Source organism: Panthera onca, chromosome C2 (genome assembly GCF_046562875.1).
Source record: "Panthera onca isolate mPanOnc1 chromosome C2, mPanOnc1 haplotype 2, whole genome shotgun sequence".
NCBI lineage: Eukaryota > Metazoa > Chordata > Mammalia > Carnivora > Felidae > Panthera > Panthera onca.
In genome coordinates, this window is record NC_138347.1 from 11,306,553 (window position 1) to 11,863,534 (window position 556,982).

A 556,982-nucleotide genomic window follows, 5' to 3' on the forward strand; every position below is an offset into this window, starting at 1 on the left:
ATGCAGCCTCACGTGCCAAGTGGTATCGCTCATGCACCTGCATATTTTGGGCCTTCCCTCGGCCCATGGGGACTGTTTGCATGGAATGACCCGGTGCCGCTGGGCCAGGGACAACTTTGTTTTTGAAAACATCATTTCCTGAAATAGCTCATGAAGAACGAAAGACCCAAAGCAGAATGCATCCGGGCACCAGAAACACGCTCCCGCCACATTCCCCAGTCCCAGATGATGCTTGTCATGCGTCACTGTCTCCTCAGCCTCCCCCCGAGGCAGGCCCCCAGCCCCAAAGGTGCTGTGGGCCAGGCCTCCACTTCCAGAATGGATGGTGTTCTCAAAGGACATCCCACCAGGAAGGGCAGGGGGCTGTTTTGTCTCCAAGGCAACTGTGATGGGGGGGGGGGGGGCTCCACTCTTCCCCGGGGAGAAAAACGCTGTCATGTTAAGGAGGCATCCAGGTACAAATGCTCACCAACTTCCTCATAACTACATCTAGAAGTACAGTTCAACTGGGCAAGAGGAGAGGAAATGCCGCTGAGGGCCCAAGGTCAACCACCAGACTGGGACATTCTCCCCAGAACTCCAGAACACGGAGAATAAATGATATATTTACTTAGATAATTCGATCCAGTTGTTTGCATATAAATGAGTTACTGCGGGTAACGTGTAAGTTATGAACTCACGGCCGATTGTCTGACTATAAACTGGGATGCCTCTTCTTCTTTTCTAAGGTACGGTGGAATGTTCCTTAAAAACCAAAGAGCTATGGGGCACCTGGGTTGCTCACTTGGTTAAGCATCCGACTCTCGATTTTGGCTCAGGTCATGATCTCGCAGTTCATGAGTTCAAGCCCCGCCTCCGGCTCCGCACTGACCGTGTGCAGCCTGCTTGGGATTCTCTGTCTGCCTCTCTCTCTGTCCCTCCCCTGCTCGTGCTCTCTCTCTCTCTCTCTCAAAATAAATGAATAAGCTTAAAAAATTTTTATTTTAAAAACAAAACAAAAGCCAAAGAGCTGTAAGAGCGCACGGTGCACAGCTAGAGCAGGGTGGTGGGGGCTTGGGGTGGGGGACAGGGAGGACGGTGTCCAGGACAAGAGAAAATCCAACCCAGAGGGACCAGCAGGCCCATCACAGCAGAGTACAGAATCGCCAGAAGATGTGGGTGGGAGCAAACAGAGCCCCAACTGACTCCTCAACGTGACTTCTCAGCCAGCAGAGCCAGGCAGGAGGCAGTGGAAAAGGACACTTGATTCAGGTCAAAGTCCAGGAAACATGGGGACTGTCACCACTGTCATCCTCTGCTCCCGTGACTGCCCCAGAGGGTCTGGACAGCTGCACCCAGTGTCCTCACTGCCAGGGTCAGCCCTATGGTTCTGGAAGACCTTCCTGAATAAGTGGCCGTGAGTGACCCACCGGAGCGATGCACTCTGAGGGAATCAGAGTGGGTGGGCTGCTGCCTGCTCCCAGGGTCTCTGGCCACAGCAAAAACGACAGAGAGCAAGCAGCCGGCTGGCCCAGGCCACCCCAGACCTGACCCAGGAGGGGTTATTGCATCTAATAAGCCAAGTGCAACAACATTGTTCGGGAGAAAGCGAAAGCCTCATACACTGCTGCCGTGGCCTGAAAACAGGTGCAGCGGCTGTGGAAGATGGTTTGGCAGTTCATCAAGTTCAACCCAGAATTGAACCCGGCAATTCCACCACGGGGTTTATACCCAAAAGAAACGAAAGCAGGTGTTTGAACAAAAATTCATATGGGATTGTTCATGGAAGCACCGTTCACAACAGCCAAAAGGTGGAAAGAACCCACAGGTCTATCAACAAGTGAATAGATAAATACAATGTGGCGTATCCACACAATGGAATATTGTTTGGCCATAAAGAGGAGGGAAGTACTGATAGGCGATATGATATGAACGAACCTTGAAATCATTATGCAAAGTGGAAGAAGCCACATGGGGTAGGATTCCATTTATGTGTAATGTTCAGAACCCACAAATCCATAGAGACAGAAAGATCTGTGGTGGCCCGAGGCTGTGGGTGGTAGCAGTGGTGAGTGACTGCTGCTTGATGGGTGTCGCACTTTTGTTAGGGGTGATAACAAATTCTGAAAAATTAAGTACACGTTCAGCGTGTACTTCATGCCCCTGAATTATCCACTTTGAAATGCTTACAACAGTGAAGTTCATATTGTGTGTATTTCACCACAACCGGGAACGGAAAAAAAAAAAAAAAAAGAGAGAGACACGAAGAAAAGTTATCCAGCCACTTTCCAAATTCACAAAATTTGATCTGCAACAGATTAAATGGCACGTTTCGAGCGGTGAGTCATGATGTGATGTCAGACTTGCCTCACCGGGAAACAGCATCACGTTTTCAGGCTCCACTCTGGAGAGACCGGTGCCAAAGCAGGACAGCGCCCAGGAGCTCCCACCGAATCACAATCCAGTAAAATCCCTTAGCTTGCCAGGTACAAGTCCCCGGGGGTTCTCTGCATCTGCGCGCGTGCACCCTGTAAGAGATGGGACCATGACCCTTCCCTCCTATGGGAGAAGAAACTGACTCAGAGGGACAAGGGGCGCTGACTTGTCAAAGGTCACACAGCCTCTTGACGTGGCATCTCGGTCCCCGTGCCTCCAAATCCCGGGCAGAGAACCTCTGCCCAAGCTCACAGCCCAGTTGCCTGAGCTCAGTGGTGACGTCAGAGGAACTGGTGTTTCTCTATCTCCAAATCTGCCCATGGGGCGGGAGCCGGCACGCCCACAGGCAGTGGGGGAGTGTTAGGAAAGAAAGTACAGCTCAGGGTCTTAAAACCAATACTGGGGATTTTTTTCTTTTTTCTTTCCCTAAGCATAGTCACTTGGATGTGTCCTCTCAAAAAAAACCTCGGGGCACCTGGGTGGCTCAGTTGCTTAAGTGTCCAATGCAGAGCCCGCTTCAGATCATATGTCTCGTTCGCTCTCTGCCCCTCCCCCACTCGCTCTCACTGTCTCTCTCAAAAATACATATTTTTAAAAAATTATAAAAACAAAACCAAAAACAACTCAAGGGCCTAAGTGCTCTTAGATTGAACCAGGTGATATCTGTGTGTGCCAGTGTGTGGACAGAATTTTGTCTCCCCTAAAAACACATTCGAGTCCTAACCCCTGAAGCTGTGAATGTGACAGGTGATTTGGAAACAGGGTCTTTGCAAATGCCATCAAGTTAAAATGGGGTCATACTGGATTAGGGTGGGCCCTCGTCCAATGACTGGTGTCCTTAGAAGAAGAGGGAAATTTAGACACAGGAAGAAGCCATGGGCAGACAGAGGCCGAGGCTAGAGTGATGCAGGTAATAAGCAGTAGGACGCCAAAGACTGCAGCCAGCCATCGGAAACTGGGAAGAAGCAGAAAAGGATCCTTCCCTAGAGCCTTTGTCTGGACCATGGCCCTGCTGACTTTAGACTTACATCCTCCAGAACAATGAGAGAATAAATAGCCATTGTTTGACCCCCCCCCCCCCCCCCCCGTCGGTAGTCATTTGTTATAGCAGCCCCAGGAAATTAACACAGTAAGGAAAATATGATTGAACATCTGCTGGTTTACATGGCTCCATCTAATGGATGTGCCTGCTATGGGTCCCCCTGACTTCACCATCCACAAGGTGCTAAGCTGGCCTGGGGACGGGAGGCAAGCCGGTCTGCTGGGTCCCTGCACCTGGTTGCTCACGGAGCGGGCACCATCTTCGACAGGCCCTGCCCAGGCCTCAATCCTGGCACCTCTACTCTCTCTTCGCTCCCTTCCTCACTGCTTAGGACAGGAAAGCAGTCATAGACAATATGTAAAAGAATGAGCATAGCTGGGTTCTTATAAAACCTTATTTGTGGACACTGAAATTTGAATTTTCATATCATTTGCGTGCATTTTCATGCATTTGCATATCACAAAACATTATTTTTTAAGTGTTTATTTATCTATTTTGGGGGGGGGGCAGGGACAGAGAAAGAGAGAGGGAGAGAGAGAATCCCAAGCACGCTCCACACTGTCAGTGCAGAGCCCGACAGGGGGCTTGAACTCACGAACCGTGAGATCATGACCTGAGCCGAAATCAAGAGTTGGATGTTTAACCGACTGAGCCACTCAGGAGCCCCCAAAACATTCTTTAAAAAAAATTTTCCAGGGGCGTCTGGGTGGCTCAGTCCGTTAAGTGTCTGACTTCGGCTCGGTCAGGTCTTGATCTCACCATTTGTGGGTTCGAGCCCCACATGGGGCTCTGCGCTGACAGCTGGGAGCCTGGAGCCTGCTTCGGATTCTGTGTCTCCCTCTCTTTCTGCCCCTCCCCCGCTCATGCTCTGTCTCTATCTTTCTCTCAAAAATAAATAAACATAAAAGAAATTCCAACATTCAAAAATATGAAAAACTATTCTTTTTCTGCCCCAAAATGAAAACTAGGTACAAAACCAAGCAGAAGGCTAGATTTGGCCCAGGGGCCATAGTTTGCTACCCTGTCCCTCGGCAACCTCATTGGGTCCCCACAGCTGAACGCACCGAGTACACAAAAGGACCCCTGAATCCCCATCTCCAGCCTAGCCTTCTCTCCCTCTGAACTTCAGATACCTCAACCTACGTCCACTTGAATCTCTAACGTGTAGCTTTACAAATGTGACATACTTTGAATACAAGTTTTGATTTCCCTTCCCTAAGTGAAACCAATCCCCTTCCACTGGTCCCCATCTCAGTTAATGGAGTCACCGTTATCAGGCCAAAAATCTGTAGTCATCCTAGACTCCTCTCTTTCTCTCAAACTTCACCTCCAAGCCATTTTCAAAACCTGTCAACTCTACCTTCAAAATACAGCCAGACCTGACAACTCCCTACCTCCTCTGCTCTCATCCTCATCCAAGTGACCAGCCCCTCCCAATGCATCTCGGGATCACTCACCATCTATTCTCCACAAGGGCAACCAATGGGATCTTTCCGAGACCCCACCCCCACCCCAATCCTCTGAATGCTCCCTCCCGTTCTTAGGATAAAATCCAACACCTGCAAATCAAAGCCACATGAGAAACCACCTCACACCCAAAACTCAGGATGGCTACTACCACACAAATCAGGAAATGACAAGGGCTGGAAAGCATGTGAGGTCATTGGAACCCTGGTGCGTGGCTGGCGGGGAATGCAAACTGTCGCAGCAACGATGGAAAGCAGTACAGTGGTGTCTCAAAAACATTTTTTTAAAGAATTAATGTATGATCCAGCAATTCTACTTCTGAGTACATACCCAAAAGACTTAAAGCAGAATCTCAAAGAGATATTTGCACGCCACGTTCATAGGAGTGTTTTTCATTCTAGCCGAGAGATGGAAGTAACGATCTAAGTGTCCCTCAACAGATAAAGGGATAAGCGAAGTGTGGCGAACACATACGGTGAAATGTTACTCAGCCTTAAGAAGGAAGGAAATTTGGAATGCTACAACATAGATGGATCTTGAGGATTTTATGCTAAGGGGGGGGGGGGGGCGGGGAAAGCCAGACACCGAAGGAAAATACAGAATGATTTCACATATCTGAGGTACGTGACTCTAGAAGGGTCAAATCCGTGGAGACAGAAAGTAGAATGCTGGTCCCCAGGGGCTGGGGTTGGGGGAGGTGGGTAGGGAGGTGCTGTTTCATGGGGACAGAGTTCTACTTTTGTAAGAGAAAAAGAGTTATGGAGATTGGTTGCACAACAATGTGAATGTCCTACTGAACTGGGGCCCGTGGGTGGCTCAATCGGTTAAGCATTTGACTTCGGCTCAGGTCATGATATTGTGCTTCATGGGTTCAAGCCCCACATGGGGCTCTGTGCTGACAGCTCAGAGCCTGGAGCCTGCTTCCGATTCTGTGTCTCCTTCACTCTCTGCCCCTCCCCTTCTCATGCTCTGTTTCTTTCTGTCTCTCAAAAATAAATACACATTAAAAAAAATTTTTTTTAACGGTTAAGATGGTAAGTTTTATGTTATTCGTGTTTCAAATCAAACCTCTCCCGCGTTCTCTGCTCACCAGCTTGATCTGGCCCAACCCCACCTCTGACCTCATTCCCTACCGCCCTGCCCCCCTCCTCCCTCCGCTCTAATGCTTCCGGCCTTCCAGCTGACGCCGGTCCTTCTACCTGGAATGTTCTTCCTCCAGATGTGCTCAGGGCTTACCCACCAACTGCCACAGACCTCTGCGGAGGGAGACCTCCCCTAACTACCCTTTCTAAAATAGCAACCCTCTTGCATTTTATTTTTCTTTGTGGCTCTTCCCACACGTGGCGTTCTATTACAAGTGCTATTGTTTGCTTGTCTATTGTTTCTCTCCCCTTTGTGAAGGCAGGGGCTTTTCCAGCTTCGCTCACCACTCTGTCTCCAACTCTTGGCACATAGTAGGTGCCCAGTAAATACAGTGTCTGTGGAATGACTTGAAAGAACGAATGTGAGCCTTGCAATGCACCAGAAGATGAGGGCAGGGTCCCCAGGAGCCTTGAGTCACCTACTTACTGCCCAATACATCCCATTTCCTCCCTGGATGATGGGATCCCTTCAGATGCCTCAAAGACTGAGATGGCAAATAATGGAATCCTATGTGCAAGATCCTGTGAGTTCTTAGCGGAAATAATTACGAAATACGAAACAACCGGCATGCAGCAATGCCAGCCAGATGTTCGCAGAGTAAAGATCTTTGTCCTGGTAGATACAAAAATGGAAACACAGGGGCGCCTGGGTGGCTCAGTCCGTTGTGTCCGACTTCGGCTCAGGTCATGATCTGGCAGCTTGTGAGTTTCAGTCCCGCAGCGGGGGAGCCTGCTTCAGATTCTGTGTTTCCCTCTCTCTGCCCCACCCCTGCTCATGTTCTGTCTCTCTCTGCCTCTCAAAAATAAATAAATGGTAAAAAAAAAAAAAAAAAAAAAAAGAAGAGAAAAGAAAAGAAAAGAAAAGAAAAAAGAAAAAAGAAACACAAGCTGTTCTTCCATTTTCTCCAACCATGAGTGAGGCCCCTGGTCTGGGGTCAGGACACTGGACTCTAGCACCAGTCCACCAATTGCCTGCTGTGTGACCTCAGGCAAACCACTTTCCCTCTCTGGGCCTCAGATATTTTTTTCTGGTCCTATAAAAGGACCAGGCTCGTGTCCCACAGGTCCCTTCCTACTTGAGCATTCTAGCAAATTTGAATAGTTGTAGTTCATCCTGTCTTCAAGATTTTTGAGATTTTAAGTCCACATCAAGCTGTTAATTAAGCAGATTCCTTTTTAATTCTTTCATCTGTTGGTAATGAAATAACGGCGAAAAAAAAAAAAAATAGCCCATTCTACCCAGGAGTAAAACCACAATGATTCATGACTTGCTAAACCCAAATTTAACAGGGGAGGGGAGGGAATACAGAAGACTAAGGAAATTTACTAATTCTTGGAATACGGAACTTCAACTCAAAACTGCATTATTCACAGCAACATCATGACAAGAGGCTGTGTTTCTCACAAGGGCGTAAGATGTAATCCCTCAGGCATTCAGATGATATTACAATGATGGAGTCCCATCCTGTCGATAAAATGGATAATCTCCATCTTCAGGAAGGCCGAGCCTGGGTCTCAAGGGAAGGGCACAGAGAATGAAACTTTTCTGGGAGCAGTTCCCCCGGGTTGGGACATAAAGTGCCCAGGGTTGGGAAGGGTGCTGTGGGTGACTCGGAGCCCTTCCCCACAAGCTGACTCAGGAGCCACTGAAGTGAAGCAGGAAGCAGAGAAGGCAGGCCTGGGCACCCCATGCTCGGGGGCTGGCACGAGGGCACCAGGGACTTTCAGAGGGTGCTGTAGGAAAGTTACCAAGTGAAACCTGGGGACTTGAGAGAATTCATGTGCTTTCCTGAAAAAGAGCCTAAAGGCACGTAGGCCAAAAATAGGTGAGTGAGTGTGTGTGTGTGTGTGTGTGTGTGTGTGTAGCAGGTTCCTGGTGATTTAGAAAGACAAGCTGTGGCTCTCCCCCGTCCTTGTATGTCTGAGTACATCTGGCAGAGAACAACGTAAGCCCCCAAAAGCTAATTTGCGTGGACCAAGCAGCTCAGGTGAGTGCCTGAAACAAAGAGAGTTAGGCCAACAAGCTTGGCCACCCCCTCAAAAAAATAAATCACTCCTATCATCAAAGGTGTTTTATATTATAAAATATAAACATATTTACATGTATATAAAATAGAAAACTTTATATTTACAGTCTACTCTGCTCCTTGTGACCAGAATTTATCCCAATGGGATAAAGCCACAGGAACTACAAGTGAAAATAAAAGGAATTGTTTTCATCCCAAATATAAAACGCTGGTCGAAGCAGGCTTCGGGGCCCATCGCCACCACCACCACTGAGATGACCTCAGTTTTCTGAGAGCCTCAGAGGATCCAGAATCATTCTGGCCTTCTGAGGACTCCTTAGTGTTTTGGCACAACAAACACACAAATGAGATGATTTCACACAGTTCTGTAGATAACAGAGGCCATTCCTTGAGTGTGACTAAAGGCTATCAGGACAGGAGAAGAAGACCCGAGTGGATCACTGTGGAAAGGCCATGTTCATGAACCCATGTGGTGTGCTCTCTGGGCATGCCCAGAGATAACTAGAGCTGTCACTATTTAGATACAACCAGACATACAAGAAAACATGATATCATGAGTGTGAGCCAAGAAACAAAAGAAATACCCACAAAGATTTTAGATATTTGAATTACTAGATATAGACCAAAACAATTCTGGCTACGATATTCAAAGAAATAATCAAAAAGCTTGAAAATTTCTGCAAGGAATTTTATTGAAAGGGTCACAATTGATACAAAAAAGAGCTCAGAAGCACGTCTAGATGTGAAAAATGCATTAGTTAAAATTAAAGACCCAGTAGACATAGCTGAGGAGAGTTTGTATGCTGAAACTAAAGCAGAAGAAGTTATCAAGGTTTTAGTATGGGGAGACAAAAAGATTAAAAAGACAGAAGAGAGGGTCATAGAATATACAGTGAATAAACCTAACATACATTTAATTGAAGTATCAGAAGGCATAAAAAAACAGAAAGTCACAGAAAAAATATTGAATATATAACGATGTATAATTTTCCAGAACTGATGAGAGACACTCAAGAATCCATAGAATCAAGAAGACCAATTAATCCCCACCAAGCAAGACAATGAAAAAGAAATCCTTATTTTCATAAAAGAGGAAGGAAGGAAGGAAGGAAGGAAGGAAGGAAGGAAAGCAGAGAGGGAGGGAGGGAAGGAAGGAAAAGAAAGAAAGAAAGAAAGAAAGAAAGAAAGAAAGAAAGAAAACAAAAGAGGGAGGAAGGGAGCTAGGAAAGGAGGGAGGGAAGCAGGGAGGGAGGGAAGGAGGGAAAGAAAGTCTGAGAAATAAAGAAAGTGCTTTTAAAGAAGCTGTAGATTCAGTCAACTGACTTCTCCAAAGCCACAATGGAAGCCAGACATTTGTGTAATGCTCAGTCTGCCAAAAGAAAACCATAGATCCTCTATCCATGGACAATGTCCTTCAAAAATGACAGTGAGGTATGGATATTTGGGGACATGAAAACAAACAAAAAGCAAGAGCATTCACCACCGGCAGATCGGTATCAACGAGCAAAAGTAGAATAACCCCAGAAGGAAGAGGTGCAAGAAGGAATGAGAATTGAAGAAAGATGAATATCTTCACGTGAAAAAGTGGCTGGATTTTCATCACGTCAGAAGCGAGTTTGGAGCCACCTAAGCCCAGGCTCCTTCACACACGAACAATCGACTTGGAGGAGCCTTGGGCAGATCTCAAGGAGATCCTGCAAGAAGCCATCCTCCAGGGCAGCCGGAGCTGAACCAGCGAGGTCCACGCGGTGACGGACCAGGAGAGGAGGAATATATTCTGGTAAAGTGCAGTGAAGGCAAACTGGGTTTCCAGATCTGAGCCAAAAACCAAAAGTCACGGGGACATCTGCAACTGCAGGTGCTGGTTTGCAACAAGGGTGATGCTCTCGTGACACCGTCCACTGTGCCCCAGGGTGGGAAACCTCGGGGATCTGTTTATTCAACATTGTTCATAATCACCTAATCTCCCAGTAATCAGTGAAGAAAACTCCACCCAAAGGGGGGAAAAAAAAGTGTGTGCATTCATGAAAGTGGGAGATGACGCTGGCAGGGCACAGAGTGGCAGCTGCAGGGGGAGGGGAGCAGCTGCGTGTGTTTTGGAGAGAAACACAGATCGGTTACAAATGGATAGCACCCAGCGGGAACGCAGACCCCAGAGGAGGAAAAACTGCTGGGTGAAGGTGCCTTTGGCCCCCACCATGGAGCAGAAGCAGTAGCGGGACCCTGTGCACCTGAATGTGAACAGGAAACACACAGTGATGGACTGCACAGAGCCCCCAGCAGGAGAGAGATGCTTAGCAACCCACGTGGACCATCAACCACAGAATCTCCATGGATATCAGCAAGAATCGGATGCCCCCCCCCCACATATCTTGGCACATCAAAGCCCCTGGAGCATGTATAACCCCAGGGGAAACATGGGAACCCTAAAATAACATGGAAAGGTGGGGATTCAAAATAGGAGTTAAGGGATGCCTGAGGGGCTCAATCGGTTGAGGGTCCAACTCTTGATCTCTGCTCAGGTCATGATCTCACGGTTTGTGGGATTGAGCCCAGCATCTGGTTCTGCACTGACAGCAAGGAGCCTGCGTGGGAGTGTCTCTCTCCCTCTCTCTCTGCCCCTCACCTGCTCGCGTGGTCTTTCTCTCCAAATAAATCAGCATTAAAAAATGGGAATTAAATTCAGCTGAGGAATAAAATAAGTTCCACTTGTTGCAGTGAATAAATAAACAACTGGAGGTGAGCTTTGCAAAGGGGTTGGAGATTATGCAAGAGCATGGACAGGCAAAAGCGGAAGAGGTCACCATCATCACTGTTCGCAGCATAGCTCGCCCCTCTCAGACTGGTGGGGCTTGGGAATCAAAGAAGGGGGGTGGGGAGAGGACAAAGGCAGAGGGAGATACCCGACTCCAGTTCCTGGGACACAGATGGCAAGCTTGGAGAGAAAGCCAGCCGTGCCTGCCTCGCTCAATATTAAGCATCAAATAAACATTTACGGAATGACTGAATGGTAGGAACACAGCAAATATTTGTCGAATAAACCCACATATCATGTGTATTATATCTATACACAGTTTGTTAAAGCAACGTAATATTATTGGACAGCAAAATAGACAAATAGTGTTTAAATTTGTATTTAAACTCTCAATCCCACCGTCCCGTGAAATCAAAGCACTGAATTTTTCGGTGTTCCATCCTGTCGTCATTCTGGATAAAGGCGGAATCAGAACATCCAGCCATATTTGTTTTCCTGAAAAAGCTTTCTTTCTCTTGCAACAAGCACTTGCAGGGACAGCCATGAATCTCCTTTGGCAGGCCTCTCACGCTGATGTCCACTGATGTCCCCATGGTCGCCAGTGGAAGGTCGCCACGGTCTGGCTCACTCCATCAGCCCACGGCCTCCTGGCCCTGCAGGCCTGGGGGCACAGGCCGCCTATGGTGGAAGCTGCCTTGGCCTGAGCAGAAGAAGGACCCACCCTTTTTTTTTTTTTTAAGCTTATTTATTTTGAGAGGGTGGGGAGAGGCGGAGAGACAGGAAAAAAGAGAGAATCCCAAGCAGGCGCCAGATTCGGCACTGAGCCCGACGAGGGGCTCAATCTCACCACCGTGAGATCATGACCTGAACCCAAATCAAGAGTCAGATGCTTAACCAACTGCACCACCCAGGCGCCCCCAGAAGGACCCATTCTGGTCCTGACACTGGCAGCACCATCCATCCGTCGGCAGTCCGGGCTTCTGGTCCCCTTCCGAGTGGATGATCTTGGAGATGCCTTTCAGCTTAAGTGTCTGATGATTCTGAGCTTCTTTGATCGAAGTGCTGATTGTCACGGGGGATTGATTCCGAACTCGTGTGTCAGCAGTGAAACCGACATGTGAAGAAGTCCTCTCTCTTCCCAGGTCAGGAAACCCGGACACTAGAAAGCTCTCCAGCCCAGCTGGTGAGCCAGGCGTTAGCTTCCAGTCCCCACCGCCGGGCCTTCCAAAGAAGAGGAGAAACTCCTGGGAGGAGATCAGAGGGCGAGAGATAGGCACAAGCCTATGCATTTCCTTCCCTCTGTTCAGCAACACTGCCTCCACCAGTGGCCAGGTCTTTCATGGCTCCAGTTTTTTGCCGATGACCTCTGTCTCTGGGTCCTTTGTCCTGGCAGCCAGGAGGTGCTCACAGGGCCCGTCGTTACTAATCTCTGAGTTGTTTAATGGCCTCTATTTGGCTTCTCAGTTTCCCCCTCCCAACCCCCTGCCTTTTATTCCCTCTGTTTTCAAAACTTACAGGGACTCGGGTGCCTGGGTGGTTCAGTCAGTTGAGCGTCTGACTCCAGCTCAGGCCACGATCACACAGTTTGTGGGTTCGAACCCCCTGTCGGGCTCTGTTCTGATAGCTCAGAGCCCAGATCCTGCTTCCGATTCTGTGTCTCTTTCTACCCCTCCCCCACTCATGCTCTGTCTCTGTCTCTCTCTGTCTCAATAATAAATAAACATTAAGAAAAATTTTTTTAACTTACAGGGGCTCTATTTGTCCAAATGGGCATTGATGGGACACTGGAGAAGCCCAGAAACAACCATGCCTCCCCCTCACGCCCCAACCCCTAACGAAGTCCCCTCTGGACAGGTGACTGTGTGTCAATGGAAGGCCTTACATAGGGTGACCAACTCATCGTAATTTGCCAGTTTCAGAACTGGAAATCCCCAGCCCAGGAAACCACTCAGTCCTGAGCAAACTGGGGTGGCTGGTCACCAAATTACCTCAACCGGATGGTTCTGAGGAACAGAAAAAAAACTGTCTTCAGAATAAATAAACTCATAAGAGAGGGTCAGAAGCTGGCAAGTTCCTGGCTCCTGGTGTCATGAACAGAGAGCCCTGGATGCAGGCTGGCCACCTGTGCTGTGCAACTGAGAAGTCACTCAAGCTCTCTGGGCCCCGTTCCTGCAGAGTAGAGAGTAAGTCCTCTTATGTTACATCTCAGTCACACACGTTCCCCCCGCCCCCCCGAATTACTAGGCAACTCAGATGGAAGTCTCAGAAAGCACCTGGAAAGGCAAGGAGAGGTAGACTGTGACGGTTCCTTCATAGTACTCTTTAACAGTGACTGCAAGGGGATCAGTCGTGCTCCTGCGGTGTGAATGCACCGGTACATTCCTCATCTCACAGCTGGACCTTGAGGGCCCGCAGCATTTCTCGGGAGAGCCCTTCTCTGGCCTTGCCCTTCTCCTGGCTTCTTCTGCCAGGAGCCCACCTTCACCCCCGAGCACCGGTAGCTCTCTCCCAGAGGCCAGAGTGATGGGTGATGATGGTTCCAGGGAAGTGACTGCACACACTGGCCCCCACCCCCTGCCCCAGGGATGCTGGGGGATAATCTCATTTTCCAGAATGATAAAACCTTGTGGGGAAAAGGGATTAAGTAAAGATTAACAGCCCACTGGGCACATAACCATACCGCCTTCTAGAAAACAAAAGATGTCTGTGTGTCTTCTCTTCCTGTGTAACATCACAATTGCCTGATGATCATCCAGCTCGAGCAAAAGGAAGATGATATTCGCAGCTCTGGCTGCAGCTTGGGCCCCAGATGCATTAAGACTCTTGATCAGGGGGAGGGGCGGGGGGCACCTGGGTGGCTCAGTTGGTTAAGCATCTGGCTCAGGTCATGATCTTCGGTCTGTGGGTTTGAGCCCCGCGTCGGGCTCTGTGCTGACAGCTCAGAGCCTGGAGCCTGCTTCAGATCTGTGTCTCCTCTCTCTGCCCCTCCCCTGTTCGTGCTCTGCTTCTCTCTCTCTCTGTCTCTCTCTCAAACATAAATAAACGTTAAAAAAAAAAAAAAGACTCTTGATGGGGGAGTTTGGCCTGCCACGTCCTAGCATTATGAGTGGGGTAACCAGACACTATCAGATCTTGAACAGTAAAATAATAAACTTCCCACTTGGGAGACACAAATCCATATCATGCTCCAAGGGAGGTCACAAAGCCTGGCCTTCCCTGGTTATGAGCCTCCGAGCCCCTTATTAAAGCACTTTCCGCTTTCCTCTGAGTCTGTCCTGAAGTGATCCTATGTCCAGGGCCACTGGCACCTACAGCCACGCCCCTGAGCATGCCCCAGACCATGTCAGTTCTGGCTCTGTCCTTCTTCATTGGGTCCATCGGGGGTAGAAACCTACCAATGGGAGGTCAACTCCTCCCTTTTCCAGACTCAGTGACATTTATTGACTTCTACTCTGTGCACAATCGCAAATATTACTTTTTCCAATTATTGTGTCCTTTAGCATAGGGATTACTATCTTTACTAAATAGATGAATACGGTAGGCAGAATAATGGCCCCCAAAGATGCCCATGCCCTAATCCCTGGAGCACGGCAAAGAGACTTTGCAGATGTGATTAAAAATCTTGAAATGAATCCTTGCTCTGAAATATGTGGATGGGCTCTAAATTCAATCACAAATGTTCTTACAAGAGGGAGGCAGAGGGAAGGAAGGCAATATGACCACTGAAGCAAGACGCTATGCCGCTGGCTTTGAAGACAGAGTAAGGGGCCAAGAACCAAGAAATAGAAAGAATGCAGCCGTGCAAGCTGGAAAAGCCAAGGAAACAGACTCACCCTACAGTCCCCAGAGGAATCACCGCCTTGCCATGATTTGGGCCCAGTGAAGTTGATTTCAGACCTCTAGAATTATAAGAGAATAAATGTGTATTGTGTATTGTTTCAAGCCGAGTCTGTGGTAATATATTCCGGCGGCAACAGGAAGCTGATAAATTGAGCACAGAGGTTTTCTCTGACTGGCTGCATGCCACTCGGCAGGTGAGTGGAGCTGGCGTGCACACTCTGGCCTTTTCTAAACCTCACATGGTTTCTGTTACACCACATGGCTTCCGAGACTGCCACCGTTCGGGATGTGATCATTCCCCATTTGAAATTCATCGAAGGAGAGGGAAGTGCGAGAAAGAGACGGACCATTGAATTGGATCCCTTCCTCAAACTCTCCATTGGAAAACTGAGAAGCACCAAATAAAACTTGGGCTAAGACAGGTCATTTTGAAAGATGTCGTTAAAGGCAATTTTGTGCTTTGTTTTCGCTGGTCACGTTGTGGTCTTTGCACCGCAGGACAGAATGCTGATCTGGTTGTGCCCACCTGCTCACCTAGAGCGCCGGACTTACGGAAAAGTGCGAAAGAAGACAAGGGGAGTGTCCCTCGGGAGCCCTGCTAATTAACAGAATGTGAATGGAGTAGATGTAATCCAGGGCTTTACAATCCAGGGCTCTGGTCTGGAAGTTCAGGGGATGCCTTTCCTAAAAGGAGACCTGAAGGCCGGCACGTCATTAAGAGACGTTGCTCACCTGTCTAGAGCTCATTCTTGAGACCTGTTCGCCAGGCATGTGTTGAATTTTCCCTTTCATCTTTAGCTCCTCCGAAAACCCTAGAAAGGTAGACTAGGAAGGGATCTTGTTTCATTTAACAAAGAATCTGAGGCTCAGAGAGGTTAAGGGATGACTCAAGTGCTCCTGGTTACAAAATCTGATGGGTCGTTATGGCTTGAAGGGGTGACGGAAGCTTTTCTTACTTTCTTTTTTAAAAGTTTGTTTATTTTTGAGAGAGAGAGAGAGAGGGAGAGAAACAGAGTGAGGTGGGGGAGGGGGGGAGAGCAGAGAGAGAAGGAGACACAGAATCCAAAGCAGGCTCCGAGCTCTGAGCTGTCAGCACAGAGCCCGACGTAGGGCTCAAACCAATGAACCATGAGATCATGGCCTGAGCCAAAGTTGGACGCTCAACCCACTGAGCCACCCAGGCACCCCGGCTTTTCTTACTTTCTTAAAGCTCTTGATGGAAGAGTTATGAGCATCTGTCCCTTTATCATCTCCTGAGAAAACAATTTATCGTGAAAGTCTGTAACTATGCAGTGTTGTTTTTATATATGAAAACTCCACTAGACCCTATTCCCTTTAATACAGAAATGTTGACCTTGCCTTGCTTTAATAATCTACATGTTGACATATAAATGAGTGTCTGGTTAGATGCATCCTGCTTGGACGCGATGCCTTTGTATTATTTGAGGGGTCGCAACACATTTGGTATCCTGGGTTGAAAAGAGAAAAATAAAAGCAAAGACCCCCAGTCAGAAGATGAGGGCATGTCAAAGCTTCATGTTGGGGAGCTTTTCTTTTTGTTTTGGGCACCTTTACCTTAAGCAAAGTTCTCATGCCACAAGCACTGGGAAATGTAAGTTGGGAAGGTCCCTCTAATTGATTAAACTCTCTCATTCTTTTCCACGGCTCCCCCACCCCAAAACCCTGAAATCCCCTTATCAGCTCTTATAACTACAACAGAAGGAAACAAGCATTTTCTAAGCCCTTAATTCTATTCCTACCTAACCTCCCTCACTGTGTCAGGCTTCCTGTCTCTTTAACTCAATCTTTACCCCTGGTTTGAAAGCCACCAAAGATGCCAGGGGTTCTCTGTAGCTGGGACTCACCTGGCTTATGTTAATGAGGGGGTTGAGGAGGGCTGTCTGAAGCCCACCTTGGGGTGCCAGTGAGAAATCAAAGTAAAAGATTATTGATGGCACAGGTGGCCATCCTCCACCAAGACAGGGTCCTGTCGATGCAGCCACAACGCTCAGCTCGTTGAGCCTCAGTGACAAGACATTCTTGTGAGATCTCTGCTCAGGGCTCGCACCTTTCACTTGGCAAGTCCTCCCAGATACCGGCCGTATGCCCCACAGACAAGAAGGTAGGAGTTTAAATAACATGGCAGAGGAAATCCGGAGCCATCCATAAAGTCTAATTCCCCAAACCAGGGGACTTTGCCGAGGGAAACATGCTTATTTCATCACTGACATCCCCTGGCAGAGAACTCTCAGTCCAGGGAAGCAGTGGGAGTCCCTACAAGCAGGAGAAGTCACCTGTTACTTTAGCACACCCCTGGTTTCTTCTCACAGGTGACAGTTTGATGGCATTAGACATCATCTTCTCCATCCTTGCCTTTCTGTCTCAAGTTGTTCTCTTGGGAAACGCTGATCAAATTTTGATGAGCTAAAAGTACACACTCCCTTAAACCCAGCTAAATGCAGAGATCCCCAGGTTTGCTTTGAGGAATCCACTGGACTGATGGTAACCTACTTAAGATTCAGCAGCTATTCCATTGGGTTGAATTCAACAAACGGTTACTGAGCGGCACTGTGGCCAGGCTCTGCAAAGCCCAGAGCCTACTGGTTGTCTCTGACCTCGTGGAGCTCCCAGTCTAGCGGGGAAGACAAATTTAAATAGGGAATCACATGTGCGATGACGTTTGCTGAGGGCACTATAAAGAGCAAGGGGGATTAAAGCTAATCTAAACGGCCAGCTGCTGGCGTGACCGCTGCCCACTGCAGCAAATTGAAGCCAGAAAGAGAACCAAAGAAAATGCAGGAAATGTGCCTGAAAGAAAATAATAATAGCATAGTGGCCACACACAATGGTGGCCAGGTTTTTTGTTTTTTTTTTCCAAGTCCCAGAGAAGCATCCATTCATTTGTATTTTGTGAGATTGAAGCCGTAATAGCTGGGTGTACAAAGAATTTCCTGTAGATTAATATGAAGCTGGAAGGAGTTGATAGACTTCAGGCAGCGATTTGGGCTATTAATCCAGCCAGTCATTCATTAACCCTCAGGAAGTTTTCTATGCCAAAGTCATTATTATTATTATAAACTAAACCCGAAGCCCCAAATGGGTGTATGGCTACTTTTCTCTCCAGGATGCTCAGTGTCTGAGTCAGCCAGGGAGCCTGAATCATTTCCTACACTCCCCTCTGGTTCGTGGGGAATTGGCTTCGTACAATGCATGGCTGTTACGGGAATCCAGCAAAGAGCCCTTTTGAGAGGTAACTGCCACTGTTGTATTTTTTAGGAGGTCCTGAGTGGCCAGGGCAGGCTGCCCGTTGTTCCCCCAATTTCTGTTCTTCTACCCTGCTGTCCTGTAACATTTTAGCTGCCAACATGGCTGCCTGGCTCAAGACTACATTTCCCAGCCTCCTTTGAGGCAGATATGGTCACAGGACTGAGTAGTGTTAATGGAAGTGAAAGGCTGAAAGGAGAGGACAAGAACTGAAGCATGCCCCAGACACAGAGATGGAAAGCCCTTACTGAGGCTGCAGAACTGACCTGGCAGCCCTGAACTGGTGACCTCTGCCCTGTTGCATGGGAACGAGATCAACTTCCACCTTCTGCCTTGGTGCTTGGGAACATCTTTGTTACAGCAGCTAAGCCTGTACTCCTACAAACACAATGACTCCTGAGCAAGCCCTCTGGCCTCAGATCAGACCCCTTCCCATAGCCTACATCATGTTCTGATACTTACAGGCAATGACTTTTACTCTAGCATAAGTAATGTGGGGCACACGGTATATAATGGCTGTGTTTGGGGGGGGGTTCCCCCATTATCTCATATAATTCTCTTAACAGCCCTATGTGCTTGGTATCACTGGGGTCCCATTTCAAACATGAGGTAACCAAGGCACAAATATTTCAAGAAACTTGCCCCACGTTTTCACAAGCAAGTAGGTACTAGAGTAAGGATTCAAGCCCGGGCAGTGTAGCCACCTCTTCTTCCCTATGTTGCCTCCAGCTAGGAAGATGCTATGTTCACATAAACATTAGGGGCGCCTGGGTGGCTCAGTCGGTTGAGCGTCCGACTTCGGCTCAGGTCATGATCTCGCGGTTTGTGAGATCAAGCCCCACGTCGGGCTCTGTGCTGACAGCTCGGAGCCCGGGAGCCTGCTTCGGGTTCTGTGTCTGCCTCTCTCTGCCCCTTCCCTGCTCATGCTCTGTCTCTCTCTGTCTCTCAAAAGTGAATAAACGTTAAAAATAAATAAATAAATAAATAAACGAGTCCAGAAAATCCTGGAACATTTCCTCCGTGTGCAGGTAACCCACACATCTCTTGGCTTTTCTAAAGGCACAATTGATCAGCCACGCTCAAAAGCTCTTCCTGGTGGCTCAGCCGCTCCACATTGATCGAATTCCTACTGTGTGGCAGGCACTGAGTTTGACACTGGGGACATAAAAAATGGATAATACGATCCAGGTTTCAAGGAACCTACTCTTCGGTGGTAAAAAAAAAAAAAAAAAAAAGACTTGAATGGATTATTTCAGTAGAATGAACGTGGCAAATTTTAGTGTGCCTAGACTGTCCCTGAAGACTATCACATTTTGCTTTTCCAAGGCTTCTCAAAGGGTCAGGAATCACACAGTTGGTACCTGAAGGGGAAGGTAAATAAAAGAACATCTGCCGAGACCCCGTGTTACTTCATAATACATGTTACCTACTCTAATTCTTAACCCAAAACCAAGGGGTACAATTTTATCCCTATTTTACAGATGAGAATAGTGAGGCCAACAGAACCTAAGTAATGTTCCCAAATTCCTACACCCTTGCAGGAAAGGCAGGATTTAAATCCAGGTTTCTCTGGAGAGCCCACAGGTCTTTTTTTTTTGGTTGGTTGGTTTTCGTTTAGTTTGGGTTGGTCTTTAATTGAGGTATAATTGACATATAATATTATATTAGTTTCAGGCATACAACATAATGATACGATGTTTATATATATCGTTGTGAAATGATCACCGTAGTGAGTCTAGTTAACATCGATCACCCATGCATAGTCATAAATTCTTTTTCTTGTGATGAGAATTTTTAAGACCCACTCTCTTAGCAACTTTCAAATATGCAATATAGTATTATTAACTGCAGTCCCCATGCTGTACATTACATCCCTGTGACTTACTTATTTTATGATTGGAAGTGTGTACCTTTTGACCCCCTTTACCCAATTCACCGTCCCTCCACCCTTCGCTTCTGACGTCACCAGTCTGTTCTCTGTATCTACGAACTTGAGTTTTTGTGTGTTTTGCTTTTTAGATTTCACACATAAGTGAAATCATACAATATTTGTTTTTCTCTGTCTGACTTATTTCACTTAAGGTAATATCCTCAAGGTCCCATCCATATTGTCACAAATGGCAAGACCTCCTTCTCTTTTATGGCTGAATCACATTCCATTGTATATAAACATGCGCCACGTTTCATTACTCATTCATCTGTCAGTAGACACTCAGGTTGCTTCCACATGTTGGCTATTGTAAATAACACTGCAATGAACATGGGAATACACGTATCTTTTTGGATTAGGGTTTTCATTTTCTTTGGATAAAAACCCGGAACTAGAATTGCTGCATCACGCGGTAGTTCGATTTTTAATTTTATGAGGAACCTCCATACTAGTTTCCATAGTGGCTGTACCAATTAACATTCCCACCAACAGTGCACGAGGGTTCCCTTTTCTCCACAGCCTCGCCAGGTCTTGTTATTTCTTGTCTTTTTGATAAACAGCCATTCTGACAGGTGCGAGGTGATACCTCACCGTGGTTTTGATGTGCATTTCCCTGACGATGAGTGATGTTTAGCGCCTTTCGTGTACCTGTTAGCCGACTGGATGGTTTCTACGGAAAAATGTGTCTTGAGATCCTCTGGCCATTTTTTTTTCCTCCCTTTTTTGCCGCCCCCAGCTTTACTCAGATGCAATTGACATCTAACGCTGTGCAATTTAAAGTGTACTATGGGTTATCTGATAAAATTATATATTGCAAAATGATTACCACCATAGTTTCATCTGACAGCTGCCTCACAGCACATAACCTCTGGCCATTTTTTAATCAGATTGCTTTTTGCAATTGAGTTGTATGAGTCCTTTCTGTATTTTGGATGTTAGCACCTTATCAGATACATAATTTGCAAATATACTCTCCCATTCAGTCGGCTGTCTTCTCATTTTGTTGATGGCTTCCTTTCCTGTGCAGAAGCTTTGTAGTTTGATGTTAGAGCCCATGTTTTATCAAATGCTCCCAGAATGAGAAATAGGTTGATCCTCAGACTGGGGAATTTTTCTTCTCTCAAGTCTTCCGACTGGAACACAAAACACCCAGAACATGGAAACAGCTCGGAGAAAGGGCTTTATAAAACATTCTTTATAAACTGGTGCTTTGTATCAGTCTCAGGGAGAAAATGTCTCTTGTTGGCAGGAGGGAAAAAGCCAAGATTATGGGTGAGTGTTGTCTGTGCTCCCTGCTCCTTTGAGGAGCTGCTTCTCCCCCAGCCGATGAGGTTCTGGGGGGCTGAGTCATGGCACCTGGCCCTCTAAGGAGGAGGTGACAGTGGCACAGGCCTGGCCAGTCACAGTACCCATCACTCCTGCCAACCTGGAGGGCTGAGGGGCATGTGACCAGGCAGGGCCACCGAGCTCACCCATGACTTTGACACGATGCTGTTAGGAGAAAGAGAAGCTCCCTCTGCCCGTCTGGGCATCAAGCCTGGGAGTGAGGCAGCTCCCTCCTCATAAGTGAGCCGACCTGCGGGGCGAGCCGACCTGCGGGGACAGAGGAGAGGCAGAGCCGTTCCCCGCCCGTTCATTCCTGAGCCCACTCCCTGACTTTTCTTTCTTTTTATTTTCTTTTTGTTTTTTAAGTTTATTTAGTTTGAGAGGGACAGAGCACGTGCAAGAGGGGCAGGGGCCGAGAGAGAGGGAGAGAGAATCCCAAGCAGGCTCTGCGCTGTCAGCGCTGAGCCCAATGCAGGGCTTGAATTCACCAACTGTGAGATCATGACCCGAGCCGAGATCAAGAGTGGGACACTTAACCCACAGAGCCACCGAGCCACCCCCCCCCTGACTTTTCTAATGACAGAAGCAAACAGTAAAAAAAATCAGATCCATCCGTGTCCTAAGTTGGGCTGGGCTCAGTTTCTTTTACTTGTCAACTGAAGTGTCCTGATACAATAGAGAATGTGGGGTGGGTGCTAAAAGCAAGCTCATGATAGAATTTGAATACTCAATTATTTTTATTTCTTTCTTATTTTATATGTTATGTTCTTACATATATATTTATTATTACTTTTATTTATTTTTATCCTATATATAAAATATATGGTGGATACATATGTACTATTATTCTTATCATATTGTTATATTTTTATGTATATATATTTCTTAAATTTATAATTTTAATATATAGAGTTTTACAAATTCTAAAAATTTCAGGCACACACACACACACACACTGTACCATTTTTCAGTGAAACCACGAAGACAAATGCCAAGGTCAAATATTTGGAATGGCCATCTTTTTTATCTGGCTCCTATAGCATCGTTCTTTCATATATTTCTTTTTTTTTTTTTTGAATTTTTTAATGTTTATTTATTTTGGGGGGTTGGGGGGAGGGGCAGAGGGAGAGGGAGACACAGAATCTGAAGCAGGGTCCAGGCTCTGAACCATCAGCACAGGGCCGGATGCAGGGCTAGAACCCACGATCCCTGAGATCATGACTTGAGCCGAAGTCGGACGTTTAACCAACTGAGCCACCAAAGTGCCCCCGACTATTTCCTAACCAGGGTCTGGCCCCTGTTTTTAGCTTGTAAGCTCCAGAGGGTGCAAACAGTAACTTCTGACATAATCCACCAGCCCCAACCCCCTGAGATGTCAGCTGTGTACTCTTAAGTTTTAAATTTGTGTTTCCACCTGAATGGCCATCTTTGTCTAACAAAACTCATCCTGGGATTAACCACTTCTATTTTTTAAATGAAGTATACTTGACATGTAATATTATATTAATTTCAGGTGTACAACATAGTGATTCAACAATTATATACACCATGCAATGTTCACCATGATAAATGTAATCCGTCACGTACAAATTATTATAGTATTATTGACTCTATTACCTATGTTGTGTGATGAACTGCTTTCATTTTCCTCTTCTTTTATATAAAAGGTATTACTCAAAATGGATTTCCTCAGGACTTCACAGCTCTCTAGAATCTGTGACCAAACACGGGACTATTTTGCACTTCTATACTCTGGGCCTGGCCTGCTGTGTGTACAGATTTGGGGGCACCTTCCTGGGATGACCTCGGGGCTTTGGGGTCTCTGCCTTATCCCAGAGCTTCAACGCTTACATCCTGGGGTCTGAATAATGAGATTAAAGTTGCCATCAACTGAGAGGCGAGACGGTGGGAAGGGAGAATTGGGGGCTTGTCCAGTCTTGGGCAAGTTACATCTGAGATGCCTGTTAATTTTTCCAACAGAAGTACTAAGTGGACAATTGGAAATACGAATCTTGGGGTCCGGGGGTGGGTCCAAGTGGGAGATACCAGCTTGGGTGTCTTCAGAGGTGAGGTAGAACGTAAGAGGCAAGGACCCTCCAAGTGCTTCAGTCCACCAGGACAGGTAAGACACACACAGAAGCTTCTACCAGTACTGGAGGGCATGTGACAAGAGCAGGAAAAGAGACAAGCCAGTAATCCAAAAGGAATTCAAAGTCAGCCATCAGAAAGTGGGCTCAGAATGTAGGGAGCTGCAAGGGCCAGGCCTGGAAGAACAAGGATGAGGAAATGAGATGGCTTGGCCCAGGACAAGTGACAGGAATTGCTGAGCCCAAGGGGCAGAGCTTGTAGGACCCCAGGTCCTCTCCCCAAAGGCTTACCTGCCACCTCTCAGCCATCAGCAGGTCCTGTGATTCCGCCTCCCAGACCAACCCATGTCTTTTCGTCTCCATCACCACCACCCCAGGCTCAGGGTTACAGAACTCACTTCTTCCCTTACTCCTTCCTGATGCTTCCTCTCTTCAGGAGTACCTGGTATTAGAATATAAATCACATCTCATCACTCCCTGGTTTAAAACCCACATATACGTGGCTTCCCATAGCATTTCCACCGCAGCCAAGCTCTTTTCCAGAACCTACAGAGTCCCGCATGATCGGGCGCCTGCCAGCATCTCAGGCTACCATCCCCTTGTGTTCTGTGCTGTGGCCACACTGGTTTCCTTTGGTTCCTTGAGGGAGGGTGGTATAGGGAGGTGGGGACAAGGGATCGATTCTGGGTATATTAGTAAGGTAGAACCAAAAGGACACGCTGACAGACTGAATACTTGAAACCTGAGACTCCCAAGTTTTTTCCCATCTCAGGGCCTTTCCAGGTACAGTTCCCACAGCCTGGAACATTCTCCATACTGTTCTAATCACATGGTGGGCTCCTTCTTACATTTCTGGTTTCAGAGAGGTCTCTCCCCACCACACACGTTTCTCTCTTTCTTATCCGTGAACCCCAATATCTCCCTTACGGCCCTTTCCACAGCTTGAAGTGATAGATGTACTCGCCTGTTGTTGACTTGTGATTTGTCTCCCACACTGATCGCTGGGTTCCACAAGGGCAAAGGCCATGTCTGCCTTTGCTTACCAACACTAGTCCTTGGCCAACTGACACGTGATATCCAGTTGACTGTCATTTTCCACAGATTTCATATTTGCAAATTCTCTTACTTGATAAAATTCATTTGCAACCCCCAAGTGCTTTTCTACGCATTCAGGGACGTGCGCAAAGCAGGGATGAATTTAAATCTCCTAGGCACACGTTCCCACGTGAGGCTGAACGAGACGACATTTTCTGGTTTCAGCTTGGACACTTCTCCTGGTCTATTCCGTCCACATTTTTCACATTTTGAGGTTTCTGTTGTTGATTTCGCTGTTTAAAATGGCCCCAAGCACTGTGCAGAAGTGCTGTCTTGTGTCCCTAAGTGCAAGAAGACTGGGATGTGCCTTATGGAGAAAATGCACGCGTTAGTGCAGCTTCCTTCAGGCAGGTGTTATTCTGTTGGCTGCGAGGTCAATGTTAATAAATCAACAACATATATTCAATATAATCTCTTTAAACAGAAATATACCTAAAACAAAGCTACATATTGGGTTGACAAAAATGCTGTGACCAGAGCCTCCCAGGAACCTAACCCTATTTTTCTCTTGGGGCCATAATTCAGTATTCACTAATTCCACGCTAGCAAACAATGAGAATGACCGGTATGTGTATTGAATGGTTAAAAAAAAACGGAATGGATGGATGTCCTGGGGCTTGTTCTAGGGAAGCAAGGCAAGGGCCACCCTTAATATGGGCACCGTGGGAGCCAGCGGGAGGAGCCGACTGAGCATTAACTCTGTGGTAACTATGCTAGTGTCCTGAGAGACTCCTACACCCATGTTGGACCCTAGGGGTCTATAATTCCTGTTACTGGAGTCAAAGCAAGATAGAAACCTAGCTGTGAAATCTGGAACACAAGGCCAGAGGTTTACTCTGTGTCTTTAGAACTGTTTTGCGACATTTCTGAAACTATTGCTCAGTGAAGACAGGTTTGATCCTAGTTGGAACTGGCAGCCAATAACAATGAGGATCACATGAAAACTTCTCAAAAAAATGTGGGTGTTAAGTAGGGCATTGAAAATCCACTGGAGAGGAGCAAGGAGCTCACTATCCCAGGCCAAAGGAATCATGGGAACGAGTGTTTCCCAGGTCTCTTCACTCCAAAACCCACAGTAAGAACTACATTTTATACCCATACACTGAAACAATTCTTTCCCCAACTACACACAATTCACTTTTTAAAATTCTATTCTATTATGTTCCATTTGGTTCCATAACATTCCATCTCATTCTACTATTTTTTTTCTTTAAGTTTTTAATGTTTATTTTTGAGAGAGAGAGACAGCTCATGAACAGGGGAGGGGCAGAGAGAGAGGGAGACACAGAATCTGAAACAGGCTCCAGGCTCTGAGCTGCCAGCACAGAGCCCCACACGGGGCTCAAGCTCACGAACCGTGAGATCACGACCTGAGCCAAAGTCAGACGCATAACCAACTGAGCCATCCAGGCCCCCCCATCTCATTCTATTCTGTATCATTTTCTTCCAGTTTTTAAAAAATGCTTGTCATAATCAACTCAATTGATTTTATCACTCATTAATAGGCAGCAAGCTGCACTTTGGTAGTAAGAAAAGGCAAGGAGGTAAAATGAACACCAGGTAAATCATTATGGCTAATAATGACTAATATTTACTGAGTAATTCCTATGTACCAAGCATTATGCCAAGTACTTTGGTACAATATTATCTTTATTCCTCAAAATAAATTCTTACAGTTAGGTAATGTTTTATCTATCTTACAACTGAAGCCTTCTGAGACTTAAAGGAGTTAGGTTCTTTGTCCATGCTCAGCAGGTAGGAAGTGGAATTTGAGGTCTGGCTGCCTGATTCCAGATCCTAGGCTCGTGGCTCCTACACTGGTCTACCTATACAGGTAACTAGAAGGAACAAGCTGGGACACTCAGATGGGGGCCAGACATCTTCAGATCCTTCATAAATTTATCTGAGGTAAAAGAGAGAAAGCGTGTTGTTCCAACTTCCTTTTATTATTATTATAAATACATCAGACACATAGAGTATAATAGCAAGTAATATAATTAACTCACAAGTACCTACCATCCGATTCTATCATGTTATCATATTTGTTTTATATCTTTTTCTTATTTTGAACCTATGTCATTGTATTTAAACTGGGTGTTTTTGTAGGCAGCTTCTATCTGGGTATTTTTATACAATCTGACAATCTCTGTTGTTTTAATTGGTATGTTTAGATCGTTTACATCAACTGTAGTTATCAGTATTGTTGGGTTTAGGGCCATCATTATAGTATTTGTTTTTCATTTGTCCCCTCTGTTTTTGGTTCTCTTCCCTCTTTCCTGTCTTCTTTTAGATTATTTGAATTTTTTAGTATGCCACTTTAATTTATCTGTTGGCTTTTTAAGCTATATCTCTTTATATTAAATTTTTTAGCGGCTGTTGTAGAGACTAGAATATACATTCCTAACTTTTCACAATCTACTTCAAGTTACTATTTTACCACTTCATAGGAAAATGTAGACACCATACAAACATATACATATTATTTCTCTCCCCCTTTCTATTATAATTATTATATGTATTATTCCTAAATAAATTAAGGACCCCACTAATGCTATAATTTTTGCTCTACAGCATATTTAAAGAACTTAGGAGGAGAAAAACAGCTTATTACACTTACCCAGATATTCACCATTTCTGTTGCTCTTCCTTGGTTCCTGAAGTTCCAAGCTTCCCTCTGGCATCACTTATGTTAAGTCTATAGGACTCCCTTTAGTATTTATTTTAGTGAAGGTCTGATGGCAAAGAATTCTCTTACTTTTTCTTAATCTGAGAATGTCTTTCTTCTACCATAATTCCTAAAGAATATTTTCCCTAGATATAGAAATTCTGGTTTAACAGTTTTTTTCTTTAAGCACTTTGAAGATGTTATTCTACTGTCTTCTGGCCTCCATGGTTTCTGGTGAGAAATCCTCAGTCATGTGAGTCATTGTTCCCTTATGTCTAATGTGTTACTTATCTCTGGCTGCTTTTAAGATTTTTCCACTCTATTTGTTTTTCAACGGTTTGATTAGATGTGTTTAGGTGTGATTCCCCTCTAGTTTATCCTGTTTGAGGTTTGCAGAGCTTCTTGACCTACAAATATGTGTTTTTCACCAAATCTGAGATGTTTCAGTGGTTAATTAAATACTTCAAATACTTTGTTTCTATCTCTTTCCTCTCTCCATCTGGTGCTCTAACAACAGGATGTTAGACCTTTTGATCTTGTCCCACAGTCCCCTGAGACTATGTTATTTTTTTTTCCCAAATTACTTTTCTCTCCCTCAGTTTAGATCATTTTATTGATCTGTCTTCAAGTTCACTGACTCCATTCTCCCATTAAACTCATTCAATGAGCTTTTTCATTTCAGATATTATCATTTTCCTTTCTAAAATTTCCATTGTGTTCTTGTTTTGATAGTTTCTATTTCTCTGCTGACCAATTCTAGCTTTCCATTTGGGGGTGTTTACCTTTATTTTATGGGCATGATTCTATCAGCTGCCTTAAAGTATTTGATAATTCCAACATCTGGGCCATCTCAAGATTCACATCATCGATTGTCTTTTCCCTTGAAAAATGGTCACATTTTCCTGGTTCTTTTCATGTCAAGTAGGTTTGCTTTGTATCCTGTACATTTAGAACATTATGCTGTAAGATTCTAAATACTATTTTAAAAAAAAAACTCTACAGAATGTTGACTTTGTTTTGTTGTATTTTGTTTTGTTTTGTTTTAGCAGACAATCGACTCAATTGGGTTCAGATCACAAGTGCTGTCTTGTCTTCTGTTTGTGGGGATGCAAGGTCAAGTCAGTTGTCATAGCCTTTGTAGTACTGCATTTAGGTATGTCCTTGGTATATGTGACTCTCGGCCAAGTCCAGGATTGGTGTTGGTTCACACACAGAATTGGAAGGTCCCCTTCTCCAGCTCTCTCTTCTCCAGAATTTCTGCTACTTGCTCATTCTTGGGAACCCTTTCCTCAGTCTTCTAGCCAGAAGATATGATTTCTGTCAGAGTTTTAGGTCGACAATGAGGTTTCCCTCAGATAAAAGTTGGCACATAAAAGGAGGGGAGGGATGAGAAACTCACCCCTGAATGGATCATTCTTCAAGTTTTGACTCCCCTCCTCCATCTGCCTGCCATTATATTTCAGAGTCCTCAGGTAGTCGCTCCTTGGCCGAAGTTTCAGATGTAATTATGCAGGAGAGGTAGGCTTAGATGGTAAACTCTATCTGGACCAGGACCAGGAGCTGATCTTTTCTTTTGTTTATTTTTTAAAAACACTTCAGATACTGTTAAGGTCTCTAATAAGTCCTTCTCTCATCCCCTTTCCTTCCTTCCATGTCCAGAAAAGCTCACAGCCTGAATTTGCGAGTTATTGCTTCCATGCGTTTTATGACTTTAATATGTAAAACATCCACAAACATTATACAGTAGAGTTTTATAGTTTTTAAACTTTACATAAAATGGCCTCACACCATAAATATCTGGTATATAGTCAACTTCTATAAATTTTCCATATTTGCTTAAAAAATGTATATGTTCTATTGTTGAGTGAGGAATTACATGTATGCTTATTGTTCAAGACTATGCATTGTGTTCAAATCTACGCCCTTACTAATTTTCTGTCTTCTTGTTTTATCAATTACTATGGAAGTTACATTCAATCTCTCACTATAAATGTGGAAAAATATTTGCCAATATTTCCCGTTATTATGCAAGTGTTTGATATAGATTTTTTTAAGGCAATCTTGTTAGGTGCAATCCAGGTGAACGTATCTTGATGAATTGTTCCTTTTATCATATGTAGTGACTACATACTTTTTTCTCCCTAACACTGCATTGTTTTGTTGTTGTTGTTGTCGTGTTGCACCCACTTCCCGGCTTTTAATTTTTTTAAGTAGTCTTCATGCCCAACGTGGGGTTTGAACTCACAACCCTCAGATGGCGAGTCACATGCTCTACTGACTGAGCCAGCCAGGCACCCTCCTAATATGCTCTAATAGTGCTTTAATAATTAAAGACTATTTTGCCTGATACTGTTATGGCCACACTAACTTTCTTTTAATTAGCATTCTCTTATTATGTATTTCCTTATTATTTTATTTGTCAAGAGGTTGAGTCTGGGAAAGTCACACCCGCCTTTGGCTCAGTCCCAGGATCTCATGTGAGCTCCCCCTCAAAGTCACACCTCTCTGATGGAACAACCAGTGTAATCATGGGGTGCAGCTTATACTTTTTGAGTCCTAATTTTCAAATAGCCCCTGAGGACCCAGCCCTGTGCTCAGGGCCACCCAAAAGAAGGAAATTGTTGTTGGCAGGCTGGGAAAATAACAGTTTTTTCCAGGGAGCTGGACTGGGCCCCAAGGCCATGCTTGTAAGTTTTCTGCAGACCACTTCACTATGCTTGAGTGAAAAGGCTTTCACGTTTTGGGGTAGAATTGGGGCTTTTCTAACCTGTGACTGAAGAACAAGTGTGAGTGCTTCTCTTCCTGGGAGACCCTCAGGCCATAACAACAAAAAGAGTTACTCATTCTGCGCTATTCTGCATGTCAGGGATTGTACATAGTGCTTTATGTAGATTATCTCATTTATTCTCAAATCAACCTTAACGCATATATTCTTATCCCCATTTTTCTGATAAGGAAACTGAGGTTCCCAGGTTATATGACTTGCTTGAAGTGACATAGCTGAGTGATAAAGCAAAGATAAGTCTGGCCCATGTCCTTGACCCAGTTTTCTAGATATGAGTATTTTGTCACTGACCCTGGACATCGAATCACCTCTAGTTAGTGTATACCACATCCTGACTTTGGAGGAATGTTTCCCACCTCTTCCTGGTTTGGTGCCCCAGGACCCTTCAGTGGGGCTAAGAGAGAGATTCACAGAGAGCCTCCCTGGTAGGATTTCACAAGAGCCCCTTCCTTACTCATATCCTTTTCTTGGCCACCGATGTATCCCTTCCACTCCTTGTAGCTTGGGTCTCCCAAGTGCACTGGTCTATCTCCTTCAAAATTTACTTTGCTCATTGTCTTTTCCCCCCAGCTTTGACCTGGAGCAAACCTAGACCAATCCCTTGTTCCTCTTTCTAGGCTCCTAAAAAGGAGTTGCACACCCAACTAGACCAACATAGCTTCCTTGGGCTCGAGCTGAGGGCTGCCTGCTTGGCTCTTCCTTCACGGGGAACACCAGACCAGGAAGGCCCCCGCTTTCCTTCAGGGAACGTGGTTTCTCTAAGAAAGAATGGTATGGATTTTTGAGGAGACGAGGGATACTTTAAATGTATAAAATTGCATGTTTGGTAATAACTGAGGAGATATAAAGGTCTTGTTTCATGGCTTTAGAGCAGAGGTAACATAAAGCATGGTAGAGTTGTCAGAGGAAAACCCAGTAAAGTCATCCTCATGGGCTCCTCGGACACTTTTTTCATCTTCTCCAGGCCTCCGGTCAAATTCTATGTTTTGATCACCACCAAAACCCTACAGTTAGTCAAAAGTTCCTGCCAGTCAGACTTGAACAACTTATAAGGAGAACCATCAGTCCACCGTAAGGCCTCAAGATAACTTTAAGGAAGGCAGCAGGTATCATAATGGGCCCAGAAGAAAGACCACTGGACCAGGAGTCTGAGATCTTATAACCCAACCCTATCACCAAGGGTCAACTTGGCGTAGCCTTTGGCAATCCACCAGCAGCTTGCCCTGCTTATCCACCGGAAGATGCGGGGGAATTAGAATTTCTTATGGGGCTGAACCAGATGACACCTTAAACGCCCTTCCAACTGGGAATCATGTGTGATTCACTCAATCCTTGTAATATCTGCCATTTAATAAACACTGTGGGCCAGGCGTATTGATGCATTTTCACACTAGGCCCTCCCCCAACAACCCGGTGAGGTGGTTTTCATTAACTTCCTTTTCAGAAATAGGGAGAGTCACTTGCCAAGATGCCAGAGTTGGTTGGGGAGGAGAAAGGATTTGGATCTAGGTCTATCCGAGAGGATCCAAAGCGGATACTCTTTCTTGTCTACGACTCTGCCCTTTACCAGTTTACTCGGCCTGGTGCCCCTCAAAAGGAAGTAAAAGGCACAGATAGATGGTGCCCACATGGGGACCCTGCCCAGAAAAATGGGCAGTTCCAGAGCAAAACTGTCATAGTGACAGGCCTTGCAAACAGCGGCCTCCAACCGTTAAGCACAGGGCCATCTCCCATCTAGAAATAGGCTCTCTTTTGTCCACAGAGCCCTACACACAAACAATAACTCCATCACCCAGGAGACCACGGAACAAAGGGAGGGAGATAGATATGGACTGAACAGGGTATAAATAAGATGCTGTATGGGCAGAGAGGGAAAATGATTTAAAGGCAGAACCCACCAAGGTATTTGACGTGCAGGCTTTTAAATTATGCCTACACTCCTTCTATGAGGTGGGTACACAAATGAGCCTGTATTTTCAACGACGTCACATGCCCCGTTCTGCCACCAAAAACAATATTTGTACTTCATGTGCTGCCCCGTGGTGTTTTAGACCCAGAATCACCTGGCACTGCCCCCAAGATGCAAATTAACGTTTTCATGGGGGGGGGGGGGGAGGGAGGAGTGCAAGGGGAGGCTGGGGGAGGGGTGCAAGCGTGCTCTGCAGGGCCACACTCGGGTGCTGACATTGCTGGGCATGATGGATGCTGCCAGCGCTGTTGCTTAGCAACCCAATACCCTTCAAGAGAATCCAGCAGTCTGGCTGGCTCGCAGAAGCAAGCAGGGCTCATTCAGCATGGCATCGGGCATGGAAAGATAATAACGATTTTGTTCCAGTTATTAATAATCATGCCTCCCGACTTCCTGTAGAGATCGACATACCTGAGGGTACCCAGAGCCTCCCATCAGGTCGGGGCCGGAAAAAGCCCAGTGTTTTGAAATCACCTCCAAATGGGCTTCAGAGCGTAGTGGAATTTTACTGGCTGGTCCCATGATGCTCCTTCCATCCCGGGCCCTTTCCACAACATAAAGGCAGATCTCCACAGCGTGACTCACTAGCATACCTCCGGATAGTTGTTTGTCAGCCCTGTCATGAGTCATGCTTTCTTCAGCTTTCTTTTTTTCTCAAAACCGAAACGCTTGACATTTTAGAATGGGGTTGGGGGGGAGGTTTTTTTAAAAAAAAAAAAAATTGTTTTGTCACTCTGTGGCTTTGTGTGCCAGGGTGGGGGTGTGTGGGAAGAGGTGAGTAATGGCTGCCCGAACAGGTAAACACGAGTGAGGCTGTCCACACCGACCGTCGGTCGCCTGGAGCCTGAAGATGCAGGCATATGTGTCACAGAAGAATGGGAACGCCCCTGGGCTATATCCTAGAAGGGATGATGTCCAGGCCGTCATTCTGCCTTCCGCCCATTCCTTTCCAGCACCCCGCGGCTCCCTGCGTCCCCAGGAAAGAGGTCTGCTTCATTTTGTGCGGTGTAGATAACGGTGCCATGGGAAGGCTTTAAGAAAAATCCTGCAGGAGTTACAAACGGCAAGGCAAATGGAGATTTCAGATGAAAAAAAAAAAAGAGAGAGAGCGAGAAGTCCAACACCAACAACACAGAACGCGTGTCGGGCCAGGCAGATGGCAAGGTTCCTGGGTTTGGGTTAACCAGTTAATTCCCCGATGCCGATGTTAATTGGGTGGGTGATGAACTCGGGCTTATTTTGCGTGGCCCAGCAGAAGTCTCACCCTCTCCATGAAGTCCTCAACCGCTTAGCTTTATTCACTTAGCACTGTTTTCTCTCCTAAAATCGGTGAGCGCCTCAAAGCCAGGCACCCTTGAATGCATCTCTGTACGTTGTCAACCCAGCACCACACTGAATGTATGGTAAGTGTTCCAGGCACGCCGCCTGTTCGTAGGAGAGACGGATACAACAGTGAATTAGCCAGTCCACTAACTACATCCAATTAAGCTCCTGGAACCCCTATTTGTTCACAAGCTTAACAATACTCGCTGTCCGCTCACAGAAAAGTAACAAGGCTCTAGGAGTGACAACCGAAGACATTTTGAATGTTAGGCAGTGTAAAGTCATCAGAAAGCGTTGTTAAAAAAGAAAAGGGAGAGGTTACGAAGAGTGTCCTCGAAGTCAGGGATCAGGACCGATTCCACACACAGGTAAACTGGGGAAGGAGAAAGTTTGAGCTGACACTAAACACATCCCCTATTAGGCGAGGATAATGCTTGAAATTTCCAAAACATTTGCTTCTTTGGATTAAGACATCGCAGATGCTTGTTAAAAAGGTAAATGTTCTCTTGCAGCAACCACATATTAATCCATTATTAACCTCGAGTGCTTTAGCGAAACTTATTAAATCCACTTGCAGAGTGAAAGGGACGTGAGACAGGTAATTACTTTTTACTCTTTATTAGGAAAGTGTTTAAACATACAAAACCAGAGGCAATCATGTAATAAACACTTATGTGTTCACAGCCAGCGTCAACAATTATCATCCTAAAACCAATCTTGTTTTACCTACCACTTTCCCAAACTGGATTATTCTGAAGCAAATCCACAACTTCTTGATAGCTCACGCATGCCGATTTCAGCATAGAGCTCTAAAATCTAAGCAGTCAACATTACCACAGTATCAGCATCATACCTAAAACAACAACAACAACAACAACAATTCCCCACTATCATCAAATGTCTGGTCAGTAGTTAACGTTCAAATATCCCCAAAAGAGCAGTTCGGTTTTGAGGTAAAAGCAACATTATTTCCAGAATATGGAAGGGACCGGTTCTAGGGCTGGGCCTACCCAAGGGAAGAAGGGACCGTGACGTGAATATCACTTGTTTCACTGTTTCGTTTTGTTCTGTTTTCCAGTTCCACAATTGCCAAGAGCAATCCACGTCAGGGAAAGGACATGAATGTGTAAGCCAAAATATGAATTACTCTCCCTATCAGCCAATGACACTCACCAGTTTCCCCTGGCTGTTATACAAATAATTAAGAATTAGGTTTCCTGATCCCGGCAGTAGTAGGAATTGAGTAGTTAATCCCATTATCAACTTCACCTGATTGTAGATAAGCCAAATGTCCTTGTCTGAGCCTCAGTTTCCTTCAACAATGGAGGCAATAATAGGACATACCCCACAGGGCTCTTAAGAGAATTAAAGAAGAGAATATATGTAAAGCGTTTAGAAAATCTCCTGGCACAGTAGGTCCATAAGGAACACGAACTATTGTATTGTTCTTCCCCAGTCTCCTTGGAAACCAAAGCTTGGGCAAGCTGATGCTTGATGAAGATCCTAATGACCTTATCATGGCCACCGCCTCTGCTTAACAAAATACTGAATCTGAAATTTTTTTTTTTCAACATTTATTCATTTTTCAGAGACACAGAGAGACAGAGCGTGAATGGAGGACGGGCAGAGAGAGAGGGAGACACAGAATCCGAAGCAAGATCTAGGCTCTGAGCTGTCAGCACAGAGCCCGACACAGGGCTCGAACTCACGAACCGTGGGATCGTGACCTGAGCCGAAGTCAGAAGCTCAACTGACTGAGCCACCCAGGAGCCCTGAATCTGAAATATTTTAAGCTAGTGTTCCTCAAAGTGTGTTCTTTCAGACCACCTGCCTCAAAATCACCCCAAATGATTATTTCAATGTGGATCGCTAGGCCCCGGGCAATTCTTCAGAACGCTAAAGTTTGAGAACTTCTGCTTTAAGTTTGCCCAAATGCTTGTACAGTTAACTCTCCCAACCGGAGAGAAAATGGGGTGCCTGAAAGACAGTGTGCTGGAGCAGAAAGGACCTGAGACCTGGAATTAGAAGGCCAGCAGAACGTGGCCATCCATTTACCTGCGGAATGGAACTGGTAATATCTTCGTAACGGGGCCCCAGAGAGAGCCAAATGAGAGCAATCGATATGCGGTATCACTTACTTATATTATTATCCCAGTTCGGAGAACTTAAATAGAGAACTCCGATTTGGTGCTTCCAAAAGCAGGCCACGTGGTCTAATGATGCTCGTGACAAAAGACATCATTCAGGACAGTCTCATTCGTTCATCCATTAATAAATATTTATTGAGCGACAGTTCTTTGCCAGGCACTGTGCTGGCATAAATCGGGGAAAAACACAGTCACATTCCCTGCCTTCTAAGCACACACAGGGCTCTGAAATACCCAAGCACAAAGAAGGGACGGGGAGAAACTTAAAGCTCACAAAAGCCAAGAGCTAGAAGAGGATCTTCATGAACACAGTTCCCTCACAGAACTGGTGGGAAGACACGGGCCCAAAGAAGCAAAGCGGCTCCCCGCCCCCCACCCCCTCCAGTAAGACGGTAGCTAGAAAGGCCCGGACTTCTGAGTTCTCAGAACTGTCCCTTCTCTGCCTGCTTCACCCTTTCCTGCACCAAGAGAAGCAAAGAAGCAAAACAAATATTGAGTCGCTTTTTCTCTGTGTCATCAGCATGAATCATTTGAGTTGACAGCAACAAAATTCTTCCCACTTAATGCAATACTATTAAAGTTTCATTTCTCATTTAATTTAAAAGCAGGTTACAAAACAGCATGCAGAATGGGATCTCATTTTCAGAAACAATATCTGTGGCGTGCATAGAAAAATAGCTATGCAAATCAAAGATTATCAATAGATATTCCCTAGTGGCTAGGATCATGTGCGCTTTTTATTTTCTTCTTTATGTTCCTGGAACTTTCTCAGAATTTTCCAAATCCTCTACAAGGAGCACAAATTACTTCTGTAACAAATAAAAAGGTTATTTCAAAAATAACGTTTGGTTCTTTTTTTTTTTTTTTTTTTTTAAGTCCGTGCGTTTTGCCGTTTTGAAACTAAGTCTAATCTCATGAGAAGGTTCTAGAATCTTTTTGTTCGGATTACATCCAAAAAAAAATAAACGCAGTCTTTGTCCTCCAACAAAAGAAATGTGGCACAAAAAAGCCACCTGTCACTAGACCTCCTCTAGGATATTCCTTGGATTTACCCAGGCAAAGACGAATAGTCTTGAATGGAACCAACCGATTTACAAGTTCAAGGAATGGCATTATGCCCCATTCTCAGAGGTCAAAGATACACAAAACCTGATCCCGGTCTTGAAGAAATTTGGGGTCTGGCTGAGGATGAAGACATAAAAATATACAAAGCTTAGCAACAAAATGTGAAATTGAACAAACGTGTGATATTGAAAAGCACAGTGTGTGTTGGGCCAGCAAGGATAGTCCACTTAGGGAACCATGGGAGCCAAGTGGCAGATAGAAGATGAAGGGCAATGGGGAGCCACTGAAGGTTTTTTGTTGTTGTTTTGTTTTTTAGGAAGGAGGTGACCTAAGATCTGTGTTTCAAAAAGATTAAGGTCTGTAGAATGCATAATTGTATGTGAGTCAGGAGAGGCTGAGGAGAGGGAGGAAAACAACTACAATATATATCAAATGGAAAGACTGCTAGGTTTTAGGTCCAGCTCAGCCACTAATGAGGCAACTTTGAACCTGCCATTTCTACTGCCTATGACTAGTATCCTCACTGGACAACTGGGAGAATGGGCTAGAATCTCTAAAGTCCTTCCCAGCTGTCAAAATTCTTCAGTTTCATGATCCAGGTGAGAATGATCCATGTTCCAGTGTCAAGGACAGGAATGGTTTTATTCTAGCAGGTGCCCCTCGGAGTGTGATGCTAAGTCATCCTAGGCACCAACAAAATAAGGTCAGATTCTCCCCCCCCACCTCGCCCTTACTCTTATTTTTAACCCCTAGGGAGGCTTTGCAGCAAATATTTTCTTTTCACCTTTTTTTTTTTTTTTAAATTTTTTTTTTTTTCAACGTTTATTTATTTTTGGGACAGAGAGAGACAGAGCATGAACGGGGGAGGGACAGAGAGAGAGGGAGACACAGAATCGGAAACAGGCTCCAGGCTCTGAGCCATCAGCCCAGAGCCTGACGCGGGGCTCGAACTCACGGACCGTGAGATCGTGACCTGGCTGAAGTCGGACGCTTAACCGACTGCGCCACCCAGGCGCCCCTCTTTTCACCTTTTTTAAATGAGGTATAACGTAACATACTGTGAAATTCACCCTTTTAAAGTATACAATTCAGGGACGCGTGCCTGGCTCAGGTGGTAGAGCATGTGACGCTTGATCTCAGTGTTGTGAGTTTAAGCCCTACATTGGGCATGGAGACTACTTTTAAAAACTTGTAAATATACATATATATATATGTATATTGTATATATGTATATATACGTATATATACATATATACAATATACATATATATATATACACACACACACACACACACACAATTCAGCAGTTTTTAGCATATTCACAAAGTTGTACAAACATCACCACTGTCTAATTCCAGAACATTTTCATTACCCCAAAAAAGATATCCCGTACCCATTAGCAGTCACTCCCCGCCCCACCCCCCCAGCCCTTGGCAACCGCCACCCTACTTTCTGTCTCTATGGATTTGCCTTTTGGCAGATATTCCATGTAAATGGAGTCATATAACCTGTGGCCTTTTGTATCTGGCTTCTTTCACTCAGACGATGTCAACGTCTATCCATGTGGTTGCATGTATCAGCACTTCCTTTTTATGGCTGAATAATATTCCGTTGTATGGATATACCACATTTGGTCGGTTCACCCAGTGATGGACATCCGGGTTTTCTCCACTTTTCCCCAGTACATTAAAGGTCATGCCCTTGTTTTTCAAAGGAAAAGCTCTCACAAGAACTTCCAGTATCTGAACTGAAAGACAAATTTGAGACGGACAGTGGCAAAACCATTTTCATCCACGTTAACTATTGTAGACATTCATTCCGACAACTTTTTCCACTGATACTACCAGGGGTAAACAAAATGATTGTATCTCCAAAGAGTGTGTGACTTTAAGTGAAAATTTTTGAGCAGCAAAGCCCATTCCATGGATTAAAAAATGCCACAGGATTAGGGGATAATCTTTAGCTTTCATGTTCTGCCAATGAGAGAGAAATGAGTTTGTAGATTCCCAGGCATGACGGAAGTCGCGTCTCAGCCTATGTGTGACCTGCTTTTCACTCTGTAAACAACCAGTTCAGACCCAGGCATATCAGCATTTTGGCATTTCTTCTTTTCCCACAGTCCAGGCTGTTAATTTCCTCACTGTATTTTTATGAGCAGGAAAAACATGAAATATCACTGACCTGTCAATATTCGTGTTACAGTGTAAGACCCAAGATGTCCTTGTCCTTTCCTAAATCAAACAGAATTAAAAATAAGGCCAATAAAACATTTATCCCGTTGACATGAGACCTCTGAGTTCAGGCCTTCCTATAAGGGGGCGGGGGCAGAGAGACAGGAAAAAAATAGAATTCAGCTGTATGTTTTCTTCTTGTGGTCCATTAACATAATTTCAAAATTATCATACTGATCAGAAAAGGAATAGACAGGAGAGAATTTGAGGGCTTTATCACCAAGGAAAAACATTTACTACGCGTTTATTTTGTGCCAAGAAGAGGGGTTCCAAGGTCTCTTAGAATCTAATCGAAAAGAGAAAAGATCTAACCATTAAAAATCATCACAAGTTTCCAGCTGCTGGGGGGAGGAGAGCATGGGGAGTAACTGCCAATGGGCATTTCTTGTGGGCCTGATGAAATGTTCTTGAATTAGACAGTGGTAAGAGTTGCATAACCTCGTGAATGTAATAACCACTGAAATGAACGTTTCAAAAGGGTATGGGAAGGGCACGTGGGTGGCTTAGTCAATTGAGCTTCGGACTCTTGATTTCAGCTCAGATCATGATCCCAGCACTTTGTGCTCCATGCTGAGCATGGACCCTGCTTGAGATTCTCACACCCTCTCTCTCTCTCTCAAATTAAAAAAAAAAAAAAAAAAAATTCAAGTGTATGGTATGTGAATTATATCTCAATAAAATAAAACATTGAAATCATAATAATGGCACATCATACTACTACCAAAAAGAATGAAAAATCATGTCTGGGGATAGGGTACACGATAGGTTTTGTTTTGATCTAAAGTTTACTGAGATTGAAAAGGTAGGAAATTTCCCTGCATCTGCTGAAGCCCTCCCCACCCTGTCCCCGTAAGGCCCAGCTGCAGGGCCCAGGCCTCCCCGAATCCCCAGCTTTCCCTGCCTCAACGGACACCCCCATCCGCAGACTCTACGGGAGTTCTCTTAACTACTTTGCCCCCAAGGATGTGTTTTGGGCGAATGGTGCCTGGCTTACAACGTGATTTGGAAATACGCTGCTGGCTGTGTTTTATGCATTTTATCAAGTGTTTTTAACTTTGTACCAGCTGGAAGCATGAAGGGCACCGTTTTAGAAGGTTGAAGTTAAATAATAATTTCACACCAGGAAACATTCAGCTGGGGCCACCTAGCACAAGCTGCCTGGGTGGTCGATATTCTTGAGCTCTGGAGGCAGCTTCACATCAGGAGGTAGTGGAGTGGCCACTGGTAGAGTTTGGGGCTGGGTAATATAGTAGTTGAGCCCACGGCCTCTTGGGGACAAGCCGACTGACCGGCCATGTGATCTTGTACACGTTAATTAACCTGTCTAAACCTCAGTCTCCTCTTCTGTAGAACGGGGATGATTTTATCTGTAGGTAACCTATGGGTTTTGGATTAAATGGGCTTAGATGAGCCTTCTGCCACGCACTAGCCACTTATAACATGGTTCTGCTATTAGGATTACTAACACTTTTTGTGCTGTTGCTCTCTGACTGTCCTTAAGGAAGGAAGGTGTTTTCCACATCGACTCTCCTCCCAGGAGGCTGGCAGCCTGATCAGGTATATTTTGATTGTCATCCCAGTTAAACTGTTGCATTCTAAAATAAGACAGTGTGGCTAAGGAGCGTGGGTCCAGGGGCATCCTGGGGGAAATGAAGTTGAATTCCCCGACGGAACCAACAAACCAGGTTTTCGCATTCTGACATTTTTTTCTCTCTCTCTGTCTTTTTTTTTTTTTTAATGTTTATTTAGTTTTGAGAGAGAGCGCGGGTGAGCAGGGGAGGGGCAGAGAGAGAGGGGGACAGAGGATCTGAAGCAGGCTCTTCGCTGATAGTGACGAGACGAATGTGGGGCTTGAACTCGCTAACTGAGATCATGACCTGAGCTGAGGTCAGAGGCTCGACCTACTGAGCCTCTAGGCACCCCGCATTCTAACATTTTTCATCAGCTTTAGACTTGAAGCTATTTAAGCCCAAGTGCCCATTTCTCATAGGTTCGTAAAGCCTGGTCCTGGACCGCCCGAGTAGGAAATACACAGACAAGTTGTTTAAAATAGGAAATTCCCAGGCCCCACCCAGAACTACTTTCCCAGAAGGCTCTAGGGAGGGACCCTGCGTTTGAACGAGCTCCTCACAGCCTTTTGGGCCTGCTGGAGGGTAAGCACCACAGCACTGGCCTTGCCTCTACAGTCCAAGTGCTTAACCCTATCGGTGCTTAACACGTTTGCCTTCAGAAATAGAAAAAAAGATGAAATAAAAGTAAGGAAAACAACGAATGAAAAAAACTTAAAGACGAAATAAAAATCATGAAAAAATAAATGGATGGGGGTGACCGGGTGGCTCAGTCGGTTAAGCGTCTAACTTCAGCTCAGGTCATGATTTCACCGTATGCCTGTCGGAGCCCTGCACCCGGCTCTGTGCTGACAGCTCAGAGCCTGCTTGGGATTCTCTCTCTCCCTCTCCCTCTCCCCCTCCTCTGCTCTCTCTCTCTCTCTCTTTCAAAAATTAAATAAACAAAAAAAAAATGGATGGATGGATGGATGGATGGAGCAGTCCCATGCATCTAGTTTCTTTGCCCTTCTTCATCATGTTTCTGAAGGGGAAACCATTAACATTTATTGAGAGAATTTTTCCTCAGTGTAAAAGCAATAAATGCCTCATGCGTGGCACTTAGAAAACACAGAAAAGCAAAGGAAAAGACAAGCAAAACTCACCACCGAGAGGTCACCACCCCCAACATGTTTGTGTCGCTCCTTCTGGTCTTCTATATGATGCATGGAAACACAGGATTGTTTAATATCATCCTATTGTGCACCCAAAAACACTCTTTTGAGCCTGATTTTTTTTTAAGTCAACAATGCATTATTAATATTTTCTCAACTCAGGAAATTTTTCCTCACCATAATTTTAGATGGTAGCAAAGTATTCCATCACAGATATACTATGATTTATTTCCTCCCTGTCCAGTCACTGAACATTCAAGCTCAGGAACTGATTAACAATAAAATGTACAAGGGTGCCTGGGTGGCTCAGTTGGTTGAGTGTCTGACTTTGGCTCAGGCCATGATCTCACAGTTCACGGGTTCAAGCCCCCCCATCGGGCTCTGTACTGACAACCCAGAGCCTGGAGCCTGCTTCAGATTCTGTGTCTCCCTCTCTCTCTGCCCCTTCCCCGCTTGTGTTCTGTCTCTCTCTGTCTCTCAAAAATAAATAAGCATTAAAAAATTTTTTTAAGAAATAAAACGTACAATAAAAGAGGGAGCACCTAGGTGGCTCAGTGGGGTAAGTGTCTGACTCTTGATTTCGGCTCAGATCATGAACTCACAGTTCATGAGATCGAGCCTCAATTCGGGCTCTGGGCTCACAGCAGGGAACCTGCTTGGCATTCCCTCTCTGTCCCTCCCCTGCTCTCTCTCCCTCTCTCAAAATAAACAAATAAGCATTTAAAAGATAAAATTAAAATAAAATAAAATGTACTTGTAGATTTTAATTCATGTCTTCAGTGGACATCTGTATTTTTTTAAGTTCCACAATTGATTTCAATCAGTAGCCAGGATTGATGGCTACTACTCACAAAAGTCTACTTCTAGAACGTTCTCAGGAAACTTTTAGAGTTAAAACAAATAAGGAAAATTTCCATGCCTCAAGAATGTCAGCAGACCTGGATTACATAAACTCTATTGATTCCATGGTGCATAGCACTGTCATAGATCACAAGAGGAGAGAACAGTTACTACTGTCATTGTCACAAGGGGACCAATGTGACCCAGTGCCACCAAGATGGTACCAACTCCATTTCTGATGAACAGTCCCTTGGAACCACACAGCGATGCTCTGCCAACTGGAATGATTTATTTTTATCATTTCTTTCCCTTTCATTGCTTCAATTAGTTGCCAAGTTATGACAGGAGGAGCTTGCGGCCTCTTTGGGGCTCGGGTGTAGAAGGAACTCCTATACATTTCAAGCCTCAAAGATTAAAGAAAGCCCAGAGTTTATAAAATGATGTGCAATTTAGTTCTTTTGATTTTGTATTTATTTTTTTAACGTTTACTTATTTTTGAGAGAGAAAGAGAGGCAGACCACGAGTGGGGGAGGGGGAGAGAGAGAGAGGGAAACACGGAATCCGAAGCAGGCTCCAGGCTCTGAGCTGTCAGCATGGAGACTGATGTGGCCTCGAACCCATGGACCATCAGATCATGACCTGAGTCGACATCGGACACTTAACTGACTGAGCCACCCAGCGCCCCAAGTTCTTCTGATTTTTAGACAAACACCCATGCCAGTTTCTTCAGGAATATAACTAAGGAAAGGTGATTTTTAAGAGTTAAAAACTGATTCAGAGGGAATTGGCAACAGTCCCTGGAGAGCAGGATCAGTCTTGGTTGCCCTCGTTCCCTACAGCATCTGTCACGATCTCTAGCACACAGGGAATGTTTGTGAAACGAAACAATGCTTGAGTGAATGAATGAATTAGGGGATGGTCCTCTCTCCGGTGTTAAGCCATACAGTATAGATGGTCTGAACTACTCTGTTTTCCTGGAGTCTTGTTGTTAGTCTCCAAAGACCAGCCCACTAGTAACTCCCGTACTGCCTAAAAACTCAAAAGAGATGGTCCCTTTATCCATTCTCGCGATCCTCTGCCCAGGATGAAAATCCCCAGAAATATGTCACCAGCCCCCTCTCCACTCCCCACCGCGGGGAAGTCCTCGGTTAGCCAAATGAAAATCTTCCGTATCCCTCACCACTTCTGGGTCACGGGGACATCTGCAAGGTCACACTAATTCATTCGCTACAGAAACTGCGGCCGGGCTAGGGAAAGCTTCCTTCATTCTCAAATCACCTGGACGATGCAGTTCCCAGCCTGTCTCCTCCGCGGGATCGGCTGTGGCCACTGGGCTCACTAGTGTCATCCATCTTCCTTGTACCCAACACAGAGCCCCAGCCTGACTTACCAGGAACCTCAAAGCCTCTCTGTGGGCCTCCTCACTGATAAAAACAACAAATGACTACTCTGTCCCCAAGTGTTATCAACACTTTCTTGGGCAGTACACCCCACTGTGGGATCCAGGAAGATCACATCTGTCCCCTGGGCATTTCAGAATCCCACTGTGCCACACACTATCCCACGGTCTAGGAGCATGTCCCCTCCCGTCTGTGTGCCTTCCTTGCCCTGACTTTTACTTTCGCTTTTACTACAACTAAATAATTGTGCAAAGAAAAAAAAGGTATAATTTCCCTTTTTTTTTTTTTTTTTTGCCATATATAATTTCCTGTTTCACACCAAAATCCTACAAAGCCTCTCCTGTTCTCACATTTTTATTTGCACCACATGTACATACTCTTTTTTTTTTTTTTAAGTAAACAGTGTTCAATGCTTTCTTGTTTACCAATGTATCCCGAGAGCAGATTGTTGCTGCAGGAAGTGTGAGGGCTGAGGGGGCCCAGTGAGGAGTTGAAGGAACATTCGAAGGGTGAGTTTCCGTGGGTTCTAAGACCCTTTCACGCTGAGGCTGTGTGATGGGAGCAAGAAACTACCTGTCTGAGCCCCGACACACGTGCAGCCTGCGTGAGAGCATGTCTCGGGGATGGCTTTGTTTGTCGCAATACTTCTGAGAGTCCTGCTTGCCGCTAAGCACGGACCCTGAGGTTTGAACAGGGAAAGCTCTAGAAAGAAATGGATTCCGAGGCCAGAGGCTGCACTGCAACGTGAGGAGATGTCTCCCCCTAGTGTTGGGATGGTTCTTCGGCAACCTGGAAGAGGCTAAGCCAGAGCAGTGACCTTGAATGCTGAGTTGGTGACCGTTTCAAGGTGGCATGACCCACAGACCAGGAGGAGAAGGAAGGGAAAGGGAGAGGCCCGGGCCCAGGATGGGAGACCGGCTTCTCCAGAGCCTGACCTCCCTCTGTCGCCTTCAGATCCTGATGATCAGTGCTGCAGACCCTCCTTACACAGCTTTCTCCAAAGACTCAAAAAAGCCGCCAAGCTGTCTGTGTGTGTGTCTGTGTGTGTGTGTGTGTGTGTGTGTGTGTGTGTTTTATTTGCTCTTTTCCTCTGTAGCAGATGCACCAAATCCTCAAGATAAACAGTTTAAAGCCATATGGTCACAGTAGCTGGAATCCCATTGTCCATTTTCCTCAACACCTTTTCTTGCTCAAAGCCTGATGTGTTCCAGTCCTGGGGGCTCCCTGCTGATTGCTAGGACCTCTCTAAAGCCCCCTATAATGGGGAAATGCCATAGACCTGTGTAGAAAGCTGCCATGGTCATTTTCCTGGTCTTACGTTTAAATGGACAGGTAAACTACATACGAAGTTATAAAGCCGGCTGCCAGCCTGTGGGCCTATGGAAGTGAGTGGCTCTGGTCGGCTGTAAGGGATCCATGCACCCTTCTCAAAATAAACTCCCCAGAGGAAAAGAACAGAAAGAAAGAGAAAATTGATGGAGAATTACTCCGAGATAAATAAATATGGGAATAATGCAAATACTTCCCAAGTCCTTTCAATGTAACAAAATGTGTAGGGAAAACCTTACCCTTCAGGGCATCCTTCGCCCCGAAGATACTGATGAGGGAGCGTGGGGCAAAGTAGAGGTTAACAGCTCCACCGTCCCCCACCAGGAGGGATCTGTGTGAGGGTCCTCGGACACTCCTGGCTCCCCAAGAACAAAGGAAAGGGGTTTAAGTGCTTGCCACGTGATGGGGGGAAACTAAGGCAGATGAAAAATTAAATTCCCTTACTGCCTATACAGCCCAGTGACAAGTCCTTGAAACAGGCAGAGTGACCTCCCTCTAGGAGCTCAGCTGCCTCGAGGATGACACTTTGCTGGGGGCAAAAGAGAATTTTGGCTTCACATTATCCAGACCCCCCAGGATCCTGTAAGTCTACTTCAACATATAAAACTTCCTTTGGAAACTTCATCTCAACTCCCCCAAGATATATGCTGGCAATCATACTCCAAGCTTACGGCCCCCTGATATACATCTGAAGGGTCTCATGACTGAGGTTTTACTAAATGGTAATAAATGGGGTTTTCCCAACAGCGGCTAGCCCCTCAAAGTCCTGGAAACCTTGCTTCCAAAATTCCTTAGAGACTTACTCTACCCCTGACCCCCTCCCCACCTGAGGGTAGATAATCAGTTCCCCATCACGATCTCGGGGCAGCTCTTCCTGCCCACGAGTCCGGTCCCCGTGCTTTAATAAAATCACGTCTTTGCACCAAAGACGTCTTCAAGGATTCTTTCTTGCCCGCCAGCTCCGAACCCCCCACCATCACCCCAAAACCCCACCAATACCATCCTCCCTATGTCTTCTGCGAAGCCAAAGAACATGTCCTGAGACTGATGGAGTCGATGCAGAAGCTGATCTTGGAAAGAAACCTTGGACGTGCTCTGGGCCAACTTTGGAGCCTGGTCCTTCATGCAACGTGCCAGCTTCAAGCCATCGCCCTTCGTGTCAGAAGCTAAGTATTATCACAAACTAGAATAGGTGCCTCTCTCCTTTATGGGGCACAGAGGTAAGTGACAAGATCTTGGCATCTCTTTTCTTTTTTTCTGAGTATGGCAGCGACACGTGCTCATTACAGAAAATACAAAATGTATTTTGTACTTTTTTCCTCAGCCTCACTAAGTCGTTTTCTAGGTTGTTAAATACTTTTTGAAAATCTCATTGTGATGGCTGCACAATGCTCCACTCTTTTTTAATTTAAAAAAAAATTTAATGTTTATTTATTTTTGAGAGATGGAGAGAGACAGAGCATGAGCGAGGGAGGGAAAGAGAGAGAGGGAGACACTGAATCCAAAGCAGGCTCCAGGCCCAGAGCTGTCAGCACAGAGCCGGACGTGGGGCTTGAACCCACGGACCTGAGCTGAAGCTGGATGCTCAGTGAATTAAGCCACCAAGGTGCCCCCAATAATGCTCCACTCTTAAAGCCGTTTTCCTATGCTAAGACATTTGTTTCCTTCTTTTGTTTTGTTTTGTTTTGTTTTGTTTTAAAGTAAAACAAAACAGATGAACATAGGGGAAAGGAAAAAAAAGAGAGAGGAAGGCAAACCATAAGAGACTCCTAACCATAGAGAAAAAACTGAGGGATGCTGGAGGGGAAGGGAGGGAGGGGAGTGGGGGAATGGGCTAAAGGGATGATGGGTATTAAAGAGGGCACTTGTTGGGGTCAGTACTGGGTGCTGTATGTAAGTGATGAATCGCTAAATTCTACTCCTGAAAGTAATATTACATGACATGTTAACTAATTAAAATTTAAACAAAAATTTGAAATATTTGTTTAAGTGTAAAGTGGACTTTTTGCACATGACCCCTCATCCAAATTTCTGAATTTCTGGGTCAAGGGGAAAGTCACTTCATTTTTTAAAACACGCAGTTGAGGGTCTCATGACACAATGCTGCTGTGTTCCATGCCACCATCTGGTGCCTTTGTAGAGAAAACAGCACAGTGAAAATGATTTATTTTGAAGTGAAAGTCAGCATAAAATTAAAAAGTGGCGATTTGATGTTTGGGTTTTGCCACCGCTTTAGCCCGGGCCTATACCCTTGGGCAAGTCTCTTTGACTCTGTTGGCTTTGCCTAAAATAACCCATGTTTAAACAATTTAAGGTTGCACAATAGGAAGGTACTATAAAAGCATCGCGCTAAGTCTTCTCCCTTCCATGGAACAAAAAAAAAAAAAAAAATTTTTTTTTCTTTCCAAATTTTCTATTCTAGAATTTTCTATTCTAGCACAAAGCATGGCAGCCACACAGCTGGGAAACGGTTGCCAGCTGATTGCTCATGAGGGTTTGCATCTGGGGCCTTGGCCTGTCACTGCAGTGTTTTGCCTGTGGCGAGACTCCAGCAGACGCCTACCAATCCAAGAGCAAATAGAAGGGAGGTTTGACTGCACAGGTGCAGAGGCATCAGGCTTCAGGGCTTCTTCTGTGGTTCTCCGATAGTCCACGTGACCAAGATGCAAACAGGATACACCGTCATCAAAACCCCATGCTCAGAAATACATCCTGAGACCCAGAACTGTCATTCCCTAAGCAGGGTCTGAGAAAGTTTCTGCACCTATAAAGTGGGAGAGTACCAGACTACCTACATCTTAGAGTTGTCCTGAGACCCAACCTAAAAATGAAACCATGTATGCGTAACCATTAAATAAATCCTAAGACTCAAATAATCCCAAACTACCATCATAGCCACGTCCGAGGGGCTGGAGTGCGTTGGAGGCAAATACAAAGAAAATAAAGAGCATCTCCCTGCTGTTATGCAATCATACAGTTTAGTTATAATTATCAACACAATAGAGTCTAGAATTTCCCTAGTGCATTTGGCTCCGGAACTTATGATTTGTATTACATCTAATAACACCCACACATTAGGAAACATGGGTTTGTGGTTTGAAATCGCATAGAATATAAGGTCTACAAAAGCAAGCACTTTGTCATGTAACATACTGTATCTTCAGGGCATAAAAGAGCTGCCTGCACATAATAGGTACTCAATAAAATTTATGTTTGTTGCATAATGAATACACTTTCCATTAAGCTAATTTGAAAACAGCCTCTGAAAATAGTTTGCATAGTGAAGTGAAACATGGGTTTTTATGCTCTGCTAGTGAAAGTGTAAATAGGATAAAACTTTTGAAAAGCAGCCTGGCCTCAAGCACCAAGAACTTTTAAAGGGCACATACCCTCTCACCAAGTTGTGCCAGTTCTGGAAATCTCTTTGGATGTTATTCTAAGTATGAAAAGAAAAAAAAAAAAAAAAGGTTTGCATTTAAGATGCTCAGGAGATGCAGTATTGTTTAAAATGAAAAAAAAAAACCACCTGGAAACCATCTGAATTATGTTCAAAAATCATTGAATAAGATACAGAATCCACTTGATGGGTTATTCTGCAGCCATTAATATGCTCATGAAAATTATATAACTTTGAAATATTCTTATACCTTAAGCATGTAACCACAGACCACATCTAATTTAGTATCCTTTTTTCTCTTGTATTAAGGAAAAAGGCAATAAACTAAATAATATATGAGGTGTCAATCCGTATATATAATAAAACAATACAAAATAAAGAACTAACATTATTGAGTGCCACTCTGTCAGGCAGTTGTTTTAAATACTTTACATACGTATAATTTCTTTCTTTTTCCTAATAATCTATAAGGCAGGCACTATTATAATATCCATTATAATACTGAAAAAATGCTGGGAGATAACACACCCAAATATTGACAACAGCTGACTCTGAGTGGTTGAAAAGACGGCAATTACATTTCCTTGCACTTCATTGCATTTTTACAAGTTTTTGTAATGATGAGAAAACCGCCCTCTAAAAGGATATATTAACAAATTAATCTGCGTTCCTATAATAAATCTGAACAGGAAAAAAAAATTTTTTTCAGTTGACCACAGGACCCCTTTGTTGCAACCAGGGAACTCTGATCCGTGCTCTGTCGGGCCAATTCTCTTCTGTGCAGAAGAGAAAAACAAAGTAAGCTCCATTTAGGCTGAAATGGGTTGGAATTCGGGTTTGTTTATGAATGCAGAGAACCTGGCCAACGCTAGTGTTGGGTTTTCGGTTTCGATGTCACACTTGCTCAAACCCCAGATAATCTCAGATAATCACTCCGCTCTACCCAGGAATCAAGAATTTAGGCACTAGTGGGGCGCCTGGGTGGCTCAGTCGGTTGGGCATCCGACTTCGGCTCAGGTCATGATCTCGCGGTCAGTGAGTTCGAGCCCCGCGTCGGGCTCTGTGCTGACAGCTCAGAGCCTGGAGCCTGTTTCAGATTCTGTGTGTGTCTCTCTCTCTGCCCCTCCCCCGTTCATGCTCTGTCTCTCCCTGTCTCAAAAATAAATAAACGTTAAAAAAAATTAAAAAAAAAAAAAAGAATTTAGGCACTAGAATCTCACATGCTCTCACAAACCCAAGGCAGTGCTGCACTCAGGTGAGATGAGGGGAAGGGGGTGTGGAGGTAGAGAGGCAGTCATGGCCCAGGCACTGGGCAGGTTGAATCCTCAGCGGGAGCTGTAAGGCTCCTTTGTTTTTATACAGAGCAAGGAACTGCACTTGATACACCCTTTGTTGCAGTAGAAAGAAGGGGTAAACGATGCTAATGATGCTAGTAATGAATGTGAAATAGAACATATGCCACCTATTTATCTAAAAGGAAATTTAAAATCTAGGGAAAAGAAATCCACCCAACTGTAAGGACCATTCAGTAATTCAAGCGTTTTATTTTAAGGTGCTGTCCGAGGCCACTAGCTCTAGAAGTCCAGCCCTTAACAACCACTTCTAAAGACCACAATTCCCAGACTGACCGCGACCTCGGCGCATGCGGCCTGGTGACCTACGCCTACATTTCCCAGCGGCCCGAGCGGCTACGCTGACGCACGCGTGCGCCCTTGCGTCTCTCTCGCTTCTCTCGCTGCCTCGGCTTTGACCTACAGCCACCCGGAGAAGATGGCTTCCTGTGCAGTGTCCGGGCTCTCCCGGCAGGTGAGAGAAGGGAGGTCCTGAAAACTAGCGAGAGGATCCCTTCTAAAGTGACACGTAGCAGAGCCCTAAGAGCCACAGAGCGAGACCACAGCTGGGGAAGCGTGGCCGCCATTCAGCGTTGTAGGGCCCTGCGAGTGGGAGCGACGCAAAGCGCTCGGGCGGCCCTACCTCCCTGGACGTCCGCGGGGCTGGCGGTGCAGGGGGACGCTTGCCTGACCTTGGCGTCCCCGAGCACAGCCTCGGGAGCAGCTAGTTTGAGGTGCACGGGAAAGGGGCGGGGGAAGGCTCCCCTGGACTCCGAGGAAAGGATACAGCCCACCCCCAAGTCATTTAACCTTGTCGTTGTGGTCAAACCTGTCAGGGGTCTCTAGTAATGCTAAGGAGTATTTATAAAACACATTTCACATTTTTATAAAGGAAATGAGACCGAAAAGTTTAAATGACTCGTCCTTGGCTGCTCAGCCAGGAAGGGGTAGGTAGAGCTGAGATTCGAACCCACACGGTCATACAGAAGATGGGAGTTGGAAAGAAAATTTGTGGTCTTTATACCACATAGCAACACTATGCTTTACACATCATGACACCTTACAGCTTAGGTAAGTTTTTCATAAGTGAAAAGGTCTTTTAATCCCTACAACCACTTGTGTTATAGAACAGTTCAGAACTGAAATTATTTGAAGGTGAGCTGTGCCCTTGCAGATGCTTTTTAAGCAACGAGTTCCAACTCTGTTCCTTGATAGACTAGATATACCATTTCTCAGAACTAGGGTCAGTTCTCACATCAGACTGCTACAGTACTAAGGGGATTAATCTTTCTTTTCCGATAGCATTTGGATTCTAAGAAGGTACATCTCTTGCAGGTCATGACTGGAATCCTCTCACTTTTTATTAAAATCCTTCCTCACGGGTGGTAACAAATGCCAGAAATGTGGGGTTTCTTGGAACATGTATTTCATCAGAACTTGTGTTTTCTCTCTCATACTGGTGTGCTAGCCTCAGCCTGTTCCTAGCAAACTAGGAAGTTGGTGGGAAAGCAGTTTCCCAGGCGGCTATGGATGATGCTCAGTGGTGAAATTTACTCCTTGGGAATAAAGAGCAGCTCATGTAATCTCCGTGATGATACTAAGAAACTAGTCACTTAAAATGTCTTATTATTGTTTTAAAGGTGCGATGCTTTAGTACATCTGTGGTCAGGCCATTTGCCAAGCTCGTGAGGGTATGTCAACTTTTGTTACTAATCGTAAAGTAAATGAAAGTGCGCGGTTAGGGCATGGACTTCTGTATAAGTACTACCTAAACCTTTCTGCATGATTTGTAGGTCCCAAAATGTGATGTGTGCGTGGGGATAGGGAATGGAATAAGTTGAATGCCTGATGTGCAACAGGCCCGTGCTTAACCTTTGTGGGAATTTCTTAAAATCCCGTAACAATGATGGGAAATAGCTGGTCTTTTGTTTGCGAAAGAGGAAACAGACTGGGAAAACTCGAGTTTGGTTTCAGAGCTGGACTGGAACTAAATCTTTCTTCAAACCTGAGCTCTTGCACTGCAACCATACAGAACTGCTAAGCATATGTAGTCATATATTGATGGCAGCGCGTAGGAAAAAGCCTACAGTTTTTTGTGAAAAATAATTCAAGCATCAGGCATTCAGTAAGCTGCTAAAGAGCTCCATTAAACTGAACATTGATGGGGAGACACTATAGGGGAAATTTATAGTGTCACCATTAAATGTTTTCTTGGCTCTAACATATGCAAAACTGTCTTCTATCGGTGTTTAAAATCTCCACTATGTGGAACTGATTAGTTACTGAGTTCAAAGAAAGCATAAGCTCATTTCAGAATCCATGTAATAATTGATTTATAGTTACCGCTGGAAGGGACTCTAGGTACCATATTTCCTAAGCACCACATTTTAAGATGAAAAATTGGAAGCTCAAAAATTGGAAGATTAAGTGACCTAGCCGAGGAAACATCCCTGATTTGTTTGAGAATTGCCATTCAGGATAGCTTTCTGATTCCATATTTGGTATTTAAACTTGTTGTGTGCTCTAAACAGTGTATTTTAATATACGTATTTAATCCTGCTATTGGCAGAATAATATCTGAAGTTATTTTCCTTTTCTCTTCCTCCCCCACCCCATCCTTTTTTTAAAGCCACCTGTTCAGATATATGGTATCGAAGGTCGCTATGCCACTGCTCTTTATTCTGCTGCATCTAAACAGAATAAGCTGGAACAAGTAGAAAAGGAATTGTTGAGAGTAGCAGTAAGTAGCTTTTCTGTTTATTACTTACTAAGTTTCCATCATAGGTTTTTTCCTTATTTGGCCATGTTTCTCTAATGAGGTATATCCTAAGTGAAAATGAACTACAAAAAGAAAAAAGAAACAAAGCCTGTTTTCTGTAATCATGTTGATAGGAATAGTACTGGGTATTGTTATTCTGAACCTATTGTATAATAGGTACAGGCAGATACGAACAAGGATATTATTAATATTAGGAACCAAGAGTTGAGGCTAAGAAGAAATAGAGGTCACCTTTGAAAATCTATGCTTGTATTTCAGGCAGTTCTAAAATAGTCTTTAGAATGTATTATAACTTGCTTTGCTGGGAATTCTCTTTATGGAACCTTTCCTCATTTTCAATTTTTTATTTTATCCCCAAGATGTGAGAGGGAAATAACCAAGCAGAGCACTCTGGGCAACAAAATCAGCAAAGGTGTATTGAGCTCCAGTACAGAACTGACAGATGGGGAAGCTACAAGGGACAGTTTATTTTTACACTTTGTTTTTTGAACCTGGAAAGAAGAGTGAATTAATTGCATTAACAGAAGTGTACCAGTGTAACTTGGGAAAATCTGTTGTAATTTTCACCGAATTTTCTAGTTAACATGTTTCTGCCCACTTTGTTGCTTCCCCTTCTCTTGCTTTATAGCTGTCACCTCCGACAATAAGCTCTGCATTAAAGGAGGAGAGGGAGGGGCGCCTGGGTGGCTCAGTCAGTTAAGCCTCCGACTTCAGCTCAGGTCATAATCTCACGTTTCTGAGCTCGAAGGCACAGAGCCCGCTTCACATCCTCTCCCCCTCTCTCTGCCCCTCCTCCACTTGTTCTCTCCCTCTCTCTCAAATCAAATAAATAAACTCAAAAAAAGGGGGGGGAGGGAGAGGGAGACACAGTCTAGCGTATACTCTCTAGAGAAAGTTTCGCACTTTTTTAGTTTTATGTTTTAAGAATTTCTTATATTTTTAATCTTATTTCTGAAGATTTTTTTTATCATACTGTTCAGAAGAAAAAACCCTGATGAGGCTAGTCATATAGGATAATATTTATTCTGTTCATTTTTCATCTCAAGCTTTTTTTTTTTTTTTTTTGGAATTTTTGTCCTAGCAGACAGTAATGTTCATTCTATATTCCTTTCTCTGTCCAGTTAGCTCTACAGATGATGCTTACTGTCTGAGTTGGTGTGACCAACCCACAGAGTCAACAGCCTTACTGTTGGAGACACTTGGGAGAGGGGTACCAAGAGCAGACAGGATCACACACAGGCATTTTTGGAGGTGATAATTATTGCCCGCTACTTGTCATTTATGCCCATTTTTTTTTTTTTAATTTTTTTTAATGTTTATTTTTGAGGGGGAGAAAGGGACAGAACACAAGTGGGGGAAGGGCAGAGAGAGAGAGAGAATCTGAAGCAGATTCCAGGCTCCGAGCTGTCAGCACAGAGCCCGACACAGGGCTTGAACCCACAAACCGTGAGATCATGACCTGAGCCAAAGTCAGACGCTTAACCAACTGAGCCACCCAGGCACCCCATATATGCCCATTTTAAACCGAACAGTGGTGTTCACAATGGAGTGACCTAGATTGTGGGTGTTAGAATGGGGTTTGACTATAACCTGGAAATCAGTTAAGATGTGGAGACGTAGAAAGGAGGCACTTACCTTAAGACTCTTTATAAATGAAAATTAGCGATTTTTTGGCACTGAGAGGAAAGTGATGCTGCACAGGTGCCACTAACTGCCCGTTGGATGATACAACAGAGAAAGATGGGAAACACGAAAAACCGGATTACCCAAATGCCAGCTTTTAATTTGCGTAAGTCCGCAATTTTTATGGAAAATTGTTTCTATGGAGCCAGTCGAGTCGAAGTTTTAGCATTAGGTGGTGTATGACAGGTAGCCTGGATCAGAGCAGATTCTGGCCGAGAGCCTGGGAGAAGGTGCTAGCAGTGAGTGAAAGGCTGACAGGTATTTAACTGAAAGATGCCCAAATGGAAACAGCCATTGTTTTGTTAGAACCCTGGCTTGATACTAAGGGGAGCAAGGTGCCGGAAGCTACCCTGGGTCGCTGAGGACAGACGTTTATGAATTAACAAAATGGAGACGCGTGGTCCCTCTCCTGGTAGCTGCACTCACACTGTTCGTCCACTCTGCCTCCCAGGCTGATTCAGGCTGCTCTGGAAACACCAGAGTTCTCTCATGGGGCTCTGTAACAGGCAGGACAGAATCAGGATCACTCTGACACAGAGAGGCCCCCCTCCAGGGGAATAACAGGGAGACTTCCTTTACTGTTAGAGCACCTTTTCAGCTGAGTATTACCCATAGTAAATACATTAACATATGCAGTTCGTTGAATCTCGGCTGCTTAGTTTTTCTGTAATCTCTCTTGAAAAGCAAAAATAAATTTAAGAAACTTTATAAAGTATCTTTAAATTTTTCCAAGAAGTACCATTGTATCTTGTGTAAAACCAAGGTATGGTGTATTCTCAAAGGCAGAGAAAATTATTTGATTGTAAACTTTTCTTCATACATGCTTTGAGAGTGCTAATTTAATGAAATACATGATTCGTAACAAAGTATGTTGTGGCGGCGAGGATCGTTCATGCACTAAAGAGTTGAAGAAATTATTTTTTTGGTACTTTCAGCAAATCTTGAAGGAACCCAAAATGGCTGCTTCCATTATGAATCCCTATGTGAAGCGTTCCGTGAAAGTGAAAAGCCTAAACGACATGACAGCAAAAGAGAGGTTCTCTCCCCTCACATGCAACCTGATCAGTAAGTATTAGATCTTTTCTACTGAAAATCTTGCCACTGGAAGTGTGGTCCGTGGACCAGGAACGTCAGCATCACCTACCTGCCTTTTGGCCGCGATCTAAGGACTTAGCCAACCTAATAAATCAACCTACTGCATTTAACTAGCTCCCCAAGTGAATTGTTTGTGAGTTAAAGTTTGAAGAGCACTGTCTAAAGGATATGACCGTGTAACGAAGTAATTGCAGTCACTACTTTTCAACCCGTGGAGAAGACAGATAGGATTCATAGCAAGGAAACGGTGTGTAACCAGTGGCTGTATCTCTGTCCTCAAAGACATTTGCATTGTTTGGTACATTAGGCTTGCTTTTCAAGTCCCATGGCCAACCCAGAATACATGTTCCAAAGAACATGTATTCGTGGCATCATCTTTGAATATAGATAATATGTTAATTTGGGGATTTGTAGCCAAACATTGGAATCTAACCTGAAATATGAAAATCAGGTTGCAGGCCATGGTCAGGAAATCGCTTGGAGATCTGTAAGGCCTCCCCACACACCCGGCTATTTTAAATGCTTGTCAGTGCTGGGTTTTTTTAAACACTGAATATACTTTTTAAATACCAAGGACCATCTTCTTCATTCACATTCTTAAAGGACATTGAATATAGCATTCTAAGGCCACAAATCTAAGTTTGCTTTTGAGGTGAATATAATACCTCGTGAATAACCTAGGGGTTTTGGTTTTGTTTTGTTTTGTTTTGTTTTGTTTTGTTTTGTTTTGTTTTGTTTTGTTAGAATAGTATACTAACATACAAATATAATTTGTTGTCAGTTTGGCTTACATACAACACCCAGTGCTCATCCCAACAAGTGCCCTCCTTAATGCCCATCACCCACTTTCCCCTCTCCCCTACCCCCAATCAACCTTCAGTTTGTTCTCTGTATTTAAGAGTCTCTTATGGTTTGCCTCCCTCCCTATTTGTAACTTTTTTTCCCCTTCTCTTCCCCCATGGTCTTCTGTTAAGTTTCTCAAGATCCACATATGAGTGAAAACATACCTTTCTCTGACTGACTTATCTCACTCAGCAATAATACCCTCCAGTTCCATCCATGTTGCTGCAAATGGCAGGATTTTATTCCTTCTTGTTGCCAAGTAGTATTTCATTGTATATATATACCATATCTTCTTTATCCACTCATCAGTTGATGGACATATAGGCTCTTTCCCTAATTTGGCTATTGTTGAAAGTGCTGCTGTCAACATTGGGGTACGAGCGCCCCTAGGCATCAGCACTCCTGTATCCCTTGGGTACATTCCTAGCAGTGCTATTGCTGGGTCATAGGGTAGATCTATTTTTAATCTTTTGAGGAACCTCCACACCGTTTTCCAGAGCGGCTGCACCAGTTTGCATTCCCACCAACAGTGCAAGAGGGTTCCCTTTTCTCCACATCCTCTCCAGCATCTATAGTCTCCTGATTTGTTCATTTTAGCCACTCTGACTGGCGTGAGGTGGTATCTCAGTGTGGCTTCGACTTGTATTTCCCTGATGATGAGTGATGTTGAGCATCGTTTCATGTGTCTGTTGTCCATCTGGATGTCTTCTTTGGAAAAGTGTCTAATGAATAACCTGTTTTGAGTGATTTTGATGTTACTGAGACACCTTCACTTTCCCAGATTTGCTTGCTGAAAATGGTCGCTTGAACAACACCCCTGGAGTCGTTTCTGCCTTTTCGACCATGATGAGTGTCCACCGTGGAGAAGTTCCTTGCACAGTGACCACTGCATCCGTAAGTGACAGCTTGTTGCTGCTGTATTTGCTTTGACATCCGTGCATCGCGTTTAGCATAACGAAAAGAAAAAAAAAAACAGGCTAAAATCCAGAAATCGGGAAAGGTGATTGGTCACTTAGGAGGTTTGCTTCACTTCTTACACGGGCTGCCATGAACCTGCGCTGTGGAGGGGCCAGTGTGTGTCCCATTAGTGCCTCCCTACCCGCTGACTGTTCGGAAGGACGAGACTGGACTCAAATGTGTTAGGAAGTAGTGGTTTATGTTCCCTCACAGGTTGGAGTTAGTTCACAAATCCCTTGGTAAGTAGTCTCCTGAAACTGGACTGTCTAACCTTTGGTGGCAGCGAATGGGAAGGGTGGGAAGGGCAGGCCCTTGTGCAGTTGCTGACGTGGCTGTAATAATAGACCTATATGCCGAGTACTTCGTAATGTATTATTTAATGGCAGCGTTGTATGTGAGGTAGAATTATCCTTATTTTACAGATGAGTGAACCCAGGGAAGTTAAGTCATTTGCCCAAAGTGACAAAATAGGGAATCAGGGTTTGAACATGGCCCTCTCTCTCACAAGTACATGTACCTTAAGCTGTGCCACCTCCCCAGAATTCCTTTTGTTGATGTCCTAAGTACGTATTTTCTCCCTACTGTAGTTCAGGCCGCATAGGAAATCAGCCTTAAGGGGCTTACTTATCAGTAGAGGACGGCGGATTTGCTTGGAATACGCAGCACCTGACCTCATTTAGGTTAATATTTCTGGTATTTCAAAGATCCTCTCACTGTCCAAAAGAGCACGGCTTCAGAGAGACATTTTACCCCAGATCATGTATTTGCACGTTTGTAGTTCATGGTCGGTGCCACGAAAGTGCACAACTGACTGCGAATCCTTACAGCTCAGGCATCTGCCCGGGCCCACTGGGCCTGCCCCAGTTCTCGGCGACAGCAGGGCCCAGATGAGGCTTCACCAGGCAGGTCATACCATCCCCGTGGCTGAGCACTGGTATAAATTACGTCATTCAGTGAGTGCAAGGACATGATTTTTTAATTTATTTTTTACTTTTAATTAAAAACAATTTTTTTGGGGGGCGCCTGGGTGGCTCAGTCGGTTAAGCGTCCGACTTCGGCTCAGGTCATGATCTCGCGGTATGTGAGTTCGAGCCCCGTGTCGGGCTCTGTGCTGACTGCTCAGAGCCTGGAGCCTGTTTCAGATTCTGTGTCTCCCTCTCTCTCTGACCCTCCCCTGTTCATGCTCTGTCTCTCTCTGTCTCAAAAATAAATAAAAGTTAAAAAAAAAATTTTTCAAAAAAAAACAAAAAAACAATTTTTTTTAAAATGTTTATTTTTGAGAGAGAGACCGAGCGTGAGCAGGGGAGGGGCAGAGAGAGAGGAAGACACAGAATCCGAAGCAGGCTCCAGGCTCTGAGTTGTGAGCACAGAGCCCGATGCGGGACTCGAACCCACAAACCACGAGATCATGACCTGAGCCGAGGTCAAACGTTTAACTGACTGAGCCACCCAGGCGCCCCAAGGACATTATTTTTTTAAGGGGTGCATATTTTTGTAAAAGTTTTTTAGAACCAACTGTTGCTAGTGCAGCAGTGTTTGATGTTGAAACTCCCGGGTAAATAAGTTTCCACTGTTCAAAAACAAAAATTATTCCTTGATTAGTGACTAAGGGCACAGTCTGTAGAAATAGATTGATTTCAAATATTGCAGCAACTGGGACCTTAACCACTCTGAACCTGTTCTCTCCTACGGGAAATGGGAATAAGAGCCGCTGGCCGCCCAGAGTTGTCCCGATTAAAGGGGGTGGTGGGTGTGACATGCCAGCACAGACCGGTGCCTGGCACCCGCTAAGCCTCTGAGTGGGAGGTGTGCACATACTTCGGAGCTCTGTAACGTTGGAGGCCTGGCGAATGATGTCTTGATTAAACACCAGTAGACTTTCACACCAGCTCCCCCAAGAGGCGTTAGATCTTTGCGAAGATGGAAAGCCTTATCTGCTAGCTTGTGGACCCTTAGGTGTGGGGGTGGAGAGAGAGGATTTGTGACAAGAGGCCGCTCCTTCAGCCTTTCTCACTCTCCCCTCACCAGGAGTAGGAGTTGAGGCAGAGAGAACACAGGCTGACCTCTGAGTGCTGGCTCTGTCAGAGTCAAGTGCAGAGCCATGCGCCCCCAGGCGTTCCCCGTGAGGCTCGGAGTGCAGCATGCTTCTAGAAGCTCCTGGGAACCAGAGGTCTTAGAGATGCTAGAACCGGGTCAGATTGCAGCTTTCCATCCAAGGACATAGTGGCCTCCTGCCATGCCCACAGGGCTGCACGGGAGAGGCCTGTGTCATCAGGCATCATTAACTTCAGTATTGGGCGGGGTTCTTCCTCAGTCCTGTCTAAGTCGTACCACTGATACCAGGGAGCAGAGACGGGGAGGGAGTGGCATTTATGGGCATCAGTGACCCGCCCAGTGAGCTCGCCGAGGTGTTCTTGTGGGACGGGACATTGGCATGTTCCCGGCACACCAGGAGTAACTTGTGAGTAACTTGCGCTGCAGCTCCTGGAAGGGCCCAGAGACCACACAGGAATTCACGAGGCCTGTCGTGCTGATGTGTGCCGGGGGTATTTTCTTCCTGAGCTTTTACGTGGAAAGTTCTGTTCTGCTTTATCTACTTAATTAAAGGATGGTTTTGTCCTTTTTTTAGCCTTTAGATGAACCCACTCTTGCTGAATTAAAAACAGTCCTGAAGAGCTTCCTAAGTAAAGGCCAAGTATTGAAATTGGAGGTTAAGGTAGGTTTTTAATTATGTATGGTGTGTTTCCTCAGGTTCTTTGACACTGTTGAGTGGCTGTAGAAACTGAAAAATCTCACCAAATACTAAATTGTTTCTAATAGAAATGTTATGTTCTCAATTTAAATGATTATGGATTCCATTCACAATCTGACTTCTTTTTTCTAGACATAATGATAACATCTTACATTTGTACAGCATGTAGACTTTTCAAAGTACTTTTTCATCTTTCTGTTCGATCAATGAAATGTCAATGCTTTTCCACATTTCCAACCTATTTTCTTTCCTAGATTGATCCGTCCATCATGGGTGGAATGATTGTCCGTATTGGAGAGAAATATGCTGATATGTCTGCGAAAACCAAGATTCAGAAGCTGAGCAGGGCCATGCGGGAGATTTTCTGAAAGTGTTGATTTTCTGTCCGTGAAAATCCCTAAACTTGTAGCAACAATAAAATGCTTCCTGAACGGAACATATACTGTTTACTATCTTTTTTGAAGTGGAAATACAGAGAACCTTATTTTCTATCTTTCTTTCAGAATCCGCCCAGCTAAAAGGTTAGAAGCCCCGTTGGTTGGAAGATTTTAGTTTGTGTAGATTACTCTTAGGAATTTATGGAAGCTTGTGTCATTAGGAAGAACTGTTAACATTTATTGAGGCCTTTATTGCAGGCACCATTAAGTCCTTAATGTGTCTTACTTCACGACCTTGGCCTCTGGGCACAGAGCCCAGGGAGGGGCTGACCCTGTGGGCGGAGTTGATGCCAACAACCAGGCCAGTTACCGCCCTGGAGTTTTAGTTGTCAGTGCCCATGTCCAGTCACAGATCCTGAAAGCGGGCCTCCCAGCCCCCAGGACCTGTGCTGGTCAAGACATTGGCAGCTGCCCCTCGCCGTCCTGCTTCGTGCTTCTTAACAGCTTCCGCGGCACGTGGACCCACGCCTGTTGCTGTGCCCCGAGGTCCAGCGTCAGCCAGGTGAGTGCGTGTGTTTAAGGTACTGCAGACAGGGCCAGCTTGTCCCATCTGACCATTCTAACAAGTTCTTAAGTCCTGTGCATCTTGTTTTAAACCCAAAGTGATCCGTCTTAACAGTCCTGCCCTTCATCTTCTAGTAAATATGAAGGCAGTGACGCTCCGTATAAAGGCTCTCAGATAGATTCTGGCTAAAAAGCGGTCTTCATTCTGGAATCTACTAGAAGAACGTCATTGATCTAACAAGGATTCGTTCCCTCCCTCCCACTGGGGGCAGAGGTCTGGATCAGAGCTGCGCACTCAGCAGAGGGCAGCAGGATAGCTGTCCCGACCCCTGTGAATGTCCTCACAACCGAGGACTGGCCAGGAGCTTCGGCAGGGATAGGAAGTTGGGACGTTCCCCCTGCCGCAGACAGCTGTGCCGGCAGTGGCCGCACCGCTCTGGCTGAACTGCCCGTTGGTCCTGCTGATTCTCCCAAGACCTTTCCGGCCAACCGGCAGACGGGCAGCGGAGTCCCGTTCCCACAGGCTGGGCCCAGACAAAAGGCAGTAACCCTTCCGCTTCTCTGATAATCAGCTGATCTGAGAGGGTGGCCTGAAGGCATTTCTCCGAGACTCCCGCTCTGCGTGTGGCCACTGCACTTCGGGTTGTGAAGTACATCCCGACGGACTGGAACCTTGGGAGTACCCGGTACTGGCCAGGCACGGCGATACTCACTACGCCCACACCACCGGAAAGTTCCGTAAGTAAGGGGACATGACGCCATCTACAGGGAAGTTTGTGATGTCGACTCCGGCTGCTCTGCACCCTGGGACGGTAGACTAGCGGCTAGGAATGTGCCCTGGAGCCCCCCAGAGGGTGTGGGTGCAAGCCCGCTCTGCTGCTTCCCACGGGTGGGGCGCCCCGTCTCCTCCACGCCTGGCTTTCGTCCCCTGTAGACGGAAGCGATCATGCTCACTTCCAGAGGGGCTGCAACAGGGAAGCAAGAGCACGAGCCAGTGCGGGGAGGCAGAGGCGGAAGGGTGGCAGTAAACATTGATTACTGGCTCCGTGGCCGGCCACTTCCCTGGGTCGTGTGACCCCAAGGATTGCTGAAACGCAGCACCCACCTGACACGTTATGGTCACGTGGCAAAGTCCCTCCGGTACTGCCTGCAGAAATCTGTCCTCAGAGTTTGTCCAGCACTCCCGGTCCCTAATAGGCCATTAGGATGACTCCTGCTCCATTGGTCCTCCAGGAAGGCCTCCCCTAGTAAAATACGCTGATCCTGACAGACCCCCCTCCCAAATAGGATGCTGCTTTTGAGGCCACTTCGTGTATCTTGACGCTTTATAACAACTCTGTGATACAGGTGGAGCAGAGATACCGCCTGAGGAGAGAGATTGAGGGGCCCTAGCGTTTGCTCAGTGTCACATGCTCGACCGGCTGTTGGATCACGTCCCTGAGCCCCGTCTGCCTTCATCCTAGCTTGCCTCCTGCCTACAGCCAGCCCGACACCGCACCAGACGGCATCCCACACACGTGAATCACCGTAAAACCACAAGCTTCTAAGACACCGGACGACTGATGGACAAAATATCTTTGGGAGAGGGGTACCCCGGGGGGTTCGCTCAGTTAAGCGTCCAACTCTTGATTTTGGCTCAGGTCGTGATCTCATGGTTCATGTGATCAAGCTCCATGTCAGGCTGTCTGCTGACAACATGGAGCCTGCTTGGGACTCTGTCCCTCTCCCACTCACGCTCTTTCTCTCTCTCTCTCAAACTAAGTAAACACACTTAAAAAAAAGTCAAGTTGTGGATAAATATATAGCTGATTTAAAAGAAAGCAATCAAAAGTGAAAAGTTTTCTAAAATTATGTAATTGAACATTGCCTTGTACAAGGGAAGTGCTTGGTGTGTTTTAGCTATTAATGTAAGAACATCTAACACACATACACACACACACACACACACAATCACACAGAGCAAGAAAATACAGGAATAATGAGCATCAAAATGTTAACATTTATTTTTGTGTGGAAGAGTATCTCCACTAATTGATTTTATTTCCTTTGTATTTTTCTGAGCTTGCTGAATTTTCTGCATTAACAAATATTACTTCTATAATTAGGAAAAAACAATAAATATTCTAGAATAAAATATTTCCTACTAAATTTGGTTCAAGAGGTACCTACTCAACATGCTTTATATCAGCAATTCCTTCCACTCTCTGAGCTGTGCAACGGGACCGTGTCGATCACAGAGACAATGAGTTGTAGTTTGGAAAAGCACTATTTTCTTGGTTTATAATGATTTTAATTTTTGAAACTTCAAATAATAACCAAGAAAAGCACAGGGTTTTTATGTTTACCAAAAATGGGACCTACTGATTTAAAAATAGGGCAAAGACATGCTATTTTATTGTGAAGATGTTTTTTAAGGTCCTATAACAATTCAACTGGAGTTCAAGCCAACCCAAGAACTTTAATGTCTATTTAGTTTGGGGTGGGGGGGGGGGGGCAGAGAGAGGAAGACACAGAATCCAAAGCAGGCTCCGGGCTCTGAGCTGTGTGCACGGAGTCTGATACAGGACTTGAACTCACAAACCACAAAATCATGACCTGAGCTGAAGTGAGATGCTTAACCGGGTCACCCAGGCCCCACGACCTCGGAACTTTAACACTGGTTCACATTCAGAGAAATCAGTGATGAAATAGGAATTTTGCCTTAAAACCAGATCAGAAGAAAATGCCATAAATCATCCCCTAAAATTCAGGTAACAGTAAAATTCGGTGTTGGGTCTGCCAATGGCGCCCAGGGTTACGACTCAGGGTTGTGAACACGCAGCGTTGTCTGCGTCGGAAACTTCGCGGAAAGCCAGAGCAATCCTCGGAGTGTCCTGGTAAGACAAGCTGAGCTGTGTGCTCACCCCTCAGCACCCCTGGCATTTCTGCTGCCACCGCTCAAAACTGCTCAAGTTCTCGGAAGGAGTCGGTACCGGGAGATGCATTTCTACCTGGAACCAACATTTGTGTGCAGAAAGCGTGGGAAGGGTGGTGGGTTTGGTCCGCTTAGTTGTCCTTCCACAACTCCAGCCTTCCCCGTGGGAGAAGGAAGCACACAGGAAGGGGAGCCATTGGCCGGGCTCTCTGTTTCCTGCCTGCTCAGAAGGGAGGTGGGGCAGAAAGAACCCGAAACAATCCACCGGAACAGGGTTGGCTTTCTCGTTTTATTCATGAACCATGTGAATTGAAACCATACAGGTCAAAATGAACAAAGAGCTGTTTTGAAGAGATTGTTCTTTTTAGGGTCAAGAAACACAGGAATAGCCATCTGCACTGGTGTTGCTACTGGGTTAAGAAAAACAAAATCAGTTACCATAATCTGAATCAGTAAAATGTAACGTTTCATACATAATAAGGTGCCAAAAGGAACACTCGACCAGGAGAACTAACCTCAGCTTCTTTTAAACAAACAAAAAAAGCAACCTAATGTCTTGGCCCTGCTTCATCAAACCTTAGACGAATACATAATTCTACAATTTATAATAGACTCTAATAATTTTTAGAGCTCCATTGACGTTACATATCAGACAATATAGTCTCCCTTTTATGGAAAATTAACGAGTACCATTATTTGGCAACAGAAGTATATTACAGTCAACAGGACATCCATGGCGGGGGTGAGGGGTGGCTGAGTCCCACCCCCGGGGAAGGGTTGTGAGGGAAGCAATATGCCACCAGCAGTGGGACCCATTTGTCACGAGGGACTCGTGTCAGACTGATACATTCTTTTCCAAACAGGTAAAGGCTAGCTGGAGTGGCCTGCAGGCACTGCTGGGTAGGACCCCCAGGCTCTGGCTTTCCCTGTCCCCAAAGTTTTCTGAACTACGGCCCGAGGAGCAGTTGACTGGCTAACTCATTCCCACTCAGCCCTGTTGCTACCCCAGCCAAGAGGGCACGGCGCTAAGAAAGGTCAACACCTATGCTGGGCGGATGGACCAGAGCTGGTCCAGTTCTGACGAGCTGGCCTGAGATGCCCAGCCCCCTGCTCCCAGGCTGAGCTTGAACAAGGAGATCTCCGAACGGCTCCATCTTTGGGAAGAAAGTTACATCCACCAGGACAGCTCCTCAAGGTGATTTGCAGATTCCTCATATGCCTCAACAGATTCCAGGAAGCTCCCAGAAATCATAGCTTCCCACCCTGGAAGTCCAGGAATCACTTGGACTCCAATGTTCACCGATCTCAGGCTTATCAAAAAGGAACTTCCACTGCTGGTTATCAGCAAGAGGCACATAGCTAACCGTTGAAAGAAATGTTGAAAACCCGGCGCTCACACTCCCCACGAGTCCCTGCAAGCCATCGGCCCTACACTCTCCACGGCAGTGACCCCCATGCAGTGCCCTGTCTTACCAGGAACTATTTGCTTTGTGGCATCACTTCCAGTCTGTTGGGGGAAGCTGGCCCCCCAGCTTTTCACCTCCTGAGATGACTTCCAACTGTATCTCTCAGGGGTTTAGACATCGAGTTTCACGGGCTTTTGTGTTGTATCTTCTCCTCGGTGGCCTGCAGGGACGTTTCTGGTGGCAAGTCTGTGCCCTAGAAGCATCTTGGGCTTCTGCCTCTTTTCTGGGAAGGGGAAGATGAGGAAGACATCTTGCCCCTGGGATCTCCATTAGGGACACCGGCATCTCAGGAGACTGCTCTGCCCTGCCTGTTTTGTGTGCCCAGAAACTCCAAATTTCACTCTTCAACCCACCCAGCTATGCAACAGGCAAAAGTGGCGAAGACGCCCCGGGGAAATTTCATTGAAAAGGCAAACATCAAAGGGATGTGCCCAATCTATCCAGGAAGAGAACCGCAAAGGGTGACCTGGAAGTCAGGGTGGGGGTAGAGGGAGGGAGGGGGGTAGGGAGTCCTTCCCATATGTTCTGAACTCTCTAGAAGGATGTTTGGTTCAGGCTTGAATTCCTGATCAATCTGCCAGAACTCATGGAAGCCTCTGTGGCACATGGATCTGATGGGAAACAGGCTCTCAGTACTCTCCTCCTTCCTGACACAACCAGCTTCCAGAATGTTACCTGTTCAAGTCAGTTTTTAATGAAACACCAAGGTCCCACCCGAGGTCATGGCTACAGGATATGTTTCATTTCTTCATACCACCCATTTCATTTAAACTAATCATATTCTCTGCCCCCAAAATGACTTCTTTGAATTTCTAACATATGCAACTCAGATTTTCTTTTTAATATAAGAAATTTAGTTGGGCTGAACCCAAGTAATCTGATTAAGTATTTTCTACTCCTGGAATAGGTTTTTAATTTTTTTTTTCTATATTTTTATGCACTTAAATTAGATTCCTAAAATACTCTCATTATACATACAGAAAAATAATCTCTCAATGACGAATCACATTTTACAATAACAAGTTAAATATTTTGACTACAGAATCTATGTTAGTTTATGCAACATTTACCAGCATAGCCTCTTACATACCATATATACAGTTAGTCATGGACATTCCCATAAACACACAGCAGAGATTTCATGACAAACCTTTTAAAGAGCATAACTTTTTCACTTTATGGATTGGAATCCTGCCTTTTTCTTAGCTGGAAACTGTATCAAACGCAGAAAACCAGATGCCAAGAGCTGATTATCATACACAGGACATTTTTTGTTGTAGATTTCTCATCTATATACATGTATTTACACATATGTTGACCACCTACAGACGTGAGGGTACAAAGCTAATGCAGCTAAGGCAATACAACATGAATTATATGATTGCCAACTTCTCAATCTACGCAGGGCTACGGAAGGTAGAGGGAAGGGGGCCAGGAGGGTATAGACTTCAGCTAGCTGGGTTTCAGCAGACAACATCTAAAGCTGGCTTCACAGTTCAAAGACACTTGGGCTATTGGCAATGCATGTTTTCGATGCATGTGTAAAAATAAATATCATTACCAAAGATCTTGCCAGAATATCTACTTTCTGACACAGTGACTATTTAGCAGATGACATCTTAAGGATGTTGATTGGTAAAATGCGCATCAAAACGTTCATTTATGAAAATTAACGCGAACACAATGTTAATTACTCTGGAAAACACTACCTGAACTTTCAGTAGTTTGGAAGGGTGCATTACGTGTAGCAACAAAGCTATAATTTGCTACTTCATTCAAAGCGACGCAGTCATACCCACACAAGATGAATGTGCAACGTCTGTGCAACTTTCCGTCAATATTTTTACTTAGCAAGCTTTGGGATTCCGGGCAGAATCGGGAAACAGAAAGGATTATTGCTCTGTGTGTGTAGGAATGAGACTGATTTGCCAAGAGGAAGCAGAACTGCAAATGTTGTGGAGCGTCCAGCCCAGTGCAAGAAAAAGGAACAAGAAGTTGCTTTGTGAGAGAAAGCAACAGCGAGCAAGCTCACCTGCCTGGCAGAGCCGTGGACTTCTAAAACTTGAGGCTACTCACACACGGGGCTCTTTCCTCTCTCCTGAGCTCACCCTACTCCAAAGCCATCCGTGGGATCCTACAGGGAGACCTGAGCTGGGTAGGCCCCACGTCCCAGAGGCAGGTGCCCCCAGACGCCTGGAGACTCCTCAGCTCTCTCTCCGGGGAGTGGCCGTGGACCAAGCCGCGTGCAGACCCCGGGGAAGGGGCACGCACACCTCCCCCAGCCTCCTTGCTTCTCCTGTTCCTCTGGATGGTCCTCTGAAGGCAGAGGCTCAAAAGGCCTCCCTGTCCTACCTGGAAAAGGCAGAATAGCCCCCCGAGGCTGACTAAAGACCAAAGGGAACGGTCTTATTTCAAATTAGTGGGTTAAAGGCTCGAAGGCCTGGGCGCCTGGGGCACGCCCTGGGCGGGGAGCTAAGAGAAGGGCAGATGACTCCCTCTCTGGCCGTGGGGCACATCTGTCACAGAGCGGTTTGGGTCTTGTACCCTCTGATTAGTCTGGACCGTTTGTGCTGCTATGAAATAAGAGCAGACGCTTTGAAAAGTATTTTCAGCTCAGCTCTCCCCGCCTCCACCTGCCAGGGAGCCTTTACAAAGTGAGAAGACAGAAGATGAAGCCCCACCTGCCTCAAGAACCAAGCAAAAGCACAGCGTGTCCAGGGCCAGCTTCGCGAGCGCGTGACCCGCACAGTCACACGGGACCACGTGCTTGGTTCAATCCTCTGCCGCCACCACCTCAAACCTCTTAGTAATTTTCAACAAGGGGCCCCGATCTTCATTTTGTAGCGGCTCCTGAGCGCGACCACGGTGGGGTCAGGCCAGCCTGCTCCTCTGTTCAATCCACTTGGCTTCGTTTCTCTGGGTGCACACGCAAACACACACACACCACCCATGCATCACGTGCACACCGCACGCAGGCACAGCGCACGTATCACACACGCCACACACACTGTCAGGCTCACACGCATCCTCTCACACATATACACCACACGCGTTCACACACTATATACACTCATACTCTCACATACACACGCTACACATTTACACACCCCAGACCACACACACAGCCCCCCGCCCTCACAACACCATACACGCAACCGCGGGGGCCGCAGGAGGTGGAACCAGCGCCCCCGGAGCCGCCCGCGGACCGCAGGTTTCCAACGGGAGATCGCCCCCTGGCGGCCACGGCGGGTAGGAAGGCAGCCGCTGATTCCTCAACCACACCGCAACCCCCTCTCTCTGGTTCCTGAATCCCCCTCTGCCCTAGGCCCCCGCTCTTTTCAGACGGAGACGCGGGAGGAAATAAGAGATTTGAGTATAAGAGGAGAAATGCAGAGGAACAGAGTTTTAGAAACGCAGCCGCGCAGGAATGTTATTCTTTTAAATGATAAAAGCACAAAACCGGTGTTGTAGAAGAAAGGTCCCTATTCCTACCACTGCACAAAAAGAAACCCTGGTGACTGCTTAATTCTCAGGAAATATCAGAGAAACGCTCAGTGGTTTTCAAGACTGACCAAATGAGCCCACTTCTGAACGCAGTTTTACCTGGTGGGCTTTGAATACTAAAATAGTCGCGCTATTCAGATGATATTAACAATACAGGCTGCTATAGAACTTAGAACAGAATCCACTTAAAAACAATCCACACAGGGGCGCTTGGGTGGCTCAGTTGGTTTAAGCATCCGACTCTTGATTTCAGCTCAGGTCATGATCTCACGGTTGGTGGGTTCAAGCCCCCCTCCTCCCCCCCACCGTCTGGCTCTGTGCTGACAGCACAGGGCCTGCTTGGGATTCTCTGTCTCCCTCTCTCTCTGCTCCTCTCCCACGCCCTGTCTCTGTCTCTCTCTGTCTCTCTCTCAAAAATAAACATTAAAAAAAAAAAATTCACACAAACCCTGACATACAGTAGGGGCAAATTTACCCTGAAATACCACAACCACATACAGTGTCCAAAAACTTACTCTATTACGTATGTGTTATCTGGTTCTCCAAGGCCAGAGCAATGAGGGTTTCTCTTAATGGAGGAACTGATCTGCCTGTCACTGATATAATTATTTAGAGGTGGAGATGAGCTTTTACAAGCATTGGGTGGTATTTAAATAACTCCAAGTCAGATCTACAATTAGGGCATGAAAGCCACAGAGGCAGGCCTTTCCTTTGTATCTCCCAGTCCCTAAGACAGTGGCCTAGTGCAGGGTGGGGACTCCCAGAATGAACAACACACTATTAGCCTTACTGACTGAGTTACTAAGAGATCACAGCCCAGAGATAAGACTCCAACATGTTGGCATCTGGGTTTTCATGCTCCCAAGATAGAGAAAGCTGTTAGATGTTTCTATCCTTCACGTGGAGTAAGATTTCCATGCTTATCAGGAATAGATTCTGGCTCCTACGGATATCAGGTGATGTACCTCAGTTGAGCGTGATGACCTACAAACACATCCTGGATCCGATACAGCGTGAGGTGAGGAAATGGGAGTTCTAGAACTTTCCTTCCCTTTAGCTCAAATAAACGGCTGTTTTCCAAGCACGATAGACATGCCAACGTGATTTACACCATACTAAGCGGCCCCCACAGAACACAGCTCAGGGCACTGCCAGGAGAGTCTTGGCTGCTGACCTGGGCTATTCCCAGCAGAAAGGGGAAGGCCCGCAGGCATTTCGACACCTCAGGGCACAAACACAGGGAGGTGTTACTTTCGCCGAATGCCTCATAGGGCAGCTCAGACCACAGCATCGGAGGCTTCACCTTGTCACCGGTTTCTGGTGCTACCCATTATGCTTTTTACCTGGTAGGAACTCGGCCTCCTATACCAGAAAGCAAAGGAGAAACAGCCAGGACCGACAGTTTCCCTCAACCTCACCTTCTGGCACCAGAGGCTCTATATGCGTAGAGCAAGTCCATCTGGAGTAAGCAGACCCTTTGCTAACCTCACGTTCACCTCGAGTCTGAAAAGACCCTACCACCTCTGAAGTCTGCCAGTGTCCGTTTCAAAGTGCTTGTGTCTGCTGTAAAGCTCATCTCCAACCTCAAAGGAGAAGGCAGTCAGAATAAAAGGAAAGGGAAGAGGAGGAAAGGAAAGGAGAGGAAAGGAAAGGAGATGAGAGGAGAGGAGAGGAGAGGAGAGGGAAGGAAAGGAAAGGAAAGGGAAGGAAAAAGGGAAGGGAAGGGAAGGGAAGGAAAAAGGGAAGGAAAAAGGGAAGGGAAGGGAAGGAAAGGGAAGGAAAAAGGGAAGGAAAAAGGGAAAGGAAAGAAAGGGAAGGGAAGGGAAGGGAAGGAAAGGAAAGGGAAGGAAAAAGGGAAGGAAAAAAGGAAGGGAAAGAAAGGGAAGGGAAGGGAAAGAAAGAAAAGGAAAGGAAAGGAAAGGAAAGGAAAGGAAAGGAAAAGATAGGAAAGGGAAAGGAAGGGAAGGGAAGGGAAGGGAGCACATGAAATACAATTAAAACCCACTAGCTGTTTCCAACGGAAAGTTTTAACATTGTTACACACAAATACAAATTTTCTTCTGACGAATCAAAAAGTCCAACCAACCAGAAAAGGCTATTTGGAGTAGAGATGGAGAAGTCTTTTTCTCCTCATACAAAGTATTGGCAAACTCTAAATTATACTCCTAAATCTCCACCTTTCTAATAAAACCAGAAGCACTCATCCATTTCCCCTCGTTCTCCAACCCCACCGGATTCGAGAATGCTCCCACTCTGCATGGTCAGTGGCTTATGATTGCACCGGCCAGCTCCTGAAGGGACAGCTCACCTGCCTGGTCTTGGACAGCAGACCTCCAATCATCCTTCCCTGGTGGCTCTAGCATCTAACCCCCGACTTCATTCCCACCCCGGAAGTCACAGGGGTGGGGGGGGGGTGGTACCAGGTCACCAAGATGCAAGTGATCAATTTACCCACTTTCTGATGGGATTTTCTTTTTTCAGTTAAATTCAGTACTATTCAACCACATGAAATCAGTTACCTTCACATACGTAGGTCATGCTCAAGCTCTTCAAAAAAGCAAAGAAGAAAAAAAGTCCCCTTTAACACTAATGTTCTTTGGAGCACCGTTCTCTTTCCTGCCGTCAGAGGACAGGGACATGTTATCCAAGCAGTCAAACAAGGAAATCTGGTTCCAGTTTCTCAAGCATCCCTGGTGACCCTAGCCTAGGAGAGTCCCCCATTCGGGGTCAGGCAAGCTCAGGATGTGAATGAACACCCTCCAGGCTCTCCTGGTTACGGCCGACCTGTTTCCAGGAGATGATCCTGCCAGCCTGCCTGCCTGCCTGCCTGCCTGCCAGGGAAGACAGTACCAGCCAGAGAAACCCTGCCCAGAGGGATTAGGATACGGATTGTCCATTCAGGAGAGCTAGTCTACATAAAACCCCAGTCCAAGGGCTCCCGTTCTCAGCACACAGCCTGAGAGCAGAAAAGCCCCTTGCTGGGCTAGAGGAAGTCAGTGTGGCTCAGAGTAGATGGGAAACTTACAAGGGCATGTGGAGGGCTGGGATCAGAATGCCAGGCTATAGTGGCCTACAGAAACCCTGCATTTAGAAGCAAAGCGCCAGGAAACGGGTTGCTTATTGGAAAAAGACATTTCTTCTCTATGAAATTTAGCCCAGGCAGCCAAAAAGCCAGAAAACGGCAGCAGAAACAGGCTCAGAGCTGGTCACCAGTGATTACTCTTGTCATGAAACATCATAGGGCCTCCAAGCCAAAGAGAATTTTCCAACTGGACTGGCAGCCAGGGCCCAGTGACATTGTGAAGTCATTGTAAAGAGAGGTCAAAGAGACACCATGCACCATCCACGTTTCTCTATCTCCTCCCCCACCCCAGCATGACTCCTGAGTCATAGCTGGATCTCAGGGCCAAACTACATCATCCACAAGTAAGATCGGTCACCGTACCAATTACACCACTGAGTGCAAGGATGCCAATCCAGAATTGCTGTCCTGGAGGAGGCAGCTCAGGGATGCTCAACATAGTCACTTGGGAGAAAGACTCACATACCGCTCTTTCGTGCCACATTAACTCCGATGATGGGACGCAGCGAGTGGGTGATGCCGTGAGTGGGTGACCGGCAGGCCTAAAAGGGCTACTAAGATTCTTGTCATTGTTCACACTACATCCTACCTGGATAAACAGTGATGACCAGCCCTGACGCACAAAGAAAGCCAATGAAGAAAAGGGAGAACAGAAGGAAAGGGATTGGAATGGTGACCCAATACTACCCCACTGACACACTGCATACGTTTTTTTTTCTACCATAGAACACGTCCTTCACGAATACACTGAACAAACTGTATTGGGTATAGAAATAGGAAAGCATAAGTTGTATGTCTATTTATAGATTTAATTCCACACAGTTTCTTAACAACGTCAAAAAAATATAAACCTAAGGTATTTTCACTATATCTTCTTCTGGGAAGTGGTAAACAAATGCATGCCTGAAGTTCACCTTGGTCTGTAACAGTGTTCAGTTGAAAGTTTCTAACTAAAGGGTGTGTCTGTTTTAAAAAATACTCATGTCTGTTTGTTCGCGATACAAAATTCTACACTATCTTCAATAAATAAATAATAAAGTGTTTCTTAAAAGTATGAAATGTAAACTTTGTTGCCCTTTCTAACACACACATTTTAAAAATTGCTTGAAATATGACAGAGCTCTTATGGGAAATTATGACACTATGCATTCAGTTCCCAGCAAAGTGGAGACTCGGCCACTATGTTAATGCTACCACTTACAAAGCATTTCTACAACCCTAGTTAAATTAGGACCTACAATCAAAGAGAACACTGTCTAACACAGGAAAGCTGGACTCCAGTACCAAGAGAACATGCAAAGAACATGTCATGGCCACAACAAACTGGGATTAGGAGAACATTAACATGCGAACAAAATACGGCCCACACTTTTCATTAGCAAATCAAGTTATTATCTAGTTAACCAGCCTATCTCCTGGCTATTGGGGGGGGTGGGGAATCAAAGAACTCAAACCAAACAGCTTGGCACATGGTCATACGTTCCTGACTCTGGCAACAAGCACATGGGTTTCCATTACTGAGAGGTTGGTTGTGTATGGAAGAATATGGGAACGAGTCTTGGGTCTTCCTCCCCAGATTTGTGAGGCGTGTATGCTCCTAGGGCCTTCCCCCCAGCATGTAATGGAGTTCCTTTACATCTTTCCATCCCACTTCCGGATCGCGACTTTTCTTTTTCACGTCTTGGGGATGTTTCTTTCTTGGGAACACGCCAAAGACAGCTGCTAGAATTCCCCATGACAATCAGGATCCGGCACATTCAAGCAAAAGCAGGCTCAGAGCTGGTCACCAGAGATTACTCTTGTCACGAAACATCGTAGGACCTCCAAACCAAAGAGAATTTTCCAACTGGGCTGGCAACCAGGGCCCAATGACATTGTAAAGTAGCCTTTCAGGTGACCTGTGGTGATCTAATCCAACAAAGTATAACTTTGTAGATAACAAGCTTCCTTAACCATCTTCCAAGCATGCTGGAAATCAAAACTGGATCACCCGAAGGTAGCTAGTGATAGTTTTCATTGACATCTATCAATAAAAGACCTGGAGGGCACTGGAAGGGCTCTAACAATGCACCTGCTAGAATCTTCCATGGACCAGCTCTTCAAAGAGCTAGCCCACTGTCTGATTTGGAGACCACCTCCCCGACTGATCATATCCAGGGCAGCATTTCAAATAAGGTCCCGGTGGGGGAATAAGATTCTGAAGCAATGGCAAGACCTTCATAGTTACTTCTAAAACACACGAAGGACTAGGCATCATGGGCCCAGGGGCCTATCTGGGGACTGGTGGAGGGTTACATGAGTTCTCCAAAAATACAGACATTGCATTTATAAATCTATTTTACAGTGACCAGACCCAAGCCTCGGGCCCAGGGATGGGCCAGACTCCCAACCAAATCTAGCTGGGGGCTATGGGATTTCAAAGACCCTAGAAGCCATGATGAGGCCTGCAGTGAGGACGAAGGAAGACAGTTCTGCTTCATAAAATGGGAACTTGTTTGGGGGCGGGGGAAGGATTGTCAAGAATTATTCCTAAAAGTTTTGAGGGGCCTGTCTTCACTGTCCCGTTGCCCTGTGGCTGAACATCCAACGGTGGTCTTAGAAAAGCAACCCCATGTCCAGATCGCACCTGCTGCCTCGGGCTGGAGGAAGTCTACCAGCACACCAGGGCCTGCTCCCTATGGCTCATCAAACAGCTGCAGGTCTAAGCGGACCACAATCTCCCCTGTGGGGACTTCATGTAGCAGGAGACACTTTGTAACTGGGCCCTTGGAACCCTGGTCCTTCTTGATGTCGGCCACACGGATCTCTGTCCGACCCAAAAAATCTGAAAGGAGAAAGAACACCCTGCTCAGAGAGAGAATTCCTTAACTTCAAGGCATGTATTTGGCACACTGGGAATTTTTCAGCGACTTGTTATACCCTCCCTTCTTCCAAAAGGGAATTAGGTCAGTTTATAGGAATCCATGAACCACAATGACAGAGCATAAGTTTTGAATGGAGGGAAAGAAAAAAAAAAAAAAAAAAAAAAGGACACCAGGGTGGGGACGAAGGTGAGTCTAGAAGGAAGTAAAAACAGAGACGATGACAGTCCCCACACCTGGGGAGCTCCAAAGGCCTAGAAGCGTCCCGGGAGGCAATGCAACATTGGATGCCATATCAGTTGCACAAAGATTGAAAAGTAATATCTCCCAGGGTTCATCACAAAAGGGCACTTCGTGATGTCACATCCTTTTCAGAAAAAGCAAAGATGGTGAGCTAGGGCTGGTCCTTAAAATGCCCCTTGCGTGTGCCAGAGAGCAAATGCAAGGTGTGGGAGAGGAGGCCACACACAGCCTGGGGCTGCATGCTTTCAACAGCGCTCCCAAAACTATCTCAACCCCACTTTTTATCAAATATTGAGCACCAGTAGAAGCACAGATGTGAATATATTTGTGGTTTTTAATTTTTTTTTTTTAAGTAGGCATTACGCCTGGTGCAGAGCTAGTGCAGGGCTTGAACTCACGACCCTGAGATCAAGACCTGAGCTGAGATCAAGGGTCGGATGCTTAGCTGACTGAGCCAGCCAGGCACCCCTGCCCCCTTTTTAAACTTTTTATTTATTTTTTTAAGTAGGCTCCACATCCAATGTGGGGCTTGAACTCATAACCCTGAGATCAAGATCTGAGCTGACCCCCTCCTTTTTTTAACTTTTTATTTATTTTTTTTTAAGTAGACTCCACATCCAATGTGGGGCTCGAACTCATAACCCTGAGATCAAGAGTTGCACACTCTGCAGACTGAGCCAGCCGGGTGCCCCTATACTTGAAAATTTTTTTCAAATTAGGCAATTACGCAATGGTGTTAAATGGGCCTCCAGACCATAATTCCTTCATTTATTCATTCAAGAATTATTTGGTGGAATATACTGCTATCCAGGCACTCCTGTACAGGAAACAGCCTTTCAAGATTCCACTTGGCTCAGTGAGAAGAGCCTGTGACACTTGATCTTGAGTCATGAGTTGAGCCCCATGTTGGATGTAGAGATTACTGGAAAGAAAAAACAAACAAACAAAAAAAAAGCTTTAAAAAATAATTAAAAAAAAAAAGATGTGAGAGTTTTTTTCTGGTGGACAGATACAAATTTATTTTGCCCTATGCTCATTTCGTGGGAATAATCTCTTATATAAGAACAACACTAGGATTTTTAATTTATACCCTAGTGGAGTTGTCACTGTGTCCTGTTATTTCCCTAATTAAAATGACCAGTCTTAAACTTTCACTTGTCAGAATGAAAACTGGCAATGAAACACAGTAGTCGAGAGCCTAGCCTTGAGAGTTGTTCTGGGCATTCTCTAACATTTAGCCAGCTATGTGCCTGTCTTTAGACCGTAACCAAAGGTACCTAACTCACAATGAGATAATTCATATAAAAGTATTAAAAGGCAAAAGCCAAGCTAGCAGAAGCCCCTCACTCCTAGCACTTCCCTATACTCTTTGGATATAATTGAGCCTGCCATCTTCAGACTTACTCTCTGGTTTTTATCAGTTGAGGAAAAGAGAGAGAATTTCTTGGAGTCATTGGCCAGGTGCCTTCTTTTCCAGGCTCAAAGCAGAAGCAGGAAGCGGGTTGAAGGAATGATTCATCCAACCCAGTTCCACAGTTCCATCCTTTTGATTAACCAGACATGTCACCCAAAGTGCACTGATTGCTTCTTGCCACGCCTGTCGTGGGCTGACACTTTTCTTGCTCAACGGGCTACTTTTATCCATTATCACCGTGGCTTTGGGCCAGGAACTAAAGGACTGGGCTGAGACTCTGGGGTACAGTCTTTTTTGCAGTCGCGTGCTGTAGGGAGGCATGGGACTGTGTTCTCTATCTAGGGCAGCTGGACCACTCTAGACCAAACGTGCTTTTTGTTCACCTTTTCTGAGATGTCCCAGCATCGGTGAAGGCCACTTTCTAGGGGGGCTGAGTCTTGCCTTGCGCCAACCTCATCTTTCTGGGGGAGGGGTGGGTCAAAAAAAATCCTGGGCACCAAGGTCCCAGGTAGAAAACATTTACCCCTGAAAGCTGGATGACAGAGGAGGAAGGGCACCTCGCGAGGCCGCTCTCTACTCACCGTCTGGAGAGAACTGGTCCCTCTCAAACACGGTGATGCAGAGGACCTCCTGCTCCAGGTCTTTGATGAAGAACTGGCAGTTGGAATTCCATTTGGGATTCAGAGTGTCCTGGATCGTCTTGGTGATGTGACACTGGGAGCCCATGGTCACCTCACAGTACGGGTTACTCTTTCCTAGAGTGGACACAGTCTGCTAGACTCCTACCTGGCTGCAGGGCTCTGGGCACGGCATGGCAGGGTCACAGCCACGACGGGCAGCAATTTCCCTCCATGTCCCTCATTTTTACCACCCCCCTCCCATTGCCACACTCGATAAGTGCCATAAAATGGAGAATCTGGGCAAAAACTCCCACAATCCAGCATCACAGTTAAGTTATAATACGTAAATATTGATAACACTTAAATAATTAGATTAATGGACTTTAAAATTAAGCCTTTCCTGTCTCTTTGTTATAGCCTTAGACTGTATCACATCCACTATGAAATGGCAACCACCCGGATCTCTCTGAAAAGCAAAATGGTGGGAAGGATTAAATTAAAAAAACAAAACAAAACAAAACAAAAAAAACCTCTAGATTTTAACAAGTGTTAGAAAAGCCAATTCTGGAAGGAAAATTTAGGATTATGGAAATAGCACATTTGACTTAAGTCTGGCTGGGGGGAAGGGAGAAAAGGCTTCTACCAACAACCCATGCTAGAGGGAATTTGAGGTCCTTACCATGTGACCGACAGGGTTTCAGCTCAATGCCTTCAACAACGTTCACCATCAACCTTCCAATACCTGTTGCCCTTTGGGAACGGACTACGACAGCGGGAAGAACAACACAAGATGCTTCACTGAAACATTTGGTGCCTTCCCCATCCCTGTTTGCCTCAGACCAGTTTTATGTAGCTGCCCCCCCTTCTCCCCTCAGACTCTGGCTGGCTCCACCCTTCATCCTGCGCCCCACTCTCCCCTCCCCCACTCCCGTCCCTTCTCAGCCTCCCTCCGCCTCCAGGCTCATCTTCCAGCTTTAAGGATTCTGAGCCCAAACTTCTCTGCCCCAGCTCGGCTGGAAACAGTCCATGCCACTGAGCAATGCATACCCAGGTACGCCTTCTCCCGCTTCTTTTTCTCAGTCTCTATATAGAGTTCTGAAGCAGCTTTGATTTTCTGCACCCAGGCAGTCCTTGGAAATAAAAAGACAGAAAGGTGCCAAACAGAACTCAGGAAAAAGGTTTCAGGTCCATTCGCATTCAGTCTCCAGGACCCTACCTGCTTTGTTCATTTGATCTGAACAACAAAGGCTTGGGAAAGAAAGTCTGCTGTTCTGTCAAATGATGCTAATAATTATTCCTACCATTAATAAAGAGGGAGGAGTGGCATTTTTACTGATATGCTTAAGACCTGCCTTGGCCTTGGTGCCCCTGTGGAAGAGAAATGCTGACCCGGAGATGTTGGCATGCAACTCTCTCCTCCCTCGTTGAAAAGCATCCCATTACAAAACAGATGCACATAGGGGAAGGGGGGGCAAAAATAATATAAAAACAGGGAGCGGGACAAGACATATGACACTCTTAAACACAGAGAACAAGCTGAGGGAAGCTGGAGGGGTTGTAGGTGGAGGGATGGGCTACATGGGCAAGGGGCATTAAGGACGGCACTTGGGACGAACACTGGGTGTTTTATATAGGGACTGAATCACTAGATTCTACTCCTGAAATCATTATTGCACTATATGCTAACTAACTTGGATGTAAATTAAAAAAAAATTGAATAAAATTAATGAATTAATTCTTTTAAAAAGCACCCCATGTTTGCCTAACCAAAGAAGGCCAGAAGGATCTCTCTTATTAAACCATCCAAGGGAAGAACAAAACCATTTCCCAGACAGGGAACCACTTTCTAGGGAAAAGCAAACACACTCCCGAGCAAAGTAGTTGGCATGACGCTTTCTCCTTCATTTCTCGGAGACCCATATGTATGATAGCTTTGGCCAGTTTTCTTGTTTGGCACAAATGCCCTTTGGAATGTCGGTTGGCCTTGGGTCAAGTTCGCCCTTCAGAAATGATCTATTTCATTTGGCTGTAGGGCAGAGCCTTGAATACACGATTGAAGCAAAATAACAAAACAACCCACTGCTCTCAGATCCAGGATGTCTGCGTAAGCGAGCCCAGCTGAGGATAGGGTGGGGCTTGGGTGGTCCTATTAATCCCCAGATCGCCTTTCTATTGGTTTCTGCCACCTGGAAAACCTTGGGAAACTGAGATGCTCCACGGATCTCAAAGAAAGATGGAAATTTCCTTTAAAAAAATTCTCAAGCAAAATCAGTTTCAATTCATTTTATTTTGAAAAATTCACGCCACGTGTTAAACTTTTGAGCGGCTCTAGAGAAAAGCATGAAGACCCCTCCAGCCAGAGGTTGTGGTATTGCAACTGAACAAATGTTGGGACCTGCTGATTAATTAAATGTTCTACATATGTCCAGCCTGGTGGAACCCAGGTCCCCAGTGCCAGGCAGGTGGCAGGTCTTACCTTTCATTTATGCTTTCGGCTCGGAGGGTGTAGACTCGGTCAATGTGGGAAATGTGGAAGATGGGCTCATCTCCAGAAGGGTCAGTGGGTAATTTTACTAGAACCTCATTCAGGAAAATAGGCTGAAAGAGAATGCACAGGCATTAAACAACCAGACGGGACTCTGTGTGTTTCAATGAACTATGAGTGTGCGTGAGCTTATGTGCACATGTTCTAGTAAACTAAACTGAGTGTGTGTGTGTGTGTGTGTGTGTGTGTGTTTTCCAGTAAACTCTACTGGAATCATAATTTTGCATTAATATCAACTTTCATGTATTGCAAACTATAAATAGAATTTTTGCCTCCTCCATTTTGCTGGTATTTTTTAAGCCCTTCGCAATACGAGCTGACCGGTCTGTTTTGGCCGTTACATATCCCAACCAGCAAACAGTCTTCAACAACTTAACCTCCAGCCAATCCCCTCCAAAGATTTTCATACAAAGTTGCTAGTGACAATCTACATAAGTACATTGTTCTTTGCCCCACAATCACCATCACCCCACAATCCCCTAACTGCTGCCTCAGAGAAAATTTTTCCGCACAAACGCCCCCACACAGACAAATTTAGGAAAACGGTATCCCGTGACACAAAGACACACAAACACAGCTATGTACATAGGAGCAGACCAAATAAACAGCAGAGGGAAATTCTCCACACATGGACTGTTTAGATTGGCTTTTGCTGGAAAAGGTGAGGGGCACAGATGTTTCAAGCGATCCTGAGAAGTTTGGGGAAGGGTCTGGGAATGCTTGGAAGGTGGGCACCAGTGCTCAACTTCTGAGCTGTCCCATGCCTGCCTCCTGCGTCACACTAGACCGCGAGCCCCACCAGCATAGGGGGCACTCCTCACGTCTGAGGAACCACAGTGGCCATTTGGAAGCTCATAGATAGATGTCTTGTCAATCGAGTCGAATGCTGTTCCTCTTCTGATAATGTTGAACTGCACTCCTTTAGCTACCCTAAACCCTGGCTCATCCCTCCGTCTTCTCCTCTACACCACAACCCCCCCCCCAAACCCTGCTCATACTCTGCCTCCTTCTGGAAACCAACACCAACCCTGATATTGCAATCTAGAATCGTAATCTAGAACCACGATCTAGAACCACACTTACTGTTTTGTACATTTTGTACTGCAGGTTCGATTTGGGACTGAAGACTTTGTCCGTGCCAGATGAGCCCAAGGGCTTTATGATTTGGGTCAGCAGGAGGAAGTCGTTGAAGAGGAAGCCATACAGCTCCTTGTTGCTCTTGGCCTTGTAGAGTTTCCCGCTGTGCAGAAACTTGCGTGGCCCCAAGCAATTGGTCACTGAATTGAACACAAGTTGCTGAGAAAGGAAAACAAAGCCCAAAGAGGACACGGTGAAGGGAGGTCATTTTTTGATTTTTGTGTTTCTGCGTCTGAAAGCGCGGGCTCCGTCAGAATCGGAGGCTGGGCCCCCACGGGCCTGTATCTTAGGCTTCAATCAAAGACTGCTTTGCAGACTTCAGGCAGTACCTTTCAGGGCCAAGGAGTCAAAGGCAGTCAAAGACACAGTTCTGGGGACTCCAAGTGTCCAGATGAGTCTTGAATATACTTCTGACTGCTTTCTCCCGAGGGGGTCTACTAACGTCTGAGGGTGTCGGTGCCCCCCTTTTATTTACTGGGAAATGGCAAACAGGAAGAAAATTCTCGGCCCTCTCCCACCTCAATGAGTACGGGCTGTGTCTCCAAAGGGGGCATCAGCCAGCTCCAGTGACGACCCCACACGGGTTCAAAAGGTCCCTTGCGCTTGGGGAAAGCAGCAACCGCTCCCTGCACAATTCTACAGACCACATGCTACTTTCCAAGGTCAGCTAGAGTCCAGGCCCCTCGCACGTGAGTGAGTGCAAAACTCAAGGGCGCTGAGTGATGCCTCAAAGCCAAGCAGAGCAGACACGGTGTTGGCTCACATTAAATCTCCACCAACTCACTAGTCCGGAAAGTGTGAAGGGGACACTCTCATTGCCACTTCGCCAAACCTTGGAGATGGCTCCGAGTGCTGCTAAAACATGGCTCTATCATCCCTCTGGGCTCTCTCATCTCACTGAGCAGTTTCTAAAGGGGCAGAGGGAGACCGAGGCAGAAAAATGACCTCACTAGGATCCCCTTTTTTTTTTTGGCACAGGGTGAGAGACTGAAAGAGGGAAAGGCACAGCTGTGCCCAGGCAGCAGTATGATCCAGGCAAGGGTTAGACTCTCACGGCCCCCACCTGTCCACACTTGGGCCCCAGGGGATGCTCTACTAGCAGCCTTCAAGGCCAATGCTCTACAGAACTATGAGCCCTATAGGTCTCCCTGAGGACAGTATTTGTGAAGAGGTGACAGGGTTCACACCATGTGTCCCTCGAGAGATGTTGGTGGCCACTCATCTCCCTCCATCATGAGAGAGAGAATCAGCAGTGCCTCTGTGACTGGAGATCTATAGGCATCAAGGAAGAGTGAGCACTCCACTCACTCTTGGGTACAAAGAGGGAGAAGTGTCTCTCATCTACCACCGGGGCTCTGAGGGAGCCCAAAAGACTGAAGATGACACCCAAATGGGAGCCTTTAGTGCCTAGTTTTTACCCCTTTGCACTATGAACAGGAGGCTGGAGATCAACCCAGCCCTTTTGGCTTGCCAAGAGAGTCCAAGGCACTTGGGGACAGACAATGAATCCAGAGAAGGCAGCCTGGATCACACGAAGGTGATGTCATTTATTCATACTCCAAGTTTGGGCCTCCAATTGGCCAGGCTAACACTGAATATAAATGAATTGGGAATGATATTTACATTTCTCTATCTTTTAAAAGAAGTTTTTTAAATGTTTATTTACTTTTGAAAGAGAGAGAGAGAGAGTGCAAGCAGGCAGAGGCAGAGAGAGAGGAAGACGCAGAATCTGAAACAGGCTCCAGGCTCTGAGCTGTCAGCACAGAGCCTGACGCGGGGCTCGAACTCACAGACTGCGAGATCATGACCTGAGCCAAAGTCGGATGCTTCACTGACTAAGCCACCCAGGCACCCCTACATTTCTCTGTCTTAAGACAAGAGTGGCAAAGACAGCATTTATGTGAAAGTTAATCATAGGTCTGAGCCCAGATCTGGGCCAGGAAACGGAAGCCAACGTGCCCCCTTTCCATGATTGTACAGACAGACGGAAGCTGCTGTACAATAGCTAGGTACAACCGGCCGATAAGGAAGGACAACAGTCTGTTTCAAAGAGGACACGAAACTCAAATGACAAGAGCTTATTTTATGCTGCATGATTTAAGATGAAGACCCAGGCAGGCTTCACTGAGTCCACCCGATGGCAGCCATGAGATGCAAGGAAGGGCCCCTTTCCGAAGTGCATGTCGCCATGTTGGCACTTCTGCCTGGCAGATTCGGGTGCTGTTCAGATCCACCGTCTGCAGGATCAAGTTAAAGCTCCTCTGAATGGTACACAGGCCATTCTCGCCCTGCCTTCAACTTGCCATAAAGCCGTATCGCCTATCGCCCTACAGATGCCCGGCTCAGGACGTCCCTCCACTAAGATGCCCTCCCCCTGGTTTCCTACCTGGATAGACGTCTTCATCCTTCAACACCCAGCCCAGTGTCTCCTTCTCCAATGCTTCCCTGAATCCCCCTATGACTGTCCCTTCCTCTTCATCATGTGTTCCCACAGCACCTGCAGCTGGCTCTGCCTTGCCACCCATACTTTATCGTAAACATTGGTTTCGTCCCTCCACTTCATCCAGAACCGTAGAACCCTAGAGAGGGGAGAGGTGACATCTTTGTGATTTTCATGTCCTTAGTGTTTAGTACACTAAGGCAATGGCACATGGGCAGGTGCTCAAGAAATGTTTATTGAATGAATGAATGGATGAAAGCGTAAGTGAGCCAACCAGCCGGATGAATGCCCCTGGATTGATTATCGACACAAAATTCCAAAATGGGAGTCTACACCTGTCACCTGGATTTCCACAGGGCTGCTCCCATGGGCTGGCTTCTCCCACACCTATGCTGAAGGCCAACAAGGAAGTGAGGCAGGGAAGGAACCAGCGGTGATGACTTCCTCGGGTAGTGCCTGCCTTTGAAACATTGTAAGAAGGAGGAAGCCACAGGAAGAGGGGGATGTGGGGGACACATTCTGCCTGGGCATTTTGGGAAACCCTAGTGAATGGCGCGTGTGCAGGCATGTGTGTGTGTGTGTGCGTGCACGCACATGCATGCAGAGGCAAAGAAAGAGAGGCGGGGGTGGGGGGAAAGGGCAGCAAGAATAAATGAAACTAAGGGAAAGGTAGGGCACAAGAAATAATTAAATACTAGAAGCGAGACTTCTGTGGCTCCAGTATTGATGGGCTACACTGACCTATCCAGTGAAAATTTTAAAAAACTGAGTAGAATATAAAAATTCACTTTTGAAATGCAAGCAAAACGATAAAAATGTAAAACAAAAACAAGTTTAAAACAATGTGCAGAGGCCGAAAACAATGAAAATGTGAACCCCAGAAGATAAACCCCAAAGCCAGCTTCAGCCTGACAGCCTCCCTTGAATCTGGTGACCTTCAGCGTCCACTTCAAAAGCCATATGGGCCGCAGGAAACAAGCGGTGTTTCCAGGGCTCACTGCGCTGAGGGAGCTAACAGGAGAGCTCCACCAAAGGAAGCCCACAGAGGAAAGGCCACGAGTGAACTCAAGCGCAGCAGAGATGAACAAGAAGACTTGCTTGTTTTTGACCTTGGTGTAAGTGGAATGAAAAAAAAATGCCCCTGAGAATTTGCAGCCACAGGGCAACTCCCGACCCATTCACAACTACAATTCACACGCTAGTGTGATCCAAAAACCCCTCTACGTGAAACTTAGGGTGATCCTGGTAGCGATTCTCTCAGGAGGAATGCAACTTCAGAGCTCCAAGGTCCCACAGATAAAGCTCCAAAGGACACTGAACTCACAATCGAAAATCACAGTACATACAGAGAAGCAGGCATGCGCGGTGACAGCTAGCAGAAACAGCAGAAGGGAACGAGATCCGTAACTGTAGATATTACACTTCTCTGCTGTGAGATATGCAGGAATATGTTTAAAATGTGTTGCGGGGGGGGGAGGGGGTGGGAAATGCAGAGCATGGCCACCCGTGCAAGGACAAGACACAAGAGAGGAACCAGCAGATCCGACAACACAAACAGAACTGCCGAAAATGGAGGAGAAAGCAGTACAGAAATTAAAAAGTCAGCGGGACAGGTTCAGGAGCAGGGGAGAGGCAGCTGGAGACAGAACAGGCTGTAGCCTGGAGAGGACGCTTCACGATCTTTCTCGCCGCTGAGGCTCAGCGGGAGGGAGGCCCGGGTCCCAGCCCGAAGGCAGCTACCTCGGACAGGCCTTCACACTGCACGTGGCCTTGGATCCACTCCAGCCGGTCGGAGTTCTCCTTCTCCCGCACCCCTTCGTTCACCTGGGAGCACAGCTCCTCCGCTTTCTCCAGGGCGTGCTTCAAGTGGCTGTGGTCAGGGTGGTTTTCGGGAGTGTTTTCCAGGATCTACACGGGAGGACAGAAGACAGCAGCCTCAGGCGGTGCAGGTGGACCTGGGGTCCCCTGTGCTGGGGGGGCCCAGCACAGGAGGGCCTGGACCTTTCCTGATGGGTGCTCACAGGAGAAACCGCAGCTCTGAGCACCCAACTGCAGCAATGACGTGAGCGTGACGGCCACTCCTTGTTGGCCAGGGCCCCTCGGGAGGCAGGGGGCGCCCACATTATTTATACTTTGGTATGAGGAGGGCAGTGGCTGCAGCGAGCGCATTACACACCCCACGTGGATTTCTCCCTGGAAAATGGCTCTTTTCCTGGGTCCGTGCACAGCTGCAGCAACCTGCGCACCTCTGGACCAGCGTGCAAAGGGGTACATCTGAGCAAATGTGCCTTTTTCTGGGTAGAACCCTCGAGGCCAGCGGTTAAGAGTGCCAGTCCTAGGGCTCCACCTCCTGCATTAAAATCTCTGCTCTGCAACTGACCAGGCATGCTATGGGTCAGTCCCGTAAATGTTCTGAACCACGATTTCCTCATATGAAACGTAGGGATGCTAACAGCACCTCCTCTAGGGGCGCCTGGGTGGCTCAGTTGGTTAAGCGACCGACTTCGGCTCAGGTCATGATCTCGCAGTCCGTGAGTTCGAGCCCCGCGTTGGGCTCTGTGCTGACAGCTCGGAGCCTGGAGCCTGCTTCCGATTCTGTGTCCCCCTCTCTCTCTGCCCCTCCCAGACTCATGCTCTGTCTCTCTCTGTCTCAGAAATAAATAAACATTAAAAAAAAACTTTAACATCACCTCCCTTATAAGATTGGAGGACTCAGTGATTTGATACAGTAAAGTACTTTGCAAAGTGCCTGGCCCTTGGAAGGTGCTCAGTAAAAGGCAACGATTATCATCGGGTGTACCTACCGAGGCTTTGTCCAAACACAAATAATTCAAATGGACCTAACCTCGAATGATATCTCATCTCAAAGGTACACTTCGGCTTAAAGTCCTAGGTAAGCCCCTAACTTGAGAAAAATGCACATTCTGGGTCCCGTGTGGACACCGATCATCTCCAACAAGGGCCCCACCCTCCAGGCCAAATCCCGGCTGAGGTCAGGATCCCTTTGGAAACTCCTGTTGTCATCCCTGACCATATCCCTGGGGGGGGGGGGGGGGGGGGGGACTCCGGCGTAGGAATTTTCTAGAGCTCTCCAGGTGATTCTAACGTGCAGCCCAGTCTGAGGATTACAGTGCTAGACTGGGAGCCCACACAGCTGGCTTGTGTGAATTCATTTGTCTTTGTTTTTGTTTTGTTTTGCTTTCCTTTTTTTTCTTCGTCAATTTATTTGAACTAAAAACAAAACAAAACAAAAAAACAAAAACAGTTTACCCATTTATGCCACCGCCTACCCCTGCCTCCGGCCACCACCAATCTGTTGTCTGTATCTGTGAGCTTGGGAGGCTTTTTTAATTAATTTTTTTCAGATTCCAAATATAAGAAAGATCATATGGTATTTGTCTTTCTGTGTCTGAGTTATTTCACTTAGCATAATGCCCTTGAGGTCCGCGTTGCTGCAAATGGCAAGATGTCACTCTTTTTAATGGCTAAATAATATTCCATTATATAAATTATATTATACATATTATACATAATATATTTACATCATAATTTATATATCTATTCATCCATCAATGGACAAGTTGGTTGTTTCCATGTCTGTTATAAATAATGCTGCAATGAACATAGGGGTGCATGTTTACAAATTACTGTTCTTGTTTTCTTCAGGTAAATACTGAGAAGTAGAATACCTGGATTGTGTGGTAGTTCTATTTTTAATTTTCCAAGGGACCTCCTTACTATTTTCCATAGTGGCTGCACCAATTTACATTCCTACCAACAGTGGGTAAGAGTTCCTTTGTCTCCACATCCTTATCAACACTTGCTATTTCTTTGTAATCGTCATTCCAACACGTGTGAGATGATTTTTATTTGCATTTCCTTGATGATTCATTATGTTCAGCATCTGTTCAGGTACCTGTTGACCATCTATATGTTGTCTTTGGAAAAATGCCTATTCAGATCCTCTGCCCATTTTTAAATCGGATTGTTCATGGGCGTTTTTTTTTTTTTTTTCTTTTTTGCTATTGTATGAGTCGTATGAGTTCTTTATATACTTTGGATGCTAGCCCCTATCAGATTTTTGATGTGCAAATATTTTCTCCCATTCAGTAGGTTGCCTTTTCATTTCGTTGACAGTTTCCTTTGCTGTGCAGAAGCGTTTCCACTTCCTGTTGTCCCATTTGTTTATTTTTGCTTTTGTCGTCAGATTTTTAAAAATCATTGCCAAGACCTATTCGCATTGTCAAGGAGATTGCCACCTGTTTTTTTCCAGGAGTTTTATGGTTTGGGCTCTTACATCCGAGTCTTTAATCCATTTTGAGTTAATTTTTGTGTACGGTGTAAGACACTGGTCCAGTTTCATTCTTTTGCATGTGCCTGTCCAGTTCTCCCAACATGATTTATTTATTTATTTATTTATTTATTTATTTAATTTTTTAATAATGTTTATTTTTCGGAAGGGTGTGCACAGGGGAGGGGCAGAGAAAGTGGGGTGGACAGAGGATCTGAAACGGGCTTTGTACTGACAGCAGAGAGCCTGATGTGGGGCTCAAACTCGTGAACTGTTGAGATCATGACCTGAGCCAAAATCAGACACTTAACTGACCTAGCCACCCAGGCGCATGCCCCCCCCCTCCACACACACCATTTATTAAGGAGACTGTCCTTTCTCTATTATATATTCTTGGCTCCTTTATTGTAAACTAATTGACCATATATGCATGGGCTTATTTCTGGGTTCTCTATTCTGTTCCACTGATCTATGTATCTGTTTTTAATGCCAGTACCATACTGTTTTTTTTAATTATTATAGCTTTGTAATATAGTTTGCAATCAGGGAGTGTGATGACTCCAGCTTTGTTTTTCTTCCTCCAGATTATTTTGGCTATTTGGGTCTTTTATGGCTCCAAGTTTTAGAATTATTCTATTTCTGTGAAAAATGTTGGAATTTTGAATGGGCTTTCATTGAATCTGTATGCTGTTTGAGGCAGAACGGATATTTTTTTTTTAATTTTTTTTTAATGTTTATTTATTTTTGAGACAGAGAGAGACAGAGCATGAACGGGGGAGGGGCAGAGAGAGAGGGAGACACAGAATCAGAAGCAGGCTCCAGGCTCTGAGCCATCAGCCCAGAGCCCGACGCGGGGCTCGAACTCACGGACCGCGAGATCGTGACCTGAGCTGAAGTCAGACGCTTAACCGAATGAGCCACCCAGGCGCCCCCAGAACGGATATTTTAACTACATTAATTCTTCTAATCCATGAGCATGGAATATCTTTCCATTTATTTGTGTCTTCTATAATTTCTTTCACTAATGTCTTACGGCTTTCAATACACAGATCTTTCAACTCCTTGGTTCAATTTATTCATAGGTGTTTTATTCTTGTCGATGAAATTGTAAATGGGACTGTTTCTTTAATTTCTCTTTCCAATAGTTCATTATTAGTGTATAGAAATGCAACAGATTTTTGTGTATTGATTTTGTATCCTGCAACTTCACTGAACTTACTTATTAGTTCTAACAGTTTGCTTTGTTTTGTTTCAAAATGGAAATGGCCTTATTGATTTTTCTGTAATATTGTACAATATTCAGAATTCAGAAAATTCAGCAAGTTATAAAGAACTTGGGGTGCCCGGTTGGCTCCGTTGGTTAAGCGTCTGACTTCGGTTCAGGTCATGATCTCACAGTTTATGAGTTCAAGCCCCAAGTCGGGCTCTGTGCTGAGAGCTCTGAGCCTGCAGTGTGCTTTGAAGTCTGTGTCTCCTTCTCTCTCTCTGTCCCCCCCCCACTTGTGCTCTGTCTCTCTCTCTCAAAAATAAATAAATGTAAAAAAATATTTTTTAAGGGGCGCCTGGATGGCTCAGTCGGTTAAGTGTCCAACTTCGGCTCAGGTCATGATCTCAGTCCGTGAGTTCGAGCCCCGCGTCAGGCTCTGTGCTGACAGCTCGGGGCTGGAGCCTGCTTCGGATTCTGTGTCCCCCTCTCTCTATGCCCCTCCCCCGTTAGTGCTCTGTCTCTCAAAAGTAAATAAACATTAAAAAAAATTTTTTTTCATTTTTTTGAAATAAAAAAAAAAGAACCTAAAAAATCACCCATAATCTCCCCAACTGGACAGAACTTCTGTCTGTATATTAGTTAAATGCTCTGCCTACACATACACACACCACACACACACACACACACACACGCACACAACTTTTTAGAAAATAAAAATTAAATCATGCTACCATACCACACTGTGCCATTTTGCACACTGTTTTTCCCCCCACTTAATAGCAGTTACACAATATCATTTGATGTCCATATCCTGTGGACCTATGCTATCATTTTTTTTAATTTTTTTTTTTAATGTTTATTTATTTTTGAGACAGAGAGAGACACAGCATGAACGGGGGAGGGGCAGAGAGAGAGGGAGACACAGAATCGGAAGCAGGCTCCAGGCTCTGAGCCATCAGCCCAGAGCCCAACGCGGGGCTCAAACTCACGGACCGTGAGATCGTGACCTGAGCTGAAGTCGGATGCTTAACCGACTGAGCCACCCAGGCGCCCCTCATTTTTAAGGATTCTATGATGCATCGTTGTAAGGATGAACTACAAGTCATTTAAATAGTTCCCTTCCCATAAAAATTCATGTTGTTCCTAATTTTTAAATATTTCTCTGATTATTTTTTTTAGGACAAATTCCTAGAGGTGGAAGTGTTGAGCCAAAGAGAATGTGCAGTTTGATATGTCCAACACCTTCCAAGAGCCTGAACGACTTTACCTTCAAGCAGCATTTTTGTCAACACTGTTGACCTACAATCTTCAATATATCCCTATCTGGCAAGCCCAAAGCAAGGCATTTTCTTGTGTGGCCATGCATCTCTTTTATTACTAGTTAATTTAAATTTGGTACATTTACATATACTAACTTGGTTAATTCTCACAACTCTTTGCAGTAGGTAGTATTAGTGTCCCTAATTTACAGATAAGGCATCCAATGCCCAAAGAGGTTAAGTAACTTAACCCAAGGGTATACAGCAGTGGGGACTGAGATTCAAACCCAAGCAGCCTGTCTCCTGACTGTGTTCCTTACTGCTATTCTGCACTGCCTCCCAGAAATATCTAGCTGTATATTTTACCTATTTTCCCGCTGGAGTATTTATCGTTTTCCTTTTGAGCTGTAAGTTGCCTTACTTAGAGGATAGGTAGATACATAGATAAATACAGAGATACAGGTAGGTAATCTACGTATATTTCAGCACCTACTTACATACAGTCTGAAATACATTTACCCAGGTTCCATCTGTCATTTGTCTTTTGATGTTGTTCATTATATTTTGTCACACAGAAAATTTTTAAGAAAAATACTGTTACAAATAATATATTGACACATTCTTGATATGCAAGATTCAAACAATACAGAAGTACACAGAGCAAACGTGAAAGTTGCCTTTCACTATCCTGCCCAAGAGATAACAGACTGAAGGGCATCCCTTTAACTACTTTTGGATGCTCTGCACATATTTAATAACCACACATAGAGCTTGTCCTCTATTTTGCAAAATGAACCACACTGTAGGATTACTCAGGAAAGGTGTTGTTTTGTTTTGCTTTGTTTTGTTTTAAGTAGGCTTAATGCCCAGTGTGGAGCCCAATGCGGAGCTTGAACTCACAACCCTGAGACCAAGGTCTGAGTTGAAATCAAGAGTCGGTCATCCAGGTGCCCCTCTCCCCCCCCTTTTTTTTAACTTAATAGCATTTTCTGGATGTCATTCCATGCTAATTCATAGAAGTCTCTATTTTTAAAAATATTTTCATGGGGCGCCTGGGTGGCTCAGTCGGTTGAGCGTCCGACTTCGGCTCAGGTCATGATCTCACGGTCCGTGAGTTCGAGCCCCAAGTTGGGCTCTGTGCTGATGGCTCAGAGCCTGGAGCCTGTTTCGGATTCTGTGTCTCCCTCTCTCTCTGCCCCTCCCCTGTTCATGCTCTGTCTCTCTCTGTCTCAAAAAAAAATAAATAAATTTTAAAAAAAAATTTAAAAATATTTTCATAGTACAGATCTATCACAATTTATTTGCTCTACTTAATGAACATCCAGACTAAAATATTTTTTTAAGTTGCTACAACTCTAAATCCTTTACATTTCTTTTCTTAGTGCCATGCTAAGAATTTCTCCAACTCAGTCTCATAAAAAATATTTCATCTTAGTACTTTGATGGTTTTTCATATGTATTATAACTGGCTACCTTTTAAAAATCTCTTCTTAGCTCCACTATTTTTCAGTCCATTCTCAGGTCCTTGAAAGGGCAGCAAGCACATTTCTGCAAATAACTATAATTTGTTTTTTCCTCTTTGTATGACTCTCAGTTCTTTTCTTGTTTTTGTCCCCCTTTCCTCACTGGCTAGATCTAAAACACCTACTTGAAAAGCCTGTCTCCAACTCCAGTGTGCAATTAAATATTGGGGGAAATAAACAGAAGTACTGAGCTAGTTAAATAGTAACAGTCAAGTTGGAAGAGAGGAGAGAGTAGGTCGAAGGCCTGCTTCCGATCTAATCATTTAATTCAGCCAAGGTGGCCAGAGTGTATTTTGTGGCCTCAAGCTGGGGTTGAACTGAGGAGACCGGAGGGAGATGTGTTACTCTAAGGAGTTTGAGAAAATTACGAAACATACTGAGGATAATGAGAGGCAGGTTTCTCATAGAAAAGTTACAAGTATAGAATGGGGGAAGGTTAGAATAAATTCTGTGGCTAAAGATTAGAACAGGAGGGATCAGTGTCAACTCATAGATTTTAATATGCATTTTTATATACATGGATTGATCTAGACATAAATATAAATGTATGCGTGTACACTTACATATATGTGAGTATATGTGTATGAATATAATACATACATATATTTCCTGACTCTACCACTGAGAGACTCAAATGGCAGTAACACCCCAATCGCAATGAGCACACCAGTGCCCAGATCTGGGCGTCTAAAGTCTCCACTAAACGGAACCAAATCTAAAGCCCGTCTCCAGGAGCTAGCCCCCCTGTGGTTATATAATCACAGGCTCAGAGGATGTCGGAGTCTGCTCCCTCATATTGCAGATGGAGACATTGTGAGATGGCTTCACAATGGCTTTCTGAGGATGGGTGGGCGGCGTTACGTTTCTTTCTTTTTCTTGGTAGGAAAATCGAGGCACAAAGGCATTACACCTCTATTAGGAAAAGAACCAAGAACTGAGCTCCCTTTTTCCAACTTATAGGGTAAAAGCCACTTGGTATCACAGCTGAAGGCTGTATATCATTAGCTCTTTTCACAATAAACAGCTTTTCTTTCTGAGTTACCAAGCAGATGCTTCCACCATCCCATTGGTGTATGATTCGATAACAACAGATACCAGGTGCATTGGCTGGGGAACTTGCCCGTGACCCCGGATCCCTGAAATGCTGAGCAAGCGTTCTTCTGCTTGAAAAGGTGAGATGGCTACTTACATTTTTAATGATCAGTGGGTATCTTGTTACCCGTTGCATAGGCTTCAGTATAAAACTAGAGAGTGGCATCCCTTTACATCGAGGGTCCATTGCCAGTCTCTGAAATGAGAGATGTTTTAAGTGCACTTAAGAAATCTGCAAAACCTAGTCAGTGACATCAACACTGATGTTATTTAGGACTCCCCACCCATCACGTTGTCTCATTTATCTGGACCAGAACTGAGGAGCCTGGAGTTGGAAGGGCCTCGTTATCCTGGTCCAGGATGAGGCACGTTCCAGATGGACACTGGACACCGGTAGATGTGACTCAGCCACCAGGGTCAACTCCTGGTCTCCAGAGTCAGTACAGCCTCCCTGGGACATACAATTCCTCCCTTACAGAGATGAGATTCTGACTTTACAGCGACTATTTCTTCTGGATATCTGCCAGAGCTTTGTAACAGCCCCAGGAATAAGAAGAGACACAAGACTGTAGAATTAGAATAAAAATTCCCCTTAAGTCCCAGAGATGGCACAAGGGCTGGATCGCATTGTCTGGTTCAGATGCAGCCTGCACATCCCTGTGGGAGCCCCAGGCAGGCAAGGACAGTGGAGCTGAGACATGAGGGGTGAGGACAGCAATCTCAAGGCCTGAAAGTTGTCCCCACCCTAGACCACCTGTCCCTTTTTTCAACTCAACTGGGGGAAAGAGTCCTTTTACCCCCAAAAGATGATCCCATCCATAAGTCACAGGGATAACATGGTGACTCAGCTTTCAAAGGCATCGGTCAGGTTTAACAAAGCCTTAGAAACAGGCGGCTGCCGTGACCTGGGCCCCAACTGTTAGTGTCTGAATCCGCTCCAGACGTGGACATCATCACTGCAGGAACACCTCACACCTGGCAAGGGCACGTCAAACCCCCTCAGGGATGGCGTGAGGGGAGGTGATCAGGGAATGGAAATAAGCCCCCTGCCCTGGGTGGTGTCAGCATTTCCCTCAAGTTCAAGTGCATCCAGTGATGAATTCATCCTGCCTTGTGCCCAGGGAGGACTGGCCCTTGGCTGAAACCCCAGGTGGCCGAGCATCTGCTCTCCAGTCTCTAGACCACCCTGGGCCTACTTCTTACTGAAATTTCTCCCCTTTGAATGACTTTAGAATGTGCCGATTCACCGGATAGCAAATCAAAGCATTTCATGTTGAGAAACACCAGGGGAACAAGAAAGAACAAGCATCATATGATGCAATGGTCAAGGAGGGAACACCCTTGTACCTCACAGTGATGATTCCACAAACACGATTATTGGGCCAGAGGGAATGGTCTGCCCCCAAATGTACAAGGTACAAAGATAAGCCTGCCATTAGTGTTACTGGTCTATTCCCTAAAATGTAACTGTTTAGCAGAAATTATTTGATTCTCTTCCTATGTTTTTTTCTCTGGGAGACGTGGGGGCTGTTTGAGCGGGCCAGTGGGGCCAGCAGGGACCTACCCCAGTCAATGCCAAGTCCCAGGGCCTGGAGCCTCCAGCAGCACGGGGCCCACCTCCCCAGACGTCCCTTGGTGGACACATGGCTCTCGAGATCCCCTTATCCCCAAGGTAGACATCCTGCATCCCACAGTCACCCCCACAGGCTTCTTAGGGTTTGAGGCCATCAACAAGAACAAACTGGAAAAGGAACAAAGGGTCCACTGGGATTCCTGGCCATTCCCTCTGCAGCAAAGAACTGGGGTGCTCAGGCCAAACAGAATAGGAAACCTGAGGGGCGCCAGCCGTGCTGGGCCAGACAAATGGGACAGAAGATTAAAACCTGCATCCAAACAACACCACTAACACTCCTGGACCGCAGATCAGAGCTGCCGGGCGCAGGGCTGGCCCCTCCTCTCCACGTCCACCCCCTGGGTCACAGCCACACCTGCCAGCTCACATCACCCCTGTTGCTCAGCCAAGACCTGAGTCCTGTTGGCTTTTTAGCAGGAATGATCCTGCAGGCTTGACTTCGCTCCTCGCACCCCCGGTTGTCCTGCGACAACCACTCAGGGGCCGGGGCTCGGCTCAGCCTGGGCTCCTTACTTTGACAAACTCCTTGAAGTCCGGGGCCTCGTCCGTCTTCTGCTGGATCAGGGCAGCCCCATTGAGCTGACAGCTGCAGAAGCGGATGTAGGGCTGCATGTGCGGCAGCTGGGCGGTCAGGATGTCGCCGACCATCTTCACAGGCATCTTCTCCCCAGACATCTTCTTGCGGACTCTCAGCGCTCTGCACGGGAACGTGAGAAGTGAGCCCCCTGCCTTTACCCTCAGCCAGCGGTGACATGGTGCACTTCTAGGTGGTACAGAAACAGAATGTGCGTGAGGGGCACAGACCCGGGGCCACTAAAGGATCTACTGGGGAGACAAGGAACAGAAAAGAAATGAGTCTAGTGCTACAGAGAGGTATCCCCGGGCCATATTTCTCTGGCATGATGGCTGTTGGCTCGTTCTTAGGAATAAAAACTTCTCAAAGAAATCTTTGCTGAACGAGTCAGCACGAAAAATAGTATTTTTCTCATGGAGAAATACGGAATCAGTTATTTAGTAACTCAGACAGGATCTCTGTGTTGATGTCTCACTTCATAGACGATCTGTGGTCAAAGTCCCAGGCCACTGTGGCCCCGGCACTGAGTCTGATTCCGGACCAGTGCCACCCAAGGGAGGCTACTGTTGCCAAGGGACATGAAGGCTCATTTTCAGACTGAACATAACATAATTAAGATGGTAAAAATCAACTGCCACAGAAAAATAATCCCATTATGTCACCAAAGCCAAGTACAAATGATTGTCGACTATCTGTGTCATTCACTGCTTCATTGCTATGGCTAATTTGAAATTGACTGGATTACGGGGTTCTGAAAAGAGAAGCCTGTTTATATGATAATGGACCAGTGAACCCAAACAATTCATATCCTGGAGGCTGAGGAGAGACTGATGGGACTGGGAAAGGTTTGTTCTGGGGTCCAGCGGCAGCCTGAGTGTTCAGGGCCATGAGAGCCAAGACTGTGCATCCCAACCTTCCAACTCCAATATGAGAACTCCTAACACCAGCCTCTAGAGGACATATCACTGGGCTTCTAGCCAGCAAGGATAGCAATGTACCCTGACGGCAGGACCACAACACGAGGCATGAATGTGTTCTGCCTACCCCAATGATGATGGATAGATGGATGGATGGATGGATGGGTGAATGGGTGGATGGATGGATGGATGGATGGATGAAACAGAATGGTACAATATATGATTTTCACATAACCTTTGGCTTCTTTCACAGTCATGTTAGAGAAGCCCTGAGGTAAGGATAAAGCTACAGAATTCCAAGGAAGCTTTGCAATATTAGCATTAGGCTTTAAAAACTTCACATCACATTATTTTCTTTCTCCTACATTTTTGGCTAAAGGAATAATCCTTGGACTGGGCAAACAAGTCAGGGAGAGAAATTTTAGGGAAAATAAATTATGTGGTCTGAACAATTAGTAATTCTCTCTCTGCAGATGCCCTTGTAGGGAGAGATGCCCGTCAACACTGGCAGCTTGGGGGGAGAGGGGTGGCAGCCTGATACCCTCAGAATAGCCAAATGGCCATTGCTCATTGAGGGGGTTGGTATTAAATGTCTCCCAACATGTAGAAATTTCCTCAACTTGCTCAATTGGGGATGATGTCACCCCCAGTTCTGGGGGACCAGAGCCCTGAATAACCATGTTACAAACTGGTTATGGATGGACAGTGGAAGAAATTCCATCATTCCATCATTTTCCTATGAGGAGGAGCAAAAGAATCTTTCTCTAAGAGAATAAAAGTACCACCCCCTCCCCCACCCCCTTAAAAAAAATAATAATGGAGGAGACAAGGAAAGGAGAAAAGAAGAAAGATGGGCATTGTCGTGAAGAGGTTAAACCAACACCTGGGTTCTGGAACCCCACACTTGCAGACTCGAGTTGTCCACCTAGGGGCCAGGCCTAAAACTAGGCTCCTACTATGGACCAGGCACCTGTTAGGTTCACTCGTGGGTCTCCTTCTGGGATGTTCTATTGCACAGGCAGGACTGGGCCTGAATGGGTTTGAACGGAGGGTGTCACCAGGCTCCCGGGTCACGTGACTCAGCTGCCACAGCTCTGCCCTTTGGTGAGCTGGTTTGTAATCTCATCTAAAGGTTTACTGGGTGGAGGCCGAACGGCTGGTAAGCAATCAGCGAATGGACATTTCAAAGAGCGCTCGGTGTTTGCTGAATGAATTAGCGCTCCCGACCCTCTGAGGTCCGCAGAGCAAGCACATGGTCAACAGAGCTTGCATTTATTAATACGTGCTTTACATATCAAACAAACACTCTCATGTGTACTGCTAACTCTCCCTATTGGCCGTGGCACACCTGAGGCCTAGGGAAACCGAGAGACCTGACCAAACTCACACAGCTAATACTGACCCGAGCAGCCCTTGAACCCAGGAGGTGTGACCTGTGACCCCGGAGCTCCAGGTCCCTGAGCACTGAGCGTGAGACAATAGACACAGCGTCCAGACCCGCCTCCACACCCGAGCTGCTCTGCGCAGGCCCCGTCCTTCCTCCGGAAGCAGCTCCTGCCCTCCGGCCAGGTTTGTCTCCACTTCTCTCCTTCCACAGCCCTCTGCTTCTCTCCCTGTCTCCGCTTCCGGCCTCTCCTCCGTGCCCCGCCCCCAGCCCCAAGTTCCCTCCCTCCAGGCGGAGCCTGCTTGGGATTCTCTCTCCCTCTCTCTGTCTCTACCTGTCCCCCACTCGCACTCTCTCTGTCTCTCTCAAAAGAAATAAACTGTACAAAATTTTAAAAAACACACAAAAAACAGTCCCTAACACCTGGTTTGCACAGCCCTATGTCACTTCTGAGTCCCTTCTGTCACTTCTGACAGCTATACTCAGGGGCCTGTGCCCACTCTTAACATAAAAACGTTCTAGATCTTTCTGTCCTACTCTGTTTCTTAAAAGCAAATTTCACAGCTCTCCACTCACCAGCAAGAGAACAAACCATCTGCTCTGACCCCCAACCAGAGGCATCATTAGTAGGAAGTCCTATGTCCCAGTTAGCACCCCTTTATTTTCATTGTATCTGTTTCTTATCTATCTGTCTCCTAAATCCCATGTCCTTCCCCCTCCCACCCCAAGTTCAAGGAGTCGCTGGCCCTTGGATCGGGAGTGGCAGATATGTGGCCTTGCAGGGATTGCTGCCTTACAGTCTCTTTATCCAAAAAAGCTTTCCTCTTCTAGCCTGCAGGGGCCCCCAAATCCCCCCATCATTGGGGTTAATCCTTTGCAGGAGAAGTCAAGTATATGCAGCAAAGGAATGTAGCAAGATGTTCACTATACAATCCACAATATGGGCGTTCACCTTATACTTCTTTTCATTTTTCTGTTTAGAATTTTTCATAGTGACATAGAAAAGGGGAAAAAAAAAAAGAAAGAAATCAGATCCCCAGAAGGCTCCTATTAAATATTTTATCTAGGATATAAAAACATTAGTTCACCCAAGCTAACTGATCAGGTCATCGGAGGAAGGGGACAGAGCACAGGGACACCGTGATGGCAGGAAGACGGTGTTGTGCAGGCATGTTTGACATGATTGACAGTGTGCCAGTGGTACGGCTCACCTCCTCGCTCCTCAGGATAACCCTGCATGCCCGACCAGGCAGGCACCACACCTGCAAGTTGACAGGTCCCAAGACAAGGGGTCGAGAGGGGTCTGCCCAAGGAAACTGCCCAGAACAAGTTAGAAGGTGCTGGGGGCCAGACACAAACTTAGGACATTCGCCTCCTGGCTCCACGTTCTTTCCATCGGTTGCAGGATGGGGTGGAACCTCCAGTAGGTCATCCACAGAGCAGCCTGGGACACAGGCTTGCCTTCTGTGTGACTTCAAGTCACTGGACCTCTCTGAGCCTGGCTTTCCCAGCTGTAAGCACTCTCGATTCCCACCTCCGGGGCTGGGGAGCACGTCAGCGCTAACGGGAGGAAGGGGCTGGCCGTGACAGAGCTCAAGGAAGGGGCTGCTGTTTCCCTGACAGGACAGGAGGGAGGGTGACATGGGGGGCAAGGGCCCTTGGGGACGTGAGATGCATCTCCCACCTCCCCACCGCCCACTGATTGCTGCCCAAGGAAAGAGGTTTTAACTTGTAGGTATATTTTCAAAGGCGCCTGGGTGGCTCAGTCGGGTGAGCATCCAACTCTTGAATTTGGTTCAGGTCAGGATCTCATAGTTCATGAGTTCGAGCCCCACATCAGGCTCTGCGTGGACCCTGCTTGGGATTCTCTCACCCTTTCTCTCTGCCCCTCCCCTGCTTGTTCTCTGTCTCTCTGTCTCTCTCTGTCTAAAATAAATAAGTAAACTTAAATAAAAATTACTTGTAGGTATATTTTCAACAGAAAACTTGTGGCTATTTTGAAACAACTTGTCTCCAACCCTTCAGGTTCAGCTCCTGTAGGTTCAGGGGTTAACTAGCCCCATTGGCTCCAAGGCAAGGGGGCTGAGCCCAACACTGAAGACAGGCAGGCACTTTCATCTAAAGACCCCCTAATAGCCGCCCTACGTGGTAGGTACCATTATTATCTCCATTTTACAGATGAGGACACCGAGGCCAAGAGAATGTAAGTGACTTGCCCAAAGACACAGCCAGGAGAGCAAGAACAAGATGTTGGCCTAAGCATCCGACCCGTATCTACATTCAGAAACTTCTACAGCACCCTCCTCAAGGAGGATAATGGAAACACTTTCTCAAAGCACCCCTGGGGGTCATCTCTGATTATTTGTTTTCCAGAGCACAGAGAGAGCAGATGTCATGTTTTTATTTCTACCCACTTCTCTCCCCATCCCCCCACCACTCCCAAACACACACTCAAGAAAGTGGGGGGGGGGCGTGGAATTACTTTACAAGAATGAGGGATCACATTTAGGAAATAGCCGCTTCCCAGTTACGGGAACGTGAAGATTGGGAATGGATTCCAGGTTCCTGGGGCTGCGCTTCAACCTGGGGCCCCCGTGGGGGGCGGCCCTTCCCCCCCAGCCCGCTGGATCGCCACAGGCCTATTCTGTGTTCTTAGCAAGTGTTGTTCCAAAGTATGGCCTGCTGGGCACAGATTTGGGGTATTCTTTTATTATTATTATTATTATCTTAAATATTTATTTATTTTTGAGAAAGAGAGAGAGAGCAGAGACAGGAGGAGGGGCAGAGAGACGGGGACAGAGCATCCAAAGGGGGATTCCTGTGGACAGCAGGGAGCCTGATGTGGCACTCAAACTCACAAACTACGAAACTGTGACCTGAGCCGACGTCACTCAACTGACTGAGCCACCCAGGCCCCTCGGGGTGGGGTGGGGTGGGGTCTTTCTAGAAGGGACCTTTGTGATGACATAATCCAACCCCCTCAGTTTACAGATGGGGAACCCGAGGCTCAAAGAGGATGGGCAGTGAGTTGGGCTCCAAACCCAGGTCTCTTGACTTGGTCAAGACCTTGACAGGTCTCTTGACCCAGCGCTTCCTCCCTGGCCCTGAAGCTGCCTCTGAAAAACCAAAATGGGAATAAAATTTAAGGGGTTCCAGGCTAGCTTCTCAGAGCGTTAACCTGAGGAAATGCTGACCACGGGCAGCAAATGGTACCCACCGTTCTCCGCCCCCAGGAGCCAAGAATGTCCCAAGAGAACAGTATTCGCCCACGGGACCCGGACCTGCGGGCGGGCATGTGGGGAGCCACCCCACGCCCCGGGAGGGAGCCGGTCAGCGATCGGCAGCCAGGACTGGCCTCGCTCCGGAAACTCTAGACCCACAGTGAAAGCAGGAACTGGGCAATTTACTCTGTGCGATGACAAACTGGGGGTGTGTGTGCGGGAAGCATGGGGTGGGGGGCGAAAAGGAATCGTGGTGCTTATGGGTGGAAATGAGCAAAAGAGGCAGAAAGAAACACGGGGCGGCATGCACGGGGGACACACGGACAAAGCCACGCGGAGGTGCTAGTGTGTGAGAGCCGAGGGGACGAAGCAAGGCCGGGGTTAGGGGAGAGAGGCTTACTTCAGTAGTTTGATATTACACATAATCAGCTCCTTCCAGTTAACAAAAATCATAGCACCCTCTTTCTCTGTCAGCAGCTCAGACTCCATCAGGGGTTTCTGAAAGATCTACAGGTGCAGAAAACGAAGCAGTTCAGAAAGCAAACGGTTAGCTTACACCTGAAACACACGCACACAGGTCTCTGCAGAGCATGGAGAGGACCGGGCCGTCTGCAGCTTTGTGGGGAGGCCCAGAAGCTTCCCGCAGCTTCTGCAGCAGACGCCCCTCCCCCACTCTACCCAAGCGGTTGGTGGGGGGGGGGGGGGCAGTTCCCCATCAGGTCTCTGCACTGTTTTACAGGGAAGGGTGGCTGAACTCTAGAGGACGGGCCTTAACTCCACCAGGATAAAGCCCGGAGGCCTGTCGAAAGTCACGCACACTCTTACCTGCCCACGGTGGAGGGTGGGCATGGCGGGAAAAGTGGGGGGCTTCAGGATGCACGTGGGTGTGGGCGGCTCCTTCAGGCTCCCCTGCAGCGTCTGCTGCATAGACAAGCCTCGGGCACCCGGAGGGGAGCCGCCCAAGGAAGCAGGGAGCAAACCAGCAGCCGGGGTGATGTCTTCTGCCGCTGGGCCCTTGGCCTGGGCCGGGCTGGTACAGGGGCCGGCTGCGGCTCCGGGAAAGAAATGAGCCTGCCCAGGATCCAAGCTCTGCGTGGTTGGGTGACTCAGGGTAAATCACAGCTCTCCGCCCAGCCCCACGTGGCGAGCCCCTGCCTGCAAAGAGGTCATCGTCTCCTACTGGAGGCAGGGCGTTCTTCTGAAGGGTCTTTAAAGATGGGACAGCCTGTCCCATCTTTGAAATAAATGTGGCTGGGCTCAGGCTGTTCCCTGGGAGCCCTATTCTTCATGAGTCCTTGAGCTGACATCGAACCCAGCATGTACCAGACCACTGCACAAAAGTGCCACATCTAAGGGGGTGACATTCACATCTTAGACATCCTAGATTGCATATTTAGTGACAGTCAAGTGTCTTGAGGAAGGGGCACTTTTCCCAAGTATGCACCATGACTTCCTATGCATGAATGTGCCTCCTGGACCAGTAACCCATCCCGCCTCCTGTACCCATTCAACACTGGGCAGCGGGTGGTGACGTTCCTGGTTAAGGCTGTCCAAGGAGATAGTTGCACAACTGTTAGGTGAGGGGCAGCGGGGGAGCAGGAGTTTCAAAACTATTACAATGTTTTTCAAACTGTAGAGTGATCCTGCCATTCAGCTCTGCAAACCCCTGTTGCTAACATGGCAACTTCCCGTGAGCATAAACAAAAGTCTTCTTCAAAACCAGGGGTTCCCAACTCTGCCTCTCCTCATCCTTCTGGACCAAGTGGCCCAGGCCTTTCAACAGCCACCCAGGAGGAGAGACAAAACAAGGCATCCTCTGGGACAGGGCAGTGCACGGGGACCTGGGAGGAAACATCTTCACTCTCAGCAACAGATTTTCCTCAGAGGTAATATGTACCACCAGGAAGGACTCGAGATAATTGGCTGGATGGCTGCCATTTTCAGATGCCAACCCTGAGGCCCGGGAGACCACGTGGCCTGCTCTATGGCATTAACTAGTTGGTGGCTAAGCACCCACTTCTCCGAGGAGAGTCTAGACTCCCAGTCCCCAGCCCACGTGTCTCCTTCCACGCACCTCCTCACGGACTCATTCATCCCCTGACATGAGTGATCCCTCTACGGGGATGACTCAGAGGGCCACGGATAAGAGTTCGACCATCTTCTCTTGGGTAGAAATCTCCTGTGTGATTTGCCATCCAGATGCTCCCCACACATCAGAAAACCTCTCAGGCTGAGAATCAGGGTGCAGCCCTCCTTAACTGAGGTCCCCCTTCTCCCCAACCTCTGCCAGTATCCCCGGCCCCCACCGGCACCCATGGCCGCCATTACCTCGGTGACCAGCTGGAGGTCATTCACATAGTTCTCCTCTGTCACGATGAGCTCATGGATGTATCCTTGCCGCTTTCTTTCAGTGGGGGTCAGCATATCCAAGAGGTGTAAGTCTGAACACCCTGGAAAACACAACCATTGGGACATTTTAGTGCAAGTCTAGGGAGGCTCAGACAGCCTCACAGCGAAGAACCTGGGGCCTCGTGCCTGCTGGTCCCTGTGGCCTCACTGGAGTTGGGCAGTGTTACAGGTTCGATCACGTTCCCTAATAATACACCATCGAGTTCTTCTTTTATAGATATAATTTTTTTAATGTTTATTTTTGAGAGAGAGAGAGAGAGAGAGAGAGAGACAGAGCACGGGCAGGAGAGGGGCAGAGAGAGAAGGAGACACAGAATCCGAAGCAGGCTCCAGGCTCTGAGCCATTAGCACAGAGCCCGATGCGGGGCTCGAACCGCGAGATCATGACCTGAGCCGAAATCGGACGCTCAACCGACTGAGCCACCCAGACGCCCTCACATTCCAGTTCTAACTCTTGGTTCCTGTGGCTGTGACCTTAGGTTGCTGTGACTTGGTTCCTGTTCCTCGGAACCCTTGGTTCCTGTGACCTATACCTATGACCTTGGTTCCTGTGACTGTGACTGTGACCAGAAATCGGGCTTCTGGAGATAGAGTCAAATTGAGATGAAGTCATACTCAGTTAGGGTGGGCTCTAATCCCATGTGACTGGTGTCCTTATAGGAAGACATACAGAGACGGTCAGAAAGAAGGTCATGTGACGACAGAGGCAAGGACAGAGGCAGGTGCAAGCCAAGGAACGCCAAGGATTGCCAGCCGCCATCGGAAGCGAAGAGGAAGGAACGGAAAGAATCTCCCCCAAGGCCTCCAGAGGGACATGTCTCTGCCAGCACTTTGCTTTTGGACTTTTCTCCAAAACTGTGGGAGAATAAATTTCTGTTGTTTTGAGCCACCCCGTGTGTGGCCTTTGTTGCGGCAGCCTAGCGAAATGACCCAGGCAGCGCACTCCTTCGTCCAAACCGCTGACACGATAATGTCCAGAGAAGACTAAGGAGTAATTGGCCGGTATTTCCTGAGGGCTCACCCCACGCCAGGTGCTCCACAAGGAGCTCTACACTGGCAGGTCTGCTCAAAGCCCACAGAGGCTCCGGAAGCATCACCATTTCACAGACAAGGAAACGGAGCTTCTGACGGGTTGCCTCACCCCAAGTCTCTTAGCTTTGCAGTGGCCGAGACTCGAGCCTGACGCTTTGACGCCAGAACCTGGGCTCTACCCCAGACGGCTACTGTTGTTGGGTTCCAGCTACAGGAGGGCATCAGCTTGTCCTGAGGTTGGCTCTCCGAGGCTCAGGTGGCTGTGCTGAGGCTCCTCCTGGGCCTGGGCACAGGGTAGAGAGATGTGGAGAGCGTTCAGACAGTGCCAGGTAAAGTCCATGAGCCAGGCTGCTGCCGTGTGCCTGTAGAGGCATTAAGCCCCAAGATAGACAGGGAAACTGCCCCAGCTGCAGACAGCTGGGCACATCCGGGGCCCCAGGTGCCCGAGGGAACGGGCTCGGTTGACCTGAGATGGGACACGCACGGAAGCTGGTGCCTGCCCTTGCCTCTGCTCACCTGGTTGGCTATTTAGGGTTTTGTTGGCTTTGAACGTTCTCTGCTTATCAGCGAAGGCTGCCTCATGACACGGCACGCTGGAACGGGGGGGTGGGAAGCCCCCTTTCTTGGGGGTGCCCTTCATACAGGCCTGGGCCCACCTGTTCCAGGCCCGTGGTCTCTCCTCTCCTTTTTATGAGGGGTTCTTCATTTATCACACACACACACACACACACACACACACACACACACAAAACCAGATTTGTAAAATAGACTGAAAGGTGTCCTGGATGTAGGCGGGAATGCGGGCAGGGGGTCCTATTCCGTTGCTTTTCTCATACCATTTCCCCCCCACAAGGGGGCGCGATGGAGCACAATATGAAACATCCTGCCAGCCACCAGTGGTTCTCAAAGTGTGGTCCCCGGACCAGCAGCATGAGCCACACCAGGGAACTTGTTAGAAATGCAAATTACCAGGCCTCTGCAGAATAGACTACCTAGATTTGGGGCCCAGGAACCTGATTTAACAAGCTCTCCAGGTGATTTTTTTAAGGCAAACTAAAGTTTGAGAAGCTTGCTCTGGACTATCAGGAATTCCTCAGAGTTTCCATCTTCCCTCCCCCAGAAAGTCTCCCCCCTAGACTTGGGCTCATGACCTAGTCTATATGCTGGAAGATTCCGCAAATAGGATGATCCCTCTGAGGTGAATGATATCACTGACTTCTTAGCAAACATTTTCCTGTGCCAGAGCTGAGCTCCACATCTGGGTCCTTCTAGTCCTCAGTCTTGTACCCTCCCCTGGCCAAATGCTCTTTCTAGACTGCTTTAGATTCTCTTCCTGGGACAGGACAATTTGAGGATGGGCAGGCAGATGGGAGCTGGGAAAGCAGCAGGGACGAGCCATCCTTATGTTAATATTCTCCACGCCCATCCCCACGACCTCATTCAAAGCCACTGCAATGTGGCCAAACTATAACTCCACAGATCCGTGAGCTGGGCACGAACCACCATGCAGGTCTGCAGATGAATCTGGAACTTGGGCCCTCCACTCAGCCACCAGCTTGGTCCAGCTGTTCTTTGCGGGTTGGGGCGTTGGCTGTGCTTCATTAGAACAACTGCTCCGTCAGCGAGCTCTCAGGAAGGAAGTCCTGATGGCTCTCTCTGTTCAGTTCTGCCCGCCTCTGCCGAGCCCCTGTGGGAGCTTCGGCTTTTGAGTGGTGGAGTGACAGCCACCAAGTCCTTGGGCTTTCATTAAGAAAGCCACCTGGGAAACACTCTTCAGTTTGGGAGGAAACATCTCACTCGTCACCTATTCTCACCAAACTGTCCTGTCAATGAGTCAAAGAGCCCAGGAGAGAGGAAGGCTTGTTCTTATTACAGAGCAGAATGCAGACCTTACATTACAGGGACTTGTAGGAACTCTCACGGAGCAGGGTCTCCCCTAGAATTTTCAGGACATTCCTTTCTTTTTAAAAAAATTTTTTTTAATGTGTGTTTACTTTTGAGCGAGAGATACAGAACGTGAGCGGGGGGCGAGCAGAGAGAGAGGGAGACACGGCATCTGAAGCAGGCTCCGGGCTCCGAGCCGTCAGCCCAGAGCCTGACGCGGGGCTCGAACCCACAAACCGTGAGATCGTGACCTGAGCCGAATTCAGATGCTTAACCCGAGCCACCCAGGTGCCCAGGACCTTCCTTGCTGTGGGGATATTAGGATATTGTTTAGAGCTGCAGTTGTTAGACGCATCCCACACCGTGCAGTGGTGTTTGCAGGGATACAAACATCGGGCTAGGACATCAGGGGGACGCTGGTTGCCCCCATCCTCTGAACATCCCTTTCAGTCACAATTTCCCTTGGAGAACATGATGGATGCTATGAACTCTGGCCCCAGAAACAAGGACCCGGGAGGAAACATTAACAGGAAATGGCTTGCTTTGGATTTCAGAAGTTCTGAGTCTTCAAGTTTTACATGGTATGGTTGTCGTTGTTGCTGTTTTAAGTTTATTTATTTATTTTGAGAGAGAGAGAGAGCGAGCGCGCAAGTCGGGGAGGGGCAGAGAGAGGAGGGGAGAGAGAGAATCCCAAGCAGGCTCCGCGTTGTCAGTACAAAGCCTCACGCGGGGCTCGAACTCACGAACTGTGAGATCGTGACCTGAGCTGAAGTCAAGGTCCCGACTCTTAACCGACTGAGCCCCCTGGCTCCCCTACGTGGTACGGCTTTGAAGAAGCCCGGAGCCCGAACAACAGCAAAAGGTCTAGAGTGGACTTAGGCTATTAGTCCAAGAATCCCTGGTTCCCGGGGCCAGTTTGGGGTGAATTGGGGGGTCTGTTGCACATGGAAGGGGGGGCACGAGGAGGTTGCACGGCCTCCTGCTCCGGGCAGCTCCAGCGTTCCCGTCCATCCACCCAGAGGACCCATGTCAGAGCTGACCCAGCTGACAGGTGCCATGTGACTCTGGGTTGCTTGCCGCCACAAATTCCACCCCACGCCGTCCACCCACCAGCCTGCCTGGAGGCAGGGGACTGGCTCAGATGGCCTCTCCAGGCCCCAGCGTACAACAAAAAGCAAAGATTTTGTGGGGAGATTCGTCTCAGCATTGTATGCCAACAGGGCTGGCTTTGAATGGTCTTTTTAGCTACTGAACCGACCCACACGATGCTGTTTTAAAAGTTCTTGCTGCTGGATGCCAGACCAAGAAGACCATTACAGGCTGGAAATAGGTACTTTGAGCTAAAAAATATCCTTCCTTTGAAAATTTAATATTTAGAAAAACAAACGAGTTTAAAAACTCCATTATTCAGAGCGGGGTAAATGGAAAAGACATTGCAAATAAGAGAGTTTTCTTTAAGGGTGGAGGGACGTGGTTCTTCTCTCCTTTGGGAACCAGGATAAACATGATTTTCTGGCTCCCTTTCCCGGGGAAAAATGAGAGAATAAAGCAGAGCAAATAACTTTTCATGGACATCTCGGTGTGATGAAGGGATTCTTAAAACGAACTATAATCCACTCACAGCTGAAATAATATTGCAAGCGACTCTGGGCACTTAAAACCGATCCCTAATTACAGCCCACATAAAATTCCCAATCTCTGTGCTGTCCCTTGTAATTTTGCGTAGTTAGACACATTCACAAAGTGGAGAGTAGCCGTGAGACCCCTTTGAGAGTAGTTGAGTCTGGGGCACTGGAGAGAATGTGGGAAAATCTTACCCAAAAAGGTCATCTTGTCACCTCAACGGGACAACGTTCATAGGAACAGCATAATCTAAATAAATTGCTTTATTACAAAACTAGTACATAAACACATGCTCGGTGTAAACAGTTCAAAGGATACAGAAGTACTTAGGGTACAACCGGGGCGTCGCCCCTCTCATTCCCAACCCTTTTCCTTCCGTTCTCAACAAGGCCCATGATTTTAAAAACCAAACCAGCCCCCACAGCAAGCCGGCCACTGGATAAACCAAATAAACAGGCCTCGTTCCTGTTATGAAAGGGCCAAAATATACTCTAAGATGGTCAATAAATATTTATTAAGTTCCTACGAAGCCCAAGAGACACAGGAATGAGCAAGATAATGCCCTTGTCCTCAAGGAAACTCACAGCTGGGAGGGAGACGCGAACATGGAAATTAAATTTGAAATAGCAAGCAGCGGAGAACGTTCCTGCAGGTCTGCGAGGATAGTAGAGTCTGCAGGGCTCAGAAGTACATGCTCCTTGTCCTGAGGGAGGAAGGCTCTGCGAGGAGGTCCTACTTGTGTGTGTGTGTGTGTGTGGGGGGGGGGGGGTTCTGCATCAGGGAGGATGGGGCCATTATGTTGGGGGTGTGGGGCCAGTATGCCAAGTAGGTGCAGGGACACTATGGGAGATAAGGCGGGAAGCGGGAAGGCAATAAGGTGGGTAGTACATGACATCACAGAAGGCATAATGCCAGAGGGGCCAGGTGAGAAATCCCACAATATGGAAACTCAGGCAATGGTTTTTCACCTTTAAGAGAAAGGATATACCAGTGTCTGTGGGGACATTCTGCCCAAATTCTCCGGCTAAATGGCCTCGCTCACCGGGATGCCTGTTGGAGCTGGAGCTCCTGTCTACACCGAAGCCTTCTCCAGGGCGGGCCTCAATGGAGGGAACAGGGGCCTCGTGGCTCTCGTGGCTCCTGCCAGGCTACACTGGATTTTTCTGGGAAAATGAGTCTGATTGTGTTGCCTTCGACCTCCTGGACAGAATGGCACATGTGGGATGGCTTGTCATGTAGGAAAGGCTGCAATGGATACGACATAAAGAAGGTTCTCCGGCCAGAGCACTCCCTCCTCCCCCCCTCCCCCCCCACAATCCCATTCTCTAAGCTGTGAACTTGTGCGCTCCCCCTGTGCAGCTGTGCTTGGAGCTGGGACTTGGTGGTGAATGAGGCGGGCTGGGTCCTTGTCCTTGGGGAGCCCTGGTCTACCAGAGGCTCGGGCATCCCACCTAGACTCTGGTTCTGGCCAAAGCACAGGAAACTCACAAAGGGCATCACTGCAAGCTGCCCGTCCCTGAGACCTCAGCGTTGAAGTCCTTAAGACTGGATTCTTATGGGGGTTTAGAGGAGCTGGATGGGCATGGGGACCTGTAGTGGGGGGAGGGGGAATGTCACCTGATGGCCCCAAAGACCCCCCGATGCCTTATGTCCAGCTGAACCCAGGCAGTCCTCTCCGGCCTGTCTGGGGGAACTCACTAGACCCATTAGGCTGGGTCCCTCTGGGGGAACTCGCTAGACCCATTAGGCTGGGTCCCTCTGGGGGAACTCGCTAGACCCATTAGGCTGGGTCCTTCTGGGGGAACTCGCTAGACCCATTCGGCTGGGTCCCTCTGGGGGAACTCGCTAGAGCCATTAGGCTGGGTCCCTCTGGGGGCTTCCATTCAGCCACACTCAGCATTAACCCCGTAGCTTCAAAGGGTCAAGGTGGCTTCCAGAAGAATAACAATTCTTCTAAGAAGGGGAATGCAGTCTACATGGGGTGCCAGGCAGTTTAATGACTATTGAGAATTTGCAAAAATCAAATTACTCTCAGGGATAGGTTCTCTCTTAATTTGCCATAGGTCACTTTTAACTAAAGGCATGGCGTTCATGGCTTTATAACGGATGCTGGGATCCCTGGTGCGGCGTCGAGCATCCCCCGGTGTGCACTCGTTCGCTCATTCCTGGCCCCACTGATGTTACCACCCTTGCTTTCCTTTCTTGCTGAGCCTCTGCTTTCAATACCCACCACCCTGCGGTATCTCAGGGACCCTCAGCAGCGGCCGCAAGTAAATCCTTCGGGTACACAAAGCAGGCTGGGGTGTTAGAAGTACAGACACATGTTTATTGGAATGAGAGGCAGTAGGTTTGACTAGAGGGACCTGGGAATATCTTCCAGAGAAGCAGGGATTTGGCTTGGACTCCATCAGGCACATGGCAGTTTCGGGTGGGGACGTAGCGAGGGATCCAAGTAGAGGAAGCGGTTGGAGAAAAGGGGAATAGAGAGAAAGCAGTGAGGAGGGAAAGCAGATGCTGGGGTAACAGGGAGTAAAGAAAGTCAACACTGCATGCTCGCATGAGCCACACGGTTCCAGGCGCTGTATGTAGGTGAACTCACAGAGTCCTCACCGACAATCCTGTGTGGCAGCTACTACGCCTATTCTCCCATTGAACAGACAGGGAAACTGAGGCACAGAGAAGTTAAGTGACTTGCCAAAGCCTCCGTTAATCAATGGCAGAGGGGGTCCTACCCCGGAGTTACTGTTCTGAACCACCATGCCTCCTGCCTTGCTGGGAAGGTGACGTATTAGTCAGCTAACGCTGCTATAACCACGTCCCACAGACCACGCGGCTCACACGTGAGAAATGGAGTCTCACAGCGCCGGAGGCAGCAAGTCCAAGATCAAGGTACCAGCAGGTCTGATTTCTTCTAAGGTCTTTCTCCTTAGCGGGCAGGTGGCCATCTTGTCCCTGCATCCTCACATGGCCTTTCTTCTGTTATAAAATCATTGCTGGTGACTCTTTGCGTCCAAATGTCCTCTTCACATTGGAGGTAGGGCCCACCCTGATGGCCTCATCTTAACTTAATGACCTCTTTAAGGCCCCAGCTCCAGAAACAGTCATATTCTGAGGTACTGGGGGGAAGGGCTTCAACGTTTCAATCTGGTGGGGGAGGGGGACACAGTTCGGCCGGGGAGGGGGGGGAGGTACAGTCAAGGAGTTTGAACAGCAGAGTGAGACGTCTACATTTTTGTCTTGGTTGCAGAGCTGGGAAAGGTCCGGGCCGTGTTTCGGAAGGATCGCGGTGGCAGCTTCACGGAGGCTGGGTGAGGGCTGTGGCCCCTGAGAATGGCCGCATGTTTGGAATCACCTAAGGAGATTTAGAAGGCCCGGTGTCCCTGCGGTAGCCCGGACCAATCAAATCCACCTGGCCGGGGTTCCGCCCGGGCCTCTGTAACATGTGGAAGCTTCCAGGAGGCTCCTACGTGCAGCCCAGAGTGAGGACCACTCCATCAGAGGGAGCCCCGAAATCAAGACACCTGGTGCGAAAAGGGAGCAAAATTCAGAAACTAGATCTGTCCAGGCTCATGTAGCACAAGAGCGTCACAATTGTTGAACCGATTCCAGACCCAGGTGGGTCCCCCAAGCGACTTGTCCAAAGGGAACTATGGTTGTAACCCAGAATGCCGTCCCTCCGTCCATGACCTGGAGCTCAGACAGGCCTCTGACGCTGTGTCCCTGGAGGTCACACTGCCACCACCTGACCCCCAATGCTAGGCCTAGAGCTCAAAAAGGTCACTCTGCTCATCGGCCTCCTTGTATTGATGGGACAGCAGAGTCCACAGGTGCACGGTGACTTCTGCTATCAGGAATAAGCCCTCCGCTCTTGCTGTCTTGGGAGATGGAGACCCACAAGAAAACCAAAGAGTAGGCCCGAGGGTGGCCGGTCCCCGTTCCTCTCCCAACGCGTTCCCAAAAGACCTGGCTGTGAAGATGGTCTGGTCCGTGGCGCCCGAGGCTGTTGGGCCGGCGGTAGCCAGGCTGGGTCAAGGCGGCTGTGTCTCCTCTGACAGTGACCCTTGGCTGGCCAGTCCCGGGACCCAGCTCTGGCAGTCCAGAGGGGCAGGCATCCTCCTCGTCCCAGTGGAACTTTCTTCTCGAGGGTCTAAGCATAGCCCGGTCCCCTGCGGTCTCTCCTAACTTGGCAAACTGACCCCGGTGGGACACAAGAGACAACCTGAGCCCGGGACATTTCCTGCTCATTTCCAGCAACTGCATAGCTGCGCTCAGGTCCCTGCTTTCATGGAGCTTCCATTCTAGTGGGGGAGACAGAAAACCAAATACACGCATAAATATATGGTAGTTAGGGCGGTTATAAGAATGATGAATGACAATTCTTTTGACTACTAAGCTCATTTCCAGTCCCAGGGTCTTCTCACGTGAATTTATCTTTTAAGCCATGGTGGCTTCCCAAACACAGCTTTGTGCAGGGTTCGAGGTCACATGCAGCACAGAGACTGAGCACTGATGTGTCCTTTCCTTGCAGCCTAGATGGGGAGGAAGGAGCGAGACTGTCCACACAGGGCTCCTGAACGACCGCCATGGGCGGTCACGACATGCAAGGGTGCAAGGTAGGCGCTGTCCTCTGGTTCATGAGCTACCGGAGAGATGGGGCGTCGCACAATAATCAATCGTACGAGGGGGGGTACCATTGCTACTTGTAAGTGCTGTTCCTGTGTGGGTCTTTGTGGGATCCGGCCTTGCCCCCCAGGGAGCTCACAGTCTTGGGCGGGAGATGAGTATCTGTGTGTCTGTGCGTGTGTCTGAGTCTTAAAATCCACTCATCTTCACGTATGATGAGTTACTAGCAGCTCAGCAAAGAGCTGAGTCACGGCGAGTCGGTGGAGCTGGGCTGGGCAGCAAGGAGAGGAGGAGGGGGAAGATGGGAGGACCAAGGTGGAGAAGACAGGGAGGCGGGGGGGGGGGGGGACGGGCTGTAAGGCGGGGAGGAGACTGTGGTGATAGCAGGGAGGTGCAGGTCGGGTAGGACGAGACAAGCAAGAGTGGGGCCGGACAACGGGTGTCCACGGATCCCAGACCGATGACACTCTGGCAGGTTGAGGGATGGGATCTCTAGGTGGGGAAAGGGCCCGTGTCCATGCTGTCCACACTGCTCATTTCCTCCCCAGTTCACACCCAGCATGTGCGGACCAGTGATGCAGGTGGGCACTTCCATCAAGTGGTTTGGAGGTCAGAGGAGAGGGTTTTCAAGAGGGCGTCTTGGAAACCCACCGCAGCAACAGAAGCCTGGACCGCTGTGGAGGGTCCTCACGGTTACTCAAAAGGGGGCAGAGAGAATGTGAGATCGGGATGGTAACGACTAGCTCTGGAAGGGGCTCAGCCCAGGGCTTCCCCTCTTCAAGCATCAGGGTCCCCTCCTGCAAGCTGGAGGCCCATGTGCCCTGCACCTGCCACACCTTTTGGTGTTAGAAACCTGGAAGGTGTTTGGATGACGGCAGCCGTCTATGGGTTCCACCAGCAGCTCAGAAAGGAAGGCGCCGATCAGGGAAGGCTTCCCTGAGCAAGCGATGACTGAGCTGTGCTAAAGACGAAGCACAAGGAGCTCTCCATGAGGAGAAGGGAGGAGAGGGGTCCGGCCGGATGGGCTGGAGAAGGGAGCACATCAGGCAGGGCCTTGAGGCCCAGCTGCGAGATTTGGGCCATTATCACTGGGAAGCCCTGGATGATTGTTAGCAGATTGCAACTTCCATTTTTAAAATAGCTCTCTGCCCACGGGGTGGGGAAGAGGCTGGAAAACAGTGAGACCGGAGCAGGGACGGGTTAGAAGGCTGACGGTCCTGGGGGGCCTGGATGGCTCAGTCGGTTAAGCGACTGACTCTTGGTTTGATCTCACGGTTTGTGGGTTCAAGCCTTGCATCGGGCTCCGTGCTAATGGTGTGGGATTCTCTCTCTCTGCCCCAACGTTCCCCCCTCCCCCCCTCAAAATAAATAAATAAACTTAAAAAAAAAAAAAAAAAGAAGGCTACGGTCTTCATGCAACGACTGGAGAAACTTGGTCACCCTCAGGGCCTTTGCGCTTGCTATCCCTCAGGCTTGAAACACGTTTCTCCCTGACCTTTGCCTGCCAACTCCTCTGCAGTCAGACCTCCACCTCTCCACAGAGGCCTTCCTGGGCCATCCCATCTGCGATAGCCCTGGCCCTCAGTCACATCCTGGCCCATTTCATCCAGCAGCAGCTGAAATGACTTATTTGTGAGCTGGTGTTCTCCTCTGGCTCCTACAAGCTCCATGAGAGCAGGCGCCCGGTCTGTGTCTCACTGAGCACAGCCCTGTCACCTGGCCCCGTGTTCCTTGGCCACGACTCTCCTCTCCGGGAGTGCAGGAGAGGAGGTGCTTGCCAGGAAATGCAGGCAGGCTGGACCCCTCCTGGTCTCCCAGGAGCTGTTGACACAGCAGGGTGGAGGGGAGGGGCAGGGGAGGGAGGGGAGAGGACTGGCAGATTACTTCTGCCCCTTGAGGATGGGGTGAGGGCTCCTACCATGAGGGAGCCCGTGACACTGGAGGGTCGTACTGAGGACTCAGATGTGGGGGTCTTCCCACAGCGGCCTGAGAAGGACAAGGTAATGCCCCACAGAGGAGAGGGTCATCCTGGCTTCCACTTCTCTGCTGGGACAGATCATAGGGTTCAAACCCTGCCGGAGGCTTGGCAAACAGACCAGACGCATCCAAGACCCAAAGCCGTGGATGCTGAGAGGCGTGTCTGGGTGTCCGCGACGGGGCAGGAGAGAACTCATCTCCCAGTCTTTAAGTGTGCTGGAGACGGCGCTTTGGGGTGCCCCCCACCCTTGTGACACATGTCCCTTATCCAAGCTGTACGGTTGCTTAAAAACAAAACACAAAGAACAAAAAGAACGAGCTCCTGGCACGTCTGGGGGCCAAACATTCCAGTCTTTCTTTGCTGGCGAGAGAACACAAAGCCACAGAATGCAGAGATGAGAAATAAGGGATCCAGTGACTCAATGCATGTGTGACAGGTTTATTGTGGGGCGCTGCACGGGCCTGCCAACCGGGTCCACGGACGTGACATTTAGAAGCCTCGCACATTCCATTTGCTCTGTCGGCCTCCCTGACGCCAGCCGCGTTGAAACACAGGGCAACTTCTCCCATTTGCCAAGCGTCCGCTGACGGGGCTGGGTGTCACCGCACATTGAGGGAGCATGAGGAAGGTGCTTACTCCAACACAGGTGGGCCTCCCACTACTGGGGAACAGGGGACCCCGAATTGTGCACAAATGAATGAGATGGCTGAAGGTTTTAAGGAAGCTGTCCAATCTTTTCTCTGCAAAATCCCTTATCTACAAAAGCACTGCTTTCTGTAAAGTCTTAAAATGCACACAACCTTCTGTCTCGGTTTATTGCAAGAAAGGAGGAAGCCAGTTAAATGGATTCCTTCACGCCCAGGACCAGGTGCAAATGCCTTTTCTCTCCTGTAAGAACGACAAGAAGGCTATTGTCTGTGGGGGGGCTTACTACCTGCTGGGTACAATTATTATCCCTCCATATGTAAATGAGGAAACTATAGCACAAAGGGGTTAAGTCACTTGGCCACAGTCACACAATTAGGAAGTGGGAGAGCTGGGATTTGAACCCATGTCCCGAACCACCACCCTGTATCCCTTCCTGGCCTCTATAAAAGCCCAGGGTACCATTACGTCGGACTCCTCCATCGCCACTATCTGCCTACAGGAAAATAAAACACTCCAAAACTTTAAGAGAAATGGAATGAAATATTACCCTGAACTTGTAGACAGGCCGTGTTAGTGTCTTTGGCGCCATGTTTTTCTGGCAGAGGCCAGCCATGGAAACGGAGACGCTACGGCAACCGTTCTCGGGGTGGCACTGGGCACGGGCGTCTCTGGCAAGCCTGTGTCTTTGGAAGATCCTGCAGTGGGGGTGAGCAGGACTAGAAGGGTTGAGGAGGCGGCTGCGTCCTGAGCCTGAGCACTGAGAAGGTGCCACAAGGTGCCGGCATCGGGCAACAGCTCCTCCGCCCCCCCAGCTATGAGTGAACCACACACGGAAGAGGAACCTGGTCTCCACCTTTCCACACAGTCGTGGTTATGGGAGGCGGCTGGTGCTGAGGTGCTGCTGTTCTCACGTGGCACAAGGTCAAAGGACTAGCCAGGGAGAGGGGGAGGGGCCTCTGAGAACGTCACGCTCTCAGCTCACAGCCAGGGCTAGTGCGCACGGCTCTCCCTGATCTGGATTTCGTGGACCGATTGGGGAGCGGGGGCGGGGGGGGGGGGGGGAAGGGGGGGTGGGGGTGGGTAGGTGGGTGGCATCTCTCTGCATGCACATGCGCGCGTGCGCCCACCCCTCCCGCCCCTAGACCTCCCCCCACTTTCCTGGTGGGGCCTGGAGTGTGGCGGGTGGACCCGTTGAGCTCGAGTGTGTGTGACAGGGGACCAAGAAGGGAGGGGGCAGCACAGGACGGAGAAGGGGAAGAAACCAGGGGAATCAAGTCGTTCAATGGAGTGAAAACTGGCTCCTTGATGAAAAACGTTAGATAAAGTGCTTTTGCCCCTTGTAGGTCACTCGGGAGCAACTACACGAAGAGGAGGATCTGCCCAACTTTAAAAAACGACGGGCAGAGTCAAGGGGACACTTCCTCTTTCGAGGCTTGCAACATCACCCTGACCTCAGGTGCAGGGCAGATGTGGGAACCGCAGCGGTCCGCCTCAGCCAGAATCTTCTATAGCGTGATGGGTCTGTTTTCACCACCCCACCCAATATTACCAAGCTAAAGACGGAGGCGCGCGCACACACACGCACACACACACACACACACACAGCCTGTTGACAACGTAAAACAATAACCTGGTAGTTTCTGAGAGGTAGTGTGTGTTTAACAGCAAGTTGCCCTGGTATAATTTTGTAGCTGATTTTCACTTTTGACAAACAAAACCTTTTAATTTTTTTGTGAATCAAATCCTATCATTTAAAAATGACCGGGGAGGGGCGTCTGGGTGGCTCAGTTAAACATGGGGCTCTTGATTTCCAGCCAGGTCACGGTCTCCCGGCTCTTGAGATGGAGCCCCAAGCCCTGACAGTGTAGATCCTTCTTGGGATTTTCTCTCTCCCTCTCTCTCTCTCCCTGCTCCTCCCCTGTTTGTGATCTCTCTTTCTCTCTCAAAATAAACATTTAAAAAATAATAAAAATTAAAATGTCCAGGGAGTTTTTAAAGAATTTCCTTGGGGCGCCTGGCTGGCACAGTCAGTTAAGCATCTGACTCTTGATTTTGGCTCAGGTCATGACCTCACAGTTAGCTCGAGCCCCATACTGGGCTCCACACTGACAGTGCAGAGCCTGCTTGGGATTCTCTATCCTTCTCTCTGTCCTTCCCGTGTACTCTCTTTCTCTCAAAATAAACTTTAAAAGATAGTAAAAAAAAAAAAAAAAAAAAAAAAAAAAAAGAACTTTCCCCTGAGCGGCAATGGAACCCTTTGAGATGGAATAACTACACACCAGGAAACATTCTGGAAACCTGGCTTTTTGTGTGTGGAATTTTCTTAAAGAAAAGCCCAAGAGAATTCTGGCCGAAGTGAAATAGTGAAATATTCACATACAGCTATCGTGATCTTTGACCTTATTATGTTCCCCTATCCCACCAGATCCAAAATATCAGACATTTTGAAGACTTGGGTTGTTTTTTGTTTTTTTTTTTTTCCTGTGCATTTTGGGACCACTGGCAGTCAATGTAGTTTTTCATAAAAATTCTCTTGGGTGTTTTGGAACTAAAAGAAATGAATAGGATTAACGTATACTTTTGCTAGAAGAAAAAAATGAATATTCACTCTCAGGAATTAATTTTCAATTTGCCAGGCAGCAGGGCTGTGATTTGTTGGGCCCGTTCCCCAACTGTGATCTGGGTGGCTGCCTCCCCGACCCCGTGCCAGGGGTAGACCTGGCCCAGAGGAAGGTTGCCACACCCTGGCATCTCTGGTCCTTGGCCTCCTTCACGGACCAGATGAGCAACAGACCCCAGGAGCAGCCCCTCCCAAGAACACAGTTGCTGTTGGGAAACTCACAGCTCAAGGAAAGGGGCCTGCAAATGTACCTCGGTATCCTCTTGGGGGGTGATGTGATGTGCCTGGAATGGAACCCCCAGTGCCTCTTCCTCGTGTATTAATGGCTCAACCCACTCGTTCAAACAGGCATTTCTGAGTACTTAACCTACTATGTGCCAAGGTGGGCATATAGCATATTGAGCAACAGAAATTGCGGTTTTATAGGTGAGAGGTGGGAATATTGGTGATTCCATGTTTTAACCTACTACTGAGAGGGTTTTCTTAAGCTGGTATTACCAGGGTTTTCTTCGGATGGGATCAAAGAAGGCATAGAGAGAGAGCCAGTTGCCATCTGCTTATGGGAGTCTGGATCTGCCCAGTTCCCTTCCAGAAACAGGGCAAACACCAGTTTCTGCCATATGTGTAACGGTGTAATATTTTTTACTTTACAAAGGGAAGAATCCTTCCTTTACATCAGCTTCTCCAGGACACCCTTTTTACGCAGAGGCAGTCCAGGCTCTGGCCCGCTGGCCGCCACTCTGTTCCCTCTCTGCAGCTCTCTGGGCCCTGTTCTGCAGTGCAGAGAGGCAGCTGGCCTTAGGAAGGCAGCTCAAAACTGCAAAAGGAGGGTGATCTCATTTGTACACGTCTTGTCCATATGGCGCTGTACCCACAGATCAGTTGCAGATACATTCACATGACAAATTGGCACCAATTATGAAATTAAATGATTTAATGACCAGCTGTTTTTGTTAAACGACTAAAAAAAAAAAAAAATCTGACATCTTTAAACTCTGGGGCCAAAGGAGATACCTAGCATCACTTTGCTAACTTAATTAAAAGATGCTTTTTCTCTCCTATTCAACTTCCTGTTAAGCAGATTTTCTGAGAACAGGACTAAAAGTACTTTAGTACCAAACTGCATACAATGGGGAATAGCCAAGAAGAGTACGATCGAGTCTAAAATATAGAACCAAGATTCTGGGACACTTTTTACGCCACAGATACAGAGCATGAACTTATTACGTGATTAAGTTTACTCAACAGTAGTTACGGAACAAAAGCAGCGACTGCCAGCAAGGCACCTATGTTAGCCGTGAACAACCAGGTGAACATTAACCACGGTGGCCAGTGGGTGGGACTGGGGTTTCTCAACCTTGGTACTGGTGACATCTGAGTCCGGATAATTCTCCGTGGTGGGGGTGGTCCTGTGCCCTGCAGTGCAGTTCACAGCATCCCTGGTCTGCACCCACTAGATGCCGGTAGCATTCCCCCTGGTTGAGAAGTGGATCAGATGGACACTCTATAATCAAATGCAAACCAAATGGTTTGAGGGGGAAAGAGCATGTCCTGGGGAACAACCTGTGTCCGTTCACAGACCAGAAGGGAGCCTGGAGGAATGATCTATAGAGAGGGGATTGTAGAGAGAGTTACAGAGTGCACAGCAGTACCCACCTTGACAATGTGTCGCTTCAACCAAACTCAAGGCTGGAGAAGAAACATTGGCTTATATGGGGGAAGGGGTCCTGGGCAAGAGATGGGGCTTGCTGTCTTGATCCTTGCTCCACAAGTGGGGGGCAGGGACAGAGATCTCTGCACCCACCTCCTGGCCTTTGCACGTCCTGACATCTGTGCCTAGAACAGCCACTTCTCTTTCCGGCTTCATCTGGCCCCTAGTTCTTTCAGGTCTCAGGTTAAATATCACTTCCTGCTGGGAGGGTTCTCTGACCCTCTCCCTGCTGCCGCCCTGCCCGCCCCAACTGGATGTCCTGCTCAGTGGTGCCTTGCAACCATACTTCCAGCACAGGACTTATCACCTTATCACACACAGCCCACATATATTTACATGTACTGCAGTAGTTTGGTTTTCTGCTGGTTCTTCCCATTAGAACACAGACTCCAGGAGGACAGGGACCCTGTCTCCAGTAGTGACTGAGCAGCACACTCTCCCCAGAGTCCCGTAGGATGCCGGACACGTGATGGATCCCTCCCCCGCAAAATAGAAACCATTGTTCAAATGAAGGGCCGAGGAGGGTCGCTAAGTGAAGTTCATGATCGGAAGCAAGTGCATGGTCATCAGAGCAAAGTTTCTTCAACACATACACTGGTTTATTTCTGCAAGGGCGACAAGACTGGCGTGTGCGAGGCAGAAACGGATGGCGGGGAGCAGTATGGAAGCCGTGAAAGTTTCCATCTCCACCCACACGTTCTCTGGATGTTCATCAGACACTTATTACGATACATCTTTCAGAGAAATGTTTTGTACCCTGAGTCCAGTCACACACCTGTCAATGTATCAAGGACGTGCACCAAAAGCCCGAAGAGACAGTTAACCGCTCAGCTGCGCGGTAGTTCTAGTCTTCAAAACCCGTCTTGTAAGGGGCCATCCTCTACTCCTTGATCAGGGAGGAGCGGATAGCAAGGTGGGGGCGGGGGGTCAAAGAAGACTCCGTGAGGAGCGGATGGCGTCTGCATCTCAAAGCCCAAGCGTCCCCATGGACACGTGGGCAGCTGGCCCCGGCTGCCATCTAGTCTGTCTGGTTCCCCGTCACCACTGCCAGGTTCCAACATCAAAACACAGAGACATTTCCGTCTAACTTTTGTATGAAGAATTTAATTATCTATACACGTAACTAATCCAAAAGGTGGTATTACAGTTGTTAAAGCCGCAGGTTTATGTATTTATATATCTTACATTCATATCCATGAAAATACTGGAGCGCAAGGGAACGAGGGGAAGCAGCCCCCATTCTCCGCGCCGTGTTTGAGTGCGGGAGGGGCTCTGCACAGACGCCCCCGAGGGAGGCGTGAAAACAGAAGGTGACTTCAGGTTACAAAGGCATTAGTGGAACCGCGAGACTGTGCTGAGGCTCCCCCCACCCGGTGTCCTGTGCTGTCAGCAGCGGGCATTTTTATTGAGAGCTTCCAACTAGTGTTTAAAAGACACACATGGCTTCAGCTACAACACATCTAACACATACACGGACCATGAGCTCCATTTCGTATTAATCTGCAGAAATCCCACAGTCTAGTTAAAAAAAATGTAAACATTGGAAATTAATTGCAGGGAGACTTCTATACATTCTTTCTTGTCAAGAAAATTACGTGTTCAAAATCGGTCATTCCGTGAAAAGTAACTGGAATAAAAACTTCATGTAACAGAGACTAAGGAGAGATTGTAGATACTGTTGATCGTGACAACCTCAGCGGCGTCGTCTACTGATTTTACGGTATGAAAACACGCAAGATTAAAAACCCCAAACAGAAAACACCAACTCAACCAGATAAATCTGAGACCGAACAAAAAAACACAGGTGCTTTCTCCTGTGGCTACAAGGTCACTGTGCAAAATCAGATTAATGCAATATGATTAGAGCATCGTACAAGGTGGTAGCTTTCGTCATGGGAAGAACTAAGTTCTTATGTACAGGATGTATTATTACATGCTCGGCAGGGTACATCTGATACACACGAACAAGCGCCAAACACCTTCCGTTTAATTGGGGTCGTTCTACACGGCTTTAAAACAGATACACTGAATTCCTCTGCTTCCACAGCAGGGGGCGGGGGAAACCCAAACTACACAATGTCGTTGGTAACACTGGACAAAATGAACAAAGAAAATACATCAAGTCTCAGATTTATGGACATTTGGAACATTTTTTTTTCCATAGCACACGCAGAATTCCTTGATAGTGGGTCTTTTTGCAAAACCAAAATGGCAAAGGAGTAATTTATTGATTTTTATTAAAAGGCTAAAATATATCTTTAAAAACACTTTAAAAACTATCGAAAGCACCTGTGCAAAGGTGGGGGGGAAGTCAATTCGAGTCACTAGGAAAGCCACAAAAGGACCCACTACCCTGTGTAATTTTGTAAGGTTTGCTTCTATCTCTGCAAGTCATAACTCGACATTGTCATCACGTGCAACTAAGGTAAAATGAGGTAAACTGCTCTGCAGTGAGTTCTTCTACTCAGAAGGCAGTAGGTGATCATGATGGAAGTCACATGATCAAGGCTGCATCTCCCATCATCCCTCTGGGCAGTGATATGGGATAGTGGGTCTCTTTGAGGACTTTCAAGCCTGAGGGGGGGATGGACAACATATGATTCCTAGAAAAAGGAGGAAAACAACACATAAGCAAAACAAAACAATGAGCAAAATTCAAGCTAGGAAAATGAGTCAGGCATGTCAACAGCATGGTGCCAAAATGATCAAAAAAAAAAAAAAAAAAAAAAGGAAAAAGTGGGGAGGGGAGGGAGGGGACATGCTACAGAAGGAATGAAAAAAAAAAAAAACAAAAGAAAAGAAAACAACCCCACAAGATAAAAGTCTTGCATTACAGAAGGTCTTCAAAGAGACTGTTGCGAATGCAGCAATGGTCTAGCTTTACGTTCTGCAAACAAAGCTCGGCAGAATCAGAGCAATGCTGCATGTTTTACCATAAGGAACCAGACAGGAGAGACAACGGAGCCGCTCAGGCACTTACATTGCTGGCTTGGGTCCATGTCTGTGGTCAGCTTCACATAGTTGGAGGGGAAGAGCCCCACTTGTCCATTGACTTCTCCTTTCCACCAGTCGGGGTCCTCCTTGTTGAGGACGTTGATGATCTGGCCCTTGTTGAAGGCCAGTTCATCGTCGTTCTGGGCGATGTAGTCGTACATGCCGATCACCTGGCACACTGCGGAAGACACAGGGTCAGGTGAGAGCTGCCCGGCCGAGAGGCACGCGGAAGGGGCCACTTGGGGTCATCAGATATGCCCACGTGTTAGTGCTGTTCTTTCGGGACAGGGCAGAGCGAGGGCAGCAGAGGAAGATGGGTTAAAAACCAAGACGACAGCAAAATTTCACATGGAGTCTTTAGTTCGTATAAACCCTTCCTCTTTCTCATGTGGACTTGTCAGCAGAAAATTTACACTGATGACTGAACGCTCATGGAATCATTTCTATTTGAGCGGAGGGGAACTCCTTAAAAATGCTGACTCTGGAAGCCGGGTCAGCCGTGCATCCCGTGCATCCCGGGGACTTTGCTACAGTTCTCTGCTTCCTTTCTTGCTTCTTCTTTTGTCTTTTTAAGGTGGAAGGTAATTATCATCTGATCTCCCCGCAAACCCAAATCTTCCTGAACAGTAAAAATCCGTGTTTTATTCTGCTCTATCTTTGTGTCTCAAACTTTTGTCTCAGAGGAGAAATTTCCACATTCAAGAATAATTTTTCTTGTCTCTTTTTCCCTCCAACCTATGGGAGGTTAAACTGCCTTCGTTTCCTGGCATTATCACACTTTAGATAAGACCATACGGTGAGGTCGTGCCCCTAATTAATCTTTCTTAACCAACCTGTATATGGGTGTAGGTTTTTCAAATTCTCCAGCTAACTGAATCGCTTCAGCAAATCCTTTCTGTGGGTTTCAACCAACCTGATGAGAGGGAACTGCCAGGCATCCCCCCAAGGCGGGGAGGGTGGGGGGGGATCCAGCTGGCACCACACCCCTCCGCCCACACGAGGCCACAGCTCAGGCAGAGAGGCCCAGCTGGGGCTGGGCACAGTCCCGGTTTGCCAATCCTTTCGTTTCTTGCAAAGGCTGCCAAGTGTGAATCTGATTTCACCGGGATGTATGGCAAGGACACGAATGAAAATTCTGCATTTTCCACAAATGCCACCCAAGAACTGGTAGCTTTAAAGACCTAAGGCAGAATCCTGCTCCCCTGACCTCACCCGCCTCAAATATTACCAAAGCATCTAATTTGGTCTCTTCAGGCAGAAAATAGCCAACCGGCTCAGCCGCAGTGCCCTCTGTTCTTTTGAGTCCTTTAGGAGAGTGTGTGCAACATCCTGCCCAGTAAGCGAAGCCCCTCTGTTCACAGGAAATGTCACAGGGGAGTTATTTTAGTCTTCAGTGAACAGCATATTGCAACCAACAGAACCCCGTGGCCTCCAGCTCTATCTCCTGACCTATTTAGACCCCAGCCATTTATGTTTAGGAGCTCCCTTTTGTCCCCTCACCCCCTCGCCCAAATCCCAAATTAAATAGTTGGAAGGAAATCAAGAGAAAAATCTGGCTTTAATGCTGCAGCATTCATGGCTGCTTTAGGAAGAGGGTTCCAACAAGGGCCCTGTTGTACCCAGGACAGCAAAGCTGCTTAGATACTTGGTCCTTTTGAAAAACATATTCCAGATCACATTAGTTGGGTATCAGTCCCGGCAAGCACAGGAAGTGCTTACAGCAGATGTGAGAAACAATCTAAGATACTTCAGGAGAAAACCGACTGGAAAGACCAACGTGACCTGCAGGCCATCTTCCAAATAGAGATCGTAAACCACCTACCTGCCGGTAACGCCGTCGGCTTCGGTGGCTCCGTTGGAGTGATTTTGCTCGTCCCAGGGCTTAAAAGTTTTACATAATTAGCGGGGAACCAGCCTATCTGGCGCTTTTTCCCACGTGCCTAGTAAGAAAATAATTACATCAAAATGTTTAAGAGGTTCATGATCCTTCGTGATGAAGTTTTTGCTATGCAACAGAGCACTTGTACAGTTTATAGAAAACTGCAAACCAAGTGGCATTAACACAGTAGAATCTCTCACTTACTTACTAGATTATGCAACGAAAACCCCGTAGCTCAAATTCAAATTGTGGCAGTCATTGGTCAGCAAAGCCTGGAGTGTTTCTGCACGGGCTGGGCTGTGCGGATCACAATTCCGTGTGATGTGGTATGTCCTAGCTAGAACCCTTGCTCGGGCAGCACCGGCTCTGATGTGTTAATTTCAGGTGATGTAGAGATTATGGCAAATGCCAACATGACATACGGATTTCACAGGAATGAAAGTAGTAACAATCATAAAATACTACTAACCACAGCAGGCCACGCTTACTGGTGCTTTTGCTGAGTCACGTCCTGCACTGAGCAGGTTACGTGTATGTATCTGCACAATGCCGGAAGGGAGAATCCTAATACTTCTCCCATTTCCCAGATAAAGAAAGTGAGGCCCAGAAAAGTTAAGTGAGTTTTGGCGTCATAAGCTAGTTAGTGGTCAGTCCCTATTTACCCTCAAGCCTCATTCTTCTGGACGATACAAGATAACATACTGTAATATTTACAGGACATACAAGAGTCTCAACTTGACATTGTTTTCAAAGACCGTCAGGCCTCCGTGACGGCTACAGCCATTCCCAGTGCCATTCTTTTCTCCTTCGCTTCCATCTGATTCAACACAAGACCCGTTTACTGAGTGTTTACATGCTGGGTGCTGTCGGAAAGGGATAGCCTATGACATGGAGGAACGGATAATAAAGGTGGTGAGCTGAGACCTGCAATTTCTGACTCACTCTGTGAGATGGAAGAGTCTAGTTGAGAATCTTGAGCAGTGCTATGACCACGCAACTACACCAATGGCAACAGAGAACTCAAACTGGTTTACCCGTGTGCACACATGCATGCACACACGCGCTGTATCTCTAGAAAGCAAGACTCTGGTAAAAGCAGTTGCTTTTGGAGCACGTGGGCGGCTCAGTCAGTTAAGTGCCCGACTTCAACTCAGATCATGATCTCATAGTCCGTGGGTTCGAGCCCCACATCGGACTCTGTGCTGACAGCTCAGAACCTGGGGCCTGCTTCGGGTTCTGTGTCTCCCTCTCTCTGCCTCTCCCCTGCTCACGCTCTCTCTCAAAAATAAATAAGCATTAAAAAAAAGAAAAAAAGCGGTTGCTTTTGAGGATGGGGTGGGCGGGAGACATTTTGCATCCCCTTTTGCTCACTGCTGCATTTTACTTATTTTTTATTACTTTTTCAACATTTTATTTTTAAGTTATCTCTACGCCTACCTTGGGGCTCAAACCCACAACCCCGAGATTGAGAGTCACATGCTCCACTGACTGAGCCGGCCGGGTGACCCTCACTTTTGAATTTTCAGCCATGTGAATATATTACCTATTCCCAAAATAAGAAAATGAAGCTAAGAGATAAGAAAGCTTCCTCCACCTTAACTCTGCCCTCCCACCTGCCAATTTATTAAGAGGGATACATCTGGGTTACTTGTAGAACGCAGATCAAATTTCCCTTTCCTTGTGCTCTGATAGACTTCATGCCCTTGGCTGAAGGGCTAAAGCTTTTATTTTTACAGGGAATCCGCCCACGACGGCAGCCTCTCATTTGCAAGCCCCCACGTGTTCATCTGTCCAGTACCCGCCACATGGCTTGCAACGACTCTGCCATGCCCCTGCAGCTTCACAAGGACGGAACACAGAGCTCACTGGCAATTTCTTCATGTGTGTATCCAGTGAAAGTGCCAGAAGCCCTCCGTGCACGGCAATTCACCCACTTTACTGTGGATTGCCAGAACGGTTCAAAACTCTCTTCTGAGCAAGGTGCTAGGAATGTAAGGATGAAAAACTATGGTTACCGCTTTCAGAAAGCTGATAACCTACATGCAGACGTGAGAAATGTGTGTGAAAAGCTAAGTAATGACATCAACATCAGTATTAAATACCAAGAGTGGTGCGGGCATCGGGACCCCACCATCATTCAGGGGAAGAAGAGGTTGCTGCTGGTGGGATGGCCACAAAGCTTCTGGGGGAGGTGGGATATGGCAAGCTCTGGCGGGTTGGGGGAGGGCTGGGAGACAACCACGGGTGGGGCACGTTACTCTCAGTGAGGCTAAGAGAGTCTAGGGGAGTCACCTGTTTTCAAGAGAGCAAACCACCAAATGAAATGGGGCTGGAACGGAGATGTCGCCGATGGTTGGGAAGATGAATAGGGGAGCGGCTGGGGGCAGCCTGAGGCGACACCAGCACAACAGTACAAAGAGGAGTGGGTCCCGAGACCCCAGAGGTCAAGGTCAGATTCCTGAGCCTGTAAGGTCAGTGTGGTCAGCCCTGCTGGACGGGTTTTATGGCTGCCCACCAGCCAGCTGCCCGAGACGAGTTTAACCTCTGGCTCTACTCCAGGCAAGCTTTTCATTCCACCCAAGACACGTTTCTCTAGTCCTCTGGCTCACCCCGCACTCTGCTGGCACTTGATTTCTTAACTTGCTGCCCCATATGCACAGCTCACCACAATATACAGACCTTGCCCTCCCTGGCCTTGACAAAACGGTGAATTGAAGACACAGGCACATGCACACACACACGGGTCTAAATACGTTGTGTTGTACAGATGTGGCTTTCGTATCACACCTTATACTGCTACCGATGATGAGCTCTGCTTCTATAATGCCATGACACTTGAGATGTCACTGCAGGCGTCCCTCATCATGATTTCTCATGCTACCAACCCTCACTATCTGAACTCAGGGGTCAAAACAAATTTGGATAAGTCTTTCAATGAATCCTTAGCTCTCACAACTCTGCCACTGGCTGTCCGAAGCTCAGAAAACAAACACATAGGTTCCGATGGTGTGCACTCTCCCGATATCCACACGCAGGACGAGGCGGTGCGGGGTTAGCTGTCCTTTGTGATGAGATTGTATCCCTTTGAGATTTTGCACATTCAACTTTGGACAGAGGATTTTAAACACAAGGAAAAGACACTAACTTGCAGCTCTCCTTCCCACCATCCACCTGGGTTCTTTTTTCGGATCAAAATCAGCTGACCAGGGGCCAGGGTGAGCTGCTCCGGACCCGTGGCAGTGTAGCAGGCAATCACCTGTGCGATTTCTGGAAAACAAGACCAAACAGCGCAGTGCAGCGTTATGGTCAGAAGAAGAGCTCCTAGGAAGACACAGCCACCTCCCAGGTTCACAGATTAACATCATCAAAGCCACTGCACTGGGCTGGCTTTCTACTAAATGAAGATGGCCCACTCAGTCACCCCCCCATTCCATGACCTCCAATCCAAAGGCAGCAATCCAGGACTCGGGTGGCCTTTTGGTGCTGCTGTAGGACTTCCTCATCATCTCTCAGAACTCACTGACCAACTTCCCTCCGCGAACCCCACTCCTGTGCCCAATTCCGGCACCTTCTGTCCCAGCCCCGCCCGCAATTACTGCAAATGCCCTGTCGCCAGCAGCTGGGCCTCCTTCCTCCCCAGCCCGCCTTCCACCCTGTAGCACACAGTTCACTCGAGGGTTGTTAAGTGAATGAAGGAACTCACGTGGAGCTTTCCCACCGGCCAAGTAAGTAAACAGAGAAATCCTATTTTCTCCAGAAACTTTTGGGAGCGTGGCACTAGCTGATTTACATGTTGTGGCTTTAGACGCTCAGCCCCACCCACGTGACCATTTTCTTTGTGGCTCACATTTTGAGGGTGATCCCTGAATATCAGGTAGGAATCATGTCAATGTGCGTTTATTTCTTTTTATTTCGAGTTAGAAAAAAAAAAAGGATCTGGCGTTAAGAGGGGAATTTTATGAATAAACAGTTCAGCACGGAAAAAAAAACAAAAAACAAAAAACGTAAACAGTTCTGTACTTTCCCTGAATGTTAAAAATCTCATGGGGAAAATTCCAGCAGCACCACAGACCAGGCTCTGAAGAGTACATTTCTACTGGCACAGGAGGTCGAGTACGAAAAGACAAAATCCTTCTCTGACTAAATTCTGGCGTATCCACAGTGACTGCTTTCGGCACTTCTCGAAGCAGTGAGGAACAAACTGTTCTATTCCTCTGTGCTCTCTCCCCGTCATAACAGATCTTGACAGAAAGAAGGAATGAGGTAAAGAAAGACAGACAGAAAGAAAGGCAAGAGGTAAAAAGGCTCCCCCTCTGACAGGTATTTCCCCCTTCTCTAAAAGGCACAGTAGCAACAAGCCCTCCATGACCCTGTTCTGCCACCAGCCTCCGGCCACCATGCTAGGAGCGCCAGGCTGTCAGGGGGCAGGTCTGGCCCTGCCAGATGCTTCAGGGAGATCAGGGGAAGCAAGACGGAGGCCAGCTTACACACCTTGGCCCCAGCCCTCGCTGGGAAATCTGTGTTGGGGTAAGAATTCTCCCATAACTCACCAAGGACTAGCTGTAGATTCCAAGAGTTTTTGGTTTGGAGAGAGTCCCAATTAGTGTCCTATTTGGCCTCAGATTTTCCCGCTCCTCAAAGGACCTGGCATATGCACAGCCAGCAATCTGCCCCAGCATTCTTTTCTGTCTTTTGTGTCCCTGAGCAGCTCGTTGGTTTTAGGATAACGTTAAGCCCATCTAGACCCTTTGGAACGGCAATCCAAAAGGTAAAACGCTCACAGTTAAAACACAGATTTGACTCAGGTGTTCCAGTATCTGGAGTCTGACTAAAATCCTACGGCAACTTGAGAGCCCACTTTTCCGGGTAAACCTGTCTGGGGTGGACCACGACACGCAGAAGCACCAGATCCCCTCAGCCTGGCAGGAACTCTTCAACCCACCATTTCCTACAGAACCTCACGGCAAAAACGCCCAGATGACCTAAGTGAGGAAGGCGTGCCATACAAACCGTATTATTTCACATCTGTTTCTTTCTCCTCTCTTTCACGGTGCTCTTTGTAGCACATGTGAGTTTGTTTACATAAACTAAAGTCCTGAGTTCGGAGGGATGGCTATAATTTTGTGCCTTCAATGTGTACCTGAGGCAAAGCAACCCATGGGCTTCCAAATTAAAGGGACCTGTGCTTTGCTGCTCTTTGACTCTTCTCCACTACTTATGTCGTGGGACGGATTGTGCTGTCAGGAGAGGAAAAGAGTGTCCTGGACGTACCAAGAGGGTGATGAAGCAGCGGCTGAGCCCAAATCGTACAGCTCCATGAATTACAACTTCCCGCCACACTGCCTGACTTACTTCTTCACAACCCAAGAACGTTCTGTCTAGCAATGTCCCTGCTCCCCATGTGTGAAGCAATAGCCATACTGCATAACCGTGTATACGTTATTAGCGGATTTCAAGAAAAGGATCTACCCCAACCACTCCTTGGAAAGGTCCTTCTGTCTTTCTTTTTAGGCTTCTGGCCTCTAATGAACAAAGATGCAGGAGAAACTGTCAATTACATTCAAAACATTGAAAAAGAAGCATCAGGGTTTGTAACTTACCAGGTTTTTTTCCTAAACTCCCTGTTTTCCCAGCAGTTCCAGAGCCCTTAAAACAGAGCAAAAGGTCTCATTTGCATACTGCAGAGTTTTGGTCATGCAACTTAAAAAACGATCAACGATGACACAAGCCCGCTCGAGCCCCTAAAGCCCCCTGTTCATTCTGGGGAAACACAGCAGCACTGTATCTCCTGACATCAGATGGGTACCAGGAAACCATGGGACAAAATAAGTACTTTAAAACACACAGCTTTTACCCTCTTCTTTAGGGAAAAGGGAGCAAAGTATGTGGCACTGTAGGATCCCAGTGGGCTCAAGTTCTGTCTGTACATAGCATACTGTCCCTGGGTCAAACCAAACAGGGGGTGCCAGGCGAGGAAGACTGTTAGTCTGTGTCCTAAACACTGAGCTCCTGCTTGTATTCAAATGGTTATTCAATATTTCACACACAAAAACTATACGGGCTGTGAACATCTAGGAGCCCGAAATCCAGATTTGCTACATAAAATATTAATATTTTGCCACATTTTTTAGAGGTTTCTTTTTTTAACAACGGAAACAGTACAGTGGCAATTCAAACACACCTTCCCCCATCCCACTGACATCTTTATCCAAAGAGGCAGCCCCTTTCCTGTGTATCCCTTCCGCTCAAATCTTACACTGCTTAACACTGAAATTCCTCTATCAATGCTGGATGTACAATCCATAGAAACAGACCATACTTTTTTTTTTTTTTTTTTTTTGCAACTACTAATTGTTCCAAAAGTGCTCTGGGGTTGAATTCCTTTATGGATACTCATGGAATTTTAAACCAGCTGAACAAGCCAACAGAGACCTCGAGTCAGGACAGGGGCCAGACTGTAATCTGTCATTACAAAGTGCTTTATTCTGAATTGATTTTCGTCCTCGAGTCCCTATCTGCCAGTAAATTAAGTTTTCCAATCAAAACAAAACAAAACAAAACAAAACAAAACAAAACAAAAGGCTTAATAAAGTAAATGACAGTTACTGTAAGAATAAAAACATGTCATTTATCTAACGTATCATAGTCTCTTTATTTGGGTCACTGAAATTTAATAACCATTTACCAGGGAAAGTTTGAGTTACAAGTTTCACACTGATTATGATTTCTGTATTATCAAGATGTATAATACCAATCTCCTTTCCTATTTTTATACGCTGCGTATCAAAATAAAGGAATATTAATGAAATAAGATTCCAAATGACCAGTTACTTTCCCAGTACAGGCTTGTAACACGCTCTCTATAGTCCATAAAAGGAACAATGCAATTGGCAGCACCCAATGATAGAGTCCAAGTAGCTTGAGTGTGCTCCCCCACTTTTTTTTAAAGTAGGCTCTCCACCCAACATGGGGCTTGAACTCACGACCCCAAGATCAAGAGCCACTGAGCCAGCCAGGGGCGCCCCAGTGCGCTCCTTGTTTAACATGACAGCCGCACAGAAGCTGAGACAACTCAGGAGATCAGGTTCTGTCCTGGCACCCCTCAAGAATGCAGGAGAAAAGCCGCCCCAGGCCATGTGCCCCAGCCCTTCCCTTACAGAGAAGGGAAAAGCCAGGATAGGACAGACACTCCCATGCCCAGAGGGCAATTCTGGTATCTGAGGCTGGGTCTGGTTTTAGCAGGAAATTTTCCTTATACACTGAACTCCGTGTCCAAGGAAAATGAAAGAGCTGACTTTTTCGATGTTTTCATCATTATGAAATAATGTAGCTCACTCAATGTTTGTCCAAAATCTTTAGCGCTGTTAGTTCTTCTGTGGCTCATAATTTAAGACTGTGGTTAAAAAGCACCTTACAACTCAGCTTACCTTTAAAAATGTCAGTTTTTTTTTCTTTCACTTATTGATTTCAGATGTTTTTTTTTTAATAGAAGATTATAATTTATCAAAGTAAAATATAAGTAATGGCTTTTGTCTTTTAATTGAACCAACAGGTAGTCACTTGAAATGTCTTCATGCCTAGTAACAGAAATTGAGTTCAGTTGTACTTTTTCCCCTGTGCCCCTGAAATACCGTCTGTAGGATTCTTACTGGATCCAACTGGAAGCCTGGAGAAAAGCCTAACTCTCCCCTCTCCAGGTCTGAGGAGGACAATTCGCTGGCTGTCCTCTTGAACAGAAGTACTGTCTACCTGGTAGAATGTCTGCCATATTCTCCAGGGGTAGGCAAATGCCTGCAAACCCCTCCTGGGTGTTTCAATAAGCTGCTTTCAAGACCACAGCAAGAAAAAACAAAACAAAAACAAAAAACCCCAAACAGCAAAAATGACACTCCCTGAAAAAACAAAACTCGAGCAAAATACAAAGTGCTCCTGGGAACTGCAGGGAAGAAGGCCCATGAACAGGCTGCAGTGTGGGGCCAGGCTCCCGGCTTCCAAAGCAGTTGCACACACGGGGCCTGTGGACCAAGCCCGATTTTACACCCTGAGACTGGCATTCAAATGAGAGAGGAACTCTGTCCACTGGCTTACACCTGAGAAAGGAGGTGTGGGGGTGGGGGCAGGGGGTGGGGTGGGGGAAAGCCAGTTCTTGTTGGTTTATTTATGTGCAATGGCTCTCTGTTAAATGAGTACACTGGTTTACCCTGAAATTCTCCACTAACTTGACATTGGCCCCTACAAAGCTAGGCTTCCAGTACTCTGGAGGCCCACCCCATTCCGTTAAACTCGCACCACTTCAAGACCACTTGTTATGCAACTGAATTTTTAGGGCCCCATGTAACAACAATGGGAGCCATTTCTGATTTATAAGGACAACAGCATTTAGAACATATTCAGGCCCTGATCAATGGGTCTGAGACCTTAAGGCTTAGCCAAAAGTGTATCGATCTCTTAGATCTTGTGTCTCCCTAATGTGCAGGCAAAATATAAATTTTGGAAACTCTCTACTGCCCAATGTTCTAGGGCCAGTATCACCCCCATTCTTTTGTTGACATGGGCAAAATACTGCTGTGTGTTTTCCTTCGGGTACCCCAGATCAGTGCTCGTGAAGACCTGATCAAGAATGTTTACTCCAAATCCTAAGTCAGTCACATGTAGGAACAGAGGTGAATACTGAACATTAACCCAGGTGACGCAGACCAGCCTCCTTATATGCAATCTCCACTTAGTCCCAGGGGGTTCTTCTGCTTGTGGGAACCCCGCGGCACCAAATGACAAGTTGAAACAATTACAGGTCACTGTATTTGCTGTCAACGTCCCAGAACTTTAGCAAAACCCATCAACGTGTTCCACCGTCCAATATCGTGACTCCCTGCAAAGAGAATCACCGCACCGAAAGGGGGAGGAAACAGTGAATGTGGGTTTACCTCTGAATCTTTAAGCCTCACATAGTTAGAAGGGAAGACTCCAGACTTGTCGCCCACTGTTCCTGTCCACCAGTCACCATCTTTCTTGGTAACCAAAATCACATCCCCTTGCTGAAAGGTTAAATCGCCTTGCTCAGAACTCTCGTAAGTGTACATGGCAATAAATTCTGGTGGGGAGAAATATTGAGATACGGAGAGAGCTTGATTGTTTACAGAAATCCCAGACAGCTTTGCAAATGCAAGTTTATGAATAAGGAAGTTAGGGTAAGATCCATTCAAGAGAAAGGCTAGTCACAGATAAAACAGAGTTGCAGAACACCCTGGGCTCTAAATTCCCAAGTTGCACATAAAAATTCAGTTAACTGTAGACAGGGAGACAATTCCTGGGAAGACCCAGCCACGGGAACCAAAGAGCCGACCGCATGTTTACCGACACTGAGTACCAAGAGTGAGCTACCATTTGATGTCATGATTTTGAGTGAAAATGGTTTTTACGTTTACTTTTAACATTTACTGAGTACCCGTGTCGTGCTGAGTGCTGGTTTAGATGCACCAGCACACCGGATCTTGTACACACATCAAATGTCTGTACTTCCATTTTGAGGGTATCAAGTCACAATTTTGGAAAATTTTTAGATACAGTATATCCTGCATGTAAATTAGACACAGTTCTTTTCATTATTCAAGTGCCCAAGTGAAAACTTATGCCCTTTTGTGCCATACACACAGATGGGAGGAAGCTGTTAAAACACAAAAGAAAAGATGTATACTATTTCGTTAAAAATGGGCACCTACTTGTCATTCAAGTGCATAAACAGGTAGCGGACTGACAGTGAAAGTAATGTCTACTCAATCCCAGAAAACAGGCAAGCCTTTCTGAACGAGCTGAAAATAAATCTCAGTTTCTTACATTTTATGATTCAAGTCTTAAAAAAATAAGAGGCAATGTTCTTTACCCCCTTGAATGTGAAGGGTGTGCATTCCAGAGGAAATTTTTCTTTTTGGAGGACAAACAGTTGATTTTACTAAGGCTTGGAAACCAAATCACACTCTCCGAAAGATCACCAGGCGCAAAATTCTAGACCCTACACTAGGTACAGAGTAAGATTTATAGAAAGACGGACCTAAGTTTCTCGCTTCTACTTTTTTCTTCATCGTATCCTAGGCCTTTTGTGTATGTTTTTAAAGGCTTTTTTTTTTTTTTTTAAATCACCTTTTACCCAGAAAGTTCATTTTTATGATGGATGATGCAGGTTTCTCACTAAACCTTCACGTGGAGCCCTTAAATTCACAGCCTACTGTTAATTACTAGGCAGAAATTTAGTATGGAGGAATCCTTTTGGCTAATTATAAGGGCCTCTGCAGGAGGTACTAATGAAAGCTGTAACAAACACAAAAAAACACAAACACCCTAATGCGTGTGCTAACATGGGCAGCTCTACAACGTGGGAGAGCCCTCCAAGGGCGGCCTCAAATTCAGCCGTGCTGACCTGCGACTGCTGGCGAGCACGGACCCCACGGCAGACACAAGGTCATCCAAATGTGCGAGGGAGAACAGAAGACTCTCTGTCTTTAGTCCTCCAGTGCTGCTAACACCCACCTCCACAGTGAAAACGTGGAAAAATGATTTCCCACACACGGAAATCAAAGTCTGGCAGTTTTGCTAAGGACATTCTTTTTTTCACTAATATATTCCTTTTTCTGGTTTCTCAATATTCTGGCCTTTCCCTTTTCATTTTGCTCTGTTCCCTGCTCCCTTGCTCGTGTTTGGCCATGTAAGATAGGATCCCTGGCAAATCCAGACTTTCCCCAGTGATTCTTGCACTGAAAAGTCACTTGCTCAAAAACAGATCCGCATTTTGAAGTCACTTGCAAAATGTTTAAGAAACTTCAGAAGCATGAACTCTGGCTGAACTTGCTGCTGCACTACGGGATACCAAGGAGACTGCAAAGACTGTGGCATTGCTTGCCCTGCTATGTACCCAGGAATCTGAGGCTCCCACAGGGCTCCGTGAGAGCTGGGAGCCAGGACGGTGGCCACACAGTGGCCCTCAGACCCTCCTCTAGAGACGTTTTAACACAGGGCACTGGCCGTTCCCATGCCGGTATATTCTAAGAGCTGTGCCAATGGACAATCTAACCTGGTTTATGGTTTACTTGAAATGGGATTACCTTTAGTTCAGTATTAATAAGGGGCCCGTTATTATATGTAAATAGCTTTTCTCAGAACTTCAAATGCCAAGTGCTCCCGCATGGCTCCTGAATGCCCTCAGTCTCTCCTAGAATTTCCTAACGCACCTAAGTCACCTCACAAGGGATGTAGTCATTGTCACCTAAGATTAGAATTTCTCTTCTGTTACTCAACTTTAAACAATGTGTTGGCTCACCTGTGACCTATATAGTGGGGCCTCAAGGGATGAGGCCTCTGCACAGGTTTCAAAACAAATCAGCATTCATCAACACTGCTCGTGCATGAGCATGCTTGCTGCATTAAGGGACTCTGTGTTGACCATCCAGAGACTGAAGCAAACAGGAAGTAACAGTAGCAGATACCTACTGACCTTTCTCCTAAATCCTTTACACAAATCGTCTCCTTATCCTGTAATGGTTTCCTACCTGAAGGGGCGGTCCTTACGCCCACTTTACAGATGAGGAAGTGGAGGCAGGACCAAAGTTACATGGCTACTAGGTGAAGAGCCAGGGTATCAACTTTGGCCTTCTGATGAGACTTAACTAGATATAACACACTGAGTTTGGGTGGAATCATGATTTGCTTTATACAATACTGACTGTACATGCTATGTTTAAAAAAGAGCTTTTTTTGCCTTGTTCTGCTCACAGTGGATAAAAAACTCATTAAGATGATTGATAAGAATGTATATGGATAGAACTATGCCAATGATTGTTTTGGTGGAGATGGTGACAAATGGACGCAACAAAATGTTGGATTTATTCAGTAGTAATGAGGTTTTACCGCTATACCTAGAAACTTATAAACATTTTTGCTTCGAAAATTCCCCTTGAAAAAGTAATCATGTTACCGTGAGTCTGAAATACCACTAAACCTTATTCCTTGCTGCCTCCACTGAAAAAATTGTTTTAATAACTCTTTTTCACAAGGCAAGCTTTCTGAGGAATGCAACAATCTCATGATGGCAAACAAACTAGAGAGAACGCTCTATCTTCATATAACTTATTCGAGGAACCCATGAAAAATTAGTACGCAACTGGGCAGACATCTGCTAGCTACCAACACTGCTCAGACTTGTGGTGGAAAGCGTGTGAAGCGTGGGCAGCATTCTTCAATGAAGACTACGATAATGGCTACACTGAACGTAGAAAAGACATAAGATTTTTACCACGAGAGCCTGGATCATGTGGGTTTTGTTCCTTTTAAAATCCATCCCATATATCGGCATATCCAATCCTTAGAATTATTTCATGGGGTAAAGACCAGGAAATAAAGCAACTAATTAATAGTGTAATAAGCACTCAAGATGAATTTTTTAGGCCTAAATCATCTGGTGTGGATATTTACCAGGAACAGAAAAATTGAACTTCTCGCTTTCATTTGAGGTAGTAGAAGATGGCTTTGAGGTTGCTGTGACAGACAGCTTTCCTTGACTGTGCAGTTACAGTTTTAAAACAAAACATTTATCTACGAGTCAGGGAGGAATAGACTATATCAAGGGCAGCAATGACCACAATTCAGCGACAGAGATGCTCACAAAACTTGATCCCTAGTCGTGCTGATGGGCCTCTTTCAAAAGTCAAAGGGCTCAGAATCAAATAGAATTAGAAGATTCAGTTTTTATGATTAATATATCTGATACTATTTTGAAAGTCCTTTGCTTTTGTAAAGATCTTCACCTTTCATTTTACCTCGGAGTTGAATACACTGAACATAAATTAATGCGATCTATTTTAAAGTGAAATCCAGTCTCTTTCAAACATTTACAGTTTATAGTATGTGATCCCCTCGACCCTTCTAAAGAACATAATTGGACTCAGGTTCTCACCTTCTCCCGAAACGGCTGGCTTGGCTGCTGGAGACGCTACTCTCTTTAGACTAGCGGGACTTTCTGAAGAACCGGAATCGATGCTGAAAGAGGTTGGGGGAGAAAGGAGTTTAATGTTTACCTTCAAAGAAAATCATACAAATGACATTGATTTTCCTTTTTATTTCTCTTTTTAAGCTGTTTAACGTTTAAACTTTGAGCAATCTACAGCTGAGACCGTTGTTCTTGGGCTAAGTTAAAATACACAAGGTGCACAAGGCATGATTCTAGGCTCACATTCTTGTGTTTCAGCACTTGCAAGGCTGGGTGCACAGTCAGGGTATAATGGTCTATTTCAAAGCTTGAATGATAGATGCTTGTCCAATATTTTTACTATTTTTTAAAATCTTCTTAAACCTCATTATTTGCTTTGAACACCTACATGAACACAATAATTAAACATTCTTTATGTTAAAGGGTCCATGCCATAAGGTTCCTAACAAAAAAAGATAGTTCATTCTTTCCACTGTTTCCCCAAATGCTTTGGGCCTGTGGGTACTCATGTGCACCTGGCCCAGGACTGGGTACTAAGCATGAGGAGAGGCATTATCTGCCAACAAATCCGCAAGAATGTTCAAGGTCTTGGCGTAGAAGTCCCTCTTACAGAAGTCAATGAAAAACGAGACATACAGGCTTCCACAAGGGAAGAAAAAACTGACATTTATCTGTCAAGAGGCTGCCTTCTGTGGCTGCGTACTCTTAACTTTTGCAGTTAAAAGACCCAGAAGACAAAATAATCCCGCAGCCCTATCTGTGAATCTTAACTAATGCAAGCAGTAACTTCATGCCTAACATTGTTTTCATCTAATAGAAGCAGATAAACACACAAATACCTTGTAGATTTCCTTATGGGCCCTGAAATGAGTTTCACGTAAGACTTGGGGAACCAACCCTTCTGACCTTGAACTTCTCCAAACCACCACATGTCTTGCTGTTCCAGGACGGTGATGACATCGTTTTTGTTAAAATTTAAGTGGTTGTCTTTTTTGGCTCTCCAAGGATACAGGGCTTGCGCTTGTAGCCCCTCCACCTTCTCACCCTTGTGTGGAAATACATAAAGGACCTCTCATTACTCTGCGATCTGTTAGCAATTCAGGGCACACGAACACTGGCACGGACGCTCCTTTCCAGGAGGTGTACATGGGCACAGCACACACACAGCCACAAAGGACCCTGCTTCAGTGCCGCACGGGGGCTGGATGCTTCACCGTCTCTTAGTGATCACTTAGTTTCAAAAGGAGAGGCAAAAACCTGCCAACCTACCCCCAAGCCATTGTGTGGCCATCCAGAGCCCCCTAGCTGAACAAGCCAGGAGGTCGTATTTGTTTTGTGGCACCTGGCTGTGTGCCTTTCACATTTGGTTCTATTTTAACCCCCCAAGTTGCCCAGGGCCCCCCTCCCCCATTTCCAGTGTTTGGTGAAAGATTAATCAATACCGGAGCAGAAATCTTACAGAGCCCCAAAGGATAATTAACTGATATCTTCGTCTGGGTGGGCACAGGAAAAGATGCCCTGCGTTGGACTGTGCTTGTTTTAGCTCCTTTTTAGAGACGCAGCGGCTTGGCTGGCATAGCTCGACGGTACTCCATCACAAACATCTACACGCAAAGGCCACGTGGGGTTACAAAGATGAATAAAGTGCCACCTCTGCCTCCTCAAAATAATTTAGGGTAAAAGACTTTATTAACCGTAAAGCACTACACTAAAAGGTCAGTATGATATTATTAGCAAAGACGTCACAATTAACGGGAAAGAGAGAGAGATACACACAGGGACGTGTACCACCTGTCAGAATGAAATCGACTACAAAGAGGCTCCAGCTATTCGTTGTGGGAACAGAGAGAAAAGAGGAATGGCTTGTGCCTGAGGGCAACAGGGAACATTTCACAGAGGAGGCAGCACTGGAGTCGGGCCCTGCAGGACGACAAGGATTTTGCGGGCTAGGGCTTCGGAGGAAGAGCGCTCTGGGCCGAGGGCACAGCACGGGCAGAGGCCTCGAGGTGGTACACGGCCAAGGGTCCAGGAAGTGGAGCACCATTCCGGGGTGCGTGCGGCCTAGTTTCATGGAGGGGTGGAGGAGGAGGTGAGGCTGGAAAGGCAGGGTGAGGCATTTATTATCTTTTTAAAAACTGTAACATAAAACCATCACGATATCGTAAGATAACACACACACACACACACACACACACAAAAAGACGTCAACATTCAATCATCGATGAAAATGGACAGAAATAAGGACAACGCCCAAAGACAGTTCATTCAGAACCAACCTGTACTTGCCTCTAGAGGACACTTTCCTCTCAACACTGCATTGGGATTACGTACAGAGTATTTATGCCAGGTCGAACAGCCCGGGTGTCCATGTTTACGACTTCTATATCCTCGTCTTCCTGGGTCCTCATGATCTTAAACTGATGACATCCCTACCCCTTTCCATCTCCACTGTGCACTCGTTCAAAGCCCATATGTTCTCCACCTCCCATTCTCCTCTCTGGGGCTCGCAGGAACCCCCCCGCCCCCAACCCTAACGGCCTGGCAGCCCGCGGCTCTCTTTGCTGCTGAATCCCTCCAGCCTCCACTCATTTCTGGGCCAAGAAGAGACCCCAGGGTCAGCCATTTTGGCCGGATGGGCCCTCCCTGGAATTTCATAGACTCTCCTCCTGAAACGCCTTCCCTGTCCCTGCCTTGTCAACTTTCCCACGTGGAAATTTCCTAATAACCAGCCTGGGGCCGAACACAGCATGGACTCGGTCCGGCTGGAACCCCAAGCATGTCACTTACCAATTTTGTGACTTGGGACAACTGTTTAATCTCCCTAGGCCTCAGTTTCCACATTATAAAACAGAGACACTTTGGCTTAAGAGAGTTTAATAAATGCATCCCTCGTGTTGCTGTGACAGTAATAACTCCAATAGTAGCAGCTTCTATAACTATCGCTATTTCTGGTCCCAAACTGTGACGTAAGCATCGTTGCGGAAAGTGGAGACAAAGTGCAGAGACGACCAGTTACAGATTCAGGTTCCATCCAGCCAAGCAAACCTTTGCTCTTCGCTCACTTCCAACTGTGTGCACTCTGCCAGCCCTCAGGGTCCCCTCCCAAGGATGCTGCCACCTGACCTCCTTTCTCTCCTTTCTCTCTCTCTGGCCTCTTCTCCCCCTTCCTCTCCCAGAAGAAGGATCCCGTCTTCTTTCTGCAGCTTGAATGTCATTTCCATCCCACACCATTTCGTTCCTGGCGCTCGTCTCTAGTGCTTCCCTCTCTCCTCGGTGCCCTCCCCCCCTGCCACAGAGCTCCTACTTGCTCCCCCTCCACTCCCCCAGCCCTGTGCCACTGGTTTACCCTCCTCCTTCCCAGGCCACAAGTACACTCCTCTCGAGGAACGCTCTCTGCCCTGATCCTCACCACCCCCCTTTCTGCAAATAGCAGAGCCGGGACAGAAGCACAGGGAAGGAGTGTGTCCAGCCGCGGGCTCCTGCTCCTCTCCCAGATCAGAGAACACACACGCTCCGCGTATTTTCCATTTACTTGCTCTGTTCTCTCCTTTTTGAAGATCTCGCGCATTTCCTCGGAGCCGACCTATTTCCAACTGCCTGTCAGACGGGACCACCTGGTGCCCCACTTTCATCTTCAACTTAACACGCCTAAAACCCAACTCCTCCCGCCAACTAAAAACCTCTCTCTGTGCCCTCCTTGCTTGTCTTTGAGGCCAAATCCTTTTCTCGATCTGGACCGCGTTCCTTTCCTTTGGCTCCAACGGGGGCGTGTCTCCGTCCTTGGCTGCTGACAGCTCGACGCCCTCGGCTCGAACCTCCCCACAAACCTGCTGTTCTCACATCAGATACTGTGCCTGACCCCTGACTGCCTGCCAGATGGGCATTTGCTCTGTTTGGTTTGATTATTTATAGACATTTCATTGCTTTAGCTTTATCGTAGTAAGTAAAATACTGCTTTATTGTATTGGGTAGCAATATTCAGAACTACTTTATCCTTTCAGAAACACTTTCTTAGCCGAGCATTTAAGAGCTTCCCATTGACTTATAATCAGTCAATGTGTTTTCTGATACTCAGTGGTCTCCCCAAATTGACTGGCCCGTGCTTTTCCCCAAACACTCTCCTCTCCTACTTTAAAGCGTCTCCTCACAGAATCTGCTGGCTGCTAGGCCGGCCTGCTCCACTTCCTACTAAAATCGACCCATTGTAAGATGCCACTCAAATGCCACTTCCCCAGCGAAGCTTCCCTGGTCAACCTGTGCGGGAGATCACCCTCCTCTGAACTCTTTTCAGGCCCCTCGATGCTGTCGGGAAAACGTGAACCGAACCCCGCACTGCCAACTGCCCCACGTGCGTACAAACAACCCGGCCAATAAGCACTTGCCAAACGTGCTGCCGCTGTACACAGCATGTATACACACGCACACCCACTGACTGCTCTCACCTGGCCTAAGACAGGGGATGGAGACGAGCCCGTGGCCGTGGCTGGAGTGAAGGCTGACCTCTGCCGTAGCTGGCCTGCACTTGGGACGGTGAGTGAGGGCTGGGCTGCCCACGCATCCCAGTTGTCGGTTTCTGGCTTCTCATTCGTGCTGGTGGGCCACCTGGAAGGAAAAGTAGGCCTCCGTGAGAAGTACTTCCTGAGGTGCCAGCTTTTCACCTGCAGCAGATGCAGACGCAGACCCAGTACATTTATGGGGCTTTCTAAAGTTCAGAAACATCTGGGGCACCTGGGTGGCCGAGTCGGCTAAGTGTCAGACTTTGGCTCAGGTGACGATCTCAGAGTGTGTGAGTTCGAGCCTGGCATCGGGCTGTCTCGGCCGTCGGCACACAGGCTGCTTCAGATCCTCTGCCCCCCTCTCTCTCTGCCCCTCACCTGCTCCCCTACATTCTCGCCCTCTCTCAAAAATAAGCAAACACATAAAAAATAAATAGGGGTGCCTGGGTGGCTTAGTCAGTTAAGCATCTGACTTCCACTCGGGTTATGATCTCACAGTTCGTGAGTTTGAGTCCTGCTTTGGGTGAGCTCGAGCCCCAATCTGGGCTCTGCACTCTCACTCTCTCTCTCTCTCTCTCTGCACCTTGTGGGATTCTTTCAGTCTCACTCTCTGTACCTCGCTCACTCACGCACTCTCTTTAAAATAAACAAACAATTGAATAAATAAATATTCTTAAAAAAAAAAAAGGTTCAAGAACATGATGGGGAGGAAAGAGCCTTAGACTTGGGTTTGAATCTGAGCTTCACTAGCGATGAACCTCAGGCAAATTATGATAGTTTCTCTGAATCTTCACTTCTCATTGATAAAATGGGAACAACATTCTGCCACTTTGGTTAGTGGTGAGGGTCACACGAAATACGGGATAGCGTCTCTTTGCAACTCTAAAGCACCAGAGAAGCATCCTCACACAACGATCACGGTCATTTGTAGCAACAACAGTGCAATCAGCAAAAAAGAAGTTACACACCACATGCGAACACATGCCAGTCTGGCAGCTGGTGCTTAACTCCGTTTGTCTGTCCTGTCCATCCCGCTGCAAGCACCAGGCCTATGTCGAGCCACCAGGGTAACTGCAGGTGGAATCCTGACAGTGACCAGTTGTGCTGGGTCTCAGGGGCAGTTTTGATTTTGTGAATTTTTTAATGTTAACTATGTGCATCTGTGTGACTGCAGATCCACATGTAATTTACTTTTTACATCTTTGTAAGACATAAACACGTTTGAAAATCAAAATAATTCCTTTGTTGGACTGCACATCCTGATTCTGGGTTTAGAAAATAAGATGCCCCCTCATGACAGCCGGAGAACCGCACAGCACACGTTTATCGAGGAAGACTGTCACAATGACCGATCACAGCAGAACAAAATCCTGGAAAACACGGTATTTATCTTCTACATTAGCCTAAGCTTCAGTTTTAAAAAGTCCGAACTTTTTTTTTTTTTAATTTTTTTTAACGTTTTATTTATTTTTGAGACAGAGAGAGACAGAGCATGAACGGGGGAGGGGCAGAGAGAGAGGGAGACACAGAATCGGAAGCAGGCTCCAGGCTCTGAGCCATCAGCCCAGAGCCCGACGCGGGGCTCGAACTCACGGACCGCGAGATCGTGACCTGAGCTGAAGTCGGCCACTTAACCGACTGAGCCACCCAGGCGCCCCAAAAAGTCCGAACTTTTTAACGAGATCAAGAGAGGAATGGAGAGTTTCAACTTGGAACCATGCTAAAGGAAGGCTACTTCTAAGCAGAAACTAGACAGGGAGGACCTTAGCACCTTCAACCTTTTACATGAAAATCGGAGCAGGAAAAACTTGCTTTGTCTTACATCCTTCCTTCCACTTCCTCTGCTGTTGGTCACCATGTTCCTTTCTCTGCTCTGTGTGAGCCATCTGATCTGTCTCTAGCAGGACTTGACTCCTTACCTTCCATTTGTTTTTTCTGAAAGATGATTAGGCTTGAAAAAGAAATTACAAGAGTGAAATTACTTATCACTCTTACTTGGATGCTTGCATAAAATATTTTTAGACAACTGTATGTGTAGATCATGGTCCTGTAGCTAGAAGTGTGGACAGCAGCTTCCTTTATCATTTCAAACCTCTGCTTACAGTTTTTAATGCTATTTCCTGATGCCCAAGGGCGTGGCACTCACAATGGCCAAGAGCACACATATCTTTGCTCACAGGTACGTGTGCACAAGACTGATGACAGAGGAAAGCTTTAAAGGAAACAGCTTTCTATCTTATTCAGAACCACATGACTGAATTCAATTTCTGTTTCTGACCAGCAAAAAAGTGCTGTTTACATGCAGGAAATGACTCTATTTGCTGACTGCCCTGGATGTCAAACAGATTATTAGGAAATGGTATTTCTCCATTTCTTCTACAAGAATGAAAGATACAAATTACTGAACGCAATGAGATAACAGGCTTTATTTTGTCCCAGGGCATACCACTGCTGAGCAATGAAATAATTAAATTGAGTTCAGACAGCATAATCCACAATTTGCCAGTAGAGTGGTCAGGGAGAGAGGTAACGAAAATCAGCCTGCTCCTTTACACAGAGGTACAGCCCAAAGCTCTAAGAATACTTTAAAAAGATTACTAAGTGAGGAGTTCAAAACTCCTCAGGAACAGTGTGTCTATACATACGTGGAACTGAAATCAGCCCAGTTGTTGGGGGTCGTGGAGGGCTCTGGAGCGGTCACAGCCACAGGAGCGGGGGTCTCACGCACGGCCAGTTTGGGTGCTGGGGTAGAGGTCGTGTCGGGCCCAGGTTTGACTGGAGCAGGAACCTCGTTTTCTGGGATTTTCTCTGCATAGTTTGCAGGGAACCATCCTGTCTTTCCTTTTAATTCTCCTCCAAGCCAGCCCGGTTCTCCAGTTTGGCTTTCATCCACCTGCAGGAAAGTCACAAAGTTTAACACAAGTGGAGCTAAATCAACCCCCGGAAAGACACCACGCTCTCCACCAGGACAAAGCCCCAAGCCTCTGACCCTGTCGCACGCTGCACAGACATTTCTTCACCCTATGCTAGTCTCAGTGTCTGGAAAAATGGTCTCTAAACATTAACTCTAAAAAAACAGTACGTGTTGTAATTGAAGTTCTCATTCTTTGTGCTTTTTTAAACCTTTTTTGTTTCTTTTTCTAGCAATGGTAGTTAAGATAAAGTGACTAAAGTCCTCAGGCTCATAGTTTAAATTTTTAAAGTTCCCTGGAATTGGAAAGTGATCTGATAGCATTCATCACTCAGGAAGTCATGCAGTTATTAAAAACTAATTTAACTAGGGTTTATTATTTAAAATGGAAAGCAAAGGATGTAATCAACAGTAATCAGTATTCTAAAAATCTCGAATGGGGCGCCTGGGTGGCTCAGTCGGTTGAGTGTCTGACTCTTGATTTTGGCTCAGGTCATGACCCCAGGGTCATGGGTTCGGGTCCCAAGTCAGGCTCTGTGCTGAGTATGGAGCCTGCTTGGGATTCATTCTCTCTCTCTCTCTCTCTCTCTCTCTCTCTCTCTCTCCATCCCCCTCCTCCCACTCTCTCAAATTAAAAAAATAATAAATTTAAAAAAAACCTTTAAATATCTCTAATAACTAAGCAGTGTTTATTCAGCACACAGATAAGAACGATACAAACACAGTCTTAGTTTCCTTGGGAACCAAAGCTGACCTTAAGCCATTTAAAAGCTCCGTAGACACATGATGAGAAAATCCGGAAAGTGGTTATTCACAGCAACAGTGAATTTTATTAATAAGGTCCCATAGTTTTCTTTATATAAATTTAACTTTAATGTCCTAAAAGTGCACATGAGAATACAGAAAGCTGCTGTTTAAAACTCTCACAGAGGCTATTTATTCCATCAAGTGCTTTTAATGTTTGCATTTTAATTCAGATTTAAAAAGATCATTCAAAACCACCAGAATGGTTCTACCAATCTTTATGAGTTACCCCCACAATTTTATGAGCCACATGAGAATGACTTTGGAGGAAAATTACATTCACTATTAGAAAACTAATTTCATTACTATATCAAATAAAGGCCTATCAGAGACCTCCTCTTATTTTTATTTCTTAATATTACTGCCTGAGGAGGTAAAACACTGAACGCTGCATCAGACATTAATGTTGTTCTTTAGAGATCACAGAAATGAGTTAACGATGACTTTGCAAATATGGGCAAAAATACCAGTTTTCTGGTTCATTCAAATATACAGTAAAAAAAAAAAAAAAAGATAAAAAATAAAAATAAATCAAGTCCCAAATTATGGAACCAAACATCTACTATCTGTATTCAGTGCAGAGTAAGCGTAATGTTCGTTAGCATACTTGAATTTTAAAACTGCTTGGGGTGGGGTGGAAAAAGTAGATCGGGCTTACTACTTAACTATACATCTGATTTACAAAATATTCAGTAGGTGGATGATCCTTGTACTCTGCTCCACCTCAGGGAACCCTTAATGTCAGGGGCAAAAGCAATTTTTAAAACTGCGAATTCTCCAAAAAGGAGTTCCCCGAGATAAACAGCCACACTGCTTCAGAGGTTTTATTTTTTGCTTTATAGTTCTGATATTCTTGCTAACACTTACATCAGATGTGAACACATTAGTCACTTTTCATTCAACTCCCCCACACTGTTTTGTCCTTACGTTCCTTTTTCTGGGCAGCCCCACTCTTTCCCTAGATGAGGATTTAAGATGACATTTTCTTCCACTTGGATTTTATGCTAAACTCAAATGACTAGAAATGCCTTTCTTTCTTCATTTATATTTATTAGTGATTATGACACATTTCAATATTGCCACAGCTTTGCACTGGAAACAGCCGTTTCTAGGCCAGATGGTGCCAGGGGCTCCCCAACTCCTCAGCAAGTTCAACAGTCAAGCTCCCATCCCCCTCCACTCATTCTAGGACCAAAGGTGAGCCTAACACACTAACCTGAGCCTGACACAGTCACTTAGCCTCAAAACAGCAAGGTGTCATCATGATCAGGAGTAGGGCACTGCAATTAGACTGCCCCCATTTAAATACTAGTTCTACGATTTATTAACTGGGACTGGGCAACCTTCATCTCCTAGTGCCTCAGCTTGTTTGTCTGAAAGGGGGATAATAATAGTACCCGTCTTACTAGGGTGACTATGAGGATTGTTAAATAGTTAAAACCCTGCCTGGCATATGAGAAGTGTTTAATGATAGACTTTTAAAAGCCATCTTTCCTGTTGTCCACCTCTGACTCTGTACTGGAGTTCTCTCATTTGGGCTTTTGTCCTGGTCCTTACCCTCACTTTAGGTAACACTCTCCAGTTCTCGGTATGGGGCGTTCTCTGCTCTAGGAACCTGCCTGGGACCTGTAGGGTTTGCTTTCTTGCCAGCAGTAATCCTCTAGGGGCTGGAGTTCAATCCTTGACCATGGCCTGTCGGAAACTTCGACTGGTCTGTCCAGGTAGGACCTCCTCAAACGTCAGCTGCTTTGCTCGATTATGTCCTATAATTTACTGTCATTCCTTCGAGACACAGGGTCTTACCTGGTTAACAAGACTTTTGGTGTTGACATCTAGAACTGGATCCGAAGCCCCAACGAAATGTCCTGCCCTGTGGGCAGGTCTAGCTTGTACCCTAGTTAGCTGATCGCACCCAGCCCCCTTCTCCTGATAAGAACAGAAAGCACACTACAGAAAGTACGCTTCACTGCTGAAAGGAGTTTCATATACTTAAGAAGGGAGGAAGATGCCACATCAGCCTCTTATCTGGTCAAACAAGAGTTTCTCCATCATTCAGGGTAATAGTGAAATCAGCTGTTCCCTTTTAACCAAGGAAATTCACTGGTCAACTTTGACCAAACGATAGTCTCAATTAGCCTGATTTGTTCTAATACGAATCCATTAATTTTAATGAATGACTTAATTTTCAGATTCAGAGGATATAATAAAAATTCACTCTTAACATTACATTAACCATTTAGAAAAAGCACAAGGTTTCATAGGAAAGGGAGAAATAGTTCCTCCTGGATTTGGGAAACTTTAGCCCAAATGCCAATCCAGTTGTGGAAAGACAGTACATAAGACTAGAATAGAACGAGAACAGTTAGGCACACAAACTTTGTGACATGGCTGGCTATAATGTGGACTTTAACATATATAAAGTAAATTCATTTATTGGTGCCTAAAAGTCAGGGGGTTCTGAAATCTTAACAGGGTCAGTCTTTTTAATTTTTTTTTTTTTTTTTTTTTAACGTTTATTTTTGAGACAGAAAGAGACAGAGCATGAACGGGGGAGGGGCAGAGAGAGAGGGAGACACAGAATCGGAAGCAGGCTCCAGGCTCTGAGCCGTCAGCCCAGAGCCTGACGCGGGGCTCGAACTCACGGACCGCGAGATCGTGACCTGAGCCGAAGTCGGACGCTTAACCGACTGAGCCACCCAGGCGCCCCCAAACAGGGTCAGTCTTAATACAATTTCACTTAACCAGCCCCACTGCAACACCTCAAAGCATTTGGAGTCAATCTAGTAGAAACTTATCAAAGTGGGAAACACAAATCCCAGATAGTTCACAACCATCTGGAATGTCACAGATCTAGCATACAAAATGTTAACATACACTGTATGCTGTAGGGCTTGGATGCAACAGTCAAATGCTCATAGCAGCTGTCAGGGTCAAGGACACATGGCTGAAGCCCGATACCATTACATCTCTTCTCTCAAGGCTTCTATGCTTCATGTCTGCTAAATTCATTTGGTAGCCCAAATATTTCTAAAACCTCTTACCTTGTCACAAAGAAGGGAAATAGAAATTCCCTCTCCCCTCACAATGACACAGAACAAGCACGGCAAAGAGATTTAAACTGTGTACAGACTCAGACCAGCCAGTGTGGCTGTCTGGGATGTGGTAAGGAGTATGGGGGGTAGCACGTGTTTCATGCATTTGCCAGCCTGGAAACAGAACGTTTCCCCCCAAACTTTTGGGTTAGAATATTAAAATAGCTTTCTAAAGCTCTAATCCAGGAAATTCTTCCTCTGTAGTAACTATTCAACCCTGCCCTTGCAGCACAAAAGCGGCTGTAGGCAATACACAAATGAATAAGTCTGTGTTCCAATAAAACTTTATTACAAAACAGGAAGTGGGCCACATGTGGACCACTGCTGGAATCGTAATGTACTGGTTCCTCAAAAAAGTAAGGATACTATGACCAATTGTTACTAAACAAGCCACCCTCAGAAATCGAAGGAAGGCAGGAAAGGAAAGGTATTGACTATATTTAAAAAAAAAAAAAAAAAAAAAAAAAATCTCCATCAAGAGAAAAAAAAAAAAGAAAAACAATGAGTGTAAGAAGATAAACAATCTTCAGAATGAACTGAACTGGTTGAGGGCTGACAACCACTGAAGAGTGTCTTTTTTTTTTTTTTTTAAAGCTATTTCTAAGATGGTATTTTCCAGAAATGATTTAGGATTAGTCTTGACAGGAAAAAGGCATTAGGTTAGATCAGTGGTTCCTGTTAGTGACTGCCTAACAGAACGAACCACTTGGAGAAGATTTTGAATCCTGTATTTGGAATAAAGTTTCCAGAGTCTCTGGGGGTGAGCCCTGGAATGGGTTATTTTTTTAAAACTCCTGAGCCGTTCTGATGTACTCAGTCCTACACTCCTGGACCTGCTGAGTTAGATGATCAGCCTGTGCTCTTAAGACAAACTTCAACAAAATGGCAGCGAGCAAAGAAAGGTCTTCTAATTTCGTATGCTATTCCAATGCATTATGGATGTCAAATGTGATTTAGTCATCCTCCAAATACTGGGACTTTCAGATCAGAGATAGGCCATATCAATGTTCACAGTATCTAAGCCCTAGCTATCAAGGTCAAACTCATTTAAGAAGCTTCCATTAAGAAGTTCTTCCCTGAGCATATCGGTTTATTCTGATTCCTTTCCTCTTAAGTTCCTAGCAGAGTTAGTAAGAATTCCCTGAGAACTTCATCAGGCATTGGCTTTTTCATGTGTTTCTTCCTACCTTTCTAAAAAGATTTGAAACATCAATGGCAGACATCCTCTTGTATTTCTTTATATTATGAACAATATTTATTATAGGATGATATATAAGACAGCACTTTAATTTTTGTTAACCATGAAAAATTTTTTTTGGGGGAAAACTGGACACCAAGTTTTTTCAAGAACAAAACACTTTTTAGAGCTCCCTCCAAGACTGCCTATGCTAAAAAAAGGATATGTTAGGTTTTTATAATCTAACCAGTATAGTCAGCTATTTTTTAAGGAAGTTTGAGAAATCTGAGAATCTTATGATTACTGCACCCACAAAAATAAGTGAACTCCTGATTATTCAACTAAGAGATTGATAGTAATGTTCTACTACATATTTTCATGACCATGTTTCTTGACCTCAAACTGTAGGGAATAAAAAATCTATTTCTATCCCATGTCAATTTCTGTAGTTTTTGCACTGACTTGTTAATAACCTCAGGAAGATAATCTAGTTGAATGTCATTTGGGGTGTCATGTTACATTGTGTGCTATAAAATGAAGACACTGCTGCTGTCCCTTCAGCAAGCCAGTAAATTATGCCTAGCAGTACACATTCCACATTTCATTGTATATTTGGGATGTCTGACATAGATAAAGCAAATACCATTCCAGGACTGGGTGGACATTCTCTGTTATACTTGTCAAAGTTGGATTAATTTCAGTGTTTCATTTAAAAATTACAAATGTTGATACATTTGTAAATATGAAAATAATACAAAAGTACAAAAAATTAAACATGAAAACCCCTCTTTACTGCCCAGCAGTAACCAATGTTAATGGTTTCATTTCTGTATTTCAGGACTTGAACTACATACACAAAAACATTCACATGTACACACACACACACACACACAATATTTTATTTAACCAAAATGCAATTACACTGTGCATATTGTTTCTGCTTTTTTTTTTTTTTTTTTTTTTTACTGGTGAGCTTATCTGTATATGTAGATCTATACGATTTTTTAAAAACATCTTGATCATACTGTTTAGCTATATCATAATTTATTCAAACTACTCCCTTGCTATACTGGGATGTTCCTTTTTTGCTTTTACCAACAATGCTGCAGTGAAGATCCACATGCACATATATTTGTGCAAATGCCAAAAACCAGTCTAACAGAGGGAGAATAACAGAATTTCTGGGTCAAGGGGAATAAGAATTTGAAATTTGAATAGGCATTGTCGAATTGCTTCTCAAATAGCTTAGCCAATTCATACAATCGTGCTGACAGTGTATATTACAACGACTTTCCTACACTTTTGACAAAGCGGGATATTACCAAACTTTTAAATTTGCTCAGTTGAGAAATGAAAAATGCTGTTTTTTTTTTTTAACCTGCATTTCCTGATTGTCAATGAGATAAAGCCTCTTTTTATATATTTTTAGAATCATTTGCTTTTCTTCTTTTTACTATCTCCTCATATCCTTGGACAACTTTTATAATTTGTGGGTTTCTTTCATATTAACTTTTTGGAGTCTTTATTATGGATGTATTTTGCAATATACAAGTATAAATTATTTTACATTGTCAAATCTGTCCATTTTTATCATTTATGGCTTCTGGTTTTAGCTCAAAAAGGTACTTCTTTGCCGGGAAATTATTCCAATATTCCCCTTTAAAAAAATTAAGAATTTTATCTTCTAAGCTTAAACTACCTGGAACTTAATTTTTGTCTGTACTCTGAGACAGAGACTTGACCTTATAATTGCCAAACACACAGCCTTCAAGTTAGTCCTTAAATGGAATCTAGCACAGAGAAATCTGGTACACATACTTTTATACCTCTTTTTTCTCTGTTTTCTTTTTTAAGCACAACCTACTGTACAAACTCAAAACATGTTTCTACTTCCACGATAACACCCAAAGGTATGTGTACTTACACAGAATCAAAGCGACTTAAAAGAAGAAAACACTTAATGAGATGTAGACTTCCTGACAGTTACATAGACTTACCCATTCCCCTTTAACCTCCACCAGGAAAGCAAAGGTTTGAAAGCAAGGCAAAATATGTTTAATGAAATGTTTTATTTTTACAGTATATCTAAACTCTATTCATCTAGTCAAGAGGGTGGTTAACTAGCCAATTTGAGGAAAAGTATCATTGTAACAAGACTATGTTTCCAAAGAATACCAATATTTTCTCAGTATAGATCATCTGTAACACTTCTTCATTGTAACATTTTGTAACGCTTCCTTATCTCGACAAGAGAACACTACTTTTCTGTATCTGGTGTTGCAACAAAATCCAGTTTCAAAACATCAGGCTCTTTTTTTTTTTTTTTCCAGTGTAAAAAAACAAAAAAACACACTTTGTTATGAGGCCCTATCTGATGTCACCTTGTACTCTCACAAGTTTTAGATTCCTGGTGTCATATTTTATATATTTTAACAATTCAAATGCTTTAAAAGCCACAATAGTTCAAAGACGAGGCTGCACAAATAAAGCTGCTTCAGGCCTAGCAAACACAGCACGGGAAAGAGTCAGTGGTGACAGGGCGGCCTTGAATCACCGTTCATGTGCATGAGTGCGGTGCCTCCGCCAAAGAGAAAGAGAGGCTCTTTCTGCAAAGAGTGAGTAAGGCTGGCACCCAGGCATTCAAATAGTTTGCTGAATGGAGGCTGGACTATATTTGAAGAGGGTTTGTGATTGTTACGGAGATTCTGACTTCTGAAGAATCTGGATATTTGGTCTTGATTCTCTTATTTCTAGCCCATGACAGGTAAGGAAAAAAACTATCAGAAAAAAAGGGAGAAATGATTGATATCTCTGAATACCAAACACACTGTTCTTTGTACATATTTTGGTTCACTAAAGATCGTATTTTCTCCACCCAGAGATCTGATGTATACGTGCAAGAGGAACACGTAAGTAAGGGTGCAATGACCTCTACAACATTTTTAGTCCAAAGACATGTAATACCAGTATGAGAAGCATGCTTATCTCAATCTTTGACTTTCATAGTTCTTTTAAAATTCGGAACCATTCCCATCTTTAAACAAACAAAAAATGCCCAACAGTAAGTGATGTAAAGTATGACCATTTCTAAGACTCTTATTCTTAAGTTATTAACTAGGTGCAGGAACTACTGTTCTCTTTAGAAAGTGATTTCGGTCAACCACATTGCTTCATTCCTTCTTAAACTGGTTACTATAGTTTGAGTTACACTCATAAGATTATATTTAACTATTACTGTAATTAAAGAAAATAAACTTTGACAAAGCAAAATTCCAAACTCTTTTATCTGCTCATTTGCAGAATAAGAAGGCAGATTCACTGTATGTAATTCATGGCTCTTCACACAATTCAACGATCACACAAAGGGGAAAAAAGATGCACTGATCCGAAAATATAGAAGTTATCATTGGCAATTACGAAAATGATGATAAAGCATTTTGCACTGAAAACTATGTCTTAAGGACTATTCATAATATGTAAGTGGTAATCTAAACTCTGAAATTACCAGATCTTTATAGATTTAAAAACATGCCAAGGCTGTGATAACAACCCATTTTCTCTAACACCTCTATTTTAAAGTGATGTTAGGATACATTTCTAAATACCATCTTTCATTCTGATAGGAAAGGACGACTGAGCCCATACTTCAAAAGTCCAGATGCTGGATTACTGGATTTCATACTCGGTGACAATTTCACGCTGTCAAATAAAGTGCAGGAGGAGGACAGGTGCTAATCATTGACAGAAATCACACTTGGACGGGAGTCTTTCTTACCATTACTATATCTCCGGGCTGGATCGTGATCTCATCATGACTTCTGGATTCAAAGGGATAGAGCGCTCGGTAATACACCACCTTTACATTCTCCTGTGCGGAAATTGTAAGTGGGCCTTTTTCTATTTCCAAAACAGCGGGGAGAAGGGAACAAAAATAAAACATTACACGGAACACATATGCATGACAACAAGCCAAATGAATGACCTCTGCTCAACTGCGGCCCTTACCATCTGAACAAGTTCCATCTATTCAAGAAATTTCTGAAGCACATACTTAGTGCCTAAGGAGAGCCAAATCTGATGTCAGCAACTCAAACCCATCAGAGTCCACTGGCCGATGCTCCCTGAACAAAGGCCATCCCAACGCCAAGTGCAGTGAGGCTGTGTTAGGTCCCTGTAGAACAGCCTCCCAGCTCAGGCTCCAGCAGTGCACATCTGTAAAGCATCAATCCCCCTCTTCTCCACCCAGGGTGCCGAGTACAATGCAGCAGCTAGAATGTGACCCCCGAACTGAATCAGCCAAGAAGAAAACTCCTTTGGCAGAAAGTAAAGCAGCACAACTCTCCAGACTAAGAGACACGGAAATGTCGATGTTTTAGGTCTCTAAAGCAATCATATAAAATGTAAGTGCCGATTTCACCAAGAACAATTATTATTGATAATCCCTGGTGAAGTAAGTCTTCCTCTACATTTCCCAGGGGAGGGGAAGTGAGCCAAAAGACAGAACTTGTATGAAAATAATTTAGATTTCAAGTAAAAGTTTTCAAAAATGCATGCAAGCAGAAGACATTTTGGCTTCTGGCTAAAACTTAACAATATCTAACCACAGCCCTCAGAACTTTATACCCTAGAGCTGCAAGTATTTAGACACACATCTATTTTCTCTGAAAAGCAGTGAAGGGAAGGTATTATCTTCATGCAGTCTTCAGCTGGATGATGTGCAGTGTATCTCACTGACCAAAGGAAATAGAAATCCTAATTTTAGGGGCGCCTGGGTGGCTCAGTTGGTTAAGCGTCCAACTCTTGATTTTGGCTCAGGTCATGATCTCATAGTGCGTGGGTTCGAGCCCCACATCGGGTTCTGTTCTGGCAGTGTGGAGCCTGCTTGGGATCCTCTCTCTCTCCCTCACTCTCTGCCCCTCCCCGCTTATAAGCTCTGTTTCTCAAAATAAATAAACTTTTAAAAAAGTTATATAAAAAAAGAAATCCTCATTAAAAAAAATTTTTTTTTTAATACTTATTTTTAGGAGAGAGAGAGAGAGAGAGAGACAGACCGTGAGTGGAGGAGGGGCAGAGAGAGAGGGAGACACAGAATCCAAAGCAGGCTCCAGGCTCCGAGCCCAACATGGGGCTGGAACTCATGAACTGCCAGATCATGACCTGAGCTGAAGTTGGACGCTTAACTGATTGAGCCACCCAGGGGCCTCAATCCTCATTTTATACTAGGAGGCAAGATAAGGAACTTAAAACTAATTGCCTAAGATTGAGTACTGGTGAAATTATTTTCATATCAAAGAAAGCATTAAAACATAAATAAGCTTGCCATCATTTCTCCTAAACTGCAGGCAGGGAGGGTGTGAGACCCAGTTCTGAACCCCACTCCCATTTCTGCCCACTGTAAACAGGAAGCAAACCCTATGGAACAGTGTGCTGCTTTCTTTTCTTTCTGTATATCAATAAAAAGCACACTGATAATCAAACAAAATCAATATAATTTACCATGCAAAGGAAAAAGCAATCACTTTCTTCAGCTGAGTATTATTCTGCAAAGCTGTACAATATTATACAGCCACACAAGAATCTCGAAAATACATTCTAGGTTGCATCTCATGTAAGTTCATGTTTTCTAGCAATTTCAAAGTCTTTCATTTACCGGAATTTAAAGAGGCAACTTATGATCAAAGGGCAAAACAAAAGTCACAGTTTTCAAAAGGTAAAAGACACGGCTTTATGCAGTGCAGACTGAAGACAGATCCCTGTAGGCAAGGGGGAAAAGGTGTCATTTCCTGGGGCTGAGACAGCTCAGAAATTCCTAGAGAAAATAGCCAAGTGGAGAAGCAACAGGTTCTTTCCAAATTTGGAACACAGGTTTATGCATGGGGCTTGGAAAGGAAAACTCATGCCACTTTTGTCTACAAAAGACTCTGGACACCAGTGTAATAGGGACCAAAGGTTGGCATGGTGGTGGAAGATTAAACAGGCATCTCGTGATCCCAGAGAATGAACACCTGCACGGTCCGAGAAAAGGACACTGGCATTCTCACCTCTATGGAAGGAGCCAGGACGGGGCCTGTTAGACATGGAAATTTCTCAGGAAGATCTGGGAGAGAAAACTCATTTGCCAGAATGACTTTTGGCCCCTAATACCTGTGGTGGACCAGGGTGCCTGGACAGCTGGCTTGGCGGGTTCTTGATGCTGATGGAAAAGCCGACTCATCTTGTCCTGTGTGTCCGGTTTGCCCTTCTCCTCACCGTCCTTCTTCTTGACACTCTCCTCCCTTCGGAGTTTCTCTTCATCGTGAATCTTCCTTGGCCGCTGCTGCTCATTGTCCGGCTGCGTGTGCTCAGGCCACAGCTTGTCCCTCTCCTGAGCTCGTCTGTCAACAAAAAGCTTGATTACTGCGAGGAAGCAATTCCAGTTTACCACTGCTGTGGTCTCTTCACAAAAAAGCTCCGTCTAGTCAATGGAATGCTAAACACGGAGGGGATACTGTTCCTCAGATGGGGCAGTCTGAGTCCATGAAACAAAGGCTCTCAGGGCTCTGATTCTGAGCGCAATGAAATCACACGACTCAGAAAAACACAGAAGATTTCCGATGTAGTTTGTGAAGTAGTTAGAAGAATAACAAAGATACTTCTCGATGAGAAGACTGGTATTTCACCACCAAAACCCCTAACACACACAGGAACAAACATCCGTGATGAGGGAGCACACCCAGATGAACGCGCATGTAGGTCCCCCAAAAACTGAAGCTGAAAGCAACAGATTAGTTGGAACCCTCGAGGCAGCGGCCACCCATTACTGAATAGTCTCTATGCATCTTCCTGAATTTGACAACTAACCTTCTGTTTGTCAAAACAGCTGATGCGAAAAGTGTAATTAAATCTAGGCCCTGACATATAAGAAGACCTCATCCTGCAGAAAACACTTTAAATGAAACTCATGTGCCAAACTAAACAATATGATGATAGTAATAACTAGTCCTCCTCCTACATTAACTCCATTAGTCTTCACACCAGGTGGGGAGGTCCTATTATTGTCCCCATTTTACACATAAGTGGCTTGTCTGAAGCCACACGGCCACACCTGCCTGGGGCTCAATCCCAGGCAGCCTGGTTCTAGGCTCCACAGACTGAACCACTGTCCTGTGACATGGCCAAAGCACAAAGGTCATCTCCCGGAATTAGGACACTGCCAAAAGAACATAATATAAGCAAATAAAACTTGTATTCTCCATTTAAAAAATATTATATTTATTTCTACGCTGTTTGAATGTGAAAATTTGGTGCAGTAAAATTCTTAGCTTAAATCTCTAACATTTTACTTAAATTTTTCAAAACATCTTTTAAGAAAGCACAAAAAAATTGTTGTCATTCATAACAACAACAAAACCACAATAAAAATGTACTTAATATTTTCTACTAATATAAGACATCATGTAACTTCTGAACTTAATTTTTGGTTTTATTTATATGATTGTAAGCAGAAAATCTACCCTTTTTGTATTATATTTTGCATTGATTTCTCCTCTGCAGAAATATGAAAGTTTAGTGCAGTTTAATGTGAATAATCAAAGCGTCTTATCAACTCTGAAGATAAGAAAAGGATGGAGTTAGAGTTAATCAGCACATCCAAGAAATGAATCCTTGAATCAAGCCCCAAGAAAACCATAAAACAATCCTCTAAACTGGTTAGAGACCCTACCCACCTATCCACTGGTAAACTATGTGGGTCCACTTAAATGAGGATATTTCACACTACAGTGCTGTAAATGTATTTTCTCTTTCTTATGATTTTAACATTTTATTTGTCTGGCTTACCTTATTGTAAGAACATAGTATATAATATATACAACACAACAAAATATGTGTTAGTTATAGGCTTCCTTCCAATCAACAGTAGGCTATTAGTAGCTAAGTTTTGGGCGGAGTCAAAAGTTATACTCAGATTTCCAACTGAGCAGGGGTCTGCGCCCCTAACCTCCTTGTTGTTCAAGGGTTAACTGAACTATAGACACCCACAACAAAGTGTGCACCCTCTGGGTAGTTAAACTGAGCTCAGCTCACTAAGGTCAATGACTTGCCTAACGTATGTTTCTTCATCTTTTTATTCTAATTTCAATAACCAATTTTTACAACGTATACTGTGTCATTGAAATACTTGGTCATTTTTGTTTCTTAGAGTCAAAAATTAACTGAAATATAAGATGCAAATATCCAGTAACAAAATCGGACACCCCGCAAGTGAACAAATATGTTTCTACAACTTACTATAGAAAGTTACAAGTAATAATAACAAACCACAAACACAAATATTCAAACAAAAACAAACAAAAAAATGTGTCTGTATCTTCAGCAGCAGCAAATTTTCTCCTTTTGTACTCAAGTTTAATTTCCAGTTGAAGAAAAGAAGAAAGAAGAGTAGCACGCGGTCAGTCCTGCTGGAGAAAGCCTGCGTGGCGACCACTCAGGGGCTTTGATTTCAAACCCAGAGCTCAGGACAGCCACTGTTATAAAAAGGCTGTGAACTGGAAACGTATTTTGGTCATTGGCATGCAAATGAGCATACCAAGTGTCCTCATTTCCTTGTATAATTCCATTTATCTACATAGTAGTAGCTTGGGAGAGCTCTGGAAACTCACCAAAAACTTCAGGGGGTACTTATATATGCAAAGATTTATATATACACGTATTTGTGCTTGTGAGTGTGCGCGTGCGCACACACACACACACACACACACACACACTGAAGACTGAAGGCTCTTTCAAAGTCAGTAAATACTTGCAAAAGCCCCGCAAAGAATAATAAATACTCAACGTTTCTTCCCGACGGCCACACAATCCACGAGAAGACTTACCTTTGTGCTTCTTCTTTTTGTTTTTCTAATTCTATGATCTTTCGCTCTTGTTCTTTCTGTTTCAGACGTTCGGCCTCTATGGACTTTTGTTTCTGGAGTTGTTGCTTATTATGTATTTCTCTCAGTTCCTGCAAACAACCAGGAAACAGTTCATGTAATGACATGAGGTGACCGGCATTTCCACCATTTATTAGCATGCAACATTTCATAGTGGGGAAGTCTAGACATTCAGGAGACTAACATCTCAGATTTAAAAAAAAAAAAAGCGCTAATTTGGAAAACTGAAATCACTCTACATTTTGACATGAGTATCTCCAAAAGCTGTTCTAGTTTATATTCTAGTGAGTCATAAGACATTACACCATTTTCCATTACATGCTTTAGAAGGAACTTGCTAGTGAAGGGTATTAGAGAAGCTACACTGTTCAAGACTCGGCAGTAGAGGGGCGACTGGGTAGCTCAGTCGGTGAAGCATCTGACTCTTGATTTCGGGTCATGATCTTACGGTTTGTGGGATCGAGCCCCACATCGGGCTTTGTGCTGACGCTGCAGAGCCTGCTTGGGATTCTCTCTCAGCCCCTCCCCTGCTTGGGCATGTGTGAGCTCTCTCTCAAAATAAATAAACATTAAACAAACAAACAAACAAAAACCCTTGGCAATAGAAATGGACCCAACCTGTTTTAAGGTATGGTGATCATCGTTAGTAAAACTTTGAGGTACTTTCTGATAATAAATCAACACCAACCTCTACTGGCTTGAAAAATACACACACCTCTTTACATGCCACTTCTATTAAAACCTCACCTTCTATGCTATGCTGTCTTAGAACAAATGGACGTCCCTCTGCTCCACAACCTTGACTGTCCCCACCAGGGTCTGTTTTCCTTCAAATCACACCCTTCCAAAGCATCTTCTCTTGCTAAGTCCAAGTGTGAAGTTATCAACTGCCCCAGGCTAACCCATCAGTCAGGTGGCAAATAAATGCAGTAATATGACTATCACCACCTTGGACCTGACCTCCTCATTTGACATCAGCCCCCAGGAACAACAGGGATTTCCTTAGCAGACTACTGAAAATACAATGCATTTTATGACACTTAACGTACTCAAGTCAGAAGGTAAAACATCCAAAAGTGTGAAGAATAAAGAAATGCCTGTTGAGGGGGAACCCTCAATTCCATAGGAACCCAGTGGTCACTAACAGATTCTGTTACTGAGACTCTTCTTGCTTGTGTCAACAATAAATCAGGTAAGTCAGTGCCCTGTAGGGCCAAGGGTGCATTTCCAGTTGACTTCTTGGTCTGGGTAACTAGGGCTAGTCCCCCAAGGGGGGAGCCCCAGGGACTTTTTGGTGAGATACAAGAACTAACTAAGGTCTGCCTGGTCTTCTTCATCTTGGTCACTGGTTAAGTCCAAATGGGTAGGTTTCTTCCTGCCTTAAATTCCTACCTTTAGATTCATTCAGAGACTGACTGAAGGCAGAGCACTGTAGGTCAGTGTTTAAATGGACTTATTCCTAGAGAAAAGTCCTAAGGGTTACACTAAACTTTTCCTGCTAGCTAGACTGTCCTCAGAATAACGTTAGAACGCATGGACAAGTGTTTTACAAATCAAAAGTGACTTTGAGAGGTCCTAAAAGAGATCAGTGAGATACAAGAAAAAGTTTTTGCAGATCAGGAGGTTAGGGGGAGGCGGTTCTGAGGGGGTACAGTGCTGGGGGCACTGGAAAAATGGGGATGAAGGAAGGGACTTCAGTGTGGAGTCTAGCAGATGCGACTGGGAATATCTAGGCAGGAGGTGACAGAAAGAAGCAACTTGGTGAGGCACAAACTCGTGAACCATATCCTCTATGGCAGCGGCCTTGGGCACGTGACTTGGGTTTGATATTTTAGAGACAAATGGAAAAAACAGTCCACTTCCTGCTGTTAGAGTAATCTGTATCCTTGGCTCAAGTTAGTATCTCTATGTGAAAAGGAAAACTGCAATGGCGTGATATTAAATCAATGTCTCAATGTCCTAAGAGAGGGACCCAAAAGTTAGGCCCTGTGCAGATAGCAACGGCCTACTACTCTATTATTAGCCCAATGGCTGAGACCCTTTAGAAGGAAGGGTAAAAAGTGACTGAAAAAGAATTGTGTTTATTTTAAAATGTCAAATTCAATTGCGTAACGTTCTTAAATAGGTTCAGAAAGAATAATTGATGGCAATAGACAATAATCAGAAAGTACTGAACTGGAGAAACAGAAACTTGGATTCTAATCCCAGGTCCCTGACATGGGCCCACAGCTGAATCAGAGTGGATGACCCTTAGGTATTCTTTTTGCTTTAAAATCTGTCAAATTCTTAGACACTGTTGATCACATATAAAATTAGTCCTTATCTATTTCAGTGTCCCTTATTTGGGGCTTTATTTTTACTACAGGAATAAACCAAAAAGGTGTAATTAGTAAGCAAAACAACTGAACTGAAATTAAATACAAAGGGATAGGGATGCCTGGGAGGCTCAGTTGGTTGAGCATCCAATTCTCGGTCATTACCGAGATGGGCTCAGGTCATTACCAGATACAAAGTAAAGATAGATGGAAGTAAAGTGGGCACAATAAAATAAAAACCAAGAGGAAATGAATTTAAAGAATCTACACGAAACAATTTTTGGATGTTTCAAATATACATGAAGGAAGGTATTTTAGAATTTTCAAAGCAAAGTTGTTTTTGAGTATAGCAGCATCGCAGGATGGGCTGAACCTATCTCTGAGCCGTATAAGTGAGTTGCAGGTTTCAAGGACCTCCAAGGAAAAAGAACTTGCAGGAGCCGTACAATAGCAGATGTCAAATAAGATAACAAGGCTGTGGCATCTCGGGGTCCAGATTTGAGGACTGCCAACAGTTTTCTATTGTCTCCTTCATCTTCTTCAAACACTGCTGTGTACACAACAGTAAGAAAATCAAGATGCTTCCAACAGGAAGGTATTCCGGGTCTTTCCCTCCTTCCTTGGACTTGGGAGATTAAGATGCCATGAACCAAGACGAAGCAGAAAATTCATGATTCCTAAGCATGGTAACTTTTTTTAATTTTAATTTTTTTAATGTTTATTTTTGAGAGAGAGAGAAAGACAGAGTACTAGCAGGGGAGGGGCAGAAAGAGAGGGAGACACAGAATCTGAAGCAGGCTCTAGGCTCTGAGCTGTCAGCACAGAGCCCGACAGCAGGGCTCGAACTCACAAACCGCCGAACTCACAAACTGCGAGATAATGCCCTGAGCTGAAGTCGGATGCTTAACTGACTGAACCACCCAGGAACCCCAGCAACTTTTTTAAGTTGAACTTCTAGGAAGGCAGTCTATAGGATGAAGGAATATGTATGGAAGAGGAGTTAATGATTTGCCTTTGTGCATGACAAGGGCCTTGTGGAGCAGAGTCCCTTCACCTGGGAGACAGAGGGTTGCACTGTTCTGTTATTCCCTCTCAATAGTTCTATTTAAGAAACTCAAGTGTAATCACAGTTATTGACTGTGTTATTGACCACTTTTCCTGGTGGTCAACCTCATCAAAGTGACCCTGAAAATCCTATTAACTGTCACAGTTACTTCTGTATATTATAACTAAGATTTAAAAAGAACAAATGAGGGATTACTGAAAATCAAAATTCCTTCTCTCACTTGTGGCTCTTACTAAAATTATTTTTTCCTAAAATCAATAACCCTACAGTCACATTTTATTAGCTGGGTATTCATCTAGCAATATGGTATTGAGTATACAACTTTATTGATTTTTCTTCTGTAAGTCTATTCAAGGGTATGAGATGTTTTACATAGGTATAGGGCATAGTAACTTGATATTATCTGCTAATATAGTATAATGGCTTTCTTAATAAAGAAGAAATAATTAAACATGCACTGAAGAAGTTGTAGCTATGTGTTACAAATATATAAGAAAAATAAAACTATGGGGGGTTCCTGGGTGGCTCAGTCGGTTGAACAACCCGACTCTTGATTTCAGCTCAGGTCATGATCTCATGGTTCGTGGGATCAAGCCCTGTGTCAGACTCTGTGCTGACAGTGCAGAGCCTGCTTGGGACTCTCTCTACCTCTCCCCCACTCGTGCATGTACTCTCTCTCTCAGAAATAAACATTTAAAAAAAAGAAAAAGAAAACTATAAGATACGTAGTGTATATAAATTAAAATGGTAAGATTTTTATCACCAGTAATATCCATAGAATTCTCAGACGTAACAAAGTTTCTTCACCAGGGTTTATGAACAAGCTTTGGCTCTGGGAACACTATAAAATAGCACGCAAACTGGGCTATGGGCATTTTTCTTATAGAGAAAGCTCATAGCTTTCATTGATTCTGAAAGGGGTCTTTGATCAAACACAGATTATGAACCACAACAAGAAGATTATTGGCAAATAAAGATTCTGTTATGTATCAGCAAGGATAGATAGAAAATAAGCTTGCTTTTAACTTTCTTCAACTCGGGGGAAAAAATCACTTATTTCCCCTCAAGAATTAAGATATTTGTACCATAAAACATCTTTGGACATCCTATGGCATAAAGCCAAAGTATTTCAAAAGCAATATGCTTGACAAATTGAATACTCAAGAAGATCCTGAGAAACACGGCTCCCTTTCAAGTCTACTAACGACAGTTGTTCTGTTATGAAAGGGGCACAGAATCACTTGCTTTAAAAACTGTGGCTGTTTCTCCTTCATTTGTACTTACAGACACTCAAAAACAGGTGCATTACATGAAGTGGTATTAATTGAAATAGAGGCAAGTATCCACCTGAACAACTTGTATGGGATTCCTTTTCATAAACATTACTTTACTTAAATGCTTGTGAAGAGACAGAAGAATTAAGTAGCAGTGGAGGCCTGAAAAGGCTAGTAGTTAATGGAAATTTACTGCTAATTTGGTCATTTAACTTTTCTGAAGGATTACTCTGCTTCTGGCTTTTTCCTCAGGCTGTCTCATGGCAAAGTGAGACAAAACAAACACACCTTAACTACTTGAAATTCATGAACTCAACATTTTAAACCCAAACAGAACTGTTTACGACGCGTCTCTTATGTTTAGAAAAATCTTCATTCTATTAATACGAAATTGACCTCACAGGAAATTGATCTAGATGCCAGCATCAAACATTTTCAGGTGTTTGTTTTGTCTCAGCCTAAAACATACAGAGTGTCAACAGTAGAAGTGCTTTCATATAAACAAATGTCACTTTATTGTAGCACACAATATCAGATTTTTTAAAAAGCCTTCTGAGTCTTAAAATACAGTAACTTATGTTAATTACGTGGTTGTGAAACTGAAGGGCATTAAAGAAAGCAGATCAACAAGAAGAAAAGAAAAAAGGAAAGAAAAGAAAAGAAAAAGAAAAAAAGAAAAAGAGAAAGAAGAAGAAAAAGAAAAAGAAAAAAGAAAAAGAGGAAGAAAAAGAAAAAAAAGAAAAAAAAGAAAGCCAATCAACAAACCCAGTTAGGACAGGGGAAATTGTACCTGTGTGGAGAAACCAGAAAAGAAAGTATTTCAAAACACAGACGCTGTACCCAAATCAAAGTACACTATTACTCCAGTCATCACTAAATTATAAAATGTATTCACTCTTGATGCATTAAAATGGGAGGAATATTAAAAAACACATCAGTCGGTTATTTAAATTCTCAGAAGGGCTATATTAATGTTTAAAGACACATTTAAGTATTATTCTGAATCTGAGGTCACTGTTCAACCAAATAGGAATTTTGGTTCCTTGTGGCACAACTGGTAGTCAGCCTATCATAAGTGCTACAGGAGAGCCAAAGAGGAATGCACAGGGGCCGTGTGTGCGTGTGTGCGCGTGTGTGAAGGGGTGAGGAGACAGGTGGACAGAAGAGGGGAGAAGAGCTAGAAAATCCTGCCCTCTCTGTAGTTACAGCTAATTAAGGATCTTCACCCACGTCTTCCATTTTGTCCTGAAAATCTAAGTTTTCCCAAAATGTCTCAGCTTAATTTAATAAAGCAATATCCCATTGTTTTAAATGCATGTTATTCTAGGGGCGCCTGGGTAGCTCAGTCGGTTGAGCGTCCAACTTCTATTTCGGCTCAGGTGGTGATCTTGAGCCCCTCACTGGGTTCCCTGCTGTCAGCTCCCTGCTTCAGAACCTCTGTCCCCACTCTCTCTCTGCCCCTCCCCTGCTTGCGCCTCTCTCTCTCTTTCTCAAAAACAAACAAACAAACAAATAAATAAATAAATGTTATTCTAAAGGATAAAACGGTCAAAGACTGGCTAAACGAGAATTTTTTTAAAAAGATATGTTTTTCCTGAAGATTGAATTCTGCTTTTTTTCTCTTTCCCAAATCACCTTTTGTTAAATGTTTTTAAAACCGCAGAAGAAAAACCCACACTATAAAAAAGCCTCAACCAACCAACCAAACCTATGGGTACGGCATAGGATCTGGTATATACAATACCTGTTCATTATTTTGAGTCTTTGGAATGTTCTAATCATTTTTCCATATTCAAGGACTCTACATAAAGTTGCCAGAAACACAAGTACATTAGATGAGAGAGAGTTTTATTACTTCTGTGCAGAACAGGTCTTTTCAAAAGGATCATACAGGTAAAAATAATATTTAATCTTGAATAAGGTAAGGTAGTAAACTATGAAACAGCCAAACATTGTTCTACTAATATGAGAAGGCAATGTTGTTATTTTATTTGAATTTATATTCATTTCTCTTGCTGTCTCTGTATTTCCTCTTTCTGGATCTTTTTCTTTCCTTCATTGTTTCCCTTCATGTGCATTTTTTTCCTGACTTTTCATTCTGTTCTGCAGTTCGTTCTCCAGCTCTTGTCTTTTTTCCCCTGGCTGCTAAACATTTTGCCTTTCACCGCCTTCATAATGAATGAGCCTGCCATGAAAGCAAGTGTCTGAAACCAAGAGCATAAAAGCCTCAGTTAAGCCAAAAACCTTATTTACTATAAGTGGCATTCTCATTTCCACATCAATTCAGTTCTTAGGAGCAACTTCTAGGACAGGTGTCGTATGGGCAGAATTTATACCTTTAATGGCCTCTTGAGTAGTTTAAGAAGCCTGATTTCCCAAGTATATTAAAAAATATAATTCTGAATTCTGAATTAGTCCTAAATAATCAATTTTGCTAAGAAATCAAATGTCCACTTTTAGAATAGTATTACTGACTATAATACTGTCTCCCATATGATGGAAACAGGCACATAGACCCAAATCATGATTGAGTGTTGTCTTTCAACGTTGTGCAGCCAAGCGGCAAATTCAATGATCTAAAATACTTGTCATTAAGACAAGACTACAGTACACGCTACTTTATCCAGCTTATAGTTCAGAGTTTCCACCGTCACACACACAGTCTGTCAAGAGGAAAGATTCACCCATCCTCCACGATTTATAACAACTAATCACTAATTTTACAAAGAACGTTTAGCACTTCATGGTAAGCCGTGTCTTAGACACCGAGCACTCATCTACGTGGGGGAGACGGAAGCACAGAGATAGAGGTGGTTCCTCACGATCAGTCTAAGGAGGAGGAGCATTGCCTGAGTAGGGCACAGAGACCTTTAGAAAAGAGTCTAAGTGGATGACGCAGCTCAGGAAAACTTCCAGGCACTGCAACACTGCCTCCTCCATTGCCACTGACGGGAAAAAGGAAATGCTCCAGTGTAAATGCCACTCACGTTAGGACTTGTCCAGCATACAGTGTCTAGACGGGAACTAACAAGGACTCGAACTTCTCAGCGTGAAACACAACGTCTAGCCTCTCTGAGTGTTGGATTCTCTTATTTGCCATACACTTGAAGCCTTGAAAGCTAAAGGCTATATACATTATGTTACTGCCCTGTCTCATAGTTATGACATGAAAATATGGAATACCGGGCTGTCGGCACCAAGGAAAACTGTTACAGTAACTATTAACAATGCCAAGGGCAAGGGGAAGTCAAGTGCTTCTATCTGAAAAGTCCCTATCCGTAATGTTACTTGACCCTTGCTAGAACCATAATTTTATACCTACGGGCAAGGCGTTGTATATAAGAAAAACAATGATCAGAATGTCTCTATGTGCCCTTGAGGCACCTGGATTCTTCCAAATACGTTGAGACCTTTGACTTTCCAGTAAAATGAAGTAAAAAGAGAGAGTCATAGATAATAATTTTAAACTGATGTTTCAAGAACACAAATATGAGAGGCCTACTGATTTCTTAGCGTGAGAAAATAGTTGCTGCATACGGAGTACATTTTAAAAGCAGAAAAGTATGGTAAAACAAATTTGATCCACTGAATTAAAATTACTTGAAGAAGTATTAATTCCCGCTAGCAACATCAACTATTCATGATTGAATCACTGGTCAAGTATTTCATTTGATCATCAAAAAGCTAAAATTTACTCTCCATATAAAAGGCAGCATAAATATAAAGGCTGCCAATCGGGATTTCTAGCACAAAGAGTCATTATCTCAGTGTGCCATCATTTCTACCCACCCCCCACCCAGGTCTTTCCTTTGGCCTTAAAAAAGCAAAGTATATTTGCTATATTAAGATTCGTATGCTTCTTTTTTCAAGTAATTCTTGGTTTGGGGTGATAAATTAGAAAAAGAAAGACAGTTATGCCCTGGGATTATTTTTGGAACACATAAATATCACCTCTATTAGGTAAATGTCTATTAAAATATATGGAAAAATAACACTTCCTGAAAGGAAAGAATGAGCCCTCAATTTCTATGAGACCAGGTAAGAAGACTCTGGAGACTTCCAGAGGGAAATGCTTCATATCCCTGAATCTGGAGCTGTTTAAAACACGACTGTAATTGTAAATATGCTTTATATTCTCAATACGTTGCTACCTATATGAAACATACACCTGTTAACCTGACTGCAAAAGTAATTCTTTTCCTCTTTAATGAATGACTTGAGAATTTCCATCACTAGTTAACAGGTCTTGGATGAGGAAGCAGGAGTGTAATTCTTCCTGAGGTAAAGAGAAAGGAGAGACTCTTAAAAGAAGAATGCATCTGAACTAGCCACCTGGTAGAAAGGACAAAGTCAGACTGTATGTTTAAAAACAAAAAACAAAAAAAGGAGAAAATGATAAAACATACTTACTCTCTAAACTCTTCTACATTCAAGAACCTAAATACATTTAAGACGTCCCGATCACTGTCTTTAACCCAGAATCTGGGCTAAAGCAGGGTGCTATGATTCCCTACTTGACCTTGTAACTATGGGACTAGACAGAACTTTGAGTGTGCACCAAAAGGAGCAGATGACTTATTACAAGTAGTTGTTTACCAAAGAAATATGGAAATTGGTTTTTGTTAAATAGAATCCTCATTCATGGAGCCAGCCATTGAATACAGGTTTAATGTTCTGTCTCCTAATTTTAAAATGCTGCATGCTGTGAGGGACCTCTCCAGTGTCACTATACTAGCTGATAATGAGTGAATTACACTCTTCTCCTAGGGGAACAATCTACATGAATATGAAATAAAACTGCTAAGTCCTCATTTCTCTTCTACACTTTCCAGCTGGTTTCCTTTTGGGGGGAGGAGGTTTCGGATATAGCGAGTTCACACCAACTAGATAAGGTGTGTGAAATGACTGGACAATCGCCAAGGTTTCACTCCCAGCAAGACCAAAGTAATTTTTGCATCATTAGTGTGAATGCTGTAAAGGCACCACTGTATTAAGAGAGGCACTGAGGAAACCCCAGGGGTCCGAATGCTGGCTCTCCTGGTCCATCTCATCATACAAGAGTTATAGTTACTAAAGAATACATGCTCTAAAGTCAGGGAAAAAATGCTTCATATTTTCCAATGTGACTACAACAAAGAAAAGTAGGCAGGAGATACTCAAGAGATGAAGTCTTAAATCTGCCTCTGGAGTTGTCTCAATCAAATTATAAATCTTTTGATTGTTTGATTTAACTGTTTCTGTTGTGGTTTCACCAGGCATGAGAGGAATACTAGAAATAATAACCGTAAGGCAATAAAACATATTTGTCGAGTTCTCCAAATCAGTTGTTAAATAAAACAGTAAAGCTATACTGGCCTGTAATTTTTTTACTCTCTACACTAAAGTTAATAATGGAAAACCAAAATAAAAATGAAGACAGAAAGAAATGTTCTTATTTTAAAAATGAGTATATTTGGGAAAAGGAATAAAATGGGATAAAGGGCTAAAGTTAGACTTTGTATCAGCAACTCTAACAGTAAAGGCAGCATCAATCAAACACAGTAACAGGGACTCAGTGATGGCAACAGCAATTCAACGGCCAAAATGATCCATAAATAGACTCGGCATTTGGGAAAAAATCATCCACTGCAGGGTCATCCTCTAATACATGAACTTTGTTTTGGGAGTCCAATTTCTAGAGAAAGGAATCCTAAGATCAAGGCAGAAATCTGGACTACTGCCTGGGGTTCAGAAGATACCTGAATATTTAACAGTTTATATTCTAAGAGACTATTAAAAAGCACTGTAATCATATTCTTTTTGCTTGAAATAGTGACAAGTTACAGTGAGAGTTAATGTGAGCATTTTTATTGGGCTTATTCTAGAGAGGGAGAACTTACAGCTCTACTCCCAGTACTTATATACGTACAAGTACGGAACATACATATAGACCCCCACACACAAGTACATATTCTGTGTAAGAATCAAAGCAAAGAAAAACACTCAGTTGGTTGAGAAAAGTTCATTACCTATTACTCTGGGGAGGCAGGGGTGAGGGGGAGACGCAAATACCTCAGACTCAGATGTCTGAACAATATGGCTTAGAATCTCATTCCAAAGGCCAACTAAAATCTTAAATAGTCTTCCTGGTTTTTTTCCCTCTTTTTAATAATAAAGGAGTTTTACTTTTTCCTAGTGCCAAAAGCAAAATCAGAATTAAGTATAAAGGATTTTGAGATGGGAAATGAAAATGGAAAGTATGGTCCATTTATTATGAGAACATAATTGACTAAAAATTCCAGTATTTACTTAAATCTACAGTATATGCTCATTGTTGGTAGGAAATTAACTGCTTTGCACTCTGGTTTTCTTGTAAAAGTTAACAGTCTTAAGATGATAAAACTGAAGTTAAATCAAAGGCACCAATCACAAGTAGGCTGTCATAACCACTTTTACATTCCTTAAGCGCTTTGGCATTTTCCTAAATTCTATGATGTAAACGTGACAGAACCACTACCACTTCTGCCACAGGGGCAAAAGCCATTACTCCATCAAATAATAACACTTTAAAATGTGAGGTAACAAAATAAAGACTCCCATTTAAGGACAATCTTGAAGGTAAGAAGTGGCAGAACAATTCGTAGTTTTCAAAGGGAAAACAATCCCTTTCTAGTCGTCTTCAAAGAACAAAAGACAGACTCTTTTGGAGCCTAGCTTCTGGACTCCGACTTGATGTAGTGAGCAACAGACAAAAGGACGGAGATGTATAAAAATGTAATTCAGGTTGAAGACAGGTGTCATGTGGGGGCCCCTCCCTCAGCTTTCATTTACAAACACCAAATTCATCTTTATATGTTAAAGAGACAAGTCCAATTCAGATTGCAGGGTAAGTATGAAGGCTTTCAGGAAGGCGGACAAACCAGCATAATAAATTTTTCTACCTGGGATTAAATATCAACTAATCATCTGGCCAGTTAGGAAAATTAAAGGGTAGGACGTAGATGTAGGAACACAATGGATAGTTACCTTCAGCTGATTATTGAAAATATCAATCTCCTGTAGTTTTGACCTGGTTTCTTTCTCAACTTCATCCAGTTGGTCTCGGAGCTGCTGACGAGCCACTTCTTTTGCTTCTAACGCTCTTTTGAGTGTCAGAAGTGAATCTCCTATTTTAGAAAAACATGGCAAGGTAAGAAAAGCAAACTGGCAGTGAGGAAAACGCGTTTTAAATGGTCTCATTACACTGGAGGAAATTCTTACCATTAGGAAAGGATAAAGGCCAATTTGAAAAAGAAAACACCTACTGTGTAAACTGTTTTGTTGAACTTGTTTTAATTGGTCATTGAGTATCTGTTTCTCTGGAATAAGTCTTCCAAGCATTTGCTGAGCCTCCTAGGAGAGAAGGAGGAAAACAACAATGAAATGACAAGGAAACCTACGAAACCTATGTTCTGGCCAAGCAGACAGAACTCTGTTTTCTCATCTCTCAAAGATTCATCTAATCTCATCCCCAAATCCTTTATGTTGAAACTGCATCTAATCAGTCAGGGCAGCGCCTGCTTTCTTGCCAAGCAATTAACTATTTGCCAAATGCTTTTCACTAAAATAAAGCTAAGACAGTTATGGCTCTCTTGACATTTCTTAAATTTTTGTTGACTTACTGTCTATTTATAAGCTTGAAAAAAAGTACTCTAAGTACAACTCAGCAGAGAAAACTGAAAGGAATGATCTCTCCCTTGCACTGGGATCAAATGTAAATACAGGGACCTTGTTTGTAAACTGACTCAGTGGTTTGAACAGGAACGACTCTATTCTGAACTTGTATATTTCACAGGGCTGAAGTGAGGTTTACCATACACCTGAAGATGGAAACACACATCAAAATGACATTCCTAACAACAGAATCTTGGCTGCCATATATGTTTTCCAACCACTGAGGATGGACCTACAATTTTAAACAGGTACACGAAAGTCCTGAACCAACTATTTTTTAACTGATATAAGAAAAAAGCTAACCCCACTCAAAGGCCATTTGAGTTTTTGTGGATGACCCATTAAGCACTGGAGTTGCTTTTCAACTGAAATTATCCTATGTCGTTTCTACACATTTCAGTAAATGACAGCCTTTCCAGCACAGAATAACAAATAGTTGATGTTCATTTTTACCTTGAGCACTGGGTGTTGTAAGTGATGAATGACTAAATTCTACATCTGAAACTAACATTACACTATATGTTAACTAACTGGAATTTAAATGAAAACTTGAAAATAAAATCTCTTTGCATTGAATTTTGGTATCAAAAAATAAAAATGCCTTAATTGAAAATCTTCATCACAGGCTAAGGAGCAGTCTTTTTGGAACAACCATCCTTAGATACAGACTGGCTTATATACAATAAATTTCTGTGTGCTCCAAGTCTGAATAGTAGAGAGATTTAGCTCAACAGAGAGGATCTGGAAGCATCTTCTCATATGAATAATCCATATCCCTTTCCCCAAATCTGGACAAAAAAGAATATACAATTCAGACTGTTTCCCCAGAAAGGGCCAGCCAACTGAGTTTCTCCTATTCTCCTCCCTCAACTGAGGAAAGGCCCTTTACTTTACCCAATCCCAAAGTTTCTTTCCTGAACCAAGATAAACAATGATGCATCAAGATAAAGCCTAGCTCGGATCAGAGACTATTTTACTTATATCAACATCACTTTTAAATGCCAACCTAAGTTTCTGAAATAAGTCAAACTAATATGAAGGGCCACCTGACTCAGCTACATAGCAAATATTTGCTAATTTCCAGTAAGGAAAGGGAACCAACATCTCATAACCTGTGATATACAAGGCCTACTTCAAACCATGTGTTATTTTCCACTTCACTACTTTTTCAGGAACCCTGATTTGTATTTTATTATCAATAAGTGAACATACTAAGTGTCAAACTTCAATAATAAAAATGTGTTTGGTCACAGAGCATTCGGTGAGATAATAAACACATGGCCTTCCCTCCTAAATTTTCCAAAAGAATATTTTATGAAACTTCTCACAGTTAATGAAAGACATATATAAAAAAAAAGTTACCATATAGAAGTATATACTTTTAAAAGGTACATGCATTTTTTAATATGTTCAAACAACTTCTAGCAGTGGACATCTGATACTATTTACATTGTATGTCATATCCTAATATCTCCAATCGATTAGGACTTCATAGTACATGAAAAAATAACTGACAGAACTGGGAAGAAAATGGAAAAATTTACAATGCTAGAGCTTTCAACACCCTTCTTGCAACAGCTGGAAGACGTCACAAAATCAGTAAGGACAGAGAAAACACAAAAAACACCATGAATCAATTTGCTCTGATTGACGTTTATGGGACACTCCACCCAACTACAACAGAGTGCACATTCTTTACAACTGCACATAAAATAATCACCAACATAGATCATATGCTGAGTCATAAAATAAGTCACAGTAAACTCAAAAAGATTAAAAAGAATTGAAATTATACATACTATGCTCACAGTTTATAATATAAATAAATCAGAAATCAGTACAATATATGGGAAACAATCCAAATATCTGGAAACTAAACAGCATAATCCTAAATAAAGAAGAAATTACCAAGGAAATAAAAAGGATTTTGAATTGAATGAATATGAAAACACATTAAAAATTTGTGAAATATGGCTATGATAATGCTTAGAAGGAAATTTATACCTTAAAATGTTTATATCAAAAATGAAAAAAGGTTCAAGTTCAGTAATCTAAGCTTCCTTTTTATGAAGCTAGAAAAAAAGGAAATTATAGCCAAAATAAGTAGGTGGAAGGAAATAATAAAGAGTATAAGTAAATGAAACAGAAAACAGATAAACCATAAAGAAAAATCAACACAACCAAAAGCTTATTTCAAAAAAAATCAATGAAACCAATAAACTTCTAGTTAGATTGATGGAGAAGAGGAGGATGAGAAAGGAAAGAAAGGGAAAAAGGAAAAATCGGAAGGGGTAGAGAAGATACAAATTCCCATGATCAGGAACGACAGAAGTGACATCACTATAGATACTACAGACTTGCAAAGAATAAGAAAATATTATAAAACAACTTTATACAAATGAATTTGACAACTTGGATGAAACGAAAAAAATCACTGATACAAATCATTAGACTCAAGATGAAACAGAAAATGTAAATACCCCTATATTTATTAAATACATTTTGCAATTAAAAGTCCTACCACAAGGGGCGCCTGGGTGGCTCAGTCAGTTGAGTGTTCAACTCATGATTTTGGCTCAGGTCATGATCCCAGGGTCCTGGGATAGAGTCCCAAGTTGGGCTCTTTGCTGAGTGTGGAGCCTGCCTGAGATTCTCTCTCTCCCTCTGCCCCCTCCCCAGCTCTCTCTTTCTAAAATAAAAGTCAAAAAAAAAAAAAAAAAAAAAAAAGAAAGAAAGAAAGAAAGAAAAAGACTCCAGGCCCAGATGATTTATTTCACTGATGAATGAAAAACTTAAAGAAAAGACACCATTTCAACACAAACTTTTTTAGAAAATAGAGGAAAGAATACTCCCCAACTATTTTCTCATTTATTACCCTGATAACAAAACTAGGTAAGGATATTACAAGAAAACTATAAACCAATATCTTTCATGAACTTAAGTGAAAGATAGTAATAGCAAATTGAATCAAGTTAAATATTTTTTTAAATGACAATACACCATGACCAAATATGGTTTTATCTCAGGAATAGAAGCTTGGTTTAACATTCAAATTTTAATCAACATAAATCACCATATGAACAAAATAAAGGAGAAAAAACATGTGAACATCTCAGTAGATGCAGAAAAAAAAAGTTATGAGCGAATTCAACACCCATTCATGACTAAAACTCTCAGCAAAAAAGGAACAGGAAGGAAGTCCCTCAACTTGATAAAGGGAATCTAACAAAAACACCTATAGTTAACATCATACTTAATAGTCAGAAACTGAATGCTTTCCCCTTAAGATGGAGACTCTCACCACTTCTATTTAACATAGTACTAGAGGCTGTGATCAGTGCATTTAAGATGAAGAAATAAAAAGTACATAGGTTAGAAAGGAAGCAATAAAGCTGTCTCTATTCACAGACCATATATTTTATACATAGGAACTCTAAGGAAGCCGAAAATGAGTTAAGCAATATTGTAGATATAAGGTTGACACATAAAAATTCTGTCTCTATATACTGGCATCAATTGGAAACTGAAGTAAAAATATGCAATATACAATAGAGTCAAAAAACCACAAAACAGGGATAAACTTTGTGAAATATACACAAAACGTATACATTGAAAACTATAATATAACCTGAATAAAATCGAGAAATCTAGCATAAGACTCAATATTGTTAAGATGTCAATTCTTCCCAAATTGATCTATAAATTCAATGAAACACCAATCAAACTCTAAGTATCTTTTGTAAAAACTGACAATCAAATTCTAACACTTACGTGGAAATGTAAAGGATGCAAAATAGCCAAAATAATTTGAAAAAAGAATACTACTGAAGATTTCACATTAATTGATTTTCAACAACCAAGGTAATTCAATAAGGGAAAAGGACAGTGTCTTCTATAAATGTTGCTACAACAACTGGGTATTGGTACGGAAAAAAAAAAGATGAACCTCACCCCTTACTTTACACTTTCATAAAAATCAATGTGAAATGGATTACAGATTTAAACATAAAAGAGAAAACTGTAAAAATCCTGGAAGAAAACGTTAAGAGAAAATGTCTGCAACCTTGGGATGGCCAAAGATTTCTTAGAACACAAAAAAACGTAAACCATAAAAGAAAAAATTAATAAACTGAACTTCCCGACAACTTAAAACTTCTCAAAAAACACCATTACAAAAATGGAAGCTACAGGGAAGGTAAAGATATCTGACAAAGGACTTGATACAAAAATATATAAAGAACTCTTTACAGTTCCACAGTAAGGTAAATAACCCAACAAAAAATGGGCAAAAGATCTGTTCACAAAAGACACACACAAGAAGATACATACCAATACACGTATGAAGTGAGGCCCAACACCACTAGCTTTCAGGGATATGCAAATTAAAGCCACATGAGATACTGTGACACATCCATCAGAAATATTCATTACAAATAATGACAAAGCGAGTGTTGGCCAGGATGAGACACTACTGAAGCACTCACACATGTAAAGTGTAAAATGTAGAAAGTAAAATGGTACAACCACCCTGGAAACACTCTGATGGTCTCCCGTAGGGTTAGCCTATATTTATATGACATGGTAATTCCATTCCTAAAAGCTGATACACAAATAAGAGAAATAAAACATATGTCCACATCAAGACTTGCAAATAAATACCCATTGCAGTTTTATGCATAAAAGTTCCAAACTGGAAAGAACCCAAATGTCAATCAACAGGAAATGCTACTTAGGGATGAAAACGAACAACCTACTAGTCTGCTCACAAGTATGGATAAATCTCAAATCATCAGGCTGAGGAAAGTCACAAACCTCAAAAATGATCATCTTTCATGATCACAAGCAGAACAGCATCTACATGAATTTGACATCCCCTGCCCCCAGTTCAACAAGTGAAACCAAACCAGGTGATATTATGCAACTTGGTGGTCAACTCTGGATACCTAATAAACGGAAGCAGAACTGTTGATAGCATTCCATTATGTCCCCAACTATTCAGTATAATTCTCTCTCATACTCCCGTTAAAATACTGAGCCGCACTCCCTTATTGTGATGATCACGGTAAAGTCAAAGTCTCATGAGTGAACTACATGTCCCAGGTGATCCAGTCCCTGCCTGCTCCAACCACAGCGGCCTCCTTGCTGTAAGCACATCCCAAACACGGGCTATAGCCTCACAGCTCTCACACTGCTGTCTCCGTACCTACAGCTCGTTCTGCCAGAAAGCCACACAGCTTAACCGCTTCTCTCTTTCAAGTCTTTGCTCAAATGGACCCTTACAGGGAAGCCTGTCCTGACCACCTCATTTAAAAAACTGCCCTTGCAGGTGCCTGGCTGGCTCAGTCGGTGGAATGTACGACTCTTGATCCTGGGGTTTTGAGTTCAAGCCCCACCTCGGGTGTAGCGATTACTTGAAATAAAATAAAATAAAATAAAATAAAATAAAATAATTTTTGTTGTATTGTATTATTGTATTTTTATTGAGAGAGTGTGAGTGGGGGAGAGGGGTGGAGGGGGGAAGGAGAGAGGGAGAGAGAGAAAGAGAATCTTAAGCAGGTTCCATGCTTAGTAAAGAGCCTGATGAGGGCTTGATCCCACAACCTTGGGATCATGACCTGAGCCAAAATCAAGAGTCAGACACTCAAACCAACTAAGCCAATCCAGGTACCCCAAAAATAAAATCTTACAAAAAAAATAATAAATAACTGCCCTCCTTCTCTCCAGGACTCTGTTTCCTACTCACTCTCATACTCTAAGAGTACACACTTGACTTCTTTTGTCAGTGTCCTGCCCTGCAGATAGAAGGTAAGCTCCGTGAAGGGGGGCTCTCATGTCCGCTCACTGCTGGACCCTCAGCGCCTCTGAGAGCGTCTGGCCTGGCACGCAGCAATGCTCAGCAAGCATGTTGAGTTTGTTTCCTTGACAGCCTCCTTTTCAGACTAGGGCTTTGTCAACTTCGTATTTGCTTCCCAGAGCCCAGTACCTCATGGAGGCTGGGTGCTTGTAGGAATAAATGAGTGAAATGAATCAGAGGAAAAGCAGGGAAAGCCAAAAAGCTGTTAAGGGATGTGTTTTCTCACCTGTAACTGTTGCTGTAGATGGGTGATTTCTGCAATCCTCAACTCTCTGGATTTGTTCGTACTCTCAATTTCTTGCCTTTGGGTGGTCAATCGACATCTGATATCTTGAAGTTTTCCTTCTAGTTGATGCTTTTTATCATTCTTTAACACATGAAAAATTATTATTATTACCATTTTTAATGGTTCAGTGTTACTGTACAGCTGACCCTTGAACAACACGAGGGTGAACTCCAGGGGTCCACATACACACGGATTTTTTTCGATAAATAACAGTACAGTACTGGGGTGCCTGGGTGGCTCAGTCGGTTAAGCGTCCTACTCTTGGTTTGGGCTCAGGTCATGATCTCATGGTTTCATGAGTTTGAGGCCCACATCGGGCTCCGAGTTGACAGTGCAGAGCCTGCATGGGATTCTCTATCTCCCGCTCTCTCTGTCCTTCCCTCACTGCGCTGTCTCTCTCAAAATAAATGAAGTTAAAAAAATGTTTTTAAATAACAGTACAGTACTGTAAATGCATTTTCTCCTCTTTATGATTTTCTCAACATTTTCTTTTCTCTAGCTTACTTTATTAAAAGAATGCAGTATATGATAAATATAACATATGAAATATGTGTTAATCAACTATTTGTGTGATCAGTAAGACTTCCAGTCAACAGTAGGCTACTAGTAGTTATGTGTTAGGGGAGTCAGGAGTTACAGAGTTCTGACTGCGCAGGGTCAACTGTATTCCCAAAGCATAATCAAACTTCACTCACTAGAGCTTCTAATTCAAATTCCAGAGTCTTTTTCTTTGCTTTCAGTACAACTATGTCTTCTTGTTCTTTGTTTCTTTGATTGAGTAGTTCTTGTCTTCGATTCCGTTCCCATTCAAGTTGTCGTTGCCTTTCAAGTTCTCGTTTTGCAGCCTGTGACATTTACAAACAGACAGCTTATTAACTTTTTAGTTCTTACATTATACAATGTCTCTTAATAAACATAACATCTAGGAAGTCTTTTCTTTCAGGGATAAAATGTTATACACTGCAAGAAATTCTATTACAAAATGGCAAAACAAAATTTATACAAATGTAGTATTCCTTCTATGGAAAAAAAAAAAGAATATTTAGAAAGGCTATTAGATAAGATGAGGACAGGATTCATGTCATCATTGCCATTTGATTGTGCCTTCAAGAGTGCTTGAAGTGATAAAAAAAAAAATAACCTTTCTTCCTTATTTACTGACTCATGGAGGATAAGGAAAAATCTAGTAAAATCAAAATCCAAACCCCTAGAACAAAAAGAAAAAACAAGAAATATCCCCCCAAAACAAAACTTTCTTCTACCCAAAAAGAAATTATTTACCTCAAGTCTTAAAATTTGTTGCCCTCCAGCCCTCTAATCATTCATCTTCTTTTACCACAGAAGCTTCTGTAATTTCTGTGGCAACGTCAGCCCTCCTCAGAGCTGACTCTGATGGCTGCTGGGTAAAGAGCACCTGGCACTCTTTACTGTAATTGCTACTTACTCCAACTACCCTTTTACAGGCCAGAGGACAGGTGGAATACTAGCCGTCAGTATATCTCTAGGGACTATCAATGCCTGGTACCTGGTAAATGCCTATTAAATAGTTCTTAATAAATACTCTAAGGTGTCTTGGGAAAAAAAAAAACAAAACACGGAGGAAAGGAAGGCATTGAGTCCTTTGGCTGTCCATTCTGGAAATTAAAACCCTGTTGGTATCTGTGTGTCTCTGCCTGAACAGAGGCTTACTGCCCTAAATTTTCTGAAGCAATAAAAGGAGATGAAATCAAAGTATTGTGTTTTGTGTTTTTATAAAGGAAAATCTCCCATCTATAAAATAGATTTCATTCACACAAAAGAACCATGGCATTGCCTCAGTAGCAATGTGCTTAACTGGAAATTCGGACAAAAGACTGGCTTAGCCCTTATCCAGTATGGCACCAAATTGATGAGGCCTTCCATCCAATATATTGAAGATTTCCCACACACGTTTTTTTAAAGTGGAAAAAAAAGGGCACAGACAATATAATTAGTATGAGATCATTACAGGGCTTTAAAAAAAATTGCACTAAATCCCCAACCTCTCCAACCATATAACCTTTTATATTGCTACATACATTTTTAAATGCAGAGAAGAAAGTCTGAAAAATTCTCAACAAATATCAGTGGTTTTTGTTAAGAGACTGAATAATCAAAAGCTTGAGTGTAAATATTTATAACTATATGTGTATATATATATATATATATATATATATATATATATAGTTATAAATATAAGTATATATTTTAGTTTTTATTTATTTTGAGAGCGTGCAAATGTAAATGGGGTAGGGGGAGGGAGGGAGGGAGAGAGAGAGAGAGAGGGAACCCCAAGCAGGCTCCGTACTGTCAGCACAGCACCCGAAGGGGGGGCCCAATCTCATGAACCACGAGATGGTGACTGGAACTGAAACCGACTGAGCCACCCAGGCGCCCCTTGAGTGTGAATGTTCTTAGCAGCATTATTCATAATAGTCAAAAAAGTTGAAAACAACTCAAATGTCCATCAACTGATGAATGGATAAATATAATGTGGCACATCCGTGTACTGGAGTATTATCCGGTCATAAAAAGGAATAAAGTATTGATTCACGCTGCAACTTGGGACTTGAAAACAAGCTAAGTGGAAGCCAGACACAGAAGGGCACATGGTATATGATCCCACTTGTGAAATGTCCACAACAGGCCAACCTGTGGACACAGAAAACAAATGAATGAGTGGCTGTTAAGGGCAGGGAGAGGCGGATGGGGAGTAACTGCTTAATGGGGAAGAGAGTTCTTCTTGGGGTGAGGAACGTGCTCTGGAATCAGACAGAGGTCAGGGTCACACAGCTTGGTGAACATACTAAAAGTACGCAACTGTGAAAGGAAGGAGACTGTGTTAACCTGCCACCTGACCAATTAAGAGAGAAGGGGAGCAAGCCACAGGCGCTAACTGTGGGGGTGGCTCCGTGGCTCCTTACCTCCCGTCTCTCGATTTCCTTCCTCCTCTCCTCCTCTCTCTGCCGTTCTAGTTCCCGCTGCTTTTCCAGTTGCTTCTCCAGCTCCAGTTGTCTCTTGCGCTCCTGCTCCTGGCGCTCCCGCTCTTTCCTCTCCTGCTCCGCGCGCTCGAGCTGGGCCAGGCGCTCCTGCTCTTTGCGCTGCTGTTCCAGGAGAGCCTGCCTCCGCTTTTCCAGTTCCAGGTTGCCACGCTCAAAATTCTCACGCTTCTTATCCTCAAATGTTACTTTAAAACGAGAAGCAGAGAAACTATGAAAAGTCATGATTTTCAACACTACTTTCGAAGGAAACATTCGGTGGCACATTTGAAATCTGTAGTATAAATGCGAACCAGAACTCCCCAAGTTTCCTTCCTGCCTGTGCCCGCATTAATAACCACGAGGACACTAAATACCTTTTGGACCCAAGAACTTGATTCAGTAAAGTAAACTGCAGGATACAAAAGCAATATACAGAAATTAGTTGCATTTCTATACAGTACCAATAATTAGCCAATAGAAGGAGAAATTAAGAAAACAATCCCATTCATGATGGCATCAAAAAGAATACCGAGGAATAGATTAAAAAAATTTTTTTAATTTAATGTTTATTTATTTTGAGATAGAGAGAGAGAGAGAGAGAGAGAGAGAGAGAGAGCACAAGAAGGGGAGGGGCAGAGAGAGAGGGAGACACAGAATCCGAAGCAGGTTCCAGGCTCTGAGCTGTCAGCACAGAGCCGTACGTGGGGCTAGAATTCACAAGTGTGAGATCATGACCTGAGCTGAAGTCATAACAGACGCTCAACCAACTGAGCCACCCAGGCGCCCCTTTTTAAAAAAAAATTTTTGGCGGGGGGGCGCCTGGGTGGCTCAGTCAGTTAAGTGTCCGACTTCGGCTCAGGTCACAATCTCATAGTACGTGGGTTTGAGCCCCGCATCGGGCTCTGTGCTGACAGCTCAGAGCCTGGAGCTTCAGATTCTGTGTCTCCCTCTCTCTCTGCCCCTCCCCCACTCACTCTCTGTCTCTGTCTCTCCCCCCCCCTCAAAAATTGAATAAAACATTAACAAAAAGTTTAAAAAAATTTTTTTTAATTTAATGTTTCTTTATTTTGACAGAGAGAGAGAGAGACTCAGTCCTAGGAATAAATTTAACCAAGAAGGTGAAAGACTCGTACACTGAAAACTATAAGACACTGATGCAAGAAACAAAAGACATAATTCAGTGGAAAAGTATTCCATGATCAGAATTGGATTGGAAAAATTAATATTGTTAAAATGTCCATATTACACAAAGCAACCTTCAAATTCAATGCAGTTCCTGTCAAAATTCCAACAGCATTTTTCACAGAACTAGAATAATTCTAAAATTTATATGGAACCACAAAAGACCCTGAATAGCCAAAGCAGACTTGAGGGAAAGAAGAACAAAGTTGGAGGTATCGTGCTCCCTGATTTCAAACTATACTACAAGGCTATAGTAATCAAAGCAGTATTATTGGCATAAAAACAGGCACAGATGAACGGAACAGAATAGAGCCCAGGAACAAACCCACACTTATATGGTCAACTAATTTACAACAAATAAAACAAAAATACATAATGGAGAAAGAAAAGTCTCCTCAATAAATGGTGCTAGAAAACTGCCACATGCAAAAGAATGAAACTGGACCACTCTTGCAGGGAACAAGCTTAGGAATTCCCTGAGCCTGCACTGATGGGTTAACAAGGCATAAAGAATTAGAAAGCCATAGGATGAACACACCCAAGTTTGGGTAAACAAGAGTAGGTAAATAAGATTAGGTAAAGGGGGCAAAGGTCCCCAGTAAAGGGCAAAGGTATAGGACAATAGCAGAAAGCTGCTTTCACAAGAAGGAAGGACCAATTAGGTAAACAGGTAAATAGAGCCATAGACCACAGCAGGGCCAGTTGCCCAGAGTGGAGCTAATTAGCAAAAGAAAGATGTCTCGTTGACCCTGAAGTAGCATGCTCTGTCTTTCTTGTCACCTTGGCTAGTTTAGGTAAACAGAGGTGCGGCCTCATGTTTGCTGTAAACAACCTTCCACCCTGCACCAGAATCTTGTCTTGTATTGACCCAAACCCCTAACACCGCATATCTCCCAAACCCCCTCTTCCCCATGCCCATGAGCCCATGAGTTAAAGTTCACGGTTTCGCTGACAGTCTGTCCATGCCCATCACACTAGTAAGCATTCTGATCCTAATAAAAAAGGGAGGAAGGACCCTTACTCAGGGCTTTTGTCTCCTCCTGGGTATTAGCCTCTCCCACATTTTCAATCCTGAGTCCCACTCTCTTGCTGGACAAGAGAGAACTCCAGACCTAGAGTCTACAACACACTCTCTTCTTACACCATATGTAAAAATTAGCTCAAAACAGATTAAAGACTTGAATGCAGGCCTAAAACCATGAAACTCCTATCAGAAACATCACTGACTAGGCTCACTGACATGACTCATGGAACACTGCTTTCTGGAACTGATTCCAAAGGCAAGAATAATGAAAGAAAAAACAAATGGGATTATATCAAACTACAAAGCTTCTGCACAGTGAAGGAGACTATCAACAAAATAAAAACACAACCTTTGGAATGAGAGAAGATATTTGCAAATCACGTATCTATAATGGGCTAGTATCTAAAATATATAAAAAAACTCATACAACGCAACATAAAACAATCTGATTAAAAAATAGAGCAGAAGATCTGAGTGGACATTTTTGCAAAGAAGCTGTACAGATGGTCAACAGGCACATGAGGAGATGCTCATCATCATTAATCATCACAGAAATGCGAATCAAAACCACATGAGATGTCATCTCACACCTGTCAAAATGACTATTATCAAAAAGACAAGGAATAACAAGTGTTGGAGAGGTTGTGGAGAATAGGGAACCCTCACACACTGTTGGGAGGAATGTAAATTGGTGTAGCCACTACAGAAGAACAGCACAGAGGTCCCTCAAAAACAAAACAAAACAAAATAAAACAAAACTGCCAGATGACCCACCAATTCCACTTCTGGACATTTACCCAAGAAAACAAAATTATCTATTCAAAAAGATATCTGTATCCCCATGTCATTACAGCATTGTTTGCAATAGCCAAGACATGCAAACAACCTAAGTGTCTCTCGGTGGATGACTGGATAAAGAAAATGCATTATAATTCAGCCATAAAAAAGAAGGAAATCATTTGCAACAACACGGATGGACCTTGAGGGTATTATGCTAAGTAAAACAAGTCAAACAGACATATATCATCTGATTGCACTTATGTATGGAATAAAAACAAAACAAAACTCACAGATATAGAAAGAGAATGGGGGGTTACCAAAGAGAAAGGGAGTTTGGGGGTGGGAGAAAAGAGTGAAGGGGGTCAACTGTATGGTGATGGATGGTAACTGGACTTACCGTAGTGATCACGTTGTAGTGTATGCAAACACTGAATTATGCCGTACACCTGAAACTAATACAGTACTATATACCAACTTTATCTCAATTAAAAAAAAATCCTAAGTTCTTTGCTAACATACTCTCCCCTCCATGACAAATACCACGTCATGGCATTCAAAACACTGAACACCACCTGTAGAACAATCTCTCTAAAGCTGCAATTCTGTATCACCACCAACCTCCTCTCCTTCCCTGTTTATGCTTTTCCTTCTCCATCACCTTGATTGAGCAACTGACCCCCTGACTTTTCTGCACCATGAATCTTTCCCTCCCTACCTCTCTCTCCTCAGCTTATAACTGTGCTTGTGTGTGTCTTCTATTCTAACAAGACGATTTCTGAAGGCAGAGGTAGGTAGGTGAGTATTCTACATTTCATAATGAAGAACAAGATGTACCCTAATCACTATGCAGGTCACATTCAGCAAATAATTTTTTCTAATCCATCATTCAGTCTCCTTCTTTGAGAACACCAATTAGGAATTTTAGCCTTATTTCCCAGGCCAATCATTTTTTTCTCTAGTCCTTGCTATCATTCTGTTTATAACCATTTCCTTTTCCTTTAAAAATAAATTCCCAATGTCCCTTCATGTTTTCATGTCCCTTCCTATGTCTTCAGCAGTGTCCATTCAATTTTGTGTTTGCCTCACATGCTCCTCCTTGGAACCGACCCCAGACAGGAGAAGCTCTCAAGGCCTGCCTGTGTAGCACGCCATTCCCATTGTGACCTATTTTCAGAACTGTCACTTGATACTTGGTCTTGAGATCTGTAACCGTGGGCACCCTTCCTTGGCTTCTTCCCGCATTCCTGTTTGGCCTTTGCTGCTTTAGACAGACATTCCTCAGACATTACAGTTGTGGATTAGAGACCAAACACGGTTAAGTATGTTTTGGTTTTCTAGTCCTTCTTGCTCCTTTACTGACTGCAGAGGAGGTATATCCGTTTTACTTTGCTACCTTAAAATTGAAAGTCCGCTCAATCACAGAAAGGAAGTAATAATGATACATGCTACAACATGCATGAATCAAAACTATCATGATACGTGAAAGGCCACTCCCTGTACCAGACCATTTATATGAAATGTCCCAGACAGGTAAATCCCAAGAGGCAGAAAGCAGACTGCTGGCTGCCAGGGCTGGGGGAGGGGGGGAAATCAAGAACCACTGCGTATGGAGTTTTCTTTTGGGGTGATGAAAACATCTCAGCACTAGACAGAGCTGATGGCTGCACAACACTGTGAATATACTGAGCAACACTGTCATGGACTGAATAACCTGCAGACTTCCTATGCTGAAGTCTAAGCCCTAATGTGATGTTATTTAATCAGGGTTAAGATAAGGTCCTGAGGGTGGGATTAATGGCTTTAACAGAGGAAGAGAGGAAGAGAGAAAAAGAGATTTCTCTCTTCCCATGTGCACACACCAAGGAAAAGTGATATGAGGGCACAAAAAGAAGATCGCCATCTGCACGCCAGAAAGACAGCCTGACCAGGAAGTGAATTGGATGGCATCCTAACGTTGGACTTCCTGGCCTCCAGAACTGTGAGAAATTAATTCACTTCTGCTATTTAAGCCACCTAGACTACCATACTTTATTATGGCAGCCTACCCTGAGACAGTCACTGAACTGTATATTTTTTAATGATCAAATTTCTGTTATGTGAATTTTACCCCAATTTAAAAAAAAACCCTAAAGGTCCCTACACATCTTAGTTCCAATACCTGGCCCTGTTTCTGCTACAGAGGAGGCACATAATAAATGGCTACTCAAAGAATGAATGCATGAACAAAAAACCAATGATGTCACTTCCTGTTCAGAACTCTAAATGAATGTCTACCGACAGGAAAAGAAAATTCCATATTCGAAGGATTCCTGTCCTTATTTGCCTTTGAGACTTCATTCCCATTATTACCAACCTGAAATGTTCTTCCTTCCCACTTGTAATGACCCTATTCATCTCCAGTCTCAACGTGACTGAGACCTCCTGCACAGAGATTTCTACCTCATGCCTTTCCCAGTCTATGCCAACCCACGTAAGTAAGCTGTGCTGTGCATCTATGCTACTGTCTTCAGGACTTTGCCACACTTAGGTACTGCTTTGGTGATTATTTATATGGATGCCCTAAATCCTCAATTCTATTATAACCTTCTTGATGGTACAGACCACACTGTTAACGTTTAAATTCTTCACCGTACTCGACACATAGCTTCACACAAAGAACATTATCAATAAGAAGTTTATCAGTAAACAGAAAAAAAATTTAATTTAAAGAGGAAATCGGGAGAGCTAGTGTCCTGAGCAAGCTAGTTAACCACTAAGCACTTTAAATGCAGCTAAATGACACTGACAAATATAAGAAAATATGAAAATTAATATAGAGAGACTCCATAATAAACTTCATTTGCCTCTTAGTATCAATTATCATCTCATTATCAATAATTCATAGCTGCTCTAGAATATTTTAATAGTATGATGAGCTTATTATTATAGATGAGGATTTTTAAATTTTATTTATTTGCATATTTTTTTTTAAATTTGAGAGAGAGTGCAAGCAGGAGAAAGAGGCAGGGGGTGGGGGGTGAGGAGAATCTTAAGCAAGCTCCACACTCAGCACAGAGCCTGACGCGGGGCTCAATCCCAGGACCCTGGGATCGTGACCTGAGCCACAATCAAGAGTTGGAGACTCAACTGAGCCACCCAGGCGCTCCAATGAAGGTGTTTTAAAATAGGTTCTTACTGGGGCGCCTGGGTGGCTCGGTCGGTTAAGCGTCTGACTTCAGCTCAGGTCATGATCTCACAGACCGTGGATGCCCCGCGTCAGGCTCTGGGCTGATGGCTCAGAGCCTGGAGCCTGCTTCCGATTCTGTGTCTCCCTCTCTGTCTGCCCCTCCCCTGCTCATGCTCTGTCTCTCTCTGTCTCAAAAATAAATGTAAAAAAAAAAAAATAGGTTCTTACTAAATTTAAAATAGCTTCCTGTTATTAAGGAGTTTCCAATTTTCTTATAACAGTGTGAGAAAATAACAAGAGGCAGTTTTACATCCTATTTCGGCACTGGTGGTACTAAGCAAGCACTGTAAAGGTTTACCAACTTCAAGTGTTCTATAAATAACAGCTATAAAATTTTTGTTTGCTGGTAAATAATCAGATTTCAGTTTAAAAGTAGCCAAGTACGTAATGTTCTTATTTCTCTACCTATAGTCAAATCCAAGACATGTTAAAAGTGTCTCCTTTCTAAGGTCAGTTAAGGGAATACAGCAAGAATGTCAGAAGCTACATTTCTTTTTACCCCCGTCTTTGCCTTAGAGGCGGAAAACCTCTAATATGATGTAACTGAAATGGAAAGACTGCCTTACCGGGCAATTTCTTCTCTAGCTGTTGTTGCTCATCTTCTAAAACTGGCTCCTCTGGTAACCTCTGATCTACTGCCGTTGAGCTGATGACAGATATACCACTGCCAGATCGAACTCGTCTGCAATTGGGGAAACAAAGCAAAAAAAAAAAAAAAATGGATTCACACAAAGCCGTCTAGGTAGCACCGAGCCAACGGTGGAAAAGAGTTTTTAAAGATGATGCCACATCATGGAGAAAATCTCATGTATCGTGAGGAAAAGATAAAGATCTGGTCCTGTTTACAAAGAGCTTTTTAAAAATGAGTACGTGAATGCTACCAGAGGCTGAGTGCCAAGCTTATCTGGATATTTAGAATTATCACCTAAATCAGGGCAATTGCGAAGGGCTGAATTAGTGAATAATCATCGAGTGTCTAATCTTTAATTATTGTGATTATTATTAATTCAGTGTAGGCATCGAGTGTCTAGAACAGTGCCTGGGTCCACAATCAAGAGTTCACTGTTGTTACCATTACCCTTTTACGGAACATTAAATCCTTCAAGGAAGATTAGCAGCTCAGCTGAATGGAAGCCTCTCTCTTCCCCTTACAAAATCTTTTTTTCCATTTTATCTCATAATAAACACATGAAATCTCTACACTTCACAGTCCCTAAAACAAATCACTTAGTTGCCTGATTAGTTTCACCTTAAACCATTAACCTTGCTCTTTGAAACCAATCTACCTTTTTGTTTTAATGCGCTTTTTTTTTTTTTTTATCAGCTTCCAGCCTTGTGTCTCTTGTGGTGATTTTTGCAACTGTCAGACCTTACAAACCGCCCAACTACCATTTCTTCCTACAGTCAATTTTCTCAGCTCACTCCATGTATGCGCTCACAGCAACGGCACTGTTTCTTTTCCTTTTGTGGGAATTCCTTCCCCTCGGCTTTCCCAGAAAGTCTTATTTGTGTGTGTGTGTTTTCTGTTCTTTGTGCTTGTAAGATTTCATGTTTGTCTTCTAAATTAAAGCCTAAAGACATCATTGTCTGGGGGCGCCTGGGTGGCTCAGTCAGTTAAGTGGCTGACTTTGGCTCAGGTTATGATCTCGCGGTCTGTGAGTTCGAGCCCCGCGTCGGGCTCTGTGCTGACAGCTCAGAGCCTGGAACCTGTTTCAGATTCTGTGTCTCCCTCTCTCTGACCTCCCCCCCCCCTCCCCCCCGTTCATGCTCTGTCTCTCCCTGTCTCAAAAATAAATAAAACGTTAAAAAAAAGAAAATTAAAAAAAAAAAAAAAAAAGACATCGCTGTCCGGGAGGAGAGGTGTGTGTGGCATGTGTAGGTAGAGGATACCAGTCACTGCAGATCTCTCCAAACTGGACCTTGGTCTACTCTTGATATCTCTACTGAAACTGTGTTTCAGACTAGGATAATTTTCTTTAATTAGCTTCCTGACTATAATTTCTACATTGCCAGTATTTTGTTGCCTATCCAATGTATAGAATTCACAGGCAGAATTTCCCTGCCTTCTTTTCTCTTATTTTTTTTTTTTGGGGGGGGGGAGGAAGGGGCAGAGAGAGAGGAAGAGAGAGAGAAGCCCAAGCCAGCTCCATGCTCAGCAGGGAGCCTCATGTGGGACTCAATCCCACAACCATGAGATCATGACCTGCGCCAAAATCAAGAGCTGGATGCTTAGCCGACTGAGCCACCCAGGCATCCCTCCCTGCCTTGTTGTCCACATACAAGTTATTTTAGTTTTACTTTAACTGCTAACATTTTTGCTGAACTCTGACTATATAGATTGGTACAAAAATCATCCCTCTTTTGGTATTTTACTAATATACTATGAATACTTTAAAAAAAACAGGTCCAAGATCAACACAGGACCTAGATAAGATTTTCTTCACTTCATGGATATTTCATTTACTTACCAGGAATAAAAATGAGCAAAAGATACGTAGCCAACAAAGCCGTTTGAAATTCACATACCAAACACACAGTTTCTTATAAGAGCCAAATGTTCTTTACCTAAAGGAAGGCGGAATGTACTCTGGAGGCAGGACAGGTGGCAGTGGTTGGCCAGACATGGCTACATCGATCAGGTGCATAGCCAGGATAAATTCTTCTGCTGTGAGTTTTCCATCTTGATCAATGTCGGAAAGATTCCTATTCAAAAAAGTTAATTATTTTCTAACTTCACGAAAATGCATGCTTGTTACTATTCATGAGTGATTGAAATGTTCTGTTTTCTTATTCTGACTCTAGGCCAATTGAGTCTCTCTATGCCTCGTCGGTTTATAAAAATAGTGCCTATTTCATAATACTGTTGGAAAGATAAAAATGAGACAATCCATACAGTTGGGATGGCATTCAGCAAATGTTAACTATGATTATAATTATGCTCTTCTCAATCCCTGCCAGCCCATTTAAAATGCATCATACCCACATTTTATGTGTCTTTAAACACTATGCTCGGCAAACTATCAGGTCAGATAGTAAACATTTAAGCTTTCCAAGACACGGTCTCTATCACACTGAATTCTGCCCTTGCAGCAGGAAAGCAGCCGTGGACGATCCATAAACAAATGAGCGGAAAACCTTCTAGAAACAGATGCAGGCCAGGTTCCACCCATTTAGGTTAGTTGGCCTGTGGCTGATCTAGACCCACAGGGGTGGATCCTTATGGCCTTCTGCCTCAGAGTCAAGGGGTTTGCTGCTCCTTAATCTCAAGATCAACGGCCACCTCTCCCCAGAATCGACATGCCCTAAGAGTTAATGACAGTGAACAGATTTTTCCAGCAAGTCCAAGAATGCGATTTTACTTAACAACACCAAAAGAGGATGCCAGACAACAGAGCTGTTCACCAGAATGCGAACAGGACAGATACTGCGTTGGGAAACCGGCTCTGCTGAGGCCATAAATCAAGAAACTCCTCTTAAGTCTAAAACTTCCCTAGGTGGCATACACCGTTTTGGTTTTCAGTTTTAAGGTATAAATGTCCATGCAGTGACATTTGCCCTTTCTAGAGCACAGTTCTGCAAGTTTTGACAGATTCAGTTGTGTAACTGAATTCAGTCAGTTGTGTATCACACCACACGCAATAGTTCCATCACCACCCAAAATTCCCCCAAGTCTCTCAGTCACCCCCTTGCCTTGCCCACAGCCCCTGGCAGCCACTGATCTCTTTTCTGTCCCTCTAGCTTTGTAATTTCCAGATGCCAGGCTCCTGCCAGCTCTTTCTTATCCTCTCCTCCTTCCCATGCCCCATCACCAGCCACTCCTGGGTAAATTCCATTAGAAGGCAGTGGAGTTCTTTTTCCCCCCCGCTACTTGCCTAAATAATCGCTGTAAACATTTAATTAAAATACCTTTTTGTTGTATAGAAAGGGAATATAATAACACTCTAGCAGGATAAGTCTCAAGTATTTTTTTTAAGAGAGAGCAGGTTATAAGTGAGAAACTTAAGCATTTCAATATATTCCAGTGTCACAAACATACCTAATAAACTGCCAGTCAACCTCCACAAATGTTAGATCTCAAGTTTATATTTCAGAGGGCCCTAGGATACTGGCACATACCCAGACTTAAAGAGATCTAGATGTGTCGTATTAACTGGTCTATTATTATTCGATTGCAAAAGGAAGATCCTTTAACACAAAGCAGAAGGAACCAGGATGGGTGAAGGGACTAGCACTAGAGCGTGACCACTTATGAAGCAACCATATCAATGGGCCCTACGGCAAAATCATGAACCTCACATGTAAGCAATTAAAGCAATTCAAGCTATTAAAAATCATTACAGGGGCGCCTGGGTGGCGCAGTCGGTTAAGCCTCCGACTTCAGCCAGGTCACGATCTCGCGGTCCGTGAGTTCGAGCCCCGCGTCAGGCTCTGGGCCGATGGCTCGGAGCCTGGAGCCTGTTTCCAATTCTGTGTCTCCCTCTCTCTCTGCCCCTCCCCCGTTCATGCTCTGTCTCTCTCTGTCCCAAAAATAAATAAAAAACGTTGAAAAAAAAAAAAAAATTAAAAAAAAAATATATAAAAAAAATAAAAAATAAAAAATAAAAATCATTACAAAATAGCCAGAGACATTTATGTGCCCTCCCTCCTCCGCCCAGTGGAAGTACACAGTAATATCTCTCATGTAGTCTTGCAAAAAAAAAAAAAAAATCAAACTTGAATTTGATGAGTGGTTCTCATGAGTGGGATGATTTTGTATCCCAGGGACATTTGTCAGTATATGGAGACATCTTTGTCACACCTGGGGATGGGGGTCATGTTACTGGCATCTAGTAGGTAGAGACCAGAGAGGCTACTGAACAACCTATAATACACAGAAGAGCCCCCGACAACAAAAAAGTATGGGGCCCAAATGGCCAACAGTGTTAAGTGGAGAAACCTTGCTCTAGATCCAATGACCAATCTACTCACAGGAGTAAATTAACACAAGGATGCAACCATCAAAAGTTAGACTGGAGAAACTATAGGACAAAATATCCGGGTTTTTCTTTTGGGGGGTGAGGGTGGAGAACAAGGGGAAGTTTTTGGAACACTTAAACATGTCAATGAGTTGATGCAAAATATAGATTTATTTACATCTGGTTTGAACCAATCAACTACAAAAAAATCACAAGTCAGCCTAAGGAATTTGAACACTACCTGATTAACTTAATAAGAATTACTACTGAAAATTTTTTATTCGACTACTGATAATTATAGTCCTCTTAAAAAAAATCCCTTTTGGAGATACAAGCTGAAATATCTGCAGATGAAAATGATATAATCACTGAGATCTGACTTAAAATAACCAGGAAGGAGGAGGGGAGAACCAGGGCAGACACAAGTTGAGACTTACTTAAACTGTGTTAGGAGTTCTTGAGCATTCATTAATCTCTCTGCTTTTGTATTTTTCAAAATCATAAAGGGGGAAAAGAGAGGTAATCATCACAGCTGATTGGAAAATTAAGCACAATCCCTATGTCCCCATCTATAAATAATCGTATCAATCTGAAGACCCATTAAGCCATACCAACGTAAGCCACGTTATACAAACCAAGGAACTTTTCATTCCTTACCAAATTGAAGCCAGCTGAGCCTGTGGTAAACTTGATTGCATAAGAATAGTTCTTGCTTGGGGACCTAAACAGAATCCGGGGGGGAAAAAAAAATACAAAGATGAATCAGCAAATCTTCACTGTCCAGGAAGACCAGTGTTGTGCACTTAAGCACTCTGCAATCTCTTGCAATCACAGTGCTTTGAACAATATTTGCTAATACCCAAGGGGCTTTTTCAAAAGGAAATTAAGCGCCAATGAAAAGGGGAAAACACACAAAGCACAGCACAGCATCTGGAACATACTCAATAAATTCTTGTTAAATCAATGCTTAATGAGAAAAGAGTATGTAAAAGATTAGTTTCAAAATATAACCTGCCCTTTTGTCCAGACTGCCATCTCTATTTGAATCAGGCTTTTATTTACAAAACTGAAGGCCTCTAAATTCAGTATCTTCTGCCACCGCCTGCTGTCTCCACCGTGACTACTATCAGACACATTTAGAGAAGATTCAGAGAATCTTAGAGAAGGAAGGGACCTTAGAGAGAACAACTCTTGTAACCATTTTATTACACAGTCTTAAAAAAAAAAAAAAAAGTGACTTGCTCAAGTCTAATATCACAACCATTTCTGATGTTAGCAATAAAAGAATTCCCGGAATTCCAACTCTGCTCTCAAAATCAGGTCTCATTTCTTAAAATACTTGTAAATATCTGCACCTCTGGCATGAAACTGGCCTTAGATATCAGATGAAGTCTACAGTGGGAAATTCTGAGTGTTAAAATAAACCAGTGTTAGGGAGAGAGAGACAAATATGTCTTCTATCACTGACTCACAAGGTGTGGTCCCAGGACAACCAACGACGGACCAAGGAATTCTAAACCGTTATATTGGCAAGATTGCTGTGTATACATTTTTGCTTTTAGCTATTTCATTTTTCAAATTGGCACCTCATCAAACCCACAAAAATGGATGTGTTTTTACACAGCAAGCAATAGTGGTTAGGGACCTCTGAGAATCACCCCAGTGTGTCAGCACACAAAGTGCCCGAGAACTTGCCATGTGACTTGGGGCCGGCAGGCAGTTTCCTTACTAATTGGACCGAGTTTGCTTTCTTTCTTTCTTTTTTTTAATGTTTATTTATTTATTTTTGAGAATGGGGGAGGGGCAGAGAGAGAGGGAGACAGAGGATCACTGTGCTGACAGGAGAGAGCCCAGTGAGCTCGAGCTCACAAACTGTGAGGTCATGATCTGAACCCAAGTCAGATGCATAACCAACTGAGCCACCCAGGCGCCCCATGGACCAAATTTTCTCATTTCAGAGGTCCTTTTCAGATTTACAAGACTGTGCTTCATCAAATAAGAAACTATAACACAGAACTTAGCATAATGCTAACACGTAGAAAGCGCTTACTTAATGATAGTTAATATTACAGACAATATTCTTTTATTTACATGTAAAATATAGGCAGAAAAGCACACATGAACATATACATATGTATTTTTACATGTGCACAGGTTTACAGCTTAATTTTCCAAATTCAAAACAGCCAGGTAAACCATACCCAATTATGAAACAGCACCCCAGAAGCCCTCTCCAGCTGCCTTCTAATCATCCCTTCTACCAAGTGAGGCCTAACTTCTAACAGTACAGTGTGACCTTGTTAAATCTGGCTTATTTTACTCAACGTTGCAGAACATTAACCCTAACTGCTGTGCGGTGTATCATTTTGTGAATATGTAATAATCTATGTATCATTCTGTTGATGGGCATTCAGGTAGTTTTCAGTTTGGGGCTTTTTTTCACTTGTTTTTTAGAATAGTGAGCATTCTAAGTTTTGGCAAAACAGATGTACACATTCCTGCTGGATGAGTGTGTGTGTGTGTGTGTGTGTGCGCGCGCACACGCTTGTGTGTGTGTGCACATGTACTGAGAGTATCTAAGAATACAATCTAAGAAGCAATCTTTACTGAATTAATGTGAAAGCTCTAAAAAGTTCTGTGGGATATGAGGAAAGTACACTGATCATTTTGTTTAGTCTTTAATATTGTACTTAGCATGCTGGAACACGAAATTAGCAAAACTTTAGTGAATGCTTTAATTTATGCTTGTAACAATCCTCTCCACTTCAGAACTATATAAAAGTTAGTATTTCACCTACTCCCAATACTGAGGGTTGATGGAGGTGGGGCGGGAAGAGAGGAAAATGGGTGATGGGCATTGAGGAGGGCACTTGGGATGAGCATGGGTGTTATATGTAAGCGATGAATCATAGGAATCTACTCCCAAAACCAAGAGCACACTGTATACACTGTCTGCTAGCCAACTTGACAATAAATTATATTTTAAAAATGGAATAATTAACAAAAAAAAAGAACTGGTCCTGGACCTGGATGGATATCAGGAGATTTGGATGCCAGTCCTGACTCTTCCTACTCCCTAATGACATATGACATTAACAAAAGTACTTTCACTCTCTAAGAGGAAGTTCCTTCCTCTCTGAAGTGAGGGAAATGATCTAGAACAGGGATTGGTAAACCACAGCCCACAGGCCAAATCTGGTCCACCATCTGTTTTTGTAAATAAAATTTTATTGAAACACTGCCATGCCCATTCACTTAAGCATGACAATATGGCTACTTTTGTACTACAATGGCAAAGTTGAGTAGTTGTGACAGACTAAAATGCAAGCCTAACATGTTTATGATTTTGCTCTTTACAGAAAAAGTTTGTTAAATACCATACTAGAAGGCCACAATTGTCTTTTGTGATTCTCATACTTGACTCTATATGTCCTAAGACAAGGTCATGAAGCATCAAAATAGACCACCAACACCTAAGATGGCCTCTTATCATAACAGAACAGCATAAAATTGAACTCTGAGTACAGAGAACTATCCTGTGGAAGCCTACATCCATAAAAAGATGCCAGTTTTGTAGTACTGGCTTATACGGAAACATTATGGGGATAAACAGAAATCCCAAGTTCCTAAACCCTACATGGGCATCCATGTTTGCATAGGGAAGCATGCATGGAAAGGACAGAGAAATGAAACGAAGTTTAAATGACTGAGCCACCCAGGTGCCCCAGATAATTAAATGAAGTTAATTTATCACAAACAATGACTAAGACTTTAGCTTTTGTGATTAATATATGAATAACCAAGTAGCACGTTCATTGGTTCAGAATGCAAGATACGAAAATTCCTCTTTGAGGAGAAGGCTAGCATTGATGAAGTTGTCAGAATTCTACAGCTACATATAGAAACTTAATTATAGAATGGGCCCTCTCTATTTTATAAGATTGTCTCTTTTAAGAGCGTGTAATAGCATACACATCCAGTTGTGAAGGAACAAGGGGGTGTCCACCTAAGCAGGTGTATCAGCTAAATCAGCCCAGGGGGGTAAATTGTGCCACTGCTAGATTAGCTTCACTTCCCATGGTGGACAAGCTCCTATCATGAGCTCAGACAGCCTCACTTTCTTCTGCTTAGGACCAATCAATGGCATTCTTATGCCCACAACATACTCTTACAGATGTAGCCAGAAATTGGTAGCATCCATGGGGCACCTGGGTGGCTCAGTTGGTTGAGCGTCCGACTTCAGCTCAGGTCATGATCTCGCGGTTTGTGAGTTTGAGCCCTGCATCAGTCTCTGCGCTGACAGCTCAGAGCCTGGAGCCTGCTTCAGATTCTGTCTCTCTCTCTCTGCCCTTCCCCTGCTCACACTCTGTCAATCTCTCTCTCAAAAATAAATAAACATTTAAAAAAAAAAAAAAAAAGAACAGAAATTGGTAGCATCCAAAAGAAGTATGTGAAAATAAAACACAGCAGCAATCAGCAATCCCTCTAACCACCAACAACAGTATATTAACAATGGGAATTAACAACAGTATATTAACATAGGCTACAGCACAGATCTGCTAAGCTGCAGGTTACACACAATTCCTGGGAGTGCTAACTATAATTCCACTCCACTCCAAAACACAAGTGAATGCAAGCGGGTGGAAGTCACAGTCTAAGGATGACCTATATCCTACTCTAATTAATATTAAAACATACATTTTCCACAAATCCTATACTTTAACTGGTGTTCATAACACCAGGATGTCACAACTGCAAGGCTGAGAGCTACTGCATTAGATTTAAAAATTCTAATTACATGTAAGTTGTAAAATTGCTTTTTGACTCCTTCAAAACAAGAATCCACACACACAAAACAAAACTACAAGAGAAGAAAAACATGAGATTAAGAATATTAAATTATATATTTCATTTGGGCCTCTATGATCTGGGACCTCTTCTCAAGTTTCTTGATAGTCTTCTTATCCTTAAACTGAACGAGTAACTGCTTTGGGGTTCAGGACTCAAATCATTATTTTCATAGCTGTGATCATGACCATTATCTTTGTATTTCATCCATCACAACAAACCGGGTCTGCTTCCATCCAGTTTTATTTAGTCTAAAACACAGCCTATATTGATTCCTCATAAAGGGAAAACAAATTTCTTTCACTTATTATTTTTAAGTTTACTGTAATAAATCTATTTTACACGACTATACAAAGATCTAGCTTGAAGATAAAATTCCCATTTTAAATTCTTTCCAGGACAGGGGCACCTGGGTGGCTCAGTCGGTTAAACGTCCGACTTCAGCTCAGATCATGATCTCGGGGTCCGTGGGTTCGGGCCCCGCATCAGGCTCTGTGCTGACAGCTGGAGCCTGGAGCCTGTTTCGGATTCTGTGTCTCCCTCTCTCTGACCCTCCCCCATTCATGCTCTGTCTCTCTCTGTCTCAAAAATAAATAAACATTAAAATAAATAAATAAATAAATAAATAAAAATGAATTCTTTCCAGGACAAGACAATAGTAAGTATGGAGATGAACATTAACACAAATCTGCTCTTTCTCGTATATTTCAAATTTTACTGTTTGTCTCAGATATTAAAAGTTCTAAATATTCGAGTGACTGGGTCGTCATCTTTGGAATGAAGACACCGCACTTCAGTCATAAAATACACATCCTCCCAAGAAAGAATTTCCACATCAATGTCACATCTGAATACTACCTAACTCATTCACAGCATACACCAACAATGCCCTGAAAAATTGTTTTCAGATTTACGGACAATGCAGTTCTGGGTCTGTTTGGAGCACTGGTGTGAAATAAACCACGTTGCATTATACTTAAAACTATCACTATTGAATATTCCTTCAGTGCTTGGATGGGCTGGACTGGTTTCTCATGCCATGTATAAAAATGACAGGTACTGTTTTAGCAGAGAGTGAGCGTGGCATTTAGAATATTTGTGTATAACTACACTTTGCACCCCCCCCAGATATAAATATATCCTTATTTGAGAAAACTGTGAGACACTTTATGAGGGATAAGGCTCAAGATTAGATCAGACCCTTCCAAATCTCACTGAACCCTGAAATTTTTTAACAGATGAATTTTTCTTTTCGAAGTAAAAATTGCAATTGTAATATAGTAAGATAGAATCAGAACTTTAAATTTTGTGTTATATACCAGTGCGTCTCTACTTCAGGCAAATTAACTCTCTCGCCTTCCTTCTGTATTTGTTAGAGGACAGTCACATTTTTTTCTTTCTCAAAGTTTGTATCAGATGTCTCTATTTTCCTTTATTAAAATTACAATTTTCTTTATAATTCTCTAATCAATTTTAAGTGTTTAACTCTCATTAGAAACGTTTCTGGAGGGACCCCTGGGTGGCTCAGCTGATTAAGCTTCTGACTTCGACTCAGGTCCTGATCTCATGGTCTATGGGTTCGAGCCCTGTGTCAGGTTCTGTGCCGACAGCTTGGCACCTGGAGGCTGTAGAAAGGTTTCTGGAGAGTATCCTAAAATCCTTTCTATCCTTCTGATGTAAATAACAGAATCTTTTTTTTATTTTTAAACCCTCGGAGTTCATATAACTTAACTCTGGCCCCTTGTACAAGGAATGAGATCTAAATAGGAAAAGTGACCTCCAGCTAGTTAGTGGCAGAGCCAGGTGCCAAACTCACCAGCCACTTACTTCCACCCTGCATACTGCCTTGAATGCTGACTCTTTGAGTAGACAGTTTCAAGTTCATCTACTAAGTTGAACTTCAGAACCTGAACCAGTTTTGGTTTACAGCAGTGTTTCTGTGCGAGAGTGCTTTGATTTGCGTACTGGTGGGATCCACTGTGCAGAAAGATCCTTGGTCTATGTTCCATTTACCAAGAAGCAACGGGGTCAAAGCCTTAGGCACTGTGGCATTATCAGTAGATGAGAACTTAACATAAGAAGGACAATAAAAACCTTGTTTAGAAAAAAGCAAATAGAGAAAGGCATTTGGAAAATATCTTTGGCCCAACATCTGGAAGCAATTTGGATTTGGAATAAAAATCATATTTCACAAAATTAATTCTCATTTGCAAATACCTGTTAAGTGTCCACTCATAGTTTTGTCATGACTATTGAATAACTGTCTGTATTTCAGTCTGGATGACTGAGGGACAGCCCATTCTGCCGCGGGAGGGGCACTGTGGGGAAGAGGAAGGAGGGGTAAAAGGATGAACAGTGAAGAACATATTTACATTCTTTTAACACCAGTAAACTACGAACTTCCCGAGAAAACCAGCTTTAACATTTTATTAGCTTTCTAATCATTACTTCTGAATTTTCTGTAATGGTATTTCCATATTTTAAGGTTATGAACATTTCTCTCAAAACAGACATGCTCATTATTTTTCCAGAATCAAGGGTAAACACAATAGAATAAGTGGCTGTTCCAAGTTATACACACAATTTAATAACTGGAAGCCTCTACAAAATATGGAAAGACCTCTTTGGATCTAAAATGATACAAAAATGTCCAGGCTTTTCCTAACTTCTAGAACAGTTCTCTTTCAGCTCAAAAAGCAATGCTGATAGCAAACAGGTAGCTGCCTTTAAAGGTATTAATTCTTTAACATGGGTAACTTTCTATTCAGCGAAAGACAGGATATAGTTCTTAATGAAGGGAAATCATTTCATTCTGGGAAGTTTAAATTCCCACAAATGGAGAGTTGCCCAGAGAGAACAGAACATTTCCAGGGTCACGGCAAATCAGTGGGGCGGTAATGGAAGGGGCTTTGCTTTCTTTAAGCGCAATCAAGTGCTGACCTTTTCTTGCCAATGTGCAGCAAGCCTGACCCAAGAAAACCCCTGCCAGGAGTCAACTGGGTCTACACCTCCTTAGTGACGAGGTCCTCAGAGTTGTTCCCGAGTTAAGTATCACATTGGTACCTATGGCTAGTTAGAGTCTGGTGTCTAAATAGGGCAATTTAAACACAATGGCTAAGCTCTCGATGGCATTTCACTTCCAGAACAGATTGTAACTAATACCCCATTTGCAATTTCCTTTCATTTCAACAAAGATATCTATTCCTCATATGTAAAAGCAAAGTTTTAATCATAAATTGAACCTCTCAGTCATCATTTACATGTGTTACCTATGCACTTATACTTAACAACATATACTTCATAATGCATTGTAAACGGTTCCCAAGCACTTTAAGAGTACCTAATTACATTCACGTTTTCAACTATTATAAATTTCTTAATAAAAAACACTTACCAAGGTCGATTCTGCTGTGAGTACTTCTGCAACAGCCCTCTCATTTTAAACTAACTAATTTATGCTGATTCCAACTCTTGCCTATTTGTCAAAAGCTAATTATCTTTCTCCTGCACCCCAGGAATATAGGGTGTTGCACACAGAAGCTGCCCCAGATTACACTTATCAAGTCATAGTTTTCTGCCGAGACTTCCCTGAAAACTTAAAGGGACTAAAAACTCATTAGCAGGTAACCAAAAATTAGATGCCACATTCTACAAATTTGCTGGAAATTGAAATTACTAAAAAGATGACTACCAATCTGACCCCCCCACAACCAGTTGCCTTAATAACATTACGGTTCGCTAATACTGATTACTTATTCATTCTTATGGCACAAATCAATTTTTTAATGTTTTCTTTTTAAGTTTGTTTATTTATATTGAGAGAGAGAGAGGGAGGGGCAGAGAGAGAGAAAAGCCCAAGTAGGCTCCGCACTATCAGGGCAGAGCCTGGGTGGGGGGTGGAGGGCCTTGAACCCACAAGTCGTGAGATCACGCCCTGAGGCGAAATCAAGAGTCATGGGATGCTTAACCAACTGAACCAACCACCCAGGTGCCCCAGTCACATATCAATTTTAAGGCAGATTTCAAAATCCCTTGTGGAGAGTCACAGAAAACTCAAAACTTCAGCATGTATAGGAGAAAGACTAAGAAATAGGGAACTCAGTGTTGGATCATCTGAGTTTAAATCTCAGTTCTACCTTGTGGTAAAATGTAAACTGTAAGTGAGGATGATCGCTTCTTTGGGTTTATTTCCTAATTCACAATTCTGAGCCGGTATCTACTGCAGGTGGTTGGGGGCACGGAATGGGATTAACAAGGTGTTTGGCAAGTAGATGTTGAGCAATGTTCCTGAGTCTTAGGAATAAAACCTTAACGAGTGGAAGACAAGTATCTGTGTACCACCATCAACTGAAGTTTTCAGAACAAACTTTCAGGTAAGAACTCATGCCTTAAAATCAGAAAGAACTCAGTTAAACTCCTGGCTCTATCATTTAGGAGCTATGTTATCTTGGGCAAATTCCATGAGATTATCTGAGATAGAATAAAAGATAAGGCCAACTGTGGCTCTAATCTTCATATAAAATTTTCTATAAATATGTAAAGGGTTAATAGAAAAGAGTTAATTTCCCCCTCCTACCTGGAGTTCTATTTTATTATTTTTAAACGTTAGTAAAACTAGTAGCTATTTGTTTTTGTTATTAAAAAAAGAACACCCAAAGTTTTTTAAGGAAATGTCATGTTCTTTATTTGTCATCTCTACAACATGTAAGTGATAAAACCTAGTAACATTATCCAGAACTAATTATTGGCATCCTACAAAATAAAAGATAATAAAGAACATAGTTAATTCACTTTCAGTTTTAGATGTTAATCAGATAATGGCTTTAATCCAATGCCCATTTAGAAATAAGCACACTTACCTAGCCACATCAAATGACTGTGCCTTCTGTAATTTAGTGTTTAATTGTGACCCTGGACCAGATCTACTGAAGGAAGAGCTCTTTGGCAATGTGGCTGCTGTAAAAATAAATAAATGGTGAATAATTTTAATCCTACAAAGAAAAGAAACATTTTCCTATTAGTGAAAATTAAAATATATACTCACCAAATCTGAGGCAGAAATTATTCCTCCCTTACTACCCTGGACTCAAAAAGAGTGATTTCCTCCACTCCCTGCCCCTTGCCAAAATTTTTTCTAGATTTACTCATTCCTACTGAAAATCACCTTACTAAGTAGTAATGTTTACAATCCATAACTCTTTGTTAAAAGTTTCATATCACATCTTTTTTTTGTAAATTTATTTATTTATTTATTTATTTATTTATTTAGAGAGAGGAGAGAGCACACAAGCAGGGGAGGGGCAGAGAGAGAATCCCAAGCAGGCTCCTCAATGTTAGCGCAGAGCCCGATGCAGGGCTTGAACCCACAAACTGTGAAATCATGAGCCAAAACCAAGAGTTGGCCGCTTAACCGACTTAGCCACCCAGATGCCCCTGTATCACATCTTACGGGATCTGTTCCCATAGTTAAAGAAGCAACAGCTTAAATACATAGGATGGCATTTTCTTAACTGTGCTAAAGGAGCAGAAGTATTAGGTCCAGATGAAAGAAACAAAAGGTCCCAGCCTTGCAGTCCCGGCCAGATAGCATGGGATGCTAGGGAGGGTCAGCCTTTGTGTCTGATTCCCATTAGGGCTGGTTAGCTGGGTGCCAGGAAAATAACGCTGAGTCTCAGCCACATTCCCCACCTCCTGGCCTATTGTCTTGCAACATTTGCTATTAAGCCCAAAAGAAAACAAGACAGAGCACATGCATTCACAGATGCTACTTGAAAAGTAACTGCGACAACTTTTACAGCTGCCATCATGTCTATAGCCATGGCCACATACGAAAGGTAAACTACATGGGACAAGAAAATCTTAAAAAAAGAAAAAAAAAAAGTGCTGCCTTTAGATTCTTTAGCTATAACTTACAGACAGATCTTGACAGATGGAATAAATCCAGGGAACTGGGCAGAGAAATAACCATTCAAACATAATCATTACCCATGGCTAAAATCCAGGCCATCATCGCTACTGAATTACACAGACATATCCCAAGTACTTTTTTAAAAAAATACTTTACCCCCGGATAAGAATTCATTAGATGTGTAGACCACATCTACAGTTTACGCTTTTTTTTCACTAAAGGGAAAAAGACTTCAAATAAAGTCTCAAAATGAAATTAACTACACCAGGAACTTTTTAATCCTTTCTATCAATGAAGCAAGCAGGTAATACTCCGTCTTTAATGTATTTAGCCATTTAATCAACTTCCTTCCCCCTTCCTCCTGATTCACTCCACCTCCTCAAAAAAAAAAAAAAAAAAAAAAAAAAAAAAAAATAGCTGTGTTCTTTTTTTCTCCCCATTCTCCTAAGGGAATGGCTTACTTATTAGCAATTCATAGCAGCTGAAGAAAAGTAGTAACTGACACATGGGAAGAGAAAATGTTCAACTACTACTGATCGAACTTGAGTCTCTCCTGTCAAGCCCTTGAAAGGAAATTATGCTCTTGGTTTTAGCTGTTGAGTTCACCTTTGTCCATAATGGTACCAGAGCTCCATAGTTTCATTCTCCGTTACCTCTCTCTAGCCTAACACATCCTATTCAGTGTGTTGGGAAAAAGTGAGATATTAAATTTTAAAAAAAGGACGATATCTTCCTCTGGAATAAAATGCCATTCAAATGTAATCAGAGAGTGATGACAGAAGATTTAACAAGAGCGAAGAGTAAAACACAAGTTGTAAAAAGTCAGTCTGTGGATTCAGCAGGTCACATACCAGGATGAGCAAATGCGGGTAGAGGTTGTATAACAGGGGGAGCCCCGTTAGCCAGGGGAGGCACTGCTGCTGTAGGAACAGAAGATACTAGAGGTGGAGACATTCCGACAACTGGAATGGATCCCATTGGCACCGGAGCAACAGCTGTGAGTGGCGGCATGCTGGCGATGCCTCCTATTCCTAGGAAGAAAAAAATCCCAGCAAAAGTCACATGGCACCACCTTTCCACGTTCAATGACAATTAATCCAGGAGTGTTTGAGGCAGAAACTCGCTTTCCAGCTCTAATATATTTTCATTTAAAATAGAAATTCAGAAAAATAATATAAATTCACATTAATCGTTTTGGAGAGTACCAAAAATTATGTCAAGAATCAATCACATCCTAAGGGCACAAGATCCAACTTGAAAAGGCATCTACTGGCCAAAGTTGAGGGTCAATAAGAATAATAACTGCAATGGAATGAAAGCTACAGAGGGAATTAAATTTATGAATTCATAATTATATTGAAAAAAATCCTAATTGGTCACCATAGGTAATCAATTTATTTTGAAAACTAGTATAAATAAAGGAGGAAAAGAAATCAAACATTTATCCTGCCTTTCCTTTACATATTCAACCTCAGAGTAACCAAACATTTTCATGGGGGAGTTTCTCTTGGTTAGAGGATTCTAACCAAAGAATGAAGAAAAATGATCAATGTTTCCTTTCTTTTTTGTTTCTCTGTCTGAACTTGTGATATTGTGTCATAAAAAGATACATATATCTGGTCTCTGTGCCTGGTTCCTGGCAGAGCTCCTAAAACCCTTGTGATTTCCTGACTGATAGGAACATCTTTTGTTACACAGTATTAGGTCTTGGTCCCTGGTTCCTGACACAAGAGCTTCTAAGACCCTTGGAATCTCTGGAGTGATAAAAATCTTTTTGTATTTAAATAAGATGACTGGTGGCTGGGGGCCCCCAGAATACCTACCGGATGGGAGCTGATCACAGGAAAGACCAAGGCATGGTTAGAGGGTTGCAACTTTCAATCCCATCCCACCCCTCCCCACCTCCACACAGACCTCAGGGGAGGGTACAGGGGCTGGAGATTGAGCTAGTCAATGGCCAAGGATGTCATCAATCACACCACAGCAATGAAGCCTCCATAGAAACTCCTACATTACAGGGTTTGGAGAGCTTCCAGGCTGGTAAACACATCCACATGCTGGGAGGGTGGCACACCCCAACTCCGTCAGGACAGAAGCACTTACACACAGGACCCTTCTGGGCCTCGCCCTTATACACCCCTTCATCTGCCTGTTCATCTGTATGTATCCTTTGTCATATACTTTATAACAAACTAGTAAACCTAAGTAAATGTTTCTCTGAGTTTTGTGAGCTGTTCTAGCAAATTCAGAAAGGGGAAGAAGGGTGTGTGGGAGCCTCTGACTTTGTAGTCAAGTCAGACAGAAGTATGGGTACCCTAGCGACTCAGGGCTTGTGACTCAAGTCTGAAGTGAGGGCAGCCTTGTGGGACTGGGCCCTTCACCCCTTAGAATCTGACTCTAATTCCAGTAGTTACCACCAGAATTAATCATAAAAAAATAAGTTAGTGTCTGGAGAGTTGGAAAATTTGGTGGCATGGTTTTTCTGGATGCAAAATTCTTGGCTTTGTCTTTCTTCGATAATCCTAAATATATTACTCCGTTGCTATATACCCAAATAATTTTTTTGTTTTTGCAGAATTTATCTTCGTGTTGGTTTCTCCAGGTTGACATTCTCAAGCATATGGTATCTTCTTTCCAATAAAGTGTCAAATCTTTTATTTCCAGCAAGTTGTCTTAAACTAGCCTTTACCATTTGTTCTCTTTCCTTGCTTTGGTTTCCTTCTTCAGGTACTCCCAACTACCATACATTCACTTTCCTTTGCCTTCAATATCGGTCACTTTTTCTCAAATCCTTTTTATCTCTTGTGCATTTCTTCTTAATGTTTGAAATCTTCCTCTTTTTACCTTGTTTCTCTTCTGATAGCATCTCTTGTGCTGCTTCTGGTTTGTCTTCAGTTCTGAAATGACTTTTTCTTTTATTTCTCATTCTTTTCTGAGTTCTGTTGCCTTATTTCCGAGGCCTTAAAATTCTGATTGTGTTGGTCTTTCACGACTTGTGGCATTTTCTTAGTATTTTTCAGCTTGTTTTGAAATTGTAGGTTCCTGGGATGCCCTCATTGTCCACAGAGCTGTTATTCAGCACTTTATTCTCCTTTTCCTAATAATAACTTTGTGTGGGATTTGACCTTGCCTGATACTGCCTGTGGCTCATTTTTATGTGAGCCTTGCTTCCTGGGATTTCCAGCCTCTGTCCTCCACCTCCACGTTGGCCTGGACCTTCTCCTTCTTTCGTGTCTGTGTTGCTGCCCTGCTCAATTTGGATTCGACTTCCAGTCATTTCTCCTCAGGGTAGGGACTTGTCCCATGAGGAAGCCTTGTTCCGCCAGCTTTTAAATAACCACTACAAAGACTAACATCCTTTTACCAGTCGACTACCTTTTCTGAATGAACATTTTCTAAATATTTCTAAAGAAATCCATCTACTGGAGGCTATGTTTTAGATATCATTTCTCTGGACTCTGCTAAATTTTAATTCCTGAAATTTTTCCATCTCTCCTCAACCACTGGGTTTTCCCTCACTTCTCTAAAAATGCAGGAGCACTCCTCATCCTAAACACACCAGCCTTCAGCTAACATGCTCCTCCAGCTTTCTCTCTCCTTTCCAGTAGCACTCTCCCCTTTTCCAAGCCTTCAATCAGGCTTGAGTCTCTACCACTCCAATGAAACTGCTTTTCAAGGTCATATACAAATCCATCTTGTAAAATCCAATCATTTTTCTGTCCTATTACTCAATCTCTCAGAAGCAAATCCAACAAGGGAGCTCTGCCTCCTTGAAAAACGTTTTCTTGGCTAATGGGACAACAACCTTCTCCTATTTCACTCCTGGCTTCTTCCCTTTTACTACACCCTTAAATGTCACAGCACAGCAAGGCCTGCTCCCAGGTCTCCTGCCTACTCTAGTTGCACATTCTAGGGTATTTTATCCAGTGCCAGGGATTTCAATGCCATCCATACTCAAATTCTCCCAGAGCTGATAGATCCTTCTTCTGAGTTCCACACCCATGGATTCATCTGCCTCCTTGCAAATGCACTAGGCCCCTCACACTTAACATTACCAAGATTTGATTTATTTTTCTTCCACATTGATTATTAACACCCAGATCTAAATCCCCACTACCTCTTGCCCATGGCAAAAACCCCCTTACTGACTTCCCTGATTCTACTCTTGTCCCCTTGCAGTCCAGTCTTCAGATAACACAGATTATTTTTTCTAAATGTCTGTCAACCACGGGGTGCCTGGGTGGCTCAGTCGGTTGAGCATCTGACTTCAGCTCAGGTCATGATCTGGTGGTTTGTGAGTTCAAGCCCCACGTCAGGCTCTATGCTGACAGCTCAGAGCTCAGAGCCTGCTTCAGATTCTGTGTCTCCCCCTCTCTCTGCCCCTCCCCTGCTCATGCTCTGTCTCTCAAAAATAAATGTTATAAAAAAAATTAAATGTCTACCAACCATGTACTCTCTTACCCATAAGCTCTCTGTAGCTTTTCACTGCACTTAGAAAAAAAAAATTAGAGGGGAGCCTGGGTGGCGCAGTTGGTTAAGTGTCCAACTGTTGAGCTCAGCTCAGTTCATGATCTCACAGTTTGTGAGTTCACGATCTCACAGTTTGTAAGCATGGGGCTCTATGCTAATAGCATGGAACCTACTTGGGATTCTGTCTCCCCCTCTCTCTGTCCCTCCCCAGCTTGTGCTCTCTCTCTCTTTCAAAATAAATAAACTTTTAAAAAAGAAAGAAAAAAAGATTCTCACTCATTAGTGGTTTTATTAGGCCCTAAACCATCTGGCTCTTGCCTTACCTCCCTGACCTGAAGGCCCACCAATACCCAGCTACAGTGCTCTCATTTCTGTTTCTTGCACATAAACAGCTTCATTTTTGCCTTAGGACCTTTGCAACTGCTATTCCTTTTGCCTGGAACGTTCTCTCCTAGGTCTTCCTTCACATGGCTCTCATCTCTAATTCAGCTCAAAGTCATCTCCTTTCAGAGAATTCTGCCCTGCTCAACCTGTCCCGTCAGCCATCTCTATCCTATTACCCTGTTTTATAGAACTGATTGCTCTTATCTTGCCCTGAAATAATTCATCCATATGCTTGCTTTCTCCAGCTTCATGAGAAGCTTCAAAGCAGCAGGAGCCATGATATCTTGTTCACCAACATGTTCCTAGCAACTAGGGACACACAGTTGGGGTTTAAAAATAATGGTTTGATCTAATAAAACCATGGGATCTGGCAAATAAACAAGCAAAAGACAAATAACCCCTCCCTGAAACAGTTGGATTCAGAGTCAAAGAAGAATTCTGCTGTGTGCAAACACACTGAGGGAAGATACCAGGAACACTCACAGAATTTCCTGGAATATAGCTGGCTGTCCTTAAGCAAGTCACAGTATCACTGTGCCCCATTTCCTCTCCTTCACATAGGGGAGTTGATCAACCCCTAGTTGGCCTCAGTTGCACATGTTAACATGTGTCTTAGCACCCACGCAGACAATGAACCCAGGAACAGTTACGTTCCACGCCACCCATATGGTTTGGTGATAATGACAGTGGGAAGGTAAATAGGGAAAAACTGTATGTTTGGACAGGTTCTACCTCCCTTTCTAGAAATATGGTCTTAAGCAAACTGTTCACCTTCATAAAATCTTAATTCTCTCATAACAGAATTATTATAATAATTATAATTTCTGTGTATTTTAGGGCTATTGTTGTGACCAAATAAAATACACGTGAAAGTATAATATGTAAGTGGTAGGAAATGCATGGTCAGATAATTTTTAATATTAATTAGAAAATAATGATAGTAGTAACAAATTATTTTCTTCTCAAAAGTAGCCATGTAAGAAGTATAAAAAAAAAAAAAAATACCTGGGGTCGAGCTGAGAGGTGGAACTAGAAAGACTAGCAAAGGTTAGATCTTTGAGTTAACCTGGGCAAACCTGGTTAGGGCACAATGTACTTTTAACTTCTCTCATGTTCTGATATTCCCTGGTGATTCCTTTCTTGAAACTAATTTCCTGAGGATGCTGGTGTGATGGGAAGGAGGGAAGGAAAGGCAGTGGGGAAGCCTAGGGGAAGAGCTCAGGACTGGGGAATGGCAGCTCAGAGATCCCAGGTGCCCTCAGAGGCAGTGACAGGTTACTTAGGTGACGGTAAAACCGCCTGGGCAGAGAGGCCGCAACCTTGTGGGAATAAATCGGCAATGTCTCTAGAGTTGAAAGTCCTGCTGCAGAATGGAACAAGAGAAGACATATTAAATGTTAAGAGGAAGAATTACTGACCCCGGGTTTGAGGGAAAAAGAGGAAATGGGATGCCTCTGGTTATTTGACTCTTCCTCCCCTCTGACGTTTCTTCTTGCAGCCCCAGAAGGGAGGCCAAAAGACAACCAAACACCTTTTAGCTGTTTTAACCCATGGGTCCTGACCAAGCATTGGCTACAGGGACCTTCATGAGATTCAGAGCCACTTCCACTGAAAGAAGCCAGCTAACTAAGGGATCAGGACTGGGAACACAACGGACAAGACCAAGGACCCCGGGCACTAAGAGCTGACCATACTCTTCACCCCTGCTCTTCCTAGCCTTTGCTCCTGTGTGATTTCCTGAGTTTTCCCTTCTTCCCTTGGGTCGCTATCCTGTTTGCTTGACCTGCACCTTTTGCCTTATAACCACCAGTCTTGTGGCTAAACCTCAAGAGAAAGGCAACGCTCAGAGGTGTTTTTAATGGCAAATCTATTAAGCAAAGCCACAACATTTATTTATCTCAGCTTATCATTAACTGTATCAGAGACAACCTGCCTTACTATTGCTTGCTCCCTCCCAAACCTATTTCACCTATCGCCTGCTATAAGATATATCAGGAGGAAGAAAGGGAAACCCTAGCCACAATTTTTGTGTTTTGTTTAAACTAAGAACTTTCTCATGAGTCAGATTTTAGATCTGATTACTGCAATCTTTAAATCAATGTAAATAATTAAAGTCTAAGGTGAGAACAGAGAAGAAATCAGGACTGTTGGTGATCTTAGTCAACTAATTACTGATTCGGTTTTAAGAAAAATATATAGGGGCGCCTGGGTGGCTCAGTCGGTTGAGCGTCCGACTTCGGCTCAGGTCATGATCTCACAGCTCGTGGGTTTGAGCCCCGCGTCTGGCTCTGTGCTGACAGCTCGGAGCCTGGAGCTGCTTCAGATTCTGTGTCTCCCTTTCTCTCTGCCCCTCCCCTGCTCATGCTCTGTCTCTCCCTGTCTCTCAAAAATGAATAAACGTTAAAAAAAACTTAAAAAAAAAATAAAAATATATGGCTAAAGGGTATCGTTTTATGGAATTGTGTTTTTAACTGACATAATGTTTATTTGTTTCCTGCTTCATTTTGTTCTAAATGTGGCCAATTGTCTCAATACCATGAATTTAAAAACACATTGCTAGATACCATAATCCAAGGGAGCTGTTTATGCACAGGGGAAAATCAAAATGTTATGGAAACAGAAAGCCAACAGGAAGCATGTGGCATTGTGAAGGGTCAAGAATGAAGAGCAATAAAAAGGCAGAAGATGCGATAGCAGACTGCAAGTTTATTCTTTTTACCCTGACATTCTGTAGCTTTGCTTTCATTTTGATTACTAGCATCTGTTAAAAAGAAAACCACAAGACCCAAATGGTGTCACTTAGGCCAAGTCACCAAATCTGGGGCTTAAAACCCAACCTAATGGCAGACTGAAACTGCCCCAGAAACGTAGTCTTAACCCATCGGTCCAGAATCTTCTGATCAGAATCAATGAGGTCATCTCTCCCATGGGCCCTGTCCATCACCCAAAGGAAGATGAATGAGATAATTGACCTGATAAGACCCCCTGGCCTTCTACTCAAGGGAAAGTGATCTTGCCAGATACAATCTTTTCTTTTCTTGTGCCAACAACTTTCTTGCCCCACCCTCCTTCCTTCCCCTCTACTTGCTACGTGAGTGCTGCCCCACACGTGAACCACTTAATAAAGCCCATTATGTCTTCAAATTTACTCAGCTGAACTTCTGTTCTTTAACACATCCTAGGGTGTGAATGTGAACATGCTTCTTCTCTTCCAGCACCATCTGCCTGCACGGGACCATCACTTTTCAGACAGAATAGGCTCCTAGAATTTCACAAGGCTACAAACTGAAAAGGGGAAAAAAGGGAAATATTTATTTTTAAAATATACAATGAAATATAGGAACCAAGTCCTTTTCAGACTTACCAAAGGCTGGTGCACTAGAAATAGCGACCGGCTGCTGTTTCATGACAGGGGGAAGTGTGGAAGGGAGTTGGTACCCTTGCAGTTTCAGTTTGATAAGTTTCATAGCTATGGAAAACTCCACTTGATCCATTCGCCCGTCATTGTTCATATCAGCTAGCGCCCTGCAAACCAACACCAAGGGCTTGGAATGATTCCGACCATAAAAGAACCTTCCCATAACCACCACTCCCACCCACACAACAAAACAGTCGGCTCCCTTAATCCCGGGGAGAACAAAAAACAGAAGAAAACAAAGCACACCAAACCAAACCAAAACTTGTTTACCAAGCTATAGGAAGCCACCTGGGAATACTGACAAGGTTTTGTGTCAAAGTAAGAACAGTTTTTATTGTGTTATTCTTTACTTATGTGATACACGAGGTAATGTTCAGTGTAAACGCCAGGATATGCACTTTGGATATCTAATGGGATTCTTTCTGAGGTAGTGGAAATGTTCCAAAATCAGATAGTGGCGATGGTTCACGACTCTGTGGACACACTAAAAACCAGTGAATTATACATTTAAAAGGGGGAATTTTACTGTGTGAATTATGTCATAATGCAGATGTTAGTGGAAGGGGCTTGCTGGCTCAGTTGGTGTATGCGACTCTTAATCTCAAGGTCCTGCATTCAAGCCCTGCGTTTCCCCGAAAAAGATGTTGGGGTGGCGGAGTAGGAAAAGAGAGTTTATTTCTATAGATTCTCGACTAGATAGCCCCAACCCCTCGACGAAGCCTACCATGGGGACATGACATGGTGTGGTACACTATAGTTCTACTATACCTTTAAAGCTGTGAAAATTGAGTTCCCAAACGTATTCATTATTTACAAACGGTACTCAGACACAGGTGGTCAAGTATAACTTGCAATGAGCATTTTCCTACTCAGGTTTTTATTTTTTCTTTCTTTCTTTAATATTTGTAAAGCTTATTTATTTTTGAGAGAGACACGGAGCGCAAGCGGGGGAGGAGCAGAAGAGAGGGCAACACGGAATCTGAAGCAGGATCCAGGCTCTGTACTGACAGAGCCTGACGTGGGGCTCGAACCCACGAGCTGTCAGATCATGACCTGAGCCGAAGTTCAACCAACTGAGCACCTCTCTTCAACTTTTTTTTAAGTGTATTTATTTTTGAAAGAGAGAGAGAGAGAGAGAGAGAGAGAGAGAGAGAGAGAGAGAGAGACAGTGCAAGTGGGGGAGGGGCAGAGAGAGAAGGAGAGAAAGAGAATCCCAAGCAGTTTCCAAGCTGTCAGCGCTTTCTTTTCTTTTCTTTTTTTTAATGAAGTAGAGTTAACAATGTCACATTAGTTTCGGCTCAATGAGCTTTAATGTATGTTCTCTCAAAGGAGAGTAAGCAAAAGAAAAGGAAACTATAGACACCGGAAACTATGCAAACCACAACTGTGCATATTCACAATTTATCCTCTTCTGCATGAAAAATGTTCACCCAAATTTCGTTTCCTTTAGTCTAGATATTAAAAGTGTTAGGGTGATTTATTTTTTAAAACCTATCTTAAGAAAAATTTTATTGGCGACAGCAAAACATAAGACCAGCGACTCCAGTTAAAATGCCATGACTAGCGATCTTAAATGAGCCACATGTAGTAACGTCTCAAAAAGAAAATTAAGTCTAGGGGCGCCTGGGTGGCGTAGTCGGTTAAGCGTCCGACTTCAGCCAGGTCACGATCTCGCGGTCCGTGAGTTCGAGCCCCACGTCGGGCTCTGGGCTGATGGCTCGGAGCCTGGAGCCTGTTTCGGATTCTGTGTCTCCCTCTCTCTCTGCCCCTCCCCCGTTCATGCTCTGTCTCTCTCTGTCCCAAAAATAAATAAAAAACGTTGAAAAAAAAATTAAAAAAAAAAAAAAAAAGAAAATTAAGTCTCATAGAAAAGAATCCCATGTTACTGAAGTTAACTCAAGGAAGCAAACATGAAACACAATAAAAAGCATGACATACAACAAAGATGAAAAATCTCTAAACATGTTGGGGGCACATGGGTGGCTCAGTAGGTTAAGTGTCTGACTTTGGCTCAGGTCATGATCTCATGGTTCGTGGTTTCGAGCTCTGCATTGGATTCTCTGCTGTCAGTGTGGAGCCCACTTTGGATCTTCTGCTCCCCCCTCTCTCTCTGCTCCTTCCCTGATTGTGCCCTCTGTCTCTCAAAAATAAATAAACATTTTTGGGGCACCTGGGTGGCTCAGTCGGTTAAGCATCTGACTTCAGCTCAGGTCATGATCTCATAGTTCGTGAGTTTGAGCCCCATGTCGGGCTCTGTGCTGACAGCTCAGATCCTGGAGCCTGCTTTGGATTCTGTGTCTCCCTCTCTGTCTGACCCCTCTCCTATTCATGCTCTGTCTCTCTCTCAAAAATAAATAAACATTAAAAAATTAAAAAAAAAAATAAACATTTTTTAAAAATCTCTAAAAATGTTAAAAGCTGTAAGAGTCGACACTATTCTTTAAGAAAATAAGAAAAAGTCACAAAGTGGGAGATGGGCTACAGAAACCACCTTTCTGCCTCAGCTAGGAGCACACCCCAATCTTCCTGTCGCCAGTGATCCCCTTCAGCAAACCAGTGGGGTCTGAATTTCACTCACTGACAGTAAGCTTGAGAGTCATTTTGCATATGTTTCTTTCTCATCTGGATTCGTACATAAATCAGTTATTCACATCCTTTGCTAAGCTTTCTGATGGACTACATATGTTTTTCTTCTCAATTTGTAAGAGCCTGCTGTATATTACATATACATATTCATATTACATTCACTTTATCTGATTTTTTTAACTTATTATTACTCTGTTCATTTGTGTATAATATCTTTACCATGGGAAATCCTACATTTTTATACTATGTGATTTCACTTATATGTGGAATCCAAAAAACAAAACAAGTGAACAAACAAAACAGAAACAGACTCATAAATTCAGAGAATACAGGTTGCCAGGGGGGTGGAGGGAGATGGGTGGGAGGATGGATAAAATAGGTGAAGGGCATTAAGAGGTACAAACTTCCAGCTATAAAATAAATAAGTCATGGGGGATGTACAGTACAGCAAGGAAATACAGTCAATAGTACTGTAACAACTCTGTATGGTGACAGATGGTGACTATACTTACCATGGTGATCATTTTATAAGGTATATAAAATGTCAAGTCACTGAGTTATATGGTTGAAATTAATATGATACAAGTTTATTAACTAACCCAGCCTCTTCTCATGAAACTAAAAAATATTTTTGCTGTAAAAGAAATGTTCATACGAAGTGATACCTATTTCTGGATAATCTACTATGAACAATTGCCGGGTCAATACAACAGTGATCTGATCACACTGGCTCTGTGGTACGGTCTGGTTCTGACGAGACTTTTCTCTTCTTAAACTTTGTTTGGCTATTCACAGATGTTTGGTTTTCTTTCCCCTATGAATTTTAAGATCATTTATCTGTTCTACAAACAACCCTACAGGGCACCAAGCTGTAACGACATTAGCCCAACAAGGACACTAGTATGTCCTAGAGTTTGTTCAACTCCACAGATATTTCCTTTAATAAGATTATATCACTTTCTTGGGGTGCCTGGGTGGATTAGTCAGTTAAGCGTCTGACTTCAGCTCAGGTCATGATCTCACCGCTCCCAGGTTTGAGCCCCACGTCAGGCTCTGTGCTGACAGCTCAGAGCCTGGAGCCCGCTTCAGATTCTGTCTCCCTCTCTCTCTGCCCCTCCCCTGCTTGCTTGCACTCTGTCTCTCTCTCAAAAATAAATAAATGTTAAAAAAAAAACATTAAAAAAAAAGATTGTATCACTTTCTTCTTGTAAATAATAACTTTATTAAATGTATTCTTAGAAGTTTTATCATTTCTATCATTATTTTAAATGGAACATTTCCCCCATTTCCGTATTTGGGGGTTTATTTCAAGCATAGAGAAAAATTTTGCTTCTACTAATCATGTATGCTATATTCAGCTATCTTACCAAACTTCTATAAACCCTAAGTCTTTACACTGAAATCTCTTAGTTTTGTTAAGTATATAATCATATAACTAGCAAAAAAGAGTGTTAACTTTCATTTCCAGTATTTATATACTTCCTTTTTTTTTAATTGGTCTTACTGCCTCTAAGACATCTTTGAATGTGTGGGCATCCTGTGAAGCTCTAGGTTTCAATGAAATGGCTGCAATGCTTCACTGTTTAGAAGAATATTTGGTAGTGATCTTTAGAAAGTAGCCTGACATATTAACGGAGCTTCCTTTCTACATATAAGAACTGTGTACTTTTTTTTTTAAATCAACTGCCTATTCAGCATCTGCTGATCTGATCATACTTCCTTTTGCTATAATAATGCTGAGAAAATGTCTTGATTCTGAACCAAACTTACGCTGCTGGCATAAACTCAAGTCAGTCATGGTTTTAGTACATTGTGGAATTCTATTTGCTACGATTTTGTTTTGATTTTTGCATCCATATTCATAATTGAGCCTGGTCTCTGGTTTGTTTTATTTGTAACTATTTTAAGGTTTTGTACAGGAAGTTAGGGTGAACTTTCCTTCTTTTGCTAAGGTTTTCTAAAAAGATACTCAGCAAATGGTTTTCAGGGGAAAAAAAACTTGCTAACAATCAACATCAACATGCATACTTAAAAAAAAAAAATCAAGCAGATGGATTCTCACTCTCAATTCCCAACACCACTGCCCCCCAAAACACATTTTCTTTCTTTCTTTTTCAATGTTTCTTTATTTTTGAAAGAGAACGAGCAGGGGAGGGGTGGGGTGGGGGGGGAGGGACAGAAGATCCAAAGCAGGCTCTGCACTGTCAGCACAGAGCCTGATGTGGGGCTTAAACCCATGAACCGTGAGATCATGACCTGAGCCTGAAGTCAGACACCTAACTGACTAAGCCATCCAGGCACCCCCAAAGCACATTTTCTAGTGAGAAATAAATGTCCAACGTGGGATAATGACTAGCTGAGGGAGAAAAGACTTTCTAGAACTTTTCAGGGTTTAATTAGAAGAATTTCATGTTTCTGAAAACCTTCCACTAAAATGCCTCAGTGGGAGAGGAGGGGAGACGTGTAATCTTCAAGTTCCAGGTGCTTGACTTTAAGCCACCCACCACAATCCTACATCTTTTTGAGAGTTTTGTGTCATCTTTCTTAAAACCTTTTTTGCTCAACTAACAAAACATAACTGTTGGGACCCACTGGTAGTAAAACACCAAAGGACTTTACGCAAATACATTAGTTACTCCTACAAAGTTCATCTCTCTCTTCCTTCCCCTCTACCAGTGAAAAAGCTGGAACACTAGAAGAGCTGAAATTCTATTTCTCAAGGTCTCTCTGGGGGAAAAAAAAAAAAGGACTTCAGCTCAGCCATCCGCTTTCACCTCCATTTATAGTTCAGTCATTTCTAATAATCCCCCCAAAAGATGAAGAATCCTACAATTAAATTCATAAAACTTCCAAAGTGAAAAAATACACAAGCGAAAAACAGGCATAAGTCAAACAATTATTGTATATGACTCAAAAACAAAGTGGTCTGGGGGCACCTGGGTGGCTCAGTCGCTTAAGCATCCGACTTCAGCTCAGGTCATGATCTTGCGGTTCATGAGTTGAGCCCCGCGTTGGACTCTATGCTGACAGCTCAGAGCCTGAAGCCTGCTTTGGATTCTGTCTCCCTTTCTCTCTGCCCCTCCCCCACTCATGCTCTGTCTCATGAATAAATGTTAAAAAAAAATTTTTTTAAAAAATAACAACAAAGTGATCTTAAAATACAATGTTTAGCCTGATATTAAAACCCATACATAGCAACAAGCGAGGATGAGATGAGAGAGGACCACAGGTCTGCTGAAATCTTCAGGGAAAGCTACATGAAAGCGTGTGTAACATGCTGGTGAGAAAAAGTGTTAAAAGTCCAAATGAAGGGAAATCTCGCAACATCTCCAGAATTACCTATGCGTTTACTCTTTGACCCAGCAAACCCACACCTAGGATTTGACCCTGAAGATACACACCTCCAGCAATATAAAAATATACATGTTTCAGCTCATTCATCATTGCTACATTATTGGAAATAATTGAAATGCACACACACAGGAGACCGGTTGAATATATTACAGTATATCTTCTAGAAGGAGTGCTATGTAACTGTAGAGAAAGAGAGAGAGAGAGAGAGACAGGGGGAGAGACAGAGAGAGAGAGAGATCTATGGAATGATATGAGTGATTTCCAGGATGTGTTGTTAAGTAAGAAAAGCAAAGAACAAAAGAACATTTACAGGTGGTAATCCTGAAAGTAAGAAGGAAGACAACATAATTTAAATATAGATATGCACACTAAATATAGATATATTATAAACCTGCTTTTTTCCCCACAGAAATAAATAAAGGAAGGATGATAAGAAACTAACAAAACAGGTGAGCCCAGGGCTGAAGGAATAGCACAGGGAATAACACGTCTCTGGGCTCACTTTTTTGTGTGGTTTTGGCTTTCAGAACCTTGTTCATGTGTTACATACTCAGAAATAAAATTAAAGTCCACAAAGAAAGGAGATCCATAAACTGAATAAGAACAAAAACAGATAAACCCAAGAGTATTTTATTTTATTTTTAATTTTTTTTTTAACGTTTATTTATTTTTGAGACAGAGAGAGACAGAGCATGAACGGGGGAGGAGCAGAGAGAGAGGGAGACACAGAATCGGAAGCAGGCTCCAGACTCCGAGCCATCAGCCCAGGGCCCGATGCAGGGCTCGAACTCACGGACCGTGAGATCGTGACCTGAGCTGAAGTCGGACACTCAACCGACTGAGCCACCCAGGCACCCCAACCCAAGAGTATTTTAAATAAGTCACATACCCACATAGGAGGAGTAACGTAGTACTCAGGGTCTAAACAGCAGGGACCATGAAGCACTCACTCCTGGATTCCAAGGACTGTGTTTGTAGTGGAAATGAGTGTGGCAGTTGTGAAAGTACTTTCTTTGTATTCTAGGATTAAAGGATAAGACCACGTCTCCTCGCTCACCTCATTCACTGCATGGAGGTGAAAGCCTGTGGCCCTTTGGGGACCCATTGCACGCATGAAGGCTTCTCACAGAATGCTCCTCTCTCACAGTGTAGATCAATTCAGCCTACTCATTCATTCATTGATTCATCGATTCATTCATTCGTTTTTTCTTTATTCATCCAACAAATAATTTTTGAAGAGAGGTACCTAGTAAGCTCCAGGCCCTTTCTAGGAATTGGTGTTACAACTGTGAAAGAGACAGAGAAGGTTCCTGCCCTCACAGGGCTAATATTTTAGTGCAAGCAGACACTAAACAAGAGAACTAATCAAATGATACCCCATGACAGTAACTGCTGTTAAAAAATTAAAACAAGGTAGTGGGGGGGAGAAGATGGTGGGTAGGAACAGGTGGGCAGAGGGAACTACTTCAGATGAGGTGACATATGAACTGAAACCTGAAGGGTAATCAGCCAGCTCGCTATGTAAGGATCCGGAGGAACTATATTACAGGAAGAGGATATACCACGTGCAATGACCCAGAAGTCAAGAAGGAGCCTGGCCCGTTTAAACAGAAAGGTCAGTGAAACTGGAATACAAAAATTGAGGAAGAGAGAGGTGGAAAATTAAAGAAGATGAAAAAAGCAAGAGCCAGCTAGTATTGGGCCTTGGAGCCTGGATAGGACTTTAGATTTTCTTCTCAATGGGGAGTTTAAAATAGATTTACTTTTCACAGAGATAGTGTGGGCACTGTATGAAGAATGAAACCTAAAGGGGCAAGTTTGAAAGAGACTCTAAGTCAAAATGCTGACCAGTGAGCCCAAGTGAGAAGACAAATTAGGACAACAGCAATGGCAACGGACAGAAATGGCCAGATTGGGGATAAGGTCTGTAAATGGAGCCAAAAGGCTGTGCCGATGGACTGAATGTGTAGGGCGAGGAAAAGACAGGAATCACGCGGGGCTCCCAGGAGCTGGACAGACGCTCAGTGCCACGATCGGAGGACAGAGAGAGAAGGGATGCAGGGGAGGGAATGGGAATTCAGGATGACTTTTTCAGTTTTTGGTAAACAAGTTTGGCAAACTGATCTTTCTGGGGGCCGGAAGGCCCTTCTGACAGAGGCACAGAAGTATCCTAAGACACCGCATGTTATACAACTGTTGGCCCTGCCCCCAAGCCCCTCGCTGCAGAGAGAGATCACCAAGCCGTTCTAACATTTGCCTTTAGGTCCCAGGTTCCTGCCTTCTCTCTCTGGGCCCGCTTCCCGGTGGGCCTTCCTGCCCCTCATTTCTCTCCTTAGGAGCCTCTAATCCCCATTTCTGTGGCCTCTACTGCTTCTGATGTCAAACCCTTCTTCGTTCAAACTCTTTTTATTTCTTGGACCATCCAGGCTCCTGTCCATTCCCCTCTGCCTTCTTCTCCTCCCTCTCCACACGAGGCCAAGGTTGAAACTATAAACATCTGGAGTTGCCAAAAGGATACAGGATATTTGCCAGATGCCTTCCAGCTCCTCATTAGTAAGACAATTTCTAGGAAGCTGTCTCATCTTTGGCACTACACATACTAGCTTGACTCTATCCTCTGAGAATTCAGGTTTCCCTGTATGCTTAATTGGAGATTGGGCTGGATAGGTTAAGTTGCCCCAAAGGATCAGTAGGTTACAGTTTTAAAAGTTCACAAACTAGTTAACTGGAATATAGTTTCTACCTGGAACAAAACCTATACAGGTTTATAACACATATTCCCCAGCAATCCACATCATTCATGGATTCGAACTGAAGTCCACAGCAAAGAAAGTAAGTCCCAGAGAGATAGCTACTGTTATAATTCCAAACTCTCAATCCAAAATTTTCTTCTTCCTCCCCATGACTGACAAAGGGACTGCTCAAACCTTCAGACTCAAACCTACTCCTCTTTCCACCAAAAGGGGCACGGACCTTCCCCGGCACCCCACCACAAAACCCACAAGAGAGCACAAGAATAGCATGACCGATGGAAGGTGAAAACTATTTCATTAGATCAACTGTTATTGCTTACACATTTAAAAACCTAACTCTGGGGGCACCTGGGTGTCTCAGGTAGTTAAGTGTCTGACTTTGGCTCAGGTCATGATCTCACGGCGTGAGCTCAAGCCTCCCATCGGGCTCCTTGCTGACAGTGCGGGGCCTGCTTGGGATTCTCTCTCTCTGCGCCTCTCTCAACTCTCTCTCTCTCAGAATAAATAAACTTTAAAAATACATACATACATACATACATACATACTCTGAAGAGGTCAAGTATTGCTCAGGGTTACCAAATAAGTGTCAGTGGTAGGGCTGAAAGATCTTACTCCTACTTTGCACTACGCTATTCTGTCATCTTAGCAGGACAGCTGTGGTTCATGAAATTTATGATTACTCAAAGACATTTCTTTGGGGAAAAGATACTTACTTAGAGGCATGCTTCCCTCACCCCCTAATAACAATTCTTGATAAAAGGAAAACATGCCATCACAAATTTATTTAATGAAATGTCAGAAAAAATTAAAAACAAAGAACAGTTTTGACTCAAGCCAAGGCTGCCAATTCATCACTTTTGTTGTTAATACAAATTTTCACTATAAAAATAGTAAGTTGGAAAAATGACTTTAATATGCTTAGCTAAAAACAGTTTGGAAAGCTGACACTAACATAATTGCACAAAAAAATGAAATTTACTAGATAATACTTTATTTTGCCCCATTATACTCATTTCTACAAGGCAATTTTTATACTGCTATTAACTATGTATCCTTCCACCAGACTGCAATTTCTATGGAAGCATGGATTTTGTCTATTCTGTTCACTGATGTACTCCAAGCACCTATAATAGTCACTGACCCATAGGAGACATTCAATAAATATTTTCCACTGTTGATAAATGTAAGGTGTCATTTTCTTGCAGCATAACGCACCGTAAAACTGCTTCTTGGGGCACAGTCGGTTAAGCATCTGACTCTTGATCTCAGCACAGGCCATGATCTCACAGTTTGTGGGTTCAAGCCCCACACTGGGCTCTGCGTTGATGGCATGGAGCCTGCTTGGGATTCTGTCTCTCCTTCTCTCTACCCCTCCCCTGCTTGTGCTCTCTCTCCAAAGAAATAAATAAGCATAAAAAAAAAAAAAAAAAAAAAAAAACCCTGCTTCTTGAATGAATGTTCATAAATTGGGAATATAGCACAAAAGCAGAATTCAATGGAGGAAGCTATATCTGGGAAAGGAAGGTTCTAGTGAGTCATCTTGACTGACGATGTGAAATACAATCATTTACCAGAACACAAAGCAAATGAAAGCTTCTTACAGTTAACACAGATGTCACATGTCTTGAATTTAAACTCGGGCACTCAACTGCCAGGGCAGTGCCCCTGTGCTCACATGAGCATAAGTTCTTGCTCTCCCCACCACTCTCCCACCCCTTGCAAACCTTTTACTTCATTTTAAAAGTAATTCCAAAAACCTTGGTTATCTGATTTTCCCAGCTCAAAGTAGATCAGAAGAGCTAGAAGGGCATCATAGGAGGAGGCTCACCAATTGGAAGAGACAGTCTGGCAGCCGATATGCTGACAACCAGGAAAGAGAAAAGAAAGCAGACACCAAAAAAAGCACAGGAATCTGGTATCATTTAGTTTCGATTCAAATATAGCCATATACAAATGTGTGTGTGTGTATATGTATGTATATATGCGTATATATGTATGTATATGTGTATGTAGATTTCCCATGAGAGTTTTGCTATTCTGAACACAGTAAGTGATTTTCATACTGATGATACTTTAATTAAACTGCCTACATTCTGTAGACTCTGCTTGAAGGCAACAAGGAACTAAGTCAATCTTTATTAATTTCCATATTATAAGAAAAGCCGATCACTTAAGGGGACAAGTAATTAGCTGGACAATTTAGTTCTATGGAATACCCAATCCCTGACAGTGACAGCAGGTACCTTTTTGGGTTTTGTTTTGAGGGCCTATTGCACACCAGGTCCTATGCTAAGTCCTTCATACATGGTTTCTCTGCTAATGTTCTCAACAACCCTTTAAGGAAAATATATCTTCCCTTTTTCTAGATGAGAAAACAGGTCAGAGAGGATAAAGACATGCTCTAAATCATAAGGATAGAACACAGTGCAGCTGGGATTCAAACTCAGGAGTGTGATTACAAATCCCGTGCTCTTTCTACTGCACAGCAAGCTGACTCCCCAACACTAATAAACCCTGGAAATGAAGTATTAACTGAAGAGCCGCACTGTGTGGGAAAATGTGACCTCTTGGCAACAGAACTCAGCATGACATGACCAAAGTCGTAAACTTAAAATCCACAATTATATTTCCCACTTTTTTTTAACTGGCCCTTTCCTTCCTGTGGGTTCAAAAGAATGAATGCTTATTTGTGATAGTTAATCCAGGAATTCAACAATATTTACTAAGCGTTCACCTTGTACAACACTGTAATAAATACTAGTTACTTCACTATCCCGCTGGTGGTTTCACTACTAACCCTCAAATATTTTCCTTACCTTTTAGTCAATGAAAGATACAGAACCATTACATTGTAAAGCAAGAAATGCGGGACTTTCAGATGAGCATGGGTGATGTAAATAAGGCTAAAACAAATTAATGAGAAAATACCAAAGTATCGATTTCTCCACTGGGAATACAACTTTTTGACAGTGTTATCTTGCAAATGTCACCACTTTTTCTTTTAAAGTCCCACCTTAGAAAGCTACTTTTCAGAAGTATTCTCTGGTTAAGAAGGAGTAGAGTATTTCAGACCAGAGATTTATGTTCACCTTCTGTATCTTAAGAAATCCTATTACTGGAATATTTTATTTTACCTTTTGCTTATGTTAAGTTCCAACTTACCATATCTGTGCTAAAACAGGCTGAGGTAACCCAGATTGAAAAAAAAAGTTTCTAGCTTGATCACCTGTAAATTAAATGAAAACAGTTTCAGGAAACAAACAACAGCTGACCGGTATCTTCTTAGAGCAAAATTGCAAAAATAAGAAAGAGGCTGGCAATTCTGCAAATACTGAATTAAATATAGGATAAAAGCCAAAGCCTATAAGCAGCAGTAAAAGGAACCCATCAGCACTGACTTTAGAACTTAGAACTTAACACGCTAGCAGGGGTAGATTGTCCACTCTAATTAATCTGCTATTTAGTAAGATGGGAACAGCTATGACAAAGCATAGGACATATGACAAAGCACATCTATTTAGGAATCCTCAAGAAACTGATGACCCCACACTTCTACTTCTTAGGTTCTCTGCCATTCCTAATATCTGCACTTCAAACTGTCAGTACATCTGATACATTTATGGAGAAAAAGTAACAATGATTACAAGATTCACATCAGTGATTAACAATTAATAATTTAAAGATAACTGTGATACACACACACATAAAAACAACTCCCCAGGAAACCTAGATCCCATTTTTTTTTTCTAAAGCTAACTCCTAAAGAGTAACCAAACAGAAAAGATAATAGATAAGGCAAGGTACAAAAAGAACTTTAAGGATACAGCAATGAGAGAATTCTGTCGTTGGCTTTTTTTTTTTTTTTTTAATATTCAGAATCTGTTCATTTATTTACATTTCCCAAACCAGTTCAAAATCAAAATTAAACAAGCATTTTAATTTAAGGACCACAGCCCATTGCTTTATTACTTAAAGAATGTGGTACGTTGATTCTCACCAATTCCCATCAGCGATATGCCCAAAACAAGTGGCTTGACATCCATTAAGGAATGCAAAGAGGCTTGAATGCATTATAGGAAATGCAACTGAAAAAATACAGGCTCAAGGCTAAGGCAAATGTCCCCTTGGCCGTATGTGCCCACCTCAGCTTCCCATAATAGATTTTCCACAGGTATATGCACTGCTAATAAGTAAAAATGTAAAAATGCTGTTTCCACTTACCAGTAATAAATCCGGATATTGGCTTTAAACTATGAAACTGTTGATCGTGCTTTGCTCTTTCCTCTACAGTTATGGCCCAGATATCCAGGCTGCCTAAACCCAAAGAAAAGAAAAAGAAATTATTCAATGAGAAAAGAATAACAAAGTGCTCACACACACTATTTCCCTAGTACTCTCAGATTCTGTCACTATGTTATCAATTATTTGATCGATTAGTATCTGTTTGCCCTTGGGTGTTACGCATATAAAGTTAGAAAATTAAGAGTAAAACAGGCCAAAATAAGACAGATACCAGCACAAATTCTTTTTTAAAAAACTTGCCCTATAATCTTATAGTTAGCAGGACTATTTAAAGACATAAGTTAATAATCATTTATTTATATAAACTCAAGCAATGAACCAAGTGAAAACTACATTCTCAGGTGATTCAAATGCCACACGTGAACGTTATGAAAGAACCAGAGCTTCACATTTCATATCCCATGTGATTCCATGAAAATCTTTCTGGAGTGACAAAAATATTGAAATACTGGATTGTACTGATGACATACAACTCTGCAAATTTACTAAAAGTCACTGAATTGTACAGTTAAAATCGGCGAATTTTATGGTATACAAATTATACCTCAACAAAGATGTGTTTAAAAACGGGTATCCTGAAAAAAAAAAAAAAAAACTGCAAACCAAAGAGACTGGGCTTTGGTTCCCTTTCAGTTTCAGCTCTGAGACTGACCACATGCCCCCTCACTTCTGTCACTTCTTGGATCTTCCTCACTTTTAGTCCTAGGTCTCCTCAATGTGATCAAAATAATTTCAGATTATCTATAGACTGAAGACCTTCCAAAGTTCAGATACTTTCCAAAAAGCTGGGAACAGGCAATAAAATGTGAATGTGGCTAGCACAAATGCAAAATGTCTGAACATTGCACCTCTCCTCTCTACGGGGTCTGGTGGGACAGTGACAGGAAGGGTGGGATTCATTCAGCCGTGGGAAACATATTTACTGACTGCCTCCTATGTGCAGGGCCCAGTGTCAGACATCAGAGACACCGTAGTAACTGAAACAGATATGATCCCTTCACTCAGAGGCCTTCTAATCCTACAACTTCTACTGCCCTCTTGAAATTCATCCGTGGAATTAGAAACAAAAGGAAAAGTTGGGGTGCCTGAGTGGCCTAGTTGGTTAAGCATCCAACTCTTGATTTCAGCTCAGGTCATGATCTCAGGGTTCATGAGATTGAGCCCTGCATCAGGCTCTGTGCTGAGCCTGCTTAAGATTCTCTCTTTACCTCTCTTTCGTGCTCTAAAAAAAAAAGAAGAAAAAAGAGAAAGAAAACACACAAAACACAAACCTGCCCAGCAATGAGGAAGAGGGACAAAATTGAAACAATAATGCTAATGGTTTTGAAAAGTCTGCATAATCTAGAATATCATAGGGACTTTTACAGATGTGATCAGAGAGGTGGTGATTTGTGCTATACTCTCTTTATGATGACTGGATTAGACAGCTGCCAAGAGTCAGCCATTAAAATGGCACCCTCTCTTTAAAAATAAATAAGTAAATAAAATTTGGCCCGTAAATAAAGCCAATATTTAACACTTTAATCATAATATTAGGAAAAATTACCTGAAACAAAATTTTTTATGCACGCTGATATGTTTCAAGCAGATAAAGTAAAACAAACAAAAATTGTCCTGCTGCAAATCCAGGCTTTAGGAAAAGTACAGAATAAATGACCCAGTCACCTCAACAAGTGCAATGCAAAGAGAAAACAGTGAGGAGGCTTAGGAGACACGTGAACTGAGATCAGTGTCTGCATCCTTATTTGAACCGACAAACCAGAGCAAAAAAGGGTCTGAAGACCATCAGGAAAATTTTAACACTGACTTGATAGCTGAAGATATAAAGGAATTACTGTGAATTTTATAGGTGTGATAATGGTGTTGTAGTTATGTCTTTAAGAGTGTTCTTATCTTTTAGAAACACTAAGATATTTGTGAATGAAATGGTATGAAGCCTGAGAGTTGCTTCCAAAGAATCCAGATGAAACAACATTAAAAATATGGTCTTGGGGCGCCTGGGTGCTTCAGTCAGTTGAGCATCCAACTCTTGATTTCCGCTCAGGTCATGATCCCAGGGTTGTGAGATCGAGCCCCATGTTGGGCTCCATGCTGAATGAATGTGGAGCCTGCTTAAGATTCTCTCTCTCTCCCTCCTCTGCCCCTCTCCCCGACTTGTGCTCTCTCTCTCGAAAGTAAAATAAATATATATATATATATATATTTAATATATATATTATATACATACACATATACAAATATATATGTGTGTGTGTGTGTGTGTATATATATATATATAATCTAGAATACATTAAAAAAGGAAAATCTCAGAGAACTTACCTCCAAAAGGTGTTGGAAACTGAGCCATGGTTCTGCTACTTTTACCTTGCTAATCGACGCCTGTAATTGAAATGCAACATTTAAGTTTACGAAAACTTCATTTCTATACACTTATAAACACACTGACATGCAGTCTTTAATGATCAGAAACTGATACTAGCGCTGTTCCATATGAAAATGAAAGTTACAATTAAGGGGTTCATTCATTCATTCTCGGCAGCTTCTTAGTGCCAGCTACAATGGTGGGCACTGGGGAATGTGAAGCTTTCAGTCTGGTGAGTGATACCATTCGCTCAGAACAGCCTATTATATCACTGAGGTTTTACTTGTTACTCTTTAAATGTACGCCTTTACTTAACTATCTACATATACTAGTCCATCTGCTTGATGGTTGTAACAGCAGCTTCTTTTAATGAGCACTTAGTACAAGCTGCACACTGCTCTGGGTGATTTATAGCTCTTAAACCTCTTCATCATCACAGCCCTATGATATCAGTAAGACAGACAGGTATTACCATCCCCTTATTACAGATGAGGAAAATGAGAATTAGAGAGATGAAGTGATTCGAGCAATACCACACATCTGGTGACTAAGCTGGATTGGAGCAGGGATAGCGAACTCCACAGCCTGCGTTCCACCCATGAAAAACACGGTCTGCAATCACTACTGAGAGATTTTGAGAAAGGCCATAAACAATGTATCCTATGTCAATGTCTGTCCAGAATACCAATCACAAACCCAATGCTCCAAAATCCCCATCAGGCGTTATCTGTTCATGAATAGCCAAGGTGAACCTCGTCTTCTTCTCCAACTAAAATAATCCAAAATTAGTATTTGCTTTTTCAACATGGCAGAGGCATACAGTTAAAAAATGAGTACTAAATATTCATACATTAAAAAATTTAGTTACTTTTAGATATTTACAATTACAGTCCCTTGTCCTAATACTCTTCAATTTCCTATTTTAATCTGTCCATGGATTTTTCCCCCAAATATCATATTTTTAAACTTCCAAAAGCTTTTTCTTGTTCTTAACTCTTTATTCCTAGTACTCTGTCATTTTTTTAACGGACACAACACCTTTTACTCTCTGGATTTTTTGGGTGGGAAGGAAGTATTTTGCTCTTTCATGTTCTTCTGTTTCTTACATCATTTGATTCCTTTTTCTGTTTGTTGGCCGACTGTTTTGGGTCTCTGTCACTTTTGAGGCTTTCCTCATCTATCTGGTGATCCCTGGCTGCTTCCTCATATTTAACAGTGAGGTACTAAAAAAAATCAGCATGGATGCCAGTTCTCTTGATTGATGGACTGCTGTAGATGACAGTCACATTTCAGTCGGAGACCTCCAATGTCAGTACGCAGAGGTCTCTTCATTCAAGCTGCTCAGTTTTGCCAGAAAGAAGTGTATGGGAGGGTGCTGGCTTTTGGGGAGGAGTAGAAAAGGCAGGAGTAAGTGAAGGGCTATACTTCCGGGTGTACACTAAGACCTACTCCCTATATTTTCAGCCCCGACCTTTACTCTTCTGGTCAGAAGCATCTCTGGTTCTACTGCTTGACCCATCTCCCCAGGAAAAATGGGACTGAAGAAATCATGTTTGCTGGGGATGCAGAAGACATTCCAAAAGATCTGGATATAGACTTTTCAAGAACTTCCGTTTCAGCTACAAAACTGACCTCTGCCTTTGGCAGCCACCAAACACTCTGAATCCTGTCAAGACACTCCTGGGGACTGCTGATTTGTCCCTCATCTCTGCCGCCCTTCGGTAGGCATTAGGTTGTACCTTCCTCTGAACTCGGTTACCACTCTATTCACTCTGTTTCCAAAAAATTCTTCAGATCTTTTGTTCACTATCTTCTCTACTATTATCTTTCTCCCTCTGTGTTAGCAACTGCTGTGCTTCCTTTGCGATCACTGCAGATGTGATGGAAGAAGAAAAGATACATGTGGTCAGGCCACCATATTTAAGTGGGGGTCTGTGGATCCCTTTTGAGGCAGGCCACTTCTCACTGCCAATTCCCTTTATGGCACCTGGGTGGCTCGGTAGGTTGAGCCTCCGACTCGATGTCAGCTCAGGTTGTGATCTTGCTATTGGGGATCCTGAGATCTTAGACCCTTGCTGGGCTCCACCCTGAGCGTGGAGCCTGCTTTGGATTCTCTCTCTCCCTCTCTCTCTTGCATGCATGTGCACTCTCTCTCTCAAAATAAATAAATAAACCTTAAAAAAAAAGAAATTAGCTGCTATTCTCTTCTTCCACAATTTCTCGCTCAATACACTATAGAGGTGAGCTTGATGATTTTCCAAAATTTTTTAATGTTTCATCTCACTTAATCTTCATAATGCTCTTAAAATTGACAAATCATACATCTTTTTTATTGAGCTTTGCAAAAGCAGTAAGCTCTCATTTTTTAAAAGCATAGTAATGCAAATATTTCATATATAGAACATGAGAAAACATTCTGTTCTGGTTTACTTCCACTCTTTACTGTTTATTGCAAAATAAAGAAAAGTTACTGGTTTATCTATCTTCTTGGTACCCAGCCACTTTACCACATTTTTTTATTGGTGCTAAGGCACTCAGAGGAGTCTCTCAGGTTTTCTAGATCTATATCCTCTGAGAATAAAGAATTTAAGCTTGCATTATTTGCCCAAACCAGTAAAGCTAGGCTATGTAATAGGTGCAAAGGCAGGAATTTTGATATTGCCCCTGGCTTTCATGGTGATGGTTTTGGTGTTTAGTAAGTATTGATATTTCATAACCAATGAAATAGGTTATAAATAGTTATATCTGCTATTGTGTTTTGGTAAATAGCTTTTGCCATGTTTAGGAAGTTTTCTATCATTTTTATTTGACTTAAACTTTCATTAGAAAAGCCTGCTCATTTTTTTCAGAGGCTTTTTTAGAGTATTTAATAAGATGACCATGTATTTCTTTTTTAATTAGCATACTAAATTATAGTGATATATTTCCTAACACAAATTATCCTAGAATTTATGTAATAAACCCAACTCAGATATGCATGTTACTCTTTTACTACATAACTAGGTCCAATTTGCTCACATTTTCTTTAGAATTTTTGCTTAAGGAAACATTATACACAATTCTATGCAACAGAGAATCTAGAGACAATGGTTAGATTTCTACTTCACTGTAATTTCCAAACTGATCTTTTAAAAGGACATAATACTTTAATAGAGCATAGAACTAACTTGAAATGTAAAGGTATAACATGAAAAAGGTCCCAAGAAAAAATAATTTTAGGGGTGAGTTTGAACTAACCTTCAAGAAACAAATAATTCCTTTTACTAAAACAATTCCACAGGTTATGAAATTAGCATAACCAATACTAAACTATGGTAACAAAAGTAGTGACCATTTTCACCTAGATATAATTATACGCCTTACTTTAAGTGTTTCACAGCTATTTTGAGAGTCACAGAGTATAACAACTCCTATAGTCCAAAGTATGTATGTATATTTTTTTAAATTTTTTTAAAAGTTTATTTATTTTTGATAGAGTTCAGTGAGCAGGGGAGAAGCAGAGAGAGAGAGGGAGATGGGAGGATCTGAAGCAGGCTCTGTGTTGACAGCAGCGAGCCCCATGTGGGGCTCAAACTCACAAACCATGAGATCATGACCTGAGCCAAAGGTAAACGCTCAACTGACTGAGCCACCCAGGTGCCCCAAAGTATATTTTAATGATCAGCGGCTCCTTGCAAAGAGTATTTGCTGAAATAAAAAAAAAAAAACTTTAAAAAGGAAAAAAAATGGGGCATCTGGGTGGCTTGGTCGGTTAAGCATTCGACTCTTGATTCCAGCTCAGGACATGATTCTCACCTTAGTGAGACTGAGCCCTGCATCAGGCTCTGCACTAAGCATGAAGCCTGCTTAAGATTCTCTCCCTGCTCCTCCCCTGCTCATGCACTCCCTCCGTGTCTCTCTCTCTCTCAAAACTAAAAGTATGTGCTGTTTACTGTCCTTCCTAGAATTCAGGAAATCATCCCCCACTTCCTCCCTCTGCCCCGCTCTGTGAACCTCTTCCCCAAAAGCCTTCACTTCATTATTAGCAGCGTCAGACAAAATTTATCTTCTGGCCCTTCTAACTACCCTGTCTGCTTCCTCGTCATCTTAAATCCATAAGTAACAATGGAAAGGGTTGCAACCTCAGCCTGCGCCCTACACTTGCAAACTAAAGCCCTTCTGTCTCTTCCCTCCCCAATCCAAGCCTTGTTCCTTGACTGTCACTCAACTTAAGCCAGGTCCTGGTAAGGAATGGACCTAATAAAAACTAAATCGCTTTGAGGTGTGAAGAAGATGTACCTTCCAGACTTATTACTAACACAAACATCCAAATGCTGGTTTAAGGATGACGCTGGAATATTCCCACACACACTTCTTTTAGCCACAGGCACTTCAAATGCTATTTACAGCTAGGTTCTCCTCAGCTCCTGGGGAACCCCAGACAAAGTAGTAACACGCAATGAAGCAACCAGATCGAACCTTCCAATCCCACCTCCTTTTCAGTTCTATGCCACACAGGCAGATCAGGGTGATAACATCTTGGTTCAAACTGTTGTTCCTACTTTTACATATATTTGTTGTATGTATTACAATAATTTGAAAAAAGAAAATAATTTTTTAAAAATACCGCAAGATTTCTAAGTGCCACAAACCAGATTTCTAGTTTGGCTACAGTGGTATAAGCCCACTAGAGCCTCTGTCTCACTTAAAACTAAAAACTGGGCAGGGGCACCTGGGTGGCTCAGTTAAGTGTCCAACTCTTGGTTTTGGCTCAGGTCATGATCTCACGGTTCGTGGGTTTGAGCCCCGTGTCGGGCTCCATGCTGACATTGATGGTGTGGAGCCTGCCTGGGATTCTCTCTCTCCCCCTCTCTCTCTGCTCCTCCCCTGCTCTTTCTCTCTCAAAAATATATAAACTTTAAAAAAAAAAACACTTTTAAAAACTGGGCAAAAGTTTTAAAAAACAAATACCTAAGGACAATAAGAAGTAAAGAAAAGTAGGCAGATTTCAGAAGACAGTCAGAAGTCCCCCCAACTTTTGTTCACTTTTCTCTAGCAGCTCTGCCCCGAGAGTTGGCCCAGTCATGGAGTTATGCAGTGAGGCAGAGGAGCAAAAGGTAAAACTCTGGTAGAAACCCAGTCTGGCCAAAGGAACTAATAAAAAAGGCCTCTGTGGACAGGAGAGTGTGAGGATCCCTTAATTCTGTAAACGAACTCCCACAAGACTCAGGCTCACCTCTGAGCTGCAGGACGGAACAAAAGTAGCACAGCAAAAGTATTGAAAACTGACCTAACAATGGGACCTCTGTGAGCAGGCGGCAGCAGGCAGAACTTGTACTTGGAACCTAATCAGGAAGAAGACCTGCTACAACCAACACCAGCACTGTGCAGAGGGTCACCGCAGCACCCAGAACCTGACATGAAATTCACAATCTCCACGAGGCAATCCAAACTTACTGGACATACATGCAACTAGGAAAATCTTGCAAATTCTCAAAGAAAGGAAAGACTGTCATAAACAGATCCCAGATCCCAAATGATACAGAGACTGAAATTATCACAAAGACTTTAGAGGAGCTATTATCACCTGTGTTCCATGAGGTAAAAGTAAACACAAATGAAATGACTTGAAATACACAAGATCAGCAGAGAAGAAAAAATTAGTTGAAAAAGAAGCAAGCAAATGGAAATTTTAGAGAGAAACTTAGATCTTCAAGAATAAAGGAACAGAAACAGAAATGATAAATATATGGATAAATATATAAAATTATATTTTTCCTATAAAACTCCTTAAGATACGTAGAGTGCTGAAAGCAAATATTGTCACACTGTGTAGCAGGGCTATCAACATGTATAAATGTAATAATACATAGGACAACCTTAACATAAAGGTCTGTTGGGTAAGAGTAAGGGACTTAGACGGCTGCAAGCCTTCTACATTTTATTTCAAGTAATAAAATATTACCTGTAAGCAGACTATGAAAGTTAAATATATTTAATCCCTAGAGTGACTACTTAGAAAAATAAAAACACAAACACACAAAGAAATATAGCCAGAAAGGCAATAGACAAATGAAAACAGAACGCTAAAAATTACTCAATTCAAAAAAGTCAGGAAAAGAAGAATAGAAGAACAAAAAACAGGATAAACAAAACAAATAATAAAATAGCAGATGTAATTCTAAAATACCAATGACCACGTTAAATGTTAATGGTCTAAACACTAAAGAAGAGAATGGGGGGGGGGGGGGAGCAATGTAAACGACAAATAGAAGGAAGAGAATAATAAAGATACTAGCAGATATAAAAGAAATTTTTTAAAAGACCTACAATAGAGAAAATTAATGAAACCAAACTCTGGTTCCTGGGGGGAGGGGGGAAAACCCTTACTGACACTGATTAAAAGAGAGGGAGAACACAAATCAGATCAGAAATGAACTAAGGGTCATTACCATCAATCCTACAAACATTAAAAGAATAAGAAATACTAAAAACAACTTCATGCCAACAATTTGACAATGTGGATGAACAAATTTCTTGGAAAAAACTTACTAAAATTGATACAAGGAGAAACAGAGTATCCAAATATTACTATACTTATTAAAGGAACTGATTTTATTTTTTCTTCCCAAAAAAGAAAACTGCATTCTCAAATGGTTTCACTGGTGAATTCTATCAAACATTCAAGGAAAAGAAAATACAAAAACGTTGCAAACTTTTTCAAACAATAGAGGGATTAGTGACCAACTCATGTTTTTGAAGCCATCATAATGCTAACACCTGACAGATATTATCTTCCAAAAATTACATATCAAGACCCTAAAGAATATAGATGCCAAAATCCTTCACAATAAAAGCTTCATCTTAATAATACATAAAAAGGTTAATGAAACATGACCAAATAGGGTTTATCACAGAAATGCAAGATTTGCTTACCATTTGATAATCAGTTAATGTAATTTACCACATTAAATGAATAAAGCAAAACAAACAAACAAAAAAACCCCAATATGATCATTTCAGTAAATGTGGGGAAAAAAAGCTTTTGACAAAAAATCAACACCCAATAATGATTAAAACTCCCAGAAAATTAGAATTAATAGGAAACTTCCTCAGATACAGGGCATCTATGAAAACCTACAGCTAATATAGTTAATGGTTTAAGACTGAATTTCTCCCCCTGAAAATAGGAAGGCAGGGATATCTGCTTTTACCACTCCTATTCAACATTGTTCTGAAGGTTCTAGCCACTGAAATAAGGTAGGAAAAACAGAAAAATAATAGCCATAAAGATTGGAAAAGAATAAAATGAAACTCTCCCTACTTGCAGAAAACTCCAAGGAAGCTACTAGATACAGTAATAAGTGAATTTACCAGATTCTTATTTTGCAAAGTGACTTAGCAAAATTACAGGATAAAAGGTTAAGTTAATAACGTTCTAAAAATCAACTGATTTCTCATATACTAGAAGCAAATAATTGGAAAGTGAAATTAGACAAACAATCCCATTTACAGTAGTGCCAAAAAATGTATAAGTGCTAGGTATAAATTTAACAAAAGACATCAGGGGTGCCTGGCTGGCTCAGTTGGTAGAGGATGGTACTCTTGATCTCAGGGTCATGAGTTCAAGCCCCCCTTTAGGGCATAGAGCTTACTTAAAAAACAAAACAAACCAAACCAAAGACATCCAAGGCCTCTACATTGAACACACTACAAAATATTAGGGGGAAAAATTAAAGAAGACCTACATAAATGGAGACATATACTAAGTTCCTGGATTAGAAGATTTAATATTGTTAAAGTTGCAGTTCTCTCCAAATGGATCTGTATATTCAATGCAGTTCCAATCAAACTGCAGCAGACTTTTTAGTAGAAACTAACAAGCTAATATTAAATTTACATGGAAATGCAAAGGACCTAGAATAACCAGAGCAGTTTTAAAAAATAACAAAATTAGAGTACTTATCCTACCTGATTTCAAGATTTACTATGAAGCAACAGTAATCAAGACCTTTGGAATTGGTGCAAAGAGAGACATACCAGATCAATGGAACAGAAAACAAGGGTTCAGAAATAGATTTACACGTTTGGTGAATTCATTTTTAGTAAAGTAACAAAGGCAAACCACTGGAGGGAAAAAAAAAGACTTTTCAACAAACAAACAAACAAACAAACAGTGTATCAACTGGATATTCATACAGAAAAAAAGAAAAAGAACATTGACCCTAACTTCATATTATACACAAAAATTAACTCAAATGGAGCGAAATTAAAAAATTTAAATTTGGACTAATTTAAAACCATATAGTTTAACATTAAAATTCTAAAAGATGGGAGAATACCTTCATGACCCTTGACTAGACAATAATTTCTTAGAATACAAATAAGCATGATTTATTTACAAAAAAGAAGAAGGGCTGGGCTTCATCAAAAAAATTAACTCTTCAAAAGTACCATTAGGAAAACAAAAACGAAAGCTATAAACAAAAAAACATTTGCAACACAATCATCAGACAAAGGAACTGTATTCAGAATAATATGGAACTCTTACAACTTTCTTAAAAATAAAATAAGATGGGGGAGGGGAGGGGCATCTGGGTGGCTCAGTAGGTTAAGCAACCAACTGTTGATTTCAGCTCAGGTCATGATCTCACTGTTCCTGGGATCAAACCCCATATCAGGCTCTGTGCCAACAGTATGAGCCTTCTTGGGATTCTCACCCTCCCTCTCTCTGCTCCTCCCCCTGTCAAAATAAATAAATAAACTTATAAGACAGGAGCACCTGGGTGGCTCAGTCAGTTAGCTGACTTCAGCTCAAGTCATGATCTCACGGTTCATAAGTTCAAGCCCCACGTTGGGCTCTGTGCCGACAGTTCAGAGCCTGGGGCCTGAACTGTGGATTCTGTGTCTTCCTCTCTGTTCCTCCCCCACTCACGTTCTGTCTCTTAAAAATAAATAAACATTAAAAATTTTTTTCAATAATAATATGGATTTGCCTATGGCTCACCATAGCTTGCTTATCCTGAACTGCAATTCCTCTGCTCTTCCCAAAAAAGCATCTTTTGTACTTAAAAGAAATAATAAGACGGGTGCCTGGGTGGCTTAGTTGGTTGATTAAGCGTCTGACTTCAGTTCAGCTCATGATCTCATGGTTTCTGAGTTCGAGCCCGGCATTGGGCTCTCTGCTGTCAGTGTAGAACCTGCTTCAGATCCTGTCTCCCTACCCCTCTGCCCCTCCCCGACTTGTGCACCCTCCCTTACTTCCTCTCGCCTGTCTCTCTCTCCAAAATAAACATTAAAAAAAAAAACCTCAGTGAGGAAATGGTCAAAAGAAATGTAACACACTTCACCAAATAACTTAAATAAATGGCAAATAAACACATGGAAAGAAGCTCAACATCATGAGCCATTAGGGAAATTAAACTGCAATGATATGCCACTATATTTCCACTGGAATGGCAAACACGAAAGACTGACCATACCAAGGATTCTGAAGTGCTGCTGACAGGAACATAAGATGGGATGACCACTTTGAAAAGCAGACTTTCCTTAAAAAGTTGTACAGATCCCACTGGATCTTGCCACTCAACTTCTAGGTATTTAGCTAAAAGAAATGAAAATTTCGGGTGTCTGGGTGGATCAGTAGGTTGGGCATCCGACTCTTGACCTCAGCTCATGTCATGACCTCTCAGTTCATGGGTTCGAGCCCCAAATTAGGCTCTGTGCTGACAGTGCAGAGTCTTCTTGGGATTCTCTCTCTCTCTCTCTCTCTCTCTCTCTCTCTCTCTGCCCCTCCCCAGCTCATGCTCTCTCTCTCAAAATAAATAAATTAAAAACAAAAAAGAAAAGGAAATAAATGTTTATGTCCACACAAAAATTTCTAAACAACCATATCAACTTTTTTTTAAATGTTTATTTTTATTTTTGAGAGAGAGAGAGAGAGAGAGAGGGAGGGAGGGAGCACGAGTGGGGGAGGGGCAGAGAGAGAGGGAGGCACAGAATCCAAAGCAGGCTCCAGGCTCCGAGCTGTCAGCACAGAACCCAACAACAGGGCTGGAACTCATAAACCTTGAGATCACGACCTGAGCTGAAGTGTGGTGCTTAACCGATGCATCGGTTATGCCTGAGCCAGCCAGGTGCCCCTCAACTTTATTTTTAAGAGCCAAAGCTAGTAACCCAAATATCAATCAAATGATGAAGGGATAAAGAGTGATTTATCTCTTGTACTGCTTAGCAATAAAATGTAATACTACTTAGCAATAAAAAGGAACCAACTGAGGAGTGCCTGGGTGGCTCAGTTGGTTGGGTGTCCAACTTCGGCTCAGGTCATGATCTCACAGTTCGTGAGTTCGAGCCCCACGTCAGGCTCTGTGCTGACAGCTCAGCCTGGAGCCTGCTTCAGATTCTGTGCCTCCCTCTCCCTCTGCCCCTCTCCCGCTAGTGCTCTGTCTCTGTCTCTCAAAAATGAATAAACATTAAAAAAAAATTTTTTTTTAAAGAACCAACTGGTGCCACAAGCCACAACATGCATGAATGTCAAAATTATTATGCTCAGTGAAAGAAGCCATGTCTATATATGTACACACTGACTCCATTTTTGTTAAAATTCTAGAAAATATAAACTAATCTATAGTGGCAAAAACCCAATCAGTAGTTTCCAGGAGATGGGAGATACAGAGGAAGGGACATATTACAAAAATAGAAAGAGACAAGGGAAAGGTGATGGTTTCATAGGTATATGCATATATCAAAACTGATCAAATAGTATACTTTAAACATATCCAGTTTATTGTAGTTCAATTATATCTTGATAAAGTTGGGGAAAAGTCATAAGCCACAACACACCAAAAAACTCTATGAATAAAATCAAGAGTTGTGCAATCCTAGCAGTTCAATACAAATTGGAATTATCTGTGTTGGAACATCATCTGACAAAAGTACTTATTCCCAGTAACTCCCAACAAGTATTTGATCATTAGAAAACAACAAAAAAAGACAACTTTGAGCTCAACTTAAAAACTTAATTGAAGAGACAGAACAAATGATGAACAATAAGGCTTCTGAGCAAGAATGTTTAATATAAGCAGCAGTTCTCAGATTGTGATAATGAATCCTTAAAAACATTATTTAGTAAAGACGACAGAAAATTTATTTTTAGAGTCTTTTTTTTTTTTTACAAAAGTAGGATCGGATGGGACATAGTCTGTGTTGAATGAAACCAAAATGCCTTACTGGAAAATACAAAGTATTGATCTTAATTTCAATATGTCCAGTGTGTTTTGGAACGAATGCCGTTTACTAAATACACAAAGACCAGTGGTTTTCCAAATGCCTTTACGACCAAATAATAAATGCACATAACAGCTATATTCTGATATTCAATTCCACTGAAATGGGAAAAAAGTCTAGAAAGTATAGAATAAAAACCAGACATTCTTTAAAATGCCACCAATTAAAAGTTGGCCCAACTCTGGAAACACAAATCAAATTCTGCACATATCCTAATGTACACTAAGTGAAAAGAAATCAAAGTATTTGTAAGTATATAAACTAAATTCATATGTAATGGAACAGTAGATATGAAGCCTCACAGAATCAGCATTTGGTTTGTGTGAGAAGAATATATATACCCCTAGAGGCAAATTATAAAGGCTTTTCAGAAAAAGATTAAAACTGCATTCACTGCTGTAGCTATCAAAATAAATTCTATAGTTGAAACAAATTTAGAATGATATGTGAGACATAAATTTCAGTCCCTCCATCTCTAAAGTTAACAGCATTTGGCTAGATATTGTATTAAGACTTTTCTATTCAAATTTCCAGAATATCAATCTTTTAGATTTATGACAAATTTATAATAAATTTTCAAATGTTAAGGTAATTGAAAAAGAAGGTGTTTTTTTTTTTACTCTCATGTCTGAGCATTTGTATACTTAATATTTTCATATTCTTCTCACTTAGGATCAGATAATCATTTCTATTTAGATCTTACTTGAAAATAAGCCTTTATGCCTTTCAAAGATTCCCTCTCTCCAAAGCCTTATTCATTTACTCAGGAAAACTTTTTATTCCCATGGACAACATAAAGCTGTACTGATCCAAAACAAAAACAACAGGCTTGTATCAGTAATTTTTATCTCCTCATTGAAGCATTTTAAGATTGTTTTAAAACAGCTGAATTATGAATTCTTATCTCATTCAAATGACACCATGAAACTCTACTCCAGAATGAGAAATAATGGTCTACACATTATGCTAAAATTATAGATTCGGATAAAGTGAGGAATTATTACCATGATCCTTGCTATTAAGAAGTTTACAATCAACTCATACAACTCAATAGCAAAAAAATAAATAACTCAGTTAAAAAATTAACCAATCTACAGATTCAATGCAACCCCCATCAAAACATCAACAGCATTTTTCACAGAACTAGAACAAGTAATACTACAATTTGTATGGAACCGCAAGAGACCCCAAATAGCCAAAGCGATCTTGAGAAAGAAGAACAAAACTGGAGTATCACAATCCCAGAGTTCAAGATATACTGCAAAGCTGTAGTAATCAAGAAAGTATAGCAGTGACACAAAGACAGACACAAAGATCAACTGAGCAGAATGGAGAGCCCAGAAACAACCTCACGCTTATATGGTCAATTAATCTACAATAAAGGAAGCAAGAATATACAATAGTGAAAAGACAGTCTCTTCAATAAATGGTGCTGGGAAAACTGGATAGCTAATGCAAAAGACCTTCTCACACCATCCACAAAAATAAAATGGATTAAAGACCTACATGGAGGACCTGAAACCATAAAACTCCTAGAAAAAAAACATAGGACGTAATCTCTTTGACATCAGCCTTAGCAACTTTTTTCCTAGATCTAGCTCCTCAGGCAAGGGAAACAAAAGCAAAAATAACTGTTGGGACTACACCAAAATAAAAAGCTTCTGCACAGCGAAGGAAACCATCAACAAAATGAAAAGGCAACCTACTGAATGGGAGAAGATATTTGCAAATGACATATCCAATAAGCGGTTAATATCCAAATACAAACTTCTACAACTCAACACCAAGAAAAATCTGATTTAAAAAAATGGGCAGGGGCGCCTGGGTGGCTCAGTCGGTTAAGTGTCCAACTCTTGATTTCCACTCAGGCCACGATCTCACAGTTCAGGAGCTTGAGCCCCACATCAGGCTCTGCGTTGGCAATGCAGAGCCTGTTTTTGGATTCTTTCTCTCCCTCTCTCTCTGCCCCTCCCCTGCTCATGTTCTCTCTCTCAAAATAAATAAACATAAAAATAAAAAATGGGGAGAGGACCAGAACTGACATTTTCTCAAAGACATACAGATGGCCAACAGATATATGAAAAGATGTTCAACATCACTAATCATCAGAGAAATGCAAATTTAAAAAAATACGAGATGTAACTTTATACTTGTCAAAATGGCTAGAATCAAAAAGACAATTAACAAGTGTTGGTGGGGACGTGGAGAAAAAAGGAAACTTCTCTACTGCTGGTGGGAATATAAATTGGTGCAGCCACTATGGAAAACAGTAAGGAGGTGCTGCAAAAAATTAAAAATAGAAATACCAGGGCACCTGGGTGGCTCTATCGATTGATCGTCTGACTCTTTTTTTTTTTTTTAATTTTTTTTTTCAACGTTTTTTATTTATTTTTGGGACAGAGAGAGACAGAGCATGAACGGGGGAGGGGCAGAGAGAGAGGGAGACACAGAATCGGAAACAGGCTCCAGGCTCCGAGCCATCAGCCCAGAGCCTGACGCGTGGCTCGAACTCACGGACCGCGAGATCGTGACCTGGCTGAAGTCGGACGCTTAACCGACTGCGCCACCCAGGCGCCCCTTGATCGTCTGACTCTTGATTTCGGTTCAGGTCATGATCTTATGGTTTGGGGTATCAAGCCCTGCATCGGGATCTCTGCTGTCAGCCTGGGGCCTGCTTGGGGTTCTCTCTCCGCCCCTTCCCCACTTACACTCTCTCCCTCAAACGTTAAAACAAAAGAAAAAGAAAAGTCTTCATAAAAAAAATAGAAATACCATACGATCCAGTAATTCCACCATTGGGTATTTACCCAAAGAAACTGAAAACACAAATTTCAAAAGATAGACGCACCCCTATATTTACTGTAGCATTATAATAATAACACAGATATGGAAGCAACCCAAGTGTTCATCAATAGATGAATGGATAAAGATGTGGTGTGCACACACACACACAGGAATATTACTCAGCCACAAAAAAGAATGAGATCTTGCTATTTGTGATAACATGGATGGATCTTGAAGACATTATGACAAGTGAACTAAGTCAGACGGAGAAGGATAAATACCTTATGATTTCCCCAATATGTGGAATCTAAAAAAAAAACAAAGGAACAAACACACAAACTCTTAAATAGAGAATAAATTGGTGGTTGCCAGAGGGGAGGTGGAAGGGTTGGGTGAAATAGATAAAGGGGCTTAAGAGACACAAACTTCCAGTTATAAAACAAATGCGTCACAAAGATGAAAAGTATAGCATAGGGAATACAGTTAACAATACTGTAATAACACTGTATGATGACAGATGGTGACCACACTCATTGCGGAAAGCACTGAGTTGTGTAAAGTTGTTGAATTAATGTACTGTATATCTGAAACTAATACGACATTGTATGTTAAAAACAACAAATGGGCAAAGGACCTGAATAGGCATTTTTCAAAAGATCTACAGAAGGCTAACAGACATATGAAAAGATGCTCAGTATCACTCATCACTAGGAAAATGCAAATCAAAACCACAATGAGGTAGGACAGCTATTACCAAAAGGAGAAGAGAGAACAAATGCTAGCTAGCAAGGACATGGAGAAAAGGGAACATTTGTGCCCTGTCGGGAGGGACGTAAATTTGTACACCTGCTATGGCAAACAGTATGGAGGCTCCTCAAAAAAAACAAAAATAGAATTACTATTACAATTCAGCAATCCCACTCCTGAATCTACGTCCAAGGATGAAATCAATATCTCAAAGAGATGTATGAATCGTCATATTTACTGTAGCATTGTTCACAATAACCAAGATAATGTCAGTGGATACACAGATAAGGAAAATGTGGTATACATACATATATATGTATTTGACCATTTAAAAAAAAAAGGAGGAAATCCTGCTATTTGTTACATGAATGAGCCTGGAGGACATTTTACAAAGTGAAATAATCCAGACATGGAAAGACAAGTACCGTATGATCTCACTTACAGGTGGAATCTAAAAAAGCCAAACTCATGGAACCAGAAAGTAAAATGGTGATTGCCAGGAGCTAGCAGGCGGAGGGAAGGAGAAGAAGCTTGTTGAAGGAGACAAAATTTCAGTTATAGAGGCGCCTGGGTGGCTTAGTGGATTAAACATCCGACTCTCCACTTTGGCTCAGGTCACGTTTCTCACAGTTTGTGAGATCAAGCCATGAGGTTGGCTCTGCGCTGACAGCATGGGGCCTGCTTGGGATTCTCTCTCCCTCTCTCTCTGCCTCTCCCCCACACTCACTCTCTCTCTCTCTCTCTCTCTCTCTCACACACACATACACACACACACTCTCTCTCTTTCAAAATAAATAAACTTAAAATTTCAGTTATAAAATGAGTTAAGTTCTGGGGATCGAATGTATAGTGACTGTAGTTAATAATACTGTATTCTATACTTGAAATCTGCTAAGAGAATAGATCTTAAGTTCTCTCACTACACACACACACACACACACACACACACACACACAGAGTTAACTACATGAAGTATGGATGCATTAATTAGCTTAACTGTGGTAAGCACTTGCAATGTATATGAATATTAAATCATCACATTGTGTACCCAAAATACACAGTACTTCAATAAAGCTGGAGGGGAAAAGAATTTACAATTAAATAGGGGATGGAAAATACACATCAAAAATCTATGTGTGTGTGTGTGTGTGTGTGTGTGTGTGTGTGCGCGCGCGCACGCGTGTGTGAGAGAGAGAGAGAGAGAGTGTATATGTATACAGAGCGAGATGTAAACAACACATAATAACTAAAATTTTGTTAAATGCTTACTAATACATCTGATCTGTATTAGCCAACTTAATCTTATGAACTAACAGCCCTATGGGTTAAATGTCATTGCTATCCCATCTTACAGATATAGAAACTAAGGCAACAGTTTATACAATTATTAAATGATAGAAGAGGAGGTCAGGGTTTGGTTTCAGGGCACATGATCATAACCTCATACTTTCAGGATTATGAACTTGTTGGAACAACCATGAAGTAGTTAGCCTGGTAAACCAAACAGGGTGGAGCTGGGAGGTGGGGAGTGAGGGGATACTGTTCCAAGCAATAAAAGCATTAGAACACAAAAAGGACGCAGAAAGGGAAACCACGTGTTTGTTTTTTTAAAGTATCCTAGCAGACCACAGAGGAAACTGAACAGGAGAAAGAAGTTTGACAGAATTTTGCCGTATAAGACCAAAGAGCTTTTTCCTTCTTGTATAAAAAAGCAAAGCTCCCCGAAGTGTAAACATTTATCACACAGAAGCCCAAAGTTATACGTATATATGCATATATATATGTATATATATATATATATACGTATACACACACACACACACACACACACACACACACACACACACACACATATATATATATATATATATATATATATATATATATATATATATATCCAAAATCCCAGGGGAAAAGAAAGACAGACAGAAAGACAGAAAGACAAAGACAGACAGACAGACAGACAGACAGAAAGAAAGAAAGAAAGAAAGAAAACAAAACCAAAAAAAGTGAGTGAAGGCAGAAGTTCTAATCATATGATAGGATTTCAATGAGTTATTGAACAAACAGAAAAGCCAAGAACTTACTTAGAGCAAAGCAGAGAAGGAAGGGCATGTTTCTGTCTAAGGTGGCTGGCCCTGCTGTCAGGGAAGGAGACACACGCAGGAATGTTGGTCTGGAGGGCTCCCCAAGACAGTGCTAGGTAAGGTGGTGCTTCAAGCATCTGGAGTTCTTAGAGGCAGAGAGGGTGGTCACTGTGTAGACAAATATGGCCTGTACCCTCCTACTTTAATTAACAGCTTCGTATATTTCCTTTTAGTCTTTTCCCTATATTTATACAATTGCTTCCTTCTTTTCACACTTTCCAATGTAATACATGCTTTCCCCAAGTTATTTTAAAGCATTTCATAAACATGCTGCCAGAATTAGTAATCTTCAGAGTGAGGCAAACACTCCTATACTTACACATAAAAAATAGAAAAACTGGGGCGACTGAATGGCTCAGTCGGTTGAGCATCTGACTCTTGATTTCAACTCAGGTCATGATCCCAGGGATGTGGGATGGAGCCCCCTGTCAGACTCTGCACTGGGTGTGGTGCCCGCTTGAAATTCTCTGTCTCTCCCTCCGTCCCTCTCCCCTGCTTGCTCTCTCTTTCTCTCAAATAAAATTTAAAAAAGAAAGAAAGAAGGAAAGAAAGAAAGAAAGAAAGAAAGAAAAAAAGAAAGAAAGACACACAGACTACTGAGCAATCAAGAAATAGGTAAACAGTAGTTAAAAAAAATTTTTTTAACATTTATTTATTTTTGAGAGACATAGCGTGAGCAGGGGAAGGGCAGAGAGAGAGGGAGACACAGAATCTGAACCAGGCTCCAGGCTCTGAGCTGTCAGCACAGAGCCCGATGCCGGACTGGAACTCACGAACCATGAGATCATGACCTGAGCCAAAGCCTAAGTCAGATGCTTAACTGGCTGAGCCACCCAGGAGCCCTAGTAAATAGCAGTTTTTAAAAGTTTAGGTGAGGAGTGGCGCCTGGGTGGCTCAGTCAGTTGAGCATCCGACTTCGGCTCAGGTCATGATCTCACAGCTCGTGAGTTCGAGCCCCACGTCGGGCTCTGTGCTGACAGCTCAGAGCCTGGAGCCTGCTTCTGCTTCTGTCTCTCCCTCTCTCTCTGCCCCTAACCCACTCACATTCTGTCTCTGTCTCTGTCTCTGTCAAAAATAAATAAACATTAAAAAAAAAAAAATTTAAAGTCTGGATGAATGTTAGGATTTTTAAGCAGATGGCTAGAATGTGTCTGAGCAAAGTCTGTAACCTTTCTTCATCTCAGCTTCAGAAAGGTAAGCTAATTAATGAGAGCTAAAGGAATAAATACTCATCCTTAATTTCGGTATCTACATTAAAATCCCAAATGTTGATATTTTAAAGTAGAAGACCTCTATAAACGTGTATTTATAAAATAGGAAGACCATTCTTAAAGTAGTATTTATTAAATATCATTCCACATGAAAATGAAAATTATGCTGAAAGAGGTTTGTTATTTGATTTCCATTTTATTATCATAAAGGGAGATTATTCAGAAAATATGAAATGATTTCAAAAGACAAAATAATGTACTAATAAATGCTAAATGTAGAAGTTTAAAAAAGGCTAAACTTAACATGAGAAATAAATTTTTTTGAGAAATAAAATTTCTAAACCCTAAATTGTTGGCAAAATTTAAACTGTTAAACTCTATATTAAATAATTTGAGTATCTGAAACATCTTTAAAAACAGGTATGTGATATGATTCTTTTAGATTTCCTGAAGGTTTGGAAATGTTCTAAGGTTTGTTTTTGTCTTGTTTTGTTTTGGTTTTTTTTGGACAATGTTCTAGGGCTTTTTTAAATTAAAGGGGGAAAAGGCATAAATGAAAACAAGTATGTGAGATGAAATGAGGTAATTAAAATATATACTCATTCACAGAAACAGGAATCTTCACAATTATGTAATTCAAATAATCAGCAAATTTCTAATATACCAAAACAGGGCTAATTTAGGATTTAATGGCCTAAAGAGGAAAAGGAGATTATGAACATACACTATCAGTTTTTCACTTGATTACTGACCATGCCATCACAAAAATCTTATAATCCTCTTACATAAATAAGGAAAGGTTATGGGAGGGGTGAGGCAAAGGCCTGAGTGGTTCTGCAAACACTCCAATGACCCAGGTTACTGGATTCATAACCAAAAGACACCTAGTCTCAGTATTTTAAAATGTACTCTTGGGGCGCTTGGGTGGCTCAGCCGGTTAATCGTCCGACTTCAGCTCAGGTCATGACCTCGCAGTTCATGAGTTTGAGCCCTGCACTGGGTTCTGTGCTGACAGCTCAGAGCCTGGAGGCTGCTTTGGATTCCGTGTCTCCCTCTCTCTCTGACCCTCCCCTGCTCGCACTCTGTCTCTCTCTCTCTCTCAAAAATAAATAAACATTAAAAAAAATTTTTTTAAATGTACTCTTGGTAGGGAAGGTATTTTATATCATGAAACGTTTTTAAGTGAATCAGGCTCACCCCTCCTATTCTCCTTAAATTTACAATACTCCAGCAGTCCTGGATTGTAGACAGCTTCATGTGTGCTACCAGTGACAGAAAGGCAAGCTAGCTGGAAGGTATCAGAGGCCAGAGAGGTAAAGAAACAAAAAGATCTATTCTTTTTCATATTTAAAATGTTGAGCTTGCGTTTTAACGGGTCTATTGTCTACATTCAGTTCAGGGAGTCCACTCCCCACATTCAGGCTAATTTACTTGAAATAGATTTTCATGGTAGGTAGTGAACTTTAAATTCATTTCTTATAAAGAAGTATTTTTTTTTAATGTTTATTTATTTTTGAGACAGAGAGAGACAGAGCATGAATGGGGGAGGGTCAGAGAGAGGGAGACACAGAATCTGAAATGGGCTCCAGGCTCTGAGCTGTCAGCACAGAGCCCGACGCGGGGCTCGAACTCACGGACCGCGAGATCATGACCTGAGCCGAAGTCGGCCGCTTAACCGACTGAGCCACCCAGGCGCCCCAAAGAAGTATTTTTTAAATTTTGTTTGAAAGTTGTTCAAAAGGGGATGGGCACCTGGCTGGCTCAGTCGATGGAGCATCTTACTCTTGATCTCAGGGTTGTGTGTTCAAGCCCCACGATGGTTGTAGAGATTTACTTTAAAAAATTAAAATTTAAATTAAAAAAAAGAAAGTTACTCAAAAAGTAGTTTTAGGTTCAAGGACTACAGGAATAGGAAGATACAGGATAGAAATGTTAAATTTCTAGAAATTTAGCATCAAGGAAGTATTGAAAAGAAAGGAGAAAAATGTCAATATGTGAGATAATAAAAAATATATACTTTAAACATCTTTACAGTATATAAAAATATCCTCAGAAACATAAATATATATACAATTTATACTCATATCATGGTACTATCTAATATTTGAGAGTTGTGAAGAATCTGGTTTTAGATATTTTTCTACCCTCATTTTACCCCTGGTCTATAATAAAAATTAAAAGGATCACTAAAAACTACTGTCCCTAATTCTTTTCCTTTTGGAGCCTTTTACATCTCCAAAAATGCAAAATTAGAAAACCTCAAAGAAAGAAAAAAAAAAAAAATCAAAGGAAATCTTTCTCTTCTATATGCATAAAAAAAAAAAAGTCTGCAATGAATAGAAACGAGAAGAGCGTACACCCGTGTTCTATAGCGAGTCTTACAACAAACCCCACTCCTGTGAAAACTGTTTGAGCAGGAGATGAACACAAAGCCGAAGCCGCCCTGTAAGATTACACAGAAAGGCAGGATGTACACAAAGCCCTTTTGAAACACAGAGAAAAGGTACTGAAAGCCAAACAATAAATGGACAAAGGAACTGACAAATCCCAAACATATAGCCAACCTGATCAATGCCAAATTGTCATGTCTCAAGTCATGGGCCTCGAATGGGGCTTCTGCCTGTGCTGCTGTTTCAAGCCGAGCAAGATGACCCATAAGGGATGGACAGCCTGTTTATGAGTCAGATTTTAAAACTGCACGAAGGGTAAAGAACCTGATAAAAAGGAGAACCTTATTACTAAGTTCAAAGAGACACTGTCGACATTCTGTCTGAAAAACTGTCGTGAATATCCAAGTAGTTCTCTAAAACGGGAACAGGCATTCCTCCCAGATTTTTGTTGCTGGGAGAGGGGGTGGTGGCAGGGGACAGAGGTGAGAAGGGGACAGGTCAGGAATGCCTAGTGGTGAGGAATCACTGTCAGGCCCAGCTGTCAGCACATTACTTGGCAACACTCACTGGCATTTCAGACTATTTGTCCATTTATTTCTGCTTACTTTCCACAAAGAAAAATGCCCCAGCAGCTAGCCTCCAGAACTTCAATAAACAGATTTTAACCCCAATTCTTCTAAATCACCCTTACTTTAATATTGGCAATAGAAAATAGTTCATCTGGGAGCAATAAAACCAAGACAGCTACAAAGTTAAAAAAAAAAAAAAATGAAGGGCAGCAAACAAAGACTGGGAAAAGGAATTTAAGAGATAAAGGAATTTAAGAGATAACCAACCCCTCTTTGAAGCTTATTTCCACTTTAGACCACCAGCTAACTGCAAAGTAACCTCTGAAAAGTAAGTCATTAACCACGGTTTGTCTAACTTTTTAAAGAAATCAGAGTCTAGAGCACAATAACTGCAGATAGAATAACCACTCAAAAGGCTTCAATAAAATAAATGAGGGTCTTCATTTATTCGAGAAGGTTCTAGTTTCAAGAGGATCATTAGGAAAAAAAAATTTTTTTTTTCAAGGTACTAAAAGTTGGGAAAGTAATTCCCTGGAAAAAGCATGTAATGTAAAACCAAACAACAAACAATAATTTTAAGAAACACTAAGTGGGAGAAGAGCATGTCAGACCAAACTTTTATGTTAAATATAAAACATATGGAATTACAAGACTATCAGCCATAAATAAGATTATGTAAATTTAACCTATTTTCAACTCACATACTTTTCGGTATTCTCTCAAATAGAAATTAATGACCCCCCAAAAGGAAATTTAACAGGTAATCATAAACATTTCTTTTGTCACATGAAAAAAAATGTAATGAACCAGGTAAAAGAACAAAATATCGTCATCTGCATAATGTGGATGTATACTGTCACTAAATAAGAGACGATCTAAAGTTTTCTTCCAAATGAAAACTTCAACTTCCATACATTACAAGGCACATGAAACCCTTATAGGAAAACCTGAAAATAAATTTCCATGCTGCGGCACAAGAACTCATCAACTTGTACACCTCTAAACACAGCAGCAGCCAAGCCTTAGGATTATCAGTTCACCTGTGGGAAGAGTGGAAGGCTAGGCAGAGGCAAGTTTTAGAGAAAGGCTCAGCTTTAGAAAAAAAGTCAAGAAACCACCCAGAAAGCGCCAATTGTGCAAAATAACATTGCAACACTGAAAAGAGCAAGAAAGCAGGAAGGCCTCCTGCCAGATTTTTAAGCCCGCTTCAACAAAAATAGTGCACCAGCTGCAAGTGGATAAATTAAATATGGGTTTATAGATCATAGTAAAAGAAGAAATGAAACATATGCATTCTGTGTTTAAAAAAACAACAACAAACAAATAGCCAGGTGCTAGTATTTACAAAATGCTCTACATTTGAATGTATTCATCAAAACTGAATTGGCTACATATAAGCCTTGATGAGAATAACTGAGAACCCAGCAAACATTTCACATCTTGGACATCTTCACAGATGTAGTGCCACAATGGATAGCAATTATCAGTTAGACCCTCCAGCCCAACATAACGAACTCCCCGATGCCAGCAAGTGGAAAACTCAATGGAGATGTGTTTTAATCCCTTAAGAGTTTTTGCTAAGGACAGTTCAGTGCTTGCCCAATCAGGAGATAAAGGAAATCTGCATAGGTACATATTGATAATCTGATCCACACATAGATGCTAGCTGCCTCCTGCTACAGCTGAAGCTTATTTACCAATGTGTAAAGAATGGGCGAAGTCCAAGGGAAAAAACTGTACTGCAACATCAATGAAAAGTCACTGAGTGTCATGAATGAGAGCAAAGGACAATGCAGTCATTAATAAAACCAACTGCGCCCTGGTGACCCAGGGGACTTCTATGCAGGGTAAGATTTATCATCACTAGGAAGTTTTAGGACTAAAAACCGTTCAATAACATTAGCATCACTAAACCACTAAACAGACTGTAGCTAACAGAAAACCAGACCGCTGTAGAAGGCAAGAGATACACGATTCAAATCTTTAATTTCACTCCACTTGACTGAGATACACTGAAATGTATTTAAGCCTGAGAAAAGCTGAAAAGAATCGTGGTCATCATTTACTGAAGATTTCACTAATTACTTTAAGTAGATCCAGCTGTATCACTGCAGTACAGAAAGGAAGTTTGGAAGTCTCTGTTAAAAAGAATCACAAATACATTGTGATCTGGAATAGGACTACAAAAGAAGAAAATCCCAGACTTCCTCAGTTTCATATTCTCTTTAAAAAGGCTCACTTCTATTTATAATATGAAAAATGTGGGAGAAGCCAATTTTATGCTCAAAATGTGGATTACAATTCAGTTTATCTAGAATTACATTTTAGGCACGTTTGCACACTTAACATTGACTGCATTTAATTTCAATGTTGTGAAACCCAGTAGAGCTATTAAGCTTTATAATTCCAAATAACATTCAAAAGATTTTTGAAAAGATAACTGTTGTTACTGAAGGGAAGAAAAGTTAATTCATTCAATATGTATTTCACTGAATAACATTCATCTAGATGTGGACATTATAAAACTAACCTTTCATTCCCTCTGTGACAAAGGTTTTATTTTCTTGACATCCCAACTTTTAAATGGATCTTACGAAGGTTTCGTCTAAGGGAAATTTTACTTGAGAATTTGAGCCAATTTACTTAAGGTCAACCCAGCTTCAAAACTTACCACAAAGGAATGAAGTAAAGCCTCAAAATAAATAAGTTTATTAATTCAGATTTCCAATGTTAATAACCACAGAGCAAAGAGAGCCCTCTCACACTTCTGGTGGGAGGGTGAACTATTACAACTCCTTTCAAAAGCAATGGGACAAGAAATGTATCAAGAATGGGGAAAAGGGACTCCTGGGCAGCTCAGCTGGTTGAGCTTCTGACTCTGGATTCGGGCTCAGGTCATGATGTCACAGTTTCCAGAGTTCAAGCCCCCCTGTCAGGCTCTACATACTGACCAAAAGCCTGCTTGGGATTCTCCCTCTCTTTCTGCCCCTCCCTTGCTCACGCTCTCTATGGCTCTCTCAAAATAAATCAATATACTAAAAAAAAAAAAAAAAAAAAAGAGGGGGGGGGAAAATGTTCTTAACTCATGTACCTAATAATTCGATTCCTGCCCTAAGAAAATAATCCAAAATGCAAAGCTATATGTCCAAAAGGTGTTCACTGTGACTTTATTCTGAACAATTAAAAACTGAAATAAACTTAAATGTTTGATAGTATAGGAACATTATTAACAGCATAGGTAGAAAATATAGGTAAATTATGATATTGTATCTATACCATGAAATATGTGACCATTAAAACAATTAAAAATGCTTCTCAAAAAAAAAAGTTTAGAATTTTATACATGGTATTATGTCCACCACGTTTTTCTTTTTAAAAAATGCTCTGGCAGGGGCGCCTAGGTGGCTCAGTCAGTTAAGCATATGACTCCTGATTTCAGCTCAGGTCATGATCTCATGGTTCATTGGTTCAAGCCCCACGTTGGGCTCTGCACTGACAGCGTGGGGCCTGCTTGGGATTCTCTCTTTCTCCCTCTCTCTCTGTCCTTCCCCCGCTTGCACAAACACTCTCTCTCTCTCTCTCAAAATAAATAAATGAACTTTAAATAAAAAATGCTCTGATAGAAGAAAATATACCCCCAAATTACAAGTTGGATAAGGAGTTATAAATACTCTAACATCTAAAATGGTATAATGATTCACAGCTACGACTTTCATACGTATTGTATCAAATGAGATAACACACTGCAGTCTTGCAGAGGACTGTAAAAGCTCAGAGGGGAGAGAAAAACAACTACCAACAGGACTGAGACCGTAAGAAGTCACTTTGAGAATAACTAGCAGAGTGTGATTTAAATTAGGAGCTGTGTATCCATATAGAGATCACAGCATTCTAGGCTGAAGAAAGGCATGATGGCAGGGACAAACTACCATATAAAAGTACAAAATGCCCCCAAGGTCTAAATGATCCTGGATGGCAGGAATATAAAAGGGGTAAGAGAATACAAGAGATGCTGCGCAGGGGAAGGGATCCCAGTAGTGGAAGGCGGCCTTCAAATTGCCTGGCCATCTGAGGAAACTTCCTCTTAATTCAGACTGCAGATGCTAAAGAGAACAGCAGCTATACAAGTTATTTGATTTTTAATTTTCTTAGAAAACTGAGTGAAATCACGCAAAAATGGTCATGTGTCACTTATTACCATTTATAAAGCAGCTGACTCAGAAAGCTCACTGGCTCACCCATTTTTAAAAGAGCTTTGCATAGAAAGACATTACTGATTAATGTTTAAAATCACCTTTTATGTTCAGAACATCTAAAATCCCAATTTTGAGGGCGCGTGCATGGCTCAGGTGGGGAAGTGCCTGACCCTTGGTTTTGGATCAGGTCATGATCTCACAGTTCCTGAGTTCAAGCCCCGCGTCACGCTCTGTGCTGGAAGTGCACAGCCTGTTTGGGATTCTTTCTCTCTCCCTCTCTCTCTGCCCCACCCCTCACGTGTGCGCTCTCTCTCAAAAATAAATTAACAGACAAAAAATTTTTTTAATCCTAATTTTTATATTTTCTTCCTTTGTGGCTATATTTCAACAGGCAAGATCCAGAAATCGAATTGAAAAATGTTACTCTGCTGAAGAGAATAGAAACTAGAAATCTATACAGCCACCCCATCTATGTGAAATTCTAATAAAGGTGCTAACACTTCAACGTCCTCTGTTACAAGAGGCCTATGTTGCTCCAAGGAAAGCATGGGCTTTGCAACAGCATTGGCAGCAGTGAGACCACAGATCATTCTAAAATAAAAGTAAACTTCTGTGGATTCTCACAGTAGGTTAGCAAAATTTCACTGAGCCATCGTCACCAGGCAAGGCAGAAGATAATCAACAGTTTAAAGTCATCAGATGGAAAGCATCCGGTAAGCATCCGGCTCTGGAACTTACTGCCTCTGAGCCTTGTTGAGTTGCTTAGGCTATTTCTAAGTTCTAGATTCTTTATCTATAAAATGCTGGTAATAATAGTAGCTAACTGGAAGGTCCATAATGACAAAGACTCTCCCTGACCCCACCTTAATCAAGTTCCTTTAAGCCCTCCTCTCAAGTAGGCCTTGGCTTTGGCCCCATCTGGTCTTCAGTCTGCCTAGCTCAATTTTAGCAAGAATCCTGCTAAGCTAGTTTCCTGAGAACCCCGCTAACCTTGATATTTGATCACACTCGATATGTGATCGAGTTCCTCATCCCGAACCTTTGATGGATGCGTCTTGGCCTGCCTTTAGCAAGAATCCCCACCCTGATGGCTCTTCATAGTAATTTTCCCTCTACTGACCCTCTTCACCCCGCTCCTTGGCTATAAACCCCCACTTGTCCCTGTGTTCAGAATTGAACCCAATATCTCTCCTCTATTACAATAGTCTTGAATAAACTCTTCCTCACAATTTTAATGAGTGTGAGAATAACCTTTTTCTTTAATGAGGATTAAGTGAGTTTTAGTAAGTATAAAGTTTGAAACAGTGCCTTAATGCACTTTTCTTCAGTCACAATTATCAGACAGTAAATGTAACAATGACTATATGTTTAAACATTACCATTGCTCAGCTGAAGTAAAATGGTGACTATTTATTACATGACAGTTACTGTGATAAACTTACAAATTCAAAGACAGAAGGATACAGGTCCTGCATCAAAGAGCTCAAATTTAGAGCAGGAACAGAGAGTAAACAAATAATTCTGGCATAGCGGACTTCATACAACAGACAGCAGGCCAGGGTACAAAGGCAGCAGAGAAGAGAAACTGATGAACTGAACATGGTAGAAAGGTCACCAGTTAGCACACAGGCTTTGGAGAATAAAGATAAGTTTGCAGAATCACTGTCTAGGTTGAGTGTGAACACTTGGGAAGGAAGCCATCCCATGGACAAGGGTTTAGGACGGTGGGAGCTGGGACCAGACCATGTCCTACTAGCACTTCTTCCTGGACAAGAGAGCTACTTAAAGATTTAATAGGAATGTGTCAAGACCAGATTTACCTTTACCAATTTATTTTTTCCAATTTGCCCCTCTGAGGCAACAAAGAAGTTGCACTTGGGGAGACCCAAACAGACACACATTACATATGGCAAGAGAATGTAGTCACTGACCATAACAAGTACAAAACTAAAAAGGAAAACAATGAGCCTAGACAGTGTGTAGAAATACATCAAGGAAAGATACCCAAAATTAATACATCTACATTAGGCAACCATAAGTATTTTATTTATTATATGACTACCACAGATTGTAACTATTTACGAGTGAACCAGTCTTACAAAAAGAACTGAATTTACCTACCATTTGCAGATTTCTGCCCATGCTCTCTCTCTGTCCTCCCTTCTTGCCCTGGCTAACTCTTCCTGTCATTCTGAATTTGGGCCACATGTCTTCTTTGGACCCTAAAGTGGGTTAAGCGAATCTCCTCTGGTTGCTTGTGCATGCTCTTAGCTTAACACCAGATCCACTATAAACTAGTTTTTCTCAGAAAGCAGCTGACTCAGAAAGCTTACGGGATCAAGCTTACATCCTGTTTCTTACATCTGTTACATGGTTTGGCCCATAAAAGGCAGACAAACAATGTCTACTGAATGAATGAATGAAGTAAATACTGAGAATTCCACGTGATTACCCTTCCATCCTCAGTGGGCACCTGCACAGAGTGAGAACTGAAAAAGGGGTCTTTTCCCACTGAGATTCCTGCTATAGTGTAGTACTACAAAGATTTGGGAACCAATTTTTATTCTCCAAGGTAACAGATACCAAAGCAAAAACATACACACAAAACCCCATGCCCCAACGTGAGAATTTTTAACTCCAAATGATGTTTCAAGGAATTCAACAGAAATGAACTACTAGTTTCCTAAACTTCACGGTATTATTATATTAGTCATGTATTTTCAAGTCAGTTATCTGGAGTTCTGACAGAAATATGAAAAATACAGTCCCAACTAATGAAGCAGGTGCTTAAACATATGCCTTTTCAAGGGAAAAAAAGCTATGAATTAGAACACTGATGACTTTATTTTACTTGAATATCTTAACATACGCAAGGTGGCAGTTTTTTGTTTTTTTGTTTTTTTTTTTGATAAATCTTCTTCTAGATTATGTGCAATTTTGGAGGCAACAATAAAAATACTTAGGAGTTCTTCTTTATCTGCACACAGCATAAGTCTTTCTTAGAAACAGTCTTCATTTATTTGGCCTTAAAATCAAACAAGTTCAGTTTAACATCAGAGGCTTCCCTGTTTATTTACTCAGTACCAAAGCAGGTTATCACTGCTTTTTTTTTTTTTAATATGAAATTTATTGTCAAATTGGTTTCCATACAACACCCAGTGCTCATCCCAACAGGTGCCCTCCTCCATGCCCATCACCCACCCTCCCCGCCCTCCCACCCCCCATCAACCCTCAGTTTATTCTCAGTTTCTAAGAGTCTCTTATGGTTTGGCTCCCTCCCTCTCTCTCTCTCTCTCTCTCTCTTTTTTTTCCCCTTCCCCTCCCCCATGCTGTTTTTAAGAACATTTTAAAAGCAAGGTGGCCACAGGATTCCAATTCGAGTCGTATGATATAATGAGTGGCCACTGAATAACATTCACAATCCACTGACTGTCCTTGTCTACGTATCTGAAGACTGTCCTAAAAGAAGCCATCTCAGCTGTTTTATTTTATTTTGAGAGAGAAAGCACACATGTAGGGGAGGGCAGAGAGGAAGGAGAAAGTGAGAGTGAGAGTGAGAGTGAGAGAGAGAGAGAGAGAGAGAGAGAGAGAATCCCAAGCAGGCTCCTTGCTGCCAGTGTGGAGTCCAACACAGGGCTCGGTCTCCCGAACCGAACCAAAAGATGATAACCTGAGGTGAAACCAAGAGTTGGACCCTTAACCAACCAACTAAGCCACCCAGATGCCCTGTTCTTTTTTTTTTTTTTTTTTGAAGTTTATTTGAGAGAGTGTGCCTATGGGTGAGCAGGTGAGGGGCAGAGAGGCAGAGAGAGGGAGAGAGAGAGAGAGAGAGCACAAGAGGGAATCCCAAGTAGGCTCCACACCATCAACTCAGAGCCCAATGTGGGGCTCTACCTCAAGAACCATGAGATCACGACCAGAGACAAAACAAGAGACACTTAAAGGAATGAGCCACCCAGGAGTGCCTCTTTTTTCTTAAAAGTTAATTCATTTCCAGTTGAAACTGATACTAACCCTTTAAGTTGGTCCACAAAATGATGTAACAAAGGAGACCACCCTGTGAGAATAGTCCTGTTCCCTGAAAAACTACCACTCCTACTCCAAATTCTACAAATTAGAAACATGGAAACCTAAATATATCACAGAGCATCTCCTACGGAAAAGCAAAGCAGTGCCTAAGTTGTTTAACTACTGAGGTTAAAACTCTTTAAACTTAATTAAGTAGAAGACTGGACCAGCTATGGTTAGGACTAAAATAAAGTGAATATTCTGTGAAATATACGTGAAGCATGTCCAAGTGGTGTTGAAAAATCAACCATATTAGCCATTGACAAACAAAACAACCCACACCAGATAAAGAGAACAGCTTTCCCCATAAACACACTATGGGGGTCCAGGAAAACTGCAGTCTAGTCTCCGATCTGCTCACTCACTAGTCCTAGGACTCTCGGAGCATGCCCCATATGTGAAGAATCTCATCCTGATTTTATTAGCACTCTGTTTCCCTGCAGCAGTTAACCAATGAGACCATCCATCCTGAAATTTAAGGTACAGAATAGAGGGAAAGAAGACAAAAATTGAGTTCAAGGTAGCCAGGCAACAGGCAGATGGATTCAGACTTCCCAGTCAGAGAGAGCGAAACGTGTCACTGTAAACAGTAACTCTACCCTGAAAGTGGAGAGGCCAGAGAGATACGCAGGCGAGCACTTAGCACAGTTCAATTGCCTTGCCATTAACTTAGCCATCTATCCAGACTCATCACCGTGTACTAAAAATAGGACACGAGAATGCTCTTATACTATCCCAGCTGCTAAAAACATTAAGAGAACACATTTCAAAACAGGTATCAGAACTTGTACCCAAAAAGAGAAATGGTAACATACGTTTCTAGTGTGAAAAGCACAAACCAAGAAAAATGAGACGTTGATGACACCTTGCTTTTATATAGCACCTATCTGTGAAGCAGTTCAAATATTTTTGCAAATTAAAAAAAAAAAAATCTAATTATAGTACTTCTAACAACATCTCTGTGACATCGGTAAAATGTAAATATAATTACTTCTGTTTGGCCACGGAAGAGAAGTAGAGGCATATTTAATCACTCTGCAAATTAGACTCCTGATCTAGCTCAGTCCAGTACTTGCAGCATCCAATACAGCTAAATCACCAAGTACCCTGTCACTGTTAACAACATAAAATAGAAACGTGAACCCCACAGTTACCTATGTTCAAGAACTCAACTCTAAAATTCAATAGTTAAGGCAAAATTGGCTTTAGTTGTAGAAGGAAAACACTTCGAAAATTCTATTTAAGATGTGGAATCTACTTTTGTTTTTAGGAGTAAATTGAAAAACTATTATTAACACCACTTGAAATTTAGAAATCACCGAAAAAGTAAAAATTCTATTTTCACACTAACCAACATGAACTGACAGCTTTATGCCTCATTCAAAGGAAAGGAATTCAGTTTAAAGTGCAAGGTCAACATACACAAAAAGACACACTGGCCTGGGAAATGAATAGGTTTAACAACAAAAGATGAGTCAACTAATACTTGTAGATCTCAGGTACTTGAAAGAAAATTTTATTTTGCCTCAAAAAAGGAATTCAATTGTCCCGCTGATGGCAAGGACACGAGATCACTTTTAAGCGTTTTATTTGTACTTTTTAAGAGCTATTATGGTGATGTACTTTTAAAAGCCAGTATATTATTACAACATTAAGGGGCACCTCCTTAATATACTGAATATATCTAACTCCTCTCAACGCCAACTCTTAGTGAAATAATTCTTTCTTCCCTCAATACTACTTAGATAAGGCACAGCCAAAACAGCACGGGATGACAAAACCTGAACTTGCTATGGGAATTTCCAAACAGATAAGAACTTAAGAACTGTGCAAACACACCCCAGGTTGAAAGACAAGAGAAACTTGAAGAAAATAGCCAGTGAAAATATGAGCACCCTTCTTAAAAGGTAAACTCTTCAATACCAAGTCTATCTTCTTATAAATTCTATTCAGCCCCTGGCATCTGTGTTAATGCCAACAGGGAAAATGACTTCTCCTGTCACTATCAAAAGCAACTCACTCTAATGGAATGATATGATGTCTAGAATTTGCTTCAAAATAATCTGGAGTGGGGCCTGAAGGGATAGCTGGAACAAGATTGTTCAAGAGTTAACAGTTACGAAAGCTGGGTAATAGATATGGTTCATGGGGTTTATACTCCCCTCGCTTTTGTAGGTGTTGGAATTTTTCATAATAAAAGGTTAACTAGAGAAAGAAAAGAAAGTTAGTTTTAGAAAGTATCTCTCAATTAGCCTATTTTTATAAGCCAACAGCTCAGGAGTTACTTAACCGAGAATTCAACAGGAATAGAACATAACTACCATGCAAAAACTTCTTTATAGTTATAAAACAATCAAAATGACCCTGTGGGTTTTCTGTTGTTCATACCAGAGTAAAAAGCTGAATTAAGAAATCACCTGTCTCTAGATTGATATTTTTCCCCTTTATATGCCATTCCAATTAAGCCTGGTTTGAAAGAATGACTGGTTTTTATTTCATCCTGACAACACTCTTTCTGAAATAATCAAAGGGAATTATGTGATACTCTAGAGAAACTACCCACAAATCCAGACTTTAAATAAAGCTTAGCAAATTTTAAACTATCCATTTTATCAGTTTCTAAGAGCTAACCTTAGATTAAACTAAATAAAGCTAATTTTTAACATATTACCTGTATTTTAATAAATACTCTCATAAATCATGCTATTCCATCTTTGGAAAATTTCATTCTTTCAGGTCCTCATAAGAACCGCAACACGAAAGAGACCAAGGCCCTGACTGTCTTCTATTCAACAGAATCAGTACTCAGATGAGTGCCATCAAGATCTCTTTAGTCTCCATAAGTGATTGCAAACACTTGACAATCAAGATTAATGTCTGACCTGTGAGTTGACCTTAACCACAGACACTTTTCTTAAAGGAGATACATGTTAGATTAGATAAGCAGTCACACGGAAACTCAGTTATTACTGAATCACATTTCTTTACATTCTACTACACATTATCAGCATTCTACTAACACAGAATTAATCAAAATCTTTTATTAGGACAGAGAAAATTAAATCCTAGAATGGGAAACAAAGAATACCTCGAAGGGCTCACAGTCTCTAACAGATATTACATGGGACTCTTTCTCCTCTTTGATCCGGTAGCTTTACTCAGAGGCATCTGCTTCAACAGCAAACATGCACATTATTTAAGCTGTCCTTCTGCACACACTGCTAACCTATCTGGCAGAGTAAATGTTTCTAAAATGGATAGCAACTATAAAAAATGAAAACAGAGAAATTCATCACAACTCAAAAACTGGTCCCTGAGCTCTCTGATCAGAGTCTACATTTGGTATTTCAAAATATTTGAAAACTACATTAAGCAGCAGGAGTTTAATAGCAGGAGCTTAATAGCAAGAGTTTAATAGGTTAACCACGTCATCTATATGGTAACTTTTACAGCTCTGATCACAGCTCTTTATAAATGGACACAAAAGGTACCCTTTAGTAACAGACAAGGAATTCAATCTGTGCATTACAGGAGACAAACCAGTTCTCAGATCTATACTGAGACAAGTATTTCATGCATTCACCTCAGCAGGGTGGATTTCCTGCACAGTGAAGGGCCAAATGGCTCAAGATTCAGTCACCTTTCCAGAGCTCAGAGGGAAGATGATTAATGCTTCAAAAGAACAAGGAATGGTGAACTTGTTCAATGACTTGCTTACAAAAAATCAGTTGCCAACTAAAAAATGCTTCAACCTCGGATAAAGCAGGCACTCAAACACATAGGTTCAAGCAGGGGTGAAGTTCTTGAATGACTCACTTTAAACTTCCCTCTAGTGTATCAGTCATAAAAAGATGATAGGACTATAATCAATTTATCATCAAGTTTACTTTCAGAACATTCAAAAGACTGCAAACTCCAAGCTATAAACAAGTGATCTCTGAGCAAACACAAAATGGAAAGAAGAAAAAAAAAAAAAAAATAGGAAATGAGCTTGATTCTCCAGGAGCTGATTATCTAGTCTGATAATCACCTTGGTCCCTTATTTTTCAGACCTACACCTTTTATTTTATTCTTTAAACTTTAAGTTTATTTCTTTATTTTGAGAGTCGGGGAGGGGCAGAGAGAGAGAATGAATCCCAAGCAGGTTCCACGCTGTCAGCATGAAACCCCACATGGGGCTTAATCCCAGAACTGTGACATCATGACTTGAGGTGAAACCAAAAGTTGGACGATTAACCCACTGAGCCACCCAGGTGCTCCTGGCCTATACCTTTCATTACTGCTTCGCCCACTGCTTGTTGTGTTTTATTTCCTCTTCTCTCCAAAAGTCTGCGCAGGTCAACATGCTGCACTCAGGGACATGCAGCCACTCACTCTCTCACTCAACCCTGAGACATATATGAAATTCCCTTCCTTGATAAAAACTTCAAAAAATGGTGCCAACAAAAATATCCCACAGGACCCAAAGTAACAAGAAATGTCCAGAGGAATGAAATCTACCACTTTCCTTTGAAATAAATTAACTGTAGAAATCATTATGTTGTATACCTGAAACTAGTATAATATTATGTCAATTATATGTCAATCTTTAAATATTAACTGTTAAGTGAGTTTTTAAACTAAAAGATACCTGCTTTAGAAACAATAAAATGCAAAAGAATATTATATCTATCAAACAACAGGCTGCTGTGGAGAGTATGAGTAAAGATCTATCAAAAAACACAAAAAGCAAGGAAGAGTCACTAAATTAATAAAGCACAATTTCAAGGAAAAAGCTGTATGTGATAAAAAAAAGAAATTTTATTTTCATAAGATTCATAACCCACAATGAAAACAACAGTTGTAAAACTGCATGCTCCCAATAACATGAAAACACATAAAGCAAAAACAAAAGGCAATCTCTTTGTATTTACCGGTTAAAATGTAGAAAGTAATAAAACTTAAAATACAACTAAGACAAATTCCTAATTCACACAGTAGCCAAAAACTAAAATACATAAAACTGTCACAAGACAAGTGTCACAAAAACCAACTCATTTAAGGGAGCAGCAACCTGGTACAGAACGGAATACCAATGCAGTGAGGAGTTAAAAAGGAAGCACAGAAGTCATAAACTAGAGGGGCGCCTGGGTGGCTCAGTCTGTTAAGCATCTGACTCTTGATTTCAGCTCAGGTAGATCTCACAGTTCATGAGTTCAGGTTCTGTGTCAGGCTCCATGTTGGGCTCCGTGCTGACAGCTTGGAGCCTGCTTGGGGTCCTCTCTCTCCCTCTCTCTCTGCCCCTCCTCCACTCATGTTCTCTCTCTCTCTCTCTCTCTCTCTCTCTCTCTCTCTCTCTCAAAATATATAAACCTAAAAAAAAAAGGTCATAAAATAGAGTGTTTACAACTTAATGGGGAAAAAGAAAACACAAATACTACACATACACATACAAATCAAGGGGAATATACATTTATACAAATAACACACCTAGAACACAAATATTTACACAATAAAGCTATATACATGCTTTGGCTTGGGATTCAGGAGGCACTCATTAAAAAGGGTAAACATAAGAGGATACAATCTCATAATCTTCTTAATTATAGGATAAATACCATCTATGGTATGCAATTCGGTATGTAAAGAAAAAGTACTCTTGGGTAAGAAATGTTTAAAATCATTATGCTGTTCTCATGCTTACCCCTTCAGGTTAAAAAGTCAGGAGTGACATACCAGTACATTTAGGAAGTAAATGGAATACTCTGGCAAATGTCAAATTAAAATCTTTTCTTTCTCATATATCCTTAAATTCCTATCTCCTAAGGAAATTATCTTCAAACTTCTGTTAAGCAAGAAAACTTTCTGTACACAAAACCTCATATAAACTTGAAATATAAAAGCCGAGCTGCTCTGGCTAAGTGTGGGTAGGGGCCACAGGATGGGAGCAGTGCCACAAATGGTTACACAGTACCCACCACCAGTACCATGAGCCAGGCATGGGGCTAAGGGAATTGAGAAGGGAACAAAACAGAGTCCATGCTCTTAGGGAGCTTATATTCCAGAATGAGGAGATAGCCAATAAATAAGTCAACAAATAAATATGATCATTTCACATACAGAGAACCACTCCAAAGAAACTGAGGTAGGGTAACAAGGTAAGTGATGACCGGAGGTGGTGTCTGGGGTTTCTTCGTGAGCCTGGGTAGTCAAGGAAAGACTCTCTAAGAAGACACTGGGGTATTTTCTGGGTAGTTCTAGAGAAGGTTTGACCAATGCAAAGATCCAAAGAAAGAAAAGCTGCTGCTCAAGGAATAGAAAGAGGCCAGGTGAGCTTGTATAAAGTAAACGAGGACAGTGTAGAAAGAGGAAACTGGAGAGGCAAGAGAGGCCAGACCACAAGGATGTCTTAAAAGTGAGGTTTGGATTTGAAGTGTGGGAAGTCTTTGAAAGGTTTTAAGCAGGAGAATAACAAGACCTGATTTATGCTGTAGAAACTACTGTGTGGAATAGATCCCAGCTAAACAGGAATCAAGAAAATCAGCAAGGAGGGCTTGGCAGACACTCAGGTGAGACAGTGGTGGTCAGAACTAATGTTTTAACAGTGGAAATGATGAGGGCTGGTCGGATTCAGGATATATTTGGACAGAAAGCCTACAGAACCTAAGAATGGATTAGATTCAAGGTGGGCAGGAGAGAGGGAACAAGGATAGCTATGACACTTTCCTGCTGCACACTTGGGTGGGTAATGGCACCATTAACTAAGATGAGAAGGTCTCAGGTATGCAGATTAGGGTAGGGATGGCATTAAGAATTCTGTTTTGAGGAGCCAATCTGGCTCAGTCAGTAGAGCATGCAACTATTTGATCTCAGGCTTGTAGGTTTGAGCCCCATGTTGGATGCAGAGACGACTTAAAAATAAAATCTTTAGGGGCGCCTGGGTGGGTTAGTCGGTTAAGTGTTGAATTCTTGATTTCAGCTCAGGTCATGATCTCGTGGTTTATGAGGCTGAGCCCCCACATCAGCCTCTGTCCATGCTGACAGTGCACAGCCTGCTTGGGATTCTCTCTCGCCTTCTCTCTCTGCAACCCTCCCCTGCTGTATCAAAATAAATAAACTTTAAAAAAAATCTTAAAAAAAAAAAAAGAATTCTGTTTTGACCATGTTAATTTTAAACAGCCTGTTATTAGCTACCCAAGAAGATCTGCCTAGCAGGTGCCCCGCTGACCATATAAGTCTGTAGTTCTTGGGAGAAGTTGGAATTACAAATGCCCACATACTTGCCCAGCTCTTCCCTGCTCTCCTACTTCTATATTCCCATGTCAAACCCTTTAAAGCCTTCTCAGAATCCCCAGTGGTTTTCAAAGCAGTGTGAAAACAATGCTTATTGGGGCACCTGAGGGGCTCAGTCGATTAAGTGTCTGACTCTTGATTTCAGCTCAGGTCATGATCTCAAGAGTTCATGGGATCGAGCCCCATATAGGGCTCTGCAAGAAGCCTGCTTGGGATTCTCTCTCTCTCCCTCTGCCCCTCCCCTGCTTGTGCTCTCATGTACGCGTGTATTTTCTCTCTTAAAATAAACATTAAAAAAATAAAAACTTAATGCTTATCTCCAACTTTCTATCTAAATTTGCCTGTTTTCATAGTGTGATCAGAATAATTAAATATTAAGAAAACATATCACCTAACAGTTAAAATGAAAAAAAAAAATGTAAATCACACTTGCTCACACTAGAATAAATTACATATGGTTTAAAGATTTCAGTGAAAGAACGAAACCACAAAAGTGTGCTAAGAGAAAATAAGGGTTAACATTTTATCAAATCGTGGAGAAAATTTTCTAGTTTAACATAACGGGGAAAAAAATCCTTAAAAATGGAAAATAATGATGGGCTGGGCGGGGCAGGGGAGGTAACTAAACACTTCTATAAAAGAACCATACCACAAGTTTTCAAAGCAAATAAAAAATTGGTCATAAATATCTGAAGCATTTGACATTAGGAATTAAAATCCCTAAGTAAGGAGCTCACATAAATTAATAAAAAATATTAACTCCAGAAGAAAATGTGACAAGGACAAGAGCAGAAATTCAAAAGAGAAGAAATATAAACGAGCAATTAACATATGAAAAAAGTGCTAAGCTTCTTATCCTCAAAAGAACAGAATTAAAACAAGGAGATACTGTATTTCACCTATCAAACTGGCAAACATTAAAATGGCAATGATATAGACTCGGAGCCCGGGCAGTAATTACTAAGCCCTTTCTGAAGACAATTTGGTAAATTATATCAGGAGCCTTAGATTTTATATGCTCTTTGACCTGCCAATTGCACTTCAGGGACTCCAACCTAAGGGTGAAGGGTTTCAGGGGCTGTTTGAAAAGATTTAGGTATAAATTATGTTTATCAGATTAGGATACTCTGTACCTAAAAAGGTTGCTTCAGAATCACATCTAATGACACGAAAAGAAGGGCACCTGGGTGGCTCAGTCAGCTGGGCATCTGACTTCAGCTCAGGTCGTGATCTCGCAGCTTGTGGGTTCCAGCCCCATGCCGGCCTCTGTGCTGATAGCTCGGAGCCTGGAGCCTGCTTCGAATTCTGTGTCTCCCTCTCTCTCTCTCTGCCCCTCCCCCACCCACACTCCGTGTGTGTGTGTGTGTGTGTGTGTGTGTGTGTGTGTGTGTGTGTGTGTGTCTCAAAAAAAAAAAATAATAAACATAAAAAAATTAATGACACGAAAAGATATTGCAGAAAAAATTTAAGTAGTAAAACATATGCTCGGGTTAATATTTAACAATAGGTATCTTCATAGGAAGATCTCTAATGATAAAATTTCAGGAAGCTAAAAGCAGTGTGTCTGTCTGGAAAGATTAAGTGTTCTTTATGATCTTTTTTCTTTCATTATAATGAGCATATATTGTTGGATAATTAAAACTTCATTTGAGGGGACAAAATCAAAAGAGAAGAAATATGCATAAAAGATCTTGTGCATAAAAGACTTACTGAATGGAAATTATAAAAAAAAAAATAACAGAAGACATCTTCAAGTGACAAAATTATAATGAGGAAATTTCTCTTCTCTTCTAGAATAGAAAATTTTCTGTATTTATATACTTTCCCTTGTGAACATGCATTTCATTACTTACTTTTTAAAAGGTAAAATAAACTTTTAAAAATTAAGTTATTCCCAACCCTCTTGTGCTATCTTGATTTTAACCATACCAACTATCACACAGTATTTTCAAGGATTTATGCCCATGTTTGCCTCCTCTTCCTGTTCCAAAACTAGTTTTTCTTTATTATTCTAATATCTTCAGGGAGCACAAAGGGACTTTCCTGAAACACACTGGGCTCCATCATCTCCCTCCATATTGTCACCTTAGGTGACTTCAATAACACTTTAGCCCAGTGGTTGCCAGAGTCTGGTCCCTGACCTGCTCTACTGGGATATAGAATGAGCTGGTTAGAATGCAAATTCTTGGGCCCTGCTCTGACACGGTGAATAAGAAACCAGGTGGGAACCAACCTGACGTTTTATCAGTCTTTCAGGTGATTCTGATGCATGCAAAAGGCTAAGCACCACTATTTCAGCCTCTATGCTTTGGGCCTTTCTGAATCCAGAAACTCTCCTAAAAACAGTCCAATCATTTTTCAGATTAAATTTTTCAGAATTCCAATAGCAACAAAATTAAAACATTCAAGGGGACTGAACAGTTAAATCTCCTATCTTAACAGCTGCAAATAAAATTTTGAAAGAAAAAAAGATCCACAATGAAAGAAAAGCATACCTGTGAAGATGTCTTAAAGGGACCAATGAGTCCTAAAGACATGGTTTCAAGCCGACAGCCTCTGAGGTAAACACAACTGGCTTCAGAACACGCTAAATGCAAGCTCATTTAATTACACGTGTCAATGGTAGGGCTGCACAATCAATTAGCCAGAATACTGAGTAATAATAATGTTCAAGCCATAGCTAGATTAATGCAACAATCAGGTGTGCCTAAAACTTCAGAAACATTTTTATCCTGAACTAATGAATGACCCCATTTGGGGCAAGATTTATTGAGATTTGACATGATAATTAATATAGTCGTTTACCTGTGATGGAGGTATAAGCATGATAGAAAGAAAACAAGGTTTATTCACGGTCAGACAGAGTAACAAATTTTTGCCACATGCATTTGTTCGATGGGTTGATGAATCAAGTACTGAGCTAGTGCTAGAGACCAAAACAAAAAAGGTATGTAAGATGTCCACCCTGCCCTCCAGAAGCCTGCATTCCACTTGTATCAGCAAGGGGCCAGACAGGGATCTCCCTCTATCCTGGGGCAGGAACTTTATTTTATTCACTCATTCATTCATTCATTCATTTAAATGTTTATTTTTGAGAGACAGAGAGAGACAGAGTGCAACCAGGGTAGGGGCAGAGAGAAAGGGAGACATAGAATCTGAAGCAGGCTCCAGGCTCTGAGCTGTCAGCACAGAGCCCGATGCAGGGCTCAACCCCATAGACTGTGAGATCATGACCTGAGCCAAAGTCAGAGCTTAACTGATTGAGCCACCCAGGCACCCCTAGGGCGGGAACTTTAAAACATGCATTATCTCTAATACTTGTTAGAGACAAGAAAACTGGGTGGAGTTTGAGAGGTAAGTCACTTGTTCAATGCCACCCAACTCCATACAAATCCAGGCTTTGCTCTGATCCCTCCACTCTTGTCCCAATGTTAACACCACTTTTACTCTTAAAAGGAGACATGAGTATGCATTATTTGCACCTTACATGAAATTGTGCTAATTTTACAATCAAATCAATAATAAAAACGTTATGATTTTATTTCTTTTTATAAAATACTTATCTATTTTTGAGAGAGAGCACAAGCGGAGGAGGGGCAGAGAGAGAGAGGAATAGAGGATCCGAAGCAGGCTCAGTGCTGCCAACAGGGACCCCAACGTGGGGCTCAAACTCGTGAATCCTGAGATCATGACCTGAGCTGAAGTCAGAGGCTTAACCAAATGAGCCACCCAGGTACCCCTGCACCTTACATGAGATTATGCTAATTTTACGATCAATTCAAGAATAAAAATGATGTTATGATTTTCAAAGAGGCATATGAATTAGGTAAAATCAGGTAGCATCAAGCCAAGTAAAAAAAAATAATTTATAAATGATCTCATTTTCTTTAATATTTATTTATTTTTGAGAGAGGAGAGAGAGAGAGAGAGAGAGAGAGAACACAATCAGGGGAGCGGAGGGAGGGAGAGAGAGAGAGGGAGTCACAGAATCTGAAGCAGGCTCCAGGCTCTGTACTGTCAGCACAGAGCTCAATGCGGGGCTTGAACCCACAAACTGTGAGATCATGACCTGAGCGGAAGTTGGACGCTTAACCAACTGAGCCACCCAGGCGTCCCTAAATGGTCCCATTTTTTGAATGGGAAAAATTATCTATAGAAGAATCAAAAAAAGGCAATACAAATATGGAACAAAATATTAATATTGGTTATACTGGGTGGTGGGATTACAGGCACTTGTCCTTCCTTTTTGATGTTCTTTTATAATGTAATTTATTTTTAAAATGATCATCCCACATTAAAGAAAAAAATTTTTAAACCCAGTCAAGATTCCATTAATCAGTGGTTCTCAATGGGTGTGTGCAATTCCACAATGGATATTGGAAAACCTAGTATTTTTGGTTGTCACATTCACTGGGAGGCACCACTGGCATTTAACAGGCTGCTCAGAACAGTCTCATACGAGGAATTATCCCATGTAACTTCCAAATGTCTCTGGACATTCACATAGGGGAGAAAATCCATTTATAATTATCTGAGCCTAAAACCAAATTCCATCTTACAGATAACCACACAAGACTGTGCAAGGTTCTACTATACATTCAATTTGCTGGGAGTATAATTCAAGAGAACACTGTTTTGAGTTTTGCCAGAAGTTGTTCACAGTTCCACCAAAGTCGTGTAATTAACTGTGATGCCTTTCTCCAAACTTGTAATAAATAAGTTTATTTGTTTTAAATGAATTAATGAACAAAAAGTTTAAAAATGAGTAATTTCTCAGTTTTAATGTTATTATAATAAATATCGATAAACAGAACCTACATAAACAAAAGCTACTTGGGGCTCCTCAGTTGAATGAAGGGCTCCTAATATGAGAAAGCTTGAAAACTGGGGCTTCAGTGGAAAAAGATATGAAAAGAGGGCAAGACTGGCTGGAGAGAGACCAGGTCCAAGGTTGGTGCAGGAGTGGAGTGAGGGATCTTTGAGAACTCAGCCAGATCAATAGTCCATAATTACAAGGGGGTTAAGGAATTCAGGATGAGGTATAAGCTTCTGACTCGGGCAGCTGAGTAAATATGAAGCCACTCAGACTGTAATACCAGAAACATGTTATTTTGTGTAATTAAAAAAAATTGAAAAGTACAAAATAAATCCACAAACATGAATGCTTAAATGAAAATACTGGCACAAACAGCCCCTTTTCATGCAGGTATATAATAAAAGCTAAACGTACTTCTTCTCTCCTTGCTTTTGATATACACAAACGAACCAGAATGTTGGGACAGTAGTCATGAACACAACTGGATCGCGCCCCGTGGCCACCAATGACGGAAAGGAGCCGTGAGAGGGAATACCTGCTCTCTTTCCTCCCAGTGCCCGGGCCCCTGCCATCAGCATCTTTAGGATTCTGCACAGAATTATTTTTAAAGATTCAGCTTCAAAAACCTTTTAAATCAGAGGTGTTCCAAGAAGCAGCAAGGAGGGGCCACCTGCAAGCATTTCTGCTGGACTCCAGCATAGGCTCTGGCTCCCTCTACTCCGTTGGGAGGCTCCGGGCCTGCCACCTGTACAGTAGAGCTTCCCTCCGCCCCCCCCCCCCCCCGACCCCCCCAAGGAGTTCAGGACAGAGTAACGGATATGGCCACAGAGCAAAGAAAATCTTTCAAGGGAAGTACAACTGGAAAGAGAAAGTACTGTAACGCCTAATTTTAACACTAATGGAGCCTCCCCTTCACACTAACTGCGGGGAATATCCCCAGACCCCATCCCTGCTTCCCACTTCACGCCAGTATGGCTCTTGGTGCTAGAAAGGGATCTGTGGCAGTAAGACTGACAAGCGGAAGCAAAACAGGAGGTAGGAGGGCACATCCTCTACTCCTAAGGCAGGTTCTGGTTGACATTCCCCCCTTCTAGCTCAAGGCTAGAGGCCTGGCTTACTTCTCCGAGCAAAGCACCCAGCCTAGGGGCGCCTGGGTGACTCAGCTGAACGTCGTCTGACTTCAGCTCAGGTCATGATCTCGCAGTCTGTGAGTTCAAGCCCCGCGCAGGCTCAGTGCTGACAGCTCAAAGCCTGGAGCCTGCTTCGGATTCTGTGTCTCCTCTCTCTGCTCCTCCCCCGCTCATGTGCTCTTTCTCTCTCTCTCTCTCTCTCAAAAATAAATAAACATTAAAAAAAAAAAAAAAAAGCACCCAGCCTAGCTCCAAAGAGGATGAGCCTGGAGGGGCCCACACCAAGGCCAAGTTACCCTCTTACAGAAGTACCCTGATTATTTGAATTCCAAAGACCCCCATCGGTACCACATTTGTGCTTATTTAGTTCTGAGTTACTTTCCTAAAAGGGTATCTTTGAACACCCTCCCAATTTCAATTTTCTCATTTCTAGTTTTTAGTAAAAACCGTCAGAAAAGTTCAAATGGAATAAGTGCTTGCCTCAAAGACAGAGACTAGGAGAAAACTGTGAAAATCTATCTTGTTCCAAAGATAGAAAAGAGGAGATACCCTCTTAGAGGCCATAAGCAGAGCCAATCTCTAAGAAAAGAAACATCCAATTAAAAGTCTGGACCAGAAGCACCCTGGGCATGAGTCTGGCCCTCACAGCTCCCGTCTCTCCTCCAACTACCTCCAGCTCTTTGCTGGTGCCCTTGGCTTAGGCACCAGGCCCAGGACGCCTCCCAATTCCGCCACCACTGCCATGCAGTACAACTGACCCATGAACTGGGTTCAACCGCATGGGTCCACTTATATGCAGATTTTTTCCCGTACCGTATAGACTATAAATGTATTTTCTCCTCTTTGTGATTCTCCCAGTAGCATTTTCTTTCCTCTCTCTTACTTTAAGAATACAGTGTATAATACACATAGCACACAAAGTATGTGTCACTAGTCTGTTTATGTTATCAGTGTGGCTTCCAGTCAACAGTAGGCTATTTCCAGTTAAGTTTTGGGGGAGTGAAAAAGTATATCTGGATTTTTGACCGTCTAAGGGTTAGCACCCCTAACCCCCTCGTTGTTCATGAGTCAACTGTACAACAAAGAGGTTGAAGTATGAGCCCTCTGAATGGGAACTTCCTATATACACTCCCAGAGAGTTAGTATTTATACAGCACGCATAGGCAGAGATAGCAAATGGCACAGTGGTTCACAGCACAGACTCCAGTCAGACTGCATGGGCCCTAATACCAGATCTGCCACATTCTGGTTGTGGGATCATGGGCAAGTTAACTAACCATTATAACAGTACCTATTCTGCAGAGTTGTTGGGAGGAGCAGATGAATCATTACATGGGAAAACACACAGTAAGCGTTCAGTAAACATTAGTTGTTATTATACTTCAAATGCATCACAGATTACAAAAGTCTAGGGGAACTGAATATGGTAAAATTAATCACCGTATCTGGTATCATTCCTATTGTAAAAGTTGTTCAAATTCACAACCATAAACTTTCTCAGTAACTGAGATCCTTTTCCTAAACTAGAGACTTACAGTGTCTCAAAAAGAACACCTTGGTTCCGGATCTAATCATCTCTGAGGAATAAAGACATAAAACAACCACAAAAAATCATTTGGCTGACAATTTATTCTTCCTGTATTTCCAAAACTGCATAACACAAGCATTGCATACATAATTTTTTATTATTAGCATATAACATGTTGACTAAGACATGGGTTCTCTACATTTCTGGCTTCAGGGCTCTTTTATACTCTTTAAAAATTGAGGATCCCGAAGAATTTACCTTAGAAACTTATAAGAAACAGACATATACAAGCACATAAACCATTAGCCATCAAAGAGATGATGTCCTCAAACATCATACAGCCACTAGAAAACCAGGCTGTGCACCTACAGAGAATGAGAATAAAAAGAGGAAATAACCACTATCATTATAAAAATAATCTGAACTTGCAGACTGTTTTAAATTGTCTCAATGAGTCCCCAGAGGCTCCAGACCACACTCTGAGAACCTCGGCACTAAGGAAAGAATGAGTATCAAAATTCTCATGGCTTTCATCTTCTACCTTTTCTAGATCTACATAAGAAAAATTACGATACATTTCATCGAACTATATATGAACTGCAAATGATCCTATCCTAAAATTGCAGCAAAATGGTTTAAGAAAATATTTTGACAAAATTGCCACTATGGTAGACTAAATGTTATGTCTAATTTCTTTCCATTTTAAAAAATGTGAACACAGGGGTGCCTGGCTGGCTCAGTGGGGAGAGCATGTGACTCCTCATCTCAGGGTCATGAGTTCAAGCCCCATGTTGGGCACTGACCTTACTTAAAATAAGTAAATAAATGAATAAATAAATAGTGAACACATATAACAAAAATTACCATTTTAACCACTATGAAATGTATAATTCAATGACATTTAATATATTCACAGCATTGTGCAACCATAACCAACAATGAATTCCAGAATATTATCATCATCCCAAAAGAAAATGAATGATGATCTGTAAGTTTTTGTCTCAACACCTGTTTTCAATCCTTTGGGATATATACCTAGGGATAGAATTGCTACGGCCATATGATAACTCTGTATCTCTATATTTAGCTTATTAAGAAACTACAAAACTGTTCTGTTACAGCAGTGCCATTTTACATTCCTACCACTAACGTATAAGGCTTCCAGTTTCTCCACGTTCTTGCCAACACTTGTCATTTTCCTTTTTTTTTTCTTTTATGATAGCCATCCTAATGGGTGTGAAATGGCATCTCAGTTTTGATTTCTATTTCTCTAACAACTAAAAGCGTTGTTTGCTATTTGTAGATCTTCTTTGGAGAAATGCCTATTCATGTCTTTTGCCCATTTTAAAAACTGGGTTCTTTTTGTTGTTGGATTGTTAAAAATTCTTACGTCTAATTATGTTTTACCAGGACATGAAAGCACTTTAAACCAACCACGGATCTGATCCTCCTCTCTCTACCAAGCTTAAAACCAATACCAACCTTCCACATGACAAAAAGAACAACTGAGAAATTTAAAATGGTCACAGAATCAACTAGCAAACAGACTATATAACACCTTCATTTTTGTTTTAAATTACAAATCCAGGATTGGATCACAGATGATAACAAAATAAAGATGGTGATGATAATAGTCATTTCTCATAATAAGCACTTACTCTTTAGTGAAGCACTGTGCTAGATGCTTTAACATCCTCACAACAACCATACAAGGTAAGAATTATAATCAACCCCATTATACAAATGAGGAAACAGAGGTACAGCAAAGTGAAATAGCTAGCTTATGGTTATGCAGTCAACAGCTGAGCAGTTTTGCTTCAAAATTTGTGCTTTTAATCCCTTTGCTGTACAATCAGGAAATAACAATAAATCTTGCACAGTTACATAACTCAGGACTTAAAATGTTAGTAGCTACATTTTGATATATTACTTTCAAGTTCCAGCTCTCCACTGTCTGTACAAATCTTTTTTTTTTTTTTTTTTTAAGAGAGACACAGAGAAAGAGAGCGAGCACACACGAGCATGGGGGAGAGGGGCAGAGAAGGAGAGAGAGAATCTTAAGCAAGCTCCACACTCAGCGCAAAGCCTGACTGGGGCTCCATCCCATGACGCTGGGGGATCATGACCTGAGCTGAAATCAAGAGTCAGATGCTCAATCGACCAAGCCACCCAGGTACCCCTAGAACTTGCCTCTTAATCAGATTTAGGGGGGCACCTGGGTGGCTCAGTCGGTTGAGTGGCTGACTCTTGATTTCGGCTCAGTTCATGATCTCACGGTGAGTAGGTTCCTCCCCTGTTCGAGTGTGTTCTCTCTCCATCTCTCTCAAAAAAAAAATAAAACCTTAAAAAAAAAAAAAAATCAGGTTTAGAAATGTCACAAAGAAGTAAACCCAAAACCAGATGGGTGAATGCCATTTTATCATTCCAATTTAGATCTTTTCTAACATTTTTGAATCTGACAAAAGACTGTTCAGGATACTGTGACTCAACTGTCTATTTCCAAGGGTGTCTAGATCACATCTTGACAGCAATTATAAGAGGTTACAGTTACCAGCAAAGCCAGGGCCTAAAGGCCCTTCTAATTCAAATTTCCAATATAATTATATACCAGTTAGTGGTTTTGTAAACTAAATCTCAAACTTGAGAAGAAATCTAAAAGGTAACGTATTTCATAACAAAACCAATATAAGCACAATGCTAGAGTTTATAGATTTCATTTTCTGAGGAATAATTACATGCATGACCGCCTAATGAATCCAGCATTGCTATACCTGTCTAGAGTTATGGGCCCTCAAAATGTGAAAGAACTTTAGGTTGTATTTAAAAAATCCTTTACAGACAATCCCTGCTCCTTTTAGAATTAAAAGGTAGACTAAAGCTCTGAAATCATGATAAATGCTCATTTATACCAAATTTCATTTCATAATGTTGTAATACTCCTATCTACTTTTGTGGTAATTCAAGAATTTTTTATTTAAGTTCAGCTACCCAATGTGTCCTTTGGAATGTTTTCATTATGACAAATGATAGCAAATTGAGGTTGTTTTCTCATCTGTAACATAAGGGTATTTACCATCTATCTCACAGCTTTACAGAAAACCAATTTTAGACAGGACATAGGGAAAGCTTCTTGCCAAACACATGAGACATGACAGGTACTCAGTAAACATTCCTGTGTATGTGTGAAGTCATGGGTGTGAGTCAGATAATACCAGAAGGCATTCTAAAGCAAATTCTATAAAAGCTAAGAGCAACTCTGATTACTTACCTACAGGTCACTTATCTGATGAACTCAACTGCATATAACCCAAAATCTAGATGATACCAGGAGAGTCTCCTGATTAGGAAAACAGGTGCCATTTGTATACTTATAAAGGAAAATTAGTTTATTCCTTGGGCCAGACCTAAGTATAATCTTACATCTGACACAGCAGAAGGCTCTGCTGGAGGCTCTCTCTATATATATCCTACCACCTATTTGCTGACATGTTTCATTTAATTAGAGGTATGAAGGTTCAACATGCAATACACTAACACGAATACATTTAAGTCCACAAGAGGAATGTAAAGTGCTTTCCTCTTGGGGCATCTGGGTGGCTCAGTCGTTTAAGCATCTGACTCCTGATTTCAGCTTGGGTCATGATCTCACGGTTCATGAGACGGAACCCCATGTAGGGCTCTGTGCTGGCAATGTGAAGCCTGCTTGGGATTCTCTCTCTCTCTCCCTTTCTCTCTGCCCCTCCCTGGTTTGCTCTGTCAAAAAATAAACATAAAAAAACTTTAAGTTTTTAAAAAATAAAAAAATAAACTTGGCAAAAAGGTTTAAATTTTATAAGGTAGGAATTCTCAAGGTGGTTCCTGAGTCTCTGGAGTTCCCAAGACCATTTCAAAGGGTCCAAAAGGCCAAAACTATGACCATAATGGTACCCAGACATTATTTTCATTGTGTTTATACTTGCAGTGACACAACAACAAGGCTGGGTAAACTGCTGCCACCTTAGCAGTGGCACCAAACTGTACTGGTGGTTACGTATTCCTCACTGCCACACACACGTTAAATAAAATCAGGGGGCGCCTGGGTGGCTCAGTCATTTGAGCATCCAACTTTGGTTCAGGTCATGATCTCACTCACGGTTCGTGAGTTCAAGCCCCGTATCGGGCTCCGCGCTGACCTGTGGAGCCTGCTTGGGGTTCTCGCTCCCTCTCTCTCTGCCCCTCCCCCCAACTCGTGTTCTCTATCTCAAAAAAAAAATCAGTTTTGCTTCAGAAGGTCCTTGATAAGTCATTAAGAATGATAACTATTAAATCTCAACCCTTGAATAAATGTGTTTATTATTTGTATGACTAAAAGGGAAGTAATCAGGGGCGCCTGGGTGGCTCAGTCGGTTGAGCGTCCAACTTTGGCTCAGGTCATGATCTCACAGTCTGTGAGTTCGAGCCCCATATTAGGCTCTGTGCTGATGGCTCAGAGCCTGGAGCCTGCTTCCGATTCTGTGTCTCCCTCTCTCTCTGCCCCTTCCCTGCTCATGCTCTGTCTCTCTCTGTCTCAAAAATAAATAAAAACATTAAGAAAAAAAATAAAATAAAAAATAAATAAAAATAAAAATAAAAAGGGAAGTAATCATAAAGCATCCCTATGGCACACAGACTACAACCGATGTCTTAAGAAAACACAGTTGTGCAAATGAGTTGCAAGCTGAATTAGGCACTTTTTTTCATGGAACACAGTTTTTACTTAGCAAAACAACAGAAAAACTATGTTTATTCAGACTTAAGTATTTGGCAGGTGGTTTCTCAAAAATGAAATGAGCCTATTGCTTCAAGAAAAACAGATAGTAACTTGGCAAATGATAAAAGTTAAGCTTTTGAGCAAAAATTTTGAATTTGGAAAACTAGTATCTGTCATTTTGAGTTAGACTTCTTAGCATTGAGAAATTTTTCCAATAAGATGGGTGGTAATACTAACAAATGGGATGTTAAAGTAGTATTATTCAATGAAACATATCAACATTTGCAAGATCTACATAAATCAGTGAATTAATATTTTCCGAATGACCAACACATGATGTTACAAAATCACAAAGGTGTAAAATGTCATTCAAACAGCAGGATGGACTATAGATGTTTTTGTAACGGAGTATGAAAAATTCACTAACATAATTTCAGATTCCGCATTGCCACTAACCTTAAGAAACTAGCAGTGTCAAATTTTGGTATGGTATCAAAGAATAACCACAATTTTCTGAAAATGCCATCAAAAGGCTCCTGGCTTTTCCAACTACATATCTGTGTAAGGCCAGATTTCTTTCAACTACTTCAACCAAAACAACATTTCGCAACCAACTGACTGCAGGAGAAGATATGAAAAGCCAGCTGTCTTCTATTAAGCCAGACTTTAAAAGAGGTTTGCAAAAATGTAAAACGATGCTCTCTTCTCACTAAATTATTTTTTTCTTTTGTAAAACAGTTTTCATAAAAAATCTGTTATTTATGTAAGCACGCAGTGGGTTTATTACAGGTATTTTCAATACATTAATAAAATACTTTGTACATTTCTCAATTTTAATTTCTCATCTGGCAAACAGTGATACATTTAAAAACACAACCCACATAAAGCTCCGTGAGGTCCCCAATAACTAGAAGCCGGACCAGTCAGTAACAGCCAAGTGGTAACGTGAAAAATGATGAAATCGGGGCTAAGACAACAGCGATGGACACAGAGAGAAAGAGATGAAACCCAAAGATGTTCCAGGGGCAGAAGAATTGACAGAATGTAGCAACCAACTTCGGAATTAGAGAGAAAAGGTCCAGGCTGTCAGCTTGCATGGATACGTTGCAACCATCTGTCCACCTATCTGGTTTATAGACAGGTACTGAGTCTATTCCATACAGAGAGATTGAGATGCTCCACAGCCAGGTGATCAGTTCTAACAACAGCTCTCTGATTTCAACTGAGTGTCCTAAAATTTGATTCTGATTCTATCTACCTGGAATTAGTACAGAACCCACAGGTAAAGGGCTCAGTCCCGTTTCAGACACCAGCCACAAGTCTTAAGTAGCCCCTACAGTACCAGCACTTCTGCAGGAAGACTACAAATTTGGGGGTTCCCACAACCGCCACCCTCCCCCAGGTTCAGTAATTTGTTAGAACTACTCACCAATCTTAGGAAAGCACTATACCTGATGAGGGAGTGTGGAGCTAGCTGAGGGCAAAATACAGACTAACAGCACTGCCCCCTCCCCCCGGAGTGGAATATGTGTGATATTCCTCAGACCTCCCTGGCTCCCCAAGAACAAAGGGAAGGGGTTTAAGTGCTTGCCATGGTGATGTGGGGAAACTAAGGCAAATGAAAAATTAAATTCCCTTACTGCCTATAGCCCACTGACAAGTCCTTGACAAGGGCAGAGTGACCGCCCTCTAGGAGCTCAGCAGCCTAGATGACGACACTTTGCTAGGGGGCAAAAGAGAATCTTAGCTTAACATTATCCCAACCTCCAGGATCTGAGGATCCTGTAAGTCTACTTCCCTTATCTCAACTACCCCAAGATATATGCTGGCGCTCATACTCCAAGCTTATGCCCCACCCCCCGATATGTATCTGAAGGGTCTCATGACTGAGGTTTTATTAAACGGTAATAAATGGTGTTCCCTAGCAACAGCTAGCCCCTCAAGGTGCTGGAAACCTTGCTTCCAAACTACCTTAGAGACTTACTCTATCCCTGACCCGCTCCCATCCAGAGAATATACAATGAACTACCCGTCAGGACCCCAGTGTAGCTCTTCCCGTCCGTGGGTTCTGTCCCCGTACTTTAATAAAATCACCTTTTTGCACCAAAGACGTCTTCAAGAATTCTTTCTTGGCCGTCAGCTCTGGACCACCCCACCATCACCCCAAAACTTCATCACATTTATGATTAGTTTTATTATGAAGGATACAACTCTGGGACAACTAAATGGAAGAGACTCAGGGCAAAGTATGGCTGAGGGGAGTTGAAGAGCATCCATGCCCTCTCCTCCTCTGTGGAATATTGTGCCTACCCATCTACACATCTAAATGTTCACCAAACCTCACCATCCTGGCATATTTATAAGGGGCTTTATGAGACATGACTAATTAAATCACTGCCCACGTGATTAAACTCAATTTCCAGTCCCTCTCCCTTGTTGGGGGGTAAGGGGCTAAAAGTCACTTCATTAGCATAAACTCAGGTAAAATCTAAAGAGGCTAATTTTGAATAACAAAGACACTCCCACCACTCAGGAAATTCCAAAGGTTTCCAGAGCTCTGTGTCTGGAACCAGGGAGAAAGACCAACTACACTTTTTTTTATTATACCACAGAGCATCTAACATGGTTATTGATGTTTAGTAGGTACTCAGTAAATAATTGCTGTAGGCAAAGGGTTAGAACTCGGGAGGCAGAACTCCAGGTATACACAGATAACAGGATTTATTCATGGTGGCTAAAACTCCAACAGGGGAGATGACTGTCCTGGAAGACAGTGGAGGGTCAAAAGACGGTAGATGTAACAGCTCTAGAGACAGCAACATACAAGGTAAAGAGCCCTCAAAAGAGACTAAGAAGTCCTAGATGTAAGGGAGAAGAAAAACACAGAGTATAAGGCAGAGAAAGCCAAAGTAGAACAGTGTTTTTCAAGAAGAAATGGGCCAAGGGGCGCCTGGCTGGCTCAGTCTGAAGAGCACGGGACTCTTGATCTCTGGTTTGTGAGTTCAAGCCTCACACTGGATGTAGACATTACTTAAATAAAATTAAGAAAAAAAAAAAAGAAGAAGAAGAAGAAAAAATGTGTCGAAAGTCACAGAAAGGTCAAGAAACAAATGGACGGAAATCTGTGTATGGGAATCAACAATGGAGGGGCAGAGGCAGAACCCCGCTACAAGTAACAGGAGCAAAGAGACCCAGCATAAAACTACTCCTCCAAGAAACAGAGGGAGTACAGCACCAACGGGAAGAAGCGGAGCAGGAGGTGATGGAAGGGGCGGAGGAGCCAGAGGAATGCACACAAGTCAGAGAACAAGCCTAATTCAGATCAGAGCTTCTGGATTGACACCAAGCCTTTTTTACATGCCTATGAGGCCCCGCACCGGCTGGTCTCACCTCCTCCCCCAGTTCCCTAATAGCAGCTACCGTGGCCTTCCTCTCAAGTGTGCGGTGCTCCTTCATGGTACGGGCCCTGCTCACATGCGGGTTCCTCAGCCTGGGAAACAACTTCCTTCCCTTCCCTGATTGACTCCTGTGCATAGCTCACACCTCAAGTGCATGCCCCATCTTCCCCGGACTCTAAAACTAGATGAGGTCCTCCTGAACGCTTTCATCATGGCACATACAACAGCTGGAAATCAGCTATCTATGTGGGGTGGGGTTTTTTTCCGTATTTCTGTCTGTCCCAGTAAAATATAAATAGATTGAGGACAGGGAGCTGTCACTACTGGGGTAGTCCAGGCTCCTACCCCAGCACCTGGCACACGACAGTCAAGCGGGATCTAGCTGTGGCAAGGCTGAGGGGAACAAGCACGAGAGAATGGCGCAAAGTCTCAGAGGAAACAGGAAAGAACAGCATCTAGAACCCGGGGGGAGGGAAGGAGACACCCACCTCTTCCTTCTCCCTCTTATCGCAAGAAGTAGAGAGCAAGTGTGAGTAAGACAGATTTACAAAAGCTACTTGGGAAGTGGGCGGCAGGCCCAAACAGGAGGCAGCATTACTGCTGAAAGTGAAGGTTCAGATGCCTCCCGGGAAGCTTGAGGAAAAGGGCAAATGTGGTGAGGGATGGAGAGAAAGCTGAGAAAGAATACTTTGCAGGTCGCAGCTAAGTGGAGAAGGAAGTCCACGAGTTCCTACGCTTCTCTTCAGCTGACTTTTGCCAGCACGAACACAGGAAACGGAACACAGCTGCATCAGTCTAGCAATGCAGGTCTGCAGGACAGGGATGATGCAAGGACCACTGGGCCAGGACACAGCTGAAATGCCACGCTCTGAGTTCCCAGGTGCGTACAGAAGGTCACAAAACTAAGAGGAAAGGAACTTGAGATAAAGAGAAGAAGGACCCCAGGAACTACAGTTTCTGGATGCAAGTATTGTAATCAGAACACGTGAAATAAATCACGCTATATAGCATTTTAAAAATATGAGCAACATATTTTTCAAGGTATCATAAGCTCTTGCCACCTACCGTCATCAGTCTCTTAGAACAAGAAATCTCAAAAATAGGCCCATCCCGTTCTGAAACAGGTCAAGTTGCTATCTTTCCTGAAGTCTAACAAAAAAAAATTTAAAAAGCAGATGGCTGAAGAAAGGATATCCCTTTCTAGCTCCAACTTTTCCATTATATATTTTTCCAGTAGTTCCAGATGAGCATAAGTTAAAAAGCCTCCCAGTATGAGCCCAGAGAGAATGCCAACACACCTTAGGCACTGAAAAACTCTGAGAAAATCTGCAATTACGGAAGTAGCCAAGGGGCACCTGAGTGACTCAGTTGGTTAAGCATCCAACTCTTGATTCAGACTCAAGTCATGATCTCATGGTTAGTGAGATTAGTCAAAGTAGTTAGTTAGCATTGGGCTCTGGGATGACAGCACAGAGCCTGCTTGGGATTCTCATTCTCTCTCTCTCTCTCTCTCTCTCTCTCTCTCTCTCGAGATAAATAAACAAACTTAAAAAAAAAGTGGGGGGGGGGACTGTCATTTAAAGAAAAAAAGGGGTTACCACCAGTCCCCTTCCATATGATCATCATTTATGATGAGAGTGTTGGGCATGTGTTTTCCTGCCCAACACTCTTCTTCTCCCAGTTGATCCCATTTTCCCTCCTTCGGTTAATTCCAGGAATTTAGGTACCAGTCTCAACAACTGATGGACCCAAGAGCCCAGGACAGTCAATGAGAGCTCCACATTCGCTTGGCCATGAGGACTGCTTCGGGCATGTGATCAAGCCAGGCCAATCAGAACCTTTGGACTTGACAGGTGTGTGAGTCAATAGATTTTCTTTTTTTCTTAAGACAGTTTGTGCTTCTTCCACGTGCAAATAAAAAAGATCAGCAAATACAGTTATAAATAAGGAAAACTGTAGCACTGGATTTTGTCTTCCTTCTCTACTACAACCCTTTTCTTCCCTTTCTATCACTTTTCTTTTTTCCCTCCCCACCCAACTTCTTAGAATAGTGAACTACTTAAACTTGGCACTGAGTTTTTATGACATCACCATGAGACAGAAAGCTAATCTATGATAAGCCTACTTCCAGGTAAATCAAGCTGTGATTCATTTTCTTGGTATTTAGATATTAAAGTCAAGAGTCTTGTTTCAGCGGTTTGACCAGAACACACCTGAACAGGTATCAAACTCACCGCCTACATGAACACACGACAATACTTTCCATTGTGAATACCTCTAGTATCATTTTTTGCATGAGGCCAAAATGCTATTTGTATGTGAAGGGAAATAACACCACTGAAATTCTAGGACATTTGGAAGTACATTCCAAATCTCTTCCTTCCTGTTGTCCCTCTGCTAAAGATCTGAACTGGTTTTTCTTGTGTGCTTTTTTTTTAAATTTTTTTTTTAATGTTTATTTATTTTGAGGGAGAGAGAGACACAGTGTGATCAAGGGAGGGGCAGAGGGAGAGGGAGACACAGAACCTGAACTGGGCTCAGTCTCTGAGCTATCGGCACAGAGCCCGATGCAGGGCTCGAACTCACAAACTGAGAGATTATGCTTAACCGACTGAGCCACCCAGGTGCCCCTGAACTGGTTTTAAAAGAGGTGAGACGTGGCATCCACATCTGCAAAATGACCTTTCCAATAAAATCATGATTACCTGAATTAAATTGTGTACTTCTGTGTTTCCTGCAATCCTTAATTTCCCATGTTATTGTTACATGGTTAAAAAATAATGAAAAATTCACAACTTTTTCAGAAGAAACGTAAGAGACAAGGTAGTATTATAAAATGAATACAGTGCTGGGAATGAGAAGGATCCTTGATGACATGAACAGTAACCCACCTCATCTGGCTTAGGCTTCTGCAAAAGGAGAAAGAAGGGGGGATATTGAGAGTACAGGAGTATTTCACAGAACTCAGAAACAGGAATGCAGCCAGCCCCAGAAAGCAACGAAGAAAAGGTTTAAAGCTATCAGACTCAGGCAGCGTTCTTCTCTTTCTGCGTCTCTCCAGATACGTGCTTTATTCTCTCCATCTACAAACCACCATTCTCTCTCCCCAGACAACAGAACATAACTGCCTTTGACTCCCAAGTGTTTTAACCTTGTGGCCATGAGCATGTGAAGCTCAAACGCCTCTCTTTTGGGGCTATTTGCAAATTTCCAAGAAAGGAACACTGGTTGGGCTAGCCTGGGTCAGGTTCCCAGACCTCGTTCAATCCTCTCCACCATCTGTGGGGACGAAGAAGTTGGTAGGAAGCGGATGTTTGGTTAAAGGACAGATAAGGGATTCGTGTTGGGTCAGACACCACAGAAACTCCCACCACAGAGTCCCGGTACTTAGTTTTTTCATCACCAAAATAAGGTGCATTTTAGACTTTTGCTAGCAGTCTAGAGTTTAAAAGAGCTTGAGAGAATTAAATTGAATTTAAGAGATTAGAACTTGGGGAGTTCACCTCAGTAATACAAGCTAAAAATAAATTACACATTCTAGAAGTAAAAATTGTCTTTTATAAATATTGGTCTATGTGAAAAACCCAAGAGAAATGAAAAATTTAAGACCCGTGAGATCTTAAAGAGCTGAGATTCTGTCTTGGGTCAAGGCTGGACATCTAGAGCAATGCCGGGACACAGGGCACATGGCCCATGTTCACCGAACAAACTCAGAACTTTCCAACTACTGTACTTTCAAATGGGTCACAGGTGTGCTCAGGTTTGGGGGATAATGCCCGCCATTAGGCCCAATTAGCAGGACTAATGTGGTACTAACTGTATATGATATTATGTTGATAAATGCTGAGAAATATGGAATAAATGACCAAAACACCCCTGGAGCACAGAGTTCTAGCAAGGTGGCTGGTTATCAAGGAAATCTGTAGAAGGGCCAATACGCATTCGATAAATGTTCACACTCACTCGTAGTAGTAGGAAAATGCAAGTTAAATAAAACTTAGATTTTTAAACAATGGTTTTACCCAATCGTGGTGAGGGAACACAAAATAGGTCCACACTGCCAGGGGAACCCACTGGAGAGTAGTAGCAGCAAGCTGCTGAGGCCTGGAATATATTCCAATATATTAAGTGAAAAACGGGCTACACAACTGTATGTACGGAGATTATAAACTTGTAAGGCGACAATGACTGAAGTCAGCCCTTAGTAGGTCTGCTTTGCTTGAACCCCAGTGTGTTTATAAAAATTGTGGCCCACATAAAAATTGGGAGATTTCATATTAAAGCCGTACTTCTGGATTTCCAGCCTCTCTTGAAGAACTAGAAGGTATAGTAACAGCAACATGCATCCTCCCAGGGCCACGAATGAGTAGTCTGACAGACCCTGGGTTGCCCCATCCCTGGACCATCTTCAGTGCCCTGATCCCTAACACGCTGTCATGCCTCCCAGACTGAGAAGCTCACACACCGAACTTCCTGAGAAATTTGAGCAGGTTGACCCCTCACAGCGTATGAATAGTCATCGCTGGATAGTGAGAAAAGGCCCACTTTTGTTTTTCTTTTTCTTTTCAAAAGTTTTCTTCAATACACATGTATTGCTTTTGGAGTGAAGAAAAAAAAAAAAACAAAAAACGTTATTTTTTAAAATACCGAATCACAACTGCAATATTACTTCATCTAATGAGACCAAAACAACTAAAGATAACAGACAATGACTGTGGTTTAAAACTAATTGAACTAAGGAAGTAATGTAAGGTTACAATTACTGCAGTATTTCCCTCCCTTTGATACTAATTAAAACACCAGCTTGGACAGACAATAGCAGCGGTTTACAAATGAGACCTTCCTCAAAGCGAAGAGCTATAGACACTCAAGCCATAAAACACCTATTTTAAGGATTCAGTTCCCTATATTTGAAGTTTCTTTCACCAAAAAATGTAAACAGAAAATCTCTACCAGAAATCTGTATTTAGGGGTGCCTGGGTTGCTCAGTTGGTTGAGTGTCTGACTTCGGCTCAGGTCATGGTCATGCAGTTCATGAGTTTGAGCCCTGCATCAGGCTCTGTGCTGACAGCTCTGAGCTTGGAGCCTGCTTCAGATTCTGTGTCTCCCTCTCTCTCTCTCTGCCCCTCCCCTGCTTGCACATGCGCTTGCGCTCGTGTGTGTGTGTGTGTGTGTGTGTGTGTGTGTGTGTGTGCGCGGCGCGCGCGCGCTCTCTCTCAGAAATAAACGTTAAAAAAAGAAATCTGTATTTATAATACCAATTAACTTAATGCTTAAAGAGTTAAATTATTCCTGATCTTTACTTTACATTGTTTTATTTGATTTGATCAATGATGGCAGCAGTTTAACGAGAATGTTAAAAAGTTTATGCAAATCACCATGCTTCTCACCCTATCCAGAGTATCTTCACCGTAAAGAAAAACCACAAGGCTAGGTAGAATGTCAACATTCACAGATGATGGAAGGTAGTCAATTCAACATTTCTCTTGCTCTCCTGCAAGGCATTCCCCACATGACATCCAGAGTGATCCTTTTAATTTTTTTTTAACATTTATTTATTTCCAAGAGACAGAGAGAGACAGAGCACGAGTGGGGGAGGGGCAGAGAGAGAGATATTGAGAGAGAGAGAGAGAGAGAGAGAGAGAGAGAGAGAGAGACAGAATCCGAAGCAGGCTCCAGGCTCTGAGCTGTCAGCACACAGCCCAACGCGGGAGCTCGAACCCACGAACTGTGAGATCATGACCTGAGCCGAAGTCGTATGCCCAACCGACTGAGCCATCCAAGTGCCCCCAGAGTGATCCTTTTAAACAAAAGCAAAGCATGGAACTCCCCTGCTTAAAACTTACATTAGTTTCCTACTTCCACTGATTGAATAAAATCCAAACCAGCCGTCCCCTTTCTTCCTCACCTGTCTCTCCTGTGCTCACCGCACTTGGGTGACTCTGGCCTCCAGACAGTCAGGTCCTCAAACACTACTCTATTCAGCATGCTGACAACCAACTGCTGAGTGCTCATGCACTGTTCTAGGTCCTGGGGATAAAGCAGAGAACAACACAGACAAAATTCCCTGCCTTCCTGAAGCTTACATCCTAGTAACCTCTCTAACACGTTCTGTTCCTCCTCAATTTCTGTAATCATTTAAAGAACTTTAAGACAATTATAATGACTATATTTGAAGGTATGTGAAAATACTACCTATTATAAGTGTATTATCATTTTCTGACTTTAATAGTAATTATCATAAGCAAAGGAGACAGGAGAAAAAAAAGAGGGGGATCTTTACTCACAGAAACTTGATATACCAGGAATGGCACTGATTTGTCAATTTTTGAAAGTTTGTCTCATACTAGCTCTACGGCTTTTATATGTCAGTGACCAAAATGTAATATCTCAACTGTGCCCAAATACAGCAGTGGGGTCTAAACAATTCCAGAAACTGAAAGATTACTTGTTTTCAAAATCTATTATCTTAAGTTTGCAGCAGAAATTGATTTTTATAAAACACTGAATCCGGGGCGCCTGGGTGGCTCAGTCGGTTGAGCGACTGACTTCGGCTCAGGTCATGATCTCGCAGTGTGTGAGTTCGAGCCCCGCGTCGGGCTCTGTGCTGACAGCTCAGAGCCTGGAGCCTGCTTCTGATTCTGTGTCTCCCTCTCTCTCTGCCCCTTCCCCACTCATGCCCTGTCTCTCTCTGTCTCAGAAATAAATAAACATTAAAAAAAAAAAATTAAAAAAAAAACAAAACACCGAATCCACAACGAACAGACTTTTATCATAGATAATGCACAGGAACGGTGTTGTGTGTTTATACAACGGCTTATGATACAAAACAGGGCCCTTGTCAGAACAGTGTAACTGTTCGGGAAGTTTGCCTGGGAGAAAAGTAATGAGCCCTCCACACACACACACACACACACACAGACAGACAGACAGAAAAAACAAGGGGATCCACTGGCATCTTGTTTCCTATGCTTTTACCACAAGAGCCAGGGTCCTCCTGAAGTAGGTTGGTTGGAGCATGGCACTAAAAGCCAGGTGGCTGCATTCACTTCCATGAGCTGTATCCACGTCTTGCAAATCCATGCCACCGCTCACCAGGACACTTGCAGACCAAGGATGAACAAAACCATCACAGACAGAGAAACAAGGCAAAATACGCAGTAAAGCAAGAGGATCAAAAGCACTGCCCTCCGGTATGAAAGAGAGGGCGTTTAATTTTAACCACCAAGGATTAAAAAAAAAAACTGACCAACTGCCATGACCTTGTTATTTTCACAGTCCTATTCAGCTGAGTCCCAAACTCCATCACATCCCTCAGTACACACTCCTCGTAGAGTGAAATGTACCTGAGCACCGTTCCCACACAACCTTGGTGGAACCCCACACTACACAATAGTGAGAATGGGTGTCAGTGACCAACTTAACACTGAGCCCGTGGCAGTCCTACCTCAGCACAGGCAAACTCAGGCCAAGAGACCTAAAGCCAGAGCGATTTCACCAATGCTCTCTCTGGGCCAAGAAGCTAGTAAGATAAGCTGCCAATTATTAATTCTACTAGGAAAAGGTCAAAAGAGCACTGATGAATTTAAGTAGTTTAACGTGTTTCAAATTCACCTTGTTAGAAGGCTACAAACCTTAGCAACAAAATGTTAATGATATTCTACCATCATGTTTATTAGGGTTTTTTGTTTTGTTTTGTTTTTTAACGATCTCCCAATGGATCTGTGACATCTCTCCACAGTGAGGCCTTCACATTCCTGAAGTGAACTTCCAACAGGCTGCTTCAAATCTCCAAACTGGCCAACATCGAAATGTTTGGACAGACGCTCTGCTGTCTCCCTGATCGTACACCTGGATGCAATCATGTTTCCAAGGCAAGGCCACATTACAAGTGAACTGCTTTTTCAAATTTCACTAGTCTCCTCTGTGATTCTACTCCAGCTTTCCACGCAGGGGCACTTTAGGAAAACCACTACAGAGGAAAGACTGACAAGCTGCTGAGAGGTGAATGTTAGACAGTAGACGAGGCTTGTTGGTGAGCTAATTTATACTACTGACTTCTCAATCTTGAGAGGGACTCCAATTTGTACCCCGCCTGATCCATAAACTAATACATATCAGGGAATCTCTAGGTTATTCCAGAATAGAAATCAGGAATGTAAAAAATACCCCAAGGCCTAGAAATCACGTCCAGGGAACAGGCAATCCAGCACTGTGGCTGAGAGTTTGGGCTCTGGCATCAACACATCTGGGCAGCCACTTACTGGCTCTTTAAGTTCCTTAACTACTGGTACCTTAGTTTCCAAGGCGTATTCATCTAAAAAAGGGCAGTTTTGTAAAGATTGAGTGAGTTAGATTTGCAAAGATTGAGTGAGTGTTTATAAAATGATGCAAAAGGACTTGCTAAATGTTAACTATAACTATCATGGGTATATGAATTTTCAGACTTTCCAGATCCTACTCCTGAACAGGTTACATTAACATGCCATTCTTCTTCCTAAAAATAATAATAATTCACTACGTTTGTTATTGGTTAAGTCACTCTACAAAAAAGGAAGTAGGAGAGAACACAGAACTCTCATCCCCCACTACAAGAATGTAAACTGCTGGGGTACCTGGGTGGCTCAGTCGTTTAAACGTCAGACTCTTGATTTTGGCTCAGGTCATGATCTCACAGTTCGTGAGACTGAGCCCCACGTCCAGCTATGTGCTGACAGTGTAGAGCCCACTTGGGATTCTCTTTCTCTTTCTCTCTGCCTGCCCCTACCCCTGCTTCAGCTCTTTCTCAAAATACATAAACATTAAAAAAAAAAAAAAAATGTAAATTGCTACAACTTTCCTAAATGGCAATATGTATCAATAAAACCTTACAAACCAGCATGTACTGTACTTTGATTCTGCAACTTCGCTTCTAGAAACTTATCCGAAGGGAAAAAAATGTCTCAAGAGTATATAGAGATGTATGTAGGAGTACAATAACTATAGAGTTATTGATAACCTCGGGGGGGGGGGGGGGGTGGGGAAGGAAACAAAATGATGTCTAATAAAAATTAACTGGTTAAATTATCACATATAAAATGGGATCTTATTCAGTTATTAAACTTATAACTGTCAATATTGACACAGAAAGATTCATGGTAAGGTGTTATGTTAAGCAAAAATCAAAACAAGAAAACAAACAAAAAAAACCAAGTTACAAAATAATATGTTTAGCAAGATCCTATATTTGTTACCAAAAACTGTATATAAAAAGCCACATGCACACAAAGAGAGGGTTTGGAGGGATACTTACTGAGTTAGTGGACTTATGAGTATTTTATAGTTTTCTTTTTACTTCTCTGTATTTCAATTTTTTCTACCATAAAGATGCGATTTTTTTAACGTTTATTTATTTTTGAGACAGAGAGAGACAGAGCAAGCAGGGGAGGAACAGAGAGACAGGGAGACATAGAATCTGAAGCAGGCTTCAGGCTCTGAGCTCTCAGCACACAGCCAGAGGAGGGACTCAAACTCAGATCATGAGAGATCATGACCTGAGCCAAAGTTGGATGCTTAACTGACTGAGCCATCCAGGTACCCCGATGCGATTCTTTAAAATACAAGGGCTATTAATGGATTAGCAGTTTGGTTCTGAAATGTACAATTAAGCTAAAAGTGATGACAAGGTTTATCTTTATTTAGAACAAATATATACATATATATATTTACATAATATGTGATGGTTTATTAGACACTTTAAAAATTATAATGTTTATTTATTTTTTGAAAGAGACAGAGACAGAGTGTGAGCGGGGAAGAGGCAGAAAGAGAGGGAGACACAGAATCTGAAGCAGGCTCCAGGCTCTGAGCTGTCAGCACAGAGCCTGACGCGGGGCTCGAACTCACAAGCTGTGAGATCATGACCTGAGCCGAAGTCGGATGCTTAACCGACTGAACCACCCAGGCGCCCCTATTAGACACTTTTAATGGTTATTTTTCCAACTTAAAAATTATACATATTTAGTACCAAGAAATTAGCAAGAGACTTCTTTTTCAAGCAATGGATTTCTACTTACTACCATCAAGTGCAGTAGCACAAAAATTAAATGGATTAGCTTTTGAGTTTTATATAATTTTATATATTCCAATTCTTCTCATTATCCTAATTACCATTTATTAAGTGAACATATCTCAAGAACTTATGAAAGCACTTTGAAGTATTTAAAGTCAACCTACTATTATTATTCCCATTCCACTGAAAACACTGTAGCATTGAAAAGTTAAGGGATTAGAATAAAGTCGTAGACTACATACAGTCAAACCCAATTTTCTATAGAAATTTTACTCCTAGGGGCATGTACGTGGCTTAGTCGGTTGAGAGTCTGACTTTGGCTATTCGTGGGTTCGAGCCCTGCATAGGACTCTGTGCTGACAGCCTGGAGCCTGGAGCCTGCTTTGGATTCTGTGCCTCCCTCTCTCTCTGCCCCTCCCCCACTCACCCTGCCTCTTTCTCTCCCAAAAGTAAACATTAAAAAAATTAAAAAGAATTTTGGGGCACCTGGGTGGCTCAGTCGGTTAAGCGTCCGACTTCGGCTCAGGTCATGATCTCGCGGTTTGTGAGTTCAAGCCCCGCATCGGGCTGTGTGTGGACAGCTCAGAGCCTGGAGCCTGCTTCAGATTCTGTGTCTCCCTCTCTCTGACCCTCCCCCGTTCATGCTCTGTCTCTCTCTGTCTCAAAAATATAGAAACATTAAAAAAAATTTTTTTTAATTAAAAAGAATTTAAAAAGAAATTTTACTCCTATTCAGCACCCTCAACTACATAATAGAAGCTGTTATTTATGGGGTCCTACAATGGATTCTGAAAGAAAGGAGTGAAGGTCATATCATATTAGGATGAAAATGAAATTGGAAAACATACCAATTTTCTGTATTTTTTGTAAACCAGTTTTCACAGCATTATGTTGGGCTGATAGCGTGTCAAATGGTATTTTGAGATACTGATAACATAGTAATTTACCACCACACTGTGACTTAAATTTACATTTTGAGTCTCTAAGCAGATATTTTGATAGGAGCCTTCTTTCCAGCTTAACCACCTGGAGCGTTCTCTGCTTGGGAAAGGTTCTCTACTTCCAGTGCCAACCAAACTTAGAGAAATGACTGGGCACAGTAAATGAGGCTCCTAATTTATAAAATGGTCAGTGACCACTGACCACTAAGTAATAAGACCAATTTTACAAAGAAAGATTTTATTTTTTAATGTTTATTTGTTTACTAGGGAAAGACAGAGCACGCACTAGTGGGGGAGGGACAGAGAGAGAGAGGGAGACACAGAATCCGAAACAGGCTCTAAGCTCTGAACTGTAAGCACAGAGCCCTCGAACTCATGAACCGTGAGTCCATGACCTGAGCCAAAGTCCAACGTTTAACTGACCGTTTAACTGACCCAGGCGCCCCTTCCAGGCACTATTCTAATGGAGATAACAATGATGACCAAGCCTCTGCTCTTCTGAAAGGTATATTATACACAGGTGCATTACGTATCTGAAGGTCGTAGTCCGTTTTTTATTTGCAGCCGAAGATATAAAACTTCCTTTTTTAGGGGTTGCTGGGTGGCTCAGCAGGTTAAGTCAGACTCTTGATTTCAGCTCGAGTCATTATCTCAAGCCCCCGAATGGAGCACTGCACTGACAGCACGGAGCTTGTTTGGGATTCTCTTTCTCCTTCTCTCTGTCCCTCCTCCACATGCTCCCTTTCACGCGTTCTCTCTCTCTCAAACTAAATAAACATTAAAAACAAAACAAAAAAAAAAAAACTTATGCTGTTACTTAAAAAAATTTGCTATCCACTTCAGGACATGGCCTTAGGAGGTGCTCATCAAGATGGAAACATAATGCCAGCTGTTTTCCAACTTTACTATTGTGGGAGAAATTCCTGGAGAACTTGTTCAAAAAACTGATTCCAGGGCCTCACTCCAGGAGTCTGATTCTGAGGTGAGATAACAGAAAAACCTGCATTTTTAACAAGAACCTCACTTAATGCTGATCTATGCGATCTGAGATCCGGACTCTGAGAAACCCACTAGTAGTAAGTGGAGCCATTCAGAAGAGAATAGCTGTAACGGCAGTGGGATTTGAACTAACATAAACCCAACCCTCGTGTAACTAATTCTGTATAATTCACAAATCTAGCAAATTAAAAAGATGAGAAGAATGGAGGAATTTACCAGCATCTCCTCAACGTCTTATGGCAGATTTGAATTTGCCTCAATCTAGGCATTTGGTGAAAAGAAGAACTTGAATTCTACCAATAGAATCAAGAATTAGGAAAAAAGAAATTTCTAGTCAAGTGCAAAAAAAAAAAAAAAAATGCTAAGAGGGACAAACATTTCAGGAAACTAACTTGCTACCACTCATTTTATGCCCTATTTCACAATGCTTAGTATCTGAACAATCCACAGGGTTCCAAAGTACATCAAAAATTTGTTCATTTCCTCTCTTACTCAGGCAGAATAATAATAATAGAGTTTTGTGAAGGTGCCCCGTGTCTCAGCAATTTCAACAGATACATTCTTAGATAAAGAAATACCTTTTTAAAAAAGTTCTATCAGAAATGCTCCTTACTGAAGCTACTTAAAGTAGTTTTAAATAGTTTTAATGCAATCACTAGATTAGTGTTCCTCATTTCCAATTTAGATTACTTGAAAATTCCTGGGTTCTTTACCAACCTCCTACAGAAAGAATTCTCTTCAACATTACAAATACGTACATTTTTGGTTATAAGCAAACACCTATCAGTGCAACATAAATATTTCAAGTAAACTAGAAAAAAAAATGTTTAAACAAAAACAGCATTTTGGTCTCTGAGATAGACAGGTAGAAATCCTAACCTTAAAGGGGTTGGGGGGTGATTAAGCCTCTGCACCTTAAGTAATCTAAAAATAAAGGTATCCAGGACAAATACATTCCTCCCATTTTAGAGGTTAAGAGTAGCACTTCACAAAACAGCTGGCCTGCTGGGTCCTGGCCCCAGTTCCTAACCTCAGATCCTGTCCACTACATAATCCATGAGATCTCTGAGCCCGTTCTTCATCCATTCAAAGGGATTAGTAACACTGCCTCTCCGTTAACGGAATTGAGATTTTCCAGACGCATTTGTTCGTACAGTGTTTTTATTATCTATTCTTTTTATTGTACTTGCTTTTATTACTTGCACGTTTGACCACGGACACAACAAGAGTAGGATGCCAGGAGATAAGCACAAAGAAACGCATCTGCCGGAGTGCGCATATATTTAAAATTCCAGGCTGGTGCTGCCTTCGGAATATCACGGATGATGACAAAGTTCTAAAGGAAACTTTCATATTAAGAGGCTATCAAAAATCTCCGTAGCCTCCCACCCAACAGAAAAAGACGCTAATTTATTTCTTCAAAAGCAAAGCCTTCTTTGGTATGAATCACAACAAAAGATGCCCATAGGAAATGTTATCTGCGAAGTTGTTTTCTAATCCAAAGGCAAACAGAAGTAAAGGAAGGTGCAAGCCATTCCTCGCTGGTTTCCTTTTCCTGGGAATTCTGATTACATTTCCTCGTTCAAGCAAGAAGAGACCGCAATTGTGCCTCGGGTCCACACCATAAAACCGCGTCTGTGCGTAAAGAAGGGAAGGAGAGGCGGCAGACACCGGGGACGCGCTACCACCGAAAGGAGAGCCGCTTTCTGTTAAATACCATCAGTCAGCCGAGGCAGGACGACTTAGGGCCAAACGGCATTGACCGCCCTTCACTGACAGGGATTTCGCAGGCACACGACACAGAAAAAGAGATGAGCCGGGGACTCGAGGCCCGAGGGAGAGGCGGGCGGCGCGATGCCGCTCCCCGCGAGCTCCGGATCCCCGGGAGGCTGGCGGGGAGGCGAGGCTTGGCCGGCCCGCCACGCTCAGGCGGCGGAGGGCAGCGAGGTCAGCCCTGGAAGGGCCGACCGCTCCACGCCCCCTGGGGAGGGAGGGGACCCCGTTCGGCCGGCCGGGACTGCGGATGCTCATTCAACCCGAAGCCCGTCCAGCGGCCGCCACCCCCTTGGCCCGCCGCGGCGTCCCGGCCTCCCGACGCGGGCCAGCCGGCCGCCCCGCCGCCGCCCCCGGAGGCTGGGGAAGGACGAGGCGCAGGGGCGGCGGGTGCCGCGCCTCCCGGGCGCGCGGCAAAGGCTGAAGGGCGGCCCGAGGGGCGCGCGCCGGCCCGAGGGACGGGCGCCCCGGGCGGCCATCGCGCCGACCCCTGCGCAGACCCCCGCCCCCGCCCCCGCTGCCTCCCAGTCCAGCCAGCTCCTCACCTCATCTCCAGGCGGGTCCGCGCTGCCGCCCCAGGGACAAATCAGTGCAGCTCACTTGCGGCGGAGAGGGACGCAGGAGCCTCAGCCCAACACACCATCCCCGCCCGCCTGCCCGCCTCTCCGTGCGTCCCGGAGCCCGCTAGGGATTCTCCCTCGCGAGCCGCCGTACTACGGAGCAACCAAGCTGCGCTCCCTCCCCTCTCCTCCGCTCTTCTCTACCTCCTTCTCTCCCTCCCTGGCTCCCTCGCTCCCACGTATCTCCTCATCTCCCTCCGTTGCCTCTCCCGCCCCCTTCCACCCCTCCATCTCCGCCCACAGATGGGTGGGGACGAACAGTCGGCCAATCGGAAGAAGGGGTCCGCACCTCCTTACCGCCCCCTACCGCTACCCCCGCCCACCGCAAGAACGGGAACGGCGGGCCGTAAAAAAAAAAAAAAAAAAAAAAAAAAAAAATGGAAGAAGACGGAATGACAGCCAAATAAACCAATCATCAAGCGCAAAGGAGGCGGGGACTAGGACTCCCTCTTCTCCCTGCCCTCTTCCCAGAAGGTGTAACCAGAGGCTTCTGGTCTGGGATTTCCCTGACCGGAGTTATGGAGGTTTTGTTCCAAGGTTTTGTTGCATCTGTCCGTTGTCGTGCGAGGCAATAGGATGCAGTCAACTAAATTAGTTACAAAAGATTTTAAAGGAGAGAACAAGGAGGCGAAAAAGAGGCGGGCCACACTCCAGGGAAGGTGGTAGGGCAAATGGTTGGAATGAGGAAGGGTGTGGTCTTTAACATAAATTTGCATAAAACGGAACCTATCCGGGAGACTACAATTTCGTCCATGTATTTCGCCCCTGGTGTGACGATTCTCCTTCAAGCAGAGCATTCTGGGAGGTGTAGTTCCGAGTTCGGTTGCTATAGCGTTCTCCACAGCCTACGGTTCACGACTGACGAGCGACCTGCCCAATGGGAGCAGCGCCTGGGCCAGCAGGGGCGGGCTCTCTGCAAAAGGACTCCAAGGTGGCGGGCGGTGGCGGTGGCGGTGGCGAAGTTGCAGGCGGTTGGGGCGGCTCGGAGGCAGGTGAGCCCCCGGATCCGGTTTCTGTGTCTTGGGAAGCGGGGCTTTGGGCCTTGGACGCCTTGCGGAACTGTGCAACCCTGGGCTGAATGGTGGTTCGCGTTGCACCCCAACCCTAGACCCCCTTGGGCCCAGGCCTAGCTTAGCTGAGGCGGCTGAGGGGCGGGAAAGACTTGACGCGATTTCCTGGTCTTTACAGGTTTTGATTATAGGTTTTATCTCAGTTTGCATCTCCCTCTACCTTTATGGAAGCAAAAGTGTGGCAGTTCCCTTCCGCTGAATCCCCCAGATTGAATTTTTGCCCTCTGCTTTCTTTTTGTTCCTATAATTTGAGTTTTCCTTTCGCCCGTACAGTTTCTCTGCCACCACTTTTTCCTCCTTCACTTTCCTTTTTCGATGAGCAATTACCTAAAGCAAGGATATTCGCATTCATGTGATTATACGGCCAGATATGCCCTCTTACGATAAACAGCGAAAAACTCTGGAGCGACGTGTAAGAATCACCTCAGTACCATGTTGACGCGCAGATGCTGACTCTATAGGTCTGGGCAGGGCCTGGGAGTCTGCATTTCTAACAAGCTCCCCCGGGTGCTGCTAGTCCACGTCGCGAGTGGCGAGGCTATGCATCAGCTCGGCCTGATACAAATATAATGCGAGGCACTTAATTTTGACTCTTTTGGTAGCCACATTAAAAAACATGAACAGAAACGCGTGTGATTAATTTTAACAATATGTTTCATTTAAGTCCAAAATTTATCATTTCCACACCTAATCAAATACTTTAAACGTGAAATATTATAAATTATTTTATTTAAAGTATGCTCTATCCCGAATGCGGGCTTGAACTCACAACCGCCCAGAGTCCCATGCTCTACTGACTGAGCCAGCCAGGTGCCCCAATTCTTTTTTTTTTTTTTTTTTTTTATATGGTCTTTGAAATCCAATGTGTATTTTACACTGACAAGGCATCTTAGTTCTGACTAGACATAGTTCAGATTTTCCTTAGCCACCTGTGACTAGTGACTGCTGTTACTGGAGAGCGCAAGTCTAGATGGTGTATGGTTGCCCACTGCAGAAATTAGAAAGTGTTATGGGGCGCCTAGATGGCTCAGTCGGTTAAGCGTCCAACTTCGGCTCAGGCCATGGGCCATGATCTCACGGTTCATGAGTTCAAGCCCTGGGTCCCAGCCCTGGGTCCGGCTCTGTGCTGACAGCTCAGAGCCTGGAGCCTGCTTCGGAGTCTGTGTCTCCCTCTCTTTCTCTCTGCCCCTCTTCTGCTCATGCTCTCTCTCTCTCTCTCTCTCTCTCTCTCAAAAGTAAACATTAAAAAAAGAATTTTTTTTTAAATCTGTTAAAGATCAAAGGGTTGCATGTGCCCAAACCCTCTGCTGCTCTGTGAGATGGGCCTCAGAACAACTTTAGAGCTTGTCTGCCCAATATGCAGAAATAGTAAAAATAGCCAACACTTTTTGCAGGGTTATTTTGTGCCAGGTGTTGTATTGAGTTCTTTGTGTGTATTTAATCCTTACAGCAACCCTTGGAGGTAATTACTATTATCTCTATTTTGTAGATAACGGAATCGAAGGCCCAGAAGGTTAAAACATTAGCCTGAAGTCATACAGCTAGTAAGTAGGAGAACCAGGATTCAAATTCAGGTCAGTTTTGACTTATAAATCCTGTCGGCCCTTGCAGTATATAATTTTTATTTTCCAGTTTATGGCAGATGAAGTGTTCAGATTTCAAACAGAGAGGGTTCCCTCATACAAGTTCAATTTGTCCGTCAGTTGCAGTGAAATATTTTGGTAGTTTTACGACTCTCCATTTTTTTTTTAAGTAAGCTCTAGCTCAACATGGGGCTTGAACTTAGGACCCCAAGATCAAGAGTTGCATGCTCTACCGACTGGGCCATCTCCTATATTATAAATAGTAATAAAAGATATAACTTCCCCCAATAGTATATCCGGGCAGTAATGGCTCTTGATTCATTTGTGTGCCTCTCTGAAGAAAGGGGGTGGGAAAGCTTAAAAATTCTTAGAATGTTTCACTGTGGAATCACCGTGTTTGTTGGTTTTGTTTGTGGTTAAGTCTTTTTGTTGTTTTTATTCTTAAAAATGAATGTATTCTTGCTCCTGTGACCTTCACATTGAATATTTCAAAGACAACATTATGATTTTTCTAGGCCCACCAAACAGTACTACGCTGAACTAAGGAGATTTATGATTAGAAAAGCAAAATGACACATACTAAAATATGATCTTTTGCTAAATATTTATTTCTATTTTTATATGTTGTAAGAAATATACATCTTGTGAATTATTTTCTCTTTATGTTGGATTTATTAGTACATATTTAGTCAAAATTACAGTTATTTTGCTTCTGAAGCAAGAAATGGTTTCTTAAAGATCCTATGGTGGATTGGAAAATTAAAGAAGCATTTACAAACAGCGATAATGTTAGTTAAAAGGAAGATTGTTTCAATCAATTGGAGAAGGGAGAGTGTGGTAGAGGTTTAGAAAGGATCCATCCATCAATCGCTTATCTCCCTCAGTACCCACCACCTGCATTGTCCCAGTGTCACATGATTGAGCTAGCATAAAGGGGAAAAGGTCTTTCATCACATCACACCATTGCCACAATCAGAAGAGGCTGTCGCTTTAATATGGTCATCATATCCCCCATTCTCTTCAACTGATGCTTGAATCTTGTTTGTGAAGCCACTGTAAATGTGTATCCAGCCTCTGTATAAATCCTTCCAGTGATAGGAACCATGCAACTTCATGAGTTTTCCTGTTTTAAATTAGATATCTAAAATGTGAAAGTAGAAAGTTCTTATAACACATGTTATTAACTTGAAAAACTTTTCAGGGTTTAGCCAGGTGGGAGTCCTATGACAGCCCCTTGTGTTCCCCTCTGGTCAGTTGTATGCAGCTAGTGCAGTTGTGTGCAGCAAAACACCTGTGTGCTAATTGTTTCTGCAGTGTCCTTAGGTTATACAGATTCCCAGAGCCTGTTGTCCAAATGCAGAGAAGTCCTCTAATTATTACAACCACCCGTTTACCTCCTTCTTTAAAAACCAGAGCTGGTTTTATCTAGTTAGGACTACCACATTCTGCACAACCTGAAAAGTAATGACATTTGAACAAAACCTCCAACTAGTTACTTTGATTATGCTGACCATATATATTTTTTAATTTTTTAATGTTTGAGAGAGAGACAGAGACAGAGTATAAGTGGGTGAGGGCAGAGAGAGAACACAGAGGACACAGAATCCAAAGCATGGTTCCAGGCTCCGAGCTGTCAGCACGAGCCTGATGCAGAGCTTGAACCCAAGAACTGTGAGATCATGACCTGACCCAAAGTTGGGTGTTTAACCGACTGAACCATTCAGGCGCCCCTGGTGATGCTAACCATATTTATTAACCAAATATTTGGGCATGTGGTCTGACATATTTCTTTATCTGATATGTGGATATATATGCAAATTCCCACAGAAGAGTAAGAACATTGTTAAAACTTATTTTTTTTTTTAAAGAAGGCATTTTTCTGGAGTCACTTTTTTTTTTAATGTTTATTTTTGAGAGAGAAAGAGAAAGCGTGAGCAAGGGAGGGGCAGAGAGCGAGGGGGGCAGGGGATCTGAAGCAGGCTCTGTGCTGACAGCAGACAACCCAATGCACGGCTCGAACTCAAAAACTGTGAGATCAAGACCTGAGCTGAAGTTGGACACTTAACCGACTGAGCCACCCAGGCGCCCCTGTTAAAACTTAATATTAAGTCACCTCTTCAATATAACTAAAGAGTTACCCATTACAATCGAGCCAGCTAGTATGATAATGCTGTGTACCAGTCCTGGCATGATGATGAATATATGGGGCCATATTTTAGAGTAGACTTCACGTTTTTTCTGTAGTTTAGCTGCTTGACAGTCAGTATATCCTTGATATTCTTAAAAAGCAGGTGGGTTAGAAATATTATAACTGAATCCTGACCCCAAGTGGCCGCAATGTTGCAAAGTTGGTGTTAGAGACTAGTAGAAATTTGAGCACATATGAGTTCGGACTTTCAGGAATTACATTTTCCATAGAGTAACAGATGGATTGGATGAGGGAAGAAGTGAAGCCACTAGGCAGTGGCCCAAGGCATTGAGATGTTAGCACATCCCTTGTGGTAACACCCAACAAAACCAAAAGTAAACGGGTGAGCCGGGACGTCATAAAGGAAAAGGAAACCTTATGGTCAATAACTTAATACAGAGGAAGGAATTATGATAGAGTCCAAAATATCCTTGATGACTTAAGATTGGTACCACAAAATCTTGTTTTGGGGAAAGCTGACTTCGGTTTTATGCCTGTTGAATTTGAAGAAGATCTGAAACTCTCAGAACACTGGGTTTGAAAGTGTAGAGGTTTTATTTACAGTTATTTACAATTATTAAAGATGAGCTCCTTGAGGGTTTAGTGTTGCAGAAGAGCAAATGGAGTTCATGTTGCTGTTATAACTAAGACGAAATCATTTGAAATTTTTTCCCATTGATTTTTTAGAAATCCCTTTAAAGATCAGTATTTTTCTTTTAATTTGTTTTAATGTTTATTTATTTATGACAGAGAGAGAGCGAGAGAGCACATGAGTGAGTGGGGGGTCGGGGGGGGGGATCGGGAGGGAGACAAAATCTGAAGCAGGCTCCAGGCTCTGAGCTTGAACTCAGAAACTGTGAGATCACGACCTGAGCTGAGGTCGGACGCTTAACCAACTGCACCACCCAGGCGCCCCAAGATCAGTATTTCTTAATTGCTTTTTTTGAAGTGTTATATTCAAGTGTTTCTTCTTTGCACCAAAAATTATTTAAAATAGGTATCTTTTTTTCAAGATTTTATTTTTAAGTAATCTCTACACCCAGCATGGGACTCAAACTCACAGTCTTGAGATCAAGACTTAATCTTGATCTCTGACTTAATTTTTGTTTCTCCAGATTTTTTAATAGGTTTATTGTGCAACCATTATAAAAATTTAAAGTATTAAAAACATAATTCTCATTTTGTGGACTTATGCCAAATATGTTTAAAATTTGACATACCTTGGTTAAACGTCCTGGTTTCCACTTGAGTCATGATCTCACAGCTCATGGGTTTGAGCCCTCCTGCGAGCTCTGTGCTGACAGTGCAGAGCCTGCTTCGGATTCTCTCTCTCTCTGTCTCTCTGCCCTTCCCCCCACTCGCGCTCTTTCAAAATAAATAAGCTTATAAAAATAAAATAAAATCTGACGTACCTGGAAAAATATAAAATCTTTATGCTTATAGGGCATATCAGCCTATGTTTTTAAACAGATTTACTTTCATTTAAGAGTTTTCTGTAGCACTTCTTCACAAAGTTTACTGTAGAACATATTTTGAAGTTATATGACACCCATTCTTGGAAATGGCATGGTAAGTATTATATTCTTTATTTTATATTTTTATTTTATAAAATATCGATTTTATTTTCTGTGTGCACATATCTTTACATTCAGTAAACATTTAATAGTGGACTAAGTGTTGCATTTAGTCTAGACCAGTGCCTAAGAAACTATACCACCCATTATACCATTTTCTTAGTTTAAGAACTCAGTATTCCTTCTTGTGGTCTGCAAAACAAATAAATAGCATTTCCTCAATTTTCTTCTGACCAGTTTTCTAAAAACACTTTTTTTCCTTCACTATGTAACTTTGAGGGTCTTTTTGTTCCCACGTGGTTTTTTATTGGACCAACTAAGTCTGGAAGAACCAATTAGGATGATCTGATTAAAAATATTGGCATTGCTTTAGGGGAAACTAGGAATACAAGCAAGTAGTTATCTCCCAGGGTCTTTGAAATTGGGGTACATGCAGTGTGAGGTCCATGTGACTTGACCTGGGAAACATGTCCTGTTTTAAGATGCAGTGGGCAGGGGCGCTGGCTGGCTCAGCTGGAGGACCATGCGACTCTTGATCTCCAGGTTATGAGTTCAAGCCCCACTTTAGGCGTAGAGGTTACTAAAATCAGTAAATAAACTTAAAAAGAAAAAAGTTACCATGGGCAGGGGAAACAGTGGCTTCCAAAATTACAACAGGAGATGCTTTGAAATCAAAGTGTTGTTACATAATTGTTCCGCTCCTCAAAAGGGAAATACTAGTAGCTCCCAACTGAGTAGAAGCAGTGATTTCTTTCTTTCTTTAATAGTAATAGATATTGATTCTCCCAAGCTATCGCTGGGAAAACCTACTAGTTAGTAAGCAAATAAAGCAAGGTTTTGTTTGTCAGTACGTAACAAAATCTGGAAGCATAGAACAGATGGGGTAGATTAAATGTTACTGGGAGTGATTTCAGAGAAGGAGTAGGACTTGAGTTTCATTCAGTTCGCAGAATCTGTAGAGTAAGTTCAGCACAGTCTCCGAGAACAAGCAATGCCTGGAAGCCCTGAGACAAGGGTGACCAGATGGCATGGAGTCACTGACTAGCTCAGAAAGAGAGTGTGTGTTAGAGAAATGGGGAAGTAAAGTAGATTAGGGACAGTGAGTATGCATTTTAGGCAGCCTTGAAAGCTAGGCAGAAAAGGTTTCTTTAACATCGTACATACACACACCTGCAACCAAAGGGTTAGAACTGAATTAACATCAGACCTCGCTCAGCCTATTTTTTCTATACTTTATTGATACATGCTACATATATAGATTTTTTTTTTTGAAGTTTATTTATTTATTTTGTGAGAGAGAGAGAGAGAGAGAGAGCGAGCGAGCAGTGGCAAGAGAGCATGCGAGCCTGGGAGGGAGACAGAAGTTTCTAAGCAGGCTCCGTGTTGTCAGCAGAGAGCCTCACTCAGGGCTGAATCCCAGGAACTGTAAAATCATGACCTGAGCCGAAAGGAGGACTTGTCACTTAACCAACTGAGCTACCCAGGTGCCCCGCTACATACACAGTTTCTATGTCTTGAATGTGTGTTCATGTCTGTTAGCTCCAGCATTTGATTATCACATTCTAAAAAGCAGCAACCATTGCCAAACTACTCAGTAAAGACCCTTTCTATGGATCCATTAGATCCACTAAGACTCAACATACAGGGTTGGCTTCATGGTTTGGGACCTATGCAGTTACACTGGACTTTGCTGTCAGAAGGAACCTGTGCTTGGTTCAATTCTCTGCTATCACTGTCTTGAAATTTTAATAATTTCTAGAGAAGGTTCCCTGCTCTTTCATTTTGCAATGAGCCCTGCAAATTATACAGCCAGTTCTAACAAGTACTTAATAATTATCAGTCAGTCCTGAACTAAAGGATATAGGATTCTAGTTTTAAGTGACATATCTAAGGTTAGCAGCTCAATAGAAAAACCATTAACTGTAATGGTCAAGAGAAATGACTTTGGAGTGGGTAGTACCTGGTCTGGCCCAGCCCTGGCCCAGCTGGTGCTATGACACCCTAGGTATGTACCTTCACTTCTGGAAGACTCCTTTTTCTCATCCATAAATTAAATGCAATAATAGTACTTTCACCAGAAAGTATATTCAAGAATGTTCTTAACAGGATAGTTTGTTAAAGGCCCAAACTGGAAACAATCAAATGTCTGTCTGGAGTGGAATGGAGAAATAGTAATTTATTCATACAATAGAATATAGTATAACAAGGATGATGAATGAACTACAACTATAGGAAACAACATGGATGATGCTCACAAACGTAATATCGAGAGAAAAACCAGACATGAAGGAGTATGATTTCACTTCTAGAGAGTCAAAAACAGACAAAAGTAATCTGTGCTATTGAAACTTGGGATGTTGAGTATCCTTAGGGGAAGGTGGTGACTAGAAGGGGAACAAGGGAGCTTCTGGAGTTCTAGTAATGTTATGTTTTCTTGCTGTGACATGGCCATATTCACTTTGTAAAATTCAGTAAGCTCTTCATTTAGGATCTGTGAACTTTGCTGTGTATATTTTATACTTCTATAAAATTTACATTAAGAAATAGTCTTGGGGCACTTGCATGGCTCAGTCAGTTGTGCATCTGACTCTTGATTTTGGCTCCGATCATAATCCCAGGGTTACCGGATTGAGCCCTGTGTCAGACTCCACCCTGAGCATGGAGCCTGCTTAGGATTCTCTCTCTCCTTCCCTCGGTCCCTCTCCTTCGCTCATAAGCACTCTCTCTCTCTAAAGTAAAATAAAATAAAGAAATAGTCTTGCCATACAATTACAATTGGCCCCTGAACAAGACTGGGGTTAGGAGAACCAACCCTCCGAGCAGCTGAAAATCCACGTGTAAGTTTTGACTCCCAAAAACTTAACTACTAATAGCCTACTGTTGACTGAAAGCCTTACTGATAACAATCAACTCATATTTTGTATGTTATATATATATATATATATATATATATATATATATATATATATATATAATATTCTGTATTCTTATAATAAAGTAAGCTACAGAAAAGAAAATGTTATTAAAGTCATAAAGAAGAGAAAAAATATTTACAGGACTATATTGTAAAAAAAAAATACACATGTAAGTGGACCTGTGCAGTTAACTCATTTGAGAGTCAACTATGTTATGAAAATTAAACAGTTGTGGAATCCTTAGAGATGCTTCCATAAGTTCACAGAATATAGGTTTAAAACTTCCATTAAGTGGTTTATAAACTGATACAGAAGAATCAGGGATACGGTTTTAAGACTTTGACAGCCCTTTAAATACCACCTTTGGTAATTAAAATTGAGCTCTGTGGCCCTTGTAAAAAATTTTTTTAACTGCGTCTAATAATTTTTACTGAATAGCAAAGTAAAATCAAGCACCTCACCTTTGTGTGAAAGGTTGAACTACATTCTTAGTAAGACATGTACCCAGAGATTGTTACATATTCTCTTATTTAATCACTTTCAGGAATTATTATCTAAATTGTTTGTTTGAAAACTACCTTTATCCTTTGCCAGCATTATTTTTCTTTTTTTTTTTTAATGTTTGTTTGTTTATTTACTTATTTATTTTGAGAGGGAGAGAGAAAGAAAGAGGCAGAGAGAGAATCCCCAGCAGGCTGCGCTATCAGCACAGAGCCCAACACAGAGCTTGATCTCACAAACCATGAGATTGTGACCTGAGCTGACATCTAGAGTTGGATGCTTTAACCAACTGAGCCACCGTGGCACTCCAGCCAGCATTATTTTTCAATTTTTGCTTTCATTTAGTCTGGGAGATACTTCATTTCATATTTATGTATAAATATATATGGTTTTTTTTTTTTTTAGGGGACTATGAAAGGCTTATATTTTCAAAAGAGTTCTACAAATGAAGAAATAACATTTGTATTTCAAGAAAGGGTAAGAAAAAATGGTTTGATTATTCTCTATATGTAATAGAATCAGTTTTAAATGACCTGTTATTATTTTAAGTGGAACTAAGTGAGATAAAATTACTTTAATGAAATTTACAAAGTGCTTTAATCTTAGGTGAAAATGATGGTCCATATTATGGTATAAATATATTTTTTTAAAGAGTTGCAAAGGAGTTTTTAGTTCCTCAGGGTGGTGGTATAACATATAATTAGGAAAACAGAGTAATCTTGATAGTCTTATATGTTGCAGAATTAACCCAGCATATTCAGAATCCCACAGTAAAGTGAGTATTCAGATTGTAGCCATATTTCAGAAAATATTTCTCTCATGTTGTAAAATGAAAGGGCGGGGGGGGGGGAAGCATTGTTTTCCACACTAATTTCTGGGGTTTGCAAATTTAATTCGCTAAACTTTAAATTGTCTCTCATTTTTGACCAAGAACAGGTAGTAGAATTTTCATGTGTTGGTGATTGAAAGGTTTGTGGCAAGCCAGAATCATTCCACTGTCAACTTAGGGCCCAAAACTAAGTGCTATATTTATTTCATGGTAGTAATAAGAATTTCTAGATCATGAACACAATCCAGTTTTTCTGTTATCTTTCATTAACTCCAAAATTAAAGTTAAGTCAGGAGTCTAAATCTCAAACAGCTGGGTTTCTGCCATTAAATCAGGATGAAGCTCTCAGAGGTTTGATTGGCTCTTGGAAAGAATCATGTACAGGTTCATATAGTCATTAGTAAAATCCACATATTCATTGATATTATTGAATATCTTCATAATATCACCAAATACTATCAAATCTGAAACTTACAAAGAGACACTCCCAGAGTATCATGTCCATGTCAGATAAAACACTGATCTCTTTGATAGGTTATAGGAGGGGCTACACAAGTAGATATTCCTACCCAGCTTTTGATCTAATTTGGGGGAATATCAGGAGTTGAGGGAAGTATTTTAATTATTGGTGCCAGGATATGGTTATTTGGCAGAAGTGATAATATATTTAATAAATAATATAATAGGTGGATGATATTGAGTGCCTGAGTGTGAATGATTCTTTGCCGTTAAAGGTATATCTAGCTGTGGAATAGGGGGGTAATTAAATGCCTTTAAGTTTGTGCTTTGACCCCAAAATCCCATGTGGCATGCTGAAATGTCCAAGACAGATATAAATAAGGTAAGTTAAATAAGATACACAAGTGACAGTAAACAACTTCATTTATAGCATTAAGAAAATTCCAAAATCAGTGAAGGCTATATGTCATGTGTATAAGGATATCCCTGTACGTGCAAAGATTTGATGCTTTGAGATTATTTAGATTCAAAAAAAGTATGGTATTTGCTCTACTTTGTTACCCTAAAAATTTACTGCCTACACATATACCCATGTTGGTATCCATTCATTTTCAAAATAACTACCCTACAGCTTTTTAAACATTTTATCCCCAAATTCCCTTTCTACTTTTTGCATTCTATATTATTCGATAATTGCTTATGGCTTTTTCAATTAAATTAGCTATAAGATTTGGAGTGGGGTGTGTTTAGTTTTGTTCAATTATGTATGGCAGTTTTCACAACATAAAGGCATGTTCTCAAAAGAATATTATCATTTGGTTCTAGGAAAATCTTCCTGTTACAGAGGATAACTATGTGAAACTTCAGGTTAAAGCTTGTGCTCTGAGCCAGATAAATACAAAGGTACGATGCTTTTATTTTGACCAAAAGTCAAATGAGAGTGTCCTGGTATATTTAGTGTACAAATAAATCATGATAACTGACTTCTGAGTGCCAAGAAATTAACATCCTTAGAACACTAAAACAGGGAAGATATATAATGTGAATTTGTGTGTTTTTATATTATCTAACTATATTATTATTGTATTATATTATTATTATATTAGTATCTAACTATATTATTCTATATTATTATCTAATAACTATATTATTATCCTACATTTTATATTATTATATGAAATATTTTATAAACTACATTGTGAAGGCTGAGAATTTATAATTACTATAGCCTATTAATCAAGGAAGAAATTATTTTTATAAATATACTAAAAATAAAACTAGGAATCTCATCGGTGATTTATTAACTATTCTGTAGATATTTCTAGTTAATGTCTTTAGATAGAGTTCACATTCTTCTTGTCATTTTTCTTTGTCTTTCCCTCTTGCTCATACATACATATCCCACCCTCATACAACCCCACAGTAGTCTTCCATTATTGACACGAAGTACTTGAAAAGTCTTCAAATAGTAAATAAAGTGTGGTTAAATGTGCCATGATAAAGCAGGTCCATTTACTCAGTTTTGTAAAGATTAATACTGTAGTTTTATTGGACCCTTAACTAACTGGATTATAATGCCATCATAATCTCTAGAAATCTAAAAGTTTTCTGCGATTAAGTCACATTTAGGAAAATTACAGAGCAAAGTCATAGGTTTCCATTGGGCAACATGAGCATGACTTGAGAAGTGAATTAGTAAGATGCCTTGAAATCCTTTCACCAGAAGTGCTGGTACTCCTTCCAAGGTGTGCTTTTTATTTTTTTTTAAGTTTATATATTTATTTTGAGAGCAAGAGAGAGAGAGTGCAGGTAGGGAAGGAGCAGAGAGAGAGAGTCCCAAGCAGGCTCTGTACTGTCAGCACAGCCTGACACAGGGCTCAAACCCTCAAACTGTGAGATCATGACCTGAGCCAAGATCAAGAGTTGGACTCTTAACTAACTGAGCCACCCAGGTACCCCCCAAGGTGTTCTTTTTAAAACTATGAAAAATTCATTGAAATCCCAGTCTAGGAAAATTATCTAGCAGAAAGAAATGGTCCATTAGAGTAAAATCAGTTTAATGAAATATTGTCCAACTATTAACCTTTACGGAATGGTTATGGAACCTGTGGTAATGCAAGAAAATACTTGTGGCGAGTAAAGGACACAGGAGGTAGTTGTTACGTCCATAATGAAGATGTAACATGGCCACATGAAATAAAATGTCCACACAAAAGAAATACTATAGAACATCCAGTATTTCCAGGAGAATGTCATAGGAAAATCTTAGGAAAAGCATAAAGTTGCACACTGAACAAAAGACTTTTCTGGCAATTAGGTATATACCAGAAATCCAAAAAATTTTTAAATGAAGGGTGCCTAGGTGGCTCGGTCAATTCTTGATCTCAGCTCAGGTCTTTATCTCAGGGTCATGAGTTCAAGTGCCGCAATGGGCTCCACGCAAAGCATGAAGCCTACTTTAAAAAAATAAAAACAAAGAAATATGCAAGAGAATTATATCAATTTATTTTTCTTGCTGTTCCTAAAATCCTATGATCTCTTTAAATCTGTCTAGCATCTCTCATATTATTATAACATTATAAGTGCCAGGAACTTAAACTACAGGTTTATGTACACTCTGCCACTTTAAAAGTCAAGTACTTAATTTGTTCAGAATCTAACAAAATACTAACCTCTTGAAAAAGAATTTATCCTTGGGGCACCTGGGTGGCTCAGTCAGTTGAGCATCTGACTTCGGCTCAGGTCATGATCTCACAGCCCGTGAGTTCAAGCCCCGTGTCGGGCTCTGTGCTGACAGCTCGGAGCCTGGAACCTGCTTTGGATTCTGTGTCTCCCTCTCTCTCTGCCCCTAACCCACTCACATTCTGTCTCTGTCTCTCTCAAAAATAAATAAATATTAAAATAAATAAATAAATAAAATAAAAAAGAATTTATCCTTTAAAAAAAGAAAGTCAAATCTGAAATTATATGGCAGTTGCCCTTCTGTATATCCATCACTTTTCCCATCTGCCCCTTACCTAGGACTTGTGAGAAGCTCATATGATTTCTAAGGACGTGGGAACAGAGAACCTTCTGTTCTCATTGCCTACATCCCCTCTATTCAAAAAGGCCCTCTCCAAATTCCCTTCGCCCCACCAGAATGAAGTGACTGATGAAAAGTATTTAGTCAACCAAGAAGAGTTTGGGCCATAATTTTTGTTGGCAACATAAAAATGCTAAACAAAGAGTGATAATGGTGATTTGAATAACACACATACCTAAATTCTCCATATCAACTAATTTCTCAGCAAACTCTTTGTTTTCCTACTGTAGAGAGAAACTTATTCTGTGAAGTTACTTGTTTTGTCTTAACTCCAAAAATTAAATCCTATTTGTTTTTTCTGTGGTTTGATTTTTGCTCTTGCGTTCCTCATATATGAGAAAAGGCCAGGATTTGTTCTTAACAGTAAACAGTCTTTGTCATGATTTAGCTTCTAGCAGAAATGAAGATGGAGAAAGAGTTCTTTCCTGTTGGGAGAGAAATTGCTGGAATTGTGTTAGATGGTAAGTTTACAGATATAAATATCTATTTATTTTCTAAGATGAAAGAATTAAATGGTAGCTAATTGGTTTACCAGTACAGAAAATTACATATACTTCCTCAAATGTGAAATTTAATTATACAGAAATGTTTCCCTTTTTTAGTTAAAAAGAAAAATGGAACTTAATTGGTGTTTTATAATTGAAGAGCTTATTAGAGTTTAGTAAATATTTAGGGATTATGTGTTTAAATCCATGAGTAATCATATGGAATAGAATGATCAACATTGTTCTTTTTATGATATTTACAAACCATAAATTGCCTGTGTAAGTGGGCTTTGGGCCAAATTTATAATAGAAACTGTATTCACATTCAATTTGTTATGTTTGCCTAAAATTGAGCATTTAAAAGTTAAGCAGTTTGCTCATGCAAAAATGGGTTCTTGGGAGAAATAACCAGTAAGATTTTATGGTCGCCTTAAATTTAAAAAAAAATTGTTTCTAAGTTTTATTTAATAAATAATGAGTAAGTAGTGGTCTTAACATGCAAGACAGTAAGCCTAAGTATTTGAGATCGTTGTTTTTAATGTTTATTTATTTTGAGAGAAAGGGAGAGTACACATGCACATGTATACACGTGCAGGCAGGAGAGAAGCAGAGAGAGAGGGAGAGAGAGAATCCCAAGCTGGCTCCACACAGTCAGCACAGAGCCTGACGCAGGACTTGATCCCACAAGCCGTGAGATCATGACCTGAGCTGAATCAAGAGTTAGATACTTAACCAACTGAGCCACCCAGATGCCCTGAGATAATTTGTTTCTAAATAGATCTATGTTTCATATTCATTGCTAATTGGTAGTTCATGATCAGTCAATATGTTTGCTCTTTCTGCATATGTGAATGAATGAATGAATGAGTATATAATGTGGGTTCGACTATTTGAGTTTTACCTGTGATTTTAATCTATAATATATTTGACTCTTCCTCAATGTTTTCTTCAGATATAGCTAAAATACAATTTCTTCTTTCTTCTGCTCAGAATGTAGGAAAGTAAAAGTAAAAATTTTAACAGCTAGAACATGATGAGTCATTTAATTCATTCATTTATTCATCTGACATTTAGTAAGCATTTGCTAAGCGCTTGGGATATTAAATAAGACAAAGTCCCCTGCTGTCAAAGAATTTACTATCTAGGGGAAAGACAGATACATACATATGAGCAGATTATTATGAAAGCTCAGAAGAGAGATACCCAACCCTGCCAGAAGAAACAGGGAAGGCTTCTTGGGTAAGTTAACCAGACAGCAAGGAGGAGAATCATTCTCAACACAGAGGATATCATGAACGAAGACAGAAGCAAGTAGTCATGTGATGCATTGTAAGACTCTGTAGAGTTTGGTATTGCTAGAGCAAAAGCAAAGTTCTGGGCAGGAGTCGGAGGCAACATACTTGGCAACAGAGAAACATTGTGTTAAAATTCTCTTTTAAAAACAGCAGAATTAAAGATAACAAAATATTTTAATGATATGAACACTGATTCCTTCCCCCCAAAATATGAAGCAGGAAGGTAGACAAGGGCTAGAGCCATAATGAGCTTCATATGTCAGATTGGGTTTTAGGGAGATTATTGTTGTGGCCATATGAAGGGTACTTTTGAGGCTGTAGGCAAGAGGACTGGTTGAGGCATAGACTAACAGGCAACAGATGACAAAGTCCATAAACTAGACTAGACAGTGGTGGCAGAGGTATGTGTTCACGAAATACTGAGGAAATAAAGTCAGCAGGACTGAATAATTAACTGCAACAGGGAAATAAAAACAGGTTTAAGAGCCAGGAGTGATTTACCCGATTCTGGTTAAGGTATGAATTGGTGCCACTAATTGAGAAGAGAATAGGATCTGATTTAGAGGAAGATGGTAAGGAGTGTGACGGAAGCCAATTGAAAAAGATGAGAGTGATCCCAGGAAGACTGCACAGCAGCAGAAGGGAAAGGGAAAGGAAAGGGAAGGGAAAGGAAAGTACAGTGCATCAGAAGCCGCAAATACTAAGGGATGTTGGTGCAGGAGGGATCCAAAGAAAGAGCAAACTGTGAAAAGAGGACTTAAAAGTAGGAATATCAAACTTAGGGTATCTCGTGGAGCACCAACAGATGATTTCTGGAACTATCTTGCTGCTGTCCAGCCACAGAGGCCACTTCCAGATTTCCAGCTTCCATCTTCCTTCCTTGAACTATCTCAGTTTCGGTGTCTGGTAACGAGGACTAATAATGCCTACCTCGTGGGCTGAATGCCTACTACAAGTAGGCATTCAATGATGTTTGGGGTTTCCTCTCCTTTCTTCTTGTAACTATTTGAACAAAAATATTCTAAAGAATTGACTGAGAGGCGCCTGGGTGGCTCATTCAGTTAAGTGTCCAACTCTTGGTTTCAGCTCAGGTCATGATCTCACAGTTTGTGGGTTCGAGCCCCACATTGAGCTGTGTGCTGACAGTGCAGAGCCTGCTTGGGATTCCTCTCTCTCCCTCCTTCTCTGCCCCTCCTCCATTCGTGAGCTCACACATGTGCTCTGTCTCCCCGCCCCTCTCAAATTAATAAATTAAAAAAATAATAATAAAAGAGGAGGCCAAGGTTGTTGTCCTTTAAAAAAAAAAAAAAACAGAAGAATTAACTGTAGAGGCTTTTTCTCTACATGTGCAGAGAAAATGTAACTATCATTTCTGTGTAGTTCCAAGAAATCTCTTGGCACCAGTGTGAATTTATTTCTATTGTAATCCCAAATCAAAGTAATTTTATGCATGACTCTTACCAGAATCTGCCATTGTATGTCTGAGGTTCTGCAACTAAAATAATGATAGAAGATTGGGCCAGCCACAGGAGGGGTGGAAAGCAGTATAATCCTCATAAGAGTTGTGGAGTCAATTATTTTCCTTCATCCTTAGCTAAAGAGAGAGACATCCTTCTCTGTGGTGTCAACAGCCACATGACCCAGATTTTATGGAGAATTATGTGGAGAATCCAGATTTGAAGTACTCTGTTCTACAGTATTTATAGACCATCAAAGTGCCCTAGAAGTTCTTGGCCTTCCTCGGAGTCAGTGACTTTTTTTTAATATAAACCCATGGATTTGTTTCAATAGCTAAGTAATTGAGTAGTATTTAATAACCTCACAATACGAATTGTTAATTTTCTCCCCTCTTTAGTTGGAAACAAGGTATCATTCTTTCAACCAGATGATGAAGTCGTTGGTAAGTTACAATTTATAGCCCTATTTCAAGTCCAATCTATTTTACTGTCATCTCTTCTTTTTCTGAGACAGTTATTAATGTTTATTGTGTCCCCTGCTTTGTATGGAAGAATACATATATCCTGACTTTTTGGAATTTGCTTGCAGATATCCATCAATGAAGAAAATTGGGAATTCACTCTCAATAACAGAATATTTAAAACTTTCTTTTTTTTTTAATTTAATTTAATTTTTTAATGTACATCCAAGTTAGTTAGCATGTAGTGCAATAATGATTTCAGGAGTAGATTCCTTACCCTCTAGTTCCATTCACGTTAATACTTTCTAATATTTGACTATTGAACAATATTGTAGATGGAAAGATGACCATAGTTGATACTGTGGTTGGTACCGTCCTTTCTTGACAGGACCCCAGCCTGTGGCTAGACTGCAGACTCTGAGAAATGCAGTCACAGGTCACCTGTTTGAAGACTGCTGTCTGCCAGGCCATATGGAGGCCCTGCTCTCCATATCCATCTTGCATTTCGCAGAGATGCTCCCTCTCTACTCTTGTAAAACCAAAATTTTACTGGAAACACTTAGTTTATTGGCTATTTTAGAAATCCAGAGTGAATACTATTTTGCAAATATATATATTTATACTATTCTATCCTAACAGTCACACAAACATATAAAATATGACTTTAATAGTCTCAAAAATTAACCCTTTCTCTATGGAAAAAGATTCATAGGAAGATATTCACCTAAACTGAGAAAATATTTTACTTTATGGCTTGCTTGAAGTTGTTGAAAACAGATTTGTAGAGAGGTTTTCATCAGCTTTTTCTGGTATTGCCTTTGACTCCTATGTTTCTTGGACTATTTATTTCTGTCTTTCATATCTTTATTTGTCCAAGAAGTCAATGACAGTGTGTTACTCAAGATTCTTTTTATAAGAGACCAAAAATAAAATCAAAGTAGGGTAGAGGAAATGAGATTTTACTGGAAGTGTACTAGGGTGTCTTAAAGAACCAAACTGTGGGAAGGTAGCTATTCACCAGGGACAATTTTAATGAGGAACCAGATGCCCCCAAGACTCTGACTTGGCTCTGTACATTGGCCACTGCCTTTACCATCACTCCAAGGTGAAAGAAGAGGGAGTAAAAGATAGTACAGGTGATGAGCATGCATGACAGAAAATGAACAATCCACTTCCCTTCCATACTTCTGAGGTCTCTCCCTTCCCCACACTAGTAATGACTGGAATCTTCCTCAAAATTCCATTGAACAAAATTTAGACTAATACCAGCAACTCATTAGTAGCGAATTCATTTTGAGATTGTTTCCCTGAAGTTTCTCCTGTTAATTTCCAGGAATTCTGCCACTAGATTCTGAAGACCCCGGGCTTTGTGAAGTTGTTAGAGTGCACGAGCATTACTTGGGTACGTGCCAGTCTTTTGCAGCCCATGTAAGTCTTACGTCTTTGATGCGTGGTGTTTAGTAACATTGTGTTGTATTTGCATCTACCTTGAGTAATAAATAACTGTTGGCTGGTCACATGAACACTGCTAGCTTATATTAATATCAGTAAAATTCATATTCAGACCAAACAATATATAGACCTTTAAGTTTTACTTACACTACCATGGACAGAGATTTGAAAAGTGGTTTCTTTCTTGACTCTGAAATTATATCCCTGATCAGAATCTTTTTTTTTATTGAAGTATAGTTGGCATACAATGTCATGTTAGTTTCAGGTGAAGAATTTTTGTTTTTTTAACTTCTTATTTTTGGTTGTCAATTGAACTTAAAAATATACAAAAATCTAAGGGCTCCTGGGTGGCTCAGTCAGTAGAGCATGTGACTCTTTATCTTAGGGTTGTGAGTTCAAGCCCCATGATGGGGGTAGAATGTACTTTAAAAAAATTAATTTCAGGGGTGCCTGGGTGGCTCAGTTAAGCACCCGACTTCAGCTCAGGTCATGATCTCACAGTTTGTGTGTTCGAGCCCCGTGTTGGGTTCTGTGCTGACAGCTCGGAGCCTGGAGCCTGCTTTGGATTCTGTGTCTCCCTCTCTCTCTGCCCTTTCCCTGCTCATGCTCTCGCTCTCTCTCTCTCTTTCTCTCAAAAATAAATAAACATTAAAAAAAATTTTTTTTAATTAATTTCGAAAGGCATTTTTCTGGAAATCTGGGGCCTATGCTTATTTATATGTGTATTAAACCTAGATAATGGAGCCAAGTATGTGTCTTCCTTTGAATGATACAGCTCACTTTCAGATACCATGCCATGAAAGTCTTTGATCCATAGCTATTTTGATGCTATGCAATTTGAAAATTGAGGACCATCACTAGCTTTTTTACAAGTAACTGTACTATTTTTGATCCCAGAATGTCGTTGGGCCTTATTTCAGCTATCCTTTTGAGAACCTTGTAACTGTGGAATCAACTAAAACCTTTCATTTAGATTCCCAGGCTTGAGTTTTGACTAAGTTCCCTAAATTAAATTGGTATAGAAAGTTAAGTATTGGAGAAACGAACAAAATAAGGCCCATTCTTTTAGCTGTTGCTGAACACTGGAGAATTATAAAATGGACCAGAAGGAGCAAAGCAAATTGGAACATTAGTTTCCTAGCTATAAAGCTTAAACCAAGACAAGCAACCCACACAAAAGACCTTTTATTTTCCTACAAATCAGGAATATTATAGTCCAGAAATCCGTTAACATCTATAAAGAATACAATTCCAGATATTCCTTAAGAAAGAAAATACAGTAAAATGTTTCTTTGAAAGAGGAACTTTCAGAATGGCCACTTACTGTGACAGCTTGTCTTTGGGCAAGACACTGGACACATTCACCAAACTAGATACCCTCTAAGCCCTGTTGCAGCTCCAACAAAAGAGGAAATAATTTCAGTACAGTCCCTGAAGATTTGCTGGAGGAAATATTCAGTGTAGCACAACTCTTTTAGTTTCTACTAATTCTTCAGTGATTTTTTTAAATGAAAGTTCAGCACCCAGTCACCTTCAAATAAGTCTGTTCTGTCACCACACCAAAGAATTAGGTTCCAAACAGCGTCCCCAAAATGCCTTATTAATCATTTTACAGAATATTAAAGTTAAGAAGCTGAGTAATTCTTCCAGCTCTTTTGTGCTTTCAGTTCTTAAGACATTTATGTCAAAGAATAATTTTTTTCATTCAAAATTTGGTACACATTTTCTGCATTATTTTATTAGACCTAAGATAGAATTGAAATTGTAATTCTTGGGTTTGATATGCTGTTGTTATGGTCCTTACATGGCTCTTTTATTTATATTTTCAGTGTCTATAACATAATAAACACTTGTGGATCATCACCTAACACAAAAGCAAGAACCTCAACATTAAACCACATGTAACCATGGAATGTTACACCCTTTGCTATCTAAGTGTAGTTTGATTACTGTTAGCATTTTTTAAAGGACTACGTGTTTGATTTCTTAATGAAAATACAGGTAGCCCTAATTCTTATAATGGGAGACATTGCCCAGAAACAAAAATAAACTTCATGTATCTTGAGCATGCACTGTGCGAGTAGATGTACTTTAGAGTCAGGCATTCACATTTATTAGCTATATGGCCTCAGACAAATTAATTACCCTGAACCGCATTTTATAATCAAGAAAATTGGGAGAATAGGTACCTTTAAGAGTTTGGTAAAGAATAAAGTACCATGTATGATACCATCTGGTGCTCTATTTTAATGCCTTGCCTGTCTGAACATTTTCAGCGTGTATGCGTAGGTACTCACTTGCCCACTAGATGGCACAGCGTGTATGTGTAGGTACTCACTTGCCCACTAGATGGCACCATTTGGTAAATGCAATGCTCACTGTCCTGTACTGTACCATCTCAACTTTTGAGGAAAAACATTTGAAAGAGCTAGTAAAGACTAGGGAAGTGTAATAAAGTTGACCTTAGGCGCCCACATTTGGGGGCATCTGGGTAGCTCAGTCGGTTGAGCGTCTGACTCTTGATCTCGGCTCAGGTCATGATCCCAGGGTTGTGGGATCGAACCTTATGTCAAGCTACACACTGAGCATGGAGCCTGCTTGGGATTCTCTCTCTTTCTCCCTGCACCCCTCCTCCGCCTGCGCTCTCTCACTCTCTCTCCATAAATAAATAAATTTTTTTAAAAAAATCACATTTGGTGTACAGCATAAGAGCCTAATGATTAAATGTATTAAGGAACAGCTTAATGATCAGATCATATAGAGGTCTTTAAACTATATTAGGAGTTTGCATTTTGCTTCAAGTGTGTTGTTAAGCCATTGATGAATTTTAAACAGATCAATGTTAGCATGTTATTTATGTTTTTAAAAGATCATTCTGATACTTTTGTTTTCCAAAGCCACCATGAAAGAGATTGAAAAGAAGTTATAAAGTTGAAAATAATATTTATAACACATAAACAAGTGAATGATTCATCTAGAATATATTTTTAAATTCCTATAAATTAGGGGCGCCTGGGTGTCTCGGTAGGTGAAACATCCAACTCTTGATTTCAGCCCAAGTCATGATCCCAGGGTTATGGGATCAAGCCCTGTGTCAGGCTCCACACTGAGCATGAGGCCTGCTTGAGGTTTTCTCTTTCTCTCCCTCTACCCCTTTCACACATGTGCTCTCTCTATAATAGATAGATAGATAGATAGATAGATAGATAGATAGATATTAAATAAATTCCTATAAATCAATAAGAAAAGACAAAAATAACAGAAAAATTGATAAAACACTTGAACAATTACTTCACAAAAGGAATTCCAGATGGCCCAGAAACACAGAAAGGTGCTCAGTGTTAGCAGTAGTGAGGGAAAAGCAAGTTGAAGTCACATTAAGAAACCATTACACAGCCACATGATCGGTAAGAATGTATACTAATACGAGGGGTTGATAGAGACGTTCACAGTAATAGGAGTTCTGTTTACACAGCTGTGGGAAAATAAATTCATACAGCCACTTCGCCAGTATGCAGTAAAATTGAAGGCAGTATACCTGTAACCTGGGATTTCCGTTCCCAAGTAATAGCCTAGAGAAAACCCATGCAACAGCATAACACCATCTTTTATATGAGAGCATGCTCAGCAGCATTGTTTATAACTGCCAACAACTGAGAACGACACAAATGCCCCAAACCGGAAAGTGGGTCACCAAATGAACGTGTTTTCATGTAGTGGAATGCCATAAAACACCCTAAGAATGAAAGCACTGCAGCCACGTTTACACAAAGGGGCATGTCTTAAAAACAATGTTGAGGGGAAAAGCAAGATAGAAAAGAATGCATATGCTATGATTCCATTTAGATAAAGTTCAGAAACAGGCAAAACTAAATGACACTGTTTAGGAATGCATACTTGGGTCATAAACTAGGAAGGTGAATAAGAAATGAAGTTAGAATGGTGGCAGCGTCTGGCCAGAGAGACCAGGCTAAGGCTGTTGGGGTGTGGGCTGTTAGGGTGGTGATTACTTGTATATTTGCTCTGTATTTATTCATCCATCTGTACTTACGTTTCATGTACTTTATTGCATATGGTTTTTTTAATGTGTAATTCTTTTTTTTTTTTTTTTCATGTTTATTTATGTTGAGAGAGAGAGAGAGAGGGCATACCTGAGCAGGGGAGGGACAGAGAGAAGGAGAGAGAGAGAATCCCAAGCATGCTCCCTGCTATCAGTGCAGAGCCCGACACGGGGCTCAAACTCACGAACCATGAGATCGTGACCTGAGCCTAAATCAAGAGTCAGATGCTTAACCGGACTGAGCCAGCCAGGCGCCCCTGCATGGGTTTTATTTCAGAATATAATGTTTAAAAAATGCACACACATACCAGCTCCTATGCTGAGGGTGCACTATGTATGGGTGAGAATGGAACTAGAGAAACCGAAATGTAGGTAAGGATAATAGGAGTAGAGGCTTGGGCCAGCACCAGGGTGGGAGCCAGAGATGGAGAGAAACAGAGATCCAGAGATCCAGGAAGCAGAATTAATGGGACTTGCAAACTGATTGTTTACTCTTGTTCTTTCTGACAGTTCACAAGCCAGAAAAAGTTACATGGACAGAAGCCGCTGGAACCATTCGGGATGGAGTGCGAGCCTATACGGCTCTGCATTATCTTTCTCATCTCTCTTCTGGAAAATCAGTGCTGATAATGGATGGAGCAAGTGTAGGTGCTAATAGTTCTGTTAAGAAACAGATCAAAATTGGGGCACCTGGGTGGCTCATTTGGTTGAGCGTCTGACTCTCGGTTTCAGCTCAGGTCGTGATCTCACATTTTGTGAGTTCGAGCCCCACATCAGGCCCTAAGCTGACAGCATGGAGCCTGCTTGGGTTTCTCTCTCCCTCTCTCTCTGCCCCTCCCCCACTTGTGCTGTCTCTGTCTCTCTCAAAATAAGTAAATAAAAAAAAAAGATCAAAATCCAGCAAACTTAGGAAACAGGCCGTCCACTTGCTGATATAATTCTTTGCCAACAGCTTATTCATTGATTTCTTTATCAAATTCCCATTTTGTTAAAATAGGCAGCCTTTATTAATAGGAGATAAAACTTCTTAAGTGTATTTAGTTTCTTATTACTTTGAATCTGCTAGTACATTAAAAAAGAAGACAAGCTGTGTTTTTATGCCTATTACACAAAGCCTGAAATAGCTCATGAAATCTTTGAAGCAATGCCCTAAAACTCCCTACCAATTTTGTATATCCCTCACACTTACGTTAATAAGGTATTGATTGCATTTACAGGTGGATCACACAAGGTAAAAAATATTGCTAATGTCAACATATTACATGTACCACCAAAAGAATAGCTCAAGACATTAAAACTACATAAAAATAGATTCTGTTACAAACACAATGTTACAAAACTTGGGGTGAGTTGTTACAGTTTTATTTTCTGTCTGGCCGTTAATGAAAATTCTTATTTCCCCTGCTTTTCTTTTGCAAAACAGGCAGACCTGTCTTTGTCATTGGCTTCAGCCTGATGTCCAGCATCAAGATAATAGGTTTTCCCTGAACTGACCCCTCAGGTCAGCAAAAGGATGGATCTTTTGAAGGTGCTTTGATCTTTAAAAGAAAAGTAGCTGGACTCACACATAATATGAAATTAGCTTAGACCACCGTGCTGACAAGGCCCGTAAAAGCCCATTTTTCTCTTTCTGAGGCCAAGTGTCTGAATGCAGCCCCCCATCTTGAAATTACATGCAGTGGCCAGACTGGGTGACAGCAGGTGGTACATGCACCTGTTCTGCCACTCCTTGTGAAGAAGCGAGTCAACCAAACGTCTCAACCTTGTCCATATTGTTTTTCCTTATTTTATCAGATAACATTAAAAACTATACTAAAGTAGCACTCAAACTATTATACTTTATTAAACAGCCTATAAAAGAAGTTAGCTGTGGCTTCTGCCTTATATCTATAAACCTATTTTGTATTTTTTTTCCACACAGGCACTTGGTATGATAGCTATTCAGTTAGCACACCACAGAGGAGCCAAAGTGATTTCCACAGCAGGCAGCCTCGAAGACAAGCAATGCCTTGAAAGACTTAGGCCTTCTCTAGGTGGGTAATATTACTCAACACAGACTTTTAAACAGAAAATTTTAAAGGCATATCACTTTATTTTTTTTTTATTATTATTATTTCTTTTAACGTTTATTTATTTTTGAGACAGAGGGAGAGCATGAACAGGGGAGGGGCAGAGAGAGGGGGAGACACAGAATCTGAATCAGGCTCCAGGCTCTGAGCTGTCAGCACAGAGCCCAACGCGAGGTTCGAACTCGATCTCACGGAGATCATGACCTGAGCCGAAGTCGGACGCTTAACCGACCAAGCCACCCAGGTGCCCCAAAGGCATATCGCTTTAAAGGCTGTACTCGTAAAACAAAGTACAAACTCCCAAATGAAAGTCACTGATAAAATGCACTTAGTATCTGCTCTAAGTCCAAGTTTACCTAAGTGATAGTTTTAATTTTTATTCTTTTTAAACCTACATTTCTCAGTGTTTTTTCTTTTTTGCCCCATTGTTAGCAACTTACCCAAGTTTGAATTAGCTGAACTTTGACACAGTTTCACAATACCTGATACCTCTTTGTTTTACTCAATAAATCAGTATATGTTTGTATCACCTTGTAGGTTTCTCAACCTCTTTTACCCAGTGATATATACCTCTAAAGTTGTCTGTTTTCTGTGATACACTAGGAAGGAAGATGATCCACTTACACAGAAAACCCAGCTCAGATGTAGTTTATAATGAATAGGACATGGTGGAGACTGGGGAGCTCTTAAAAAAGTGAACCTAGGGACTTAAATGTGAGACGTGAAACTATAAAAATCCTAGAAAAGAGGACAGGCAGTAATTTCTCCGACATTGACATAGCAACATTTTTCTAGATATGTCTCTTGAGGCAAGGGAAACAAAAGCAAAAATAAACTATTGGGACTACATCAAAAGAAAAAAGCTTCTGCACAGCAAAGGAAACAATCAGCAAAACTAAAAGACAACCTACTGAATAGGAGAAGATATTTACAAGTGACGTCTCTGATAGAGTTAGTATCCAATATTTATTGGACATGCAAAATCAACACTCAGAAAGCAAATAATCCAATTATGAATGGGCTAAAGATATGAATACATGTTTCTCCAAAGAAATAAAGACGGCCAACAGACATGAAAAGATGCTCAACAGCTGTCATCATCAGGGAAATGCAAATCAAAACTACAATGAGATATCCTCTCACACCTGTCAGAATGGCTAAAATCAATAACAAACTACAAGTGTTGGAGAGGATATGGAGAAATAGGAACCCTAATGCACTGCTGGAGGGAATGCAAATTGGTGCAGCCACTGTGGAAAACAATATGGAGGTTCCTCAAAGAGTTAAAAATGGAAATACCTTGTGATTCAGTAATCACTCTACTGGGTATTTACCTAAAAAATATAAAACACTAATTCAAAAGGATACATGCACCCATATGTTTACTGCCGCATTAATATTTACAATAGCTAAGTCATGGAAGCAGCCCAAGTGTCCATTGGCAGATGAATGTATAAAGAAAATGTGGTTTATCTGCAATGGAATATTACTCTGCCATAAAAAAGAGTGAAATCCTGCCATTTGCAACAACATGGATGGAACTAGAGAGTATAATGCTAAGCGAAATAAGCTAGTCAGAGAAAGACAAATACCCTATGATTTCACTGGTGGAATTTAAGAAACAAAACAAATGTGTAAAGGAGAAAAGAAGAAAGAGAGAGCCAAACTAAGAAACAGATTCAACTCTAGAGAACAAACTGATGGTCACCAGAGGGGTGGTGGGTGGGGAGACAGGTGAAATAGGTGAAGGGGATTGAGAGCACACTTACCGTGGTGAGTGCTAAGTAATGTATAGAATTGTTGAATCACTATATTGTACACCTGAAGCTAATTTAACATTGTATGTTAACTGTACTGGAATTTTTTAAAAATGTGCTCAACAAAAAATGAGAAGATTAAACCTGACCGCACAACAGTGCGTATGGAAGGAAAAAAGAAAATAGAGACTGAAGAAAATGAACAAGGAGCGGAGAAAAGATAGGAATGGAAAAACTAACAGATGAAGAGAAAATAGGATGAGCAGAGTACATGTGAAGGGCAGGCAGGCAGGAAGGACAGGTTCATTGAGTGTTAATGTGAATGATATGTCCTTAAGTCATCAACCCTGTGTTCGTGAACCAGGGAGCAGCATCTAGCGAATTTAACTAGCTTGTCCAAGGATATATGACTGAAAGGATTGGAGTGGGATTTGAACCCACCCTTGTCTACCATTGAAGCCTACATTACTCCCATTGGTACATTACGCTTCTGGCAGAGGTAACCAAGACATAGAAGAAAGATTAAGGCAGGGACTGGAGAAAAAAGTTATAAGAGCTTGAAAATGAACTGTGTTGAAGAGAAAGATTTCTTACTGGTTAACCCTGCCCTTCCCGGCTGCCTCAGTTCCCTTTTCCTTGTGTCCTCCCCACGCTCACCCCTGTCGCCCACATATTAGATCACTGTTGTTCTACACCTCCAGTCTGAGCAGCTCTAAGAGGAATTCTTTTTTACAGAAAGGTGCTAAAATATACAAAACAAATTATAAACCTGTGTCTTCATTTGTGAGTTCAAAGCTGAGATTTTGTTTTATTCACTCATTGGCTTGTTCTATTGATATAATACTCTAAAGCAACCGGTTAAAAATAGTTTAATTTTCACTATGCTGAAAATAATCATGTTTTGTTCCCTTAACCTTCATGATTTTTCTTCATTTTGGGGAACAACTGGGGAAGGCAGTGGGGGCGGGGAGTGGATTTCTATGACTGAAAAAGGATAAAGCAGCCTCTAATAGAGAAGTACCGTATCACACAAGTACATATTTGGCTTTTTAGCTTTAAACTCTATTAAATCTAAACATACTTGAGAAATTGCTTAATCTTTCAGTCTCTGCCTTAATATATGTATCTCTGGGGTTTACAGATTCTCTGTTCTGGCTATATATCTTTTAGCTATAGGGAACAGTCTTCTGTTGAACAGACAAGCCTTGGAACACATTATCCACAAAATGTTCAATATATTTTTTTAATGTAATAGAAGAGTCCCTTACTTTAAATTGATCTTACCACTGTTGGCTTAGAAGAGAAAAAGTACAGTTTGGATCCAGTAATTGTTTGAACCACTCAACACATTTCAGAGAACAGAGATTTACTTGTTTTTCTTACGATTGCCTGACTTCCTGACCTTTACAGCCCGAGTCATCGACGTATCTAATGGGAAAGCCCATGTTGCTGAAAGCTGTTTAGAAGAAACAGGTGGCCTGGGAGTAGATATTGTCCTAGATGCTGGAGGTGGGTACTTTACTAAATCAGTAGTCTGTGTTATTTTTGTAGTGTGATGGATGGATTTCAAAATAAATATATATAACCAGGGAATAATTACTAACATACTTATTAAATTGATGTCATGTTCTGTTTTTAACTTTTCTATTTAAACTGGAGCTTCTTTATTACCATTGTAAACACTGTCTGGAAGGGAGAACATGCTTATCTCTAAAATACAGGCATTGGAGTTTAAGTGTCTCTACGGGAAATGGACACACATGATCTCCTCAGTGGTTCCCAGATGATCCACATTAGTTCAGATCTCAGCCAGATGCTTAGTCAGTTCTGCTGTGTCTGGCTGCCCTGCATTGGACGGTTGACTTCTGTAATCTCTGTTTGGAAAAAAGTACAGAATTTTGTTCCATTTTTATATTCCTTGAACTTTTGTTAGGCAGTATCTATTTAACACCTAATCTGTACACACTTAGGTAGTGCCATTGCACGTGAAAGATAAGATTCACAAGCCTGCCAAGGGATTCTGTTCGTACTTTGTTAAGATTATCTTCTGTGATGAGAATCATAGATGAATATGACTGTGACCATCTTAATGTGTTTGTTTTTAACCAGTATTTTCAAGACTTGAAATTAACTTAGAAAAATCTTTCAGTGAAAGTGAATGTGTGCTTCATTAACTTTTCAAATATACATTTCCAATCATTAAGTCAAAGTATGACTATCTTGAGCTCCTTAATCAGAAGTCAACTTTTCCCAAAGAAGTAAGCTATCAATGTTATTATTAAAGAGGTTATGTTACCTTGCCTGGTTTTCAAATGAAAACAAGTTTTTTGTCTTTAGTTATTTTACTTATAATTAAATCTAGAGTAAATTCTATGGCCAGTTTTAATGCAAAAAGTATATTTTAAGGTGTCTGAATATATTGTGTGTTATTGTTTCTAACTTTCTCATTCCTACATTAAAAAGTAAAGAAGACTAGTTTGAAGAATAAATTTTTGCCAGATTACTATAAAATATATTTCTTGTCTCTCTCTCTCTCTCTCTTTTTAAACTACTCCCTTGTAAGTGAGATTATATAGTAAAGATGATGAACCAGCTGTAAAATTACAACTACTACCACATAAACATGATATCATCACACTTCTTGGTGTTGGAGGCCATTGGGTAACAACAGAAGAAAACCTGCAGGTATTATCAGAAACAATAAAGCATTACTATTACACTAAAAGGAGGTAATTAACAAAGAATAATGCATGAGTCTTTTGAGGCAAGATGTAGAGAAATTATAAATTCTGAATTATACCTGTTTCCAAAGAAATGTAGCTTTCTTTTTTTACTTTAGGTATATATCAGCCAAAATGTAGAAATAGTGCCTAGGAGAGGAGTTCATTCAACTTTCATTTAGTGGTTTGGAAATAGTGACTTTTGAATTTTTTAGTAGTATCTCAAATAAGGTTGTTTTTTTTTTTTTTTCTTAGTAACAACATTGTTGACATATACGTACCAAAATATTTTCTATATAAAATTATGACAGCTTCCCAGTTATTCAAATTGGAATTTACTACATACGTGTGTTTATACATTGTGTACCAAAATTATATTTCTCAACAGTATTCAAATTAAATATTATCGTGGTTGATATGCAAATACCATAGTTCTCCTATATTAATCTTCACTGATTTTCCAACATCCTCATGAAGATAACTGGTAAGTAGCAGCCAGAAATCTCAGTGCTCACACGTGTACTCGTGAATGTGTACACACAGGCTGCCACCCTGTCATCTCTACCATGGCCTTTTGGACAATGAATGAGAAAAGAAAACGTTACAGTTCACATATTGTTGCTGAAGTTTGTGTGCTGATTATTTGTGCTTTGGGTATTTAATTTGCATAGAAGTTTTTCTGGCTCAAGATAACAATCATCCTTCTGCTATTAAACTCACAGTAAATGATCAATCTTTGTGTATATTCTCTCCAAGTTGGATCCTCCAGATAGCCATTGCCTTTTCCTCAAGGGAGCAACGGTGGCTTTCCTTAATGATGAAGTTTGGAATTTGTCAAACGTACAACAGGGAAAATATCTTTATATCCTTTTTATCTACTGACTTGAGTTTCTGGCTTGAAATTTACCATGTGCTCTCATCATTAAATTCTTTAATAATGATAATTAATAATAATAGTAGCTAACTCTCATTGAGATGGCAAACAATATTCCAAGTGCTCTGTAGGTATTAATTTATTTAAACATGGAAACAGCACTATGAAGTGTAAATACTATCATTATCCCTCTCTCACAGGTGAAGAAACTGAAGCACAGAAAGGTTAATACATGCCCAAGGATGCAGCTAGAAAGTGGTGGGACAGGAATCACCCAGACAGTCTTGCTGGTTTGTGAGTTGAATGGGAGAGAAACTATAAGATACATGCAAAATTTTGTTTCATTTTCAACTTGTCGTTACAGAAATTACACATCACCTTGACAGGCTGCATCCTTAATCTAAGCTATCATGGAGCTATTAGAGAAGACATTTCAGAATGCCCGTCTGCATTAAAGAGTTTGTGGGGTGTTGTAAGATGAGCAGTGCCAGGAAATCTTGGTCAAATGAAGATGGGTTTGATTTTTTCCTTTTATGGAATTCATTTAGAGAAAAATCTGGTGAATGAAGCCAAATCATTCCAGTTTTGGTGAAAGTAATGAAATACTATCTTGAGAATGTGAAATCAGTTCCAAAAGAATGGTCCAATTCTCTTTAGAGCAGGGTCAAACGTAAGAATAAAACTTTTATTTCGGAGGTAACTGTTTTAAAGGCCGCTGCACTTGGTAAAAATCTTAATATATTGGATAAAATATAAGTTCTTATTACTAATAGGGTATATCTGTGTGTGAAGAAAGACACTTTCATAGCCTTGAGTTTCTCTCTACTGAATATCATACTTTGCTTTTGTTAAATGTGTGTATATACATATGGTACTTATAAGGCCCACCTCCTCTAAGAGCAATGACAATTCAGAGCTTTCAAATAGGAATATTTAATTAGTACCCTGCATATGTTGAGTTTTAAAAAATACATTTCTTTCTCTTTTTTTAAGATTTTAAGTAATCTCTACACCCACTATGGGGCTCGAACCCACAACTTTGAGATCAGGAGTCACCTGCTCTACCAGCTAAGCCAGCTAGGTGCCCCTACAAAATACATTTCAAAACTGGAAATTTCCCTTAATGTAGTGAATGTGTGAGTTTAAAATGTTTCTGATTAAATATTTTTCTATTAAATTTGGAAAATAAACTTAATTTTTAACTTTCTAGAAGAATTCTTCAGATTTCAATTTTAAGCAACTTAATTGTCCACTAATGTTGTAATTATCAAGAATATCATGGGATGATGGGGCACTTGGGTGGCTCAGTTGGTTAAGTATGCGACTCTTGATTTCAGCTCAGTTCGTGATCTCATGGTTCATGCCCATGAGCCCATGGTTCATGGGTTCGAGCCCCATATCAGGCTCCATGATGACAACATGGAGCCGGCTTGGGATTCTCTCCCTCTCCTCTCTGGTCCTCCCCTGCACTCTTGCGTACACTCTCTCTCCCTCTCTCTCAAAATAAAATAAACATAAAAAAAGAATATCATGGGATGTTAACAATAGAGAATACCATGTGTTAAGAGTACCATTAGATGGCGTGTTTTGAATCTTACATGTCAGTAGCTAGGCTGGCTGCTTTGCCTGTGTTACTTAATTCCCTATACACACTCTCTCAGAGTTACTGTTGGCATTTTCGTTTAACAGAAGTAGAGAATTTGTAGTATGTGAATATTCTTTAGGTCCTTTTTAAGAAAATCTATAAAATGGTTTGTGTTCATACTTTCTAATTTACATTTTCTAAAGTCCTGAATTCTAAAGTCCCGGAATCAGACTTTAGTCCTCATTTGTGGGGACCCCTCAGTGGGTTCACACATGAGCCAGTTGCTGCTTGTGATTTAACAGAGACCTCCTTCCAACTGTGTGATTATATGGCATGTGTCATTCGCTGGCACTAGCAATCACATACTCTCAATCCTAATATTATAATTTCAATTAAGTGACTACATGTTTTTTTCTTAATGTTACAGTATTTTTTACTCCCTTCACGACAAACCACAGTTTAACTTTTCTGCACACAAATTTTGAGCTAATTAGCGGCCAGTTTAGTAAATCAATGTGCACCTAACATAAGAGACGTGAGTGTTAAAATTGTTTTTTAACTAAAAATACCATACATAGTGCTAAAAGGCAAAGTCGACACCATTTTATTTCTCCAGATTGAAGGTAACATTCGTCATTACTTAGGACCAGGCATGAGGCTTGCTTCTGTCGTCACTTGTCCTTAGAAGTTTAGGCTCTCTTATGTCACCACTTCTCTCGGGTCGGTTCCGCATTTCCCCGTGTTCTAGGTAAACTTCACAGCCTACAGAATTTCTGTAACTTAAATTCTCAAACTTCTGAGAGTGCTGAACTTAAATGGGTGACCTGCCCAACATCTTCCCTTGTTCAGTTCTCCCTCTGTTAATTGCCACCTTAACGATCTTTCCAGCTACGTATCTTAAAGGATGTGATGGAGAAGTTGTCAAGTGGTGTTTTTAGGTACGCTAAGTAACCAGTCACTCTTGTTTATTTTTCTGTTGTCAAGGAGGTAAGGCAAGCATTTCTGCTTCTGTTTCAATATTCACAGCATACTTTAATGCCTCCATGTTTTACTATTTTGTTTAAATAGCTGCTCTTTAGTATTCTTCCAAGTGTATCTTGTGATACACCAGTAAGTATTCCCTAAGATAGAAGTGGCCCGTGATTTCTCCTTATGCCGTTCCATATGGTACCACACCACCTTTGCTTTTCTCATCACCCTTCCGAGAGCAACGTGAAATAACCAATAGCTTGAGAAGAGGGAAAAGTACAGTTTTGGTTTTTAAAGTTGGATCTGGGAGTGGATAAAGTAGGCATTTTTCCCCTTCGAAATTTAGCCACTTTTACCAGTGGATGAGTAATGGATGAGTTTGTTTGGATTATTTAAAATAATAGAGTTGAACTATAGCAGTTGTCAACTAGCATCCTATGTGTTCTACTCATCTCTATCTTGACCTGACTTTTCTAATAATTTCATTCTTCTTCAGGCCTCAGTTGGATGAACCCATTCCACTATATGAGGCGAAAGTTTCCATGGAAGTTGTTCAGAAAAATCAAGGAAGAAAAAAGCAAGTTGTTCAATTTTAATTTTGTTTTTTCTCAGACATCAGTCGGATAAACCCCTTCCAATACTTGAAGCCAGAGTTTCCTTGGAAATTGTCCAGAAAAGTCAAGGAAGTTAAAAGCAAGTTGTTTGGTTTTCCTGCTGTGAGTCAACATGCTCAAAGTTACTTGAAATTTTTGAGAAGTATTTGAAAAATTACAAAAACGGTCAAGACAGTTCTATAACATCCACAGGGAATATTCTGAAATTCGTTTTGGTCGTTTCCATACATTTGCCTCGATTATAAAATTCTTTCCATGAAGAAACTACCTTTGAGAAAAGCCACGCTACTCTATTGATAAAGTTGTCTTTTGGTACGTCAAAATAACGTTATTTTGTATCAACTCCGTTCTCAGTACCATCCTTCCTTAGCCAGCCTTTGCTGTCGTCATTTAATCGTTTGAATATATTTTCAAAAGATCTAGTCCATAGATACTTAAAATTTTTTTCAAGTATTCATTTATTTCAGGGTTTCCTCGGGATCAAACGGCACCATCAGCATAACTTGCCGGCGGCAGCTGCAGTGTATGCGGGGTGGGGGGCCGTGGGGCGGGAGGGCTGCTGTGGCGTTGCGCGCGCAGGGGGATAGGAGGCCGCGCTGATTCCCTGCCAGGGTTCTCTATTTTGGGCAGGGGCATGTTGGCGCAGGCCCTTCTCCCCAGCTCTAGACGTCGCCACTGCCCTCCGTAAGCTTATCGAAGCAGCGGCTCAAGTGTGACGTCTCCTTTTCCTCCGAGCGCCTAGTCCTGAGCTCGCGCCATCCCTGCTTCGGATTTAAACAGCGGGCAGCTGTTCCGGTGCCGGATAGGGGAGTGCACATCGGTGCCCTGGACCGCGTATTTCCCAGCTACTTGCACCCTCGAAAAGACTAGGGTCCAGGACCTACGAGGGACGCCGGGACGGCGGACCGGAGCTGAGAGCGGGAGCGGGAGCGGGGCCGCTCGGGCGGCCGACGGCGCACGCGCTCGATGCGCGTCGGGGGCGGGGCTGCGTCGGGGCGGGGCCAGCGCGCGCGGGAAGCGCCCACGGGGAGGCCGGTCGGCTCCTCAGCGCCGCGCGTCATGGCCCTTTCGGTTCCCGGCTACTCGCCCAGTTTCAGGAAGCCTCCCGAGACTTTGCGGCTCCGACGGAAAAGGGTCCGGAGCCTTGAGGCCGCCGCTTCACCCAGGGAGCAGCCCGAGCCGGCGCCCCGCCGCGCCGCTCTGGCCGCCGGGCTGCTCCTCCGCCCCTTCCCGGCGGCTGCAGGCAGAGGCGGCGGCGACCCGGCCGCGGCCCGCAGGAACCCCTTCGCCCGCCTGGACAACCGGCCGCCGGCCGCCGCGGAGCCCCCCGACGGGCCGCCCCGCGGCCAGCAGGAGGCGCAGGACCCGGTGAGTGTGGAGGGGCCCTCGTAGCGGACCCGGCTGTGAATTGGGGCGAGTTCTGGGGTTCGAGGCGAAACGGGCGCGGAGAGCGGTGGCCGCCGCGGTGTCGGGGCCCAGAGCCTCGGGAGGGGCCGCTCTGAGAGGTGGGCTCTGTGGGAAGTGCGCCCCGCGGGCGGCTCGCGTCGGCCGCTCCTGCGGGAAGCGGAGGGCACTGAGCGCGCACCCCCGCGGCCCGGCCCGGGACGGACGAGTTCGGGCCGCCGCCTCCTGGGGGTTAGGGACCGGTGGGGAGACAGCTCGAAAGATCCTGGAACAACTCGTCGTGGAAGGCCACTTCGACGGGACGATCGCTGGGGACCCTCCTTCCCTCTGTGATTCAGAGCCTCCCTTTCTGACGCGCTTGAAAATACTCTGGAGATGGAGGAATGTGGAGGATTCCTGGGGTCCCAATTGCCTGGCTTTTTTTTTTTTTTTTTTTTAAATCCCAAAGCCTTTTGGGTCTTTTTGCGGTTTCTCCATCAATCACGAGAAGCCAAATCACCGGCCTTTTGTCCCCTCGATTTTGATAGTAAAGTTCAGACACGAAACAAGCGAAGCGCCGACCTATTGATTGGGGGGGGGCATGTGAATGCCCGCACTTGGCATTTATTGAGGAACGTGGGTCGGGTGAAGCTCAGCGCCTCTTTAAAGCAAACCCCAGCATCGTTTACGACTTAAAAGCACCATTTCTCCCTTCTCAGTGTTTAGATTCTAATCAAGAAAATGATTTGCTCTGGGAAGAGAAGTTCCCCGAAAGAACAGCCGTGGCCGAGTTACTCCAGGTAATAGTCCTTGAATGTCATCAGAATGCGTATTCTTAGAATCTACGTCGGTAGCTCTCAGAAGCATTGACTTGGCAAATCGTTTGGCAGAGTGCTGAGGGCGTGATCACCCTTACCAGGGGAAGAGATGGCGTCAGCGCCGTAATTGCCTTTGGATGATGTAGGCATGCTGTTTGTAATGGTACCACCGCTCAGGTTGGTGTAGATACAGGATTTCCTTCGACCTCCAGCAGTTTTGTGACACCGTCCCTCTGTGGGTAGCGACAGCTCCAGCTGGTCACTCCACACGCAGCTGCTTTTTGAAGGTAGTCCTCAACTGACTCTTCAGACTAGATCCCCACGTGACCGCCACAGGCTGGGGCAGGTCGCTGACCCTTGCCGACCTCACCACAGCACACACAGTCTTGATTCCATTCCCCAGGTACTCCTGTTGTGATAGTTCAACAAAGGCATGGGGCGCCTGGGTGGCCGTCGGGTGTCGAGCTCACATCATGATCTCACGGTCCGTGAGCTCGAGCCCTGTGTCAGGCTCTGTGCTGACAGCTCAGAGCCTGGAGCCAGCTTTGGATTCTGCGTCTCCCTCCCTCGCTCTCTGCCCCTCTCCCACTCCATCTCAGAAATGAATAGATGTTGAAAAACAGAACAAAAAACAAATGCATAGTTTGTCCTAATAGGAGCAGGCTAGAAGAGCTCTCCAAGACCCAGTCTCCCTTTCTTGCAAATAAAAGGTCTTCACAGAGTGTATTAGAAATAATTCCCCCTTCCCTGTTTTTTTGTGATGTTACCTTAAGGGATTATTGTAAGTGAGAATATTGACTTGAAAGTACAGCAAAACAGCTTGGAAAGAAATTTTTGAGATCAGGAAATGGGTCTTAGGTAACATTATGGCCTCTAAGAGCCCTACCTAAGTTACCTGCAGGAGCAGCTTAGCCCTGCTTCCAGAGTTTTAGAGGCTTAGAAGGTGCTTTTTGGGGAAGATTTCTGCTTTGATAGCAATATCAATAGTAGATTTTTTTTTAATCATCATCATGGAAATAGTATATGCCTCTTATAACTGAACTATGTAAAACTAAAAGGTAAAATGTACCCCTTCACCACTACCACCTGTATAAATTCCCACTTCCCAGAGAAAGGCACTGTCAACAGTTTAGTCTAACTCTTTCTAGAGTGTTTCATAGTGTGTAGTATATTTTCAGTGTTATTATAGTTTATAAAATTTTGACATTTTAGTGATCATGTTGGTAAAATATGTAGATTGAAGGAGGTTTTTTTCGGTACTCTACTAATTTTTATGTTCTTTGTTTTCTAAAAGACTCCACAAGTATCATTCTCCAAATCTGATATTCCATCCTCAGAAAGTACTGAGTTACCTGTGGACTGGAGTATTAAAACTCGACTCCTTTTCACCTCTTCTCAACCCTTTACCTGGGCAGATCATTTGAAAGCACAGGAAGAGGCTCAAGGTATCATCCAGCATTGTAGGGCAACAGAAGTTACTTTGCCTCAAAGTATACAGGTAATTCCGAAAGAAAAGGAGTATGTTTTAAAGTATCAAATTAATTGTAAAATGTATTTCTCTGCAAAGTGTCACAGAAATTTCCTTCTAGTAAGTTTTTCTTCTGACATTTAAAGACGCAAGGACGTGAGAAATTTTATATTTCCCAAGTGGTGCTTTCAAACAGTTTTTTCTATCAGATTCAATAACTGCCTGTTAAATTTAGAGACCTGTCCTAAGAACTAGTTAATGTTACAGGCAGGAATTGTTTGAACTAAACTATTCTTTTCTAGGCCTTTTGAGGAAAAAAAATATAAGGGAAAGAAATGAAAAGCTATTGAGTAGAATCGCAAAGGCAGATTGGTTACACTATTGATTTTCTGACATAATGTATACTCTTTTTTTTTATACACACTAATTGTGACTACCTGGTTGATCGTCTGTGTAATGTAGTAAAGTTAATGAGTTCTAGAATGGTTTTAGAGAAATGTAATTGCATTGCTTTCAGGCAGCTCATCAACTCAAACTAGGTTAAAAGCGATTACCTAAAAGAGGTCTTGGTACTTCTTTTTTAATAAATAGATCAGGATGATGTATGATCCGCATTACCCATTTTCACTAGCTACTGTTGAAACACGGTTGTGTGCGGAGAGGAGTTGAACATAGTGTTACTTATGTACGATATATGTCCCCACCTGTAACCCTACCCTAATAATGACAGAGATAGTTATTCTCAGGAGAAAACAGGAGAGATGGGAGTCCCATCTGTGTTTAAGTCTTCCTTCTGATGTGGTTCAACATACAATAAATATTGGCAAGAATAAACTACATTTTAGCTCCCGTAACAGTTATTAATACTTTCCTATATAGGAAACCGTAAATATTCTCAGACTAAGTGGCATATTCAGTACTTTTTAAGGAAATTTTATACTTCTAGTGTGGCAAAAACTGTTCGATGTCATCTCTGGATTTTAGGATCCCAAACTCTCCACTGAGCTCCGATGTGCCTTCCAGCAGAGCCTTCTCTATTGGCTCCACCCTGCCTTTCCTTGGCTGCCTCTGTTCCCTCGCATTGGAGCTGATCGAAAAATGACTGGAAAGATAAGCCCTTGGTCAAATGACGAAACCTTGCAACACATTTTAATGAGTGATTGGTAAGATTAGTAAAAACTTGTGCATCCCAGTAGTAAATTTTACTTTTTAACAGTGTTCTCTGTTATTTATGATACAGGAATGTGTAGTGGTAACAGGATCTCTGTGTCCTTCTGAATTATTTTATCTAAACTGTTAATAGCCAGCATTTAAATTACTTTTTTTTCTATTCTTTATGCAATTGTGTAAGTGCGGTAGGTGTTCTATAAATACATGCAAACGTTCTTTTACATTACTTCTTGTCAGTGGCCGCTTCCTTTCTCAGCAGAAGCTGCTCAGAGAAAGTCAGCACCCAGTTACCAAGTAAGTTTTGTTTAAAGAAAAAATAACTAGTGTTTAAGCGGTCAGCACTATTTGTTAAAGTATTTAGAAGTCATCGGTGAGTCCCATGACCAGTTTTAGTCCTTTTAAAAGCCAAGTTATGCAGGTGCCTGGGTGGCTCAGTCAGTTAAGCATCTGACTGTTGATATCTGCTCAGGCCTTGATCTCAAGGTTGTGAGTTCAAGCCTCATGTTGGGCTCCATTACTGGGTGTGAAGCCTACTTAAAAAATAAAATATAAATAAAAGCCAAGTTATGTACATAGTGGCAAAAATTCAAATCATTATAATATTTGTGTTGTGTTTTAAATCAAATGAGTATCAAACTGAATTATAAAAATAATTTTAGATGTTAAGCTAAATGTGTAATAATACCTAAAGAAAATTTTTTTGCTTCAAAGGTCTGTGAGCTTCACTTCTCTATATAATTTGCTGAAGACAAAACTTTGCCCATATTTCTACGTTTGTACCTATCAGTTTACTATCCTGTTCCGTGCAGCAGGCTTAGCAGGAAATGATGTAATCACAGCTCTCATGTCTCCAACAACTAGAGGAATAAGAGAAGCTATGAAAAATGAAGGTAAAACTATAGGTTTAAAATGAGAATACCACACTATACAGTAAGCACTTAAAAGCTAAAATGTGAGGGGTGCCTGGGTGGCTCAGTCGGTTAAGCATCCACCTTCGTCTCAGGTCATGACCCCATGGTTCATGGGTTCCAGCCCTCTGACAGCTCAGAGCCTGGAGCCTGCTTCAGATTCTGTGCCTCCCTCTCTCTCTGCCCCTCTCCCACTTGTTCATCCTCTCTCTCTCTCTCTCTCTCTCTCTCTCTCTCTCACACTCACACTCACACACACACACACACACACACACACACACACACAAATAAACATTGAGAAAAAGCTAAAATGTCAATTGTCTTTTTACCAGTTGAATTGTTTTCTACCAGTTTTACCTATATTTTTTAAGAAACATCTTTATTTCTATTTTTTTTTTTTCCAGCAGTGATTTAAGTTGTCTCCTAAATTACTTAGCTTTAAGTTAATAGTGTTCCCTTTTCTGACCTGATAAACACATATTGGACTGGAAAGTTTCCATCTGAATAGAATTTCCTCTAGAAATTCCTTTATAGTAGAAATTACCTACCCCCTTTTAAAAACACAATTTTCAAACTGGGTCAACCCATTAATGCTCATGAAATCTATATAGTGGGCTCAATCAGCACTTTAAAAAAAAAAAAACAGTATGGGGTGCCTGGGTGGCTCAGTCAGTTGAACGTTTGACTCTTGATTTGGGTTCACTCAGGTCATGATCCGAAGGTCATGGGACCAAGTTCCTCATTGGGCTTTGCACTGAGCGTGAAGCCTGCTTAAGGTTTTTTCTCTCTCCCTCTGCCCTTCCCCTGCTGACTGACTCTCACAAAAAAAAAAAAAAAAAAAGAAAAGAAAAAAGAAACCGAGTAGAATGTACTTTAGGAAAGAGTACTATACATGTAGTGAGAGTATGTATTGTTTCCTCAACCTTTTGTTTCAAGGAGGTAGGGGTGTGTGTGTGTGTGTGTGTGTGTGTGTGTGTGTGTGTGTGTGAATGAGAGAGAGAGAGAGAGAGAGAGAGAGAGAGAGAGATGGGCTACTGTCCAGAAAGTATGAAAGCTATTGCCTTAATAGAGCAAGTTTATAAACAGGTTCAAATCTTCAAATTTTATACTCTTTAAAAGGGCACACTTGTTAAGTTCTTGTAGACAATATTAAAACTCAGTTAAATTTTTCTTTTATTTACTCATGTAGGTATTGAATTTTCTCTGCCGTTAATAAAAGAAAATGGCTATCAGAAGAAAAAGACATCTGGAACAAGCTTGGGAAATGGAGAGTATGTGATTAATATTTTATATCAACCAGTGACTTGCGGACTCAGTGCAATAGTTTTGTAGAGGAAACAGCTTTATGAAATGGAAACTCTAACTATAACAATTTCCTAGGGAACAAGTAATCAGTGATGATGATGAAGATGAAAGTTTTTCCTGGCTGGAAGAGATAGGTGTGCAAGACAAAATTAAAAAACCAGACATACTCTCTATCAAGCTGTATCCTTTCAGTTGTGTTAACTAGAAATGATTTTTGTTCAATTAAGTTAGTGATCAATGTAATGTTGATTGGTAATTTTATTTGACTATAAATCTTAAAATATTTTAAGTTGCTATTTAAACTAATTCGTGGGGCACCTGGGTGGCTTAATTGGTTGGGCATCTGACTTTGGCTCAGGTCATTATCTCGCACTCTGTGAGTTCAAGCCCCATGTCGGGCTCTGCGCTGACAGCTCAAAACCTGGAGCCTGATTTAGATTTTGTCTCCCTCTTTCTCTGCCCCTCCCCCACTAGCACTCTCTCTCTCTCTCAAAAATAAAAATATTAAAAAAAATTTTTTTTAAACTAATTCTCTATCATGACATTAAAAAACTCCCTAAGTATCAGTAAACCATGAACAATTATTACTAAACAATTTTTTTAAAAATGAAAACATTCTATATAGAACATATTTTTGACTAAGGAACAAATTTGTTTGTGTTAGGTATCAAATTTCTAGCAAATTCAGAGCGTCAAAGAAATTTTGATTTAAACAGATAACCTTATAATTGCAACTAAGTGGGATAGCAAGAACATTTCCAGTTCCGAGTGGGAAGAAAGGGTCCCGGGTGATTCAGAATCAGGATGACTTTTTCCCACTGGTATGGGATTTACATTTGCAAGTTCCTTGACTGTCATCTTCAGACGCAAAGAGAAACATGAAGTGCAAATGGACCACAGACCTGAGTCTGTTGTGTTGGTGAAGGGAATGAACACCCTTACATTGCTGAATTTTTTGATAAACTCTAAGAGTTTAATTGCAAGCTCAGGCCCACAGGCAGGACTTCCACCAACCCTCTTATCCCCTGTAGCTTTCCGAGGTGCCACAATGCAAATGCTTAAGGTAATGAAAGGGGGGAAAAATTCTAATTTTCATAAACTGGCTTTTTAAGAAGAACGAAGAACAGATTCTTGATTTGTTTTTAATAACTGCTAGCATTTTGCATGGTGCATATTGTTTCGCTTTCCTCCCAGCAAAAAAATTCGTTGATCTAAAGGTGTATCAAAAGAATTACGTGCAAATATGAATTATATGAAATGTTTTATTTGAATTCTATGAAAATGAATTAATGAATGAAAATGAATATGATTGGCAGCAAAAGCACCTTGGTGTTCCTTTTTTCCCACATGGAAAAGTTGCTTAATCTCATTTTGTCTCACTTCTTAACTGGCGAAAGAACATAGCCAAACATGTTGTGTTAAATTATAGATCTCAAAACCTATATCATGAATAAGTGAAAAGGGTAGTTGTGTGTCCATATTGTTTTAAAAAATTATGCATATAAATATAAAATACATATTGAACGTTAATAGCAGAATTGAATTTTTATTTTTGTCCAGTATTCTGCATTGAAAATATACCACTGAATTGGGGTGGGAGGGTAAAAAGGGGTAAAGGGGAGTGGGAAGTATGTGCTTCCAGTTACAAAATGAATTAAGTCAAAGGGACAAAAGGTAACAGTGTCGGGCATATAGTCAATGGCATAATAGTGTTATATGGTGACAGATGGTAGCTACACTTGTGAACACAGCATATAGAGTTGTAGAATCCCTGTTGTACACCTGAAACTAATGTGACATTGGGTATCAACTACCATTAAAAATTTTAATCAAAATATATAAATCAGGATACCATACGAAAAATTGTATTTTGTAGAACATACTGAGACTGAGTCCTAATTTGGAGATGTGCTCTAGATGGAGAATTAACATTTTTACTCGTATAACATTCTTTTGATGTCATATGAACTACTTTGTGCTATACTCACAAGTGTAGTTACTGTCACCATACAATGCTATTATAATACCACTGACTGACTGTATTCCCTCTATGCTGTACCTTTTAGTCTACAACTGTTAAAGAGGGAAACCCAAACGAAGTTACTGAACAAATCTTTAGGGACAAAAGCTTGAGAGACGGTGACCATAATTTTTTCTTTAAATTTTCTTGAAGGCACGAAGTGTAAATGTGAAGACACAAGCTGTTTCTGGATACAAAGATCAATTTAGTTTGGAGATTACAGGTCCTATCATGCCTCATTCTCTACATTCTGTGACCATGCTACTCAAATCTTCACAGAATGGGTCATTTTCTGCTGGACTGTATACACATGAGCCAACTGCTGTATTTAATATCTGCCTGCCAGTGAATAAAATACTGGATAAGGTAAGTAGACAGCTGTAAGCATATTTCATTGTAGCTAGTTTCCTCAGATGGGAGAAATCAATGATTTGCAATGAGCCAAACTTGTATCTCAGGTTATTCGACTGTACTGTTTAATTTTATCAATCACAGTTACTAAGATGAAGGGATAAGGTCTGGTTTTTTTAGGGGTAAATTTTATGAATTTAGATTGTTGTACTCAATAATGACTAAAGAACTTTCCAAACAAAAAGAAAAGGCAAGTTATTTTCATGGCTATCTCAGATCCAGAACTTAATACTGCTAAATACCTTTATTATAAACAACTATGGATATTTAACCAATATTTGCCTTTAATTTTGGACATAGTAAGGTTTTTATTCACGGGTTATAATTAAGACCTTTAAAACTGCCTCATGCTTCTATCATTTGCCAGATTTCTAAAAATGACCAAAACTGTGTATTTCTGCATGCTATTGCTAGACGTGAAAATTTTTAGCATCAACTTCTATTGATAATGAACTGCCTTTACCTCATAAACATGAATTAGGGCATCCGTTTGTCAAAATTCCCATGGTAATTTTAAAAATCTGAGTGTTCAAGGGTGCCTGGCTGACTCAGTTGGTAGAGCATGCGACTCTAGCCAGGGTTGGGAGTTCAAGCCCCACTTTACATGCGGAGCCTCTGAAAAATAAAGGGGCAGCCAGCTGGCTCAGCCTGAAGAGCATGTGCCTTTTTGCCAGGGTCATGAGTTCGAGCCCCACAGTGGGTATAGAGATTTCTAAAATATATATATACTTAAAAATAAGCAAAATCTCAGTGTCCAAAGACTGATGTGCTTCTTGACTAACTTGAATACAAATTTCCATAGGAGACACTTCAGGAGGAGCTTGGTAACTGTGGGCTGCACCCTAAGACTCTGGACCAACTTAGTCAAATACCAACACTGGGAAAATCATCTTTACGGCTTGTGGAATTGAGTGACTTCGTTTATAATTGGAGATCCTGAACACCAAAGTAAGCCTAAAAGGAATCTTTGAGGAAAAAGCCTTCTAGCAAGGAAATTCAAGATTCTTATACCTTTGGCTCTAAAGTTCATTTTGGAAGTTAAAGGAATAGAACTTTAAAATATTCAAGTGTTGATAAACAACCTTTTAGCTTAATTTTTATTACGTGCATTAAGCAAAAGGATTAAGGCTTTAAATCAACATTTTGTTTTTACTATTCTGATTAGATAATTCAGGTATAAAGATAACTCCCAACTCTTAAAAAACCTCAGAAACTTGAATGAGACTTCCAGACCCTTACAAGCTAATTATAAACGGAGTAGAAAACGGAGTATTATGAATGTCAGTGTTGCCTTGCAAATGGCAAACTGAAGCTAAGTTAGTATTAATTATCTACTGGCATTTTGTGACCGATGGCATCAGGGCAAAACCATATTTGACCATTTACCTATACCTACAGTTATATGCAGGTTCTAGATTATAAAGATACAAATGTAGACAAATTCGTATTTGTAGACAAATAGCTAATTGTTGATGTCTCTACCTTAGTTGCCTTCATTCTCATTTTTAATTCCTCCATTTTCAAATATATTAAATTTGTTTTTTTTTAATGCATGTTAATTCAAAGAGGGGTATTTTGTATTCCACATAGAATAGTGTTAATTGTAAAGTGTGCTCAGCTGTCATGGTAAAGGAGTATTTCGTGTTCTTGTAGGTATTTGTGTGTGTGCACGCGCGAGTGTGTGTGTTGTGTGTGTAATTCAAATTTCCTTAAAATAAAAGGACGTAGAAATCAAAAGCACTGGGTAAAGAGATGACAATATTTAGTGAAGAAGTATGTGTTCACTTTATGATCCAAAAAATAAGACACCACATTTATTCCAGAGAAGTTTATATTTGGGCCTTAAGCTTTTGAAAATAAAGTTTAGAGACATAGCATTATGAATACCACTGTAATACACATGAAATATTCTATCAGACCCTAAAAATTAACATAAACTTAAACTTTCTCAGTCAACAAAATAGTGGCTGGGTGCCGATTTTATTAGATAAGTTGGTTACAGCATTTTAATTATCATTTAACGTCTATCTAGGTGTAGCTGAAATTCAAAATGCACATCAAAGTAAAACTATATCACAACTCAATGCCATACTAAATGTACTTGGCCTCTGCAGTAGAATTCTAATCGGACTTCATTTTGACTCCCTTCTCATGGCCCAAGTGGCTTTGATGGGAATGCAGGACTTAGTGCTGATCATCACACAACATACCACTTTCTTTTTATAACCTCTACAAAATTTTAAGGGGAGATGGTGGCATTAGCCCTGTGGAACAGATCTTGATTACCTCAATAACACTGGCCCAGTATCTGTCCAGCAGAACCCATTGTGAACTAGTACAAGGTGCACAGCCCTTCACTGATTACAGGCAAGTGTTACAGCAGCCTAGCCATAAGGAAGGGAGGTTACATCATAGTACAAAATACAGTATAAAAGCGTTATTTAACATTCCACACTGAAGATTACGGATGCCTTCAAACAATCGTTTGGATGTTAGCCACTTAAACAAATACATCACTAAGGTAAACAATATAAACATACCAAAACCCTGTATGGTTAAATACAATTTCCATGGTACAAAAATCAAAGCCTGGAGATGTTTGTACAGATTGCTTTTTACACAATGTCTTAAATTGCCAAATATTTACAACATTAAAGAGGAAATACATTTTGATGCAGAGTAAAATTATCTGAAATGATTAATATAAAACCTCAATCTATCTACGTGAGGCACTCCTGAAGCAAGTGGCATTAGCCATGAGGTCCTTTGGTACAAGGCCCATTGCTTGAAGAACCACAGTAGCTGCTGTGGCTTTAGCATGCTTCTTATTAGGGCTGGCAAAGCTGGGCTGGTAAGCGCTTCCATTTATCAATACCTATTCAAGAAAAACATACAATTGGGCTGGTAAGGGCTTCCATTTCTCAATACCTATTCAAGAAAAACATACAATAAGAACAGCATCAAACTTTAATATCTATTAGCTTTGTATTTTTTCACTAAATGCTAGAAAAATAATTCACAAAAACTATAAAACCCATACTATGGAAGTCAAATTAATCTCAACCCAGAAGCAGCAAATCATTTAGGAAAAGGGACTGCAAATTAAGGTCTTCAAATTGAAGAGGCATGGGGAAAGGGGATGGAGAAAACCCTGATAAAGCTACTAAATTAACACTAAATTAATTCCCCATGTTCCACTAGAAAATGTCAACAAATTCTTCACCAGATTTTGCCCACATCTTTCCCTCCAACATTTTTGAAAAATAGGATATTAACAGGTCATATTAAAGTATACTTAAATATTTAAAAACCCCTACCACTTCTACCCACACATCTATTCACTCCCAACCCACAATGTATCAATATTGTGACGATACAGTGCTTTTCCCTCACCCTCTAAGGTTAAGTCATCAAATTAGTAGGGGTATATAATTAATGCACAAATTCATATTTACCCTAAAGAGAAAATGTTTGCGATGATCAGGGCCACTATCATGGACCAAGAGAAATTCTGGTGGTTGCCACCTTCTCTTATTACAGATTTCCATCAAAGCAGACACAGGATGTTTGCCTGCAGAGAAAAAAAAAAATAACTTGTTAATTATTTCTACTGTCTGTGGCAACAGATTATGAATTCAAGTTGGGGATGGGACAAGAGGAAATTTAAATGTTTGCTCACCTGACAGATCTTTCATTGCAGCAGAGAAGTTCCCAGACCTCTTTTGTGCTCTTTCTCCTACTGCAACAAGACCTTTAAAATAAAAAGCCAGTGTTCAATGAATAAATCCCAAAGCATCATTCAAAATTATAAACACAATGATTCCCTCTGTAGGAACCTGAATCTCAATAAAATATTCAACTCCCACCACCCCTGATTTTTATATCATTTGACTTCTATTTTGCTGTTTCAATATATAAATCTTTATGTTTATCATGTACCTTGGTATTAGAAACTGTACAAAAATCAGATGTTCAGAAAACCTAGTATATAAATATGTATATAAATTAAGTGCCATAGTTAACAACTACAGGTCTGTTTCTTTTTAAGTTTAAAAACTAGTGGCTATTACAAGTGCAATCTAAGGTTTCCCATTCCTTAAAAAATGATGGCTCAATTAAGTTCCCCAGATGGTGAGGATTTTAGGCCACCCCCCCCCCAAAAAAAAACTAAAAGGGAGAGGCTGTCTCTATAGATGAACGTGTCCATTTTCTCCCCCAGCAAACAACCCCTTTCTGACTTATCAAATGAAGATATTCTCAAAAGACAAACATAATCGCACTGTATAACCTCCCTTTCCAAAGGGATTTAGCTGTATCACTACCCAAAATCAATGCTTTCCTGACTTCCATTTCTCCTAGGGGGAATTCTTCAACCAGTTCTTCATTAATTCTGCTAGTATGCTTCTCCAAACCCAACACCTGTCACAGAATTCCAAAGATGTTCCCTGGAATTATGCAATGCCTTCACAGATATTTTCTTCCAAAAAACCACCTCTTAGGACTCAAAAAAATCTATTCAACTTGTAGAAGTAATACAATGTCAATGTGACATGATCAGTACAATGTCCTTTTCTAATTTAGAGTCTGAATTAACGCTTATTAGCACAGGATGATTCTCATGCTGTTTCTAGCCTACTTGGAATTATTACCAATAAACTCCCTACAATTTGAAAAAAGTGGCATCACAGTATTGTATGTGGATGAGAATGTAGAATTTCTGATGCAAAACATTTTATAAGACACAGTTTGGTCAGAGCTAGTTCGTTTCCAATTAAGAATAATTTAACTGCATCATCTCCAACTTAATTCAATTCTCTGATTACAAAGATAATGAAAATTCTAGTGTTCAACTTTACAGTTTTTAAAAATCAGGCTTATCCAAGCTATTGAAATCACACTGAGCTGACATTCAGCCATTTGATTCTACTTAAAACATAATTCCAAGGGAAGAATTTAAAAGGTACCAGCTGGCTGTTCTCAATAAGCACTAAGTGTATTTTTAATATTCAGCAACTGCATGCAAGCTATATAGAGAGATCCCCATGAGTAGCAAAGTTCCAAGGTGCTCCAAGAACAAGAAAATATGAAGAGCTAACATTGCTGCCAGCAACTGCTCCACTCTTCTCCAGCCCCAATCCAAGAAAACTCAATTATGGAGCTTAAAAAGGGTATATGCAGACTCCTGATTTCGGCTCAGGTCATGATCTCGCAGTTTGTGGGTTAGGGCCCCACGTCGGGCTGCATGGTGACGGTGCAGAGCCTACTTGGGATTCTCTACCTCTCTGCCCTTTCCCCACTCTCTCAAAATAAACTTAGAAAAAGAGACATGCAAAAAAGGGTTTATAAGGTGAAGACAAAACAGCACTCTAGTAAGAAATAAGGAGAATATAGAAGATAAAATACTTGAAAAAGAAAAAAATAAATCCTAGAAACTACGAGTGTATGTTCCCCGTCAAGAGAAAGCAAAATGGGGATTCCATTTCCTAAAAACGAAATATAGGGGGTGCCTGGGTGGCTCAGTCAGTTAAGCATAGCCCTCGGTTCAGGTCATGACCTTCTGAGTTTGAGCCCCACATGGGGCTCTGTGCTGACAGCTCAGAGCCAGGAGCCTGCTTCACCTGCCCCTCCCCGGCTCACACTTGCGTCTCTGTCTCTCAATAATGAATACAAGGTTAAAAAAAAAAAAAGTGAAATCTAGTTAAAATTTCAGTCACACTGATATATGCCTACTTCCTTATTATTTAGCATCTTAACTACAACTGCCTTTTAAAAGCCCAAATTAGTGACTTCATCTGTATTTATACAAGCTGTCACGAATGGGTTAAACTTTTGTTTCCTAACAAACAGCTGTATATATGCTCCAGTTAAGCATCAAGGATATCAAAATGTAAGAAGATTACTATGTGCATTTATTTATTTATTTATTTACGTATTATTTATTTAAAGATGGGGCTGCTGGTGGGCTCTGTTTTGTACAGCATATGACTCTTGATCTCAGGGTCATGAGTTCAAGCCCCATGGTGGGCAAAGAGCTTACTTTAAAAAAAAAAATCTAGGAAGGTAATGAAACCCTGAGTGTTTTTTTTTTTAATATTACTTATTTATTTTAGGGGCAAATGAGGGGGCAAAGAGAATCCCAAGTAGGCTCCACAATGTCAGCACAGAGCCCAACACAGGGCTTGATCTCACAAACCGTGAGACGATGACCTGAGCTAAAACCAAGAATCAGATGCTTAACCGACTGACCCACCCAGGAGCCCCGAAACCTTAAATATTAAAGAAGGTATAATAAACATTCCCAGAACAATGTGTTACCTTTTCGGTCTGTCTTAAAATCAACTAGGATAGGTTCCTTATTTCCTTCTTTGTTTTTTCCTAATCCTTCTCCTTCTCTCCAGCCCATTTTTCTCATCAAAACGGCTCCCATTCCTCCAGTTACCGGGGCTGCTCTTAAGAACTGATCCTATCCAAAGAAAGAAAGGTAAAATGTCCCCATTTCAGAGTTAGAATTTGACTACAAATGCAGTGTAATTTTTAAAAAAAAAATCTTATTTTACTTCTAGATCTGATATAGCAATTAAATTTAAGTTTCTATACTTATATACATACTGTAGTGTGGATGCTAATTATTTTCACATTAACATAATATTTTGAAAGTCAAATAAGGCAAATAAATGGCAGTTTAAAACAGTAGCCCTCCTGCCCCCCTCCAAAAAAAAAAAAAAAAAAAAAAATTAGAACACTCCTGTTTTCGTCCACTATTTAGGTTCACTGGTATCTCTTCTTAGCTTGCAAAATAAAAAGAAGGCAATGTTAAAACAGTCAATAATATTAATTGTCCCAGGTGTACCTAGTTAATGAATAAAGCCCAGAAATCATTTAGAAATAGTTTGGACACTGAAGAAGCATACTGTTAACATCCCAAGTTTTCTTTCCCACTCTACCTTAAAGCAAGTATAAATATTTTACTTAGAAAATCCCTATGAACCAAAAGGTAAAAATCTTTACATTCTATTTACACAGTAAGAAATGGACAGTCACATAAAATACCCTGTCATTATACCAAACTGAATTTGAATGCTTTTAAATCCTAGCTTGATGTTAAAAGACTTTTAAAAAACTCCTTAAACGTTTACATACCTAGGCCTCGGTAGCAGCAGTGTTGTGAATAGTAGGGCTGGCACTGACCGGGGCAAGAAGACAGCTACAAGGATTTGGCCCTGAAACAAGTTTCCATACAGAGGGGTGAAAGTTCACAGGTTATTCTGTGAACAGTCATCTCTCTTGTATCCAACCCACTGAACCATAATTTCCATCAAAGCAGCAAACCACTTAATGTCTTAAGATGCACAACTATATACATTAGCATGGTCAACAGTCATTTTCACACATTAAGAAATAAATATGTGATGCCTCTATTTTAAAGGACATCCATGTACACAGAACAGATGAATTCTACTGTTGATCTTTATTGGCCATTTTCCTTTTAATTTATAACATCTCAAAATCCTGCTTTACTTTCCCCTTGTTCTTAAATTTTAGACTTATGTTCTCTAGCAAATATATAGCAAAAGTCATTAACTTATCAACAGAGGGAGTCAAAAATTTGGTATCTCTGGGAAGAGTATGCATTAATCATTTCCTATATTGATAAGTTAATACTAAATTTTTAAAATCTTATTTTTACACAGTAGTAAAACTGTATTATTTTTTCCCCCAGCTTTGTAAATTATATGCCGGGGAAAAACATGCCAATGATGTGTGACTAGACATTAAGTACAACTAGGTGCTCTGATGGAAGGAGGCAGCTGTGGAGGTAAAAACATACCCCTGGTTCAGTTCCTTATTTGGTGCAGGCCATGCAGTGTTGATGTATAAAGAGAAAAGTTAGCTGATGCTTGGATATCAACTGCCTTGTTGCTACACACCTAAAATGACTTTTACTTACTTCCAGGTTCATCCGCCCCTCTTTTCCAGGCAACACTCCTAAAAAAAAGGGCAACTGTGCAGAGTATAATACAAAACCCCAAATAACCCAGGCTTCCGACTCAGTTTCCATTGTCTACTATCTTCATGTTTCTTTACCCCATTGTGTATATAGTTCACCAAAAAGCTGCTTAATCTAATGAGTATAATAGTAAACAATACTCATCGGGTCATGTCCAAATCACTTAATTCCAGAAAATAAAGGTTCTTTTAAATCAATAACCACTTAAAAATGTCTTACTGACATAATAATGGTAAAACTCCCATCTTTTTTCATCTAAGAATATACTGCAACAAACTAAAAATGAATATGGACTATGTTGGCATTCCATGTGGTTTTTAACATAAAGGAGGGTGTTAGGCTAGTGCAAGGCAAGAAAAACTATGTGATCATTGAAAGTTTTCTAAACACAACAAAGAGACCATTGACAGTGAAGATAAATGATAAATTTCCAGCTAATTTTCCACATTTTTATAAATGTTCATTCCTTCCTTGATATCAGTAGCAAATATTCTTCTGTAAACATATAAACGGGAGTTTTCCTAAAAGCATTGCTTTCTTGTTATTTAAAAACTTTCATGAACACATCTCATAATTTATCAAAATGACTTACATGTACATTTAAAATAATGTAATTGAAAATCTGTCAACTGCCTACATGACTAGAAATCAAAACTTTAAGGGAAAGTTTGCAAGAACCAATTTTAATCAGTAGAAGATTCACTTTTGCAAGTTATGTTAACATGATTTTTAGAACTATATAAGCATTATGGATCAGCACTTCATTATACAAATGAAGACCAAAATTTTACAATGGAATCACATTCAGAAGTTCCTACCTAGTAATGTACAAGACTATTTAATTTTTATCTGCCTAAACACCCACGTAAGCTTCAAGTCTAACTTCCTGAAATACTGAGACTCAAGCTTCAAGATTAAATAGTATTAAAGAATTAAAACTATTGAAATAGGTGTATATAATTCTTCCCAATGAGATGAAGGCCATTTTCAAATACTATACAAATCACTCTACTTTAAATACTATAATTGGTCCAAAATGAACTCAAAAATATTTTTACTAGATTTTCATTTTTTTCCAACACCGACCCCTAGTAAATGACATAAAAGTTATAAATTTTTAATGAATCTGGCCATATACTCACTAAACACATATTAGTGTACCTAAATGTACCAAAAATGGCAGGTAAATTGAGGATGTATCATGTTTCATATTAATTTGTTAATAAGAGGATCATCAGAGATAATGCTATCAAAACTGAAACGTTATGAGATTAAAATATCCAAAGCAACCAAAATCTCATTTTGCGGAAATTCAGCTCATTCACTGGCAATCATAGCAATTCTTCATAGGTGCCCATCACGTTATTAATTATTGCCCTGTGAAGCAGTAATAAGAACTTGTCTTCTCATGACACTTGGGAGACTGAAATTCCAAGTATATTACTTGCCCATGATCACAAAAGCAGTCAGGAGTACAGCGGGATAAAGAAACCTTCCCAATCCTTAGACCACGCAGCCTCCCAGTTTCAGCACTGCCATACTGCCAGTACTCCTGAAACAAATGTCCCATCACCCATCCAACCAAGCCACGTCCCTTCATCAGAAGGCATTTCTTTAGAAAGCCCTTCTTAACCACCTAAGACTCCCCCAACAATGAGGCAGCCGTAGGTGGAGTCCACAGGTCTCACTGCAGGAATCTGAAACCAGGAGCACCTACATCTTCACAGCACGAGGCGTCCATCCTCTCCCTTGAATTTAGGTCTTACATATCCTGTTTTTTCAGGAGATCAGTGGTTCTCAAATTGAGCCTGTGGATCACCAGAGGCCACCAGGGCCTAAATGGTGGTCCACAGATAGCAGTCTCCATCCCCACTCCGCCCCCTTCACCACCCCTTCAGCACTGCCCGCCGTCCCCCCCCCCCCCCCCAAAAGTCCAACCATCCTCCCCAGCCTTCCGGTCCCATGGCAAGATCACCACATGCAGTGCTAATACTGGGGCCTCCCAACCAACTTGCTATAACCAGCAGCTGACAACCACAGGGATCGGGGTGATCACCAGAAGGGTGAGAAATAAGGGCCAAGAGAGCTTACAAGAGGGCACAGGCACTAAAGAAGGGGAAAGAAGGACAGAGGAGCAAAGAAATGGAAAATCTGGGTGGTAAGAGGGCTCTTGGGGACAGTGATCCACCAAAAATAAACCTGTAATAAAGTATCCCATGATGAGAAAAAATTTGAGAACCACTGCTTTGAAATCATTAGATTAGTCCAACAGGAACTGTGGAACATTCTGAACAGCACCTGAGATACACTGTTAGCATTCAAAACACAGTTTTTAAAAAACCACCCCCAAAAAGACCAGCAGCAGCAATAACAAATAACTTCAGGATATAAACTGAGTGGCTCTTGAGCCTTATTTATACATTTGCCATTGTCTCATGAATCAGGTCCATCTTCAGTGTCCACCCTAGAGTAGGCACACATAGCAAATTTACTCATGAACTTTGGTTATAGTTACTGGCCTCTCCGTGCATTTTTAATAAAACATTTTCTAAAAAAAATTTAACTTTGTAGTTGGACACTTTTGTACGTGCATATGTTGTGTACCTTTTTAATCCAGGCTTGGGCACCAGTATTAGCCAACTGTTCTTGTGTCAGAACCTGTACTCCTGTACTTCCGGTGAATTGGCCGGGAATGGAGTTCAGCTGAGCCCAGGCATCAATCTGAAGAAAAAAAAAAAAAGATGCCTCAATCAACTGAGTAAAATTACTTGTCTAGTCAAAAATGCCCACTGGTTTATTTCACTAAATGAAATGGTTTTATTTAGTTCTTGAAAAGGCTGAATAAGACTTATTCAACTTTTAGAACAATTTGATGAATGCATACATATTTAAAATGTTTTCTTAAAAGCAGCACTTTGATAACATTCAGTGGGTCCCATTAATAACAAGATTTGAGATGTACGTCTAACAACTGAAAAGCATGAACGATAATACTCATTCTCCAAAATATCACATGGATACATGAATACAGAAAAGAGTTTCATGCGGCACGGGATCCCTGCCCTCTGCTTTATGTACCTCATGTAAATGCAATCTAATAAATGTTATGATCGCCTGAGTTTTTAATTAATTACCTTCTTTGTGGTATTAGAAATCCAGAATTCAAGAGACACGCTTAAGGAGTAATAAATGCAGGGAATTATTCAAACCCAGAAAACAGCTTTCTTTAAAAACTGAGCCCTACATTAATCACCAGCATTTATTGTGATGGTTAAAGAATCAGTTGTCCTTCAAAGTATATTTACTAATAAACATTGGTATTGTTAGGTAGTGTATTTATCTGTCTGAACATGTATTTGTCGTTTCTATATAGATCTACCACGGGAATGTAGAAGACAAAAGGAAAAGCTGTCCACTGTTAAAAATTTAAGTCTAGACTCTGGCCTCAGACTGCCTAATCATTTTTTTTTTTTAATTCCAGTGTAGTTAACGTGCAGTGTTATAGTTGTTTCAGGCTGACTGACTACTCTTTACTCAGTTTCCTCAGCTGGAAAATGGGACATCATAATAGTACCTACATCTCACAGAGCTATGATGGGCACATAGCTACTTTTATATACCAGATTACAAACTCAGTAAGAGCACGGATTTTTTTTCTATTTTAACTCTCTTAAACATTAGTTCCTGCCACACAGTACACAATAAACACTTACTGAGTGAATGACCATGCCCCAAAATCACTTTCATTTAAAATAAGCTAATTACAATAAATTACTTATTTCCTTGGATTTTTAGGACCTACATTTCAACAGCATGCCACAGAATTTACTTATGTCACAACCATCTAATTAGTTAAATTCTCATTTAGCAGACATTAAAACTGCTACATACCCTTTCCTGAGCTCGATTTAACATGCTCATGGCTTCAAGGTCAAATGCATTCTCACTTAGTCTTTTCTGAGCAAGTGCCCGTTCACTCATTGCTGTAGAGATGTCCACAGGCTAAGAAAGAAAACATAGATAATTATCTCAAATTATGATAGACCCCCTAAATTCTAAAAAGTGCTCATATCTTTAGTTGCTACATATCAAAAATGAAACAGTAATCTTACATATTAATAATCTTGTAAAGTACAGAAAAGATACCAAGAAGTACAAGAAACTTGGAAAGCAGATGAGGATCATTTAAGGTAAGTTACACGCTATCAGAGGCAGCAGCTGAACTCAACCCAACATCTGAACTTCAAATTTCATATTTTCTACTGTATTTTCTACTGTAGCAAATTATGATCACAGAAAATTGCACTAAGAACTTAAAACTCTCTAGCCTTCACTAACAAAACAGTCATTTACAAAAACTGGTACTTTTTTCAACTGTTTTGGAACTATTAATTTTATATTCATGAGCAATTTTCATTTTATCCTATTTCTTTTTAGCATAATGTTCAGAAGCAATAAGGTTCTTGAGTAAGCAAGCAGAAAACCACTATCAGGTCAGTTGGTCTTTTACTCATCTGCACATCTTTTCACCTTCTTGCAGTTGCTCAGAGATACAGTTTGGTCTTAAGAACTCCATTTCTTCAAAGAATGTATTTACTATATACATAAACGAATCCTTTGTTTTCAGTTTATATGTATTAATGACCCAAATTAAAATATTTCTGGGAGGGTACATAACAACATGAACCAACACATTTAAAATTAAGTATGTCTGAAATGTCTTAGGTCCTCCTTTTCAAAGCTCATATCCTACCTGTAAAAATGTTACGCTAAGCAGAGGTGACTTCATGGTTTAACTTTTTAAAACGTTTCATAATGTCCAGAAAAATTCTTAAAGAACAAATCCCCAATTTATCAGATTTGTGGAAGGCTCAACCACAAAAGGAAAAACACATCAAGTAAGTATTTGATGTTCTTTGTTCTAATGTTAAGAGCTCATGTTGACTTGTATCATCACCAATTCTTATTACTTATTTTTCTTCTAACACAACCCATTAATATTTCCTAGTGATTTCACCCAAGAAAATCCTTTTTTGGAAAATATTTGACATGAAAAGGTTTTCCTATATTCATATGCAAAACATGATTAGAGGTACTGCATGGATATTACAAATATAAGGAAGTCAGTAATATAAATTAACAGCTAAGGATTTTTCTTAAAGCTAAGGGCTACCTGTAATTTAACTATGTACTACATATGAAATACTTCTTATAAAATAAAGACCTATATAGAAGGGTGTATGACTCTAAGAGAATAATTCTACCTTACGCATAAGGATATAAGAGAATAATTCTACCTCACGCATAAGGATTACTAGTCTCCCTTTTTCTACCTTCAGAACCCCTTATTATTCCATCATTCTTCGTTATCTTGCTGAGTCATCTCATAATATTCCCCCAGCAAAATTAAATTTTTTCTTCCACATAGATTCTTATGTACTGCCTTCTTAAAACGAAAGCAAAGCTAAATTCATTCTGTAATTGTAAAGACTGTTTACAGATCCCATGAAAGATCTTAACTGTCAACGTAGTAAATTATCCACACTAATTACAATACATCTGGGGCCTATAAAAAATAATCTAAGCAGTCACAATTAAACACTAACACTCTAGGGGTCTTCACTTGTCACTTTTTTGATAATTCTGATCAACTGCTGGGACTTTAAATAAATGGGAACCCAAATATTTCAGGCCAAAATTTACATTCCTTTGGCCTACCTTATGTGTTTCCTAAAACTGTCAGGTAGGATTACTGATGCAATTTGAAAGCCCAGCAAATATACCTCAAGTACTGTTCATTAACCTTGTCCAAATTACTTTGGGTAGCAGTCTGTAAATCTGAGAATGTTTAGGTATAAATAACAGGTTTTTATTCTGAAAAAGTCTAAGCTTAGAAGTGATAATGTGGAAAATCGATCTACTGACTACTTCAAGCCCTGATCCCCAATTTCCAGCTATAAATTTAGCCATGAAAATGTAAAGATGGCTCTAAAAGCTCCCAACTTCTCTAGAATAAAATTCTTCCCAATTAGTAAACAAATGAATACACACCTATGATCTGAAGACCTATCTTCATATATTTTTTAAATCTTTAAGCAGATAATCTAAATGCCTCATCATTTATCCCCAGGATGAAACTTCATTCAAATCTCAGTAACATTTTGTTACATTCACATCTCACTCTGGAAGAAATTTTAATATAGCAACCTTGATGTTTAAAATAAATTTACTTCAGATAAAATGATAACCAGTTTTTTTCCTGACTACAACTTAATTCACTCAACAGGCTTACCAAGAGAGTAATCTTACTATTCATTTTATATTCATATTTTTAAATGTGAAGAACATACTCAAAATAAAATGAACCAGGATTATCTGAACCTCTCAAGGATCCTCAAGTGTTTGAATCAAAAAAGCATGTTTCCAGGTTTTCAAGGTAATTCAAGATATGTAATAATGTATAATCCCCAAAGCATTAATATTTAAGGACTAGACCAAATGTCACATATCAGTATTGAAACTCTCATTAAATATCACAGCTACCCTTTAGAACACTGGTCAGTAGTATTTTCTACAGTGACAGCTAATGAGCACTTAAAATGTGGCTAGTGCAATTAAGGAAATGATTTTTCAGTGGCTAGTGACTACTCTATTGGACTATATGGTATATGTGTGTGTACATAAACACTATACAGTGCATCATACTATGTAGTGGAGCTTCAGAGCCCTAACCATCTTTCAGTGTTGCTCAGAAAGAGGAATAGGTTTAAGGTACCGAAATGATGTTAAAAAGCCCTTCTAAAAAGTAGGAAAAAATCTTAAATTTCATAGAACGCTATTATTAAGTGGTCATCAACAAGCCTCATTTGTTTCCACTGTTATACTACAAACTTTTAATCTAATGTATGAAGTCTAATTATGATACTATAATAATATTCTAAGTATTATAATTGGGGAAAATGTTTAGTTTCCTTTTCCCTGGGACTTGTTTTAAAAAGTGAAATCTACCTAGAGTATCCAATTCCAGTTCTCCTATAGTTAAAAACCTGTCCACGTTATTTCATTTCTCTACTACAGCAACACAGCAGATCACTTCTCCTATAATCCAAAAGTGTCAGAAATGAAATCATAATGTAACATGCATTTCACAGCCTAAGTTATAATCATGTCCTTTCTGTATCTTCCTCATTTAAAAACCCTTCTAAGTCAACTTCCTTACCGCTTTCGTTAACCCAGCTGTTTACATAAATACAAGTATCTCAGGGGCATTTCTTAGAAAGTCAATTAAAGGGCTAAAGAGAATTATTAGGAGGGAGTCAGATAGGGAAAATAAGCCCTATAATATGAATTATATTACTCTCTACCTAGACAATTACAGGTATCTTAAAACAGAGAGTATAAAAGGAAATGTTTAATTCAAAAAAACAGAATTAAAAAAAAAAAGCATCTGACCTGTATGTAAAATAGGACTTTAAGATACTTATTAGCAAAAATTAATAAATTACAAAGAGGTTCATATAGAAAAGAAAATGACAACTATAAAAACAAAAGCCACACAAAATACAGAATACCTCAGCTGTCATGGGTTTGGTTTTAAAATGTGAATTACGAACCTTTTATTACACCATATGGAATTCTCTAACATAACTCCTATACATTTAATCTGAATAAACTAGAATAAGAAAAACAGGTAACCTATTAAGTTGTTCAAAGAAATTCAATGTTAATCACCCAGGAGAATCTAAGGAAAAAAGAATGAATAGCAAGGCTGTATTTAACCATTCTAGCACTGCCAGGACCCATGTATTTAATTTTCAATTACAATTTACATCTTACCCCAAGAACTTAACTTTCCTAAAGTATAAAGCTGGAACTTTATACTTGAAGAACTTCTATACTTCCACTGGGAAGTGGAAATATTTTTTAATAAAACAAACCAAGCACACTGAGACAAGAATCATCTTAACATGTAAGCAATTACTAGACCTTAATGGAGAGCTACCTCTGGACCTCTGATAATTTATGATTAATAGTAAACCCAAGGAAATTTTATATCAAAGATTACATTTAAATCTTCTACCCAATAAGCCTCTAACTTTATTAGCAAGAATTAATGCCCCCAAGGACACTTTTTTTAAATATTAGTTTTCCACCATTTTTGATTTCACTGTTTAAGAATAAATCAAATTCACACAAATATGGTCAAAGTTCTGTAGACACTCCTTACTGAGGATGATGCTGGCTGGCTTCTGGGTAGGAAGACGATGCTATGGCAGTAAGGCACAGTCTGATGAGCTGATATTCCATAAGATACGGATTTATGTTGATCCATCCACATCTATCCACTCACGTTTATGTCAAAGAGCACTCATGTGCAAGACAATTGGTGGGGTTAAGGATTACAGCAAAGCTGAGACCAAATCTGTGATCTTTGCCTAAATGTTTTATGCTCAAAACTAAAAAACCACAAACTCCATTTATATTTATTAAAATGAAAAACACGGATAGGTTAAAAAATAAATAAATACTGATCAGTTAAAACAGTGACCATTTGAAAGAACTTTCCTTTTACTCTATAAAAGCCTTTATTTCAACCCCAGACAGGGAATCAAAAGGGTCAACGCTCCCATGTCACCATTCCACAAACATTGGTATGTAGAACATAATCTTACAAATTCATGTATTTGCAAGATACAGCTAAATAACTAGGACTAAACGTTTTATATTGTGACCACTTCCTCTAGGTGTTTACTACTATTGTTAGGTAAAAGCACAGAGACCTGAAAGCAAAACGAAACCATGCTTTTTCTCTTCTAAAATTTTGGGATTGTTTTTGCTTAAAATTAACCTATGTATTTTTTGAGTCTGACTTAAAAGAATTCTGGTATCATATAGTTGTATATATCCTCCCACAGAAGAAATCCGCTTCATTTATTTAGTTTTCCGACCTTTTTCTTCTGCTTTAATGAAAGACTGCTTAATATAAAATTTGAATACCCAACTTCTCCCCCTGGGATTTCTTTGGAATTCCCCCCAACTTTTAATTAAAACTGACAACTACTTTTGATGACTGATAAGGCTAAGGCATCACAGGGTCAGTGTTAAGACTGATAATGGCAGAGTACTGAATTTCAAACATATATATACAGACACGTATAGATAAAGTTTCAATAAAAAAGAAATACTCATCAGGATTCACTAAGCACTTTCTGCATGTTCAACTGCAGTTAAAATACTTATGATCACTTCTCAGGAAAATCCCTTGGAACTTTTCAATTATTTACAGGGCTTTACTCAGCTGAAAAATTTTTCTCACATGATCTCCCTATGTTTTCCAACTCTATTACATGCTTAATCTGCAAATTACTAAAAGCGTTATGTATCAGAATTTCTAAATCAGTCTGTACTGGCCCTCTTACCATGATTTATATTCAGCCTACTACAAGATTTAAGGCAATTGCAGATGTCAGTTAACCTTTCCCTATTGAGATGTGCAGGTAGTCTAATCTAGGGATTAGCAACTGAGCTACTGAATTGGTTTCACTAAAATATTGTCTAAATCAGCTACCCCTTCCCCACTGGTGAGAGTATAACTTGCTTCAACTACTGAATCCCACATAAATACAAATCATCACTGGTGACCATAAACTGCATTGGTTAATTAGCGTGTCCAGCTTCATTGTATAGAACTTGCGCTCTCTTAAAATGCCGATCAAAAAAGCACAATAAAAAAATGTCACCTGTGAATAGCTCAGGGGAAAAAAAATACTATCAAAAGAATTCTGATTTGGGTTCTGTTCACTTTCTGATTTTATAAACAACAGGATTTATTTATTTGTAATAATGGAGGTGTTTAGTGGAAGACGATACGGCCAATGCAAGGAACCTGAGGTGGAGAGAACAGGTCTCTCTGACCTACATATCCCAGAACTGCAAGAAAAGGAAGTGGGGAAGAAGTCCCACATTGTAAGGGCATCAGATTATCTAGTCCAGTCCTTGGACAAACGTCTGGGCTTTGGAACCAAGGGCAAGAGGTGATAACTAATCTATAGTATCATTTAAAACTCCCACCCACCCTAGTAAGTCTCCACCCTCCCAGATCCCCCAAGCGTGATTTTGCACAACAAGTTAAATAAAAGTAAACTGTTTATTAAAAGATACAGCAAAGGTACAGATACAGAGATACATACAAAGATACAGATATATATATATATATATATTTACATATATATACAGTCTTGCTGTTTTCATGTGCACTATATTTAGCAGCACATTATTTAATCAGTCAGCATTTTAATGGGGTTGTTTTGACACTTGGTGTTATTACTGCGTCATTTTGACAAGATACAACTATAGCCTCATGGAAATTTCAAGGTGTGAATTCCACTTCTCCAACTTTTAATAGTAGCAAAGAGGGGAAGGAGAAGGGAAATGGAGTACCAAGGCTGAGCATTAGGTTAAACACAAGAATTCCAAAGGGCCAAGGTAGCACAGGGAAGGGAAAATGATTAAAATTAAAGGCTCTCTGACAACCCAAAGAAATAGTAAGAAACCATTATTTAAGGGCAATGGGCTATGTTATATATCCAAGATGCTCACACATCAGCCTACAGTGACCTTTTCCAATCCAGTTCTTGTGTTGAACCTGAGGATCTGCCTCTCTCTGCTCAATCCCTCCACCCAGTAAATTTGCTACCACCAAAATCTAGAGCTATAGAGCCTCGAAGCAAAACGGGAAGCTAAATAGTTGTACCTTGGGCTACCTTCCCATAAGTGCAAGGAGGGCCCAATGTTGGGTAGGGATGTGATAACACTGTTCTCTGCAATTCGATGCTTTTCACTTTGTGGCTTGGTTCCACAAAGTGAATTGCATCGAGTTACTGTCAAATGAGAAGCTGCGGGTTGTTTCATCTGTCGTCTAACCCGGCCCTGCCGTTTAACCCGGCCCTAAGAAGAGTGAAACAGAAGCCAAATCAGATATAAAGTAACAATAAAATGGGAGATTCAGGAATTAAAAACAAAAAACAAAAAAACACAATATTCCTCTTACTTACCTCAGAGGGCAAATTGCTGCTGAAAACATTATCATCATCTTTGTTCTCTTCACCATTTTTCTCTACAGGAACCCACTCTCCATAAACACTATCCGCTTCTTTTTTTCGATGTTGAGATCCAGATGACACAGGAAACTCTTTTGTTAATGTTACCTGGCTTTTTGGTGGAGTTGGTTTTGCTGCAGCAATCTAAAACATAATGTGTTTCCTTAATTAACACTTAAGAGGTTTTTCAACATAATCTGAAAATAATTGTTCACTATTTCTCACAGTATTTAATAAAACATTAAAACAATTTAATTCCATTTGAGTTTTATTTAAATAGTCCCTATGCTATTTCATCAAACCATAAACACTAATACTCACATTCAGATTGAAAAAAATGGGTTTGGGTTCACTGAGTTTAAAGGGATGATGATAAAAAGGAGGTTCTTCTTCCTCTTCATCCGAAACATGAGGCTTATTCACTATTACATCATCATCTTCTTTACTCTGTGCGATCTGTTTGCATTTCTTAAAAAATAAAAACAAAAGATAAATCTTACACTTTATGTGGAACGTGTAGTTTTTTTAAAAAATCAAAACCACATAAAATCAACTTTAATAAAACAAGATAAACAGGTTGTAGGTAAGTAGCTTAGCTTATCGGCTATTATTTAAACACACTCTAGCTGTTCAGTCAACAACATTTATTGAGCACCTACTATGTGCAGAGCACTGTACTGGGCACTGTCCAGGGAATACAAAAAAAAAAAAAAAAAAAAAGAGTAGAAGACATGGTCCCTGCTCCCAAGGAGCTTACAATCTAGTTCAAGAAACAGAATTACATACACATGAAATAATTGAGGAACGCTTTTACAGAGCAACACAATTAACAAGTGCAAAATGATATAATACAAATGGAATACATAAGTGCTGAAAGAATAAAAGCTTAAGAGAAAACAGAATCAGGCAGAATTTGATAACCAAGGGCTATTCCTTGAAGAGTTCTAAGCCAGATTTTCATAGTTAAGAACAAGGACTGGCAGGAAAAGAAAAAAGAGTCATCATAGTTAGATGGTGGTAAAAAGGTGAGAAACTTGTATTAGAAGGAACAAGAGGGCTGAAAACGAGGCTTAAAAACATACAGGGAAACACTAAGTGTTCACAAGGTTTTAGAGAAGGAGCTTAGATTTGACGAGCAAGTAATAGAAGCCTTCACTAAGTCCTTAAATTAAAAAAAAAGTTGTAATTCATATTTCAATAAATCTAAGTGAGGAAACATTAAGAAACTATATGAACCCCCAAATGCATGGCAAAATAAAAACTTTGAAACATGTACAATTGGGCTAGATGGTCATGTGTCTCTCCATAAGTGTTTTGTAGGTTGAGTCTCTAAAGGAACAAAACTCAAGAATGGAAAATAAGGCATGATGGAGAGGGTGTTAACTGATGAAGTCTGACACATAAAGCAAAGTCAATTCCTTCCTGAGAAGCTAAGGAATAGACTCCGTTACCTGGCTTTATAAAAAGGTCAGAGTAAATTTGGGTGGACTTGTCTATACAAGCAGTAGAATTTGTCACATCCATTATCAATTGAAAATGTTACAATAGGATAAAAAGCTCAATTGGCCAAAAAACACAGAGTATACCAAGCCTGTAACCAAGGGGAACAGAATATATTAACAGTGGCAGGCTGGCATAAGGCTAGCCAATAACAAGTTTCAATATATGAAACAGTGTGGTATTTCTGGATCCTAGCAGCAGTATTTCAGCGTCCTCCCAAAAAAAAAAAAAAATAAAAATAAAAATAATATTAACAAAACAAAGCCAAAAAAAGCCTCAATTGAAAAGATCAAATTCTTAAAAACAGAAACAAGTGTGTCTAAAATATATGTTACTGCCAAAACCCGAACCGCAGGAAGAACTGATAATGGCCGGCCATTATCACCAATGGCTGGTACCAAACAGCCAAAACCCGAAATGTTGATGCGTAAGAAGTTCCTTTCAGGCAATGGCCAGCTATTCTCATTAATTTCCAAGCTCCGGTGGCAAAAGATCATTTCTGAAGATTGTCTGTGTCTTTGCGTATATGCAGTACACTCGTGGCGATCAGTGAACACGTCGTGAATGGAAACGAAACTGTAGGCGAGCTTCTGCGTGTTGCTCACTCAACACCTCCTCCATTCAAACGAACCGTCCCACTCCTCAGTCAGTTTGGCTTCTAAAACTGGAAAGCAAAAGTAATGGGAAGTAACTTTTAGCTAGCGGAGCTTAGCCATCCCGGATAATGGCCTGCTAAACAGAGCTTCTGCCGCTGCCACATCTGTATTTCGGGTTTTGGCCACTCGGTGCCAGCCATTATCAGTTCAGCCCACAATTCGGGTTTTGGCACGCTCCAGAGTCAACATCACTGAAATAATCCACTTAAGAATGTAAACAAATTCTGTCTAGCTTACCTCAGTTAGTTCTTCTATGGTAGCTCCTCCTGACTTTTTAGCAACTTTCTCTTCTATTGTAGGTGGAGGTGCAGGCTTTAGGTTTGGCGGTAAAGGAACACCAGCCTTAGCACACATGGCAGCTGCATTAGCTTTGGCTATTTCAAGTAATTGAGCCTTGTCTGGAAGAGGAAAAATAGAAGCAGTTTTCCCATAAGACTAATAAACACATTTTGTTCTATCTAAAATCTTATACACTAACAAAATTAAAGGCATCAATTTTCTGCCCTAACATACAGTTGTGATCAAATCACTCTTCAGGTCAGTTTTTAAGCAAATGCCCCGATGAAGTCCACGTTTGGCTTCCCATTCACACACTACACAAAATAGCTAAATTACAGAACCCTGCCAGACACTCTAAGACACACACACACACACCTGCACAGTCCTTTGTTTTCCAAAAGTATCATGCCCTTAAAATCACTTTCCTTCTAATATGACATTTTAAATCACTCTTTAAGCCCAAATTCAACCTCTTCTAACAAGCCAGAATTTAACACTCCTCTTCAGTGTGCTCAAAAGTGCCCTAACTATACAAGTAATCATCACATTCTGCTCTTTCTGGCAGGTTACTACTTGGTAAAACAGACATACATGCATTTTATCCACATCTCCTCTACTAACTTGTAATCACTTCAAAGATGTAATTCTGTAAACAAAAATAAAAAAACAAGAACTCGGGGCGCCTGGGTTGGTTAAACATCCAACTCTGGATTTTGGCTCAAGTCATGATCCCAGCATCATGGGATTGAGCCCAGTGTCAGGCCCTGAGCACGGAGCCTGCTTGAGATTCTCTCTCCCGCTTGTGCGGGTGCACTCTCTCTCGCTGTCTAAATTTAAAAAACAACCCAACAACCCAACTTTTGCTTAACTGAATGAATTTTCCCTTACTGTTCGGGTCTTTTTCTTTAGACAACCCTGACCTGGAAATGTCAAATCTACTGACATAATGATAAATTATCCATTATTGCAGTTAGTCATGCACTATCCACCCACTTTTAATCATCCCTGCACACTTGTTAAATCAAAGGGAACTAGAGCACTCTATTTTAAAAGGCAGATTATTAAAATACTAAAGTCAGTCTAATAAACTTAAAACCTTATTTTGCTATTATCACCAACCCAGATAAAAAAGAACTCCCCACCGTGCAAAATTCCCTACTCACTTCCATTACCCGTTATACCAATCAGAGTTACCTTTGCACACATTTAACAGCCCTGTGTTGCCCTTTTCAATCATGGAACTTATTTAAAAAAAACACACACACTGTAATTTCAGGCTTGTGTTCAAGGATCTATGTTGGCATACATGCAGTGAAACAAGCTCAGCGTATACCAGCCTTATCTTTAACTAGACTTCTACTTTCCATTTTCAGTTACAGGAAATAGTTCAAACTTCAAGTATGTAAAAACATTCAAGTATGTAAACACCTTGGTTCTAATACACTCCAAAGCACATCTTTTTAACTCTAATTACTAATTTACTTATCCCTGTTTTCTAAAACCCATAATCTAATTACAGTTGACCCTTGAACAAGAGGGGTTAAAGGCACTGATACCGTCGTACTTAAAAATGGCATGTACTTTTGACTCCCCCGAAACTTAACTACGGATAGTACACCACTGACTGGAAGCCTTACTGATAACATAAATTAACATATGTTTTGTATATGTATTACATGCTGTGTGCTACAAAAAACATTAAGAAAACCATTAAGGAAACCACATTTACAATACTAATGCTTTATCAAAAAATTCATGTGTAAGTGGACCCATCCAGTTCAAACCCATGTTGCCCAAGAGCCACCTATATGGAAATTTAAAGACAGAAATATTTACCTAAGCCAATAACCCAAAATATTCCATTTGATTCAAAGATCAGAAAAAATGGATTTGTATCATCCTCTATTAAAATGCCAATAAATTTTAAAATTACTTACTCAAATCCGTCAGACGTTTAGGTGATCTGCCTCTCTCAGAAGACCTGGATCGTTTACGACGAATGGGAGATCTGCTAAACCTTCTTCTCAAAGGTGTTCGTGATCTCCTTAATCTTACTGGTGAGATACTAAAGCTTCGTCTCCTTACCACAGACCTTGATCTTCTCCGGCGGCTTGGGGTGCGGCTGCGGCGGCTAGGGGTGCGGCTGCGGCGGCTTGGGGTGCGACTGCGGCGGCTTGGGGTGCGGCTGCGGCGGCTTGGGGTGCGACTGCGGCGGCTTGGGGAAATACTAAAGCTCCTCCTCCCCACAGATCTAGATCTTCTTCGCCGACTAGGAGTGTGACTCCGACTCCGACGACTTGGGGTGCGACTTCGAGCTCTAACCGTTTTCCGGTTATCCCTGGAACTTGATCTCTTTCTTTTTCTTTCCCTAGACTTAGACCTGTGCTTTGGAGATCTTTTACGCTTCTCTTTTGATACAGATCGCCTTCCTCTGGACTTTGACCTTGACCTGCTGCTCCTCCTCCTGCGTCTTGAACGTGACCTTGAACGTGTCTGAGAGCGATGAGACTTAGATTTCGATGATCTCTTCCTTGCCCTAGAACGAGATTCACTGGTACGCTTGCGTGATTTATGTTCAGAAGACTTGGAACGCTTACTTCGAGATCTTAATGAGGAGTCTCTTTTCTTTTCTTTCTCACCTTTGTCCCGGTTCTTGTTTTTCTTACTTTTCTCATGTGTGTCCTTAACTTTTACAAAAATCTCATAATCATCTTTTTCCTCTGAAGAGGACTCTGAAGCTCTTTCTGGTATACTGATTACGACTGGACTGGCAGCAGATTTGTCACGTTCAACCTCACTTGCAAGTAAAGGTCCTTCAATACCAGCTCTAAGGCTTGTAAGACGTTCCATGTCCTTAGGAAGTAATGGTCTCACTAAATCTGCTTCATTAATATCATCAATATTGGCAGAAAATCCTGAATCAGAGAGTATCTCTTTAGTAGGGAGAGGTACTTCTTTATCTTCCCCACTACTTTCTTTAGGGCTGAGAGCAACTGCTAATGTCTGGTCACACTCTTTTATAGGTAATGGTCCTTCTGCATCCTTACCAATAAAGTTATTAGATGGTAAATCGAGATGAATGTCTTTAGCAGGCAAAGGTCCCTCTATGTCAGCTTCACTACCACCACTGGGACTAGTGGAAATTATCATGTCGTGTTCAGTATCTTGAGTGGTTAAAGATACTTCAACATCATATTTACTAACTGAAGTGAGAGCAGATGCTGTAGCAAACTCAATACCCTTACTGGTTCCCACTGCATCAGGTTCAAGAGCAAAGGGACCAGCAGAAGATAGAGTTCCTCCATCAACTTCGCTAACACTAGAGCACGTATCCAATACTGTGCATTGTTTAGTCTCACCGATGGATAAAATATTCCCTTCACCAATTTCACCAACAGCACCAGTGGCGGCAGCAGACACTGTGTCATGTTCCATCCCTTTAGCAACTAAGTGATTATTTATGTTAAGGTCTATATTTGTACCATGATCACTTTCATAAGGGTCATTCTTCAGGTGTCCTTCAGCATGCGGCTCTTCATCTGAATGCATGGGAATCTCCTGCATGCCAATCTCTGGAGTAAGATTTTGATCACCAGATAGTAAATTCACTCCTTTTATAACATCAGACTCCAGTATCATTGGTGTAGACTCTGCAACTATCTCAGTCGGTATTATTTGGGTCTGTTCTGAGACAGTGATGGCAGGCTCTGAAATTATCACAGTGGATTCTTGCACTGAAACAGGTGGTTCTGAAAGAACTGCATTAGCCTGAGGCACTGACACTGCTGGTTCCAGGGCAGGCACACTAGGCTCCAGAGCAGAAACAACTGGCACAGAAATGGTAACATTCTCTGACTCAGCCAAGGCCACAGTCTCCGGGACAGCCTCAGCTGTGGGTGGGTCTGGAAGAGCCACAGCTGTTGAGTCAGAGACCACCATAGCTGTTGGGTCCGGGATAGCCATGGCTGGGGTCTCCAAGACAGTCACAGCTGGGGGCTCTGGAACAGTCCCAGTTGGTGGCTCTGGGACAGCCACAGCTGGTAGCTCTGAGACAGCCATGGCTGGCAGCTCTAGAGCGCTCTGTGATGGCTCTGGATTAGTCGCAGCTGACTCCAGGAGGGACTGAGATACCTCTGAGGCAACATGTCCTGAAGCTTTCATGGAATCAAAAGTTTCTGCTGTCTCAGACGTAACTGAAGGTTCTGATGTTAATACAGTTGGTTCAGCTGACATCATGGGAGTTTCAGATACCATGTAAGTCACTGGTCTCTCTGGAACAATTTGATGCTCTTCTGCTACTACCGCAGACTCTATGGGTGTTGATGTAACCGAAGACTCTGGCTCTAACGGTGGTTCTGGAACGGTAACAGCAGCCTCTGATGCTAACACTGAAGGATCTGATGCTGACACTGAATAATTAGCAGGCAATGTCGAAGGCTCTGAAATCTCACTTTGACTCACAGAAGGTTCAGACAGTGATACAGACTCTTCAGGAGGTAATGCTGGTACCTCTGCAGGCCAAGTATTTTCAGCTGTTAATGCTGACTGCTCAGTAGGTAATGCTGGACCCTCCGGTGGTTCCTCAGGAGGCAAAGGTGGGGTCATTGGTGGCTCCTCAGGTGGCAATGGTGGCATTGTTGGAGGCTCTTCAGGAGGCAAAGGTGGCACCATATATGCCTCCGTATATGTATCAGTATAAGAATCGGTGTAAGAATCAGCTGCCATAGACATCATTGAACGATCAGCAGTGTAAGATGACATCATAGATCGGTCAGCTGCAGAGTACGATGACATCATAGACCGGTCAGCAGCAGAGTAGGACGACATCATAGACCGGTCGGCACCCATGGACATCATAGATCGGTCAGCCATTGGGGACATCATGGAGCGCTCGTAAGCTGACATCATAGAGCGTTCATAAGCTGACATCATAGAGCGCTCAGCCATAGGGGACATCATAGAACGCTCATAAGCTGACATCATAGAGCGCTCATAGGCTGACATCATAGAGCGCTCAGCCATAGGGGACATCATAGACCGCTCATAGGACATCATAGAGCGTTCGTAAGATGACATCATGGAACGTTCTGCAGCATAGGACATCATCATAGAACGTCTAGATGCTAACATCAGGGGTCTTGGTGCTAACCTGTACGGCCTGGGGGCTATTCTATAGGACCTGGGTGCTATCCTATAGGGTCTAGGTGACATCCTATAGGGATCAGGAGTTAGTCTGTAGGGATCATGGCCTAATCTATATGGGTCCTGCCCTAACCTGTAGGCATCATGACCTAACCTATAAGGGTCATGACCTAACCTATAGGGATCCTGAGCTAACCTGTAAGGATCCTGAGCTAACCTGTAGGGATCAGGAGATTTTGAACCCAACATAGCAGAATCTTGGGTACTAGATGCTAACATCTGGGCATCCATGGTACCAGATGCTAACATCTGAGCATCCATGGTGCCGGAAGCCAACATTTGAGAGTCCATAGTCCCTGATGCTAACATCTGAGAATCCATAGAGCTAGTAGCTAACATCTGGGAGTCCATGGTGCTGGTCGCTAACATCTGGGAATCCATAGTGCTGGTAGCTAACATCTGGGAATCCATGGAGCTGGTTGCTAACATCTGAGAGTCCATGGAACTGGTTGCTAACATCTGGGAGTCCATGGAGCTGGTTGCTAACATCTGGGAGTCCATGGAGCTGGTTGCTAACATCTGAGAGTCCATGGAGCTGGTTGCTAACATCTGGGAGTCCATGGAGCTAGTTGCTAACATCTGGGAGTCCATGGAGCTAGTTGCTAACATCTGGGAGTCCATGGTGCTAGAGGCTAACATCTGGGAATCCATGGTGTTGGACGCTAGCATCTGGGAATCCATGGTGTTGGATGCTAGCATTTGGGAGTCCATGGTGTTGGACGCTAACATATGGGTCTCCATGGTGTTAGAAGCTAACATATGGGATTCCTGGGCCATCAAGGGATCCACTCCTACTGTTACAGAAGTCTCCCCCACTAATGTAGTAGGCAGCTCCTGTGCTACCGTATTATAGGATTCCAGCGCTGTCGTCGAGGGCACCTCCAGGGACTGCGACACGGTCATCGTTGACAGCTCCGTTGTTGTCACCACAGACTGAACAGAGATCTCCAGCGCCACAGTTGCCACAGGCTGCCCAGGCAACTCTGGCGCCCCAGGCTGCCCTGGCAACTCCAGCACCCCTGTTGCCAGAGGCTGCCCCAAAAGCTCCAGGGCTCCGGCTGCCCCAGACTGCCCCGAGAACTCCAGTGCCCCAGTTGCCATGAGCTGCCCAGGCAACTCCAGTGCCCCAGTTGCCACAGGCTGCCCTGACAACTCCAGCGCCCTAGTTGCCGAAGGCAGCCCTGGCAACTCTGGCACCCCAGGCACCGAAGGCTGCCCTGGCAACTCCAGCGCTGTCGTTGCCACTGGCTGTCCTGGCAACTCCAGCACCATCGCTGCCTCAGGCTGCCCCAGCAACCCTGCTGCCGTCGTCACCTCAGGCTGCCCAGGATGTTCCACCGTTGTCATCCCCACAGGCTGCTCCAACTCTGACGTCGTCACAGGTTGTTCGGCCAACTCCATTGCTACCGTTACCGCAGGCTGCCCTGGCAACTCTACTGCTGCTGTCACCGCAGGCAGCCCTGGCAACTCCTGTGCCATCACAGGTGGCTCTGGTACCTCCTGTGGTGGCTCCAACCCCACGGATGGTGCCGGAAGCCCTGGCAATTCCTGCGACAACTGTGGCACTGATGTCACAGAGGGCCCCGGCAACTCAGGCACTGCTGTCGCAGGGGGCCCTAGCAACTCAGACACTGGGGTAGAAAGGGGGCCTGGCAACTCTGGCAACGGGGTAGCAGAGGGCCCAGGTAACTCCAGCAATGGAGTCACAGGGGGCCCCTGCAACTCCGGCTTGGAGGTCGCAGGTGGCCCCGGCAACTCCACCACTGAGGCCACCGACGACTCCGGCAGCTCCAACGCTGTGGTCTTGGGCAACTCCGGCAACTCCTGTGGTCTTGTCATGGGTGAATCTGCGATCTCCGACGGTACTTCTACAGGCTGCTCTGGCAATCTGAGCACTTCAGTTGCAGAGGACTCTGGAAAATCCACTGTTGTTGATGTACTCGGCTCAGGGTGCACCTCAGCAGTGATCTCGGATGATACCACAAGGGTTTCCGACGGCTCTAGCCCTTTTGCTACTGGCGGTTCTAGCATCTTTGATTGCTCTGCAGGTGTGGTATCCAAAGATTTCAGCACAGGCTTCATCTGATATTCCACAGACATTGTGACAACCGGCTCAGATGACTTTAGCACGACTGTTGTAGTGGGCACTGGTGCCATTGTAAAGGAATCCAGAATCTTTGTCATGGGTGGTTCCAGCGTGACTGCCACAGACTGCTCTGACTGCACTGAAATTACGGATGTTGATGCAACTGACAGTTCTGCAGTTTTTGTAGCTGGCTTCAGAGTTTCTAAGGTATGTGGCTCTGATACCTCCATTGGTACCACAGGAGGTTCTAACACAACTGCAGCAGATTCACTGGTCTCAGAAAGGCCAAACGCTCTTACAGAATGCTCCAGTGCCATCGCTGAAGGTTCAGAATCAAACTTCAAAAACGAATCCGATTCTAAATCTATGTTCCCATCATGATGTGATTTTGCCTTTGATTCAGATTCTTCTGGCTGTCTCTTATACTTTTTTTCCTTTTCTTTCTTCTTTTTCTTCTTTTTATTTTTGTGCTTTTTATGCTTCTTTGACTTTTTGGTGGGAATTTCATCAGTAGGATCTGTTTGTACTGACACACATCTACTTTTTCTGGAGGCCTCTTTCAGGTCTGAAAGTAAGGGAAACGGATTTTAATTTGTCAAACATTCCCCAATGTAAACTCAGATAAATCACATAAACGAGACTCATATTCCATATTAAAATGCCATTGTATAATACTTTTTGTTAAACAAAGTTACTAAGTAAACTATTTTCTATATACCAATTACCTACAAACTTTTCCAATACTTCTTTCTACAACTAAAGTCTAAAATTATCAGCAACTTAAAAAAAAATTACCAGTTTATCATAAAAACTTGAGACTTATACTGTGTTTTATTAAGCTTAAAACTTTTTTCTCCAACTCTCAAAACACAGCAAAATACTTTCAAACTACACTTACCGAAGAGTATTTTGTATTATCAGTTGTTAAAATTCAAATTGCTATAAAAGATATACTCATTAAACAATTTTCACTATCTGTTTTTTGAATCCTGACTCAATCACCACTCACTAGATGAATGGACTTGGCCAAATTACTGACACTCTGTCTCCTAAAGTTAGAGGACAAAGTGAGTTAAAATGCTAATGCGTGCAAATGCTAATGAGTGCTTTTATGCAGTATACGAAGGGCTGAACAACTAACGTAAAGCATCAACACCAAACGTGAACTTTACTTCATCACACCCGTGTTACATTCTAATAAACACCTTTCCCCCCCAACCCTCCTCTAAAATTGCCAAAATAATCTCAATGTTTTTACTTAAAAAATAAGTCACTTAGAAAAGAAATTCTTCTACCTCTTTACATTTAACTTAAAACCGCTGCACTTTTCTGAAATAGAAAATAACTTCTTTTCTACTTTACAACCAGGTAAATTTATTCTAATACCAATATCCAATTAGACAAATTTTAGTCATCGCAGAAAAGCTAATCAGAAATCTAGACCTGGGGAGGGAGGCCTGGGTGGCTCAGTTGGTTACATGTCCAACTCTTGATTTCGGCTCAGGTTATGATCAAGCCACAAGTTGGGCTCTGCACTGGCAGCAAGGAGCCTGCTCGGGATTCTCTCTCCCCATTGCTCTCTGCCCCTCTCCTATTCGTGCTCTAGCTCCCTCACGCTCGTTCTCTCTCTCAAAAATAAACTTAGGTGCGCCGGGGTGGCTCAGTTGGTTAGCGTCCAACTTCAGCTCAGGTCATGATCTCACAGTTCGTGGGTTCGAGCCCCGCGCTGGGCTCTGCTGACAGCTCAGTCTGGAGGCTGCTTCGGATTCTGTCTCCCTCTCTCTCTGCCCCTCCCCCACTCATGCTCTAGCTCTCTCTCTCAAAAAATAAGTAAATAACCAAAAAAGATTACAGAGAAAATGAATCAATCCGTGACAAGACCTATTCTAAAACAAAATTAATTACTTTCTACTAGTTATCATGCACCTCATGCTAGTTAGCTAAAGTATACTTCAAAAAAAAGTTGCTACAACCATAAACTTAAGTATAGCTGAAGTCTATGCTGTTTTTACCGTGTCCTATATCAAAAACAATTCAAATAAGAAACAAAACCATACCACCCGCCCATTTCTAAAACTAAATGAAGATAGTTCTTTTTGTGCTTGATCATAAGTCTTTCATTTCTAAGCATCAATTATTTTAATTTCCAAAACACTAAATACCAAAGCAATGACTCCTCTCCATCCACTGCATTTTTAGGAGGAGCAGATGCAAAAACAAGGCAATCTCTAACCTTGGGCTTTAAACTAAAACCTCCTAGGGTTGTAAAATCATTACAGATTTGGTCCAGGCTCCTGCCCCTTCCAAAGCTGACATGTACACAACTGTTCAATGAAAACCTGCTTTCAGAATCCTAGCAATGAGGCACAAGACCGAATCAAATACAGTTATAATATTCCACCAGCAAAGCAAATTAATTATCAATGCTCACGTTACAGTACAACTATATTTTCACAGAAAAATTTAAACAATGTCTTCAGTAAATAAAATTTAGTAAAGTAAAATTTAGTAAAGTCTAATAAACACTTTTAAATACCCTGCAATAAAAAAATAATACTGTTAACTAATTAAAAACCTTAGTTTTTAAGACAGCTGATTATCCCCAGCTTACCTGGCTTGTATCGTAGTTCTGTATCTAAGACCCCAGAAAGTACTTCCTCTATCTTCTGAACTATTTCTTCATTTGGTAGGCTCCTGGCAGAGGCAGCTGCATCACCTGCCTGGTTTCCTTCATTAGGTGTATTTGTTTCACCATTGAGCTGGCCTTCATTCCTTCCACTTGACAAGAAAAGTTTTCAAAATTCATTAATACTTTTACCACACTATATAATACATTAATATTTATAACTCAGTTGATTAAAATAATCTTATAATGTTCATACATTTCACCATTTTGGGATTTCTTTCAGAGGATATTCCCCCACCAACAGTGCCTCCTTCACACTACTCAAATTTGGTACATCTTTATTTTTACACAATAACTTAGTTTTCAGAACTGTGAAAATTAAGAAAAAATCTTTAAAAGAGGTTTCTAAGCTCCTTATAAAATAAATAATAAAATATTCCCAGAAACCTAAACTGATTTAGATTCGGGTTAACTTGCATTTTTATCTCAGAGGAAAAAAACCTACTGATCACAATCATATATCCAAAGAAAAATACACCACCTAACATTATGATAGAAAACTAGAGCCACAATAAAACCACACCTGTACATGGATCACAATCAGCATCAACAATATCAAGGAACAGTTACCACAGACACATTAAGTAAAAAGGGTAAAACTGTACCCTCAGATCAGGTTTAGACTGATTAAAATTACTGAAATGCCATGAAGTTTAAAAAGAAAAATACATTTACATAGCTTTTATCCACGGTCAAGAATCCTAGTATTTTCTGGTGTTCAAAAAAACACATGGGAAACAAGTGACATTTTATTTCACTAACAGTAAATTAATATAGATGGCTCAACATGTTTTCAATTCACAGGGCTGTAAGAATCTGGACATGAGAAGCATGTCGTTTAGCTAGTCATTTTTACTATTTTTGTGTAAGTTAACAGAGTTGTTTTGAAAAATAATTTTAACACACTCAATTTAATTTACCTACTAACAAAAACCGATCAATTATGCTTCACTCCTGATAAATGTCTAAATGGTCAAAAAACAAAAAAAAAAAAATCAGTAGTTAACTAAATTTAGAACACTTGGCTTTTTAATGGGTCACATAATAATTAACACTTATTGACTATTAATTAGAGTCATGGGTCTACATTCCCTAACTCATTTAATCCTAACAAAATTCTATGATTACCACTGTCATTCTGATTTTACAAATGAGGACAATGACCCACAGAGATGAAACCAAACTAAAGTTCACTAGTAGGTGAAGCTGGTATTCAAAACCAGAGCTTATACTTTAACAACCATCTATACACAATAAATAACTTACTTTACTTAAACGTCAGCCCCCTTACACAAATTGATATATGTAAAAATACACAGGAAAATATGGCAAATATAGCTCACTGGAATAATCAAAATTTTGCTCTCAGACTGATAATTTATTAAATGACAAGAAGCTGAATATTCCCAATAAGTTTCTTTATCTAATACTCTTTTTAGACTTTCTGGAGCTTCTTTTACTCTTTTCCTAAGCACGTACACATAATCAATCACCTTACTACTAAGCCATGAATTTAAAAACCAAAAAGTATAACTAAAAAAAGATTATAATAATCATCTTTAAGTCATCAAATATTCATCTCAATTACTGAAAAGGGATGAAAATTTCAAACCATCTAAATATCCAACAATACATTCCTACAAAAGAATTCTATGAAACCATAAAAAAGGTCCCAAAAGACGACTGAGAATGGGACAAAAGACAAACTTGTTCGCGATCAGGTGAAAACACAACACAAAACAAGATGATCACAATTCACAAAATATGTATGTGCATCTGTACACACAGGGGAAAAAAATGAAAGAACATAAAGAACATTATGCGGTTTTCCCACTTTCTAATTTTTTATTTTTTCTAAAGTTTTTACAATAAAACACTTGTTTTTCAAATACAGTAACTGATTTTTAAAAGGCATAAAAACAAGACATTATAATAAGCAAACACAACTGTCCGATGAAACTATTAAAATTTTCAGAAAATTATATCCCTCTGGTCTTTTCTTATCATCTAAAATCACTAACACATGACAAAATTTTAAACAGCGATGAAATAAGTGAGCGTATAGATTTCCTACTTAAACAAAATATCCTACAAAAAAATAATCTTAGCGATACTATATACCGTTGCCCCAATAAACCTATGTTAATTTCAGCACCTAATTTACAACTGCGTTTTCAAATTCATGCTATTACTCTAAACTTTCAAAATATAACGAGCAAAAACACTTGAACTCGGAATATTTACGTTACATGAAGCAAAAATACTAAAAGACAACCACGTAACATCATGACCCACACCATTTTCCTCGTCAGTAAACAACTATTTCTTTGGAAATCTCTTCCCATTCAAATTTTGAAACCAAGGGTAAACTATGTAAGGTCTAACGCAACGGCAAAAGTAGCGTGTTGATGATACATGTCAACTGGGGCAGAAGCAGCAACAACAAAAAAATTAAATTAGACGTCAACAGAAACCTACTTTCCAACCGAAATTGTTAGTGAAAATACTCTTCCGTCCTCACCTCGAATATTGTGTCAAAGTACCTAACATTAATTTGAGCTTTCACTTCAGTTTCTAATCCATTAGGAATGCTGTCTGGTGGAAGCCACAGGACCCTAGGGCCCAAATAATCTAATTAAAGGATCCCGACCCCCAAAGTGATCTCAAGCTTGCCAATAATAAAGCGGATTTAAGATTACTCAAGAAACGGCCGTTAGAGACCCTTTCCGGTCAGAGGCACCGGCCGGCGAAATCCGCGGAGGCGGAGAGGGGGAGGGGAAACGCGGCGGCGGAGGAGGAGCTGAGGCAGGAACTAGGCCCGTCCCTGGTGGACAAGCAGGCCTACGAGTAGCTAAAAGGTAAGGGATGGCCAAACGGGAAAGAAAAATGAACATCACAACCCGTCGCTAGAAGAGGGAGTCTGGGGTTACCTCGGAAAAGACAAAGTTCCTCGCAGGGAAGGGAGGGAGCGGATGGGGGGGGGAGGGCCCGGAAAATGGATCCCAGGCCCAGGCGGGGCTGTAGCGGGGCCTGAGGCGAGGAACGACGGCGTCTCTGAAGAAGGGTGCCACGGAAGGCTAGACGGGGCCCTATCGGTCCCTTGGGAGCAGAAGAGTCTGGGAAGCGTTTACCTGGAAAGCTCCTGTTGAATTTCCCGGAATTTACTGACCACGAAAGACCTAAAAATCTGCTCGATGTTGGTCGCCATGGCGTCCGCTCCGTTCTCTCAACTCCTCCTCGCTAGTCCTCCAGGCTCCCAGCATGCCTCGGGAGGAGGCGCAGCGGCCAATTCCGTCTCTCGCCGTCCTGATTGGCTTCTGCGGGAGCGTCTGGACTGGCACGCTCCGCCTCTGGACCAATCAGGGAGCACGGCCTAGTTCTCCTCCGCTGTTTCTGAGCGGCTGGGGTAGAGGTGCTGACGTTTGCGCCGCGCACGACTATGTCCGCCATGTTAGTGACTGACGCAGGCGCCATTACAGGAGAAGCGTCTCTAGAGGCGGCTGTGTCAGTTTACGTTGTCAATCTCCAACAGTGTTTGGGGAGGCTTAAGAGGTTTACTAAATACTCGAGATTAAATAGCATGACAGAAGGGAGCAAGAAGGGCTACGTGCTTTGATACGGGGCCTCCGCCGTTCCCGGGTGGCGCCAAGTTGTGTTTTGGCAGGGAGATGCATCCGGAAAACCATTTATCTGCGCCCGCCCCACTGTGGTGTGAATACGAAGGACATGTTTTTACCCCCATCTTTCTCTTATGGCGTCCTCAGCCTTTTTTTTTTTTTTTTTTTTTTTTTTTTTGTTAAAGCAGTAGGGCAGAGATCTTAGGCGACCTGCCGTTCAAAGTCTGGTGCCTTCTAGTCTCGTCGGGAGTCGAGCGTGTCAGGAGGTTCTTGGCAGTAGCTAGTCAGCTCTGACTCGTTCACAACACACAATAAGCTAATCGTGGGTCTAGCATTTTGGCGACCCCCCCCCCCCCGCCCTCAGAGCTGTGAGGCCTCCTAAGGGGGAATGAATAGAGACGATACGTGGCCCCCGATAGTGTAATGATCCATTATAAACGCGCAAGGTCTTGGTAGCATTACTGTGGAGTAAGCTCAGGCCGCGCACTAGAGCCAGAGGGAATCACACTTGATTACCTCGCTGAGGCCACCACGGGCCGCGCTGACCAATGGGGTGGCGCGGGCCGCGGGGCGGGGCGGGGCGGGGCGGGGGGGGGGGGGTAGAGGCACCCGCCGGATTCCGCTGGGCCGACTTCCGGCGCACGGCGGGCGCCCGGGCTCGGAGCGCGCGGGTGAGCGTGTAAGCGTGAGCTGCAGGACCGCCCTGTGTCGTTGCGGGAGCCCTCTCCGGTTCTAAGTAAAGTACGCCTATGCTTCGGTTTGGGAATTTACTATCAGGAATTGGATGAAACTGTAGGAACCGATTTGACTGTAGGGATTCTCGTCTTGGTTTTAAGTGCCGTGGGTGTGGGTGGGCCATGTGCGTTTCACTTCTTTTGACCGAGGTTGACGTTGGATTTTTCACATTCCCTCGCTTCTAAGATGTCAGGGTCTTTTTTTCTTTTTTTTTTTTTTTTAATGGGTCTGTATTTTTATGCCTTTTTTTAGGTCATAAGCCTAAAATGCATATTTTTTCTTGATGCACCCCCTGGTCTGTAGCAGATTTAGTCCACTTTCGTAATTGGTTTCTGCTTTATATCATTCACCGTGTCCTTCTCAGTTGGTTTACCTGAGTCTCTTATTCTGGTTTTAAGTTACCCGTTTAGATGGCCGAGGCCCGAGAAAGTTAAGTTCCTCGAGGTATCCCAGCTAGTAAGGGGCAGTCTCAACCCAAACCAAAGCACTTTGCAGCCCAGGCCTCCTAACCATCCCTGGTGTGGATTCCTTCAGGCTGGATCCTAACGCAATTTCTGTGATCCGCTGTGGCAGCTAGGACAGTTTTCCTTTCGTGCCCCTCATCCAAACTAAATGTTTGGGTTTTTTTTTTTTTTTCTTTTTCTCTAGAATTCAGAAACATTTGTTTATTTCGGGTGTTTTGATACACGTGGCAAGGCTGTTTTTTGTTAAAAATAGGTTTTGTCTAAGACAATAGCGACTTTTCTCTTCCTCAAATTTTAAGTAATCATCATCTCAACTGTGAAGACTATCCAAAGCAAAATTGCATACTTTGGAATCAAGGCTTCACTTCCTCTTAGATTTGTGACATACAGCAAGTTGTTTAACCCAAGTGGACCTCAGTTTCTTATCGGTACAGGGGGGTGGTTATAGTAGCTACCTCATAGAATTCTTATGATTGTGAAGCAGTTCTCGTGAAAAGCATTTAGAATAGCATCTGGCACAAAGTAAGTGCTTAAAAGTTGTAAGTGTTTTGTATTACCAGCCTAGATTTTTCTGTAAATATGTAATCCTAGCATCACTCAAGAAGTTACTGATTTCAGTTTTCTTTTCTGCTGTCTTCAGTTTGCCTTCTACCTAATGAAACGTCTTCTAGAAATTAGTAGACTAGTGTGACAAGTATTTATTCCTTTGGCTTTTCTCTCCCTGTTAGTACTTGTATCTCTTAATGTATCAACTTACGTAAAAGTAATAAAATATAACAAGCTCGCATTTATTGCTGCTGTCAGAAATTGTATTAACTGTTTATAAATGTCATTTCAAAGAAAATGTTATTTCAGTTAACCCTTACTTAATATAGCTTCTTAAGCAAGTTCTCCTACTTCCATCTTTTAAGATGTAAAGAAATCGAATTACAGGTAGTAAGAGTTTAGCCAAGATTACACTGCTGACTTGAGTTGAGATAGGTGTTATATCCGTCCAGCTGAGAATCAAATGCCAGAGCTATGGTGAGACGTGTTCAAGTTTGAGTTTGCCTTCTGTACCAACCTTCTAGCATATTGCACTAAGTTCTTAAATCAGGAGTCAGCAAACTGGCCCTTGTACCAAATCCTTCCTGCCACCAGTTTTTGTACAGCTCACCAAAGAAGAACAATTTTCACAATTGTTACATGATTAGGAAGAATTTAAAGGAAGAATGATATTTTTAAGACATTTGAAAACTGTAAGATATTCACATTAGTGTCCATAAATAAAGTTTTATTGAAACACACTCATGATTCTTTGTGAGCCTGTGATAGCTTCCTACTGCTTAGAGCAGAACATAGGCAAACTATGACTTACAGCCCACTGCCTATTTATGTAAGGTTTCACTGAACATAACCATGTTCATCCATTTCTGTATTGTCTATGGCTGCTTTCGTGCCACAGTGACAGAGTTGAGCTGTTACCATAGACATGACCCTCAAAGATGGAAATGAAAATATTTACTCTCTGGCCCTATACAAGCCACAATCTTAAATATTTCTTCCAATTTATGATAACTTTAAAGTTTTATCTGTGGTATCTCAAGATTTAAAAGCAGGTATATTAAATTTGAGGTTTAAATTTGAAATGTTAGGATTCTTGTTTAACTAAGGATTGATGATTGCAAATCTTTCAAAAGAGGAAAAGTAGGGGCACCTGGGTGGCTCAGTTGGTCAAGCTTCTGACTCTTGAATTAAGCTGAGGTCATGATCTCCTGGTTTGTGGGTTCAAACCCTGTGTGGAGCTCTGCACTGGCAGTGGACCCTGCTTGGAATTCTTTCTCAGTCCGTCTCTCTCTGCCCCTCCCCCACTCACATGCCTTTCTCTCTCTCACTCAAAAAATAAATAAACTTTTAAAAAAATTTCAAAAAGAGTAAAGTAAAACTTAAAGAAAGGTGATTATTCATAGGAAAAAAAAATTTTTTTTTTTAATCAGGTTAGAAGTCACCATTTAATTCCTTAACCTAGCTCTAGGCCAGTCTGCCTCATTTTTAAAATACCTACCTTGGGGCGCCTGGCTAGCTCAGTCATTACAGCATGCAGCTCTTGATCTCGGGGTCATGAGTTCAGGCCCCACATCAGGGGTGGAGATTCCATAAATACATACCTCCCTAATCCTCATGAATATTGTCATCTCAAATTATGATCCCTAATTTTTCATAAATAAATCTGGGGAGTAAAATGTTATTTGTAGGATTGCAAGTGACCACTTAAATCATATTTAGAAATTGTGATTTCTAAAGTTTATGCATTATAAAATAACTGTGGTTTTCTTTCTGCAGCTTTTATTTTCCTTTGGAATTCCTGCTTTGCAGACAGAGCAATGGCAGCCCGCATACTTGTAATTGGCGGTGGCGGAAGGGAACATACACTGGCTTGGAAACTTGCACAGTCTAATCGTGTCAAACATGTGTTGGTTGCCCCGGGCAATGCAGGCACTGCCTGCTTGGAAAAGATTTCAAATACTGGTAATCATCTTTAAAAGTGGGGAGTAAGGGTCGCCTGGGTGGCTTAGTCAGTTAAGTGTCTGACTTGATTTCTGCTCAGGTCAGGATCTCACACTTAGGAGATGCAACCCTGTGTTGGGCTCCGCCCTGAGCATGGAGTCTGCTTAAGATTCTCTCTTGCTTTCTCCCTTTACCCCTCTCCCGTACACGTGTGCTCTTTTTCAAAAAAATAAGTTAAGTAGGGGCGCCTGGGTGGCTCAGTCAGTTACGCGTCTGACTTGGGCTTAGGTCATGATCTCACAGTTCATGGGTTCAAGCCCTGCATCGGGCTCTGTGCTGACAGCTCAGAGCCTGGAGCCTGCTTTGGATTCTGTGTCTCCCTTTTCTCTGCCCCTCCCCCACTCACACTCTGTCTCTCAAAAATGAATATACTTTAAAAAAAAGTTTTAAATACAAAAAAAATAAAGTCGGGAGTAATAGCTAATAATCGTAAATGATAAATGTCAACCACATCTGTTCTTTATAGAATCGATAGTTATTCATATTTGAATGCTTTTCTTAACCTTAAGATGTATGTGGTAATTTAAATACTTGTATGTTGTAAATTTAAGGTATCTTATTCAGGGGCACCTGGATGGCTCAAGTCAGTTAAGCATCCAACTCTTGATCTCAGGGTTGTGAGATCAAGCTCCGCATTGGGCTCTGCACGGGTGTGAAGCCTACTTAAAAAAGGTATCTTGTTCAGAGGGTAGCATTTCTTTATCTTAAATTACTATAAACGTTACAAAATACATCCATTGAAAAAGTCACAGGTGCCTAAGGGTAAAGGCGTTTTGATGTGTATTTTTTGGAAATGAAAAGTTGAGCGGTGCTATTAAAAGTAAATTTTGGCAAATCTGAGTCCATAATAGACCTCAACCTTTATCTCTTTCACTGGTAAAAGTGAAAAAAAATGTTCAGTTCTTACATTACCTTAAATTCTTTAGTGACTTCCTTAGAATAGAACTCAAACTCCTAACTTCCAAAGCCCTATGCAGTCTGGCTCCTGTATCACTTTCCAGCCTGATCTTTTATGTCCTTTGTATTTTTTTCAGTGTGCTCTCTGTCCATGCAGTTCTGCCATTTTCCCAAACAGAGCTGCCTTGAACTTGGTATTTGTTCCCACCCCTAGCATGACTGGCTCCCTGTCATTCAGGTCTCGGTCTATATGTTCTCTCCTCAAAGAGGTCTTTCCTGAAACTTCTAGGTAAAGCATGCCCACCCCATTTCATATGCTTTCAGTCATGAACCATTGTACAGATTTACTTTTCTATTGTCTATCTCCTATCATCATTTCCCTGCAGGAACATAAGCTCTAGATTGTAAGCTACATGAGGGCAAGAAACCCATCTGTCTTGTTTTTGTATTGCATCCATCGTGCCTAGTACCCTGTATGGCACATAATATTTATGGAGAGAACATGGGCCCAAGAAGCCACAAACTGGGAGAAGATAACTGTGTACATAGGACCAATGGGTGAGGTATCTTAATGTATTTATTGAAGAACTGGCACATTCTGTGTAAATAACAGTTGATGTCCTGTAGACTGGCCCATGAAAATCTCTCAAGATTGCCATGAGACTGCTACCACTTGTAGCAACAGGATAGGTATTTTTCTCTTGCCACTCTCTGCTGTGCAGATGTAGTCAGCTCTGCTCAGCCCAGTTGTGTTAGCAGATACTAACCCTGAGTACATGGTTTTCTATCCTTATCCTACTCAGGCAGCTCACAAGTTGAGAACCCTACTCTTTCTGCACTTACCCCCTACACATCACAAACATCATAGTTTAAGACTTCAGCCAACTTAAGAATGGTAGTCCGGAGGTTCCTGGGTGGCTCAGTCAGTTAAACATCCAGGTGTTGATTTCAGCTCAGGTCATGATCTCGTGATTCATGAGATCAAGTCCCCTGTCAGGCTCCCGTGCTGACGGTGCAGAGCCTACTTGTGATTCTCTTTCCCTCTCTCTGCCCTTCCCCCACTGGCGTGCACCCTTGCTCTCAAATAAACATTAAAAAAATAAATCTAAAAAACAAAAGCAAAAAAGAATGGTGGTCCAGATACAGTGAAGCATGAGGGTGCTTATGGAATCAACCCATACTTTGCATATGGTTGATCCTGCTGCTAATTATTTAGAACTCCATTGAGAAAACTTACCTGACTTATGGGTTGAAGAAGGAAGGTAGGTCTTAAAATTATCATTCAGTTCGTACCTTACACATCTCTGCCCAAAGACCCTTCCTGGAATAGCCTCCCAATTCACCTGACATCAAATTTGCCTGATTTGTTCACACTTGGGTTTTTTTTGTTTGTTTTCTTTTTTTTTTTTTTGCTTGCATATTTATTACCCAAAATTCCCACACAAGCATCCTAAGTGTAGGGACTCTATTAGTATCTTAACCGAGTGACTAGTATAGAATCTAGCATATAGTGGTTCTCAGTAAATCTTGAGTAAATGACATTAAAAGACAGTTTCTGAATATATCCTGTGTTACATTTTTTGCTTACAATCAATGTGACAAAGGACTTTTAATAGCTCTTTGGGAAGCTGACTGGTATTGTCATCTAACTGGCTGTAGTGATGGAGGACTGAGCTATGTTTGTTAGTTTAATGCAGTAGGTTCTGAATATCTCACAGTGAAACGATCATCTGTATCCGTAAAAGAAAACCAATAGTTAATAGGCATCTAAAAATAAAGTCCTTGTTTTGCAGCATGACTGTTAATGTTTTATCAAGTGAGATGGGTTTGTTTTTCTGTTCACAGCCATCTCGATAAGTGATCACACTGCCCTTGCTCAGTTCTGCAAAGATGAGAACGTTGAATTCGTAGTTGTTGGACCAGAGGCACCTCTGGCTGCTGGTAAAGTTTGTTTCTATTTATCAATATAATATATGCATTGCCAACAGGAGCTTAGAGATCATCTAAGATGAGGATTTTTAATCTTGTATCACATTGGAAAAAGAGCTTTCACCCTGTTGAAATGTATGGATTCTACGTGTTTTTCCCTAATGTATCAGTAATGTGATGAATGAAAGATCAAATCTGCAACTGTGGGAAACATTTTCTGTGTTCATATTATACTCTGTTGTGGTGTCCATTTAATAATCCTGCACTTGACTCCAGCAAATAATTTTTGCTGGGTTTGAATCACATGGTACTAAAGTTTCTGTTTCTATCCTGGAGACAATATGAATAATCTAGTTATTTTCTGCCACTACTTATCTGCTTTATGTCCCTATAGACTTAGTCTAATCGTGATTCTTCAGAGTCAGAAGGCCCTACAGAGACCTTGGTTCACCTAAGGCTGCCTGTTTCCATCAATAGGAATTGTTGGGAACCTGACCTCTGCAGGAGTGCGATGCTTTGGTCCCACAGCAGAAGCAGCTCAGTTAGAGTCCAGCAAGAGATTTGCCAAAGAGTTTATGGACCGACACGGAATCCCGACCGCACGGTGGAGAGCTTTCACCAGACCTGAGGAGGCCTGCAGCTTCATTATGAGGTAGCTAGAAGATACACAGGTTTTTCACTTTTGTGTCACAGGTTTATAGTAAGATAATTGGGGGGGGGGGGGGGGGGGGACTCATGCTGTGTAGGTTAGGACCCTGGGCATGTATAGTTGTAAACTCTGTGGCCTTGCAGAAAGAAGAATTTTTTTAATATAAGTGAAGAGTTTCTAAGGGAAAAGATAACATTTGATTCGGCAGTCAGGCTCTCCTTTCACAGCCAAACTGACACAGTGGCATCTTACAACATAAAGGATATTGGCTTTTTCATAAATAATTAACTAGAGTGAGGAATCTTCACTTAGCCTTCTGCCACCTGGACTGAGATCTAAAATGACGAAACATTCTTGTTCTTTGTTGTGTTAAAAATATGAAGCAATTAGGGGCACCTGGGTGGCTCAGTTGGTTAAGCGTCTGACTGCGGTTATGATCTCACACTTAGTGAGTTTGAGCTAGGCATCCGTCTCTGTGCTGTCAGCACAGAGCCTGCCTCAGATCCTCTGTCCCCCTGTCTCTCTGTCCCTCCCCTACTTGCTCACTAGCTCACTCGCTCTCTCTGTGTCTCTCTCAAAAGAGATAAAATAAAAACATAAAGCAATTAACAAATGATGGTAGGTACATGCCTTTGCCCTTTTGTTGACATTTCTCCCTTTTATCTGGTATGTTTTCCTTTTAGTTGAGTCAGTTTCATTATTTTTCATCCTATAGGGTTTTTAGACACTGAATATTATTATTTTCTTATAGCCAGATGACTTGGGTAAGTAACAATTTTGTTACTTATTTTGGGTAAGTCTCCTTGTGGATCTCCACTCCCATCCAACAGAAGAAACTACCAAGAACAGTTTCTTCTGTGTACTCTCAGAAACGACTTATGTATCCACACTTAACACTGGTCTTACACAGTTATATCTTCTACTAGAATGAGAGTACAATTCACTACTTTATTCCTAAGGATCATTCCATACCTGTGCTATACAGTTGCTTCAGTTTCCAAAGACCTTGCCTATATGATCTCATGATAAGTGAAAAAAGCAAAATTGTATGTACCTTATGGTCACGACTCTAAAGGAATACATAGGGGAAAAAATCCTGGCAGGAAGTATCAAAATGATGTCGGTACAAGCACTTTTTTTTCTTTCTGCTTTTCAGTTGCTATAGCTTATCATTACAACATCCTAGAGCATTTTAAACTTTTGTAAGGATTTATTGAATGTTGAAGATGACTCTGTCTTTACAGTGCAGACTTCCCTGCTTTGGTTGTGAAGGCCAGTGGTCTTGCAGCTGGGAAAGGGGTGATTGTTGCAAAGAGCACAGAAGAAGCCTGCAGGGCTGTACAGGAGATCATGCAGGTAGGTTGTTCTCTGGAAAAGTCACACTGTGATGAATACTTGTAAGTTTATGAATTGTGTCACAAGGACACAGTCTAGCAAACCCATTAGTTATTTGTTGTAATACTGTGTATTATAATCCATCTCTATAAAAGGCTTTTTACAAATCTACACTGATGGCTAAACCATGATGCTATTCTTTGGAAGTAAGTTGTAGCATGCTTTATTGTCTGCTATGGAAGGTAGAAAATCCTCAGACTACAGAACATTCAAATTCTCAGCCATCTATGAAGACAAGTATTTGTTATGTCCCAGGTCTAAGAGAAGTGAAGCATTGAATTAATACCCTTACTTTTCTTTTATGATCTATCTTGGTTATTGATCTCCCTTGTCAAAATATATTTTCACAGGATTCTCTAGGCAAGCATATTCTAATTATAATCACACATAAGAGTTAAATGGTAATGATGAAAAAAATCTGCTTCTCTGTTACATTATTTGAAACTGGAAAGCCAGATCCCCAGAAGAGTGTTAATGATGTGTTCATTTCATCTGTACCAGTGCTAGCTCTGTATCATTGCCACTTGACAAAATAGGAAACATTCATATGGGGTGCCTGGCTGGCTCAGCCGGAGGGTCTGAGGGTCTCGATCTCAGGGTTGTGAGTTCAAGCCACACATCAGGTTTAGAGATTACTTAAATAAGTAAACAAAAAAGAAAACATTCATATGTTCCTTTGAGGCTTTCAGAAAAGGAAGGGGAAATTACAATACTAGAATTGGTTCATAATAGAAATTGTGAAAAATGACAACAGTCCATTAAGTAAATATTAAAAGCTTAACTTTCTTTTTTTTCATCTGCAAGGAGAAAGCTTATGGAGCAGCTGGAGAAACAATTGTCATTGAAGAACTTCTTGAAGGAGAAGAGGTTTCTGTAAGTGTATTCATCTTCTGGGCTCTTACAGAGTATGAGAAGTTGTATTACCTGATCTATGAGCCCCAAAAAGATTTTATTTATTCTGGTTGCTTCATCTGAAAGCATAAACCCAGCACCTACAAAGGAATTTGTATATGTTTAGTATTTTGGATGCAAATGAAAAAAAAATTTATTCTCTCTTAATCACACCCAGTATATCAGTAGAGGACTTGGGTTTTTATCATCTATTATTTAAGGGGGGAAAGGTTGAAATATTTCACTTTGAAATTAGCTTTACCTTTTTTTCCTAACTCGCTCAAAAATTACAGACCCTTCAGAAACTGAGTATACAAAATCGTTTGATTCTTGATGTAAATAGCTTAGGGTTACTTATGTTTCAACTCACTTGAGAAAAAAAAATTTTTTTTTTCTCCTGATTAGAGTTATGGTACATCTAGTTCTCCTTATTAAGTTGTTGTTTTTCTTTTCCTTTTTTTTTCTTTTTAACTTTTTGCCATTTAAGATAAGTGGACTATGTTGTTTTCTCTGCAGTGTCTGTGCTTCACTGATGGCAAGACCGTGGCCCCCATGCCCCCAGCACAAGACCATAAACGATTGCTGGAGGGCGATCACGGCCCCAACACAGGGGGAATGGGAGCCTATTGTCCGGCACCTCAGGTACTTCCCAGAAGTCCAGCTCAAGTTCAGCAGTCATGGTTTGGTCTTCTCAAAGAGCCCTTGGACCATGTTTTTCTGTCTGTTTTCTGTACGTGATGCTACTAATCAGCAACTTGGATTTCCTATTAAATGACAAGTATCTCTTCTAGTTTCACTCAGAAACAAAGACCACGGGGGAAGGGAAGGAGAAAAATAGTTACAAACAGAGAGGGAGGCAAACCATAAGAAACAGAACAAACTGAGGGTTGATGCGGATAGGGGGAGGGCGGTAGAAATGGGTGATGGGCATTGAGGAGGGCACTTGTTGGGATGAGCAGTGGGTGTTGTATGTAAGTGATGAATCACAGGGATCTACTCCTGAAGCCAAGAGCACACTGTATGTTAGCTAAGTTGACAATAAATTGTATAAAAATATAAATGAATGGGGCGCCTGGGTGGCGCAGTCGGTTAAGCGTCCGACTTCAGCCAGGTCACGATCTCGCGGTCCGTGAGTTCGAGCCCCGCGTCAGGCTCTGGGCTGATGGCTCGGAGCCTGGAGCCTGTTTCTGATTCTGTGTCTCCCTCTCTCTCTGCCCCTCCCCCGTTCATGCTCTGTCTCTCTCTGTCCCAAAAATAAATAAAAAACGTTGAAAAAAAAATTTAAAAAAAAAAAATAATAAATAAATGAATGAATGAAAACCTTTTCTAAAGTCCTTGAAGAACTGTGGTTTGAAATCCTTCCAGCTCCTGCTCTCTACACCCTGTTTTTAACCCATGAGAGCCAATTATAGTACAGAATTTAAAAAAAATTTTTTTTTTTTAATGTTTATTTATTTTTGAGACAGAGTGTGCAAGCAGGGAAGGAAAAGAGAGAGAGGGAAACACAGAATCTTAAACAGGCTCCAAGCTCTGAGCTGTCAGGACAGAGCCCAACACGAAGCTTGAACTCAGGAGCTGTGAGATCATGACCTGAGCCGAAGTTGGACACTCAACTGACTGAGCCACCCAGGGGCCCCTAGAATTATTTTTTAATCATCTTTGGATATCCAAGGCCTAGCACATAAGTGCTCATTAAATGTGTGCGTGTCTGTGTGTGTGAAAGAGAGATGAACTGAGAACCATGTCAGACTATAATTTGTTTTTATGGTTTCTGTACTTCATAATGAGTACATAAAGTATGTTTCCAAACAATTTTTGGACAGTTTTTATAAGGAATTGCCTTGGGTGTCTTTTAAGTAGAACTAGCACTTCAGAAACTCACCCATTTTTTTCACTGATGATTAGTCACAGTTGTTTGTGCTGATAGTATATGTAGTGCCTTATACACACTTTTATTGATTAAAAGATTAAAAATAAAACAGGATTTACTTAAAGCTGTAAGATTTTTGTTTGTTTTTTAATTTTAGAAAGAGAAAGTGGGGGAGAGAGGCAGAAGGACAGAGAATCTTATTCAGGCTCCATGTTCAGTGGGGAGCCCGATGTAGGGCTTGATCCCACAGCCCTGGGATCATGACCTGAGCCAAAATCAAGAGTGGGTCACGCAACCGACTGAGCCACCCGGCACCCCAATGTTTTATAAGTATTAAAACTACTATTCAATAAAAGTGATTTTAGTATAAGAGCTATCTTTAGGGGCGCCTGGCTGGCGAAGTCAATAAAGCATGCAGCTCTTGGTCTCAGGGTTTTGAGTTCAAGCCCCACGTTGGGTATAGAAATTAGTTAAAACTTCAAAAAGTAAAATCTTTTTTAAAAAAGAACTGTGTCTAGGTCTAATTTTTGTAATTTATAAACTTTCACATTCTTAATTTTATAGGCTTATGGAATAGGCATAGAATATACTAGAAGGATACAAAAGAGCCTCAAGGTGGGAGGGGAACTTTTCATTTTTACTATTATTATGGTTTAGGAAACTCTTTTTAGTGAGTTTTAAGTGTGTACACGTTTGGAATTCTATAGGTTTACTAGTAAAGATGATTTAATACTTAGTCATAAAACAGCAGCTGACCCCGATCAGTAAATAATACATAATCTAGCTTCTGCTTTATCTCTCAGAGGTTTTCCTTCCTTTTTATAAAAGTAAGGCTAAATACTTAAAGGGTCAATGTGAAGATTTTAAAAGCTTATGAATTTGAAGTGCTTAGCCTAGGGGCACCTGGGTGATTCAGTCGGTTGAGCATCTGACTTCAGCTCAGGTCATGAACTTGAGGTTTGTGGGTTCGAGCCCCACATAGGGCTCGCTGCTGTCAGCCTGTCAGCACAGAGCCCACTTTGGATCCTCTGTCCTCCTCTCTCTGCCCATCCCCCACTTGCATTCTCCCCAAAATAAATATTTAAAAATAAGTAAATAAAGTAGTCAGCTTATCTGAAGTAGTAAAAAATGATAGTTTTCATCGTCCCATATAGTACTGCTTATAAGACTTTTTTTTAATACCCAGTTATATTTAAATATTCCTATATGAGGGGTGCCTGGGTGGCTCAGTCGGTTAAGCATCCGACTTCGGCTCAGGTCATGATCTCAAGGTCCGTGAGTTCGAGCCCCGCGTCGGGCTCTGTGCTGATGGCTCAGAGCCTGGAGCCTGTTTCAGATTCTGTGTTTCCCTCTCTCTCTGACCCTCCCCCGTTCATGCTCTGTCTCTCTCTGTCTCAAAAATAAATAAACATTAAAAAAAAAAAAAAAATATTCCTATATGATCCCCAGGTTTCGAAGGATTTGCTGCTGAAAATAAAAAATACAGTTCTTCAGAGGACAGTGGATGGCATGCAGCAGGAGGGTATGCCATACACAGGTGAGCACACTGATGTCACTGTGGGCATTATTCATGGAGCGACTTTACACCTTGACAAAACTTCCCCACTTTCTTTTTTCACCACCTTTTAATTGAGCCCTGTTGTAAAGTTTGCCATGGTTAGTGCAAAACTTCAAGTGTTAGAAACATACTTTAATTTTCAGTCACGATACAATGTTTTCATGATAGTTTTTTGGTTTTTTTTTTTCCTTTTTCATTGAAGGTGTCCTCTATGCTGGTATAATGCTGACCAAGGATGGCCCAAAAGTTCTGGAGTTTAATTGCCGTTTCGGTGATCCAGAGTGCCAAGTGAGTAATAATTAAAGACAGTATATAAAGTGGTACTTTGTTGACATGTGTTTCTTAATCTCAGGATTTTATCAGCCTGGAAATAATTACCTTTAAGAAATAATGTGCAGGTTCTGCTGGTATCTCAGTGAGTAAAATGTCTAGAGAGAACTAAAGTTTCTCTCAGTTGCCATGTTGATTTATGTTTTCCCAGGTGATCCTCCCGCTGCTTAAAAGTGATCTTTATGAAGTGATTCAGTCTACCTTTGATGGCCTGCTCCACACATCTCTGCCTGTCTGGCTGGAAAACCGCACCGCCCTAACTGTCGTGATGGCAAGTAAGGGCTACCCAGGAGATTACACCAAGGGTGTGGAGATAACAGGTAAATACCCGGGAACCAAAGGTGGGATTAGAGTGCAACAAGTAACCTGTGTTACAGCAGGCCTTCCTCCCGTGCTCTGCTCTGTGCCTTTTACGGGCCATCAGATGGCCTTTTATAAGGCCATCAGAAACCTTGAAGGGATTTTTAACCATGTTGGATGTGGGTTTCAAATATCCAGAATTACTGTATTTAAAGAATTGCCATCAGTTTCTCTTCCTCACAAGAAGACCTAAGTAGGCCTAGCCAGGTTTCTAGAATATCACTTGCTGTTTCTTTCTTTTCCACCCTCCAAGAGCCAGGAAGATAAAGGGAATTTATTAGAGTCAGAGGAACATTGGTAGAAGCTACATCAGTGAGACACATCCCAGAGGCATCACAACTAGACCCCACCCCTTCTTCCCATTTGCAGCATACCCCATAGTCACTGGGATGTCAGAATTAAAAGTTTCAAAACAATAGCCTTCTCTTCTGTTTCCCTTTATAGGAAATGAGGTATCTCTTGTTAAATGATACTAAATAAAACAGTGTCTTAAAATGCCACGTAAGTTCTAGTGCCATAAGCCGCCAGGCAGACCTCCATGATCCCTGGCAGGCTGTAGTTTGGCCTCCCTCAGGACCCCAATAGTGCATCGGTTCAAACACCCCATTTCCTGCCTTGCCCAGACAAGTCCACTGCCCTGTGAGTCCCACACGTGGCAGCTGAGCAGGTAGGAATCGATTGCCTTTTAAAATGAACAAAGAGAAGGGATAGACTCAAGATCACTTACATTGGTGAAATTTCCCAAGACTGAGGTGACAAGTGTAATAGTCATTTCTGACACAGCAATATTAGGTATTCCCAACACCAGTAGGTATTTGGAACTGAATGCCCTGTGTTACAACATTTAGGGAAGACTTCTAACAAGTTACCAACCGCAATGCTAAGAGAAGTAATGACCAAAAAGGACAAACAATATATAAGAGTGTGTGGGGTTTTTTTTGTTCTTTTTTGTTTTTAATTAAGAGGTTATCTTTGTATAAGCTGCCCATGTTGGTCACTTGAGAATACAGAAAATATGGTCAGATAATATATTAGGTGTAAAATTATATATGAGAGTTTAAAAGTAATTTTTTTTTTTTTTTTTTTTTAATTTTAACGTTTTTTTTTTATTTATTTTTGAGACAGAGAGAGAGAGCATGAACAGGGGAGGGGCAGAGAGAGAGGGAGACACAGAATCTGAAACAGGCTCCAGGCTCTGAGCTGTCAGCACAGAGCCCGACGCGGGGCTTGAACTCACGGACCGTGAGATCATGACCTGAGCTGAAGTCGGACGCTTAACCGACCAAGCCACCCAGGCGCCCCGAGTTTAAAAGTAATTTAAAAGAAAATTAAGCTAGGGATTTTAGACAGGGCCTGAAACCAAATGTAAATTTGTCTTAAAATTTTACAGTTGTTGTATTAGGGAAAAGATTAAGAATATGTTTTGCATTACAGTTATTCCTTTGGTTATTTAAAGAAGAAAGCAACTTAGATGGCTATGATAAAAAAGAAATTCCAAAAGTAAAAGATGTAATCAAATGAAGATTTTATTCATTGATGTTTACAGGGTTTTTGTTGTTGTTGTTGTTTTTCCTTTTTCCATCTTTTAAGTTTTAGTTTTTAATGTCCTATCAGGAGAAAATAACTGTACAGCTCACCCTTGAAGAACATGGGTTTGAACTGCATGAGTCTACTTACACGTGGATTTTTTTTTTTTTTTTTACAACACAATATACCATAAATGCATTTTCTCTCCCTTATGACTTTCTTGATAACATTTCCTTTTCTCTAACTTACCTTATTATAAGAATGTAGCATACAGTATGCGTAACATACAAAATACACATTAATCGACTGTTGATGTTATTGGTAAGGCTTCTGTTGGACAGTAGACTATTAGTAGAGTTTTTGAGGAGTCAGAAGTTATACATGGATTTTGGACTGTCAAGGGAAGTCAGCACCCCTAACCCTGACATTGTTTAAGGTTCACCTCTATGTTTAGGTCCTAAGCTTTTCAGGACTTGGGTTCTTTTTTTTTCTTTTTTCCCTCCCCTATTAGAAGTTCTCACATGAGGCTTATGATAACACAGGTTTCTGATAATACACCTGTCACCCAATAGCAGAAGGGGCTGTTCTTAAGAGAGAGGGTCTATTTGTTGTCCTGGTGCTTTATTCCTTCCTGATGGGATTACTGTGAAGATTCATTTAAGTGAAATAAAAATCTTATTTAAAAACCTTATGAAAACTAAAAACTACTTCAGACGCATGGATTGCCGTTATTATGTAAATATGCTCTCTTACAGGCTTTCCTGAGGCTCAAGCTTTAGGACTGGAGGTGTTCCACGCAGGCACTGCCCTGAAAGATGGCAAAGTGGTGACTAGTGGGGGTAGAGTCCTTTCGGTAACAGCCATCCAGGAAAATCTCATTTCAGCCCTTGAAGAAGCCAAGAAAGGACTAGCTGCTATAAAATTTGAGGGAGCCATTTACAGGAAGGACATTGGCTCTCGTGCCATAGCTTATCTCCAACAGCCCAGGTAAATTTCCTACCAAGGTGATAAAACAGCTTCAGAACTAGCACAACTTCAGAACTGGTGTAAATGGCTATGTACGAATTTCTATTAACCCTGTACTAAGTCATTCTATAATTTCTCTCTGTGGGACTGATCTGATTTTTATTTGCATTTAGTTGGAGTCAAAACTAGTTAAAACAATATTCAGATGAAATGGAAAAAGCTTCATAGTACCTTTTTGTGTTTGAAAAGTTTAAGGACTTTTTCACGTTGTGTATTTTAAATATATATAATCATTTGTCAGGTACTCATAAATAAAAATGGGGATAAGAGGTTTTTATTCCTTGAGTTATCATATATTTAAACATTACTGTTGTATGTTTATCTTAGTTCCTGGTTTTGTCCAAGAATTCAAGATGAAAATATTGGCCATGTAATTTTGCAACTTAATTTGATTATACTTTAAATTTTGGCGGTCTCATTTTTTACTGTGTTTATACTTATTACTGAAATATGTTTTTGGACCCCTTATATGTTGGTACATACAGCTATTTTTTTTGTAAGATCAATAAACTATTAATTGCAAATGTGGGTGTTTCAATTTATTAAATATTGGAATTACAACTCATTGAGTTCATCTGTGAGAAATAAATAGGTTTTAGGACAAAATGAGAAATTTTTAGTAACTTAATTAAACTTAATACTATTAACTTCTAGACAAACGTTTAAAGTTTAAATACTGGAAGTTTTTTAGGATTAAGAACATTAAAATACCATGCTAAAAGTTTTATTTTTCATTTTAAAATAAATAGATTCTCCATTGAAATGACCTATTTCAAGGGACTGTGGTCTTAATACTAGAGTTTATTAAAGATGAAGAAAATGAGAGGACATAATGCCAGCTGCTACTTGAGAAAAGGTTTTTTTAAACCAGTAGAACTTGTTTTCCTATTTGAGCATGACTCTGGACTGCTAATTTCATTGGAGTTAATGGCCAAAGCCATCAACTCTGTTTGTACCCTGACACCGTGTTTCTAACAAAATTTCACATACTTATTCATGTATCACTACATTCTGGTAGATCAAAGTACTCATTTTTGTAAGGCAAGGCTACTGAATTCCCAGTGCTGTTCATGAACTTCATCTCTAGATGCACTGGTTCAATGTGTTGGCCTTATTTAGAAGGGAATGGTGCACTGAGTATCATTATCTGGTTTTGCTTTCCTCTTGTGTGTTTCTATCTGGTTTCTTACTGTCTTCGGCTGTAAGGAAACTTACACAATTCTCTATTGCAGTAAGAGTCCAGTTTTCATTATTCAGGGATTTCTTTGTAGAGTGCATATAATCCTCATCTTCACTTTCTTTACTCCATTTTAGAATTCCTTTCCTTTCCATACCAAAATTGAACAGAGATGTTGTGGCAAAATATTAGTATATGTAGCTGCCTGTGAGGAATACTTGTAGAAGAAATAAGAGAAGTAGTTCTCAATAGTGATGATACAACTGAATCAACTGAGGAAGTTATTTAAACACATTTCGATTTCCAGGGCCTGCCCTAGACACGTTAAAATCTGCGGATGGGGCCTACCGTGTTCGGAGAGCTAAAAACCACTAGGGATATCTTCTGTTTTAAATAATACTTTAAAATTGAAATAACTTTCCCTGGCATTTAGGTGAAGTGCTTTGTTTTGTTTAATTCTTTAGGGGCCTGACTTACAAGGAATCTGGGGTAGACATTGCAGCTGGAAATATGCTGGTCAAGAAAATTAAACCTTTAGCAAAAGCTACCTCCAGACCAGGTAAGTCAGAGCCTATACTTTGCTAGTTCATTCATTAACTTTGAGAGACATTGAGAATTGATCTGTAATTTACTGAGGAAAATGTTCCAAATTAATGCCAGGTTCCTGTAAGTCTTGTCCTATGTAAGCCATACCCAGTTTTCTGCTTTCCTGTCTATAATACTAAGAAAAGCATTTCTTGAGGCGCTTGGGTGTCTCAGTTAGTTAAGCATCCAACTCTTGGTTTTGGCTCAGGTCATGATCTCACAGTTCCTGAGATTGACCCCTGAGTTGGGCTCTGTGCTGACAGCCCCTCCCCCACTTGTACTCTCTCTCAAATATTTTATTCATTTATTTTTATTATTATGTTTTTTAAGAGTGCACAAGCAGGGGAGGGGCAGAGAGAGGGGGACAGAGGATCCATTGCGGGCTCCGCACCAATAGAGAACCTGATGCAGGACTCGAACTCATGATCTGTGAGACCATGACCTGAGCCGAAGTCTGACACTTAACCAACTGAGCCACCCAGGTGCCCCAAAATAAATAAATAAACATTTAAAGGAAAGAAAAGCATTTCTTATCCGTGATGTTAAACTTAGATATGTCTGCTCCTTTAATATTTAATTACTTTCTTGATCAATTCTTTGAGCATGTGGTGCTCTCCCCCATTCTCAGGAAAAGCAGCTCTTGTTTTAGCCATGCTTATGAAGAAGTTGTTTGTACATCCATGTTTAATCTGTTGAAATGCAGCAAGTATTTAATTTTTTTCCCCATTAGGCTGTGATGTTGATCTTGGAGGTTTTGCTGGTCTTTTTGATTTGAAAGCAGCTGGTTTCAAAGATCCTCTTCTGGCCTGTGGAACAGATGGTGTGGGGACTAAACTGAAGGTAATCAGACACCTATGTGGTTAAAGGCCTTTTGGGAAAGTTAAGAGAGAATTTACTATAAATCAAATACATATTTTTCCTCTCTTGATATGCACTAGAGAGAACTATACCAAATAACCATAAAATGTGGCTAAAATATCTGTATATTTCTGAGAGCACAATGTTGTTGAGGCTCTATCTGGATGGAAAGCTTATTTGAAGGGATTAAATGGGATACTTTTGGATCAAGTAGCTCATCAGAATTTAGTATTTTGTCTTTGGGTGCTCGGAGCAGCAATATTTATTAGCCTCCACTGATAAACTGACAAGATATTATTTGGAGCTTATTCACTTATGTGGACATTTCTATTGTGCTTCTTTAGATTGCCCAGCAGTGTAATAGACATGATACCATTGGCCAAGATTTGGTTGCAATGTGTGTAAATGACATTCTGGCCCAAGGGGCAGAGCCCCTCTTCTTCCTTGATTACTTTTCCTGTGGAAAACTTGACCTCGATACAACTGAAGCTGTTGTTGCTGGAATTGCCAGAGCCTGTGGGAAAGCTGGATGTGCTCTCCTTGGTATGACCGACCATCCATTAATCTCCTATCCTTTTTCTTACTGTATTTTACCCCGTGTATAAACGCGATTGGTACCAATATAGATAAGAAGAAAAACTGTAGATTACAAAATGAAGCAAACAAAATATATATAACATTACCAGAAGAAAACTTAGATCCTGGTGCCCTCAAGCTTCTCCTCAAAGGTTTGTCCCCCAGACTCCTCCTCCTAGACTGTGAGCCAGGCCTTGCCTTTCTCCCTGATCTTTAGCATCTCCACCCCCATCTTTCTCAATGGCCTCATGGACAGAGTTAGCAGTTTCCTGCTTACTGGCCTGCAGCAGAAGGAGATGATTCCTGGCATTCTAAATCTTAATGTTTCCTGACTGAAGTGATACTAAGAATAAAATGTACCTAACACAGGAATACTACTTAAATATATATGAGAATTTGAAGCAAAATGAATGTGTAGTCCGAGTGGTGAAACTACCTTCTTTATATTACCATTTCTGTGGAAAATATGTCCCAACAGCCAAAATTGCCTTTTCAACCGTCTTTTAGTGTTGTTTTTGTTTTTTTTTAATTTTATATTTGAGAGAGGGAGCAGGGGAGGAACAGAGAGAGAGGGAGACAGAGAATCTGCAGCAGGCTCCAGGATCTGAGCTGTCAGCACAGAGCTGGACGCAGGGCTCGAACTCACAAGCAGTGAGATCATGACCTGAGCCGAAGTCGGATGCTTAACCAACTGAGCCACCCAGGCACCCCTTCAGCGATTGCTTAGAACAGTTTAGGGGCACCTGGTGGCTCAGTAGGTTAAGCATCTGATTGTTGATTTCGGCCCAGGTCATTATCTCACGGTTCATGGGATGGAGCCCTGCATTGAGCTCTGTGGTAACAGCATGGAGTCTGCTTGGGATTCATTCATTCATTCTCTCTCTCTCTCCCTCTCTCTCTCTCTCTCTCTCTCTCTCTCTCTCTCTCTCTCTCTCCACCCCCTTCTCCTTCTCCCTCTCCCTCTCCCTCTCCTTCTCCTTCCCTCCTTCCCCCTTTCCCCCACTCTTGCTCAAGTACGCACTCTCCAAGTAAATAAACATTAAAAAAAATGCATAGAAAAGAAAAAAAAAAAGAACGTTTATAACTTGGAGTCTGCCTGTCTAGACCCTGTCTTTACGTATGATCACAAAAGTGAACTGTACTTTCTAGGCCAGGGCATTTGGATTTAGGCCTGAGTACGTCACTTCTCTAAGCTTATACTATCATCTGGAATGTAGAGTGATTATAAAGATCGAATACAGGTGAAAGCATTTCTAAACTTGCCATAGGAATGACATCATATTCAACCAAGCATTCATCCTTTGAATGTCATGCTGTTGGGAAGCTACACTTCTCCCTCATGGGAATTTAGCGGTTTGCCTTAAAATTGTACTTGGTTGAAAATTGTTAGGCAGCTAATAGAATACATATTTTTTTTTGAACATTTGTGAAATATAGCCACATGTTTAATTGTTCATATTAAGAGCAGGGGGCACCTGGCTGGCTCACTTGTAAAAGCACATGATTCTTGATTTCGGGTCATGAGTTCAGGCCCCATGTTGGGCGTAGAGATTACTTAAATAAACTTAAAAGAGGGGCACCTGGGTGGCTCAGTCGTTTGAGTCCAGCTCTTGATTTCGACTCAGGTCATGATCCTAGGGTCGTAAGATCGAGCCCTGCATCAGGCTATATGCTGAGTGCTGAGCCTGGAGCCTGCTTGGGATACTCTCCCTCCCTCTCTCTCCCCCTCCCCTCCTCCCTCTTTCTGTCTCTCTCTGCCCCTCTCCCTGGCTCTCATGTTTGTGCACACTCTCGCTCTCTCAAGTAAAAAAAAAAAAAAAAAAAAAAAAACTGGTGTCACTACTTCCTAGACAGGTTTATAAATACGATGTGATTTCTTTGTTCTTGGTGTATCTTCCTCCAGGAGGTGAAACTGCAGAAATGCCTGACATGTATCCTCCTGGAGAGTATGACCTGGCCGGTTTTGCCGTCGGTGCCATGGAGCGGGATCAGAAACTCCCTCACCTGGAAAGAATCACCGAAGGGGATGTTGTTATTGGAATAGCTTCATCTGGTCTTCACAGCAATGGATTTAGCCTTGTGAGGAAAATTGTAGCAAAATCTTCCCTCCAGTACTCCTCTCCAGCACCTGATGGCTGTGGTGACCAGACCTTAGGTAAAAGCACTCAGGTTTCAACTCTCCTGTTTGGAAATGTCTGAGCAACCACTTAATGGGTTAGTCTTTCCTTAGTAAATTAGAATGGAATAAATTACCTTGTCCTGTGAGTTTACTGTTGGGACCTTATTGTAAAACCTGGTGTGTCTGTGCAGGGTCAAATCATTCTGTATTTCAGAATTGTTTTTTATATATGATTTGGTTTTACATTCATAGGCTAAGTTTTTGTCTTCTCTCTCCAATACACAGGGGACTTACTTCTGACTCCAACGAGAATCTACAGCCATTCGCTATTACCTGTCCTACGTTCAGGACATGTCAAGGCCTTTGCACATATTACTGGTGGAGGATTGCTAGAAAACATCCCCAGAGTCCTTCCTGAGAAATTTGGAGTGGATTTAGGTAAGATTGGTACAAGGAACTTTTTGTTCAGAAAACCATTTGGAGGAAAACTCCATTATGCAAGAAAATTAAATTCTTAACTGTTAGGGTTTCTCAGAAAAAATAGGGCTGACCTTTCTACTTCTGTTTGCTTTATTAACCATGTTTATAAGGCATAAAATCCTTGCATGTAATTGACATATAGATGAAATGCTACGGGGGGGTGGGGAGGGGGGGTGGATCGAGCCCTACATTAGGCTCTGAGCTGATAGTGTGGAGCCTGCTTGGGATTCTGTCTCTCCGTGCCTCACCTGCTCATGGACAAACGTGTGCTGTCTCCCTCTCTCTCTCTATATATATCCCTCTCTCCCTCTCTCAAATAAAAAAAAAGAATAAAAATAAACTTTTATTAGAGATTTTTCTTGTATTATAGCAGACCTAAGTCTAAATTTTGAAGTAAATACAGCAGGACAGGGTTTTGATTTTAACTTTTTATATAGCATAACTTCTTTTAAATAGTGTATACATTCCTCTAAATCTGTAAGATAAGCCGCCTAGTTTTGCATCATACTTAGGGTGCATTTTGGTCATTGCTAAGACCCCACTAAACGTTCACAAACCTTTACTGGGATTTACTGTATTTACTGGAATACAATTAATCCATTAGGGGATTCCTAAAAACATAGTTAATGCAGCACAAAACCAATATTCACTTAATTGTGAATATTGGCCAAGTGTGTCAGCAAAAATGCTGTGGATATCTGAGGTACAGATGGATCCCCCCAAAAATTCACAGCTTTGTATATATGCATACGTTATACGTTGTGTGAGATAATAGGTTCATGAAACATATCTTGCCTGTTTTCAGATGCCCAGACCTGGAGGATCCCCAGGATCTTCTCGTGGTTACAGCAAGAAGGACACCTCTCTGAGGAAGAGATGGCCAGAACATTTAACTGTGGGGTTGGGGCCGTCCTCGTGGTGTCAAAGGATAGGACAGAGCAGATTCTGAGGGATATCAAGCAGCACAGCGAAGAAGCCTGGGTGATTGGCAAGGTGGTTGCGTGTCCTGAAGGTAAATCGCTCCTTCTTTAGTTGCTCTTAGGTATGTAACCTGAAATGCCACTGCCCTGCCTCGAGCTCCTGCCCACGTTTTATTACAGCCATTGTACGGCACCCGTGTTCACACAGCTGCGACAGGACAGAAGCTAGTAACACCACACACCTCTTCCCTCCTGCCCTAGGGTGCCGACACCTTGTGTGGTGGTCACATATGCACAACTATAGCCCAGAAGACAACCCTTAACCAGTGGAGTGAAGAAATCCCCACTTTAGGGACAGAGGAAGGGAGCAGTTCTGAGGCAGAGTCTTCACGGTGCCTTTGAGGTCCCAGGGGAAGTCAAGCCCCAGTTGCCCCCAGTGGCGACCAGTTTAGTAACACACTCTTACGCTGGCTTTCCAGATCATTCTTCCCAGATCCTCACTCTGGTTTCCTGGGGTCATCTTCTAAGTCCTGTGCCCACATGCGAGACCTTGTCTCAGGCTGTGCTTTGTGACTCGGCTCAGCTCGCCAGTGAAGCGGGCGCCCTGACAAGTGCCGTGTATACACAGGACTCTGTCAGACGTACTAGAAATTGACAGAGTGGCAGAAAAGCCACTCAGATGAGCTGACAGAGACGCCAGCACTTGCTGGCGATGTCGTATCTGCCTTTCATCCCTTTACTGTGTAGGTTCCTTTTCAGGCCAGTTCTCCAAATACCGGAAAGATCTCTTGAGCCCACATCCTTGAGCTTACGTTGCATTAGGAAAGAGGCCCTCTCTTCCTCAACATCCTGTATCAAATCTTCGAATGGCCTTGCTTGGGTTACATGCCTACCCTGAGGTCAGGAGACAGTGACACGCCATAGCTTTTAGTTGGAAGTAGGTAATTAATACATGTTCTCTTTCAGGAAGTTTTTGTGAGTGAGTAACTTTAAGTAATACAAGCCTATTCTTCATTTTAGTCCAGGCGTATCTTATTTGCAGAATAAAGTATTTTCAGTTTTCATAAAATACTTTTCTTTCCATTACTGTTAATTCACTGTTGTTCTATTCTTATTTACTGGGTGTGTTTGAAATGAAGGTTCTCCTCGTGTGAAAGTCAAGCATCTGATTGAAACCATGCAAGCAAATGGATCAGTATTGGAGAATGGCACTCTGAAAAATCATTTCTCTGTCCAACCAAAAAAGGCAAGAGTGGCTGTCTTAATATCTGGAACAGGTGAGATGTGCCCTCCTTCCTTCCTCCTGCCTGCCCCCCCCCCCCAAAAAAAAAACCTCCTTCAGATCGTGAGGACACTCTCAGTAGAATGGGGCAGGGAGTCATTAAGGGCTATTATTTTTCTGTATCCTCAGTCTTTACACTTTTCTCAGGCATTTGAGACACCTAAAGGAAGAGTAGAGGGTATCACGAAGATGATTGAAGAAAAAGGAACTGGAAAAGATAGAAAATCCAACTTCTTTTGTACGTAGCTCTGTAGTTGAAAAGTTACAACAGCTGAGATTTGTTTGTTTGCTTGTTTTTTATGATTTTTATTATTTATTTTCTAATTTACATCCAAGTTAGCACATAGTACAGTAATGATTTCAGGAGTAGATTCCAGTGACCTGTCTCATGTGTATAATGCCCAGTGCTCACCCCAGCAAGTGTCTTCCTTAATGCCCCTTGCTCATTTAGCCCATCTCCCCACCACAACCCCTCCAGCAAACTTCTGAGGGTTTTTTTTTTAAATTTTTTTAATTTAATAGTAATAAGGTGAAATTTATGTTTGACTGTTGTAGACAGAGGGGTGAAGTAATAAGAGCACGGTATTCTCTCAGATGCATATATAACATGTTTATTTTTCCCACTTTAATAAGCAGCATTGCTATGAACATTTTTATAAATACGCATTTTTAAGTGCATATCTGATTATTTCTTTAGGATACGTTCCCGGAAATGTAATTGCTTTCCAAGTCCATTTTAAGGTTTCAGTATACTTTAGGCCCAAGTTGATGGTAACGCAAAGAAACTGTTGTAAAGGCCATAGTGGTTTCTTCTTAAGAGGCTTGATTTTTCTGGGTGCCTGGCTGGCTCCATCGGTAGAGCATGCAGCTCTTGATCTCTGGGTTATAAATTCAAGCCCCACACTGGATCTGGAGATTACTTAAAAAAGTAAAATCTTTGGGGCGCCTAAGTGGCTAAGTTGGTTAAGCATCCAGCTTTGGCTCAGGTCATGATCTCACAGTTCCTGAGTTCGAGCCCTGTGTTAGGCTCTCCACTGGCAGCGCTGAACCTGCTCCGGATTCTTTGTCTCCTCTCTTTGCCCCTCGCTCACTCGTGCATTCTCCCTCTCAAAAATAAACTTTTTATTTTTTTTAATTTTTTAATGTTTGTTTTATTTTTCACAGAGAGAGAGATACAGAGCCTGAGCAGGGGAGGGGCAGAGAGGGAGGGAGACACAGACTCCGAAGCAGGCTCCAGGCTCCGAGCTCTTAGCACGGAGCCCGACGCGGGGCTCAAACTCACAGACTGCGAGATCATGACATGAGCCGAAGTTGGACGCTCAACCCACTGAGCCACCCAGGCACCCCAAAAATAAACATTTTAAAAAAATAAAATCTTAAAAAAAAGAGGATTTTTTTCTTGCTTAATTAAGCAGCTTATTCCTCATCAGTTTTTATTTATTTTATTTTATTTATTATTTTTTTTTAACATTTATTTATTCTTGAGACAGAGAGAGAGCATGAACGGGGGAGGGTCAGAGAGAGGGAGACACAGAATCCGAAACAGGCTCCAGGCTCCGAGCTGTCAGCACAGAGCCCGACGCGGGGCTCGAACTCACGGACCACAAGATCATGACCTGAGCCGAAGTTGGCCGCTTAACCGACTGAGCCACCCAGGCGCCCCAACCTCATCAGTTTTTAAAATGTTATACTATTTTTATTACTCTGCTAGATCATAAGGTGTTATTTTGCAGGAGCAATTACATATCCTAAAACCAAGAGTGCCTGTGCTTCCATAAGCTATTATTGATCCATTATCCCAAAAGAAAGGGAATTTTAAAACCTCATGTATTTTGCCAGTCTTTTCTGAGACATTTATTTGGAAATCTTGAGCATTGCATTATTCAGAACGGTGCATAACCTCTTTTAAGAAATGTCAGCTTACTTGTGTTTTTCTTTTTCAGGATCAAACCTCCAAGCCCTCATAGACAATACTAGGGAGCCAAGTAGCTGTGCACACATTGTTGTTGTTATCTCCAACAAAGCTGCAGTGGCTGGCTTAGATAAAGCAGAAAGAGCCGGAATTCCCACCAGAGTGAGTTACTTTGAAAAGTATCTTTCCTGTAGACTGTATTTCAGCTCATAACCCGCCCCCACAAGACTTCGTCTGTAGGACAGCTTGTTCTTTGGCTTTCTGGATCACGGTGTGTGCCTTTCAACACCGTCCTCCCCATTCCTTAATTCTTTCCATCAGGCACGTCTTCATCAGAAAGAAGTGAAGTATGGTCCACGTAAAGGTTGAGTTTTAAATTATTTTTGGTAATTCATTTAAAAAGATTTTGCTTATCTTTTTCTATTACAGGTAATCAATCATAAATTATATAAAAGTCGTGTAGAATTTGACACTGCAATTGACCAAGTCCTTGAAGAGTTCTCCACAGACATAGTCTGTCTTGCAGGATTCATGAGAATTTTATCTGGCCCCTTTGTCAGAAAATGGAATGGTAAGCAAAAATTATTTGACACCACATTGAGAAATCCAATGAAAACAAACTACAGGGTGGCTAGCTTCCCAAACAATCCCAATTGTGAAATATTTACTGGGCCGTTTTAACACAGGTCATAATTTAATTTCCTTTGCCTCTGCTCAAAGAATGAATGACCCAATGACTTTTTATTTTCCTGCTCTTTTTATCAGTTTTCTTTGGCCTGCTGTAACTATCACTTTTTCTAATACAGCTTAGGTTACTCACATTACTAATATTTCATCTTCTAGATAAATACTCAGAAGAGACATTTTTACTTGCTGAGAAGCAAAGGAAAGCGATTCCCTATATCCCAAAATGAAGAGTCCATTCTTAGGGAGTGTAGACCACTGCCAGACATGGCAGGGAAGGCGTTGTTTCTGGAAAACACACTTTATGTCATTGCCTTTTCCACTAACATTTTGACTACGTCCAAGTGTCCTTTTTTGTGCCTACATTTGGGCAATAAATGTATTCTCCCTCCAAAGAGTTTTTCTTAAGTGAATGTGGTTAGACAGAATACAAAATTGGCAGTGCCTCTGGTGACATAATGCTCACAGAACTAACCTAGCATCTGGCTGGCGGACGTGCCACTTCGTGGTTAGAAGTCAAGCACGCAGATGCTGTGCAGGAATCTCCTGTGTGTCAGCGACAAGCCGAATCTTCCTCGAGCTCTACGATCCGGACTTGACCCATCCCATCCGACTTTCAGTCACTGCAGGCACCTATTCAGAGTCCCTGGGTGGATCTTCAGTTGTGCAAGAGGCAAGAACTTGCTGCCCCCAGGACCTCTTGGATGAGAAGCTAGATTTCCCTTTCCTTCATTTCTGTCTTTCGCAAAGAAACACTCATCCCAGAGAAATCCTGTTCCTACTGACCCCTCATTCTAGACGGGAAAACATGTATTCCTTTGGTAACATACATAGGATCTTTAAGTTCTGACCACTGTGGTTTCATTAATTTCCAGGGAAAATGCTCAACATCCATCCATCCTTGCTGCCGTCTTTTAAGGGTTCAAATGCACATGAGCAAGTCCTAGAAGCCGGGGTCACAGTCACTGGGTGTACTGTGCACTTTGTAGCTGTGAGTATGTCTCCTTCTACCAAAACATCATTACTGTCTGTATGTAAACTGTACCGGCTAGAAAGTAATGTTCAAAACTTTTGCTTCCCTTCCCCAGGAAGATGTAGATGCTGGACAGATTATCTTACAAGAAGCTGTTCCAGTGAAGAGGGGCGACACCGTTACAACTCTGTCTGAAAGAGTGAAATTAGCAGAGCACAAACTATTTCCCGCAGCCCTCCAGCTGGTAGCCAGTGGAACTGTACAGCTTGGAGAAAATGGCAAGATTCGTTGGGTCACAGAGTAGTGATGTCTCCCCCGTTCGGGGCTAGAGCCAGTTCTGAAAGAAGTCTGGCTATCTGCATTATCATGGACTCAGCCCAGAAGAACAACTGCTAAAAAAGAATTCCTCACCTGCGCCTCTGGCCTTTTTTTTTTTTTTTAATGAACAGAGATTCGTTGAAAACAAGCCTGGTGCAGCATGTCTGGGGCATACGTGTGTCACCTCCAGCGGTCTTTTAGGGTTTACCTGTTCCGGACCTTCTTGATCATAATTAAGCTGGTCGTTCAGAATCCCTTTTACTTTCAGCCAAACAAGATACCAAAACTTTTAGTTTCTCTTCTTTTTCTGACAAATACCACCTCCATTTTTTGTAGTTATATGTTCTCTAGTTTTTGAAGAGTTAACCAACAAGGCTATTAAGTTAATATCTCTTCCCCATATTGTATATCTGTACTGGTTTGAATTGAGACTGATCTACTGTAATTACGCTGATCATAATGTAGTGTCATAAAATGTGTGTGTAACTCCCACTTCTGAGGGATGGTGTACTTTGTGCTTTGAAATATCATTAAACATCCTAGTTATTGACAGTTTCTGTAATACCCAGATTTTAGCTTCACAATTATGGGTTACAAACATCCATACTTCTGTAAATACTAGAAGGTTAGAGTTTTGTTGGCGTCTTGATTCAAAACATAGGACTTAGACATGTTACTCTGTCTCTGTTTCCCCATCTACTGAAGTAGGCACATGCCTGTCCTATGGTTTTGATAATTAATACGTGTGCAATGCCGAAAACACTTGGCCCAGAGTAGGCACTCCATGGTCAGCATTCATTTTATACTTCTCCCAGTTATAGAAGCTGTCGTAAGTTACTGTTCTTTCAGCAAATACATCTCGAGCACAAATTGAGAATGGGGACGTAGAATTTTGGAACTGTAGGTACTGTTTGGGAGCAGTGAGGGCAGATGGAAGGCACTCCACCCGGACTAGTAAAGAGTATAAAGGCACTGCATGTGTTCCCACTCCGGCCATTCATTTTCCATCTGGCTATGCAGTTCTAGAGCTGGGAAATCTGAGCTGACCTAATAGGCACATGTACATGACACCAAGCTTGGGACCACATTTCTCCCATAGCAGAATGAATAAGGACTGGCCACCCAGCCCAGAGGTAGCCAGCCATCCTTGGACTACTGAGCAGCTTTCAAGGTGACGTGGCCTAAGCTCTGCCTGCCCAGAGTGCACCTTACAGGAAGGATACCTGGAGGCCGTGTTCAAATCTTCCCTCGGAGTTTAAACTCAACTTCTAACGGCTAAAGAGTCCTTTTATACAGATGTAAATCCTAGCCTTACGAAAAGAAAAAGAAAGAGTAGGGGGTTAAGAGGAGTGGCACCTTCACCAACAGATGCTAATCACTGCCTCTGGTGCAAGTAGGTTTCCCCAGGCCCAGGAAGCCAGCCAATGATGTCACCCTTACTGACTGCAGTCAGCAACGACCATCAAACTGGAGGTTCAGCCTCCTCACTTCACACAGGTCCCTTTGCTGTAAAAACGATGCATTTATTTTGGAGAGGTCACTCAACATTATTAAGTACCTAGGACATATATGCCCAACATTGTCCTATGGAGTTTAGAGAAAGTTGAAAGATATAGAAGAAAATGTTATTGGTGGATAAAATCACAAACAGTAATAAAAGTAGTACCATGCTGATAGCACCAGCATGTAATCTAGAAAAACCAACGTAGGGGCGCCTGGGTGGCTCAGTCCATTGAGCAGCTGACGCTTGGTTTCGTCTCAGGTCACGATCTCACAGTTCGTGGGATCGAGCCCCACATTGGGTTCTGCGCTGACAGCAAGGAGCCTGCTTCAGATCCTCAGTCTCCCTCTCTCTCTGCCCCTTCCCAGCTTGTGCTTGCTCACTCTCAAAAATAAATAAATGCTAAAAAAAAATTTTTTTTAAGGAAAAATCAATGTAAGCTTATGACTTTAGAAATAAAATTTTTTAGCCCTTACTCTGATACTAATTTCAACTGAAAGGAACGTGAATTCCATGTAAGGTTATCGATTTCCTATTTTGGCAGAAGAAGAATCAAATTGTGTCTGGTTGCCAGAAAACAAAGTATTTGAAAATAAGGAGGATTCTGAAAGAACAAGGGAGCCCGCTTAAAGGGTGTCCTACGGTCTTATTTGGGATAAGCTGAATATTATTTGGACACGATGAGTACATAAGTAGCCATTAGTTTATAATGGTAGAGAAAAGGTCATTTAAGTTATGAAAAGTTCAGTGCAAAAGTGAAAACAGGTCAATATTTTATTGTAATAAATATGGACATTTGTATTATGGATGTCTCTTTCTATTTGTATACAGAGGAATAAAACATCAGCCCTCGGTCACACCTTGTGTTCAGGTAGCAAGATTAGGGGGATGGGCGGTGCCCAACTGTGAATCCATAATAGTCAAAGGATTTAAGTGTGCACTCCAAAACAAGTGAGCCAAAGGGTGTTACAATTTCTGAGAGAAATTTCATGGTCTCTTCTCTAATTTTTTACTTTTTAACTACTATACAAACTTCTTAAGTAACTCAAGTACAACAGTATTTAATCACAACAAAGTTTAGTAACTGGTACAGCTGGTAGTTCTTTTTTTTTTTTTTTTTTAATCACAGTTCCCTTGCCTATTCTCGCTCCTGCTGAGGGGATAGAACCACAGCCAAAATCTTGCCCCATGCCCCAGGAGGATTTTTGTCAAGGACACTGCTGCCATGGTCCCACCAGGTTCCCCGGGGCCCCACTTCCAGTGGGCACTGCCATCTGCTGTGCCCCCTACAACCAAAGTGCACTCTGCCTGCCTGTGCCTCGGGGTCACTCATCCAGGCTTAAAGTCCCAGGCAGGATCATCCAACTGGCCACAGTTAGGTGGCCCACCCTGCTCTCACAGCCAGGGGCCACGGAGAACTGGAATATGGCCTTGGGCTGTCAGAAAGTGTGAAACTGCCTCCCTCTCCCACGGTGGAGGTCGCCCTGCACAGGGCAAAGGGATTCCCAAGCACAGCAGCCCCCACGGGACAAGGGTCCAGCTCCTCAGTTCACGTGACAGGTGTGGCTGCAGGTATTTCAGGAAGATGAATAAAATCCCAGTTATTTTTAAGTTCATGTTACTGTTAACGCCAACGGTTCCCCTTGGCTTGTCTCCCTGAGCTGCTTTTTACCAATGATCTCTGTAATACATAAATTTTGCCTCCTCCGCTACGGTTTAAGAGAGAGTCTCTGATAGCCATTCTTTCACAAGCCACGTCAGCCTTTTATTTACAACACAAGGCCATTTTCCTTTATCCGGAACCAACTGTTAATATTTTTAAATTCATAAGTAGGAACAATCAGAATGTCCATCAGCTAGTGAGTCAATAAAGAAAATGTGGTCTACCCATACAATGGGGGTATTACCGTCATTAAAGGAAACAAGATACATACTACAACATGGATGAACCTTGAAATATGCTAAGTGAGGGCATCTGGGTGGCTGAGTCAGTTAAGCATCTGACCAGCTCAGGTCATGATCTCACGCTTCGTGGGTTGGAGCCCCGCGTCGGGCTCTGGGCTGACAGCTCAGAGCCTAGAGCCTGCTTTGGATTCTGTGTCTCCCTCTCTCTCTGCTCCTTCCCCGCTTGCACTCTGTCTCTCTCTCTCAAAAATAAATAAACATTAACAAATTTTTTTAAAGCATGCTAAATGAAAGAATCCAGTCACATAAGACTACATTTATAATTCTATTGACATGGAATGTCCAGAACAGGCAAATCCATACAGACACAGAATAGATTAGTAGCTGCCCATGGCTGTGGGGATAGATGTATTTTAAGGGTGATGTCTAAAGGGTGCAAGGTTTCTGTTAGGTAATGAGAATGTTCTAGAATTGATTGTGGAGATGGTTGCATGACCCCATGGGCATATTTTAAGCCACTGAAATGTACAGTTTAAATGGGTGAATTGTGTGGCATATGAATTATATCCCCATAAAACAGTTTCTCAAAACAAAGATACAACTTATTAATTCAGTTTTGGAAATACATCAAGATTACATTTAATCTGATGTTATACAATACATCACACATTTAAAATACTTCCCATTCAAAATATGAAGTCACTTCAATGAAATCAGATAAGACATCCATGCTTTGTGACAGATATCGTATTAAAGACTGTCTATCTGAACCACAATCCTAATCCTCAATCCCCCATCTGTTAACCTGGTAATTCTTGGGAGTATACTTACTACAAATGCTAACTCCTGAGCCCCACCTGTATTCTGAGCATTGCAATAAAGGCATGAAGATTTCAATATTCCCAATCGATTTCATTTTTTTAAAAAGGTTCAGGAACTGGGCACCTGGGTGGCTCCGTCAGTTAAGCGTCCAACTTCGGCTCAGGTCATGATCTCCTGGTTTGTGAGCTGAAGCCCCGCGTCGGGCTGTCTGCTCTCAGCAAAGAGCTCCACTTTGGATCGTCTGTCTCCCTGTCTCTCTGCTCCTTCCCCCACCTCTCTCTGTCTCTCTCAAAACTAAACATTTAAAAAAATAAATTAAAAAAAAAGTTTCATGAAGTATTTGTGGACACTCAGAGTCTAACTGTATTTTATTTTCTTTAAGTTTATTTATTTTGAGAGAGAGCGAGTGAGCGCACATGCGCGATAGCAAGGGAGGGGCAGAGAGAGAGAGAGGGAGGGAGAGAATCCCGAGCGGGCTCCGTGCTGTCAGCCCAGAGCTGACTCAGGGTTTGATCCCACTAACTGTGAGATCATGACCTTAGCCAAAATCAGAGTCAGACGCTTAACCAACTAAGCCACCCAGGCACCCCTAGACTGCATTGAAAATTGTTCTGTACTACTAAACTCCAAACATTTACAGGAAAAATTAGTTTTGTTATAGCAATATCACTCAATCCCTTGACTGCTTCTGTTAGATGCAAAAACAAAACAAAATCACTAAAATCATTTTACTTTTTAATTTTTTTACTGTTTACTTTTTTTTGAAGGAGAGAGAGAGAGAGAGAGAGAGAGAGAGAGAGAGAGACAGCGCAAGTCGGGGAGGGGCAGAGAGAGAGACACAGAATCTGAAGCAAGCTTCAGGCTCCAGGCCCTGAGCTGTCAGCACAGAGCCTGACGCAGGGCTCTAACTCACGAACCGTGAGATTGTGACCTGAGCCAAAGTCATTTAATCCACTGAGCCACCCTGGCGCCCCTCCAAAAATTATTTCAAATTAAATATTCAGGTGACAAAGCTATTAAGTCCTCCTTCACTTTTGTTGAAAGCCAAGTATTGAAAACCTTCCAGTTTTATAAAGGATTTATTTTGCTTTCTTAACATCCACAGCAAATCAGCCTTTTCTTCATTTTTTTTTAATGTTTATTTTTGAGAGAGAGAGACAGAGACAGAGCATGAGTGGAGGAGAGGCAGAGAGAGAGAGAGGGAGACACAGAATTCGGAGCAGGATCCAGGCTCCAATCTGTCAGCACAGAGCCTGAACGGGGGCTTGAACCCACAAAGCCATGAGATCGTGACCTGAGCGGAAGTCGGATGCTTAACCAACTGAGCTGCCCAGGCACCCCGGCCTTTTCCTTTTTTTCCCTCAAATCAGCCTTTTCAAGTGTGCCTTTGGTGCCCTGAGGGTGTTTACAGCACCCTAGTAAGATTCAGGACACCGGCAAGGTGTGCCTTTCTTTTACAAAATGAGGGACTATCCTTCAGAGGCCGGTGGGACTTCACACCTTAGTCATCAGCTTAGAGACCAAGCTCAGGCCTGCAACTGAGTGTGTAGACAATTTAGGGAATCAAAACACAGAACTCACAGAGCTCCGCAGCCCTAGCACCCTTAGCAATCAAGCGAGGGGTCCGCAAAGGAGCCTGAAAATGAACAAACAGTGCAGTTGGGGGCCCAGGAGAGAGGGACACCTCCAGCCTAGGAGAAGGGTGTCTCCAGGAGCAGGGATCGAGCTTCTGGCTCTTTTCTCTTAGAGGCCAAGTAGAGAGAAATAGCTACCACCACCCCATCACGCACCTTTCGGCAAGCCAGAGAGCCCAGCACCTTAAATCTGTTCCCTGGCACGGGAGGCTCTGGGGGCCCAAGTGTGCCCCGCCAAAATGCCAACATCCAAGGTGGGATGACAGCCCCGGGTGGAGGAGGTAAGGAAGAGGTCGCAGCGGCCCAAAGCTCAACCTGCAGGACACGGGCATCCAGCAACAGGGAACTGAGGGCACTTAAGCCTCTACTTGCTTTTAGAGTTTTCCATCTGGGAGGAAACAGTTTGGAGAACACAAATTCCTGGAGTCCACTGAACCAACGTATGAGGATCCTACAGGCCCGTACGTTAGTCAGCTTAGGCTGCTGTAACAAAATGCCACAGACTGGGGCTTTACTCTCTTGAGGTTCTGGAGGCTGGAAGTTCAAGATCAGGGTTTCTGAGGCCGCCTTCTCACTGTGTCCTCACATAGTCTTTCCTTTGCACACATGCATTCCCGGTGTCCCTTTGCATATCCAGATTTCCTCCTCTTACAAGGACAACAATCAGATTGCATTAGAGGGCACCCCCCAATGGCCCTATTTTAACTTAAAATCTAATAATGACTTAACAGAGTTCTGGCGCTGACTACATTTTGAAACCAATTCCTCCTGAAACTAAAATTGTTATCTTATTTTATTTTTTTACTTTATTTATTTTGAGAGACACAGAGACAGCATGAGCAGGGGAGGAGCAGAGAGAGAGAGGGAAAGAGAGAAAATCCCCAGCAGGCTCCCTGCTGCCAGCAGAGTCCATACTCGGGGCTCAAACCCACGAAACCGCGAGATCATGACCTAAGCCGAAACCGAGAGTTGGACACTTAACTGACTGAGCCACCCAGGTGCCCCTGAGATTGTTATTTTAGAAAGCTATACGCCAAGCCAACATGCAAATACTCTAGCACTTTCTTTCCCTTTTGTAGCACGTAATCATGTTTGCCCTCTGGATAGGGAGGGCTATAGAAAAAGTTCTGCACTAACTGTGCAGATTGAATCTGCAGATTTCGACCATCTGCAGATTTAGACTGGCAGAAAAATCTGCCACAAACCATGTGGCCTTGGGCATGTCACCGTTTTCTCTTTCAGAAGGCTAAGATTAGATTTCCATGGTCTCTTTTATTCCAACATCCTGCTCTTCCTTGTCTGAACCGTAATAGATCTAGGGAGAAATAAGTGGAAAGGAGAAAGGAGAGAAAGAATAGTCCACAGCAGGGCCCCTGAAATAGCACTAGTGACATTCTGGGCCAGAGAATTCTTTGCCAGATAATCCTTGTCTTGTGAAATGTTGAGTAGCATCCGCGGCCTCCAACCACTAGGTGCCAGGAACAATTCCCAGTTGCGACAATCAAAAATGCCTCCACCTTTTTATATTTTCACTAGGGTTTCTGTTTCTCCACATCTTCACCATCACTTGTTATTTTCTGTTTTGTTTTGTCTGATAGCAGCCACCCTCGTGGATGTGTTATGCTGTCTCACTGTGGTTTTGATTTGCATTTCCCTAACGATCAGTGGTGTTGAGCTTCCCTGCATACAAGTGACCTGTTGGCCACTTGTACACCTTCTTTGGAGAAATGTCTATTCGAGTCATTTGCCTGTTTTTTTTAATCCGCTGATCTCTTAAAACTATTTCTATAGGTTTATATAGTTGGAATCATAGAATATGTAACCTTTTCAGATTGGCGTTTGTCACTTAACAATGTGCATTTCAGGTTCTTCCACGTCTTTCCATAACCTGATTGCTCACTTACTTTTTTTTTTTTTTAATTTATTTGAGAGAGACCAAAAGCATGTGCGCATGCGCACAAATGAGGGGCAGAGGGAGAGGGAGAGAATTCCAAGCAGGCTCCCCACCGTCAGCACAGACCCCACGGCAGGGTTCAATCCCACGGCCATGAGATCATGACCTGAGCCGAGATCAAGAGTCAGACACTCAACCGACTGAGCCACCCAGGCACCCCACAAATACATTCTTTTTAAAGAATTAAAAATGACTAACACTTATAGAACAGTTGCAAAAATACAAAAACCCTCCAAATAAACCTTACCCATTTTCTCCAACGAACATTTCAGTCCATGTGGCTTATTGTTTGCTCTCTTTCTCCCTTGCTCTGTACATGTGTTTATTTCTAAATCATTGGAGAGTAATTTGCAGACATCATATCCCTTTATCCATAAATATTTCAACATGTATTTCCTAAGAAGAAGGACAGAACCACTCACTCACTGTGGATATCCCCCACAACCTCGCTGTCAAGTAAGGAGCAGAAATTATATGATTCTTCAATTTCATTTAATACAAGAAATGTTATTTATTTAATCAAGAAAGGCATCTTCAAAAAGGAGTTTGGGTAACAAACTGGATTTACATGCTCATTTCTGAGAACAGCACGGACCAAATGAGCCAGCATCACCTCGCCAGAGCCTGAGATGTCTCTGGACAAGCCCTAAGATGAAAAGGTCACTCAGGGACATCCCAGAGAGCGAGCTTTTTGAATGGAAGCAGCCTTACATCCCATGACAAAGCTGTTTAGGAATCAGATTTGCTTTAAAACCTATTCTTTCTATAAAGCATCTTGAATGATTCTCTAGCAAATAGTGTTGTGTGACAGTTTTAATGTGTTTATTAGAGTCTTGTTGCTCAAATCTTTGACAACTGGTAAGCAGTGAAAGGAGGCAAACCCTCCACGTACTGGTCTTTTTAACTTATCGAAACACCTAGACTGACTGTAGTGAACAATTCTGTATTGCATACCTGAAATTTGCTAGGGGAGTAGATCTCAAGTGTTTTCATCAAAAAAAAAAAGAAGGTAACTATGTGAGGTGATGGATATGTTAATTAACTTGATTAATTAGCTTGAGGGTGGTGATTATGTCACCATATATACCTATATCAGAGTATCAAATTGTACACCTTAAAAATATACAATTTTTCTTTGTCAATTCTACCTCAATGAAGCTGGAAACAAATTCCGAGGGGCGAGAAAAGCACATGGTACCTCTGCTGTAAAGCAGGGATTTCACTAAACACGCTGAGTAAATGCAAGACGGGTTAGAACCAATTCAAACGCTGGTTCCCAGACGGCAGGTGCGCATCTGTTTTCCCCACTCCTGGCCTGTGGTTAGCGGCAGGTATGCGCAATATTCAGAATTCCAAGGAACAGAGAGTGCTGTAGATCCGCACTGAACGCAGATGATTCAGGCTCAAGTAACAAGAATTCATCACATGAATTCCACACCAAAAATGAAAATCAGACATCCGGGGTGGTGGAGGGCAGTTTACCATGAGCAAAGTGCCACAGCCCCCGCATGTGGCCCACATAGGAGACCCTGACAAGTGGTTTTCCTAGCTGGGAAGAGGAAAAAGGAGGAAATACCCAAAAGAATGCGAATCTTCTCTTTTCCACAGTACCTTTCCCTCACCGCATCCCCCTCCCAGACTGTAGAGTGTTGTCACATTACGTAAGTTACCCCACTGCCTTCTTTCTTTAAAAGCTGACACTCTAGGGGCGCCCGGTGGCTCAGTCGATTAAGCATCTGACTCTTGATTTCAGCTCAGGTCATGATCTCATGGTTTGTGGGTTCGAGCCCCACATCAGGCTCTGTGCTGACAATGCAGAGCCTGCTTGGGATTCTCTCTCTCTCTCTCTCTCTCTCTCTCTCTCTCCCTCTTTCTCTGGCCTTCCCCCACGAGCGCACGCACACAGCCATGCTTACCTTCTCTCAAAATAAATAAATAAACTCAAAAAAAAAAAAAAAAAGCTGGCACTCTACATCAAACAAATGATGGCACCTGGAGAGGAAGGCATCTTCATGGTGGTTCTAGGAACTGTAGCTCCAGACGTTACCATCCGCAAACATCATTGGACCTGAGGTTTTAGGATGCAGACTGAACCATAAATCAATCTTGAGGGAAGTGTGATTTTTGGTTACTATGGCAACTTGCTGGCAAGACATCGACCTCTTTGCAGTTCTCATGGAACCAGCAAACAAAAGAGAAGGAAAAAAAAAAAACCCATCTGAGAGAACAGAGAGAAGAGGCCTCTGTTGTAGCGCCCCGCCTCCCACAGGAGCTCAGTGAATATTTAATATAACTATAATGTAAGGAAATCCGGTTTTTAATAACTTTGAAAAATATCACTCTATTTTCTACCCACTTGGCAGTACAATTAATGATTAGGTTTTGGTGTGCCAACTAAATTCTTGCTGTCTGCTCTCCTCTGTATATGTAATTAATTTTTTTTTTAACATTTATTTATTTTTGAGAGACAGAGAAAACGAAGCGTGAGTGGGGGAGGGGCAGAGAGAGAGGGAGACACAGAATCGGAAGCAGGCTCCAGGCTCTGAACTGTCAGCACAGAGCCCAATGTGGGGCTCAAATCCACAAACTGGGAGATCATGACCTGAGCCAAAGTCAGACACTTCACCGACTGAGCCACCCAGGTGCCCTGGGACATTTGTTTTTAAAATGCTCAACTATATTGTGAAAGAACAGAATCATGAAAAAAGATGTTCTAAACGAGGAAATGCACAGACATCGAATCCAACATACATTCATTTAAAACCAGTCCTTTGGGCGCCTGGGTGGCTCAGTCGGTTGAGCATCTGACTTCGGCTCAGGTCATGATCTCACAATTCATGGGTTCAAGCCCCACATCGGGCTTTGCCAGCAGCACAGAACCTGCTTCAGATTCTCTGACTCCCTCTCTCTCTCCCACTCCCCCACTCTCACGTGCTCTCTCTTAAAAGTAATCATTAAAAAAGATAATAATTACATAAATGAATAAATAAAACCGGTCTTTATGTAAGATTATACTACATCCTAGCTGACAAACATGAGATAATAATTGTATTTTGTGGAAAATGATAGAGGTTCAAGCATGTTGATTTTAATCATGATATAACCTTAAAATGGTTAACAACGTTATATGTGTTTTTAACAATGAACGTGTTTTTAAAAGTCTATAGTTCAGGGGTGCCTGCATGGCTCAGTCAGTTGAACATCCGACTTCAGCTCAGGTCATGACACATGACCTCATGGTTCGTGGGTTCGAGCCGTGCACTGGGGGGCTGTCAATGCAGAGCCTGCTTCAGATTCCCTGTCCGCCCTCTCTGCCCCTCCTTTGCACGTTCTCTTGCTCTGTCAAAAATAAACATTAAAAAATTATAAATAAATAAGTCTATAGTTTAATTAAGCAAGGTAACAGGATCATCACATTAAAAATGCCAGTCAAGGGTGCCTGGGTGGCTCAGTCAGTTAAGCATCTGACTCTTGATTTTGGCTCAGGTCATGATCTCACAGTTCATGGGATCGAGCCCTAAGTCAGGGTCCATCTGCTGATGGCATGGAGCCTGCTTGGGATTCTCTCTATCCCCCTCTCTCCGCACCGCCCGCCCCCCCCACTCATGCTGCTCTCTCTCTCAAATAAACTTTAAAAAAAATGCCAGTCAAGGGAGCCTTTCAGAAGAGCATGTGACTCTTGATCTCAGGGTTGTGAGTTCAAGCCCCACATTGGGTATAGAGAATATTTTTAAAAAATTAAATCTTTAAACAGCACCTAGCTGGTTCAGTCAGTAGAGCATGCAACTTTTGATCTCAGAAGTCATGAGTTTGAGCCCCATATTGGGGGTGGAGCCCACTAAAAAAAATAATAAGTAAAATAAAATAAAATCTTAAAAAAAAAAAAGCTAGTCAATTTGTGTGTTTGGATCAGATTCTGAATTTGATCATTTTTTTTTTATTTTTTTTTTTAACGTTTATTTATTTTTGAGACAGAGAGAGACAGAGCATGAACAGGGGAGGGGCAGAGAGAGAGGGAGACATAGAATCTGAAATAGGCTCCAGGCTCTGAGCGGTCAGCACGGAGCCCAACGCGGGGCTCGAACTCACGGACCGTGAGATCATGACCTGAGCCAAAGTCGGACGCTTAACCGACCAAGCCACCCAGGCGCCCCCTGAATTTGATCTTTTGACCACACCTTATAATCGCTAGGAATACTGACCGCAGAGTAGGGAGCCATCTTTTTAACAGGAAAAGAACCATATTTTCAAATGGTTGACTCTTTCTGCCCATACCTAAACTGAACAAGAAAGCTCTGGTTTATTACTCATTTGACCTGCTGACTTCAAAGTGTATGTGTTGCTCTGAGGGACATCATGAGGGCAATTGCTGAAAGTGGAATAGTAACTACATTAAATATCATATCTATATTAAATCTGCCAAATTGATAACAGTGCTATGGTAATGTAAGGAAATGCTGTTTTGAGGAAATGAATGCTCAATACTCGGTAAAGTATTGAATTATATAATTTTCAAATGCTTTCAAATGATTTAGGAAAAAAAGTATATATTTGGAGAAAGAGAGAGAATGGTAAAGCAAATGTGGCAACTCTTTGTAGATGAACCAATACCAGAAAACTGCCTACCTCCACATTTCTTACACATGAGAAAAATAATTCCCCAGGTCAGTTAGCTAGTTTGCATTTTGCAGCTGCAAAGTGTTCCTAATGGATAACTCAGTCAACTCCAATTCACCTTCTACAAGCACAGAATCACACTATGAAACTGACCCTCTTGAAAGACAGAAATGGACTTAAGGTTCTAGTAACTTACAAAAGTTACTTAACTATTTGATGCTAAAGTACAGTAACTTCTAAAATGCAAACATCAAAATGAGACTTGCGATAAATGTTTTGAAAAATGCAAAGTACTCTACAAATGCGAGTAGTTTTTAAAGCTGTGTTTATGCTTTTTTCCCTTTTTATGCTGTTTAAGATGTTGCTAGAAAGTTAACACTTGTAGAAACAGGAACTTTAAAAAAATTTTTTTTAATGTTTACTCATTTTTGAGAGAGAGAGAGAGAGAGAGAGAGAGAGAAGACAAGAGTGCAAGCAGGGAAGGGCAGAGAGAGAGGGAGACAGAGATTCTGGAGGAGACTCCAGGATCTGAGCTGTCAGCACAGAGCCTGATGCGGGTCTTGAACTCACAAACAGTGAGATCATGACCTGAGCCCAAGTCAGACGCTCAATGCACTGAGACACCCAGGTGCCCCAGGAACTCTTAAAAAAATTTTTTTAATGTTTATTTATTTTTGAGAGACAGATCATGAGCGGGAGAGGGGCAGAGAGAGAGAAAGACACAGAATCCGAAGCAGGCTCCGGGCTCTGAGCTGTCAGCACAGAGTCTAACGCGGGGGGCTCGAACCCACGAACCGTGGGATCATGAACTAAGCCAAAGTAGGACGCTTAACTGACTGAGCCACCCAGGTGTCCCAATGCCCCAGGAACTCTTTATGTTCATTGTTTGCTTATATGGAAATCCCTCTGCATCAATATTTAAATATTTTTCAGTGCAACTACATGAAAGGTAACAAATTATTATATTATCTATAATTCAAAAGCTTACAGAGGCCAGTACCTATTTCTGCTCCTTTTAGGAGACATAGTCGTAATAAAATATATTGCTTAATTTGCCAGGCATTGTGCCAAGTGACTTGCATACATTGTGTAATTCTCAAACATTCAGTGAGTTTGATGCAATTATTACTTCATCATATGTAAAATGAGGAAAATAGCTGCACTTATCTCAGGGCTGCTGTAAGGATTAAAAGAGACCATACATAGGGGCACCTGGTTGGCTCAGTCAGTACAGCAGGTGACTCTTACTCTCTGGGTCATGAGTTCAAGCCCCATGTTTGGGTGCAGAGATTACTTAAATGCATAAACAAGAACTTTAAAGAAAAAAAGAGAGAGAGACTATACATAAAGCACTTAGCACAGTAGGTGGCAAAAAGGAAGTGCTAAACATACGTTCACCATTTATTGGTACCTTTATTTTACTAGTAAACAGACACAGAGAAAAGCAAGTGGAAGAAAAAGGATTTTCAATCCAGGTCTGACTCTCCAATTTTCTGCCTTTTTCTATTTATTTGTTGTTTTTTTTTTTTAATTACCTCCCCATTTAAGAGGGGGAGCAGGAAATCCTCATGACAGTGGATGAGCTTAAAAGCCAGGAGACCCCTGTTTTGAATTCGCCCTGGACTGTCCTCACCCCTCATCCCCTACCTACCAATACCTGGCTAAGCGAGCTCCTCAGGAGGGACTTGCTGAATTAACGACTAGGTTTGGTTTCTCTTGTTGTTGTTGTTTATTTATTTTTGAGAGAGAGAGGGGGAGGGAGAGAGCGCAAGCACAAGGGGGAGGGGCAGAGAGAGAGGGAGACACAACGTTCCAAGCAGGCTCCAGGCTCCCAGCTGTCAGCACAGAGTCCGCCGCAGGGCTCGAACCCACGAACCGAGAGATCATGACCTGAGCCAAAGTCCTAGGCTTAATCGACTGAGCCACCCAGTCGCCCCAAAGACTAGGTTTCCAGCCTGGGTTAGCTACATCTTTCTGGGCTGGGTACAACTTTCACGACTCGGCGCTGGTGCCCCATCTGCAGACCCAGAAGAGGCTGTTCAGGTCCTGAACAGGGAAACGACTACGTCTTCCCTTCTCAAACGCAAACTACCAAGGGCTGTCGCCCCCGAACCACTGCGCCTTCAAGGGTCCCAACCCCCACTCACCACTCTGCTCTCCACAGTTCAGGCCACCGCCACATTTTCGCTGCCCCCGCGCGGCGGAGGACGGAGCGCGCCGCACTTCGCGGCGAACTACACCTCCCACAATCCCAGTCGGCCGGACCACCTCCTGCAGGAGGTGGGCGCGGAGGCGGAGCGGATCACCCGGGGGCGGGGCGGAGCCTTCCGAAACGTCCTGCCTGTGTCCTACAGGGTACAGTTCATTTTAGGAGAGATTCCTGGGTTCCCTGTTCAAGTAGGACTTCTGCCCCATTAGGTACGACTCCGCCCTCCGTCCCCTCTGTGGTCCCCTCAGTGTAAGCCGGCAGATGGTCTAGTCCAGGGCCGCCCGTGGGCCGCAGCGAGACCCGAGGGGAACGAAAGGCAGGCCGCGCACGCATGCGCAGAGGCGCAGCATGGGGGCGGGAGCCGCTAAGCCCCTTCCCCGCCGCTGTGAAGGTGAGTAGGGGGCGGGGCCGGGCGTGTTCCGCGTCAAGACTGACCACTGCCCCGCAATGGCCACGGGTGGATCGGCCGCTACCATCTCGACCAACTCTCCGAGCCGTTGACCCCAACTGTCCAGAAAATTGGGGTCCCTAGAAGCTCAGTTTTAGCGTTTGTCCATCAATATCCCACTTCCAATTCAACCACTTCCAGCATTTCGTTGCTGTTGTCTAGGTATAAGTTTTTCTTTTCTGCTAGACCATGCGTGTGAAAAATAGCAGCTAACATCTCAGGAGGGCCCACCTTTCGTCTTGGTTTTCTAGCATGTAGCAAACAGCTCCTGCTTGATAAGGTATAGAGCTTAAAGGCTTTTGGACACTTGATTCTATTCAACTGTGTGTCAGATGAGGTACATGCTTTGCCGTGCCGTTTCATGTGTGTACGTCTTCTGAGAAGACTCCTTGACATGATGAAGACAGTGATACACTAAAGACATAGTGGAGGTGATGAAGTTTATAATCTGCCAGGAATACAGAGAATTAAGCAAGCCTCTTATTGTGCCCTAACCCTACCCATTTTCCTTACGCCTTGCTGTGTGACTTGGTTATGTTGCTTAACCTTCTGGGCCTACCTTTTCCCATAAAATGAGGAGATTGGATTAGATCTCTTAAGAACTTGCCAGCTCTGAAATTCTGCGATTAGTTAGTGAGTAGAATTCAGATGATATCACAATATGGTAATGCTAAACATCCTCAACTTCCATTTCTCTGCTAACGCAAGAGAAACATAGCAGGTGTAAGAATGTGGCAGCAGCATTAGACAGAACTGCCCTTCATGGTACCTGTAATTTCTTCCTGATTGCTGAAAGTATGAGATTTGCTGATAATATAACTTTCTTCACTCCTTGTTGTCTGTTTGTAGATCATTGCTAGGAGGAACTCTGGGTACAATTATGAACACAGTGTGTGTAATAATGGCTCACATCTTAAGATCTCATCTGATAAATGCTTCAATGGTACCGAATCAAATGAAAATGCCTCCATATCTTGGTGTCATTAGAAATAGAATGATGTCAACTCAGAAATCCAAAAAGAAGATGAGAGACTATTACAGGCTGCTGAATCTGGATGAAGGATGCTCTGCAGATGATGTCAGGGAAGCTTTTCATAAGCTTGCCAAGCAATACCACCCAGACGGAGGTTCTAGTACAGCGGATTCAGCAACATTTATACAGATCGAAGAAGCTTATAGGAAGGTGCTTTCCCACGTGGTAGCACAAGCAAATGCCGGACAGAATAAAGTTGAAGAAGCAGAGGAAGAGGAAGAAAAGTTCAAATATAAAACACCCCAACACCGACATTATTTAAGTTTTGAAGGTATTGGTTTCGGAAGTCCCAGTCAACGAGAGAAGCAATATAGGCAATTTAGAGCAGACCGTGCAACTGAACAAGTGATGGAATATCAGAAGCAGAAACTACAAAGCCAGTATTTCATTGATAGCGTAATTGTTAAAGATGTAAGACAGAGTAAAGAACAAAAGATAACTCAGGCTATTGAGCGTTTAGTAGAGGATCTCATTCAGGAATCAATGGCAAAAGGAGACTTTGACAATCTCAGTGGGAAGGGAAAACCTCTAAAAAAATTTTCTGGCTGTTCATATATTGATCCCATGACTCACAACCTGAACAGAATATTGATAGATAATGGCTACCAACCAGAATGGATCCTCATGCAAAAGGAAATAAAGGATACTATCGATCAACTCAGAGAGGCCATTTTAGTGTCAAGGAAAAAACTTGGGAATCCAATGACACCAACTGAACAGAAACAGTGGAACCAAGTTTGTGAGCAGTTTCACGAAAACATCAGGAAACTGAACAAGCGAATTAATGATTTTAATTTAATTGTTCCCCTCCTGAGCAGGCAAAAAGTCCATTTTGATGCACAGAAAGAAATTGCCAGAGCCCAGGAAATATATGAAGCCCTTATAAAAACAAAAGAAGTCACAGATAAAAACCCAAACAACACTGATCAGGGAGAAGGGGAGAAAATACCTGGAGTCAAGACAGGTTTTTTTAACTGGATGAATGTGTGGAAATTTATTAAAATCTGACCATTTAAATATCCATAATACTACCCCAAATCATTTTCAGTTGTACTGATGTCATACATAGGGGATGAGATTTATTGCTACAACACAAGAGTTTGAGTTTTCACAAAACTAATCACATCTCTAGTGATGTATAAGTGTGAAAGCTGTCAGAAACTGAGAGAAGTGTTCAACCAGCTTTGCTCTGAGGATATTGCAAGAAAAGAACTCCTAAGAAAACAATTTAATCCATTTCAGAGTTTAAATGTCAGTCATAGGTGAAACGAATTAGGACAAGGACTCAGACTGGGAATCGTAAAGGGTAGTCCAAAAGTCTTAGTGCACTTTTAAGCTCTAGTAACTTAAAGACAGTTGCTGTTGCTATCTTCACAGCTACTTAAACAACAATGAAAAAAAACCCTAAGAAGTATTATAAAAAGTCACAAAACTATGGAAGTATGGAATGTAGGCAAGCAAACCTCCAAATGATGAATGTTCTTTGCAAGCTTGCTGCATTTAGACCTTGTGGTTATTAAAGTTTAAAACTGTTCTAAGACTTTTGGGATCCTCTTTACATGGATGGAAATGTTATGATCAGGAAATTAGCCCAAAGGAGTTACTGTACTCTCCCTTTTATATAAAGACCTTCCTTGTGGGTATTGAATAACACACACACACACACACACGCATGCACACACACTATCTGGGTTGTGCTTTTTCCTTCCCAACTTCTTGGCTGTAGAGAAATCCATCAGCCAAGATAGTTGATATAGCTGTTCTAGAAATAAACTCCAGTGGCCACTTTAAAGAGTTTGGGTGTATTTTCTATCCTTTTGGAGATTAAAAAAAAAAAAAAGAAAAAGTCCTTGGGCTCAATAGAAACTTAAGATTTCACTCTGGCTTCATCTCTAATCAGAGATTGAAATGTTAGGTTTACATAGATCTATCTGAAGCCTGTCTTTGTCATGTATCAGATTCCCCAGAGGCTTTTTCCATATGAGAATCTCAATTTAGGGATCCAATTTCCTGTCTTAGGAACCCTTTCCCACACAAAAAGATGTCTGGATTTTGTGCCAGTTTGCACTTTTGACGAATGACAAAAAGATTAACATTCGTGAGATTGTGTTCTGTCCACTTTCAGAAAATCTGCCTTTTTTAGATTTGTGTAATTGCTTTAGCCACAGAACTGGGCAACTAGAAGGATACAGAGGGTGGTCAAACTGAACAGATCTTTTTCCTTATTTAGAGTGTCGTATTATGGATGTTGTTCAAAAATGGCACTTGCCACTCTGATCTTGAAAGAACAAGTTATTTTTTTTAATTTTTGTTATGCTTATTCATTTTTGAAAGAGAGAGACAGAACACAAGCAGGGGTGGGGTGGAGAGAGAGGGGGACACAGAATCCGAAGCAGGCTCCAGACTCAGCTGTCAGCACAGAGCCCGACGCGGGGCTCGAACTCACAAACTGTGAGATCATGACCTGAGCCGAAGCCGGACGCTCAACCGACTGGGCCACCCAGGTGCCCCAAGAACAAGTTATTTTGTAAAGTATGTGATAGTTAAGTCAAACTATATCTTCAAAAGGAAATTTCAGGACTTTCTGCTTACATGATGGGGTAATTAATTGGTATAATATTTGATTATTAAATGAGTTATGTGGCTTCTACAATGATGCCATTACTCTAAACAAAACTGTGAAAAGTGTGAAATAAAGCTACATAATAAGAACTATGGTTATAAAACATTTTAGAAGGCTTTGGTTCTGTGAATTTCGTTAATGGGAATTAGATGTATGATACCTAGTTGAATTGTAGCAACCTATATAAAGGAAACCATTTTCAATATTGGATCACGGATGGTAAAGTTACTGGAAAACTCTAGTAAATCCTCAATTTCAGCACAGGACACTTTATAAATATTGTCTATATTAGTAAGATTAATAAAGTTAATTTCAATGATTATCCAATGGTTCATTGTTATATAAACAATTAATAATAACCGTAATTTTGGCTGAGTACCTGAATTAATATTTTTAAAACTTTAAAAAAAATTTTGTTTAATGTTTTATTATTTTTGAGGGAGAGATAAAACAGCGGATGAGTGGGGGAGGAGCAGAGAGGGAGACACAGAATCCGAAGCAGGCTCCAGGCTCTGAGCTGTCAACACAGATCCCAACATGGGGCTCAAACTCATGAACCGTGAGATCATGACCTGAGCCGAGGCTGAACGCTTAGCCGATGGAGACACCCAGGCACCCCTATTTTTTAACTTTTTTGATTGATGGTATAAAAACTGTGACAGAGGGTCACCTGTGTGGCTCAATCAGTTGAACGTCAGACTCTTGATCTCAGCTCAGGTCATGATCTCACGGTTCAAAAGATGGAGCCCTGTGTCAGCGTCTGCACTGACAGTACAGAACCTATTTGGGATTCTCTCTCTCTTTCTCAAAATAAATAAATAAAAAATAAAAAACTGTGACAGAGATTATTCTTGTAACGAAGGCAAATGCGCTGGTGTAAAAACAGATTCACTAATTTAAGTAACTAAAATTCAGACCAGAAAAAAATATCCTGGCCAGTTTATCAGAGTTTGTTGAATTGTAATCTTTCTTTTTTTTTTTTTTTTTTTTTTTTTTTGAGAGAAAGAGAAGGGTAGGGCCAGAGAGTGAGAGAATCGCAAGCAGGCTCCGTGCTGTTTGCATGGAGCCCAAACCCATGAACCGTGAGATTATGACCTGAGCCGAAATCGAGTGTCACATGCTTAACCTTTGGAGCCACCCAGGCACCCCTGTTGAATTGTAATGTGACACTTCTCTCTCCATGATGCAGCCTTGGCCTTTTCTGTCCGTGTTTCACCTTCTAACTTTGCCAGCTTTTCAGGTGTAGTAGTAAGTTACCGAGATTTCTGACCTCATTAATAGGCACAAACCAGACTCTGCCTGATTCCAAGCCTTTTCAGCGATCCTTTCTTCAGACTGTAGGACCAGGACCCTGGCCCAACACCCTGAGGATAGAGCCTTGCATCCCAGGGGCTTTTGGCTCCCAGATGTGTGAAATGGTTTTTGCCTTGTTCTGTATGCCTGAGGCTAGTTTGGTGTGTCGGGGCTATAGTTTTCCTTCCTTGATGGAACACGTGCAATACTACTCATTTTCCTCATGAAGCCACCAGCAGGTGGCTGCTTTTGAGGGCGGGGGTCCTCCCAGAGATGGGAGTCCCCCATGACTTTGTATGATTGGGGCCTACTACTTTCTGACATACTTCTCTGCTGCCGGCTGCTTGGGTCCCCATCCCTGGGCCTCAGCCATCATTTGGGACATCCTCAGTACCTCTCAGGCACCACTGATGCCGATTTGTCTGTTCCTACAAGTGTTGCTTTTCCTTTTCAATCATGTTTTGTTCACTCGGCATACATTTATTGGAGTCCTGGAAGGGAATCCACCAGTCCACCGTCTGGATGATCAGGAATCAGTAGCTAAGGGGGACAAATGGACCCCTCAGCCCTGAATGTAACCCTCAGATACTCAGATACTCATACTCACCCTGGCTGCAGGCAGGGGGCACTGGCGGAAGGGCAGACCCACAGATGTTGCATAATACTTCTTGCCCAGCTGAGACCAGACTGGAACATCAAAATACAAATTTCCTCAAGGCTTGGGATGACATAAGCAGAGGGAAGGCAGTTCCCAGGACAGGATAACCTGGGCTGTGTTCCTCCCCAGTTTGTTTCTGAGCCCAGTGCCCTGCACACCATTCTCCCACGTCTGAGAGGACCCTCAAGTACCCTAAGCATGCCTCTACTCCCCCAAATCTAGATTTAGGAAATTAAGGACTAAAGGATTTTCTTTCCTGCCAAGACCAATTTCAGAGGTCTGGCATCTCAGAAGGTCCACCTCTTCCCTAGATGATTGACACGTGCCACTGTCCCCCAGCCCCCCAACATGACAGATCCTACCTGAGAGTCTCAACAGGACACACGCATCAAGTAAGCTTAACATTGTTGTAAGAGAGACCTAAAGTTGTAGGGAGGGTCCTTCCTGGTGTACCTTGAGGACCTTCTAGCAAGAAGCACATGATCCAGTGGTGACTCAGCTTTAGAATTTATAGCTGGGCCTCTATGGTCTTTGTGGTTTCACCTCTGTGGGTGAACCTCGTTCCATGGCCATGTCCTTTCAACTTTTCCGCTTAGCCACAGTTTATCTCATGATTTGCCCAGCTGAGCCCCAAGCTTCTCCATGAGATTTGCTTAAAAGATGTGGTAGACAGCTGTTGCACTTTTTGGCAATAAATAGCCACTCTTGCCACGTTGAGTGGTGGCCTTACATAAGCAAGAATTCACAAAGTGGAGAAATGAGACAAAAGCAAGTGCACATCTCACCCTCCAAATGGCCTGTATCGATGGTGGCATGTGCCATTCATCTAGGGAGGATGTGGTTCCTAGCACAGGAAGTCAGACCTTCGAAGCTGACCTTGACAGGAGAGAAGATCCCTCATTTTCTTAAAGATGCTCAGCAGTGGGCATGTGACCTAGGCCCTGCCAAGACCTGTCCTTGGGAGACAGAGTTCAGAATGATGCACAGGACAAAAGAGGCTGGCTCTCTGTAGATGTTCCATTTAGCTGGTGCAGGAAGGCAGTGGCTGCCAGGTGGACAAAGAAGTGACGTCAGTGCTGCTAGCAGTGACAGTCAAGTTCTTGGCTGTCTTGTAGTACGTGGTTGTGGCCACAGCAGCTTTGGTGTTTTCCTCACCAGGTCAGTTCTTCAGTGTTGTTTTAGTTACTGTTCCTGAAAACAACCTTGAGCCACTTTCTTTGGCCATTTGCAGCTCAGCACTGTGACTGATACAGATGAGATCATGAGACTCTCATGGCTTTGGGATACCCAGGAACTATACGTTGGATGTGGCACAGGGGGCACGTGGACTCCCATTAAACTCTCAGCCCTGCCACTTTGTAGGTGTGTGATCTTGGGCAAATTATCAAACCTCACCGACCTACAGCTTACTCAGGTGTAAACACTCATAATGATCACTTCTTGTGAGAATTCATTGAGATATTCAATGTAAAGAATCCATAGCAGTTACTGACACATGATGAGCACTCCACTCTAAGTATCAAATTATGTACATTGTTGTGCTACGAAGAGAATAAACAGACGTTTTTATTACTTTTAAGGTTTGCTAAAAAAATGTTCCATTGTTCTTCTCTTGGGGGAGTATTGATTTCAAAGTTGATCTTGCTAGTTTCAGTCAATTTCCTGAATTCACTGAACTGTTCTCTGACATGCCTTCAGCTAGCAGAGGGCGTTAAATGAAAATGTAGAAGTTAGTCAAGAAAGACCACATATTATATGATTCAATTTATATGAAAGGTCCGGGATAAGTAAAGCTATAGAGACAGAAAGTACGAGGGCTGTAGAGTTTGGGGGAAATGGGGAGTGACTGCTAATGTTTATGGGTTTCTTTTGGAGGTGATAAAAACATTCGAAAATTGTGGTAATGGTTGCCCAACTCTGTGAACATACTAAGAACTGCTGAATTGTGCACTTTAAATGAGTGAGTTTTATCGTATGTGAAAGCTGTTTTCTTTTTTAAAAAAAGAAAAAAGTAAGAAAATGTTGAGTGGTTCTGTGGTAGGGTCCCCTCCTTAAGGAAAGAAAAAAAAAACCCAAAACCTCAAGGCAACCTGGTTATACACGTACGTGACAACATCCCTCATGACCTTGTAACAAGAGACCACTTAATCAGACTACATATTTGTATGTTACCATATATGGGAGACAAGTAAAAAGCATATAAAAAACTATGTCACGTGGAGTTCGGGGCTCAGTTCTTTGGGTACAAACGCAACTGAGCCGCACTAGCATGAATAAAGTTGCTTCCTAGAAAGAAAAGCCTCAGTGTCACAACTCTCTGCGCAAGAATCCTGCTACAGTTCTGAATTTGGTAGGTTGCTTGCTACTTTTCTATACTCAAGAAATGTCTTCAGAAGCATAAAGAGTAAGAGAACTGTTTTAAATTAAGCATAAAAATGACAGCCAATGTTTTAAGAGTTTAAATTTAGATGTTTTCACATCTCTAGCAAATGTTGATTAATGTGCACAAGTTTCTGCAAAACCCCACAAAACTTTGTTAGTATTCCCAGGCATTTGCTACTGTGTCCTCTTTTTTTTTTTTTTAAAGATTTTATTTTATTTATTATTTTTTAATATAATTTATTATCAAATTGGTTTCCATACAACACCCAGTGGTCACCCCAACAAGTGCCCTCCTCAATGCCCATCACCCACTTTCCCCTAAGATTTTATTTTTCTAAGTTATCTCTACACCCAATGTGGGGCTTGAACTTACATCCCCAAGATCAAAAGTCGCACGCTCCATGATTGAGCCAGCCAGGCGCGCCTCTTTGTTTTTCTTAAATAAATAGCCACTCTTAGCAAGCTGAGTGATGGCCTTATATAAACAAGAATCCACAAAGTGGAGAAAAACAGATAAAAGCAAGTGCACATTTTGTAAAAAATGATTGAAAAAACATGGTCTTTTAAAAAAAATTTTTTTTAATGTTTACTTATTTTTGAGAGAGAGAGAGACACACAGAGTGTGAGCAGGGTAGGGGCAGAGAGAGAGGGAGACACAGAATCCGAAGCAGTTTCCAGGCTCTGACACCCAACAGACTGAGCCACCCAGGCGCCCCAAGAACATGGTCTTTAATTACATAGACAAAACCTTTTATTCTAGAACTCAGCAGGTGATTAGGCAGTGGGTAAGGGGTCCGTCCCCACTATTTCCCACCACACATCATGTTGCCCAGAGCCTCTGGGGAAGAAGAGGCCTAAAGAGCCTGCCTTTCCCCTCTTCTCTTCTCTCCAACACCCAAGACAGAGTGGCCTTGAGACGTGATTCCGTAACCTTCTGGACAGGAGTGTCAGGGAGCTGGCAGAGTGAGGAAGAATACCTGTGCGTGCCTTTGGGTCCCACTCTTACGGACATGAGTACCTTGAGAAGTTTGGGTGATGCCTGTTTTAAGCTTATCACTTATGGTGCCTGCCTGCCCACAGGGGCCAAAGCCAAAATGGCCCAAGAGCAAGGAATATATCAACTGGCTGGTAAAGTGTTACATAGCACAATAACATAAAGTTCTTTGTTTGGAAAAATAAAACCTTTTTTTATTTTGAAAATTCACATGTATATAGTAAAAAATTCAATCAATGCAAAAGGATAGGTGATGAACAAATGAATTCCCCTTTATCCCAGACCTCCCCACCCCCCAGATCCAGACCTCCCAACCCTACTTCCCAGATCTAAATGCCATCAACCACTTCTTGCACATCTACTAGTTTTTTGTTTGTTTGTTTTTATGCTGTAGTAACAAATGACTACAAAATTAGTGGCTCACATAACACAAATTTGTTGTCTTACAGTTCTAGAGGCCAGAAGTCCAAAGCGGATCTTACTGAGTTAACATCAAGGTGTTGGTGGGGTTTCATTCCTTCTGGAGGCTCTAGGGGAGAAGAGAATCTGATTCCTTGCTTTTTCCAACTTCTAGAAGCCACCTGTATTCTTGGCTTGTGTCCCCATCCTCTATCTTCATAGCCAGCGACAGCAGGTTAGCCTTCCCCCTAGTCACATTACTCTGACTCTCCTGCCTCCCTCCTCCACTTACAGGACCCTTGGACTTACATCGGCCCCACCCAGATCATCCAACATAATCTCCCTGTTTTAAGGTCACTCAATTAGCAACCTTAATTTCCTTTCATTAAGTAACATAACATATTCACAGATTCTGGGAATTAGGACCTATTTGGGGAAGCCATTATCCTGCCACCACAATATCCTTTATTTATATATATAATTTATATACACACACCATTTCTCCACCTGTCTCTCAAAAACAGATACATGTAAACACACTATCTTATCTTATCTTACCTTATCTTATCTTATCTTATCTTATCTTATCTTTTCTCTTCCGCTGTCTATTAATGAATCTTGAGGATCTTTCCAAATCAACACATCTAGCTTTATTCAGCCTGCATGAGATCGTTGTATGTTCTCCTGGAAATAAGAACTAATCAATACCGAGCAGATGAAATAAATAGCAGCACAAGGTTACACAGAGAGAGACCTTGAGGCATAGAGACAGCAAATGCAAGTTGAAGTCGTCACGGATCAGGAATGAGATATGGCATAATAATGCGTCATAAGGTATGAGGTACAGAGAAAGTGACAATAGCTTACTTATTGAATGCTTTCCTTGCACTAACTAATCTTCACGACAATCCTATGACAGGTCCTGTTATTAACTCTTTTTGAGAAATGAGGAAACTAGTGAGGCTCAGAGAGGTTAGGTAACTTGCTTTGGGTCACACAGCTAGAAAGTGTCAAGGGTTGGGATCTGAACCCAGATTGTGTATGGTTGGTCTGACTCCAGATCCCTGTTCTTACCCACACCGTGCCAAGGTGTTGGCAGAGAGGACACTGGAGCAGATCACATTAGGGAAGCGTCTGCAGTGAAGATTCAAGACACTGAGTTTCCGGGGACTGTCTTGAATTCAGTGTGTTTTATTGGGACTGTCATTCTTTTATTTTTGAGTTCATTTATTTATTTAGGTGATCTCTACACCCAACGTGGGGCTTGAACTCATGGCCCCAAGATGAAGAGTCGCATCCTGTTCTGACTGAGCCAGCCAGGTGCCCCTGGACTGTCATTCTTGTCCTTTACTGCCCCTGATACCACAAGAAAGAGGCAGTGAGGCTTTGGAGCTAGGGAGACTTGAATTCGGACCCAGATTTTGCCACTCATTAGCTATGTGACCTTCTTGAGTTTCTGTTTTTCATCTGTCGAATGAGTTTATAGTTGACCCTTGAATAGCAGGGGTCTGAATTGCTCAGGACCAGTTACACTTTCTCTTCCTTATGATTTTCTTAATAGCATTTGTTTTTCTCTCCTTCCTTCTAAGAACACAGTGTATAAGACGTATAAAACACATAATATGTGTTTTATAATATGTTATCATTATATATCATTATAATACGTTAATAGACTATTTATGTCATCAGTTAGGTTTCCAGTCAACAGTAGGCTGTTAGCAGTTAAGTTTTTGGGGAGTCAAAAGTCATAGGTGAATTTTTTTTTTTTTTTTTGAGACAGAGAGAGACAGAGCATGAACGGGGGAGGGGCAGAGAGAGAGGGAGACACAGAATCCGAAACAGGCTCTAGGCTCTGAGCCATCAGCACAGAGCCCGACGCGGGGCTCGAACTCACGGACCGCGAGATCATGACCGAGGTGAAGTCGGACGCCCAACCGACTGAGCCACCCAGGCGCCCCACATATGTGAGTTTTTGATTGTGTGGGGGGGGTTGGTGTTCCTAACCCCCACATGGCTCAAGGGCCAACTGTAATCAGACCTAACTTGCAAGGATAGCTGTAATCTTTAGAGATGATGAATATGAAATGCTGGGTCAGGCTGAGGTCCTCAGTAGTAACTCGGTGGAGGCATTACTGCTCCCGGAGGATATTTTGGAAATTTGTGGAGGAATCTTCAGATGACAACATGGCTGCAGAGGCACTGCTGGCAGAGTTTCTATTTAGCCCATTTGTACCAGTACGTTGTGCTGTCTGGCATCTATTCTGATTGGTTGATAAGTCCATGCAATCCTAATTGTTAAATATTTCGAACATCACCGGCCCCCCCACCCCGACCACAAACATTTAGGAGGGGGAGCCAGGGATGCTGAGTGTCTGCAGTGAGCAGGGTGGGTGACGAAAAAGAAGAATTGTTCCATGTCTTGGTCAACATTCAAATATCTCACCAGACATTCATGCGGGTGAAAAAATCTGTTCATGATAATCTAAGCCTGGAACAGAATTATATTTTACGTGTAAACACAACATGTTTTTTTGCGTGATTATTTTATTAAAATTAAAAAAAAATATTTATTTACTTTTGAGAGAGATACAGACAGAGTATGAGCGGGGGAGGGGCAGAGAGAGAGGGAGACACAGAATCGGAAGCAGGCTCCAGGATCTGAGCTGTCTGCACAGAGCCTGATGGGGAATCGAACTCACGACCTGTGAGATCATGACCTGAGCCGAAGTCAGTTGCTTAACCGACTGAGCCACCCAGGCACCCCTTTGCATGATTTAAAACACACTATTTTTTTTTTTTCACTAATTCAACTAATTTACTAATGCATTCACAACACAACTACTAGAGAGGGAGAGAGAGAGAGAGAGAGAGAGGGAGAGAGAGATTCTCAAGCAGGCTTTGTGCCGTCAGCAGAGAGCCCGACATGGGCCTTGATCCCACGAATCATGAGATCATGACCTGAGCCAAAATCAAGAGTCGGTCACTTAACTGACTGAGCCACCCAGGCGCCCCTAAAGATTTCATTTTTAAGTAATTTCTAAACTCAACCTGGGGCTCAAACTCACCACCCTGAGATCAAGAGTCACACGCTCCCCTGCATGAGCCAGCCAGGATCCCCGAAGATCCTAACTTTCTGATACGTACATTTTTGTGTTGTGACCTCCCATGTTGTATCAGATGTGGTCTATGTGACCAATAGTATACAACAGAAGTGATAGGATGTCACTTCTGAGGCTAGAAGCTTCCTGCTCTCTCACTTTCTGTTAGATCACTTGCTCTGGGTGAAGCCAGTTGCCATGACTTGAAGCAGTCTTGCACAGGGGCCCATGTGTGCAGGAACTGAGGCCCCTAGACAACAGCCATGTGAGTGAGCATTATTGGAAACAAAGCCTCAGCCAAGGCTTCAGAAGCATGCAGCCACCACTGACAGGTTCACTCTAAGCTCACGAGGAATCCTGAGTCAGAACAACTGAGCTAAGTTGCTTCCAGATTCCTGATCCTTAGCTATTATGTAAAATAATAAATAAATGCTTGATGTTTTAAGTTGCTAAGTTTGAGGATAATTTGCTACATGGTAATCGATAATTAATAGAGTAGACATACAGGAAACTCTGTAATCTCATAATTTCATTAATAAGCATTGTAGCAATAGTTCATATATGTTACCCTTCTAGTGTAAAGAAAATCAATCAATATGGCAAAAATTACAGGTTGAAATGATTAATTTGGGGGGCCACATTTTGCGTTTCTGTGTTATCACATACTGTCCCTAGAGGTCTCCTACCTAACTTCTCTCTGGCTTCTTGTACGACTGTACTACTGTGTCTTTCTCGGACCCATCATCTGTTCTCTGTTTCCCATTGAAGAATTTATCTTCCTATCAATCTTTTAAACACTGGTGTCTGAATATATCCTTGACATAGCACACTTGCAATATTTCATTGCCACCTTTTCCCGGATCGTAACATAGGTGATTGTTTTTTAAGTTTATTTATTCTGAGAGAGAAGGAGAGAGAAAGCAGGGGAGGGGCAGAGAGAGAGGGAGAGAGAATCCCAAGCGGGCTCCATGCCATCAGCACAGAGCCTGACACAGGGCTTGATCCCATGAACTGAGAGATCATGTCCTGAGTAGAGAGTAAGAGTCGGATGCCTAACCGACTGAGCCACCCAACATCGGTGATTATTTTAACACAACACTTATAAAAAAGACTGACTCATCTGCGACACTATCATACTTCTCATTTTCTCCATATCTATTTCTGTCTCTATTGCTGCTGCAGTTAGGTCCCCATTTTTTTTGTTTAAAACTAGTTTTTGTTGCTGTTGCTTTGTTGTTGTTATTGTTGTTCTAGTGTTCTCAAAAGCCAGTTTGAGGTTGTTTTTCCGGTTACTCGCAACTGAAGGAGCCAACTGATAAATGTATCCACTGTCATCAAGAGTTTAAACTACAGAGAGAAAGGTTTCCTCTTCTGCCTGTGTCATATAATCCCCTGAGCTTTGGTATCATTTCCCCCCCGAAGGTCAGTCTTTCTCCCAAATGATTGATCCTTTCAGGAGAAGGTCATTTCAGATCCACAGGAGTGTGATCTTAGCCTCAAGATCTTCATCCAAATACAACAGTTCTACTGACTTATGTGAAGTCTTTTTGTTACACAGCCCCGTAAGTTTATGGAGGAAGAGACAGTATTTTAGGAAGTATATGTTTACATATTATGCTTTAGTCTTTCACTTCCTGTAATACACATCTAGCGTATACTTTCAAAAGATGGGAAGTGAATGCCACTCCATTAAAGCTCGTGAAACAGCGTTGAGATAATAAGAACAAACCAGAATCTGTGGAACCTAGTGCAAAGGACAGCTTGAGTTGTTCTTTTTTCTTAGTAGGCTTGAACCAACTGGATCAGATTCTACCTGTCCACTTTTAGGTGAAACAGTCTTTTTAGAACCTGTCCTCGCCCAAACCTGAAAAGGTCCTGAAATCGCAAAGACTCCAGAATCTAGGAGGGCCTCTCTGAGGTTCTTAGGTAATAGGAATTTAAGAAAACACATACTTAGGTAGCTACATGATGGAATACCATTTGAATCAGAGCAGGTGTGAAGTTTTGCTGAAGCTGATCTGCAACTTTACGAAATACTCAAATCAGTACATTTGAAAGGCTGACATTGAAATGTGGACATCAGTAACTTAACCCCAATATATTTCAAATGCCCGTATTTTTGAAAGCACAAATATATATGTGTGACTCTCTTTGTAAAGTAGAGGTTTACAGAATGAGAGGGAAGATAGTTGCATTAGTGTAAGTCCCCACTCACTTCTGAAAAAGCAAGTGAAGGTATATACATCCTAAGGGCAGGTCAACAGTAACATGTTCCTTCAAACATGGAGGTAAGAATTTTCTTTTTTTTTTAACGTTTATTTATTTTTGAGACAGAGAGAGACAGAGCATGAATGGGGGAGGGACAGAGAGAGAGGGAGACACAGAATCGGAAGCAGGCTCCAGGCTCTGAGCCATCAGCCCAGAGCCCGATGCGGGGCTCGAACTCACAGACCGTGAGATGGTGACCTGAGCTGAAGTCGGACGCTTAACCGACAGAGCCACCAGGCGCCCCAAGAATTTTCTAATAGATATTCTGTAAAAAAGCATTTACAAATTCTCTGGAAATCTTAAAATACTTAATACTTCAAAAAGTGTGAGCATTAAGACTATGAAAAAACTCCTACCTGTCCCCCAATATCCATTCTTCCTCAGTACTGAAACCCCATTTTCCAGTCTTCCTTTACATTTCACATAGCTAAGTGACTAAGTTTTTGCCAGCAGGATGAAAGCAGAAATGGTATATGCAGCCTTTGGGAAATGCTTCTAAAGAGAGGGGGTGTTCCCTTCTTTGTCTTCTCTTCTGCTGGTTGGAATGCAAGCCTAATGGCTGGAGCTACAGCAACTCTATTAGACCATGAGGTGATACTGGGAATGGAACCATATACCTTCCAAATGCCCATATATTTGAAAGCATAAATACATTTGTGACTCTCCTGCTGGAACAATGAGTCTAGATCTGTCTCATGATGTGTCAGACTAGCACTAGACTAACTCTGGACTTCTTAAACATAAGAGAGAAATACCAATTTTTGTTTAAGCCACTGGTATTTTGTGTTTTCCCATGCTACTTGCAGCCAAAGCTAATCCTAATACGATAATCAAAAAAAGAAGCAAGATCTAAAATCTTATTTAAAAAAAGGCAACTCTCATATGTTAATAAATTGTGTTAAGTTATATAACTAGTTTTAGGGTCGCATATATTTCAAAAATAAATTATTCAACAAATATTTATTTTTGAATTTTTTATTGTTTTTTATTAAATTTTTTTTTCAATATTTATTCATTTTCGAGAGTCAGAACACAAGCAGGGGTGGGGCAGAGAGAGAGGGAGACACAGAATCTGAAGCAGGCTCCAGGCTCTGAGCTGTCAGCACAGAACCCCCTTGGGGGACTCCAGCCCACAAACAGTGAGATCATGACCTGAACCGAAGTCGGACGCCTAACTGCGCCACCCAGGTGTCCCTCAACAAATATTTATTGAATACTAGACCCTAGTACATGTATCAGAATGATGGATAATGTAACTATAAATGTATTACTTGCAAAGTGACAAATATAAAAGAGAAAAGTAGTGTCTATGAAAATGGGACCTGAGGGATAGTGGGAAAACGCCACAAAGCAGGGATTGTTCCTCTTATATGTGTAAGATCCATAGGAGTCATAATAGAAGGGGATGGCATTCTACCATAAGCTGGGACACAAAACCTTTATTTCATCATACCACAAGTAAAAACGTTTTAAGATTCCCATTGATAATTCCCAGAAATCCAGTGTCTTTTTGTCACACAACTAAACGGCGTTTTGTATTCTGTAGGAGATTTAGATGGGACTTTCAAAAGCTATTGAAGTTATGCTAAAAATTCAAGATGCAATGTCTTTATTTTTATCTATTGACTAAGTAAGCTCTACACCCAAGGTAGGGTTTGAACTCACAACCTGAGGATTAAGAGTCACATGCTCTACTGACAGAGCCAGCCAAGCACCGCAACACGTAGTGTCTTTAAAGGAGACCGTTGGAAGAGACCTGATTACAAGGAAGCCAAGAGTCTGGGCGGATCCCTGGAAAAGCATCAGGACAGAATCAGAAGACTAGCTGTATGGTGCTGGTTACCTCGTGTAACAGTACTAGTTGGTGGCCTTAGACGAGTAACTGCGCTTTTCTAGGCCTCCATTTCTGAGCGTGAGGATTAGAAACGGGCATCCCTACAGACCTTCAGTTCCGTAGAACCCTTTTCTGGAGCACGTGCCCTACTCTGGGCAGCTCGCGCGGCCAACGCCGCTGGGCCTACATGCAAAGAGAGTACCTGCCCTCTGGGTCTTGGGCTCTCCTCGCGCATGACCTCACGGATGCTGCGCTTGAAGTTGGCTAGCAGAAACGCAGCGGTGGGAGCCGGGCCCCAGCCGCCGTCGGGAACACAGCAGGACCAGTCAGGTCTAAGCGGCCGAGAACCCTAAGGCGTGGAGTCAGCCGACAGCTCCGGGGGGTCGTGGAGACCTGGTACCCTCGCCCCGCCCAGTGGCGCCTCTGCCCCGCCCCTCGAGCCCCGCCCCGCCCCCGACCGGCCACTTGCTGCGTGCCGATTGGTCGCTGCGGTGCGCACGGCGCCGCGCCCCGCCGGCGCCCCTAGCCTAGCGCCCGCCGTCTGCTCCCGGCTCCCCGGGACCGAGGTGGAGCCGCGGACGCCGGCCGGGTCCGGGCACAGCCGCCTCTTCCTGTGCGTGAGCGCTTGGGGTCGGCGTAGGGGTCAGGGAAGCCAGGTGAGTGCGGTCGGCCGGTCTCGCGACGCGCTGGGGGCTCGTGCCCCCCGTCCGCGCGTGAGGAGGCGCCCCCGGCCAACCCGGCCTGCGCGGTGCTGCGGCGCCCAGCCCGGCCTCTCCTGCGCCCGGCGCCGCCCGGTGGAACGGGCCGGAGGAACACCCGGGCAGCCTGCGGACCGGGGGGCCTCCGCCAACCTCTCCGGCCCAGCCCGCCTCCCCTCGGGCCGACCGCGGCGGTGACGCGCGGGGACCCGCACTCGACCGGGGAGGGCCGCACCGCCGCGTTACCTGGCCGTCGATTGCTTGTCGGGGAGGTCTGGAAGATTCCCATCTCGAGCCTCTCGGCTTCCCAGGGCGACGGGCAGGGGAGAGAGGCGGTGGACGGCTCGCTGCGGGAGTCTGGGGGCGACTCGGGTACTTTTGTCGTCCCTCTCGCGTTCTCAGAACCATTGCTGAGAATATGGTCCGTGTTGTGTGGACTTTCCCGACTCTGACCTTAGGAGAGTCAGGTACAGAGGTGGGAAGAGGAAATGTTAGAGGCTCAGCATTCTTTTGAGAATTAATCATAAAGTGCTGAACGACCTTTTAGGTAAGTAGCAGCAGAGAATCGCCACTGTAGCAATGGTAGTTGGCTGCGGAAGACCATTTTGGTTTTTAACCAATTAATTGGGTTCCGAGTTAATCGCTGGAAAGTGCTTAATCTGTAATGTAAATATATGACCTTTTTAAAGCCAAAGCAGTGTTAAGATCGACTGTGCTCGTTCCCTTGCTGCTGTCAGTGCCTTGTGAGCTTGTGCGTGTGTGGGGGCGGGAGTCAAGCCTGCGATTGGAGTAAATGTGTAGTCACCATTATGCCTCTCAAAGACGTTAATTTCTCTTCTCGGAGTGTCCCACCTCTTCCCTCAAACTCTTCATCTATCTGCACCGTAAATCCCCTTTCTTAACAATTCCCAAGGCTCCTACTCCCGGGCTGGTCACACTTTTCCTTTCCATCGTCTTTAGTCTCTTGTCTTCTCGTGTTTCAGATCGGCTTAGGTTTCAAACGTAAAACAAACGTTAAGCCTTCTTACCGGTAATAGTGTTGCAAGACTCTTCATTCTTAAAATAAAAATCGAAAGTTATCTTGAATGTTAATGCTGCAGGAAAAGCAGGTTTAATGAGAGCAGCAGGAGGATGTAGTTTTCCTCTTCCGGAGACACACCCTCCCCTCCCCACCCCACTCCCATCCTCTGTCCACTAGGATTACAGCAGCCTTGACTGGCTGGTCTTTTCTGAGTTCACTTCTGGAGTCCAGGGTAAAGAATCTGTCTGATTAGTTTATCCTTATTTGCTCCTTTTGAAGTGATAATGGTAATATAGGCTGTAGAAAAAAAAATTTTTTAATCTTGGCTCTTTTTAAAAATTTTATTTATTTTTAGAGAGAGAGTGCGCATAGCACAAGTGGGGAAGGGGCAGAGAGAGAATCCCGAGCAGAGCCTGATGCAGGGCTCAAACTCACAAACCATGAGATCCTGACCTGAGCCGGTCAGGAGTCCAATGCTTAATTTATTGAGCCATCCAGGCACCGCCAGCCCTCATTTTTAAAATGCTGCATAGTATGCATTGTTCACATGTACTCTAATATATTTTATTGGTCTTGTACTGATGGACATTTTGGTTGTGTCTAGATTTTAGCCATTAAAAGCCTTGCTGCATGAAAATCCTTCTGCCGTTGTAGGATAAGTTTCAGGTAGATAATTGAAACAGATGATTGTACTTGAGTATAATTTTAGTGCCCTTTTCACCAGGAATATTTTTTATAACTTAAAAAGATTTTATAACTTAAAGGCAGTAGCTAAATTTGTTTGATTTAAATGCGTTTCTTAGAACCTGTGTGTCCTTTTATATTTAGAGACCGAATCAAGAAAATTTTGAGGACCAGGTTAAATAATGGTGAATTTTTTAACTTTGTTTCCACTTAGTGGTGTTGACTTTAAGGTTATGTTCACTCATTTGATTGGCTTGGCAGGAATGAATAGAGAAGGCCTTCAGGAAGAGAAAATGTGAACAGACTATTTTATGTACATTCCATCCTATGGTAACCCCTTGAATACCCAATCATAACAATTTCTTGTTCTTTTTTAAAATAAGTTCCTTTTAGGGGCGCTTGGGTGGCTCAGTCGGTTGAGCGTCTGATTTGGCTCAGGTCATGATCTCACGGCTTGTGAGTTTGAGCCCCGCATCGGGCTCTGTGCTGACAGCTGGGAGCCTGGAGCCTGCTTCGGATTCTGTGTCTCCCCTCTCTCTGCCCCTCCCTTGCTCATGCTCTGTCTCTCTCTCTCTCAAAAATAAATAAACATTCCAAAAATAAATAAACATTCCAAAAAAAATTAAAAAATAAATAAATAAGTTCCTTTTGTTGCAAAATATATCCCAGGTGTACAAAAAGTATGTATACATATGTACATATATATTTGTATATGTATGATATATGTGATTTATATGTATATATATCATATGTGGTATATATGTACATATATTTTTAAAAGAGTATGAATGCTGTGATCATTGTATTTACCATCGGATTAAGAAACAAAACATTTGCCTCCTTCTTCCAGAGGTAGCCTCTGTTCTGATCTGTTAATCTTTCTCTTGCTTTTTAAAATAAACTTTACATACAGGGTGCCTTGGATGGCTTCAGTTGGTTGAGCATCTGACTTCGGCCTAGGTCATGATCTCGCTGTTCTCGAGTTCGAGCCCCATATCAGGCTCTGTGCTGACAGCTCACAGCCTGGAGCCTGTTTCAGATTCTGTGTCTCCCTCTCTGTCTCTGCCCTTCCCCCACTCACGCTCTCTCTCTCTCTCTCTCTCTCAAAAATTAAAAAAAACATTAAAAATTTTTAAAAATAAGCTTTGCATATATATACACACAAATATACACATAGACATAAATGCACACACACAGTGGACATATACACAGATACCCATCCTAAACAATATTTTTGATTTTGATTGAGTAGTGTTACAACAAAATTCTCATGCAAATAGTGAGCATGTTTCAAAGTTTTATTTAACTGTTATAGAGAGTGCCACAAAGAGCTGGTTTTGAGAGGATTTAAAGAATATATGTAGTCCACAGGGAAAAGAATGAACAAAATTGCCAAGTTAGATATAATTGGTTAATGTTCTACACAGCAACGAAATCATAATGCCTTTGGGATTACTCTTTCCTACAAGGTTCTAAAAATCATAACCCCTTATTAATTCTCCAGTTCAACCTTATAGGACTATAAACCGTGTCTTTATTAACAATGAATTTTTCATTAAGTAAACTATGATAACGAAGTTCTTTTCCCCTGAGTGTAGATGAATTCCAAACAGACTTATTAGAAAATACTAGAGCTTTCTAAATTTGAGATTAAAATTTTGTTTTACAATTGTAAGTACAAACCTGAGTGTGTAAGGAAAGGACGATATTGTCATTATTATAGATGGAGTTTTCCAGGAAGAGATGAGCAGAAGAGAATGACTTCAGCTTCCCTGACCGTTTATAGGGGGACTTTCGGTGGAAGTTAATGAGTAGTGTCATGAGTGAGTCCTAGGAAATGGACCACACAGTAGGGCATCTGGAAGGCTCTAGTGTGGGCCTCATACAAGGCACACCTTGTTTTATTGCGCTTTGCAGATACTGTCTTTTTTTTTGTTTTTTTGTTTTTTTTAAACAAAGTGCAGGTTTGTGGCAACCCTGTGTGGAGCAAGCCTATCAGCACCATTTTTCCAACGGCATTTGTTCACTTCATGCCTCTGTGTCACATTTTGGTAATTCTTGCAATATTTCAAACTTTTTTGTTATTGTATGTGTCATGGTGATCTGTGATTAGTGATTGCAGCTTGCTGAATGCTCAGATGATGGTTAACATGTTTAGCAATGAAGTCTTTTCAAATTAAAGTATGCACCTTGTTTTTTAGACATAATGCCATTGCACACTCAGTAGGCTACGGTATAGTGTAAACGTAACTTTCATATGCACTTGGGAAACAATAAGTCATTGGACTCATTTTATTGGGATATTCACTTCATTGCCACAGTCTGTACGGAATGTATAATATCCCCGGGGTCTGAAAGGACAGCAGAAGCGCAGGCAGAGGGCATGGGCTGCTCTGTATTTTCTGCTGTTCAGCTCACTGTGGCTTGCCCAGAGTTAACAGCGTGGCTCAAAGCAGAATCTTTCTGCCCCGGGGCATGAATGGCCTCTGCTGGTGCAGCTGCGGGGCTTTGAAGGCGAGCAGAAACTGTGTCACCGTATGGTCAAGATCAAACCAAGCCCAGCTGGGTACAGATAGGAATCTGGGCCAGGTTTCAGGGCGTTCAGTCCTCAGGTTAAACAGCTGGTGTGGCACCGGGGACATGTCTGTCTCACTACTTCAGTCTGGCCCGCTTATCCTCCTTGTCTGGGGCACAGCTGGAACCTCTTTAGGTCTCCTGGGTTGGATCTTTCCTGTATCCTGGATTCTCTCTTTTAAAAGTTATTTTTGGGGCACCTGGGTGGCTCAGTAGGTTAAGCGTCTGACTTTTTTTTTTTTAATCATCTGACTTCTTTAAAAAAATTTTTTTAACGTTTATTTATTTTTGAGAGACAGAGAGAGATAGAGCATGAGCAGGGGAGTAGCAGAGAGAGAAGGAGACACAGAATCTGAAGCAGGCTCCAGGCTCTGAACCGTAAGCACAGAGCCCTATGTGGGGCTTGAACTCACAGACCACAAGATCATGACCCGAACTGAAGTCAGACGCTTAACCTACTGAGCCACCCAGGCACCCCATCATCTGACTTGATTTTGGCTCAGGTCATGATCTCATGGTTCATGAGATCGAGCCCTACATGGGGCTACGTGCTGACAGTGTGGAGCCTGCTTGGGATTCTCTCTCACCCTCTCGCTGCCCCTCCCCTGCTCTCTCTCTCTTTCAAAATAAATAAACGTTAAAAAAAATATTTTTATTATTGAAGTATAGTTGACATACAAGTTACATTAGTTTCAGGGGCACAACCTAGTGGTTTAACAATTCTGTACATAGTGCTCACCACGATAAGTGTAGTTACCATCTGTCACCGGGCAAACTTATAATCTTATCAACTCTATCCCTTATGCTATACTTTTCATCTCCTGACTTGCTTTATAACTGGAAGTTTGTGTCCTTTTTCTTTTATTGATTCACTCTCTCTAATGGTGCTCAAACTCCAGTAGCTTCTTGACAAGAAGAGTTACGTTTTTTGGAGACCTTCCCTGTCTGAATATGTTTTGATTCTATCCTCATACTTGACTGATACATTGTCAGGTAATAGAATTTCAGTTGAAAATAATTTTCCTTTAGAATTTTGAAGTTCCCTCTGCTTCCACTATTGCTGTTGAGAATTCCAAGCATTATGATTCATGATAATTAGTATTTGACCTGCTTTTTTTTTTCTGTCTCCAAACTTATAGAATCTCCATATTGACCACATTGTTTTGAAATTTAAAGTGATGTATCTTTTTAAAAAATTTTTTTAAATGTTTATTTTTGAGAGAGAGTCAGAGCATGAGTGGTGGAGGAGCAGAGAGAGAGGGAGACACAGAATCTGAAACACGTGGGGCTTGAACTCACAAACCGCGAAATCATGACCTAAGCCAGATTGGACGCTCAACCGACTGAGCCACCCAGGCACTCCTAAAATGATATATATTAGTGTGGGTCTGTTTGCATCCATCAAGTTGAGTATTTGATGGACCCTTTAAATCTGGATATACAGTAACTTCTGGGGAAATTCTCATGAAATATTTTGTTATTTTCTCCCTTCTATTTGCTTTGTAGTCTTTCTTCTGAAATACCCGTTATATGGATGTGAACATTGTAAAGGTCTTCCAATTTTCTTATCTGCTTTCCATCAGCTACTTATTACTCTCTGCCCAGTTTATGTACCAGAAACCATAGCCTCGGGAGGTTTAAAGCTCAACAGTGCTGGCACATAGCAACTAATCCTTAGATTTTCTTAACACTGATTTCCCAACCTTTCTATTTGGATTAAAAAAAAAAATGTTTTCCAGGGGCGCCTGGGTGACTCAGTCAGTTGAGCGGCTGACTTTGGCTCAGGTCATGACCTCATGGTTTGTGAGTTCGAGCCTCGCATAGGGCTAGGGCTGTCAGCACAGAGCGCACTTTGGATTTTCTGTGCCCCTCCCCCCACTGCCCCATCCCCGCTTGTGCTCTTTCTCTCTCTCAAAAATAAATGAAAAATATTAAATTTTTTTTCCATGATCATGTTTTTTATTTCCAAAGGCTATTTTTTAGTCTCTGAGTATCTCTCATGATAGCATCCTATTCTTATTTGATAGATGCAATATGTTCTCTCATCTCTGAGGTTATGATGATCTTGTTTTAACTTTTCTTTCTCCGCATAGTTCTGCAGCTTCCCATTTGGAAGGAAGAGATCTGGCTGCCAGTCTCCTGAGCCAGAGCAGAGGAACAGTAGTCCCTCCTGTCCAGTTTTTGGTACTTCGTCCTGCCGGTCATCCCCAGATCCAGAACACAAGCAATGGGGCGGAAACACCTTAGGCTTCTGCCAGGATATGGAAGAAGCATTTGGCACCATCAGGAAAGAAAGGACAGGCTCTGGGGACCTAACTTTCTAACTGCTTCCCCCGTGTCTTTCCTGGGTTGCTTCTCAGCTTTCCCCGCCGCTGGCTTGGGAACCCCGCTCTCTGGGGCGTGCTGTCAGTTACCATTGTCCGGCAGCTTGCCAGATTTGAGGATTTCATTGCTGTTTCATTGCTGTTGCTTCTTTTCTCTTCCTTTCTCCTTATCATTAGGAGTTTATGACTTTTTAAAAACTCCCTTTGTTGTAGTTTTAGTGGAGCTCAGGAGTGAGCAAAATGGAGATGCATGTGTACAGGCGGCTGTCTCCGCCAGAAGGAGGAACAGTTTCTCTGGACCCAAGAGTCATAGCGGTATTGCCAGGAACAGTGTTTGCTACAAAGTAATTGAATGTATGTGAACCCTCTTTTTGGTAAGGAGTTGTTGAAGGTATGTATGAAGCAATCGCAGTTGCTGTGATTAATTCTCACTTTCTAGGGATGTGCTGTCATCACCCCAGTTTACATACCAGAAAACCACAGCATAGGGAGGTTTATAAGGAGGTTTAAAGCTCAAACAGCACTGGTACATAGCAACTATTCCCTAAAGAGTAGAATGGATACATAACCTGGCCAAGTAGGCACAGCTGGGAAGAGGCTGGACATGGGATTGGGCTCAAGCCAGTGTTCACTCCAAAGCCTGTACTTTTTTTTTTTTTTTAAATAACTAGTTAATTAATTTGAAGTAAGCCCTATACCCATTGTGGGGCTTGGACTCACAACCCCAAGATCAAGAGTTGCATGCTCTACCGACTGAATCACCCTGCGGTCCTCAAAGCCTGTACAGTTTGCTGCTTCTGTATGGTTAATGCTGGAAGATAGTAATTCCTTTGAACCTTTTTTTTTTTTTTAATGTTTATTTATTTTTGAAGGAGAGAGAGACACAGTGTGTGTGTGGGGCGGGCGGGGCCGAGAGAGAGGGAGACACAGAATCCCACGCAGACTCCAGGCTCTGAGCTGTCAGCACAGAACCCAATTAGGGGCTCAGACTCACAAACCACAAGATCATGACCTGAGTCGAAGTTGGACGCTTAACCAACTGAGCCACCCAGGTGCCTCGGGTGTGTGTGTGTGTGTGTGTGTGTGTGTGTGTGTGTGTGTGTGTAATATTATAGATATATATTAAACTCATATATCTATTATAGATATATATATTTCTATATCATATGTAGTATATATGATCATAGATTATATATTGTATATCTAATATACACATCTGTGTTAGACATGTAAAGTATTTGAATATATTTGTGTCTATAAATAAATCTAAACAATATATATATATTATATATATATATATGTAAGATTTAGGGGCTTGCCTAACAGTAGGTATTCAACAAGTCTTGGCTTCCTTCTCCCTTCCTTTTCTTTATGGCTGGAGGTACAGTGTCAAGATGGCAGGAGATAAGAAAGCTGTGTTAGGGAGAAGTTGCAAGTACCCTGTACCTTTTGGAATTTATCTCACCAGCTATTAGAATGAATGGCATGATCCAATCTGGGTTTTAGAAAATTCTGGCAGAATATGGACTTGGGGAGGAAGGAGGAGGATTTTAAGAAATAACATGTTTGACAATATTGTCACAGCAGAACTGATTTCCCTCACCCAAATGATGTTTTTTATGACCATCAGTTTAGATAAACCTAGGTATAAAGTTGCCTCTGTTTCTTTTTGTGACGGGACAATGAGACATGTATGCACTTCACATTCTGAAAGCTCTAATAGTTAGAGTCCGTCTTTCAACAAGTGTTTGCCTAGTGTATTTCAGGCACTGTGCTAGGACCTGGGAATGCTACAGCGAGCCAAAGTAGACTTAGACTGTCCTTCATGGAGCTGGCTCTCTACAGGGGGAGGTAAATATTAATCAAATAATGAGATTAATAGTGCAGGACTAGGGGGATTATTAGATCTGGTCACGGAGTTAGGAAGTCTTGAAAATCAGTATCATATGAACTGGTCTGTCTTTCCACTCTTACCCCTTACAGTCTGTTCTCCCACAACAGCCTAAGGGATCCTTTTTAAATCTAAGTCACTCTGCTTAGCACTCTAATGGCTGTCTATTTCGGTCAGTAGGAACCAGAGTTCTCACAGTGGCCTATGAGGCTTTGTAATCATCCTTCCTTGCCTCTCTGCTACCTCTCTGATCTTATTTTCTCCCCCTCTCCCCTCTCACTCACTGTGCCTCAGCCACACTGGCCCTGCGGTGCTACTTGGATACCCAGACGCTGTCTTAGGGCCTTTGCCCCTGCTGCTGTTCTCTCTGAAAGACATCCACAGGGCTGACTCTCTCTCTCCCTTCGTCTTTGCTCAGCTGGTGCCTTCTCAGCGGAGTCTGCCTTGACCACCAGTTTGACATTTCTGCCGGCCCCATGATCGCCTGCACTCCCGATGCTCCTTACTCTGCTCGTTTATTCCCCCCCACGGCACTTACTGCTTTCTAGCATCGTATACAATTTACTTTAAAAATTATGTTTAGGGGCACCTGGGTGGCAAAGTCGGTTGAGCGTCTGACCTGATTTTGGCTCATGTCATGATCTCACGATCTGTGAGACTGAGTCCCGTGTGGGGTTTTGCATTGACAGCATAGAGCGTGCTTGGGATTCTCTCTCTCTCTCTCTCTCTTTCTCTCTCTCTCTCTCTGTCTCTGTCTCTCTCTCTGTCTCTTCCCCTCCCCTCCCCTGCTCACACTCTTTCTCACTCTCAAAATAAATAAATACACTTAAAAAAATGATGTTTATTGTTTTCCACTCACATACTAGGCTCCACATAGCTAGTGCTTTTTATTTGTTCTTTGATGTATATTAACTGTCCGGTTCCTGGTATGTAGTAGGCACTGTAAATAAACATTGAACGAGGAAGTGAAAGCTGATATTTGAGCGAAAAAGTGCTAACTAAGCTGACGTCTGTGGTGTGAGTAGGAGTTAACTAGGTGAGCTGGGAACGGAGAGGTATCAGACAGAGGGTGTGTGGGTTTTCGGTGGGGTGATTTAGCAAGTATGGGATACCAAAAGAGAAGCCAGGATGCCTGGAAAGAGTCAGGAGAAGTGTGAGAGGAAGCTGGGGCCAGTAAGGCCTGGGCTGTACTATAGAGTTTTGTCTTTATCTTACAATACGCTGGAGGGAAATTAAAAGTCTTCAGCAGGAGGGAAATACGAGAGTTGTGCCTTTTTAAAAACAGTCCTTGCAGCTGCAGTATGGAGGACATATTGATGGGGGCAGGAGTGGATGTGGCTAGGTGAGTTGGGAGGCCACCGTAGTGGAACAGGTGAGGGGGGAGTACTTGGGTCATGCGGTGCTGGAGACGGACTGAAGTAAGGAGGCTTAGTCGGGTGGTGGATTGGATGTCAGAGGGAAGAAGGAAGCAGCAGGGATGACCCCTGGGTTTCTGGCTTGTAAAACTGGATGGATGGTCCATTCATTCATTGCAGGGAATCCTGGAAGGGGATCAGGTTTGGAGGAGGAGATCATGAATTTGGGTCCTGACCTGTTGATTTTGAGGTGATTTTGAGACAGCCAGGAGATGTCATGCGGGTAATTGGATATTTCAGGCTGTGAATCAACGGCATTGAGCAGTACCGGAGGGGAGGATTCACCAAATAACCCACGTTTTGAATAATTAAAAGTTAACAAGGATATTACTGGGGGAGATTATTATATAGTTATGAAATTAAAGTCTCTTTAGAAGTCAATGCTCCCCATCCTTTACTTTGATTTTAGATTTAAGTCTTTTACCAAAATTGGTGGTGCTGGCTAAATTTTATTCTTGTTACATGTGATTTACAAGTCAGAAGGCAAAGAAGCCTTCCCTGATGTAAAGTATGTAAAATGTCTTTTCCAGAAGTGCTTAGATCTCTGAATAATTCATGCTCTTGGATTTTAAGGCCTATAAAATATTCACACTGTGAGTGCCTAGAAACCAGGTTTATAGCAACCCAAGAAGAAAAGCTATTCTTTAGACTCCTTTGGCAAGGTTGGAATCAGGAGCAATCACCATCATCATTGCAGACCTCATTGGACCGCTTTCTTCTGTTTCCGGATGATCACATTGTTCCTCTAAATTGCGTCCATTTCTCTTCTATCTTGTTCTTGCTTTCTTCACTACAGGCAGCGGAACAATAACTTTCTCTTTATGAGATCTGAAATGACAGAAATACTGTGAAAGTCTCTGATGATGCGCAGCAGTTCAGCATGATGGTCTTGTAAGCAGATTTGGGGGCCAGATCTAAACTTCAGTGGAGATCCTGGCTTGCCTCCTGGCTAGCTGCGTGACCTCGGGCAAGTGAACCAATTCTCTAAACCTTTTCACTAGTGTGAGGTAATAATCGCAACTGCCTTAGAGCGTTTGTGAGGATTGAAGAGAATAATCCATGAATAGGGTTCTTCTGAGCCTGGAATGGAGTGGTCTGTAAAGAGCATTGCACCTATACACATCCTGTAACTAACAGCCAGTAGTCCTGATCAGGGTGGGGAAGACACACACTTCATGTTTGTTTCATTCGACTCAGCTTGTTTTGCTCTGGCTGTGTAGACTTAATTAGCACCTTGAATGACATGTGTATTTTGTTAATCTCCTGATTTTTTGGCAATAGATTTTTTAATGATACAAATTATAATTTAATTTAACAAAATGTTAATTGGTTTCTCTGCTGGTTTGTAAATCCCCTGATGATGAGGGCTAAGTTTTATTCATCTTTATTTTCCCCACCGTGCCTTGCTTGTAGGAGGTGTTCTGTAAATATTCAGTACATGCTCTGGAGGAGTTTTGTGCCGATTAAATGCCATCGTATCCGTAGGGCTGCTGTAGTGCGTGCACACAGTAGTTCGGGAAAAAAAGGACATGAGTCAGAGATGAACGTTGAATCAGTCCTCAGTCCTCCTCCACATCTTCTCCCTGAGATACCTTAACTGCCCCGTGACTTCAGTTGCCACTTAATTACTGTGAGCCTCTAATCCGTACATCTGTCTTAAACCACCCTTTCAGTTTCTATACATCTGTCTATGTGATCTCCACCCGAATGTCCTTTAGTCCTATCAAATACATTATGCTCAGATTCCTCTCTCCCTTTCTCCCTTTCGTGCTTTGGCTAATGGTGTCTCACCATCCGTCGGGCCCCCAGCCACAATCTTAGCTTCTCCTTGCCTATTGATGATGCCACTTTAGTAGTCCTCAAATAAAAACCCTTCTTTAGCCTGCACCAGTATGGCTTCGGTATGCATCCTTCTTCTCTCCCTGTCTAGAGTGAGGGCCACCTTCTTTTCACATTTCTCTTCAGTCTCTCTCGTCCACACTGTTGCTGCCAGCATTATCTTTCTAAATCACAGAGATGATCTTGTCATTTCCCTGTTTACAAGCTCATAATTTTGCACATTTTATTCCTTCTTTTTCATCTGCCAAACTTTTATTCATGCTTCAAAACCCAGTTAAGTTTGCTCTCTATCTGTCGAACTTTCCTCAGCTCTTCCTGGCAAGTGCTGTCCTGTAATACTTTGTTTCATATTTCTCTTATGGCACTTCTGCATGATAGCTCATAGTGTATGTCTATTGCAGGACCTATTGTAATGCAGTTGTTTGTTCTGACACTGTTCCTAACTAGACTGTTTTCCGTATCGATTGCCTTAATCATTTTTATACATTCAGTACCTAATGCTAGCGGAGAAATGGAAGAACAAATAGGTGGTAGTGGGAAAATTTGGTTAGTGGAAAAATTTCTGAATTAGATGTTATTTGGGACTTTGATGCATATGGAAATTTCTCAGACCATGTCTGTATGTTGAAGTGTCTAGTTGTGTTCTCTTCCTTCTGCAAGTGTCCTTGGGTTTCCTAAGCTGAGTTTTTGGAAATGAAATTTTGACAGTTGAATCACTTAAAATGCCCTCTGACAAGGACTTGTATTTCCTTTTATAAAGACTTACCACTCTTAGTATTAGGAATAATTGCTGTCTAATGTATTGCAAGAGTTATGGGTCAGACCAGTAATCCATTAGTTCAGTTCACTAATCTTGTTGTTTTTTTTTTGTTGTTGTTGTTTTAGTTTTATTTATTTATTTTTGAGAGAGAGAAGGAGAGTGAGTGTGAGCAGGGAAGGGGCAGAGAAAGAGGGAGAGAGAATTCCACACGGGCTTTGTGCTAGCCTGACACTGGGGCTTGAACTCACAAAGAGTGAGATGCTTAACAAACTGAGCCACTCAGGCGCCCCAGATCTTTTCTTTTTGTTTACTTGGTACTGGGGTCAGTTTTGTGGGAGAATATACCAATAATTTCCTTGACCTCAAAAGTCTTAAGTGTATTAAAAACAGTTACAGACATAATACATTGTATAAGAGGTTTCTCAACAGGCAAGAAGAATCAGCACTTCATTGTGTTAATTATAATAACTTTTTAATGTTTTGTTTATTTTTGAGAAAGAGAGACAGAGTACGAGCGGGGGAAGGGCAGAGAGAGAGGCAGACACAGAATCCGAAGCAGGCTCCAGGCTCTGAGCTGTCAGCACAGCTCGAACCCACGAACCACGAGATCATGACATGAGCCAAAGTTGGATGCCTAACCAACTGAGCCACCCAGGCACCCCTAATTATAATAACTTGTTAATGTTTATTTATTTTTGAGAGAGAGAGACTCTCTTCCCATTTGAGAGTGTTCATTCTTAATATACTAGTCCTTTCCCCTCACTTTCCTACACGTTTCCCAGAGTGACTGGGCTCTTGGTGCCTCAGCTCCTTTTCTCCTCAAAGTCCTTCTTTTGGTTTCCTGTTATGACTCAGTGAAACCCAAATCCAGGGAGACTGTTAATCTGCAGTGTGATCTGGCCCTTACCTGTCACTCTTCAAACTTATTCCAAGCCACCTTGCCCCACTAACTTTACTGTGTCCTGATTCTCTTTGGTACCAGCTAATTCTTCCTTGCTGGCCCCACAGAGACGTAGGGACTTTTGTATATAATTTTCCCTCTCCCTGCTCTATCCCTTTTGTTTCTCCTTAATCTAAGTAACTTTACTCAGCTTTTAAATTTTCATATGTTTTAAGATCTTAGCAAGGATTACCTCTTCATAGAGACTTTCCCTGATGACCCTTTCCAAAATAAGTCTCCCCTTTATTCTCTATCAGGATCCTGCGCATTTCCTCCATAGTAATTATTTGTATTACTTTGTTCGATGTTCCTCTTGTCCTGACCCTCCAATTTTAGCCCCAGACGGGAGGAGATCATGACAGTTCAGAAACCATTGTATGCAAATAGCTATATATTTTCTGCTTATAGAACTATTTATAATTAGATTAATATATGGGAAATGAATTTGATATAGTAGGGAATAAGACTTGTTTTAATTTCAGACATTGTCTTAAATTCATGATGACCTTCCCTATTAACCAGTTAACGTTTAATGTTTGATAACAATTCATTACTATATTTGCATTAATAGCGATAAAATGCAAGACTTCAGTGTAGCTAAAGTGTATCTGAATGATAAACTTCTGAAAACATTTTGTGGGTAAAATTTACATACTGTAAAATACACACATCTTAAAGTGTACACTTCAATGACTTTTGATAAATGTATGTACCTGTATAACCACTATCCCAATTATGATCTAGTACATTTCTGGGGCACCTAGGTGGCTCAGTCGGTTAAGGGTCCGACTTTGGCTCAGGTCATGATCTCGCGAGTCGTGAGTTTGAGCCCCACATCAGGCTCTGTGCTGACAGCTCAGAGCCTGGAGCCTACTTTGGAGTCTGTCTCCCTCTCTTTCTGCCCCATCCCAGCTCGCACTCTGTCTCTCAAAAATGAATAAACGTTAAAAAAAAAAAAAAGATATAGAACATTTCTGTCACTCCCAGAAAGCTCCCTTGCAGTCAGTCCTTACCCCCTATAGGCAAGCACTGTTCTGATTTCTTGGACTAGTGATTAATTTTGCCTCTTCTTAAGCTACATTTAAATGGAACCATACAGTATACACTATTTTATGTCTGCTGACTTTCACTTAAATCGTGTCTTTGAGGGTTTGCTTGTTTGTTTTTTCTGTTGGTTGTATGTTCATTCTTTTTCATTGTGGAACAGTATTCCATTGTATGGATTGCTCATACCTTGTTTGTCCATCCTTTTGTTGATGAACATTTAGGCTGTTTCAGTTTGGGGCTATTGTGAATAAAACCGTTAAAAACCTCCTTCTATAAGTCTTTCTTATGTGTGGATAATGTGTTTTTACTTCCCTTGGCCAATACTTGGGAATGGAATTGCTGGGTTATAGGGAGGGTTTTTTTTTTTTTTTTTTTTTTTAATGTTTTTGTTTTTGTTTTTGTTTTTGTTTTTAATTTTTAAGACAGAGAGAGACAGAGCATGAGCGGCGAGGGGCAGAGAGAGAGGGAGACACAGAATCCAAAGCAGGCTCCAGGCTCTGAGCTGTCGGCACAGAGCCTGATGCAGAGCTTGAACTCACAAACTGTGAGATCATGACCTGAGTTGAAGTCGGACGCTTAACCAACTGAGCCACCCGGGTGCCCCTAGGGAGGTTTATTTTTAACTTGATAAGAAACCTTCACCAGAAATGTATGGGATCTCCAGTTGCTCTACAGCCTTACCAACATTTAGTATTGCCAGTCGTTTAAATTTTAGCTATCCTGGTGGATGTGAGATGTTATTTCATTAATTTGCATTAATTCATTAATTTTAAGTCTTTTTTCCCATTTCAAGTTTATTCAAGTCTTTTGCGTACTTTTTATTGCCTATATTTTATCTTTTTATTTCTGGTGTTTAATTCCTTCTGTATTATAGATACAAGTTCCTTGCCAGATATTTGTTTTGCAAATATTGCTTCCCAGCTTGTGTTTCCAGTGTTTGGACCTCCTATAATATATTACTTGTACTTATTTTTCAGAATAACTGGATCTATTACTTTAATTTTAGAGGTATTTCACCTGAATCCATATTTAAGCCTATTATTTGAAAATATAACCAACATACTGTTTAGATACAAGTTCATCTTTATGAAATGCTATATATGCCATGTTATAATTTTTGCTTCACATAGTTATCTTTTAGGTCAAAGAAGAAAAGATAGTCTTTTGTATTTACCTACATATAGATCATTTCTGGTATTCTTCATTGCTCCCTGTGGATCTGAGATTCATCTGATGTCATTTCCCTTCAGCCTGAAGAATTTCCTTTAGCATTATTTTTAGTGCAGATCTGGTGATGAATTATGTTTTTGTTTACCTGAAAATGTTTTTATTTTATCCTCATTTTTATAAAAAAGCTTTATTGAAATATACATATGATAACACTCTGCTAGTTTAAGTGTACAATTCAGTTATTTTTAGTATATTTACAGAGTTGTGTAGTCATCACCATAGTTTTATTTCCTTAAGTTTTTATTTAAGTTCCAGTTAGTTGACATAAGTGTAATGCTAATTTCAAGTGTATAATTTAGTGATTCAAGACTTCCATACAACACCCAGTTCTCATCACAGGTGCCCTCCTTAATCCCCATCACCCATTTCCCCCATCCCCCTACCAGCCTCCCCTTCGGTAACTACCAGTTTATTCTCTGTAGTTAAGAGTCTGTTTCTTGGTCTGCCTCTCTCTTCCCTTCCCCTACCATCTTCTGACCACAGTCTAATTTTAGAACCTTGTGCCCATTAGCAATGACTCCCTATTCCACTCCCCCCACTGTCACTAGGCAACCACAAATTTACTTCCTGTCTATAAATTTGCTTCATCTGGACATTTCATAGACATGGAATTATACAATATGTGGTCTTATGTCTTTTACTTAGCATAATGTTTTTGAGGTTCCTTCATGTTGTAGCACATATCAGTGCTTCATTCCTTCTTATTGCTGAATTTGTATTCAGTGTATGATACCGCCACATTTTATGTGCGTATCCGTCAGCTGATGCATGTTGGATTGCTACTTCTTGGCTATTTTTTTTCAAGTTTGTTTATTTTGAGAGAGAGAGAGAGAGAGCATGGGTGCACATGAGTAGGGATGGAGCAGAGAAAGAAGGAGAGAGACTCTTAAGCAAGCTCCACACTGAGCGTGGAGCCCAACACAGGACTTGATCTCACAACAGTGAGATCATCACCTGAGCTGAAATAAAGAAACCGACTGAGTCACCCACGCGCCCCCAAGTATTTCTTTTTATTTCTGATTTTCAGCAGTTTGATCGTGATGTTTTCCGTGTTTAAACTCCTTGGAGTTTGCTGAGCTTTCTGGATTTATAAGTTAATATTTTTCACCAAATTTGGGAAGTTCTCAGCCATTATTTCTTCAAATATTCTTGTCTTCCTCATTCTATCTTTTTCTGGGACCGCATTAAACACATATTGGGTCCACTACTAGTGTTCCTCAGTTCGTTGAGGCTCTGTTCATTGTTTTCCCCTCAGTTTGGAAAAAAAAAAAATCCATGTTCTTTAGGTTGGATAATTTCTTTTGATCTTTCTTCAAGTTTACCACCTTTTTTTTTTTCCTGTCTCTAATCTTTTAAGCCCATTTAGTGAATTTAAATTTTCAACTATTAAAATGTTCAGTTCTAGAGTTTACATTAAAAAGTATCTCTTTCTCCACTGAGATCTCCATCAGTTTAGTTATTTACACCATGTTCCTTTAAGTCTTTGAATGTGTTTATATTGGCAGCTTTAAAGTCTTTGTCTGATGGGGTGCCTGGGTGGCCCAGTCACTTAAGCGTCCTGTTTTCAGCTCAGGTCCTGATCTCACAGTTGTGAGACTGAGCCCCACGTTGGGCTCCGCGCTAAGCATGGAGCCTAATTAAGACGCTTTTCCTTCTCCCTCCACCCTTCCTCTCCTCTCAAAATAAATAAAGTAAAACATTAAAAAAAAAAAAAAAGTCCTTGTCTGCTAATTTCAATACTTGAGTCATTTTGGGGTCTATTTCTATTCATTGCTTTTTTTTTTCCTTCTTGAAAACAGATCACATTTTTCCTGGCTTGTGTGACTGTCTAGTAATTTTTTTTTTTAACTACATATTGGACATTGTAGATGATACATTATAGACCCTCTCAATTCAGTTATCTTCATCTGGAGTGTCGCTTTTTGTTCTGTTGGGCAGTTAAAATACTGGCTGATCACCCTGAAATTGCAGACACTTGGTTTCACACTTAGAGAGTAATCCCAAAGTGTTTACTAATCTCTAATTTGGTGGAACTCAAACTCTAAAATACCATGCAGCGGGGGAGCATGGAAACTCTCTGTTTAGTTCTTTTTTTTTTTTTTTTTTTTTTTTTTTTAACGTTTTATTTATTTTTCAGACAGGGAGAGACAGAGCATGAACAAGGGAGGGTCAGAGACAGGGCGACACAGAATCTGAAACAGGCTCCAGGCTCTGAGCTGTCAGCACAGAGCCCGACATGGGGCTTGAACTCACGGACCTCGAGATCATGACCTGAGCCGAAGTCGGCCGCTTAACCGACTGAGCCACCCAGGCGCCCCTCTGTTTAGTTCTTTTAGCCTTACAGCTATTTTTTTCTGCTGAGTTTCTTGGAGTTTCCTTCATGCATGTGCTGTTTGGGGATTAGCCAGGTATTTAAAGAAAGTTTATATTAAAGTGTTTGGGGCTTCTTCCTGTGACTCGCCCCTTTCTAAGATTTCCTCTTTCAGTTCCCAGCTGCTCTAATAATCCTAAACTCCGTCCTCTGATACCTCAAGCCAAAAAGACTGTGGCATTTTTGCTCAGGTTTTAGCCATGACGTACCACAGAGATCACTGGGGTGGGAGTGGGGGGACTAGGGGTTCTTCAGGGGGAGAAGCTGCATAAAAGTGGATCTTACCATGTTTTCTTTCCTGGGTTAAATTGCCTCCAGTTTCTGCCCGCTTTTCAGCACTCTTCAGTACTTTCAAATAGTTGTGGGTTTTTCCCCCTGTCTTTTTGGAATTTAAGGTGTTCCTGGATCACCTCATCTAAACGTACTCTTCTTGAAAATTCTCACAACATGTCGTATGTACCCTTATAGTTCTTTATGCACATGATTTGTCTCCTTCCAGTTATCGATTGCTGCATTCTTGACAACTCCAAAACTTAGTAGTTTAAAGTAGCCATTTTATTCTGCTTATGGTTTCTGTGGGTCAGGAATTGGCAAAGGGCAGAGCCAGGATGGTGTGTCTGCACCGTATACCTGGGGCTTCGTAAAGCGTAAAGTCTGGGAGTAATGCAGTAGCCGGAACGTGAGTCACCCAGAAGTGGCTGCTCACACACCTGGCAGTCGATGCCAGCTGGTGTCTGGGAACTGTGGGCCTGAATCCCTATACACGCTCTCCTCACAGCATCGTGACCTTGGACCCTTTACATGGCAACTCAGAACTCTGGTGTTAGTGTTCTAGAAAATGAGCTACAAACTGCACTCACTGCCTTTTATTATCTACTCCTAGAAGCTGTATGGCAGAAGCGACCCAGTATCACTTCCTCTACTCTGTTGGTCCACCCGTTTTTATTGGTGGCCCAAACTCAAGGGGAGGGACATAGATTCACTTCTCAGTGAAGTGGAAGCGTCAGAGAACTTGGCAGACGTGTTTCAAAACCATCAGACTCATTTCGTAAATAGTAGGCTCCCCCTTGTGTCCCAACACAGTCCTCCGTACATGACCATAGGTATTCATTGAAGTATTTAATTTTTTTTTTTGTAACCGTAGGTTTGGACAGAAAGCAAATTTGTGTTCAGAGCTTTAAGAAAGGAAAAGATATTTCACTACGTAAAAACATTTTCTTCGATTGATTTTTTTTTTTGTCTTTTTATTTGTAGAATACAGAGTTTAATGAAAAATCCATGCTTACGGGGTGAACATGGCAGGCTTCCTAGATAACTTCCGTTGGCCAGAATGTGAATGTATTGACTGGAGTGAGAGAAGAAATGCCGTGGCTTCTGTGGTGGCGGGTGTACTGGTAAGTGAAAAAGCGTGGTTGGTGACATTTCTGCTTCATTTTTTTGCCCTGAAAATTAATGTCGCTTCCTTTGGGCCCTGAATACCCTTTCAGAACTATTTATTTCACTATTATTTTGTATCAATAATTAATTCGAGTTCTAGATATTAGTGAACAAAACATGGTAGGCCCTGGGTTCATTTGATTTTATAAATTTGTTAAACTTGGTACCTTTTCTTCAAGTGATAATACAATTATTGTAGGCAGTAGCATTTTTAAGTTAATGATACAAGATGTATACGTTCTTGAAGCTCGTCAGGCTCGGAGAATTTGATAACCAAATAGTGTCGTGACTCACTGAGGTTCAGGATGTGTAGACAGCAGTAATTACGGACCTGGGGCCGAGCCAGAAGCCCTGCAGTGCTCTAGGGAGGGGGCACCAGCTCCTTGTCCCCAGCTGCAGCACTGACGGAGAGTGAGAGGAAGAAATTTGTGGAAGAAACTCTTGCCCAATTTTCTTCCAACAGTTTTTCTTTCTCAACTTAAAAAAAAAAATTTTTAAGGTTTATTTATTTTTGAGAGAGAGAGAGAGAGGGAGGGCGAGCACGAGCAGGGGAAGGGCAGAGAGAGAGGGGGACACAGAATCCAAAGCAGGCTCCAGGCTCCGAGCTGTCAGCACAGAGCCTGACGCGGGGCTCGAACCCACGAACCATGAGATCGTGACCTGAGCCGAAGTCGGACGCTTAACCGACTGAGCCACCCAGGTGCCCCTCAACTTTTTATTATAAAAAACATCGAGCATGTATGGTAAACAAGAATAGGGAGAATAGTAAAAGAGCCCTGCTCAACCCACGTACTTAACCATCCAGCTTCAAAGACTATCCCCACCGGTCTTGCTTCAGCATTCCATCAATCACGCCCTGCCCTCGCCGAATTTCTGAAGCAAATTTCAGTATCGACTACATTTTTAAAAATTTATCTCTTCCAGTATACGGTTCTACACCTGAAGTCCAATAGAAAAAAAAAAAAAAAAAAAAAAAAAACCCAGAGCAGGAAGTAAAGATAACTGTGATGCTTCTAAGTCTTTTCTTGCACTTTATGGTCGTGTTCCCTGCAAGTAATTTGTCTGTGGAATTCTTTAGCAACTTCTCTAAGTCTTTTCAGCGTAGCTTACGTAGAAACATCACATTTGACCTGCTCCTTCCTGCTCAGTCAGTTACACAGTATTTAATGAGATTACATGATTGGTTAAAACGATAGAGGCTTAAATAGTTCTGGAGACATGATAACTGACCCTTGGTAAGCACACAGCTCATTTGTGGAAGCAAAAGAGCGTGGGCATATTAAAAAGGAATGCTTTCTAGAGAGAATGAGACATGTCAGGTAATCAGGATCTGGTTAGCTAGAGGTTAGTTAAGAGAGCTTCTGTGCACAGAATTATGGGGGATGAAAGAAGCGGATAATTCGTCCCATGTAACAATTTTTTGCTTTATCTTGCACTGAGAGAACTTCAGAATCTTACACAGATTTGGTTAGGTAACTTCACCTCATGTGCTACCAAGAGTAAGTAAACAAGTGATTCTTATTTTTTCTACTTGAACATCCAGAGCTCAATCTAGAAATATTGTACGGTCGGTGGAAATACAGGAATGTTAAAGAGCAAGTATCATGCCAAGCCAAAGGATTAGCGTTAGTCTAATGCCTTGGACTCTTTTGCAAGTTTTTTACAGGTTGGTGGATAATGATTGACGCTGCTGTGGTGTACCCGAAGCCAGAGCAGTTGAACCACGCCTTTCACACATGTGGCGTGTTTTCCACATTGGCTTTCTTCATGTAAGTATGAAGGTAATTCTCAATTCAAGATCAGTTTCCTAAAAACATTTTTTCCTTATAGTTTACTGCTATCTGGGATAACCTTTTAATTTAATCGATGGCGACGAATCCATCTTTAACATAAAGATATATATTTTTTCCCCATTGTATTAAGATTTTTTTGTCGAGAATGAGTGTTGGATTTAATCACTATCATTTTAGCACCCATAAAGGTTATAGTGTGATTTTTCTCCTTATAATGTTGTTAAACTGGTCAATTAGTACTTATCAGTACCAAGAATATTTTTTATATTTGAGTATCTGAATATCCGGGTGCTTCTTATAGTCAGTGGTATCTTATAATTACAGTTGATCATCTTTTTTTTCTTGGTGGTGAAAAAAAGTAATCGTGCATCTTAAAAGATGAGTGGCATCTTAGATGTAATAAAAAATGTTACATTTCTAGATTTTTTCATAGTGGATCATTCTTGAATATTGTAACACGTGCAACTTTTAACATGGAGTATAATTTTTTTTTAATGTGTTGCTTACCTGTGTTGGCCAGTAGCTGGGGGAAGGGCAGGATGGGCCTCCAATGAGACTGCTCTATGGCTTTTCTTTTTTATTAAATCATTTGTGGGTTTATCTGTTAAATCTCACTTCATGAAAGAGTTTGGAAACTTTCCGTGGATGTCTTTTATTAATTTTTAAAACTATGTTAAGATTATATAATTTCCTTATACTGTGAGGAGTTATAAAAGTTAAATTGCTGAAGATGGAAATACTTACATCCGGTAAAGATGCTAAGAAAAGGCTACATTTCTACTATAAACACACCTCACTCTAACAAAAATGTCAAGAGAAGCTGAATAAAGTGGGCCTACTAATTACAGATAGACCAAATGTCTGAGTTTGAGAAATGGTTCAGAGAACATCACTTGACTTTTAACACAGAAACTCAACTCTTGATTATAATGAGAACCTTAAACTATGACTCACACTGAGTCATTCATGTATAAATTAAAATAGTCAAAGAAATCAGAAAATTGGCCCCTCTTTCGTAATCTCTGGAGACAAATGATAGTAATCTCTAAAAATTAAGTCTGTCTTCTGGGTGTAGTTTAGGTAAATACGAGGCATGTAACATTTCTCTCCGCTAGGCTATTCATGAAGTTAAAAGATATGTTCAGTTATTCAGGTAGTGACTTTAAGCAGGAAATGTCTCTCTTCTAAATGAATGTAAATATCTGTGAATATACTAGCAGCATGAAAGCTTATTAGGTGATTTTGTGTTGTTCCAGGATAAATGCTGTGTCCAATGCTCAGGTGAGAGGTGACAGCTATGAAAGCGGCTGTTTAGGAAGAACAGGTAAAGGCCCTTCGAGTCGTCAATGTATGTTGGCAGAAGAGGGATTTATTAGCAGAAAAGAGCAGTCTCTTTATATAGGACTAGTTATGATTATACAGAAGGTTTTTAATTCACTTTGAAAAAAAGCTTGTGTTATTTAAATCCTTAACAAAGTTCAAGTTACTGCCAGAAGTACTATTTTAGTCATGTTTACTGAATAAATGTTCACACGAATAAAACGTGATTATTTAAAATCAATGGCTCTTGGATTCCAGGTTACTCTTCCTGAAAAGCTAATGATGGCTTGGGGGTTTAATTAATCAGTTAATCAATTTAGTCATATAATTACGTAGAAGTTCACCTAGTTTAGTTTGCCAGGCTGTTAGTTTCTCTAGCCAGTAGAAAGGTAATGTTCCTTTTTTCTCTTTCCGGGTGTGGCTTAACCCCTTTCAGTATTTTGTTTTTTAAAATCGTCATTCAGTTAATTGTTACAGCAGGTGTATGCATATATGTGACTGCCTTTGATGTGCACAATATACGTTAGGTTAACAGTATTTCCAGTGTTACGCATTCTTAGGACGGAGCTGCAGAAATGAGCGAAATCATAAAGCCTGTTCTTCATGCAGGTGCTCGTGTTTGGCTGTTCATTGGTTTCATGTTGATGTTTGGGTCACTTATTGCTTCCATGTGGATTCTTTTTGGTGCATATGTTACCCAAAGTAAGTATTTCTTCCTCCTTTATTTCATAGAGATTCAGATAGGTCTTTTTTATTTTTTTAATTTTTTTTTTTTTTTACATTTATTTATTGTTGAGAGACAGAGTGAGACAAAGCGTGAGTCGGGAAGGGGCAGAGAGACAAGGAGACACAGAATCCAAAGCAGGCTCCAGGCTCTGAGCAAGCAGTCAGCCCCGAGCCTGATGCGGGGCTCGAAACCACGAACCGTGAGATCATGACCTGAGCCGAAGTCGGACGCTCAACCGACTGAGCCACCCAGGCGCCCCCAGATATGTCTTTTATGTTTGGCTTAGTCTGTTAACTCTTCCTGGAGTAAAATTTAGTGTAACTATTCACTTAGCTTGAAGATATGACTGTGTGAAGATACAGAAGTTGTTGGGTAAAGTGCGAAACCTGTACAGGTCCGCAGTCCCTTATACACAATTCTAAAATCCACAGAGTGCTGAAAGTCAAGGCTTTTTATGACCTTGGCAACAAAACCCGACCTAAGTTGACAGGGTCTCCTTATGGTTTCATTCCATTGAATAAGTATTCAGATATTTTCTTGCGGGAATGTGGTTCTATTTGATTGTGGATACTGGTCCAAACAGAGTCGGGGGGCTGTGTGATATTTATGCCCCATGTTACCATTCTTAAATGTGAAAAAATTTGAATTCCAAAACATACCTTGTCTCAAGTATTTCAGATAAGGGGTGTGAACCCCAGTATCAGCCGCAATGTTTCAGTCATAGGTACAAGGGAGTGTTTTAGGGGCGAGCCTGAAAACCTGTGTGTGGTCTTCATGAAGAAACATTCATGCTCGCTCCACCCAGGTGTTCTGTTTTCTGGCTACTCCTGGCACCACAGCTTTCCTTTAGGGTGGAGTTGAAAGGCAGGACCCAGTTTCAGCACGGGCTTCTAGAAGCATCAGAACAACCTGTTTCACTGGCTCTCTCCCCTCACGCCAAAGACGAGAATCTGTTTCAGATAACACGTAACACTTAACGTGTCTTCTGATCTTCTGATCCCTGTCCCTCTGGAATCTATTACTCTGCTGAACTATCACATCTCCTTGTCCTTACCCCCAGCCAACCTTTTAATACTCTTGATAGGACCCCTTAAGTCTCATAGTTTGATCTTTGGAAATCTTTGTCTTTCACTTGGCACAAAATAAGTCAGTACAAGAGAATAGTGGTTAACTGATGTTTAAATAATACCACTCATGAAATATATCTAAAAGGTGTTATTTTAGTTAATTAAAAATACTAATGGAGTACGCAGTTCTAGTATGAATCTCATGTGAAGGAAAGCACTTTTTTAAAAACAGCTTTATTGAGGTATAATTTGCATATCAAGTAATTTGCCCACTTAAAGTATATGTTTCAGTGTTTTTAGTATAGAATTGTGCTGTCATTACATAATTCAATTTTAGAACATTTTTATCACTCCAAAAAGAAGCCCCTCACCCATTAGCAGTCACTCCCATTACCTTCTCCACCAGCCCTGCAACCACTCGTCTACTTTCTGTATTTGTAGATTTGCCTGTGTCATATAAATGGAATCATATAGGGAAGTGTGTTTTAAGTTCACTTTATCCCTGACTCTAAGTGATATTAGTGATTTCCTTGGAAAGCCTACTTAGTTACTTCAAGCAACAGGTGAAACTTGACAGTTTCTACTGTGAAGATATGCAAAAATCATAACTTCTGGAAGGTGTTTCGGGAAGTACTAAGTTTGTAAAGGTTGTGCCCTTGTTGATCGTATCTTAGTTTTTATTTTATTATTTTTTTAATGTCTATTTATTATTTTTGAGACAGAGAGACAGATCATGAGCCGGGGAGGGGCAGAGAGAGAGACACACACACAGAATCCGAAGCAGGCTCCAGGCTCCGAGCTGTCAGCACAGAACCCGACGTGGGGCTCAAACTCTCGAACCACGGGATCATGACCTGAGTCGAAGTCAGATGCTTTAACTGACTGTCACCCAGGTGGCCCAATTCAGTCTTAATTTTTAAAGGACTAGTACACATTGAGGCGTGGCTCAGTCTGTTGGGTGTCTAACCTCGGCTCAGGTCATGATCTCACGGCTCGTGAGTTTGAGCCCCATGTCGGGCACTGTGCTGACAATTTGGAGCCTGCTTCAGATTCTGTGTCTCCCTCTCTCTGTCCCTCTCCCTCTCGTGCTCTGTTTCTCTCTCTCAATAATAAATAAACATTTAAAAAAATTTTTAAAAAGATAACTAGTGCACATTGAGAAATTTCTCAGTTATGGATCTTATCTTTCTATTTCTACGGCAGTGTGCATTATATGTACTTTTCTGTTTATGAACTGAATATGCTTTTACTTCAGAGAGCATTTCTAACCCATGTTTCAGATCTTTTGCCATACAGCTTTTCTTGAACTATTACTAATCATAATAGCTGCTAACATTTATATAGCACTTTCTGGGCCACGTACTGTTCTAAGCACTATACATGGTCACACATTTCTCATACTCTGTGGGGTAGGTGCTGTTAAAATGCCCATTTTACAGATGAGGAAATTAAGGCATATCAAAGGTAACTAGTTTGCCCATGGTCATACATTTAGTCGCTGGTAGGGTCAGGATTCACATCCAGGGATCTGGCTCAGACTTGGAGCTCTCGACCATGCTGCTGTATTTTTTGCTATGATATTGAAAGCTAAAAATTGAAGGTTTTTCCATCAATTCTCATATTTTTAATCAAGAGTTACAGTTTCATAAAAGTTAAAAATCCACAAAACTTCAAGTAATTTTCAATTTTTTTTCTCTTCCTTTGAAGATAGTAGCTGTTTCCTCCAGAGGAGATCCAGTGAAAGAACAGAATGATGAATTATAATGTTTTTATATTTTTTTGTATATTTTTATAGCATTTTGTATCTGTCATATTTGCACAATAAAACTCCTGAGTTCATGAAAGAAAATAAGTGTACAAGATCATCAAGAATTTAATGTGTATCTTTCTAGCATTTGGTATTTCTATAGTCTCCCACCTTATCCACAGGGGTCAGGTTCCAAGACCCCCTGAAACTGTGGATAAGACTGAACCCTGAATATACTATGATTTTCCTATATTTAAGTACCTATGATAAAATTTATAAATTAGACACAGTAAGAGATTAACCACAGTAACTAATTATAAAATGGAACAGTTATAACAGTATATTGTAACAGGTTATGTGAATGTAGTTTCTCTCTTAAAACCTCCTGTACTAGTCCCCCTTCTTGTTCTTGTGACAATGGGAGATGATAAAATGTCTATGTGACAAGATGAAAGGAGGGGAATGACATAGACATTGTGACCTAGTGTTAGGCGACTGTTGACCTGATGATAAGTCAGAGGGAGGACCATCTGCTTCTGGATGACAGCTGACCGTGGGAAGCAAACCCGCAGCTAGGGGAGAGCACGGTATTGACCTTGGAAAGTAAAGGGACGAGCCGCTGCTTCCCCAGCACTTGTGGTGAAGCTCAAACCATGGCAGTTACTTTGGGTGAAAGAGAAAACCTATTAAGTTCACGGTCCGTTATCCACAGTGAGAACAATCCTTTGTTTTGGGAGAATGAGATTGGCATTCTCCTACTTCAGTTTCATTATAGGTTTCTTAGAGTTGATGAATGAGAGCTGTATTTTATACTATACAGAGTACGTCATTATGAACGGCACAGATGCTTTGTTACTGCCGTTCGCCTTTTGTAATCTCCTAACCCGTTTTACTTTGAATGTGCAGATACGGATGTTTATCCAGGACTAGCTGTGTTTTTTCAAAATGCACTTATATTTTTTAGGTAAGTTGCCTAATTTCTTGATCACACCTAAAACATTGAGAGAAATGTCACGTCATTTTAAGAGCAACATACAGAATGGAACACATATAATCCCTTGAATCAATTACAGTGTATAGAACTTTTAAAAGGTGACAATTCCACTGTTGTCTAAGGGCCTACATAAAACCATTTAATTGGGGTCCTGCTATGAGCAGAGAGCTCAGATGGATGATTTATATATGTTGCTTTTGTAATTCCCACTTAAGTGTCTTAAATACTTAATACTTACGGACCAGGTGGTGTTCCTGTTTTATGGATGAGGAAATAAGGCTCAGAGCTTACTGGACACCCAGCTAGTAATTGCAGAGCCGGGATTTGAACCCAGACTACTGCTTCCACAGCCTGTTAAAAAAAAACGTATCAAGAATCGTTATTAGAAAAAGAAAAACAGGGGCGCCTAGGTGGCTCAGTCAAGCATCTTACTCCTGATTTTGGCTCAGGTCATGATCTCATGGTTCCTGAGATCGAGCCCTGTGTCAGGCTCTGCACTGGAGTTCTCTCTCTCCCTCTCTCTGCCCCTCCCCACTCGTGCTTGCGTGCTCGCTCACTCTCTCAAAAGAAATAAACTTAGAAAAACAGCAAGAAATCAGAATTAATACATATCATGCATGTCATATACAAAACCTGGTCAGGAGATTGGATTTTTTTTAATTAAGTTTTTAAAATAACTAAAAGTAAATATAAAAATAAAACAATATTAAAAGTATTTTTTAGGGGCACTCTTCTAAAAACAAACCCTAAAATGAAGCTCAGATCCTGTGCATTTCAGAACAAATGTCTCTTAAGGTAAGATAGGTATTTTAGGCATCATTTATAAATTTATCCCCCCCCCCCCCCCCACCACCACCTGCCAAAATCATGAAGATCTGAGCCTTGAAGTCCTTGAAGGACTTTCTGTCACTGTTTTTAAGGAATCTGATTATGCTGTGCTGTGATGTAGTTTTCTTCGTATTTATTCTGTTGGAGTTCGTTGAGTTTCTTGGATCTGTGGGTTTCGTGTTCATCAAATTTGCATTCAGCCATGGTTTCTTCAGAGATTTTTTTCTGTCCATCCCATTCTCCTTGGATTCCAGGCACGTGTAGGTTGGGCTGCTCGAGTCGTCCCACACTCACTAATGCTTAGGGGTTTTTGTTTTTGTTTTCTTTCTGTGTTTCATTTGGGTTACTTTCTGTTGTTAATCTTGAAGTTCACTAATCTCTTCTGCAGTGTCTACTCCTCCCATCCATCCAGTGGATCTTTCGTCTCAGACATGTGTTTGTTGTCTCCATTAGCTTGATTTTCCGGATTTCTTCTTCACATGCTCATGCTCTCCTTCACCTCCTTTAACATACGAAGTATGTTTATATCTATTTCTTTGTTTTAAATTTGTTTAATGTTTATTTTTCAGAGAGAGAGAGGCAGAGACAGAGGGAGACACAGAAACCAAAGCAGGCTCCAGGCTCTGAGCTGTCAGCACAGAGCCCGATGTGGGGCTCGAACTCACGAACCGTGAGATCATGACCTGAGCCGAAGTCAGACGCTCAACCCACTGAGCTGAGCCACCCAGGCGCCCCTGTTTATATCTTATTTCAATGGTCATCTCCTTGTGTCAGTTCTGAGTCTGTTCCTATTGATTATTTCTACTTTCTCTTCATTTTGGGTCTCTTTCCTCCTGTTTGCTTCTTCGCATACAGCTGGTGGGGGGCTGGATATTTTGGCATCCCTTTAAATATTTTTGAGCTTTGTCCTGGGTGCAGTTAGGTCACGTGGAAACAGTTTGACCCTTTGGAGTCTTGCTTTTGTAAGCTTTGGTGGGCAGAACGAGAGCAGCCCCAGTCTAGGATTGATTTGTCCCCTCACTGAGGCGATACATTTCATGCTCCATGTATTGTGAAGCTGTCCACTCTGCTTAGGAGATTGGAACGTCTTCCCAGCCCTGTGACAGCTCTGGGGGGTGTTCTTTCCCTTCTCTTGGGTCGTTTGCTCACGTTTGTCTACTGATCAGTACTCAGCAGAAGACTCCAGGGGGTCCTCCTGTGCCTCTCCCCAGCTCCCTGTCTCTTCAGCTGTCTGTGCTCTGCCTCACAAACTCCAGCTCTTTGACCTCTTTGGCCTCCCTGAACTCTCAGCCCCATTTCCTCCGTTTAGGGAGATCGCCGTCCTCTGCTCTCTTACCGCGCTGTGGCCTGGACCTTCATGATTTTGCAAGATGTTTTGACAGTTTCTGCTCTCTTGTGTTGTGTTTCTTGGCACGTGACCAGCAACCTTCTGGGGATACAGTTAAGTTTTCATGGAGACGTCTCAAGGCAGTGTTTAGAGATCAAATTTAAATTCAGATTCAGCCCTTTGTGGCACATGAAAGGGCAGTTTTGGGCGAACAGAAACCTTGCCCGTGTAAAGGCCTGTGCTCATGCGGGCTGTGGCTACTGCATCAACTGTGCGTTCTGCTCAGAGCCTGGCAGGTAACCAGCCAGCCGTGTGCTTCCTCTGTGCTGGGTCTGTCTTTCTTTCTTTCTTTCTTTCTTTCTTTCTTTCTTTCTTTCTTTCATTTACATCCAAATTAGTTAGCATCTAGTGCAACAGTGATTTCAGGAGTAGATTCCTTAGTGCCCCTTACCCATTTAGCCCATCCCCCCTCCCACAACCCCTCTGGTAACCCTCAGTTTGTTCTTCATATTTATGAGTCTCTTCTGTTTTGTCTGCCTCCCTGTTTTTATATTCTTTTTGTTTCCCTTCTCTTAGGTTCATCTGTTTTGTCTCTTAAAGTCGTCATATGAGTGAAGTCCTATGATTTTTGTCTTTCTCTGACTGACTAGTTTCACTTAGCATAATACCCTCCCGTTCCATCCACGGAGTTGCAAATGGCAAGATTTCATTCTTTTTGATTGCTGAGTATACTCCGTTGTATATATATATATACCACATTTTCTTTATCCATTCATCCCTCGATGGACATGTGGGCTCTTTCCATACTTTGGCTATTGTCGATAGGGCTGCTATAAACATGGGGGTGCATATGTCCCTTTGAAACAGCACACCTGTATCCCGCGGATAAATGCCTAGTGGTGCAATTGCTGGGTCGTAGGGTAGTTCTATTTTTAGTTTTTTGAGGAACCTCCATACTGTTTCCCAGAGTGGCTGCACCAGCTTGCATTGCCACCCACAATGCAAAAGAGATCCTCTTTCTCCGCATCCTCGCCAACATCTGTTGCCTGAGTTGTTCATGTTAGCCATTCTGACAGGTGTGAGGTGGTATCTTATCGTTGTTTTGATTTGTATTTCCCTGATGATGAGTGACGTTGAGCGTTTTTTCATGTGTTGCTTGGCAATCTGGATGTCTTCCTTGGAGAAGTGTCTATTCGTGTCTTTTGCCCATTTCTTCACTGGATTATTTGTTTTTTGGGTGTTGAGTCTGATAAGTTCTTTGTAGATTTTGGATACTAACGCTTTATGTGATGTGTCATTTGCAAATATCTTCTCCTGTTCTGTCGGTTGCTTTTTAGTTTTGTTGATAGTTTCCTTCGTTGTGCAGAAGCTTTTTATTTTGATGGGATCCCAGTAGTTCATGTTTGCTTTTGTTTCCCTTGCCTCCGGAGACGTGTTGAGTAAGAAGTTGCTGCGGCCAAGATCAAAGAGGTTTTTGCCTGCTTTCTCCTCGAGGATTTTTTGTGATGGCTTCCTGTCTTACATTTAGGTGTTTCATCCATTTTGAGTTTATTTTTATGTCTGGTGTAAGAAAGTGGCCCAGGTTCATTCTTCTGCATGTCGCTGCCCAGTTTTCCCATGTGCTGGGTCTTTCTAAGGGCCGGAGTACAGCTCTTACGTGGCTGGCTACCCTTCCTCTGCCTCCTTTTGCCGTTGGCCCTCCACCCACTGGCCACTAACTTTTGAGGTTTCTTAAGGCTCCATTCCACGCCTCTTGTCTTTCTAGGTGAGCTCCTTCATGCTCAGGACTCCAGTTATTGCGTATATTCCGATGAGTCACAGATGGCTGTCTCCACGCCTGAACCGTGTGTTCACATTCCTACTCCTCCCCTCTTGGGTGGCTGACACTTCAAATCCAATACATCCAGCATGCCCACAACTCACCTTATAGTCCCAGAGTGTCCCCACTGTCTGCTCCTCTCCCTTTTTCCCCTGTACTTTGCTCAGGCCGTTCCCACTCTTCGTTTAAATCTCAGCTCACTCTCCACTTTTTCAGGAAGACCTTGACCGCTCTCAAACGGTCAGCTCCTTATAATTCACTCTCTTGGTATCAGGTTCCTCGCCTTTACAGCATTTTTTTTTTTTTTCTGTTGGAATTTGATTATCTCCCTCAGGCTCTCAGCTCTGTTATTGCTTTGCCTTGCTTTGACTCATACGTTCCTGGCACTTAGCCAAGAGCCTGCTGCCTAGCCAGTCCTCAGGGTACAGTAATTATATGTTAAATGAACGAAGAATTACAGCGTGGCCTGTTTCAGGATTCTTCAGTTACTGTAGCTCAGGTGTGGTAGAATCCTAGCAATATAAAGGGGCCCTAATGCCTGCTACTGTAAGAAATGCCTCTTTGCCTTACAAGTTTCCTATCCAATAACTTTCCAGGCTTTAATAAAGTGTAATCAAGCTTCGCCATCAAAGTCAACAAACTGCTGTACAAAACAAACACATTCAGACCCAGCACCATTGCAGTCTTTATTTTTATTTTTATTTTTATTTTTATTTTTATTTTTATTTTTTTTAAGTTGATTTATTTTGAGAGAGAGCGAGCATGCACATGCAAGTGGGAGAGAGGCAGAGAGGGGGAGAGAGAGAGAGAGAGAGAGAGAGAGAGAGAATATCCCAAATAGGCTCCACGCCAAGCCTGGAACTCAAGGTGGGGCTTGATCCCACGACCCTGGGGTCATGACCTGAGCTGAAATCAGCAGTCAGACGCTTGAACTACTGAGCGACGCAGGCACCCCTGCGGTCTTTATTTTTAGAAATTGATAACAGAGGAACGAGTGAGGTACCTGTCAAAGCATATTTAGAAAATGAATCCACTGTTGCTCATTCCCTGTGTTTTTTCCTCATGATTTATTTTAATATCTTTCTAGCACTCTGATCTACAAATTTGGAAGAACTGAAGAGCTGTGGACCTGAGAGCCCTTCTTAGATCAGATTTCCTTTGGTTCTGTTCTATTTGTAGATAAGTTTTTCTCTCTCAACATAATTTACACATTGCCAAATGGGATAGATTGTATATTACATATTACATGTTTTGTTTCTCTACACTTTTATGCTCTGAATTTTGAAATAGTTTTATGAAATTTGTCTTTTTTTTTTAATCACTGAATAGATTGTTAATATGTACATAATATAAAACTATATAGCTGGGATGGTATCATTTTTTTTTTTTTTTTTTAATCCCTGAAGACTTAGACCCTGACCTGGTCACTGAGCCAGCATTGTATCATCGTGTCATCTTAGAGTTAACTGTTTTGTTTCAGTATCTTGAATTTCTGAAGACGTGCAGAAAATACAGCTCCATGTATCTGAAATAAGCACTGAACCGTTCAAAAGGGTATTTCAGCAAGTTGTAATTTATTTTGGCTTAAAAATGAGATTTTTTTTTTAAGGAAAAATGTTTGTTCTTCTGTATTAAAGAAGTGGACTTTTATATGAAGATTTTTTAAATGCCTGAAGGACTAGTTTGAAATCCTCTTTCAAAAAACAATGCCTGTAACATGACTTTATCTGAGAAAGGATAATACATGATCAGACGAGCTCAGTGTCGTACGGCCGATGGGAAAAGGCCGTAAGGGAGCCCAGCGACATGCTTCTTGTAAAAACAGCTCCAGTGATCTAATGGGGTTCTCTCTTGGCAGGCTGTTATTATCCGACATTACAAAATTCAGCATCAAGCGTGACCCAACTGCAGTTTAAAAGCATGAACCATATCACAAAAACCGGAATCATTCGTCTCAAGATAAAGCTCTTCTTCCCAAAGAGAATGATTACGACCTAGTGAAAAATTAGGCCTTTCCTCCACTTAGTTACCGACTGCAAGGGTCTCTTTGCGCTGGCTCTCAACTCTTCCTGCAAAATGTATCTTTAACCTCAAGGTCCACGTTCCAGTCGAAGCCTCCTTTTGCGGAGTTTGAAACGCTGCTTTTGCACCGCGGGTATTCCTCTGGGGGATGTCAAAGGGATAGCTGGGTCTTAATTGCTTTTTTGCTTTTCTTTGTTAATACAGGCTTTGTGTGGCACTTTTCTTCCTCCAGAGGGATTTTATAGCACCTTTTGTTGTAAGACAGAATAATAGTAATGGTATTAATATCAGCTCCTAACGTAAGCCTTATTTTGTTTAACCTCCCTCCTCTCTGAGAGGGCTGGCCTGTGCACAGAGTATGAAGCGGTTGTGGAATGCTGTGCCTTTGTCTAGATACCTTCTTGTTTAGTTATTTCCTCCTGTGTTGCTGTCTTTTCCTCCAAATGTCAGTAAACTTTGTCTTGCTTCCGACAAATTGTAGGACTATTTGTTTCCACCCTCTTGTAACTTGTAGCAATAAATACTACTTCTCACCCATTCCAATCTTGTTTAATCAGTTGGAGAAAACGAACCATAAAAATCGGCTTGTTCCTTTTCCAGTTATTCAAGTGGATCCGGTCAAAGAAGCCGTTTTCTTTAGAACATAAAGAGAAATACGTGATACTCATTGTTTGTAAAATGCTAGCGTGAAGGCTAACGAACAACGTGCTGGAAAATCACTGGAAAACAGTGGCAGTTTTATTTTTTTAATGTTGATTTATTTTTGAGAGAGAGAGTGCGAGCAGGGGAGGAGCAGAGAGAGAAGGAGACCCAGAATCCGAAGCAGGCTCCAGGCTCTGAGCTGTCAGCACAGAGCCCGACATGGGGCTCAAACCCACACGCCGAGAGATCATGACCTGAGCCGAAGCTGGACGGACGCTCAACTGACTGAGCCACCTAGGCACTCCTGTTTTCTTTATTCTTGATTCTGCCATGAAGTTGTTTTGTAGTTGTGAGCAAATCATTTAATTTTCCTCTATTTGTTTACTCACTTTAAAAAAAAGGGTGGGATGATAATGTTAGTATCCACTCTTACAGATATTGTGAGTTAGAAAAGGTAGAGTCCTTCAAAATCATTTAAAAATACATGCGACTCTCTTAATACAAAGCTCTCCCTGGGGCTATCCGGGTGGCTCAGTGGGTTGGTTAAGTGTCTGACTCTTGATTTCAGCTCAGGTCATGATCTCATAGTTCGGTGAGATCCAGCCTGTGTTGGGCTGAGCGTGGGGCCTGCTTGGGATTCTCCCTTTACCCTTCCCACGCCCATGCTCTGTCTCTTTTCTCTCTCTTTCTCCCAAACATAAAAAATAAAAAAACCTATCAAACAGGTTCAATGGCTGTTGAATCTGAATCTTTTTGGTGTTTATGTATAGACCAGTGTTACCAGAACATTCTATCTTATTACACTGTTTCTAAGATCCTTATATTCCTTTTCTTGTTGCCACTGATGAAAAAATAGAGGCTAAATTCTTCCATTATGTACATTTCGACATGTATCAACATAATGAAGTAGCAGGTTTGAAGACTGAAAGATTGATGTTACCAAGCCATGTAACATTGGCTGCTTGAGCAAGAACCCACCCAGGGGTTTGACATGGATGCATTGAACTCGGGTTCTCAACATTTTTCCATGATGGAGGGGTTTTCAATCAGAACGCCAACTCAGGAGCATGTTTTTTCATCGTTCCTTTTTAGATTCAATTCATGAAATACTGTCTTCTGCCAGTCTTACAAAGTTATCCCAAATTTTCCTGTTCTCTCTTGTCATCACACTCTCATTTGGATTCCGTTTAAAGCTGATTAAAGTTTGGAGCTACTTTCAGACCATCTCAAGTAACACCCTGTTAAATCCTAAGGGAGAAACATGCTAATTTTATTCTGCTCTAAACAGGTTATCGCATTTTGTTGTTAGCAGCTGTGCAGTTTGGCACACTCTCTTCACTGTTGAAGTAGAAAGTACTTGAAGTAGAGATTATTTGAGTTACTTAAAAAAAAAAAAAAAGTTTTAGTAATCTGTATGCCCAACACGGGGCTCAAACTCACAACCCCGAGATGAAGAGTCTCTACCAAGTGAGCCAGCCGGGCGCTCCCTTGAGTTACTTTGGTGATTGTTTTTCTCTTTTCTTTGGTTGAAAACAAAGGAAAGGCCTGAAGTGATTGATAGGTTCAGCGCTTTTTTGCAGAATCACCAAAGAAAATCAGGGTCTGCAATTTTATTTTATTTATTTATTTATTTTAATGTTTGTTTTATTTTTTGAGTGAGAGGGAGAGAGAGAGCGAGAGAGCGCGAGAGCAGAGGAGGGGCAGAGAGGGAGACACAGAATCCGAAGCTGTCCAGCCTCGGAGGGTCCAGCCTCCGAGCTGTCAGCAGAGCCTGATGTGGGGCTCGAACCCTCGAACCATGAGATCATGACCTGAGCCGAAGTCAGACGATTAACCAACTGAGCCACCCAGGTGCCCCAGGGTCTGCAGTTTTAAACCTGGAGTAGATCTTCACCTAGGGGGAGTTGTGACGATTTTGGCTTTCGCGTCCCATTGCCATTTGCCTAAAAACAGTCTTTATGATAGTTCAGTTTTATTAAAAATGAACTCCTTTATATTTTCTTTGATATCTGAAGACAGCCTTTACTTATTGTCCCTGCCCCTCAATTTCATGATGAACAGGCCCCAAATATTTTCTCCCACCCTTCTTTTCCCTCCCCACCCCCACCTTAAACTTACAAGTTTTTCAAATACAATTCTCATTATTCAAGGTAGGTGGGTCCTGTGAAGTCTCCCCAACACTGAATTAGCGAATCATTACCCCCCCTGCCCCGGGAAATCCAGGGTCAGGTTAGCCCCTGCCACATTTTGCTCAATAACCTAATTCTGCTTGATGTGGGTCTCTGTTGAAAAACATTTAATATCATTGATTCATTAACCTTGAACTCAAAACTGCACTGTCACTCATGCCCGAAGGAAGCTTCTCTCACCCTGGTGTTCTCTCCGTGAGGCCCATCCCAGCCTGCTCGCGCCCAGGAACACAAGACCACGCTTGTGCACCGTGTTTGGGGCCATTTTGCACGGGGGGATCACCAGCCAAACCCTGGGGCGGGAGACACATGACACTAAGTAGACCTGACACTCAGCCGGAGAGCTGAAACAACAAGAGAGGCAGAGTTCTCCGTGCATCTCGGCCCGGATGGTGCAGGTCAGACGACTCTTGCTGGCCGCTCCAAGCGTCTGTGCAAATGGCCTGCGAGTGCTCTCAGTGGGCGAGACAGACAAATCCTTGTTGTAGCAAGTAGTCCGACTCACAAATAGATGGACATCGACTGTGGCCGAAGGGCTCCTGTTGCCCTCATTTTCCTTTAACACGGTTTATTTTCCCTCCATCATCCCTCTCGTGGCCCATTTCTGCCCCCACTCCGTGCTCTGCCGCCGGCTTCCCGTGTTAGGGCCCTGTTTCTTTTTCTTTTTTTAAAAATTTATTTGTAATGTTACTTACTTTTGAGAGAGAGCATGAACAGGGCAGCGGCAGAGAGAGAAGGAGACACAGAATCTGAAGCAGGTTCCAGGCTCCAAGCTGACAGCACAGAGCCCAACTCCGGGCTTGAGCTTGTGAACCGTGAGATCATGACCTGAGCGAAAGTCAGACGCTCAACTGACTGAGCCACCCAGGCGCCCCAGGGCCCTGTTTCTTAAGGTCAATTTTCTGCTCTACATGGATAGCAGAAGTGCTCTGAGAATGCTGTTTCGGGTGTACTGTGAAACCAGCCTTACCCAAACAGATCACAGAGGACAGCCAGCCAGGCTGGTAGGTGGCCTGTTTAATAAGCAAGGAGAACTTGCTGCTTGGGCGGCAGCCAGATGAATGCATCCCTGCACCTGCCCCAACACCAAATCTTAAAAGTTGATAAAAAGGCCCCAAGCGGGGTCAGTCACATGTACCGCATACGTGTTCTTAACACTCCATCACCATCTCAAGGTCGTGTCCTTGGAGCAGGCTCTGAGAGGGAAAGACCAGTGGAACCCACATTCCAAGGACAGGGGAGGGAGAGAGGAGCCTCCCAGAGCCCAGGGCCTGCTCTCCAGGGCAGAGATGCTCTCACATCTTTTCAGTGACTCACCTGCCCCTGCAAATGTTCTATGTGCCTCATGTTGTCCTTCATTTTCCGTTTGGAGGTAGGAACTTCTATCTGGAGGTATTAAGTAACTTGCCTTCGGATTGGGGTCACGGCTCAAGCCCTTTCCTCCTGAGTTCGAGGCCCTGCTCTTCCCTCGGCCAGCATTCCCAACAACGCTGGTCAAAGAAGCTCAGGAATCCTTGGGCTGAACTAGGTTAAAACATTTTATTTTCTGTAAAGCTTTTTAAAAACAATTTTTAATTTTGAGAGAGGGCATGCGCATGTGAGCAGAAGGGGGGCAGAGAAAGCCAGAGAGAGCTCTGCACTGTCAGCACAGAGCCTGATGCTGGGCCTGAGCTCATGAACCATGAGATCATGACCTGAGTTGAAACCAGGAGTCGGACATTTACCCGACCAAGCCACCCAAGCTCAATACAGTTTTGTTTTGTTTTTTTTTTTTTAAGTTTTATTTATTTAAGTAATCTCTACGCCCATTGTGGGACCCCAACTCACAACCCTGAGATCAAGAGTTGCATGCTGTTCCGGCTGAGCCAGCCAGGTGGCGCCCCTCCGTGAAGTCTTTTCTTAAGAGCTGCTTGTAACATTTATTTATTTTTGAGAGGCAGAGAGACAGAGCACGAGCAGGGGAAGGGCAGAGAGAGAGGGAGACACAGAACGACAAGCAGGCCCCAGGCTCTGAGCTGTCAGCACAGAGCCCGACGCGGGGCTCGAACCCACGGGCCGTGAGATCATGACCTGAGCTGAAATCGGACACTTAGCCGACTGAGCCACCCAGGTGCCCCAAGAGCTTCGTATAAAATGTGCATTGTAGGTTTTTAGGAGGGAGGTCTCAATTCTATGGTGTTTTCCATACTTGAGACTTGCAAATTTGCCTCCTAGAAGACTTTGAGAAATAAAATTTGGGGAAACTGCTGCAATGGTGGCTTTAGAAGAAGAGACGGAACGCCGGAAATCAACGAAAGGAGAGGGAAGCTCAGGTGTGGATGTGGTGGCCTTGGGAAGAGCCTGTGGTCAGCCTGACATGGAGAATAACAATGGTGAGGACGGAGATAGGAGGGAGAGGATTTCCAGTGGCTTTGTTACTAGAGATCTCTGGGTTTGGAGCTGGGGTTTAATAGTGCACGCCCTTATCTCTCCCAGATGGCTTTGCCTGAAGGTTGTTTCCTTACTCGTTCGGTGGCTTTTTAGCCTCTTGGCACTGGGTGGCGTGCCAGCTGAGAGAAAAACAGTCTGGAGTCCGCTGGTTTTTGTTTTGTTTCGAGCCTGCCCGTGCTTATTTTTTATCGCAGTTTTAACACGGCTTATGTCATTTTACACAGGGCTTTCAGATGATAATCCATGCCTCTTCCAGATATTTTAAATTTCGACAAGTAGGTGTGGCAGGACAGGGCAAGCCTTCCAGACCCCCACGTCACGCAGAGAGCACCAGTCCTGGATTTGGGAAGAGCGCCAAGAAGGGGTTCCGGATGATGTGATGTGTATTTACCTCCGTTCCGAGCGTTGCGAATTTAGAGATTAATTTATTGAACTCACTTCAGACTTACAGGCAAGTTATCGGAGCAGCCAGCACTGACGGGAGCCCCCTCCCTAGCCACATGCTGCTGCAAGGGCCCAGGTCATGCCCTCCGGGGCCAGCCAGCTGTCTTCCGTCACCACAGCTGGCAGCGAGGAAGAAGGAGTCACTTTCACTGCGTTCCCATCAGACAGCACTGGCTTCCTAAGGTCTGTGAGCAGCACTGAAAAGCAGGGTCTGACTGCATCCTGGGGAAATGCCTGGGCAGATTCTCACCCCCACCAGACAGTGTAGACAGTTTTAGACGTTCTCATCTGAAATACAGGCTTTGTAGCATACAGCAAATTGATTTGGGGAGGACCCTGGGGTACCTTGAAGAGATAGGTAGGTGTTTTCCAGTCGCTGAAAGTTTAGGGCAAAACTATCAGGGCGCCTGGGTGGCTCGGTCACTTAGGCGTCCCACTCTTGATTTCGGCTCAGGTCATGATCTCACGGTTTGTGCGACTGAGCCCTGCGTTGGACTCCACGTGCTGACGGCACGGAGCCTGCTTGGGATTCTCCGTCTCTCCTTCTCTCTGTGCCCCTCCCCTGTTGATGGTCCCTCTCTGTCAAAATAAATAAATAAACATTAAAAAAAAACCCACTATCAGTGGAAACAAGTGATTGCAAGTGAAATAAAGGCCATAAAGGCAGATGTGCCAAGAACCAGCTAGAACTGAGCTGTGCTCTGCCCTGGCGATTTCTGGGTGACAAGGCAGTAGCCATTTGTCCAGTGCATCCGCCCGTGTCCTGCAGATACAGAGAAAGTCTCTGCCCTCCCCTGCCTCCAACTCCTGCCCCACCCCCATGCCCTGTGGCTCCCCACCCCGTGGGCCTCAACACCATCCAGAATAACAAGGGCCTCCTAACAGCCGTCTGCAGGGCTGAGCACTGTGGGACCCCCAGGGGGCGCTATTCACAGCGCAGGAACAGGAGATCTGTGGTTTACTTTGAAAATTCATGGCACTTGAAAGCAAAATGTCTCAAAAGCTGGGTGTCTAATTCACACAAAGGTACCCTATAGGCCACAGGTGGCCTTGATCCAACTAATCCATCATCTCTGGGAGCCCTATTCTTGGTATAGGGCCCGTTCTCCTCCATTGGTCTGCATACTCCTACCCTCTGCATCCAGCCTTCCCCGGTACATAGTGCATAACCTGCTTTCCGGAATACATGCAAGAATTATATACCTCTCCTCCTATGAGCCCTGAATAAGATAATCTCAGTGTCAAAGGGGATCTTGCAGGGACTTGGTATATGCTTCTAGAATGGGAATGGCTTGTTTTCTCCTGCCCAACAAGCCCTTCATTGTATAGATCAAGGGTCATCGAACCCTCTCAGGAAAGGGCTGAGCAGTAAATATTTTAGGCTTTGTAAGTATTCAGCCTCTGTTGCGACTACTCAGTTCGGCCATGTAGTGCACAAGTAGCCAGCGAGGGTACATGAATGAAGGAGCATCACTGGATTCCAATAAAAGTTTATTTATGGACACTGAAATTTAAATTTCATATACTTTTCATGTGTGATGAAATACTATTCTTTTGATTTTTTCCAACCATTTATTTTGAGAGAGAGAGAGAGAGAGAGAGAGACAGAGCGAGCACGAGCAGGGGAGGGGCAGAGGGAGAGGGGGTTAGAGAGAATCCCAAACAGGACTCCTGAGGCGGGGCTCGATTCCACAGACTGTGAGATCATGACCTGAGCTGAAATCAAGTCAGACGCTTAACCGACTGAGCCCCCCAGGCGCCCCCTCCCCAGCCGTTTGAAGATGTAGGGACTATTCTTAGCCTACAGACCACACGGAGATGGGGGGGCAGGGTGGGCTTGGTGCATGCCTGCCCTGTTAAAAATGATTTACGAGAACGCTTCTGACTCAAATGTTTTACGGTTACGTACTCAGCTTGACTAGACATTAAAGTGCCAAGTTAGTGTATTAATTCCACTGATGAGCCATTTATTTTACGAAGTAGAACCAGGTGTGGTTTTTTTTTTTTTTTTTTTTGGAAGAGACATGAAAATGGAGAATCTTACTCCAATAACTCTCGTCCTTTCTCGCCAGCCCCATGCCTCCTCGCGACGCTTACTGAGTTAGGATGGGAAAGAGCAGCAGCACGTTTGGAGTCCTGGGGAAGCCAGTTTGGTGTCATCGGCATCCTGTCCCCTAGTATGCGATGGCGTCGGAGAGCCTGGCTCCAGAGAAGCACCCGGACGTAGTGCTGCCTCTGGGTTTGGGCTCTGAGTCTGTCACTAACATAAGCCGCTGTCTTCGACCAAGAAGGGCCTCTCTGGGCCTGAACCACAGCGAACTCCTGCTTCAGGACGCTCCACCGATTCTGCCCTGAGGCCAGTTCAGCCTTAGCAGAATCTGGTCCCCACAGCCAGCCTGCTGGCCCCTGACCAGCTGTCACTAACTCCCTTTTACACAGGGTGGCGTTTATGAACTTATTTTCCAGCGGAATTGATCTGTCCCCCTTTCTGCTGGGCTCGAACCCTGGCCTGCTTTCTGCTACGTCCTCCTCCCCTCCCAGGGCTTCCCCCATGGTCCAGCAGAGAAAGCCCTCTATCAGAGCCCCTAAATGATCCCAGGTAGGTGTTCATAGTCTCCATCTTCTTACAGACCCGTCCCTAACAGGTAACGCGGATCTCTCCCAGGAGGACTTGAGTGGCGTGGGGCCTGTGGATGGATGTCCTTTTCTCTCCCGTCACTCGGGGCAGCAAAGGACACGGTGCTTTGGCCTGAGAGCCGATCCCTCCCCAGTGGCACAGGCCCCAAATGAGAGAGGGAAGGTGGTCCCATCAATTAGTGCTAGAAGCTTCATATTCCTACAGTCAGCGTCTCTTCTTCCCAGTGAGGTTGGGCCGCCAGGAGGGTTTCTGGGTAAGGCAGACGTTACGGCAACTTACCACTTTGTGTGTGTGTTGGGGGATGGGGTGTGAAGCTACACATCCATTTCCTAAGTGCGATGAGTCATATAAATGGATTTTTAATCCACATCCCTTGAACAAAAGAGCCCATCAATACTTACATAATCGGAAGACGCGCGTGCCCAGTGGGTATCACCGTCGTCCATTAGCAAATTCTCTTTACTACCTACAGGCCTTGGTCAATATACGACTCATCACGAGTGAAATGCTTATGCGGCTTCTGAAAGTGCCCTTTATACGCTCCTAAGGAATCATGTGACACACGTAGACAGTTCTCGCTGAGTGACCATGAGGCCTCGGTAGCTCTACCGGGTATTAAGAAAACAAAAGTTTAGATATAGTAATTTTTTTTGGAATGTTTATTTATTTTTGAGAGAGAGAGAGAGCACAAGTGGGGGAAGGGTGGAGAGAGAGGGAGACACAGAATCCGAAGCAGGCTCCAGGCTCCGAGCTGTCAGTGCAGAGCCTGACGCGGGGCTCGAACTCATGAGCCGTGAGATCATGACCTGAGCTGAAGTTGGACGCTTAACGGACCGAGCCACCCAGGCACCCCTAGATATAGTAATTTTTTAAAAAGTTGAAACTTTGCAGAAAATAGGCCAAAATAAAGAAGGTGAAATGGAAAGCAGAAACTTCACTTTTACTTTGAAAAAGTTGAAGTCTTTTATTCCTAGCTTGAAAAAAAAAAAAAGGCTTAAATTACCAGGAAAATATTTACAGGGCTAATCACATTTTAAGGCAGGAGACTGGCTATGGCGAAGGGTCACTCGATGTCCCTCGTTGGGACAGCCTGGGACAGGTTACATGACCTGCCCCAGGGGCTGCAGCCCACCCGCCCGAGTCAAGGAGAGGACCCGGCGTCCTCGCTGCCGACGAACGAAACCTCAGAGGCGTACCAGAGCCATTTTGCTAACAATTATGTGTCCTTTTAGTGTTTAAGAGAAATCTTAATTATTCTGGGCTATCTCTGTAGAATCATTCTAGAAACTTGTATGATTAGAAAACTCTAGAAACAAAAAACAAACTTGTCTCCCCTACGAGACCCATGGCATCTTCCCAGGCACCGGCGGCCTTGGCGGGACGGGAATATGGAGTGCTGGGCTCTGTGAAGTCGCGACGCGAACATCAGCTGCTTCGTCGGCTCAGAGCCCTCATCCCACAGGCTGCTGGACCGGACCGGGGCTTTGGTGCAAAGTACTGTGGAGAACATCTTCTTGCTCCTTCTCTGGAAACGAAACAACGGACACAGAGTCCCAGGCATCATCCTTTGGCGAGCTGTCCTTGTCCAGGGCCTCCAAGATAGGCTGAGCCGGGTCCTTTAAATACTTGAAAAGGTTGAAAACCAGCATTGTAATTAGTTTGTCAGTTCGAAACACCGGACTTTCGACTTCACATTTACTTGGCGCAGTCCTATCTACCCCAGGTAGGACTTCCTATTCTGACCACCACGGAAACAGCTTCTAAAACGAGAGCAGCCCTCACCCCTCACGCCATTGCTAACCCGAACGCGAATGTGTGGGCCCACCGAGGTCATGCCGTAGCTCGGGAAAGGCAAGCTCAGACTTGCTGCACTCGGTGCAGCCTTGGGGACGGTTCTCCCTGAAATGTCTCTGGAATTTAACTTCCCCGCGAAGGAGGAGGTGGTGGGGAAAAGGGGGGAAATGCGCCAGTGTTTTTCCTCAGCCCCCGCCCCTGCCGGTCACTTCCAGCTCACAGCCAAGAAGCCAGGCGTGCCGCAGGACGGTCAGTGCGGCCTCCCGGGCAGGGGTGAGGCGGTGGGGGCCTCAAGGCGCAGAGCTGTTTCATGGCGGCCCACTTGCCCCCCTCCCTCCCGCCTCTGTTCTAGGCTGAGCCTTGGCCTTACTGCTGAGCGACAGAGACACCGGAACATCCGGTGAGCCGAGAGCTGACGAAGGGCGAGAGGAACGTCAACGCATCACGCGCACTTGTGAGACCCCCCCCCCCCCCAAATATAAGTGAAACCTGGCTCGTTCTTCTCGTGGAACGTCAGTGCCCTTTGACAGAGGTTTTTAACACTTTCCCAGGAAAGTAAACTGAAAGCCTCTCTGTTTGGGATCCACGCCCCAAAGGGACAACTTCACACGGGGTGGTGCTGTTTGCTCGGCTGCGAGAGACCCACGAATGCAGGGAAGATTCTGAGGCCCACTGAGAGCTGTTATTTTGTGAAACTATTAACCAGGGGAAAACGCTGGGTGTGTGTGTGGGGGGGGGGGTGGGTGGGTGTTATAACAACACTCAAGATGAGTTCTGCCCTCTTGACAAATCTTTAAGTGTATAATACGGTACTAATTACAGGCAGGATGATGTACAGATCTCCAGAACTCACTTGCCTGACTGGAACTCTGCACACCGAACAGCGACTCCCTGTGCCCACCCCCCCCCCCCCCCCGCCACCCCCAGCCCCTGGCAACCACCGTTCTATTCCAGCTTCTATGAGGTGGAGTATTCTAGATGCCTCAAGTAAGTGGAATCATGCAACATCTGTATGGAGGGTCTCGTAGGGAACATAACATGTAGTTCGTACCATGTCTGTGTACTTTAAATACCTCGTGACAGATGAAGGCCAACAAGGGACTACAGCTCCTTCTAGAAGCCCTGCTGTTTCTCTACACACTTGGACCTTATCTGATACCTATTCCTTCTAGATGTGACACAGTAAGCTTCTGTTTCCAGTACCTTGACCCCACGTTTCCTACGAAGAAACCTCCAGAAGCAAATATCTTTCAATAGTCTTCCATCAGCTTGCTTCTGCCCCTAAGCACGTCCCCCTAGTGTTCTTGGAGGGCTCGGCCCCCTTGCGGAGCCCCGGAGGTGGGGGTGGGTGGTCGGGCTGTGCATGAAATCGGCCTCTCACGAGAACCAGTCCGCTCTTCTTCCTCAGGCCTTTCAAAACACTAGTAACATCCAGTGAGCTCTTGGTGCGCCAAGTTCTGTCTGCACAGCCCCGGGTGCTTTTTCTCTAGACTCCTCCCAAGTGCGCACATCTGCCCCACAGCCTGCGCTCTCGATCCCTGTCTTCACTGCCTCTCTACCCTCTTCCAGGCCTCTTGGGGGCTTCCTCCAAAAGGCACAGGTCTGATGTGCTGCTACAGGCCACCCTTGGCCACGCTGGGCCAGACCACCTTTGCCACCAACCTCATGCCATTAAAAAAAAAAAAAATGGTTTTAAATTGTGGTAAAATACATGTCACATAGGATTTACATCTTAGCTATTTTTTTATGTATACAGCTCACTGGTATAAAATACATTCACCCTGTTGTACAACCCTCACCACTTGTTTTTACTTTGCGAAATGAAAACTCTGCACCTATTAAACTCTAACTCCCCACTTTCCCCTCCCCACCCAGACCCTGGCCACCACCACTCTACTTTCAGTCTCCCTCTAAGTACCTCATGTTAAGTGGAATCAAACAGTGTTGGTCTTTTCTGTGACCGGTCTATTTCACCTGGCGTACCATCGTCAGGGTTCACCCACGTTGCAGCATGCGGCAGAATCGCCTCCCTGTTTACGGCTGCATAATATTCCATTGGATGGACGTACCACATTTCGTTTATCTGCTCCTCCACCGACGGGAGCTTAGGTTGCCTCCCCCGTTTGGCTGTGATGAATCATGCCGGGAACGTGGGCGTGCAAATAACCCCGCACCACTTTTAATTCAAACCTCCGTGCCCGTGGCTTTGTCCGCCGCTGACCTCTTACGTGTTACCAGGGGGCCGCGGAGTGCCGACATGTCACCCACTGGATGTGTGCGCACGTACCTCTTCTATTTGTAACGGGATGCTCGGTGGAGAGTGAAACCAGTATTTCACCAGGCCTCTGTATTTCAGGACCAGGAAGAAACAGGCCCCCGCCAGCATCGACAGGAACAGAAAGAGTCCCACAGCAATCACGATGATTTGCTGGAGTTTTGTGGCGGCTAAAAAGATGACGCGGAAGTAAACAAGAGGCCCGTCCCACCCGTGGTACAAACGTCGGTAATTTCTCACCTGCCAACCACTTAGAGAGAGGTCGTTTCCTAGTAGAATCGGGCCGACGCTGCCCCTCCCCCGCCCAGCCTCACATGCTTAGATGACTAGCTAGGAAAGGCAATCCTAAAATAAAGCAGCGTTAGCCGCCTGGTGCTGTTATTACGGTAGATCTCAGCATGAACCTGTGTTGCCTACACTTCCGGGTTCGCGTCTTGCCCCTTCTCTCCGGGTCTCCCCACCCCTACCACCCTTGACCCTTGGCCTAACAAGCCACCCCTGGTTTCACTACTTGAGGAGTATTCTTTGCCCAGGTCAGAAAGGACCTAAGAAGGTATGTTACCATCCATCGCTGTTTTGTAGCAAGATACGTTGCTTAAGTGTCCGGGTCTAGAGATGTTTCCTTTTTCACAAACCAGTTGCGCTTTGATTTGTAAACAGTATTCTCTTAAGGGTTTCAAGTCATTCAACACGATGGAGGTGCTCCTGAAAGGGCCTTTAACCTATGTCAAAAACACCAAGAAGCACGTATGTAAATGACCCAAACAGATGCAGCGGGAGCACTTCTAGCTTTTCCAATGTTCCCCCAAATTCACAGCGAACACAATAACCAAAGAATAAAGAGATCCTGTTTTGTTTTGTTAATTTTTTTTAAGGTTTATTTTGAGAGAGAGCATGCGCAGGGGAGGGGCAGAGAGAGAGAGAGAGAGAGAGAGAGAGAGAGAGAATCCCAAGCAGGCTCCGCACGGTCAGTGCACAGCCCAGTGCAGGGCTTGAACTCATGAACCTTGAGATCATGACCTGAGCCAAAACTACGAGTCTGATGCTTAACTGACGGAGCCACCCACGCACCCCAAGAGATTCTGTTTTTAAAGAGTCACTGGCTTGCAGGCGACAAACTTTATATGTGAAAACCGGTCAGCTGTGTGAAGGAAGATGCTGGTGGCTTCAGAGCTGTGTTTCTGGCTCTCAGGCCTCGGAGGGGGCCCACTATAACAACGCAGGGTCGGCCACTGGAATTTAGCAAATCCCAGTTTCTGGGATGAAATTTTCTCCTTTAAAGCTGCTTAAATGGGGGACACCTGGGTGGTTCCATCAGGTGAGCTTCTGATCGACTTCGGCTCAGGTCATGATTTCAGGGTCATTGGATCGAGCTCCAAGTTGGGCTCTGCACGGGGTATACAGCCTGCTTTCTGCCTCTCTCTCTGCCCCCCACCTTTCTCTCTTTCTCTCTAAAATAGAATAGAATAGAATAGAATAGAATAAAATAAAATAGAATAAAATAAAATAAAATTGCTTAAATGCCCAGTGTGTTTACTCATGTAATCAGGAACCGGCGGGATCCCAGATTCTTGAGGATTCTGTCTCCTCCCCACATCCCTACTACTGCCTTCCTCGGGCCTCGCTAACTCCCCACCTGGGTCCCTCTAGTCAGTGGCTTCTCACTCTCCTCTTGGACAAAGTTGACATTGTTCCACAGGGAAACAAGGAAAAGATATATAATGGCAATATAGGATTTCTTTTAAAAAAAATTTTTTTTTTAATATTTATTTATTTTTGAGAGAGAGACAGAGTGTGAGCAGGGGAGGGGCAGAGAGAGAGAGAGAGAGAGACAGAATCTGAAGAAGGCTCCAGGCTCTGAGCTGTCAGCACAGAGCCAGATGTGGGGCTTGAACTCACGAGCTGTGCGATCATGACCTGAGCTGAAGTCAGACGCTCAACCGACTGAGCCACCCAGGCTCCCCAAGGACTTCTTATAAGGGACTGCTTTCCTACTTTGAGATATAGTAGAAAACACTATAGCCATTTGAAATGGTGGTATTTCACACGTTCAGTGCCGTGTAGATGAGGCCTGCTGTAGTACTGACTGAAGAAAGGCAATTATTCAATAGTGTATAGAAAATCTTATTTTGAGAAATATAGTCATCACATTACTTATGAACTGTAGGATCATAGATGATTTCTTTTTTTCTTCTGTTTAATGGTGATAGACTGCCAGGGCAGAGGAGAAAAATTTTCACTCATGATGTGACATAGAGCAATTTTAAGGACGAACTTCTTTTTGGGATGATTTCAGCTGCCAGTTGGCATTTCTAAAATTTAGAATCACAGACGACAGAGACCGAGACTGCTGTGCTTGGGAGGCCTGCTTGCAAGGGTAACTAACTATCTCTGGCATCTGGGAACTTGGAATCTGGCAGTGTCCCCACCATTCGCTAACATTAGCAGCTTATCGTACCTACAATGTTTTTTTATGCTGAACACCTGCTCTCCTTCTAGGAGTCTGTAATTTTGATATGTGCTAGGGAGAAGAGGCCTATATAGCCAATAAAAGCCCTGGGCACTGAGCCTCTGATAAAATTCTCTACTAGACTGCATTACACATGTTGCCATAGCTTGTCATTGGAGTAATTGTGTCCTGGGTGGGTCTTTCGGGAGGGGAATTCTTGGAAGCTTGTGTCTGGAATCCTCTGGACTTTGGCCCACGTACCTCTCCCTTTTGCTGATTTTGCTTTGTGTCCTGTTGTAATATGCCATAGCCATGAATACAACTATATGCCAAGTCCCATGGGTCCTTCAAGCAAATCTAGGTGCTGGTCAGAATTATTTGAACCCTAGAATCTTTTGTTCACAGAAGGTCAAAGTATAGCTGCTCCAGTTGATAAGGGAACAGGGAAATCCCTTCTGGAATCTTCCAGGCCTTCTCTATTCCAGTTGATCAGACTTTGACCTCTGATTTGGGGAAATGATTATTTCCTCTTCTCCCACATGATAAGAGTCTACTCGTCAGTGGGTTTTGCCTTCTTCCATGTTTCTAGACTCCCCATAAAGAAATGAGGAGAAAGCAATAATTTGTAAACTACGTCAGATAATAACTGCAGAGCATGGGCCCTGGGGCCAGAACGTCTCTGCACTGATGTGCTAGCTATCAGCTGCTGACCTGGAGCGAGTTACTTAACCACTTGGTTGCCTTCTCTGTGACACAGCTTGGTACGGAGATTAAATGAGATGACATAGCTAAAATGTCTGGCCCAGTGCCCAACACAAAGAAAGCCCTTGATAAACACAAGCTCTTATCATAAAACACTATAATTGAGGCGCCCGGGTGGCTCAGTTGGCTGAGCGTCCGGCCTCGGCTCAGGTCATGATCTCACGGTTTGTGGGTTCGAGCCCCATGTCGGGCTCTGTGCCGACAGCTCTGAGCCTGGAGCCTGCTTCGGATTCTGCGTCTCCTTCTCTCTCTGTCCCTCCCTCATTCGTGCGTGCTCTCTCTCTCTCTCTCTCTCTCAAAATTACATTTTAAAAATAAATAAGTAAAACGCTATAATTGTTTCACAATATGTAAGTCATTATGCTGCTTAAACTTACACAGTTATGGGTGTCAATTATACCCCAATAAAACTGGAAAACAAAGCAAAGTGATAATGCTGAATTTAGGAAACCATGAAGTCTACCCAGATAATAAAACCTCATGATATGCAGCTTGGATAGCCAGGCACTGCCGACGAGCTAAGGCCATCGTGTTTCTTCGTACCATGGAGGGCTGACCAGGCTGTGCTGGTCCGACCCACCTTTGTCAGGTGCACTGCCTGCCACGGCCCCTCCTCACACAGCCTGCATTTCTTTTTTTTTTTTTTTCAACGTTTTTTTTTTTTTTTTTTTTTTTTTTTTTTATTTTTGGGACAGAGAGAGACGCAGCATGAACGGGGGAGGGGCAGAGAGAGAGGGAGACACAGAATTGGAAACAGGCTCCAGGCTCCGGGCCATCAGCCCAGAGCCCGACGCGGGGCTCGAACTCACGGACCGCGAGATCGTGACCTGGCCGAAGTCGGACGCTTAACCGACTGCGCCACCCAGGCGCCCCACACAGCCTGCATTTCTGACAGACCCTGGCAACTTGCAGGTCTCCAGACCCCAAGCCTTCTCACACCCTCCATCGTTCTCCCTAGAACTCTCCCTCTCCTCCAAGAAGACTTTTCACCTGGTCACATATGTCGCCTTTGCAAATCATTCAAACCGGAGGACTTTATACGACCTTGCAGACTGTAGTGAATTCCTTGTCGGAGAAACAGGCCCTCTAGAACCTTCTCTGAGCTTTACGGTGCCACAAAGCACCGTGAGCGCCCCAGACAACAGGAACAGCATGCTGTCAGGAAGAGAGGGGCCCTTCAGATCCACCTGGTAGAAGGGAAGCCTCGCACGGGTGGCAGAAGCCACGCGCCTAGAGGAGAAGGATTAAAGCTGGTTCAGGGCTCAGACTCGAAGGCAATGCTGGGACGTTCTGCCCCCCTTGTCCATTTAGTATTATTATTTTTTATTACAGAGAGGGAGAGTGCGTGCGCGAACAGGGGCGGGGGGCAGAGTGAAAGAGAGAGAATTTCAAGCAGGCTCCACGCTCCAATGCAGGTCTCGAGCCCACGGCCCCGGGACCATGACCTGAGCCAAAATCAAGAGACGCTCAAACGACTGAGCCACCCAGGCTCCCCCCTCCCCATCCATTCTAAAGTCTACTTTCTTTCGCTGTATCAGGAAGTCCAAAGGAAAGAAAATTAAAAACAAGGTATAAAAATGCTCTTGCCTGTTGGATTCCTGCCTTTTCCCAGTAATGGACATAATACAAAAAAGTGGCCGAGAAGGCACGGACGTCAAAGGGAGAGGAGAGCCTGATGATAAGGGAGCCTTCTCCTGGCGTCACCCAAATGTTTTCGGGAGGCCCGACGGTAACTGAAATAGAATGACAAACAAAGGCAAAAAAATATACGTAAACATATACACATACATGCATATATATGTATGTTTTATAAATCACACAATATATGATTTTAGGGGCGCCTGGGTGGCTCAGTCAGTTGAGCGTCCGACTTTGGCTCAGGTCATGATCTCACGGTTGACATGTTCGAGTCCCGAGTCTGGCTCTGTGCTGGCAGCTTGGAGCCTGGAGCCTGCTTTGGGTTCTGTGTTTCCCTCTCTCTCTCTGTCCCTCCCCTGCTTGTGCTCTGTGTCTCTCTCGTCTCAAAAATAAAGAAACATTAAAAAAAATTAAAAATACATAATTGTATATATATATATATATGTATATATATATATATATATATATAGTGTGTAAACACACACATACGTGTATTTATAAATGCAATGAGATCGCATCCAGGCACATAAGACTACCAGAGACTGCTCTGGGCTTTACTTGGACAGCTACGGGGTAGGAAGCCCAGCAGGGCCACAGGGTAGCACCGGGGGCTTCCTGTCTTCAGTGGAGGGAGGGGTCCTTTGCAGCCATCTACCTGGAGGCCCAGAGCCGGTGTCTTTGGTCCCCCCAAGGACACAGCTTCCGTGCAAAGAGAGACCCGCGACAGGCAAGTACAGGAACCTCCTGGGTTAAGCCCCAAGAGCCAGTATCTCTTACAGTAGCTCTGCAGGGAGAGTTTCCAGAGTCCCCACAAGGGACACGCGCAGTTACAAACATCGCTGCACTCGGCCCCAGACATGGCTTCCTAAGACGTATTGGGGACGGTCCCCAGGGAGATGCAGTTTATCGGTCAGGGCTCATGTTGACATAGGTGATGCCAAGGAACACGGCCGACATGCCACCTTTCTCCACTTTCCAGAGAAGCTGCTGGAAGGTTACCCAAAGGTCAGATTTTCACGCAGAGGAGGAAGGGGTTTTGTTAGTCCTTATCTACTACCTACCTACTTCGTATATGTACTTAATACACATTTTTACAGTTTCTTTACAAATGAACAAGATTGCCATTTCCAAACCTTTGAATGCAGGTCCCTTTGCTTATTGTAACACTATGTTCAAATATAGTTAACAGGGAGGGGCGCCTGGGTGGCTCAGTGGGTTGAGCGTCCAACTTCGGCTCAGGACATGATCTCGCGGTTTGTAAGTTCGAGCCCCGTGTGGGGCTCTGTGCCGACAGCTCAGAGCCCGGAGCCTCTTCTGATTCCGTGTCTCCCTCTGTCTCTGCCCCTCCCCTGCTCACACTGTCTCTCTCAAAAACAAATAAATGTTAAAAAACATTTAAAAGATATCTAGTAACAGGGAACCAGTGTAGCAGAGAACTAGTACCATAGTAAGTCTACTTGTTACAGCTTTGTTTTTAGTTCCCAGGATGGTGGAGGACTATGACTCACCAAGTGCTATGCATTAAAAGTTACAACATTTCTCAAGTCGGCACTTAAAGCATGTAATTAACCAGAGAAACTCGGATCAAAGTAGAAGTTGGGCTGCATGAATTCTTTTTTTTTTAGGTTTTGTTTTTTTTTTTAATGTTTATTCATTTTTGAGAGACAGAGAGAGACAGAGCACGAGTCGGGGAGGAGCAGAGAGAGAGGGAGACACAGAATCTGAAGCAGGCTCCAGGCTCCGAGCGGTCAGCACAGAGCCTGACGTGGGGCTCGAACTCACGGACTGTGAGATCATGACCTGAGCTGAAGTCGGAGGCTTAACCGATGGAGCCACCCAGGCGCCCCAAGGCTGCGTGAGTTCTTAAGAGGCCTGTTTCCACACACACCGTTTATACCTGCAGACGATCGATCGTGTCACTGTGTACAGTACTGTGCTCCTCACAGTGGGGGAGGATTTCTCTTCTGCTTCTGTGCTCTTCCCTGGGCTCTCCCAGGTTGGTGAGGCTTAGGCACCTGGTTTAGCTGCCCTTCTCTGTGCAAAAGTAACTGGTCCCTGCAGGGTTTGCACCCAGGCCCTCTGACCTCAGAGGGTGGAGATCAAGGTCCACAGACGCTCACAGATGTTGGCATTTACTCTGTCAAGCTTCCCTGTCGCAGCCAAGCGGCTGGAGCACAAGAGACACTGACCTGCAGGCCCCGGCCGCCTGCTGCACGCCTCTCACCTCCGTGGGGCGTGTATTCTCTAGACTCTTCTGTGACTCACACATGGGAAGTGGGCCTGGAAGCAAGGGCGCCAGTCGCAACCAGTCACGTAATCTGCTGGAAGGTCAGCGCTGAGAGACGTACCCTTCTGAGAGTCCTGGGTCTGGAATCTGGCACCAACCTGAGACACCTGTCTCTTGAGGGGGACACAATCTGCCTTGTCTCGGCACATGGAAGGAAGTCTGTTATCCGTGGGTAACTGTGGATACAATTTCCATGCACTAAGTTCTGACTATAAACCAGGCCACGTGGACTTCACATGTGTCCCCACAGATCCGTGTGGCCAAGCACAGAAGGCGGTTCCCAGAGGGGGAAACGGAAGCCTGGGGGTGACTGTCCTCGCCCAGAGTCGCAGCGAGTAAGCGGTAGAGCCGCGATCTGAACCTAGGTCTGCGTGATGCTACAGCCTGCCCCCTGCAGCCAGCTCCTCTTCCCCCGCCAAACGCTTGGGAAAGCATCTTCCTGTTGGTTCTCTATCCCCAGAGCATGAGTGCTGGACACAGCGATGGGGCCCCTAGGACCCAACTGCCTTGGTCTTTATAAGCGACGGGCAGAGGATGACAACCCAGCTGGTAATCACCTGGGGGCACTGCTCCCCAGCTCAGTCTCGAAGGACAGAGAGCAGAGATGGACCAAAGACTTTCAGGATGGGGCTTGCTTCTAGTCCCATTCCTCTCCTGGATGTGCCCAGTAACCACCACTTTCCCTCCCTCCCTCCCTCCCTTTCCTTCCTTTTCCCCTTTCCTGTCCTTTCTTTTCCTTTCCTCTCCTCTTTCTTTTTTTCCTTTCCTTTCCTTTCCTTTCCTTTCCTTTCCTTTCCTTTCCTTTCTTCTCCTCTCCTTTCTTTTCCCCTTTCCTTTCCTCTTTCTTTCCCCCTTTCCCTTCCTTTCCTCTCCTCTCCTCTCTTTCCCTTTCCTTTCCTCTCCTTTCCTCTCCTCTCTTTCCTTTTCCCCTTTCCTTTCCTCTCCTTTCTTTTTCCCTTTCCTTTCTTCTCCTCTCCTCTCTTCTCTTTCCCTTTCCTTTCCTTTCCTGTCCTTTCCTCTCCTCTCCTTTCTTTTCCCCTTTCCTTTCCTTTCCTTTCCTCTCCTCTCCTCTCCTTTCTTTTCCCCTTTCCTTTCCTTTCCTCTCCTCTCCTCTTTCTTTTCCCCTTTCCTTTCCTCTCCTTTCCTTTCCTTTCCTTTCCTTTCCTTTCCTTTCCTTTCCTCTCCTCTCCTCTCCTCTCCTCTCCTTTCTTTTCCCCTTTCCTTTCCTTTCCTTTCCTTCCTTTCTTCTTTTAAATTAATTCCCACTTAGGTGACATTTCACAGCTCAAATGTGTGCTGGTTCTCTACTCAAGGACAAATAACTTGTCCACAGTAGACGATCAGCTGCCAGGGATCACAATGTCTTCTTTTTCCGTCCCTGCATCATCTAGCACAAACGGTTGACTTTTTTTTCTTAGCTTCCTATCTCAGAACATTTCAAACATGTAGAAAGTAAGGCGAAGCTCACAACAAAAACTCATGTACTCATTACCCAGCTTTGATCAACTGTCAAGTCACGGCCAATTTTGTTGCCCGCGTGCCCATCCACCTTGCCCTTAGCCTCCTACTCTCTGGGTTGTTGTGAACGAATCTCAAACATCACATCATTTCATGTGTAAATACTCCAGTATGTGTCTTTAAAAGAAAAGACACCGCCCCCACCTTTAAAAACATAAAATACCATTATAATACCTAAGATAAATTAACAATAATTGCTTATGCAGATCATCAAATAGCTAGACGGTGACATTTCCTCACTGGTCTTATACGTGTTTAGTTTGTTTGAATCAGGATTCCACACTTTATGTCTGCATAAACCATAAACACCGAAGAAACACGGGGCACAGCTGACCATGTGAAAAATGAATCACGGAAGAAGCAAATGTACAAATTACTCTCTGTCATTTCTTATGCCCCCTTCCAATTTCTGGAAGCACGTTTGTTCAATCATTCAACCAAGCTTTCCTGAATATCCACTATGTGCCAGGCACTGTTCAAGGCTGAATTAAAGTCTTTTTTGAACATAAAGGAAGTTGTGCCAGAAGAGTTAAGAGTGATCAGTGAAGCCAACTATCCAGCCCAGAGGTCAGCAAGCTTTTTCAGTAAAGTGCCAGCGTAAATTTAGGCTTTGCAGGCCAGATAATCTCCGTTGCAACTATTCAACTCTACTGCTGTACCTTGAAGGCATCCGCAGGCCATACGTTATTAAAAGATGGTGAAACTGTTCCAATAAAATTTACAACCACAAGCTGGTGGGCTGGACGTGGCCTACGGGCTGTAGTTTGCCAGCCCCTGGTTTGGTAAATCACACTCCTCTAGCATCGGCCTCCACGGTCAGTACTTGGACTTGACCATCATGAATCCACCTGTTTGCTGGCTATGTGGGGTGAGAAGCAAGACTGAGGTGCATGGGGCCAAAACTGTTCAGGGAGGACGAAAGTGAAGAAAGCCTGGAAGTGATAAAGGACGTTTCACAGCCAAGTTCTCTTACCATTCCTACAGTACTGGAAAGAAGGCACTGTCAGCCACGGAGAGACCAGCTCGTCTACCTTCGCTCGAACACGTAAAAAGGTGTCGAATTCCGGTCGCAGAAAGACTGAGTTGCCTTTTGGGGTGAAGTCACACTCTGTTGTGGTGATGTTCATACAGTTTACCTCCACCTTGTCACTGAGGTCATACCACGTACTGCTACTACGGCTGCAAAGGAAAAGAGGATTTCACTTCACAGAATTCGCTCTTCTACGACAGTCTCGCCAGAGCTGACTTTTAAAAAGGAGCTTTACTGAGATACAATTCCCATAGCATATAATTCACCCATTCAAAGTGTACAACTCAGGGGCACCTGGCTGGTTCGGTCGGTTGAGCATCCGACTGCAGCTCAGGTCATGATCTCGCGGTTCGTGGGTTCGAGCCCCGCGTCGGGCTCTGGGCTGACAGCTCAGAGCCTGAGGCCTGCTTCAGATTCTGTGTCTCCCTCTTTCTCTGTCCCTCCCCTGCTCATGCTCTGTTTCTCGCTCTCAAAAATAAAATGAAATAAAATAAAATAAAATAAAATAAAATAAAATAAAAAACACTAAAAAAAAAAAAACCCAAAGTGTACAACTCAATGGCTTTTAGTAGATTCACAGGGCTGTGCAGCCAGCACCACCATCAAGTTCAGAACATTTTTATTATCCTCGAAGGAAACCCCGTGCTTACTAGCACTCACTCCCAACTCTGCCCTAATCCCCCAAGCTCTAGGCAACCATTAATCATCTACTTTCAGTTTCGATGGGTTTGCCTACTCTGGACATTTCATATAAATGGGATCATAAGCTGCATGGTCTTTTCTGATCGGCTCCTCAAACACAGCATATTTTCAGGCGTGATGCACGTTATAGCATGTATCAGGACTTCATCCTTTCTCTTTTTTGAAATAATTTTTAAAAACTACTTATTTCTTTATTTTGAGAGGCAGACAGAGAGAGAGAAGGGCAGAGAGAGAAAATCCTAAGCAGGGTCCACACCATCAGCGCAGAGCCCTGACCCAGGGCTCAAACTCACGAACGGTAAGATCATGACCTGAGCCATAATCAAGGGTCTGACGCTTAACCGACTGAGCTACCCAGGCGCCCCGGTACTTGATCCCTTCTTGCGGCTGAATAATCATCGTATGGATACAGCACGTTTTGTTTATCCCTTCATCTGTTTATGGATATGTCGGTTGTTCCCACTTTTGGCTGTTGTGAATAATGCTAAGAAATATTCACTTGCAAGTTTCCATGTGAATGTAACTTTTCAATTCTCTGGGGTAAGTACCTAGGAGTGGAATTGATGGGTCATATGGCAACTCAATTGTTAACCACCTTTCAAACCAGCCGCACCATTTTACATTCCCCCCTGCAACGTACAAGGGCTCCAATTTCTCCACATCCTCACCAACACCTGTTATGCCTTTTTTATTATGGCCATCCTAGTAGGTGTGCTGTGGTATATCTCTGTGGTTTTAATTTGCATTTCCCTGATGAATAATGATGTCGGGCATCTTTTTATGTATTTATTGGCCATTTGTACATCTTCTTTGGAGAACTGTCGACTCAGATCCTTCCTCTATATTTTAATTGGGTTGCCTTTTAATTGTTGAGTTGTAAGAGTTCTTTATTCTGGATACAAGTCCCTTATCAGATATAGGGTTTGCAAACATTTTCCCCGTTCACTCCTACAACTTATTTTAACTCTTCAAACTTAGCCTCTATAGGCAATACCTTAGGAAAGATACTGCGTTCATACAAACCCCACTCATACTTCCCCCTAGTGTGGGGCTCATTTACCTCATAGCTGCCCATTTAAAGAGAATCTGCCTCACCCATATGAAAACACTGTCAAATACAAGGCCATATATTCTTAATATATATATACATATACATATTTATACATGTATACACAAATATACATATGCATATGTATATTTTTAATGTTTATTTCTGAGAGAGACAGAGTGTGAGTGCAGGAGGGGCAGACAGAGGGAGACACAGAATCCGAAGCAGGCTCCAGGCTCTGAGCTGTCAGCACAGATCCCAATGTGGGGCTCGAACTCATGAACCACGAGGTCATGACCTGAGTTGAAGTCATACGCTTAACTCACTGAGCCATCCAGGTGCCCCATAAGGCCATATATTCTTGGGGCGCCTGGGTGGCTCAGTCGGTTAAGCATCCAACTCTTGATTTCAGCTCAGGTCAAGGTCTCACAGTTTGTGAATTCGAGCCCCACATCGGGCTCTGCACTGACAGTGGAGAGCCTGCTTGGGACTCTCTCTCCCCCTCTCTCTCTGCCTTTCCCCCGCTCGCTCGGTCTCTCTCTCAAAATAAATAAATAAACTTAAAAAAAAAAAAAAAAAAAGGAAAACCCTGCCAAATACAAGGCCATATATTCTTGTAAATGACAACGCATTCCCCAGAGCCCCAGTGCCACACCCCCACATGGGACTCTACTCTCCAGCTCTGACCTCTGACCTCAGGAGACAGACCTGAGAAAAACCAGGTAGGTGGCTGCTAGAAGCCTCAACGCGGGGAGCAGCCAGTGTCCCCTGTAAAGACAGGCTATACCCCCACCCCACGCAACAACTCCGGCCTGAAAGCAAGGCGGGGGGGTACAGAAGAGATGAGGCTGGGGATTGCTGTCGGCAGCTTTCGCACACCACACGTGCTTCTAAGTTTTCCTCTAATCCTGACTGGAGGCTCTTCTGTCAAAGTGGCAAGTGGCAAGATGAAGGCCGCTTCAAGGTGCATGCCAGGGTTTCCACGGAAGATGCCTGCCCTACTCACATGACCACCGAGCCCTGGACCCCCAGACCCTGGTGGGGAGGGAGATCCCAAAGCACAGGCTACCTGCCCCCCCTTCGATTGGGAGTGAGCTTCCCAAGGGGTAAGTGATCTCAGAACGGGTAAATTGTGCAGATACTTCTAGCTGCTGTAATCTTCTCCCGGCAGAGCCCAGCTGCTGAACTTGGGCAAAAGGCGCCCCACATTTCAAAGGCTCATTTCCCGATTTACCGAGGAATGGCCCACCCATGTCCCCCATCCTTGCCTCTCCTCCAAAGCTGGCCCTTTCTCAGAACTGCTTTTGAAAAATGTCTCTCCACCAAGGGGCTTTAAGGGGAAGAAACCATCCAAATTGAAACAGCAGCTGACGCAGGAAGACCAGCAGCTTTCGGGGTGGGGGAAGGAAGAGTGGAAAAGGAAGCTGCATTCCGCATGCTGTCTTTGCAAAGGGTGAAAACAAAGGGCGCTTAGATGAACACAGCCTCGAGAGCATGGCCCCGTCGAGCCAGCCTCCGGCCTCTGGTCCTGGGCTCTTAACGCTCAATCAGCCGTCTGAGCCTCGCCCAGAAAGTCACGCTGGCTCCCCCTCACCATGCATCCATTATGGACTGCCTCTGTCCCTGAATTTAGCTCCTTTTGAAAGCAGCCCTCACCACAAGCGGGGACACAGCATAGTGGTTAAATACTTGGACTCTGGAGCCAGGTTACCTGGGTTGAAATCCCAGTCATTGTGCTTCTCTTGGTCCCCTCATCTATAAAATGGGGATAAATTACGGTGTCTGTCTCCCCGAGCTGTCATGAAGGTTGAACCAGCGGGCATCAGTAAAGTGTCTGTGCCGGGACCTGTGGAACCAGCGGGCATCAGTAAAGTGTCTGTGCTGGGACCTGTTGAGCCAGTGGGCATCAGTAACGTGTCTGTGCTGGCACCTATGGAACCAGCGGGCATCGGTAAAGTGTCTGTGCCAGCACCTGTTGAACCAGCAGGCATCGGTAAAGTGTCTGTGCCGGGACCTGGTGCACAGGAAACACCACGTAAATTATTTGTTAAACAGTTGGGCAGCTACATGCTCTACTGTTACAGCCGCTGTTAGATCACTTCCAAAAATGGTAAGTGTCCCCTTTGACCTTGCAGCTCCTCTGCTACAAACGTAAGAAAACAATCAGATGATTTATGTATGAGGGCACTACCTCCAGCAGCCTCCAACTCTCGACTGTCTACGCTCGAGAGTGGGGAAGAGTGAAATACATCATGTGTGATACATCATATAATAAAACGAGCAGTAAAAATGTTTACACAGAGATAATTACATGAGAAAAAGTGCTCAGACATTTAAGTACGTTCAGTTGAAAAAAAAAAAAAAGAAAAAAGGAAGCAGGACCCAAAGCACAACCCCAGTTTTGTTTCATTTTTACATATACACCAGCACATTTTCAAACCAAGTGCATGCATTTAGAAAAAAGTCTAGAGAGAAACACGCTAAAATGAGAACAGCGATTATTCTTGGGCTGTAAAGCATTGGATGTTTTAATTTTATTCTTTCTACTTTTCCGAGTGTTCCAGCCTTTCTGTAGAGAACGTGTATTATTATTAAAATCAGGAAAAAAAAAATGAAATAAAGAAATGCTTTCAGAAGACTGGGCTGGTCAGGTTAGGTATGCTTAAGTAAATCTCCCAATTTTTAAATGTTGGCACTGATGGAAAAAACAAAAATTAAATATTGCAGGTCAAACACAGCCTGTAGTCCACACTGTCTGCAACCCGTGGTTTAAACTTTAAATTTTCCCATAGTGCTCAGCGTAATTTTCACTTTCCTACTGTGGCTGTCAGAAAACGGAGGCACCGGGGTGCCTGGGTGGCTCAGTCAGTTAGTTGAGCGTCTGACTCTTGATTTCAGCTCAGGTCATGATCCCAGGGTCATGGAATGGAGCCCCGCGTCAGGCTCTGTGCTGAGTGTGAGGCCTGCTTGGGATTCTCTCATTCCCTCTCTCTCTCTCTCTCTCTGCCCCTCTCCCCTGCTCTCTCATTCCCTCTAAAGAAAGAAAGAAAGAAAGAAAGAAAGAAAATAGAGGCACCTTCGTTTATAACTAGAGTAATGCTTTACTATAGAGAAACAGCACGGAAAAGATTTAAATCCCACAAGCTTCAAAATGAAATATTTCGTGTCACTTAAATGCCCCAAGCATGCATGTAGAAGTCTCTAAAAACAAAACAAGAGCAAAGGCCCTCCTCCATCACCAAATCTGCAACTGGAAAAGAAAACAAGATCAGCTTTGGTTTTAGTTTTTTGTTATCTTTCAACTTTTCCAAACAAGGGCACTTACATTCACCCCATCCTTTGTTTCTTTTACCCAAAGCAACCTCTATCCTGAAAAAAATCTCTCCCAAATGCTTTCCAAAAAGAAAAGAAAGTAAGCAAGTTAGCCTGGGATAGGAAACTGTCAAAGCCTTTAACAAATATTTCTAATACTTCCTGGCACTCTGTCAACCCACAGATGTACCTCCCCATTCAAGGCTAAGGAGTGCTAGTTAATAAATCAGCTGTGCCTTCCTGTTACTGAAACCTTGCTTACTGTTATTTTTAAATTTTTAATGTCTTCCTTTTTGAGAGGGAGAGACAGAGCATGAGCAGGGGAGGGGCAGAGAGAGAGGGAGACGCAGAATCCGAAGCAGGCTCCAGGCTCTGAGCTGTCAGCACAGAGCCCGACACGGGGCTCGAACTCACAAACCACAGTATCATGACCTGGCTTAATGCTGAGTAGGGCGGGCCTCACGGGCACAAGACCCGTGTGGTGGCACACAGCCCCACTCTTAAGAGGCCCCCAGTTTGATGCTTTCCTTTTGCCATCTTGAAATCCTCAATAATTTTGAACAAGGGCCCGCATCATTTTCATTTTGCACGGGGCCCCACCAATTATGTAGCTGGTCCTTATGGACCGGTCCACTTACCATAGATGATTGGTACTTACTTGAGGAATAGATAAATGTAATTCAGAGATAACCCCTAAACCCTGGCTTAGAATCTATTTTTATGAAGCAAATATTGTCACAATGGACATTCAAAGGTAAAAAAGAAGTCATCTGGAAAACCACTCCTCTGACAAATTAACTGCCAGTAATTTTTCCCAGTTCTTCACCTGTTCTTGACCACAGAAATATTCCAAATTTTACACAGTTGCAACTGTTACCAGATGACACACACTTATCCTTTTTTTTTTTTAATGTTGATTTATTTTTGAAAGAGAGAGACGGAGCATGAGCAGGGGAGGGACAGAGAGAGAGGAAGACACAGAATCTAAAGCAGGCTCCAGGCTCTGAGCCATCAGCACAGAGCCCGACGCAGGGCTCGAACTCACGAGCCGTGAGATCATGACCTGAGCCAAAATTGGACGCTAAACCAACTGAGCCACCCAGGCACCTCCAATGATCCTTCTTAATAGTTGCCTCATGTTTGACTTCAAGTTAGCAGGACACAATTCGACATTTTTCTGCTGATGGACACGAATATACGCCTTAACGTACATCTTCATGAATACAAGTGTTTATTTCTTTTTCTGATGGAGGCTTGTATCACCTGTGCAGGGGAAAGTAATGAGGGCGTTTCTGTGGCTCTACTTTGCTGTAAGGGGCTGTGTGAACTGATCCTCATCCAGTGCTGTATCCACAAACCACACTCTCACAAGCACTGAGCATTACCACATCTTTAAATTGGGTTTAACTGGTAATATAAAATGACTTAGCCAACAATTTTAAGTCTTCACTTAACCTATGTAACAAGATAAACACATAACAATCGAGGATCTAGATTCTGCCTTTTTCTTCCCATGTGTGTTTATATTGCACATCAAGTGATGGCAAACTGAAAAAGCTTGCAAAACGGGTGAGAGAGGGAACAAGGGGCCAGAATACTGTGCAAAATGGAAAAATCCATTTAGAAATGGAGAATTAGGGCCACCTGGGTGGCTCAGTCAGCTAAGTGACTGGCTCAGGTCATGATCTCACAGTTTGTGAGTTCGAGTCCAGTATCGGGCTCTGTGCTGACAGCTCAGAGCCTGGAACCTGCTTCAGATTCTGTGTCTCCCTCTCTGCCCCTCCCCAGCATATGCATGCTCCCCCCCCGCCACCCACAAATAAACAAGCATTAAAAAAAAAGAAATGGAGAATTAGTAGTAATTAAGCGAATACATTCCTTAGTAGGCCACATTTGGCCCATAAAGTTCAATAAGCCAGATTCTCAAACTTGAAGAAGATGAAGGCTAAAAGCCACCTCCTGCCCTTTTAAGACAGGAAGCCCTCCCTGAGACCAATGAGAGAACAGAGTCCCACCCAACTAAGAAGCCATGTGGGCAGACAGCACAGTCTCTGACACTTGCGTTGTCTAAGCCCGTGGATTGGGGGTGGGAGGGTTGTTGTGCGAGCTCTGTCCTTGGAGACTTTAAAAGCACAAGAGAAATATCTGTTTCCAGCGGATTTGCTCGCAATGTTGCCACGAGGCAGGGACAAGGGTTCTGTAATGGCTCCCCCCCACAACTCCCAGGAAGGACACCCGCAGAAAGATCCGGCTTACTATTTATGCTGCACCTGGTAGACCACCGGCCTCGTGTCATTGCTCAGGGACACCGGCTCCCAACTCAGAACCTGCTCGGCATTGTGCAGGCGAACCTTCGGGTTTCGAGGAGCAGGCAGCTGGGAAAGAGAGTCTTGAAAGGGGCAGAGAACAAGAGAAGGAGGAAGAGGGGGAGAGAGAAAGGGAGAAAGATCGATTACAAAAATATTTAAGTGCACGTCATCAAACCATTCGTATGCAACTCCGTTTCTGTCCAAGTGCAGAAATGGTATTACGTGTCTCTCTAGGCATGTCCCCTCACCCCCACCTTTGACTAAATTTGGCATCATCAACACAGTCTGTGGAAAAAAAGAGGGGGTTGGGGCTGCCTTTCTGCCTGCAGACTCCAGTTTTTTTTTAAAATGTTTTTCTTTTCTCCAATTTATTTTTGAGAGAGAGAGAGAGAGAGAGAGACAGATTGCGTGCATGTGTGAGCTGGGGAGGGACAGAAGGAGTGGGGACAGTGGATCCAGAGCAGGCTCTGTGCTGACAGCCAAGAGCCTGACACGGGGCTCGAACTCACGAACCGTGAGATCATGACCTGAGCTAAAGTCAGATGCTCAACCGACTGAGCCACCCAGGCCTCCCCCCGGCAGACTCCGGTTCTCTCGAACAGGTCCTGGGTGCCGGGGTCTGGCTCAACTAGAATGCTTACTCTATCTTTAATACGTATGTGTGACTGGGCAGGTTAACTTGACAGTCTGGGCCCCACTTTCTTTTTTCGGGAATAAGGGATAAATAACAGTGTAGTCCAGAAGTGAAGGCTGAATTGGGGGCCACGTGACGTGCATTAGCCCCAGACTTGCATTAGCAGCAGACGTGCATCAGGACCAAGGGTGCGTTTGGTAAACCTCCACAAACACATGCACACACTCACACACATCCACACGCACACGCCCCAAAACAGGCGTGCGAAGCCCGAAGGCACACGGAGGGGGAGACGTGTCTTTTGGGGGGTGTTTTTCAAGGACCCCCGGTATCACGATCACCGAGGTATCGCTTCAAACGCAGACCCCCAGTCCACTCCCCAGACCAGGGGATCCACATTCTCAACACGCTTCCCAGCCTATTCTTATGCACAATGAAGTCTAAGGACTACAAACAGGATAATAACACCCACCCCAGGGAACGACCACCAATGCCAGGGTCCCCCTCCCGGCGGGGGGGGGGGGGGGTGGTGACCTGGAAGGCACAACCTCAGCAACCCACCCCCCAGGCAGATACTTCCGCAGGACGGGGCCGGGGACCACAAGTGCGGGGAGCCTTTTCTCTTGCAAGAACACGCGATCATGACGAGACCATCTCTGAGATGGAAAGATTAATGAGAAACGCCCAGAACGTGGAAAGCAAAGTGTGAAAAACATGCTGTTCCAGAATTCAGAGCAGGAAATTCAAACCACATGCTTTCAGTAAATGCATCCAATCTTGACGAACGGCGCCCAGCTCGCGTCTGCCGGCTCTTCTTCTGAAAGATGCGATACCAAGAGTCTGTGGCTGTTTTTGTTTACTTCCAGGATGTTCGTTGTCTCCACAGCGATGAGCTCAGGCCCAACTCCGGGCTTGAACTCATGAACTGTGAGATCATGACCTCAGCTGAAGCCGGATGCTTAACCCTCTGAGCCACCCAGCTGCCCCTAGTGTCTTTTCTTTTTTTTTTTTTAATGTGTATTTATTTTGGGGAAAGAGAGGGCGTGTGGGGGAGGGGCAGAGAGAGAGGGGGAGACAGGATCCGAAGCGGGCTCTGTGCTGACTGAGACACCCAGGCATCCCTCAAATTTGGTGTCTTAAAACAACCCAGGTGTCTCTCTTTTTTTTTTTTTTTTAATTTTTTTTTTTTAACGTTTATTCATTTTTGAGACAGAGAGAGACAGAGCATGAACGGGGGAGGGTCAGAGAGAGGGAGACACAGAATCCGAAACGGGCTCCAGGCTCTGAGCTGTCAGCACAGAGCCCGACGCGGGGCTTGAACTCACGGACCGCGAGATCATGACCTGAGGCGAAGTCGGCCGCTTAACCGACTGAGCCACCCAGGCGCCCCCCAGGTGTCTCTCTTAAACAGTTCTGGAGGTCAGAAGTTTGAAACTGGTGGGTGAAAGTCAGGGTGTTCCGTGTTCCTTCTGGAAGCTCTGGGGGGAGAAATGGCTCCTTGCTTCCTCCAGCTTCTAGAAGCAGCCCACATTCTTTGGCTCTGACTCCTTCCCCCAGCAACACTGGGCCGATTCCTTCTCTTGCTGCCATCTCTGCGGTCTCACTCTTCTGCTTCCTTCTTCCACCTTTCAGCGACCCTTGTGATCACACCGGGCCCACGAAGCCCTTCAATCCGGGGTCACCTCGTGACCTCAGGACCCCACGTCACAGGTGCAAAGTCCCTTTCGCCACATACGGTAACACAGCCGCAGGATCTGGGGCTGAGGATGTGGACATCTCGGGGGAACGTTATTCCACCCGCCACGGTGCTCGTCACCTTCCCCCCATCTCCAGGGAAGAGCCATCTCCGGGCACCCTCCCCCACCATGCCCACAATCCAGACGTTCCGCTAAGAAAGGAGGCACCAGGAAGCACAGCAAGGAGGAAGTTTCCACCCTAACTGAGGGCTGGGCCAGGAGAGAGGCTTCCCCGTAGTCGTGGAGGCTCCAGACGAGCCTTCGACTTTCTTTGATTTTCATTTTACCACGGTGGGGGAGAGGACCCGCAGGTTTGCTCTTACATTTGGGCTTCTTGGAATCCCCTGTCTCACCACATTCAGAGAAGAAAACAAATCTTAGAACCGAGGATGTCACAAGGAAGTACATCAGACTGCCCACTCATTAACAGCTGCCTCGTAACACTGCCCTCTGCAACCTCTCGGAGGGCCTGCCCTTGAACGGCCTCACCCCTGTCTCACAGGCCACATGGGGCCCTCCCTGTTCCTGGGAAACACGGGGCCTGCCCTCGCCACTCCTTCTCTGGGGCTTTCTTTCCCAGCATGCCACGGCTCTCTCCCCCACTCCCTTCAGGTCTCGGTAGAGTGGTTTCCTGGACAAAACGCCTCGGGCATGGGATTCCCTGCCCCTGCCTGACCTGTCCCCATGGGGCTCTGAATGTGGTGAGACAGGGGATTCTGCCTGGGTCCTTTGTTTCCACCAGGCACTGAGGAGCATGGATTCCAAAGCTGGACTGCCCGAGTTCAAAGCCACACGCTCCTGTAGTTGTTTAGCCACTTTGTGCCTCAGCTGTCTCATCCGTTAAATGGGTACAGTACAGACTTCACAGCGTTGTTATGAGGAACGAACGGGTTAGTTTTACAGGGCTGAGGACGGAGTGAGCGCCTCGTGGTCCCTGCCTCTCCTCACTGCCAGCAGTTGATCGACGGCCTCCCCAAGGTGCGAGAGGGGGGAGCTCCAGGAAGGCCGGGTGTTGTCGGACTTGGGGACTGTTTTATCCCCACCTCCTGGAAGAGCAGGCACTCGGGACATGGGGCTTGAGTAGCCTACAGCCCAGCAGCGTGCTCTCCTTCAGAGACAACATAACCCATGTCTCGTCCTCAGCATCGCATCCCCTCGACCACCATGCAAAACTTCGGTTCCCTTTTTCCTCCCTCACCTTATGCTCGGTCTTCCCTTTTCTGTGGTCTCTGCTGTGGCCGGGAGTGGGTGGCCCACTCTGAGCCATGACTTATCTGCTTGGCTTCAAAGGGTCAGTGTATTTAGGGTCATCGCACCTGCTGTCCAGGGTGTCGGTGAAGGCTCAGGGGGAAGAGAACAGAATTTATGGACAAAGGGCTTGGGCTGGAATTCTGATCCTATCACCCACAGCCACAGACCCTGCCAGGGCCCCACCTGAGCCTCGGTTTCCTCGTGAAGAGTGAGACGGTGCTGTCTCTCCCAGACTCGTAGCGAGGGGCAAATGCAAGACCACAAGTGAAAGGCAGAGCAGACCCTAAGTATATAATTTGTAAGACGTGACTGATTCAGGCCCCGGGCTGAGAGCACCATATCCAATGGTCTGAGCCTGATGGAGGCAGAACAGCGGCCCCCAAAGATGTCTGTGTCCTGTGAATATATGAAGTTACGTGGCAAAGGGGAACTGGGGCTACAGGTGGAATTCAGGTCCCTAAACAAAAGACCCTCAAATAGGGAGATTCTCCTGAGAGATCCGGGTGGACCACAACGGTGTTTCTCTAGAAGCTGGAGAGGGCAAGGAAGTGATTCTTCCCCCAGAACCTCCAGAAAGGAACGCATCCCTGCTGACACCTTGATTTTAGCCCAGTCAGAACCTGCATCTGACCTCCAGATAACACCCTGGTGTTGTTTTAAGGCACTGCGTTGGTGGTGATTTGTGACAACGATAGGAACTAATTCAGTCACTGCAGGTGGACATCAGGGCTTTAATGACAGCCCAGCTCCTACGAGATAAAAGCTCACAGTAATAGTAGGGGGTACAGTGCTCCCCACTCTACCTTTTCTCTCCGTGGTCTCTGGGGCAACCGCTCATAAACGACTAGTGGTAAGAAGAGATAACGCAGGTGTCACCGGTGGGAAGTGTGTCCTCTGTGCCTCACGACCACGGCCTCCTCCTATGCCACCTTCCTGCCCCCACCCACCACCTCTGGTCCACCCTAGCTACATCCACCCAGGAGGCTTTATACATATTGAAGAATAGGTGCTCCTGGTCTCAAAAGTATAGTTTGATCAACACACATCACACACAGATAATAAAATAAACTCTAATTAACATTAAAATTAATCATTCAATCTTGACAACCAAAGACCCTTCAGGATCTTTCTCCACGGATGCGGCATTATGACGAACATCAACGATCCTACCTCTAACACCTTGCAGGGGAGAAGAAGTCAAACAAACATTCCCTGGGGCACCTGGGTGGCTCAGTCGGGTGAGCATCTGACTCCTGATTTCGGCTCAGGTCATGATCTCAAGGTTCGACGGATGGAGCCCCACCTCGGGCTCTGTGCTGACAGCATGGAGCCTGCTTGGGAGTCTCTCTCTCTCTCTCTCTCTCTCTCTGCCCCTCGCCCACTCATACTCTCTCTCTCTCAAAATCAATAGATAAACATTTTTTAAAAACTCCCTGAATTCTCCACTCACGCTTTCTATCTCTCAAAATTAATGAATAAACATTAAAAAAAAAATTCCCTGAATCCTCAGCCATAACTGAGAAGTCGCTCTTGTTAGTCAACACTGGACATCAGCTAATTTACCCAGCCATCTGTCTCTTCCTATAAAGGATGGTTTTGTTTCCCTGAGAGTAAATGGGGCTATTACCTTCTTGAAAAGAATGGCGGAGACAATAAAGTCAGATAATGTACGTAACACACTTACAACCTTGTCTGACCTAGAAGACTGGCCCAATACATGGCGACTACTACTATTCGTTTATAGTTTGCCTCAAAACCTGCCAGCTACTTACTTTCAACTGCTGAGACTATAAGCAGACAGGAGTTACTCAATGACGTTCATTTGCAATGCTTTTCATGTTGTTGGGCGTTTACGGTCTTTCTCGGCCGTCTCTAAGGGCATTAGAAGCTTTGGTCAAATCAGCAAATCGTGGCAATGAAATTCTGTGGCACCAATCCATTTCCAATCTACTGGAAAACTAAGCAGCGCGTACAATACAAAGAGAAGCCTCAACTCCTCAACATTTAGGTAAATTACTAGGTAGTCAGTTGACTTACGGCACTTTGGTGCACTCGACTAATTTTTTATCTAAAGCAAAGGGCCACCACTTAATGCATTACTACTAAGGGGAACAAAAGACGCCACCCCCAGACTTGTCACTTTGGCATGTTGATCATTTTGAACTAAAGTCACGTAAGAAACAGTTGGTGTAATTTTAGGACATTCTGACTTTCTTTTATTCCCTGACAAGCAAGAAATAAATCTCTCCCGTATCCTTCCTATCTTCCCATACCAGGAGGGAAGGGCATCTTTATTGCTGGGGAATTCCAGGCTGAGAAGGCTGTATAAATGAACTTTGTTAACTTTGTTAATTTATTACCCCCAGTTCAAACCCCCTCGTTTTGTCAAATCTCCACAAATAATTGTTTCCCTAGCTAAGAGGTATGAAAGCTGCCTGCTTTGGTCACTTCTTTGAGTCTCGTATTTTTATAAGCTCCTGTAGGTACAAATTAAATCTGTTTTTCCCCTGTCACTGTGTCTCATGTCAACTTAATTATTAGACCAGTTGAAAAACCCAGAAGGCAAGAAAGGAAAATTTTTCCTTCCCTTACACTACAATGTAGGTCAGGTCCAATATTTCACCTGTTATCTTTATAACAACTCTAAGAGATAGATATATATATAAGTCTTCCCCTTTTAAAAAATTTGTTTCCTGGGGCTCCTGGGTGGCTCAGTCGGTTGAGCGTCCGACTTCAGCTCAGGTCATGATCTCACAGTTTGTGAGTTCGAGCCCCGCGTCAGGCTCTGTGCTGATGGCTCGGAGCCTGGAGTCTGCTTCAGATTCTGTGTCTCCCTCTCTCTTCCCCGCTCATGCTGTCTCTCAAAAATGAATAAACGTTAAAAAAAAAATAAAAAAAATAAAAAAAATAAAAAATTTGTTTCCAATACCTTCATATATTTTTTTTTCTCTGACCATAAAAACAATTCCATGATTACTGAAAGACACTTGTGAATTATGGAAAAGTATGGAAATGTTTCTATTACCCATTTACTGTATAACCACTGTTAACAGTGTCACTTTGTGCTTTGACTAACACAGAGTTTCTCTAAAACTATCCTAGTTTTTTCATAGTTTGCTATGAAAACCTTTCAGGTAGTCACAGAACAGATTAGTATCACACGGCACCATTTTTCAAAGGATCTACGATGAAGTTCTTCTGACGCATCCCACGGACCCAAACTCTGGTAGAATACAACGAGAGATCATTACTAGAAAGATGGGCATGGCCTCAGGCGTCGGGGCAACATCCACCTGCAAAGTTCCTATGTACTTCTCTCCACCCCTCCACCCCTGGACTCGTGGCAGACAAGTCACAAATGCCACACCGACCACTACTCCTGAGCTGTGGCACCGGTATTAAGTAACCACGGCTACCGCTTGCCCATTACCCAGCTCAGGCAATTACCAACATTTTGCCAAAGCCCATGTCCTGTCTGAAGGAAGCCCAGGGAGAGCTGCACACAGATTGCTCAACACTTGAAGCTGAGGAGGGGCGGAGTCAGGATTCAAACCCATCTGTCTGACTCTCACAGGAAAAGGGCCTTGTAGCCAGAGCTCACCCCCTCCTGTGGGAGGCTTCTCTCATCAAGGAGTTCTGGAATTTCAGGGCCTAAGTGATGCTGGCAGAAAACAACAGCAACAACCCGAACCCACACCCCGAGCTTCACAAGGGAGGACATTTCTAAATTCTAGAGCCCCAGCCCATGATAGTCTCTCCCTGGGAAAGAACCCAGCGAAACACAAACACATAACGCATCCACACAGAATAAATCTCCTGCCTACTTCTTCCTCCCCGAGGTCTTCTTGTCTTTTAGCATTTATATTTGGCTCATAAGTATGATCACTTAGTGTCAGAGGTAGGAAGGAGGTTGGCCCAGGAACGGGGCTATCTGGATGGGAGCTGAGCTGGGATTAAAAATCTGGTTCCGTGGACTCCCTGCCGCCAACACAACTGGGGGTCCGGCCATTTCTGGGTCCTGCCCTGAGCGCCGCTCCCCCATCTATCCGACCCTGGGGCAATGACCATCTGGATCTCACACCCACAGTCAAACACACCCCAGCCACGGTAAGACTGAGTCACATCTCCAACACGGAGGTCCCGGCCTGGGGCCGGCCGCCGCCGCACGCAGCTGCAAGGAAGGAAGGCCTGCCTGGGCCCCGCTTCTAACTCGGGCCCCTGGGGAGGGCACGCCGGCCAAGGCCAGGGTGAAGGCTCTGTGGGGCCGGCAGACGCAGCCCTGTCCCAAGCCCTGGATTCCGTTGTCCTTTGTTCGCGCTGAGAAATTCGGAGACGCCGGCTGCACCGGGTTGCACGGGGCCGCGGAGCGGAGGCGGGGGAAGAGGAGCGGCAGGGCATCCAGTTTCCCGCAGGAGCGGGGTGTCTCCTGCCCGGAAGGGATGACCCGGGGCCAGGACGCCGGGAGGGACTGCCCGGAATTCCCCGCCGCCCTCCCCACACCCGCGTCGGGGCTTCGCGCAACCGCCGGTCCACTGCGGGCTCCCCGCGTACCCCCAACCCGTCAGGGCTCCCCGTGGATCGCTCACCCGCTCCGGGCACCCCGCGGACGCCCACCCAACCCGCGCTGCCCCGAGAACTCCCCCGATCGGGGGCACCCCCGCGGGCCCCCACCCACCCTGGGCTCCTCGCGGAACCCGCCCACTCGCGGCAGCGCCCCGATTGCCACCCGCCCGCGACGACGCCTCCGTCCGGCCTCGGGGGTCCCGCCGGGCCCGGCTTACCTGCGGGGGGCGCCGCGGCGCCGCGGCCGCCGAGCAGCAGCAGCAGCGACAGCAGCGACAGCGGCGACAGCGGCGGCGGCCGCATGGCCCGGGGCTCTCGCGCCGCAGGCTCGGCGGCGGCTCTGGGGGCGGCTCGGCCCCGGCGCGGGGTCCGCCGAGCCGCTCACGTCGCCGCCCGGGCGGCCATGGCGACCGCAGGGCGCGCGGGGCCCGCCCCTTCCCGAGCGGCGGCGGCGGCGGCGGCGGCGGCGCGTCCCCGGCGGCAGGACAGCCCCGCTCGGCCGCCGCCGCCCAGGCCGGCCCCTCCTGGCGCCCGCGCCCCGCCCAGCCCCGCCGGCCGCGGGACTTTCCCCGCGCCCCTCCCTGCCCCACAGCACCCCCCCCACCCGCGCGGTGGCCGCGACGTCCCCGCGCGCTGCTGGGACCCCGAGCCCCCGCCGGTCGCCCACCTTCCGGCGCTTGCGACCCCTCTGGGGAGACCTCCGAACCCCAAGGCCCCGGGGTGGGCCGCGTGCTGAGCCTCGCCTCCCCCTCCCCGCTCCCCACCCATGCACCCCGCCCCCACCGCCACCCCTCCCTCCCGCCCCCCACCCCCGCCCCCATTCTCTCTTCTCCTGCCGCTCCCACCTGCGTGGGGGCACGCGATTCCCCCCTTCAGTTTAAATTCTGCCTTCTGAGCCTCTAAAGTACACACTAAGTTTTCAATCCTTATTTGAAAACCGGCTTAAGGCTGTGGTGGCTGGAAACGGCCTGGGTGAAGGAAAAGTGTGGGGTTCAGGGGAACAGTGGGCACAGAGCAAGGCGGAGGGAAAGCGAGAAACGTCCTATATTTCAGGATGGTGCGTCGGTTTAGGCCCCGGTCTGGGCTGCCGAGTGTATGAGGAAGTAACTTCTCGAGCTGAGGGAGCGCAGTGGGGTGCGGCGGGGCAGGTGGGGAGGCCTACTGTCCCAGCCTGAGCCGCCCTCCGGTTCTGCCAGCTGGAAGGATCTGGGTCATCTTGGTTCTCCCACGATGGGCTTTAAACCCAGCTGAGCATGGAAGGAAAGGGGCGAAGAAAATGAGTGGGGGACATCAAGAATTAAAGAACAGCGTCACCAAGGCCCAGTTAGGAGTCTGCTGGGCTCCTTGGCCGCATAGTATTCGGCAACATAGGGCTTTACTTCGGGACTTCCTACAGTTTATTTTATTTACTTTAAGAAAAAAATTTTTTTTTAAGTAATCTCTGCACCCAACGCGGGGCTAGCATTTACAACCCCGAGATTAAGGGTCACAGGCTCCACTGACTGAGCAAGCAGGGAGCCCTCGACTTCTTGCATTTTTATTTCCTTTTTTGTAGAACTCTTGAAATTGGTCACTGTTGTGAAAATATGTCAGAAAATATCTAGCAGTTATCTGAATGATGCTTTGAGTGAGTTTCTCAAGACACAGAGACATGTTTATATGTGAACTGAAAAAAAGTAGCGTGTAAATCAGAATCCCTGTCCAGGGGATGTGTTGAAATGATTGGAGGGGCCCTGGGTGGCTCAGTCTGTTAACAGACTCCAACTCTTGATTTGGGCTCAGGCCACGATCTCATGGTTCCCTAAATCGATCCCCGAGTCCGGCTCTCTCTGCCACAGTGAGGAGTCTGCTTGGGTCTCTCTCTCTCTCTCTCTCTCTCTCTCTCTCTCTCCCCCCTTCCTCTGCTTGCTTGCATGTGCATGCATGCTCTCTCTCTCAAAATAAATAAACTTAAAAAAAAATGATTGGAGGAAATATGCCAAAATACTAACATATCGTAGGTAGCAGGATTACGAATGGTAATAGTTTTCTTTTTTTATAATAATAAGTTTTCTTATAATAATAAGAATATAATAATAAGTTCATAATAATAAGTTTTCTTTTTTTACGCCCCCCTGCAAGGGCATATTTTACTTTTATAATCAAGAAAAAAAAATCATATTAAAGGAAGGGACAAATGTGCACCTGTCTCAGCCCAGGCCAGGGAGCGCTTGTGATCTACTTGGATGTAGATGTTTTCAGAGGCAGTGACAATGGTCTTTGGGGGTGGGGGAGGTGGGGGGAGGATGGTAAGCCCCCCACCCCCACCCCCCCCCCCCCTTGCTCCCTGCAAGAGAATACTTGTTTCTTCCCAGCTGGAGAATCTCCCTCCAAAGCTCTTCCCTGCTAAAACTTAGAGGGTTTACATTTTTCCTTCCAGAAGTCCTTGACAGAGTACTAAAAGGAGCATGCCCAGTTTGCTGCTTAGCGGTCCACTCTGCTGACACCTTAAGCACACAATATCCCCAACGCAAGTAACTGCCAAGCAGATGTCTTGCAAAGGCCAGTTCTCAGCGGGTGGCATTTCCCGTTTCTTGTTCCTCCTGGCTGGAAGACTTTTACTTTTGAGGTCATTGCTGGATGACTCTGACTTCCACAGAGATTTTCCACCTAAGAGAACGTGAAGCCAATCCTGTTGGCATTTCTTGTGGAAGATGTCCAAGCATCCACCGCCCTTTGTCCAGTTCCATGGATAGCCCCCACAGCATCATCCAGTTCCTCGGTCATGGCACGTGACAGGGACGTGGGTTCCTTTCTGCAGCTTCTCCCTTCTGGAGGCGTGTTTACTGTGAAAGGACCAAAAGCTGAACCCCTAGCCCTCCCTTGCACAACTCTCTTCCACGGTCCTGGAAGGGGCTGCCAGCTCTGTGTTCACATGGTCATATGTTCCTCTGAAGTCTGCAAAGTAAGAGCTTTTAACCACAATGGTTATGGCCTCTGTCTCTTCCCTCTTTGACTTCTTTAACGTACTTCTCCAAGAGGGCGGTGCTGGGGCGGCTGTAGCTTGTGTGTGTGTTTTGAGAAGTGTCTTGATGGTATATATCAACAACAAATTGTCAAAAGAAACATTTCTAGGGCGTCTGGGTGGCTCAGTCCGTTAAGCGGCCGACTTCGGCTCAGGTCATGATGTCGCAGTCCGTGAGTTCAAGCCCCGCATCGGGCTCTGTGCTGACAGCTCGGAGCCTGGAGCCTGTTTCAGGTTCTGTGTCTCCCTCTCTCTGACCCTCCCCAGTTCATGCTCTGTCTCTCCCTGTCTCAAAAATAAATAAACGTTAAAAAAAAAATTAAAAAAAAGAAAGAAATCTGTAACTTGTGATTTATTTTCTCAGTGTATGTAAATATTTTGTATCTAATTTTATATTCTTAGTTGTATATGCTTTAATACACAATATACAATTAATATAATGATTGACATATAAATGATATATTAATACATACATCATTACGTAAATAAATATAAATGTGCAAATACAAATAATAGAATTGATAATACTATATAAACTTCAGCCTTACAAAACCCAAATTCCTCCTTCCCTTTCCATTAACTTGCTACCTCCTAACCAGTTAATCTTCCCGAAGCGTTTTCCTTACGCTAATAATCTGGAGGTGCTCCCCCCACCTCCCTCAGGAGGGTAGCTGAGGGGGGGCAGAAAGGAGCCAACACTGGTTGATGGCCCCGGGGGGGCTTCTCCGTGCATTGTATCACTCAGTCCTCACGGCTAAGGGGGTTACGACTGCCATTTCACAGATGAGGAGACTGAGGCCCAGGGAATTAAGTAACTCGCCCTTACTTGGGCAAATCCACTTGGTGGATTGGATGGTGTCAGTGTAGCTAAGGTGTAACTGCATTTCCTCGAATTCCCCTTCCTGCATAGTTTCCAGTTGGCATGGGGAAGAGAAGGATGTTTTTGTACAAGATTTGGAAGCTGCAGCCATATTCCTTCACTCTCAGGAGGCTGGGGCGGGGCGCGAGGCGTTGTTGCAATTCGTAGCATTGTGGCTTCTCCGCTGGCATCCTGGATGGCTGTGGCCCCGGCCCAAGACTCTTCCAGCTCCTGCTGGATCAGCTGCTACAGCCTCCCCGTCTCCTGGGAGACGCGGGCGCGTGTTAGCTGCCCGACAAAGGGCGCCAGCTTTTCTAGCAGGACGCCCGTGCTGTCATCCATGCTGGAGGCTTGGAGCTGGTGAGAGACGGGCTGATGGTGGTCCCAGCTCAGCCTCAGCTTCCGGCTCGTCCTTGTGCCGTCCGGCCTTCTCTTCCTGACCACTTGCACTCAGAGCCGCAGCCTCCGGCCCTAGACACTGGAAAACCAGTCCCACCTAGACTGTGTAGTTGACTCCGGCAATAGCCCAGGGTCCAACCCTCCCCCCACAAACACACACACACACACACACACACACACACACACACATACACATACACACACACCCCCACATGGTGCTTCTACTTCTCCGACCCAAACCTGACTGATCATACCCCCAAGTCGCACAGCCGCCAGGTGGTGGGAGGGCTCTTGGCCCATCCTGCTTAGCTTCAAAGCCCCTTGCACCTCACGCCAAACTGCTCACCTGCCATGTCAGTCCACCTGTCACCAGGCCTGGCTCTGGCTGCCTGATCATGCTTTCTGCGGCTCCCCGCCCTACAAGGCCCTGCTCGTCCACCCGTGCGTCTTTGATGATGTACTTCCTGAGGGTCCCCACGCACGCCTTCTCATCTGACGCCACTTGCCCCCCTTCCTTTGCCTCTCACCTCTTTCCCCCACCCCCGCCCATACCCCAAATTCTAAAACTCGATCTCTTGCTGGAGCTCGCACTTGCTGAGAGCTTTGTTGCCCCTCCCTCCCACCTTCTTCTGTTCCTTACCAGCTCGTGTGAGCCTTGACCTTCGCTGAGATGGTTGCCTCCAACGTGCAGGGGGGTGAGTGTCCCCCCATAGATTCAGACAGAGCAGCAAGAGTTCTGAGCACAGAGTAGGCCCTGAGCATGGCTAAATGGGGCCTTGATTTGTCACTAGGAGTCCTCTGTTCTAAGAAATGCCAACAGCAAGGTCAGAGGGATTGGCATAGAAGAGGACAAATTTACCTCAAGGGTCTAGTGACTGGAGCCTATCTTCTCACTGTGTCCGTCACGGGGTCCCCTTTCCTCTTCCTGCAAACTTGCATTTCTGGCTCCCCCTTCCCATGGGACCCCATAAAACCTCATTCTGAAAATGCACACTCTTTTCTCCTTTACTGCCTTTTCTGAGGGACCCTTGCAAGAATAACTGTCACAAAGTACATTATGCATTCCATGCCTCTGTAAAACGGGATGGGTAGTATCTAGAAATTTGGCCAAGAGAAGAGAGAGTAGGCAGAGAGAGGAGGACATTTTTCACTTCCTTTTTTTTTTTTTTAATAATTTTTTTAAAGTTTATTTATTTTGAGAGAGACAGAACATGAGCAGGGGAGGGGCAGAGAGAGGGAGGGAGAGAGAGAATCCCAAGCAGGCTCGGCACGGTCAGCCCAGAGCCCAAAGTGGGGTTCGAACTCACAAAACTGTGAGATCATGACCTGAGCAGAAATCAAGAGTCAGATACTTAACCAAGTGAGCCACCCAGGTGCCCCTCCCGGGTTTTTTTGTTTTGTTTTGTTTTTTTGTTTTAAGTAGGCTTCATGCCCAGCATGGAGCCCTACTTTCGGCTTGAACTCATGATCTCAAGATAAAGATCTGAGCTGAGCTAAGAGTCAGACACACTCAGCTGACTGCACTACCCGGGTGCCCGTTTATGGCTCTTTTTAACCTTTTCTTTCTTTCTTTCTTTTTAAAGTTTTAATTTATTTATTTTAAGAGACAGAGAGAGTGCAAGTGGAGGGAAGGGCAGAGAGAAAGGAAGGGTCCCAAGCAGGATTCATGCTATCAGCACAGAGCCCGATGTGGGTCTGGAACTCACGAAACCGTGAGATCATGACCCGAGCCAAAATTAAGAATCAGACGTTTAACCGACTGAGCCACCCAGGCGCCCCTCCTTTTAACCTTTTCGAAAAGAGAAGATACTCCTCTTTTTAGGTGCATGCCAACGCTCTAATATTCCTGACCCTGGTGAGTCCCCTGAAAAAGCCCCAACGACTCCAGGGTTAGGGCCCAGGGCTTTGGGAAGGTGCCAGTGGGAACTGGAAGGGGTGGGTTGGAGATTTCTTCATGGGTTCCAGGCCAGGGTTTGTGTAATGGACCTTCTCCTGTTGTGTAATTTAGAGAAACTCAAACCTCTCCCTGTTTTCCAGAGGGATTAAGATTGTATCAGTAACCTTTTGTGTTTAAGTTTGCCATCGGGGTCCTAGAGACTTCCAGGAAAAACCTGGCAGGTTGGACACGAGCGTAGGTCACCAGCAGGCTCAGACTAAGAGGTGACTGCCATAAATAAGCTGACTGCAGCCAGGAGGCCTCACATGAGGCATCTGATGAGTCATGACAAGCACCAGCAGTTAACTGGGAGTTGTGCTCACACTGATAAGAATAGGCACCATTTATTAAGACCTTGGCCTAAGCCATATCCCTCCCTCCTCCTAACCAACATATGTTTCTCTTGTTTTCTGACTCGACCTTTTGAATGCCCTTGGTATATCTGGGGAATGTTCAGTATATCTGTGAATACTCAACCTTCCAGGAAATGCAAATTCCCAGCCTCCCTTACAGCCACGTTGCTTAGCCCAGGCCAAGCTACCACGTCATACCTTTTCCGGACCAGAAATCATGAAACTGTTCACCGCACAAGAACCAACAAGAGTTCCCTTCAGACCCCAGTTCGTGATGTTTCATGAGGGAAATCATACAATCAAGATAATTTTATGGTACATATTCTACAAGTTAAAAGCATTTATTTTTTTTTTAATTTTTAATGTTTATTTATTTTTGAAAGACAGAGAGAGACAGAGCAGGGGAGGGGCAGAGAAGAGAGGGAGACACAGGACGCAAAGCAGGCTCCAGGCTCCGAGCTGTCGGCGCAGAGCCCGACGCGGGGCTCGAACTCGCGAACCGTGAGATCACGACCTGAGCCGAAGTCGGACGCTTAACTGACTGAGTCACCCAGGAGCCCCCAGGCTACAACTTTCCGTTTGCAAACAGGCGTTGGCTGGGCCACGACCCGGGCAGTGCTGACCAGCCCGTAGGTCCACTGGTAGGTGTGTAGGAACAATTGCATTCTTCCCTCTATGATTTTCTCCTGTGTGTCTTCCTTGTTCTCATACAACTGCCACATTCACAACGCTTCTGACACTTCTGGTCACCAAACGTGTGTGTGGTTTTCCCCATACCAAACAATTCTCCGTGACACCAGCTGGGCGTTCTACATTTTGACTCCTTTCTGACGTTATCAACCTGGAGATAGTGCCGGATCCCACGGAGTCAGGGCTCCGTCCCACAAGACCGCTCCCACCCTATTTCAGATGTCACTTGTAGAGAGTAGGTCCCCAGGTGAGCCACAACTGTTGTCTGACTGGGCTACAAATCCAAGGTCCCATGACCCCCTCCTCAGGTTTGATTCATTTGCTAGAAGGGCCTTCAAAACTCTGGGAAACGCCTTCTCACACTTAGCAGCTCATTGAAGGATATGGTCAGGGAAACAGATGAACAGCCAGATGAAAAGGTACATGGGGAGAGGTCTGGGAGGGTCCCAATCCAGAAGCTTCAGCCCCAGTGGAGCTGGGGTGTCACCCTCCCACCACGTGGATGTGTTCACTAACCCGGAAGCTCTCCCAATACTATATTATTGGGATTTTTTTATGGAGGCTTCCTCACGTAGGCACGATCAATAATTAACTCTGGAGTTAATGTTTCAGCCCTTCTCCCTTCTTGAGAGAAAATTCCAAGCTTCCAATCATGGTGTGTTCTTTCTGGTGACCAGCTCTCATCCAGGGGCCATCCCCAAGCCCACTCAGAGTCACCTCATGAGAGCAAAAGACACACCCATCACCCAGGAAATTACAATGGTTTCAGGAACTCTATGCCGGGAACCAGGGGCAGAGATTAACATATATTCTAATATCTTACAGCAGTGAAGAGGAAGAATTATCTGCAACAGCAGGTTTCTTCATTGACTTCCTTCCCCTCCCCAGACAATTCTTTGTGGTATACATTTCCCTTGAAGAGACTCATGCCAAAGTTGAAACTTCTAGAAGAGGCTGATGTAATAATGCCAATCACCTGAATCAACACACTGGCTTAGCTTGGGAAATACCTACGAAACATCAGCTGAATCTCACTTCTCAGTAAAAAAACCAAAAAAACAAAAAATGCTGTACCTCATTCTCTGGAATTCTAAGGCAGCTCGGAATAATAAATATACTGTATGGTTGTTTCTTTCCTCCTTTTGTTAATGTTTATTTATTTTTGGGGGGGGTGGGGTAGGAGCAGAGAGAGTGGGACAAAGGATCTGAAGCAGGCTCTGTGCTGACAGCAGCGAATCTGATGCGGGGCTCGAACCCACAAACAGTGAGATCATGCCCTGATCCAAATTTGGATGCTTAACTGACTGAGACACCCAGGTGCCCCTGGCTGTTTTCTCCTTAATACATCTTTTTCTTTCTTTCTTTCTTTCTTTCTTTCTTTCTTTCTTTCTTTCTTTCTTTCATGTTTGTTTATTTTTGAGAGAGAGAGAGAGACAGATCACGAGTGGGGGAGGGGCAGAGAGACAGGGAGACAGAATCCGAAGCAGGCTCCAGGCTCTGAGCTGTCAGCACAGACCCCGATGCAGGGCTTGAACTCCAGAATGGTGAGATTATGACCTAGGCCAAAGTCAGATGCTTAACCAACTGAGCCACCGGGATGCCCCTTAATGCATGTTTTTCTTAACGTAAAGATTTGTAAATAAAAAAGCATACATGGTAAAAAATATTAGATAAGAAATTATAGGTCTAGGGCAAAAGTATGAGTGTAGGACATGAAGTCAGAGAATGTGTTCTGGCGGGGAGACAGTATGTCCACATGTGGTCCAAAAGTCCACATTGACTAAACTCAGCTTCCTAGCAATCAAAATACAAACCAGACTTCTTAATGTCCAAAGGTGCATTACGAAAGGCAGTTAGGGGCGCCTGGGTGGCTCAGTCGGTTAAGCGTCCGACTTCAGCTCAGGTCACGATCTCACAGTTTGTGGGTTCGAGCCCCGCGTCGGGCTCTGTGCTGACAGCTCGGAGCCTGGAGCCTGCTTCGGATTCTGTGTCTGTCTCGCTCCCTCTGCCCCTTCCCCGCTCGCTCTCTGTCTCTCAAAAATAAATAAACATTAAAATAAAAAAAGGCAGTGAAAAGCACTCTCATTTTGCTTCAGGTCTGACTTCTGCTCTAGACGATGGCTACTATCGTACTGGTTGTACGTGGGCTAACTTGCAATGGAATGGAAAAAGGGGCCAGCTTTCATTATTGCTTTTGTCCTTGCTGTAATAACAGTATATGCTCGTTATGGTGAACCTAAAAGACAGAAAAATAACAAAGCGGAGGAAAAAAATTCCCCCATAATCTTACAACCCAGAAACAACTACAGCTTACGCCTTGAAACTCCTAAATTCTTGAGGAGCAGTAAACGGCAAGGGGGCAGCGTTACTTCCGTTTTTGAGAAGATTGTAGAAACCACAGTCAGGCTGGGCTAGCCGGGTGGGGGGTGGGGGAGGGGGAGGACCTTGTTTCTCACGTGCTTGTGTTTCACGACCGTGTAAAAATCAGGCCGCCTATAGTTGCAGGATATGCCACAGACGCTGTCTTGACTTTGCAAAGCCCAGAATATGACTTGGGCCCGGGGGAAAAAAGATGCCAGATACGTCTTGTTCATTCTTTAGCAATCCTCAAGCTTAAGCCCTGGGTTGGCTAACTTTCTCCGTGTAGAGCCATGCAAAGTCACAGGCATCTGGCGACAGGCTGTTACCTGGAGCTTCTCTTACATTTCGTGGGTGTTAAATGCCTTGTGAATTTCCCTTCTCTCGTAGTCTTAAATTATCGTGAACATGAACTTTCCATCTTTCCTTTGAAACCTCAGACATCACAGTTATGTGACTTACTGGGTGTCCCTAGAAAACTAATCAAAACAAAACAAACACAAATTTATTTAGGTACAATTTGTTGGTGAAGGCAAGAACAGAAAGAGTCCAGGGGTAGCAAACCATGTTCAGAAAGCACAGGTTGTTTTCAGTTCACACCCTTCCTTCTTTCCTTCCTTCCTTCTTTCCTTCCTTCCTTCCTTCCTTCTACCCTTCTTTCCTTCCTTCCTTCCTTCTTTCCTGCCTTTCTCCTTCCCTCCCTGCCTTCCTCCCTTCCTTCCTTCCTTCCTCCCTTCCTTCCTTCCTTCCTTCCTTCCTTCCTTCCTTCCTTCCACCCTTCCTTCCTCCCTCCCTCCCTCTCCACCCTTCCTTCCTTCCTTCCTTCCTTCCTTCCTTCCTTCCTTCCCTCTCTGGTTCATTTAACACATGTTTATTGAGCTTCTACTCCACACTGGGCCCTGTTTTGAACACAAGAAACAAGAACTCTGAGCTTGTGGAGTTTGCATTTTAATGGAAGTAACAAAGGACACCAAGGCCACCCAACAAACGCAGCATCTCGTATCTCAGACCGTGCTGGATGTGCTACTGAGAGGTTGATGAGTCAGACTGGATTCTGTCCCAGGACGCTCTCCTTGCGTCTGCAGTCGTGGATTCTGTAGGAGCCCTTCTCTCTCTCTCTTCTGTCCTGGTGCTAGTGTTAGGTCCCGAGGTGACTGGAGTGGGCCCTCCGCGTGGAGAGTGGGGAAGCCCTGGCAGGAACTGAGGTGGCCCTTTGGCTGTGCCCAAGAAGTACTGACTCACACAGCTTTTTAAAGTCACTAGATCGAGCGAAACCTTAGATGGAGGAATTTGGGAAGTGTTCACCACGGGGCAGTTTCTTCTGACCTGCCTGAGGGTCTGACCCCCCAGCTTGGAGTTCCACCCCCACCCCTGACTTGGAGGAGCCTCCTGCCCTGCCTTGACCTTCCCCAGACATGCAGTCGGGAGGGCACTGTCACCTGCTGGCATTGTCCCAGCCAAATAAATACCCAGGACCCGGGGGAGAGCTGCAAATACTTCCTCACTCACCCCCTCAAGTGGTACAGGAGGATCTATGCAGAGGAAGCCCCAGAACCTCCCTGGACCATCTCAGACCCAGAGACACTCTTTGTTTCTCAAACGGACGTCACTCATATTGCTTTAGCCCTGGGGCGCCTGGGTGGCTCCGTTGGTTAAACGTCCGACTTCAGCTCAGGTCATGATCTTGCAGTCCATGAGTTCAAGCCCTGCGTCGGGCTCTGTGCTGACAGCTGGGAGCCTGGAACCTGCTTCCGATTCTGCGTCTCCCTCTCTCTCTGCCCCTCCCCTGCCCATGCTCTGTCTGTCTGTCTCAGAAACAAATAAACATGAAAAAAATGTTTTAAAAAAGTGAGTCAGTCCTAAAGCACTTTGACTCAAATGAAGGTTATTCTAGGAAATACATCCAACACCTAAATTTGACTTCTCCAAGGATTGAAAGAGATGAATACATTTACTTTTTACCCCTCAACAAATATTTTTTTCAGCCAATATTTATTGAACACTCACTTATGTGCCAGGCATTGCTCTAGACACTTCAGATACAGCCTGGAACAAAGCATTGTAGCTAAATTTAAACTTCAACACCCCCCCCATACTTTAATAATTTAATCATTACAAACCAAAAAACAAAGAAACAAAAAGTCATTTGAAAAGGAAGTCAGACAAATGGGCAAAACTGATTACTGGAAATATGCTGCATTTCCTGACCCAGATACATGTTTTCATCCGCAGAAAGTGTATCTTTTCTTTTAAGTTTATTTATTTACTTTCGAGAGAGAGAAGGTGGGAGTGGGGCAGTGGCAGAGAGAGAGGGAAAGAGAGCGAATCCCAAGCAAGCTTCCTTCCACACTGTCAGGGGGGAGCCCGATGCAGGGCTCACCCCCACACACTGAACTGTGAGATCATGACCTGAGCGGAAGTTGGACGCTTAACCGACTGGGACATTCAGGCACCCCAAGAAAGTGTATCTTTAAAAAAAATTTTTTTTAACGTTTATTTATTTTTGAGACAGAGCATGAACAGGGGAGGGGCAGAGAGAGAGGGAGACACAGAATCTGAAACAGGCTCCAGGCTCTGAGCTGTCAGCACAGAGCCCGACGCGGGGCTCGAACTCACGGACCGTGAGATCATGACCTGAGCCGAAGTCGGACGCTTAACCGACCGAGCCACCCAGGCACCCCGAAAGTGTATCTTTTAAAAAGGTGGGCACCCCTGTGCTTTGACTTCACAACACTCAGAAACAAGAACTATGGAATCAGTTTTTTTGGTTTTGGTTTTTGTTTTTCTTTAGTTTTACCATTCATTGAATTAGCAATGGTTAATCTTCAAAAGTTATCACGCTAGCTTTGCTGTCATTTCTCAAGGAGAATCAGAGACCTAGAGTCATAGACATTTCCTACATGAGATGCTTTGTATAAATCAGACCTGGTTCATCACCAGCATTGATAACACCAGAGCTAGGGAAAGAACTAGGTCTGAGGACACATGCACGGTCTTACATAGAGAATATTTAGCCTGCCCTGATTATTACAAAATCAGAACAGCGAGAATATTTGTGGTCGCGAATCATTTTTTTGCGACGTCAATGAAATCAAGTCCAGTTACCTGTCCGACTTTCCAGGGCTCGCTAGAGTTTGGACCAAGACCAGGAAACGGGGGAAGGGCCCTCAGGCATTGAACCTGCTGTGAGCACAGCTGGGATGCTCATCAATCCACTCAAAGGGGGGTGGATCAGCCTGGGCTCCAGATCCTTCCTGGCAATGGCAATTAGATACTACCATCAGCCTCCTGCCACTCAGGGACGTGGCTCCCCCCAGTGCGGCCTGGGGCCAGGGGAAGGGAGGACCCTTGTTCTTGACCTTTTTCTGCAAACGTTCCCCACCCCCACCTCCCACCCTCCAAAGAAACAACATTGACATCTCAGCAAACGCAAAACAGAAGACACTGTTTCTATTCCGCGAATTAAATTCCTCTTTAGTCCTTCACTTGAAAGCAGATCGGTCTCATTTCTAAGAATCAAAATAACAAAGCTTCTGCGCAACCTTGCTTTTAGAAATGGTTTGTCATTGGTAGGTAAAGGACCACACAGGTGACAATGGAAAAGAATAAGAAATGATGGTAATACCAATTAGGAGGGAAAAGTACGACTAGAAAGTGAAATGTGCTTTGTTGTTACTTTTCTTTTTTTAATGTTTACTTATTTCTTTTGAGTGAGGAGGAGCAGAGAGAGAGGGAAAGAGAGAATCCTTAGCAAGATCCACACTGTTGGCACAGAGCCAGTGGGGGGCTGGATCTCACAAACCATGAGATCATGACCTGGGCGGAAATCAGGACCTATTGGTCAACCAACAGAGCCACTCAGGAGCCCCTGCTTTGTTGTTATTTAAAACAACAACAACAACAACAAAAAACCCCACAAAAAACTGCAATATAATAGCTGTTGCTTGCTCAGTATTTGGAGGTATAATAAAATCTTTTTTTTTTAATGTTTATTCATTTTTGAAAGACAGAGACAGAGCACAAGGAGGGGGGGCGCAGAGAGAGTGGGACACAGAATCCCAAGCAGGCTCCAGGCTCCGAGCTGTCAGCACAGAGCCCAGCACTGGGCTTGAACTCCTGGACAGCGAGATCATGACCTGAGCTGAAGTCAGACGCTTAACTGACTGAGCCACCCAGGTGCCCCGTGGAGGTATAATAAAATCTTTTGTATAAAACAGCACCTAAAGTGGCGTCTGGGTGGCTCAGTCGGTTAAGCGTCCGACTCTTGATCTAGGCTCAGGTCAGGGTCTCACAGTTTGTGGGTTCGAGCCCTGCATCAGGCCAGTACAGAGCCTGCTTGGGATTCTCTCTCTCTCCCTCTCTGCCCCTCCCCTGCTTGTGCTTCCTCTCCCTCTCCCTCTCTTTCTCAAAAGGAATAAACAAACAAACTTAAAAAAAAAAAACAAACAGCACCTACGATAAAACATGTTTTCCTCTAGTATTTAATTGCCATTAGTCTTTTTTTTTTTTTTTTTTGTCTGTAAAGTTTCTATTTTGGACAATTTTAGATTTACAGAAGAGGCACAAAGATAGTACAGAGAGTTCTGTATGCTCCCCACCCTGTTTCAGTTTTCCTGAGGCTCTTACATTACAAAGGACATTTGTCAAAACCCAGAAATCAACACTGGTATCTTAATATCCCCTAAACCCCAAACTTTGTTTGGATTTCACCACTTTCCATGTAAATGTCTTTTCTCTGTTCCAGGATCTACTCCAGGATTCTTTTTTTGAAATGGCAGACTCAGGATTCCAAAAAGTGTAGAATTAATCGTGTATTATCCTATTGGTGGTATTGAAATCTAGACCTTCTAGTGTTGTTTGGATTTTAAAAATAAACCAAATCGAAAAGACAAAAAAAACTGGATTTGTCCCTTACAAACAAGAGCTTGCCAAGGGAGGAAATTTTTACTTTCCTTATAATCTTGATATCCTTTATTGTATTTTTTAAATGTTTATTTGTTTATTTTTGAGGGAGAGAGAGAACGAGCAGGGGAAGGGCAGAGAGAGAGAGAGGAAGAGAGAGTGAACGAGCAGGGGAAGGGCAGAGAGAGAGAGAGAGAGGAAGAGAGAGAGAATCCCACACAGGCTCCTCACTGTCCGTGCAGAGCCCGACATGGGGCTCAATTCCACAACCTCAAGGTCATGACCTGAGCCAAAATCAAGAGTCAGACTCAACCGACTGAGCCACCCAGGGTCCCCCTTAACATCCTTTATTTTAAAATTGTTCACAATGAGGAAACTTTGGGGGTGACCAAAACTTTGATTGTGGTGGTGTTTCATATATGTAAAAAAACTCATGAAAATGTACATTTGAAACATGCATAGCATAATGTATATCAACCGTACCTCAATCAAGCAGCAAAAAAGAAAAAAATACTGTATGTCAAATCTAAGACCTTAAAATAGGGTTGCAAAATGCCTTGTCAATGATTGTCGAGACAGCAGATCAATCTATACGTTCCACGAGTCAAAGTCCACCTTTCAGAGAACTTCAATGAGAGGGAGTTTTAACTCTAAAGCTATTTTGCCCTTAATCTGAATCAGAAACCAGATCAGGATCCGTATATAAAATGGTTCCAAATCAGTGCTGGAGGCTCTGACCCCCTCAGGGAGTCCCAAGGCCTGGGGAGACTCCATTGTCACTTTGGGCCTGGGCATGCCAACAACCCGGTGATGTCATATACAAACTGGGGCTCGTCCTACCTGCGGGTCAAAGGTCGCTGGAGCTGATAAGAAGAGAAAATATACCAAGAGCCCGGAATGGTCTCCACTGAGAAATGAATATGTCATACACTGGGCCGCCGAGGAAAGGTTTTAAAAAAACAAATGTCACAGAATAAAATAACTAGATCACGGGAAAAGTAGTAGATGTCATACATGTCCACGATTATAATTTACAATGCCAAGATCCACAGAGCTCTGCAAATCACAGTTTTGGAACTCGCGGTCTGAATTAACATTCTCCAGGGGGCAACTCCAGAGCATGTGGTGTGTGAACAGGAGGCCCCCCGAAGAGTGCCGCTGTCCTCTGGAAAGGGAGGGGCCCCTGAGAAGGTGCCCAGGAGGTATGCGGTCGGCATGGGGCCCGGAGTCAGGTGCGGAGGTGGCCTGGGTTGATGGGTCACTTGGGGAAGGTAGAACTTTAGGAAAGGGAAGGGAGGGTCTGGGCTCCTCTTTGGAGAGGAGATGGGAGCCATGGCCTTGACGAGCTCCAGGACACTAAATGTGGGTGACCTGCCCTTGCCTCGGACTCCCCGCTGAACAGAGCCTGCCCTCCTGGAGGCAGTTCTACTAAAGCTGAGGAAAGGCCAGGTGACAAAGGAAGGCATGACTGCAGCCGGGGATGACCCCAAGTATGCTCAGGTTAACACAGCTTGGACTTCCTGACGCCGTGGTTAGGCAGGTACTTAAGCTGGGGTCAGCCACCAGGCTGGCTTAGGAGTGACAGAAAAGGGATCAACAGAGGGGAATTCGCTTTCCAGAATAATGTCTGTTTTTTTGTTTTTTTTAACATTTATTTATTTTAAAAAAAAATTTTTTTTAACGTTTATTTATTTTTGAGACAGAGAGAGACAGAGCATGAACGGGGGAGGGGCAGAGAGAGAGGGAGACACAGAATCAGAAGCAGGCTCCAGGCTCTGAGCCATCAGCCCAGAGCCCGACGCGGGGCTCGAACTCATGCACCGTGAGATCGTGACCTGGGCCGAAGTCGGATGTCTAACCGACTGAGCCACCCAGGCGCCCCAACATTTATTTTTGAGACAGCCTGAGGCGGGGGAAGGGTAGAGAGAGGGAGACACAGATCTGAAGCAGTCTCCAGGCTCCAAGCCGTCAGCACAGAGCCCGCTGAGGGGCTCGAACACACGAACCTCAAGATCACGACCTGAGCTGAAGTCGAACCGGTAACCGATGGAACCACCCAGGCGCCCCCCCCAGAATAATGTTTTTGCCTACCACGCTCAGCAGACCTCAGGCAAATTTATAGTCTGCTTGTAATCTGTACCCAACCCGCTTGGTGAAAATAGCCATCTGGTTCACATAATATTCGGTGCGATGTGGTTGATGTGAGAAGACACTTTTACCAGTGGTTAAAGCCCTTCCAATCTTTCACCCTTGACAGAGAAGACAAAGACACATGTGGTTATTATGTTATAACCACACAGTATCAAAGGTTACTTAGCTAAGTGTGAAAGTAACAGTAAGCCCCGTGAACATCAAGAAACTCAGGAAACTATTCCTCGAAGCCTTCTGGTCGCATCCCGCACGGCGGGCGGAAAAATCAGACAGATCAAGGTCGTGCACTCTTTCACGTGCTCGACAACCCTCCCAGGGGGGCTGAGACATCAGTCCCTGTCTCCTCCCGTAAACAAAAGGACACAAACAGCTCAGAGAACTTCCCGTCCACAGATATTAATTGAGAACGGATCAGCCACGTGACATTCCAAGGGGTGTAAACCGGTAACAGGATCCTGCAGCCGAGAGGAGACTGAGAGGGGGAACCGCAAAGAGGCCGAGGAGGAGGAAGGGCAAGAGCAGCTCTTAGACAGAGGGGGCTGGTCGGCAGGGTCAGCGGGGGCGGTACTGGAAGGGATGGGGGAGGCCGGACCAAAGCCCGGGGTGCGCTTGCTGGGGACAGCAGTGGCTTTTGGAGAGCAGTGCTGGGGGAGAAGCGGGCAGGGAAGCCAAAGCAAGTGGGATTAACCAGTGAGTGGGTGTGAAGAAGCCGAGAAAAGCGTGGTGAGGAAGCGTGGTGAGCTCAGGAAGTGGTGAGGCCAAAGGAAATTTGTGTCTCTGTAAGTTAGGGAGACCTGAGCACGTTTGTAGGTGAGGGGGAAGGTGCAGAGGCAGACGGCGTGACAGGCGATTGCCACGCTCTGTCTGTGTCCGTGCAGAGCACGTGGCTTGAGGCTGGGGCACATCAGAGCACCCGTGTGTCGGTGCTTGAGGACTGTTGTTTGACTTTTGTGTGTTTTACAATGAGAACATCTTTTTTTTTTTTTTTTTTTTTTTTTTTTTTAATGTTTATTTGTTTCTGAGAGGGGGCGGAGGGGCAGAGAGAGAGGGAGACACGGAATCCCGAAGCAGGCTCCAGGCTCCAAGCTGTCAGCACAGAACCCAACGCGGGGCTCGAACTCTCAAACAGTGGGATCATGACCTGAGCCGAAGTTGGACGCTTAACCGACTGAGCCACCCAGGCACCGAGAACATTTTTTTTTTTTTTTTTAATTAGGTAAACTGAATGCCCAATGTGGGGATCAAGGGTCACATGCTCTACTGACTGAGCCAGCCAGGAGCCCCGTAATGAGAACATCTTAATATTTTATTTGTGAGGTTAAAAACAGCCAGGGGGCACCTGGGTGGCTCAGTTGGCTGAGTGCCCGACTCTTTTTTTTAAAAAAAGTGTTTTTTTAAGTGTTTATTTTTGAGAGAGAGAGACAGAGCGCGAGTGGGGGAGGGAAAGAGAGACAGAGGGGGACACAGAATCCAAAGCAGGCTCCAGGCTCCGAGCTGTCAGCACAGAGCCCGATGCGGGGCTTGAACCCAGGAACTGAGAGATCATGACCTGAGCCGAAATCGGACGCTTAACTGACTGAGCCACCCAGGCGCCCCCTGAAGTGTCCAACTCTTGATGTCGTCTCAGGTCATGATCTCACAGTGAGATCGAGCCCCACGCATGACACGCTGACATCATGGAGCCTGCTTAGGATTTTTTCTTGCCCTCTCTCTCTGCCCCTCCCGTGCTTACGGACTCTGTCTCTCAAAATAAATACATAAACGTTAAAAAAAAAAAAAAAAAGAAACCCCAGCCAGAACAAGCATTTGCTGAAGTCTGTCTCGTTCCCTGGAGGGGTTCGGGGAAAGTCTGAGCTCAGCTCAAACCTTCAACCAACGTAGTGACGACGCTATGATTATGCAGCCACCAAAGGAGAATACGGCTACGATCTGCCTGCTTCCATTTATATCCAGAATAGGCTCATCCACAGAGACGGAAAGCAGGTTGGCGGTTGCTGGACTCTGGGGGGAGAGCGGTGGGGAGTAACTACTTCATGAGTACAGGGGCTTCCTTTTGGGGTGATAGGTGATAAAAATAGTTTGGAACTAGACGCAGGTGGTGGTTGCACAACACCGTAAACGTGCTCAATGCCCCTGAACTGTGTTTATCTCAGCAATAATAAAAAAGCCAAAAGGGATGCCAGGACCTGCCCATTGCTGGATTCTGCGTCCCTCTCTGCAAGGATTTGTTATTCGGTGTCCTTGGCAACTGACGACAAGTCTTTAACACTTACTGGGCAGGTTACCTGTCCAGGTACAAGTCCCACGGTTGATTTCCTGTTGTCTGCCTCTGCCAATGGTGTGGCTAAAATGTCTCAGGGGCGCCTGGGTGGCTCAGTTGGTTAGGCATCTGACTTCGGCTCCCACGGTCCGCGGGTTCAAGCCCCACATCGGGCTCTGTGCTGATAGCTCAGAACCTGGAGCCTGCTGCGGATTCTGTGTCTCCCTCTTTCTCTCTCATGCTTTGTCTCTCTGTCTGTCAAAGATGAATTAAAAAAAAATTAAAAAAATTAAAAAAAATAACTAACTAAATAAACCGTACCATGGTCTGCAGGGTGAACCACTATCTGGATTTGCCAGGGACCAAGGCATTTCCTCAGAGAGGGGACTTTCGGTGCTGACGGCTGAGAAGTCCCAGATTAACTGGGATAGGTTGGTTGCCAGGTCTGGTGCTCTTATTAAAGAAGTCACACGGGGGGCGGGGGGTGCCTGAGGGGCTCAGTCAGTGGAGCAGGTGACACTCTGGCTTTTTTTTTTTTTTTAAGTTTATTTATTTATTTCAAGAGAAAGAGAGAGGCAGAGAGAGAGAGAGAATCCCAAGCAGGCTCCACACTGTCCGCGCAGAGCCCAACGTGGGACTTGAACTCACAAACCGTGAGATCGTGACCTGAGCCCAAATCAAGACTCAGGCACTTAACTGACTGAGCCACCCAGGCGCCCCGGAGCACGTGACTCTTAATCTCAAGGTCATGAGTTCAAGCCCTACATTGGGGGTAGAGATTACTAAAAGATAAACTTAAAAAAAAAAAAAAGTCGTGCAGAAGCAAAGGCCTGCCCAGTCTTGGGGGACAATCTCAGACTCTCTCAGCCTGATACGGTCTTCCCTCTCAGCCACGCTGCAGGTGACAGAGATGTGTCACATGGCTCCTGTGTGCCAGGGGAGGAGGCTGGATCTTCAGACTGCTGAAGGTGGAACCCCCCCTTGATCAGGAGCTGTGAGCAACTTCTCCCTCTGGAGAAGAAATTGGAATCCCTTGGAGGGTCCTTGGGGGTTGAAGCTAACCTCATGGCTGGCTCCTTAAATTGCATAGATGAGGGGCGCCTGGGTGGCTTGGGTGGTTAAGCCCCTGGTTCTCGATCTAGCTAAGGTCATGATCTCGCCATTCCTTAGATCACACCCCAGGTTGGGGCTCTGTGCTGACAGTGCAGAGCCTGCTCGGATTCTCTCTCTCTCTCTCAAAATATAAAAGTAAATCTTAAAAAAGTTGCATAGATGCAAGGCGATTTTCCTAGGATTAAGTCGATGGCAGTGGTGGGAACTTGGCAGGACCCTTTTGTCTGGACAGGGTCCTGGGGCTTAGATGCAGTCGGTGGGGGAAATTCGGAGAGGCCTCAACCTGGCAATGCAAATAGGTAATTTACAGAGAAGCAAAGGAGGCTTCTAGAGAGAGTGACTGGGACTCTCTACTCCTCTGCTTTGAAGTTCAGTGTTACTGGGGGGTGCATCTGGACGGATGGGGGGAAGGGGAGCTTGACTGAGGCTGGTGGAAGAAAGAACAGTAGGGACCCCCAATTCAGCCTAAGAGCCCGGTGTCTGAAGGGCTTAGGACCTGACCTGAAGGGCTTGGGATCTGAACTGTGGGCCCGGTTCCGAAGTCATCTGGGAGGAGCGTTAGCCTGTGAGGGACTTGGCCGTCAATGAAATATGGGGTGCCTTCAGGAAGTGTCTGCATGGGCGTCAGAAGTGAGCAGCTAAAACACTGGTCATAACAGCCCCAAAGTGGAAACCACCCAAATGTCCAACAACTTATGAATGGACAAACAAACCGTGATATACCCGCTTCACAGAAATTTTTGTAGCAGTTAAAAAAAAAAGAGGTGCCCACACGTGCTACCACGCGGACGAGCCTTGAAAACCCTGTGCTAAATGAAAGAAATCTGTCACAGAAGGTCAACACATTCAGTGATTCTGTCTGTGAAATGTCCAGAATAGGGAAACCCATAGACAGAGAACAGAGCACTAGATGCCAGGGGCCAGAAGGCAGGAAATGGGGAGTGGCTACTAATGGGTACAGAATATCACTTTCAGGGTCGTCCAGTCCACCAAGGTGTCCTCGAGGGTCATGCTGTTGGATCGATCCCTGCGGGCCCATTATCCATCAGCTTTGTTTATGCCTCAGCAACTCGGCACGAAGTCTCCGAGGCAGGAGGAGGGTTTTGATTTCCTGTCTCTTGGTAAGGTTCTGTTTGCCATCCTGTTATGTGACGTGGAGCCAGTCACGGCTGGGGGCGTAGGAGGCCCACACACGGCCCAGCCCGGGGCTCACGGTTCTGGCTGCACTTTAAAAACACCTACATGTGCTTCCAGACTGCGATCCTCGCAGGCTTGTCCCCGGAGCCTCTGGGTCCACTGGGGAGGGGGGGCGTGTGTCCGCTGGGACCCTCCCCCCAGCCTCCTTGACCACACAGCCAGGGCGAGGGCCTCTCTTCTACAGGAAAGGATATTACACAGTAGATCTTAGAGCATCCAGACAAAACGGGAGGGAAGAGTGTTATAAAGATGTGGCAGATGGTTAATTAATACCATTAATTTCCAGGATGTCTGACCCTTTTTGAGATTTGCAGCTCGTGATTTTATTCTCTCATCCCACACATATTCACTTTCGTACCTGACTTTGTGTTCTTTTTCTTAAAGAGGGCCGCCCTGCATTGTTTAAGGTTTATGCCACAGAAGGCGTGGATCTGTCCCTTGGCCAAAGGCTCATTTAGGCTCAGGTAAACATTCTGGTACGAATACTTCAAACAAACAAAGAAAAATTTTAGTAGGTTTCACGCCCAGCACAGAGCCCAATGCAGGGCTTGAACCCATGACCCTGAGATCAAGACCTGAGGTGAGGTCAAGAGTTGGATGCTCAACCGACTGAGTCACCCAGGCGCCTCTTGATAAGAATACCTCATAGTTTTACGTCACTGCCTCTGCAATGTTGGGTGTCTCCCATTTAGTGGCCCATCATTTAAGGTGGGACAGTTGGGTCTGACCATCGTAAAGGCCCATGTTCCCCATTGCAGGTCATTAAGCAATCAATGAGGTTGGTATGTTGTCACCGTGCAACTATTCTGTCCCCCAACTTTTCATGAGTGACTTTTACATCCGCCGATGAGCCTTTCCTGAATCCGTGATTCTGCGGGGAGTTGCAACCTGCAAATTTTACTACTCGTTCGTTAATTTTGCCTTTATTGGCAGAATTCTTCTCTGAAGAAAGCCGTCCCTCATAAACGTCACAGGTAGTTTTAACATCAGCAGATCCCAGTCCAACAGACTCATTTGCAGGTGAGAAATGCTGAGGTTCAGGGCGGTGAAAAGATTCGCTTAAAATCACAGTCCTTAGCAATAAGAGCCTCCATTTTTTTTAAGTAGCCAAAGAAAAATCTTATTCCTGAAACAACTCTGAAACACCAGAGTAGAGCGCCACAAACTGTCACTGTTTTATCACACCTGTCAACATTTCCTAAAATAAGACACAGCTTGGGAAATGGGAGCGGGCTTTGGGAAACATTAGAAGCCTTTCCATTTCAGCCAGGAACTAAATTAGTTCCCTGTTCTCTCATGGCTCTAGAAGTTCTGGCTAGTAAGAAATTAAAGAGTTATTATCAGAAATAAGAATACAAAACTACCACTCTTTGTATATAGTATAATAGTTGTTCTAGAATAGCAGTTCTCAAGCCTTTTGGTCTTGGGACCCCTTTACCAAATTCTTACAATTTACTGAGGACCCCAAATAGCTTTTGTCTATCTCTGTCTATAATGTGTATTTATTTTTGAGACAGAGAGAGAGCATGAGCAGTGAAGGGGCAGAGAGAGAGGGAGACGCAGAATCTGAAGCAGATTCCAGGATCTAAACTGTCAGCACAGAGCCCGACGAGGGTCTTGAACTCGTCAACTGCGAGATCATGACCTGAGCCGAAGTCAGACGCTCAACCGACTGAGCCACCCAGGCGCCCCTGTCTATCTCTATCTATAATAGACAGAGATAGAGATATTTATCATACTAGAAATTAAGACTGAGAAAAATATTTAAAAAAATTTTTTTAAGTTTATTTATTTTTGACACAGAGAGAGAGGGAGCATGAGCTAGGGAGGGGCAGAGAGAGAGGGAGACACAGAATCTGAAGCAGGTTCCAGGCTCGGAGATGTCAGCACAGAGCCCGACGCGGGGCCTGAACTCACGAACTGTGAGACCATGACCTGGGCCAAAGTCAGACGTTTAACTGACTGAGCCACCCAGGCACCCCTGAGAAAAATATTTTAAATATTTGCTTATTAGTTCAAAAGTAACAAACCGATTACATGTCCATGCAACTTTTTAAAATATTACATTTTCTCACACAAAACAAGCATTCGGTGTGAAAAGTGCTTTTCTTTTGCAACTATGTAAATCCTTTTAACCTTTGGTCTACATTGGCAGGCTCTGCACTCAGCGGGTGCAATATGACACAACGCAGTTGCTGGAAAAGTCTACTGCACACTTGTGAGTGAATAAGAGTGAAAAAGGCAAGTAACTTTTTGGTATTATTATGAAATCAGCTTTGACCCTGAAGACTCCTGAAAGGATTTCTAGGGACAGGCTCTGAGAGCTGCTTTTCTCGAGAGGCTCAGCTACAAGTTTTACTAGTACAAGCTACCTTGGTAAGGTGGCTGGATAAATGATAAATATATGAAAACGAGTCGTTTTCCCGTATACCAGCATCTCTGGAATGCCCCACCTCCTCTCGTGTGTGTGTGTATCTGTGTGTGTGTGTCCATTGTGTTACCTTTACAGCATATCTGAAATCTCAACAATCCAGATGTTCTTTTGACTTGTGTTGCTGAGGGGCCAGGCTTTCCAAGGGTTTCTTTTCCCTAGCCATTCCTTCAAGAACATCTGGATGGGGAAAGAAGGGCAGGCAGGATGGGAAGGCAGAAAAGGAGGGTGCCCGCATATCATCAGAGCTGCACCTGCTGCATGTAGCCCTTCTGTGTGATGGGGCCCCTCCCTTCCGGTCGTCTCCCTTAACTGAGCTGCTCACATCCCACACCTCTTGGCCAGGCCTTACAGAGAGGATCCCATAGTCTTTCTGGGCTGGTAGATCTTCCCACGCCTCCAGAGCACTGGTGGAAGCAGGTTATTGGTAGAGGTTGGCCCATGTGAAGGTCAGGAGGGGCACGTTCTTCGTTTTCAGAACCTGTCACCTTCTCCGTCACCCTGGCCCACTCGCCAGACCACTGTGTTCGTGGAGCGTTTCTGAAAAGGGCAGTGCTTTCTCTGCCTCCAGTTTGGCTCCCTTCCAGGAGCTGCCATCTGAGGGTAGGGTCTATACAGTTGGGTCCTGGGGCTTCGTAGGTGTGACCCCGTCCTCACACGGTTCAGAGCCTTTCTGAAGGGCAACTAAGCAAGCCGTGGCCTTGGCCTACTGAGCCTCATTTCCCACCTGTCAAAAGACTGCGGTGTGCAGTCAGGCCAGGAAGGTGGGAGACTCTCAATAGGATGGGAACAAGAAGATCCCCCTTATCTTAAAAAACAGTAGGAAACATCGGGAAGGCTGGAGAAGTAGACAAGTCAGCAGTGCCAGAAAGGCAGGAGGAGAATCGGGAAAGGGCAGCCTGTGGTGGGGATGTCCTTCTGAGCATGAAGGGAGTCTCAGTCCTTTCCAGGGGCTGAGTGACTTCATGGCTAAATCTAAAGGGTGCTTTTTTAGCCCCTTGCTTCCCAAAGCTGTCAGCATTCTCAGGGTCATCCAAATTTATAAGAAAAACCCTATTACCTTTGTAAACAAAAACAAAACTGGTTTTTTTTTTAAAGATTTTTTAAAAAATTTTATGTTTGTTATCTCTGCATCTAACATGGGGCCTGAACTCACAACCCCAAGATCAAAAGTTTTACATGCCACCGACTGAGCCAGCTGTTTGTTTGTTTGTTTTTTGAAAGATTATTTTCGATTGCCTGTCAGGATTTTATCCACAGTACTAAGTATTGTCTGCAGTATCCAAATACTTTCGAGGACTATTTTCCAAGTGTTATCGTACTTATGTTGTAATACTGTAGAGCCTGGTTTTGTCTCAACCCTGGAATTCTCTCTCATTTGGATGTTCTTCATGAAACAGAAATGTGCTTGCATGTGATACTTCATTTCTTGCCCAATTTATTTTTAAAACATAGCTTCATTAAGTATAACTTATATACAACAGAACACCCATCTTTTTAAAAAATGTTTGGGGCGCCTGGGTGGCTCAGTCGGTTAAGCGTCCGACTTCGGCTCAGGTCATGATCTCACGGTCCGTGGGTTCAATCCCCGCGTCGGGCTCTGTGCTGACAGATCAGAGCCTGGAGCCTGCTTCAGATTCTGTGTCTCCCTCTCTCCTGACCCTCCCCCACTTGCACTCTGTCTCTTCCTGTCTCTAAAAAATGAATAAACATTAAAAAATTAAAAAAAAAATGTTTATTCATTTTTTAGAGACGGAGACAGACAGAGCATGAGTCGGGAGGGGCAGAGACAGAGGGGGAAACACAGAATCTGAAGCAGGTGCCAGGCCCTGAGCTGTCAGCACAGAGTCCGATGTGGGGCTCCAACCCACGGACTGCGAAATCATGACCTGAGCCGAAGTCAGACACTTAACCGACGGAGTCACCCAGGCGCCCCGCCACCCATCTTAAGTGTTTTCAATTCAATAATTCTTAGTAATTTTACAGAGTTGTGCAACCATTATAACAATCTGGAACATTTGCCAATTTTTGTTCAACTCTTAAAAACACCTTAAGTGCAATTAGCATTTGAGAAAATATGGGTGTCTATTAAAAAAAAAAAAAACAAACCTAGAATTTGAAAGTATTTTTAAAGTAGTGTGTTTTTTTTTCTTACAGTGGCAATAGGCTAACCTAGCCAATTAAATTCTTATTTGAATAAATCAATCAACCATTCAATAATTCATCAAACATCACACGATGGTTAATTTTATGTGCCAACTTGGTTAGGTATAGTATCCAGATATTTGGCCAAACATTATTCTAGATGTGTCAATAAAGATATTTATTTATTTATTTTTATTTTATTTTTTAATGTTTATTTTTGAGAGAGAGAGACAGAGCATGAGTGGGGGAGGGGCAGAGAAAGAGGGAGACACAGAATTCAAAGCAGGCTTCAGGCTCTGAGCTGTCAGCACAGAGCCTGATGCAGGGATCAAACCCACAAACCACAAGATCATGACCTGAGCCGGACGCTTAACTGACTAAACCACCCAGGCGCCCCAGTAAATATATTTTTTAGATGTGCCCTAATCTCCTCTTCTCATAAAGACACCAATTATATTGGATTAGGTCTCACCCTAATGACCTATTTTACCTTCGTTACCTCTGTAAAGGATCTGTCTGCAAATACAGTCACATTTTGAGACACTGGAGGTTAGGACTTCAACATCTAAATTTCTAGAAGGGAGAGGAGAAACACGATTCAGCCCATAACAGATGGAAAGTGAGTCTAATTGGCTGGCCTCCTTTAAACTTCTTTAATTTATTTTTCCTCTGGAGACATTCATTTGGAAAAAAAAAAAGTTTTACCCAATGTCTTAGTCAGTTTGGCTGATATAGAAAAAATATCATAGACTGTGTGGCTTATAAACCACAGAAATATATTTCTCCTGGGGTGCGTGGGTGGCTCAGTCGGTTAAGTGTCCGACTTCAGCTCGGGTCATGATCTCGCGGTCTGTGGGTTCGAGCCCTGCGTTGGGCTCTGTGCTGATGTCTCAGAGCCTGGACCCCGCTTTGGATTCTGTGTCTCCCTCTCTCTCTGCCTCTCACCACTCACACTCTGTCTCTCGCTCTCAAAAATAAAACAAACATTAAAAAAAAGAAGAAGAAATACATTTTTCTCACAGTTCTGGAGGCTGGAAGCCCAAGATCAGGGGGTCAGGGAGGTTGACCTCTGGTGAGAGCCCTCTTGTCCTTCTTGTGTCTTCACATGGAAGACAGCAAAGAGAAGCAAGCTCTCTGGTGACTCTTACAGGGGCACCGATCCCATTGATGACACCTCCACCCTTGTGACCTCATCTAACTCTTTTATTACTTCCCCAAAGCCCCACTTCTCATAATATCACATGGGGAGTAGGATCTCAACGTATAAATTTGGAGGGGGGGGGGACACAATCTTTCAGTCCACAACACCCAGATTGGAAAGTCAAATGTTAATTTTTCATAACGTGAGATCATTAAGGGTTTGAGTTAACATTCTTATCCACGTGACGATGCCTGGAGCATGATGGTGGCCATGGCTGGCTATGCGTGCTCAGGTTTTCAGAGGTATGAAGTAAACCGAAATCACCATAAAGAGGGTTAGCTTTCCTCACCTGATGCATCCTTCCCTACATGTTGTTCTGAGTAAAGTCACGTCAAGTCAACAAACAAGCGTACTACTTTTAGCTTTTCTTAACTCTTTGTAATTTAGTGAATAAATCATTCATTTGGCTCTTCGTTCATTTAACTATAAATTGTTATTGAGCACCTGCTATGCGCCAGGTGGTTTCTTTCTTTTTTTTTTTTAATTTTTTTAATGTTTATTTATTTTTGAGAGAGAGACAGAGTGTGAGTAGGGGAGGGGCAGAGAGAGAGGAAGACACAGAATCTGAAGCAGGCTTCAGGCTCCGAGCTGTCAGCACAGAGCCTGATGTGGGGCTTGAACTCACGAATCTGGAGATCATGACCTGAGGTGAAGTCAGACGCTTAACCAACTGAGCCACCCAGGTGCCCCAGCCAGGTGCTTTCTAAGCACTGAGGAAACCACAGGGACCAGAAGAGATGAAAAGAAAAGGAAACAAAAATTCCTGCCCTTCTGAAACTTACGTTCTAGTGGGGAAGGCAGAAAATAGACAAGAAAAGAAAGAAATAAAGAGAGAGAGAGAGAGAGAGAGAGAGACAAAGGAAGGAGGGGAGAAAGGAAAAGAAAAAAGAAAATATATAATATATAAAAAATTTATTTAAAAAATTTTTAATGTTTATTTTTGAGAGAGACAGAGACAGAGACAGAGACAGAGCATGAATGGGGGAGTGGCAGGGAGACCCAGAATCCGAAGCAGGCTCCAGGCTCCAAGCTGTCAGCACAGAGCCCGACACAGAGCTTGAACTCACGAACCTCGAGATCACGACCTGAGCCGAAGTTGGATGCTTAACCGACTGAGCCCCCCAGGTGCCCCTAAAATATTTTTTTTTCTAAGGAGAAAAATAAAAGGGAAGGGGTTAGGAAATGTGTGTTGGGGGGGAAGGGGGATGGGCGAGACAGAACGAGCAGGACAGGCATCCCTGAGAAAATAACATTTGAGTAAAAACCTGAAGGAAGTGAATATGTGAGTCACAGGGATAAGCATGGGAGAAATGCATTCCAGGCAGAGCAATTAGCAAGTGCAAAGGCCCTGAGGCAGGAATATGCCTAAGGTCCTTGAGGAAGAGCAAGGAAGCCAGTGTGACTGGAGAGGAGGGAGCAAGCGGGAGATGAAGTCAGAGAGGCGATGAAGTGCCTCACAGATCACTGGAACGATTTGAGGTTTTACTTTGAGAGGGGAGCCATGGAAGAGTTTGGGATCAAAGAGCAGTGTGATCTGGCTTACATTGCTGAAGGGTCACCTAAAGTGACTGAGAAGACACAAGCACTGAAGGAAGAAGGACGACCTTCTGGGAAGTGATCGTAATCAGCCATGAGGAGCTGATGGTGGTCTGGGCCAGGGTGGTCACGGTGGAGGTGGTAAAAGGGGTCCAATTCAAGGTATTTTGAAGATAGGACGGACAGAACTGCCCAACGGGTAGAATGTGAGACGAGAGAGAGAGCGAGGAATCCAGGGTGGCACGAGGGTTTTGGCCTCAGCACCTGGAAGAAAGGAGTTGCCATTGGTTGTGGTGGGGAAGGCTAAAGGTGGGCAGGGTCGATGTGGCCCCATCAGCATCAGCAGCTCTCATTTCGTAGCAGAAGGCTTCTTGTTTTCTAAAGATAATGTGTCCTGGGGCACCTGGGTGGCTCAGCCAGTTGGGCGGCAGACTTCGGCTCAGGTCATGATCTCATGTCTGTGACTCCGTGAGTTCGAGCCCAGTGCCGGGCTCTGGGCTGACGACTTGGAGCCCGGAGCCTGCTTTGAGTTCTGTGTCTCCGTCTCTCTCTCTGCCCCTCACCACCACCCCCTCAAAAATAAATAAACATTAAAAAAAAAAAAAGATAATGTAGCTAAAGCACATAATTCTAGAATCTTCTAGATAACCCTGCTCCTAAGAATCGTTCTAGAAATTATAGATCCATCAGTGCTTATTTTAGTAACATCTCTGTGACACTGGTAAGAGCCTGCCAATTTCACATTTATTAAGATATGATGTACGATAACGAGGTGAAATTAATGAGAGCTAATACTAACTGAGCACTTCTTGGATTTTAGGCGCAGAGAGGTTAAGCTGTCTGCCCAAGTGCACACAGCCAGCAGGGGTTGGAGCTGGAGTCTGAAGTCTCTAGCCCTTTGAAACACGGGTTAGCGCCTAACTGCAAAACTGAACATCGTACTACATCAGAAAGAAGTGCTTGACGATAATTCTAAATTACTTACTCCCACGCTCCAGGATGGGAAACCCAATAAACTACTGAATTTTTCTTATGGCAGTTAAGTTCTTGCTTTTTAAGTTCTACACTTGGCAAAACAAGTGACCCTACGTTAGAGGAAGTATAACTAGACACTGCATGCTTAGTCAAGGGGGAATTTTCGAAAAAACAGACACGATACATTTGAGGAAGTGGGTAACGGGCTTTCAGGGCCAACAGGAGACCAATGAAGAATCAGAGAAATTTGCACTTCTCCATAATAATTGTTTAAAACCAAAGGAACAGCCCAACAGCATTGCACACCCTACATTTGTAATCAGTCTAAGTCAGTGATGCTTGAATGTGGTAGTGAAGAGATCGGCACGGTGTAGGAGGCAAATGCACAAGACAGGGGTTCCTAGGACGAACGCATGCACCTTTTTTTTTTTTTGCAACTTCCTTTCCCTGAAATGACAAACAGCAACAGAACTGGGAAGGCCCAGGCTTCAGTTCACATACTTATTCTTGATGATTATCATCCTAAAGATGTGCATTACAGGACGTGCATACCAGTCTCAACTGGTACAGGGCCAGTTACAGAAGGAAGGTTTAGGGCATAATCCCAGTATAGAGGAAAATGAATACGCAAGACAAATGCTTCATTTCCAATTCTTCTCTTTAATTTTTTTTTAAGAAAATATTTATTTGAGAGAGAGGGAGCATGTGAGTGGGGGAAGGGCAGAGAGAGGGGGGGAACAGAGGATCCGAAATGGGTTCCGTGCTGATTCGGGGCTCGAACTCGCGAACCGTCAGATCACGACCTGAGCTGAAGTTGGATGCTCAACCGACCGAGCCACCCAGGCGTCCCTCCAATCTTCTCTTATTTTTTTTTTTTAATGTTTTTTATTTTTGAGACAGAGAGAGACAGAGCATGAGCAGAGAAGGGGCAGAGAGAGAGGGAGACACAGAATCTGAAGCAGGCTCCAGGCTCTGAGCTATCAGCACAGAGCCCCAAGCGGGGCTCGAACTCACACACTGGGAGATCATGACCTGAGCCGAAGTTGGACGCTCAACCGACTGAGCCACCCAGGCGCCCCTCCAATCTTCTCTTTAAAAAAGCAACAACAACTTCATTTATGACTTTCCAACCAGTTGTGATTTTAATGCAATCACATGAATCCTTCCTGGTCAAGATAAGCATGTACTAGAACCACATAAGTAATTGATCATTTAAGATAGATTCTCCCAACTTCTAAGCCTACGGATTTGTCGACCACACCATGTAGGCCTGGCCAGCTTGTCTGCTCAGCATGCAATAAGGTTGCTGGACAGAGTTCTCATCTGTAGGCTCTGTGGGGGGACAAATGCTCCCTGACGCTTGTTCTTGGCAGAACTCAGTTCCCTGACGTTATAGGACCGAGGACCTGAATTTACACGCTGACTACCCACTATCAGCCAGTGGCTGCTCACTGAACTCCTTGCCCGTGGCTCCCTCCATCTTCAAGCCACCCCAGCAAACAGCGTGTGGGATCCTCATGCTTCAGATTTCTGACTTCCTCTTCTGAGATGAGCCAGAGAAAACTCTTTGCTTTTCAAGGGCTCATGTGATCAGATCAGGCCCACCAGGGTAATGTCCTTCTCTCAAGTCAACTGTGCTATATAAAATATAACCTAATCATGAGAGTAAAATCTATTATCTTCACTATCCTGGGGATTATACAAACCGTGCACGCCAGGCGTGGGGGTATTGGACACCTCCTCTGAATTCTGCCCACCGCACCCAGCTCCAAGAATTATCAACCCGTGGCCCATCTTGTTCATCTTGTTGCAGAACGGTTCCCCCAGAAGCAGGCTCTGAGATGAAGGTTAGTTGCAGGAAGCTTAGCGGGAGTGCTGGCAGGATCTACTCTGCACGGGAGGGGAAGGAAAAGGGGTGCTGAAGCGGAAATGGCCCTTCAGAGGCGTTCCAAGACCCCTACATGGCCAAGACCCTGGATGTGGGCTGCCCCAGGCAGGGGTTCACTGAGGGCTCTCCCTGAAGTCACAGCTGTTGGCAGGGTATCTCTTGGCAACACTTGGGTAGGTGAGGAAATAAACTTTGCACTTCTGATGGGTGCATCACCCCGAAGTCGATTGAAGATGTCATATTCTGTCATCTATAAACATTGCAGTGTTGCTTCACCTGTAAGCATTTCAGTGTGTGTCATTGTAAGCAACAAGTTAGGAGCCCCCAGAAAAGAAAGGAAGACGAGACATAGCTTTAGTGGCACCAGAGAAGTCATTTTAGACCCCCACCTCTTTCCCTCTCCTCTCTACGTGATCTGTGCCCTACTTGTCCAACCAAGTTCTACTTCCTGCAGAACTTCCTAGGAGGTGTGAGAGTGACCAAGAAATGCAAACACCCCAGTAGTTAAGGATTTTAAGGGAATGAAGGGAATGTAAAACCTAACAGTCTCTTCCAAGCCTGGAAAACAGCCTAACCAGATAAGAGACCAATGCCGTTTCAAAAGTAAGCAGGGCCCTGCGTTCCTTACCCAAGATCACGAGCCCGAGACCCAGTCCAGTTTATCTGCCTCTCTCCGAGCAGGCTCATAGCCCCTTCCCCTAGTCTGACAGTTACCTGGGCTTCATTATGATGTTAAAATCATCATGATGTTAAAACCCAAGGAGGAGCACAAACCTCATTAGCGGCACAGAATGTATATTTCCTAAGGCGCATGAATGACTTTATGCCCACCTCTACAAACAGTGGCAATACTTTGTGGAATATGCATCCTAACCCTAAAGAAAAGGAACCCACTCGCCCTGTTCAGGGAGTCGAGGCTTTGGAAATTTTTCCCAGTGATCTCCTTATTTCCTGCAGACAAAGTGTCCTTTGTATGGTAATTCCGCCTGGTGTAGTCTCTACCTGGAACTCACCAAGGAGCGAACTCCCGGTTATGTCTTCAAAATACAAGGAACCATGATGTCATGACCTCACCCAAAATGAGTTAGTGTCCCATATTATAAAAATACAGCTAGCGCTAAAACTTTTTTGTGTCTCATATATGTCACCATCTCCCTGTTTTTCTGTGTTTCTCCTTCTCTGAAGTTTGCTTGTTTAAATCAAAATGGAAAAGGGATCAAGTCTCTTTTTCCTTGCACCTGAGTTGTTAATGAAACCAGATCGATTGCTCACGGTCTGGGTTTTGCATCCGTATGCCGTCCTCTGGCATGTTTCGTTTCTTGTACGTTGGTGATCGCAGATCGGATCGAAGGTTCGATCAGATGAGGATTGATGTTTTGGCAAGTCTGCTCCAAAGACGGAGACGCATTCCTCTATTGTGAGGTGCATGATGTTGGGTAGTGTCTTTTCTTTTGGGGTGTTAGCAGCTGTTGATGCTTAACATCTGAATGGAAAGGTGTTTTTTTTTGTTTGTTTGTTTGTTTTTAAGTAATCTCTACACCAAGCATGAGGCTCGAACTCACAACCCTGAGATCGGAAGTCGCACACTCCTCCAACTGAGCCAGACCCTGAAGTGAAATAATTTTTGATGAAAATTCACTAAGTGGCTTCTGACCTATAACTCAGAAGGAATTCAAAGACTCAAGCGGCAGTGACTCAGCAAAACTCCTATGAGGAGTTTCTTCTCATTGCAAAACTTCACCTCCTAATACTGAAAACAAGATCGGCGATGTCTCCATCAGGCAAGAAGTAACATATGTTCACACATACCTGCACTAATGGAAGGAAGAGGCTCCGTCCATTTCCTCAAGAGATGCATTTCTTTTTTTTTTTAATGTTTATTTTATTTTGAGGGGTGGGGGCAGAGAGAGAGAGAGAGAGAGAGAGAGAGAGAGAATCCCAAGAAGGCTCCACGCTGTCAGCACAGAGCCCAGTGTGGGGCTCAATCCCATGAACTGTGAGTGAAATCAAGAGTCAGAGTCTTTTTTTAAAAAGTATTTTATTTTGGGGGCGCGTGGGTGGCTCAGTCGGTTGAGCATATTATCAGCGGGTTTCTCAGTTGTGAGGTCTTTTTTTTTAACAGTTAGACACTATGGTCATAGAAACTTTGGAAAGAAATGTGTCAATCTGTATACTTTTTTGTTGCAAAGATGGATAGGGAATCAAGAAATCTGTTACATTAAGATAAACGCCTCTGGGGCACCCGGTAGCTCAGTTGGTTAAGTGGCCAACTCTTCGTTTTGGCTCAGGTTATGATCTCATGGCTCATGAGTTCAAGCCCAAGTTTTGGGCTCTATGATTACAGTGTAGAGCCTGTTTGGGATTCTCTGTTTCCCTCTCCCTGTTCCTCCCCTGCATTCTCTCTCTCAAAAATAAATAAATAAACTTAAATTTTTTTTTTTTTAAAAAGAAGCGTTTTTGTAATTTCAGAGTAGCTGATGGCGGGCGTCAATTGCTTCTGCATTAGATTCCACTGGATATATTTATAAAAGTGAGAAAGCAAGTTTGCTTTTAATGTTAATTTTTCCATCTTACCGGAAAGTGCGTCCTTTGCAACTATTTCAACTTACTATTTTAGATGTCCCTTAAAATGTGTGAGGTAGGACAAATTCCTTTTAGGGGATACACAGGCAAAATGTTTATTTATTTATTTATTTTTTTAATATATGAAATTTATTGTCAAATTGGTTTCCATACAACACCCAGTGCTCATCCCAAAAGGTGCCCTCCTCGATACCCATTCCCCACCCTCCCCTCCCTCCCACCCCCCATCAACCCTCAGTTTGTTCTCAGTTTTTAACCGTCTCTTATGCTTTGGCTCTCTCCCACTCTAACCTCTTTTTTTTCTTTTTTTTCCTTCCCCTCCCCCATGGGTTTCTGTTAAGTTTCTCAGGATCCACATAAGAGTGAAACCATATGGTATCTGTCTTTCTCTGTATGGCTTATTTCACTTAGCATCACACTCTCCAGTTCCATCCACGTTGCTACAAAGGGCCAGATTTCATTCTTTCTCATCAGGCAAAATGTTTAAAAACCACTGTCTTCCTACATCCAAGTTACCCACCCTTCTCAGCTGAAACACTGGGCATACTTGTTATTTCACTATTTAAGAGGAAAGGGGAAGTACTTGCTTTGCATTAACGTGAACAAAAGCCTGTGTGACTAACTGCATTCTTGCTTTGGAAAGAGATTTGCATATAATAAATCTTATAATGCAACACATCTAGACCTGTATTCTGGGCGGCTCAAATAATGGCAGAGAAGAGAACAGACTCCCTTTAGAGAAGGAGGAAAGAATGTACAGGAACCAAAGATGAGAGGTGATGTAAGTCTGCCCTCAATCTCTTTTTTATTAAAATCATGACAATTTTTTTTCATTGATTAGCCTTTATTCTTAGAATATCTAGGTTTGTTTTCTCTCAGTCTATTTAGACTCACTTTGTGTATGACTCAGATGATTTTCCCAAACCTGACTCTTTATTTTTATTTATTTATTTTAAAGTTTATTTATTTGGAGAGAGAGAGCACGAGTAGGGGAGGGGCAGAGAGAGAGAGAGAGAGAGAGAGAGAGAGAATCCCAAGCAGGCCCCATGCTGTCAGTCTGGACCCTGGTTCAGGGCTCAATCCCACCGCCGTGAGATCATGACCTGAGCCGAAATCAAGAGCTGGACGCTTAATTGAGCCACCCACGCACCCCCCAAACCTGACTCTTTAATTCCATTGTTGGAAGGAAATAAAATACAAAGAAATCTCCCATGAGATGTAATAATGTGAAGGTTTGCTCTTCATCAATCAAAGCCAAAGTATGCATATCCAGACTTGCAAAATTGCTAAGCTGTGTTTAAAACCTTTTAAGTAAAAAATAAACACATAAAAATTCTAAATTCTTATTTTCTTTTCCAAAACAATTAATTACAGACTTAAAAAAAAACAAACCCGTGGTTAAAAACACGTTGCATAAAATTAATCTCTTGACTATTTTTAAATGTACGGGCCGTGGTGTTAGCTGCATTCCCATCATTGTGCAACAGATCTCTAGAAATTTTTCATCTTGCAAAACTGAAACTTTGCACCTATTGAACAGCAACTCCCCATTTCCCCCTCCCCATCGCCTCTGGCAACCGCCATTCTCTGTGTTTTTCTTTCCTTTTCAGTAATTTCTACACCCAGGGTGGGGCTGGGAATCACAACCCCAAGATCAAGAGTCGGATGCCCTACCCACTGAGCCAACCAGGACCCCCCCCCCCCAATTCTTTGTTTCTATTAGTTTGACTTCTTTAGAGACCTCATATGAATGGAATCAGAGAGTATTTGTCTTTTTGTCGCTGGCTTATTTCACTTAACGTTACGTCCTCAAGGGGCACCCATATTGTCCCATGTGAAGGATTTCCTTTTTAAAGGCTGAATCATATTCCATTGCATGGACATACATTTTCCTCACCTATTCGTCCATCAGTGGACATCCGGGTTGCTCTCATCTCTTGACTATTATGAATAATGCTGCAGTGAACGTGGCTGTCCTCTCTCTCTCCAAGATCCTATTTTCAGTTCTTACGGATACAGACATAGAAGCGGGATTACTGGATCACGTGGCAGTTCTGTTTTGCACTTTTCGAGGCCTCTCCAGACGATTTTCCATAGCAGCTGCACCAGTTTACATCCCGCTAACAAGAAAACCACAGGCCTAAAAGGGCGCCACTCCAGTTAAGGCCCCAAGTCAGTAAACCAAGACTTAATACTTAACCTGACTGCAGTTCCAGCCCCTTAGACATGTTACCTCTAAGCGGTCAACATGGGAATTTCCTGGTCGGCACTGAGAAGTATATCGATAGGCCCATTCCATTCCCTTCGGGAGGATGACCTTGCCTAAAACAATGGATTCTTTGCTAATAATTTCCTTTTTTCCACTCCTTTCCTGTAGCCCTTTGGAGCTCCCCTCTGCTTGCTAGATGGGATGTTGCCCGATCAACGAATTGAGTAAGAAAGCCAATGAGATCTTTAAAGCTCCCTCAATTGAATTTTTGTTATTTCACGATCCCCACCAACAGTGCACGGGGTGCTCTCCTTTCTCCGCATCCCCGTCAGCACTGGCTCTTTTCTGTTTGGATAGTGGCTCCCTCAATGCGTGTGAGGCGAGGCGTCATGGTGGTTTTGATTTCTGTTTCTCGAAAGGTTAGTGACGCTGTGCATCTTTCCTCATGCTTGTCCGTCAGCTTGTGTATCTTCTGAGAAGTGTCAGGAGGAGTTAAGATGGCAGAGAAGTAGGGGGCCCGGGATTTCCCTCATCCCTCAAACGCAGCTGTATTAAGGTCAGAGCAGTCCCCTCCCTCCAGTACTGTGGAAGAGGGTTTATGGCCCCCCTACCAAGGACAAAAGACTCTGCAGACACTAAAGGCCTTTAATCGGCAGGGCGGAGTGGCGCTACCCCACACAGGGCCCTCCTGGTGCAGGGCCCTGTAAGAAGGGGGGGGGGGGGTGGGTTTGAGTCCCAGCCGAGCACCTGGGAGCCATGGGAGACTGTGGCGCCGGACAAGCCTGTCACCAGCGCTGCTCTGGGAGGGCGGTCTGAACCGTGTGGTTTGAGACACCCATCGGGGAGGAGAGATTGGGAGGGGTCGCCATTTCTCCCCATCACCAACAGGATCGGGTTTCAGGGGGCAGCACTGGCGGCCCCCAGGGGAGGCGGGGCCACTCACACCAAACCCCGCCCCTCCCTGCCTGGTAACTGCTTCTCTTTCAGAGTGGGACTGACCCTGACCAAACCAGGTGGCCCTTCCTCCAGACCAGCACAGCCACCGGTCCGGGCACCAACAGACAACTGCTTTCTGTTTTTGTCTGTCTGTCTGTCTGCTTGTCTGTTTGTTGGTTTGCCTGTTTGTTCTTCTCTTTTCTTTTTCTTTCTCCCCTCTTCTTTTTTTCGTTTGGAATCAGACTTAAAGTTTCTGATTTGTTTGGGGTCAGTTCTCATTTTATATACATATTTCTTTTTTTCTGTTTTGTTTGTTTAACCAGGCATTTTTACTCAATTCTTTTGACACCTTTTCTATATCTTCTTTATTTTCCTTTATCTCTCTCTGGATTAAGCCTTCTAGTTTTTTTGACTCTCTGCCTGGTCTTCTTTTCTTCCCTTTCATTTTTCTCTTGGAATGGGATCAGGCTTTCCCTTTCCTTTTCCCCTTTCTTTTTGTTCCAGGGTTACTTCAACGAACAAATCTAAGCACACCTGGTCAAAGCTCCAAACACTCCACCACTACAAGTAAGGAGGACCTTTGTAGAAGACTGTCCAGTGGGATAGAGCAGCCAAAACACCACCGCAGAGTGCCCGCAACATATCCCAAAAGCACTTCCTGAAGGGCCAGGCCCTGGACAGTGTATGACCCCTTTTTAATACAGTAGTATTTGCAGGTGTAGGACACATAACAAGCTATTAAAACACAGGGGCGCCTAGGTGGCTCAGTTGGCTGACCATCTGACTTCGGCTTAGGTCATGATCCCACGGTCCATGTGGGTTCGAGCCCTGCATCGTGCTCTGTGTTGACAGCTCGGAGCCTGGAGCCTGCTTCGGATTCTGTGTCTCCCTCTCTCTGCCCCTCCCCTGCTCACGCGCGTGCCCAAGCTCTGTCATTCTGTCTCTCAATAAATAAATAAATAAAACATGTAAAAGACAGAAACGTAGCCAAGACAATGAAATGGAAGAATTCCCCTCAAAAGAAAATTCCGGAAGAAATGACAGCCAGAGAATTGCTCAAAAGAGATATAATTTAGAAAAACAGTCATACGACTAATGTCTGGGCTTGAAAAAAGCATAGAAGACAGCAGAGAATCTATTAGTGCAGAGATCAAAGACCTAAGAAATAGTCATGATGAATTAGGAATGCTATAAATGAGATGCAAAATAGACTAGATATAGTGACAGCGATGATGGAAGAAGCAGAGGAGAGAATAGGCGAAACAGAAGATAAAATTATGGAAAATGAAGCTGAAAAAAAAAAGAGGGAAAGAAAATTACTAGATCACAAGGGGAGAATTAGAGAGCTAAATGATTCCATGTAATGAAACAATATCTGTATCATAGGAGTTCCAGAAGAAGAATGGTGAGAGAAAGGGGCAGAAGGTTTATTTAAACAAATTATAGCTGAGAACTTCGTTAATCTGGGGAAGGAAAACAGGCATCAAAGTCCAAGAGGCCCAGAGAACTCCTTTCAAAATCAACGACAACAACAAAACTCGTCAACACCACGACATATCATAGTGAAACTGGCAAAATACAAAGATAAAGAGAGAATTCTGAAAGCAGCTAGGGACAAACGGTTCTTAACCTAAAAGGGCAGACGCATAAAAGTAGTAGCAGGCCTATCCACTGAAACTTGGCAGGCCAGAAGGGAGTGGCAGGGAATATTCAATGTGCTGAATAGGAAAAATATACAGCCAAGAACCCTTCACCCAGCAAGGCTGTCATTCAGAACAGAAGGAGAGATGGAACCTTTCCCAGACAAACAAAAACGAAAGGAGTTCATGACCATTAAACAAGCCCTACAGGAGGTCCCAAGGTGGAATTCTGTGAGTGGAAAGCAGCAAAGACTACAAAATGTGGAAAGCCCCCAAACACACGGAGGTTAGAGAACATCCCACTAAAGAATGAATAGGTCAACCAAGAAATCAAAGAGGAAATTTAAAAAATATATGGAAGCAAGTGAAAAATGAAAACACAATAGTCCGAACCCTTTGGGATGCAGCTAAGGTAGTCCTAAGAGGAAAATACATTGCAATTCAGGCTATCTTAAGAAGCAAGAAAGGTTCCACATACACAACCTAACCTTACACCTAAAGGAGCTAGAAAGGCAGCGGCAAAGAAAGCCCAAAGCCAGCAGCAGAAGAGAAATAATAAAGATTAGAGCAGAAATAAACAGTATAGAATCCATAAGAGAAAAAAAAAAAAACAGTAGAACAGATCAATGAATCCAAGAGATGGTTTTTTGAAAGAATAAACAAAATTGATAAGCCCCTAGACAGATTTCTCAAAAAGAAAAGAGAACCCAAATAGATAAAATCATGAATGAAAGAGGAGAGATCACAACCAACACCACAGAAATAGAAACAATTATTAGAGAATACTATGAAAAATGATATGCCAACAAACTGGAAAATATGGAAGAAATGGACACATTCCTAGACACTCAGACGCTACCAAAATCAAATGGGAAGAAATAGAAAATTTGAACAGACCTATAACTAGTGAAGAAATTGAATTGGTTATCAAAAATTTCCCAACATATAAGAGTCCTGGGCCAGATGGCTTCCCAGGGGAATTCTACCAGACATTTAAAGCAGAGTTAATACCTATTCTTCTCAAACTGTTCCAAAAAATAGAAATGAAAGGAAAGCTTCCAGATTCATTTTATGAAGCCAGCATTACCTTGATTCCAAAACCAAAGACCCCACTAAAAAGGAGAATTACAGGCCAATATCCCTAAGGAACACAGATGCAAAGATTCTCAACAAGATACTAGCAAATCGAATTCAACAGTACATTAAAAAAATTATTCACGGGGCACCTGGGTGGCTCTGTCGGTTGAGTGTCCGACTTCAGCTCAGGTCATGATCTCATGGTTCGTGAGTTCAAGCCCCATGTCAGGCTCTGTGCTGACAGCTCGGAGCCTGGAGCCTGCTTTGGATTCTGTGTCTCTCTCTCTCCTGTCCCTCCCCCGGTCTCTGTCTGTCTCTCTCAAAAATAAAAAGCATTAAAAAAAATAATTATTCACTGTGGTCAAGTGGGATTCATTTCTGGACTGCAGGGCTGGTTCAATATTTGCAAATCAATTAACGTGATACATCACATTAATAGAAGAAAAGTAAGAACCATATGATCCTGTCAATTGACGCAGAAAAAGCATTTGACAAAATACAGCATCCTTTCTTAATAAAAACCCTCAAGAGAGTCGGGATAGAAGGAACATACCTTACCATCATAAAAGCCATATATGAAAGGCCCACAGCTAATATCATCCTCAATGGGGAAAAACTGAGAACTTTTCCCCTGAGATCAGGAACACGACAGGGATGTCCACTCTCACCACTGTTGTTTAACATAGTGTTGGAAGTCCTCGCCTCAGCAATCAGACAACAAAACGAAATAAAAGGCATCCAAATTGGCAAAGAAGAAGTCAAACTTCCACTCTTCACAGATGACGTGATACTCTATGTGGAAAGCCCGAAAGACTCCACCAAAAAACTGCTAGAACTGATCCATGAATTCAGCAAAACTGCAGAATCTAAAATCAATGTACAGAAATCGGTTGCATTTCCATACACCAATAATGAAGCAACAGAAAGAGATAGCAAGGAATTGATTCCATTTACAATTGCACCAAAACCCGTAAAATACCTAGGAATAAAACCTAACCAAAGAGGTAAAGGATCTGTATACTGAAAACTATAGAAAGCTGGAGTACCTGGGTGGCTCAGTCTGGTAAGTGTCTGATGTCAGCTCAGATCATGATCTTGTGGTTTGTGGGTTCGATCCCTGCATCATGTTCTGTACTGACAGCTCAGAGCCTGGAGCATGCTTTGGATTCTGTCTCCCTCTCTCTCTTCTCCTCCCCCACTTGTGCTCTTTCTCTCTGTCTCAAAAATAAATAAACACTAAAAAAAAAAATATATATATATATATATATATATAGAGAGAGAGAGAGAGAGAGAGAGAGAAAGTTTATGAAAGAAATTGAAGAAGGCATAAAGAAATGGAAAAATATTCCATGCTCATGGATTGGAAGAATAAATATTGTTAAAATGTCGATACTACCCAAAGCAATCTACACATTCAATGCAATCCCAATCAAAATAGCACCAGCATTCTTCATAGAGCTAGAAAAAACAATCTTAAAATTTGTATGGAACCACAAAAGACCCTGAATAGCCAAAGTAATGTTGAAAAAGAAAACCAAAACTGGAGGCATCACAAGCCCAGACTTTAACCTGTATTACAAAGCTGTAATCATCAAGACAATACGATCCTGGCACAAAAATAGACACATAGATCAATGGAATAGAATAGAGAGCCCAGAAATGGACCCACAAATATATGGCCAACTAATCTTCAACAAGGCAGGAAAGAGTATCCAACAGAAAGAAGACAGTGTCTTTAGCAAATGGTGCTGGGAGAACTGGATAGCAACATGTAGAAGAATGAAACTGGGCTACTTTCTTACACCATACACAAAAATACACTCAAAATGAATGAAAGATGTAAATGTGAGGCAGGAAACCGTCAAAATCTTAGAGGAGAAAACAGCAGCAACCTCTTGGACCTCAGCCTCAGCAACTTCTTACTTGACATGTCTCTGAAGGAAAAGGAAATGAAAGCGACAATGAACTATTGGGACCTCATCAAGGTAAAAAGCTTCTGTACAGTGAAGGAAACAATCAACAAAACTAAAAGGCATCTGATGGGACAGGAAATGATATTTTCAAATAACATATTGGATAAAAGGTTAGTATCAAAAATCTATAAAGAACTTACCAAACTCAACATGTGAAAAACAATTCAGCGAAGAAATGGGCAGAAGACATAAATAGACACTTTTCCAAAGAAGACATCCAGATAGCAAACAGACACATGAAAAGATGCTCAACATCGCTCAACATCAGGGAAATACAAATCAAAGCCACACTGAGATACCACCTCACACCGATCAGAGTGGCTAAAATTAACAACGCAGGTAACAACAGATGTTGGCGAGGATGTGGAGAAAGGGGCGCCCTCTTGCACTGTTGGCGGGAATGCAAACTGGTGCAGCCACTCTGGAAAACAGTGTGCAGGTTTCTCAAAAAGTTGAAAATAGAATTACCCTATGACCCAGCAATTGCACTACTAGGAATTTATCTGAAGGATACAGGAGTGCTGATTTGAAGGGGCATTTACACCCTAATGTTTATGGAAGCACTATCAACAATAGCCAAATTATGGAAAGAGCCCAAATGTCCATCAACTGATGGATAAAGAAGATGTGATACACACACACACACACACACACACACATACACACACACAATGGAATACTACTTGTCAATGAAAAAGAATGAAATCTTGCAACAACATGGATGGAACTGGAGGGTATTATGCTAAGTGAAAGAAGTCAGTCAGAGAGACAGATATCATATGATGTCACTCATATGTGTAATTTGAGAAACTTAACAGATGATCGTAGGGGAAGGGAAAGAAAACTAAGATAAAAATAGAGAGGGAGGCAAACCATAAGAGACTCTTAAATATGGAGAACAAGCAGGGTTGTTAGGGGGGAGGGGGGAGGGGGACGGGAAAATGGTGATGGGCATTAAGGAGGGCACTTCTTGGGATGAGCACTGGGTGTTGTATGTATGAATCACTGGGTTCTACTCCTGAAGCCAAGACAACTCTGTATGTTAACTAACTTGAGAATAGAAAAAAAAAATCTTTTACCTACTTGGTTAAGTTTATTCCTAAGTGTTTTATTCTTTTTGATACTACTGTAAATGGAATTGTTTTTTTTTTAATGGTTATTTATTTTTGAGAGAGAGAGAAAGAGAGAGAGCACGCACACATACGAGAGTCAGTGGGGGAGGGGTAGAGAGAGGGAGGGGGACACAGGATCAGAAGCAGGCTCTGTGCTGACAGCAGAGAGCCCAATGTGGGGCTCAAACTCAGGAACTGTGAGGTCATGACCTGGGTCGAAGTCAGATGCTTAACTGAGCCACCCAGGCGCCCCAGATGGAACTGTTTGCTTAAATTCCTTTTCAGATCATTTGCTGCTCGAAATATAACCAATGTTTGTGTATTGATTTCGTATCCTACAACTTTAGTGAATGTGTTAGTCTGTCGCAAATTTAACACCCTGGAAATATAAACACTTTCTTTTCTTTTCTTATTAATTATTTATTTTTTAATTTACATCCAAGTTAGTTAGCATATGGTGCAACAATAATTTCAGGAGTAGATTCCTTAATGCCCCTTCCCCATTTAGCCCATCCCCCCTCCCACAACCCCTCCAGTACCCCTCTGTTCTCCATATTTAAGAGTCTCTTATGTTTTGTCCCCCTCCCTGTTTTTGTATTATTTTTGCTTCCCTTCCCTTATGTTCATCGGTTTTGTCTCTTAAAGTCCTCAAATGAGTGAAGTCATATGATATTGCCTTTCTCCGACTAATTTCGCTTAGCATAATACCCTCTAGTTCCATCGACATAGTTGCAAATGGCAAGATTTCATTCTTTTTGATTGCAGAGTAATACTCCATTGTATATATATACCACATCTTCTTTATCCGTTCATCCATCGATGGACATTTGGGCTCTTTCCATACTTTGGCTATTGTTGATAGTGCTGCTGTAAACATGGGGGTGCATGTGCCCCTTCGAACAGCATACCTGTATCCCTTGGATAAATACCTAGTAGTGCAATTGCTGGGTCATAGGGTCATTCTATTTTTAATTTTTTGAGGGACCTCCATACTGTTTCCCAGAGTGGCTGCACCAGTTTGCATTCCCATCAGCAGTGCAAAAGAGATCCTCTTTCTCCGCATCATCGCCAACATCTGTTGTTGCCTGAGTTGTTCATGTTAGCCATTCTGACAGGCGTGAGGTGGTATCTCAGTGTGGTTTTGATTTGTATTTTCCTGATGATGAGTGATGTTGAGCATTTTTTCATGGGTCGGTTGGCCATCTGGATGTCTTCTTTGGAGAAGTGTCTATTCATGTCTTTTGCCCATTTCTTCACTGGATTCTTTGTTTTTTGGGTGTTGAGTTTGATAAGTTCTCTGTAGATTTTGGATACTAACCATTTATCTGATATGTCGTTTGCAAATATCTTCTCCCATTCTGTCGATTGCCTTTTAGTTTTGCTGATTGTTTCCTTCTCTGTGCAGAAGCTTTTTATTTTGATGAGGTCCCAATAGTTCATGTTTGCTTTTGCTTCCCTTGCCTCTGGAGACGTCTTGAGTAAGAAGTTGCTGCAGCCGAGGTTGAAGAGGTTTTTGCCTGCTTTCTCCTCAAGGATTTTGATGGCTTCCTGTCTTACATTTAGGTCTTTCATCCACTTTGAGTTTATTTTTGTGTCTGGTGTAAGAAAGTGGCCCAGGTTCATTCTTCTGCATGTTGCCGTCCAGTTTTCCCAGCACCATTTGCTGAAGAGACTGTCTTTATTCCATTGGATATTCTTTCCTGCTTTGTCAAAAATTAGTTGGCCATACATTTGTGGCTTCGTTTCTGGGTGGAAATATAAACACTTTTACTGGGAATTTTATTTCAGTTAAACTTTGTTGGAACATTATTTGGTAATATGATAGATGACATTCTTAGCCATTATTCTATAGAAAATAAAGAAAATTTTTGTCATCATGTCTTTTATTTATTCTTTCATTGACAGGTATGAATTGAGTGCCTACATATTCCAGGCATTGTGCTTAGATCTGGATACATACTGATGCATAAAGCTTACTTGGTCTCTGCCTCTTTCAGCCCAGATTCTAGTAACCAAACAAATAAAAACAATGACAAAGTGTGATAAGAACTGTGAAGAAAATGGTCCAGGAGTCAGGCCAGGGTCTACAGAGAGGGACTATGTAGAGGGACTATAGAAAGGTCTCTCTGGGGAAGTGACATGAAAACTGAGGGAGTTTCCAGAAACAAAAAGGGGGTAAATGTAGCTTGAGTGTAGTAGGTGAGGAGAAAAAGGGGAGAGATGGAGATGAGAAGGGTCATGCCTTTTGGAAAGCCTGAGTAATAATGTCGGATTATTGTTTAGCAAAGGAACATTCATAGGGTTCTCCTTTTTCTTTTCTTTCTTTCTTGTTTTGAGAGAGAGAATGAGCAGAGGGAGAGAGAGAAAGAGAGAGAGAATCTCAAGCAGGCTCCATACTCAGCAAGGAGCCGGACGTGGGGCTTCATCTCATGACCCCGAGATCATGACCTGAGCCAGAATCAGGAGTGAGATGCTTAACTGAGTCACCCAGGTGCTCCTGGAACATTCATAGGGTATTTCAAAGTCCATCAGTTGCTTTCTATATGCAGCTAAGGGGATGGCTAGATGAGTGAGCCCTCTCCAATGCTTTGCCACACTCTTAACCATGTTTAGACAAGACAGAGCAATTTTCAGAGCTCTCTGGGGAATGCCTAAACCATACATGTGCTATGTGATTGGGAGGAAAGAGATGCCAGATGGTGAAAATGAAGGACCTAACTCCTGTTCCTCCTCTATTAGAAAGTTCTCCCATGTTCCCCTTATCATGCCACGTGGTCAGAGAGTTCTGTAAACATTGCAAAAGTCTTAGCATAAGCCTGAACAGATGGGCAATGAGATGCAAGAAGAATAATTTTCAATAACATAAACATTGGGCCTGAAGTGAACCCTCCAAGGGAAATGTATAAAGATACTCAGTCTCTTGGTTTGTTGAGAAGAAATTCGGAAGAGAATTTTAGAGTATATATCACAAAGTAATTTGCCTATTATTTTGGGGAAAGTCATTTTTGTTCTCTCTCGTCTTCCAATAGGGGCTAACCACTGTTCTATATGGCCCCCGAGTCAACTAGTTGAATTAAGACAAGAGGAAACCACTATACTCAAGTTCTTCCAAAACTTTCCCACACGAGTCCATCGGACTAAATATATTCGCACCTGTTCTGTACAAAGAGAACTCATAGGTCATTCATAGGCTCTTTACTGGGTTCAGTGGACAAAGAAGGAAGAGGTGATACCAAACACTGTGCCCACACTGCACTCTGTAACTTCAAGGTGTGACCTTGTGTGGTCTGGCTTCTGCCCACTAGTCACTTCCCCTGTGTCATGACTGATTGTACCCTCATCTTCAATTGCTTGTTCAACAGGTGAGTGTAAGGGGCTGAGTCAGAGCTTAATGAGTCATCTCAACTAGCAGGATGTGCATTGTGCTGATCATACCCCAGGGCTAGGGCTCTTTCTTTCCTGGTCCAACTCGGCTCCCAAACAGGACTTATTTCTTCCCATCCTCTCCAAAGCTGCTACTATGGATGTGAGGCTTCCTTCTCAAGGATTCATTCACTACAAAGTTCTGCTCATTACAAGGCAAAGACGCTTGTAGTAGGGAAGGTGGTGGCTAAGTATTTGCCCAACTGCTTTATCTTGGTTTCTCTTGCTTAGTAAACCCAGCAACGAAACCATTTCTGGGTCATGTCATGGTGACCAGCACAAGATTCTCACTTTTGCTTTCTTTTCCCTATTGCTCAAGAGGAAATATTCACAAAGGGGCGCCTGGGTGGCTCAGTCAGTTAAGCATCTGACTTCGGCTCAGGTCATGATCTCACAGTTTGTGAGTTCGAGCCCCGCACCGAGCTCTGTGCTGACAGCTTAGAGCCTGGAGCCTGCTTCAAATTTTATGTCTCCCTCTCCTTCAAAAATAAGTAAAAACATTAAAAAAAAATTTAAAAAGAGGAAATATTCACAAATAGAACTTCAAGAAACTCCCTGTGTAACCATAGTTGGAATAAGTATCCTTTGAAGGTAATAATGGCTAAGGATTCATGTGGAGCCCTTTGGAAAGCATTGAGGCACTCCATTAAAGCAAAGTTCCAAGCCAGTGTTTTCCAGATTGTAGGTTTATTTGTGGGGTCTGTCAGCTTTTCTTCAGAAACGAAAAGCTTTGCTTTCACTTTGATAGTAAGCTTAAAATATAATATGGGCATATTCTGGAATCATCAGAATGAACCTGTTGTTATGTTTGTGTTTAGGATATTCTTGGGGCACGATAGTACTATTTTGACTATTTTCAGGTAATGGGCCATGAAAAAAGATGAACTTAATATGACTGCTTCAGCCAAATGAGGGCCAAATGACATTAACCATCTGTTGTACGATTAGACATTCATCATAGTTTGATTAAAAAAAAAAAGTCATGGCTGAATTGGTTCATTGCAGGGTGTATGGTAGACAAGCCACGCTGAACTTAAATGTTAAATTAGTGATTTTTGCTTTAATTGTATTGTTTTTCAGTTTTGATTATAATTAATTTATAAATTAGATTTGGTTTTATTGTGTGAGAGCTACAAACTGAAAGTTATGATTAGTTTTAAATTCACACATGTTTAAGGAATATTATTAAAAAAATTGTCAACATTGGGAGATGCCAAAGGAGACATTTTTTTCCTTTAAAGGAGACATTTCTCAAATTTGAGGAACATCCTGCTAAATAAACAGATCTGATGAAAAATGGTCAAACTTGCAGACATAAAAGGACTGTAACAGAATATTATAAACAATCGTATGCCAAAAAATCAGATAACCTAGATGAAATGGGTAAATCCTACAAAGACGAAACCTATAAACACTAACTCAAGAAAAAATAGAAAATCTGAATAGACCTATAGAAAGTTAAAAAATTGGGTTAATAAGCCAATCCCATAACAATCCAACTTCCCACAAAGAAAAGCTCAAATCAGCATGGTATCACTGGGGAATTTTACCAAACATTTTTTTTTTAATCACTAAGCTTTAATTTTTTTGATGTTTAACTTATTTTTGAGAGAGAGAGAGACAGACAGAGTGTAAGCAGGGGAGGGGCAGAGAGAGAGAAGGAGACATGGAATATGAAGCAGGCTCTAGGCTCTGAACTGTCAGCACAGAGCCTGATGAGGGGCTCGAACTCACAGACCATGAGATCATGACCTGAGCTGAAGTTGGACCCTTAACTGACTGAGCTGCCCAGGTGCCCCTTACCAAACATTTAAAGAAAAATTAACACCAATTCTTCACAAACATTTCCAAACACAGAGGAGAAGAAAATATTTCCCAACTCATCTTATGAGGGCCAGGATTACCCTAATACCAAAAGCAAACGATGGCATCCAAAACCAACAGAGACCAGTATCCTTTATGAAGTTGAATGTAAAAACCTTCAACAAAATATGAGCGGACTGAATCCAGTAATGTGTAAAAAGGATTATACACCATAATCAAGTGAGATTTATTCCAGGAATGCAGGTTGATTTAACATACAAAAATGAATAAAGGACCAAAAGAAAAAAAAAGATCATCTCAGTAGGCACAGAAAAAGTATTTGACAAACATAATATGACATATGACTCCCTTTAATGATTAAAAACACTAAACACACTAAAAAAAGAAGGGAACTTCTTCAGGCTGATGAAGAGCATCTACAAAAAGCCCCACATCTAACATCAAAGCTAATGGTGAAAGACCATAAGCTTTCTCCCTAGATCAGGAAAAAGACACTATTTACTTTTATTCAACATTGCATTAGATGTTCTAGCTGGGACGATTAGACAAGCAAAACAAATAACAGATATCCATACTGGAAAAGAAGAAGTAAAACTATCTCTATTTACAGATGATGTAATCTCGTGTATGGAAAATCCTAAGGAATCTACCAAAACTACTGTAAGAACCAATAAATAAACTCAGTAAGGTCGCAAGATAAATATATAAAAAATTTGGCTTCTAGCTTTTGGCAGCTGGGAGGCTGGGAAGATCCTGGCCAGGCTGAGGAAGTCAGATCTTAGTGTCCTCCTAGCCCTTCAACTTTTCCCCAAAGCCCCTCAATAAAATGGTTTGGTTCCCTTGACCCCAAGGTGTATTTATTTATTTATTTATTTATTTATTTTGCTTCTGTAGACCGGCAATGACGATTTGATGATTAAATTAAGAAAACAATTCCTTTTGCAATATCATCAAGTAGAATAAAATACTTCGAAATATACTTAACCAAAGAAGTATAAGGATTAGACATTAAAAATGAAAAAAAGAAAAAACACCATTATTGAAAGAAATTAAAAGAGACCTAAATAAATGGAAAGATATCCCATATTCATGGATTGGAACAGCCAATATTGTGAATATGGCACTATTTTCCCACACTGGTGTAGAGATTCAACGCAATCCCTATCAAATCCCACCTGGGTTGTTTCTTGTTGTTGTTGTTGTTGTTGTTGTTGTTGTTGTTTGTTTCTTTGTTTTTTGCAGAAACTGGAAAGCTGATTCTAAAATTTATTCTTTGTTGTCCTGTGCGTTGTAGGATATTTAGCAGCATCTCTGGCCTCTACCTGCTAGATGTCAACTCTCATTAGTCCTTGGGTAAAATGCGTCTTGGAAGACAGAGATTTGGAATTTCCCTCCTGCTCAAAAGCATGAAAATGCCATGGAAATAAGGGTGGCACCAACAGCATCTGCTACAGTGAACCCCTATACCATTCAGAACCACTTGTGTCCCACTTTAATCAATTTCATGCTGTAACTGATTCTTCCAGGTGATGGCTGGTCACAATTAAAAAATATTTTTAAAAAAGAAAATCTTAAAAGAGAGTGTGAGCAGGAGAGGGGCAGAGAGAGAGGGAGAGAGAGAGAGAATCTGAAGCGGGGCTCAAGACCGTGAGATCATGACCTGAGCCAAAATCAGGAGTCAGGTGCTTAACAGACTGAGCCACCCAGGCGCCCCTCAGCCACCGTTTCTTCTGATCTGGGTTGCTTGCCTGGTGTGATAACCCAGACCTTTATCTCTGAGAAGGTTGTGCCCACATTCCTTGGCCTTTGTCAGGCTCTGTTCCTGTAATTGCTCGTTCCCAGTCATCACCTGGCACGGAAGCACCAAAATGTGCCCCAGGGGATTCCCAGCATTCCAGAGCCTCCCTTCCTTGCCCCATTATGTAGTTGTAACTTAATCTCCTGTAAGAATTGAGGTGAATTACCCTTGTCTGTATCTCACCTCTTGCGGTCTATTGGCACGCGGAACTCAAAACAGCCAGGTTTGAGCCACAGCTGCAGATTTGGTGTAGCCCTTACCGTCCTTTTGGAAAAGACCTTCTTGTCCCTCTCCCCTCTCCCCACCAGGAAACCAGGACCTCTAGTCCAGCCCAATCTAAAGTGCAGGTTCCCCAGGGGAAAACTGGGAGTGGTTTTGAGAGGGTCATTAGACGGCCATCCCTCGGTGCTACCTGTCGAAAACCCAGCACTTCAACCCCTCGGGGTTCACCCGCAATCTGGTGGCTGGCGCCTTAGCTATGGTGTTTCAGGCCGTCCCAATGTTCTCTCGGGCTGGTAGCTTCTATGTGATGTGGCCTAAGGCAGGAGAGTGGATCCCATTGTCCTCTGTCCATTGTTGTACCTCCGTTGACATAAAACAGGTCCGTGGTCTAAGGCAATCTATCAGGATTCAGTCAGAGGAGCGGAACCGCTTTGAGAGATACGACATCGTGGCGGGCAGATGACAGTCACAGTCCCCGGAACCTGTGGATGTGTTAGTTTTGATGGCAAAGGGAGAATTAGGGTAGCAGATGGCATTAAGGCTACTTATCAGCTGACCTTCAAACAGGGAGATTGTTCTCCATTATCTGGGTGGAGCCCAACGCAGTCACAGGGTCCTTTCATGTGGAAGAGGGAGGAAGAAGAGGAAGTCACCGTGGTGGCACGAGAAAGGAACTTGAAAACTTGGGGCGCCTGGGTGGCGCAGTCGGTTAAGCGTCCGACTTCAGCCAGGTCACGATCTCGCGGTCCGTGAGTTCGAGCCCCGCGTCAGGCTCTGGGCTGATGGCTCGGAGCCTGGAGCCTGTTTCCGATTCTGTGTCTCCCTCTCTCTCTGCCCCTCCCCCGTTCATGCTCTGTCTCTCTCTGTCCCAAAAATAAATAAAAAACGTTGAAAAAAAAATTAAAAAAAAAAAATAATATTGGTGTTTATTATAGGGAGTAGGCCCTCAGCAGTTGTGCAAGTTGGCGGAGAATGTTGTGGAAAACTACTTATAGCCTGTGCTTTTGGGGGAGAGCAGGCCTGGCTGTCAGAAGGAAGAGGTGGACGTCTACAGACCAGCTGCTGTCCCACACCAGAGCAGCAAGGCAGGCCATCTGTTCCTGTGCCGTGACAGACGCTTGCCTCTGCCCTCCACACCTCTGGAAACTGCTCTTGTGGCAAACGCTAGCTTGGAAGCAGGCAAGGAAGGAAATTAGGAAAAGATAACTTCAGCATGGCCACATTGACACAACAAAAAGCTATTACAGACTCTTTTTTAAACGTTTGTTTAGTTATTTTAATGTTTTAATTTTTGAGAGACAGAGTCTGAGCAGGGGAGGGGGCAGAGAGAGAGGGAGACACAGAATCCAAAGCGGGCTCCAGGCTCCGAGCTGTCAGCACAGAGCCTGATGCAGGGCTCGAACTCACAGGCCGTGAGATCATGACCTGAGCTGAAGTTGGACGCTCCACTGACTGAGCCACCCAGGCGCCCCGATGTTTGTTTGTTTGTTTGTTTGTTTGTTTGTTTAGAGAGTCAGGGAGAGGCTGTCAGCACAGAGCCCAATATGGGTCTTGATCCTATGAACCATGATCATGACCTGAGCCCAACTCGAGAGTCAGACGCTTAACTGACTGAGCCACCCAGGCACCCCAGCTACACACTCTTTTTTACAAAAATACTTTAAAATACTTTATTTTTTCTTTAAGTAAGCTCGACACCCAACACGGGGCTCGAACTCACAACCCTGAGGTCGAGAGTCACACGCACTGCCAACTGAGCCAGCCAGGCGCCCCTGGCACACGCTCTTTTGACCCCTGGATAATCGAGGCACTGCCAGGCATGAATCCCAGTAAACCTGAATTGCTGCCCCTCCAGGCGGGAATGGGCGGGTGGTGAGAGCATGGGGGGTGGGGTGGGGGGAAGATGTTCTTGTGGGGGGCGCTCAGCATCACTGCAGGCTGCTGTGGGGCTGGACGATCAGCCTCGCCCATTCTGTTGGGCCCCTGGCTAGGTTCTCTCAGGCTGGTCACGACCCCTCCCCCCCACTCCCCCCCCCCCCACCCCCCCGCAAACACCGGGGGCGGCCAAGGTGGAGGCTGGCTGACCTCCATGAGAAGAGTGAATGAACCGGTCCGCGTGCTGGTCCAGTGCCTCCCCCGTGGTGGGCGCTTTCCGGTGGCACTGGCAGGAGACACAAAGACCTGCCTCTCGCAGAGACCGCTTTGTCCTTGATTTCCCCTATGTCTCCCATTCCAGGCCCGAAGCCATTTGCTAGGATGGGTTCGTGGGTGCAAGTAAAGGCATTCATTCATTCATTCATTCATTCAAAAACACGTATTGATCAAGTACCCGCTTGTGCCAGGCCTGCTGTTGCATGCTGGGATCACTGTGGTGTGCATAACCGGCTGTCCCTGCCTTCTGGGGGCTGACCGTCGAGTAGGGGGAAGGTATTTAAGTGAGTAATTTCTCAGGGCGCCTGGGTAGTTCCGTGGGCTAAGTGATCAGCGTCCGATTTGGGCTCAGGTCATGATTTCCTGCTTCGTGAGTTCAACCCTGCGTCAGGCTCTGCGCTCACAGTGTGGAAATTCTTTCTCTCTCTCTCTCTCTGCCCCGCCCCGGCTCACTCCCTCTGTCTCTCTTTCTCTCTCTTAAATCCATAAACATTTAAAAAAAAAAAAAAAAAGTGAGTAATCTCTCGGGTGACGTGGAGGTACGGAGTGCCAGCACGGGAGGCTCTGGCCTCGTCAGAGAATAGTCAATTCGAGGAACAGAAGTAAGGCTGGAAGGTGGGGCTGGAGAAAGGAAGCCCATGAGGTGTGGAAGGGCTGGAGCTTAACCTAAGGGCAACGGAGAAGGATCTGATGTGTCTTGAATGTTTTCTTTGAAGGACCAGCGACGGAGGGACAACGACTTGGAGAAGGACGGGGAGGAGGAAGTGTAGATAGGAGACTGGTGTGTGGGAGCCCAGATGCGGGTGTAGACTAGCGTGGGGCGGCAGGGACAGAAATGGGAGGATTCGAGAGCTACTCAGGAGGCAGAATGAAGGAGACTTGGCGAAGGGTTGGATAAGGAGGAAGAAAGAAGGGCCCGAGACACCTCGTCGAGTTCTGGTCTGAGCCAAAGGATGCCCCACGGGCCCATTTCCTGAATGGGGGAGAGTCGGGGGAGGTGTGAAAGTCCGTTTATTCATGTACATTTATTGATCTCTTAGTAAGAGGTGCTAAGGAGAGTAAAGCGTTGAGCAAAAAAGGCTGTCTTTGCCCGGAAAAAGGGCACAAAAGAGACATGCCCCCCAAGTCAATGCAATCCAGAATATTCCTGCTTTTTGACCACCTTGTCCTGCTCCTGGACGGTGGTGGGAAGAGACGACTCTAAAGAAAACAGCTGAAGTTAAAAATCAATATCCCTTCTGTCGAGCAACCACTCGCAACAGGCCAGGCGCCACTTGGCCTAAGGAAAATCCGAGACAAAGGCACGCGGCCCCTGACTTCAAGTTGCTCACAGTCCATTGGGAAAGACAAAAGCAGCATAGAAATAACCGGGGTACGAAACACGCAGTCAGAGCCGGGTGAGAAATGCTGGCAGCAAAGTGGGCCGCAGGTCAAATTCCTCAGAAAGGCCTGCACCCCCCCAGGATTCAGACCTCCCCTGCCGTCCCCAACACCTTCTCCTAGGGAGAGAATTAGATTGAAATTCATTTTTCTGGCTATATCACGTTTGCAGTATTAACTCTCTTAACCACTGTTTCAAATTGTAAATAAAACAGGTACTTACTATACATTTCTCTAGGAAGCATTACTTATATTGGCTTAAGGGTCGGAGAGGGCCTAATAGTACTTCAGAAACCTAACATTAACAGGGTTGCCAGATTAAAAATGCAGGGCATCCAGTTACATGCGAATTTCAGATAAACAAATGAATGTTTTAGCATAAACATGTCCCAAGTATTGCACGGGACATAAACTTTAGGACAAAGGTATTTGTTGTTCAGCTGAGATTATAGACGGAATCCAAAGATGACCTCTACACGGCTACGTGGTAGGAGTCATTTAGAGTTCAAAGAGGGAAGGATACACTTTTATACTAAAAAACTTCTAATAATCTCTCTAGAAGTAAATGCCAAAGTATTCAAAGCATTATGCAACAAAACCAAATTATTTGAGCATAAGTATATCCCATACAACATTTGGGACACGCTTCTTCTAAGAAAAGTATTCACTGTTTACCTGAAATTCAAATTCGATTCACATTTAACTCAGTGTTCTGTATTTTTATTTGCTAAATCTAGCCACTCGAACCCTATATAGTCTTTAGCTGCACATTTGCTCTCTTCGTGTTTCCTCATGACTGGGCCCTTTAGGAATCTCTTTCTAAGATACCAGCCGGTTGTAAACCTGAACAGGGTGACTTGTCTTCCCCTAGTGGTGGACTTGGTCAGTTTATGTGCCTTCAATGCCCCACTTCATCACTGGTGAAACACGGAGTGTCGACTACAGAGCTATAAAAAAAAAAAAAAAAAAAAAAAAAAAAAAAGAAACTTGCTTCCGCGAAGCTCGCCATTTAGCAGAAGGATATACGGAGGCATATCGCTACGAAATCTCTCCTAGGCAGCAAGCTAGACAAATGTGCAGGTGTCCAGGGTCACAAAGATGACGCAGGTGGATGAGTAGGGGTCTTTTAGGAAGATTTCAGAGTGGATGATGCACCCCTTTATTCTGTAAAAGTCATTATCTCTTTTTATGACTAAAATTCCAGAGTGGCAAAGCGTTACAATATTTGGGACTATGCAACCATGCTATTTGTTGTATATTTAAGGACTAACTCCAATCTTTTGGAAAAAGGGACCATCTTTCTACTTGAGAGATAGCAAAACGTTTTCATTCATTCATTCATTCATTCATTTGCTTTCCTCTCAGCTCCTTCCTCTCTGATGGAGCTAGGAAATCTTGGGGATCGGGTTCAGGGCAGCAAGATTCACCGCGAGAAGGGCAGTTTACGTTAAACCAGCGACTGAGAGGAACAGTCTCCCCATGTCCTCTCTCTTCCTCAAATTTTTCTAGGCCTGTCAATTTTTGCTTTCTCCCTCATCAATTACTACTTCATCTGCAAGATATCCTCTGCTAGAATGTGAGTCCCAAGTTGGGACCGGCCTCCTAAAGGGTAGGAAACTGGTATATCCTTCGCACAAAAAGCATCAAATTCTCTCTTCTTGCCTTTTTCTTCCCTCAGGTGAGGGAAAAGCTATTCCTCTTTTTCTTCCATCAATATAAATAGCCTATGACATATATTCCACATATATTTATGTGGCCTGCAAGACCTAGAATTCTGTGGTCACCTAAACCCAAGGAAAAAATGCAGTGAGAAAGTATTGGATGTTACTGGCATTTGTTAGGTTAACAGGGCAGTTCTTGGGCATCGGAGATGAATTTATTAGTATTTTGAAGAAGTACTGTCCATTTTGAAAAGAAAATTTGAGAGTGCTTATAAAAAACAGATTATTGAAGGGTCCCCGGTCCGAGT

The 556,982-nt window shown here is 43.0% G+C and overlaps 9 protein-coding genes, 4 long non-coding RNA genes and 2 other non-coding genes across 38 annotated transcripts; 9 read left to right on the forward strand and 6 right to left on the reverse strand.

Annotated features, from left to right (window-relative positions):
* Positions 1-1,966: 1,966 nt before the first annotated feature.
* Positions 1,967-32,416, reverse strand: LOC132683962 (uncharacterized). Its single transcript, XR_009612486.2, has 2 exons — positions 32,221-32,416; positions 1,967-2,507 (listed from the first exon to the last, which is right to left on the reverse strand). It is a non-coding gene; the product is annotated as an uncharacterized LOC132683962 (long non-coding RNA).
* Positions 32,417-49,928: 17,512 nt separating this feature from the next.
* ATP5PO (ATP synthase peripheral stalk subunit OSCP) lies at positions 49,929-60,136 on the forward strand. Its single transcript, XM_060640429.2, has 7 exons — positions 49,929-50,066; positions 51,232-51,282; positions 52,221-52,331; positions 54,989-55,118; positions 56,773-56,885; positions 59,578-59,664; positions 59,955-60,136. The coding sequence occupies exons 1-7, from the start codon at positions 50,031-50,033 to the stop codon at positions 60,066-60,068; spliced, it is 642 nt and encodes a 213-aa protein (XP_060496412.1). The 5' UTR covers positions 49,929-50,030; the 3' UTR covers positions 60,069-60,136.
* Positions 60,137-71,412: 11,276 nt separating this feature from the next.
* Positions 71,413-291,622, reverse strand: ITSN1 (intersectin 1). 7 transcript variants are annotated; one of them, XM_078452813.2, is made up of 40 exons: positions 291,338-291,622; positions 224,733-224,792; positions 222,333-222,425; positions 221,274-221,337; positions 209,365-209,525; positions 201,998-202,177; positions 200,098-200,194; positions 197,456-197,556; positions 191,048-191,111; positions 188,001-188,138; positions 186,002-186,117; positions 179,167-179,429; positions 176,920-177,069; positions 176,165-176,305; positions 169,676-169,763; positions 169,398-169,537; positions 157,681-157,808; positions 154,970-155,199; positions 152,601-152,722; positions 150,823-150,837; positions 143,487-143,734; positions 140,788-140,947; positions 137,185-137,390; positions 136,313-136,395; positions 132,294-132,460; positions 128,970-129,015; positions 126,515-126,636; positions 123,313-123,430; positions 121,477-121,668; positions 102,297-102,418; positions 100,369-100,475; positions 94,386-94,569; positions 92,337-92,435; positions 84,608-84,775; positions 80,374-80,586; positions 79,222-79,343; positions 77,793-77,875; positions 77,425-77,508; positions 76,707-76,880; positions 71,413-74,431 (listed from the first exon to the last, which is right to left on the reverse strand). In XM_078452813.2, exons 2-40 carry the CDS (start codon positions 224,758-224,760, stop codon positions 74,283-74,285), a joined length of 5,166 nt encoding a protein of 1,721 aa, XP_078308939.1. In that variant the 5' UTR covers positions 224,761-224,792; positions 291,338-291,622; the 3' UTR covers positions 71,413-74,282. The 7 variants fall into 7 exon arrangements, with proteins under 7 accessions (XP_078308939.1, XP_078308937.1, XP_078308940.1 ...); XM_078452811.2 differs by having other exon boundaries at positions 94,386-94,635; XM_078452814.2 differs by lacking the exon at positions 150,823-150,837.
* Positions 229,323-365,739, forward strand: LOC145715744 (uncharacterized). The gene is made up of 2 exons (XR_014138163.1): positions 229,323-229,517; positions 365,410-365,739. It is a non-coding gene; the product is annotated as an uncharacterized LOC145715744 (long non-coding RNA).
* TRNAR-CCU (transfer RNA arginine (anticodon CCU)) lies at positions 269,627-269,699 on the forward strand. The gene has a single exon. It is a non-coding gene; the product is annotated as a tRNA-Arg (tRNA).
* Positions 292,299-325,758, forward strand: CRYZL1 (crystallin zeta like 1). Of its 4 annotated transcripts, XM_060640425.3 has the most exons (14): positions 292,314-292,404; positions 293,972-294,056; positions 301,649-301,720; positions 303,357-303,434; positions 306,002-306,074; positions 309,249-309,293; positions 310,645-310,713; positions 315,334-315,467; positions 316,745-316,856; positions 320,060-320,158; positions 321,213-321,334; positions 322,126-322,231; positions 324,721-324,766; positions 325,294-325,758. In XM_060640425.3, the coding sequence occupies exons 3-14, from the start codon at positions 301,655-301,657 to the stop codon at positions 325,391-325,393; spliced, it is 1,050 nt and encodes a 349-aa protein (XP_060496408.1). In that variant the 5' UTR covers positions 292,314-292,404; positions 293,972-294,056; positions 301,649-301,654; the 3' UTR covers positions 325,394-325,758. The 4 variants fall into 4 exon arrangements, with proteins under 4 accessions (XP_060496405.1, XP_060496406.1, XP_060496404.1 ...); XM_060640423.3 differs by lacking the exon at positions 293,972-294,056 and having other exon boundaries at positions 292,301-292,404; positions 324,717-324,766; positions 325,294-325,483; XM_060640421.3 differs by lacking the exon at positions 293,972-294,056 and having other exon boundaries at positions 292,302-292,404.
* DONSON (DNA replication fork stabilization factor DONSON) lies at positions 325,964-347,395 on the forward strand. 3 transcript variants are annotated; one of them, XM_060640418.3, is made up of 12 exons: positions 325,964-326,779; positions 327,514-327,594; positions 328,907-329,110; positions 330,065-330,243; positions 330,488-330,544; positions 330,962-331,140; positions 332,348-332,429; positions 332,539-332,643; positions 333,328-333,526; positions 334,637-334,849; positions 335,697-335,842; positions 347,340-347,395. In XM_060640418.3, exons 1-11 carry the CDS (start codon positions 326,378-326,380, stop codon positions 335,832-335,834), a joined length of 1,839 nt encoding a protein of 612 aa, XP_060496401.1. In that variant the 5' UTR covers positions 325,964-326,377; the 3' UTR covers positions 335,835-335,842; positions 347,340-347,395. The 3 variants fall into 3 exon arrangements, with proteins under 3 accessions (XP_060496401.1, XP_081652687.1, XP_060496403.1); XM_081796561.1 differs by lacking the exon at positions 347,340-347,395 and having other exon boundaries at positions 326,363-326,779; positions 335,697-335,854; XM_060640420.3 differs by lacking the exons at positions 330,488-330,544; positions 347,340-347,395 and having other exon boundaries at positions 326,363-326,779; positions 335,697-335,854.
* SON (SON DNA and RNA binding protein) lies at positions 336,708-369,680 on the reverse strand. 6 transcript variants are annotated; one of them, XM_060640410.3, is made up of 12 exons: positions 369,542-369,679; positions 366,336-366,502; positions 358,374-364,289; positions 356,395-356,555; positions 354,323-354,469; positions 353,957-354,145; positions 346,794-346,904; positions 345,507-345,623; positions 341,210-341,357; positions 338,574-338,645; positions 338,350-338,465; positions 336,708-337,769 (listed from the first exon to the last, which is right to left on the reverse strand). In XM_060640410.3, exons 1-12 carry the CDS (start codon positions 369,616-369,618, stop codon positions 337,611-337,613), a joined length of 7,380 nt encoding a protein of 2,459 aa, XP_060496393.3. In that variant the 5' UTR covers positions 369,619-369,679; the 3' UTR covers positions 336,708-337,610. The 6 variants fall into 6 exon arrangements, 5 of the variants coding, with proteins under 5 accessions (XP_060496393.3, XP_060496394.3, XP_060496395.3 ...); XM_060640411.3 differs by having other exon boundaries at positions 337,652-337,822; XR_013557837.2 differs by lacking the exons at positions 336,708-337,769; positions 338,350-338,465; positions 338,574-338,645 and adding an exon at positions 342,035-345,366 and having other exon boundaries at positions 341,222-341,357.
* Positions 369,179-398,641, forward strand: GART (phosphoribosylglycinamide formyltransferase, phosphoribosylglycinamide synthetase, phosphoribosylaminoimidazole synthetase). 3 transcript variants are annotated; one of them, XM_078452821.2, is made up of 22 exons: positions 369,179-369,268; positions 373,549-373,734; positions 376,516-376,611; positions 377,077-377,251; positions 378,493-378,604; positions 379,448-379,516; positions 380,051-380,176; positions 382,854-382,941; positions 383,165-383,250; positions 383,444-383,612; positions 385,935-386,166; positions 387,847-387,941; positions 388,698-388,807; positions 389,170-389,368; positions 391,305-391,556; positions 391,806-391,958; positions 392,806-393,012; positions 394,060-394,197; positions 396,146-396,276; positions 396,544-396,685; positions 397,674-397,789; positions 397,887-398,641. In XM_078452821.2, the coding sequence occupies exons 2-22, from the start codon at positions 373,590-373,592 to the stop codon at positions 398,073-398,075; spliced, it is 3,030 nt and encodes a 1,009-aa protein (XP_078308947.2). In that variant the 5' UTR covers positions 369,179-369,268; positions 373,549-373,589; the 3' UTR covers positions 398,076-398,641. The 3 variants fall into 3 exon arrangements, with proteins under 3 accessions (XP_078308947.2, XP_078308945.2, XP_078308946.2); XM_078452819.2 differs by lacking the exon at positions 369,179-369,268 and adding an exon at positions 370,645-370,768; XM_078452820.2 differs by lacking the exon at positions 369,179-369,268 and adding an exon at positions 370,645-370,763.
* LOC132683961 (uncharacterized) lies at positions 379,468-412,750 on the reverse strand. 2 transcript variants are annotated; one of them, XR_013557838.1, is made up of 3 exons: positions 412,670-412,750; positions 406,153-406,301; positions 379,468-379,635 (listed from the first exon to the last, which is right to left on the reverse strand). It is a non-coding gene; the product is annotated as an uncharacterized LOC132683961 (long non-coding RNA). The 2 variants fall into 2 exon arrangements; XR_009612485.3 differs by lacking the exon at positions 379,468-379,635 and having other exon boundaries at positions 405,804-406,301.
* An 88-nt stretch (positions 412,751-412,838) lies between these two features.
* On the forward strand, positions 412,839-417,157 carry DNAJC28 (DnaJ heat shock protein family (Hsp40) member C28). 2 transcript variants are annotated; one of them, XM_060640426.3, is made up of 2 exons: positions 412,839-413,122; positions 414,029-417,157. In XM_060640426.3, exon 2 carries the CDS (start codon positions 414,060-414,062, stop codon positions 415,218-415,220), a length of 1,161 nt encoding a protein of 386 aa, XP_060496409.1. In that variant the 5' UTR covers positions 412,839-413,122; positions 414,029-414,059; the 3' UTR covers positions 415,221-417,157. The 2 variants fall into 2 exon arrangements, with proteins under 2 accessions (XP_060496409.1, XP_078308949.1); XM_078452823.2 differs by lacking the exon at positions 412,839-413,122 and adding an exon at positions 413,167-413,341.
* A 13,099-nt stretch (positions 417,158-430,256) lies between these two features.
* On the forward strand, positions 430,257-464,173 carry TMEM50B (transmembrane protein 50B). Of its 4 annotated transcripts, XM_060640431.3 has the most exons (8): positions 430,258-430,417; positions 441,165-441,335; positions 449,810-449,949; positions 451,649-451,761; positions 453,042-453,109; positions 453,715-453,807; positions 457,553-457,610; positions 462,702-464,173. In XM_060640431.3, exons 3-8 carry the CDS (start codon positions 449,851-449,853, stop codon positions 462,745-462,747), a joined length of 477 nt encoding a protein of 158 aa, XP_060496414.1. In that variant the 5' UTR covers positions 430,258-430,417; positions 441,165-441,335; positions 449,810-449,850; the 3' UTR covers positions 462,748-464,173. The 4 variants fall into 4 exon arrangements, with proteins under 4 accessions (XP_060496416.1, XP_060496414.1, XP_060496413.1 ...); XM_060640430.3 differs by lacking the exon at positions 441,165-441,335 and having other exon boundaries at positions 430,259-430,417; XM_060640432.3 differs by lacking the exons at positions 430,258-430,417; positions 441,165-441,335 and adding an exon at positions 434,109-434,215.
* An 8,744-nt stretch (positions 464,174-472,917) lies between these two features.
* On the reverse strand, positions 472,918-501,763 carry IFNGR2 (interferon gamma receptor 2). Its single transcript, XM_060640428.3, has 7 exons — positions 501,506-501,763; positions 493,051-493,183; positions 485,676-485,881; positions 480,847-480,992; positions 476,611-476,770; positions 476,061-476,218; positions 472,918-473,604 (listed from the first exon to the last, which is right to left on the reverse strand). Exons 1-7 carry the CDS (start codon positions 501,588-501,590, stop codon positions 473,431-473,433), a joined length of 1,062 nt encoding a protein of 353 aa, XP_060496411.3. The 5' UTR covers positions 501,591-501,763; the 3' UTR covers positions 472,918-473,430.
* LOC132683958 (uncharacterized) lies at positions 474,719-476,418 on the forward strand. The gene is made up of 2 exons (XR_009612483.3): positions 474,719-474,955; positions 476,130-476,418. It is a non-coding gene; the product is annotated as an uncharacterized LOC132683958 (long non-coding RNA).
* Positions 501,764-513,814: 12,051 nt separating the features above from the next.
* LOC144612842 (small nucleolar RNA SNORA72) lies at positions 513,815-513,945 on the reverse strand. Its single transcript, XR_013549976.1, has one exon. It is a non-coding gene; the product is annotated as a small nucleolar RNA SNORA72 (small nucleolar RNA).
* Positions 513,946-556,982: the final 43,037 nt, after the last annotated feature.

Bases quoted from the DNA above. Each gene is read 5' to 3' on its own strand.
- ATP5PO (XM_060640429.2), top strand. From the start codon at position 50,031: ATGGCTTCCTGTGCAGTGTCCGGGCTCTCCCGGCAG. The intron at 52,332-54,988 runs GTAAGTAGCTTT...TGGTACTTTCAG, and splicing joins AGGAATTGTTGAGAGTAGCA to CAAATCTTGAAGGAACCCAA. The intron at 55,119-56,772 runs GTAAGTATTAGA...TCACTTTCCCAG, and splicing joins CCTCACATGCAACCTGATCA to ATTTGCTTGCTGAAAATGGT.
- ITSN1 (XM_078452811.2), bottom strand. From the start codon at position 224,760: ATGGCTCAGTTTCCAACACCTTTTGGAG. The intron at 200,195-201,997 runs GTATGTGACCTG...TTATTTTTACAG, and splicing joins ACCCGCATTTGCTCATCCTG to CAGCCACATTGCCAAAGAGC. The intron at 79,344-80,373 runs GTAAGTGTGGTT...ATTCTCTTTCAG, and splicing joins AGTACAAAATGTACAAAACA to CCTATTTTCCTGAATGAGGT.
- CRYZL1 (XM_060640421.3), top strand. From the start codon at position 301,655: ATGAAAGGCTTATATTTTCAAAAGAGTTCTACAAATGAAGAAATAACA. The intron at 320,159-321,212 runs GTGGGTACTTTA...CTCCCTTGTAAG, and splicing joins TATTGTCCTAGATGCTGGAG to TGAGATTATATAGTAAAGAT. The intron at 324,767-325,293 runs GTACGCTAAGTA...ATTCTTCTTCAG, and splicing joins TTGTCAAGTGGTGTTTTTAG to GCCTCAGTTGGATGAACCCA.
- DONSON (XM_060640418.3), top strand. From the start codon at position 326,378: ATGCGCGTCGGGGGCGGGGCTGCGTCGGGGCGGGGCCAGCGCGCGCGG. The intron at 331,141-332,347 runs GTAAAACTATAG...TTACTCATGTAG, and splicing joins AGAAGCTATGAAAAATGAAG to GTATTGAATTTTCTCTGCCG. The intron at 334,850-335,696 runs GTAAGTAGACAG...AAATTTCCATAG, and splicing joins TGAATAAAATACTGGATAAG to GAGACACTTCAGGAGGAGCT.
- SON (XM_060640410.3), bottom strand. From the start codon at position 369,618: ATGGCGACCAACATCGAGCAGATTTTTAGGTCTTTCGTGGTCAGTAAA. The intron at 338,466-338,573 runs GTGAGCAAACAT...TTTTCTCTGCAG, and splicing joins TGCAATGAAAGATCTGTCAG to GCAAACATCCTGTGTCTGCT. The intron at 337,770-338,349 runs GTAAATATGAAT...TTTCTTGAATAG, and splicing joins GCAAACATTTTCTCTTTAGG to GTATTGATAAATGGAAGCGC.
- GART (XM_078452821.2), top strand. From the start codon at position 373,590: ATGGCAGCCCGCATACTTGTAATTGGCGGTGGCGGAAGGGAACATACA. The intron at 387,942-388,697 runs GTAAGTCAGAGC...TTTCCCCATTAG, and splicing joins AAAAGCTACCTCCAGACCAG to GCTGTGATGTTGATCTTGGA. The intron at 397,790-397,886 runs GTGAGTATGTCT...TCCCTTCCCCAG, and splicing joins GTACTGTGCACTTTGTAGCT to GAAGATGTAGATGCTGGACA.
- DNAJC28 (XM_060640426.3), top strand. From the start codon at position 414,060: ATGAACACAGTGTGTGTAATAATGGCTCACATCTTAAGATCTCATCTG.
- TMEM50B (XM_060640431.3), top strand. From the start codon at position 449,851: ATGGCAGGCTTCCTAGATAACTTCCGTTGGCCAGAATGTGAATGTATT. The intron at 453,110-453,714 runs GTAAAGGCCCTT...TTCTTCATGCAG, and splicing joins CGGCTGTTTAGGAAGAACAG to GTGCTCGTGTTTGGCTGTTC. The intron at 453,808-457,552 runs GTAAGTATTTCT...TTGAATGTGCAG, and splicing joins TGGTGCATATGTTACCCAAA to ATACGGATGTTTATCCAGGA.
- IFNGR2 (XM_060640428.3), bottom strand. From the start codon at position 501,590: ATGCGGCCGCCGCCGCTGTCGCCGCTGTCGCTGCTGTCGCTGCTGCTG. The intron at 493,184-501,505 runs GTAAGCCGGGCC...GCCCCTTTCAAG, and splicing joins CGCCGCGGCGCCCCCCGCAG to ACTCTCTTTCCCAGCTGCCT. The intron at 480,993-485,675 runs GTAAGAGAACTT...ATTCTATTTCAG, and splicing joins TTTCCAGTACTGTAGGAATG to TTACCGTCGGGCCTCCCGAA.